Source organism: Typopeltis vanoorti, chromosome 20 (genome assembly GCF_054136105.1).
Source record: "Typopeltis vanoorti isolate ZY-2024b chromosome 20, IOZ_Tvanoo_1.0, whole genome shotgun sequence".
Lineage (NCBI taxonomy): Eukaryota > Metazoa > Arthropoda > Arachnida > Uropygi > Thelyphonidae > Typopeltis > Typopeltis vanoorti.
The window spans coordinates 53,915,925-54,351,732 of NC_143568.1; the positions used below are offsets into that span (position 1 = coordinate 53,915,925).

At 36.1% G+C, this 435,808-nt stretch overlaps 2 protein-coding genes and 1 non-coding gene across 3 annotated transcripts; 2 read left to right on the forward strand and 1 right to left on the reverse strand.

The window, feature by feature from the left end:
- The first annotated feature begins 18,250 nt into the window (after nucleotides 1–18,250).
- Nucleotides 18,251–350,078, forward strand: LOC150095443 (endoplasmic reticulum metallopeptidase 1-like). The gene is made up of 14 exons (XM_090410677.1): nucleotides 18,251–18,815; nucleotides 34,130–34,257; nucleotides 43,901–44,006; nucleotides 74,264–74,410; nucleotides 104,672–104,764; nucleotides 118,444–118,656; nucleotides 143,095–143,330; nucleotides 161,235–161,415; nucleotides 203,284–203,474; nucleotides 235,819–235,974; nucleotides 283,553–283,752; nucleotides 303,860–303,975; nucleotides 308,881–309,056; nucleotides 346,502–350,078. Exons 1-14 carry the CDS (start codon nucleotides 18,251–18,253, stop codon nucleotides 346,667–346,669), a joined length of 2,676 nt encoding a protein of 891 aa, XP_090266803.1. The 3' UTR covers nucleotides 346,670–350,078.
- Nucleotides 350,079–388,784: 38,706 nt separating this feature from the next.
- LOC150095444 (52 kDa repressor of the inhibitor of the protein kinase-like) lies at nucleotides 388,785–389,498 on the reverse strand. Its single transcript, XM_090410678.1, has one exon. The coding sequence runs from the start codon at nucleotides 389,496–389,498 to the stop codon at nucleotides 388,785–388,787; it is 714 nt and encodes a 237-aa protein (XP_090266804.1).
- Nucleotides 389,499–397,934: 8,436 nt separating this feature from the next.
- On the forward strand, nucleotides 397,935–398,087 carry LOC150095445 (U12 minor spliceosomal RNA). The gene has a single exon (XR_016550099.1). It is a non-coding gene; the product is annotated as a U12 minor spliceosomal RNA (small nuclear RNA).
- The last annotated feature ends 37,721 nt before the right edge of the window (nucleotides 398,088–435,808 follow it).

Consider the following 435,808-nt stretch of genomic DNA (forward strand, 5'->3'; position numbering starts at 1 on the left):
AATACAAACTTTTTGCCAAAATGATATCCTACACTGACGACACGGCATTGATATACACCGAAATGGCCCTCGAGGATCTAGAAAATCGGATTAATACTGATATATTAAAACTAAATAAATAGTTTAGAAATAATGGACTTAAAATTAATACTGATAAAACGAGATATATGTACTTCACATTAACAGATAAGCTAGACCACAGTATAACCATAAAATGGCATGAAAGGAAATGTAGTGACATCCTAAATTGTGACTGTAGCTTAATCAAAAAAACAAAATCAATCAAGTATTTGGGACTCCATATTGATAGCAATATGAAGTGGAACTCCCACACCACTTTCTTAACATATAAAATAAAAAACATTGTATTACATTCCAGATGTTCTATTTACGTGCCATTGTTTATTGTATGCGTGGTAGTAGATTCTCGAGAACGCCAGTATTGAACAACAGCAGTATGGCTCTCAGGGATGTTATAGCTCAAATTACTGTTCAAGTGCTCAGGATTAAGGACGATCTCCCTGGATACCACTATCTTTCTTTCAAATTCATCCTTGCAACGGAAAATATTTTCAGATCTATCCCAGGAAACTGAGTGACCTTGAAAATTATCATGATGATTGTTAGAAAAGAGAACATAGCTGGATAAGGCACTAGCATTTGATCTTTTATAGGAGATGTCTCTTTTATGCTTCTCCATGCGAAGTTCAACAGATTTATTAGTTTGACTGGAATAAGCAACATTGCAGTCACACCATAGTTTATGTACGCTAGGATGTTTTAGATTATGATGCTTAGGTTTAGGATGGCTTATAAGAGATCTAATGTTTGGAAGAGTGGTGAATAACGTCCTGATGTTGTAATTTTGCAATTTTTGGGAGACCAAACTGATGTATGGGATATTGATGTTACCTTTAAAATTGGTAGTTTCTGTATTGTAGTGCCTAGAAGGATCTATAAGAAATTTCTTAATTACCCTTTTATGATATCCATTTTGTTCAAAAATATGTGAAAGGTGATTAATTTCTTTTTGAAGCTCATCTGAATGGTTAAAATAGAGCGAGCTCTGTCTCCCAAAGTGGAAATAGTTCTTCTTTTTGTTTCTGTGGTGATATATGATGAGAAAGATTGGGAAGATATCTATTAGTGTGCGTTCTGTACATAGAGATTCTAAATTTTCCAGAAGAGCGTGAGAGTTTTATATCCAGAAAAGGAAGGGAGTTTGACACATTCACTCTTGTTTCAAAGTCTTCTAGAAAAATATTCGTCAGAAAAAATGAAAAAAAAAAAAAAATATATATATATATATATATATATTCCTTTTTTATATAAACTGACTAAAAATCCGAGAATTATAACAAAGTGAGATTTATTGGATAAGCAACACTTTTCATCGGGATCGTCTTCAACAAGCATTAAGAACATATAAAGCTATTAAAAGGCACTGAAAAAACAAAATATATTGAGACACTATAAAGCTATAAAATTATAAAGCTATAAATTCTACTGTAAATTATAGATATTATGAACTTGAACTATAGTCCGTGTTAAAGTTCTATTGTTGTACACTTGTGCGTGTGTGGAACCACGCGATCTCCAGTATCTGATAGTAGAGCGGAAAGAGTCAGGCAAATTATAGCTGAGATTATTGTTCATATGAAGAGGGGTATAAGGTGATTTCTTTTGACTCGACAATGCGGCGTTCTACCTCATCGTGGCAAATGTGTAGTTTTGAAGTTGTTGTCCAATTTACTTCATGTTGGCGGCTTTCGTTGTTCGTGTTTATTGAAAACAGGACATGGCCTGATAGGGAAGTAGCTCTGGTTCTCTTGTAAGCAATGTCTCCCTGGTGTTCTTCGAGACGTAGGAGGATAGATTTCTCCGTTTGTTCATAATAAGGTTTTTCGCACTCACATGTGACTTTGTATACACCTGGGAATTGTAGAAGGTTGTGACATTGTTTGTATTTGCTGAAACTAGATCTTATTTTTGGAAGAGTCGAGAAGCACGTTTGTATGTTAAATTTCTTTAAGATTCTACTCAGTTTTTTGGATTGTGTACTGATATATGGCAAGGAGATATAACCTTTTGAGTCATCAGTAAAGAATATTATGCAAAGAAAGACTAGATTTGCAGGACATCTTCTGAGAGGTTCTTCGGGACAACTGACAAGAACTATATTACAAGGGAAAGTTGAGGGGAGGAGAAGACGTGGAAGACCAACTAAAGAGTGGTTTAATGATATCGTGGAATGGACTGGTTTAAGAATGATGGAAGCAACAGACAGAGAGAAATGGAGAAGAGCTGCTCATCTGCTGCAACCCTCTTGCTAGAAGATGCTACCGGACGACGACGAACGTCTAATTCCGCACATATATCATTTTCAATAGCTATTAACGCCACACTAACAAGCCTTTTTTGTGATACTTGTTCGAAAGTAGGTTTTAATCAATTTCAACTTGGAAAAGGTAGGTTTTAATCAATTTCACCGCTCGCTACATTAAGAGGTAAGGTTAATAGTATTCTTAAAGCAATTGAAAAGTTAGGGAAAGTTAAATTATTGGACATAATAAAATTAAGAATATCGAAAGGGTTTTGAATATTTAAATTATCGTTCCGAAAAATATCCCGGAAAGCACATAACTCGTCATATAGTTCTATGGCATTTACGACTTTATTGTCTCCATCCTTAAAGAGGATCTCTAAATCGTCACAATCTTTTCGTAAATCTTCGTTATTAATTTGTAGTAATCTATACGAGAAATTGAAATTATCATAATATATTTTTAGTTATTCAAAGGTTCTATTAACATTGAAACGTCTAGAAGTGTATAAAACACATTCACTCTAAATTTATCTTCTGGAGATTGGCGTTTCGTGATAAAGCTCGTAGTCAAATTGTCGTGTCTACTTTCGTCATTGAACTTCCGTACCAGTTTTAAATTCTTGTTCTCCATCTACCTCTTCACTCAGTTCTTTTGTCGTTTTTAGAACTTCTTTAAAATTTGTATCTGATCGATACTCTTTTAAGAATATTTTTAAGTTTTCGATAGATTGCAAAGCAAGTGTAATGTTCAAATTTTTGTATTGAAGCATTTTACTCACAGGGTTTTTTTCTGTTAAGTAAATCATGCCAAGTTATTAGAGAGCAAATAAATTTGTAGTCCTTTATTTTAGCACATATGGTTTGTGCTTCATGCTGAATTTCGTTATGAAAATTTTCATTATTTAAAATTTCAAAATGTGTATCGTAAATTTCTCCTAACTGATGTCGTAGAGGGCGGATTGCATTAATTTTACTTTCCCATAGCCTTTTTGATGGCTGTTTCAATGTTAAAATTTTTACGAACTTTAAAAGGATTGCCCAATGTTTGTAAGAGAATGAAAAGAAATTGTATATTTCTTGAATAATTGCAAAGAAACTAATTGTATCTGCATTCACTTTGGCTGCATCGTTAATGATTAAATTTAGAGTATGAGCAGCACATGGCACGAAAGTTCGAGGATTTTTGTTCAAAAGGAAATTTTGGAGCCCATATTTTTTTTCCCTTTCATATTTGTCGCATTGTCATACCCTTGACCTCGCATGTCTTCAATGGGAATGTTCTATTTTTCCAGTTGTTCCATTATTGTTGCACATAAACCACGTCCTGTGGAATCTGATATATCTACGAAACCGAAAACGTTTTTCCTGATATTGACAATTCCATTGTCACAGGAAACAAAGCGAATAATAATGGTCATTTGTTCTGTTTTACTTGCATCAGGTGTGCAGTCTAAAATTATGGAGTAATATTTAGAATTTCGAATTGATAATAAACTTGTATTCCTGATTGCGTTACTTAAAGTTTCCAATATTTCATTTTGTCTGTCTTTACTCAAATAGTGTACTCTATTATTTCGATGGTGGACCCTTTCAACATGAGTGTTCCTTAACGGGACCAAACTCCGCAAACAGTTCGACTAATTTAAAAAAAAAATTGCCGTTATTCCTTTCATATAATTTATCAGATGATCCGCGAAAAGCTAAATTTTGGTTACCAAGGAATTTTATAATTTCAATCAAGCGTTCTAAAACACTCGTCCAAAGTTTCTTTTCCATTTCATACATGCTTTGAGTCTGGCAATCAATAGTAGTTTTGATTATTAAATTTTTATCAAGTTCCTTCCATTTTAAGAAATTTTTCATGTGAGTTAAACTAGTCTCATGTTTATGCAAAGTTGTACTTACATTTCTCCAATCGTTATAACCTTCTACAAGACTACTTGATCCAGTAGGTGCAAACAGTTTGCAACAAAAGCAAAAAACAGAATTTAAATTTGCGGAATAAATGAACCATGTTCTTGGCAGGAGCTCCCCGTTTTCCATTTTTCTATTATAATATGTGTTGACAAATTTACGACCATATGTATCTCTGGGATATTTTATATTTTTCTTTTGAACAGGCCCCATTTCAATTAAATCAACTCGTAATTTTTTATCAATATTTTCCCATTCACCTGGATCTTCTGAATTTACAGAGACTAACAACGTGTTGATTTCATGGTGAACTACAACTAAATTTTCTCTTAAATGTTTTTCACTTAAATCATGCGTCTTGTTATCTTGTTCAATAGTTGCAATAGTACTTTCATGAAAACTGGATAATGTGCGCGGTTAGTCAACTGTGATTTCTGGTGTATCGAGTTGGTTACAATCTGCATCAGAATATATTAATAAATTTATTAAGAGCCCCAGTTTGTTTCTTAATAACTGCTTCTTTCGCAGCATGACGCTTAGATTTTGTGCACCGGATAACTTTTTTTTTTTAATTTTTGATTCCATTTCTATTTTATACTCACAAGAAATTATTACACAACATGACACAGAGAAGAAATAACAGTCTGCGCTGCTGTCAGTAGCCTACTGAGATGCGTACCATATGACTGACTGACTAGAAACAAATATTTTATATACGAAAATTCGTTTCTGCGCATAAAAACCGTTCATCGTTTCACTTTAGATAGACTGAAGTAGACACACCATTCTGCAGGCAAGTTTAGCCTGCTCTCGCTGCAAAATTGTAAACAGCCGACAGATCAAAGAGGCGACAATATACAATTTTTTTTTTTTAATTTTAATTCTGTGTATCCGGCCTTATTTATTTTAATATTGATCATTCTAAGAATGTTTTGTTTTAATGATAAAAATTTTGTTTCTTAAAAATGAACTTATAAACCGTTACCCGGTGGCGGCGCCCCTTCATAGCGGCGCCCGCATGCACGGCATATTCTACATGCCCGTTTCCGCCGGTCCTGTCTATCAGTATGAGTAGGTTTTCTAAAAATTGATATATAAATAATCTCAGCACATCTGGAAGTTTCAGGTCTAGAAAGGGGAGGCCGTCATCGGATTCCAGTTCGAAGGTAAAAGAGATTTTTTCATGACACTTGTTTAGGTGGTCCAAAAATAAATTGAGATTGTTGACACCATCTTCCCAGATGAAGAAAATATCAAAATAATGATACCAAAATTTTGTTTTAAGGGGGAAGGAGTCAATAGCTCTTTCTTCAAAATTGTTGAGAAATATATCTGCGAGAATCAGAGAGAGTGGGCTGCCCATGGCCAAACTTGAGTTTTGCAAGTAGCTCTTTTTGTCATATTTGAAGTATCCTGACTTCATGCAATGGATGAGTAAAGTAAAGAGTTTTTTATATAATTTGTTCTTGAGAAGATCGAGGGCTTCTTCAGCAGGCACATTTATAAAGAGAGAAACAATGCCGAAACTGGTCATTAAATCTGTTTTTTTTTGAAGTTTGATGTCCTTGATTTTTGAAACAAAATCTGCAGAGATTTTAATATGAGAAGAGTGAATTCCAAAAATATTTCTTAAAAAATCGCGAGATATTTGAAAAGGTTGTAGATAGGAGAGTGTATGCCCTCAACTATTGGTTGGATAAGGCAGTTTGTTTTGTGTATCTTGGGGAGACCATACAGTCGAGAGATCAAGGGATGAAGTGACCTAAGAGAAAGACGAATGTTTCTTTGTAACTCCAAGGTGGTTTTGTAATAAATTGTTAGTTCTATTGTGTAATTCATTCATAGAGTCACTATTAATCTCTGATCAAGTATCGCTGTTTAAAAGTTCCAAAATTTTATTATGGTTATCAGACTTGTCTAAGATGACAGTCACATTCCCTTTGTGTGCTGGTAGAATACGATGTTATTATTATTTTTAAGTACTTAATAGCTGCTCTTGTAGAGTAAGAAACGTTGTCTGGTGGAGGTCTAGCTTTATTTATGGTGAAAATGGATTCCATATGGAGGAGGTTGGATTCTTTGTTTGGTAATAAAGATGCTGCCTTTTCTATCTTTGTTAAGAGATGTTCTTTAGGAATGCAGGTAGGAGCAGTGACAATGTTGAGACCTTTATCAAGTATACTTTTAGATTTTAGAAGCTTAAAAAGTGCTAATTTCTTTTAAATAGTTCCAAGATGAACTGTCTAGAGAATGAGATAAACGGTTTCATGATAGGTCTTGATACCGTGAATATTTTACTAAGTATTGAACGAAGTTCAATACCTAGTAAACCTAAACAGAAACATCTTCCAACTCAGTTTCCAGGAGTGTACAAGATTTTATGTGATTTTGGAAAGCAATACTATGGCCAGACTGCCAAATCCATCCTTCTATGTTTGGAATAACACCGTAGAGATATTCCTACAACAGGACTAGAGCCAGTGCTCTCTCTAAGCACATTCTCTTTTCAGTTAACTCAGACGAAGGCCGCCAACACATTGTGAACGGGACTCAAACTTATAACATCCATGTGTGCTGTGATGAGCTCGAGAGAAAGATTGTCAAATCTAGAGAAATTTCTCTAGATTCTTCCCATATCAACAACAGCCTAAGTTTCAATCTCTCTGATGCACACGTTGCCTCTGTTCAGTATTGGCGCACTCGTGACAGCGCGTAGTCTACGTTTATTTGGAACTCAAGCTCGCATTTTGTATTCACACACGCTACTGTCTTTTGTACTTGTTCTGTTAATGCAATTTTAAGTCTGTAATTTTTAATATATAACTTTGATTGTGATACCTGAAGATGTTGATCAATTCAATGGAACTAGTAGTATTTTTTCAAATATACCATGTCATCTCTTTATCTCCCGGTATCAGTCATTAAAACTTTTTAATAATATTTCTCACCGAGTAAAATGAATTATATATATATATATATATATATATATATATATATATATATATATATATATATAAATATATATATATATATATATATATAGTATGTTAAAGATGCCAAGCTATTTTAATCCTCGTTTTACTCCATTTCCCAACTAAGCAAACAGACAAACAAGTCAAGTTTATATATATATATATATATATATATATTACTATTTTTAGTAATATATATATATATATATATATTACTAAAATCCTTGGTATTTCAGTGTCTAGCTACTCACTGAGGAGACCTCAAAAAAGTTTGAAACCGGTCTGCGTAGTGACCCCCCATCCATAATGTATAACAGTATACATCTCTTAGTGAGATATGATAAATTTAGTTTAATCCTTTATCCCAGTGAGAGCAAACAAAGTTTGCACCTGAAAATATCTTCAGGACTGAATATAGTGTTGTACTATTTTACCTGGGTAAGTAGTACAACACCAGGTAACTCGTAGCAAAGGTGGAACAAGTAACCAACACTCCTATCCCTAAAACACTCCTATGCAAAACACATCTCCTATCTAAGGAGATGTGTTTTGCATTAAGGGATTGGCCACTACCCAGACTAGTTTCGACCTTCATTGAGGTCTCTTCAGTGGGAGCCAGGCCCAGAGTTGGAGTACCAGGCAGAAGCAGTAGCAAGGTCATTTTTACCTATAGGAGTTGCCAAAAGGTTTGCCACCTTTTTTAAATTAAATTACTCTGGATTTAGAGAAAGATGTTGAAAGTTTATTTTTCACTAGATTATACTATGATTCCCACTCAGTCTCCAAAAGTTAGATAGGGCTAAATGGCCTTGCCTACTCCCCGTATACGGGGAATAAAAAGGCGTTAGCTGATTTTTTTTTATACTATGATAAATTTAGTTTAATCCTTTATCCCAGTGAGAGCAAACAAAGTTTGCGCCTAAAAATATCTTCAGGACTGAATTTAGTGTTGTACTATCTTACCTGGGTAAGTAGTACAACACAGGCAACTCGTAGCAAAGGAGGAGCAAGCTACCAACACTCCTATCCCAGTATCTCCCATAATGCAAAACACATCTCCTTGTGGATATGTATACTGTTATGCATGAAGGGATTGACCACTACCCAGACTAGTGAGATATGTTTTACATTATGGGAAATACTAAGAATAGTGATCAGAGCTTTACCCTCCGGTACAACGAGTTGTCCTGGTGTTGCACTACCTTTAGACTTGAATTACGTTCAGGCGTAAACTTAATTGTTTTGCTTACTTGGGAGAAGAAGTAAAAAAAAAAAAAATTATAAAATTACTTGGTATCTTTAACATAATATAACATATATATATATATATATATATATATATATATATATATTTATTTATTTATTTATTTATTTATTTATTGAGGTCTTGTCAGTGGGAGCCAGACTTAAAAATTGCCAAGGGTGAAGTAATACAGAGCTTATAAGTATTTTACCTATATAAATTTCCATAAGGTGCTTTGACCTCATTAAATAAAAATCTCAGGATGAGAGTAATATGTATGTAGAAAGATTTTACCTTGGGTATATATTATAGTATAATATGTTAAAGATACCAAGCAAATTTTATAAGCTAGGTTTTGGGAAAAATTATAAAAAAAACCTACCTTATAAAATTGCATGGTATCTTTAACATAATATAACATAATATATATCCAAGGTAAAAAACTTTCTACATACATATTACTCTCATCCTGAGATTTTTATTTAATGAGGTCAAAGCACCTTATGGCAACTTGTATAGGTAAAATACTTATAAGTTCTGTATTACTTCATCCTTGGTAATTTTTATGTCTGGCTCCCACTGACAAGACCTCATTAAAGGGTCGAAACCGGTATGGGTGGTGACTATTACCTTAATGCATAGCTTCATATATTTCCGCAAGGAAATGTGCTCTTCATGAGGGGAAAATTCTAAGGAAAGAGACCAGTACTTGCTCCACCTTTACCACGAGTTGCCTAGTTGCACTACGTGCAGCCGCAAACTTGATTTACTTGTCTGTTTGCTTACTTGGGAAAAAGGATTATTTAAGTGTGAGGTCTAGTATATGTATTCTTTCGATTACATAAATAATTTGTGGATATTTGCTGAGGATGGAAGGAGGGTGTGTGTGTGCGAAGGAACCTGAACGAGGAATTGATGGATGCAAATATGAAATTGATGACAGAAAGTGTTAGTAGCAAGATTGTCCTGGGGGGAAAATGGGTGCGCGTTTGAAAGAGAAGGATGGTGAGGCAGAGAGGCAAATAAATGCTAAAAAATCAGTAAAAAAGAAAAAGAGCGATTTGAAAACCTTAACGGATGCCACTCGACCGGCCAAGACGTCTATAGACGTCAAATTATCATGGATGCGAAATGCATATTAAAATTATTATACCATTGATATTATTTTGAAATACATGATGGATACGAAGAATATGAGAATGTGTATTTGATCCATAATGGCCGGACAGGTGGTTAAAAGGGACGATATTGAGGTTATTGTGGCGGAAGGAAACGAAATTGAGAGAACGAATGAAACTAGAAATGGCGTGACTCAGAAATCGAAAGTGAAAAAAATCGAAAGAATGAATGATAGCGAAAGTTCGACGCATGTTGGACTGAAAGAACAGAAACAAGGAAAGATGAATGATTGTGAAAATAGGAAGAATGATAACAAAAGTTGGACGCATGTTGGACCAAAAGTGCGGAAACAAAGAAAGATGAATGAGACTGAAAGTGAGAAGAGGGGGTTGAGAGTTAGAAAGTTAGAACGATTGAATGATAGAGAACGTGTCGCGATATTCGGAAGTTGAATTGGATTGATGAGGCAAGAAATGAAATGGATACGGAAGGAAATTAAGAAAATTCAGGTAAAAACTATTAAAGTAAATAATGATGGAATGAAAGAGTTAACAAAAGATGAGCGATTCGCGTTGTATGGCGACTCCATTATTAAAGGTGTGCTGGAGGATAGAATGCACAAGGTATGTTTTCCAGGCTAAAATGAGTAGAGTGATTGAGGCATTGGATTTCAGGCAGGAGCGAGCAAAAGAGTTAATAGTATTAATAGGTACGAATGATTTGAGAGAGCACAAAGAGTGTGTTAGAATGGATATCAGGAGGCCGCTTAAAAGGATAAAAGAGAATAGTGTGAGAGGAAGGGTAGTTTGCGTGTTGCCTAGGTATGACTGTGGTGAAATGAGGCGGAGAACAAGGATTATGAATGATATGCTGGCTTAAATATGTGAGGAGACGGGAGTACAGTCTGTTAATGTGTGGAATGGGTTTGAGGGACGAAGTGAGCTGTATGAGAGCGATGGACTGCATTTGAGTGGTTATGGTGTGAATCGCTTGGAGTGACTGCTGCTTGAAGGTAGAGAAGTGAATAGAGAGAATGAATCAGATCGAGTGGGAAGTGATGTGGAAGAGCGGGAGAGTAAGACAGGAGAGATTGAAGAGGTGGTTATGAATGGGGAAGTGAGTGGTATGAGTATACAAAATGAGAGAATGGGTGTGCAAGAGGAGCAGGGAAACGGGGAGGCTCAGGGTGGACAGGGGTACACAGCATGAGAAAGGTGGATGTTCCAAGAGGAGGTGAGCATGTGTAGACAGGAAAGGGATGGGATGACCACGGATCAAGATTAAACAGTTCGAATTGAAAAGGGTTTTAAAATGAAGAAGCAGAAAGGGAAATGACTCCAGTCGAGCATGGAGAGATCACATCGAGTGAGTGGTAGTATCAGTGGAACTAGCTGTAGATCCAGAAATGAGCTGTTGTGTTTGTATACAAATGCTAGAAGTATAAGAAACAAGGCAGATTAAATGGTTGCACTAATTGCGTCTGTTCACCCAAAGATTGTCGGAATAAGTGAGACATGGTTGGAAGAGGACGACATCCTGACAGGAATGGAGATAGAAAGGTATAATGTGTTTCGTTAGGACAGAGGGGGTAAAAAGGGAGGGAGAGTGCTATTGATGATAAAGAAAGAGTTATGTCCATACAAGGTAGAGATGCAAGAGGGAAATGGGGCCAGTGGTTTTGAGGCAGTATGGTGTGAGATAGAGGTGAATAGAACCAAATACTTGGTGGGATGTTGTTATAGATCTGGTAATGTGGATGGTGGTGATAATGAAATGTACAATCAAATTAGTCAAGTAAATAAGAAAAGGGTGATCATTATGGGTTATTTTAATTATGGCAATATAGACTGGTAAGATGAGATAGCAACTGGAAGAAAAGAAAATGAGTTTCTTAAGTTTTTGAGGGATAACTACCTCAAACAGTATGTAACAGAGGGCACACGAGGATTGAGGGTCTTGGATTTGGTCATCTCATCAGAGGATGTAATTATAAATGAGGTGTCAAATCATCAACCAATTGGTGAGAGTGTCCATGAGGTGGTTATCTGGGTGGTTGCTAGCAGTGCGAGGACCTCTGTGAGAAAAGGGTATATGTGGAACTAAAAGGAGGTGATTATGAAGAGCTCAGGATGACAGCTTTCGGGTGTAGAGTGGAATGAGGAGTTAGCCGGAAAAGAGATCAATGCAGCTTGGGGGTTTTCAAAAACTGTTTAGTAGATGCAATGTCTAAATGTATTCCAAGGATGAGAAGGTTAAATAAGATGGGTGTGAGATGGATGAATAAAGACATTAAGCATGCAATACAGAGAAAAAGGGCATTATGTAGGCAGCAAAAGAGAAGTGGAAATAATCAATTCAATGAGGACTACAAAGACCAAGCAAGGAGGGTGACTTGGTTAGTGAAGGTAGCTAAAGAAAAGTATGAACAGCAGTTGGCTAATGAAGCCAAATAGAATCCTAAGGAGTTCTTTCGATATGTAGCCAGCAAAAGAAAGTATAATTATGGACGGATGACATTGATTGGAGAAAATGGTATAAAGACAGCTGATGCAGAATGTGTGGTGGAGTTACTTAATGAGCAGTTCAAAAAGATCTTTCAATCTAGTGAATGTGACTTCATGGAGGGATTGAGAGCAGTTGATAATGGGGGAGGAGAGACTGACTGTAGGTGAGCAAGAGGTGTATGGGAAGTCGAGTAAACTAGATGTTAATAAGGCTGTGGGACTTGATAATATATCACCACGTATTCTGAAAGAATGTACCAGGGAGTTGACATCTGCCTTGACATATTTTTTTAATACGAGTCTTGCACTCGGTCAAGTTCCTAAGGAGTGGAAGGAAGGCAAGATTGTGCCAATTCATAAAGGATGTGATCGAACTCAAGCATCAAACTATAGGCCTATTTGTGTGTCAGGTGTTGTGGTTAAGTTATTGGTGAAGCTTGCAAGAACTAGGATCCAGAGTTGGGTTGGACACAATGGTATTATCTATGATGGACAGCATGGAGGTCATGTTTTAGTAATCTACTTACTTATTACAATAAAGTGACTGCTTCCTTGGACAGAGGAAAAGGATATACAGTAATATACTTGGATTTCGCAAAAGCTGTTGATAGAGTACCTCGTGATAGGTTGACAATCAAACTAGAGCAGATGGAGTTGGATTGGTGGATTGGATTGGACACTGGCTATCTGATAGTTATCAACAAGTTGTGTATGGGGTAGCGATATCCAGGAAAAGGAAAGCCACTAGTGGAGTGCCTCAGGTGTCTGTTTTAGGGCTATTACTGTTTAACTTGTATATTAATGATATAGGTGAAGATGGAGATATTCAGTTGTTTGCAGATGATGCAAAGTTTGGACGAACCATGAAGTGTAGTGAAGATGTTGTGGCCTTAAAAGATGACTTGAATAGATTGAGTGATTGGGCACGGAAATGGGGATGTGAGTTGAATGTTGCAAAATGTAAGGTTTTAAAATTTGGAAAACAAAGATTGGATGCAGAATTTATGCTTGGTGAGAATATATTGTTGGAGGTAGAGGAAATAAGAGATCTGGGAGTAATAGTGGATAGAATCTAAAATTTAGGGGACACATCGCCAAAATTGTGAAGACAACACAAAGGGTTCTGGGAATGCTGCAGAGGACACTCACGTGTAGAAGTAGGAAGATTATTGTTCCATTGTATAAGGAACAATATGATTTGGTCACCGGGTTTTCAGAAGGTTGAAGAGATGTTGGAAAAGGTCCAAAGGAGACTGACTAAGGTAATTTCTGACCTCTGGAATGTCGAGTATGAGGAAAGGTTGAGAATATGTAATTTGCAGAGTCTGGTGGACAGGAGGAAGAGGGGAAATATGATAGAGACCTACAAGTTGGTAAAGGGTTGTTAAAGGATCAATGCTAGAGAAGTTTTGCAGAGAATTGTGGGAGATCAGGGGAGAACCAGAGGTCATCCCAGGAAACTGTATAAAGAGGGTATCAGTCGGGGAGTGGGAGGCAGGTTTTTTTCGTGCAGAGTAGTGAATGATTGGAATGCCTTGCCTGAGAATGTGGTGTCTGCAAAGAGTTTGAATGTGTTTAAAACACGGTATGATGAGCTGTGTGTGTGTGATAAAAGGACCTGCCAACTGAGTCTTTGACTCCATGAGGTCTTGGGGTGGTAATAATAATAATAATAATAATAAAAACCTAGCTTATGAAATTGTTTGGTATCTTTAACATAGTGTAGCATAATATATACCCAAGGTAAAAAACTTTCTACTCTCACACACACACACACACACACACATACTGTATATACAGTATATATATAAAACTTTTTACACACATACACACACACATATATATATATATAAAAAACTTTCTACACACACACACACACACACACACACACACACACACACACACACACACACACACACACACACACACACACACACACACACACACACACACACACACACACACACACACACACACACACACACACACACACACACACAAACACACACACACACACACACACACACACACACACACACACACACACACACACACACACACATATATATACATATATATACATATGTAGAAAGTATTTTACCTTGGGTATAATAAATGTTAAGAATACCAAGCAATTTTTAAAACCTGGTTTTACTCCATTTCCCAAGTAAGCAAACAGACAAATAAGTCAAGTTTGCGCCTGCAAGTGACGGAAGTCTAGCTGATCCTACAGGTAGTGCAAGACCAGGACAACTCGTGGTAAAGGTGGCATGAGCTCCGATCACTAACCTTTATATTTACCCTTAATGCCAAAACACATCTCCAAGAAGGAGATGTATGAATGGCCTCTTGCCTTTAATACAAAACATCATACATCTCCTTCTTGGAGATGTGTTTTGGCATTAAGGGTAAATATAAAGATTAGTGATCGGAGCTCATGCCACCTTTACCACGAGTTGTCCTGGTCTTGCACTACCTGTAGGATCAGCTAGACTTGCATCACTTGCAGGCGCAAACTTGACTTATTTGTCTGTTTGCTTACTTGGGAAATGGAGTAAAACCAGGTTTTAAAAATTGCTTGGTATTCTTAACATATATACATATATATATATATATATATATATATATATATATATATATATATATATATATATATATATATATATATATATATATACACACATACACTTTCTACACACACACACACACACACACACACACACACACACACACACACACACACACACACACACACACACACATATATATATATTTTCAAAATTCATTTCTACTCGGTTGGAATATTATAAAAAAAAGGTTTAATGACTGTTACCGAGAGATAAAAAGATGACAAGATATATTTAAAAAAGATACTACTAGTTTACTAGTTTCGTTACATGAATATCCTCAGGTATCACAATCAAAGAAGTATATAAAAAATTACAGAGACTTAAAATTGTTGTACTAACAGAACAAGTATAAAAAGACAGTAGCGTGTTTGAAAAAAAATGCAAGTATGAGTTCCAAACAAACGAATACTAAGCGCTGTCGCGAGTGCGCCAGTACTGAACAGAAGCAACGTGTGCGTCAGAGAGATTGTAACTCAGGCAGTTGTTGATATGAGAGGAATCTAGAAAAATTTCCCTAGATTCAACAATCTTTCTTTCAAGTTCATCGTAGCACACATGGATGTTAGAAGTTTGAGTCCAGTTTACAATGTGCTGGCGGCCTTCGTGTGAGTTAGCTGAAAAGAGAACGTGGCTAGGGGGAGCGCTAGCTCTAGTCCTGTTATAGGAGATATCTCTACGGTGTTCATCCAAACGTAGAAGGATGGATTTAGCAGTCTGTCCATAGTATGGCTTTCCGCAATCACACAAAATCTTGTACACTCGTGGAAACTGAGTAGGAAGATATTTCTGTTTATGTTTGCTAAGTAATGAACGAAGTTTTGGAAGCGTAGTGAAGCACGTTTTGAAATTGAATTTCTTGAGAATCTTGGTCAGTTTTGGTGAAAGAGAGCTGATGTAAGGCAAGGAGATGAAGGCTCTTGGGGAAGAGTGATCTTCAGAAGTAGTTGAGTGGCTGGGGGAAAGAAATTTATCAATTTTCTTTGGAGAGAAACCATTGTTAATAAACGTTTTTTTAAGAAAACGGAGTTCATTTTCAATATCTGTTTCTTCTGTAAGTAATGATTTGGTTCGGTGAGCTAACGTGGAAATAATACCACATTTTTGTGGGGGATAGTAATGGGAGGAAGCATGAAGGTATCTGTCAGTATGAGTAGGCTTTCTAAAAATTGAGATTTTAATGCTCTCAGCACATCTGGTAAGTTTGTGGTCTAAAAAGTGAAGGCAGTCATCTGATTCCAGTTCGAAGCTATCAAGTCCTTGAAAGATAATAGTAACATAGTTATCTTTCCGGCAGACAAAGGGAATGCAACTGTCATCTTAAAGAAGTCTGATTACCATAATAAAATCTTGGAACTTTTAAATAGTGATACCTACTCAGAAATTGCTAATGACCCTACGATGGAACTACATAATAGAACTAATAATTTATTAAAAATCACCTTAGAGTTACAAAGAAACATTCGGCTTTCTCTTAGGTCACTTCATCCCTTGATACCTCGACTGTATGGTCTCCCCAAGATTCCCAAAAATAACTGCCCACTCAAACCTATAGTTGAGGGCATACACTCTCCCACTTATATGCTCTCCAAATATCTAGTGAGTTTTCTAAGAAATCTTTCTGGAATTTCCTCTTCACATATTAAAGACTCTGCAGATTTTGTTTCTAAAATCAAGGACATCAAACTTAAAAAAACAGATTTAATGGCCAGTTTTGATATTGTTTCTCTCTTTACAAATGTACCTGCTCAAGAAGTCCTCGTTCTTCTCAAGAACAAATTATCAAAAAACTCTTTGCTCTTCTCTCCCATTGCATAAAGTCAGGATACTTCAAATATGATAACAAGATATACTTACAAAACTCTGGTCTGGCTATGGGCAGCCCACTCTCTCCGATTCTTGAGGATATATTTCTCAACGATTTTGAAGAAAAAGCTATTAACTCCTTTCACTTTAAACCAAAAGTCTGGTACCGCTATATTGATGATATTTTCCTCATCTGGGAAGACGGCGTCAGTAACTTCTATTTATTTTTAGACCACCTAAACAAGTGCCATGAAAAAATCTCTTTCACCTTCGAACTGGAATCAGATGACTGCCTTCCCTTTTTAGACCATAAACTTACTAGATGTGCTGAGAGCATTAAAATCTCAATTTTTAGAAAGCCTACTCATACTGACAGATACCTTCATGCTTCCTCCCATCACTGTCCCCCACAAAAATGTGGTATTATTTCCACTTTAGCTCACCGAGCCAAATCATTACTTATAGAAGAAACAGAAATTGAAAATGAACTCAGTTTTCTTAAAAAAACGTTTATTAACAATGGTTTCTCTCCAAAGAAAATTAACAAATTTCTTTCCCCCAGCCACTCAACTACTTCTGAAGATCACTCTTCCCCAAGAGCCTTCATCTCCTTGCCTTACATCAGCTCTCTTTCAGCAAAACTGGCCAAGATTCTCAAGAAATTCAATTTCAAAATGCTTCACTACGCTTCCAAAACTTCGTTCATTACTTAGCAAACATAAACAGAAATATCTTCCTACTCAGTTTCCAGGAGTGTACAAGATTTTGTGTGATTGCGGAAAGCCATACTATGGACAGACTGCTAAATCCATCCTTCTACGTTTGGATGAACACCGTAGAGATATCTCCTATAACAGGACTAGAGCTAGCGCTCCCCCTAGCCACGTTCTCCTTTCAGCTAACTCAGACGAAGGCCTCCAGCACATTGTAAACTGGACTCAAACTTCTAACATCCATGTGTGCTACGATGAACTTGAAAGAAAGATTGTTGAATCTAGGGAAATTTTTCTAGATTCCTCTCATATCAACAACTGCCTGAGTTACAATCTCTCTGACGCACACGTTGCTTCTGTTCAGTACTGGCGCACTCGCGACAGCGCGTAGTATTCATTTGTTTGGAACTCATACTTGCATTTTTTTTCAAACACGCTACTGTCTTTTTATACTTGTTCTGTTAGTACAACAATTTTAAGTCTCTGTAATTTTTTATATACTTCTTTGATTGTGATACCTGAGGATATTCATGTAACGAAACTAGTAAACTAGTAGTATCTTTTTTAAATATATCTTGTCATCTTTTTATCTCTCGGTAACAGTCATTAAACCTCTTTTTATTATATATATATATATATATATATATATATATATATATATATATAGCTTTCTACACACCCACCCACACACATATATATATATATATATATATATATATATATATATATATATATATATATACATATATATATATATATATACATATATATATATATATATATATATATATATATATATATATATATATATATATATATAGCTTTCTACACACCCACCCACACACATATATGTAAAATAAGTTTTTGTTTTTTAGATAACCAAGTTTATAAAATTACTTGGTAACTCTAAATATATATATATATATATATATATATATATTTTTTTTTTGTTGTTGTTGTTGCTGCAGTTGCAAGTAGCACTGCAGGTTTCCTACTTATACATCAGCTGAGTGGATCGTGTGAATGATGGAACCGAGAGTCCGATGCAGACAAAAAAATTTGTCATATAAAACAGCAGACTATATTGTAGCTGATGATGGCCGAATTAGAAAGCGTGCATTATTTGCGTACGAAGAAAAGGTTGTTTTTTTTTCATTATCTTTTCTTTTTCTTATTTTCACGATAGTAGTGTATTGTGATGAGTTCCTTTTGCCCGCGCCAATTTCAACTGATCACATTTGGAACGAAGTAGAATTAAGAGGATATCGGTTTAGTGAAGAGAGAGCTAGGAATTTTTTGAACGAGTTAAGTAGTATTGGTCCAAGACCAACAGGTAGTTATGAGAATGAAGTCTTAGCAGTTGATTATCTTTTGAGACAGTTAACGCATATCAAAAGCTATGTTAAAGCGCATCACACACTTGAGTTTCAAGTCCAGAAAGTCAGTGGATGTTTCAGCTTGAAATTTCAGGATGGCATGACTTCGTGCTACTCGGATGTTAAAAATATCATAGCGAAAATTAGTTCCCCAACATCTTCTAATAGAAGTTTACTTGTAAATTGCCATTATGATTCTGTTCCAGTGAGTCCAGGTAAGTTGAAGGTGTCTATTTATATCTTTGGAGATCAGTTTTAAAAAAATATTTAGTGACAAAATTATGAATGTAGGAAAGGCTGATGCACATTTGCTGCGGGCATGATAAACACTGCGCAGCGAAATTTATATTTAAAACATTGTAAGAAATAAGCATTCCATCAATTATAGTTATGTAAAATCACTTTTTTTTTTAACAAAAAAAATTTGTCAGGAATCAGTGGTATACTAAACAGTTTAAAATTGTCACATAATTGCCTTTTGTAGCTTGTTTGAAAATGGGTATTTAAATGTACTTTATGCTGATGGATGCTGTTAGATGAACTGAGTCTCTGAAGATTCTTGCTTGAGTAAATGTCTTTGGATCTCTGCTTTATTCGTTGTGTAGTGTTTTTTTTTTTTTTATTGTTTTTGTACATTAAAAGTTTTGAGACTAAAAAGATTGAACTACTTTTATTTTATGTGAGTGTTTTGTAAATGTACAAGTTTTAAACAGTAATACATCATCACTTGATAAAGACTGCATATTTTAATTACTTTGGATTTGAAATAAGGAACAAAAAACAGTGTTGTATTGTTGTATTGTCTTGTAAAGTTAGTCTTCCTGAAAATGTTTTATACTAGGTGCAACAAACATAAAACACAACCTCCCTCTTTGTTGTCAAAAATTTTGTTTTGCCACCATTGCTGATTATCTGGCTTTCATGAAAAAAAAACTAAAATAAAACAATTGAGTCATTTGAAAACTGGACTTGCATACTAGAATCTAACGGCATCATTTTTATAATATGTAGAAGCCATACCTAAGGTTTGTCTGTGTGTTAGACCTCACATTAGAGTAGTATTAAAAGATGAAGAATATTAAAAGGTAGTATTAGTATTAATAGACTAGTATTAAAAGATGAAAAAATCATAAAGAGCAATTGAAAAAGAATAAGAAGGTTAGAAATCAGAGATGTTGAGGAAAGGTTTTGGATAACAAACAGTAAAGCTGAAAATTGTACCTGTTTGTCACTGCAAATCCATCTCATTCATTCTTACTTGGATTTCTTTCCTAAAAACCTTGGTGTAATGAGTAATGAATAGGGTGAATGGTTCTGCTATCAGGATGTTACAGTAATTATTATTAACACAAGACCTCCATGCAGTCAAAAGACTCATCATGGGAGATACACATTAAAGTGTGCTTTAAACTCGTTTAACATGTTTGAATTCACCACTTTGTCTGGCAATACATTCTCCATGCAAAAAAACACGTTACTCACTCTCTTGTTCACACTGTCCTTATACAGTTTCTAGACGGGCCTCTTGTTCTACCCCCTTTTCCTATTCTACGAAAAATTTCTTCACACATTAACCTGATAACAACACCTTTTACCAACTTAAATATGTCAATGATATCTCCTCTCCTCCTCCTATTCATGAGACTTTGCAAATTCCATTCCCTTAGTCCATCTTCATATCCTGTATTCTGTCCAGTTACTTTTACTTAATTTTCTATGGATTCTTTTTCTTCATTACCTCAAAACTAGGTGACGAAGTCTCTGTGCACTAATCTATATAAAGATTAACTTTTATTTCTGCATGTAAAGGTCCTCGGCATAAGATCCTCTTGATCCACCTAGAGTCATATCAACTAATCAGTGACCAGCAGTATGGATTCTGCCACTCATAATCTACATCTGCTCTCTTCTTACTTTCACCACCGACTGCTGCACTCAAATCATGATAAAATTTGGAGAAACTCATGTTGCCCTTGACATTTCAAAGGCATTTGATCGGGTTTGGCACAGGGGGCCACTTAACAAACTGCAGTCCTGTTGTCTGCCTTCATCACTCTGCAACTGGATCACCAACTTTCTCACTGGTTGCTCACTACATGTCATGGGGGATGGTTTACTCTCCCCACCAACATGGGAATACCCACGGCTCTGTTCTTTCACTCACTCCCTTTCTCTTGTATATAAATGACCTGCTCACTTGGACTTCCAATCCTATCCATAGCTTCACCAATGACAGTACACTCCATTCCTCCTTTTCATTCAACAAACCTGTTAGAATCCTCAAACAGGTCCAAAGACAACCTTCTAAATTTCAATGCCACCAAAACTCAGTCCTGTCTGATTTCTCACAAGAAAGAGCTATACCTTCAAAAAAGAGATCTTACCTTCAGTAATACTGAGATATCCAAACACAGTCAGATTTCTCTACTTGGACTGACCTACACCTCCAATCTTTCCTGACACAACAACGTTTCAACTATGGCTTCCACAGCCTCCAAAAAATTTGGTGTACTTTTTCGCACAAGACACTACTTCACACCTTCACAGCTGCAATTCTGTACAAAGCCCAAATCCACCCAGCCATGCAGTATTGCCCTGTATTTTGGGTGGAGCACCAAAATCCTCTCTAAGATTGCTTGATTCTGTCAGAAGAGGGCGGTCCGGCTAACTAATGATCCCTCTCTCACATACCCACTCACTTCAGTCCTTCTCTCACAGACGTTCAATTTCTGCCTTATGCCTCTTCTATATATACTTCCATGGACAGTGCTCTGCTGAATTGGCTACTGTTATTCCTCCACTCGTAATCCTATCTGCACATTTAATCCTATCTGCACTGTTTTCTTGTGGCCTGTTTTGCAGCATGAAAAACCAGACTTTCTGGGAAGAAAACCCTTCCACGTCTGAACTGTATCTTCAGTTCCAAAGTTTGAATCTTAGATCAATGCTCCAGGTTTCTGTTCCATGTAACCATAGGTCTCTAATGATTTTCTTGTATTTTGTTGCATAAGCTTCTGCAGAGATAGGACATTCTGGAAATATTTTATCCAATATTTAACTACAAGACAAGGTCTTTAACCAAAAGGTAAGATAAGGATACACATTATCTCCACTCTTCTTCATCATCTATATGGATCACATTATGAAAGAGAATGGCATTAGGCCTGATATTAGAATTGGTTAGAGAATCCTAGAGATTCTCTAACTAAATTGAATAAAAGCTGTAATAAATTTGGCACGAAAATCAGCAACAAAATGACCAAAACTATCAAAATAGGCAGGAACATAGAAATCTTCAGCCGCATTCTGAGTGGAGATCCTATAGAAAAAGTAAAATATTTCTGCTATTTAGGCACAGTTTTCAGTGAAGATGGCAGTCTTCATTGAAGTAGAAATAGACAACAGAATCTGGAAATAGACAGCAGAATAAGCAAAGCCAGTATGGTGGGTACCCAGCTGAATAAATTTATATGAAATAAGAGAGAAATTAGCTAAAAAAACAAACTAGCAGTACACAAGAGCATGTTTAAACCAGTTTTAAGTTATGAATCTGAGAGTTGGGTTAGAAATAAAGCACTTGATCAAAGACTAGAGACCACAGATATGAGGGTTCTGAGAAAAATTAGGGGAGTGAACCGATGGCATCAATGGCAGAATCATATTAAAGATGAAGATATTAGAAACGAACTTGACATTATTAGCATTCAAGAATGTGTCAGCAGAGCTAATCTAAGGTGGTATGCCCACTTAAATAGAATGGGTGAGGGAAGGTTTGCAAAACAGGTGTTTGATGTCAGGAAAGAGACCCAGAGGAAGACCAAGGTCTAGGCGGATTGATTCACTTAGAACTGCCTTAGAAGAACAAAATATTAGATATGACAACATCGATTAAATATGACAACATAAATTTGAAGAAAAATTGTGGATTGGAGATTAATAATAATGTAAACTTAATCATGTAATGCTGTCATAGTAATCATAGTAACCTGAATACAAACATGCCAAATAGAGACAGTGGGGTCATTCCTTACTTTTAAGATTTCACCAGCAGCAGTTCATCACTAAGCAGCTATAAAAGTTTTCCACTCTTAGAAAACCAAATAGAAAGTTTTTTTTTTTTTTTAAACTAATTTTATGAAAAGCTTTGTTTCTCTTAATATGAATAAACTAAAAAAAATTAGAAAGGAAGTAAAAAAAAAACAGTTAACATCACTAGTGAAAATGTGCTGCTAGTCCTGATTTGTGCTTTCTGAATGTCCTTGACGTGTTCTTCAGATCTGCATGTCTGTCCAATGCAGGACCACAATTGCAACTATAATTGTGGTCTCCACTGCATTGTAATCTCTTGTAATTAATAAAAATATAATTTCTGTTTGGCATCTTTGTTTGTGGCTAAATATTGGATAAAATATTTCTAGAATGTCCTATCTCCACAGGAGCTTACACAATGAAATACAAATTTATGGTGAGTTTTTACTTACGAAAGTTAATAAATTTGAAAAACTAAGAATAAAACAAAAACTGTTCCACAATAGGCTAGTATTTCTTTTGAGGTGTAGAGACAGTGGGGGGTCATTCCTTACTTTTAAGATTTCACCAGCAGCAGTTCACCACTAAGCGGCTATAAAAATTTTCCAACACGCAGAAGTAGCATTACTGAAAGAACACATACAACGCACAAGGTGTGAGCTTTCAAAAATTGACAGTCAGTCATATACCCTGTACACAGAATTATCTTCTACTCTCTCTGCAAATATCTGGAATAGTTTAGACAGATTTTACTATAAGAAATCAGAATACATTGGGTATAGCAGGCAAAGAAAGAATGAACCAGAAACTTTTAAACCTTATCAAAGATACCTTATCATCCCCTTGACAGATTAGCACTGAATAAAATATTATTATTATTATTTATATGGGAACTCCATGGAATCAAAACACTTGTGGGAGACCACCAACTCTATCTATTAACACAATACCTATCATACATCTCCTTAAACCTAATCACTGTTGGGGCTCTCACGTTCATCTCTAGCAGTCCGCACTCATTCTCCACTCTCCAAGTAAAGAACTTAGCACACACCTTACTAACCACACACTAGAAAACTTGCAACTGTGACACTTCGTTTTCCCCTACTCTCCATGTACTAAAAAATTTCTTTTGTGTTAATCTTATAGAATCTCTTTAATAACTTATAAGTTTCCATTTTATTCCTTCTCCTCTGCCTGTCAGCTAAACTCTGCAACCAACACACCCTCAATCCATCCTCATAGAGAACATTCCACAGACCTGTCACCAGCATGGTCACTTGTCTCCGAATCCTTTCCACCACTTCCTGATCTCCAAAAACACAGTTGGCCAAATCTGTGCACAGTAGTCAACATATGGCCAAATCATAGAGCCTTATAATGAGGTATAATAACTAACTTCACTATCCTTACTTGTCATTGTGTTCTTCAGCAGCAAAACTATTTTGCCAATAGTTGCAATGTCTTCTGAATTTCAAATTTCTTTCTACCATCACGTCCAGATCCCTAGCCTCATCAATTTCCTGTAAACTAGTACCATCAATATGATATGAAGTGTGTAATCTTTTCATCCAGAAGTGCATTATCTTATATTTTATAACATTGAATTGACAACCCTGGCAGAACACAAAGGACAATTGTCCTTTGTGTTCTGCCAGGGTTGTCATCAAAAAAATAAAAAAAAATGGTAGTATATGCCTTTCCCTCATCATCTGCTCTTGTCACTTTATTATAAAAGGCAATTATATTACTAAAGCAAGATCATCCCTTAACAAATCCATGTTGTTTCTCACAGATAACATTACCCTGATCTGCCCAATATGGTCTCTCACTAATTTCTCCAAGACTACTACTGATGACACACAAACTGGCCTATAATTAGACACTTCCAATCTGCTACCTCCCTTATGCAATGGCACTATCTTACCTTCCATCCATTCCCTAGGTACCTTTCCCATAGCCAGACTTTCATTGAAAAGCCAGGTCAACAGCTCCGGAGCTGTCAGTTCTTTAGCACATTTTCTCAAAATCTGTGGTGAAATATGATCCAGGTCTCACAGCTTTACTGACATTCAGAGTACTCAGTATTTGGAACACACTATCCTCTTGCACCTCTAAATCTCGAACCTGCCTTATCTCTCTTGTATTAAAACCTCCTCCAGGATGAAATACTCAAATAAAGTGTTCATTGAACAACTCCACTCTGTCCTCTGCATTAGTCGCTCTATTCCCATTTTTATCCCACAATGTCATTCTTCCACAATCATTTCTCCTCCTACTGGCTGCATAGCTAAAAAATTCCCTAGGATTTTCTTTGGATCTTAATGCCAATCTCTTCTCATATTCCAGTTTTACTTTCCTCACCATACTAATCACTCTCCTGGCCTCAGTCTTCTGCTCTTCACCTGTCTCCTTATATCTCTTCCATAGCCTCTTTTTCACATGCAGCTCCTGTTTGATATTGTTTGTTATCCACTTTACACCAAATTGTGTTCTCTTCTTCACTCATGGAATACAGCTTACTATTGCTGTTTTCCACGAGCGAAGAAGAGAACACATATATTTCAAAAATATATAACAAATATTCCTTCACAATTTCCCAAGCACTAATGATATCTCGCCCTTCCAATTCCTTCCTCCATGGAACTGTCCCATGTTGATATCTAAGACTATTATAATCACCCGCCTTATAATTCCACATACATTCCCTTTTCTTTGATACTTCTGCATGTCTATTCATCTTCCAAATCAAAACCACATGGTCACTCTCTCCAACTGGGGGGAGGGGAGAGAGATATCATCTCAGTTATCAGCTCTTTTGATGCTATGACCAAATCCAAAACTCTTGAACCTCTTGTTCCCTCTATTACATGTTGCCTAAGACATTTGTCACTATCAGAGAGGGACATAAGTCATCACTTATCATAAGCAGTACTCCACCACTTGGTTTTCCCTTCCTATCCTGCCAAAAAATGCTGTACCCTGCTACTTCTATTCCTGTTATTATATCATCTTCCATCAACCACATCTTAGAGATCCCAATAATCTTTAGCCAGGCTGATGCTATCAGCACCACCGATTTATCTCCTTTATTCCAGATACTCCTGGTATTAGTATAATGCATAAAAATGTCACTTCTTCTGTACCCTTCATTATCCCCTCCAGACCACACTGGACTCAGTGTTACCTGATGTCGTCCCCCTTCCTCCCAAGCACCCATTCCCACAAGAGGCCACCTCTGCTACCATCCACCCTTGGAATTAATTCTAGTCTCCCTGCATTGACACATCAATTCGTTCAGAAAACAGCAATCTCTCCAGATACTTGTGTCCTTCCTCATTCATATGCAAGCACTCTCTCGCATACAGTTCCTTTCTGTCCTCAAATGCCCTCCAAGCATTCAATATTCCAATCCTCTCTTCTGACACATTCTGGCTATTATGCTGTTCATAAAGATAGGATTGAAGCAAGAAGATCCCTTTTGCCCATCCTTTTAATTTAGCATTAGAAAAATGTATTTGAGAAATTGTAAAAGATAACATAAACAGAATAGTAATATTTGGATATGCAGATGATATATGCCTTGTTGGGGAAAATACTGAAGACATTAGAACAATATTCAGAAAATTCTAAGCTGTTGCTGAAAAACTAGGATTACAAATCAACCAGAATAAAACTGAATATTGAAATCTATGCAGAATTCACAATGAAGGTGAAAATTACCAGTTTACCATTGATAACCTGAAATTTAAAAATACTGCTACCTTCAGATATATTGGAACATTGATTACTTGAGATAATAAAATTAGTTAAGAAATAAAACTTAGAATGCATGCCTCCAGATCTTATCGTTCACTATATCATCTACAGTTGTCCAAAATTCTATCAAGCAGAATAAAAACAGAAATACTAGACAGTGATTAGACCTATTGTTTTATCTGGAGCAGAAACCTGGAGAATCTGTTATTATGATTATGATTCAGGCTTCCACAGAGTCAAAAGACTCATTGTGGGAGGCCCATCCTAGTAAACACAAAGTCTATCATACCACTCCTTGACCATTTGTGCTCTCATCACTCTATCAGGCAATGCACCCTTCATGCAAAGAAACCACTCCTCACCTTCTTGCTCACAGCCTCCTTTTGTAACTTCCAGGTGTGGCGCCTTGTCCTTGCTCCTTTTCCCGTTTCGCAAAGCGAAAGAACTCCCTAGCATCAACCTTCTAACTACCTCTCAACAGTTTAAAAGTCTTAGTCATATTACCTCTCCTCCTTCTGTGTACCAACTATTCAGTCCTCATTCCCTCAGCCTGTCTTCATAACTAAGATTGTACAGTCCTGATACCATCTTTTTTTTATCTGCCTCTGCACCCTTTCCAAAGTTAATTTATCCTTTCAAATCCTGGGGACCAAATTTGAGAACAATAGTTGAAGTGTGGTCTGATCAGGGCTTTATGCAATGGAATGACAACTCTTTTATCTCAGTAGTGTCTTTCTCAGTATTGCAGCAATCCTGTGGGTTACTTTTGCCACCTCCTTTGCAATATGTTCCCTGAATTTCAGGTTTCTATCAATCATCACCCCAGATCCCTTGCCTCCAGTATATAGTTCCTCCAACAGAGTATGCAGCCCCCCATCGATGTCCCAAACTTCAAGACATTTCATTCTCATGTCTCTTCAAGACGTTACATTTAGCTGCATTAAACTGACATTTCCTCATTCATTTGCCCATCTCTCCTGTTTACTCAAATCCTCTTGCAAGGCTTCATTATTACTAATAACCCTTCCCAGCTTCACATCCTCTGCAAACAACTGAATATCCCATTGCAATCCATTGACAATGTCATTGATATAAAGGTTAAACAATACAGATCTCAGTACTGTGAGCCCCCTGTGTATCCCACTTGTAACCTTTTGCCTCCTTGATATTGCTCCTCCATACACAACTCTCTGATACCTATCAGATAGCCAATTCAGAATTTAGTTCACTTACCTGGCATCTAAACCCATGTGCTGCAACTTAAATATCAGCTTATCGTGTGGCACCGTGTCAAATGTGTTTATGTAATCCAAAAAATTGCATCACTTTATTATTAAGGCAATCATCTTTGCCACTTTGGCCACGCTTTCATTGAAAAACCAGGTTAACAGAGCTGTCAGTTCTTTAGCACATTTTCTCAAAACCCGTGATGAAATTCCATCAAGTTCCACTGCTTTATTGACATCCAGAGTATTCAGTATTTAAAACACTCTCCTCTTGCATTTCTAAACCTCAAACCTGCTTTATCCCTTTAGTATTAGAGCCTATTCCAGGATGAAATATCTCAATAAAGTGTTCATTGAACAACTCCACTATGTCCTTTGCTTCAATCATTCTATGTCCATTTTTATGCAACAATGCCGTTCTTCCACAATAATTTCCCATAACTAAAAAAATTCTTTAGCATTTTCTTTGGATCTCAGGGCCAATCTCTTTTCAAATTCCAATTTTGCCTTCCTTACCATACTAGTCACTCTCCTTGGCTGAGTCTTATATTCATACATCTGCTTTCCACCCCTCTCCTTATATCTCTTCCATAATCTTTTTTACCTGCATTTCCTGTTAGAATAACATATCAAGATTGTTATTATATGTTATTGTATCGTATTGTATTTAGAAAAACATACCAAGATGTAAAAGCATTGCAGTTCTTTGAAAATAACATTCTCATAATAGCTGATGGACCTGTAAGATATAACACAGCAGTTAAATGAAGAAGACATAATCAAGAGCTATATGACCTATAGATCCCTATTTCTGGTTAATGAGATTAGAGAATGCAGATTGAGATGGCTTAGACATTTTAAGAGAATGGCTAAACAAGCATCTAAGATGAAGCCTGATGGAAAGCGAGCTAGAGGTAGACCATGGATGTGTTGGGAGGATAATGTCAAAAAAGACTTAGCTTAGATGAGAAAGAAATGGAATGAAAAAGCTCAAGACAGAAAGGATTAGAATAAGTTGGTACATGTAGCAAAGAACCTTAGAGGTTCAACAAGCTAAAGAAGAAGAAGAATACTTCTTCTTTAGAGAAGATGGGTAGAAAATTGTTGAAGAGAAACTTGTGGAAAAACAAGTTTGGATTCTGAAATCTTCCTAGGAGAAAGAAAAAAAGTGTGTTTGTGTGATAAGTTATTGAGGAAAGAACTGTTCAAATGATTATATAATGCAGATGGACTGTTATATATAATATATAACCAGTAGTCTGTGTGTAGCAATTTAGACACATTGCCTATTTATGTCATTAGTCAGTAGTGGCAATAGCATTCAACGTTATCTGTGTTCCATAATGAAAAGCACACTTCCTTTTGGATGTATGCTGGAGAGTTCTGGAGGTAACTCTAGGCATTCCTGTTGTAGCATTGTTCAGAACTGTGCCTTAAATGTTGGTCCAGGATACATGGATCTGAAGTCTCGCTCTACAGCATCCCAGAGAGATTCATAGACCACTGGATGGTCCAAAACTCAGATGAGTGTTCCTCAAGCCATGTCTGGGTTGTTGTGGAGCGGCACATTGTCCTGCTGAAAGAGATCATCAGCTGCAGGATGTACAAAGGCCATGAAAGTGTGTAGGTGATCAGCCAGCATATTCTGGTAGCTCACAGTATTTAAGGACCTCTCCAGATCCACTAAGGGACCTAATGTGTTACATGAAAAGGCTCTCCAAACCATCAGAGAGCCTCCACCACCTTGAACAGAGCTGACATGGCATGCTGTGAATGCTACACCTGCACCCTCCTGTCAGCTCAGTACAACTGATAACAAGATTCATATGACTACACGACTCTCTGCTCCACTCTGCAGAGGTCTAGTTTTGATGGTTCTAACACCATGCAAGGCACAATGCCCAATGACAAGCTGTTAACAGTGGTACACAATTAGGGCATTGGCTCCTGTAGCCCATAGCATGCAGGATACTGCTTGCTTGCTGATGCTGCTTCTACCTCTAACATTTTATTTTACTTTTAAAAAGCTTTGTACTGAAATGCAATGCAATGCTACATACTATGGTCTATCAGAGGAAAGGCTGATGCCTTTGCCCCAATAGTCCAGAAAGGCTAAAGCCAAAATACATCAAGATCTATCCCACACCAGTAAGAGGTATTCTAGAAGTCATTTGTTGGTGACGACACCAAGCCACCATTGTGCCCTGCAAAGCTCTAAGCGACTTAATTTTAATGTCTGCTGAAGTAATGCCTATAGAAGTCAAGTCTTTGCAACTCTCGTTGCATCATACACCACAAAGGGAGATGGTAGTACTAGTGAAATGAGGAGCTGCCCCAAATTCCTCTTCAATCTGTCAAGCAAGATCTATATTCTGCCCATAATATGAGACCTTGTTCCTATGACTGACAACAAGTGTGCTCCCAGTACCCACTATCTTTGCATCAATAACCCAAACTTTCCACCCTTCTTTGCAATTAAATTGGACTTTCTAATACCAGTTGTAGTCCTATAGTGCAGTTCAGCTGCAGTCTTCCAACCTTTGTTTTTCAACTGGTTATTTAATATGAAGACCACGGCATCATGCTGCTTCACCCGAATACCATGAGTTCAGGCCCTCCCATACAACCTATGGCCGTAGAGGTGACATAAGTTGTAGGGCAGCCCTCGTGGGCAGGGTATTAATCCTAGCCCTGATTAAGTCAATAAATTCATAACAGGTTGGAGTCTAGTACCTTCCCGTACCCATCGATGCTGTGGAGGCACTAGATTAGATCCATAAAGTGATGCACCATCAGCAGAGTTATATAGCTGAATAGCCCATTTCTTATGCTCTGCTGTTTCTATCAGTTGATCTTGATACTTTCCACCCTATAGTATGCCGAAGGCTTTCCTGGATAATAGGACAATGAAATGCATCTCTGCAAATTTGAGAAGTGGATATTTCTAATTTCTTAGAAATTAGAGGAATAAAGGGTCACCTTCGCGAACACCCCAAACTGCAGGAATAGAAGTTGCTGAGGCCCCAATATTAATAGTAAGAGAATTATTAAAGTATAACTCTAGAACACGAAAGAAAAGAAGCTGGACAGCCTACAATAGATAGCGCTCTTAAAATAGCAGGATGAGAAACACTGTCAAAGGCTTTCTGAAGGTCCGGGGAATCCATAAACAAGGGTTAAGATGTCAGCAGGAATCGGAAAGGAGGGTGGAAAGAATATAGATGGTCTCAGCACAGCCATCCGAAGGGACAAAGGCTCTCTGCCGAACGTCATGTTGGATATACTTTTGCACTCTCTTGATTAACACTTTATGATAAAGTCGAAGAATAAGTGAAACTGTAATAGGCCTCTAATCTGCAGCACTACTAGTGGTATCCTTCTTTGAGATAAATATAGATTTTGAGTTCCAACCCTTAAATGTGACACTGGAAAGCCATCAGGGCCAGAAGCTGAATTACTAGGAGGTAAAGCTGATATGATTTCTTCATGCGATACGGGAGAATAAATGGCTGATTCAGGGACAGACTTGAGCACACAAGGCTGGCTTGATCAGGTAAATGCGGTGGTCGAATGGAGAAAACAGTACTCCAAAACTACACAAATCTTTGTGCTGATCTTCGGAGGGAAGTGAAGATGTCCCATGTATAGTCTTTTCACACATCCCGTGATTCTTCTTATGTAAGGTTTGCATTTCTGCATAAGCTCTCTTCCTTAATCGCCTACACGAAGGCAGACTTTGAGGTTGGGAATGTCTTGGTTGTCGAGGCCAATGCTGCTGCTTTGAAAATATATATTGGAGATAATGCTGAAGTTTACTGGTGATATCATGCCTATTAAGATGAGCATGAATAATGTCTGTAAGAGTTGTATGATTATATTCAGCTAAAGGTTGATGGTTTAAAGCTGATGCTAAGTTGGAAATCAGAGCCTCTGTTGCTAAAACTGGTTGTTGAAAATCAACTTGATGTTGAGTAGGAACGGAAGGCAGGGTGGGGGATATGGAGATAGTACCCATCCTGCCATTCCTAGAAAATTCTATAACTCATTAACAAGCTGTTTGTAGCCTGCTAGTCTTCGATGACTTTTAATAGCATGAAAAGTATGATGAGGCAGCACATCAGTCAAAGCCTCATTTAAGTTCCTAACACCTGCCACTACCAAATGAACTTCATGGACAGCAAGAATACGCTCCTCCTCTGAACTCCAGCATGCTTTAATCTGCTCAGTGCAGATAGCAGCGTTCACATCAACAGGATGTTTAGAACAATGCACGCCAAGTCCAACAGCAGAAAGTAAAGGCACGGTTACATTCAGGGCTGATAAAATGATGAACGTCCGAAACTGCCAACCTGCTGGAACACTTATGACTTGTACCAGTAGAAAATACTTGATTACAATCCTTGCAGGCACGTCTATGGCATTTAGAAACATTGAAGGGATGGGAGACAGGTATGTCATCAAACAAGTCGTGAACGTTGGAATCAGTCTTCAGGTTTCCTGGATATAACCAATCAGAGTCAGACCTGCTATTTTCTTGATTATTGCAAGTGAGGAAACTAACCCATCCCAGGGCGCTAGCCCAAGATGGGAGGAATAGCATAATGAGCCAGTTAGTCGTCCAAAGGTGTCCAGGGTATGCCACGAAGAGGCCGCTCATTTCAAAAGGCTTGCAACCGAGACTACCAGGCTTCGGAACACACACTTTCAACATTGAAACTGGATATGATTTGCGCCACCTATACATGCCTGGACCCTATAACGTTAACCTCGGTCATCAATGAGTATGCCATCAACGGGCTCTGGTACATCAGTTGATGATATATTCACGGTAGACCCATGATACTGTTGCTGTCAAAAACCTTAACTTTCTTGCCACTTATGTGGTAAAATGACCAATCTGTGTGTGCAGATAATATATCCACGATCAAAGTCGCTAAGATTGCCACATTTTCCCATGTTCAATTTTGATACACTGTTGGGAAGACCTGATCTCTGCTTATTTACCATCTGCATTCGGTTTGGGTACATTTCACTCTGCGTGTAGATGCCAGTATCAACTTCCCATCATCCCAATCTCTAATAAATTAAAGATACCAAGAAATTATATACTTGGTTTAGTCCTTTATCCAAGTGTAAGCAGACAAAGTTTGCACCTGAAGTATTTTCAGGACTGGGACAGCTTGTGATAAAGGTGGTATGACTTCACATCACTTGCCTTAGTATCCCATAATGCAAAACACATCTCCTTGCAGACATGTATAATGCTATGCATAATGCTATGTATTATGGAAAGGGTTGCTACCCACACCAGATCAGTGGGAGCCAGACCCATCTGGTCAATGACAGTTGTAGAAAGTTATTCATTTCATTACAAAGTATATTTTACTTGACAAGAAATTATGCTCTCGTTTTAATCCTTTACTAGTTGTAGAAAAAACCTTTCTACAACTCTCTGATCAAGAGTATTTTAGTAATATGGTGCTACATCATTTTATTACTTGTATATGAAAAATATGTGAATTTTGTATTAATTTAAACTTAGTATCTTCCTGGATCTAGCACCCACATAGGACACCTCAATAAAGGGTTTATTTAAACTGCTCTGGATTTAGAGAAATTTCTCTAAATCCAGAGTAATTTATTAAAAAAGGGTGGCACACCATTTGGCAACTCCTATAGGTAGAGATGACCTGCTAATGCTTCTGCCTGGTATTTCCACTAGGGCCTGGCTCCCACTGAAGAGACCTCAATAAAGGTCGAAACTAGTCTGGGTAGTGGCCCTTCCTTTAATGCATAACATTAGACATATCCGCAAGGAGATGTGTTTTGCATTATAGGAGATACTGAGTTAGGAGTGTTGGAAGCTTTCTCCACCTTTGCAAAGAGTTGCCCTGGTGTTGTATCACTTTACCCTAGTCCTGAAGATACTTCAGGCGCAAACTTTGTTTGCTCACACTTGGATAAAGGATTAAACTAATTCTCATAATGTAGAACAGTAATACAGCTCCTAGGAGCTAAGTTCACATTATGGGTAAATATCAAGAATAATGATCAGAGCTTGCTCCACCTTTGCTATGAGTTACCTCAGCTTGCCCTACCTTAAGGGTCAGTTGCTGCTATCCAGGTATTTGCTTACGCTTGGAATCGCCGAACTTTATATAATTTCTATATTCGGCATGAAACATTTTGAGTTTCTTATTCGACTAAGAAACAATATGGGATGTAATATCCCTTAACTTAAACAAGTTATATGTCGCCGAATTGAAGCCTTTGGCTCTTCATATATTTAGGAGGTTAAACCTGTTTCTTAGTCTGTTTCAAAATTTTAAGAGATATAAGGCAAATGTTTGAGATTATGTAGTTCAAGCAAACTACATGAAGGGAGAGTTATATTCAAGAAGAAACACTAGTAATAAAATCATTGGATGTTACTATTGTGACTGTAGTTTACACATTAGTAATGTATTAAATAATTATCACTTTTAAAACTAAATGAAAAAATATTTTATCTATAGGAGCAAGTGATGATGCAGTGAATTGTGCTATTATGTTGGAAATCTTGATTTCCCTCACCCAGCACAATAAGCCATTAAAACATCCCGTCGTTTTCCTATTCAATGGAGCTGAAGAGAACGTTCTACAAGTAGGTCATGATAATTTTCATTACATGGATGATATTTGTCTTATGTTTCATATGTATGCTTTTAAAATCGTTTGAAATTAACTATGTAATGAGGACACATACACGTTAATGCCCAATTTACATATATCTGTTTTAATAATCAAATTATTTTCATCTCATCTCTTTTTTTTTCTCTAAATAAAATTTATACTTGCAGTTATGGTTTTATGATAACTAATCCTAGGAATAAAAAGTAAATGAAAAGAAAAAAAAAAGGATTCGAATTGATTTGTTGATGTAACAAAATATTATTTGGATAGGATACTTTTATAAATATAAATGGGGAAGGAAAGGGATATATTAGTAGCATAAAATATGTACAAAACATTAATTGTACAATTCATGGGCCTGAAGATAACCCACGGTACAACATAGAGGTATCTGGAGTATGGTTGAGTTGTTTTTGATTATAGCTGAAGAAAAAAAACAGATAAACCTGTCAGCTCCTATAAGACTGGCCAATTTGCCTTTAGTTGAAAAGTTTTCATAAAGGTGCTTTGCATACCAGATGGGATTTGGACCTAGACCTTTCCAGCCAAAAGATATCGTTGGTACTTGCTGAGAAACCATAAGTAGTCTTGTGTAGAGTGTGGTATGGTTGAATGAGTGGATAATGCCTTTTGAATCTTTTGGAGATTACATGTAATAATAGTAATATTCTGTGTCATGGATATTTATGAATGTCTTTAGATTGCGAGTTCCAAGTTTGATCTCTAGAGCAGAGTTTGCATTAAGAACAGGATTTGCATTAAAAATAAGTGTAATAGAAGAAAAGAACACTTTCATTTCAAATATGTTTTATTCTTGCTTAGAGCCTACTAGCAATTTCCCCTGCTATTATCCAATTTTCTAAAAAAATATTCCTCTTCTTTTTTTACATTATTGACAACATGACTTTTATAAAGAAAGATCTGGACATTTTTAAGCTGTTTGTACTTTATTAGCCTTAAGCAGAGGTAGTAGGTGTTTTCCTCTGAGAAAGGTCTCACTAGGATAGGGATCATGCTTACTACTACTAATTGTAGTCAGTCTATGCATTTTTTTTTCTTATGCTAAATTTTACAGAAAATTTATAATAATTACTTAGCATAAACAAAATTACTTAGCATATAGGCACATTTTATAAGATGTTTAAATACTTATTATTTTATCTTTCCTGTCTGCTTTTAGACAAGTTTTTAGACATTTATGTTATTTGCAGGGACATCAAGGTATTCTAGGACTTTGAGTGAAAGAATTTTATTGCAATTTGTATGAAAATTAGTCAGATGTTACTTGCAGGGACATAAAGGTGCAAAACCTGTCTCAACATCATCCCACTTATTGGAGCCTGAAGTGGCTTAAAAAAAAGTTCCATGTATGATCCCTAGAGCTGAGTTTCTGCATTATCTAATCCTTAATCTCATCCAATCCCTGATACTAACAATGTACCATAAATTTTTCCACCTTAAGTAGGATTCACATTAAAAAAAAGTGTTGAAATTTTATACTTTGTGATTATTGTTAACTAACTTCTATATGGACAGTAAATTGATCTTGGGAGGACCTGCCCACTCAGTGTGTAACATGTATCTCTCATGCTGAATCTTAAACCCACCCACTTTTACAAGGCTACATGTGGGTAACTATAACATGAGGCGTTGAATGTTACATGTCCAAATCCTCTTTATTTATAGCATCGGTGCACTATGCAATCTTTTCCACATGTATAAGATGCCCTCTGAATTTGAGGTTTCTGTAAGATCTGTAAGTCATCCATAGATAATGGATGTCATCAGCCTAATAGAGCACATTTCCACCAATACAGTACATAGCCTTGCACTCATTAACATTCAAATGACAGTGCCATTCATTTACTATGCCTGGATAGAATTTAATAAAATTTAGGATTTAGGATGTACACAAGGTGTGGTTCAATTTTGATTTCATCCAGATCAGTTTTTTGATATGATTTGATAAAATGATTTAAATACTTCTGGACTGGCCATTTTTTTTTTTTTTTTTTTGGTCTCATACTTTTTTTGCCAGAATGCACATAACTAAGATCCTAAATGTGAACTCATTTAGGATCTTAGTTACAAAAAATGAGAGAGAGAGAGAGAGAGAGAGTTTAAAAATAAGAAGAAAACCTTGAAATCCTTGGAGACTGTTGGCAATCTAAAGAAAATCTAAAGTAGTTTAAAAGTGGCAGTGAAGGTGACAAAATGTTTTGTGTCTATCAAGACTGAAGTTTCACTGAAGGAAGGAGTACTCTAAAAAGAATCTGAAATGATTCTCATGTTAGAGGGGGGGTGAAACAGCACTGAGAAAGGATTTAAAATATTTAATTCTTCCAATGTTTCATCTCAGTCACTGAGACATCGTCAAAGTGGTACAATATGAGACTTGTAACACATAAAGTCAACACAAAACTAAGTGAAATACATAGATGAAAGACTAGAGTCCTAACTAGATTTGCTGCCCTCTGTTGGCAGCCTAGGATGTAAACTTGGATCTTGAAGTATTGGTGTTTCCCATATTTTGGGAAGTTTAATGCAACCATATTTATTTAAATTAGGCTGATTGCAGAGAGCAGTTTAAGATTCAAAAAATAAATTAATTTAATTTATTTTTTATGTCAACTTTACATACCAATGATAACAAAACCTATTACACAAATGCTATGTGTGTGAGAGAGAGAGAGCTGGTGCTTATGATAGATTCTCTCTCTCTGTCTCTTGTCTATCGATGGGTTTCTTGAAAAACTGGTGGTTGTATTTCATTGGGGAAATCAGTTCCAAAGAAGAGGTTTTTTATTGGTCGTGAGTCAGTGATTTTTCAGATTCTAAACAAAATAGTTAAAAGTCATTGCACCAATCGGAATTGAACTCTTGTGTAAATACTAACATTCAGAATGTAAAAAAAGATCTCTTTAACAGAGATATATACAATAGGACATTAAAGACGTTATTTCCTTTTCATAAAGAATTTGATAAGATATTAGTTCCTTTTACAATTTGTGTTTTAATGTGTTTCTGTAGCAAATTGGGTGCTGCTTGTTTTACCACAGTTGTAATTTGTACCCCGAGGTGCTGGTTTGAAATACACAAAATATCAATCAATAAATGAATTATTTAGTTTTATTTTGTTCCTCTGATGGTGTTTATACTGTGAAGCACTATTATGAATAACCACCAACACTTAAGCCTACTACTGTTACATTTTTTTTGCTGGTTTGAGCATTTTAATTCCTTTAAACTCCTCTATTAATTTTTTCCTTCCCCAAAGGCAGCATTTTCTCTTTCTTTAGACCAGACTTTTTAAAAATTATCTGGCAGCTTGTCTCCATTCACATTACATATATATTATTGCTAGTACATGTGGACCAAGATCACAAAACCATGGCCAAAAACCACTTCTCTTTTGATTTACTCTGATTTCTGTACTGTATTTTTTATTTTCTAGTCTTTATAATTCTAGCCATCCCACTAATACTCTTGACCTTTTCTTAATCAGTTCTAATTTCAAATGCACTATAACTTAGACCATAATATTGTCCAAGTTTCCTTTATTGTGGTACATCCTTAACCTGGGCAGTCTCTTCTGTTGTCCTTATAATATTGGCATTATAATGGTGCCAAATGGGACGACTTCTGATTTCTACTTCGCCTTTCCATGTTGTGATTACTGTTTTCATTCTTCTAATTGAAAGACCTGCCCTCATTGAAATGAAGAACTTCATCCTCTTTTCCACCCAAAACAAATTACAATTTCTATCCAGTCTTTTGCTTTTCAGCAACTGTGCCAAGGCAGTTCAATAAAAAATGTAAGCATATGACAAGTGGCTTAAGACTAAATCATAGCTTTGCACTTAGCCCATGCTGCAGCTTGCTGCAGTAGAAAAAAAAATCTGATTTATCGAAAGGGCAAAATGTGAAAAACTTTCCTTCTGGCAATACCATCAACCATCAGTAGAACATTTTCATCCCTTGCTAGAGTGTTGGATGTGACTCCAGCTTTTTTTCACACATAAGATGGTATCGTAGTAATATCCAAAGATGGAGATAATCATGGCAGATTACCTCCCGCAATTATCTGACTCATTTCTCCTCTTTTATCAGAAATAAATCAAAATAATTCCAAAGATCTTGGATACTAACAATCTTCTGATCATGACTGCATCCAGAAATACTGTGTTTTCCATCTGTTCCATCCCTCCTATGTCTTTTCAGGTTTTCCTTTCTTATAATGTGAATGTAAGGCTATATTTAGCATATTTTCTACAAAAGGGTGTAAATAGCCAACAAATTTTTGTCCTGTTGTTTTCATCATTTCTCTCAAAAATTCATCAACAGTCGTTTTTTCCCCCCCCCCCCCCCACTAGTCCTGGCTAATTAGTGACCTGCAATATGGATTCTTGATCCATAGTGAAACTCTTAGCCATCTCCATCCACGTCAGGTAAGTTTTGGATTTCCTTGATATTTTTAGAGTATTTGATTGTGTTTCGTAGACCGACCTTCTCACTATATTGCTATCTCAGGTTTGCTTTTTATCTTTTGCAAAATTGGTTGCCACCTTGCAATTCTGGTCATTCATTATATGTTGTGGTATATGGTTTCCTCTCATCAGATTGTCCATCCAATGCTGGAGTACCCCAGCACTTGGTATTGGTTTGCTTTCTTCCTCTTCTTCATAAATGACCATCTCTCATTAACCGTAATAACAGTACATTAACCAATGACGGTACACACTACATTTCTCTTCATTTGATAAACCTTGTAGTGCATAGTCATTCCAAGTTTCAAGATCTTTCATAACCAATGCCTGAAATTCAAAACTCCTTGTCATTATTCACTAGAGTGGAGGATTATCTTTATTCTTGTTGAGAGGCTTATACACTGGTTAAACATGATAACTAATAATTAAGGAATTGACAGCGTACACTAGAAATATAAAATAAATAAACATTAATATATACTTCCTGATATTTCGGCAAACGTCACGTTGCCATCTTCTTGGGAGCTTAATACAAAGACAAGTGCACACAAGTACTACATAACAGCAAATGAGAACCGAAGCTAGGAAGCTAATGTTTTTCTAAAGTCCTGATGGTGCCCCTGGCGGGCTATATTGGTAGTTCTTGGCCTTTGGGCTGAAGTTCTTCTGATAAATGTTTCCCAAATTTGGGGCAGTCTCATGCATCCAAATTTGTTGAGATTTGACATGTTCCTAAGGGCTGAGGCTGATTCCATGAATAGTCTTTCATATTTGAACTTGCTGCGGTGTATTACTGTGGCTTTCTTCCATTTTATTCTGTGGTGAGTATCCAGAGCGTGGTCTGCAAGCCCAGAGTGGCTGTACTTGTGAAATCGGATGTAATCCTTTTGTTCTGAGATTCTGATATTTGCTGTCCTGCCTGTTTGGCCAAAGTAGGACAATTTACAGCTGCAAGGGACAAGGGACCTAGACCCCCCCCCACATATATGGGCTCCCAAAAATACATAAAGAAAATGTGCCATTACGTCCCATAGTGGATGGCATTGATTTCCCCACTTACAAACTAGCCAAGCATTTAGCCAAAGCGCTCTCACACTATACTGGCAACACACCATCACACATAAAAAACTCAGCCCACTTCAAAGCTAGTATAGAAAACCTTACACTCCAACATAATGACATAATGGTCAATTTTGATGTCTCCTCCCCATTCACGAATGTCCCCCTCAAAGAAACCTTAGAGCTAATCCAAGCTAAATTTCCTCCCGATATCTCAGCCCTATTTCAGTTTACAATGAACTCAGGCTATTTCGTTTGGCAGGAAAAATTCTACAAGCAGATAGAGGGGACAGCCATGGGTTCACCACTTTCCCCACCCTTAGCCAACTTCTTTATGGAGACTTTTGAAGAGAAAGCCTTAAACTCAGCCCCACAAAAACCTACCATATGGCTTCGCTACGTTGATGATGTGTTTGCTATTTATCTACATGGCCCGGATTCACTCCTCTCCTTCCTAACACACTTAAACAACCAACACCCTAGAATCAAGTTCACCCTGGAAAAAGAGGAAAACAATAACCTCCCCTTCCTAGACACGCTAGTCACCCGCCAACCTGATGGAACCTTGGTTTTCTCAGTTTATAGAAAACCCACCCATACAGGCAGATACATTCACCAACAATCCCATCACCCCCCCCTCACAACAATATGGAGTTATTAAGACACTATTCATCAGGGCAAAAATAATCTGTTCAAATGATCAAGCCCCTAACTACTGAACTAAATCACATCTGTGACACTTTCTCAGCCAATGGCTACCCCCCCCCCCAGAAGAATCCAAAAAATACTTAACCCAGTTATCCACAACCCACTATCCCCTCCCCTTCACAAAAAAAGATTACTCTAAATCCATCACCATTCCCTACATCCGAGGCACCTCGGAAAACATCAACAAAATCTTAAAAAAACATGACTTGACCACTTGTTACAGACCACGTAGAAAATTGGCATCCCTTATCCGCTCCACTAAAGACCTACCTGGTGTATACCAGGTCCCTTGCAGCTGTAAATTGTCCTATTTTGGCCAAACAGGCAGGACAACAAATATCAGAATCTCAGAACACAAGGATTACATCCGATTTCACCAGTACAGCCACTCTGGGCTTGCAGACCACGCTCTGGATACTCGCCACAGAATAAGATGGAAGAAAGCTACAGTAATACACCGCAGCAAGTTCAAATATGAAAGACTATTCATGGAATCAGCCTCAGCCCTTAGGAACATGCCAAACCTCAACAAATTTGGATGCATGAGACTGCCCCAAATTTGGGAAACATTTATCAGAAGAACTTCAGCCCAAAGGCCAAGAACTACCAATATAGCCCGCCAGGGGCACCATCAGGACTTTAGAAAAACATTAGCTTCCTAGCTTCGGTTCTCATTTGCTGTTATGTAGTACTTATGTGCACTTGTCTTTGTATTAAGTTTCCAAGAAGATGGCAACGGGACGTTTGCCGAAATATGGGAAAGTATATATTAAAGTTTATTTAATTTATATTTCTAGTGTACGCTGTCAATTCCTTAATTATTAGTTATGAGGATTATCTTGTGAACTTCAGCCTACTACAACACACTCCTGTGTTATTTCTCACAAGATCTAGTTTATCTCTCTTCTGATAATGTTTATCTCTCCAGTCAGGATTAAATTTAACGTCTTAGACTGAAACCGAACTTTTTCTTTCAGAAAAACATCACATTTGTGGCTTCTTCAGCCTCCAAAAATCTAGATGTACTTTTCTAAGTAATTACTTTTACCTTTTACTTTTACCTTTTACTTCTACTTTTACCTGAACAACTGCTAATGTTCTAAGTCACAAATCTGTCTTACCTTGGAATTCTGCTTTCACATTTGAAGTGGCACACAGAAATCCTCCTTAAAGGTGCTTGACATTGTCCAGAAGAGGGAACATTGTGAATAACAGCCTCTTATAAATTTAATCCAGCCACATTCTTATGGACATTCTGTTTCCACCTTGTGCTGTTTAAGTTATTTTCATTTATGAGCTTTGTTTTGTTGAACTGAATATCCATCATTCTCTGGTCATTGATTATATGTTGTATATACTTTCATCAATTCACTACACAGCTTCAGATACTCAAATCAACTTTTCTTCATTCAGTGTCTTTTTTAAAGACACATTCCTGCAGCTCATTACAAAACACTTTAACAGATACCTGCTTTTCTTTTAACATCTTACCCACTGATGGCACCTGATGTGCTACAGGTTTTGCAGCCTTTTATGTTTAGGATTGAGTAACAACCACGATATAAAAAAAATATATATATATATTATAAGTCCTATGTAATTAGAATGAAACTAATCACATTTTTAATAAATAATGAAGTTAGTGTATGTTATCTATATGTATCCACTAAGCTGATGTAATTAATTATAATTATAAATATCAACTGTTCTTCATCATCATCAAATTCCTGACATGTACCCTCAAAGGGTGTACAGGATATGATAGTACTATATGAAAAATTTACATCATTACTAACTTCCTATCTACAATTTTCCTCCAAATCAGTCTGTTACTTGTCAAGACTCCAACATTATCAGATCTTATATTTCTATTGTTTAAGGCACTTTGTACCGTATCAATCCACCTATATCTTGATCTTCCTCTGGGTCATTTTCCTGTCAACCTGGCAGAGAACACTTGTTTTGCTAATCTTTCCTCGCCCGTTCTCTTTAAGTGACCATACCACCTGAGATTAGCTCTGCTAATGCATTCCTGGATGCTGACAATGTCAAGTTCTTTCCTAATATCTTCATTTTTAACATGATATTGCCATTGATGCCATCTGTTCACACCTCTAATCTTTCTCAGGACTCTCATATTTGCGGTCTCTAGTCTTTGGCCAAGTGTTTTACTTCTGACCCAGCTCTCAGATCCATAAGTTAAAACTGGTTTGAACAGTGTCTTGTATACAGCTAATTTCTCTCTTATTCCATATGAATTTATTCAATTTACTGCCTACCATACCAGTTTTGTTGATTCTGTTGTCTATTTCCATATTTAATTTATCATCTTCAGTAAAAATCGTGCCTAAGTAGCTGAAATGTTTTACTTGTTCCACTGGTTCCCCATTCACAACACAGTCGACATCTTCAACAATTCTGGCTATTGTCATTGTCTTTGTCTTTTTAATGCTGACCTTCATACCATATCGATTACAAGTTATTCAATTTAGTCAGGGAATCTTGCAAACTTGTAGCAGATTTATTTAGAAGTATAACATCATCCTCATAAAGCAAAGAGCTGACATTAACATCTCCAATTTTGATATCATGTTTAATATCACTTTCCTTCATAATGTGATCCATATAGATAATGAATAACAAAGGATATAATGTACATCCTTGTCTGACACCAGATTTAACATTAAACCATCTTCCCATACTTCCTTCAATTCTATCTGCTAACTTACAACTCAAATAAAGATTAAGTATTGCTTGATATAATGCCCCATTGACACCATATAACTGTAGCATATTGAATAGCTTCTCTCTTGGCACCTTGTCATATGCCTTTTTCCAAATTGATCTTTGTTATATTTCCATGCTTTCTCAACTATTTGTCGTAAAGTGAAGATCTGATCCTGACAGTCTCTATTTGGCCTGAATCCAGCTTGTTCTTCACCAGCACAATTCTTGATATGTTTCTCTGTGATAATATATTTATATTGCATTATTAAAAAAGACAAAATATTAAAAAAAATTAATGGCTACTAAATATGCCTGTATCAGTTTGACGTCAACATATCAGTATACACTGTGAACATTATTCTCTTCACAGATACTTTAATAACTAATTTGTTTTGTTAATTTAATAACGATTTCTGTTACCAGTTGATGCATTTTGGTGAGAATAATTAATAAGTCATTAATTACATTGACTGCTGCTCTGATGAATAGAAAAAATTCACTGTTTTTTAATCTGATTACTCAACTCTCCTACTTTGATTCTGAGGGGAACTAGATCTGCTAATGTGATCATTGTGCTACGTCATATTTGATGTTTATAAATGTGTAGTAAAGATAGAAGGTTGTTCTTTTTAGGCTGCTCATGGTTTCATCACACAACACAAATGGGCAAAAGATGTTGTTGGATTTATAAATCTGGAAGCATCTGGAGCTGGAGGAAAACAGATTCTTTTCCAAGCAAGTAGGTGTGCCTCCCCCATTTAAGTTATTTTTAAGTAGGTTTTATAACTTACTTAAATACTCGTATAAATATACATTACTTACGTATATAAAAAAAAAAAAAATCCAGTTTCTTTTTGAAGAGAAATTTCAATAGTACTATAGTAATACTAGTTTGAATAAGACAATTGTTTCATTTTAAATTATTAGAAAATGACTCAACTTTAAACAGTAAGTTTAATTTTTATATGAGATACGAGGGTGGACTGAAAAGTTCTCGGCCTCAACCATATATGGCAACACTATGGGCAAGATCTTTTTTTTCTAAGTTGGTACATCTGTCATAAGCATCCATGTGGAATTGCAAGTCATTCTATCGAGTAGTTTGTTTTATACAGCTGCTTGAAGCAAAAGTGTTGTCTGTATCCCTTGAAATGGATAAAATTGAGTATCATGCAGTTATAAACCTTCTTTGTCAAAGAAGATTATACGGCAAAGGAAATTCATTCAAAGTTCATAAAAGTTTATGGGCACTCTTCTCCTTCATTTTTGACAATTAAGAAATGGGTTGCCGAGTTTAAATGTAGTTGTACCAGCCTTGAAGATGATCCACCAGAAATCATTGATTCAAGTGCACGATATGGTATTGGATGAACGGCAAGTCAAAGTGTGTGAAATTGCTGAGACTATAGGCATTTCAAAAGAATGTATAGGATATATTTTGCATGAAGAATTGCAAATGAAAAAGCTTTGCGCAAGATGGGTGACACTCTTGCTCACAGCAGATCAAAAACGCATTCACATGAAAATCTCTAAACAGTGCTTGGAGTGTTTTAACAAGAATAAAACTGATTTTGTGCATCGATTTATTACTATGGATGAGACTTGGATTCACCATTACACACTAGAATCCAAACAGCAGTCAAAACAGTGGACCAAAGCCGGTTGTTCATCACCAAAGAAGACAGTCTGTTCCATCAGCAGTAAAGGTCATGGCATCTGTGGTTTGGGATGCTAAAGGCATTTTGTTTATTAATTATCTTGAAAATGGTAAAACAATAACTTGGGAATATTATTCCAATCTTTTAACCAGACTAGATGAAAGAATTCATGAGAAAAGACCTGGTTTACAGCATAAAAAAATTCGTGAGAAAAGACCCTTTCACAGAATAAAAAATTCATCTTTCTTCAGGACTGTACCTGCACACAAAGGTGTTTTGACAATGGGAAAATTAAGGTATCTGCACTATGAATTGTTGGAACATCCATCCTATTCCCCAGATTTGGCTCCCTTTGACTTCTATCTCTTCCCAAAACTAAATCTCTTCCTCACTGGTCAGCATTTTTCTTCGAATCAAGAGGTGATTGCAGCTGTAGCGAGGTATTTTACAGATCTTGCTGAGAACCACTACAGGAACGGATAATGGTGCTGGAACATCATTGGAATAAATGTATTAGCCTTAAGTGAGATTATGTTGAAAAATAAAAATAATTTTGAAATTATAAATTCGTTTTTCATTGTTAGGCCAAGAACATTTCAGACTACCTTCGTAAGTTACATGATCTTTACTGCATTTCACTTTTATTCTTGTGCTATGGTAGATTGTTAGTAGTACGGCAGGAATTTCCTTTTAAATAGAGTACTGTGCTTAGAGAACTTGTGACTTTTTATTAATTTGCTATAAGTGAGCGAGTTTATTATGATGGGATCTGCTATAGTGTATCATCACTTGAGGGTGCCATAGAATCAAGTTTCCTCTAGTACCATATTGTAAATTTATTCTAGATAGGTTCATTGTCCTCTCTCTCTCTCTCTCTCTCTCTCTTTTTGCATGAAAATTGGGCAGCTAACTGCTTAAATATGTTGTATTCGAAAACATCGATGCAGTGAATCTATGATCCTTGACGATAGAAAGAACCAGCCCAAAACGTTGCAAAACTCTGGGGATATCCAAGGAACGAGTTGGGATCATTATCCACCAACATCTGGACATGCAGAAGCTCTCAGCAGAGCTGGCTCCCAAATGTTTGAATGCTGTCCAAAAGAGAGAACATGTGCTGTCATCTCAAGAGATTTTGGTTATTGTGAGAAATCAGGAGTAAATTTGGCTTGTAACTGTTGATGAAATTTGGCTTCATCGCTATGACCCAGAGACCCAATAACAGTCATTGGAGTAGAGACACAAATGTTCTCCATGGCCAAAGAAGTTCTGAACCCAATAGTCAACAGGGAAGTTCTTGCCATTGTCTTTTGGGATATACATGGTGTAATCCTTACCAAGCACCTCAAAAAAGGTGAAATTGTTATAGCAGCAGTTTATTCAACAGCTCTGAAGGAATTGAATGAGGTACTGAAGGAAAAATGCTGACCTGGCTCCATCTGACTATTTTGTATTCCTAAAATTAAAAAAATGCATGAATGGAACAAAATTTACCACAGATGAAGTCGTATCTGCAGCTGAGGACTGGTTTGTGCAACAAGGGAAAGTCTTTTTTCTCAAAGGATTGTAATTGATGCAGTAGCATTGTAATAAATGTATAATACTTCGTGGGGAATATGTAGAATAATGTGCAAGTTACATGGTTCTACCTCAATTCCTTCATGGTGATTATCATAAGTTTTCAACCCCCCCCCCCTTGTATATCTTGATCGTACAGTGGTGGGTCATTGTTCCAAACTTGGCATGAAATACCTGCTTGCTAATCTTACCTCTCTCATTCTGTTTAAGTGATAATTTACAAACAACCTAAACGTTAGTGCAAGTTTGGAATTTGAGGATATAGTTGCGCAACTGACTGATACAGTGGAAGGGTTCAATTTTTTCCTTGGAAATTAGTTAGTGCAAGGTTTCCCAAACTTTTTTTTCCATGGCCCAGTTATTTTAATACTTCATCTTCGTGACCCACTAAAATTTTTATGGCCGGTAGGTAAAATAAAACAGATTTGAATGTTCATAGAGTTTTCATTTATTATTACTATAATAAAGAAGCATTTACTCTTACAAAAATATAAAATTAATGAGAAGTGTGATGCTGTTGTTTGTTAACTAGAAACTTCAGATTTGGAGGAAAAGATGATAACTTTATTCTTAAATCTGGTTCAACTTCCAATCGGTTTCTATATTTATTTTTTAGAAAAACCAGTGTTGAAAAGTCTGTTTCACACTTATAGATGGTGACCAAAGGCATTAGAAATTTTACTGCTTTTTCTGCTAAAACTTGGTACTCCTGACGCAGCTTAGCCATTAGTTGAGCTATTTTACCATGAACAAAGAAACTGTGAAATGGCGACGTGGATGGAGCGCGTTTTTCATCTCTATTAATTAAATTATTTATTCATTAGTCCAGATTAAATGCTATTTACTTGTATTTTAGAGTTTCGTGACAAAAAGAAAACCCAAAAATGAAACACCTAGGTTTTCGAAAGTTTTTTTTAGGCGACCCTGCATTTAACTTTCATGGCCCACCATTTGGGAAACGATGAGTTAGTGAATACAGAGTCCTCAGATAAAAGTAGATTGGCTATAAAGAAACGTGGAACCTTGCCAGATTGTTTTTTGTGTAGTCTGTCTTTTCCTTGATAGTCATTATATACCGGAGTTGACCTGCCTGAGTGATTAATACCACAAATTTGGATCTGGGATATTATTATTGCAATACGTTAAGAGATTCAGTTAGAGACAAAGAAATTATAAAAACAATTTCTTTATTTAGAAACAATTAATATTTGTGCAAATTTATGGTATTGTCTTAACAGTGTGTGTAAGATGTTTGTTTCCCAAGTGCTATATACTAATTTGCATTATAAGTATAAATTTATCTCCTACAGAGAAAAAGACCCACAAACTTAACAACAGAGTTAAAGAACATTTAACATTTCTTGTGTTCTCTTCAAGATTACATGATTTGATGAGAATATACAAACTTATAAGATGCAGTTTCTTATGCTATCAATAATGGCCATTAAAATATAATTGCTTATCACATACCTGTTTTCTCCTAAAACAAGAAAATAATTTGTGCACAACTTTTCATGAGAGAACATATTTCTTCTTTCATATATTCTGCACAGTATCAGTTCCTTTCCAATTTCCTTGAAATATGAAGATAATTTTAAAGTTCCCTTTTTTTCTTGTGCAAACATCTTTCTTATCCTTAAATATAAAATTTCTCTCTTTTGGCTTTACAGCACTTAACTACAATATGTTTGCTGCATTGCTATATATCACTTTTATGTGTGTCACAACTAAATTGGAGGTGAGTCATTTTGCAAATAAATATTGTAATCCAACAGTTTTTGGCAGGCTGTAATTTTTTATATAATCATTTCTAATGTCAAGAAAATGCATTTTTTGCTATACATTTAAAAAATATTTACATACTGAAAGTTATGTAAACATTTTTTATTTATTTTTTTATTTATTTAATCAAAATCAGCTGCCTCTAAAAAAAATAATGCGATATAATCTGATAATAGCAGATATCCTACTGATGTGTACCTGACTGATACAGTGGACAGGTTCACTTTTTTAAATTAATGAATTCTTCCCAGTTGTTAATAAGATTGTAGGTATTATTAAGTACCCTGATAGGACTATAGTGGCTCATTCAGATATATTGAAATATTATCTTAGTAAATGGACTATTATTATTCCTGGGGAAAAATTTAAAACAGTTGTTCATAGTGGAAAAATTATCTTACCTAAAACTTGCAGATCAAAATTTAATCCTGAGAAAAAGACAGAAAAGGGGTGAAAAGTGAATTGGAATCAAAAGTATAATAGTAGGCATCATGATAAAATAAATCATAATTGCAATCTACAATGCTTTGAGAGTGATTTCTTATCAGAGGTTCTTATCGAAGGGTTCAGAATATAATGGATGAGTTGAGAAGTATTAATAAGGAGTATGTAATTTCTACAGAAATCCATTCTATTGACGAAGATATCCAACATACTTTTGAGGAGGTTATACAATTAGACAGTAATCCTGAAGACGAGCACAGCCATAAATCAAGATTCAGAAGATAACATTTCCATATCTAGTAGTATGCTGTCATCAGGATCAGTTGAGTCTAACTGCTGTTATGAAATGCCTGGAAAGAAATACAGACAGATCTATATTCTGTCTGTATGGTCCAATACAGACAGAAGAAAAAAGGGCTTGTAGGTTTTGCCATTTATAATAGTTTTACTATTATTGTAAATTTGTTTTTCTAAGAGTAGGCCTATGTAGAATATCTTCTACTTGGCAGTATCAGATTATCTTACAAATTTTTTTTTTTTTTAATTTTGAGCCAATTTTGAACAAATAAATAAAAAGGAAAGGATAATGTTTAGTTTTGACATTGGAGGCTTAATGGATTGTATACAGCACTCAGAAAGGATTAAAACAGAATTTAATATTTCTTATATTTCGTCTCAGTCACTGAGACATCTTCAGGGATTACACAAAAAAACGAATGTAACATATACACAAATCTTCTTCTTTGGCACTACAGCCCTATGGGTTTCATAACTCACTATGAGGTGGGGTCGTTACCCCCATGCTCAACCATGTGTAATTGTCTGTGAAGCGTTGTGTTCTTAAGACCGGTTTGACTGCTTTGGGGGTGGAAAAACCACAGATAAATGGGAGAAAAAACATTGCAATCCATGCCCAATACCAGCTAAGTTGGCTATGTCTGAGAAGGATCCTTAGCTCCTCACGTCAGCAACGAGAATTGAATGCAGGACACTCCTTTCCCAATCATATAGTTAACTCGGCTAACCGCACGGACATATACACAAATACCACACAATACTAAGCCAACCACGTGGGTGACTCTAAAGTCCTATCTAGGTGGAGCGCCCTCTATGGGCAGTTGTAGGTGGCCTGGAATGTAATGTAAAGTGGGATCTCTGATGATAAGTGTTTCCCAAATCATAGGATGCTTAATGCAACCGTATTTATTTAGATTTGGTTGATTTCTGAGAGCTGCTGCACATTTTAAAAAAGTCTCTCTTTTTTGAATTTGCTGTGGTGGAGCATGGTGTTTTTTTTTTTTTTTTTTTTCTTTTCTTCAAGATATCCTGTGGATTGTATCCAAGACACGGTCAGCCAGACCTGACTGACCATAGTCGTGGTTGCAGATGTATGACTTGTGTTCCTCTAGGTCACTGGTTCTCAAACTTTTTGAAGTCGTGGTGCATTTAAAATCCTACAAATAATTGTAGACACACTATATACAAATTTCTGAGAAATATGTTATAATAATTAAGTCAAATATTACAGAAAAAAAAATAAAATGAAACATACCTTAAGTTTATTCATTCTTGTGTTTATGAGAAACATGAGCATGATGTGTCCTAGCGATTGCTTCAATGTTTGGGCATATATTTAAAGGCATACACTTATTTCCTCGTCAATACATTGAAGAGTTCCTCTCTTTTTACACTTAATTGTGGTGAGGGTAGAAAATCCTAATTCACATAAATATGATGTTGAAAATTGCAGTAAAATGTTCAAAGCTTTTTTAGATATTGACACATATTCTTCTTTTATAGAAATCCAAAAGGCTTCAAGAGACAATTCCTTATGTTTAATCATCGATCCACGATCAGTGGATATAGCTGCCAGTTCTTCTTCTTCCGTTAATGTTAAACCAAAATCACTTGAAGTTTCCATAAATGGGTTTCTAATCCAATCGTATTGTTCAGTGTTAAGAACTGATGGAAAATAAGAACTCAATTTTTCTTCTAAACTTGTTAAATGTTCAACTATTATTGGAAGTGTTTCATTTATGCAAGTGCTAAAATATATCGGCCAAATACTGTAACCTGGCAATCCAAAATTCGCACTGAAGGAGGTTACAAAAATGTAATTGTTTCATCTCTTCAAAAAACGCAAGAAGTTCTTGTCATAGCTTGTGTACACAGGTAAGTACTTTCCCCATTGACAGCCACCTCACTTCAGTGTGTAAAAGCAGCCGTCTGTGTTGTGAATCGATATCAATACAAAGCTTTTCAAATAAACATGATTTGACAGGTCTTGTTTTAATAAAGTTTACCATCTGAACAACTTGATCTAAAACTTCTCTTAATTTTTTTCCCAATATTTTTGCCATCAAGGCCTCCCTATGAAGAAAGCAGTGAGTTACGATAACATTCTCATTTTGTTTTTTTACAAAATATGTAAGGCCCGTAACACAGCCTACCATGGAAGGGGCTTCTGTACAAATGCCTACACACGACTTCCTTGTTAACTGCCATTTATCAAGATAGCTATTCAAAATGTTAAAAACGTCCTCACCTTTTGTAGATACACTTAATTCTTTGCAAAAAAGAAACTGATTTACTATTTGATCTTCATTAATAAAATGGACGAATGCTAGTTGTGCTTTGTTGGTAATGTCTGTTGACTCATCAACTTACAATGCAAAATGTGAATAGTGAAGTTTATTACTGCATACATTTTTCTCGATATCAGAAGACATTTCTATAATACGCCTGTGAACTGCATCGTTGGACAGAGGAATCTTACTTATTTTCATTGCTGCTTCATTTCCTAGCATTGTCATGACCATTTTTTTGCATGCAAGCAAAATAAGTGACTCACCTAAAGTATGATCTCTCATATTTTTTGCTGTCAGTTCTGAGACTTGATAAGAAACAATTTGAGCTTTATCAGAAACTGTCATTATACTTTTAAAAGAATTTGCCACTTTTGTTTGCTCTTCAGACAATCTCTTGAAAAAACTTATAGATTTATCTTGTAAATTAGAGTGTATAGTTTTAAAATGTTTACTCGATTTACTAGGAAGCAATGATTCATTTGCCATTTTACATCCACATACTAAACATAGCGGCAAAGGATGATCTTCACTTCCGGTCCAAGTGAAACCAAAGCTTAAATAACTTTCATTATATTTGCAAGTAGGCCATGATTTTGCTTTCTTACTTGCACTTAACTTTTGCTCACTTTCAGAATGATTCTTCAATATCACGCTTCTTTTTGAGAAATCTATCCATTTTATTTGGGTGTATTTATCTGAAATAAGTAATATGCTCATAACATCCACTTCCAACACTTTTAAAATAAGTAATATACACAACAAGAATAAATCATATTCTTGTTCTCTTTGCAAGAAAAACTGCTGTTAATTAACATAATAATGATGTGTTGACAAAAAGAGTGGTATATCCGTAATGAAAAGGTATAATAGAGTAACTATATTTATTTTTATATCTGGACACATATTTCTCTGGAATACCACAGGGCACACCCAGAAATCTTCTAGGGCACACCCTTTGAGAACCACTGCTCTAGGCAGATGGTTGCTGATCTGCCTGTCTGTCCAAAGTATGCCAGCTTGCAGGAATAGGGTACTTTATAAACTCCAGGCACTGAGAGAGGACAGAGCTGATCTTTTGTAGAACGGATGAGGGTAGCAAGTTTGCAGTGGGGCTTAAATGCTGTGTGTAGGTTGTACTTGTTTAAAATCTTGCCTATTTTTTCCGATGTGCCATGGATATAGGGTATGGTGGTGGCATTTCTAAACTCTTTCTGAAGAGATGGCCAGGGAATGGAGGAGGAACTGATTATTTTTTTTAATACTATGATCGTTGTAACGATTGGAGAGGAAGGTGTTGTGTATGTGGTCGAGCTCATTTGCAAGGGCAGTTCCATTGGAACAAAGATTGTGGGCTCTCTTGATTAGAGTTTTAATAATGCCATATTGTTGAGTGGGATGGTGGTGGGATAGTTTGTGAATGTATCTGCCTATGTGCGTAGGTCTTCTGTATACAGTGAAGAAAAGTGTACCATTAGGAAGGCGTGTAACTAAGGTGTCTAGGAAGGGTAAACTATTGTTCTTTTCCTTTTCCATTGTAAACTGGATTCTTGGATGTATGCTGTTAAGGTGACCAAGGAAGGAGTCTAATGTGTGTGGCTGAGGCTTAGGACACTGACGGCATCGTCGTTGAGTTTTTTGGAAGATAGATTAACTATTGTCTGGAACTGTTGAATTTGTGGTTGTGGTTTAGATTTAACAGGTTGTTACACTTTTTGATATGTTTATTTTTTATTTTTTGGAATTCTTTCTGTGTGGAAGTTTCTGAGATACCAGAGAGAATGGACCAAAACATTGTGCTGTAAGCCTCGGCCACAATTTTGCGGTCGCACTGAAAGAAGTGCCGGGGCTAGATGTAATGTATAATATCAAACACAGGATCTGTCACTTAGCACTGAAGATAGCAAATAAGATCAGACTTGACATCGCCAACATCCTTGCTCAGTCCTTGCCTCCAAAAAGTAATTTATCGTCCAACCAATGCACTGCTCTCAGGAAATTATGGAAAGACAAAAGTATCGTCATCACCAGAGCGGATAAGGGTAATGCCACAGAATACAATCAAAAAATGGAGATTATTCTCCGAGATCGCTCTACCTACATCCCACTAGAACACGATCCCACAAAAACACAAGTTAAAAAATTAAAAAACTTACTTAAAAAAGTATCTTCCTGGTCTCCGGACATTAATAAAAAAACTCAAATCTTTCTGTTCCCCCCCCCCCAAATATACGATTTATTAAAAATTCATAAACCCAATTCCCCACTAAGACCTATAGTAGATACCACTAACACACCTTGCTACAAACTGTCAAAACAGCTGGCTAACTCTCTGACCTCCCCCCCCCAGCCTCACTGGACTTTCCACATCCTATATAAACTCTACCCATTTTAAAACCCTAATAAAAAATCTAACCATAAATAACACAGACATATTGGTAAGCTTTGACAGCTCCTCTTTGTTTACCAATATTCCCTTGATTGATACCTTAACACTCTTGGAAAAAACGTTTTTCCTTCTGACATCTTAGATCTCTTTTCCTTTGCCATCAATTCTGGTTATTTTTCTTAGAAGAACAAAATCTACAAGCAGATAGAGGTATCTGCCATGAGTTCCCCCCCCCACCCCCTCTTGCCGATTTTTATATGGAAAATTTTGAAAAACGAGCCATAGACTCACCCCACTCAAACCTTCTATCTGGCTAAGATATGTAAATAATAAAACTAAAAGTTCATGTGTTGAGGCTTAAGTGCTGTGAGGACATCATGTTGAAGGATTAATGGATTGTATACAGCACTCAGAAAGGATTAAAATAGAATTTATTACTTTCTATATTTCTATTTGGCATGGCCCAGACACATTAGACTCCTTCCTCAGTCACATCAACAGTCTACATCCAAGAATCCAGTTTGCAATGGAAAAAGAAAAGAACAGTAGTTTACCCTTCCTTTAGGTACCATTTTAGGTACCTAAAGGTACCATTTTACTTTAGGTACCTTAAGGTACCATTAGGAAGGTGTGTAACCTTAGTTACACACCTTCCTAATGGTACACTTTCCTTCACTGTATATAGAAAACCTATATACACACAGGCAGATACATTCACAAACTCTCCCACCACCACCACCCCACTCAACAATATGGCATTATTAAAACTCTAATCAAGAGAGCCCACAATCTTTGTTCCAGTAGAACTGACCTCAACCACATACACAACAACACCTTCCTCTCCAATGTCTACAGCAATCACAGTATTAAAAAAATAATGAGTTCCTTCCCAATTCCCTGCCTATCTCTTCAGAAGGAGTTTAGAAATGCCATCGCTATACTCTACATCCGTGGCACATCGGAAAAAGAATAGCATTTAAGCCCCACTGCAAACTTGCTACTCTTATCCGTTCTACAAAAGATCAGCTCCCTCCTCTCTGGGTGCCTGGAGTTTATAAAGTACCCTGTGCCTATAAGCTGGCATACTTTGAACAGACAGGCAGATCAGCAACCATCTGCCTAGAGCAACACACGTCATACATCTGCAACCACGACTATGGTCAGGCCTGGCTGACCATGTCTTGGATACAACTCACAGGATCGCTTGGGGAAAAAAAAACCACCATGCTCCACCACAGCAAATTCAAAAAAGAGAGACTTTTTTAAAATGTGCAGCAGCTCTCAGAAATCAACCAAATCTAAATAAATATGGTTGCATTAAGCTTCCTTAGATTTGGGAAACACTTATCATCAGAGATCCCACCTTATATTCCAGACCACCTACAACTGCCCATAGAGGGCGCTCCACCTAGATAGGACTTAAGAGTGACCGATGTGGTTGGCTTAGTATTGTGTATATGTTACATTAGTTTTTTTGTGTAATCCCTGAAGATGTCTCAGTGACTGAGACAAAATATAGGAAGTAATAAATTCTGTTTTAATCCTTTCTGAGTGCTGTATACAATCCATTAAGTCTCCAACATGATGTCCTCACAGCACTTAAGCCTTAGCACATAAAGTTTTAGTTTTATTATTTATCATGCATGAACATTTCCTAAACGTATAGCAAAAAATGCACTATTTCTTGTAATAAGAAATTTATTTACTAAGATTACATATCAGAGAAATCTGTGTATAGTTATGGCCCATCACAAACTGTTTAATTGCAATATTCACTTGAAAAGGACTCATTTTTAATGTAGTGTTTTATTTTTGTATTGTAAACTTGAGAGAAGAAAATATTGAACTTTCAGGTGAAATTTTCACACCATTAAATTACTATTGTGTTGTTTACAACAAGTGACTTTCACCTCACTGCTATGTTGCTTACGACATCAGACAGTAGTATGCTTGTTCGAATTTTTACTTCTGAACAGCTGTTGTGTGGATTAGAACAGAGACAACATTCTGAAAAGGTTTTAAATTTAGGGGGGTAAATAGAATTTAAAGGAAGGCTTAAGCCAGAAAGGTGGAAAAGAGCATTTATGGGGTAAACAAAGTTTACCCCATAAATGCTCAAAGTGATATATAGTTTCTCCCAAAGCAACAGACAATTCCTTTTGATATATTATTATTACCTACACTTCCAGGGAGTCTAAAGACTCATCGAAGGACATCTATTCTACAACCTTTTGTCTCCATCACTCAATCCACCAACGGCATCTACTGCCCACCACAACTAGTATTTTCACAGACAATCACAAATATCCATGCCCACTGTGGGATTCAAACCTGCATCCTTTTTGGCTGGAGAGCTGATACACTAACCACTCGGGCAACCAGGCAAGCTATGCAGAAAACATATCTAGTTAAGCTCTGTAAACCTGAAAGAGATGAATTATTTTTGTGTTCAAAGATAAGAAAGAACTTTTCACAAGGAAAAAGGAACTGATATTGCAGAGAAGGTATGAAAGAAAGAAGAAATTCGTTCTCTCTCTCACTCTCTCAAGGAACGTGCACATATTTTCTTGTTTGAGAAGAAAAACAGGTATGAGCAAAGTAATTATATTTTACTGGCCATTATTGAGAGCAGAAGAAACTCTATCTTATAAGTTTGAAGTTTATATATTCTCATCAAATCCTGTGATTTTGAAGAGAAGGTAAGAAACGTTTATGTTCTTTAATTCTGTTAAATTTGTGGGCCTTTTTCTCTTTAGGAGATAAGCTTATATTCATAATTCAAATTTATATATATTTCTTGAAAACCATAAACATTTTATACACACTGTTAAGGTAATACCATAAATTTACATTAATATTAATTGGTTGTAAATAAAGGTATTATTGTTATGTGACACCTTCAGGGAGTCCAAAGACTCATCGAAGCAGGACACCTACTCTACATCTCTCTGTCTCCACCACTCAATCCACCATCTACTGCCTGCCACTACCACTAGTATTTCCACAGACTTTCAAAAACATCCATACCCATGGCGGGATTCGAACCTGCAGCCTTTTGGCTGTAGAGCGGCTACGCTAACTACTCGGCCAACCAGGTCAGCATTATTTTTTAAATTTCTTTGTCTCTCACTCAATCTTTCAAATTAACTTATTACACTAATAATAATATCTGGATCCAAATATGTGATCTTAATCACTTAGGCTGATCAACTTCTCTGGTATATAATAACATTTTCATACCATTTCATAACCACAACCAGGGTCCGCACGGTTAGCCTAGTGGCTTTGCGCTTCACAAACATATGCCTGGGGAAGGAGTGTCCTGGGTTCGATCGAGTCGCCGATGTGAGGAGTTTAAGGATCTTCTTCAGCCATAGCCAAGTTAGCCGGTCTTGGGCGTGGACAGCAGGGTTTTTTCATCCCGCAAGCAGGTAAACCGGCCCCGTGAACACACAGACAGATCTACAGCCATAAATACTTAACCCCCCATGAGGGGGCTCAACTTGCCCCATTAGGGACGGAGGAGAAAAGGAAGGAAACACCATTTGAATAAATAAATAAAAAACGACAACCAGGGAGCACACACACACATGCTCATTGAGTCTTTGGTTGGAAATTTTCAGTAGTGACTTTAGTTTGTTATAAATAGCTACTCACTATAACATAAGCCATGGATAAGGTATTAGACACCATATATTTCACTTGATCCTTCAAAGGCAACATTCATAATATCTTTATGCAATACTTAAAGGTTTATTGGAAAAATCATCCAGACTTGTTTATTCTTTAAATCTGTTAGTCTTTCATCTGATTTGCAAGTTAGCATTGCTGCATTCTTCTAAAGATTGATATGAACTGGAAGTTTATTTTTCACTTAGTTAGACTATAATAAATTTAGTTTAATCCTTTATCCAAGTGTAAGCAAACAAAGTTTGCACCTGAAATATCTTCAGGACTGAGGCAACTTGTAGTAAAGGTGGACCAAGCTCTCATCACTCCTTGTCTCAGTATCTCCCATAATGCAAAGCACATCTCCTTGCAGACATGTATAATGCTATGCATTAAGGGAAGGGCTACTACCAGTTTCGACCCTTATTGCGGTCTCGTCAGTGGGAGCCAGACCCAGAAGTAGTGATACTAAGGTAGAAGCAATGGAGAGGTCATATTTACCTATATGAGTTGCCAAAAGGTGTACCACCTTATTATTAAATTACTCTGGATTTAGAGAAAGATGTTGAAAGTTTATTTTCCACTTGGTTAGACTATCATAAATTTAGTTTAATCCTTTATCCAAGTGTAAGCAAACAAAGTTTGCTCCTGAAGTATCTTCAGGAATGAGGCAACTCGTAGTAAAGGTGGATCAAGCTCTCATCTACGAGTTGCCTCAGTCCTGAAGATACTTCATGTGAACACTTTGTTTGCTTACACTTGGATAAAGGATTAAACTAAATTTATAATAGTCTAACCAAGTGGAAAATAAACTTCCAACATCTTTCTCTAAATCCAGAGTAATTTAATAATAAGGTGGTACACCTTTTGGCAACTCATATAGGTAAATATGACCTCTCCATTGCTTCTACCTTAGTATCACCACTTCTGGGTCTGGCTCCCATTGACGAGACCTCAATAAAGGTTGAAAACCGGTCTGGGTAGTGGCCCTTCCCTTAATGCATAGCATTATACATGTCCACAAAGAGATGTGTTTTGCATTATGGGAGATACTGAGACAAGAAGTGATGAGAGCTTGGTCCACCTTTATTACGAGTTGCCTCAGTCCTGAAGATACTTCAGGCACAAACTTTGTTTGCTTACACTTGGATAAAGGATTAAACTAAATTTATTATATTGTTATTGATACGAGCCTTTATCACATTCAGAAATCTGTTGGGTTCCATGTTCTTAAGGACGTTTATGGTAAGGTCAGGCAGAATGTATCAGAAAAGCATCAGTATTTCGTAATGTTTTAGATGTTGGACAAATTAAATTATTATTATTATTATTAACATTTGACCTCCATGGAGTCAGAGACTCATTGTGGGAGGTACACACTATTGCACACAATGCTAATCCAATCGTGCTTTAATTCAATGCCCACAACACACTCAGGCAATGCGTTCCACTCACCAACCACTCTCCATGCAAAGAACCACTCATCACTCCTCTGCTTACACCCTCCTCATACACTTTCCAGTAATGGCCTTTTGTTCTACCCTCCTCTCCCATTTTATGAAAAATCAATTCCATATCAACCTGATAACAACCCCTGACAAACTTATGTGTCTCAGTCATATCCTCCCTTCTTCCTCCTATTCACTAGGCCCTGCAACTTACATTCTCTCAATCTGTCCTCGTACTCCACATTCCAAACACCACTGACCACCTTTGTGTCTTCTCTGGACCCTTTCCAATATACCATGAAAACCAGGCGACTAAATCTATGCACAGAAATCCATATGAGGCCTGATCCAAGGACTCGTATGGATTCATTTTCATTTCTGCATGTTAGGATCCTCTGCATCATTGCCATTGTCCGATGTGATGTCTTCACAACTTGTGCAATGTGGCCCCTGAATTTCAGGTCCTTGCCCACCATCACTTCTAGATCTCTCATCTCCTCTACTTCCTTTAAAGTTTTCCCACCAAGTGTATATTTTGCATCCCATCACTTTTACCAAATCTCAAAAACCTTACACTTTGCAACATTCAACTGACAGTTTCCCTACCTGCCCATTCATGCAATCTGTCCAAATCCTCTTGTAAGGCCATAACATCCGCTTGACTCTGCATTGCTCTCCCCAGTTTTAAACAACTGCATATCACCGTGTTAAACCCATCCCAATATCATTAAGATACAGATTGAACAACAATGGCCCCAAAACTGACCCTGCAGCACACCACTAGTGACCCTTCTCTTTCAGGATACCACACCCACCATTTTTAACTTCCTGATACCTATCCGACAAATAGTCACTGATCCAACTCAGAAGCCTGTTATCCAATCCCATCTGTTATTTAAAAGCTTGTCATGTGGCAGTCTATCAAAAGCCTTTGCAAAATCTAGGGGAGATGTATATACATCTCCCCTATCCAAGGCATTTGACACCTTGTTATAGTACATAAGTAAGTTAGTGAAACATGATCTCCCCTTAACAAATCCATGCTGATAACCACAGAGAATACTGCTGTTATCAATCCATTTCTGTATTCTACTTCTCACCAATCTTTCCACTACCTTCACCACAACTCTAGAATTCACACTGGCCTATAATTTGAAGCTACAGTCTTATGCAGTGGAACAATTTTACCCTCCTTCAAAGGGTAAAACCTGTTGGAACCTGTGCTGTTGTAAGACTTTCATTAAACAGTCATGCCAATGCTACTAGAATTCCCTGGAACATTCCTTTAAGATGTGTGATGATATATCATCAAATCCTATTCCCTTATTGACATCAAGGTTATTTGTTTCCTTAAATACCTCCTGCTCACCCACAATTAAACCATCCCCTCCTGTGTCCTCTAAACTTAATTTCCTCAGGATTCCACCCTGATCAGGATGAAACACCTTATAAACACTAGCAACGGTTGGTCGATTGGTAGAGCTTCTGCTACTAATTATCATCATCATCAAATTCCTGCCATGTATCCTCAAGAGGTGTACAGGATATGATAGTACTACATGAAAAATTTACATCATTACTAACTTCCTATCTACAATTTTCCATCAAATCAGTCTGTTACTTGTCAAGACTTCAACATTATCAGATCTTACATTTCTATTGTCTAAGGCACTTTTTGCTATATCAATCCACCTATATCTTGGTCTTCCTCTGGGTCGTTTTCCTGCCAAACTGGCAGAAAACACCTGTTTTGATAATCTTTCCTCGTCCATTCTGTTTAAATGGCCATACCACCTGAGATTGGCTCTGCTAACGCATTCCTGGATGCTGACAATGTCAAATTCTTTCCTAATATACTAATTTTTAATGTAATATTGCCATCTGTTCATTCCCCTAATCTTTCTCAGGACTCTCACATCTGCAGTCTCTAGTCTTTGGTCAAGTGTTTTACTTCTGACCCAGCTCTCAGATCCATACATTAAAGCTGTCTTGTATACAGCTAATTTAGTGTTCCGACTAATTTCTCTCTTATTCCATATGAATTTATTCAACTGACTGCCTACCATACCAGCTTTGCTCATTATGTTGTCTATTTCCATATTTAATTTACCATCTTCACTAAATATCGTGCCTAAATAGCTGAAATGTTTTACTTGTAGTATAGGTTTTCCATTCACAATGCAGTTGACATTTTGCCTGTTTTCATTGTCTTTGTCTTGTTATTGCTGACCCTTCATACCATATCTATTTCAACAGCTATTGAGTTTAGTCAGGGAATCTTGCAGACTTCTAGCGGATTTATTTAGAAGTATAACATCGTCTCCATAAAGCAGAGAGCTGAGATTAGCATCTCCAATTTTGATATCAGGTTTAATACCACTTTCCTTCATAATGTGATCCATATAGATAATGAATAACAAAGGAGATAATGCGTATCCTTGTCTGACTCCAGATTTAACATTAAACCATCTTCCCGTACTTCCTTCAATTCTATCTGCTGACTTACAACTCAAATAAAGACTAAGTATTGCTTGATATAATGTCCCATTGACACCGTATAACTGTAGTATATTGAGTAGCTTCTCTCTTGGCACCTTGTCTTATGCCTTTTCCAGATCTACAAAACTCAAATACAGATCTTTGTTATATTCCCATGATTTCTAAACTATATGTCGTAAAGAGAAGATCTCATCATGACAACCTCTATTTGGCCTGAATCCAGCTTGTTCTTCACCAAGCTTTTCTTCCACAATTCTTGTCAACCATTTCTCAAATATACTTGCATTAATCTTACCAGTAACATTCAGTAGGATATACCTCTGTAATTCTCACATTCAGTTTTATTTCCCTTTTTATATATGGGTACTATGAGAGCTCTACTCCAATCATCAGGAATTTGTCCCTCTGTGCAGGCCTTCTGAACTATGCAGTGCAGCCACTGTGTTACTTTTATACCTCCATACTTCAGCATTTCTGGTCAAATATGATCTATTCCTGCTGCCTTTTCACATTTCAAGCCTTTGATGGCATTTTCTACTTCTAGTATGAATATGTATTCTTGTCTGTATACCTGTTGAGTGTTTTTTTACCACTGTGCTATCACTGCTTGTTTCATTTAGCAATTTTTCGAAGTAATTATCTTTTTCTCCTGTTTTCATGTCACCTTTATCATCTCTAACTCCTTTTACAGCACTCTTTCCTCCATTTCTAAGCTTCTTCAACAACCAATATCTTACCACCTTCTTGATATTTATATTCTATGTTCTTGCCAACGTCCTCCCATAACTTTTGTTTAGCTAGTTTTACACAGTATTTAGCTTCTTACATTTGTCTCTATATTCTCTAAGAGTACAAGCTGACTTATTTGCCAAGAACTTTTGATATGCTTTCTTCTTTACCTTCACTGCCTCTTTAACTTCCTGTGTCCACCATGGAGTTCTGATTTTTCTATCCTTGCAGACAACCTCACCACATGCCTCTTTGGCTGAATCAATCAGGGTTTTCTTCAAGGCTTGCCACTGAATCTCTAAGGTTTGGTTCCTGTTCTCAAAGTCTTTCATTTTTTCTTCAATAAACTTTGTGTATTTTAGTCTACAGTTCACATCAGAGAGCTGCTCAACTTTTATTTGCTTTAAAACTTTCTTACATGTTTTTCTTTTCAAAAGGAAATTCAATTTTATCCTGCTCAAGACTAAATAGTGATCACTACCAATTTCAAATCCTTTTCTCCCTGGTGCAGGACACCAGAGTGTCCTGCACCAGGGAGAAAACATTACTATCAACAATAACATAGTCAATGAGACTTTTCTTATTCCTTGCTTCTTCTCTCCATGTGAATTTATGCACATTTTTATGTTGGAACATGGTGTTAGCAATAACCAGTCCATGTCCTGAGCAGAAATCTAACAGGTATTTGCCATTATTATTAGGTTTGCTCTTTTCTCCAAATTTTCCCAAAATATTTTTGTATGTCTGACAATCATTTCCTGCTCTGCTATTTAGATCCCCAACAAGGACCAACTTTTCCTTTTTCATTGTGTCAGTTGCTTTTTCTAAAGTGTCAAAAAATTCCTCCACTTCTACCTTAGTAGAACCTTCTGTGGGACCATAGGTACAAATAAGTCTCGTTGTCCAGTTCCCCATTCTCATATTTGCCCATATTACTCTACTTGAGACTGACTGCCATACAAGAAGATTAGCCTTGTATTTTGTGTTGAATACTATGGCTACTCCTTCTTTTCCTTGATTGTCATTGCCTGAATATAACATTTTGTATTTATTGCTCAGAAAGATCTCACCAGTTTTGGTGTTTTTTGTTTCAGTCATCCCTATTATGTCGATCTGGTACTTATCTAATTCCTAAGCTAGCTCCATTTCTTTGCCATTCAGGCTTCTTATGTTGGTAGTACCGATCTTTAACTCTGATGACGTTGAGTTGGGGTGTGTTTTCAGATTTGTTCCAGTAGCTGACTTTTCGCTGTTTGCCCTGGTTTCATGCCGAAAATAACGGGGATCTTTTAACCCGCCGACGCCCCAACTGGCATGAAATTCTGTCATGTTGTACCATAATTTTTTATTTTGGTTTAAGCCAATAGGAATAAAATTCAGTCAGCTAAATCCCAAATTGCCAGCCTATCCTTCTTTGTTCAGTATCCAGGTAGATACCTAACAGGGTGCACCACGAGAAGGTGAGGATTGGACATCAGGTCAGAAGCCCTTTTCAGTTCTCCACATTCCTTTAAAAGCTATGAGGTGGTCTCCTCTCAGTTATTCAGCTTTGACCCTTAAGCACACCGGTGCTACTAATGACTCTCAAAAAGTTAAGCAAGTTTGAGCACAGTTAGTAGTTGGAAGGGAATCAATTGTTTGATGCTGTTGGCACACTCTACCTCGATGAGTCTTTGGACTCCCTGGAGGTGTCACATAATAATAATAAATTGATCACTGAATAACTGAACAATATTTTCTGCAGCATTTACCATTCAACCACTTTCATCCATTAACTTCATCTTACCATGATCATTCTACCTTCTACTTGCCACATATCTAAAAACTCTCTAGGGGTTTTCTTTGCCTGATTTTCCAATTTCTGCTCATACACTTTTGTTTTCCTTACTAACTGAGTCACTCTCTTGGCTTGTTCTTTATACTCTTTATGTGACTGATTATTACCATTTTTGATCTTGTACTTCCTTCAAAGTACTTTCTTTTTCCAGATTTAATGCATAAGTTCCACATTCATCCATTTTACACCTACCTTATTCAGCCTTTTGGCCTTCGGAATACATTCACCTATTGATGCTATTGTGTATTTCTTTGTCTATTCCCATGCACTATTTATTTCCTTACTACTCAATTCCACATTTCATTTTACAGCTACAAGCTGTGTCCTAAGCTTGTCATAATCACCAGTCTTATAATTTCACATATATCCTTTCCTCACAAGTGCCTGCATATGACTAGCCACAACAAGCGATTACTTCATGATCATTTTCACCAGCTGGACAAAAGTGTGAAACCCATCTCACAATTACATCCTCTGATGAAATGATCAGATCTAGTACTTTCGATTCTTGCGTCTCGATCATGCTATCATCAGCCTGAGATAGTTTTCTCTCAAGAATTCAAGAAATTCAGTTTCCTTATTTCCAAATTCTATTTATTCACTCCCATCTATACCGCCATAATTAAAATCACCCATAATAATTACCCTTCCTTTGTTCGCTAATCGAAGTTTTTTATACATTTCTTCATCACCACACTCCACATTCCCAGGCCTATAGCAACATCCAATTAAACATGTCTTCCTCTCATCCTCTATGTTACACCACACTGCCTCATAACCATTGCTACTACTTTCCCCTTTCATGTGTACCTTATGTGAACTTAATTCCCTTGCTATCATCAGCCAATGTTGCTTATAATTTTTGCTCTGATTAATATAAGGATTCATGTGGTGTGGTAGTAATTTATGTCTGGGAAATGTGAGGGTACTACTGAAGGAGTATGGAAGAGAGTGATAAGTAGATAGTTAATAAGTAAGTTTCTGTGGTATAGCAGTTCTGTAGAAAGTTTCTGGTATTGAGGCAACATGTTTTAGACAGATAATGAGTTTAATAAAATAAACAAATATGACCCTACAAGTTTCATAAGTTATCAGACTTACATTGTCAGGGGTACCAGCAAAAGTTATACACAAAAAATACTAGAAACAACTAACTACACACATTAGATGTTATCAGAACTTCACAATTGGTACATACAACCAAGTAATCAAAATTAAAAAAATAAAGAGAGAAAAAAACATTAGATATGCTGTGGAACAATGTTAGTGGTTGTTGTCATGTTCTGTAGCATCACACATGTCATATCCTAAGTCCGCATTGGTTAGTTTTTTTTAATGAAAGCAGACCAGACTTGTTCAGGATTAAGCCTTGATTTTTGTTACATTGTGTGCAGATCTGTAGCTTTTCAGTGGATTTCTTGAACTTTCTTGTAAAACAAGAATTATAAACATGTTAACAAAAGAATATTTTAATGTTTGCCAAATATTTCAGTCTGAAACTAACAGACTATCCTCAGTGGCTTGATAGGAACAGTTTTACAAGGTGGAATACAAACAATTGATCATTCAAAAGTAGAACGAGCCACGTGATGTTACATTGCTAAGCGTTAAAGAGAGGTAAATTTCATTAGAGTGATGAATAAATTATGGGTATTAATTCACAATTTCATATAACAATCTTAATTTATAAATTCAATTAAAGATAACATTAGATTAATGTAAGAATTAAAGGTCTCAGATAAAAAAAAAAAAAAAAAACCCTTTTAGTGTGTTATCCAGATTAAACTTTTCCATATTTTTGACAAGGATATACAGTCATTTCGATTCAAGTTAGGGCATTGAAGTGGCCTCAGCAGTCTCTTTGAATAAGTGTTCAAATTTATAGTGACATCTGTGTAGAAGGTGAGTCTTGGACCAGAGAATGTTGTGACTTGTCTCTATCCCGTGCTGTGCCAATCCAGACTTATCGGATTTGTTGTGAAGAATGTATGAAGGAACTTGATATACACCAGGCAGAAACATAGTTGAGCATTTATCTTTAGAAGAGGGGAAATAGATGGATATTTTGTTAATAGGGATATAAGTGGCTGTTAAATCATGTTTCTTCAGAATTCTTGAAATTGGTTGTTCTGAAATCCCAGAAATATATGGAATTGGAACTCGATGTATTGATTCTTTGTTGTTCTGGATTGGATTGCAGGAATCGAACAGATGTTGTGTAATTTTTTCAGAGAAGCCATTTAATTTCATGTGATGTTTGATAGTTGAAAGTTCTTTCTGTAATTCATGGGGAGTTGAGCAATTAGTTCTAGCTGGTCGAATTAAACATTTTATGATTCCTGTTTTTTGTTAAGGATGATGGGCAGATTGTTTGAGAATGTAACATCCAGTAAAAGTGGATTTTCTGTTGTCAGAATACCTGAAGGTGAGCGGATGAGGAGGATGTCTAAAAAGGATAACTTGTCTTTTTCAATCTCCATGATTAACTTAATACGAGGATGCAAGGAATTGATTTTGGCTAAAAAGGAAGGTAAGGAATCTCTGTTATGAGGCCACACTGAAATATTTGGCAAACATTAAAATATTCTTGTGTTAAACGTGTTTATAATTCTTAATTTAATGTCGCAAGTGTCTCAAGAATAGAATTTCTTGTAAAACAATTATGATCAATCTATGGCATTTTTTTTTCTTGCCAAACTACTTGATGCACAAACTACAGAACACGACAGCAACAACTAGTGTTGTTCCAATGTATATGCAGTAATTAATTTAATGTTTTTATTCTGGTTACTTGTTTGTAACTACCAGTTGCAAAGTTCTGATAAAACATTTAATGTGTAATTAATTGATTAATTACACATTATTAAATTACAACTAATTAATTACACATATTAGATGTGGTTAATTAATTACACATGATTGTTTCTAGTTTTTTTTTGTGTGTGTGTGTAACTTTTGCTAGTATCCCTGATACTGTAAGTCCAATGACTGCTAAATTTGTTAGATCATGTTTGTTTATTTTATTAAACTCATTATTTGTCTCATGGTCTCAATATTGGAAACTTTCTATAGAACTGCTAAACCATATAAACTTATGTATTCATCAGCTTACATTGACTGCTTATGGTCTAAGCTTAAAAAGCTAAAAAAATTATGAATTAAATATAAGAACTTCATCAACAGATCAATGTTTCTGGTGTGATATAGGGACAATGATATTACATCTGAATTTGTTGGAATCAAACATACATTCCATTCAGCCAAAGCAGATAGGATCTACAAGAAAACAGAACTGACAGTCTTAAGAGACTGTGTCTTTGCCACTAGATTAGAGCTTTCAAAGCTTGGTCATGATATGTTCACTGTACACAGTGAACTAGCAACATTACTACTGGCAGACTTATGGGATATTATAAGACCAACCTTCATTTAACAAAGCTGCAGCTGTTTCCAATGGAAAGAAATATAATTTCTTAAAAAAAATTTAACTGGCTTCAATAAGAAAAAGAAAAACATCTAGGCCACTCAAGAATTATCATTAATCTTTCTTCCAAATCTGGCACTGAAAGTAATCTCTTAGTGAGAGGTTTCAATTTTGCCTTATCCTCAGAGAACATTCCAAAAGTGGACATTATAGCACACATTTAAAAGGGATACACCATCCTCTAAGAGATGCAAACCTCATCCACATTCAAACTTTAGCTTTATTTCTCAAAACTAAATTACCACATGGAAACATACTGAAAATGGAATTAACAGCTCAAACTCAAAAAACATGGTAATAGTTAAAGCAGTCAAAGGGAATGCAACAGTGGTTCTGAACACAGACAAATACATTAGAAAATGACATCCTGTTAGAAAATTCAGACACCTACGTAGCCTTGGACCTAGACACCACATGGCACATAATAAAATATACAGTCTTTCAAATTAAATGCAAACAAGTTCCTCCTTTCCCAACCTACTACCCATATACGGTACTAATGTACTATAGGTTGATCAACTAACCTCTCATATATGGGCTCAACATAAAAAAATAAAAATAAAAATTAAAAAAGCTCACCTTCCCTCATCCTCAGTAATACACATATAACCAGACAGGAACTACCTCTCAGCAGAATGAAAGACAGTTCACCCCAATAGCTTTCTCAGCTTCTAAAAAAAACTAGGCATTATTTTCTGCTCAAGTAGTAGTTTCACACCCACCCAGCTACTAACCCTATACAAATCCATCCATCCATCCTTGGAATACTGTATCTACATTCAGGGTGGTACACTTAAAACTTCCTTGAAAATTCTTGATGCTGTCCAGAAGAGAGCAATTCAGCTCATAGATGATCCTTCCCGCATAGGCTCACTTCATCCTCAATCTCAGAGATGCAGTACTTCAGCTCTGCATCTGTTTGTTTCATCTACCTGTGTCCTCTGGAACAGTCTTTTTCACAATGTGTTTTCCAACAGTTTCAACGTACGGCTCTTTAAAAAGAATGTCAGTAGGTTACTTCTTTCTCTACCCTTATAAGCCCCTCACACATGGCACTGATGTTTTATAGGTTCTTGTACCTTTCATGTGTGGGATAAATCTAAAAAAAAAAAATTTTTTTTTGTGTACATGTTTTGCTAGTACCCCTAATGATGTAAGTCTGACGATTTACAAAACATTTAGGATTTATTTTATTAAGCTCTTTATTTTTCCAAAAACAGATGGTCTCAATACTGGAAATTTTCTATAAAAGCAGACAGTTGCTTTGCTTTTTCTTGCCTTGTTTCATAATATCATGGGATGATGTCACCAAAATATACAAAATAATATATAAGCTATCATCTGTTATCAGGCAGATTGCCGCCTGATTCTATTTTTATTATTGAAGTATAGATCTCTCATTTGTCAGCCTCAGTGGCTTATCATGACCAGGCAACTTGGTATTCACTTAAATTATGACAGTATCGTTAAAGATGTCTTTTATGTGTGATGAAAAATCCAAGCCTGCCACATCCATGTTAGGTTATTTAACTCAACTACATTTTAAAAGCTCACTAATTCCGTAAGCTAACTCATCTTTAGTTTAAAATTAAGGTTGCTCACCTCCTAGACAAGATTCAAAGCTGTGTCTTACCACCCCGAGAGCTTTTGCTATCAAATGACTCTTGAAGCACATTAACCATGAAATTGTACATCTGCAAATTGCTTTTATCCTCCAGGCTATCTTGAAGCTTTCGACGTCGTATGAAGAACATGCGTCGTTTTACGAACACTGAGATGGCAGACATGCATCTCGTTTACGGGTTAGCTGACGGTAATGGATGAATGTATCGCGAAAGGTACCCAAACAGACGTGTACTGCATCACCAAATGTTTGCACATTTGCATCAGAATTTGTGTGACTATGGGTCATTCAGGGATCGCAGGAATGATAGTGGGCGGCCACGATCAACACGAAATACTGCCATGGAAGAGGAGGTGTTGCATGCGATGGACAATAATCCAGAGACAAGCACACATTCGTTGCCACTACTATAGGAGGATCTCGATCCAGTGTATTGCGCTTTTTGCACTCTGAGTTCTTACATCCATTTCATCCGCAACAGGTTGAGTTACTGATGGCCGAAGGTTATCCTCAGTGTGTGGAATTTGTGCAGTGGTTTCTGCAGAAAAGTGCTGTAGACCCAGATTTTCCAACTTGTGTTTTGTTCACGGATGAAGCTTCATTTACCCACGAAGGGGATCTTCAATCACCAGAGTGCTCATGTGTGGGCCCATGAAAACCCACACGCTGTTGTGTGATCACATCCTGCACAACAGTGCTTTGCCATTAATGTATGGGCAGGTATCATCGCTGACTGATTAGTCAGCCCATACCTGTTACTACCCCGACTGGACTTCCAGAAGTATCGGACCTTTCTGGAAGAAGTTCTGCCGCATTTACTGAACAATGTTCCAATGAACTGTGCGTCGGCAGATGTGATTCCAACATGAAGGGGCTCCAGCCCATTTGGCATTTCTGTGCATCAGTATTTGGACAGTTCCTTTGGAGCTTGATGGACCCGTCGCATGGCCCCCACTCTCACCTGATTTATCGAGCATTGATTTCTTTCTGTGGGAGGACCCTTAAAGCCATGGTGTATGAAATACCTGTTGTTTCTGATATGGACCTAATGGCAAGAATTGGCATCGCCGCTGCTAATATCCGGGAAACTCCAGATATTTTCGAAAATGTACTGTAATCAATGCACCTGATGTGAAACCATATTATGTATCCAACTACTATTGAACTGTTAAGTTACACCTAATAAAGTTTTTACACTACTTACTGCCTTGTGTTATTTCTGTATCTTTGTGTCCCTGTTAGTACCTTCCGGTGACGTTTCCAGTCATGCTTTTCTATGTGAATATGGTTGATTTTGATGTTCTTTACCTCCCCTCAAAGTTTATACGTGGAATTTTGAACTACCCTGTATAGAGTATTTCATAAGCATACCTGACACAACCTGTTCCTGAAATTATAGACATAGATTTTTAGTCAAGGAATTTAAAAGGATAAACAAGGCACACAGATTTTTAAAAAATTAGTTTCCTTTAGACTTGCTATGAATATATTCATTAGTATTAATACTATTGGACAGGTAACAATTGGACTTCTTCAGTTGTTCAAGAATTGTTATCCAATAACTTGGATAACGATTCTTGAACAATTGGACATTTCGGTGTTCCTGGCTCTGTACATTCTTATGAAGACCTGCTTTTACCTAGGATCAGAACACACAAAAACAGGTTGCTGGGAAACACACAGTTATCAGACATAATAAATTGCCTTAGTTTTATTGTCTCAGCAATTTCTGAGCGATACAATGAAACTACAACTATCTTGTGTGAGTATGTGTTGTTTTGTGCTCTGGCAGACTTGCATAACATTCAAGTACTTCTGCTGCTGAGTGCATAAAAGTGTCATTTTTATTATCTTCAGACTTCCATTCTCAGACCAACACTGTCTATTACTGTGTTTCCTTCAGTGTTTTAAACTTATTCTCCATCTCTGCCCCCCTCTCTACCACTATGCTCTTCATCTGTACATTCCATTCACTTACCACTCTCCAAGCTAAAACAAATTGCCCCTCTGTTGTTTTAAAAGTAGGTGTTGGTTTTCTGAGCAAGGATCCTACCTCTCCTTAAACTCATTCACTGATGAAGCAGTCAGAACCACCTCAGGCATCCTATTCTACCCATTCACCATCCTCCATATCCTAATCTTACCTCATTCATGGTATTCATGTGCATAAATTTGAAGTATGTTATGGGTAGGATGTTTATGAAAAAAGAGGGACATGTATGCTGTGAATAATTTTGCTATTTTAAGGATACTTGTGACATAAGACTGAATGCACGTAAACACAAGATATATGCACGTAAACACAAGAAAGATATTTAATTAACTTAAATTAAGGGGATATTAAATCCCACATAGTTTTAAAACCGAATAGGAAAAACAAAGATTGGAATCAGAGAGTTTCTTGCCGAATATAGTAAACTATAAAGTATCGGCGACACTAGCGTTAGCCAATGCAAGTGATCCTAGTACGTAGTACAATACCAGGGCAGCTCGTTGCAAAGGTGTGGGAAGTTCAGATCGCTATTCTTAGGTATTTTCCATAATGTAAAAACACATTTCCTAGGAAATGTATGCTGTTATTACATTATGGATGGAGGTCACTACCCAGACTGGTTTCAGCCTTTTTTGAGGCTTCATCAGTGAGTAGCTAGACCTAATACCTAATACAAAATATCTTAGGTATTTTATGGAAAATACCTAAGAATAGCGATCTGAACTTCCCACACCTTTGCAACGAGCTGCAAAGAATTAATGAGTAATCTTGATTAGACTTTCCCAGATTTTTGATATAGATATACAGTCATTACGATTCAGGTTGGGACGATGGAGCAAGGCCTCCACGCTTTCCTTGAACAAACGTTCAAACCTATAACAGGATCTATGCAAGAGGCGAGTCCTGGCCAAAAGATGCTGTGGTCAGTTTCAATCCCGTGTTGAGCCAATCCAGACTTTTCAGGTTTGTTGTGAAGAATGGAGGATTGTGTTCTTGGATTCTTTTTTTCAAGAGAACGTCCAGTCTGTCCAAAATAGGAGAGATCACAGTTGCAAGGAATTTGATAAACTCCAGGAAGAGATAAAGTTAAGTGTTTGTCTTTAGGAGAAGGAAAATGAGAAGACAATTTGTTAATAGGTGAATACGTAGCTGTTAAATCATATTTATTTAAAATTCTTGCGATAGGTTCTGAAATACCGGAGATATAAGGAATAGGCACTCGACGTATTGAAACTTTGTTGTTTTGTGGAGGATTATAAGAATTGAGAAGATGTTGAGTACTTTTTTCAGAAATGCCATTGAGTTTCATGTGTTGTTGGATAGTAGAAAGTTCTTTCTGTAGATAATCAAAAGTAGAACAATTAGTTTTGGCTCTTCTGATGAGGCATTTTATAATTCCTGTTTTTTGACATGGATGATGGGCTGATTCTTTAAGAATATAACGACCTGTGAACGTTGGTTTCCTGTATACTGTAGTTGTAAGAGTATTCGAAGGTGACCGGATGAGGAGAACGTCTAGAAAAGATAACTGGTTGTTTTCTTCTGTTTCCATAGTAAACTTTATACGATGATGTAAGGAATTGATACTGTTTAAAAAAGAAGGTAAAGAGTTTTTGCTGTGTGGCCAAATAGTAAAGATGTCATCTATATATCTTATCCAAAAGGATGGTTGAGGGAAAATAGATGAGAAGAGGACTTTTTCTAAATGTTCTAAATAAAAGTTGGCTAAAGCAGGAGAAAGAGGATTTCCTATGGCCGTTCCTTCTACTTGGCTGTAAAATTTATTCTGACATAGGAAATATCCAGAGTGTATTACAAAATCGAATAGTTTTATAATGTCTTCAGGAAAGATGTCAGCAAGTAATTTTAAAGTTTCCTTGAGAGGTACATTGGTATATAAAGATTCTATATCAAAACTAACCATAAGATCTGTAGGTTGTAATGAGACATTTTTTAATTTTTCTAAGAAATCTGAGGAGTTTTTTAAAAAAGAATTAGAGTTGCCAATGTAAGATTTCAATAATTTAGCTAGATATTTGGCTGTATGGTAAGTAGGAGAATCAATACAATCTACTATTGGACGAAGAGGATAGTTGATCTTATGTATTTTTGGAAGACCATAAAATCTAGGAGGTCTTGCAAAATGAGTTTTAAGTCTTTCAATTGTGTCTTTATCTAAACTGATAACTTCATCTAAGAGAGAATTTAATTTCTTTAGTTGTCTGTTGGTTGGATTATAATCAATTTCTTGATATGTGGAGCGGTCTCAAAGCAAAAGAGAAAGTTTTCTTCTGTAATTTGCTGAGTCCATAACTACTGTTGCTTTTCCCTTGTCAGCTTTGGTGATAATGAGGTGATTATTTTTTCTCAAGGACTGTAAAGATTTAATTTCAGAAGGATATATCATTCTGTGAATAATTTTGTCAGTATTAAACTGGCTAAAGCCCCTTGCCAACCACATCTGTTACATCACTCTCTTTTTCTTTGTCTTGTATACTGTGCATTCTTTCAATCTGTTATCATAGCCAACTTTCATTAGATCTGGAATTACCATAGTCACTCTTCATGGACTTTTCTAAATTTTCCTAACCTAAAAACCATGTGAGTGCATTATTCAGAAATTTGAATATTTTTAACTGCACAGTTTATTTCATGGTTCTCTGTCAGCCATTTTTGTGGGGAGGGGGGGGGGGGGGAAGAGGGGAATCCTACCAGATGAATAAATTATTTTCTTACTGAAATAAGAGAGCCAAAAGGTTTCACTTCAGCGATGCACAATTATTCAAATTAAGTGGATATTGAATCCAACATTGTCTGGTTCCTACTGACGAGACCTCAAAAAAAGGTCAAAACCAGTCTGGGTAATGACCCCCCCCCCCACACACACACCTAATGTATAACATCATACATGTCCACTAGGAGTTGTATGATGTTTTACATTATGGGAAATACTAAGGATAATGATCGGAGCTTGTTTCACCGTTACTATGAGTTGCCCCTGTCATGAAAGGTTTGCTTATGCTTGGATCTGCCGAAAATTTTATAGTTTCTATATTTGGCACGAAACTCTTGTAGTTTCTCTATTCGGCTTTGAATTAATGTTGGATTCAATATCCACTTAATTTGAATTATTTTCTTATTTTAGAATTTTTAAGATTTGCTTTCATTAATAGAAAAAAATTATGCATATTTATTAATATTTATGTTTTCAACTTTGAAGTATTTAAATGATTTCAATTATGCTTTCATCTTCTTTGTCAAAAAAAAAAAAAATCAGATAGCAATAGGAATTGGTTGGGTGTGGCCTATGCAAAAGCTGCAAGGTATCCATTTGGTTCTGTTATTGCTGAGGATATTTTTCAGAGTGGCCTCGTACCTTCAGACACAGACTACAGAATTTTTAGAGATTTTGGAAATATACCAGGTATTATATTTATCTTGCAAAATGGTGCTTTTAAGATATAACCATAATTGATATTCATTTGCAAATTCTCTCAATAGTTTATTTTATAATAGCTAAAGGATTAACTATTTAAAAATGGTTATCTGATAATTCAAGATATATGTAATCTTTTATTTATGTGTTGAGGATTTATGTATGTTTGTATGTAGCTTTTCATGCACACATGTTATTATTCTTATTATTATACAGGTATCTCCCATGGAATTAGAAGACTCATTGGGGTAGATCCATTATTCACACAATACCTATCATACCGCTCCTTAAACTCATTCACTGATGAAGCAATCATAACCACCTCAGGCAGCCCATTCACCATCCTCCAAGCAAAATATCTAGTCCTAATACTATTGCTAACTCCACTTTTAACACAAATTCCACAGGTGATCCCTTGTTCTCTCCCTTCCTACTTATGTACGAAAAAAGTTTTCAATATCAATCCTATAAAACTCCTTTAATAACTTGTATGTTTCTGTCATGGCTCTTCTTTTTCATCAGTCTGTTTTCTTAAGGACCATTCCATAGATCTGCCATAATCTTTATCAGTTGCCTTTGGATCCTCTCCACTGCTTCTTCATCCCCACAGAATCCAGGTGTCCAGATCTGCATGCAATAATATAGCTTTATATAGGGAAACAGTAACCTTCCTATCCCCTACTTGTTAGTGTTCTTCAACAACCACATAATTTGATGTGTTGTTTTGGCTAAGAGTAGCCTTTGCAGTATGCCCTCTAAATTTCATCTCTCTCTACAATTAGCCTGTTAAGTCAAGTCCCTGGTCTCATCAGTTTCCTGCAGTTGAGCACTGTGAATATAGTATACAGCTGATGAAGTCTTCTTCCCCAAGTGTATGATTTTACACTTGGCCACATTAAACTGGCAGCCATTTACCTTTGCCCATACTGCTAGTCTATTTAAGTCATCTTACATGATCTCTGCATTACCTTAATTTACCACTGTTCTTTCCAGTTTAGCATCATCATCAGTAAACAACTGAATATTTCTTGTCAGTTCATCCCAATTTATGTAACAGAGTTCTATGTGGAATTTTATCAAATGCCTTTGCAAAGTCTAGTGATATCACTAAGTAACCATTTCCCCTATCCAAGTCCATGATCACTTTATAAACAAGAAGCAAATTAAAAAGGCATCGGAATAATACTGAAATAATGTGATGACTTATGGAAACTGTGTTGAAAAACAAAATAAATTTTCTTTATGTACAAGTATTTGCTAGAAACCAGAAGTTGTTCTATATCCATCATTCAAAATTGTAATAATTCCTGCATAATTTTTTTTTAGTTAGAAAACTTGATAAGAAAATACTTTCTTGCTTTTAGCCATATTTTTCTGTAAGCATACAAAAGTTTGGTTCTGAGGACTTCACAAGCAAAGGAATCAGTATGCTGTGCATCATCCTTTCACAGATCTTCTATAATATCATTCGGTATGGAGAGTTATTTTCAGGGCTGCAATGTGGTGTATTAAAGAAGATAATTCATTACATTTCCCCTAATATATAAGAATGGGTTTTTATTTCATTTAGTCTAATAATTATCCTGAAGTTTACTTCAAAAAAATGGTTTTAGTTGTCTCTAATCAGTGTGAAGGAGGAATACAACTTATAGTAGTTAAAAAAAACTGTAATTTTTTAAAGTCTTTCATGATTTTTATATTTGCATTCTCTCTTTCTCTCCCTCTCTCCCCCTTTTTTTTTTTTTTTTTTTTTTTTTTTTTTCAACCTGCCTTTCAGTATAGAGAGGAAAGTTCTTCTGGGAAAAGATACTTACCTTTAGTGGTTCTGTGCAGTCCATTAGTAATTGATTGGTATTTAAAAGTTCTTTCTGATTTCTTTTCTTATTTTAAAAAAACAATCATATTATGCTGGCTGGCTCTTGTATATGTTATTGCTGGTCCTAGGATAATCTACATCTATTAATTTGTTTTATAGTATTTCTTTTTGCTTTCCTATTTTGTGGTTGCTTAAGGGTCAGAGTTCTGTATAGTCTGTTAAAAAAAAAAAAAAAATGCAGAGAACTGGTAGGGGTGTCTGACCTATTCTTTAATCCATATCTTCCCATGATGCACTTTGTTAGATATCCACCCACATAATGAACAAATGTGAGTGTCCTTGTAGCCTTGAAAAAATGGTATTTGCTTCTGGAGTACTAGACTGCCTGAAGAAAGACTGTCAGTTTTAGTCATTGACTAGAACTTTTTTAGGTCTTTTTTTTCAGCCTTATTTAGTTGATTTTTGAGAGCTGGGTTTTTAACACCTGCAACTCAAAAGTTGATAATGAACTCTCCCTATTTTAGACATAACCAGAAATCATATTACTTTAAAGTGCTTTCTATTTTTTCTCATGTTCCCCAGATATAGGGAATAGTAATGGCATTACTATAGTCATTATGTTGAGAGGGATGGGGGGTGGAAAAGGCAGATAATTTGTAGATCATCGGAAAGAAATCTCTGCACTGCTTTTAAGTCTCATTTGAAGCCAGCTTTCCTTCTCGTGAGGATCCATTTTCTACCCTCTCGGTTTCAGGTGTTTACAAAGTTACTTGTTCTTGCAACTTGTCATATTATGGCCAGATTGGAAGATCTGCTAATATCCACCTAGATGAACACAAAAAAATACATCTGCTACCACAACTATGGTCAGTCAGGTGTGGCTGACCATGCCTTAGATATCTTGCACAGAATCGGATGGAAAAAAAATATTATGCTCCATCACAGTAAATACAAACTTAAATCAGTAATAGATTTACAAAAAAAAAAAAAAAAAAAAAAAAAAAAAGCTTAATCTTAAAACAATTGGTTGTGTTAAATTTATCAAGATTTGGGAACCTTTCATTCTTAGGCCTCCTGTCCAACAACTAAGGCACCCCTTATAAGACTTATAAGATCCAATTAGATTATATAGTATAATCTCATTTCTTCCACTTATTGTTTCTTGTGTGTGTTATTATTGTGTGTTAACATTGTATTCCTGAAGATGTGTCTTTGACAGAGCCAAAACATGAAACAATTAAACCAGCTGTTCAGTTATTTCTCTCTGTGCTGTAGTTATTTCATTAAATTGTATTATGGGTGTAAACCAGCCTAAGGCTAAACTTGCGTTTACTAATTCTTCACGAAATAAAAGATATTAGGGATGATTAGTGAACAAATGAAGATGTGTTGGTCATGTGAAACTTAGCAATCTAAATTTTATTCTGTATTGGCTTAAAAATCACATATACAGTATGATGGTATGACATAATCAAATGTCATGTGGACTGGTGATATCCCAGCAATGGGATATTACTTGTAAGGTCCCAGCTGTTTTTGTTAGAGAACCAATGAACATTGAAAAGTCCATTTAACCTGCTTTCTCTGAATAGTAAGGATAACTACTTCAAACTCAACAGAATTGAATATAGGCTCCACAGTATAAGAAACAACCGAGGAAAAGTGGTATAAATAACAGAGGAATTACAGAAATACTATGTTGACATCATTTGTTTTACTGAAATGAAGTTTGAAACAGGTGAGATGGCTCTTATAATAATTGTGATATATTCAGACAATAATGATCAGGGAAAGAAGGGAGAATAGCTGTAGTATAAAATGCCAAACACGAAGAAAAACTTTTAGATGCAGTCAACTCTCAATGTAGTTAGTCTACACATGTATGACAAACTGCAGAAAAGTCCCAACCAAAGCCTCATAAGTGCACAGTGTTACAGTAAAAGAAATTCACTATAGCATGACTATGTTCTATAACAAAGTACATTGTCTAATCAAAAATACAGTAGTCCCCCCCCCCCACTCTTATCTGCAGGTTCTCTTTCCAAGGTTTCAGTTACCCATAGTCAACCTGAGTCTGGAAATATTAAATGGAAAATTCCAGAAATAAACAATTGATAAATTTTAAATTGTATGCCGTTCTGAGTAGCATGATGAAATCTTGCACTGTCCCTCTCAAGATGCAAATCATCCCTTTGTCCAGCCAGCCTAATTGGCCTAGTGGTTAGCGTATCCACTCTCCAGCCAAATAGGCTGCGGGTTCAAATCACACCATGGGCATGGATGTTTGTGATTGTCTGTGAAAAACGCTAGTGGTGATGGCAGCTGGCGGTAGATGTTGTTGGTGTAGATGATGAACGTAGTTGAGTGGTGGAAACGGACAGTTGTGGAGTAGGTGCCCTCCCTTGATGAGTCATTGGACTCTCTGGAGGTGCTATATAATAATAATAATAATAATATCCGCACTGTACTGTATACGTTGTCTTCCCATCCCTTTGTCCAGCATATCCACACTGTACTGTATGCGCTGTCTGCCCGTAATTCACTCAGTAGCTGTCTCAGTTATCAGATCGACTGTCATGGTATTACAGTGCTTATGTTCAAGTTACCCTTATTTTACTTAATAATGGCTCCAATACAGGAAAAAACATAGTATATATAGGGTTTGGTACTATCCACGGTTTCAGGCATCACCCAGGGGGGGTCTTGGAATGCATCCCCCCATGGATGGGGGGGCTACTGTATCCAAAACCCCTTTGTAGTAGTGGATATTCCTATGTACATCATAACCATGGCTCATACAGGTATAAAAGGAAGCACACGATGTTGCAGTCTTCTTGCAATTTTATGCTTCTGACTTTATGACAACAGTTAGTATTTTTCTGATGTACAAAGTGAGGTGTGTGCAGGAATGGTTTCATTAATGGGCTTTGAAGATCTTGATTGGTCTGCCCAGGGACCTTGATCTCAATCTCATCAAACATCTATGAGATGAATTGGAAGCGTTATTGTACAATAAAGTCATGAATTTGAAGCTGATTGCAAGCCAGGTCAGATTGCCTGACATCAGTGACCAACTGCACTCTTCTGGAAGAATGAAAGGGAATTATCACAGCAATGTACCAAAACATATTAGGCAAACCTTTCCAGAAGATTGAGGGCTATTATAGTAGCAAAGGATGGACCAATTCCATTAATACCTTTCATATTCGAGTGAGAATTTTGATGAGCAGGAATCTGTATATTTTTGATCAGATGTATTTCTGTTGTCCCTCTGAGTTTGCTATGATGAGAGTTGATCACAGAATGACATTATCAAATTTTAAAATGGAATTATTATTATCCTGCTGGTGGTATGATTAGTAAAGAATAAAGGAAGTGAGTCACAAATGAAAAGCATGTTCTTGTTGGAATTTAAACTGTAGAACAGAAAAGTAATTGCAGACCAACGGAAATGTTCTGGTTAATTAAAAAAAAAAAGACCGATTTTTTTTATTATTTTATAATAATAGATTATTACAAATCGTACTTAATTTCTGTTTAGGATGTGGGCTTGTCATACCAACATAAATATGCACCTGAAGCGAGCGAAATTATTGGCAATTTTGTTCCTGCTTTTCATTGAACCTGCCGCTTTTTATAATGGTTTCTTCAATTGTAACTAATCCTGCATTTAAGAGAGGGGGGGGGGAAGGATAAGTGAAAAGGAATGTTCTTTTCAGAATATATTAAGAAACAGTTAACAAGAATGATATATTTGAATATTAGTTACTTTACTTGATTTACTAAAAGATGTAAAGAATAGCAAATAATAAGGAAGAGAAAGAATAGGTGTGAATAAAAATGCTTTCAGTAATAAAATGGATTATGAATAATTTACATCTGTGATATTATATGTGCACTTGTGTTAAAAGTATCTGGAGGTGGAGTCAAGAATATATGATCCTATAAACTCTAAACTTTCATATTTGTATTTATGATGGGCATAATTAAAAAAAAAAAAAACTTATGAATAGATGGAAAGAGATTTGTGAAATATAAATCACTAAGAGCCACTATACTGCAGATGCAAGAAAAACAAGTAGTTTTATTGTATTACTGAATAAGATGCAGAGACATTTGCAGTCTGTGTAATATATATGTCAACAAATAGTGCAGGTAGAGATAACTGAAATGAAAATGGTACTACCTAATGAAACATGTCCCTCTCACAGAAACTATGCTGCATAGACTCGAGCAAAACCGTTTGTTGTACCACCAGACACAGTATCTAACTAAAAACAGTTGTCATAAAATTTGTTCATATGTTCAGTTACAAGTAATAAATGTTTGTTTGATTGCATTTGAAATTTTTGATGTCATTAAGACAGATCACAAATGCTAACTTAAAATTCTACTGATGGAGTTGCAACTAACATGTTGAATAAACTTTGTGTCAGTTAGGCCACCTGCCAGTTCGACGTGGAAGCAGCAATAAAATTCTAGCAACAGGGTTGCAATTAACATGCCATATAAACTTTGTGTCAGTTCAGCCTGCCCGCATGACACGGAAGCATCACACAAATGGTAATGAGAAGTTCCTGTCGATATAATAAATGTGGAAAACATTTCCTGAAGTGAATGTATTAATACTGTGGCTAGGCTAAGGATTTGACAGAGACTGCTCTAGAGAATGAAGGTGTAGCTTTTATCGCTTCAGGAGTGAATAAGCAGGATGGTGGTCTTACATCAGGCCATGAAATTTGCCTACTGTGTGCATAGAAAACACAAAAAATGAGAAAAGTCTTTTTGTTGATAGTGATATCTTCATGCTGCTGGTTCAGGATACATGAGTATACAGAATATTTGAAATGGAATGTGATTACCATTTAGCTTTGAGAAGGATAAATAATTTAAATTAAAAGAATCTCATTAAAATGAAGCAGTTCACATTTTTAAAGAAAATACCACAGCTTCCCAGAATACCCCAGATCAGAAAATAATGCAGGATTGCAAAAGAACAATGGCTCAACAACAGATGCAAGGAAATTGAGCTTTAGGACAAAAACACAAAACCAGAGAACTTCATGCAAAAGTTAGGGAGCTAACTAACAAATCTGGGAAAAGGGTAGTATCTCAATGTATTGAAGATGACAGTGGAAACATCCTAATGGAGAAAGACAAAATAAGGGATAGATAGGTGGAGTATTCAAAGGAACTTTACAATCATGATAGAATAGATAAGCTATTGCAAGAAAATTTGGAGGGGCCTATTATTCTTACCTGAGAAGTAACAAATGCCATTAATAAACTGAAACCAGGAAAAGCTCCAGAGATGGATGGAATAATGGCAGAATGCCTAAAGGCTTTAAATGATAAGGCCATAAGATCACTGACTGACATATCTAACAAAATATATGAAACTGGACACCTGCCAAAAGATCTTAAACACCTGACATTCCTACATTTCCTACCAATACCTAAAACATCTAAGACAATCAAATATGAAGAATACAGAACGATCTGTAAGATAGAAAGAAAGAAATCATAAATAAATCATCCTAGAAAGAAATAAACATAAAATGAAATTGGAAATTAATGAGGCACAAACTGGTTTTCAGGAAAATAAAGGGACTAGGGAAGGGCTGTTCAGTGGTGGAAGTATTGTAAAAAGATAGTTGGAGAAGCAGAAAGAAATCTATTTATGTTTTATTGACTACACAAAGACAGTGTAGAAACATGAACAACTAATAGAATGCACCAAAAATTAGGATTAGGTAGCAAAGACACGAGATTACTGATAAATCTATATTGGGAGCAAACTACCTCAATAAAAATTTGAGGAGAAACCTCAGAGGAATTCACAGTAAAGAAGGGTCAGAGAAGGCTGTGTTCTTTCTCTGATACTGTTTAACCTTATACTGAAAATATTTTCCAAGAATTAGCAGAATTTAAAGGAGTCAATATAGGAGACAGAAACATAAACAACTTAAGATATGGAGATAATATGGTACTGCTGGTTGAAAACAAAAAAGATACCCAAAATCTACAAGAAGAGACACTGAAACTAAGTGGAAAATATGGACTTAATTTCAACTTAAAAAAAAAAAAAACATGCTGGTAACAAGAGAAAAAGGGAAAATAATCAATCTAAATATTAAAATCAGAGGAAATACTTTAGATCAAGTAGAGAGTCCTATATATTTGGGTCAACTAATTACAGAGAATGGAAAGTGTGACAATGAAATATTAAGATGGAAAGAAATTGCTAGATCAACCTTTACTAGCATGAAAAACATTCTGACCTCAAGGGAAATTCACACAAAAACAAGAATTAGGCTGTCCAAATGCTACCTATGATCAACACTGCTATATGGAGCAGAAACCTAGACAATATCAAAATATTGTGAAAATAAACTGAAATCCTTTGAAATGTGGATCCTCAGAAGAATCCTTAGAATTCTGTGGACTGCCACAAAAACTAATTTAGAGATTTACCACCATTTGCTGGCCTGGTTGGCCGAGTGGTTAGCGTATCTGCTCTCCAGTCAAAAGGCTGCGGGTTCGAATCCTGCTGTGGGCATGGATATTTGTGATTGTCTGTGGAAATACAAGCGGTGGTGGTCGGCAGTAAATGTAATTGGTGTAGTTGCGGTTAGTTGAAGTTGGTGGAGATGGAGAGTTGTGGAGTGGGTGCCCTCCCTCGATGAGTCTTTGAACTCCCTGGAGGTGTCACGTAAAAATGGTAATAAGATATCACAGATTGGAGAAGAAAGGATTCTGTTGAAAGCCATTGAGAAAAGGAAAACCACCTACCTTGATCACATACTGAAATATGAATCCCTACAAAAAACACTTTAGAAGGAATGATGCAAGGAAAAAGAAGAAGAGGAGGAAGACAAAGAACAGACTGGATGGGAAATATGAATGACTGGACCTTTTTGTCTTATGAAGAATGCAAAAGAGAGAGAGAAGCATAAAACCACACATGGCGGAAGTTCATGGTAGTCATCTAACAAGAAGGAGACAACACCTGCCAAGAGAGACCCCAGCTTCATATTGAACACAAAAAGTTAAAGGAAAATTTTACTGAAATTAAGATTCCTTAACTTTCTCATTATAGTGCATTTGGCACCTAATCAGTTATCTTTGAACATTTTTTTTAAACTTTTCTCACTTAAGTGTTGAACTCTATGTATGGCATTTGTGTTTGTTGTCAGACTGCTTTATCTTTCATTTTTTGCAAGGACCAAACTTGATTGTCAGCTCTAGAAGAAGGAATTGGTTGAACATGCCTATGGATCTCTCAGATCATTTCCTGTATTAACAATATAGGAAACAATCTGAGAGAAGCTAATCAGTTGTTTATGATGATGCAAAATTGGGCAGAGCAATAGTCAATTAGGACGATGTTAAAATTTTTCAGGGTGATTTAAATAGACTAGCAGTTTGAGTGAGGTAGAGCAGGTGTCAGTTTAATGTTGCAAAGTGTCAAGTTATACATTTTGAGGTAAAAAGATTACCAGCTTTGTACTATATATTGATGAAGCTAAGGATTTGGGGAAGTTAGGATAAGAAGTTGAAGTTTACAGCCATATTTTAAATGTGGAGTTCTTGATTACTGAAGAACACCCTGATGAGCAGAGATAAATAAGTTTATTATATCTTTTATAGGCCTTGATAAACCCTATCTTGACTACTGTGCACATATCTGGTCACTCTAGTTTCTTGGGAATGAGGTGGAGAGGATCCAGAGGTGAGTGACTAAGATGGTGGCTGGTCTATGGAATGTACCTTATGAGGATAGGTTGAAGATTTATGGATTACAGAAATTGGCTGACAGGTGGAAAAGGGGTGATATGATTGAGATATGCAAATTACTGAAGGGTTTTTATAGGATTAATACATTTTTCGGAATGGGTCTAATGATGAGAGAACTAGGAGCCATCCTTCAAAATTGAGCAAGTGTGGTTAGCAAGGGTGTGAGGACTACATATTTTGCTTGGAGAGCAGTGAATTAGTGGAATAGGTTGCCATTCTCGTTGCCATAATTGTGAATGAGTTCAAAGCAAAGTAATGATAAATATGCTGCAAATATTGGATAGTTCTTGGAATAATGTTTAAGGCCATCCTTGATGAGTTTGTTCACTTCTTGGAGGTACCAATATTGTAATAATAATAATTTCTGTTCCTTATGTTGGTCCTACCACAACAAAATTAATAGCATTTATGTTATTACTCAGGCCAAAGCACACTATGTTATTTATTTAGCATATGATGTACAGGTCTCAGGATATTACATGCATATTACATAAAACAGCATAAAAACAATTGTAAAAAAATCATATTAAACGGGGTACAATAGGTTGAAATGATTAAACATCAAAATTAAGAATCGGGAGGCAGAGCTTAATCCTTAAATCCCACAACCACTGCAGGGATTCTGGGTTCATTTTAAAAAAGTCCTCTTTAGTATCTGAGAATGAGTAGATAGGGCACTCAAGCACAATATGATTGATAGTCTGGATCTCGCTTCCGCATTCACAGTTTGGAGTATCAGACCAGTTCCATTTATGCAAGAGATGCATACATCTCCCATGTCCTGTTCTGATCCGATTTAAAGTGGTCCATACATGTCTAGGGAGAGCGAAGCCTTCCAGATGAGATGTTGGATTTGAAATGGGAATTTGAAGATTGGAGGCCAATTGTTGAAGCCAATACTCTCCTCATGGCTCGCATAGTTCGAAGTTCTGGTCGTTTATTTGTATTGCACTCCTCCAGACAGGGCACCTAGATTTCAGTCTTTGTGAGATATGGAAGGAAATGTCTTGGTGAATAGAAGGAACTGTTTCCAATTATTTTTGTCCATAATTTGCTTAAGGCATGGGTCCTGCGAAGCGAGAGAAAGGGGCTATATTACTGAGAGTTGGGAGCCAGTAGCCAGGAGTAGATCTTAGAGCTCCAGAGATTATCCGCATAGTTTGATTCACGTGGATATCGACTAAAGAAGCATGTGCGCTATTCAGCCACACAGGAGAACAATACTCTGCTGTAGAATAGACCAAAGACAGTGCAGTAGTATGCAGTGTGTTGGCATCAGTGCCCCAAGAAGTACCAGCAAGTTTATGTATTATATTATTAAGAGTTTTTAATTTTCCAGCAATATTTTCTAGATGATATTTAAATGTCAAACTTCTGTCTAGGGTAACTCCTAGGTATTTTGGATGATTGTTAAATTTCACCTGTTTACTTCTGAAATAAATTTTTGTGATATAGTTGGCCTGGATATTACTTACATGAAAGGATGCTACTTCAGTTTTGTTCAGGTTAGGTTGTAATCGCCATCGTCTAAAGTATTTATCAAGTACAGCCAGATCTTCAGTTAAGATATTCTCAGCTTTTTGGAATGGTGAATGTTGAATTGCAGTGGCAATATCGTCAGCATACGTGAATCTTTATGATGTTGTCTCTGGGATATCACTAATATTATTATTATTATGCAACACCTCCAGGGAGTCCAAAGACTCATTGAGGGAGAGTGTGCCAACAGCATCGAATGATTGATCTCCTTCCAACTACTACATCCATTTGATGGTAATTGGATCTTAATAAGAACTTCGCATTTAGCCTTACTTATGCCTCCTATATTTAATTTGTATATTTTTATGAGTGAACCCATATTCTTGATTCTCAGGTCCTCGGTAGGCATGTGTCGGTTATCTGAGAGCCTGTGTCCGTGAGTCCTGCTAGGAGAGTACGGACGGAGCCATCTGTCGCTGTAGGCTATTTATCGTTATCCAGGGTGCACCACGAGGATGCAGTCTACGTCACATCCCAGCACACTATGTGAGATGCCAAGAGTCAGAAACAATCCTGGATTAAATTCACATCATTGATTAATCAAACAACCAGTGCAAAAATTGTATGGGATAAAATCTGGAATATGAAAGGTAGATACTGAACACATTGTTTGTGTACCTTGGATCATAATGGATGTATTGTTGCTGATTCTAAAACTATTGCAGACACTTTGGGAGAAAACTAAGTTAGGATCTCAGCAACAGACTCTTATCCTTCTGATTTTTTAATTTTGAAAGAACAAGAGAAACAGCAGCTATAAAACTTTTGCACCAAGGGGATTGAGATTGGGCTATTCAATTGACCATTTATTAAGGAGGTTCTCACAAGAGCTCTTTTGCTGTCTCCCACTAGTGCATTTGGCCTGGATGACATCCATTATGAGATAATAAAACACCTCCCATCATCTTCTATGGAGGATCTCCTCCTCTCACTATACAATAAAATATTTACAGAGGAAGAGTTGCCAGACTCTTGGCATAAGTCAATTGGCATTGCCATCCCAAACCAGGCAAAGATCCAGTTCAGGCCGAAAATTATCATTCCAATGCTCTATCTGTCTATGTAAGGTTTTGGAAAAAAATTTCAATTCAATTTTCTTCTTTGATATTTAGAAAGCAACAAACTTCTTTCCAACAAACATTGTAGCTTTCATAGACTCTGATCAACTTTGGACCATTTGGTCCATTTAGAAACATGTATAAAGAGATGCTTTCTTAAAACAAGCACATGTAGTTTCAGTATTCTTCGATGTGGAAAAAGCCTATGACAGCTTGGAGATGTAGCACATTAAAAAACCTGTTTAATCTTGGTCTCGAGGGGGGGGCCTCCTGTTTTTATTAAGAATATTTTATCTAGCCATGTGTTAAAAGTCTGAGTGAGAGGTGCATTATCTCAGCCATGTCATGACGAAGAGGGGGATGGGGATTCCTCAAAACTCTGTCTTAAGTATAGCTCTTTGCTATTAAAGTGAATTCAGTTGCTGAACAGCTTCCGCCCACATTAGGCAATTGCCTTAATGTCGAGGATTTCACAATTTACAATCACTCCCGCAATATAAGTTCATTGAAAGACAACTTCAACAAGCAATCAGTCACATCTCATCATGGGCTCTTTGTCATGGGTTTAGGTTATCTGCCGAAAAAATCGTCTGTGTATACTTCTGCTGGAAATGCATTATCGATCCTGATTTTAAAATAGGACAAACTATTATCCTTGTAGTCCCAGAGGTCAAGTTTTTGGGACTCATCTTTGATAGAAAGCTAACTTTCTTTATGTCATTCATCATCTTCTGGATAAGTACAAAAAAGCATTGAACATACTTCGCACTCTATTCTTTACATCAGGGCTGTCCAAAGCATTACCTGCGGGCCTCATGCGATTTTGTGCGGCCCGCCTGTGGGTTTTGATTTTCATGAGTGAAAAAATAAAATAATTTGAATTGAATGCGTACTAGATATTTTAATTCTATCACTAATCGATAATCGCAATGTTAATTTTATATGGTGTGTTTACATCATTATATACCCAAGTGTTTTTCAAAATTAGATGTATCAAAGAAGTGTTCTTATACTGTTTTGTTTAAATGCGCATGCTCTGGCTGCTCATGAGCAGAACGTGAGCTCGCGATTAGTGTGGTTTGTTTGTTAAGCTATCGAGGTTGTGTCATTGCTGCTCACCAAATTACTAGATACACATTATGATGCAGCCCTCATTTAAATCTTTTTTTAAATGCGGCCCTCGGATTACCAAAGGTTGGACAGCCCTGCTCTACATAATGGGGTGCTGATTGATGTTCCTTGCTCTGCATTTATTATGCACTTGTATGTTCAAAGCTTGATTATGGGTCCCAGGTTGACGGCTCTGCAAGGGAAAGCATGCTCTGATGGTTGGAGCCAATCCATAATCAGGGTATTTGATTAACTACCAGTGCTTTTCACACATCACCCATACAGCGACTTTATGTTGAATCAAATGAACCACTCCCCCATCACTTAGACAACTTAGACAAAAACATTTGTCTTTTAATTATGGCCCTAAAAATAAAGTTCCTTCCAGATCATCCTACCTGGACTAATCTTTTTTTCTCTACATTGGGAGGTGCTATCTCATACACATCAGACTGCCATCTGTCCTTTTGGTATGCACATTAAAGACTCTATGGAAGCTATTGGCATGGTTGGCAACATTACCTGCACCAAACAAAACAATATTCAGTGGAAGGCTTGCATTCCCTGTAACCTCTCCCTTTGTCAACTAAAGAAGTCTCATACACGGTCATCTGTCTACTTTGAATTGTTCAATGCACACAGAGAAGCCCACTCTGGTTTCTTGTTCATTTATACTGATGGTTCAAGATCAGAGATCTCTGTTGGCTGTGCTGCTATGTTTCCTAACACTACAATCTCCAATCAGATCCCACTCGATTGCAGTAAATACAGCAGAGTTGTATGACATTCAGCTTGCATTTGTGCATATCAAAGAAAACTCCTACCGAAAGTGTGTAATTTATATAGACTCTTTGAGTTCTTTACAGGCTATCTCCTCTCCAGTGTATAATCCACATCCAGTGCTTGGTGAGGTGCTTCAACTCTTGTACAAAATCAAGACCCTTAGTTCTGATGTTCGATTGTGTTGGATTCCCAGCCACATTGAAATTAAGGGAAATGACATTGCAGATGCAGCTGTTAGACCAGCTCATACTTTCTCGACATACTGTTTCTTGCTCAATGTCAATACTTCTATCAGGAAGCATGAGAAACAAATTGTATGAGATTAAGGCTGAAATTAAGCACTGGCAGTCTAGTCAATGGGCACAGAAGAGAGGATGATGTTCCTGCTAGGCTCCCCATAGGTCACAATCATCTTACATATTCATATTTTGCAGTGGATTTGGGTTGTGGTAAAAAAAAAGTGTTTTTAAATGGTGTATAGTGAGAATTCTTTTGTGAATTGTGCTACATGTTTTTTCTCAGTAACACAAGTGTTCTTTAGTGGTTCTGTTTTTGGAGTTTCATTGTTATATATTGTGTTATTTTTGGGTTACTGAGGCATTTGCAATGGAAGAGAACGTAAGTTTAACTATTTAGTTTAGTTGAATATAGCATTTATATATATATATAAGAGACAGTGTTTATATATGTATAGCATTTAGTAGTTTCTCGGCAGTAAGGAATTATGGTGGCCGCAGCTGCAATCACAAATGGCATGTCACCAAGTCCTCCACCGTTTAAGAACTTTATTATATGTAACATAATAAAGGACTTTGGGGCATGCAGTGCTTGCGGCATGTATGTATGTATCCCAGGAGTTGGATATGTGCTCAGTGAGAGAAGGGGGGGAGTGCGTGTATGTGCAAAATGTAGGCAATGGGAGGAATTCAATGAATTAGATATTTCAATAACAGATCTAGTTGTGTCAGGGATGGGAAATGAATGTCAGGAGATGAGTAGTATGATAGGAGAGAATGACGAGCAAAATATGAATGAGAAAATAAGAGTCGGGAGTGTGGAAGGCTTGAATGACTGTGGAGTTTTTGGAGATGGTCTTGATCGGGAGAATGAATGGCGAATAAGAGTGACAAACTTGCAGTGAGGGATAGATGAGCTGAAAGAGGGGGTGGAATGTCTTGTGAACGAGATGACAAGTATGAAAGATGAGATTAGGAGCATGGAAGAGATGAATGCAAGGCAAATCAGAGTAGGAGTGAGAGAGAGAGTTTTGGAAATGATAGAAGAGGAGAGAATAGAAACAGTAGGAGAGAGGGAATGAGAAAGAGGTTTGAAAATGATAGAAGAGGAAGGACTAGAAACCATAAGGGAGAGAGGGGTATGGAAATGCTAGAAGAGGAGAGAATAGAAACAGTAGAAGAGAGGGAGTGAGAGAGAGAGTTATGGGAGGAGGAGAGAATGGAAACAGAGAGAGGAAATGAGGAGAATGCGAGGGAGTGCTGGAGCCAGGGATAGAGTGATGCCAGGACAGCAGGTGAGTAGGGGAACACAGAGAGAAAGGGTTAGAGGCGAGAGAGTGAGGGATGCAGGTGAGCAATCAAGGGACAGAGTGGTAAGAGGTGTGATCTATGGAGACTTGGTGATCTGTGGTGTGCAAGATAGGATGCTAGAGGTGTGTTTGCTTGGAGAGACAATAGAAAATGTGTCTATGTCAATTTAAGAGGGATGAAAGGATGGATGAAATGATTGTGATTGGGCACGAATGACTTGAGAGGCAATGTAAATCAGGTGGTGAGAGATCTGAGATTCTTGCTTGAGGTTGTGCAAAAGAAAACACAGAGAGGAAAGATTGTGTGTGTGTGTGTTGCCCAGAATAGCCAGAATGTGTCAGAAGAGAGGATTGAAATATGTGGATGCTTGGAGGGTGTTTGAGGACAGAGGAGAACTGTATGCGAGAGACTGCTTACATTTGAATGAGGAAGGACAAAGACATCTGGAGAAATTGCTGTTTTCTGAACGAGTCAGTGTGTCAATGCAGGAAAACTAGAATTCCCAGGATGGATGGTAGCAGGGGGGGTGGCCTCTTGTGGGAATGGGGGAAGACATCAGGTAACACTGAGTCCAGTGGGGTTGAGAGGAGACAATGACAGATATAGAACAGTGGTGTTCAACCTACTTTTCTATAAAAAGTTATTCGGCGATCTAGTCTCTTATAAGTCATTCGGAGATCTACTCTCTTATATAGATCACTTCCCCCAACCTGATATCTGATTACGCACAAATAAACAACTAAAAAAAAATACACAACTAAAAACTTTATTTGTGTATTTAATAATGTATTTATTACTTTTAATTATTTTAATACAACAAAAAAAAAACAAATATATTGGAATAAAATATTTATTTCTCTATTTTGGAAAACCAAAGTTAGAAAAAACAACAGATTGATTACAAACTCACAAGTTACAGGAAATGCTGATTGATTAAAAAAAAAAAAAAAAGTTGATGTAAAATTTGGCATTGTTTGGATCTCACAATATTTTCATAGTCAAGTTGATATGACGAAGTGGCCAATCACAGACAATCATCCAAATGATCATTTGTAATTTGGTTTCTTAATTGATTTTTTTTGACGGTCATATTTGAAAAAGCAGATTCTGACAAGTATGTCGATCCAAAACATGACAGAATTTTTCGTGCAATAACAGTTAATATTGGGAATTTTTCATGTGCATACTTCCAAATGATTTCATTGTTTATTGATTTTGAATGTTTATTATTTCAAGTTCTACTTCAGCTTGGTTTATATCAAACAGCCCACTAATTTTATTTGAAACTTTTGTGATGTTCAAGTTTTCTTGAAATGCATTATTGATAAAAGATACAATCATTTCAGCTTTATTAAAATCTTTAAATCTTGAATTTATTTCTTCCTCGACGAATTCTATTTCACGAATAAGTTCTTTTAAATCCTAGCAAAGCATTTCTTGATTTTTTTCAAAAAATTTTAATAAATATGGGAGATGTCTAAATTCGCAGTCATTTATATTTTTCTTTAATAAAAGTAAGTATTGTTGGAAAGTTTTTATTGAACTTAACATGTCAATTAAAGTTTTATCTCTAATGGGTCTAATTGACAATAAATGTATCATATTTCAAAATTCCAAAATGCATGACACCTTATATATGACAATCCCCTACCTGTGGAATGTCACAGCGCAACCAAGCGCCGGAACAGATAATCCATATTTTTTGAATTGATCCAATTTTTAACAGGGACTCTTTCCTTTCCAACTGTCCATTTTTTTAACATGGAAGTCTATGGGCGACTGCTGTGCACATCGTGATGCGTTAGTAGGCGCCTCGTCCTCGTTTGTGAACGGAAGTGACGTCACCGGAAGGGGGATGAAGCGGATGTTACATCAGGTAGACGTCACAATGACGCACTGATGGGTAGAGGAGGAGGATAGGTTCTCGCTAGTGGAATAATTGCGCCCTCCGATTTTGAAACGAACATTCCTTTACCAGAGGAACTGAAGTTATGTAGGATATGAAGAAAACAGCTATAACACAAATAACAAGCATTTTTGCTGGATGTCACCACAGATGAAACCTGTTAGAGAAGCTGATGTATATTTCGTAATATTACGGGTGCTGGAAGGGCATATGCGGCGGAACTAAATATATCCCATGCATGATGCAATGTTGTCGGTTGAATAGTAGTCGATAACACTTAACAAGCACAAGCAGCATTGAGGAAAATATAAATAAAGCATACAAGAAATGAAGTAAAAATGAGTTGGGTATTCGTTTTGTGTTTGTTATCACCACACAAATGCTATCATGACTCCATATTTTTGGCTACTGTTAGGGTTCCGTCACTGGCGGGAAAATGCAGCCGAACATGGTAACCGCCATATGCAGACAACGTTGGTGCAATTGCTGGATGTCGTGGGTTGTATGGTATCGTCGGTTTCCATACAATGGACAATTCCTAAATACATACGTACAGATCCAAACATAACCAATACAAGCAGCACATACTAAGTAAGAGAGGACAAAGTTAGATTTTTTTACAAAACGAATGCGCACATATCACGAACAGAAACTAACTCCCTGCAGCAGGCAACCACCACGTGGATGAAGATGGCCATTAAATACATTAGCTGTGGTAAGATGGCGCTTTTGGTCATCGTTATCGCAGGTGATTTATATAGCAGCATTTACAGAGCGATGAACATGATATATTGTTAATATCACATTTTAATCTACGAAGTGCTTATTTAATAGTTACATTTGAAATTGGGAATTTGTGCATTAAATATGTCTGTGATCGTTCTTCTACACACACACATACGTGTGTGTGTGTGTGTGTGTGTGTGTGTGTGTGTGTGTGTGTGTGTCAGTAACACATATATATGTGTGTGTGTGTGTGTGTGTGTCAGTAACACACACATATATATGTGTGTGTGTGTGTGTGTGTGTGTGTGTGTGTGTGTGTGTGTGTGTGTGTGTTAGTATACTGATAGAGGTATCAGTATACTAAATTCCTGTTACAAAATATATAGCAGAATATTAAATAACAAACTAATGAAATATTCCAAAAACTTTATTCTAGAGGTACAGAATGGATTTAGAAAAGGACGATCATGTATAGACCCAGCCTTTTGCCTAAAATTAATAGTAGAGAAAAGAAGAGAATATAATTTGGAAACACATATTGCATTTATTGACTTTGAAAAAGCATTTGACAAAGTTAAAAGAAACATATTATTTAACATATTAAAAGAAAGACAAATACCAAATAATATCCTAAAAGCTATCAAAAGTATATATGAAAATAATCAAATACAAATAAGATTAAATCACGAGCTATCATATACAAGAGAGATAAACCAAAGGGTCTGACAGGGATGTCCCCTCTTAGCAACTCTTTTTAATATCTACTTAAATGAAATAATAATAAAATGGAGTAAAAATTTACACCAAGGAATTAAACTTTCACCTACAGTTAACTTAAACATTCTCCTCTTTGCAGACGACCAAATAATAATTACAAATTCTGAAGATAACTTGCAGAAAGCTATTTTAAATCTAAATGAGATATCCAAAGATTATGGTATGATAATATCAACAGAAAAATCAAAAACTATGGCCTTTAAAGGACAAGATCCAGCAAGAACTAAAATAGTAATAGATAACAAGATCTTAGAACAGGTGAATTCATTTAACTACCTTGGATGTATGATCACATATGAAAATGAAAAAGATTAACAACAGCAGAAATGAAGTTTATGAGAAAAACTGCAAAGTATACCCTATTTGATCACAAAAGAAACGAAGATATTATGAAAGAATTAAACCAAGAACCAGTAATAGAAAAAATTAAAAAATATAAACATAAATGTATGGAACACGTTCAAAGAATGAAAACAGAAAGATTACCAAAACAAGCCTTAAAATACAAGCCATTAGGAAAAAGAAAACCAGGACGTCTTCTTAAACGATTCAACGATGACTTCTAAGGCCGGAACAGGCCATGCTAGGCCTAAATCCTCGATACGTATGATGATGATGATGATGATATATATATATATATATATATACACACACACACTTTATAATATAAAATCATAATTAAAATGAAGTGATATTACATCCCATTTTGTTCCTCTACAAAACTTAGATGTTAAACTTAAATATTAAAATTTAAAAAAATAATCACTAATAACTAAAAATAATAACTATCCAGGTTTGCCGGCCATGTATATACGTCCTATGCTTTTTTTTTTTTTATTGTTCTCTGTGAGGAGTAAGGTTTTTCTATGTGCCCCCCATAGAGAGTGAGGCCCCCAGCTTGCGCATCATGCGCCTAATGGTAAACGTGGCCCTGAATATATATATATATATATATATAAATAAATAACGATCTTCTATATATATATATATATATATATATATATATATAGAACGATGATATATATGAAACTCCGTAGATATGGAGAAAATATATGAGCGATATTCTGCACAGACTGATTCAGAATTTATGCTAATTATGAACATTTACAATTACCCCCCTCTCTCTCTCCCTCCCATGAATTATAAAGAACTACTCTAATTTTCTACTGAAAGTTTTCACTAGACAGTCATCAATATCTATTTTTTCATTTTAACGTTTATTAAAATAATATTGTTATATTCGGCGAATTCCGGCGTATTTCTTTGTGGGTGTGTGTTGACATTATTCCCAGTTAAAAAAATAAAATATATAATAATAAACAAATTCAGTAGTGGAGTGTCAGTTTGTTTCTTAAAAAAATTCAAATACTGACAATATTACTGCGACTGGAAGTAAATTTTTATATTTTCATCATCACAAACACTAGACAGTAATCTTCTCTTCCCAGGGAACACTTTGGTCTCCGTAATACTAGACAATAATGTTCTTAGCTGGAGGTAAAGGATAAAAGCTTAGATTACTCTCAATGCTATTGAGAAAGAATGGTTATATTCCTTCAGAAGTCGCATTAAACAGCCTCAAGCAGTTTCGAATTAATTCATCTATATTGATTGTAGATGCAATTTCATGATCTATAGATATTATTATTATTAGACCAGTGAGTCGTTCCTGAGCCATCATAGAATGAGTGTAATTTTTTTTAAGTTTTAATTTTGAGAAACTCGGGGGGAAAATTGTGAAATTATGTAGGATCATCAGCAAGCAGCAGGACGGCTTGACTTATTTAATTTTTTAGTTTTTTTAATTAGTAATCAAGGTTTTACCAATTTTTTTCGAAGGTTGTAATTTTTCCCAGAAATATGTAGCAAAATCTGGCTCCCAGAAGTTCGCCTAATGGTAAAACCGGATATCTTTGCATAAGAATCCAGCTTTTCTCTTTTTTTGTGGGGGAAGGACCCACATATTAATCTGCTGATGTTAAAAAAAATTATTTTAAGTATTGTTCATAACACAATTGTTACGAACGAAAAGCGCTTTAGGTTAGGGAGCATACTCATGCATTTTATTGTACTAAAAGTACATAGCTATTTCAAAAATTGCCACCGATCTTAACTAGCTGAAATATCTTTTATAAATATGCGGTCACTTCTTGTTTGTACTGATATGTCAGATAATGATGATGATGATAATAGTGATAAGAAAAGATGCGGTACTTTCATTGAGTGGAGATTATTAGAATGAAGTAATTTATAATGTACTTTCTTTGTGTGATTTTAGAAAAGTGCACATCATTATTTTCTGGCTATTAGTGTCAACTGAACATTGGAAATCATGGAAATGACTAACTTTAGTGGATTTGTAATGGTTTTGACCTCCTGACTTAGAAGAGTAAACTTGTGTTACTTTGGATTTCCTCAATTAGGAAATTCAAGCTAATATTTTGGTGATTTTCAAGACAGATGTATGCTTACAGCTTCAGATATACTGCTGCTGTTTGAGAACAACTCTTTTCATATATTTAGTAACTCTTTCCGCTTTTATGAACAAGATATGTTAAATTGCATTACATTCCAAAATCAAGGATAATTTTAAAATATCGCAAAATTATGTTCATTGTTTTTCAAATGAACTCGCAGTTGAAAAACGAAACCAACTATTATTTATTGTGGAGTGTGTTCATTTCTATAATAATAACGAAATTCTCGGTTCTTTGTAAAGTAAATTTTCGTGAGTGGAAGCAACATAAATAAATATATATAGGAGGAAATTATCTGAGAGCATATCCTGTACGGAACGGATTTTGAGTACCATTTAATCTTTTAAGCATCCCCCCCCCTGCCACGACCGATTATACTAACTAACGCGGGCTCCTAATTTCCCATTTCATTCTTTTCATGCCCAAGTATTTCATACTTTTCACTGTGTACTTCACAACCGAGATGATTACAGATTTTTACAATATCTATAAAGAATAGTTGTCAAACCTCATCCTTCAGGAAATTTGTGAACAAATTTACGAAATTTATTTGGACAAAAAAAAAAAAATCCGAAGAAAAAACAAGTACCGAATATGGTGACATATACTGTAAAGAGCAAACATGCCGCGTGTGCTCAGCCGCATATGCACGCAAGCGACCGATCATAACCACGGCTGCTATGCTAGCCGCCGACGGAGAGAGAGACTAGCGTCAGCCGCAAGCAACCGATCGTAACCAGAGGCACATAGGGAGACCACGGCCGCTATGCTAGTCTCCGACGGAGAGAGAGATACGAGCATCACCATGACGTCAATCTGATGTAACTTCCGCTTCATCCCCCTTCTGGTGACGTTATTTCCGGTAGCAAACGAACACGAGGTGCCTGCTCACGCATTAATGCATCCGCTGCGATCTCCCATAGGCTACCATGTTAAAGAACCAGCTGTTTGAAAGGAAAGAGTCCGATTTTCGAAATGGATTAATTTCCAAACCTGAAACGAGCCCCAATTTTAGTAAGTTGCGCTATTCTCACTGAAAGGTAACAAATTGCATGACATGCTAATATCGGAATTTAAATTCGATACGATCTTTCTCACGTTACCCCCGTGAAACTCCTCTCTCAAGCAACGTGAATCCGGACAGTTTCTCTGATGGTGACTCTGGACCGGGCGGCCTCCTCTTTGAAGCAATTCTGGAACCAGGACCCCTTCTGCTTGCTTCAGTCCCACTTTATTAGGCCTCCTCTGAGACCTCACATGAAGTTTGGCAATCCCCAAAGAATCGATGTGAGTTTTTCATCTTAAGTTTCAAGTTCGGCACTCCTTTTGTTCTCCCCCGCTTTCTTTTGATTGTAAGTTGCCGGCCATCGGAAAGTTGTTTGAACTCTTTCTGACCGACTTCAGAGACATTTACACTTAGAGCCTGTAAGCCTTTCTCATACATACAAGTTTCAATAACAATTTATTCAGGACCATGACTCTTGTAACTCTCCATTCCAGAATCATTTTTGCTATCTTCAGAAGGAGGAGGTGTACTTTCTTCTGTAGAATTAATCTGCAGTTTTAACTTCTTTATTGTGCTGTGGATTACATCTCTGGCATTCCTGTCTTTAATCTGTTTTGCAACTTTGAGTGCCTTTTCAAAATGTTCCAATGCACTTCTGAGGTCATTCATATATACTTCACATTCAGCCAATAAAACTGTAGCATTAAGGATCCATCCACTATCATTGACCTCTCGTGCATGTTTTAATGAGTATTTAGATCTTTGGCAGTTGAATAGTTTTTTAATTCTACATAACAGCATCCAATTTCATGGTTTAGCCAGGCTTTTTCACGGGGATATTCACAGAGAGGTATTTTGCTCTCCCATATTTCTAAAGCAGCCTGATAGTTTCCAGCCAGTGCATAAGATCTTCCAATGTTATCCAATGCTCGAGACTTTGCTTCAGGCAGCTCATAGTCCTCAGCAATTTGCAGGTCAAGCTGATGATATTCTAAAGCAGGTGTATAGTCCTTTAATTCAATATAAAGACAACCAAGGTTACTGTAGGTACTGGCCAAGAGTTCAGATTTGGCTGGAAGATCATTATCAGTATAGGTGGCCAGAATTTTGAGAAGTTTGTCACATTTTTGTAGGCATACCTGGTAATGCTTGTCTACTAGAGCTTGATCAGCTTGCTCTAAAATCTTCATTATTGAAGTAGCTTTGTCCCATCTAGATAACAGATCATCATCTTTGCTTCTCTGTCTTTTTACAGGATAATCTCGCCTCTTAATAACAACTTTTTTTCGTGCATATAATGACTTTTCTTGTAACCAAAAGTCTTGACATCTTTCTAAATAAGATAAAGCTTCTCGTGCATGTACCATAGCCTTTCGCGAAACTGGATTAACATCACTAGCAAGTGCTTTTTTACTGGGAAGGCTTTCCAGATAAGTTTTATCTACAGCCAATTCTCCCAATAGTCGTTTAGAAACCATACGTTTCCGCTTTGCTGAAATGCTTGGTGGCTTTGAGCTGTGTTGGCTCAAGACTGATTCTTGATCTTCATCTTTTTTAGGTTCTAATCTTTCACAATCTTTCTTGGTAAGTTTAATGGATGCCTCCTCTCCAATTGAATTCTCTATAGCTTGTTGGGCTTTCTGAATTCCCAGCTTAAAAGCTTCAAAATCAGGTCTCGCATTGTATCCACGATGAAAGAAGACAAGTGCATGTTCAAAGTCACCAGTGATGTAGAGGATTTCGGCTTTTTCAAGTATAGCTTGAATATAGTCTTTATCTATGGACAGAGCTGCTTCTTCATCTTGCATAGCAGCATCGTAGTTGCCAATCTGAAAATGACAACGAGTCCTGGCCACCAAGCATTCTTTGCTATTGGGCTGGAGATCAAGGGCAGTTGTAAAGCATTCTACTGCTTTTTCAAACTGAGCACATCTGTGCCGCAAATGTCCCTCACAGATATAAACAGAAACAGGGCAAACTGTGATTCTTTTACCTCCTTCTTCCTCGTCTTCGAAATCCATGTCTAAAGTTGTTTATGGAGCGTTACAGTATAATTTTTTTGTTAAGATTCTGCTTTAAACCCAAACAGCATATAACGTCTAATAATAATATTATTTAATACTGCGTTAAACTCCACCCAACAGCAACAAAAGATTATACTCCTGCTTGCTGTCTTTTCACGATCTAAGCCTACTTTACATGGACTGACTTCTAACGCTATTATTTCAATAACAATCTTTCTAATGCCGCCATGTACAGCTTTGGCGACTAAAAACATTGCCTTTGTTTTTAACACTCTAACATATTCTTATTAAAGCAGTATATATAGTTAGCTTCAAAAGAGTTATTTACAAAAACATCTAATACAAACTATACTGAGACAAACAAAGTTTATTATTTACAATATTCACACTTAACCTAAGTAAAAAAATCAATGTAATGTGTTTTGGAATATTTAAGCTGCAACTGAGTTTTTACACTTTGCTTATAATCGTATTCACTTGGCTCGCTGTTTGACTTCCACTGATCCAAATTAATTCATTTACCCGGACTTATAAGAAAATTACTGATTTGACACTTTTAACGAAAAATGAATAAACAATAGAATACACTTAAAGCAAATTAAAAATAATACAAAATAATGATAAATGAAATATTATGTTTTCAGTTTTAATTAAATTTGTAAGTAACAAGGATTACACAAGAGATCGACCTAAAATTGCTCCGCGATCGACGAGTTGTTTTATACTAATGCCAGGAGTATCCGAAATAAAGGAGATGAATTGGTGGTATGGATAGCATCAGCCTGGCCAAAGTTTATCGGGATATCTGAGACATGGTTGACGGAGGATGATATAATAACAGAATTAGAAGTAGCGGGGTAAAGCATTTTTCGGCAGGATAGGAAGGGAAAGCATGGTGGTGAACTACTGCTTATGATAAGTGATGACTTATGTCCTCCAAGAGTGGAGGCTTTGGAAGGCAGTGACACTAATGGTTTTGAAAGCATATGGTGTTTGGTAGTAGTAGTAGTGGGCAAGACAGGATATTTAGTGGGGTGATGCTACAAACCAGGGAGTACAGAGGGTGGGAAACAGGAGATGTTTAGGCAGTTGTGCTTGGCAAGTGCAAGAAGAATTATTGTTATGGGAAATTGTAACTACAGCAGTATAAGCTGGGAAGAGAAAAATGCATGTAGTAATAAGGGGATGTAATTTCAAGAATTTTTGAGGGAGAAATGTCTTATGCAACATGTAATAGAGGGAACAAGAGGTTCAAGTGTTTTGGATTTGGTCATAGCATCAGAAGAGCTGATAAGGGAGATGACAGCTCTCCCACCAGTTGGAGAGTGTGACTGTGTGGTTTTGACTTGGAAGATGAATAGACATGCAGGGGTATCAAAGGAAAGGGAACGTATGTGGAATTATAAGGCAGGTGATTATAATAGTTTTAGCTATTGACTAGAGGCAGTTCCATGGAGGGCAGAATTGGAAGGCTAGGATATCATTAATTGTGACATTGTGAAGGAATGTTTGTTAGCAGCAATAGTTAGCTGTATTCCACGAGTGAAGAAGCGGACACAATTTGGTGTAAAGTGGATGATAAACAATATCAAACAGGAACTGCAGTTGAAAAAGAGATTATGGAAGAGATATAAGGAGAGGGGTTGAGGGCAGATACACAAAGAATATAAAACGCAGGCCAGGAGAGTGACCAGTATGGCGAGGAAGGCAAAATTGGAATATGAGAAGAGATTGGCACTAAGATCCAGAGAAAATCCTAGGAAATTTTTTAGTTATGTGGCCAGTATAAGGAGAAATGATTGTGGAAGAATGACATTGTGGGATAAAATTGGAAACAGAGTGACTGATGCAGGGGACATAGTGGAGTTGTTCAGTGAGCACTTTATTGGAGTATTTGATCCTGGAGAAGGTTTTAATACTAGAGGGATAGGGCAGGTTCAGGATTTAGAGGTGCAAGAGGAGAGTGTGTTCCAAATTACCGAGTACTCTGGATACAGTAAAGCTGTGGGACTGGATGGTATTTCACCATGGGTTTTGAAAGAATGTGCTAAAGAACTGACAGTTCCTTTGACCTGGCTCTTCAATAAAAGTCTGGCTGTGGGAAAGGTATCCAAGGAATGTAAGATAGTGCTGCTGCAAAAGGGCAGTAGCAGACTAGAAGTGTCTAATTATAGGCCAGTTTGTGTGTCATCAGTAGCTGTTAAGGTCTTGGAGAAATTTGTTAGGGACTATATACTCTGTTTTGCAGATAAGGATAATGTTATCTGTGAGAATCAACATTAGTAATATGATTGCCTTTTATAATAAAGTGAGAAGAGCAGTTGATGAGGGAAAGGCATATACTGCCATATTTTTGGATTTTGCAAAGCCGTTTGTGAGGGTGCCACATCATAAGCTGATATTTAAGTTGCAGCACATGGGTTTAAATGTCTGGTTAGTCAACTGGATTCAGGACTGGCTGTCTGATAGATATCAGAAAATTGTGTATGGTGGGGCAATATCAAGGAAGCAGGGGGTTACAAGTGGGGTTCCACAGGGCTCAGTACTGGGACCTGTATTGGTCAACCTTTATATCAGTGACATTGTCAGTGGATTTCAAGGGGATATTCAGTTGTTTGCGGATGATGTGAAGCTGGAAAGGGTTATCAGTAATAGTGCAGATGTGGCAGCCTTGCAAGAGGATTTGAATAAACTAGAAAGATGGGCAAATGAATTGTGGTTTCGATTTAATGTAGCAAAATGTAAAGAGGTCTGGGATCCATCAATGGGAGGATGCATACTTGATTGGAGGAGCCATACTGGTGGAAGTAGAGGAGATGAGAGATCTGGGAGTGATGATTGTTAGAAAACTGAAATTCAGGGAGCATATTGCAAAGGTGGTGAAGGTAAGCCAGAGGATTGTTGCAATACTGAGAAAGACACTTACTGCATAGATAAGAGTTATCATTCTGTTGTATAAGACACTGATCAGTCCATTCTCGAATTTGGTCCCCAGGATTAGAAAGGGATAAATTAATTGTGAAAGGGTACAGAGGCAGAAACAAAGATGGTTTCAGCACAGTACAATGTCAGTTATGAGGATCGACTGAGGGAATGTGGACTGTAGAGTTTGGTGGATAGAAGGAGGAGAGGTGATATGATTGAGACTTCTAAACTGTTGAGAGGCAGTTACAGGGTAGAATTTGGGAGTTCTTTCACTTGGTGGAATGGCGGAAGGAACGATGAGAAGGGACCATCTCTGGAAGTTACGAAAGAAGCTGTGAGCAAGAGGGTGAGGAGTGGTTTCTTTGTTTCTTTGTGTGGAGGGTGGTTGAACCGTGGAACGCATTGCCTGAGAGAGAGTGGTTAGAGCAAGAACGGTCAATGAGTTCAAGGAGTGGTATGATAAACTTTGTGTTTCCTAAGAACGACCTCCCATGATGAGTCTTTTGACTCTATTGAGGCCTGGATAATAATAATATTTACTGAGGGCTGATGACTACACCTGTGTGTGGGAAATGCAAGCCTTTCTTACCATTAGTCATATTCTGGTGGAGTGAGTGCACTTCATGTGAGAGAGAGATGGCATTTTTACGTATCTGGCCAAGTCCTATACACTCAGGCAGATGTTATCAGACTCCGAGAAATTGCATGACGTTGTTAAATTTTTACAAAATATTAATTTATTCATAGACATTTGATTATAAATTAGTTTATATGTAGATACTATACCTTGTACATACATTTTATTTGCTCATTTATGTTATTATAACTTTGTACATATATTTTATATTATTCACTAATTTATCTCCTTTTAACTATTTATTTATTTATTTATGAAGACTGCATATAACTGTAACCTGTGTCATGGCACAGCATGATCTTTGCTGTCCTTGCACCATAAAACCATTAATCAATCAAAAAATCTTATGTTAGTGGGATTTAAAGGCATAATGTTATTAAAAAAGTCACTGTTTGAATGGCTTTCAAACCAGTCAGCATCCTACAGCACTTCTTGTGTTTGCCTAAAGACAATGTTCAATTTGAAAAATACCCTTGAATATATAAGATTCCATGTTCATGCAACAAGGTTTATATTGGTCAGACTGAAAGAAGTTTTGAAATCCAGGAAAGAACAGCTAGGCATTTTGGAATATAAAATAAAAGAAAAAGGTAGTCTTACTGCACATGCCATTCTCCGAACAACATGAAATGGATTGGCCATCTGCTGATATGCTCAAAGTATGTGTTTTGTGTTGAAAAGAATATTGAGTTTCTTGAAGTTTGAAGAGGCTGTGGATATGGTATATTTGTGCCAGGCAAATGTAACATCATTTTTATTATTTTATGTATGTAATAAATATAAATTTATTACATATTTCATATTATGTGTGTGTGTGTGTGTGTGTGTGTATGTATGTAATAAATTTTTTACCTTGGGGATATTGTATATTAGGATAACCAAGTTTATAAAATAACTTGGTTATCCTAATATATATATATATATATTGTTTTATGTATTATTTTTTGGGAGACAGGTTTTTGCCAGATAACTGGGAGGAGACAGACCTCCATATAGCACGGGATGCCAAGAGCCACTAGGCTTCTGAACTAATGTCCTTACCTTCTCATGGTGTAAGGATTTTCTTCAAATGTTTTGTCAATTAATATTAACAAGTAATTTTAATACCTAGTAATATTACTAGATATTTACCTGAATAATGAACAGGACTGGCAGTTTATGATATGGATACGAGTAGCCAGAAGGTGTCACACCTTATTATTTGGCTACTCGTATGAGAAATTATGACCTTGTCATTACTTCAACCTTAGCATCAACTCTGGGTCTGGCTCCCACTGATGAGACCTCAATAAAGGTCGAAACTGGTCTGGGTGGTGACTCTTCCGATAATGCATAGCATTATACGAACCCATAAGCATATATGCTTTGCATTATGGGTTACTAAGGCAAGTGACGTGATGTCATCAGATTCTATATACGAGTTGCCCCAGTCCTCAAAATACTTCAGGTGCAAACTTTGTTTACTTACACTTGGATAAAGGATTAATTTCTTGGCATCTTTAATTTATTGACAATGCACTGCATTGTCAAGATTTATTGTTTACACTGATTTAGCTCATCAATTTTCATCACGTTTTCTTATTGTAATGTTTAAGTGTTACAAGCATGCCTCGTGCTGCTTTTCTAGTGTGTGAAGAAGTAAAGTTCAGCTGCCATAACCATTGTTACTATCCCATGGCACTTAATCTGTTAACATTTGTATATCTTAGAGTATGGTAAAGTATATGATGTGCAGCCATTTCATTCCATTTTATCATTAGCAACTTAGTATTAAGCATGTACTCCAAATTAGTTATCTCTGCAACTAAACCCACTGAGATTGCCATTGCTGCTTGCTCATTGGTGTGAAGACCAAGTTGCTGATGTGTTTTATTGTATTACTAAAAGTTTTATTAAATCATTATTAATAAAAATGTGAAATTGATCGTTTCATGATATTGATTATACTACTATTGTCACTCCTTGAAGTAAACATGTCTCCTACCAGAATTCAGCTGCTCTACCTAGCCATCCCTCCTCAGTCATGAATTTACCGTAGAGGTGATTTACTGTATTTATTTTACTTATTATTGTAGATTCCTGTAATAATAATAAGTTGAATTATTTGCTCTTATCATTTAGGTTTGGACTTTGCATACATTAAGAATGGTTATGTATATCATACTAAATATGATATACCTAAGTTTGTTTTACCTGGTTCTATACAACAAGCAGGTATGTAAATGAATTTTATCAACAGACTAAAATAATTGGATTATTTTTAATATAAAATTATTTAGAAAGTATAAAGATTATGAAATAAAGTTGATACTTTTATATTTAATTAATTGCACCTCAGTTGCTTGTGTGCTTGAAAATTGAGAGGTTTCTTACTTAGACACTATCTTATTGTAGTATATGAGATCTTGTCTACTGCCAATGATCAAGTCTTTAAAGCAATGAAAAAAAGTACAAGTTTTTAAAAGTTTAATACATGTTCAGCTGTATATCTGAAAGGAAGTGTGCTTATGAATAATGCGATACTTGGGCAATTTTGAGATCATTGTATATAATGGCAAATGTGATATCATTTGCCATTATAAGTAGCCTTAATATGGAGATCTTTGTGTACAGATTGTGTTTGCTCATGTTTTAATCCTTGACCTAAGCATGAGCAAACAAAATCACAAAGATCTTTATATTAAGGCTACTTGTACAAGAATGCAGTTTTTTGGGGATATAAGGATGGGACTTGACATATGCATTTAAGAATGTGTGAGCAAATCTAAGTTAGTATGGTCACTTCAAATGAGAGATTAAAGGCTAACAAAACAGGTGTTTGATGCCAAGATGACAGGAAAAAGATCCAGAGGAAGACCAAGATCTCAGTGATTCAATCAGAAGTGCCTTAGAAGACTGGAATGGTAGACATAATAATAATAATATTTTAGTGCTGACAAGTACTAGACTAATTTGGAGGAAAATTAGGAGATTAGTGTAATGCTGTCATAATAGCCTGTACACCACTAGTGTGTGTGTGTGTGTGTGTGTGTGTGTGTGTGTGTGTGTGTGTGTGTGTATACACACACACTTCAAATTGACAGTATAATTTCTTATCCAGTATAATTTCCTTTGAAAAAAAATAAAAGAAAAACAAAAAGAATAGTGTATATTTCATATATAAAACTGGAATATAAAATATTTTGCAATAGTAGAATGTAATAGAAATATTTTTTGCAAATACAAAAATTGTATTTTTGAAAAACAGTGAAAACTTTTAGTACATCATACACGAGAGCATACTCTTTGCAAAATGGGGGAAAGGGATGATAAATGACCTTAATTTATTCATGATACAATTTAATGGAATTACTACAGCACAAAAAGAAATAATTAAACAGCAGGTTTAATTGTTTCAATATTTCATCTGTCACTGAGATGTCGTGAGGAATACAATGTTAAAATTGTAATAACACACAAGAAGCAATAAGTGAAAGAAATGAGATTATACTATATAAAGACTAAAGTCTTATGGGAGGTGCTGCTGGCTACCCTAAATTGTTGGGCAGTAGCCCTAAGAATTAGTTTCCCAAATCTTGGAAATTTTAAGACAAACATATTCATTAAAATTAGGCTGTTTTTTTTAAATTTGATACTGATAATAAAAAGAGTCAAATTTGTATTTACTGTGATAGTGCATATTAGTTTCTAATAATAATAACAGCATAATTTCTTCCATCTGATTTTGTGCAATGTATCCAAGGCATGGTCAGCTACACCTGACTGACCATAGTTGTGGCGATGGATGTGTTTTTTGTGTTCATCTAGAACACTTGGAACAGAGAGGGAAGGAAATGGATCCTTAAGAGAAAGTTGAGAAGGGAGGCTAGCTTCATATGAAGCTTGAAAGCAGTACAGAGATTATATTTCTTTGAAGTTCTGGCTATTTTTTTCTGAATTGCTCTGGATATAGGAAATAGTAATGGCATTACTGTTGTCTTTATGTTGCAAGGAAAGCGGAAGGAACAAATAAGTTTAGATCTTTTTGGCATTATAACCATTGGACAGGAAAGTTTGATGAATAAAAGCCTTAAAGTTCAGTTTTAAGGGAATATTGGGTGAAATAGAGGTTAGAGTCTCTGTTGACAAGGATTTTGATGACACTATATTGTTGAGAAGGTAGACGATGGGAAAGTTCATATATATGAACTTTCCTCTTTCCATGTCCATGATGGCCTGGTTGACCGAGTGGTTAGCATATCTCTTCTCCAGCCAAAAGGCTGTGGGTTCGAATCCCACCATGGGCATGAATGTTTGATTGTTTGTGGAAATACCAGTTGTGGTGGTGGTGGTCGGCGGTAGATGCTGTTGATGTAGTTATGGTCAGTTGGTGATTGAATGGTGGAGACAGAGCTGTAGAGTAGGTGTCCTCCCTCGATGAGTCCTTAGACTCCCTGGAGGTGTCTAGTAATAATAATAATAATATATATACCTGTGTTGGGGATTTTTCTGTAAACAAAAGAAAGGGTGTCATTGAGCAGATGTGTGATTAGAGTATCTAAAAAAAGAAAGCATTTTCTTTTCCTAGTGAACTGGATTTTGGGATGCTGACTGTTGAGGTAAAAGAGGAAAGAGTCTAATGTGTATGAGCCATGTGGCTAAATAGAGAATCCCCATCAATATTTCTTAACCAAATAGGTTTGAAGAGGCAGTATCAAAGCATGTTTTTTAACACATGATGTGGGGAAAGAGTCTGTGGAAGTACCGTCTGTCTGTTTATATAAGGTGCCTTCAAAGAGAAGTAACGAGTATCTTTTTCTCCAGCTTGCTGAACCTCTAAGGTTCTTAGTTGCATTTGTGTTATCTTCTTCCATTCCTTTCTGTCTTGAGCTTTTCATTCCAGTACTGGATTCCCATCTCAGTTAAGTCTTTTTGAACATTACCCTCCCAACATATCTGTGGTCTACCTCTAGGTCGCTTTCCATCAGGCATTCATCTTGAATGCTTGTTTAGTCATTCTCTCCTCACCCATTCCTTTCACATGTCCAAGGCAGCTCACATCTTCATGCTCTAATTTTCATCGGCTACAAGTGGGGATCTATGGAATTCATTTAGTTCTTGATTATGTCTTTTCTCCATCTACCTGTTGTATTATTTTTTAGAGGTCCATAGACTGTTCTGAGGATTTTATTTTCAAAGATCTGCAACAATTTTTCATCTTGGTCTGTTATGCTCCAGGTTTCTGTTCCATATAAAACAATAGGCCTGATGATTTTCTTGTATATTTCTGTTTCAACCCTGCTTGATAAAATTTTGGACGGTAGTATATGATATAGTGAATAATAAGCTCTGTATGTGTTCTGGCTTTTATCTCTGTACTAATTTTATTATCTTGAATGATCAATGTTCCAAGATTTGAAGGAAGTGGCACTTTTAAATTTCAGGTTATCAATTGCAAACGTCATTTTCCTCTTGATTGTGATTTCTGCATAAATTTAAATATTCAGTTTTATCCTAGTTGACTTGTAATCCAAGTTTTTCAGCAGTAATTTTGAGTTTTTTAAATGTTGTTCTAATGTTCTGAACATTTTCTCTTTTTCAAACAGGCATATATCATATATATGCATATCCTAATATTATCGTTCTGTTTGTATTATCTTTTACATTTTCTGGAATAAATTTTTCTAATGCTAAATTAAAAAGGATGGGTGAAAGTCTATAAATAAAATATGGACCTGCAAATTATATCTATATATTTTTCTAGTATCTGTCTTAAGTGTAAAAATTCAGTCAACTGTTGATCTATTTCTTTGGAATTCCCTAAACTTTCCCATGTCATTTGTCCAACTGTGGTAACAGGATAATATAAGGGAGATTTCTGTTGATTGCACAGTGACAGAATCCATACCGGCAGTTGTTTATTAGTTTGAGGGAATTCAAAATAACTTAAAAGTTGAGTGCTTTTATTTATTTATTTAGCATATGGGGGAAATACAAGAAATTGAGCAAACTATATACAGACTGATAGTTCAGTTAACCAGTTGATGGCACTGTCTTGGGAGTAAATGAAATTCCTGAGCCCTCCAGGAAAGGAGTGCATGAGGCAGTCATCAGTGATATATTGCATAGTCTGCACAGCACCACACATGCAAAAGGATGACTGAAATTCTCCACAGATGTAGTAAGTTGGCACAGTGGCCTTGTTTATTTCTAAATCTGTTTAGCTGACTCCAGAGGTGTTGAGGTAGATTGAATCCTGACAGTTTGCTGGTTGGATCTGTGATCAGGTACTTGTTTGCAGTTCATTCCAGGTCTTTTCCACCAGCCCTGGGGACCATCATCTGATAATTTCACAATCCATATGGGAGATCCAGAGGCAAAATGGCATGCTGAGGTGAAGAGATATCCTCATGAATAGGAAGATATGTGTTATTTTTGATTTTCTTTATTTCTTTGATGATAGCTTTTTTTCTGAAGCATGGAGGAGTGATGTGGGAAAGAATAGATACCCATGGAAGAGTGGGGGGGGGGGATAGATTGTAAGATACCAGAAATGATTCTTATTGTTATGTTAAGCTGTGTGTCTACAAGTGTCGTGTGGTGACTTTGGCTCCAAACTGACAAACAATATTCTGCAATAGGAAAGACTTGACTCAGGGCTGCTGTTCTAAGAGTTGAATCATTACTTACCCAAGTTGTACCTGTCAGCTTGTTTACGATGTTGTTCCTGACAGATATCTTTAACTTATAAATTAAAGATGCCAAGAAATTATATTCTTGGTTTCATCTGTTATCCAAGTGTGTATATGTAAACAGAGTTTGCATGTGAAATAACTTCATGATTGGGCTACTTGTATGTAGAGGCTAATGACTTCATATCAGTTGCCTTAGTATCCCATAATGCAAGCCATGTATCATTACAGACATGTGTAATTCTATGCATTATGGTATGGATAGTGGCCAGGTGTTGTCTCTGAACTCCGTCATCCAGATTTAAGTTCTGGGTTGCTTGCTGTCATAGAGGAGGTGGAGATTGTTTGCTAACACATCCAGTCTGTCAGTTGTAGGCCTGGGTTGTCATCATTATTGTATCCCCATAGCATACTGTGTGAGTTGAAATGCCAGGATGGACTGGTTGAGGAAGTGCAGTGCTAGGCTAGTCAAGTAGAGGAGGCTTATATACATTGTAGATTGAGAGTTGTTCAGCTGGATACCACCAAAAAACACAAATCTCTAGACCATTCACTTTGTGAATGGTCTAGAGCAGGGCTGTCCAAAGCACTGCCCCAGGCCGCATGCAGCCTGCTGTGCGATTTTGTGCAGCCAGCCTGTGGGTTTTGATTTTCATGAGCGAAAAAATAAAATAACAATTTGAATCGAATGCATATTAGATATTTTAATTCTATCACTAATCGATAATCTCGATGTTGATAATTTTATTTGGTGTTTTTACATCTCTATATACCCATGTGTTTTTAAATATTAGATATGTCAAAGAAGTGTTTGTACACTGTTTTGTTCCAACCTACATGCTCTGGGCTTCACGGGGAATGTGAATGCGCGATTAGTGTTGATCATTTGTTCAGCTTTTGAGGTTGTGTCGCTGCTGCTTACCAAATTACTAGATACGAATTGTGATGTGGCCCTCGAATAAATTTTTTTTTCTAATGCTGCCCTCGGATTACCTAAGGTTGGATAGCCCTGGTCTAGAGATTTGGAGATTCTTTTCAAATTTGCTTTTGTATGGATCACCAGGCCTTGTCTTTCCTCAGATTTATCAGTGAAAAGAATGTAACCAGGAATTTAAATATTTTTTGTGGGTGTGGTGAGTTTCTTGTAGGGCAACAATGTCTACTTTGTGTCTTTTTTTGTTTTATATCTGGTCCACACGTGAAAGCCCACAAGATGTATAGCACAATAGTCTTCTATTCCTCTTGCCCACACGTGGGCAAGAGGAATAAAGAAAGGAGGAGTCTGTTTGTATTTTGCTTGAACAGATGAGGGTTTGTAATCTTTGGGTAAGGCAAAGTGGGAGAGACTGTTCCAAAGGACAGAAGTAGATAGAATAAAAGGGGAAGCAATGAATTTGGTTTGAGTTTTAAGATGAACTGTAAAAGGATGTTGGTTAGCAGTGGCTCTTGTTTTAATAATTTTGGAGGAGAGTGGAAGAATAATAATGGCCAATTCAGCAGTGCACTGTCCATGAAAGTATCTGTAGAAGAGGCACAAGGCAGAAACTGAACATCTATGAGAGAGAGGGATCATTAATTAGCTGGATTGTTCTCTTCTGGATAGAACTGAGCAATATTAGAGAGGATTTTGGTACACCACCTCAATATATGGAGCAATATTCTATGGCTGAGTGGATTTGGGCTTTGTATAGAGTTGGTAGCTCTAAAGGTGTGAAGTAGAGTCTTATCCAAAAAAGTACACCGAGTTTTTTGGCTGCTGCAGAAACTATAGTTGAAATGCGGTTGTGTCAGGAATGATCTCAGGTGCAGGTTAGTGCAAGAAGAGAAATCTGATTGTGCTTGGATAACAAAGTATTACTGAAGGTAAGGGGGGAGGGATGTGAGCTCTTTCTTGCGTGAGTGATGGACAGAACTGAGTTTTGTGGCATTGAAGTTTATGCTGTTGCCCTTGCCCCACTGCAATATAGATAAATCTGAGCCCAGGTTCTTGGTTGTGGTAGATCTTGAGAATTCTAATACTTGAGCACTAAGAGGTTTGCCGAATGAAAAGGTGGAATGGAGTGTATTGTTGTCAGCAAAGCTATAGATAGGATTGGAAGTTTGTGGGGGTCATTTATATACCAGAGGAAGATGGTGGGTGAAAGAACAGATCCATGGATACTGCTGCATTAGTGGGGAAATCTGAGGAGAGTAAACTATCCACCATGACACGTAGTGAGAAAGTTGCAGAGTAAGGATGGGAGATCATAGGATGGTAGCATGTTAGTAGTCCCCTGTGCCAAACCCAATCAAATGCCTTTAAAATGTCCGAGGGCAACCACGTGAGTTTCTCCAAATTTCTCCATGGCCTTATTCCAGACATGGGTAGTGAAGCAAGATTAGCTGTAGATTGTGAGTGGCAGAATCCATAATGCTGGTCACTGATTGGTTGGTATGTCTCTAGATGGTTCAAGAGTTGGTTGTTGATGAGTTTCTCCATAGTTTTGAGAGAACAGAAGCGAGAGCAATTGGACAGTGGTTCGTTGGTTGACTTTTATCACATTTCTTTGGGATGGACTGGATGTGGACCTGTTTCCATGTTGTAGGGTAGATGCCATTTGAATGGGATAGATTGAAGAGGTGATACAGGATAGGGGTTAGTTCTGGGGCACAATTTTTTAACAATAATAGGTGGGATACCATCAGGACCAGATGCATTTGTTTGTGTTCAGGTTCTTAAGGAATTTTTGCATTTCTTTTTGTCGGAAGACTATGGGAGACATAAAGGGAGCTGTTCTTTGTGGAGAGTGGAAGGAACTTTGCTCAGGTTATTGATGCAGGAATTGGAAGAGAAGAGTGATTCAAGTAAGTTTGCCTTGTTTTTTGTGAGGTGATTACAATACCTGGATGTGAGAGTGGTGGAAACCTGGGTGGGCAGAAGTTATGCCTAGCGACCTCGACATGGGACCTGAAGGAGCAACTGCCATTTGCACAGGAGGTGAGTTTGCAGCATTTGGTCATTTCAGAGTCTGACTTGGACTTAGTGATGATTCTTTTACAACTGTTGTGTGCTGCAGTATAGGCAGAGAGGGCAACTAGAGATTTGGACTTGAGCCAGTTGTGGTAAGCAGAGGTTTTTACTTTTACATCATTGGCCCACTTTTTTGATAACCAAGACTTGGATGGTGGCTGAGAGTTTGGACTGGAATAGGGGATGAAATCCTTCATTCCTGTGAGGATGGTTTCTGTTATTCAGTCTGAGCAGGTGTTTGGATTAGAAGAACTGAAACAGTAATTGGATCATGAGGAGGAGAAATAGAAGTCACGGAAGTCCTCCTGGTTGGCACCCTTGTAGTGCCAAAGGACACATGATTTGAACTGATGGTTGTTCTACAGCAAACGAAACTTGTATGAGGTTGTGGTCCTAGTTTCCATGAGGAGAACCGACAACCACATTATACCTGGAAGGGGAGCTTGTCGGGAAAAGGTGAAGCATGTTGGCAAATTGAAGAGGGTTGTCTGGTATTCTGGTGAGAAGATTTGCAATAGGTTATTGCTGATGGGAAACACCTCAGCATCCCTGCCTGCTTCATCGGTGAAACTGGAGAAAGGGAGCCAATATGAATTGTGGGCATTGAAGTCCTCAAAATATCAAGCTTTAGAGAGAGAAAGTTGAAGGGTCAGAGTGGTTGACGGAATTTGGAGAGCAATAGAGGGACCATATGAAAAGGGCAGGTTGATTTGGTAAAAAAAATTTTGAGCCATAGGGATTCAAGGATTTGCAGTCTCTGGCATGGTATGTTGGTTCTCACAAATGCACAGGTACCACCCTTGTGGTGAAATGAGTGTATAATGCATAGTTTGGACAGTTGAGGTGTACAGTTGCTTGAGGTTGCCATTTGGGATTCTGAAAGGAATAATAGTTCTGGTTTGGATGACTGTAGGTGGTGCATATCATTTATATTGCTGTTTAGACCATGAATGTTGGTAAAATGGATGTGGAAACTTTTTTTTTTTTTATACAAATTAGTGTTGGAGGGTTGTTTGGTTGCATTTCTGTTGCCTTCTATGATTGGTTGGATTTTTTTTTTTTTTTTTTTTTTTTTTTTTTTTTTTTTTTTTGTAGTCTGGTAAGAATGTTATTTAATATCTCTGATTTTGATCTAGTGAATCCCTCAATTTTGAACTTGAGGATATTCAGGCAATTGCTGATGTTCTTGTTTGGTTGTGTTCATTCATTTTTTAAGGTGATGAAACAATTTGGAGACTGTAGTGGACTTTTCGAATATAACCCTCTCCCTAAGCTATGAACGTGAACCCTGTTGATCCAGCTTATATATATGCTCATTTCTTGTAGTGTCCATATAAGTTAGCATTTCGACCCCAAAAGTGAGGTATTGGTCAGAAGTTGCTACTTCCTAGCTGGGGCTGGTGCAGGCTACCATCAATCCCCGAAACAGAAGCTGTTCCTGTTTTGGGGATTAGATAAACCACAATGACTGTCCACCTTATCTGGTGGACAGTCATTGTGGTTTATCTTCAAGTATATCCTCAGAGGCATGCTTATTTAATGGCAGCATAGCATGCCATATCACATTGTCATCTTAGGGTTCTGTGACGTTTTAGTTGCCTTGCTAAAGGTCACTCCACCACCCCTGATTGCACTTCTGCTATTGGTCCAGGAATGCTTATTCATCAGGTTACCATGCTTATCTCACACAAAACATGAGTTACTCTCCATATCTGGGAGATGATCCACAATCTGCCACCTGTGAACCCATCCAGTTGCAGTCAGCTCCACGACCAGAAGATCTTTCAGTTGAGTGTTGGTTTTCTACAACACTTTAGAAAGATCTGATGTAAGTGAAATTGAACATTAATTAGATGACAAAGGTTTTTTGGCCATCTTAGGAATGGGATGTTATATTGGCTTATTTTCAGGCTGCAGGATAGACCAGTGAAATTAGGGCAGAAGAAAAAAGGCAACACAGAACAGCAGTCTTCTGTGGAGCATAAACTTTCAGAGTACAGTTAAAGAAATATTGTCAGTATGAGGATACTTTCCAGTAACCAGTTTTGACAAGATTCTTCTACAATAAACTCAAAGGAATCTTTGAATAATGTGTGTTTGGAATGGTAGATAGGAGGCATTGCCAAGATTGTCTATACAAGAATTAGAGTAAAGTAAGAAGCCAGAAGATTGACTATTTCTGTGTGTAATGATGCATTGAATCCATCCAAGTGCAAAAAAAAGGTGGAAGCATAGTCAGACGAAAGTTAGGGCCAGAGACCAAGAAGTGTGACTGCCGTGTAGACATGTTGCAGGTCTCTAACTTTTAGTTTTTTTAAAATCAGCTTTGTATATGCTGATAGTTTACTTGCTGTTATTTCAGGCTTTGTTATAAACATAAAAGGAAGATGAAGATTTCACTGAAAGCTCCCATGCCCAGTTCTATGCCTCATTTCATTGAACCATGGAAATCACAAAGATCATCCCCACTTGGCTTTCTTACACTACGTGACTGTATCAGTGTTGCTCTGCATCATAATAAATCTACATTTGGCTGTCTGAATTGTCTATCAAACAACAACCACATCATAACTTAAAAGGCTCACTAATGAGAAAGAGATCTCAAGTATTTCAAGACTAGTTAGAGTTATCTGTTCATGTGAACAATTTGTGTAAGGCCATTCGTGATAGCAAGTGTTTAAGCATCTTTACCTGTTTGATCTCTGCAGTTGGGAAAGGAAAACCACTTGGAGTTATGAACATTAAAAGCTCCAAGGAAGATGCCATCATGTTAGAAAAGTTAAGCTGGCGAAAATTAACATTTAAAGAAATTAAATCAAAAAGTTCAGAATGTTTGACTTTAGGGAATGATGGAGAAAACACATGAATATAATCGAATTGGACAGAGAGAGTTTTAGTGAAATATCAGAAAGAGGAGATTCTGAGTTAGAAACTCTGACATGGTAAAGCAGAGCAAAATATTTTGCAGAAATGCCAATTTTGAGTTGAAATGAATCAAAGCAGGGGGAAAACTGAGGTAGTTTGAAGAAGCTGAAATTTGAGTTTCTATTAGGCAAAATATTGATTTTTGCAGACTGGAGGTGAAAATGGATATTTTGTGGTTAGAACTAAGAACTCGTGTTTATTTACTGTTTTCAAAACAAATACCTTCAATTTAACCACCCTTGCATGTCAACCAACTTTTGATACAGCACCATGTAATTATATTTCAGTTATCTAACTTTTCAATTATACGAGTAGCAAATTGCTTTCCTGATGTGATTGGAGACATGGTAGATTACTGTTTTTGTGAAGTGAATTCAAGAAGGCATTGAAAGGTTAGATTGATAGATTACTACATGTAATCTATTTCTTTTTGCTTGACTTTTCATGGTTATTGTTTTAAATTTAGTTGAAATTGTGAAGGATATGGAATATACGGTAGCGATTTCTTACTAAGCAATACACACGAATCTACAAGCTCCTGCTAATCATGGCTTTGGTATTCTCCCCCCCCCCCATACAACACCTTCCCCCCAACTACTACTACTTGGACTACTTCCAGGTACCCTCAGAAGAATAGTGGCAGCAAGATTATTCACTAGCTGATCTGGAACCTTCCTAAAGTATTACCATTAAGTATGGTACAGTTTGCATTCAGCCAGCAGATATATTTTCTAGTGGCTGACTGCAGAATAACTGTTTGAAGTTGTCTGCAGTAGTGAGCTATGGAAAGTTTAACAAGGGACTCGCATCGTCGAGCCAAAAAAAAAAAAAAAAAGTATTTCACACAAAAACTTTTATTACAGCTTGTGTACAAATTCCAATCAAAAAGTATGAGAGAACAATCAACCTCTAAAGGCATTTTTAAACAAATATTTCATGATCTAAACATGAAATATTTACACACAATCAACTGTGTAATTTATCTTACATAAGAAAAACATTTTTTAACTATCAAAATATAATAAGAATGAAATTTTTTATAATCTTTTATAAAACATTTGATTGGCTACTGGTTTTACCATACGATTGGATACCAGAAGGGAGAAGGGTAAAGATAGCACATGTGCTTATTTTATTTTCAAACTTGGGTGCATTTGTTATAGAGGAGTTGAAACAATAATTCCAAATAATCTATACACTGCCGAATAGACTAATTTTTGTTAGGTTACCGTATGAGTTTGTCGCTTAATATGTTTCAAAAAAAAAAAAAAAAATTTTTTTTAAAATAAAAAAAGTAAACAAGAAGAACAAGGAGCTCGCCAATTTGAGAAAAATTTAACAAAGGGCTTGTGCCTTATAGCTCCCCCACTGGTTGTCTGTGATGTCTGGCTTAATTCTGAAAACATTACTCATGTTGCATACTGGAAGAAATAAGGAAAAAATTAATCAGGACTTGCCTTGGAATCCAAATATGGTTTTAGTCACCTTCAAGTTAATTTGTAATGTAATTGTTGCACCTCAGAGACAATTTCTCTGAGGTGTGACTCACTTTGACTCCCTGCCTATGTAATTCAGTCCTAGATTATTTTCTCCATTCTGATGGTGATTTTTTTTTATCTGATTCACATGTGAAAGGCTGCATGACCTATAAAACATTAGTGCTGTGTGTGAGCAAGAGGAATAGAAAAAAGGAAGAATCTGTTCAAATTTTGCTTGAACAGCTGAGGGTTGTAATTTTCAGGTAAGGCAGAGTGGGGAAGACTGTTCTAAAGGACAGAAATAGATGGAATGAAAGAGGAGGCAGTGAAGTTGGTTCATCGAGTTTCAAGATGTATACAAGGGTATTGGTTAGCAGTGGCTCTTGTTTTAATGATTTTGGAGGAGAGTGGGGAATAATAGTGGCCAATTCAGCAGAGCACTGTCCATGAAAGTATCTGTAGAAGAGCCACATGGCAGAAACTGAATGTCTGTGAGAGAGGGGATTGATATACGAGAGAGGGGGTCATTAATTAGTCTGATTGCCCTCGTCTGGTCAGAATCGAGCAATCTTAGAGAGGATTTTGGTGCACCATGCCAAATATGGGAGCAATACTCCATGACTGGGTGGATTTGGGCTTCGTATAGAGTTAGTAGGTGCAAAGTAATATCTTGTACAAAAAATTACAAGTTTTTTGGCAGCTGCAGAAGCTATTGTTGAAATGTGGTTATGTCAGGAAAGGTCTGCGGTGCAGGTTAGTGCAAAAAGAGAAATCTGATTGTGCTTGGATATCACAGTATTACTGAAGGTAAAGGTGGGAGGGGTGCAAGCTCTTTCTTGAGAGATTAGATAGGACTGTGTTTTGGTGGAATTGAAGTTTACAAGGTTGTCCTTGTCCCCACTGAGATATAGCTAGGAGATCTGAGTTCAGATCACTGGTGGTCATAGATTTGGAGGATTTTAATATTGAGCACTGCAAGGTTTGTCAGGAAAAGGAGGAATGGAGTGTATTGTCATCATCACAGCTATGCATAGGATTGGAAGTCTGATAGAGCAGGTCATTTATATGCTAATGTTTGTATACAATAAAATGAATGTTCACTGGATGATATATCCAGGACTGCTAAAGCCTCTCAATGTAAATGTGTAGACAGAGGATTAGGTTGTGGCAAGCTGAGCAAACTTCACTGAAGTTTGGTATGCTCCACTTAGTGGTAGCCAGAACATCAGTTTGATCAGCATTTTAGACTCAGTGATCATGTTAGTGTACTTAGCTATTCCCATAAGAATGTCATGATTTCCCTTTCAGACCCAAATAAAAACAGTATATTGTACATAAGCCAAATCTTTAGGTGTTAGGTGAATTTCATCATTTAGTGTAAGACTGCTTATTGGAGAACTAAAGTTGCTTGAAAATGTTATTAATGTTTGTCTAGAGTAGGATTTCTGGATTATCTAAACCTTCATTGATAAAGAGTATTTCATATTCCTTCATAGGGTCCAAAAATCATGCCTACTACTGGGTTGGGCTAATTAGTCCATCCATAATACTTCTGTATTATAGGTTTCTAACCGTTGGTTGGGGAGTTTTACATAAAATAAATAAATAAAAAACTAGATTCGGTTGGTAATATGATATTATTGTACAAGAATGGTATTGTGAAATATATTTTTATAATCTTGAATTCATACTTTTTAATATAATTATAAGTCATGAATATAATAATATTGCACTTAAAGTACTTTTTTATAATGAAAATGAGCAAATGTCACACAAGCAGTGAATTCAGCTGCGGATACTTTTTTTTAGGTGAAAATCTCTTGGGACTTATCCATACAGCATTAAATTCTCCAGAAATGTCAGACTTACCAGATCAATATCAAGGAAAAATTATTTTTTTGGATTTCCTTGGTTTATTTATGGTGCTAATTTCTCCTGGTCTTCAGTGCATCCTCACAATTATTGCCATTGTTATTCCATTGGGAAACAGATTTCTTCAGCTGAGTAAATCATCTTTTCATGGTAAGCATTGAAATTGCTTAGTAAATAGGCATTCTTGTTTTTTTAAGCATTCTTAAGTGAATTTTACAGATTGTCACTTTTCAGTAGTCTTATAATAATTTATTTATTTATTTAGACTTTATTAGCATTTACCTTACCTTAGCATAAACCTTATCAGAAATCATAGATTTGTAGATCACTTATGTAAAAGAGTAAAGATAAATCGAGTATAGAAGGATAAAGAGAATCATTACTGCCTACACTTTTCATCATTCCTATTGAGATTTAAAATTTAGCATTTTAAATTCCTTCATAGGATCCAAAAATTAAGCCTACTACTGTGTTAGATCCAGACTAGTTGAATCTAGCTATTGATATGAATCTTTATGAATTGATATGAATCATCACATCTAAAATGATGTTTAATTAGTTGTTTAACTTGGAAGTCAAACAACTGTATTACAAATCCAAGCATTGTTGTTAAAAAGCTATCATCCATAAGCAGCAGTAAGTAATCAGACTTGAGGAAAATCCAGATCAAAAGCATCATAGATTAGGAGCGAAAACAAGAGTCTGAAATTAATTATTAGAACAAGAACTACCATAGAAAGATTATAAGATGACTCTCCCCCTGATGGGGGGGATGGAAACAGAGATATGTATGATGTGATCTCTGGTGAGAAAGCTTATAATTGTGCTCTAATTGAAATTACAGCCTTTAGCTCCATTCTTATCATGAAATGAACTAATGCACTCTTCTGTATCCTTTATTCCTGCTAGACCCAGGTTCAGTCTTTTTTAAGTCATAACAAAAAAGGGTTAGGTTCATATAATTTTTTTTAATAAACTGGTACCAGAATTAAGTGACATTTTACAGTATGAAAACATTAACATGTTGGATGGGAAGGTCATAACTAGGGTTAGGTTCATATAATTTTTTTTAATAAACTGGTACTGAATTAAGTGACATTTTACAGTATGAAAACATTAACATGTGATGAGAAAGTCATAACTAAATCTAAAAATTCATTATATAATTCTCAAGTTAACTTCAGATCATGCCCCCAATAGTCAGTTCAGTAGTTCAAGTTAATGTTTGCAAATTATTTTCATGATTTCCATGAAGATAATTTCTATCTGCCATCATCATTCATAGATCAAGTGCTTGAAGTTTATTTAGTAGAATAATCTGTGAGAAAAAATTTCTAGTATACTGGGAAAAGGCAATTATCATTACCTTTCCAAAACTGAGTAATGACGCAGAGATGCCAACAAATTATTGTGTAGTTGCCCTGATCACTTGCTTGTGTGAAAATCATATAAAAAATGGTTAACTCTCATTGCATTGTTTCTGGAAAGCAATAAGCAGCAACCTTCTAAGACACAGGCTGGCTTTAAAAACCATTTAATCTGATTGGAAGTATCTATTAGAGAATGCGTTTTCAAAACATGAGCATTTAGTATCAGTTTTCTTTGGCGTATTTAATGACCAACATAACTTTGGTCTTAGAGTAAGGTGACCAACTGTTCCATTTTTAACAGGATTGCCCTGTCACTGCACCTCAAAAATCAACTGATAGTGTCATCAGAGATGCTGAATTTGTTGAAACTGTCAACAAATTCAAACATCCTTGGAAAACTGGCCAAGTCTTTTGCAGAGTTGTGTGGCTTTAAATAGGTTTTGTTAAATATCCTTCCTGGTGTAACAGTGTGTCCAAAATTGACTGTGGTGGACTGAGACATTTCAGTCTTCATTTTTCATTTTCTGAAATGAAAAATGATTGTGTTAGGAATATCAAGTAAATGCATCATTAGAGAGGATATCTTCTTTGATGAATGCATGTTGGGCTGATGAAAGGAACCAGTTGGCCATTGAAATTATACACATTGTAAAGACATTTACAATTTCATAATGAAATAGCAAAATTTTTGGAAGAAATTCAGTCATCTAAAAATATTGGGTTGTTGCAAATGAAATGGCCATTGAATGACTGTCAGGTTTCTACTGGTTGCTAAAGAAAGCAAGCACTGAGGTATATGCAAATTTTTTGTCATGTGACAGCGTCACACATGGGTGATGCAATTGTAGTATTTGTTTTGTTCAACGAGCATTAAACATTGAATACTGCCAACATCAAGTCATTCATGGAACCCAGTCAGTTAAGGTTGCTATACCTTTATGAGTTCAAATTGGGAAATTCTGCAGCTGCTGAGTAAAAAACATCAATAAAGCATTCGGTGGAGGAACAATTAATGAGAGATCCACTCGCCGTTGGCTTGCAAAATTTCACCCAGAAGATTTGAGGCTACAAAACGAACCCCGTGGCCATCGTCCTTCCTCCATTGATTCGAATGAATTAAAAGATTTAATCGAATCAGATCCATGACAAACGGTACGAGAGATCGCCCAGACGTTAAATGTACACTTCTCAACTGGTTCTCGGCACTTGGCAATAATAGGAAAAGTAAGGAAACTCTACAAGTGGGTGCCTCACGAACTCACTGATGAAAACAAAGCATGGCGTTTGGAAGTGTGCTCTTCTCTCTTAAGAAATAAAGAAGAAAGTTCCTGCAGCGAATTGTGACTATGGATGAGAAGCGGATATTCTACGACAATCGTACACGTTCGTTGCAGTGGTTGGAGTGAAAGACGCTCTAGGAAGGACTCCAAAGGCACCTCTGCATCCAATGAAGATGTTGTTTACTGTATGGTGGTCTTCTGTTGGTGTTATTCACTACTCATTCCTTCCACAAGGTGAAACGATAAATACAGTTCGATATCGTACAGATATGCGGCAAATGCATGACAAATTGTGCCTTAAGCAACCAGCATTTGTGAATAGACATGGAGTCCTATTGCTTCAGGATAACGCCCAACCACATACAGCAGTGTCAACCATACAGCAAATCAACAATTTGGAATAAGAAATTGTGCCTCATCCTCCATACTCTCCTGACATTTCCCAAACAGATTACCATTTTTTTCTGGCACTTGAGCCATTTTTTGTCCAAGAAATGCCTTGCCAACGACGCATCAATTTATCGGGCTGTGGAGGACTTCATCACTTCCAGAGGCACTGATTTTTACAAATGTGGTATAAATGACCTTGCCACATGTTGGCAGCAATGCATTGATGCTGCTGGAGATTACTTTGATTAAACAGGTATTCTTCTTCTTTTTATTCTCTTCTTTTTCAGTCGTCCTTAAAAAGAAGAAGAATACCTGTTTAATCAAAGTAATCTCCAGCATTTCATTTGCAACAACCCAATATATCAGAGATATTAGTAAAAATATATCAAAGATATGTGTTGGACCTTTCTTCTCAGTAAAGATTTGTGCAATTTAACAATGATAACATGAGACTAAGATGGTGATAAATATATACATAAACTACATTAGTTTTAGTCAAGTTAAAAAGTTATGGCTATTTGGCAATCAATGAGTGCATGACAATCATTTAATTAGTGTGACAGTCAGTTCTTGTCATCTTGCTATGAGTGTCAATTTCTGTTTTATAAATCTGGTCACCTTATCATAAAGGGAACCTTCTTTAAAATCTTCTTCCTCTGCAAGTCTTCCAAGTTTGAGTGGGATCAACCCTCTCTCAGTTCTTTCTTCAAGAAGAGAACCTCCCCCCCCACAAAGTTTTGTATCGAATGTCATTCTATTTGCTGTCATAGTTAACTCAATAAACTTCCTCTAACTGCAAGTAATGCCCTTTACGTGGGTGACTACTATGATTTGTTATTCTTGCAATAAGTGTCAATGATGGACACTTGCAGCAATCAGTTATATTTCAACCTGGCAACTTCCAAATGGGTTCAGAATGAGATAGTTTCAAAAACTGTGCATTTTTACCACAAACGTGAGTTACATCAGAACTAAGACTGACAAACAATAATCTAATTTGCAGCTGAAGCAATTGAGGCAATGACTAGCTTAGATGTCAAGTTTGAGTCTAAAACGTTATAAAATTATTTTATTTCATGAACTAAAACATTTATTTTTGAAAATAATTGATTGTAAATAAATTTTAATTGGTAAAAATTAATTCACACTCCATTTGATTTAATTTTACTCTGTTTTATTTAATTATGCAGGTGTACCTTGTTCATATGACACATTAGGTTCCAGACCACCATCATCTGGCTACTTATAGTTTTTTTTTTTTTTTCATTTGTAGATGCATCTGATGGCTTGTTAACATTTTTAATTAGTCGTGTAACTGATGTATATAAAATATTTATTTATATCAGTTATTCAAATGGTAACTTCAGAATAATTTTTACAACAAAAAAAATGTAAACACCATTAAAAGATTTTCCATTTTGCTAAAAAGATGGATTACTAGTATTAACCATTGTGGCACTTTTAATTTCACTAGTAGTGCAAAATCATTTTAGTTTGCTCTCTATGTGTTTGATGCACTTATCACTAAATGTAGTCTTAATGGTTAATATAATAGGTTAACTTCTTTCAATGGAGGCTACATTGCTCTGTGTTTGTCATTATTAATGATGATAAAATAAAATAATAGTTAAAAGCAGTTTTATAATTCACAACAAAACACCAGGACACACAGAGAGAGAGACAATGTTGTGAACAAAGTGCACATCAGTTGATTCACTGCAGCATCATTTTGCAAATATTGCCGTATGAGCAAATGTGTCATTGTATGAATGGGCATTGGTCATAATCGAAAATCATCATATGAATGGATCATTGTAAAGCAAAACATAAGGTTGGGGGCCGTACTGTGCTCTGTTTTATTTAATCACACTGTTTTTATTATGCTCCATTTAAAATAAAGTGTATGTGTGTTGTTTATATATATCCATTTTACTTAAGTACCATACAAAAACTTATAATGAAGATTCTTGGCAATTAATTATACAGATATATATAAATTATCTCAATTTTCTATGTTTACATTGATATATTTTTTGGGTGTGATTGATTAAATGGAATGTGTTTTTATATTTTGTTTAATAAAAGGGGTATAAAAAATGAACTATATTTCATTACATTTTTATTTCTGTTTATAAATAAAATTTAACAACAACCAATGCAACTGGAATGAACTTTAGCACAAATATTTGTTTCAACTAAAGATATTCTTTAGAATTTGTTGTTGGCTGAATGATAGCAAAGCCTGATATAAATTTTCTATTCATTTCTCTATATTTTTAAAGAAGACAAATTATTGTGTTAAGTAACAAAATTTATCTGCAAGTGGCAAAGGATTTTTTGTTCCTTCTAAAATTTGTTTCACTTCTTCCATCTTAACATTTTTTCTTAATTACCCTCAGTAGTATTTTCTTTACATTCAGTACTTTGGATAAAGTATATCTTCATTGTTTCTCTTTCAAAACTGAAGATTTGCTTTGTTAGTACATCATTTGTAAGTCATCCCAAAAGATCTTCAAAGTCGATATTACTGTGTTTTTTTTTGTGTGAGTTTCCATTTTAAGTACTACTTCTTTCTTGACATAATTCACCTTGAGTTTTCCTTAGCTTTGTTGATATGAGGATAACTGTCAAATATGCTGAATAATGAGTTGCATCTTGTCTACTAAGGATCACTAAATGAAATGATGGAACAATTAAATATTGAGGACTTTGATTAAATTTGCACCAGCAATATATTTAAGAAACTCTTCAGTAAAAGTTAAATAGTCTTCTTAAAAATGTTGTTAAGGAGGTAAGTGCTTTCAATTCTGATGGTGGGATATTTAAGTCCCAAGGATTGGCATCATAAATTATTTTTGCTACCTCAAATTGTTGGCTTCAATATGGGAAAGATGGCTGATGTTTCTCTATGTTATGTATGAAATCTAAATATGGGAAACATTGAAGTGAAATAGCAAATTTATGACCTCTTGCTAGAATCTTTAATTCATCTGTTGTTAGTGGACGGTTAGATAAGTTGACTACCCATCTTTCTGTCGGTAATTTGTTAGTGATCTTCTTAGATCGATTTAGCAAGTTAAGGTATTTATTATGTAGATTAGAATTGCTTTTATCAAAAACTTTTATCCTGAAATTTTTGAGACACTTATAATCAAATGTAGCAGATCTTGATTTAACGTATTTGACAATTCTGCTTCTAGTTCCTTAATTTTTAAATTATTTGTTGCCAATTCATGCTTAGAAACTCGTAACTGATTAAGTAGTAAGGAATGGCTTGCTTTCTGATAGATTTTATGGGCACCTGGATATTTCATGACTTCTTTTAGTTTTACAAAAGTTGGAATGAGTTTATCACATCTGCAATTTTAAAAAAGGGATTCTAGCACATAGGTTAACCTATTTTAATTGAAGTTTGCCTAGTAAGTTGGTCTTCTGTGCTGTCAGTTCCCCGTGAAGGAATAAGATGTTTTCATATAATGAAGCCTGAGGTGAATTCGTCACTAAAAAAACACATGTACTAACCACAGTGATAAGTTCTAATACGTCAATATTAAAGTTCTTGAGACATCCTCAGTACATTAATTCAAACAATACTAGGAATAACATACAGTTAGGGTGCATGATTACAATAGAATTTCAATATGCGTGCAGTAACTTGTTATAGAACTAAATTAAAATAAAACTGAACAAAAAAAAAAATATATATATATATATATATATACACACACACATATACACACACGCACACTCGGGTCTCTTTTTATGTGGATTTGAAGTTATGCGGTGCACGCCCACAGATACGAGACCTTTTGACACTTCTGCGCATGTCAACAGAAGGAGAATCCATTCTGATAATAACGCAATCCAGCATTTCCCAAACTTTTCCAGCAAGATTACAATGGAATCTCAATATGCGTGCAGTAACGTTTTATAGTTAAATTAAAATATAACTGAACAACAAAAAAAATAATAATATATCATCGTCATCATCATCAAATTCCTGCCATGTACCCTCAAGGGGTGTACAGGATATGACAGTACTACATGAAAAAATTACATCTTTACTAACTTCCTATCTACAATTTTCCTCCATATCAGTCTGTTACTTGTCAAGACTCCAACATTATCAGATGTTATATTTCTATCGTCTGAGGCACTTTGTACCGTATCAATCCACCTATATCTTGGTCTTCCTCTGGGTCGTTTTCCTGCCAACCTGGCAGAGAACACTTGTTTTGCTAATCTTTCCTCTCCCATTCTATTTAAATGACCATACCACCTGAGATTAGCTCTGCTAATGCATTCCTGGATGCTGACAATATCAAGTTCTTTCCTAATATCCTCATTTTTAACATGATATTGCCATTCTTGCCATCTGTTCACGCCTCTAATCTTTCTCAGAACTCTCATATCTGCGGTCTCTAGTCTGGTCAAGTGTTTTACTTCTGACCCAGCTCTCAGATCCATAAGTTAAAATTGGTTTGAACACTGTCTTGTATACAGCTAATTTAGTGTTCCAACTAATTTCTCTCTTACTCCATATGAATTTATTCAATTGACTTCCCACCATACCAGCTTTGCTGATTCTGTTGCTATATTTCTCTATTTCTATATTTAATTTACCATCTTCAGTAAAAATCGTGCCTAAGTAGCTGAAATGTTTTACTTGTTCCACAGGTTCTCCATTCACAACACAGTTGACATTTTCAATGATTCTGCCTATTTTCCTTGTCTTTGTCTTTTTATTGCTGACCTTCATACCATATCTATTACAACAGCTATTCAATTTAGTCAGAGAATCTTGCAGACTTGTAGCAGATTTATTTAGAAGTATAACATCATCCGCATAAAGCAAAGAGCTGACATTAACATCTCCAATTTTGATATCAGGTTTAATACCGCTTTTCTTCATAATGTGATCCATATAGATAATGAATAACAGAGGGGATAATGTACATCCTTGTCTCACACCAGATTTAACATTAAACCATCTTCCTGTACTTCCTTCAATTCTAACTGCCGACTTACAACTCAAATAAAGAATAAGTATTGCTTGATATAATGCCCCATTGACACCATGTAATTGCAGCGTATTGAATAGCTTCTCTCTTGGCACCTTGTCATATGCCTTTTCCAAATCGACAAAACTTAAATACAGATGTTTGTTATATTCCCAGACTTTCTCGACTATTTGTCGTAAAGTGAAGATCTGATTCTGACAACCTCTATTTGGCCTGAATCCAGCTTGTTCTTCACCAAGCTTTTCTTCCACAATTCTTCTCAACCGTTTCTCAAGTATGCTTGCATAGATCTTGCCAGGCACACTCAGTAGGGAAATACCTATGTAATTCTCACATTCAGTTTTATTTCCCTTTTTATATATGGGTACTATAAGAGCTCTACTCCAATCATCTGGAATTCGTCCCTCTGTCCAGGCTTTCTGAACTATGCAGTGCAGCCACTGTAAGACTTTTATACCACCATACTTCAGCATTTCTGGTCGAATATCATCTACTCCTGCTGCCTTTCCATATTTCAAGCCTTTCATGGCTTTTTTACTTCAAGTATGGATATGTATTCCTGACTGCATGCCTGGTCAGTGTTTTTTATCACTGTGCTGTCATCACTGCTTGTTTCATTTAGCAGTTTTTCCAAGTAATTACTCCTTCAAGGATATCTTTTTCTCCTGTTTTCATGTCACCTTTATCATCTCTAACTCCTTTTACAGCACCCTTTCCTCCATTCCTAAGCTTCTTCAACAACCTCCAGAATATTTTACAACCTTCTTGATATTTATTTTCTATATTTTTGCCAAAATCCTCCCATGACTTTTGTTTAGCTAGTTTTACACAGTATTTAGCTTCTTACATTTGTCTCTGTATTCTGTAAGAGTAAAAGCTGACTTATTTGCCAGGAACTTTTGATATGCTTTCTTCTTTTCCTTCACTGCCTCTTTAACTTCCTGTGAAAACCAGGGAGTTCTGATTTTTTTATCCTTGCACACAACTTCACCACATGCCTCTCTGGCAGAATCAGTCAATGTTTTCTTCATAGTTTGCCACTGAATCTCCAAGGCTTGATTCCTGTTCTCAAAATCTTTCATTTTCTTTTCAATAATCTTTCTGTATTTTAGTCTACAGTTCATATCTGAGAGCTGCTCAACTTTTATTCGCTTTAAAACTTTCTTACATGTTATTCTTTTCAATATGAAATTCAATTTTATCCTGATCAAGACTAAATAGTGATCACTTCCAATTTCAAATCCTGTGTACACTCTGGTGTCCTGCACCAGGGAGAAAACATCACTATCAACAATAACATAGTCAGTGAGACTTTTCTTATTCCTAGCCTCTTCTCTCCATGTGAATTTGTGCACATTTTTATGTTGGAACATGGTGTTAGTAATAACCAGTCCATGTCCTGAGCAGAAATCCAACAGATATTTGCCATTATTATTAGCTTTGCTCTTTCACCAAATTTTCCCAAAATTTTTTTGTATGTCTCACAATCATTTCCTAATCTGCTATTTAGATCCCCAACAAGGACCAACTTTTCCTTTTTCATTGTGTCAGTTGCTTTTTCTAAAGTGTCAAAAAATTCCTCCACTTCTACCTTAGTAGAACCTTCTGTGGGACCATAGGCACAAATAAGTCTCATTGTCGAGTTCCCCATTCTCATATTTGCCCATATTACTCTACTTGAGACTGACTGCCATTCAAGAAGATTAGCCTCGTATTTTGTGTTGAATACTATGGCTACTCCTTCTTTTCCTTGATTGTCATTGCCTGAATATAACATTTTGTATTTATTGCTCAGAAAGATCTCACCAGTTTTGGTGTTTTTTGTTTCAGTCACCCCTATTATGTCGATCTGGTACTTATCTAATTCCTCAGCTAGCTCCATTTCTTTGCCATTCAGGCTTCTTATGTTGATAGTACCGATCTTTACCTCTGGTGACGTTGAGTTGGGGTTTGTTTTCAGATTTGTTCCAGTAGCTGACTTTTCGCTGTTCGCCCTGGTTCCCTGGCGAAAACAACGGGGGCCTTGTTTAACCGGGCGACACCCCAGCCGGCATGAAATTTTGTCATGTTGTACCATCATTTTTTATTTTGGTTTAACCAATAAGAATACAATTTGGTTGGCTAAATCCCAAATTGCCAGCCCATCCTCGTTCGTTCGGTATCAAAGTAGATACCCAACAGGGTGCACCACGAGAAGGTGATGATTGGACATTAGGTCAGAAGCCCTGGTCGGTTCTCCACATTCCTTTAAAGGCTATGTGGAGGCTTCCTCTCAGTTATACAGCTTTGACCCTTAAGCACCCCAATAGTAATATAATATATATAAAACCTTTTGGTTCTTTATTTCAGTAATATATATAAAGAGATTATTTTACACAATTTTGTATGAGAATTTCCCATACTTTAGGAATACTAAGAACTTTGTTGCGGTTTAAATTTGGTCTCTGTAGTCGGGCTTCAACACTTTCTTTATATAAACATTCATGTTTATATAAAGATCTATGTAAATGTATCGACTTTTCCCAATGGATCCTATTGTTTGGGTTTTCAGCTGTGTGTTATGAGAGACCAGATTTCTGTGGTTTGAAAAGACGAATGTGGTCTTGATGTTCTGAGATACGTTTCTGAACAGATCTACCTGTCTGTCCAAAGTAATACAATTTGCAGGAGCATGGGATCTCACACACACCAGGTAACATCAGAGGTGAGAGTTTGTCCTTAGGAGAAGGTAACAAGTTATAGATCTGATTGATGGGTTTGTTAGTGGCAAAATTGTATTTCTTCATAATTTTTGAAAGAAATTCGGAGATGCCTTTGACATAAGCTATGTGAATTCTATGGGCTTATTCTTGTCTAAGTTGACGTGTGGGGAAGTGACTGATGATTTTTTGAGTTGTTTTGAATATATCCATTTAGTATGACTGTATTTTTAATAATCTCTAAACCAAGAACTAGAAATAATCAAAAATACAGCCATGCTAAATGGATATAATCTTAAAACAACGCAAAAAATCATCAGTCACTTCCCCACACATCAACCTAGACAAGAAGAAATCCATAGCATTCCCATACCTTATGTCAAAGGCATCTCCAAACATCTTTCAAAAATTATGAAGAAATGCAATTTTGCCATTACTTACAAACCCATCATCCAGATCTATAACTTGTTACCTTCTCCTAAGGACAAACTCTCACCTCTGATATTAACTGGTGTGTATGAGATCCCATGCTCCTGCAAGTTGTCTTACTTTGGACAGACAGGTAGATCTGTTTAGAAATGCATCTCGGAACATCAAGACTACATTCGTCTTTTCGAACCAATGTAGTCTTGATGTTCCGAGATCAAAACCATAGAATCTAAACCATAGAATCCATTGGGAAAAGTCGAAACTTTTACATTGATCTTTATATAAACATGAACGTTTAAATAAAAGTGCTGAAGCATTATTACACTGACCAAATTTAAACTGCAGTGACGTTATTACTATTCCTAAATTATGGAAAATTGTCTTACGAAATTGTGTAAAATAATCTCTTTATATATGCTATTATATATATACTCAGATCTCTTTTTATGCGGTAGATACGTTCCACAGAAAACTGCATATAAAAAATCTCACAAAAAAAAGGCCTAACTTACGTTGAAAAATCTTGGATATGTTCCATAATTTTCTAAAACTGCATAAAACAGAAGCAATGAATTAAAATAAACCTAAAATCGCTTAAAAAAAGTTTATGAAAAATTCAGCAAAATAAGAATGCCTAAGTTTGTTTTAAAACTTTATTCATTTAATTTTATTGAAAAGTAATATTTTATTTTTTTTTTTAATTTTTTTCATCAGAATTATCATCGCTATTAGACAATATTCAGCAACGTTTGCAAACTGGTGGAAAATCACTTTCATCACTAGAAGAGATAGTCAGCACATTAGATCTGTATGGTAAAGGTAATGGCTCTTCATAAACAGAATTAGCTTCACCGTCGTTCTGTGCTGATTTTTTTTCTTCTTACAATGTAATCAGTGATTAAACTTTGCGATGATGATTTCACTAATTTTTTATACAGCTCGCGATATACAGACATACAGTTCTTCAGCTCATGTTGGAATTTAAAGGCTCATTCAGAATTTATGTCATTAACAAGAAAATGATTTTTCAATTTATTGCACAGTTCAAGACCTGCTCGAATTATATTTGCAGTGAGGGGGACAGGTTTTTCTTCTGCTTCACTAATGTTTTCTGGATCTTCGACGATATATAAAGTTAATCGATATCCAATAATATCATCGTCACTTAAGGCATTATCCACAAGATGTTTGCATGGTTGCACTGTTTGCAATACATCCAGGCCAAGCTGCTTTCCAGCAAGTATTTAACACGTTCGCTGCCAACTACGAGTATTCTTGTAGTTGGTAAACCAGCTACGAGTATACTCATATGACGCTTACTGCCGGCAACGAGATTACCGTACTGATCTTGAAGATGTGAAAATGCTTGGCTCGTGGAGTTAGCATCAAAACTGTGTATTCTCATAGATGGTATGTGCTCTGCACAAGCCAACTGCGAGTATACTTGTATGACGCTGACCGCCGGCAACGAGAGTACCGTACTGACCTTGAAGAAGTGAAATTGCTCAGCGTACGGGAACAGACTATGCTGAAGTAGCGTGGCAGCGAACGTGTTAAAGTTTGTAGTCTTATTTCAACGATAGCAGATGCAACATGATTTAAGCAGTCCATAATGGAAAATTTTTTCCAAACGTCAGTTACTGTTAATGTTTCATTTTCTAGTTTATCCAATATAAATTGAAAAGTGTGCTTAACGTAATATTTTTTTTAAAAGTAGCCATTATGCCTTGATCTAATGGCTGAATAATGCTTGTTGTATTGGGTGGAAAAAACACTACCTGCACATTTGGATGTTCTAAATGCGGATGACTTGGTGGATTGTCAACAATTAATAAAACTTTAAAATCGAGAGATTTTTGCTTCATGTATGTTTCCACTTCTGGTACAAAGCAATTATTGAACCCTCAGTAAATACAGCAGTTGTTACCCAGGCCTTTGTATTAGCCATCCAATGTACCGGCAGCTGTTTTTTTAGATCTTTGCCTTTTAGAGCACATGGTCTTAGAAATCGATTTACTAGGAGGGGTTTCAACATTCTATCTCCTGCTGTATTGTATTGCTATAAAGTAACAACGTTACTCGATCTTTGTTTGCTTTAATCCCATTTGCTTTTTTTCTCAGACTTTGCGATGTAAGTTCGACTAGGCATTTTCTTCCAAAACAATCCTGTTTCGTCAGCGTTAACCACTTGATCGGGACAATATCCACCATCTTCAATAATTTTGGCTAACTTCTCTTAAAATTTTTGGCTGCTGCTTCATCTGCTGTTGCAACTTCACCTGTAATCTTCACGTTATGAAGTGCATTCCTTTTTAAAAACCCGATTTACCGTCCTTTGCTAGCCGAAAATTCTTTATCTGCCTGGGAAGCGGAAGTAGAGGGCTCCAGTTGCGTCATCTGTTCATGAAACCGAACAGCTTTTTCTTTAATTAAATACCACTTATAGGAATTCCCTTTTGAGTTAATTCTTCAATCCAAATTACGAGCACTCGTTCCATGTTTTCTAATAAAGCATCTCTTGAGTACAATGATAATTTGGCACTTAGTTCTGTGCCAGAAATGACAAATTTTTTAATTGCTCTTATAGTAGATTCGCCTAAATTAAAATGTTTACCAATCGCCGTAGATTCCTCTCCTTTTGCTAAGTGATCTAAAATTGCAATTTTCGTTTCCAAAGAAATTGCTTTTCTTTGGTGCTTTTTTTTTTCTGCATTGGGCCAAATGTAATTAATTAATAATTAATGATCAATTATTAATGAATAATAATAAATCAGCTAAATTAACTATTAATTATTAATGAATATATCACAAAATAACCCAGGTGTTCCATGAAAATTTCAGGATTTGTGAAGTGTTTCCATCGTAGGAAAAGTTTGAGAAAAACGCTGGATTACCTTATTATCGGAATGGATTCTCCTTCTGTTGACATGCGCAGAAATGTCAAAGGTCTCGTATCTGTAGGCGTGCACCACATAACTTCAAATCCACATAAAAAGAGACCCAAGTGTGTGTTTGTGTGTGTGTATTTTTTTTTTTGTTCAGTTGTATTTTAATTTAGTTCTATAACACGTTACTGCATGCATATTGTTCCATTGTAATCATGCACCCTAACTGTATGTTATTCCTAGTATTGTTGGAATTACTGTACTGAGGATGTCTCAAGATACATGGGATGAAATATTTACGTATTAAAACTTATCACTGTGGTTAGTACGTGTGTTTTTTTAGTGATGAATTCACCTCAGGTTTCATTATATGAAAATGTCTTATTCCTTCACGGGGAACTGACAGCACAGAAGACCAACTTACTAGGCAAACTTCAATTAAAATAGGTTAACCTATGTGCTAGAATCCCTTTTGTAAAACTGAAAGAAGTCATGAAATCTCCAGGTACCCATAAAATCTATCAAGTAAGCCATTCCTTACTACTTAATCAGTTACGAGTTTAAGCATGAATTGGCAACAAATAATTAAAAAATTATGGAACTAGAAGCAGAATTATCAAATATGTTAAATTAAGATCTGCTACATTTGATTATAAGTGTCTCAAAAAATTCGGGATAAAAGTTTTTGATAAAAGCAATTCTAATCTACATAATAAATACCTTAACTTGCTAAATCGATCTAAGAAGATCACTAACAAATTACCGACAGAAAGATGGGTAGTCAACTTATCTAACTGTCCACTAACAACAGATGAATTAAAGATTCTAGCAAGAGTTCATAAATTTGCTATTTCACTTAAATGTTTCCCATATTTAGATTTCATACATAACATAGAGAGAAACGATACTTTCCAGTATTGAAGCTAACAGTCTTTTTCGAGGTAGCAAAAATAATTTATAATGCCAAACCTTCGGACTTAAATATCCCACCATCAGATTTGAAAGCTCTTACCTTAAAACTTAATAAAAACATAATCATTACCAGAGCTGACAAAGGAAATACCACTGTGGTTCTTGATACCAATTCATATGACTGAAAAATGAATTTACTACTCAGAGATCGTAATGCTTACGCTACATTGGATTATGATCCTACAAAACGTCAACTCGGGAAATTAAATAAGTTACTTGATGAAATTTCCTTCTTAGCTGAAGAAACAATTAAAAAAACTCAAGACATACTACCATGCTAGACTCCTAGAATTTATGGCTTACCTAAGCTTCACAAGATGAATGTTCTACTCAGACCTGTCGTAGATTCTATTAGCAGCCCGACTTACAAGTTATCAAGATTCTTATCTAACCTTCTCCGTCCTCACATAGGCCACTCAGCATTTTCAATAAAAAATTCCACAGTTTCACGCAAAAATAAAAGACATACAACTGTTAAAAACTGACTTGTTAATTAGCTTCAACATTGTCTCCCTCTTCACTAACATTCCCTATAAAGAAACAGTAGAATTATTTAACTCAAAAATTTTGATCTGATATAGTTGAATTATTCAAATTTGTCATTACATCTGGCTACTTCACTTGGAAAGGTAAAATTTACAAGCAAGAAGAAGGAACAGTAATGGGGTCTCCTTTATCACCAAACCTGTTTCTAGAACACCTTGGAGAAAAAATTTTGATTTTTGAACCAAACCAAAAATTTGGCTACGATATGTTGACGATGTCTTTACAGTTTGGGATCATCCCAAACATGAATTACACCTGCTTCTGGATAAAATAAACCTTCTTCATCCTCACATCAATTTTATGCTAGAAAAATAATCTCCATACAAAAAGAATCTCCTTTCTGGATTTACACATTCAAAGAAAAGAAGACGTTCCATCGCCACGTCTGTCTATAGCAAGCCTACATTTTCAGGTCGCTACATTCACAATTCTTCCGCTGATCATCCATCTCAGAAATTTGGCATCATTAAATTACTAGTTACCAGAGCACACAAATTCTGCTCCTCTGAAGAATCTCTAAACCAAGAACTAGAAATAATCAACAATACAGCCATAGTAAATGGATATAATCTTAAAACAACTCAAAAATCATCAGTCACTTCCTTACACATCAAAATACACAAGAAGAAGCCCCATAGCATTCCCATACCTTATGTCAAAGGCATCTCCGAACGTCTTTCAAAAATTATGACAAAATACAATTTTGCCACTACTTACAAACCCATGAACCAGATCTATAACTTGTTACTTTCTCCTGCAGACCTCTGATGTTACCTGGTGTGTATGAGATCCCATGCTCCTGCAAGTTGTCTTACTTTGGACAGACAGATCTGTTTAGAAACACATCGCAGAACATCAAGACCACATTCGTCTTTTCAAACCACAGAAATCTGGTCTCTCATAACACAGAGCTGAAAACCCAAACAATAGGATCCATTGGGAAAAGTCAATACATTTACATAGATCTTTATATAAACATGAACGTTTATATAAAGAAAGTGCTGAAGCCCTACTACACAGACCAAATTTAAACGACAACGACGTCCTTACTATTCCTAAAGTATGGGAAATTATCATACAAAATTGTGTAAAATAATCTCTTTATATATGCTATTATATATATATATTTTTTTGTTCAGTTATATTTTAATTTAGTTCTATAACACGTTACTGCACGCATATTGAGATTCCATTGTCATCATGCACCCTCACTGTATGTTATTCGTAGTGTTGTTTGAATTACTGTACTTAGGATGTCCCAAGATACTTGAGATGAAATATTTACATATTAAAACTTGTCACTGTGGTTAATACGTGTGTTTTTTTAGTGAAGAGTTGTCAATATTTGGAACGCGCTCTGCTCCTGCACCTCTAAACCTCGAACCTGCTTTAACTCTCTTGCATTAAATTTTACTCCTCCAGGATGAAATACTCGAATAAAGTGTTCTTTGAACAATTCCACTATGTCCTCTGCATCTGTCACTCTATTCCCATTTTTATCCCACAATGTCATTCTTCTACAATGATTTCTCCTCCTACTGTCCACATAGCTAAAAAATTGTGTAGGATTTTCTTTGTATCTTAGGTCCAATCTCTTCTCATATTCCAGTTTTGCCTTCCCCACCATACCAGTCACTCTCCTGGCCTGTGTATTATATTCTTCATGCATCTGCTCTTCACCTGTCTCCTTATATCTCTTCCATGGCCTCTTTTCCACATGCAGTTCCAGTTTAATATTATTTGTCATCCACTTTACACCAAATTGTGTCCTCTTCTTCACTTGTGGAATACAGCTTACTATTGCTGCTAACAAATATTCCTTCACAATTTCCCAAGCACTAATGATATCATCATCATCAAAGTGTACCCTCAAGAGGGTTTACAGGATATGATAGTACAACATGAAAAATTTTCGATCTTCCTATCTACAATTTTCCTCCAGATCAGTCTGTTACTTATCAAGACTTCAATATTATCAGATCTTATATTCCTTTCGTCTAAAGCACTTTGTACCCTATCAAACCACCTATATCTTGGTCTTCCTGGTCGTTTTCCTGCCAACCTGGCAGAGAACACTTGTTTTGCCAATCTTTCCTTGTCACTTGTTTAAATGAACATACCACCTGAGATTAGCTCTGCTAACACATTCCTGGATGCTGACAGTGTCAAGTTCTTTCCTAATATCCTCATTTTTAATATGATATTGCCAGTGATGCCATCTGTTCACGCCTATAATCTTTCTCAGGACTCTCATATCTGCGGTCTCTAGTCTTTGGTCAAGTGTTTTACTTCTGACGCAGCTCTCAAATCCATAAGTTAAAACTGGTTTGAACACTGTCTTGTATACAGCTAATTTAGTGCTTCGACTAATTTCTGTCTTATTCTATATGAATTTATTCAATTGATGTCCTACTATACCAGCTTTATTGGTTCTGTTGTTCATTTCCATATTTAATTTACCATCTTCACTAAAAATCGTGCCTAAGTAGGTGAAATGTTTTACTTGTTCCACAGGTTCTCCGTTCACAATGCATTTGACATTTTCAACGATTCTGCCTATTTTCATTGTCTTTGTCTTTTTATTGCTGACCTTCATACCATATCTATTACAACAGTTATTCAATTTAGTCAAGGAATCTTGCAGACTTGTAGCGGATTTATTTAGAAGTATAACATCATCCGCATAAAGCAAAGAGCTGACATTAACATCTCCAATTTTGATATCATGTTTAATACTACTTTCCTTCATAATGTGATCCATATAGATAATGAATAACAGAGGGGATAACGTACATCCTTATCTGACACCAGATTTAACATTAAACCATCTTCCTGTACTTCCTTCAATTCTTACTGCTGACTTACAATTCAAATAAAGACGAAGTACTGCTTGATATAATGCTCCATTGACACCATATAACTAGCGTATTGAATAGCTTCTCTCTTGGCACCTTATCATATGCCTTTTCTAGATCTACAAAACTCGTATTTTGTTGAATACTATGGCTACTCCTTCTTTTCCTTGATTATCATTTCCTCAATATAACATTTTGTATTTATTGCTCAGAAAGATCTCGCCAGTTTTTGTCATTTTTGTTTCAGTCACCCCTATTATGTGAATCTGTACTTATCTAATTCCTCAGCTAGCTTCATTTCTTTGCCATTCAGGCTTCTTAAGTTGATAGTACCGATCTTAAACTGTGGTGATGTTGAGTTGGGGTGTTTTTCCAGATTTGTTCCACTAGCTGACTTTTCGCTGTTCACCCTGGTTCTCTGGTGAAAACAACGGGCGCCTTGTTTAACTCGCCGACGCCCCAGCTAGCATGAAATTTTGTCATGTTGTGCCATCATTTTATAATTTGGTTTAAGCTAATAAGAATTACAATTTGGTTGGCTAAATCCCAAATTGCCAGCTCATCCTCATTCATTCAGTATCCAGGTAAATACCCAACAGAGTGCACCACGAGAAGGTGAGGATTGGACATTATGTCAGAAGCCCTGGTCGGTTCTCCGCATTCATTTAAAGGCGATGTGGAGGTCTCCTCTCAGTTATACAGCTTTGACCCTTAAGCACCCCTGATGATATCATGACCATCCAATTCCTCCCTCCATGAAACTTCTCCAAGTTGATGTCTAAGACTATTATAATCACCTGCCCTATAATTCCACATAAGTTCCCGTCTCTTTGATACTCCTGCATGTCTATTCATCTTCCAAGACAAAACCACATGGTCACTCTCTCCAACTGGTAGGGGAGAGAGAGAGAGAGATGTTATATCAGTAATTATCAACTCTTCTGATGCTATGACCAAATCCAAACTCTTGAACTGCTTGTTCCCTTTATAAATGTTGCCTAAGACATTTATCTCTCATGAATTCTAGAAATTACATCCCCTTATTACTACATGCATTTTCCCCTTCCCAGTGTTATGTTGTTGCTTTCTCCTATATTTTACTTTTATTATCCCTTTTATCACTATTCTTCTATTCTACAATCGGACCTGAGAATTTTCTATTTTAACGCTGTCTCCTTTTTGGATATTGACAAATTTATATATTTGAGCTGCGCAAGCAAATATCCTATAATAGAAGGGACTCTTATTCAGAGAGACATTCCCGGAATTTTCATGTGTATACTCATTAAGAAAACTCTTTACTGTTATTTGTAGATTTCGGCTAGCAGTCGTGACCTCTAATCTAACTCTATAAACCTTCAATTCCCTCTCGCTTAGGTTCAGATTTCATGAGTGGTGGTTTGATCTCATATGCAGGCAAAACTCAGGTATAAAATGAAACATGTTTATTTTGATCTTAAGACACATACAACTATAATATATCACACATTCAATGGACTCAAGGTCATGCAAAATCAAGTCATACTAAACAATACTAGACAAAGGAAATAAGCACAGTACTATATAGGCAATAATTCTCTTCCATAAGTTCCTCATTAATATACACAGATTTAACATTAAAGAAATTCCAATCAGATTCTATCTGCTACACTAGTCTCATATATTGAATTCTGTCACACTCATATATATAATCGTTCGCAGACAATTTGTCTGTTGGAAACCAGCTATTACAAATTAGAAAATTCACTTAGAGTTCTCTAGTAAACTGTCCAAATTCAACCATTACACAACTGCTTTCTTTCCTCTAATGCGACTGAATAACATATAACAAAATTTCTGTACTTTACCAACTCTATGCTGGAAATCAGGTCTGCCAGATCTGTCTACCTTTTTTGTTAAGCACGACTCGGTACTTCCATCTGATCGCATCCATGTGTAGTCTGGTTGCCATCTGATTAGGCTATACTTCGCACCTGGCATTGTGTCTGCGTTGTCCTTGATTATCTGCTGCCGCTTCTGGGGAGACACTCGCTGTTCCTTTCTGATGTGATATTTAGCGCAGGCTCGTAACTGCTGATGCCGACATCTCATGCTCAGCTCCATCTGAAATCTATCAAACATCTTTAGGAATAGGCTCGCCGTCTGACGTTGCTGCCCCGTATCACGTCCGTCTCGAAGCTAAAAGACCAAAATCCCAGGAGTAAAAAGCGCTGAAAATCGGCACGCATCACCTTTTATTCCTACTTCTTGAGCCCTCTTTTTCCTTGCATTTTTTCACACAGCACCTCTCGATCTTGCCCCCTGGTTGATCCGTTATTCTCCTTCTGCTCTAGGAGTGCTCTTTTCTTGGAAAGCTTAACAAATCTCGTATAGGGCTTTGTTGAATGCAGCAAATGTATGAATATATATTTTCAGTAGCTTCTAAAGATCATTCATGCATTCTGCCATCACCTTGTCCATACTACATCTACATTCTTTGTACAATGCAAGATATTGTACTCCTTTCTAAAAAAAAAAAAAAAAAAATCTGAGTGCTTTCTCACTCTCATTGGTCACCCACCTATCTAATGGTAACCTGTCCTTTTCACTATATAGGAAACCCACTTACACAGGCAGATACATTCACAAACTTTCCCATTATCCCCTCCCTCTCAACAATATAGTGTCATATATATAAAAAAAAAATAAAAAAAAAAACGCTCACCCATAGAGCTTATAACCTTTGTTCCAATGGATCTCTCTTCAACAAAACTCAATCATATACACCACACTTTCTTGTTTAATGGTTACAATTCCCACAATATCAAAAAATAATGAATCATTCCCCCAATCCATGACTTTCTCTTCAGAAAGATTTTAGTAGTGCTATCATCATCTCCTTATATGAGGCACATCAGAAAAAATATCCAGTATCTTAAAGAAATACAATCTCTGTGCCACTTAAAACTGGCTACTCTTATGCACTCTACCAAAGACAAATTCTCTCCCTTCTCGGTTCCAGGTGTATATAGAGTTCCTTGTTCCTGCAAGTTGACCTACTATGGACAGACAGGAAGATCAGCTACCATCTGAATGGAAGAACATAAAAAAATACATCTGCAGTCATGCCTGTGTTCAATATGGCCTTACAGACTATGCTTTGGATACAGTTTACAGAATCATTGGAAAAATACAATGAGTATGACCATCTTATTCAAATCATTCTGTATGTCATTTGCAGTTCTGGTTTTCCAAAATTAAGGATGTTAGTGATTCTGTAATTATCCATAGAGTGAAGGTGAAAGAGATGTTTATTTTCGCTGACAGGTGACAGGTATGTCACCTGCTATGGTATTCAAAAAGATGTGCAACACTTGCTAATACTTGTGAAAAAGAAACAGTGAGAAAGTAAAAGTTGGGTCTTTTGCCATGACATGACAGAAGTGAGCTGAGATGGAGATATTATTATTATTATTATTATTCGTGACACCTCCAAGGAGTTCGAAGACTCATCGCGAGAGGACACCTACTGTTACAACTCTCCGTCTCCACTACTACACAGAACCTCTACTACCAATTATCTACGTCGACGCCATCTACTGACCACCACCGCTAGTATTTTTTGTCTGTAAATTGTGCGTGTTCTGAATGGCCGATTTGTCTGTATGCGGGATGAAAAACCCTGCTACTTCCATATGCGATCGGCTAACTCGCCTTCAATTGAAAAAGTCCATATAAAGATTCCTCCCGTCATGACGAGAATCGAACTTAGGCCTTTTCTAATTGAAGAGCACAACATTCTTCCAATTGCGCTATGGAGGTGCTTAAATAAAAATATTATTATTATTATTACATCACAACTCCAGGGAGTCCAAAGACTCATCAAGGGAGGGCATCTACTCTACAACTCTTCGTCTCACTACTCCACCAACCTTCATCATCTAACACCAATGCCATCTACTGCCGACTACCACCACTAGTATTTTCACAGACAATCACAAACATCCATGCCCATGGTGGGATTCGAACCAGCAGCCTTTTGACTAGAGAGCGGATATGCTAACCACTCGGCCAACCAGGCCATATGATCACAAATGAGTCGGTCTACAGATTTTGCAGGATAAATGCTGTGAAGTTTGATGGGAGGAAGGATTTATGTATAATAGATGACTTGCATTTGAATGGTTGGATCAGGAGTCTTGAGAAGGTCTTATTCATTGAGAGTTTAGAAGTGCAGAATGAGAGAAACTAGAATGTGGAGGAGGGGATGAAAGTGAGTATGGTAAAGGCAACCTAAGGATTGGTAAGTGGGAGAGTGGTTGTGTGATGCTAAATGTAGCATCTCAGGTTCTAAATTTTAGTGGGTTAAGCAATACAAGGTGTAAAGAAGGTTATGGGATGAGGGAGTATTGCAGTTTATATGTACTAATGCCAGAAGTATTTGGAACAAAGAAGATTAATTTTTCTTCTAATTCTTTCTCATTTTGGCATTGATTCGCTTATCTTGGCCAAAAGTTATAGGCATTAGCGAGACCTGGTTGACTGAGGTAGATATAGAAATAGAATGCAAAAGATATAGTATCATCAGAGTAGACAGAAAGAACAGGATGGGGGAAGGGTTTTGCTAATGATAGCAGAGGAATTGAAGCTAAACAGAAAGCATTTAATTTGAGGCCATCTGGAGTGAGATAGCAGCCAACAGGAGAATACAGATGACATGCATTGGCAAATTATCGCAATGAGTGTAGGTCAAGTAATTATTATGGGAGATTGCAACTATGGGACATAGATTGGGAGGAGAAATGGTCACAGACAGGGAAGGAAATGGAATTTATACAGCTGCTGAGAGATAATTACCTAAGACAGCATGTAATGGAGAGGACTTGAAGTTTATTAGTGCTAGATCTGGTCATAGCATCAGCAAACTTAACACTAACCAATCTAACTGTGCTGTCTCTGCTTAGGGGAAAGTGATAATAGTCTTGACCAGGGAGACTGTCAGACATGCTGACTTTTCTGTTAAGAAGTGGTATATGTGGAATTACAAAGCAGGCAATTATGACAAGCTTGAGGGATCAGCTTTCAGTAGTACCGTGGCATAAGAATATGGATGAGAGAGAGAGATGTGGGTGGAAGATATTCAAGGGATTTGAAGAAAGCATTATCAGACCATATTCCTAGTGTCAAAAGGATAAATCAGGTAGGAGTTAGGTGGATGAATAGCATCATTAAGAAGGAATTGCAGTCAAAGAAAAAGTTGTGGAGGGAATATAATGAAAAAAGTGAAATCATGCCCATGAGCAGTACAAGGCACAGGCATGAAGGGTGACCTGTATGGTAATGAAGGCCAAAGCTAATTTTGAGTTATTTTGCTGTGTGCCAAGTAAAAGGAGGATGATTATGGAAGGATGGCTTTAAAAATGCTGATGATGGGGAGGTAACAGAACTAAACCAAATAGTTGAATTGCTGAGTGAGCATTTTGTAAGGCTTACCGTCTAGATGGTGATGTTGCACTGCTGGATATTGAATGATTGCAGAATAGAGGTTGAATAAATGGAGGTGCATAGAATAATGCACAACCTTGATGTGCACATGGCCATGGGATTAGATGGCATATTGACCCGTGTATTACAAGAATATGCAAGGGAATTATCACTAATCTGACCAAGCTGTTTAATTTAAGCCTCAGTACTGGGAAGGGGAAGGTGCCAACAGAGTGGAAAGAGGGCATAACAGTTCCATTGCATAAAGGAAGCTGCCAGATCGTGAGACTGAGCACATTGTGAAAAGTGAGTCCGGATCTACAGTAAATGCTGCTTTCTTTCTTGCTGTTTATGTCTTTCCTATTAAATTATAAATTCATCCTTCATTATAAGCAATAACTGAAAAACTCTCTAGAACAGTATTTATATAAATCGGACCTTGGTGAGTAAACTTTTTTTGTGGCTGGTAGTTCAGTTGTACTTCTGGAGCCCTGCCTACATATAATAAATAGTATCAGGGTGAGCATAATAATCATTAATATAGCAGTGAACTGATGTCTATTCCTTATTAATTGTTGTATTTGATTACTCAAGTATCCTTAGTCTCTGCTCTGATTAGTCATAACTGAGCAAGTGGTTTATAAAGACAGTTTTATAGTTTTTTTTTTTTTTTTTCAGCTTCTTATATTGCAAATTATATAAAGAAAGTTCTTCAGTCTCTTGCTGTAACGCTTGGAAGTTTTATTGGAGCATTGACTATAAATCTTTTAATAGCTTTTTTCTTGGAAATGGTAGGAAGAACTATGTCATGGTATGGTCGTCCATATTTGATCGTTGGAATTTATATGTGTCCTTCCATGGCTGCAATTTTAATAATTTTGAGGACATTTGTGCAGAGAAGGAGGAGGAAAGAAGTAAGTTTCTATTATATGAATCAGTTGATGTTATTTATATACTAATTCATTTTTATATATTATCATGATCATCTTTTTCTGAAAATGTCCTTAAGAAGTATCCAAGATACTAACATAACTTAACGTAATTAAGAATACATCATTCTGTTTAATTGGTGTCTAGTATGGCTAAAGTATTCAGATGATTTCTTCTAGAATAAAATTTCAAGTATATGTTCTAGATGTAACAGAATGAGTTCTGAATCAGCATATCCATAACTAACCCCACCTGGTATCTCTTTTCCTGTTTCACAGACTGTGCTAGGATAGAGATACTGAAGTATTGGCTATCAGTAGTGTTTTTGCTAACACAGATGTGTGAAGTTTTTTTTTATTTTATTTTTTTTTTTAATTATTATTATTTTTTTTATTTTGTAATTGCAGGTCACATTTACATCTGCCTTCATAATGGGTAGGAGAGCAGATAACTAGCCATTAAGAAATTTAAAAAGAAAAAAAAAAACATTAGGTACCTTTGTGAATTTATTAAATCTATGTTTTTTTTTTAATTTATTATAACGTGACTACCACCCACGAAAGGTTAATAAATCTATAGTACATTTGTACTGTACATGGGCAAGGATTTTTTCTCCCATTTTTGTCAATTTATATATATATATTGTAATTTTATATTTATTTTTACATTGGCCGGAAACTCTCCTCTAGAGATGAAACATAGAACTTTTTCAGCCACTTCAGGCCTCCAATAAGCAGGGAGGTGGTCTCGCACACCAAGCAATGAAATTCATCTTCCACCTAAGGACGATCACAAACATCCATGCTCATGGTGGGATTTGAATCCCATGACCTGTTGGTTGGAGAGTGGTATGCTAACTACTCAGCCAACCTGGCTGGCGAACATACATATTTGTCAGTGGTGCATTGTATCAGTGATTTCTTACATTGTATGTTCTCTTACTTTATTATTATGTCTTTATTTCAATATCAATAATAATAATAATAATAATAAAAAAATTCCAGCTCACTCATAATTAGGTTTGTATCATGTTTAGGAAATTCCTAAACATTCAGCATAAACATTCATCACTATTTGGATTTAAAAAAAAAAAATCTTTGATAATAAGTAAAAAAAATAGTCCTACTTAAAAAGAACAGCAAACAGGAGGGTGGGTGGGGCTTTCTTTTTTTATCTGAACACTACTAACAACAGTTGTTCTTGATTCATAGGTCATTAATAGAAACATAGATTAATCACATATGACAGATGAAGTGAGATCTGTTCATTGTTGCATAAGGTCTTTAGATGGTTATTGGCATAACTGAGGTCTTGACAGATTATAAAGATACACGAGAGATGTCTAAGTGCCATGTAGAATATAACCCTGTTCCTATTCATGCTACCATGTGATTTTATAACATTCAAGGATTCCTTAAACATCTTTGAAAAAATATTGTCATCTAGATAAGGCATCAAGGCAGAAAACCAGTTTGCTTTGCAATATTCTGAGAAAATGTGCAATGCACCCAATTTTATTTTCTTTTTACAATCAATGCCAACTAAGTTTCCTTTTTTTATGGATTATAAAACTCTTGTCAATCTGTCTGACATAAGCTTTGCCATAGATATTTGGAATTTTGTATGCTCCACGTTATTTTTCGACAGGAATGCTGTCTTTTTTGCGATTGAAGAAAATTCCATAGTGGTGAATGGGTTTAAAAGTAGTTCTAATGTGGACTTGTCTTAGAAAATGAGCCTCAAAACTTGACCAGTGTAACATAAGAAAATGGTTCCTATATAATCTATTCTTTTGCAATTACAGAAGTTGATTTCTCAGAGAAGAGTATTTGAAGACCAGGCAGAAACCTTAAGAGAGCGAAAACTCTCATTCAGTACTAAAGAAATCAACTGTCAGAGAAATACATTTTTCGTAAGTTAACTCTCAGTCAGTGTGTAAAAGTAATTACTAAATAAAAAGCCTACAGCTTCATTTCGGTGATATAAAATTACATAGGAAAAGTGTATATTAAAGATCCAACATTATTTCAAATCCAAATGTTTGTAAAACTTTAGTAATTACTTTTATGCACTGAATGGGAGTTTTTGCTCTCTTAAGACCTGGTCTCTGAAGAGAACCAAGCAGTTTGAACCAGCTGTCAGGCTAGTGAAACCTTAAAAAAAAATGCAATAATAAAAGGAAACATGCAGTGGTCATGTTCTTTTAAGTAGTACAAGCTAAGGCAACTCCAGTGCTGAGGGTTGCATTCTCGTAAGCTCTCAGGTCAAATTTTATGAAACTTTAAGTTTCTACAAACATTCAGCTTTGAAACGATGTTGGATCTTTAATATTCACTTTTCCTGTGTAATGTTTCTTTTGGCAACTGCAGATGATAATTGGGAGTCCATCACTAAACTATATTTTGGAAAATAAAATTTTCCTTTCCTTAGAAAGGAAAGTTTTATGTAAAGAAAGATGATCAAAAGAGTGTTGGAAAGGATTTGTGGCATCAGGAAAGAAAAACCTTCAAGGATATTTGGATATGAAAAGCTGGAATAAATATTTAGAAAACATGTCATCTACTATTGAACTGAGAGGAATATCCAATTATGAATTTTTTGCACACCACATAATCTAGGAGTTGTAAGATATCTTGATTTGAGTTATTCTTTAGCTCCTCTGAGAAGCCAATCTATGTGATTAAATCATTAATTTGATTAAGTGAAGGCAAAGTTGTATCCCAGTCTACTTCTAAGTAAGGAGAAGAGTGGAAGGGAGGGATTTGTTAACTCATTGTCTCTTTATCTCTCTTACCGAAAAGTTTGGGAAATTCTCATCTTATGTAAATATTCTTCTTCTTCTCGCGTAGTCCTAAATGAACCGTTGGGTCATTCATGGCTGGTAGGTGATACTCTTTGCCAGCATCCTCCAGTCATCTCAGTCTCTTGTTCTTGATGTCATTTGAGAAAGGGAGGAATTTGTCCATTTTTTGATGTTATCAGTCCATTTTAATCGAGGTCGGCCCCTAACCCTTGATCCCAGAATGATTCCTTCTAGTGCTTGCTTTGGAATGCCATTAGCCCTCTCCACATGTCTGAACCATTTCATCTGTCTTCTTCTGATGACTGTCAGAATATTTTCCCTTTTTCTCCCATCTATTGAATCGATCAGTTTTTGGACATTTTCATTGGTTTCGTGAGCGGTATAGGGAATTCTCAAAAGTCTTCTGTAAGTTTTCATTTCGATTGACAGGAGTCTCCTCTCATCTTCCTTCAATAAAGTCCAGTCCTCACAACCATACAAGAGAACAGAATTCACCAAGGTGTCAATTAGTCTTAGTGTGGTTGTGATTGCTATTCTGTTATCTTCCCACAATGGTTTTAATTTCTGTAGGGCCACAGTTGCCTTAGCAATTCGGTATTTAATGTCGGTTTTTGAACCACCATCTTGACTCAACGTGCTTCCTAGATAAGTGAACTTCTTTACATTCTCAGTTTGCTTATTGCCAATTTGTATCTTTAAGAATTCAATGCCTGATTTTGAGGTTATCATTGTTTTTTGTTTTTTGTAGATTTATGTATAATCCATATCTTTTTAATGTCCCGAACACACGGCTGGTTATCTCTTGTAATTCTTCTTCACTTTCTGCCAGAAGATCGATATCATCAGCAAAAACGTAAGTTATTTATTCTTAGTCTGCCAACTACTATTCCAGTGTCATATTCATAAAGAGCTTCATCTATGACATATTCCGGAAAGCAATTAAAAAGAAGAGGGGACAAGATGCATCCCTGTCTTACCCCCTGTTCTACCCGGAACGGTTCACTGCTGTAATTTTTAATTTCAATTCTCATATCAGATGAGGAATAAAGAGATTTAATAATCGTAATGATTTTGTTGTCAATACCATAATGTTCTAAAATTTTCCATAATGTCATATTGACATTATTTAATGTCATTATCAAATACATATTGAGTCAAAAGCTTTTTGAAGTTCTAAAAAGTTGTGACAGATTATTTTGTTATGTTCTATGTATTTTTCGCCTAGTATGTGTATTGTAAAATTATGGTCAATTGTACTTCTGGAAACCTGCTTGTTCATCTGATAGTCTGCTTTCTATTTTCTTTTCGATTCTTGACAATAGTATTTTTAACAGGATTTTGCTTGGTTGACTAATAAGGCTTATTGTTCTATAGTTGCTACATTTATTGCTGTTTCCCTTTTTAGGAATAGGTACAAGAACAGAAGTCTGCCAATCAGAAGGCCAAATCTCTGTGTTCCATGCGTCCTGGAATAAATTTAGCAAGGCGTCTATGATGATGTCATCTCCTTGGCATATCAGTTCCACTGTGATGCCATTCACTTCCTGGTGATTTTCCTGTTTTTGAGGAGCTAACTACTGCAATAACTTCTTCTTTTAATATCGGGTAATCTCCTTCCTCTGAACCTCCTGGCAAAATTCCATCCAAAATATCATCAGTCAGTTTGAGGGTCTTTTTGAAGTTTGGTTGCGTAATATTTTCATCTATCAACTATTTTCTGGTTATATGTGATAGGAGTTCCATCTTCATCTTCTGTGCTCCAATTAATTGCAGTAAAAGGTTTGGTTAACTTATTGAGATAATTTGAAAAGCACTTTTAGAATTATTTTTATTTAAATCCTCTTCTATATTTTTGCATTCATCCAATATCCATAAGTTTCTAGCATGTTTGATTTCTTTTTTAATAATCTTAGTAATATTTTTATACTGTTCTCTATTATCACCGCTATTAATATGAGATTTCAAATATCTTCTTTCGTCACATAGGTCCAAAATATTTTTGGTTATCCATGGTTTATTTATTTTCCTTTTGTATCCAAGGATTCCTTCAGCTGTCTCAGTTATCTTTTGTGAGAAGTATTTGGTTTTAGATTCAATACTATTATCGAATTATTTCTATTAATAATTATCGAAATATACTATTTCTTGAAGCTTGTGTCAAAAATTTGTTTTAATTTGTATTTATATAGTGTATTTATTTGGGGATCTTTTAATTTTTCTATATTATATCTTTTACGAGTTGATTTTGTAGGTAATCCTTCCCTCATTTTCATATTCACAGTTGCGATGACCATGTTGGGGTCACTGCCAATGTCGGCTCCAGAAATGATCTGGTTCTTGGAGGTTGATGGAGTTTTTAAATCTTGTGCTTACAAGGATAAAGTCAATTTGGTTATGTGTTTTACCATCAGGGGAAGACCATGTCCATCTTCTGGAAGGTTTATGGGGAAATAGAGTGTTAGTAATTGTAAGTTCATTTTGTGAGGCAAAATTGATCAATTCAAAACCTCTTTCATTTGTCTCCCCATAACCATATGGTCTGACAAACGGGAGATAATCCTTGCCAATGTCTGTTCCAATTTTGGCATTCCAATCGCCCTGTACAATCAAAAAGTCTTTTCTATTCGCTCTGGTGATTGTTGCATTAAGTTGACCATAAAACTCCTCTACTTCAGAGTCCTCATGATCTGTGGTTGGGGCATAGACCTGTATGATGGTGATATTGAGTGGTTTTCCTCTCAGACGGACTAGAGCAATTCTGCTATTGATAGGGTTGAATCCATGACAGAATTTGGTGATGATTTGTGTATCAAAAACCCGACACCTTCTTTTCCGCTGCGGTCACATCCAGAGTAAAAAAGCAAATGTCCTTCATCTGTTGTTAGCTCTCCTGTTTTGGGCCATCGAATTTCACAAAGTCCCATAACTGTCCATTCATATCTTTTAGTTCGTGCTGTAGTAATTTGGGTTCAGTAATAACAGAAATTTCAAATATTTGGGTTCAGTAATAACAGAAAGTAATGATATGTCAGTTGAAATTACCTATAGAATAGCTGCTGCAAATAGAACTTATTATAGTATTCAACCACTATTAAAATCGAATTTGATTTCGATAAAAAGTAAAATCCAGCTATATAAAGTAATCCTCAAACCTGTGCTTTTGTACTGCTGCGAAACATGGACAATGATCCAGAGAGATCAAAACCAATTACAAATATGGGAATGAAAGGTATTAAGAAAGATCTTTGGCCCAATTAATGAGCACGGACTTTGGAGAGTGAGGAATAACAAAGAAATAATGGAGAAATTCAATGAAGTGGATATTATTACTGAAATAAAGGTGAGAAGACTGAGGTGACTAGGACATGTTCAGCGAATGGGAGATGATAGAGCCGTAAAAAAGGTCTTCATGTCTGGACCAGGTGGATCTAGGTCCAGAGGACGACCAAAAAGGAGATGGCTTGATGATGTGGAGGATGATTTAAAGAACTGGAGGAGCAAGGCACAGAATCGTGAAGAATGGAAGGCTATCCTGAGACAGGCCCAGGTCCTAAATGGACTGTAATGCCAAGGAGTAGTAGTAGTGTAGTAATTTGAGTTGATCTAATTGTAGTAGAGTCCTAATATTCCAAGTTCCGGTCATTAAATGGTTGCAGAGTCTGAATCTGGATCTAGTTTTTCCATTATTTTTGTCAGTGACAGCGGTAGCGCCAGTCGCTAATTTCTCATTGCCACCCCTGGGGCTACTACCCAATGGCAACGCAGACCTTGTTGAACCAGGTGACGTCCAAGCCGGCATTGTGTGCCGTGTTAAATCCTTCACCATGAATGTCTAATGGGCAGTAAATTAAGACAGATGGTGCCAATCTCCTCTTCTGTCTTCGCCCGCTAGCATTTAGCTGGGCATAGTGGTATGGCCTTCACGCCTTGGGAGGCCCTACCAGGAGTAATGATACTCCCGACGTGCTTCACCCATCCTGCCCCTAGTGAGGCAGCATAGCAGCACAGCATAGCAATATTAAACTATGTAAATATTACATAGTTTAATATTTTATAATTTTAATATTAATTTCCAGCATGCAGCAACTGTTTTTATTTGGTAAACCAGTTGTCACATATACCTTGTATTCCTCTTCTTTGATTTTTGTGTTATTTCCCCACACGTTGATGATGTACAGTTCTTTTCATTAAAGTTTATTACTGTGGTTATAGTGTAATTTTTGTTGAAGAAGACCTTCATGCCTTTCTTTGTGAAGTCTTTTGATTAATAAATGTTTTTTTTTTTTTTTTTTTTTTTTGGGAAACCTTGGTTCTGTTGACTTCTGTATCTAGCAGGGATAACATGTTGAGAAGACAAAACCTGTCTTATATAATCTTGTTGTTTCTTCAAACCAGTAGCAAAACATCAAGATGCCAAGTTTGCTATTTGACTGCAGTAACAGAAGTCACAGAAATGATGTCTAGTAAGCTATAATGGTTTTAACTTGTCTTTTTTCAGAATGCAGGAAAACAGATAAATGAGATTTGAGATAATAATCAGGATATTATGAACATAGCACCTTCATAACTTCTATACATTGTCTTTATATCTGATAATTCAGCCATTTTCTGTTCACTGTACAAATACATACAAGTCCTCCTCAGTGAAGAAATATAACACATTTAAAGTATGCTGACAACGTAGTTATCACTACAGACAGCCAAGAAAAATTACCAAGCTGCATCAAACATGCAACAAATATGATATGAAAATCAATTTTAGTAAAATAAAACTAATGATAGTAGGAAGAAAAAGGGAAACAATAATATAGAACAAGTAAAGTAATTCAATTACCTAGACCAATGATCACTGAAGATCTAGACTATTTCGAAACCATAAAACACAGAATCAATAATGGTTGGATGACAATGGGCAGACTACAAAAAATATGGAACAATAAAAGATTAAGCAAAGAACTCAAATTAAAGATATATAAAACAATGATAATTCCCAGAGTACTCTATGGCTCAGAATTCTGGATCTTATGAAAAAAAAAGGATAAACTCAATGCTTTTGAAATGAAATACCTAAGAAAAATCAATAGAACAAACTGGACAGAAAGAAAAACGAATGAAAAAGTCAGAGAAGAACTTAACTTTAAAGAAACAATAATTAGAGCACAAAAAGAGCTAAGCTGATTTGGACATGTTTCAAGAATGAACCCAGAAAGACTACTAAACATATTATTAAATGGTAGAATTGAAGGACAGCCCAGCAGAGGAAGACCAAGAAAGAATTGGATTGACAACATTAATTAAAGAAAGCACCCACTTAAACTCCATAATAGAATTACATAAAAAGATGCAGACAGAATGAAATGGCAAAAATTCGTCTTTGAGGAACTCCACCTGCCATCAGCGGAAGAGAAGAAGAAGAAGATAAGTCCTCCATCGAGTCCTATCTTGACCTTTTCTATGCCATTGAGTTAAAGCCATCTCTTTGGTCTTCCTGTAACTCTTTTCATCTCTGGTATGCCATTCTGATATCGACTTTGTCCATTTTTGAGTGTTACTCCTTATAATATGACCTGCTCATTGTTATTTGAAACTTTTAATGGCTGTTATGTCTCTCACCCTAGGATGGATAGTATTGTGCTTTCTTTCGAATACCAAGTAATGAATATTTCATTTTCCTCTAGGTAGTCCTCAAGGATTGGATAGGAGGTTACTATATCAATTTCCCAGTATTCCATATGTATTGGCTTTTTTGGTGATGCATTTCTTATACATTATTTTTGTTTTGTCTTTCTTTATATTTAATCCTTTCTTTTTACTTTATACATTCATTTATTGATCATTTGTTGAAGTTCTTCTGCAGAGTTTCCTAAATTCGTAGGTTATTTAGTTCTTTTGTCACACCTCCTTGTGGTGTCCCTCGGGAAACACAGGGTAAGTTCTCAGTAGGCTGACGTGACTGGTAAAACATATTAGGGCCAATCACCCAGTATGTGGATATTAAATGATTATGAAAGGAAACAAGATAATATCAGCTACTTCCACACAGACTTGTGCCTCAACTGCTGATACAGTTACTATGCATACCAAGGATCAAAGCCTTCCAGGAAGTTCTTGGTTGAATAAAGGTACAAGAAAGTGTGATCAAATTAAATTATGGAAATCTAATCTCATCTTCTCAACATATAACTTATGGACACTCAAGAAAACTGGAAAATTTTTTGAGCTACTTAGAGGAGCAGGAAAAGTCAACATAGACATTATATGTATACAAGATGGAGAACTGACAATCATGAAGTGAATGAAACATCATCAGCTGCCAAAAATAGAGATTTATAACTCAGCAAACAATGATGGTACTGGAGGGGTTGGAATAATTCTCAAGAGGGAACTAGCAGAAAAAGTAATATCAACTGAAAAAGTGCCTGAAAGAATTCTCCTCATAACCATAAGTACCATCCCAAAACTGACAATAATATCCACATATGCTCCTACAGAATGTGCTCCACTAGAAGACAAAGACACCTATTATAAAGATCTTTCTGAAACTGTCATGAACATCCCAGTTCACAACGTCACACTCGTTGGTGGCGATTTTAATGCCCAAATTGGTAAAGACATTGCCAATATTACTAAAAATGCGGGTAAATATACTTATCATGAAACCACAAATAACAATGGATGTTCTCTTATGAATTTCTGCAGTAGCCATAACATGGTCATCACCCAAACCAAATTTCCCCATCCAGAAGGAAGACTATGATCCTGGGAACATCCAAATGGTTCTCATTCCAAAATAGACCACATCCTAATCAATTTAAAGTGGATCAGATCAATCAAGAACTGTCTAGCATATGATACGGTTGAACTAAACTCTGACCACAAAATAATCAGTGCCCACGTTAAACTCTCACTAAAACCCTCTAAAAATAACAGGCCTAAAAAGCTGAGACAAGCTAAATAACCCATAAATTGCAGCAGCTTTTCACAGCACATTAGAAGACAATATGGAAAACATTCTTAAAGATCCAGTTAATGAAAAGTATAAGGATATCATTGAAGCAATAAACATAACATCCAAGAAAATTCTTGGAAACAGCAACAAAACAGACTCGAAAAAATGGATTATCCCTGAAACTGAAAAATATATGGATGAAAGAAGTAAAGCAAGAAAACTCTACCGCTTAAACAGGAATGAAAGAAATAAAGATACATTTTAAATAACAGGGTCAATGAACTAATGATCAGAGATAAAGAAAATCAAAGAAAGAAATACTGCGAGGAACTTGAAAATTATAATAAAACTGGGGATACTAGAAACACTTGTCAAACGAAAAATTATATCCATTATCATAAAACAAAAAGAAGTGGAAATATTGTCACAAATGACAAAAATGGTAGACGGCTATCAGTAAATTCGAATTTGATGAAAGAATGGAGAAACTACTTTCAAGAATTACTGAAACATCGTCAGCTGACAAACATTCAAGTCAGCTAGCAGACTGCATCTAACCACTGCTCTTCCAATAAATCAATAAATTGTGAAGACGTTACTGATTGTATTAATTGTGAAAAATGCCTCAGGATTGATGGAATCAATCCTCAGGGATTGATGGAATCAGAGCAGAAGCTTTCAAAAATGCTGGGTATAATACATATTCCAATCTCCTTGCCATAATGAATCAAGCTTTGAAACACTGGAATAATACCTCAACAATGGAAACAAGACCTTATTGTCCCTATACCAAAAAAGGGCAGTTTTAATAGAATGAATAACTACAGAGGGATTACTTTGCTATCAATCACAGTTAAAATCTACAATAGGATGATACTCAAAATTGAGTTATTTTCTTTTGATTTATTAGTTCACCATAAATATTAAAAGATCTACACAATTGTCAACAAGTTTCACCAGCTATTCTGTCTGGCTTCTTCAGGACAAGAAAATCGGTACAATAACGTTTACTAGTAAAAAAGAAGATTGGAGTAGTAGCACAGTCAAATCAAGTAAAATTAAAACTGATGCATAACATCATAAGCATGGAGCGTGGAGTCTCAGTCATTGCTTGTTGAGCGTATTGTATAGATTTTCGCAAAATGAAATTCTGGTAAGCTAAGTGAATTTATTAGGCTTTTCCAGATGTCTTTCAGTATCATGCCTTGATTTCTGTTTAGATTATCTCCTGTCCGGAGTATAACTGCAGCTTCTTTGAAGTTTCTACATCTAAAATCTTCTTCTATATAAGGCATGGAGGTGTTATCCCAATCGATGGAGTGGTGAAAAATCAAGAAATGATGGGCTAATCCTGAAGTGTCTGTTCTGTTGTTGTTAACATCTCCTATATGTTCTTTTTTCTGAATTTCTAGGCTTCTTGATGTTTGGCCTATATAATTTAACCCTGCGGAAACATGGGATGTCGTATACACCTGCGTATTTGTAAATGGAGTTACTGTCCTTAGGAGATCTTAAGATGTGTCGTATAGTTTTGACAGGTTTAAGAGTAACTTTGACATTGAAAGACCTCATGAGTTTGGCTATTTTTGTTGAAACTGAGCCGGCATAAGGGATGGCGATAGACGATGTATATTATGTGACATGAGGTAGTTGCTGTGGATTGTTCCTATGAAGAATCTTTTGGATTATATTTTTTGGATAACCGTTGTTTACCAGTGTTTGAGATATGAGAGTGAGTTCATCGAGGAGATCTTTTTCTTCTGAGATAATATTGGTTGCTCTATTTTTAAGCATATGTATAATGCTGAGTTTTTGTGCATAATGGTGAGCTGATTTGAAGTGTAGATAACGTCCGGTGTCTGTAGGTTTACGATATATTGTGAGCTGGATTTGTCCATTCTCTTGTTTCTTTAGACAGCTTCGAAGAACACATTAACAAGTAGAGATAAGTTGTTATTCCACTTTATAAGGTATTCATATGTGTAGTCTCTTGGGGATGAAACTGTATCGTGTGGTTATAAAATTCTTTGTAAAAAAAGGTTTAACGACAAAAAAAATTCATTCAAAGCTCATAAAAGTTTATGGGCACTCTTCTCCTTCTTTTTTGATAATTAAGAAATGTGCTACCGAGTTTAAATGTGGCTGTATCAGCCTTGAAGATGATCCATATGAAGGACGTCCAAAAAGTGTAACGACACCAGAAATCAATGATCAAGCACATGATATGGTATTGGATGATCAGCTAGTCAAAGTACGTGAAATTACTGAGACTATAGGCATTTCAAAAGAACGTGAGGATGTATTTTGCATGAAGAATTGCAAATGAAAAAGCTTTATGAAAGATGGGTGCTGCGCTTGCTCATAGCAGATCGAAAACGCACTTGCATGAAAATCTCTGAAAACAGTGCTTGGAGCGTTTTAAGAAGAATAAAACTGATTTGTGCGTTAATTTATTGTTGTGGATGGGACTTGAATTCACCATTACACGCCAGAATCCAAGCACCAGTCAAAACAGTGGACAGAAGCCGGTTGTTCAGTGCCAAAGAAGACATAGTCGGTTCCATCAGCAGGAAAGGTCATGGCATCGGTGTTTTGGGATGCTAAAGGCATTTTGTTTATCAATTATCTAAAAGGATAAAACAATAACCAGGGAATATTATTCCAATCTTTTCACCACACTAGACAAAAAAATTCGTAGAAAAGACTCACTTTGCAGGAGAAAAAAAGCATCTTTCATCAGGACAATGCACCTGTCCACAAAGGTGTTTTGACAATGGGAAAATTAAGGGATCTGCACTCTGAATTGTTGGAACATTCACCCTATTCCCCAGATTGGCTCCCTCTGACTTCTATCTCTTACCAAAACTAAAACTCTTCCTTGCTGGTCAGCATTTTTCTTCAAATCAAGAGGTGATTGCAGCTGTAGAGGGATATTTTGCAGATCTTACTGAGAACCACTACAGGGACAGGAAAATGGTGCTGGAGCATCTTTAGAATAAATATGCGTAACATAAGCATGGAGCGTGGAGTTTCAGTCATTATTCGTTGAGTGTTGTATAGTCTTAAGGGAGATTGTGTTGAAAAATAAAAATAATTTTTAAATTATAAATTCATTTTTTCATTGTTAGGCCGAGAACTTTTCAGACCACCCTTGTATGTCCTCTAAACTTTTAACTCTCTGTCTACCACCACCACTCAATCTCTAACTTCACCTATTTCCTGGCATACAGTTCCATCAATGTGGTACATAGCTTGTAATCGATTTATTTCAGAATGCATAACATTCTTCCACATTAAACTGATACCCATTATCTTTTTCCCAAATTGGCAGCCTATTTAAATCTTGCAAGCTCCCCACATTATCTTGCTTAACTATTGCTCTACTTAATTTTTCATCATCAGCAAACAACTGAATATTTCCCTTCGAATTATTTCCTGTATCATTTAAGTACAAATTAAATAGTTGTGGTCCAAGCACAGAGCTCGGTGGCACACTACTAGTCACCTGTCTTCTTCTTCTCCTCTATTCTTCTCCTCCATATACTACTTTTATACTAAAAAGTAATATATATCTGTCCATCAGCCACTCTTTTATCCATATCACCAGTTTTACATTCCTCCCCATTTGTTACAGTTTGCATAACAGAGTTCCATGTGGTATTCTGTCAAATGCCTTTTGCACAATGAGCAGTATCATTGTGTAGCCAATTCTCTCTATCCAACTCAGCTGTCAATCTATTATAAAAAGTTAGTAGATTACTAAGGCATGACTGACCCTTCACAAAACCATGCTGCCCCTCATAAACCATTCCTAAATTCTCTTTTGGGCCAACGTTTCCAATACTTTTACCACCACTCCTGAGATATTAATTGGTCTATAATTTGCTACCACAAACTTAGATGCTTCTTTATACAGAGGAATTATTTTGTCCTTCCACTCTTTTGGAACTTTCCAGAACCCAAGACTTAAACAGCCTATTCAAAGGCATCACCAATTCCCCTGCACATTCTTGGAAATGCAAGCTGATAACCCATCCAATTCCATAGCTGTATTTGCATTCAGATTCTGCAATATACTAATTACCTCCAATTCTTCAACCTCTGTTCTCACATCAGTCCCTTCACCTCTGTAATAATATCTTTACTTGGATGATATACCCTTGCAAAATGGTCACTGAGTAGCTCAACAATTTCATCTGCATCTGTTACCTCTCTACCATCTGCACTCATTAAAGTTATCCTTTGATAGTCATTCTTCCTCCTACTTGTCACATAACAAAAAAAAAATGTTTGGGATTTCCTTTCATCTCTTTGGCTAATCTCTTCTTATAATCTTATTTTGCCTTTCTAACCATACTGGTCACCTTTCTCCTTGTATACCCTCCACAACATTTTCTTTGTTTACATCTCATGCTTAATTATACTACTCATTCATCAGATTCCTGATGGATAAGTAGTATCATTAAGTTGATACTGCTTAAGTACCTGATTTACTCTCCTGACCTTGGTTATACAGTGTAATATTGCTTCCTCCAGATATGCCTTGATTATTCCCCATGTACTGTGAACATCCATACTTGCAGATTTTTATGCCATGGAACTGCTTCAAGCTACCTCCTAAATGTATCATAATCACCTGTGTTGTTGTTCCACATGTGTCCTTAAATGGAGTTTCCACAGTTTGCTACCTCCCAATCTTTCCAATCTATGTCTCAGAAGTTGAAGTTCCCCATAATGATCACTCAACTTACACTCACTGTACTAATCGGCTAATACATGCAGGGCAGACGCCAGATTAGATCGCACCCTGAGGCAAACAATTAAATAAATATCACCCCCTCTGATGGATTATAAGACAAAAATATAAGAAAATCTCCAATTGCTATTTTGTTTTTATTACAAGAGAAACATTAATGCAAAACGATTACATAATAATATTAATTAAATGTTTACTCTATGGGGATATTGCACAATAAAACTCTTTATAAGCCCTTCTAAATTTCAATTATAAGCTATGTTTGCCTCTATCAATGCTAGACCAACCAATCTTTCTTGGGTCATTGCTGTTTGCAAATAATTTTTAATCAATTTTAGCTTGGAAAAACTTCTTGCACTTGCTACACTAACAGGAATTGTTAGCGTAGCGATGATGCCTACCGCAGTATGACTGAACAAGCGCCCTTATTAAGCCATGCCGTGAGGCAGGCTGCCTCTATGCTACACCTTGTCGATGGTACTGAATGCATGTCTTCTATATCATCCCTGGCACGCTGTGGCCTACAGCAGCAACCAGTTTCATATTTTGTCTTATTAGCCTCAATCTCCCACCAGATTGACTTAAAAGAACTGCCATTTGCCTGACTGTGTACTCTTGTGGGTTACAATGCCCTGAAAATACTAAATCCATCACATTCAGTCCCTATAACTACATCATCTGTTGTTAGCCAAATCTCACTAATGAGGTAAGGAGGCAATGTCCCTTAACTATCTCCCATGCACTACTACATCCTTCTCTTGCAGTGTTTTATGCCATGGCACAGATTTAAACTCATCATAATCACCTGCCTTGTAGATTCACATATACCCCCCCCCCCCTTCTTGACAGAATATTCTTCGTACAATCTCCCAAGTCAAGACCTCTTTGTCACTTTTGCCAATCAGAAACAATGTGGCTGCCTTGGATAGCTCTTCTGATCCTTTGACCAGGTCCAATCTTCTCACACCCTTAGTCCCCTCCATCACATGCTACCTGAAGTAATTATCTCTCACCAGGTATATAAATTCCATTGACATGAAAACAGGAGAAAAAGATATCCTTGAAGTATGGAGTAATTACTTTGAAAAACTGCTAAATGAAACAAGCAGTGATGACAGCGTAGTGGTAAAAAAACACTGATCAGGCATGCAGTCAGGAATACATATCCATACTTGAAGTAGAAAAAGCCATCAAAGGCTTGAAATGTGGAAAGGCAGCAGGAGTAGATGATATTTGACCAGAAATGCTGAAGTATGGTGGTATAAGAGTCTTACAGTGGCTACACGGCATAGTTCAGAAAGCCTGGACAGAGGGACGAATTCCCGATGATTGGAGTAGAGCTCTCATAGTTCCCATATATAAAAAGGGAAATAAAACTGAATGTGAGAATTACATAGGTATTTCCCTACTGAGTGTTCCTGGCAAGATCTATGCAAGTATGCTTGAGAAACGGTTGAGAAGAATTGTGGAAGAAAAGCTTGGTGAAGAACAAGCTGGATTCAGACCAAATAGAGGCTGTCAGGATCAGATCTTCACTTTACGAAAAATAGTCGAGAAAGCATGGGAACATAATAAAGATCTGTATTTAAGTTTTGTTGATTTGGAAAAGGCATATGACAAGGTGCCAAGAGAGAAGCTATTCAATACGCTACAGTTATATGGTGTCAATGGGGCATTATATCAAGCAATACGTAGTCTTTATTTGAGTTGTAAGTCAGCAGTTAGAATTGAAGGAAGTACAGGAAGATGGTTTAATGTTAAATCTGGTGTGAGACAAGGATGTACATTATCCCCTCTGTTATTCATTATCTATATGGATCACGTTATGAAGGAAAGTGGTATTAAACATGATATCAAGATTGGAGATGTTTAATGTCAGCTCTTTGCTTTATGTGGATGATGTTATACTTGAATAGCTGTTGTAATAGATATGGTATGAAGGTCAGCAATAAAAAGACAAAGACAATGAAAATAGGCAGAATCATTGAAAATGTCAACTGTGTTGTGAATGAAGAACCTGTGGAACAAGTGAAACATTTCAGCTACTTAGGCACGATTTTTACTGAAGATGGTAAATTAAATATAGAAATAGACAACAGAATCAGCAAAGCTGGTATGGTAGGAAGTCAATTGAATAAATTCATATGGAATAAGAGAGAAATTAGTCGGAACACTAAATTAGCTGTATACAAGACAGTGTTCAAACCAGTTTTAACTTATGGATCTGAGAGCTGGGTCAGAAGTAAAACACTTGACCAAAGACTAGAGACCGCAGATGTGAGAGTCCTGAGAAAGATTATAGGTGTGAACAGATGGCATCAATGGAAATTATTAGGAAAGAACTTGACCTTGTCAACATCCAGGAATGCATTAGCAGAGCTAATCTCAGGTGGTATGGACACTTAAACAGAATGGGCGAAGAAAGATTAGCAAAACAAGTGTTCTCTGCCTGGTTGGCAGCAAAACGACCCAGAGGAAGACCAAGATATAGGTGGATTGATACAGTACAAAGTGCCTTAGATGATAGAAATATAAGATCTGATAATGTTGAAGCCTTGACAAGTAACAGACTGATTTGGAGGAAAATTGTAGATAGGAAGTTAGTAATGATGTAATTTTTTTCATGTAGTACTATCATATCCTGTACAACTCTTGAGGGTACGTGGCAGGAATTTTATGATGATTATCTTAGTCTTGTAAGTAAGACAAGAGAAACCAGATTTTTTTTTTTCAGATGTATTGTTGTTTATATAAAGATTGGTGCTCTTGTAGTTTTTCGACAGAGCGTCATATATATCCAAAGTACGAGAGGAGGTACTCATACTAAAACTCGTAAACACCAAGCAAGGGGAGAGGGGGTGGGGCTGTTTATCTTTTGTGGATGGTAATTAAGAGGAGATTTTGTTGAGAAGAATGCAGGGACTAAATCGTATCTTTTAGGATCTTTGCAGTTGTCTCTGAGATGCCTGCGATGTAGGGGATAGAGCCTCACCATACAGTTCAGAGTTCTTAGGGGTAGGCTTGTAAGTGTCCAGGATGCATTTAAACTTCCTTGAGGTGAAGCCATTCTGGATAATGATGCTCAATTCTTGAAGAGCTTGGGAGTGTCTCATCATTCTTCCAGTTGCAATACAGAAATGTCTGCAGTAGGTACTACTTTGCTTGTTTTTTGAGAGTTCCACCCTCCCCTGGAGAAAATAGAGTAATGCAGTAAGGAAGTGTTGATGTCATCTTAGCCTTACCATTAATGACACGTGTATATTTGTGGTTAAATTTTGTTCCAAACAGTGTAGGTTTGGAACATACTTTCATACTTTGATACACTATTGTGTTTTGTCTGAGTTTGTAATGTGTGTTAATATATATCTTAACCATTTCAGAATAATGATGATTGGCTAGCTGAGGAAATTCATTACGATGCTGTCCAAGTCTATTGGACTCTTTTGCTTCTGGGTATGCTATGGAAAAATCTTGGTTCTGGTATTCTGTGTACTATATGGCTTCTTTACCCTACCTTAATCAAAATGATTGCTAGCAAATTCACAAGATTTTCTCCAAAAGGTTTGAGATGCTTAAATGTCATTATTAAATCTTTTCTCATGAAAGTTTTTATTATTTTTGTAACTCAAGCATTTTTCCTGCATTTTTAACTTTAATGTACCTTATTACTTTAAAAAATATTTTGTTCATTAATTAAAAATGAGTTTTGAGACTAAGTCATCTGGTCTGAAACGAAAATTATTTTCTATTCTAGGAACTTAGATGTTCCCTTCCAGAAAATAAATGTTTAAGAGTATAATGCCATTTACTGTCATCAGAATGTTTCCTAATAGTGCATTATTGCTGGTCATTAGGCATGACATGTCAGATATGATCATTGTTTTTTATGACTTCTACCTATGAAAGGTCTTTGTAAGCCAATAGTATACACTGCTTGGAATTAAGTCAACAGACTTGCTATGGGCAAAAGTATCATGTCATGTAATGAGTCATGTGTTTGTAGCCTGTATAAATTGGAGGCATTCAGTCATAATCCCATGGATGGTAGCTTCGCACCACTGGTCACTTGACCTAGAACATGTACCAACTGTCTGAACCTGTGGTTCCTGTCTGAGCAGGATTACTATCTCACTGACTTAGAGGTATTCGGTCATAATCCCACAGATTTTGACTAAAGGAATAGAGTGAAATTTAACAGAACAGCTACGTTGACCTGGATTTTGCAGATGATATATGTTTATTGGCATATGCAACAACACATGAAGACAAAAAACAAAACTCAATAAAGAAGCCTTGACTGTTGGATTAAGAATAAATAAAACTAAAACAAAAATAATGAAACTGGATGGTCAAATTTTAGAACAGTGGAGAACTTTAATTACCTAGGATCAATAATGAATAAACAGGGAAGAGCAGAGGAAGATACAAAATCTAAGACACAGAGAGAACAGATAATTTTAACATGTTAATGAAAATATGAAGATCAAAGCAAATATCCTTAAAAAACAAAAGCAGGTTATTTAATACAAATATCAAATCAGTTCTACTCTGTCATCATCAGAAACATGGACAACAACAAAAGAAATTAGGAAAAAACTTCAAACTCTGTAAATAAATGTTTAAGAAGAATTTGACAAATAAAATGGCCAAAAAAGATATTCAATAAAGAGTTATGGCAAAAAACTAAACAAAAACCAATAATGTATGGCATCAATCAGATAAAATGGAGATGGATAGGACAAGTACTAAGAAACCTGAAAAGGGTCAAGTCAAACAAGCATTAGAGTGGAATCTGCAAGGAAAGAGAAAGAGAGGTAGACCAAAGATGAGCTGGTAGAGAGGAGTAGAAGAAGACCTCAGGAAAATTGGAAAGATCTGGTCACTTACAAATAGAGAATCATAAACAGAGTCAGATGGAAATCTGTGGTTGAGATCCTATGCTCAAATTGGAGTGAAGAGGAATAAGTAAGTAATGAATTGGAAGAATATGATGCTCCAAGTCAGTGCAACTGTGTTTGGGTGAAATGGCTGTGAAGATAGAACCGATGGAGTTTGAAAGAGATGTTTTGAGAGAATACCTTGTTGCAGGCCTATCAGTTAGCAAATTGTTGACAAATTGGGCTATTCCAGATCCACAGATGGAAGCGCATGGAGTCAACTGCAAGGGCTACCTGCAGTGGACAACCCGCCACACTCACCAAATGTGACCATTGGGTGTTACGAAGAATAATATGTAAACACTGCCATTCATTGGCCAACACATTGAATGCAAAGTTCCGGACATTGACTAGAACACAAATCTGCACAAAAATATTCACAGTCGAGGCTCACAACATGGGTTTTCCATGGTAGAAAACCGCAATATGCAAGCCCCACATTACCTGAGCAAACATGCAGCACTGTCTTCAACGGTGCAAAGAGCATGTACAGTGCCCATGAAGCTTGGAAAGCTGTGTTATGGAGCAATGAATCACGCTACACCCTCTACTGAGCAGATGGACAGGTGTGACGGGTACCCAGTGAATGTCTCTTACCAGAGTGCGTAACCCCAACTATGAAATTCAGAAGTGGCTTTAGAATGGTATGGTCCTGTTTTACCTGGTTAGACCTTGGACCTCTGTTTGTAGTGCCATGAACATTGACCTCTGAGATGTATCTGAACATTCTGAACAATGCAATGCTTCCTACTTTGTGGCATTTCTACTGATCTGATCATTGTCTTTTTCAGCAAGACAAAGCACTGTGTCGTAAAGCTGCTGCTGTAACTACATGGTTTGTGGACATGAATGTCACCACACTTAACTGGCCTTCACAGATCCCTGATCTTAATCCTCTTGAACATCTGTGGGATGAACTTGGAGCATCAAGTAAGGTCAAGGGATGTCTGCCTACAATAGTTAATGACCTGATTACATGCTTACAGGAAGAATGGCTCAAACTTCCTATTGATCGCTATCATACACTCGTGGAAAGTATGTCCTGTAGGATTGCTGCAGTCACTGCAGCGAAAGGAGGCCCTACATCTTTTTAAAGTGGGCACCATGGCTGTTTGTTTCTCACAATATGGTGTTCATTGACCTCTTTCCAGACAGTGTTTTTGTGTGTGTGTGTGTGTGTGTGTGTGTGTGTGTGTGTGTGTGTGTGTGTGTGTGTGTGTGTTGTTGTTGTTGTTGTTTTTAAATTTTCTACTTTTTATATTATTTATTTATTTTGTATAGTCTGGAAACCTTGCTCTAGAGAACAAATATGGAACTTGTTCAAGCTACTTCAGTGCTCCAATAAGCAGGGCAGTGGTCTCATACTGGGCCACAAAATTTATCTCTCATATATAGAGTGAACTGCTCAGCCAGTCAGTCCAGAAAAATTAAGATCAAGTTTCTGTGCAGAATTTTGTGCTACAAGCATCTGTTGTTGAATGAAGTCCAGGACACCAAAATTTTTCAAAGTGGTAAAAACTGAAAATTAACACCTAAAAATAAAATAAATTAGGTTCGTATTATGAGTATTATTTTACTATTTATGGTTTCTTTCCAGCATTTACTTTTACGGAATGCTTGTTTCCTCAACAAGCATATTTTACATTCACTTACCTTAGCCTCTTAAGTGAGGCTAAGGTAAGTGAATGTAAGTGTCTTAAGACATGAGAATTGTAATAAAAAATAGACATTGTGTAATAAATATAGAAATCTGTTTAAAAAGATTGATAGAACTACACTTTCTTTCGCAGATATTTAAATTTAATTTCAGGAATTTAAAAAAAAAAAAACAAAGAAAACAAATTTCTTTTTAAATCCTTTCTAGCATTAATAAGATAAATATATAAAAATTTAAGAACGGCGATAATAAAACAAGAACTTTCATTTTATACTCGATGGGCTTCAGCCCTTATGGATGAGCTGCCACTGGTGTGGGATAAAGATGTAAATGAGTACCAGCTGAGAGATTCAAGTGGTGTGATTGAGATTGCGGATACGTGGAAAGGTGTTATGCATTTGTCATGGAGTGTGATTGGAAATAAGAATGTTGCAGAAGTAAGCATGAGTGACAACAAATGGATCTGACTGTGCAAATGATTGCAGAGTTCTTGTAGAAGGAGAAATGGAAGAGGTGGAAAAAGAAAGTGGATCACTTGAGAATTGAATCAAGGATGGAGTGAAAAAAGGGATAAGAGAATAGATTGACTGATGTGAATGAAAGTGTGAGATAGACAAACATGCAGGAAAGAGTGAAGTGAGAGAGTGAGGACAAGGAAACTAGTAGAAGTATATGACAGATGAGAGAATAGAAGTTAAAGAGAGCTAGTAGAAATGTAAGAAATTTGTTACAGTCTGGAACAGAGAAAATGAGAAATATATGTGGAGATTATATTATGGTGATTTCAGATGCTTAAAACAGAAGGTTACAGACATGTTTTTCCAGAGGAATGGTGGATAGAGTAACTAGGTCAGAATAGGGATATGATGATAGCTGATTGGTAAAAATGACATAAAGGGAATTCTCAGTTGGGTAGCAAAATATTTGAGAGTATTGTTTTGAGAGCTTTCATATTTTTTGAAATATGAGTATATGAGCAGTGTTAACGAATGAATGTAGAAAGGGAAAAAGTTTTTCCTCTTTCTACATTCAAATCTCCCTTAAGACTAATACATTTATTCCAGCGATGCTCCAGCACCATTATCCTGTCCCTGTAGTGGTTCTCAGGAAGATCTGCCAAATACCCCTCTACAACTGCAATCCCCTCTTGATTCGAAGAAAGACGCTGACCAGCGAGAAAGTGTTTTAATTTTGGGAAGAGATAGAAGTCAGAGGGAGCCGAATCTGGGAAATAGGGTGGATGTTCCAACAATTCATAGTGCAGATCCCTTAATTTTCCCATTGCCAAAACACCTTTGTGGGCAGGTGCATTGTCCTGATGAAAGATGATTTTTCTTCTTCTGCAAACCGGGTCTTTTCTCACGAAGTTTTTTTCATCTAATTTAGTTAAAAGATCGGAATAATATTCCTCGGTTATTGTTTTACCCTTTTAGATAATTAAAAAATAAAATGCCTTTAGCATTCCAAAACACCGATGTCATGACTTTTCCTGCTGATGGAACTGACTTTGTCTTCTTTGGCACTGAAAACCGGTTTCTGTCCACTGTTTTGACTGGTGCTTGGATTCTGGTGTGTAATGGTGAATTCAAGTCTCATCCATAGCAATAAATCGACGCACAAATCAGTTTTATTCTTCTTAAGATGCTCCAAGCACTGTTCAGAGATTTTCATGCAAGTGCGTTTTCGATCTGTTGTGAGCAAGCACAGCACCCATCTTTCATAAAGCTTTTTCATTTGCAATTTTTCATGCAAAATATATCCTACACGTTCTTTTGAAATGCCTATAGTCTCAGCAATTTCACGCACTGTGACTAGCTGATCATCCAATACCATATCATGTGCTTGATCAATGATTTCTGGTGTTGTTGTTGTTACACTTTTTGGACATCCTTCACGTGGATCATCTTCAAGGGTGGTATGGCCATGTTTAAACTTGGCAGCCCATTTCTTAATCGTCGAAAACAAAGGGGACGATTGCCCATAAACTTTTATGAATTTTGAATGAATTTCTTTTGGTGTTAAACCTTCTTTTACAAAGAATTCTAACCTCACGATACTTAATTTTATCGATTTCAAGTGATACAGACAACACTTTTGCTTCAGACAGCTGTATAAAACAAACTACTTGATAAATGACTTGCAGTTTCACGTGGATGCTTATGACAGATGTACCAACTTAGAAAAAAAAAAATCTTGTCGATGGTGTTGCCATCTATGGCCAATGCCGAGAACTTTTCAGACCACTCTCATATATGTATATTTTTTGAAGTTTTAAAACTACAAATTAAATATATAGCTGCTTATCACAGGAATAATTTAAACAAATACCAGAATTAAGTTTTAGTTCCTATTCCTACCATTTAACTACAATCCACACAAGAGTTTGACTGAGGTAGTAGAATTTAAAGAGAAAAATATTAAGATGGTACTGTGAATTACCTGAGAGCATTATCAGAATAAAAATCATCAAATATAAAATATAAATTAATGACAGTAAAGAGCCAAAAGGCTATTTTTTTGACAATGTAAATTATTTAATTAAGGGGATAAAAAAATCCCTCATTATTTTAAAGCCGAATAAGAAACTCGAAGATCAAAATCGAAGAGTTTCATGCCGAAGAACATTCGGCAAGTTTAAGCGTGAGTCTACGCCTGGTGGTACAACATTAAGCAACTTGGAGCATAGGTGGAGCAAGCTACTATCACTGTCCTTAATGTTTTCTCATAATGTAAAACGCAGCTCCTAGGAGATGTATTACTGTTTTACATTATGAGGGAAGGATTGAGGTCTCATCAGTGAGTAGGTAGACCTGGATAATACCAAGGTTTTAGTGAACAGAGCTTACATACTTATTGTCAGAAAGGTGTACCCATCAATTAGTACTACAATAAAGAGCCAAAAGGCTATTTTGTTCAGCGATATAACTTATTTAATTAAGGGGATAAAAAATCCCTCGTTATTTTAAAGCCGAATAAGAAACTCGAAGATCGAAATCTAAGAGTCCAAGCGTTAGTCTATGCCTGGTGGTACAACACTCAATAAAGGTGGAAACCAGTCTGAGGTCTAGCAGCTGTGTTTTACATTATGAGAAAATATTAAGGACAGTGATAGTAGCTTGCTCCACCTTTGCTCCGAGTTGCCCTAGTGTTGTACCACCAGGCGTAGACTCATGCTTGGACTTGCCGAATGTTCTTTGGCATGAAACTCTTAGATTTCGATCTTCGAGTTTCTTATTCGGCTTTAAAATTATGAGGGATTTTTTTATCCCCTTAATTAAATAATTTACATTGCTGAAAAAATAGCCTTTTGACTCTTTACTGTAGTAATAATTGATGGGTACACCTTTCTGGCAATTTGTATAGTAAAAGTATGTAAGCTCTGTTCACTAAAACATTGGTATTATCCAGGTCTACCTACTCGCTCATGAGACCTCAATAAAGGTCGAAACGTAGTGACCCTCCCTCATAATGTAAAACAGTAATACATCTCCTAGGAGCTGCATTTTACATTATGAGAAAATATTAAGGACAGTGATAATAGCTTGCTCCACCTTTGCTCCGAGTTGTCCTAGTGTTGTACCACCAGGCATAGACTCACGCTTGGACTTGCCAAACGTTCTTCAGCATGAAACTCTTAGATAGATTTCGATCTTCAAGTTGCTTATTTGGCTTTAAAATAATGAGAGATTTTTTATCCCCTTAATTAAATATAAATTAATGACTCACAAAAGTTTATTTTTATTTAAAAAATTCTGGAGATGAGAGAGGACATTCATATATGCAACATGACTGCCACTATGCCCTTTGCATACTGTTGTTTCAGATGATATTGGTGATTGTTGGCATAAAAGTGGATCTGATGTACTTGCATAAATGGATGGCAACTTCCAGTTGTGCCGAATGAGACTGATTCTATTTAGTTTTCTGTCCACATCCTTGAAGAGGTGGATAGGAGGTAAACTTTGAGATTAAGCATCAAAGATGATGACCAGTCAATTTCATGATGATCTGTGAAGCATTAATTGTTATGTAACACCTCATTAGAGTCCAAAGGCTCATTGAGGGAGGGGAACCTACTCTACAGCTCTATCTCTGCCAATCAATCCAACTAACAAACCCTAACTACACCAATGCCATCTACTGCTACAATGACTATATTTTCACAGACAATCACAAACATCCATGCCCACGGCAGGATTCAAACCCGCAGCCTTTTGGCTGGAGAGCAGATATGCTAACCACTTGGCCAAACATGCTAGTAAGACCTGATTTATTCTTGCATCTGGGGGTGAGGAGGGATGCTTCATTGTTAACATTCCTGTAGTTCATAACTTTTAATCTGACCTGTGTAAGGCTTATCACAGGTCAGACTAAATGTCAGGTTGTAACTGTGGATTGTAAGAAGCTTTGAAGTACCTGCACTTATTTAAAGGAGAGCCAGATTCCAATATCTTATAGTGAAGTCATACATTGAAAAGTCCCACCAATATGGTAAAGAGAATTAAGTATTAATATTAGTGTTTATATTGCAGACTTTATCTCTGATGGCATTTACTGTTTCAAATTGCTGTGTGTTTCATTCACCTATAGCAGTGGTGTTCAGCCCTTTTTACTACGTGAGCTACTTTTCTATGAAAAGTCATTCGGCGATTTACTCTCTTATATAGATCACGTTCCCCCAACCTGATATCTGATATGCACAAATAAACAACTAAAAAAAAAATACACAACTAAAAACTTTATTTGTGTATTTAAAATTTATCACTTTTAATTATTTTAATACAAAGATATTGGAATAAAATATTTATTTCTCTATTTTGAAGAACCAAAGTTAGAAAAAACAACAGATTGATTACAAACTCACAAGTTACAGGAAATGCTGGTCGATTTAAAAGAAAAAAAAGTTAATGTGAAATTTGGCGTTGTTTGGACCTCGCAATATTTTCATAGTCAAGTTCATATGAAGAAGTGGCCAATCGCAGACAGTCATCGAAATTATCATTTGTAATTTGGTTTCTTAATTGATTTTTTATGAGTCATATTTGAAAAAATGGATTCTGACAAGTATGTCGATCCAAAACATGACAGAATTTTTCGTGCAATATCAGTTAATATTGGCAATTTTTCATGTGCATACTTCCAAATGACTTCATTGTTTATTGATTTTAAATGTAAACTATTCTGAATTTTTATGATCTCAAGTTCTACTTCAGCTTGGTTTATATCAAACAGCCCACTAACTTTATTTGAAATTTCTGTGATGTTCAAGTTTTCTTGAAATGGATTATTGATAAAGATACAATCATTTCAGTTTTATTAAAATCTTTAAATCTTGAATTTATTTCTTCCTCAACTAATTCTATTTCACGAATAAATTATTTTAAACCATAGCGAAGCATTTATTGATCTTGTTCGAAAAAAGTTTAATGAATATGGGAGATGTCTAAATTCGCAGTCATTTATATTTTTCTTTAATAAAGGTAAGTATTGTTGGAAAGTTTTTATTGAACTTAACTCTCTTCTTCTTCTGCAGCTTCTCCCACTTAAGTGGGGTCACTGTTTATTATGAGTCTCCTCCACACCTTCTTGTCTTGGGCTGTCACCACATCCAAGTTCTTCATCTTCAAGTCCTCTTCTACCAGCTCCCTCCATCTCTTCTTTGGCCGCCCACGCTTCCGCCTTCCTTGCACATCCATCTGCATGACCCTTCTTCCCACATATTCATCCTCCCTCCTCATCACATGACCAAACCATCTCAACCTTGCCTCCTGTATTTTCGCTCCTAAGTTCATAACTTTCACTGTTCCCCTGACATAGTCATTTCTCAGATGATCCTTTCTTGTCACACCGCACATCCACCTAAGCATTCTCATCTCTGCTACTTCCATCCTGCTAATGTTATTTTTCCTCAGGGCCACAGTTTCTATAGCATATGTCATAGCTGGCCTCACTACTGTCCTATAAATTTTGCCTTTCAGATTGATCGGCACCCTCTTATCACATAACACTCCAGCCATCTCCCTCCAGTTCCTCCAACCTGCTTGTATCCTGCATCCCACTTCCTTCTCAGCTCCTCCATCTTCTTCCACTGTCGAACCTAAGTATCTAAAGTCTCTCACCCTTCCTGATGACATTTCCTTCCAGCTCCAGGTCTGTCTCCTGGCCACCGCCCACTGCGCAACACATATACTCTATCTTACTTCTGCTCAGTCTCATACCTCTCTCTTCCAGTACTTTTCTCCATCTTTCCAGTTTAGTTTCAGCTTCTTCTCTTGAATCTACACACAGCAAGATGTCATCTGCATACAGCATTGTCCAAGGTGCATCTTCTCTCACCTCCTCTGTTACCACCTCCATCACAATATTAAACAGAAACGGATTTAATGCTGACCCATGATGCAAGCAAACTGTTACTTGAAAACTGTCTGTCTGTCCCAAACAGGTCCGAACACTTGTCTTCACATTTCTGTACATTTCCTGCACCAACCTGACATATTTCTCCGGCACCTTCTTCTCCCTCAGACACCTCCAGACTTCTTGCCTTGGCACTCTATCGTATGCTTTCTCCAGATCACTAAATACCAGATGTAGCTCCATTTGTTTCTCTCGATATTTTTCCATCATCTGTCGTAACCCAAAGATAGCATCTGTTGTTGATCTACCAGGAATGAAGCCAAATTGTTCCTTTGCAATCTCCACCTCCTCCCTCAATCTACCATCAAGAACCCTTTCTAGGATCTTCATTGTGTGGGACATCAACTTTATTCCTCTGTAATTTTATTGAACTTGACATGTCAATTAAATTTTTATCTCTACCTTGTAACTCTAAATTTAAATTGCTTAATTTCTTACAGAAATCTACTAAAAATGATAAGTGTAACAACTATCTTTTATCACTCAGTTGTGGATAAATATCTCCTTTTTCATCAAGAAAGTTTTTTATATTGTTAATTAATACAAGAAATCTTTCTAAAAATTGACTTCTGCTGAGCCAGCGAACATTATTGTACAACAGAAGTTTCCTAATCTGGATATTTGTCATCGTTTTTACATAATGAAATGAAGCCTGATTTATTACCTATCATTGCAGGAGCACCCTCAGTAGTAATAGACACAAGTTTAAAAAGTGGAAGTTTGTGTTGTTTCACAAATTCATCAAATGCTGAAAAAATGTCTTCTCCCCTAGTCCTCCCCAGTAATGGTATAATTTTCAAAAGTTCTTCTTTAATCTTGAAATAATCTTGAAATTGCGAATAAACACCATTAACTGAGCAATATCAGTGAAGTTGTTTGATTCATCAAATTGTAATGAAAACGCAACACACTGGTGAATGTCTGACATCAACCTGTCCTGGAAACTTTTCTCTGGCAATTGGAACTCTTCCTTTCGGCAATTTCAAATCTTGTCTGTGGCCTAGAAGTAGTCTCTCTCTAGCAACGTTTCGAACTGAGAAGCTTCTTTCTGGAAGCAGGAAACTCCTCTCTCAAGCAACGTGGATCCAGACAGTCTCTCTGACGACGACTCAGGACCGGGCGGCCTCCTCTCTGACAGCAATTCTGGAACTGAGACCTCGCATGAAGTTTGACAACCCCCAAAGAATCGGTATGAATCTTTCATCTTAAGTTTCAAGTTTGGCACTCCTTTTGTTCTCCTCCACTTTCTTTTGATTGTAAGTTGCTGGCCATCAGAAAGTTGTTTGAACTCTTTCTGATTGATTTCAGAAATGTTTACACTTAGAGATTGCAAGCCTTTCTCATACATATAAGTTTCAATAGCAATCTTTCTAATGCCGCCATGTACAGCTTCGGCGACAAAAACATTGCCTTGGTTTTTAACACTCTAACATATTCTTATTAAAGCAGTATATACAGTTAACTTCAAACAAAAACATCTAGGGGTGCTTAATGGTCAAAGCTGTATAACTGAGAGGAAACCTCCACCTAGCCTTTAAAGGAATGCGGAGAACCGACCAGGGCTTCTGACCTAATGTCCAGTCCTCACCTTCTCGTGGTGCACCTTGTTGGGTATCTACCTGGATACAGAACGAACGAGGATGGGCTGGCAATTTGGGATTTAGCCAACCAAATTGTATTCTTATTGGTTAAACCAAAATAAAAAATGATGGTATAACATGACAAAATTTCATGCCGGCTGGGGCGTCGCATGGTTAAACAAGGCCCCCCTTGTTTTCGGCAGGGAACCAGGGCAAACAGCGAAAAATCAGCTACTGGAACAAATCTGAAAACACACCCCAACTCAGCATCACCAGAGTTAAAGATCGGTACCATCAACATGAGAAGCCTCAATAGCAAAGAAATGGAGCTAGCTGAGGAATTAGATAAGTATCAGATCCACATAATAGGGGTGACTGAAACAAAAAAGACAAAAACTGGTGAGATCTTTCTGAGCAATAAATACAAAATGTTATATTCAGGCAATGACAATCAAGGAAAAGAAGGAGTAGCTATAGTATTCAACACAAAATACGAGGCTAATCTTCTTGAATGGCAGGCTCTCTCAAGTTGAGTGATGTGGGCAAATATGAGAATGGGGAACTGGACAATGAGACTTATTTGTGCCTATGGTCCCACAGAAGGTTCTAGTAAGGTAGAAGTGGAGGAATTTTTTGATGCTTTAGAAAAAGCAACTGACACAATGAAAAAGGAAAAGTTGGTCCTTGTTGGGGATCTGAATAGCAGAGTAGGAAATGATTGTCAGACATACAAAAATATTTTGGGAAAATTTGGAGAAAAGAGCAAATCTAATAATAATGGCAAATACCTGTTGGATTTCTGCTCAGGACATGGACTGGTTATTACTAACACCATGTTCCAACATACAAATGTGCACAAATTCACATGGATAGAAGAGGCAAGGAATAAGAAAAGTCTCATTGACTAAGTTATTGTTGATAGTGATGTTTTCTCCCTGGTGCAGGACACCAGAGTGTACAGAGGATTCGAAATTGGAAGTGATCACTATTTAGTCTTGATCAGGATAAAATTGAATTTCATATTGAAAAGAATAACATGTAAGAAAGTTTTAAAACGAATAAAAGTTGAGCAGCTCTCAGATGTGAGCTGTAGACTAAAATACACAAAGATTATCGAAGAAAAAATGAAAGAGTTTGAGAACAGGAACCAAACCTTGGAGATTAAGTGGTAAGCCTTGAAGAAAACCCTAATTGATTCAGCCAGAGAGGCATGTGGTTGTCTGCAAGGATAGAAAAATCAGGACTCCATGGTGGACACAGGAAGTTAAAGAGGCAGTGAAGGATAAGAAGAAATCATATGAAAAGTTCCTGGCAAATAAGTCAGCTTTTACTCTTAGAGAATACAGAGACATATGTAAGAAAGCGAAATACTGTGTAAAACTAGCTAAACAAAAGTCATGGGAGAACTCTGGCAAGAACATAGAAAATAAATATCAAGAAGGTGGTAAGATATTCTGGAGGTTGTTGAAGAAGCTTAGAAATGGAGGAAAGAGTGTTGTAAAAGGAGTTAGAGATGATAAAGGTGACATGAAAACAGGAGAAAAAGATATCCTTGAAGTATGGAGTAATTACTTCGAAAAATTGCTAAATGAAACAATCAGTGATGGCACAGTGGTAAAAAAACATTCAACAGGCATACAGTCAGGAATACATATCCATACTTGAAGTAGAAAAAGCCATCAAAGGCTTGAAATGTGGAAAGGCAGCAGGAGTAGATGATATTCGACCAGAAATGCTGAAGTATGGTGGTATAAAAGTCTTGCAGTGGCTGCACTGCATAGTTCAGAAAGCCCAGACAGAGAGACCAATTCCTGATGATTGGAGTCGATCTCTAATAGTGCCCATATATAAAAAGGGAAATAAAACTGGATGTGAGAATTACAGAGTTATTTCCCTACTGAGTGTTCCTGCCAAGATCTCTGCAAGTATACATGAGAAATGGTTGAGAAGAATTGTGGAAGAAAAGCTTGGTGAAGAACAAGCTGGATTCAGGCCAAATAGAGGCTGTCAGATCAGATCTTCACTTTACGACAAATAGTTCAGAAATCATTGGAATATAACAAAGATCTGTATTTAAGTTTTGTTGATCTGGAAAAGTCATATGACAAGGTGCCAAGAGAGAAGCTATTCAATACACTACAGTTATATGGTGTCAATGGGGCATTATATCAAGCAATACTTAATTTGTATTTGAGTTGTAAGTCAGCAGTTAGAATTGAAGAAAGTACAGGTAGATGGTTTAATGTTAAATCTGGCGTGTGAGACAAGGATTTACATTATCCCCTCTGTTATTCATTATCTATATGGATCACATTATGAAGGAAAGTGGTATTAAACATGATATCAAAATTGGAGATGTTAATGTCAGATCTTTGCTTTATGTGGATGATGTTATACTTCTGAATAAATCCGCTACAAGTCTGCAAGATTCTCTGACTAAATTGAATAGCTGTTGTAATAGATATGGTATGAAAGTCAGCAATAAAAAGACAAAGACAATGAAAATAGGCAGAATCATTGAAAATGTCAACTGTGTTGTGAATGGAGAACCTGTGGAACAAGTAAAACATTTCAGCTACTTAGGCACGATTTTTACTGAAGGTGGTAAATTAAATATAGAAATGGACAACAGAATCAGCAAAGCTGGTATGGTGGGAAGTCAATTGAATAAATTCATATAGAATAAGAGAGATTTTAGTCGGAACACTAAATTAGCTGTGTACAAGACAGTGTTCAAACCAGTTTTAACTTATGGATCTGAGAGCTGGGTCAGAAGTATAACACTTGACCAAAGACTAGAGACCGCAGATATGAGAGTCCTGAGAAAGATTATAGGCGTGAACAGATGGCATCAATGGCAATATCATATTAAAAACGAGGATATTAGGACAGAATTTGACATTGTCAGCATCCAGGAATGCGTTAGCAGAGCTAATCTCAGGTGGTATGGTCTCTTAAACAGAATGGGCGAGGAAAGATTAGCAAAACAAATGTTCTCTGCCAGGTTGTCAGCAAAACGACCCAGAGGAAGACCTAGATATAGGTGGATTGATACGGTACAAAGTGCCTTAGACGATAGAAATATAAGATCTGATAATGTTGGAGTCTTGACAAGTAACAGACTGATTTGGAGGAAAATTGTAGATCGGAAGTTAGTAATGGTGTAAATTTTTGATGTGGTACTATCATATCCTGTACACCCCATGACGGTACATGTCTGGAATTTGGCGATGATGATGACAAAAACATCTAATACAAACTATACCGAGACAAAGTTTATTTTTTTACAATATTCGTAAGGGACTTAACTATGTAAAAAATCGATGTAATGTGCTTTGGAATATTTAATATTTAAGCTATAATCGAGTTTTTACACTTTGCTTATACTGTAATCGTATTCTCTCGGCTCACTGTTTGACTTCCACTGATCCAAATTAATTAATTTACCCGGACTTATAAGAAAATTACTGATTTGACAATTTTAATAAAAAATGAATAAACAATAGCAATACACTTAAAGCCAAGTAAAAATAATACGAAATAATGATAAATAAAATGTTATGTTTTCAGTTTTAATTAAATTTCTAAGTAAGGAGGAATACACATTGACCAAAAATCGCTCCACGATCGACGGGTTGAACACCCTGACCTATAGCATGCAATTGCTGTTAATAACTATTGTGGATGAATTAATTGGAGAAAGTTAAACTTTCTTCTGTTTCGATAGATAGCTCTGTTTTATGTGGTGGTGGTGATGTCAAACCTTTGCATAATATACAGCTAATTTAGTGTTTCGACTAATTTCTCACTTTTCATCCTCTGCTTGATTCCCACTCAAATGGGGTCACTGTAGATCAACTTCAGCCATTCAGGTCTGTCTAATCCATGTTTTTCTCTAATTCTGTTGTCTGTTTCCATATTTAATTTGCCATCTTCACTAAAAATTGTGCCTAAATATCTGAAATGTTTTCCTTATTTCATAGGTTCATCATTATGTTATTGGTATTTTTGGTGTTCTGCCTAGAGTATTTTTATAGTCTTTGTCTTTTTATTGCTGATTTTCATAGCAAATTTATTGTGGTAGTTATTCAATTTAGTTTGGGAATCCTTCAGACTTGGACAGAATTTATTTGGGAATATAACATCATGTGAGTAAAGTGAAGAGCTGGAAGGAAATGTCTCCAAATTTGATATCAATTTAATGCCATTCTCCTTCATAATGTGATGATTAATAGTGATGATCATTGCGCCCTTGGCTCACACCTGCTTTAATTTGAAACCATCTTCCTGTATCCTCCTTCAATTCTAATTGCTGACTTACAATTCAAATATAGACTATGTATTCCTTGGTAAGTCAATTAAAATCTAAGAAAAAGAGGTGATATGGTATGGTTGATTCAATCTTAAAATTTACGCTTACTGTGTGAGTCACTACTAGTTTCCTGGGGGCAAAAATTAAAAATATGACAAATGTAATTGAAAAACAGTACAGCAAAGCAAAAGAGATGTTAGTTTTGGTAGGAACTAATAATTTTGGTAGCAACAAGTATAGTGAGAGAGAGAGGATAATAAAGGTCTGTAGAAGAAGTGAGAAAGAAATGTGAGAGTAAAAATTGTAGGTTTGCCAACCAGATATGACATTACTGACTTAAAAAGGAGGACAATGATAGCAAATGATTCCATGCGTGGACTGTGTTAGAGAAATGGATGTGAGTTTTTAGGTGTGTGTGGAGTGTGTTTGATGGCAGAGAAGACTTGTATAAGAGGGATGGCCTAAATTTGAATTCATTTGGCATTAGGAGCCTGGGAAAAATTACTTATTGGTATGAGACCTAATGCAGAGAGTCAGGGAAACTAGATCATCAAGGGAGGAATGGGAAAAATGTGTGTGAAAGTTCAGCTAATGCAAATGTGATAAAGATATGAATGGCTTCGAACATGGTTATGTATCTCGCGATGGGGTGGAAATGCTTTGGCTTCAGAACTTTTGAGTATGCCTGGGGAGAGAAAAGAGAAAGTTCTGCAACAAGGCCAAATGAATTGCATATCTAATTATAAGAATAGGCTAGGTGGTAATTTGTTATGTCTATACACAAATGCCCAGAAACAAAGGGGTTGAGTTCATCTTTATTGAATACAATATGGCCTAAGATTGTTGGCATTAGTGAAACCTGGTTATCAGAATCAGATATTGTAACTGGGGTTGGGTGTAGTATTTTTAGGATTGACAGAAGAGATAGGAGAGGAGGGGAGTACTACTAATGATATCAGATAAGTTAAATCCAGTTAGGGTAGAAATGCAAGAAAATAATGATGGTAACAATATCCCATGTGATGGTTAGTTTGAGGCTATCTGGTGGGAAGTGGAGGCTAACAAAATGAAATATATGGTATGGTGTTGCTACAAATCAGTTGCAGAGGACAAAGAAATGTATTGCCAATTTAGCCATATGGGTACTTAAACGAGTGATTGTTTTGGTGACTTTAATTATCCAAATATTGATTGGGTAGAAGAGAAATCTCATAATGAGAATGAAGAGGAATTTATTGAATTGTTGCGAGACAACTTTCTCAAGTTAGTATGTGAAAATAAAGAAACTTGAGGTTAAAGAGTGTCAGAAGGGATCTCTGTTAAGAATATGACTACTTTATCGCCAGTTGGTGATAGTGATCATGCTGTGCTTTCTTGGGAAGTATATAACGGTATTGATGCTCCGATTAGAACAGATTACATGTTGAACTACAAAACTGGAAATTACAATCAACTTAGGAGAATGCTATCTTTGGTCCCATGGTGTCAGTTACTGAATAGAAAAAATGTCAGCATTGTATGAGAATCTTTGAAAAAGTGCTTAAATAGGTGATATCTGAATGTATGCGTAGTTTTCAAAGAATAAATATGTTGGGAATGAAATGAATGTGCAAACTTATTAGTTAAAGTTCCACATAAAGAAGATGATGTGGAATGAAAATAGTGAGAGTAAGAGCAGTTATGAAATATATAAAGCTCAGGCCAGAAAAATAACAAGCATTGTGTGGCAAGCTAAATCGGAGTATGAAAAGAATAAGCTGGCTACTATGTAAGCTAAAGTCAACCCAAAAGAATTTTATCTTTATGCCACAAGCAAAAAGAAAGAATGAATGTGGAAGAATAACTTTATTGAATGCAGATGGTACTGTAGTGTCAGAAGCTAATGAGATTGTTCAATTAATGAGTGTACACTTTTCCTTATAAGATATATCAACTAGATATATGTAGCATGATGGTGCATAGTGCTACTGCTACGTTGGATGAAGAGTTAGAGGTTCGTGAAAATGAGGTTGAAGAGCTGTTGCATAACCTGGATAAGAATTTGTCAATATGGGCAGATGGAATATCAGCATGCTTGCTAAAGGAATGTTCAACCGAATTCACTAGGCCTTTCAGATGTTTGTATAACTTGAGTTTCAGCTCAGGAATGGAAGGAATGTATGATAGTTCCATTGTAAAAGGGAGTACAACTGATGTATCAACTACTGACCTATCAGTATCTCTGGTGTGATAGTGAGGATTTCAGAGAAGTTTGTAAGAACTTGTGTACAGAAATGGGTAAACAAACAAGCCATACTCTGCAAAGAGCAGCATGGATTAACTAAAGGTAGATTATGTTTTAGCAATTTGCTCATATTTTATAACAATGTTACAACCAAATAAAGGGAATGGATACACTATGATAATGTTGGATTTTGCTAAGGCATTTGATAGGATACTACACAAAAAGCTGTTGCATAAACTGGAGAATATGGGATTGGAATATAAACTCTTGACTTGGATCAGGAAATCATTGTCAGACAGATATTAAAAAGTGGTATACGGTAGATGTGAATCTTCCAGATTTAAAGTGACCGGTGGTGTACCTTAGGATTCGGTCCTTTGGGCATTGTTGTTCATTCTATACATTAATGACATCAGGAAGAGTCTAACAAGAAATGTGCAGATAGGCAGGGCAATCATAGATTCTGCTGATATCGAGAACTTACAAAATGATTTAAATAGGTTGGAAATTTGGGCAAATGAAAATGGCTTTCAGATTAATGCGGGTAAATGTCGCATTGAATGCACTTTGGCATGATGAGATTTCCAGCGGCATGTTATGTTAGCGGGGTTATACCACAAGAAACTGACGAGGCTAGCGATCTTGGAGTAATGGTGGATAGGAATTTGAAATTCAGAGGTCACATAGCAAATGTTGCAAATACATTGTAAAAAAAAGGGGTACTCCTAAACAAAAGTAGGCTATATTAGCCATTAAAATAATAGTTGCAAATACAACTCAGAGGATAATTGCAATGTTGTAGTGAATCTTCGCATGTAGGGATAAGGAAGTGTCATTTTGCCTTTTTATAAGGCCCTGATAAGATCACACCTGGATTATTGTGTGCAGATTTAGTCTCTGAGGTTCCAAGGGATAAAGAAGCTGTGTGGAAAGGGTACAAAGAAGATCCTTTCTTTTAAGCTTACACAGTGATCCGAATGCATTTTTGAAAATTATGGAGACAACTACCATGTTTGAATAAAAACTTTAGTTTAATATAACTAAAATCTACATTCGACGTTTCGACCTTTATGTTAAAGTCATCTTCTAGAGCATACAACTATACACAGAAAACAAGCTACACTACAATCAAACTGGTTTGTTAAAGATACTGACCAACCGCTACAACAATTGTTGGCCTGACCTCTGGTGAAAAAAAAATAAAATAAAATAAAATAAAAATTATACATCAATGTTAGAGTCCTATTATTGGTGTTATCTGTTGGTTGTAGAAATACATTGGGCACAACAACAAGTATCTATCTATATGCATATATCAACATCATGATTATACTTGTACATTCCAGCCAGTTGGTATGGAATGGTTTCTAATACTAGCTGAAGATTGGCTAGAGTCCTGACTTATGCTGAATCTTATATATTAGGTAGGCTGAATGTGTGCCATCCAGATCCTTGGAATTTTCATGCCATCTTTGTTGTTGATATTTGGGTGGTTTATCAGGATTTCGCAGGCTTCCTTGAATTTCCTTACACACCACGTTTCTGTGTGGTGTAAAGAGCAGGTGCTTTTCCAGTTGATTTGGTGTAAGGTGTTGAGCACGTGGTCTGATAGGCCTGCTTCACCATAATGGTTATATTTAATGTGTCTAATGTGTTCTTTCTTGCGTATGGGGATTGTCCATCCTGTTTCACCAATGTACAGTAAGTTACAGGTGCAGCAGATGCAATAGACTCCAGGATGTGCTAATGGGAGGAGAGGATCCTTAGAGGAGTTGAATATGGTTTTAAGTTTAGTGGGTGGTTTAAAGGGTGGCATTGAGGTTATAATGTTGTAGGATTCTGTTGATTTTTTTCTGATAACCCTTTAATGTATGGGATGGCTGTGGTTTTACTGTAATCTAGGTTCGTTTTTGTTGTTGTTTTATGGAGTATTTTATTAATAGTATTTTTGTTATAGCCATTATTTATGAATGTGTTGCTGATGATTTTTAGTTCTTGTTTCAGGGCTTGCTGGTTAGAGCAAATTATTATAGCTCTGTTTTTAAGGGTGTTAATGACTCCATATTTTTGTGATGGGTGGTGGTATGAATTAGCATGTATGTATTGGCCAGCGTGTGTCGGTTTTCGGTAGACCATGAAGGATAGACTGCCTGAAGGAAGACGTGACTAATGTGTCTAGGAACAGGAGCGAATTTTGATTTTCAATTTTGATGGTAAATTGTACGCATTCATGTTGTTTGTTCAGGTGGCTAAGGAATGTGTTTAGCGTTTGTCGCCCGTGCGGCCAGATTGAGCCAGACCGCATGGGCGACAAACGCTACACACACTGGCCAATACATACATGCTAATTCATACCACCACCCATCACAAAAATATGGAGTCATTAACACCCTTAAAAACAGAGCTACAACAATTTGCTCTAACCAACAAGCCCTTGAAACAAGAACTAAAAATAACACCAGATAACACCAATAATAGGACTCTAGCGTTGATGTATAATTTTTTTTTTTTTCACCAGAGGTCAAGCCAACAATTGTTGTAGTGTAGCTTGTTTTCTGTGTATAGTTGTATGCTCTAGAAGATGACCTTGACATAAAGGTCGAAACGTCTAACATAGATTTTAGTTATATTAAACTGAAGTTTTTATTCGAGTACGGTACAAAGAAGATTTACAAAGATTATTATTATTTGTAACACCTCCAAGGAGTCTGAAGACTCGTGGGAGGACACCTATTATACAACTCCGTCTCCACCACTACACTGAACCTCTACTACCAATCATCTACAGCAGTGTCACCTACTGCCCACCACAGCTAGTATTTTTTGTCTGTAAATTGTATGTGTTCTGAAGGGCCGACTTGTCTGTATGCGGGATGAAAAACCCGAGTTTCCGGGAGAAAAAACCATGCTACCTCCGTATGAGATCAGCTAACTCACCTTCGATTGAAAAAGTCCATATAAAGATTCCTCCCATCATGACGAGACTCGAGCTTAGGCCTTTTCCAATTGAAGGGCATAACGTACTGTCATTCTTCCAATTGCGCTACTGAGGCAATTATATCCAGATTATGGGATTTAAATTATGAGGACAAATTGTGAGTATGTGGATTACAGACTCTTGTTAACAGCAGAAATAGGAATGATACGATAGAGGTCTATAAACTTTTGAATGGGTGTTATAGGATATCATCTGATGAAATTTTTCATTATATGGAAGGTGGGGACAGAACATGGGGCATCCATAGAAGTTAAGTCTGTTCACGGTCTAGGTTTTTCCTCTAACGGAGCAGTGAGTGAATGGAGTTTGCCTTTAGGAGTAGCGAGTGCATCTACTGTAAAAATAATTTATGACAGCTGGATTGTGTGGTTTTTAGTCTCCCTTCATGAGTCCTCGACTCTCTAGAGGTCTATAATAATAATAATAATAATGTCCTATTTATATCATATAATTTTTCTTTTATTGCTTTCTTTTTAATTAATTTTTTTTATTGCTTTCTCAAGTATGCTTGCATAAATTTTACCAGTAACATTTTATAGAGAGATTTTTTTCTATTATTTAGATTTAGCTCTCACATTTAACTTTATTTGTATATTATATTAGATTGGTACTATGAGATCTCTATACCAATTATCTGATATCGATCCTCTGATCATGCTTTTTTTTTTACATAGGCTACACCATAAAAAAGAAAACATCGGTTAAATGGTAGAGTGATTCATTCATTAAATTAGTGTTTGAGCTTTCCAGGAGTGAAAATTAAGGATACGATGGATGTAATAGGTATAGATAAGAAAAGTTAAAGATAAAAGTTAAAGGTAATGACTTCAGTTGTATGCGAGAGTATATGAAAGGATTGCTGGAAGAATAGAGGAAAGTAGGAAAGTGAACGGTGTTAGTGTGTTCTGATTTTAGAAGGCTATGACTATGATAGCAAATGATTTCATGCATAGGCTGGGCTGATAGAAGAAATGGGTGTGTGTTTTTAGATGTGTGGAGTGAGTTTGATGGGAAAGGCTTGCCTGCACTTGAATGGATTTGACTTCAGTAGCTTTGTGAAATTATTTATTGGAGTGAGACTATTGGAAAGTAGATGTCGTCATGGAAAGTAGATCATCATGGGTGGAACAGTGAGAATGTATGTTTATCTAAACTTTCCAACCTGCCCCTGGTATGAGGGAGGTGGGTTGGAAATTGATGTTAGAGCAACTGATGTAACCACAAAAAAGAACATACTAGTAGCAGAGTTATGAAGGCAACTTGTGTTCTTATATCTTCGTATGTTCTTTCTTGTAGTTATATCAGTTGCTTTTTAATATCATTTTTGTCTAGGTGTTTATCAGAACTTTCCATACCGCCATTGTAAGTTTATGAATGTCAATAAATATGGTTATGAATCTGATAAAAGGATAGACCTGCATGTTTTGGTTCTAGGGACATGTTGTGTTTGTGGACAGGTAAAAGAAGTTGCTCAACTGGGCCAAGCAGACTGCAGATGTAATTATATACAAAAAAGCCAGAAGGTAACTTGTTATATTTATACTGAAATTCCAGGAGCACCAGAAATGAATGGGTTGAGTTTGGTTGCCTTGGTGAATATGTTTTGACTTAAATTATTGGCATTAGTAAAACCTGACTCCATGTCGGATGTAGCAGCTGGAATCAAGTGTAATGGGTTTAGTATTTTTTGAAAAGACAGAAGAGATTGCATATTGGGGGGGGGGGAGTAGGCCATCCAGCGATTTGAACTTGGTTAGGTAGAAACTCATGAAAACAATAATAGTAATGTTTCATGTAATGGTGAGTTTGAGGCTGAAGTGAAGTGGAAGCTAATAGTATGAAATATATGGTGGAATATTACTATAGACCTGGAGTATTGATAGCTGGAAATGATAATATTCATTGCCAACTTACCCTGATGAGTCATCATCATCAACAACCATGGGTCCAATGCCCATAGGCATCTGCTGCCATCTTGCTATGATTCTTCCATTGCATTCTTTTTGTGCAAGATGACTCAATTTGTGTATAGAGTTTCCACCATTTGACGATGTCATTTCCCCATTCTCTGTTTGGTCTTCCTCTTTTGTTCTTTCCTTCAATCATTTCAAACAGCAACGTTTTTAATTTTCTCTCTTCCTTCATTCTACATATATATGGCCAAATAGACGTAATTTCCTTTTGATTATTTTCTGGATCAGGTTTTCTTTTGGTTGTATTCATCTGTAGATTTCCTCATTGTTCACTTTCTGTATCCAGCTTATTCTCAAGATCTTTCTATAGCACTTTCTCTCAAATGCCAATATCCTCCTTTCTGATTTTCTCAGGAGTACGTAAGCCTCACATCCATAGAGCATGCTGCTGAAGAGACAGGTTTCTACAATGTGCAGTTTAGTTTGCATTTTTATAACTCAGCTCTTCCATATTTTGTCCATAGCTTTTAAAATAGTTGTTGCTCTGGCTATTCTAATTTTTATCTCTTTTTTTGGGTCCAAGTCATGCGTCATGTGGCATCCAAGATATGTGAAGTGTTCCACATTTTCCAGTTGAAATCTGTCTATCGTAACTCTGTTCAGTAACTCCTGTTGTCCGAATATCATTGTTTTAGTTTTTTCAAAGTTGACATTTAGTCCATATCTTTTTCCTTCTGTGTATAGTGTTTGCAATGTCTGTTCCAGCCTTGCTGCATCTTCTTCAATCAGGACGATGTCATCTGCAAAGCAGAGGTAGTTTATTCTCATGCCATTTATTGAAATGCCTCCACCTTCTTCTTTAATCTTATCTAGTGTTCTTCCCAGATGTGTGATGAAGATGATTGGTGATATTGGGTCCCCTTGTCTTGTACCTTGACTAGTGGCAAACTAATCTCCTTTCTCACCTGCTATTCTGATTTTTGCTTGTTTGGCTGTTTATATCTTTCAGCAGGCAGATCAATTTATTGTCCACATAGGATTCCAAGACAGCTCATGTTATATTTTGATCAATATTATCAAATGCTTTTTGGAAGTCCACGAAACAGCAATATATCTTTTTGTTCTTTCGTCAAGCTTTCTCTGCTATTAGTCTTAGTGTGAGTATTTGTTGCACTGTACTTCAATCTTGTCGAAATCCAGCTTGCTCATCCAGAAGATATGCCCCCTCAGGAGCTCTGTTAGTATTTTCATCAGCACTTTGCCAAGAAGACTCATTAATGCAATAGTTCTGGGATTGGTGCATTCTAAAGCACTGCCTTTCTTATGAAGAACAACCAAGACTGATTTTTTCCACTCTTCGGGGGCATACCCTGATCTCCATATTTCATTACATAGCTTATGTAGTTCTTTTGCAACTGATTCTCCCCCATATTTTAGCATCTCGCCTATTATGTTGTCATTTCCAGGACTAATGTTGTTCTTGAGATGTTTTATACCCTTATTCACCTCCTCTTCCAAGATGTCATTTTCAAAGATCTCTGCTGGTGGAGAGATTGCTTTTAGTTCTTTGATTACTTCTGTTGCAGTATCATTTAGTTGATTTTTATATAGTTCGCTGCAATATCTTGTCCATCTGTGTATGATTTCTGTCTTGTCCATCAATATTTTACCATTTTCATCTTTGACTGCTACTGATCTTGTTTGCCACTTCCTATTAATGAGTACTATATGATATTTGTTATGGGTCACTTAAATTTCCAAACATTGATTGAGCAGCAGCGAAAACTCATGATAGGAATGAAGGAGAATTTATTGAGCTTATGATTATGAAAGAAAGAACTCGAGGTTAAAGTTAGATTTGATCGTGGCATTGTAAAGAATCTTGGTTAAGAATATGACTTTTGTCACAGTGGGCAAAAGTGATCATGCTGTAGAACTGGGAAGTAGCCACACATGTATGGATGTTCCAGTTAGGACAGGTTACATGCTGAACCACAAAGCTGGAAATTATGACAAACTCAGGAGAATGTTTGTCCTATGGTTTCAGTTACTGAATAGGAAGAACATTGGCAGTGAATGGGTGGCTTTGAATGTGAATTTAAACTCTAGGGACACTGAATGTGTCCCTAGAGTTTGAAGAATAAATCAGGTGGCAGTGAAATGAATGTGCATCCTTAAACAAGAGATTTAAAAGAAGATGGGAAAGGAATATTGTATGAATAAGGGTTAGAGGAGCTATGAAATGTATAATATTCAGGCCAGATGAGCTACTAGTATTTCAAAGATCTTAGTTGGAGTCTGAAAAGAAATTACCTGTGCATACTAAAAGCATCCCAAATGAATTTTATTGCTATTCTGCAAGTCAAAGAAATAATGAATGTAGAAGAATAAATTTAATAAATGCAGACAATATCCATGTGCCAGAAGAAGACAACATTGTTCAGATAATGAGTGCTCACTTTGCTAAGAACTGTGCAACATGGTGCACAGGACTACCAAAGCATATGAGGTGATAGACGTGCATGTGAAGGAGGTTCTTGAGCAGTTGCATAACTGGGATAAGAATTCAGTAATAGTCACAGATGGGATATCAGCATGCATGCTAAAAGAATGTTCATCCAAATGGCTAGGTCCTTGACATGTTTGTGTGACTCGAGTCTCAGCTCAGGAAAGATCCAACAGGAATGGAAAATGTGTGATAGTTCTAGGGTTGCATAAAAACTAATGCATCTATCTCTGGAGTGGTGGTGAAGATTTTAAAAAAATTGGTAAGAATTTGCATACAGAAATGGGTTGACAGACAAGTTCTGTTTTGCAAAGAACAGCACGTGTTTACTGAAGCAGTTTGATCATATTTTATAATAATGTTACACCCGAGCTGGATAAAGGGAATGGTGCACTATTATACTGATGGATGTTGCTAAGGCTTTTTTTCTTTAATGAGACTCCCTCCCTCAAACGGTTTTTATAAGTCTATAGTACATTCATACCATGATTGGGCTAAGAATTAATTTTTTCCAATTTTATCAATTATATATTTTTTGTATTTTTTATGTATTTTTTTGCATAGTCCAGGACCAAACATGAAACTTTGTCAAGCCACTTCATTCCTCTAATAATAAATGTGGAAGAATAAATTTAATAAATGCAGACAATATCCATGTGCATAAGCTGGACAGTAGTCTCAAACTGAGTTGATGAAGTTTATCTCCCACATAAAGACAAGCAGAAAACATGGTGGGACTTGAACCTTGCACCTGTTTGGTTGGTTGGATGGATTTCACAAAATACTACATTATAGGCTGTTGCATAAACTGGAGAATATGGGATTGTAATATAAACTGTTGACTTGGATAAGAGGATAGCTGACATACAGAAAGTGGCATATGGGAGCAGGGGAGTTTAAGGTGTTAGAGGCTTAGTGAAGTGAAACAGCACTGAGAAAGGATTAAAAATGATCTTTCATTCTTCCAATATTTCATCTCGGTCACCGAGACATTGTCACGGAGTAGAATATGAGACTTGCAACACAAAACTAAGTGAAACACAGATGAAAGACTAGAGTCCTAAGTAGGTGGGCGTCCTCTGTGAGCAGCTGTTGGCAGCCTAGAATATAAATTGGGATCTCAAAGTATTAGCGTTTCCCATATTTTGGGAAGTTTAATGCAAATTTATTTAAATTAGGCTGATTTCTGTGAGCAGCTGCAGATTCCAAAAATAGTCTTTCTCTTCTAAATTTATTGCGATTGAGCATGGTAGTCTTTTTTTCCAGTTGATTCTATGAGCTTGTGTGTAAAGTATGGTCTGCAAGGCTCAATTGACCATAGTCATGACTGCAGATATAATTTTTGTGTTCTTCCTTGCCAGTGTTGACTGATCTTCCTCTGTGTCCATAGTAGGCCAACTTTCAGGAACAGGGCACTTTATATACATCAGGCACAGAGAGGGGAGAGAGTTGAGCTTTAGTAGAATGCATAAAGATAGCAAACTTTAAAAGGGGGTGTGAAAGCTGTGCAGATATTGTATTGCTTTAAGATTTTAGCTATTTTTTTCTGAATGTCTTGGACATTAGAAGATGATGATGATAGCATTATTATTATTATTCAGGCCTCCATGGAGTCAAATGACTCATCGAGGGGAGGTCCCCCCCCCAAGAAACACGAAGTCTATCATACCACTCCTTAAACTCATTGACCGTTCTCTCTCACACCACTCCATCAGGCAATGTACTGAGCCCAGTGGGACCCCACTTGTAGCCTTCTGCTTCATTGAAACTGCCCCACCATACACAACGCTCTGATACCTATCAGACAGCCAATCCTGAATCCAGTTGACCAATCTGACATCCAGACCCATGTGCTGCAACTCAAATATCAGCTTATCATGTGGCACCCTGTCAAATGCCTTCGCTGAGTCTAAGAAAATGGCAGTATATGCCTTTCCCTCGTCTAATGCTCTTGTAACTTTATCATAAAAGGCTAGCATATTGCTAAAACAAGAGCGCCTCTTCACAAAGCCATGTTGACTCTCACAGATAACATTACCCTCATCTGCCCAATGCTGTATACAGTCCTTCACTACTGATGACACACAAACTGGCCTATAATTAGACACTTCCAGTCTGCTACCACCCTTATGCAATGGCACTATCTTATCTTCCTTCCATTCCATGGGCACCTTTCCCGCAGCCAGACTCTCATTGAAAAGCCAGGTCAAAGGCACTGCCAGTTCCCTTGCACATTCTCTCAAAACTCATGGTGAAATACCATCCAGTCCCACAGCTTTACTGACATTCAGAGTACTCAGTATTTGAAACACACTCTCCTCCTGTATCTCTAAACTAGAGATGCACAGACCATGGCCCATGGGCTGCATGCAGTCCTCTGTTGATTTGCTGGTGGCCCACCTCACTGTGTATTATTTTAACTTTAACAAGTTACACAATAGATAATTTTTAAAAATGGTACATGCGCAAAGCAAAGTAGCTGTGACGTCATGATTGCATGTCTACTTATGATAATCGGTTAGTAATAATATTAACAAATTTTATAATTCATCTATTTGTCATATGAGTATTTTGTTTTTGTAGGTGCGGTTGCTACAATTAGTTATCACCCCTTGGAAATGGTAAAAAATAAATTCTACAATGGATAAAGCAGGGCCAAGTAGGAAATGCAAACTACAGGATGAAAAACAGCAGTTTCAGGATAGCTGGACTAAAAAATATGGTTTTGTGCAGTTGTTTAATAACATTGCGTGCTTGATTTGCAAAAGTGCTGTAGCCATACCAAAAGAATACAATATAAGGAGACACCATGAAAGTCTGCATTCAACATTTCCAAATCTACCTGAAGAACTACGTAAACAACAGATTTCATTTTTGAAATGAGAATTGACAGGTCAGCAAGTGATGTTTACAAAACCTATTCAAGATTCGGAAATCGCAACAGAAATAAGTTTTGAAATATCTTGCCTTATAGGAAAAAGGTGCCGACCATTTACAGATGGAGATTTCATTAAAGATTGCCTTGAGCTAAAAAAATTTGTCCTGAATCAGCCAAAAATGTTGAAAAAATTCAGTTAAACAGGATGACTGTGCAAAGAAGAATTACTGCAATGTCGGAAAATGTAAAGGATCAATTAATATCTTATTCAAAGAAATGTGCCTATTTTTCATTAGCTATTGATGAATCAACTGACATTACTTCCACAGCCCAGTTGTTAATATTTGCACGTGGAATAACACGAGTTTGAGGTAAGTGAGGAGCTGATTGGAATGAGTTCATTGTCAGATCAAATGAAAGGTAATGACATGTTCACTGGGCTTTTTGGAACAGTGTTCCAAAATTGATTCAGATCTGACAAAATTATCAGGTATCATGACTGATGGAGCTCCTTCCATGATATGAGCTAATTCTGGATTGGTTACATTATTGAAACAGCATTTGGGACGGCACGATGAAGAGTTGATACAATTCCACTGTATAATCCACCAGGAGAGCTTGAGCCTTAAGAAACTTGGATTTGAACATGTAGAAAGTTGTGGTTTCAACTATTAATTTTATAAAATTCCATGGCCTTAATCACCGACAATTTAAAAAGTTTCTTGAAGACATTGAAAGTGAATATGGTGACTTAATTTTTTACACAGAAGTGAGGTGGCTAAGTCATGGACAAACATTGGAGCAGTTCCTAAATTTAATTGATGAAATTGAAATCTTCATGACTGAAAAAAAACAAAAACATCCCTGATATAAAAAATCCGGTTTGGTTATGTGACTTAGCCTTTCTGGTTGACATTACTAATCATTTAAATATGTTAAATACGCGACTTCAGGGCAAAGATCAATTGGTTGCTCAGCTTTACGGCCACATTTTGTCATTTCAGTGCAAGATAAATCTATTTCAAATCCAACTGAAGTCAGGGAATTGCATCCATTTTCCTAATTATAAGAAAGTTTCTGAAAAGTTCAATGTCAACTTCAAAACTGTGTATGTTGAAAAGATTGATAACTTGATATCAGCTTTCAAGGATCGATTTTCTGATTTTAAAAAAGTGAAACTTGCTAGATTTATTTAGCAATCCTTTTGCCATTTTGCCCGAAATTGCACCCGAATTAGCACAGCTTGAACTCATCGACATGCAAAATGATGAGAGCCTGCGAAATAAATTTAACGAAGGCAATTAATTAAATTTCTATCGTTGTGTTGATAAAAACAATTATAAATGGTTTGCTAGATAATGCATTAAAATGTGCAAGCCTCTTTGGCTCAACATATATTTGTGAACAAACTTTTTCAGTCATGAATATTAACAAATTGAAAAATAGGAACCTCTTGACTGATGAAAATTTAAGATTCAATTTTGCGGTTGGCTACTACAAAACTTGAAACCAAATATCAAAACAATTGTCAAATCAATGCAATGTCACGCATCGAATTAAATTCACTTACTTTTTATTACCTTTTTTGTAACAATTATAGGTATAAATAAAATAATATATGGTAGATAACTTTCAAGTTTTTTTTTTTTTTGGCGGCCCTCCCATAAGTAACAGAGGAACTATGCAGCCCTTGGCCTTAACAAGTTTGTGCATCCCTGCTCTAAACCTTGAACCTGCCCAATCCCTCTAGCATTAGCATCCTGACTCCTCCAGGATGAAATACTCCAATAAAGTGTTCATTTTGAACAATTCCACTATGTCCTCTGCATCAGTCACTGTATTCCCATTTTTATCCCAAAATATCATTCTTCCACAGTCATTTCTCCTCCTACTGGCCACATATCTAAAAAATTCCCTAGAATTTTCTTCTGACCTTAGAGCCAATCTCCTCTCATATTCCAGTTTCGTCTTCCTTACCATACTAGTCACTCTTCTGGCCTATGTCTTATATTCTTCATACATCTTCTCTTCACCTGTCTCCTTATATCTCTTCCATGGCCTCTTTTTTGCATGCAATTCCTGTTTAATATTGTTTGTCATCCACTTTACTCCAAATTGTGTCCTCTTGTTCACTCGTGGTATACAACTTACCATTGCTGCTAACAAATAAAAAAATTCTCTCATAATTTCCCACGCATCCCAGCCTTCCAATTCCTCCCTCCATGAAACTTCCCCAAGTTGACGTATTAGACTATTATAATCACCTGCCTTATAATTCCACATATGTTCCTGTCATTTTGATACTCCTGCATGTCTATTCATTTTCCAAGTCAAAACCATATGGTCACTCTCTCCAACTGGTGGGAGAGATGTCATCTCAGTTATTATCAACTCTTCTGATGCTGTAACCAAATCCAAAACTCTTGAACCACTTCTTCCCTCTATTACATGTTGCCTAAGACATTTGTCCCTCGAGAATTCTAGAAATTCCATTCCCTTATTGCTACATTCTTCTTCCTCTCCCCTATTTATAATACTGTAGTTAAAATCTCCCATAACAATCATTCTTCTTGCACTTGCCAAACTCACCTGTCTAAACATTTCCTGGTCCCCACCCTCTGTGCTCCTGGATCTGTAGCAACACCCCACTAAATATCCTGTCTTGCCCACCTCTACCTCACACCATATGCTTTCAAAATCATTAGTGCCACTGCCTTCCAAAGTCTCCACTCTTAGAGAACATAGTCATCACTTATCATAAGCAGTACTCCACCACCATGCTTTCCCTTCCTATCCTGCCGAAGAATGCTGTACCCAGCAACTTCTCTTCCTGTTATTATATCCTCTTCTTTCAACCACGTCTCAGTGATCCCAATAATTTTTGGCCAGTAATTGATGCTATCTGCGCCACCAATTCCTCTCCCTTATTCTGGATGCTCCTGGCATTAGTATAAAGCATATAAATGCCGTTGTTTCTATACCCAGCATTATCCCCCTCTAGACTCCACTGTGCTCAGTTGCCAAAATCTTTTTAAAGAAAAGGTCGTGGATTGGGGGTAGGATTAATTATTTGTTTGATACTGTGGGAACTATAGCCATTAATAAGAAGGCGTGGTGTATGTGATCAAATTCTGCGTAAGAGAGGACCCTTTGGAACATAGGTTATACACCTCTGAATCAAAAAATTAGAATAATCAAGAAAATGTGTTGTGAATGATTTGCAATTCTAATTTATTGTATAGAAAATAATTATTAACAAATATATAGCATCATCTAAATCTACGTGCTTTGTAGATTATATAACCATGTAAACACATAAAAATGTAATATAAATTATAAGAAAACTTATTTGAAAAGATTCACAAAATTAGAATAATTTTTAACATGTTTCAAAATATTAGAATATTCCAAATTTTTCCGGTTGGTTTTGAGGAGAGTATAGAAATAACCTATATTATTATTATTATTGCATGACACCTGGAGGTGTCATGCAATAATAATAATAATGTCCTCCCTTGATGAGTCTGGACTCATCGAGGGAGGGCACTTACTCTACACCTCTGTCCCCACCAACCACAACTACCATCATCATCTACACCAATGCCATCTACCACTCACCACCACCAGTAGATTTTCATAGACAATCACAAACATCCATGTCCACGGTGGGATTCGAACCTGCAGCCTTTTGGCTGGAGAGCAGATATGCTGACCACTAGGCCAACTATGCCAGCAATATTTTAGTAACTGTAGGACTGACTCATGTATGAGGAATCGTTTGCACGTGGATTTGTAAAATCTCTCATGATATGTAACTTATCATATTTGCTTTTATGTTTTTCTAGGAGATTGTGCATAATGAAATGTCGAATTTTGTCTGTAATCTTGTATTTGTAATAATTTAACCTTTGTTAAATTATTACAAATGACCATTTGTTAAAATATCGTGCCCATAATGTCATTATGTAACACTGTTAACATGTCCATATATGGCAATTTCAAAAGGCACGCAAAGTATAACGTCATATCCAAATGTTAATACATGACCATACATGGAAGTTTTGAGAGACATGCATGCGTTGGCTGGAAGTCCGGGCCTTTATAAGGTGAGACGTTAAGAAGGATTTTGTCTTGGGATTTTCACCTTCTCTTACCTGGGTCCACTGCTATGTGAGGTCCACTGTCAGTAATCTAAAGAGAAGCGTCTTAGGTTCTGAGTCTTCTACCTGCGTCTGCCGCCATGTGAGGCCCAATGTCGGAATCAAAAGGAAAGAGCTGCACATTGCTGCCATGTTAAGAGTCCTACAGGGTATGGAATAATCGATGACTCGGACAAAGAAAAAATTTGGCAAGAAATCAAGAACGAGCTAGCAGAAGGAATGAAAGACAAGAAGGAGCACTTACGTGTGAACAAAAGGTTTGTGTAAAAGGCAGTGCTGAACAAGAATTGTAACTAGTTATGTATGTGATAATTCCGAACAAGAATAAACATCAAGTATATCTGTTAAGGGTATTATAAGATAATGTAAATTGATATTGAATTAAGGTTGCTCAAGGTATGCTTTGTCATTCTGTGTATATATGACAGGCAGTATATTCTGAATTGTGATTTAGCTTTAAAGGAAGAAAATTAGAACTAAGTTTGAATTAGGAAGAATTGTAATGCAATTGTATATATATATATATATATATATATATATATACATATGTGTGTTAATGTAAATCAAACTGTTAGTATTCCTTTTTGATTTAATTAAATGGTTCGTGAACAACACATTGGACTGATTCTAGTGCACTATCCTGAAAATTTCAAACCTGCATAAGATAGAATTTTATGTGATCGATAATTAAACCATGACTAATTTAAGGTAAGGATTAATATAAGCAGAGAATGCAAACAATATCTGGTTTGTCTTTAGCTTAAAAGCTTATAATCTCACACTCATTACTTAGTCTAACTGGCTCGGTCTTAAAACAAATAAATTTATTAGACTATGGAGCGTGAGAACATAAAATCTAGTAGAAGTAAACAAGCAGTGGCAGTCAGTAGTTAAGGCACTCAACCATTTACGAATATTAAGTAAAGAAAATAAAGACATAGCAGGGTTGAGAAATCCGTAACAACAAAAAAAAAAAATTCAATTAATGATTTGCTAAGCATGGGTCGAATGATTAACACATCAGAATCTAATAAGTTTCGTATGGTGTCTATACACAAAGAAGGCCAAACTCATCAGTTTATATCTAAAGAATTGAAATGTTCTCAAGCAAGCATGAATAGAGTATTGAAACAGTACTCTAATAACTGGAGTTTTCAAAATAATTGCTGCAATAGCAGTCAAAAGATAATAACTACATCAAGAGATGAGAGGCAATTGAAGAATATTGTGAAGTGAAACTGCTTCCGAAGTGCAAGGTATTTTCACAAGAGATGGCAAGAACTAGGTGTGAATGTGTTTAAATCTACGATGTTGAGACGACTTCACAAATCTGGTTTTAAATCACTTGTGCCTAAGACAAAGCTGCTTATAACTTCCAAGCAAGCTAGAGTACATTGGTGTAAGTACTTGTGGGGTCAAGAGGACTGAAAAAGATACTTTTTAAGCGATAAAAATATGTTTTGTGTGTCCCATGGTCATCAAGGGATATGTGTTTGCATCTTGAGCAAGAAGCATTTGATAAAGAATGCATGAAATGTTCAGTGAAATTTGGAACCTCTATCATGGTATGGGCTTGTATGACTGCAGCAGGTCCAGGTAGGCTGTGTATTGTGTAAGAAAGAGTTGATTCCAAAGTGTACCAAGAAACTTGAGCACTTTATGTTACCGACATCAGCAGATTCATGTGATGGTGATTTCCTTTTTCAGCAAGATTCAGCTTCTTGTCACACTTCAAAGACTACTACTAGATGGCTCAAAGAAAGGCAAATCAATGTAATTCCTTGACTGGCAACCCCACCAGATTTAAACCCCATTGAGAATTTGTGGGGAATAATGAAGAGACGTCTTCAAGAAGTTGCCCCAAAAGGCAAAAATGAACTTGTTTCTAGTCTGCAGACCATATGGGCATGTTTTGATAAAAAAAGATTGCAAACTGCTAGTAAATAATATGCCCAACCCTTTATGAATGGTCATAAAAGCTAAGGGTGCAACAAAGTTCTAATTATCATGTTGTTTCCCTTTGTACTATTTTGTGCATTTTCCCATTATTCTAATATTTTGAACCGTTTAAAAATTATTCTAATTTTGTGTGTTTTCAAATAACTCTTTTTCCTTATAATTTAAATTACATGTTTTCATGGTTATATAATCTACAAAGTACGTAAATTTAGATGATGGTAATTCATATTTGGTAATAATTATTTTCTATGCAATAAATTAGAATTGCAAATCATTCAACACATTTGCTTTGATTATTCTAATTTTTTGATTCGGAGCTGTGTTGTGTCGTTCCTTAATGTTATCCTTTATCCTTAATGTGCCTTACATTCCTTATCCTTAATGTGCCCTTTCTTATCTCTATCACATCTATATATATATATATTATAACTCTAACTTCTATCCCACTACTTATTATTTCCAGGTTAATCCTTTCTTATCAACAACACTACTGGCCAAATCCCTGATAAGAGTGAAGCTGTTGTTTTATGAAACAAAGAAATGTAAATGTCGGATGCCTATTTCTTTGTCTCAGCACTGGTTCTATCTCTCTCTTCAAATTCAAAGAAAATTTATTTGTATACGCTGCGCCACCCTGAATCCTAGGATACTAAAATGTAGGACCAAGGAGATAGAACACAGTCAGCGTTCACTCTTCTCAGCTATAAATTTACAACTTGCAGTCATGACCTTATATTACACAGTTTCCCGCACTTTTGTGGTTCGTTTTATTTTGCGAGCAAGTGCAGTAGGATCAATTACAGGCAAGACAACTTTCACATCAAAACAAAACATTTTAATTACGGTTAGAATTCATATATTACACTGAGAAGCACTTAGTTAATCATTCAGCTAAATTATATATATACAGCCTTAACACTCTTACATACAGTAATTATCCCTTATCATGAATTTCTATCTTTGAAACAAAATTACTAACATTTAATCACTTAGTCTCAATCCTCTACTCTAATCACTTAGTCTCAATCCTCTACTCTAATCACTTAAATTTTACTCTTAATACTTATCAAATTCCATTCATATATCTGTTTAACAATCCTATTCAAATTTTACATATATCTCAGATTTAAATCAGAACATTCATGATTCACTCTCTTTCAAGATACACTTATGAGACACTATTATATTTTCTTCTAAATCTATCAGCAACAGTTCAAAGAAATGTCTCTTAACACACACATTAAATCTTCTCAGTCAATTCATTAGTTAGTAGACAAAAGTTTGACCTTACCAATTTGCTGGATATTCTACTTTGGCCACTTCAATTCATTCGTCAGACAACTACCTTGTATGATTGCTTTTCTTCACACTTCCTCGGGATTTTCTATACGATTTCCCTCTATACTTCAACTGGAATTATTCTGTAGTTTTCCATTATTAGGATCTGCTGGGCTTTCATTTCCGACTGGTAAGTTCTCTTGGTCATTCGGTCGTAATTTCCACGAACAAAGGAAACCCGCGTGGAGGCTGCATACCAGCCGGATGTCCGTGGCACAGGAATACAGCAGCAGGAAAACGTCTAAAAGCCCCTTTCGTAGCGTTACATCCCTTTTTAAACTGCCGTGCTATTTCTCTCTTTCGTCATCGATGTGTACATCATGCTTTCACTATGTCATGCGGCACTTAGCGCTGCTTGCGGAATCATTTCATAACTCTCGTAGCATTATGGTGGAAGGGGGGGAAAACACTAGAACATTCACCCCGTGTCTCAGAAGTTGGCCGTTTCACATTTAGATTATTATTTCTTACCCAGCAAATGGTTAGTTGTTCACATATCAATTCAGGCTAAGCAACTATATAAAATAATACAATAAAAATTCACAATACTAAATAAGATATATAAAAACTAATTACGATTTCTATACAAGTTCCTTTATTTCTGATGAATCATTAATTTTCTTAAAAGAGTGATAACAATGTTAAGTCCTCCGACTGAACAGCTGTAGATTCTATTGGTTAGCGTTTTATGATACTGTATTGTCGAGGGGGAAGGGGGATGAAAAAGTTTGCAAATGTATCCAGCCGTGTAGTTGGGCTGTATACTGAAAAGGAGAGGCAGCCATTGAATAGACCATACCAGGGTGACTAAAAAAGGCTAAACTATTATTAGTTTCTTTTTCCGTGGTAAACCAGATTCTAGGGTTAAGGTTGTTGAGCTGAGAGAGAGAGAGATGAAAGAGTAACGTATTTCTGCCATTGGGCCAATGCAGAACACATCATCCACATATCTTAACCAGACTGACGGTTTGAGAGGGCCTGAGTCAAGAGCTTGTTTTTCATAATATTCCATTAAAAAAAAAAAAAAAAAAAAAGGCAACATGTTAACTACTGAATGAAGAGGTTGAACTAGAAGTACAAGTTTGGAATCCAAAAGACTGTTGTACTTACTTTTTTTAAGACTACTTTATGAGCAGAGGCTTGTGAAATATCAAAGAGAATAGTACAGAGTTCAGTGTTCAGAACAGCTCTGACTGCAATAAGCTGATAACTGTTTGCTAGATCTGATTCCACAGCAGATCAAAACAGGCACGCTTGTAGATACGAAGGGCCTTTTTAGATTTAACTTGACTTTAAATTTCACATAGTTTGATAATATTTCTAGATGACAACATCTGTTAAGAAAGGCTGACATGTTTAATTCTCTAATTAATACTCAAAATATTGGCAGAATTAAAGATTATTTTTAATCCTTTCCAAGTGCTGTTTTACTCTATTAAGCCTCTAACTTGAGTTTTTCCCAACCTTTAACATGGATTTTAACAATGATCTAATCCAAGAGATTGGATCATTGTTCATATCTGTCGATTAATGATAGTGGCAGTGACTTCACAGGAGAAGTTCAGTTGTTTGCTGATGATGCAAAGATTGGTAGGACCATAATGAGGGATGCTACTGATATATAGCCTTACAGAATCATTTGAATAGGCTGAAAGTGTGGGCAAATAATAATAATAATGTAAGTCATTTCACTGTTAATAAGTGTAAAGTCATGCACTTTGGAATGAGTAAAATTTCAGCTGTGTATATTGGTGAGGTTATGCTTGGAGAAACTAATGAGGCTGGGGAATCTTGGAGTTATGCTGGATAGTACTTTGAAGTTCAAAGTTGCAAATAGAACTTGGAGGGTAATTGTGATGCTGAGGTGAACGTTGACATGTAAGGATAAGGAAGTCATTTTGCCTCTTTACAAGGCATTGATGGACCATCCCTTCAACTGCTGTGTGCAGATTTCATTTCCTGGGTTCCTAGGTGGATAAAGAAGCTGTAGAAAGGGTGCAAAGAAGTGTTTCAAACATGAAATCAAGTTTATGGAATGTAGAACAGGAGAAAGGAGGGTGACATGATTGAGGTCTATAAACTCCTGTTACAGGATATCAGGATGTAATGAAATTTTTCATTATATAGAAGGTAGGAAGAGGACAAGTGGGCATTCATGGAAATTAAGGTTGTGTGTGTGGTTAAGAAAGGGGTGATAACTGGAGTTTTCTTTCACAGAGCAGTGAGTGAGTGGAATAGTTTTCCTGATGAAGTACTGAGTGCATCTAGTGTGAATGAGTTTAAGATGAAGTATGACTGCTGGTGTGGGTAATGTATTGCCTCTGTCAATAATTCCTTAAATTCCTGGACCTCTCTGATGATAATAAAAATATTTGAATATTTCTGGTTGGATGGCATCTACTCTAGCATTTCCATATTTGAGGTTTTTTATGACTTTTTCTATCTCACACATTCATTTGTATCAATGATTACATTCCTCTTGAATGTTTTTTTCCACCATGCTTTGACTGTTTCATTTAGCAGTCTTTCATAGTAATTACTCCAGACATCTAGAATATCTTTATTTTCAGTTCATTCTCCTATATGTTAATGATCTTTTGCTGATCTGCAATCCTTTCTGTATCTTTGCTGATGACAATGCACTGCATTCCTCTACTTCATATGACAAACATTTTAGTGCACAGTTATTTCAGGCTTGAACTCTGATTTCTTTGTCATTCTCTAGTTGGATTGGAACAAACTGGTTAATTTGCTTTCTGAACAGGATTGCTTTCTTCACTTCCCCATACCTTCTGATATCCAGTTCAGAGCATGTGGACAGACTTATGTGTTCGTTGAACATATTGTTAATTATTTTAATGGTATAATAGAACACAGAAACTAAGTAAATAATTAATTTATTAACTTAATGCTGATATTTCGCTGGTGTTATAACCAGCATCTTCAGATCACAAAAACATTGTTTGTCACAATACGCTAGACTAAAACAACATGGTGTACTTAAACAACGTATACACTATTACAAGATCAGTCAACATACAAAATTATAGATCGCAATCCCACCAACACACAAAAGAATAAGGCACGAAAATTATTGAAAAAAGTCGCTTCCTGGCCCAAAGACACAGTTAACAAACTCAAACCCTTCCATGTTAAAACACCGAGGATCTATGGAGCACCAAAAATTCACAAGCAAGGCACCTACGCCCAATTGTGGAGAGTATAAATAGTCCCACATACAAACTGGCTAGACATGTAGCGAAGCTACTAGCCACTCTCACAAACAATTCTCCCTCCTTTGTCAAAAATTCAGCACACCTAAAAAGCTCAGACTTAATAGTAAGCTTTGACATCACTTCACTATTCACAAATGTACCACTAATAGAAACCCTCAATCTACTGAAGTCACACTTCCCCCCTGATATATTTGAACTATTCAAATTCACAATACATGCAGGATATTTCACATGGAAAGGAAAAATATATAAACAAATTGATGGGACAGCCATGGGCTCCCCCCCCTGTCCCCCCCAGCCAACTTTTGTATAGAACACCTGGAAAAACAAGCAATCAATACAGCCACTCTCAAACCAACACTTTGACTACGCTATGTTGACGATGTGCTTGCTATTTGGCCACATGGCCCTGAGACATTGAAAACATTCTTAGCACATTTAAATAGCCAACATCCAAAACTCCACTTTACTATGGAAGCCAACAGCTGTCTGCCCTTCCTGGATACACTCATCACACGTCTCCCAGATGGTTCCTTATCATTTCAGTTTTTAGAAAACCCACACATACAGGTAGATACTTACACAAACAATCACACCATCATCCTTCTCAACAATATGGCATATTAAAAATGCTAACCCATAGAGCGAGAGCAATCTGTTCCAATGACAAGGCTCTTACTACTGAACTGACTCACTTACGCCACACCTTCTTGGCCAACGACTACAATCCACATAAAATAAACAAAATACTAAACACTCCTAAGAAACACCTCCCACCATCCACCACAGAGAACTACAACAAAACAGTCACCATCCCTTACATTAAAGGCACATCCGAAAAGATCTCAAGAATTCTCAATAAACATAAACTACGCACTACATTCAGACCATGTAGCAAATTAGCCACCCTCATCCGCTCACCCAAGGACAGCATTCCTCCTTTATCACATCCAGGAGTCTACCAAGTACCCTGCTCATGCAATCAAGCCTACTACGGTCAAACAGGAAGAACTGTGAACATCCTCATCAGCGAACATAAAAGATACGTCCTGAATTATCATTATGGGAAGTCGGGCCTAGCAGACCATGCTCTGGATACTCCTGCACACAGGATCAACTGGAAAAACACAAAAGCACTACACAGAAACCCATATAAATCAGAGAGATTGTTCTTAGAGGCGACAGAAGCCCTAAAACACACTCCAAATCTCAACAAATATGGCTGTATTAACTTGCTAAAGATCTGGGAGACAGTTATATTAAGAAAAAACTAGCACTTTTCTAGGACTCTAGTAATATATGATAGCTTTTTTTCTTTTTTTTTTTTCTTTTTTTTTTCAGATAGAGGGCGCCAAAATCAGGACTCTAGTTTTTGTGTTGCTGCTACAATTTTGTTTAAGTACACCATGTTGTTTTAGTCTAGCGTATTGTGACAGTGTTTTTGTGCTCTGAAGATCCTGGTTATAACACCAGCGAAATATCAGCATTAAGTTAATAAATTAATTATTTACTTAGTTTCTGTGTTCTATTATACCATTAAAATAATTAACAACAGTTCAGAGCATATTTCTCATCTTAGGCTGCCTTACACCTCTATTATTTCTTGATGCAGATATGTTATATTCATAACCCCCTCAAAAAAACTTGAACATAAAAAAAAAACTTTTGTGTTCATGAAAAAAGTTTTTCCTGTTCAACTTTTTGGTTCAAAAACTTCCTTCATAGAAGTTTTTTTATGGAAGTTTTTGGTGCATGCCATCCTTAAAACTGCTCTTGATGTGGTCCTGAAGAAGACAATCTACTTATTAGGTCTCTGACTCATCCAATCACTTTCTCATAGATGTTCTGTTTCTGCCTTATGCCTTTTCTATAGGTATTTTCATGTGCATTTGGGCAGTGAATTGGCCACCATTATTCCTCTGCTTTCCTGTGAGCATATGAAAACATGAGCTGGTGTTGATTAATATCCATTTAAACTTCCAACTTATTGAACCGACTTCTCGCCCTTCTCTTTCAGTCTTTCAGAACAGGCTTTTCCCTTAGGTGGTTCCTATTTCCTTAATCATTTGCTAGTACAGGGCACTGCTCTGCTGTAGATTTTATGGCACATTACTTGGACTCAGATGTGCCATTTGTGGGACTTGACTTAAGATGTAATTATTTCTGCTTATTTTTTGTGCTGACTCTGCATATGTTAGTTTTATATTATATCCCTGATGATTTCACCCCTGACTCATCAGGGGTGAAACATCGAAGCCAATAAACTGTCTTTTATTGTTATTCCTGATGCTTAAAATGCTTAGTCCATCTACAGTAGTAATTTACTGCAAGTTTGAAAACTTTTGTGGATAGAGTCACCTAAAATAGCATTTAAATTTGCACTACAAGTTCACTTGTATTATCCAAAAGTTTTTTTACTTGGGGTAGATCTACATGAAATATCATAAAGACCACATGCATGTCTTTAAGGACAGCATGTTTTTTTTTTCAGAATATGCTGTAATTTTGCAAATCTTGTGAGATATCAGTAGTAAGTGGAAATAGTTTAGTTGAAAGAATGCAACAGAAGTTCTAGCTTAACTAATAACAGCACGATATTATGTTCTCATGTACATTTTATATAAGTTTTTCCACTTGGTAATACTATAAATTAAAGATACCAAAAAATTATATTCTTGGTTTAATCCTTTATCCAAGTGTAAGCAAACAAGTTTGCACACCTGAAATATTTTCAGGACTGGAGCAACTCGTATAAAGAAGTTAATTGTCTTAGTATCTCATAATGCAAAGCACACCTCCTTGCGGACATGTATAATGCTATGCATTATGGGAAGGGTCACTACCCAGACCAGTTTCGACCTTTATTGAGGTCTCATCAGCGGGAGCCAGACTTCTGCATTACTTCAACCTTAGTATCACCTCTGGGTCTGGCTCCCCCTGATGAAACCTCAATAAGGGTCAAAACCAGTCTGGGTAGTAACCCTTCCCATAATGCATAGTATTATACATACCCATAAGGATATGTGCTTTGCATTAAGGAGTACTAAGGCAAGTGATGTCATCAGCTTCTGTATACGAGTTTCCCCAGCTCTGAAAATAGTTTAGGTGCAAACTTTGCTTACACTTGGATAAAGGATTAAATCAAGAATATAATTTCTTGGTATCTTTAATTTATACATTTTATATAACTTCCAATTAATGAAACTTTGTTGTTCCTTATAGTTTAATTTATTATGTTTCAATTAAATAGAAATTATATTCATACAGATCTTTTCATTAAAAAATTTATTTAAAACATTTTTTATATACATATATAGGTTCTTCTGTGCTTCATTTAACTCTGCACTTTTTCATGCAAACCATACCTCTTACCTTAATCATGTATGCAGGCTGGATAATCTATAGTGTATTTATTCCTATTATGGGCAGAATTGGACATATTATTAATCCAGAACTTGTTATTGGTGGGTTCTCGGCTCTTTTTGTGTTTACTTGTACAATTCATATGGTAAGTATTGTATTGTCTGTTATAGCACAACAGTTTTTCTATCTTTAAACTGTAGCATTCAATTATCTGTGAATAGATGACGCTTAATATGTCTGTATATTAAAACAAATGTTGCTATCAGTATTCATATGTCTTACTTTCATCATGACTGCGTGCTGTATGCATTGTAGTTTTAATTTAATGTTGAGATAATTTAATATCATGTCACATCAATATGCGATTTCTTTTTATTGTATAGGTCCTTTAGCCAGTTAGTCTATTTGCACGAGGAGAAAACTTTTTCAACTCTGATGCTGGCTATCTCAGCATTTGATTTAAAAATAAAAAAAAATTAAAAAAGCTCCAGGTGATGTATGCATATAATAACAACTGAAAAATATCCAGAAATTGCAGAAAACTGAATCAGTCCATACTGTGAATGATAGTCCTTTTCTTTAAATATATATTCAGGCAGTGTATATCTTAAGGAACTTCAAGCTGTCTGAAATCTACCCTAAACCTGGATGAAAATCCCTATTTCCAGAGGTCCAAAGTAGCAATGACAGGTGGCAAAACAGGTTTACTCATAATTGTAAACACCATTAATAACACACTCACTATAAAAGGCTGCCAAAATGCTGACTCAAGTCCCACAAAAAAAAATTCATTTCTAATGAAATTCCTTGTGGTAAACTATTCTCTGTAACAAACTATTCCAATAATCCCTATGAATTTGCTATACTGAGAGTTGACTGTATTAGCATCCTCCTTCATTTATTAACTCTACCCTCTCATTGGTGTGGTCTATTTTCCACAAATAGGAAATAACTCTTTTTCTATTCCTTCTTATTCAAGGGAAATGCTATCTAGCATCTCTTTATGGTATCTCTATTTATTAAGGAATCCTTAATATACTTAGTTCAGTTTAAAAACCTTAGTTGAAGCAACATGGGAAGTTGTAACTTTCTTGATGCCAGATGGACAAAAAAACCATTATAGAGTCAAATGAAAAATTAGTCTAGTTTTGAATGAGATCAGTGCTTTCTAGGCCTTCTTTCAGCCAATCCTGAGTTAGTTAATCTTTGGTACAAATTAGGTTTTCCTCAAGAAAACTTATGTTTTTAAATCCGCTACTCTAAAAAATTTACCATAGGACTCATACTATTTTACACTGTTATACTAGTTAGGGTCGGGAATGCAAGATGGTAACAATTGCTGTGCTTTTAATATTTTCTGTTACCTTACAAATCATGAACAGAAATGAATTCATCCAAGATGCTGACAAGATGATAAAAGTGGAAATCTCTCTCTACTCATTTCCAAAAAGTTAGGGCTAAAAGCTCCTGCCTACTTCCTTTTTGGGAATGCCTTAGATAATTTGTTTATAACTCTTGATCAAGTTGTCCAACTTTCTTTTCCATTTAATGTTATTTTATTTTTATTTGCTTTCTGTCTTACTATGAAGTATGATGACGCATTTTAAGAATGAGAGAACTTCTTGGGAGACTCAGTACCTTTTTTTCTCAATTCATAAGTGTAGTGTATGTAACTTTCATAGTAGCACACTGATTGAAATAACAATGAAATTATACTTTTAGGGTTAGCTTGAAAGCAATTTTTCTACCATTGTCAAATTTCCACATGTTTAACCATATATGCCTACCAGAGTCTGCTTGGTGCTGTTAGAAAGGGGTAGAGTAAGTTCCAGAGCCACACCTAGGACAAGCCTCTTTTTATCTGACATATAGTTACATGCTCCTCCCTCACCTCCTGCATCCTCAAAAATTTCTGGTATTTTTTTCTCTACAAAATAATATAAGCAATTAAAGTAACATGAGTAGAATCTGTTTTGGTGGAGATGAATTTTTTAAAACAATCTACCATCCCAAACAAGTTTCCATCCCTTTGAAACATTTTGGGTACACTCCAGCAAGATACTATGATAAAATTCAAACTTGGAAAAAATTCATGTTTTACTTTCAGTCCACTTAACCTTAACTCTTTAAAAGAGGAAGCTTTCTGTTTCTACGCTAACACTCATATTCTTCTCTGCAGTTTTCCACACAATTCTTTCACCTATAAAGCTGGTGTCTATGCTTATATGTGCTCTGATAAAGCATCATAGATTGCAAATATCTTCCTCTCCATTTTTTTTTATCTTTTACTAATAATTTCTTGTTTCTAATTTTTCATTGCATTATCTTGCTATTTTTCTGTAAACTACCAAACTCAGTAAACCATTTGAAACTTTAGACTTAGTTTTCTCACAACTTGATCTTCTGCAGCCCATCTTTCCCCCATTGAAAACTTCATTTTACATGTGACTATCTCCTCTTTCTCCACTTTCACTAACCCAGCAGAAGAAATGTCAGTATTTAATATCAACAACCTAAACTATCCCATCCATCTTCTCCTAAATTCTTCACTCTGTTCCTCACTAGGTAACTTCCCAACCTTTTTATGCTTTCTTATTCTGCTTATATTTGTCCTGTAGCTTGGAAATTAGTCCATAGTCTGAGAGAATGCAGAGAAAAATGTAAGAAAGCAAAACATTGTGTAAAAGTAGCTAAACAAAGGTCATGTTAAAGACTGGTAGCAGGTATATACTGTTATTATTAGCTTTGCTCTTATTTATTTATTTTCCAAATTGTCCCAAAACAATGTGTAAAAGCAGCTAAACAAAAGTCATGGGAAAACCTGGTAAGAATAGGGAAGATAAATATCAGACATCTAGTAGATATATATTGTTATTATTAGCTTTGCTTTTTTTTTTTTTTTCAAATTGTCCCAAAATATTTCTCTCTGTCTGGTAATCATTTCCTACTCTGCTATTTAGATCTCCAACAAAGACTAGCTTTTCCATAAATATCAGAAAGGTGGCAAAAATGTTTTGGAGGCTATTGAAAAAGTTCAGAAATCGAGAAAAAACTACTGTAAAAGGAATCACAGATGATGAACCATGAAATGAAACTGAAAATAAAAACATTTAGATGTCTGGAGTAACAACTCTGATAGATGTATTTTGCGTGTGTGTCCTACCCATATTTTTTCCATTTTTATTAATTTCATATATATTTTTGTAATTTAATTTATTTTTTACATAGGACAGAAACTGTTCTAGAAATCAAACATGGAACTTTTCAAACCACTTCAGGTCTACAATAAACTGGTCAAGTGTTCTCACATTGGACAATGAAATTTATCTCCCATTTAACATGTTCGTTGCCAATCAAGCGATATCGCGTGATGCGAGTTCTCACCAAACAGCCGATCACGCGTTATCGCGAGGATGTCACTAACTAAATAAAAAAATAAAAAAAAATTGGCCACCACACGAAATTCCAATTTTCAGCTTGGCAATGAACAATATCGCGTGATGCGAGTTCTCACCAAACGGCCGATCACGCGTTATCGCGTGTGCGTCGCTAATTAAATAAAAAAATATAAAAAATTTGGCCACCACACGAAATTCCAATTTTTAGCTTGGCAATGAAAGTGTTAAAGACAATCACAAACATCTAAAAAAAAAGGTTTCTAAAAAAAACTTCTATAAAACTATCTCAAACCCACAGCCTGTTGGTTGGAGAGAGAGAGAGAGAGAGAGAGAGAGAGAGTACACAGATAAACTTAACCACTCCACCTGGTAAAACAAGAAGTAACAGAAGATATTCGAGTATTCTGCTTGATATCGAGCATATATCAATAAAATTATACTTGACAAGCAATTATATTTTTGTCAGGTATAATTTAATTGATTTATACTCTTGATATGCCAAGAAATTATATTCTTAATTAGACATAGATAGTTGTTGAAAGTTTTTCCACTTGGTTATACTATAAATTAAAGATACCAAGAAATTATATACTTGGATTAATTCTTTATCCAAGTGTAAGCAAACAAGTTTGCACCTGAACTATTTTCAGGACTGGGCAACTCGTGGTAAATGTAGTATGACTTCAGATCACTTGCCTTAGTATTCCATAATGCAAAGCATATATCCTTGCAGACATGTATAATGCTTGTATAAAGGATTAAACCAAGTATATAATTTCTTGGTATCTTTAATTTATAGTATAACCAAGTGGAAAAACTTTCAACAACTATCTATCTCTAATCAGAGTAATTTAATAATAAAGTGTGAACCTTTTGCCAACTCGTATATGAAAATATGACTTCTGCATTACTTCAACCTTGGTATCACCTCTGGGCCTGGTTCCCACTGATGACTTAATAAAGGTCGAAACCGGTCTGGGTAGTGACTCTTCCCATAATGCATTTATCCTTGTATCTTATAATGGCTGTCCCAGTCAGATTTAACACCTCAGAAACTACAATTCAACATTCTTATTCTCATTCACCTTAAACATGCCACCATCATGCACAGATACACCTGCATCTCCCCTAATTGATTTTCCTTTGATTCTGCACTTACATTCCTTTGCTTAACATCATTTTCTCTTGATACTTAACATCAGATGTGAACCATCATTTATGTATGTCATTTTTTCTCATCAAATTCAGCTATGTATCTACATATTGCACACTTTTTTTTTTTTTTTTTACATAACCTATCCATAGACTCATTTGATTTGATTGGTTGGTTGGGTTATGGTTTATTGGCTCAAGGACAGCAAGGTCTGTGCCATTCCATCAGAATATGACAACTAGTAAAACACATGTTGCATTTTTCACACATAGATGGGTCTTCAGCCCTATGCATAGCCTAGAAAGAACAACTTTCTCTCTTCTGTTTTTACATTGACTAGACTGGTCAGTGCTTAATATCATGTAATTTGTTTGTAAGTGCTTTTCATGATGACTGTTCATAGTCTGTATATGGTACTCAATCAGTACATGGAAAAACTATTAGCCTATCTAGCAACTGCATCTGTAGTTTCATTTTCTCTAATATCTTGGAAGGGCAGCTGGTCAGAGCAATAGGTTCAATAATTATTTGCTTCTGTTGGATCCTTTCTGTTGGGATAGCAATGAGAACAGAATTATGCCAAGAATTCAGAAATTCTTCCTCTGCAAGTGCTCTGTTGTTGTATATTAAGAGAAGGAGATTGATAAAAGGTGTTTTTATCATTTTATAATGGATGTCATCAGGACCTACTGCACTAGGGTGAGATGCTCTTTTAATGTCTCACCCTAGTGCAGTAGGTCATGCAAAAGGAGAAACAGCAGCTAAATTTCTCTACTCATTGGTAGAGAAATTTAGCTGCTGTTTCTCCTTTTGCGCTTTCAATATTAAAAATTCAGGAGGATATGAAACTATTGCTGAGATTTTGGCAAAACTTTCTCCCAAAGTGTTTGCCAATAGCTTTGGGATCAGCAACAACACATCCATTATGGTGTAAGGTAGGCATATAGTGTGTTCTATATGTACTTTTTGAGATTTTATTCTATACAATTTTTGTACAGGTTTGATTAATTGAGGAGGTAAATTTGATCCAAGATTGTTTTTGACTGATGTCTCACATAACATTCTGGCCTGAGCACACTTAAAAGGTATTAAGTTTGATGTAGTGGGGTGTCTACAAAATACATCCTATGCTCTGTTTTTTTTTTTTTGGCTGCTTGGCATTCTGGATTCCATTTAAGGCTTTGGATAGAGTGGAAATCAAGGTCACATTTTTGGAATTGAGACTGTTGCTGCCTGCCTGGACAACACAGTCTGTTACATGCTTAACTTCTTCATTGATAGGTGTTTGACTGACTGTATCAACATTAAATTTTGCAAGATGGGAAAAAGTATTCCAGTCAGCCTAGTCCATTTTCCATATGGGCATCCATGTAGGAGAACATGGTTCTATAATAAGTTTAGTTTAATCCTTTATCCAAGTGTGAGCAAACAAAGTTTGCACCTGAAAGTATCTTCAGGACTGGGGTAAGGTAGTGCAACACCAGGCAACTCGTTGCAAAGGTGGAGAAAGCTCTCATTGCTCCTATCTCAGTATCTCCCATAATGCAAAGCATATCTCCTTGCAGATATGGTGTTGTACTACCTTACCCCAGTCCTGAAGATACTTTCAGGTGCAAACTTTGTTTGCTCACACTTGGATAAAGGATTAAATTAAACTTATCATAGTCTAACCAAGTGAAAAATAAACTCTCAACATCTTTCTCTGAATCCGGAGTAATTTAATAATAAGGTTGCACACCCTTTTGCAACTCCTATAGGTTAGGATGACCTTTCATTGCTTCTGCCTTTGTATCTCCACTACTGGGCCTGGCTCCCACTGACGAGACCTCAATAAAGGTCGAAACCGCTATGAGTAGTGGCCCTTGCCTTAATGCATAGCATTACACATATCCGCAAGGAGATGTGCTTTGCATTATGGGAGATACTGAGATAGGAGTAAGGAGTAATTGCTCACACTTGGTTAGGATGACCTCTCATTGCTTCTGCCTTTGTATCTCCACTACTGGCTCTGGCTCCCACTGACGAGACCTCAGTAAAGGTCGAAACCGGTATGGGTAGTGGCCCTTGCCTTAATGCATAGCATTACACATATCCGCAAGGAGATGTGCTTTGCATTATGGGAGATACTGAGATAGGAGTAATGAGAGCTTTCTCCACCTTTGCAACTGGTTGCCTGGTGTTGCACTACCTTACCCCAGTCCTGAAGATACTTTCAGGTGCAAACTTTGTTTGCTCACACTTGGATAAGGGATTAAACTAAACTTATTATAGTCTAACCAAGTGAAAAATAAACTCTCAACATCAAGAACATGGTTCATTTGAAGACACCATGCAAAATAACAGCAAAATGATCACTTCTGTAGATGTTGGCTTTGACATCCCATATGAACATTGAAAAAATGGCCAGAGAGCAGATTGTAAGATCTATTGCAGAATATGAATGGGTAGACATGTGGAAGAAAATATTGAGTCTATTCTTCAAAGGAGAGAGGTCGTTATAGTCAGTGATTTGTTCAATAATGCAACCTCATCCATTTCTTTTGGTACTATCCCACAAAGTGTTGTACCCATTAAAGTCACCCATAAGAAGTATGGGTTCATGCAGTTGCAAGATAAGGTTATCAAGATTTATTTCATTTAACTCAGCACTCGGTGATAAAGAGATTGAGCATACTGTAATAAGAAATCCCATGGATAAGCAAATTGCTACTGCTTCCAGAGCAGTATTAGGATGTGATGGAAAGGAGTATGACTGCCCACTAAGATAGTTACTCCTCCATGAGCAGGACCACCTCCAAGTCTGTCCTTGCATACAATAATGAAATTCCTTAAGGTAGGGTCCTCGTTGGGTTTTAAATATGCTTCCTGCAGACAGAAACAGAAATGTGTTTCTGCAGTAAAATCTTGATATTGTGAAACCCATGACAGTTCCATTGTAAAAATCTGCTTATTGTTTTGACTTTGTGACTTGTCCAGTTTTTGGGATGTTGAGCGCTTACCTTTGGCAGCTTTATATTTATTAGTCGATTTTGGGAAGTATAGACAAGCCAGTGTCCATCTCTTTCTCTGGTAAAACATTCAATACGTCTGATGTGTCAGGATCAGTTGGCAAGTATAATTTACTTTCAGCAGATACCAGATTATCTATTTTTTCTGTGGAGTATCTGGTGGTTTATCTTTAAGTGATATCCTTGCCATAATTTTTTTGACACGTGTGTTCTCATCAAATGGAACCATTTTTGGAATTATTTCTTAGAGTGACATGCTAGGTCATGGCACTAGATGTGTTCAAGAGAGAAGCACTTGTGATCATAAAGTTCAGGTCTGGGGAAATTATCAAATGGTGAAATAGACATGTGTTTGAGATGCTGTTGACATTTCTCCTGCTACCTTCTCAGCATAAGAGAATCTCAGACCAGGTGCAGTGGCTGCTAACTGCCTTTTTGCATTCTGATATGATATATTTTGTTCTGTTTTAATTTTTTTGTATTGCTTTTACATCTTTCCACTTCTGGACACATTTGACACATTTGGTTTTCTTGCAGAGCAAGATATGTCATCATTCTCTTTAATGTTACATTGAGTGAAAGTGGAGCCATGATAGGCAGTTTGGGCATGCCATATTTCTGACATTTAAAGCATCCTGGGATTAGGAATGCACAAAATAACAGGACAGCTGGAATACCTTGCGTTTACAGATCAAAAGTAAGGATGATGTTCCAGTCAGAATCAGGCGACCATCCCTACATATTAGGATGCATCTCTTTTGAAGAAGGATTACATTTTGAGTTTTGGCTTTTCACCTGTTGTGTGGATGATCAGAAACACTGATACATTTGTACTTGTTTCTTACTTCTGTTACGAAATGCTGTGTCTACAGTATCAATACTTAGTTGGGGCCCTCTTAGGACCACTGAAACATTTGAGGATGAGGAATTCATGCTGAAGAGGGTTTTGGTTCAGTGTCAGAGCTCCCCACCCACTGCAGAGCCACACCTGGATACACACTGACCAGCATGCAATGACTGCGCTCAGGAGCGGAATGCCAGGGCCACCCTGAATGCTGTACCAGCAAGCCTTAGGTCCCAACCTTGGACCATCCAGGGCGACTCTTCTTGCCGAAGTAGTGTAAGACTACCAGGTTTCCCTTTCAGATAACCATGGGTTGCACACCATGGCAAACATGGTATGGTGGTCTGGAAGAAAGGATAATAAAAAAAAAAAATTCAGGAAAAGTAGAATGAAGAATATGGGAATAAAAGCAATGAAAAAGATGAAGAATGAAAAGTGCCAGTTACTATCACTAGGAGGTCCCCTCCATCATGAACAGGTGTCCTATGGGGAAGGCAGGACTCATTTGAAATCATGATTGTTCTCTAACATCCTTAATCTTTACTCCATGAAAACAAAGTTTCATCACATATTCATAAGCACACTGACAATCTTCATGGAATCACTCTCATACTTTCATTTTTCTTATCTCTACTGTGCTATTCACCACTTGTTTCTTTCTCCAGTTGCTTGAGCTCACACACCGTCATCTGAAAAGGGTAGAAAGGCTTATGTGTTGGCAGTTTGTGGTTCATTTATTTTAATGGTGTTGATTCATGATGCAAGAATAATAAAAAAATAATATTTATTTAACTTATTTGCCAATATTTCACTGGTGTTATACCTAGCATCTTCAGAGCTCAAAGAACAGTTTGTCACAGTTAGTGAAAAGCAACAATTATTTAACAGCAGAACCAGTGTAAAACACAAGGAACTACAAGTAAAGTAAAGTCATAATTGGCATCATCTATTGTTGATAAAGAGGGAGTTAATAAGTATTAATTTGATCTTAAAATGACTCTCTCCCAGTTTTTTGGTAAATTGATACAGCCATACTTGGTGAGGTTTGGGGGATGTTTTAAAGCTGCTGATTCCAAAAACAGTCTCTCTGACTTAAAATGACTTGTGTAGCACTTTTGTATTTTCCATTGATTCTTTGTGAAGGAGTATCCAAGGCATGGTCTGGAGTATCCAAGGCTAGTCCCAACATGCAGTATCGATAGTACTGAATGTATTTTTTTATGTCAGTGATGGTTCTTCCTGTCTGTCCATAGTAAGCCAGGTCACAAGTACAGGACACTTCATACACTCCTGGATGTGATAGTTTGTCCTTAGGTGAACAGATGGGGATTGCCAATTTGATATATGGTTTAAATATAGTGAGGAGTTGATATTTATTAATGACTCTGGATATCTTTTCTGATGTGCCCTGAATGTAACAGTTTTGCTGTGGTCTTGTGTATTAAGTTACATTTGGGGGGGGGATTATATATCCATTGGCTAAAAAAATTGTGGCACAGGCAATTGAATTCAGTGATAAGGGTGTTATCATCTGAAGACATAGCTCTGGATTTGTGAGGTTTTTAGAACACCATATTGTTGAGCCGGATGATGGTGGGATTGTTTGTGCAATTATCTTCCAGTCTGTGTGGGTTTTCTATAAACAGAAAAAGATAATGAACCATCAGGAAAGCATGTGACTTGTGTATCTAGGAAGACCTGTTCCATTATGAAGTGGATTTTAGAATGTTAGCTCTTTAAACACACTAAAAGTGTATCTAATGTGTCTGGATCATGTGGCCAAATAGCAAACACATCATCAATATAGTACATCCATACGATAGCTTGGTTCTCTAAGACTTCTATGTAGAAATTAGCTGAAGGGGGGGGGGGGTCCATGACTGTCCCATCTAATTGTTTGTGTATCTTCCCTTTCCATGTGAAATAACCACTATGAACTGTGAATTTGAATAATTCAAATATGTCTGTGTGGAAATGTGACTTTAACAAAATAGGGGTCTCAGTTAATGTGCATTGATGAATAGTGAAGTGATATCAAAACTAATCCTTATGTCTGAACTTTTTAAAATATAGTCTTTTAATATACTTGTTAGGTGAACAGAATTTTTTACAAATGAGGAAGTATAACCAGTGAGGTTGGGGGCTAGTAATTTAGTCAAATGTTTAGCAGGTTTGTATGTAGGCCTGCTTATACTATCCATAATTGGTTATAGGGTGTATCTTATTTGTGAATTTTTAGTGCTTTACATGGAAAGAATTGAGTTTGTTCATGGTTTCTTTAAGCCAGGAAGTGACATTCTTTAGTATTTACAACCTTTGTTCTTTTGTGAGTTAGGTTCCTTTGTCTACTTTGATTATCACAATATTTTTATTATTGCATAGTTTTTCTAAGGTATTAGTTTTTTAAAAAAATTTTTTGTGGTATTTTGCTTTTGAGAGTTTTGGATTTGGTTAAAATGTTGACTAGATCTAAATGAATGTTATTGGCTGTAACTGGGGGCAGGTCATATATCTCCACATTCCAAGGATGTCATTATTTCTTCTTTTGGAACTTAGGTATAATACCAAAGTTATGACCTTGACTTAACAAGCTAACAGCTGGTGCCTTCTTTAGGGCTATTCATGAATTTACCATGGCATGATGCTGTTGTAATTGTGGTGGTGGTGGTCATCTTGTAGCATTACAATGTTGGACAATGTTTAATTTCTTTTCTGATGCACTCTGAACATATGGGATGGTAACAGTTTTTTTGGCAGTCATGTATTAGGTGATGAAAAAAGATATCCAGAGTGCTTAATAAATATCAGCTCCTCCACATTTAAACCATATCAAACTGGCAACCCTCATCTGTTCACCTAAGCACTCTCTCCTTTATCATATCCAGGAGTGTATGAATTTGACCTCACTTACTGTGGACAGGCACGAAGAACTGTAGCCATCCACCTCAGAGAATGTAAAAAATACATTCAACACCATTGTTAGGTCGGAACTAGATGACCATGCCTTGAATTCCCCTTCACATAGGATCAAATAGAAAAATACAAAAGTGCTATATAGAAGTCATAATCAGAGAGACTTTTTCTGGAATCAGCAGCCTTGAAACATTCCCCAAACCTCAACAAATATGGCTGCTTACCAAAGTACTATCCACTTGGTCATGTAGTCTAGATAAATATCTATATACATATTCTAACACTTGAATTTTTCCTCCCTTAGTCACTATTATATTCATCATTTTACTATATTGTTTTTGACATGACCTGCACTATGGCATTCATTTTCAGAAAACTTTCATTATGTTCTTTCACAATTTTTGCTTTCTGTACACAAACCTCTTACCACATACAGCATCTTAAAAATTTCTACATATTAAATTCTCTAAACAGTGCCTTAGGAACTTTGTTTCTAGCTGTGCTGGTTTTCATTTATCAAATAATGGGTTTACTAAAGGAAGGTGATGTTTTAGCAATTTGCTCATATTTTATAACAGTGTTACAGCTGAGTTGGATAAAGGGAATGGATACGCTATGATAATGTTGGATTTTTCTAAGGCATTTGATTGGATACTACAAGATAGGCTGTTGTTGGAGAATAAAACTGGAGAATATGGGATTGGAATATAAACTCTTGACTTGGATCAGGGGATGGTTGACAGACAGATAGATATCAAAAGTGGTATATGGTAGATGTGAATCTGCCAGATTTAAGGTGACCAGTGATATACCTCAGGGTTCAGTCTTAGGGCCATTATTGTTTAATCTATACATTAATGACATCAGGAAGGATCTAACATCAGATGTGCAATTGTTTGCTGATGATGCGATGATAGGCAGGGCAATGAGGGATGCTACTGATATTCAGCAATTACAAAATGATTTGAATAGACTGGAAATTTGGCAAACAAATGGCTATCGATTTAATGTTAGTAAGTGTAAAGTTATGCACTTTGGCATGATTAGAGTTCCAGTGGCATAATTACATTAGCCGAGTTATGCTACAAGAAACTGAAGAGACAAGGAATCTTGACATATTGGTGGATAGGAATTTAAAGTTCATAGATTGCATAGCAAAAATTGCAAGTACAACTCGGAGGATAATTGCAATGTAGAAGCGAACCTTGACATGTAAGGATAAGGAAATCATTTTGCCTCTTTATAAGGCTTTGATAAGACCATACCTGGATTATTGTGTGCAGATTTGGTCTCCTGGATTCCAAGGAGATAAAGAAGCTGTGGAAAGGGTGCAAAGAAGAATTACAAAGATTATATCTGTATTATGGGGTTTGATTGAGGACAAATTGCGAGTATGTGAATTACACTCTGGTTAACAGGAGAAATAGGGACGATATGATAGAGGTCTATAAACTTATGAATGGGTGTTATAGGATATCATCTGATGAAATTTTTCATTATATGGAAGGTGGGGAGAGAACATGGGGGCATCCATGGAAGTTAAATTTATTTGCAGTAAAGAAAGGGATAAGAGCTAGATTTTTCTCCCAGAGAGCAGTGAGTGAGTGGAATAATTTACCCTAAGGGGTAGTGAGTGCATTTAGTGTGAATGAACTTAAGGGAAGTTATGATAGCTGGTTTGGGTGATTTATAACATCCCTTGATGAGTTCTTGACTCCCTGGAGGTCTCAAATAATAATAATAATGATAATCAAAAAGCAATCTTACAGTATTATGTAAAGCTTTATGTAAAATATATATATATATATATATATGTTAAAAATAAATAAAAGCCTTTATCTGCATATGGTACTTAAGTACTTTTGCATTTATTGAGTTTGCTAATAAAAACTATATACAGCCTCTCATTAGGATCTGTAATGTCTGACTTCTGTAAATTCATGAATACACACAAAAATCCAGTAATAACAAATTTCAAATTGTGTGTAGATTTGTTTATTGTTGCACATTATACACTATGAATATTGGATGTCTTTGGACACAAGAGATAACAGCTTGCAACACAGTATTAATATTAACAATTTAATCCACTTGTTTAATCTGTTTTTAATTCATCCATTATTAGTACCAAAAGTTGTTAGGATATACTAACAACAGGTGAGGTTCCACTAACTAGTGGAACCTCACCTGTTATGTATAATCTGTCACAATTGCAGCTAAACAAATTGAACACCAAAATTATTATTTATGAACCAATACAGAAAAGTGGAATAGCATACCATGTAAAAAATTGGCATGTTCTTTACAAAATGCACCTATTTTTAACAACTAAATAAATTTAGTTGTTAAACAATTACCAAAGATTTTGGAGGCTGTGATCCTCTGCCACAAAAGAGCCAACATTGTGGCTCTCTTAGCCACCCATAGAGCATATTCAGAATACTAGTTTGAAATTCTGCATTCTTATTCAGTTTTGGATTATGTACTTTTATGATCACAACATGATCTTGTAGCGGATTTATTTAGAAGTATAACATTGTCCACATAAAGCAAAGAGCTGACATTAACATATCCAGTTATATCTGATGTCATGTTTAATACCACTTTCCTTCATAATGTGATCCATATAGATAATGAATAACAGAGGGGATAATGTACATCCTTGTCTGACACCAGATTTAATATCAAATCATCTTCCTGTACTTCCTTCAGTTCTATGCTGACTTACAACTGAAATAAAGACTAAGTATTGCTTGATATAATGCCCAATCGACACCATATAACTGTAGCATTTTGAATAGCTCTTCTCTTGGCACCTTGTCATATGCCTTTTGCAGGTCAAAACTTAAATACAGATCTTTGTTATTTCCCATGATTTCTCAACTATTTGTCATGTAAAGTGAAAATCTGATCCTGACAGTCTCTATTTGGTCTGAATACAGCTTGTTCTTCACCAGGTTTCCCTTCTACAATCCATCTCAACTGTTTCTCAAGTATATTTGCATAAATCTTACCAGGAACACTCAGTATGGAAATACCGCTGTAATTCTCACATTCAATTTTATTTTCCTTTTTATATATGGATACTATGAGAGCTCTACTCCAATCATCTGGAATTCGTTTCTCTGTCCAGACCTTCTGAACTATGCAGTGCCGCCACTGTAAGACTTTTATACCTCTATACTTGAGCATTTCTGGTTCGAATATCATCCACTCCTTTCCACATTTCTGCTTTTGATGGCATTGTCTACTTCAAGTATGGATATGTGTTCTCGATTGCATACCTGTTGAGTGTTTTTTACCACTGTGATGTCACTTCTTGTTTCATTTAGTAATTTTTTTAAATAATTCTCCATACATCAAGGATATCTTTTTCTTCATTTTTTGTCACCTTTATCATCTTTAATTCCTTTACTGCCTCCTCTTTCCTTCATTTCTGATCTTTTTCAGCAGCCTCCAGAATATTTTGCCACCTTCTTGATATTTATTTTCTATGTTCTTGCCAAAGTGTTCCGATGACTTTTGTTTAACTAGTTTTATGCTTAGCTTTCTCACATTTGTCTCTGTATTCTCTAAGAGCACACCTGCTGACTTATTTGCCAGGAACTTTCGATAACCTTTATTCTTGTCCTTCACTTCCTCTTTAACTTCCTGTTGCTACCATGGAGTTGTGATTTTTCTGTTCTTGCAGACAACCTCACCACATGCCTCTCTCTGGCTGAATCAATCAATGTTTTCTTCAGGACTTGCCACTGAATCTCCAAGGTTTGGTTCCTTGAATAATGTTTCTGTATTTTAGTCTACAGTTCACATCTGATGAGAACTGCTCAATTTTTATTCGCTTTAAAACTTTCTTGCATGTTCTTCTTTTCAATGTGAAATTCAATTTTATCTTGCTCAAGACTAAATGTGTGATCACTTCCAATTTCAAATCCTCTGAACACTAGTGTCCTCCACCTGTGAGAAAACATCCTATCAACAATAACATAGTGAGTGAGATTTTTCTTATTCCTTGTTGCTTCTCTCCATGTGAATTTATGTGCACATTTTTATGTTTTAACATTGTGTTAGTAATAATCAGTCCATGTCTTGAGCAGAAATCCAACAGGTATTTGCCATTATTATTAGCTTTGCTCTTTTCTCCAAATTTTCCCAAAATATTTTTGTTTCTGTGATAATCATTTCCTACTCTGCTATTTAGATCCCCAACGACCAACTTTTCATTTTTCAATGTGTCAGTTACTTTCTCTAAAGCCTCAAATAAATCCTCCACTTCATCTTAGTAGAACCGTATATGGGATCATAGGCACAAATAAGTCTCATTGTCCAATTCCCCATTCTGATAATTGGCCACATCACTCTACTTGCTATTGTCTACTGTTCAAGAAGATTAGTTTTCTCTGATAGTTATCACAAATAAAATGATGGTACAACATATAATTTCTTGGCATTTTTAATTTATAGAATAACTAGGTTTTTAGTGGTTGTAAATAACTCCACTAATTGACCTACTAGTTTTTTTAGACAAGGAGTGATGAGAGCTTGGTCCACCTTTGCTATGAGTTGCCCTATGTTGTACTACCATACCCCAGTCCTGAAGATGTTTTCAGGTGCAAACTTTGTTTGCTTACACTTGGATAAAGGATTAAACTAAATTTATTATAGTCTAATCAAGTGAAAAATAAACTTCCAACATCTTTCTCTAAATCCAGAGTAATTCAATAAAAAAAAGGTGGTACACCTATTGGCAACTCCTATAGGTAAATATGACCTCTCTTATTGCTTCTGCCTTAGTATCTCCACGTTTGGTCTGCCTACGACTGACGAGACTGCAATAAAGGTCGAAACTGGTCTGGGTAATAGCCCTTCCCTTAATTCATAGCAGTATACATGTGTGCAAGATGTTCTTTGCATTATGGGAGATACTAAGACAAGGCGTGATGAGAGCTTGGTCCACCTTTGCTTGGAGTTGCCTGGTGTTGTACTACCTTACCCCAGTCCTGAAGATATTTTCGGGCACAAACTTTGTTTGCTTACACTTGGATAAAGGATTAAACTAAATTTATCATTCATCACTAAATCTTTTCTTTAGGCTTTGCTTGATCATGTTTTAGTTTATGGTTGTCGACTTTGCATTTTTTTTTTAAAGTATTTAAGAAGAAGCCACAATATTAGTGAAGAAACTGTGTAAAAAGAACTGTTTCAATGTAAAAGATAGAAAAAAAAAGCAGAACATGGAAAGAGGTATGAGTCAGCTGTTGTTCAGCGTTGTTTGCAGATTGTTGGCTGAAGAGTTGAAGTATGATATGAAAGAGTGCGATAAGTGATTTATAAATGTCACACGGGATGATTCCTTGGTTTCTATTAAATTAGCCATATGAAAAGATGACCATAGTAGATATGTTTATCTTGCTGGCAAGGAGATTGTTTTCTATGTAAGGCATAGAGATCTTGTCCCACTCAGTGTCAAGGGGTGGGGGGATAAGTTCGGCCATATGTTTCCAGTGTGTTCTTTTTGTCATATATCTACACCCAAAACCTTAAGAAATAAAACCTCCATAAATGATTTGAGACAAAGACTCCAGCTTCATTTATAACCTACAGTGAAGCCATCAGTTCTTGCAAAATCATTAAAACAGTTAAATTTGACTTTGATACGTCTAAATGTAGAAATCTTGCCACCTGTGTCAATGGCAGTCACACCTTACTAGCCCCTTTATTTCACTAATCTTTCATTCATTTACTTGAACTACATTCCATGATACACTCTCAAATCAAATAACAGTGATCTCTTGCAAATGCTGTTAGGTGTGCAACTTTTATCTTTCTGCACTTCTATCTCATTCTCACCCAAATGATAGTAATGCAACAACACATGAAGATAAAACTGATCTCTTGGCATAATTTTTCTCATCCAACTTCAAAACAGATGACCTTCAGAAAGACATCCAAAAAATGTTAAAAATAAAAATTCTGGTCGAGATGGAATCTCAACAGTAGTTGTCAAGAGGTACACTCCTGAACTAATACCTGTTCTTTATCATCTGTATAGTGCATTATACTCAGCTGGCATCTACCTTATAGTATGGAAGCCCATATGCAGCCAGTTTCAAAAATAAAGGGGGGGGGGGCGTCATAAGTACCTACTATCAACCTATTGACTTTTTGTTCTCACCTCAGTGTTTCAGTGTTTTCCAGAGTAATGGAGAAGGTCAACTTCTTCGACACATTGTGAATTGTCAGCTGATTAGCCATCACCAGTATTTTTATTCAATAAAGTTTGCCCATCAAGATGCAATGGGTGAAAAAGACAGTTTTATCTTCTTTTTTTTTTCCCTCACAAAAAATACCTTACTTCTTCTTCCCTTTGAATCACATGGAACTCTTTCCTAGTTAGAATAGGTATTTGTTGAAAGTAGACCTACTTGTTACTTTATATTTGAAATACTATAAATTCATTATAATATTCAGTGATAAAGTTTTTTTTCCCTAAAAAATGTGTACAAAAAAGGGGGTGTGTCTTATATGCCGGCAAACAGGGTAATTCTCTATCCCCTCCTGCTTCCTTGCTGTGGTCTTTAGCAAGTACATCTTTTAAGTTATTACTCAAACGTTTTCATGAAAAATTGGTGTTTTATAGAAAACTAGGCCTATGATATTTCTGGATTTTTATTCAATATTGATTTTGTGATTTTATTCTTCATTCAAGAAACTTCCATGCTTGGACAGGAGAACCTGCACGGTGGTGGTATTTGATTTTTAATTTTTTTTTTTTTTTTTTTTTTTTAATAGTATATTAGTATTTTGGCAGGGATAAATTGAAAATGGGGAAGGATAAGAAGGAACTTGCTAATTAGATTTGAAGACTTGCAGACTGTGTCTTGTAGGAAATGCCGGCCTGGTTGGCCAAGTAGTTAGCATATCTGCTATCCAGCCAAAAGGCCGTGGGCATGGATGTTTGTGATTGTCTGTGAAAATATTACTACTTGTAGTCGGCAGTAGATGGTGTTGGTGTAGATGATGGAAGTAGTTGCAGTTCATTGTAGTTGGTGGAGACAGAGAGTTGTGGAGTAGGTGCCCTCCCTCAATGAGTCTGGACTCCCTGGAGGTGTCATCTAATAATAATAAATAGGAGGGTGGTCTGAAAAGTTCTCAGCCCAACAATGAAGAAACGAATTTATAATTTCAAAATTATTTTTATTTTTCAACATAATCTCCCTTAAGACTAATACATTTATTCCAGTGATGCTCCAGTGCCATTATCCCATCCCTGTAGTGGTTCTCAGTAAGATCTGCAAAATACCAATCTAGAGCTACAATCACCTCTTGATTCGAAGAAAAATGCTGACCAGTGAGGAAGAGTTTTAGTTTTGGGGAAGAGATAGAAGTCAGAGGGAGCCAAATCTGGGAACAGGGTGGATGTTCCAACAATTCATAGTGCAGATCCCTTAATTTTCCCATAGCCAAAACACCTTTGTGGGTGGGTGCATTGTCCTGATGAAAGATGATTTTTTTTCTTAAGCAAACTGGGTCTTTTCTCACGAATTTTTTTGTCTAGTCTGGTTAAAAGATCGAAATAATATTCCCTGGTTATTGTTTTACCCTTTTCAAGATAATTTATAAACAAAATGCAGCATTCAAAACAATGATACCATGACCTTTCCTGCTGATGGAACCGACTTTGTCTTCTTTGGCACTGAACAACCGGCTTCTGTCCACTGTTTTTGACTGCTGTTTGGATTCTGTTGCATAATGGTGAATCAAAGTCTCATCCATAGCAATAAATCGACACACAAAATCTGTTTTATTCTTGTTAAAACTCTCTAAGCACTGTTCAGAGATTTTGATGTGAGTGTGTTTTTGATCTGCTGTGAGCAAGCGCAGCGCCCATCTTACGCAAAGCTTTTTCATATGCAATTCTTCATGCAAAATCTATCCTACACGTTTTTTTGAATTGCCCATAGTCTCATCAATTTCATACACTTTGACTCACCGGTCATCCAATACCATATCGTGCACTTGATCAATGATTTCTGGTGTTGTTACACTTTGTGGACGTCCTTCACATGGATCATTTTCAATTCTGGTACAGCCACATTTAAACTCGTCAGCCCATTTCTTAATTGCCGAGAATGAAGGAGAAGAGTGCCCATAAACTTGTATGAACTTCAAATGAATTTCTTTTGGCGTTAAACCTTCTTTTACAAAGAATTTTATAACCGCACAATACTCAATTTTATCCATTTCAAGGGATACAGACAACACTTTTGTTTAGACAGCTGTATAAAACAAACTACTAAACTACTTGCAATTTCAAATGGTTGCTTATGACATATGTACCAACTTACATAAAAAACCCTTGCTGATAGTGTTGCCACTATGGTCGAGGTCGATAACTTTCCAGACCAGCCTTGTATAATGCTGTGCATTATGGCTAGGGTCACTTCCCAGACCTGTTTCCATTATTGAGGTCTCGTCAGTGGGAGCCAGACCCAGAGGTGATTCTAAGATTGAAGTAATGCAGAAGTCCTATTTTTATATACAAGTTGCCAAAAGGTGTCACACCTTATTATTAAAATACTCTGGAGTAGAGATAGTTGTTGGAGGTTTTCCATTTTGTTATACTATAAATTAAAGATACCAAGAAATTGTGTACTTGATTTAATCCTTTATCCAAGTGTAAGCAAACAAAGTTTGCACCTGAAATATTATCAGGACAAGGCAACTTGAATATGGAAACTAATGGCTTAACATCACTTGCCTTAGTATCCCATAATCAATGGCGTAGCAGGGTGGGGGGAAGGGAGGCAGTCCACCCCGGGCAGCACTTTTTTGGGGGTATCACATGAGACACAATTTTATTTGTCGACGATTCTTTTATGTATGTTAACTTAGTAATTTTTATTACTTAATTAATAATTAGTTTTTAACAACTGTACTTACAACTAAAATAAATAAAATATAAATATAACAAAACCATTACATATCCCTATCATACTATAATCCAAATTCTTAAAAATAAAACAATAAAACGCATGGCAAGGCAATTGGTTTATTGGTTTATTGCTTATACTGTGGTGGCTGCTTCTCAGCAGCTGGCACACACAGTCAGTACACATTTGTGAAAATGTTTTTTTTTTTTTTTCTTCTAATTTTGCATATAAATAAGGCCATTGACAGGATTTTAGGGCCTGGTGGTTCGTATTATATTAAGGTGTTTTGCTCCCTTTTGATGCGTTTATGCAGTGTGTAAAAATTAACAAACATGATTCTGTTTTTCAGAATACAGAGACAAATGTAAGAAAGCTAAACAGTGTGTAAAACTAGCTAAACAAAAGTCATGGGAGGACTTTGGCAAGAATATAGAAAATAAATATCAAGAAGGTGGCAAAATATTCTGGAGGTTGTTGAAGAAGCTTAGGAATGGAGGAAAGAGTGCTGTAAAAGGAATTAGAGATGATAAAGGTGAAATGAAAACAGGAGAAAAAGATATCCTTGAAGTATGGAGTAATTACTTTGAAAAACTGCTAAATGAAACAAGCAGTGATGACAGCACAGTGATAAAAAACACTGACCAGGCATGCAGTCAGGAATACATATCCATACTTGAAGTAGAAAAAGCCATCAAAGGCTTGAAATGTGGAAAGGCAGCAGGAGTAGATGATATTCGACCAGAAATGCTGAAGTATGGTGGTATAAGAGTCTTACAGTGGCTGCACTGCATAGTTCAGAAAGCCTGACAGAGGGACGAATTCCCAATGATTGGAGTAGAGCTCTCATAGTACCCATATATAAAAAGGGAAATAAAACTGAATGTGAGAATTACAGAGGTATTTCCCTACTGAGTGTTCCTGGCAAGATCTATGCAAGTATACTTGAGAAACGGTTGAGAAGAATTGTGGAAGAAAAGCTTGGTGAAGAACAAGCTGGATTCAGGCCAAATAGGGGCTGTCAGGATCAGATCTTCACTTTACGACAAATAGTCGAGAAAGCATGGGAATATAACAAAGATCTGTATTTAAGTTTTGTCGATTTGGAAAAGGCATATGACAAGGTGCCAAGAGAGAAGCTATTCAATACGCTGCAGTTATATGGTGTCAATGGAGCATTATATCAAGCAATACTTAGTCTTTATTTGAGTTGTGAGTCAGCAGTTAGAATTGAAGGAAGTACAGGAAGATGGTTTAATGTTAAATCTGGTGTGAGACAAGGATGTACATTATCCCCTCTGTTATTCATTATCTATATGGATCACATTATGAAGGAATGTGGTATTAAACCTGCTATCAAAATTGGAGATGTTAATGTCAGCTCTTTGCTTTATGCGGATGATGTTATACTTCTAAATAAATCCGCTACAAGTCTGCAAGATTCTCTGACTAAATTGAATAGCTGTTGTAATAGATATGGTATGAAGGTCAGCAATAAAAAGACAAAGACAATGAAAATAGGCAGAATCATTGAAAATGTCAACTGTGTTGTGAATGGAGAACCTGTGGAACAAGTAAAACATTTCAGCTAGTTAGGCACAATTTTTACTGAAGATGGTAAACTAAATATAGAAATAGACAACAGAATCAGCAAAGCTGGTATGGTGGGAAGTCAATTGAATAAATTCATATGGAATAAGAAAGAAATTAGTCGGAACACTAAATTAGCTGTATACAAGACTGTGTTCAAACCAATCTTAACTTATGGATCTGAGAGCTGGGTCAGAAGTAAAACACTTGACCAAAGACTAGAGACCGCAGATATGAGAGTTCTGAGAAAGATTAGAGGCGTGAACAGATGGCATCAATGGCAATATCATATTAAAAATGAGGATGTTAGGAAAGAACTTGACATTGTCAGCGGCATCAATGGCAATATCATATTAAAAATGAGGATGTTAGGAAAGAACTTGACATTGTCAGCATCCAGGAATGCGTTAGCAGAGCTAATCTCAGATGGTATGGTCACTTAAATAGAATGGGAGAGGAAAGATTAGCAAAATAAGTGTTCTCTGCCAGGTTGGCAGGAAAACGACCCAGAGGAAGACCAAGATATAGGTGGATTGATACGGTACAAAGTGCCTTAGACGATAGAAATATAAGATCTGATAATGTTGGAGTCTTGACAAGTAACAGACTGATTTGGAGGAAAATTGTAGATAGGAAGTTAGTAATGATGTAATTTTTTCATGTAGTACTGTCATATCCTGTACACCCCTTGAGGGTACATGGCAGGAATTTGATGATGATGATGATGATGATGATTCTGTTTTTACCTTAAAAATGCTAAAATGCGTGATTCATCATTAGTTTTTTTAATCTGTTACACATTTTTATTATTTGGCTTGTTATCAAAACTGTTGAAAAAATATTTATTATATTCTTTATGTATGGTTAGTCTAGAGCTGCGGTGGACAACCCTTGGCATGCCTGCTAAACGTGGCACGCCAACGACTTTTCTGGCACGTAACCCAGGGCTCATCTTAAAAAATAATCAAATAAAAAAATACATTTCACATATCTTTGCTGGTTTCTATTTTAAATTAATATAATACAATTTTATTAAGTACAGCGATACCAAATAAAAATGCAATAAATAAGCAAACCTACCAATTGTTTGAATAAGAAAATTAGAAATAAACATCCTAATTTCAAGCCATCTATATCTCTGCGATATACTGATGTACAAGTTTCGTCCAGTTCAGTTGCATCATTTGTCAGGCATCCAAATGTGGTGCGACTCCTTTACCATCATTTGATATATCTTTTCATGTTTCGTAAAGAACATATCTAACGTCTGTATATATGTGGATTTGGATTTTATTAAATCGTAAGTCATTAAAATATGAATAGGAAGTATTTATTTTCAATTAATATGTTTAATTTATTAGATATAAAAGCAAATTTCCTTTACATTGCCATAAACATACCGTATTTACTCGAATATAATTCTACCTTTTTTCCCCCGAAAATTAAAGCTAAAAATCGTGGTTTCGATATATATGTGGGGATTTTCGGAAACTAAAGTTGTCGGTTTTTTTCATAAAATCCACGCATATATCTCGCACCACGATTGCAATTGCTATTTCCTACCTGGAGAGCAGTTTCCTTGTGTGCATCCTACCCAAATAGCACCATCTTCTTTCTCATTATTTCAAGCAAAAATTACCAGTAATTTACAAGACTTGAGATACTTAATGAACAATCCCTCACGAGTGACTAATGAACAGACAGCTATGGTACTAGGCCAGTAAAGATATAGCAGCTACGAAGATGTGCATATGACTGGTGCGGTATTAACTCAAGATCACATGAGTCAAAAATAAAAGCCAGCAGACAATTTTTGAATTGAAATACTAATTCTCTTCAACAATTCAATATCTGAAAGTTTCATAACAATAAACATAGAAATATATTCACTATATATTTCTTAACTTTAGCACGTTTATGAATTTTAACACTTTCCATTGATTTTTATTGTTGCTTTGCATTTGAGCTGGGGGGAAAGACGCCCACACATCTAGTTTTTAGTGTTTGTTGGTGCAGCATATGGTTTTGCTTGAGGCTAAATAGCATAGTTTCTATAGGAAGCGGACATGTGATTCATTAGTTAGTGCCATTTTTATCCCAGATGTCTCTAATTGCACTATTTGTTGAGAAATATAATACACAGACTGCAAATGTCTGTGCCTTATTCAGTGATACAATAAAATAACCTGCTTTTACTTGTGTCTGCAGTCATTGGCTACGGGAGGGAGTGTGTTTGACACGGGAAGCATCACTATTGCCCTGACGTGAACATGATTAAACTTTTTTTTTTTTCCTGTGTGAGGTATATGCAAAATTTTTCAATTTCTTTTTTCGCGAAGTAAAATCAGGGGTGCGAGTTATATTCAGTAAATACGGTAAGTTATTTTTAAAGCCTATGTGAAATGTATTATCAATATTCAGGATTATGAAGTGTTATCTGCACGTGATTAGATTACATGTGTACCCTTCTCTTTCATATGTGTGTGTAGGTCGGCTTATAATTGTACAAATTTTTGGTTTGCTTAAACTTGGTTGGTATATGCAGAGAGTGATTACGATGAGATTGAGTTCAAATTATAATTATATATATATATATATATATTTATTTATTTATTTGCTTCCTGCTCTTTACAGATTGAGCAGAAAGTCACCACCACCAGCAAAGAAACATAGACATTCAAATGAAAAGGATATTAGACAATTTAAAGAATACTAGACTGAAAAATGTGGCATGATTAAGAAAGATAATAAAGCATTATGCATTTTATGTTCCGAATCAGTTGTTTGTAAGACTTCTTCTGTAAAGAGACATTTTGAAACTGTTCAGAAGAAATTAAGTAAAAAAAGTGAGCAAGAACAAAGAGAATTTCTCGTGAACTGAGCAAGACAAAAAAATAGTCCGATACTTTGAAATTTATTTCAGTTAGGCCTAGTTCCAACTTGTTGCTAACAAGCCTCAAAACTAGCAACAAGTTGCTGCTAGTTTTGAGGTTTCAAAAGTTATTACCCAACGTGGAAAACCTCTCAGTGATGGGGAGTATGTTAGGGAAGCATTGCTGGAATGTGCTCTGTTCCTTTTTGACAATCTTTCAGAAAAGATAAAAATTATTCAGCACATTAAAGAATAGTCTGAGTAGAAAAACAATTAAGAATAGAATATTTAAGTTGGAAAGGAATATAGCAGAGCAATTAACAAAAGATTTGGCTTCATGTAAGTTCATTTCTATTTGTGTTGATGAGAGCACAGACGTTGCATCATCAGCTAGGCTGACAATCTTTGCTCTATTTTGTAGGGATGTCGAAGTATGCAAAGAGATGATTAACCTTATAGCACTACCTGAACTTATGTGGTGTTGAAATATGTAAAGCAGTTAGGAACGAATTATCTATTCAGCAAATTGATATTTCAAAAGTGGTATCCATCACAACAGGTGGTGCGCCGAGCATGATTGGTTAGGAAGCAGAATTTGTAAATCTGTTCCCAAAACTTGTTGGTCATCCACTAATAGTTTTTCATTGCATCTTACATGAGGAGAATTTATATGCAAACACTGGCCTAACGGAACTTCAAGAAGTGATGCAAACAGTAACCAAGGTTGTTAATTACGTTTCTGCACTTACATTGAATAAAATACAAATTCAGAATCTATTGAATGAAGTGGATTCGTTGTGTACAAAGGACTAATAATGTACAACAATGTTTGTTGGCTTAGTCGAGGTCTCTTGTTCAGAAACGATTTGTTGAATGCCTGGATGAGATAAATCTCTTTTTGACTAATCAACAAATGTCTTATAAAGAAATGTATGACATCGTGTGGGTTTGTAAACTCATGTTTATTACAATTTTTTGCAAAGATTTAAATGACTTGAACCTCAAACTACAGGACGCGAAAACATCTTCAAATAAACTTGCAAATGTTTTCATGGATAAATATGGATGATTTTGAAATGCAGTTATTGATTTTCAAAGTAGCTCAATTTGGAGGCAGAAATTTGAGGAGTAATAGAGAGAAGTGTGAAAAAAGAGGTACTAAGAACTTGGAATGCTATTCCCGTAAATTTTATATGTTTAAAAACCCTTGCAACAGCATTATTATCCATTTTTGTATCTACATATTCTTGTGAATCATTGTTCTCAGTGATAAACTTCGTTAAGTCTTGTAACAGGAGTAGCCTTACAGATTGAAACTAGTAGCGCATGCATATCTCTAAAGGTTACAAAATATAAACCTGATATAAATTAATTGTCATTAATGATGTAGCAGAAGCAAAAGTCTCATTAATATTAAATAAATAAAATGTCCACTGTTTTGATTTGATGTTTTTTTGCTAAAAATTGTAAAGATTAACTTCTGTTTAATATATTATGTAGGTAAAATAAAATTTATTTTGTTTGTAATTTTTATATATGACTCGTAAGGGATTAAGAAATAATACAATTATATCTTTAATTTTATTTATTTTTATTGTACTTTGAGAAAGCATTTGATAAAGTCCAACATACTAAAATGATTGCCAATATTAAAGAGAATTGGATTAGATGGTAAAGACATCAGGATCGTTCAAAACTTATATTGGAACCAAAAGGTATCTGTTCGAGTTGATGACATTATTACAGACCCCATTAACATCAAATGAGGAGTAAAGCAAGGATATGTGCTATCACCTCTTCTTTTTAACATATACTCAGAAGCCATATTTCAAAAAATCTTCAAAGGAAGAGATTAATGTAAATGGTGAAATAATCAGTAACATCCAATATGCTGATGACACAGCTCTCCTGGCTGACAATATTCAGGATCTTCAAAATCTTCTGGAACTAGTGAATGACATCAGGATCGTTCAAAACTTATATTGGAACCAAAAGGTATCTGTTCGAGTTGATGACATTATTACAGACCCCATTAACATCAAATGAGGAGTAAATCAAGGATATGTGCTATCACCTCTTCTTTTTAACATATACTCAGAAGCCATATTTCAAAAAATCTTCAAAGGAAGAGATTAATGTAAATGGTGAAATCATCAGTAACATCCGATATGCTGATGACACAGCTCTCCTGGCTGACAATATTCAGGATCTTCAAAATCTTCTGGAACTAGTGAATGACATCAGGATCGTTCAAAACTTATATTGGAACCAAAAGGTATCTGTTCGAGTTGATGACATTATTACAGACCCCATTAACATCAAATGAGGAGTAAAGCAAAGATATGTGCTATCACCTCTTCTTTTTAACATATACTCAGAAGTCATATTTCAAAAAATCTTCAAAGGAAGAGATTAATGTAAATGGTGAAATCATCAGTAACATTCGATATGCTGATGACACAGCTCTCCTGGCTGACAATATTCAGGATCTTCAAAATCTTCTGGAACTAGTGAACGAAGAGAGTGAAAAAATGGGATTAAAAATAAATATCACCCAAACTAAATTCATGGTCATAAGCAAGAAACCAATTCTTAATTCATCACTTTCTTTAAATGGGAAACAAATAGAAAGATAATAATAAATTTAGTTTAATCCTTTATCCAAGTGTGAGCAAACAAAGTTTGCACCTGAAAATATCTTCAAGACTGGGGTGAGGTAGTGCAACTCGTAGCAAAGGTGGACCAAGCTAACATCACTCCTATTTGCATTATCTCCCATAATGCAAAACACATCTCCTTGCAGATATGTATAATATTATGCATTAAGGAAAGGGCCACTACCCAGACTAGTTTCAACCTTTATTGAGTTCTCTTCAGTGGGAGTGGAGCAGGCCCAGAAGTGGAGATACCAGGCAGAAGCAATGGCGAGGTCATCCTTACCTATAGGAGTTGCCAAGCGGTGTGCCACCTTTTTATTAAATTACTCTGGATTTAGAGAAAGATGTTGGAAGTTTATTTTTCACTTGGTTAGACTATAATAAATTTAGTTTAATCCTTTATCCAAGTGTGAGCAAATAAAGTTTGTGCCTGAAAATATCTTCGGGACTGGGGTAAGGTAGTACAACACCGGGAAACTCGTAGCAAAAGGTGGACCAAGCTAACATCACTCTTATCTCAGTATCTCCCATAATGCAAAACACAGAGATAATGAGATAGGAGTGATATTAGCTTGGTCCTCCTTTGCTATGAGTTGCCTGGTGTTGTTACTACCTTACCCGAGTCCTGAAGATATTTTCAGGTGCAAACTTTGTGCGCTTACACTTGGATAAAGGATTAATATAAATATATTATAGTCTAACCAAATGAAAAAAAACTTTCAACATCTTTCTCTAAATCCAGAGTAATTTAATAAAAAGGTGACACACCGTTTGGCAACTCCTATAGGTAAAGTTGACCTCGCCATTGCTTCTGCCTGGTATCTCCACTTCTGGCACTTCCCTTAATGCATAACATTATACATATCTGCAAGGAGATGTGTTTTGCATTATGGGAGATACTGAGATAGGAGTGATGTTAGCTTGGTTCACCTCTACGAGTTTCCCAGTGTTGTACTACCCTACCCCAGTCCTGAAGATATTTTCAGGTGCAAACTTTGTTTGCTCACACTTGGATAAAGGATTAAACTAAATTTATTATAGTCAAACCAAGTGAAAAATAAACTTTCAATGAATAGAAAGAGTGACAAAGTTTAAATATCTCGGATGCTGGTTAAATGAAGAATGCAATCCAGAAATGGAAATAAAAGTTAGAACTGAAATGGCAAGAAAAAATTTTCTCATGATGAAATCAACACTGTGTAACCGCAACTTAAACTTAGAGCTTAGAGTATGTATGGTTAAATGCTATGTATGGTCTATACTGCTGTACGGTGCAGAAACTTGGACCTTGAAGACAACATGAATAAAAAAACTTTGAAGCCTTTGAGATGTGGTTATACAGACGAATGTTAAAAATCCCATGGACAACAAAAACGTCCAATTAGGAAGTACTGGAACAAATGGAGAAACCATGTGAACTTTTAGATACCATAAAAAGACGAAAAACTGCATATCTTGGTCATCTACTTCATAATGAAAAATATAAAATATTGCTTATAAAGGGGAAGAAGAGGACAAGGAAGACAAAGAAAATCTTGGCTGGCAGACATCAGACAGTGTACTGGCATGAGCTCTGAGGGACTGTTTAGAGTGGCTGAGGATCGCTCAAAATTTGCCAAGGTGGTCGCCGACCTCTGATAGGAGATGGCACTCAAAGAAGAAGTGCTTTAGTCGAGTAAAACGATTATGAGATTGTGCACTGCAATATATTGGGAAAACTTGAATAAACTTATGTCTGATTGATCTTTATAAAAAAAAAATTTTAAACAATCAGAATTATTGTTTACTCTTTTGCTGATGTTAAAAATTGTGTCTTTAAATTGTGCGGCTTTATATGGCAGCTAGAATTACACTTAAATGCAAATAAAAATCATTCACGCTATCAACAGGGTAGAAGGACTTTTAAGTAAAAATTCCATCGCTAATTTTTATATTCATTCAATCCTTACAATATTCTTTGATTTTACCGTTCTAGTGTGATTTTTGATTATTTGAAAAGGTCTTTCCAATACTTAAAAGACACCAAATAATAATATGTTCCTCAAAATTTCGGTTGGCACGTGAGAAAATTTTGCATCAAAGATTTCGCGATTTTGGCATGCACAAGTTGCCCACCCCTGATCTAGAGTCTAGATTTAAACAAATCTATCATACTGCTGCGCATTTGGGAGTTTACGGCGATCAGGGAGCTGCGGCGAAAACGCCAGCCAGTCTTACCAGCGGTGACAGTGACTAAGCCTCAGATTGTCAAAAATGCTATGGCTGTTTGACTTTTTTTTAGTATTTTTGGTGTGTATTGTGTTAAAAGGACCATTTTTGTATATTTTTCTTTATTGTCTTATTCTATTTTATTTGTCTTACAAACTCTTCTTTTATATACTTCTTTATGTGTGCCTAACTCGACCCTACCTAGAAATGATTCCTTTTCGGACACTGGCAAATTTATATTTTTATGCTGCACCAGCCAGTATCCTATAACATGAGTTTATTCAGGTTCAGGGAATATTCCTAGATTGGTTGGCATTCACTCTAATACACTCTAAATAGATATCGGTACTAATTGCAATCATGGCCAATAATCTATTACTTAAACACATTCATCAAAATCCCTCCCGCTATGGTTCTAATTTTTTGCAAGTGGTAATTTGAAAGCTCGAATTCAGGCATGAGTCAGGTATATGTAACAAAACATGTTTATTGGAACAAATAACAATTACAACTAAATTTGGATTAAAATACTAAACTTCCAAATCTCTTACTAGGTTAATACCTCATGCTATGCTAGTTACACAATGCTAAACTTATCAAAAATGCACTCAGGTCACAATACTAATCATCCAAAACAATAGAACTAAATGATGATATTACTCTAAATCAATTCTCTTATGCATGCTACTCTTAAAGACATTTTATACAACTTGCTACTATCTGATAAAGATTATCCACTAAATACAAATACATATATAATTTCAGTCACATGCAACTATATGGATTCATTCCAGACATTTCTTTGTTCAACAGAACTATGCGATCTCAAATTACAAATTCTTATCAGAGTCCTCTATGGATTATCCACATAACTTAATCTAACATTAATTTCTATCTCTTTCAAAACATACAGTAAAGGTCTTTACATTACCCAGTTCTATCCGAAGGTCTGTTAACTGCTACGTGTTGTTCGGGTCATCCTTCGATCTGTTGTCTCGGCGCCTGGCTTATGGCTATGTCGTTCCTTCTACATTTTCCGAACTCAAACTTATTGCTGCCTCGACTGAGGGTTATCTCTGCTCCTTATTGAATGAGACATCCAACGACTGGCACATTTTCTCCGTGGGCCAATGATTCGTGAGCAGCTTGTCGTGGGACCTTGTTCAGCATACTCAGAACGACTGCCTGCCATCCAACATCATAGGACTCTGGCTGGTCCTTTTGCCATCCACTGGTCAGGAATCCTCGAGGTGAAGTGTCAGGAACAAAAAGCCTTGCAATATGGTGCGTATTGCCTTATATTCTCTCTCTTCTTTTGCGCACGACCCTTAATTTTTATGCCCTCAAGATGATTCTCAATTTCCTTACTGCCGTTTGGTGCTGTCTTCTAGGGAAGCGTGCTTGTGTCATCTTCCTCGTATGCAGTACCCTGCGGTGTTACGGCCGACACATGCATTTTAGACGCGACCTTTGCACTGGTGCTCTTTACTGCCTGGCGATTTACAAAGTTCCAGACAGCTTAATAGGACAAAATTTAACTACTATTTCCTTCATACAAAAATCATAATATCTGATAATTCTCCAGTTTAGTTTTCGACTACAAAATATTTCTGATACAATTCATATACTATTACACAATTTCCTATACAACAAATCAGAACTTTCTGCTGGTGAGCAGGTATTATCTAAGTCAGCTAGAATTCTCGTGTTAGATTCTGAATTAATAATTTCTTAAAATTCGTTCATTCAGGATCTAACAATTGAAAATGGCAGGAAACTTGGGGATCGCCCTGGGTGGCAAAAGCTCTAGCCACTGCCCATAATGCAATGCACATATTCTTACTGGTATGTATGATGCATAGCATTATCAGAGTTGCCTACTCCTGATTATATTTCTGGCTCAAACTTTGTTTACACTTAGATAAAGGATTAAACCAAGTATATAATTTCTTTGTATCTTTAATTTATAGTATAACCAAGTGGAAAAACTTCCAACAACTATCTCTAATACAGAGTATTTTAATAATGTGTGACACCTTTTGGCAACTCGTACATAAAAATATGACCTCTGCATTACTTCAACCTTAGTATCGCCTCTGGGTCTGGCTCCCACTGACGAGACCTCAATAAAGATCGAAACTGGTCTTGATAGTGACCCTTCTCATAATGCATGGTATTATTCATACCCATAATGATGTGCCTTTCATTATGAGATACTAAGGCAAGTGATGTGAAGTCATTAGCTTCTGTATACAAGTTTACCCAGTCCTGAAAATACTTCAGGTGCAAACTTTGTTTGCTTACACTTGGATAAAGGATTAAATCAAGAATATAATTTCTTGGTATCTTTAATTTACATTAGTACCTGGATTAGCTAAGGTATTTTTTTTATTTTATTTTACTTATTTATTTTTTTACATAACCCAGACACTCTAACCAAACATGAAAAATTTTTGACAGACATGGTATCATGCTATAGTGAATTTCATCACCCACCTGAAGATATTCCCTGAGTGGGATTCAAACTTGCAAGTGGAAATCATATCTTTTCTCCTGTTTGGGGGAAAGATATGATTTCCACTTGGCTAACCAAAAGAGTGTTAGTAAAATTGTTAAAGCTGGGTCCAAATTACTCTCTTTCTGTATGGAGTCAAGTACTTTTAGAGAGTTCATATGTGAGAACAGGATCAGTATTCAGTGGTTGAAGAAGAGAAAACCTAATTTCTCTTTATATGTTGAGGAGACAGTATTCATAATGTGTTTTTGAAAAGAGAAATCTCTTGTGTGGAAATTTGGGTGTTATCAAAATTAAGAATGGATAGAAAAGTATATTTTTTTTAGTATACTAAATTATAAGTTAAAATCATTCAATATATAAATTTTATTTATTTATTGTAGTTTCTTTTACCTTGACAGGTGATTTTGGTTCATGTGATCAGAGATGTCTTGAAAGTAGTGGGTGTTCTGCTGACAATTTGTATTGTTACAGTTATAGCAGTTATCATCACTCCGTTAGGTTTCCCATATTCTGCAAATCCATCTGGTCCAGCTTTACAGAGATATTATATAACGGTATGATATAACATATGATATAATACACCATATAATATATTGAAGTTAAGATGAAAGTGCAGGTGTTTTCTGTTGTCTAATTTATTCTTTTAGGGCCACTATTTCAGGCAGTAATGGGAAGTGAACTGTTAAAGTCATCATCTCTGTCACTAAAGAACAGCATTCATTAATTATTGATGATATTTGATGATGAAAGTGTTATAAACTGCACAGTTTTGCATAGCTTTTGGCATGTTTAGGATTGATCAGAAATTTAATAATGTGTAATAAACACATTATTAAATGTGTTTATTACACATTTAATAATGTGTTCTTAGAGGTTGATGTCCAACCTCTGGAAAAAAAAAAAATAATGGAGCAGGAAGTGAGAGAAAGAAGTTTGAAAACAGTGAGTATAAGTTACATATGCATTACCAATACTGCGTGTGGGAGAAAGAAGAAACTTAAGTAGTCAAGTGAGCAGAGGAGCAAAATATACATGTTGAGTACAGTAGTTTGAGAATGACACATCAAGAAATAAAATAATGGAAGCAAGTCAATACACTAACCACTCAGCCAGCCAGGCTGGCTGAGTGGTTAGCGTATCTGCTCTCAAGCCAAAGGGCTGCCGGTTCGAATCCCCCCGTGGGCATGGATGTTTGTGATTGTCTGTGGAAATAGTAGTGTTGGTGGTCGACGGTAGATGGTGTTGGTAGATCGAGTGGTGGAGACAGAGTTGTAGAGCAGGTGCCCTCCCTCGATGAGTCTTTGGACTCTCTGGAGGTGTCAAATAATAATAATAATAAAGTCAGCTTGAATGTGTATGTTAGGGGGGGGCATACAAAAATAGAACAAGTAAAATGAGGCATATAAGGAACTATTGTATCGGACTGAGGATTCAAGACTTGGATCATAAGAGACAGTGATTTTTTGCACACAAAAAATAACCTTTAAATTATTTTTTGTCTTCAAAAATTAAATATCTGAGGCTGTGTAAGGATGTATAAGAAATATGTAAAAATAATGACTATAGTAAAGATACAAAATGATTTGGATAGAGAAAAATTTTCAGAATGAGAGACAGAGGATATTTTTAAGAAACTACCTGTCTGAATACTGCATAAAGCATGACCATTCATGAAGTTGATGTTGGCACTTCAACTTAATAGATGCCAAGACACTTAATTGGTGAGAAAGCAGAAGTCCAGATATCTTTTGATATCTAGACTTCTGCTTTCTCATATTTGATATCTGCATTTACAAACTTGTTAGACCTCTTTAATAATATTGTCAGTGTTCCACATGTGTGGAATTGTAAGAAATTCTGAAAACAGAATTATTATTATCTGTCCTTTATAACATATATTTGTAACACAGGGAAAACAGTGAAAATGTTAAAAGCCAGCATGTTAATAAATTTCAAAATCTCTAGCACACTCTTTTAGCCATAGTTATTGGGATTACATGGTGTTGAATTTATCATCAGTAATGTTAGCAGAAGCCATTTAGCTGTTTTGATCTCAAGGTCTTAATGTTCACCCAAACTAGTCTCATGTTAGAAATCATTATGAACATTGAATGAGGGAATGAGTTCTTTTTTCCTTTCCTTTAGTGTTACACAATGATCAGCATTCATTTTACACAAATTATGGACTCTACAACGGTGTTATAAATAATTATTTTAATTTCCTGACGTTTCGACCTTCATATGAAGGTCATCATCTGGAGTATACACATATATATATACAGGGACAACTAAATTACATTTCACATAGTATGCTGAAGAGACAATGATTTGATCAGTGGTTATTCTACTGGCCTGATCTCTAGTGAAAATAAAATAAAATTATAATAAATAAATGAAATAAAATAAAATAAATTAACTACATCAAAGCTATGCTATTGTAAAATGAGGAATGAGTTCTTGTTGTTTCCTAAGTGTTTGTTGTTATCCAAGTTGTTATCTAACATTGTTATCCAAGATGAACCTTCTGAAGTCAATATTTCACAAAAAATAAATAATATATATGTAACTTGTGTGTGTGTGTATATATATATATATATATATATATATATATTGCTCTTTGTAAATTGTCTTCCTTATCTGATATTATACTTATTATCTGATCATCTGCAAATAATAGTGTATTTATTTTGTTATTCTGAGAAATTCCTATACCTTGATTGTTTGAGGTGTTCCGCTGTATTAATATTTCATTAACCACGCTACCGGCCAGGACGTATATATATGTTCAAGTTACTATGGATGCGAAGTGCATATTAAAATTGTAATGCCATTCATATTACATTGAAATATATGATGGATACGAAGCGTATGAGGATGCATATTTGAACCATAATGGCCACCGGTAAGGTGTTAATGTAAATATTGAAAAGTGTTGGAGACAGAGGGCATCCTTGTCTTACTCCTCGGTTTATAGATTGTTTTTCAGACACAATCTATAAACCAAGGAGTAAGACAGGGATGCCCTCTGTCTCCAACATTTTTCAATATTTACATTAATGAAATATTGAAGTATACATTACATTAATGAAATAATGAAGGCAGGATAGACCTCAAAAAAGGATATATTATTTATTATTATTATTATTACTCCAAGACCTCATGGAGTCAAAGACTCACCTGGGAGGTCCTATTATCACATTTTATTAAAGGTAGCCATAGTTCTCTTTGCTTGCAAAGAGAACTATGGCAAAGATGGTTTAAGTGCCAATTTTTTTTTTCATAAACTCATTCATTTTAAGAATTTCACTGTGCTTGAATATTAACCACTTAGATTAACTTTCTTTGTGAATTCTTTAAGGTACTTTTCTAATATCTTCGTTTTCTTTGTTTCTTCCATTGATGCCAGTAAAAGAATCAGAAGGACACTATTTACTCTCATAATATTACACACAGCTCATCTTACCATGCCTTAAACACATTCAGACTCCTTGCAGACACCGTTATGATGATGATAACATATATATGTGGATAATAACAGAAAGATTATTATGACTAAAGCAGATATGGACTTAGGTATCACTATCAATTTTGATAGTGTTTTGATATTACAGTAAGTTGCATAGGTAGTACCTGGCCACCTGTTTATTGACTATATCTGCTATCTATTATAATAAATGCTCAGCAGAACTAAGTTTGTGCCAAAAACAGTTTCCTTAGCTCCAGAAATTATAATGTTTTTTTTTAAGAGAGAGTAAAAGATAATAGGTTTATCTGTTAAAGGTAGCCATAGTTCTCTTTGCTTGCAAAGAGAACTATGGCAAAGATTGTTTACGTGCCAATTTTTTTTCTTCATAAACTCATTCATTGAATGAGTTTATGAAGAAACTCATTCATAAACTTCATAAACTCATTCATAAGAATTTCACTGTGCTTGAATATTAACCACTTAGATTAACTTTCTTTGTGAATTCTTTAAGGCACTTTTCTAATATCTTCATTTTCTTTGATTCTTCCATTGATGCCAGTAAAAGAATCAGAAGGACACTATTTACTCTCATAATTTTTCTCTGAACTTTCATATCATGTAGTCTAGTCTTTCATCAAGTTATTTTGTTCTAATTCAACACTTAGATCCATAAGTTAAAATTGTTTCTTTTAAAGTTACACGGTGGTCAGCATTCATAGTTAAGAATTTATGGAGACACAACACACGTGTTAAAATAATTACTTTACATAATATTATGAAAGTAACATTCAACGTTTCGACCTCTGTATTGAGGTCATCATCAGGAAAATACATATGTGTAAGATACAAGCTACATTCCACTGCACTTTGCAAAGGTAAAATGAATCTAACTGCTTATTAATCTTTTACCTAGCCTGACCACTTGTGAAAAACTAAATTAATAATAATAAATTTAAAAAATTGTAAATAGATTAAAAAAATGAATTAAAAAAAGCTAATAAATATAAAAATAAATTAAAATTAAATTAAAATAAATAAATTAACACAAAATATTTTTTTAAAAATTAATTAATTAAAAACAGAACTACATTAAATATGTCTAAAGTCCTCTCATTGAGATTTTCTCCTAGGCTTGTTCCGGTTGCTATAAGGGTTGCAGATAGGTCCTCCACATTCTTGAAATGATTAATCCGTCATTTTTGTTCAGGTTTGGATAGTTCTTTAGCATTTCATAGGCTTCTTTGAATTTTCTCTCAAACCAGGTTTTGGTGCGGTGTAGAGACTTGGTGCCTTTCAGTCAATTCTATAGTATGATTGGAGTGTGTGATCTGATAGGCCTGTTTTACCATAATGGAGGTATTTAATGCATCGTTTGTATTCGTCTTTTCTGATTAGGATTGTGCATCTTTATTCCCCTATGTAGGGTAGGTTACATGTACATTGGATTTTGTAAACCCCTGGGTGGGCCAAGTATGGAAGAGGATCTTTGTAAGAACTGAGTAAATTTTTTAATTTTGTTGGGGATTTGAAGGTAGTCTTCATGATGTTGTATTTATGTAGTGTTTTCTCTATTTTTTCTGAAATGCCCCTAACATAGGATATGGCTATGGCATTCTTGTAATCTTTTTAGTGGCATTTTTATGGAGGATCTTGTGAACTGTTTTTTTATTATAGCTATTTTTTACAAATTTATGTTAATGATTTTGAATTCTTGGTTTAAAGCTTGTTCATTCAAGCAGATTGTTAGTGCTCTGTGTTTGAGGGTGTTTATGACTCCTAGTTTTTTGTTGGGTGAATTGTTGTGTATGTATTGGCCCATGTGTGTAGGTTTGCAGTAGACAGAGAAGGAGAGACAGCCTGAGGGAAGACGTGATGAGTGTGTCTAGAAAAGTAAGAGAGTTGTTGTTTTCGATTTCAGTGGTGAATTGGATACGTTTGTGTTGTTTGTTTAGGTGACTAAGGAATGTATTTAATGTTTCAAGGCCGTGGGGCCAAATGGCAAAAATATTGACATATCTGAGCCATACTTTGGACTTTAGGCTGGCCAAATCTAGAGCTCGTTGCTCAAAGTCTTCCATGTAAAATTTGGCTATTGAGGGGTGGGGGGGAGCCCATGGCCTTACCTTCTTTTTGTAGGTTAGTTTGCCACACAAAATAACTGGAGCGGAGCATGTGGGCAAAGAGGGCTGTGATGTCAGGCGGAAATATGATCTGTAGGAGAATAATAGTATCATTGGTAGGACCATTAGTGAAAAGGGCAGTTATATCAAAACTGACTAATAGATCTTAGTTGTTGAGTGGAATATTTTTAATTTTCTTTATAAAATGTGTATTTTTTATGTAGAAGGGTGAATGACCTACCAACTCCTTGAGTTGGCCACTAATTTCTTGGCTAAGTTTTAATTAGGGCTATTGATTCCTTCAACTATCAGACGTAGTGATTCTTTTGTATATTTTCGGCAGGCCATAAATTCTGGGAGCACGGGCATAATGAGGTATTAGTTTTTTGGTTGTTTCTTCTGGCCACGTGATCATGGATTTGATTAATTCTGTTTCTTTTTTATGCGTTTTGTGGGGTTGTAGTTCACCATTTGGTACCTGTTGTGGTCAGATAATAAATGGTTTATTTTTTCTAGGTATGCTGTCCAATTGAGGACAACGGTAGCATTATTATCTGCTTTTGTGATTATGACGTCTTTGTTAATTTTAAGGATTTGATGGCCAATTTTTTTGCTTTGGTTAAGTTGCAACCAAGTTTTTTTATTTGAGTTTAATATGTATGATATTTCCATTCATATTTTGTCAGCTAAATTTGAGGGGAGGGATCTTAGACCTCTTTCAATTTGATAAATCTAATTTGTTAACTGACTGGTGCAATGGCATAGTTCAGACCTTTTTCCAGCAGTGAGAATTCTCCTTGGTTAAGTTGTAGTTCGATTTGTTAATAACTTGGCCATAGTCTGTTAGTGATTGGTTGCTCCTAATATTGTTGGTTTGTAATTGGCTGTTCCTCCAGATATGACGTCCCGATTGTCTGTTACTTTCTTGTTGTTTTAATGCTTGGAACTTTGCTATTCATTTTTCTTTGTTCTTAAGTAATATGTGCTTGGCTGAGTCGTCTGTAATCTTGTCCAGAATATTCCAAATATTATTTGGAATATTCTCTCACCTCTCCTTTTTAACATATACTTAGAAACCTTATTTCAAAATATCTTAAAAAGGAAGAAAGGAAGGAATTAATGTAAATAGTGAAATCATCAATAATATCCGACATGCTAATGACACAACTTCTCCTGGCTGACAGTATTCAGGATCTTCAAAATCTTCTCAAACTGGTGAACGAAAAGAGTGAAAAAATAGCATTAAGAATAAATACCACCAAAGCTAAATTAATGGTCATAAGCAAGAAACATTCTTAATTCACCACTTTCTTTAAATGGGGAAACAAATAGAAAGAGTGACAAAATTTAAATATCTCGGATGCTGGTTAAATGAAGAATGCAACCCAGAAATGGAAATAAAGGTTAGAATTGAAATTGCAAGGAAAAAATTTCTCCTGATGAAATCAACACTGTAACTGCAATTTAAATTTAGCTTAGAGTATGCATGGTTAAATTCTATATATGGTCTTTACTGCTGTATGGTACAGAAACTTGGACCTAGAAGACAACATTGATTAAAAAAAAAAAAAAGAAAAACTTGAAGCCTTTGAGATGTGGTTATTCAGACGAATGCTAAAAATCCCATGGACAGCAAAAATGTCCAATTCAAGAAGTATTGCAACAAATGGAGAAATCACATGAACTTTTAGATACCATTAAAAAATAAATAAAAACTGTGTATCTTGGTCACCTACGTCATAATGAAAAATACCAGTTACTTCAACTGGTTATAAAAGGTAAGATAAATGGCAGAAAAGGACAAGGAAGACAGAGAAGATCTTGGCTGGCAGACATCAGCCAGTGGACTGTTCAGAGTGGCTGAGGATCACTCAAAATCTGCCAAGGTGGTCGCTGACCTCTGATAGGAGATGGCAGCACTTTGTCTTTAAAAAAATAAAGACAAAGTTCTGCATTGGTAATAAAAATCTTTATTTGACAGATCTTCACATTTTTTTAAAAGACTGCAGTTTTTAAAAAAATGCGAAGATCTGCCAAATAATGCTACAACTAAGCAAACTTTGTTTGGTACAAAAAATTATATCGATATTGATGATGCTCTGAATACTTATTCCTGGTGCTTGTTTTGTAAAACAATGGGTATCGGTACACATTCATTGCTTTTAGGAAAATTTGTAAATTAAAACGATACTGCAGCTATATGCCACCTGTCACTGTTAATAAAGGTGCTGGTACAAGTGTCCAGAAAAATTCATCAAAAACCATTCATCGAAATGCAACTCATTGAAAACATATTCAGTAGCAATAATTAATTGAAAACACAGTCTATCGAAGACCAACAATTAATTGAAAAATCACTTTTGACAAATAATCGAATGAACAGTTCACCAAAAAAATGAATCATAAGATGCAAAGTGAATGTATCAAAAGGAACTGCAGTTTTTATTGAATTAACTTGTGATGCAGTTGAAGCTTAGCATAATACAGTATATTATGCAAGATGTCTGTGGCTTTTTTTTTTTAGGATATTCCTTTCTGTCAGTATATGCATTTCATGTATTTTATCCAATCTGGAAAAGATTATGTAAAAAATCTTTTCTCCAAACCAAAAACATTGTTTCCCCCCCCAACACTTTCTTGAAGCTTCCAATAATAATAACAATTATTGTTATTGAAGCTTTCTCACACAGGAAAATAAAATTCATCACTTATATACAATAATCTACTGTTTGTGCAAACAGTACATGATTCCCAATCCCTAATCCACTAATCTACTGATAGTAGATTAGTGGATTAGGGATCAGCTGTTTGATAGGTATCAAGCAAGTTGTGTATTATTATTATTATTATTATTACACTGAAACCTCCATGGAGTCTGAAGACTCATCGCCGGAGACTCAATCTATCATACTTCTCCTTGAACCATTAACAGACAAGGCACTCACAACCGACTCTGGCAACCCATTCTACTCATTCACAACTCTTCAGACAAAAAACTAGTTCTTGCACACTTACTAACCACACCTTTATTCAACTTCCAGGAGATGACCCTTGTTCTGGAAACATTTTCCCTGCATCTATCCTATGAAACCCTTTAAGCAACCTAAATGTTTCTATCATATACAATCTTTTTCTCCTATCAACAACTTCTGATTCCACACATCCTCATAGGGAACATTCCACAGGCCACTCATCTTGGTCCCTTGCCTCTGAATCCTCTCCGCCACTTCCTCATCCCCAAGAAACCCAGGGGAACAGACTTGGGCACAGTAATCCAGATGTGGACATATCAAGGCCTTATAAAGAGGAATGACAACTTTCTTATCTCTACTTGTTAATGTGTTCTTCAATAGCCAAGTAATCTTTTGGGCTACTTTAGCAACCTTAGCAATATGTCCTCTAAACTTTAACTCTCTATCTACCACCACCCCTAAATCTTTAGCTTCATTCAGTTCCTGGAGTACAGTGCAACCAATGTGATACACGACTTGTAATCTATTTATCCCAAAATGTGTAACTTTACATTTCTTGACATTAAACTGATACCCATATACTTTTGCCCATACTGTCAGCCTATTTAAATCATCCTGCAATCTCATCATATCGCCTCGATTAACTATTACTCCACCTAATTTCGCATCATCAGCAAACAACTGAATATTTCCTTTCAAGTTATTTCCTATAACATTTATGTACAAGTTAAACAGCAATGGTCCCAGCACTGAACCTTGTGGCACACCACTAGTCGCCTGTTTTCGCCTTGATTCTGTCCTTCTACATTCCACTTTTTGATATCTGTCCAGCAGCCACCCACTTTTCCACTTAACCAGTGTCATATCCATTCCCATTTGTTCTAATTTGCAGATAACAGAGTTCCATATGGTATTCCGTCAAATGCCTTTTGTAGCCATTGAAGTGTAGCTATTTCCTTTATCCAACTCAGCTGTTACTCTATTATAAAAAGTTAGTAAATTACAAAGGCATGACCAACCCTTCACAAAGCCATATGTTGATCCTTATACAGTATCATATTTTTATTCCCTTTTTAAAAAATTCTCTTTTTTTTTACCAATTTTTCACCACACCCGATATACTGATTGGTCTATAATTTGCTACTGTAATCTTAGGACTTCCTTTATGCAAAGGAATTATTTTGCCTCCTTTCCACTCCCTTGCCAGAGCTGAGACTTAAATTAAACAGCCTAGTCAAAGGCATTGCAAGTTCCCTTTCACATTCTCACAAAACCCTAGCTGATATCCCATCTAATTCCACAGCTTATTTACATTGAGATTCTACAATATCCTAAGAACCTCCAATTCATCCACCTCATTTCCGACATCATTGTCTGTCACATTGGCTAAAGCAGTACCCACACTAAGATGATATATCCTTGCAAAGTGGTCACTCAGTAACTCAACTATTTTATCTGCTTCTGTCTCCTTCTGACCATCATCACTCATTAAGGTTAATCTTCTATAGTCATTCTTCCTCTTGCCACATAATGCAAGAACTCTTTGGGATTTCCTTTGGCCTGCTTGGCTAATTTCTTCTCATAATCTGATTTTGGCTTCCTTGTCATGCTGGTCATCTTTCTTTCCTGAGCCTTGTACTGTTCATAAATCTGCTTGTCACCTTCTCCTTATATAATCTCCACAGCATTTTCTTCTTCTGCAGCTTGTGCTTAATGATAACACTCATCCGTCTAACTCCTACCCAATTAACCCTCCTTACCCCTAGGTACTGGTTCCTCTATATCAACGCTTCCCAAACTGTGAGCCGTGGCCCCCCTTGGGGCCGTTAGTTAGAGGTAGAAGTCAGAAGGAGCCAAATCTTGGGAATAGAGTGGATGTTCCAACAATTCATAGTGCAGATCCCTTAATTTTCCCATTGCCAAAACACTTTTGTGGGCAGGTGCATTGTCCTGATGAAAGATAATTTTTTTTCTTCTGCAAACCAGATCCTTTCTCAAGAATAATTTCATCTAGTCTGGTTAAAAGATTGGAATAATATTCCCCAATTATTGTTTTACCCTTTTTCAAGATAATTAATAAACAAAATGCCTTTGGCATCCCAAAACACCGATGCCATAACTCTTCCTGCTGATGGAACTCACTTTGTCTTCTTTAGCTCTGAACAACTGGCTTCTGTCTACTGTTTTGACTGCTGTTTAGATTCTGGTTTGTAATTGTGAATGCAAGTCTCATCCATAGTAATAAATTGATGCACAAAATCAGTTTTATTCTTATTAAAACGCTCCAAGCACTGTTCAGAGGTTTTCATGCACGTGCATTTTTGATTTGCTATGAGCAAGCGTGGCACCCATCTTGCGCAAAACTTTTTCATTTACAATTCTTCATGCAAAATATATCCTACATGTTCTTTAGAAATGCCTATAGTCTCAGCAGTTTCATGCATTTTGACTCGCTGGTCATTCAATACCATATCATGCACTTGATCAATAATTTCTGGTGTTGTTACACTTTGTAGACGTCCTTCACGTGGATCATCTTCAAGGCTGGTGCAGCCACGCTTAAACTCAGCAGGCCATTTCTTAATTGTTGAAAACAAAGGAGAAGAGTGCCCATAAACTTTTATGAACTTCGAATGAATTTCTTTTGGTGTTAAACCTTCTTTTACAAAGAATTTTATAACTGCACGATACTGAATTTTATCCATTTCAAGAGTACAGACAACACTTTTGCTTCAGACAGCTGTATAAAACAAACTACTTGATTGAATGAGTTGCAATTTCACATGGATGCTTTACTAACTTAGAAAAAAATCTTTCCGATAGTGTTGCCATCTATGGCCGAGGCCAAGAACTTTTCAGACCACCCTTGTAGAAGTAGCTTTGGTGTGCTTGCAGTGGCACAGGATAGGGGTGCTGGGCTGCTGCAGCTCTTGTATTAACAGGTGCAACAGAAAGTGAAGGAATCATAGTTGCTGGTTCACTGGAGCAGTGACCATGGAAGAACCTGTAGAATAGACACAGTACTGAAATCCTGCACCTTTGATATACACACTGGAGTGAGTCAGTAAGAAAGGGATCATCTATGAGCCTAATTACTTGCCTCTTGATGGCATTAAGAATTTTAAGAGAATAGGTACACCACCCCAAATGTGAGGTGTATTCTAAACATGGGCAGATTTGGGATTTGCATATGATGATGAGTTGGTTGGATATAAAATATGCTCTTGAACGAAAGAGAATGCTACGTTTCTTGGATGCTGAGGAGGCTATTGACGTAATTTGTTTATGCCAAGAAAGACTAAAGGTAAATGTTCGTCCAAAACAAAATGATCTGAACTTGTCTGGTGATTTGTTTATTACTGAGGGTAAGGTTAGGTGAGCTGAGATTTCTTTTGCCTGAGAACAGGCAAGATTGTGTTTTGGTGGCATTGAACATGACAAGGTTCAAAGTTAGTATGTAGATCAATGATTTAGGCAATCAGTTATAGATGATCTTGTTGCCTGCAGTGTCAGGGTACTGCATGGTTTGTCAAACAAGTAGGATGAGTAGCCAGAGAAATAGCTGGCTACCCAATTACAGAGTGGCAGGGAGGCTAAAGGATGGCAATTTGTTTAGTAGTAGACCTCGAGGAAATGGTGGATATGGTCAAAAGCTTTAGAAATGCCAAGAGCACAAGTTTCTCTGAACCTTTCCATGGTACGTGTCCAGTGGTGAGTGATGTAAGCTAATGAGGTCAGCTGTGGATCTTGACTGGTGGTTGCTGATTAATTGTTGGGCCTCTAAGTAGTGGAGGAGTTGGCTATTGATGACTTTCTCCATTGTTCTGTAGAGGGCAGAGGGGGTGGAATTGGTCAGTAGTTTGCTAGACTTCTATTTTGGAATCGGATCAGTATGAGATTGCTTCCATACATTGCGATAAGTACCAGATATGTATAATAAATTATGGAGACAATGCAGGATGCATGTTATCTCTGGAACAATGCATGAAAATAATTGGAGAGATGCTATCTGGACTAGAAGACTTTTTTAGTACCAAAGTTATTTAGTAATTATGTGATGATATTTTGTGGAAAAACCATAGGAGACATACAGTGCTAGGATTCCGATATGGTAGGAGGTGATTTCTCATGGTCATCTATGCAGAAATTTGAGGAAAATGTGTGATTCCTAAGAAAGATTCCGGTAATTGGACTACATGTTTATTAAGATAAATAACAATAAAAAACAAACCTGACAAGTTTTGTAAGTCGTTTGACTTACATCTTCAGAGGTCAAAGGTAACTAGAAGTTTAAACACAAGAAATGAGAAATTACTCAAAATAGTTCATTCTATGCAGTTGTGGCCATCTAACTGTTCATTAAATGAAATATCCGAATGTAGATTCAGTGCAATGCTGGATGCTATCCCGTTTTGTTGTTCACGTTCCCATTGTCCGAGGTCTGACTTGGGTATGTTTTTTTTATCAATGCTGACCAAACTTGGTGTAGAATTAGGTCTGGTTTTTGTTGCATTGCGTTGGAATTCTAAGCATGTTTGCAGCTTCTTTAAATTTCCTTATGTAACAATTTTTTTTCAATGTAAGACATGTTTGTTTTTTGCCAGAGTACATTATGGCTGGGGGAAGTTGTATGGTATGCTAGGCCTGATTCGTGTTCTTTTCTTTTTTGCAAGTCTTTTTGGTATTCGTTCATATGAATTTCCCTGATCTTCCCATCTGGCCTATGTAGCAGATGCCACAGGAACAATGAATTTTATAAACACCTGGTTTTTTTAAAGGATGATGTGGAGGTTTTGGGGGATGTAGAAATCTTGAAATTTTTCCAGCTGTAGAAACACAACTCTGATGTTATGTTTGTTTAGTAATTTGACCATTTTGTCTGTAACATTCTTGATGTATGCAAGCGTGATTGCGTTCTTGAAATCTTGCTTTTGTGAGATGCTTGTAGTAGGTGTGTGTGGAGGATTTTTTTGATTGTCTTAGGTTCATAACCATTTTTTTTTTTTTTTTTTTTTTTGAGGATCTGTGTTAAATATTGTAATTCTTCATTTTTCTGTTTTTTTGTACTGGAAATATTATAAACTCTGTCCCTCAAGGTTTTAATTAAACCTATTTTTTTACGAGGGGTGGTGGTGTGAGGACATTAAGAAATCTTCCTGTGTTAGTGGGTTTTCTATAGATGGAGAAGGATAATTATCTTTTTCATTGACTTCTATTAGGATATCAAGAAAGGGAAGTTTTTTATGTTCTTCTTGTTCCAAAGGAACAAGAAGAACATTGTTACATAAGGAAATTTAAAGAAGCTGCTAACATGCTTAGAATTCCAATGCAAGGCAACAAAATCCAGGGCCTAATTCTAAACCAAGTTTGGTCAGCGTTGACAAAAAATATACAGACCTCGGACAATGGGAACGTGAACAGTAGAACATGATAAAGCATCCGGCATTGTTCAAACTTATCATTGCACTGAATCTGCATTCGGATATTTAATTTAATGAACAGTTAGAAGGCCACAACTGCATAGAAGGAACTATTTTGAGTAATTTCTCATTTCTTGTGTTTAAACTTTTAGTTACCTTTGACCCCTGAAGATGTAAGTCAAATGACTTACGAAACTTCTCAGGTTTGTTTTTTATTGTTATTTATCTTAATAAACATATGGTCCAATTATTGGGCTCTTTCTTATGAACTGTTAAACCACAGAAAGCTACGCGTACAATTAGAAGCTCACGGTGAGTGCTTTTGGTATAAAGTTACAACCAGAGAAATTACCATTTAACATCTGAATTTCATTAACCGTCTAATATTCGTAATCTGATGTAGAGATAATGAAATTATACCTAAGTTCATCGAAATCGAGCGTGCATTCCATACAGCCAAAGCTAACAGAATTTACCGAAGAATAGAACTAGCGATTTTGAGAGAAAGGATTACAGCCACTAGATCAGAACTAGCACAAATAAGCCAAGATACATTTACTCTACACAATGAGTTAGCCACATCATTTCTGTCCAACCTGTGGAACAACATTGACAATATCACATACAACAAAGCTGCAGTGATTTCTGATCAAAAGAAGTGTAATTTAATTTTAAAAATTTGCACTGGACTTTCAGACATCTTAGCAAGTTTGGATGTAATCAACCTGTTTACAAATGTTCCCAGAAATAGGACAGTGAATCATCCTTGAAGATCTTTTTCCTCCAGACATCATAGTACTTTATAACATTACATAAAAAATACTTTTTTCATGTATTAAGACAAATTTTGGGAACAAAAAGGACTGGCTATGGGCTCCCCCCTCTCCCTGGCTTTAGCTAACCTGTATATGAAACATTTTGAAAATAATGCTTTAAACAATTATCATAAAAAAACGAAACTTTGCCTACACTATGTAGATGATATTTTCATCATATGGCCAGGAACAGCAGTGGAACTAACTGCTTTCAAAGATTACCTGAATAATATACACAACAACATAAAATTTAGCTTGGAACAAGAAGAACATAAAAAAACTTCCCTTTCTTGATATCCTAATAGAAGTCAATGAAGAAGATAATAAATTATCCTTCTCCATCTGTAGAAAACCCACCAACACAGGAAGATTTCTTAATGCTGCCTGACACCACCACCCTTCGCAAAAAATAGATCCTCAAAAAAAAATGGTTATGAACCTAAGACAATCAAAAAATCCTCAACACACCTCCTACAAGCATCTCACAAAAGCAAGCTTTCAAGAACGCAATCACTCTTCCATACATCAAGAATGTTACAAACAAAATGACCAAATTACTAAACAAACATGATGGATGGTACAAGAAGGATGGCTTACATTTGAATGGATTTGGTGTGCGAAACTGGAAAATGTGTTGCTGAGTGAAGTAAGAGTGGATGTGCAACATCAGGGAAACTAGAATTATTAAAGAGGGGAGGAAGTGGATATGCAGAGTTAGTGAGGCAATTGAGTGTAAGAATGTTTATAATGTGCCCGAGACAGTACAAAGGATAAGAAATCAGAATGGGATAGTTAGTATAATGCATCAAGATAGTGGTGGGACAAATGGACCTCTGCATTTCATGTATACTAATGCCAGGAGTATTAGGAACAAGAAGGAAGAATTTTTGGCCTTGGTTGGCTCTTCCTGGCCACAGGTTATTGGCATTAGTGAAACATGGTTGACAGAAGATGATATAGTTAGTGGGATAGAATGTGTAGGGTAGTGTGTTCAAGAGGGACAGAGAGAATAAAATGGGGAAAGGAGTGTTATTGATGATAGCTGATGAACTGCAACCAAGGAGAATAGAAGTTGTATTGCACGATAGTGAAAGGAGCTCATTTGAGTCTATTTGGTGTGAGATTGAGACTAACGGAACAAAATGTACAGTTAGGTGCTACTATAGACCAGGTGATGGAATAGATGGTGGATATAGTATGCATAGGCAAATTTATGAAATGAGTGGAAAGAGGGTAATTATTATGGGGGATTTCAACTATAGTAATTGATTGGAAGCATTAGTGGACACGTGAGGAAGGAACTGGTTTTTATTCGGTTACTGAAGGATAATTATCTGCGACAGCATGGGAAAATACTAGGGGTTCGAGGGTGCTTGACCTAGTAATAGCATCTGAGAATTTGACTGTAATGAATATGACCATGTCGTCAGCTATTGGTGAGAGAGTGATCATAGGGTCTTGACCTGGAAGGTGGCTAAATGTGTGAAATTTTCGATTAAGACAGGGTACATGTGGAATTACCATACTTGCAAGTATGACATGCTTAGGAGATTGCTTGGTTCAGTGCCATGGCATGTAAAACTGCAAGGGCTGGATGTTGATAGGGCATGGGAAGTGGTCAAGGAGCATTTGCAGGAGGTTATGGCAGACTGTATGCCTAGAGTCCGAATAGTAAATCAAGTAGGGGTTAAATGGATGAATAACACCATTAAACTTGAGTTGCAAAAAAAGAAACAACCGTGGAAGGAATTTAAGGAGAAAGGTGACACGCACGGTATAAAGCGCAGGTCAGAAGGCTAACGAGTGTGATGAGAAAGGCAAAAATGGATTATGAAAGGAAATTAGCCATGCAAGCTAAAGAGAATCTCAAATAGTTCTTTCAACTTGCTGCTAGTAAAAGAAAAACTGTACACGGCAGAATGATTTTAAGGAACGCTGATGGTAAGGAGGTCACTGAATCAGTCGATATAGTGGAATTACTCAGTGAGAACTTTGCAAGAGTATATCATTCAGGTGGTGATATGGAAGGAATGAAGGAACCATTAGTTTATATGGGAATTGTGGTGAATGAAGTGGAGGTGAATAGTGTATTACTGAACCTTAATGTGAATACATCTGTGGGATTGGATGGTATATCAGCATGGGTCTTACGTGAAGCAGCTAAAGAATTGTCAGTGCCCTTGACATTATTGTTTAATCTGAGTCTCGGGTCTGGTTTAGTTCTGAAGGGGTGGAAAGAGAGGAAAATAGTTCCACTGCATAAAGGAGGATCTAAGACTACCGTTGCAAATTACCGACCGATCAGCATATCAGGAGTTGTTGTCAAGGTCTTGGAGAAAGTAGTCAAGGGTAAAATACAGGAATGGATTGATGAAAATGAGATACTGTATGGGGGACAGCATGATTTTGTGAAGGGTAGATCATGCCTCAGTAACTTGCTCAGGTTTTATAACACAGTGAGCTGAACTGGTAATGGGTTTACAGTGATACGGCTGGTGTAGAGTCAAAAAAGACAGCCTGTGACTAGTGGTGTGTTGCAGGATTCTGTTCTTGGACCACTGCTGTTTAATCTGTTCATTAACTATATGGGGAAGGATCTGAGAGGAATGGTTCATTTGTTTGCTGATTATGCTAAGTTGGGTAGGGCAATAGTGAATCCAGAAGATGTAAAAATTTTGCAGGATGATTTGGATAGATTGGAGGTATGGGCTAAGGAGAATGGATGTCAATTTAATGTGGCAAAATGTAAGGTTATGCATTTTGGGGTGAAAAGATTAGCAGCAGTATATCACATTGGTAGAACTGTACTCCAGAAGATTGAGGAGGCCAGGAACGTGGGAGTGTTGGTGGATAGGGAGTTGAAGTTTAGGGGACACATCGCAAAAGTGGCTAAATCAACTCATCAAATCACTTGTGTGCTGAAGAATACTTTGATTACTGTGCCGAGATCTGGTTACCTAGGTTTCTTCTTGATGGGGAGGAGGTTGAGAGGATCCAGAGGCTAGTGACCAAGATGATAGCTGGTCTATGGAATGAACCTTATGAAAACAGGTTGAAGATTTGTGGGTTGCAGAAATTGGTTGATAGGCGAAAAAGGGGAGATATGATTGAGACATTCAAATTGCTGAAGGGTTTCAATAGGATTAATTCAGAGGATATTTTTGAGAACAGGACTGGTGGTGGGTGGACTAGAGGACATCCATAGAAGCTGGGCAAGAGTGCGGTTATTAAGGGTGTTAGAGCTGGGTATTTTTTACTTTTAGAATGGTGAATGAGTGGAATAAGCTGCCAGAGTCTGTTGTGGGTGCTATGACAGTGAATGAGTTCAAGGCAAAGTATAATAGACACTGTGTGAATGTCGAATTGTTGTGATGGACATGATGTTTAGGGCCTCCCTTGATGAGTCTAAGGACTTCTTGGAGTTGCCTGTAATAATAATTTAGCATCAAAGTTTCTTTTCTACTGCTAGAAAAAATTTCAAGATTTCTACATCCCCCAAAACCCATCATTCTTTAAAAAAAACCAGGTGTTTATGAAATTCATTGTTCCTGTGACATCTACTACATGGGCCAGATGGGAAGATCAGGGGAAATTTGTATGAATGAACACCAAAAAGACGTGCAAAAAAGAAAAGAACACAGATCAGGCCTAGGATACCATACAACTTCCACCGGCCATAATGTACTCTGGCAAAAAAACAAACATGCCTTACATTGAAAAAAATTATTACATAACGAAATTTAAAGAAGCTACAAACATGCTTAGAATTCCAACGCAATTGCAACAAAAACCAGGGCCTAATTCTACACCAAGTTTGGTCAGCATTGATAAAAAACATACCCAAGTCAGATCTCGGACAATGGGAACGTGAACAACAGAATGTGATAGCATCCAGCATTGTTCAAACTTATCATTGCACTGAATCTGCATTCGGATATTTAATTTAATGAACAGTTATAAGGCCACAACTACATAGAAGGAACTATTTTGAGTAATTTCTCATTTCTTGTGTTTAAACTTTTAGTTACCTTTGACCCCTGAAGATGTAAGTCAAACGACTTACGAAACTTCTCAGGTTTGTTTTTTATTATTTATCTTAATAAACATGTGGTCCAATTATTGGAATCTTTCTTATGAACTACTAAACTACAGAAACCTAAGCCTACAAAGTGTGATTCCATTAGGATGAAAGAGAGGTGGAAGTGTACAAGAGCAGAAGTTGTGTCCAGTAATCTTAAGTGAAGAAGACATGGCTTCCATTTGGAAATGAGTGTTTTGCTGGTGATCTTTATGAAATCAGATTTGGCTCTGCTGATGACTGATGTGCATACGTTCGTAATTTGGTTATAGGCAAAATATGAAGCTAGAGTTCTTGATGCGAGCCACATGGTAAGCTGCATTTTTTTCTTTGACTGCTTTGACACATTTTTGGTTGAACCAGAGCTTGGAAAGCAGATGAGAATTATGGATTGAATGGGGGATGAAGACCTTCATACCAGCAAGAATAATATCTGTGGCTTGTTTACAGTTGGGGTTGGGTGAGTGTACAAGGAAAGAAGAAATAGAAATTCCAGAGGTCATCCCAGTTGGCTCCTCAGTAATTCCAGAGGATGTGAGGTCGGGAATGGGTGGAGGAGGGGCATTCTGTGAGATGAGACTTGTACAAGATTGTGGTCTGAATTGCCAAGAGGAGAGCTGATCTCTTCAGTGTATCCTTAATAACTGGTCATAAATAGATCCAGAGTATTAACTAGCGTAGCACTTTTCACTTGACTCTCAAATTAATCCAGGCAACCAGACCTGAGCACAGTAATCCAGATGGGGACATATCAATGCCTTATAAAAAGGATTAATAACTTCTTACGATGAAATATTTACTTATTAAAACTTATTACTGTGATTATTACGTATGTTTGTTTAGTCAATAACTTCTTTATCTCTGCATGTTAGTGTGTTCTTCAATAACCAAGTAATTCTATCAGCTACCTTTAGACACCTTAGTAATATGCCCTCTGAACTTCAACTCTCTATCCACCAACACCTCCAAGTCCCTAGTGTCATCAGTTTCATGGAGTACAGTCCATCAATGTGGTATACAGCTTGTAATCTTTGTATCCCAAAATGCATAACTTTCCCATATTAAACTGTTATCCATTATCTTTTGCCCATACAGCCAGCTTATTTAAATCATCTTGGAAGCTTTCTAAATCATTAGCTTGATTAGCTATCCAACTTTACCTCATTAGCAAACAACTGAATATCTCCCTTTGACCTTCCGACCGCTTCCTATGTTATTTATATACAAATTAAGCATGAATTGAATAATGGCTCAAGCACAGAATATTGCACACACACCACTGGGCTGCTCCTCTGTACACTACTTTCTGGTATCTGTCCATCAGCCACTCTCATATCCATGTCACAAGTTTAATATCCATCTCCATTAGTTCCAATTTGCGTAACAATATTTCGTGGGGTATCCTGTCATACGTGTTAGCAAAATTCAATAGTATTACTATGTGGCCATTCCCCTTTTAAAACTCGGCTGTCACTCTATTATAAAAAGTTAATAACTTCCTAAGGCAAGACCAATCTTTAACAAAACCAATATTATACTCCATAGAGTATAATATTCTTATCCACCCATTCTTTCTATCTTTAACCAAGTTTTCCAATACTTTTTCCACTCCTCCCGAGATGGTGATTGATCTGTAATTTTCTACTGCAGTCTTAGAGCTTTCTTTATGCAAAGGTACTATTTTACCCATTCCAATCCCGAGGCACCTTATCAGAGCTCAGCCTTAAACAGCTCTGATAAACATCTTAAACAGCCTATTAAGAAGCATTGACAATTCCCTTGCATATTCATGCAATACCCAAGCTGATACTCCATTCAAACTCACAGCAGTATTTGCATTTAAATTCTGCAGTATCCTAAGTACCTCTTGTAAAATCTTGAATAAAAGGAGTTTTTGTAATAAAATACCTTTCATGCAGATTTTACAAGTATGCTAAGTCCCATTAAAATACTTGTGTATTAATAGAAAAACTTGGTGTTAATTGAAATATCATCAGGTGTTAATTGAAATGCAGAACATCAGGATATGCAGGGGACTACGATGTAAGAAAAATGAAGGTCATCGGAACCATATAAAAAGGGTTTGCTGCGTCGAGAAAAGACTTGCTTGGTTTAGTCTGTTCCTGCGAGTTCGAGTACGTTTCAGAGTGGAGTTTCTGTTCATGAGGCAGGAAGTCACGTGGAGTTCCGACGAGAGAGTTCGGACTCATGGCGGTATCGAGGTCACCATAAGTCGAGGAGTTTAGAAGAAAGCATGATACTCTTTAACGGCAGCTGAGCTTCACTGGAATCATGGGTGATGAATCGTTATCCTATTCAGAGACCTATATTCACGAAGCAAAGGCCAGAAGAACGATGCAACTAAAGCACTTCATATTAGGAGGAACCAGATGACGAACTTCCAAGCCTTTGGAATTGAATTGTCCGTCGATAACAAGAAAGAAGTCTTGGAAATTACAAAAAGGATGTTCAGGTACAGTGACGAGGTCTAACGAGAACAAGAAGATATAATCAGCTATAGAGGATCAGACTTCATGAAAAGTAAGAACTTTCCATTATTTAGTCAGAAAGAAACTTAGGTTGTGATGATGGTTTGAATTGATGGAATTGTTTTAAAATTAGAGTTGCAGAAAACCTTGAGCTAACAATTGAATTAATTTACTCTATGTAAGAGAAAGCCTAGCTGAATTATACAGTGAATCTACTTGTAAGTTTTGTTGTAGTCGCTCCTTAAACCTGAATTTTTATATGTTGACGATCAGAATATATGTGAAGTTAAGAAAGGGGGAGTAAAATTCTAGACAAGTAGTCCTGCTAAGATTCAGATGTTTGTGAGAAATGATCGTGTAACTTGTATGGAGTTGTTAGATATAGCGTACATATTGGATTTTAGTCAAATTAATTTGTGTCATTTATGTATTTTTTTGCTTAGTGATGAATAAATTGTTTTCTTGTAAAAGTAACTTGCCTGATCTCTAAGTCCAATGCTCATAAAATCGAAATTACGAATCTTAAAGTAGATATTGCCACGATTGCAGAGTAAGAAATATATGTCATTTGGTATAGAGATAAGTTGGAGAGGAAGGAGCTGTGTGTCATACTGGGTATTTTATTCTTCAGAGGGAGATAGTCCTCTTATTCTAGAATTTTGGTGGCACAGCTGACTATCAAACAAATTTTCCAAAATTTAATTTAGAATCTTCTTCTTCTGCAGCTTCTCCCACTTAAGTGGGGTCACTGTTGATAATGAGTCTCCTCCACATCCTCCTGTCTTGGGCTGTCACCACATCCAAGTTCTTCATCCTCATGTCCTCTTCTACCAGCTCCCTCCATCTATTCTTTGGCTGTCCACGCTTCCTCCTTCCTTGCACATCCATCTGCATGACCCTTCTTCCCACATATTTGTCCTCCCTCCTCATCACCTGACCAAACCATCTCAACCTTGCCTCCTGTATCTTCGCTCCTAAGTTCATAACTTTCACTGTTCCCCTCACATAGTCATTTCTCAGATGATATTTTCTGGTCACACTGCACATCCACCTAAGCATTCTCATCTCTGCTACTTCCATCCTGCTGATGTTATTTTCCCTCAGGGCCACAGTTTCCATAGCACACGTCATAGTATGTCCTCACTGCTGTCCTATAGATTTTGCATTTCAGATTGATCGGCACCCTCTTATCGCATAACACTCCAGCCATCTCCCTCCAGTTCCTCCAACCTGCTTGTATCCTGCATCCCACTTCATTCTCAGCCCCTCCATCTTCTTCTGCTGCTGAACCTAAGTATCTAAAGTCTCTCACTTTCTTGATGACATTTCCTTCCAGCTCCAGATCTGTCTCCTGGCTGCCATCCACTTTGCAACACATATACTCTGTCTTACTTCTGCTCAGTTTCATGCCTCTTTCTCCTCCAGTACTTTCCTCCATCTTTCCAGTTTAGCTGCCACTTCTTCTCTTGATTCAGCACACAGCATGATGTCATCCGCATACAACATTGTTCAAGGCACATCTTCTCTCACCTCCTCCGTCACAATATTAAACAGAAACGGACTTAATGCTGACCCTTGATGCAAGCCAGCTGTTACTTGAAAACTTTCTGTCTGTCCCAGACAGATCCGAACTCTTGTCTTCACATTTCTGTACATCTTCCGTACCAACCTGACATATTTCTCCTCTACCTTCTTCTCCCTTAGACACCTCCAGACTTCTTGCCTTGGCACCCTATTGTATGCTTTTTCCAGATCAATAAATGCCAGATGTAGCTCCCGTTGTTTCTCTCGAAACTTTTCCATCATCTGCCGTAACCCAAAGATAGCATCTGTTGTTGATCTACCAGGCATGAAGCCAAATTGTTCCTTGCAATCTCCACCTCCTTCCTCAATCTTCCATCAAGAACCCTTTCTACGATTTTCATTGTGTGGGATATCAACTTTCTGTAATTCTTAGTCTTGTGCATCCCCTTTACCCTTGTAGATGGGAGACAAGAGTACTCTCCCTCCATTCCTCGGGTATATTTTCCTGTTGGCAAACTTTCATGAACAGGTCCCACAACAGGTCAATTCCCTCTTTTCCTAGTACCTTCCATGCCTCCACTGGAATCTTGTTGGGGCTCACCGATTTTCCATTCCTCATCCTCTTCATAGCGTCCGTCACTTCCACTCTACTAATGTTCTGCACCATCCCCTTAGAAGGCTGCCCATCTTCTCCGTGAGTCCTTGCATTTTCCTCATTCAAAAGTCTCTCAAAGTATATTCTCCATCTGTTTCTTATGTCCACATCCCTCCATAATACTGTTCCTTCAGCGTCTTTGACCTGCCTCACATGTAAGATGTCCTTTGCTGCTTTATTTCTACATTTCGCTAGTTGGTAAATTTTTCTCTGTCCTTACTTTGTTTCTAATTGATCATACAGATCTTGATATGCCATGGCCTTTGCCTGTGCCACAACTCTCTTGGCTTCTTGCTTTCTCTCTCTGTCTTCTTCCACTCTTGACTCATCCCACTTCTGCTTTGCCTTCCTCTTAGCTGTCACTGCCACTTGTACATTATTATTCCACCACCAACCCTCCTTCTGCTCTCTAATCTTTCCAGATGTCTCACCAAGCACCTCGATTGCACAGCTCAGGATTACTTTTGAATTATGTTTCCACCAATCTTGTACACTTTCCAATCCATCCGAAATCCTCTCTAACACCCTCTCCCTAAAACGATTCCTCACACTCTCTTCTTTTAAGAGAAACCATTTAATTGTCTTCATCCCATGGCTTCCAGAGGTTCTTATCTTTGATCTTATTTTAAAGTCTGCGCACAGCAGTTTTCAGCAGTCGGTGTTGCTGTGCCACTTGATCTGTTGGAATTACTTTACAATTTGTCACAACCTTAAGATGTTTTCTTCTAGTCAAAATGTAATCAATTGGTGAACTTTTGTTACCACTCCTAAATGCTATCAAATGTTCTTCCCTCTTGTAGAAAAACGAGTTCACAATTGCCAGATCAAACGCTACTGCAAAGTCCACAATCCTCTCTCCTTCTTGGTTCATATTCCCACTCCGTGGCCACCATGCACCCTTTCACAGTCTCTATTCTGTCTCCCTATGTGTCTGTTCAAGTCTCCTCTGACAATCACCATCTCGTTTTCTTTCGGTTCCCTCATTTCTTCATCTAACACGTTCCAGAACTCATCTTTCTCCTCTGCTGTACAGCAAACTTGCAGGCATATACACATAATACGACCATCCACTCTTCTCCAAGACCCAATTTCATTCGCATGATCCTGTCATTCCTTCTACCCACTTCCAGTACTTCACCCTTCATTCTGCCACACACCACAATTCCGACACCATTTCTTCCCTCTTTATTCGCTCCAGAGTAGAACAATTTATATCCATTTCCCAGTTCCTTTGCCTTTTCCCCCCCTTCCACCTTGTCTCCTACACACACAAAATGTCCAACTTCCTCTTCCACATCATGTCTGCCACCTCTCTTCCCCTTCCAGTCATACTTCCAACATTCAGTGTTCCCACTTGCAACATCCTCTCCACCTGCTGGGCTCGCTTCTTTAACTGCACCTGCCCTTGATGCGGTAGCCCTCGTCCACCTCTCCCAGCTGTAGGGCAATGTGGCTGCACATTGCTTAAGGGGTATGCCCTAGCCCTTATATCATTTTCTCTTTGATTCATATCATAGCTAGAGCTGGCAGTGAAGTTTTACGACCGGATGCCCTTCCTGACATCGACCCTCGCCATTTATCTGGGCTTGCGACCAGCACCTATTGAGGCTAGCTTGCCTTCTTCGGTGGCTGCATAAGACGAAATGACTTAGCAAGATAGAGAAGATTCACCCCTAGCCCTCGAATACTCTAATAGCATCAGGGGGAAGGAGCAAGGAGAGGAGAAAGAAGCAAAGAATGAAGGGGAGGGACCATTCTACAGAATAATATAACAGATGTATATTACATGAAGTAAGGCATGGTTCAGCATCAGGTACCTCGAGTTTGCCATGCCCGTACTCACTAAAGTGAGCCCTTGAGGTACAAAATTTAATTTAGAATAAACACCAATAAATCAGACAAAGAGATTGGCTCCAGCCCAGGGCACTTTCTTTGTTCTTGCTGTCTTGCACACGTGAGCCTTACTATTTGTGGCCACAATATAGAGGTAACATAACTGAAGATTAGTCAGAAGTGTAGTAAAAGTAAAGAAGATAAGTTCAAACAAGAAAGTGTAGAATTTTTCAAAGGCGCAGACCGACCAGATTTAAATATATTTAACAGTAAAACATCGATTTTAACACTCTGATTCATTAACTCAATTCTCATATCAGTTATTGCTACATAATGCACGATAAATACAAAATATCTTCACTTGGGTGAAAAGTGATCACTCGGTTACTATACTATTACATCTACCTTGGTACCGTAAAGCACCCACTAAAGTTATTATGCTACCCAATTTTACATCAGCAGACAATTAGATACCTCCAATCAAATTTCTTTTGACCAGCTTGGCTAAGGTCATCTCATAATCTGATTTAACCTGCCTTACTATGAGTAACCTTTCTAGCCTGAGCTTTGTACTGCTTGTTAGCTTGCTGATCACTTTTCTCCTTATAAATTCTCAACAACATTTTTTTATAGATCACACCTAACACTACTACTCATCCACTTAATGCCTTCTTTATTTATCTGCCTAACCATGGGAATACATTCTGATATTGTTTCCTTACTGTTAACTAGCTTTCACTCACTGCTAACATCCTTCCCTTGCAAATTCTGTAGAATGGCTACAAACAGCCTCCGAAGTTTGTTATAATCACCAGCCTTGTAATTTGGCATATATCCCTTCTTAAAAGGAAAATACATACATTTTGCAACCTCCACTCAATACCACATGGATCGTTCTCATCAATCGGAGGTAATGGACACCTTATTTATCAGCAGATCTTCTAAACCTATGACTAGATCCAGTACTTTCACACCATGAGTCCTTTTAGTCATGTGCTGTTTCAAGTAATTATCTCTTAGAAGGCATCTAAATTCCATTTCCCCTTTACCATGTGATCTACTCATTCCCCTCTTACCATTTCTAGTCGATATCTCAGTAGTTAAAATGTCATAATTATCGACCTTCACTCATTGCACTAGTTTGCTGATGCATGTCTTCCACATCACTTCTTGTACCCCCCAGGCCAGTAGCAGCTACCAACTGTATATTTGGTTCTGTTGACCACTATTTCACACCAGATTGTTTCAAATAAGCTACCATTCACTTGCCTCTCTTTTTAATATCCTACTTTTTGAGGGGCTGCAGTTCTTCAACTGTCATCAGCAATACTCATCCCCTCCCCTGTTCCATCCTCCCTGAAATTACTAAACCCGTTACTAAACATTCAATTCTGGAAACCACATCTACTGTCAGCCAGGTTTCACTAATGCCTATAATTTTTGGCTAGAGTGCACTGACTAATGCCAAAAACTCATCTCTTTTATTTCGAATGCTTCTTGCATTAGTATAAAAAAACTGTATATTCCCTTTAGTTCTCATACCACCTTTACACTTTATATACTTTCCAGCAATTTCAGTATTTTCACTAGCCCCAAACAGATATTTATTCACTCTATTATCCAAATTATTCCACGATAGATGATCACCTGAAACACATTCCTTATATAATCCTCTTCCTTCTACTCTCAACCTCATCAATTTTAGTTGCATCTGAATGTGGAAGGTCATAAGCATTTGAAGAGGTTGCTGTTCCATGAACAAGTTGAAGCACTTGGACAGGACACAGCAACCTCTTCAAATGTTTATGACCTTCCACTTTCAGATGCAACTCATCGCTTGCATATAACTTTTGCCATCACACTGCAAATATCAACATATTCCAGACCTCTGTTTTTTATTCATTTTTGCAGTCATATCATTCACTGTTATCACTCTTCTACTTAACTCATGGGTATCAAAATGAGGCAGGATACTCAGTATCTTTCAGTCATTTTCATGCTTTTCTGCTTCATGATATCTAACATTGTTCCTAAATCCTTCGCCACCTGATTATTACTATCTTTCAGGTCATTTGCCCCCTATCACAGTTATCTAGGCACAGTTTTTTTCTTGATTTTTATGTAATGAATGGCTTTTGCATTTCTTGTGCATTGACTGAAAAGTTTAAGCCAGCAAACTAGTAACCACTATCCCACCTTCCATTCTCTTCAGCCATTAATAACAATACACAGAATGGCTGAGATTATTACTCCAAACGAATCATTTATGTGATTGAGAGATTAGATTACATGAGTGTGGAATATACATAGCAGCACAGCTAGTTTTAGCGTTCTGGGAAAATTCATAAGGCATTTTATAGTGTGATAGTTTCGATAATTGGTAAAACATCCTTTCACTGGTGCCCTTGGCAAATGCCCCAATGCCAAAGCAATCCTATGCCTCCAGGATTACAGCTTCACCAAGCTCATAATATTTGTGTAACAATTTGACATAGATCAAGATGTAAGTTTTTCATTAAGTACTATCATATCCTGTACACCCCTTGATAGCTGATAATTTGATGATCGTGATGATGGATATTTTTGTATGCCCCCCCCCCCCCCAAAAAAAAAAAAAACTACAAATTCTATAGGGAATTCTATAGTATACCAGTGCATATTATAGATTCAAAAAATTTATGAGATATTATGTGTTTAATGATGTGCATTCTATACAATGTGTACCTCGGTTTCCTTTCTTTCATGGTTACACGGTGATCAGAATAGTTCATGAAAAATTATGCTTACAACTACCATGTTAGAGTAAAACTTTAGTTTTACTCTAACATGGTAGTTGTAACCATAATAACATACACCATATATATATGAGGTATATTATTATTATTATTATTATTAGACACCTCCAGGGAGTCCAAAGACTCATCGAGGGAGGGTACCTGCTCTACAACTCCATCTCTGCCACTCAATCCACCAACTGACCCTCAAGTACACCAACGCCATCTACCACCAACCACCACCACTAGTATTTCCAAAGACAATCACAAACATCCATGCCCACGCCAGGATTCGAACCCATAGCCTTTTGGCTGGAGAGCAGATACGCTAACCACTCAGCCAGCCATATATGTATATGATTACATATACTGCAGAATATGTAATATACATACATACATATACTCCAGTATATATATATATACACACACACACACACTCTGGAGTATATGTATATATACTCCAGAAGATTACCTTAATGTGTAAGTCGAAACGTCAACTATATATATTTTGGTTGATATTAAACTAAAGTTTTACTCTAACACGGTAATCGTATCCATAATTTTTCGTAATGTACCTCAGGCTGTTTGTAACATCTTGGATATGGGATTTTCCATTTTAGATTATGATCCATGTGTATGCTCAGATATTGGTAGCTGAATTGCAATTTTGAAATTGCAGTCACTTCTGGGATCACAGGGAGTAGTATGTTATTTTATTGGCAGAATTGCTTCTCTATTCTTCGGTTCAAATAGGATAAATTTAGTTTGCTGAATGTTCATTTTGATTTTTTCACTGAACCACTTATGAAAAACTTACATCATTACTAACTTCCTATCTACAATTTTCCTCCAAATCAATCTGTTACCTGTCAAGATTCCAACATTATCATATTTTATATTTCTATCTTCGGCACTTTTTACTGTATCAATCTACCTATATCTTGGTCTTCTTTGTGAGTCTGTTTCCTGCCAACCTAGCAAAAAACACTTGTTTTGCTAATCTTTCCTCTCTCATTCTGTTTAATTGACCATACCACCTGAGATTAGCTCTGCTAACATTTCTGAACAACTGTGCTTGAAAGAAATAAACAATGTGTGCTGCCCTTTGCACAGCCCACCAAGCAGGGGATCCCATCGCCATAGTGTTTTACTGTGGTTTTTATACTGTTTGCTTGTTAGATCAGATATTATATATGCCACAAATTCAAATCATTTAATAATTTAAATGAAATTCCATGTTACACTTAAAGGTTGGCATGTCGCTTGATGAGAAAACTATTGTCACATCATCAACATATCCGATTAGGTTCCTTTTCAGTTTTACTGAACAGAGGTTTGAGGAACACCAGTTTTGATGAGTTGCTATTTGCTGAAAATGAAACGTCATCTTCAGCAAATGATTTGAATTCTTTGCACATGTAGCACTCTGATCTTACAAGCAAGCAGTGTAAAAATCATAGTAAAACACTATGGCTATCAGCATGGGAATAAAAATTTTATCCCCTACCTGGTGGTCTGTAAAAGCAAAGGACAGCACACATTGTTTATTTCTTTGAAGGAGAGTTGTAGTTCAAAAGTGAATTAGAAGTATTTGTGTTTACAAGATGTCTACATTGTTTATGGGGAGAACCATGGGAGGTGATGGTGGTGGTTGAGTAAATCCAGTATGCTAAATGAATCTGTTACATAATATATAACTAGTCTCTTGACTGGGTGTTAGTAACACATTCTAAAACATGCTATGGGTAAAACAGTTTCAATATCAATCATTTTAAAATATCACTGTTTGAAAGAATGCTTGAAGGCTTGTATTTCACACTTAATAATCGCATTTGCCAAAATTCATGGTGCTTGTGCTTGCATAAGGAGAAGTAAATCTGGGTAAGTTTTATTTTAAAAAATAACAGATTTTTTGTAATACTAAACAATAAACAGCATTTATTATGTGAAATGTGTGAATTTCAACCCAGGTGTTATTGATAACAAGGAAAGTATGAGATATGAAAAGCGTCGATCCTGTTGATGGATATTTATGTAGCACATATTTATGTATGGAAAGATATTCATGTGAAACCTATGAACTTCTGGTCAAAGATATAAAACCATATTGTCAACTCAAAAGCTGCAAAACAGAAAAATTTACTGAAGAAAAATTTCATCTGGAGCATAGAAAACTAAAAAAAAAACATGCGGGTATGATACATGAAACATTTCTTTTGTTTATTTGCCAATGCATATGCAAAAAAAAAAAAAAAAAAAAAATATATATATATATATATATATATATATTTTTTTTTTAAATCTGTTTTCTAGAAAACTACAGAAACTAAGAAAAGAAATTTTCTACACCGCATTTAAAGAAACTGCTCAAAAGCATTCTAGTTTTATCTAGACTGCTAAAATCTTTTATCAGGGCTTTTTATCTGAAGGTGAGTTCTGTCTCATACAGGGATGAAAGGGGTTTTCTTGATGGAAAAGAAGCAAAGCAGATAGGAAAACTCACACAGTGAATTAAGGCTGGGTATTATGATTCAAAACAATTTAACCCAATCCCATTTTCCTTTAGAGAAATGTTTTCCTACCTGTGGTCTGCTGACCATTGGCAGCTTTGAGAAGTTCAAATGCGATCTATCAAGCGCTGCTCATCTGAATATAACAGATGAACATGATTCACAAATCTTTATTTATTTTTCAAGATTTTCTGTTTCTTTACTCATTATTCTTATTTTATTACTTTCCAAGAGAACCTTTTTGTTTTAATAGACTACACCAATCACCTCCTCAAAGGATAAGGGCATATTATTATTATTATTTCGGGCTACTGCAAGGAGTCCTTAGATTCATCGAGGGAGGCCCTAAACATCATGTCCACACAACTATTCGACATTCTCACAGTATCTATCATACCTTGCCTTGAACTCGCTCGCTGTCATAGCACCCACAACAGACTCTGGCAGCTTATTCCACTCATTTACCACTCTAAAAGTAAAGAACCCAGCTCTAACACCACAGCTAACCACACTCTTGCCCAGCTTCCATAGGTGTCCCCTAGTTCTCCCACCACCAGTCCTGATCTCAAAAATATCCTCTGAATTAATCCTGTAGAATCCTTTTAGCAATTTAAATGTCTCAATCATATCTCCCCTTTTCCGCCTATCAACTAGTTTCTGCAGCCCACAAATCTTCAACCTGTTCTCATATGGTTCATTCCATAGACCAGCTATCATCTTGGTCACTCGCCTCTGGATCCTCTCAACCTCCTCCCCATCAAGAAGGAACCGAGGTGACCAAATCTGTGCACAGTAGTCGATATGAGGTCTTATCAGGGCTCGGTACAGAAGTACAATAATTTGCTTGTCTCTGCTCGTCAAGGTATTTTTCAACAACCAAGTGAGTTGATGAGCTGATTTAGCTACTTTTGCAATGTGCCCCCTAAACTTCATCTCCCTATCCACCAACACTCCCAAGTCCCTGGACTCATCAATCTCTTGGAGTACAGTTCCACCAATGTGGTATACTGCTGCTAATCTTTTCACCCCAAAATGCATAACCTTACATTTTGTCACATTAAATTGACATCCATTCTCCTTAGCCCAGAACTCCAATCTATCTAAGTCATCTTGCAAGACTTTGACATCTTCTGCATTCACTATCGCCCTACCCAACTTTGCATCATCAGCAAACAAATGAACTGTTCCACTTAGATCCTTCCCTATATCGTTAATGAACGGATTAAACAGCAGTGGTCCAAGAACAGAACCCTGCGGCACACCACTAATCACAGGCCGTCTTTTGGACTCTATTCCTGAATAAACTACTCTTTGATATTCCTGAATAAAATACTCTCTCCGTCAACCACCCACTTATCCATCTCACCAACCCTATATCCATTCCCATATGTTGTAGTTTACGGATTAGAATTCTATGTCGTATCCTGTCAAACGCTTTTGCCAGGTCCAGTAGTATCACTGTAAACCCATTTCCCTTATCCGGTTCTGCCGTCACCTTGTTATAAAACTTGAGCAATTACTGAGGCATGATCTACCCTTCACAAAATCATGCTGTTCCCCATACAGTATCTCATTTTCATCAATCCATTCCTGTATTTTACCCTTGACTACTTTCTCCAAGACCTTGACAACAACTCCTGATATGCTGATCGGTCGGTAATTTGCCACCATAGTCTTGGATCCTCCATTATGCAGTGAAACTACTTTCCCTTCTTTCCATGCCTTTGGGACTAAACCAGACCCGAGACTCAGATTAAACAACATGGTCAAGAGCACTGATAATTCCTTAGCTGCTTCACGCAAGACCCGTGCCGGTATACCATCCAATCCCACAGATGTATTCACATTAAGGTTCTGTAATAGACTATTCGCCTCCACTTCATTCATCATAATTCCTATAAACTAATGGTTCCTTCATTTTTTCAATGTCGCTACTTTGATGATATACTTTTGCAAAGTGCGCACTCAGTAACTCCACTATATCGACTGGTTCAGTGACCTCCTTACCATCGTCATTCCTTAAAATCATTTTGCCATGTACAGTTTTTTCTTGCTTGCAGCATATTGAAAGAACTGTTTGGGATTCTCTTTTGCTTGCATAGCTAGTTTCCTTTCATAATCAGCTTTTGCTGTTTTTACCACACTCGTTACCCTTCTGGCCTGCACTTTATACCGTTCGTGTGCCTGCAGGTCACCCCTTTCTTTAAATTCCCTCCACAGTTGTTTCTTTTTTTGCAGCTCAAGCTTAATGGTGTTATTCATCCATTTAACCCCTACTTGTTTTACTATTCGGACCCTAGGTATACAATCAGCCATTACCTCCTGTAAATGCTCCTTGACCACTTCCCATGCTCCATCGACGTCCAGCTCCTGCAGTTGTACATGCCATGGCACTGATCCAAGCAATCTCCTAAGCTTGTCATACTTGCCAGCATGGTAATTCCACATATACCCTGTCTTAATCGAAAATTCCACACCTTTAGCCACCTCCCAGGTCAAGACCTTATGATCACTCTCACCAATAGGTGGCAACATGGTCATATTCATTACATTACAGTCAAATTGTGAGATGTTATTACCAGGTCAAGCATTCTCACACCCCTAGTATTTTCAATTACATGCTGTCTCAGATAGTTATCCCTTAATAATTGAATAAAATCCATTTCCTTCCTCACATGTGTCCTCTTCTCCTTCCAATCAATGTTACCATAGTTGAAATCCCCCATAATAATTACCCTCTTTCCACTCATTTCATCAATTTGTTTATGCATACTATCTCCACCATCTATTCTATCACCTGGTCTATAGCAGCACCCAACTGTATATTTTATTCTGCCAGTCTCAATCTCACATCAAATAGCCTCAAATGAGCTCCTTTCACTATCCTGCAATACAACTTCAATTCTCCTTGGCTGCAGTTCATCAGCTATTATCAATAACACCCCTCACCCCATTTTATTCTCTCTGTCCCTCCTAAACACACTATAACCTACATTCTATCCCACTAACTATATCATCTTCCGTCAGCCATGTTTCACTAATGCCAATAAACTGTGGCCAGGAAGAGCCACTCAAGGCCAAAAATTCTTCCTTCTTGTTCCTAATACTCCTGGCATTAGTATACATGAAATGCAGTGATCCATTTGTCCCACCCCTATCTTGATGCATTATTCTAAATGTCCCATTCCCATTTTTTGTCCTTAGTGCTGGCTCGGGTACATTGTATACATTTTTACCCTCAACTGTCTCACCGAAGTTTGCATATCCACCACTCCTCCCCCCCCCCTTGGTAGTTCTAGTTTTCCTGGTTCTGCACATCCATTTTCACTTCATTCAGCAACACTTTTTCCAGTCTCCGCACACCAATCCATTCAAATGCAGGCCATCCATCTTGTATAAGTCCTTTCGCCCATCAAACTCAGTCCACAACACACTGTCTACATAACCTGCGCATAATGTCATTTGCGATTGTGGCCCTCCTTCTAAACTCCTCTCTGTCATACTGCGGCAACAGACTCACCATTTTAATTCTGTCACTCTTTTCTTTCGCTACCTTGAGGAATAGCAGAAAGATGAGTAAATTATTATTATTATTATTATTGTTCCGGGAAACTCCAAGGAGTCGACAGACTCATCGAGGGAGGCCCTAACATCATGTCTGGAACAACTATTCAACATTCACACAGTGTCTATCAAATCTTGCCTTGAACTCATTCACGGTGGTAGCACCCACAACAGACTCTGGAAGCTTATTCCACTCATTCACCACTCTCCAAGTAAAAAACCTAGCTCTAACACCCTTGTCAATCACGCTCTTGCCCAGCTTCCATGCATGGCCCCTAGTCCTCCCACCACCAGTCATATTTTCAAAAATATCTTCTGGATCAATCTTATAAAAACCCTTCAGTAATTTGAATGTCTCAATCATATCACCCCTCCTTCGCCTATCGTGCAATTTCTGCAACCCACAAATCCTCAACCTATTCTCATAAGGTTCATTCCACAGACCTGCTATCATCTTGGTCGCTCATCTCTGGACCCTCTCCACTTCCTCCCCATCACGAAGAAACCCTGGTGCCCATAACTGGGCACAGAAGTCCAGGTGGGGTCTTATCAAGGCTCGATACAGAGGAACAACAACTTGCTTCTCTCTGCATGTTAAAGTATTTTTCATAAGCCAAGTGATTTGGTGAGCTGTTTTAGTTACTTTTGCAATGTGCTCCCTAAACTTCAACTCCCTATCCACCAGCACTCCCAAATCCCTGGCCTCATCAATCTCCTGGAGTACGGTTCCACCTATGCGATATACTGCTGCTATTCTTTTCACCCCAAAGTGCATAACCTTACACTTTGCCACATTAAACTGACATCCATTTTTCCTAGCCCAGTCCTCCAGACTATCCAAATCATCCTGTAAAATTTTGACATCCTGTGCACTCACAATTGCTCTACACAACTTTGCATCATCAGCAAACAAGTGAACACTTCCTCTCAAATCCTTTCCAATATCATTGATGAACAAATTGAAAAGCAGTGGTCCAAGAACAGAGCCCTGCGGCACTCCACTAGTCACAAGACGTCTTTTTGACTCCACTCCTGAATAAACCACTCTCTGGTATCTCTCCTTCAACTACTCTCCTATCCATCTTACCAACCCTATATCTATCCCCATCTGCTCCAGTTTACTTATTAGGGTTCCATGTGGTATCCTGTCAAAGGCCTTGGCAAGGTCCAGTAGTATCACTGTAAACCCATTACCCCTATCCAGTTCAGCTGTCACTGTGTTATAAAACGTGAGCAAGTTACTGAGGCATGATCTACCCTTCACAAAACCTTGTTGTCCCCCATACAATATCCCATTTTCATCTATCCAATCCTGTATTCTTTTCTTGACTAATTTCTCTAAGACCTTGACAATGATTCCTGATATGCTAATCCGTCGGTAATTTACAACAGCGGTCTTGGAACCACCTTTATGCAGTGGAACTATTTTCCCCTCCTTCCACCCGCTCGGGACTAACCCAGACCCGCGACTCAAATTAAACAAAATGGTCAAGGGTACTGACAATTCATTAGCTGCTTCTCGTACTACACGAGCTGGTATACCATCCAACCCCACAGATGTATTGACAATGAGGTTATGCAATAGACTACTCACCTCCACTTCATTCACCACAATTCCCGTATAACATACTGGTTTATTCATTTCTGCAATGTCACCACCTGGATGATATATTCTTGCAAAGTGCTCACTCAGTAACTCAGCTATCTCAACTGATTCAGTTACCTCCCTACCATCGGCATTCTTTAAAATCATTCTGCCATGTACATTTTTCCTTTTACTTGCTACATATCTAAAAAACTGTTTAGGATTCTCTTTAACCTGCATGGCCAATGTTCTTTCGTAATCCTTTTTTGCTTTTCTTACCACACTCGTCACCCTTCTGGCCTGCGCTTTATACCGTTCATGTGCCTGCCGGTCACCTCTCTCCTTAAATTCCCTCCATAGTTGTTTCTTTTTTTGCAGCTCAAGCTTAATGGTGTTATTCATCCATTTAACCCCTACTTGATTTATTATTCGGACTCTAGGTATACAGTCAGCCATTGCTTCATGCAAGCACTTCTTAACCACCTCACATGCACTATCAACTTCTAGTCCTTGCAGTTGTACATGCCATGGCACTGAGCCAATCAAACTCCTAAGCTTGTCATACTTTCCAGCCTGATAATTCCACATGTACCCTGTCTTAATTGAAAATTCTACACCTTTAGCCACCTCCCAAGTCAAGACCCTATGATCACTCTCACCGATTGGTGGCAATGTGGTCATATTTGTTACAGCCAAATCCTCAGATGTAATTACTAGGTCAAGCACTCTCTGACCCCTAGTATTTTCCATTACATGCTGTCACAGATAGTTATCCCTTAATAACCGCATAAAATCCAATTCCTTCCTCCCGTGTGTCCTCTCCTCACTCCAATCAATGCGACCATAGTTGAAATCTCCCATAGTAATCACCCTCCTTCCACTCATTTCTTCTATTTGCTTGTGCATACTGTCACCACCATCTTTTCCATCACCTGGTCTATAGCAGCACCCAATTGTATATTTAGTTCTGCTAGTCACAATCTCACACCAAATGGCCTCAAATGTGCTCTTTTCTCTATCCTGCAATTCAACTTCTATTCTCCTTGGCTGTAGCTCATCAGCTATCATCAACAATACTCCTCCCCCCATTTTATTCTCTCTGTCATTCCTGAACACACTATACCCATCACATTCAATCCCACTAGCTATATCATCTACAGTCAGCCATGTTTCACTAATACCAATAACCTGTGGTCTGGAAGTGCCAACCATGGCCAAAAACTCTTCCTTCTTGTTCCTAATACTCCTAGTATTAGTGTACATGAATTTAAGACTCCCATTAGCCCCAACCCTACCTTGATGCCTTATATTAACTATCCCACTCTGGTTTGTTGTCCTTATTTGCTCTAGTATATTATATTCATTCTTACATTCAACTCCCTCCCTAAGGACTGTATATCTACCCCCCCCCCCTTAACGAATCTGATTTCCCTGAATTTGCACATCCACTACATTCAGCAACACTTTCTCAAGTCTTCTTACACCATAACCATTCAAATGCAAGCCATCCATCTTATATAGATCCTTTCGCTCATCAAACTCATTCCACACGTCCACAAATTCCACACCACTCGTCATACATAACCCACGCATAAAGTCATTCGCAATTATGGCCCTCCTTTTAAACATTTCACTGTCATACCGTGGCAAAAGACTAATCATTCTAACTCTCTCACTCTTTTCTCTTGCTACCTCAAACAATTCATTCAGGTCTTCTATCATTTCCATTTTATCTCCTTTCAAATCATTCGTACCTGCCACAACAATCATTTCTTTCACCCTTTCCTTTTGCTCTCTAATAGACTCAGTTACATCCTTTATGGTCGCACCAGGTTGGTACGATTTTGTCAAATCCTCTACTAACACACCTCGTACTAACGAGTCTCCATACAGCACTCTATCCTTCATTTTGTTCATGTTCACATTCATACACCTATTTTACCTGTCATACCTTTTATTATTGGTTGGTTCATTCAGTTGACTTTTGTTCATGCACTCTAGCTGCTGTTTTGCCCTTTCTATCGCACCATTCAACAACGCGATCTCATTCAATGCATCTATCTCATCTTTTTTATTCTCTGAGAAACCATTAATACTATCATTCACACTTTCTACATTCACACTCTCATAATTCTCATGTACAACCTTGCCGTTTCTTGTCATATCGCTATTTTCTTCATTCTGAAGGTTGACAAAAAATCACACTCACGATCCGAAATACACTTCAATTCCTCATTGTCCCTACATTTTCTACACACATTCAATCCTTTTTTATCATCTATCCACACTCCGACTGCACTCTGTAAAGCGTACATTTCACAGCTAGTACACTGACTCATTTCTTTTATACTACTGTTCTTTGATAACGATGGCGAACCATCATTACTGGCCGCCGTTTTCCTTCGTACAGGTGCCATAATTATTGCAACGTGTTTTATCAAATAAGTTATACACACCAAAAACACACAAACAGACGCACTAAAATATGCAAGGCAAACAAAACTACGCAATATTAACTAATTTTATCAACGATAACTGGAAATAATACTTATCTTGTCAGGAGCTTGCACGAACACAACACACTACGATATATAAATAAGTGAAACACGATTTAAAGATTTAAGAAACACGATTTAAGAGGGTTTTCAACCACCCTTTCACCCTTTCCCATCCTATATAATATATATATATATATATTATTCAAAAAAACCCAGGTTTTTTCCATTTCTATTTTAATTCTCCCACATTGCCTAACCCCCCCCCCCCCCACACACATAGTAGTTTGCACATCGCAGAAAGAAGAATAGCTACAACACCCAGAAAAAGGTATGTGTAGATTTCTCTTCCTTTATGCTACATATATTTATTGGTAAATATACATCTATAATGCCCTAAGAATCCATGAGTAAAAAGCCAATGACATTTAAACAGGGGCACTCCTAAACAGAAGCAGGCAAATTAGCCATAAATATAATCAACGATTTAAAGATTTTCATAAGTGATAATTTTTTTCAATAGTTTTTTTAATATGAATTCTTATATATTTTAATATTATATTCTGAGAAAACCTTAGCAAACTACACAAATGCACCTCCCCCCCCCAAAAAAAAAATACTACTAGGTATATTCTATAGCAGTGTTTTTCAAACTGTTTTTTTATCTCGACCGATAATAAATGCATTTTTTATTGCAATGCACCACACACACAACCGAAACAAAAGTTTCACAAAACTGTGAGTGCCCCTAAATATAAAAATAAAAACAAAAATGTAACAAACTATGAAATATGATTTTATTAAAATTTAAATGCAAATTGAACACAGAATAAACACTACAAAAATAGAAAATATTAAATATTTTATTTCATGCGAGGGGTGTGACATCTGTTTGTGTCTCATAGGTGTGGATACCTTCTTTTTAGATACCATAAAAAGAAGGAAAACTGCATATCATGGTCACCTACTTCGTAATGAAAAATATAAGATACTTCAATTGATTATAAAAGGGAAGATAAATGGAAGAAGAGGACAAGGAAGACGAAGAAAATCTTGGCTGGCAGATATCAGACAGTGGACTGGTATGAACTCTAAGAGACTGCTTGGAATAGCTGAGAATCGCTGAAAATTTGCCAAGGTGGTCGCCGACCTCCGATAGGAGATGGCACTCAGAGAAGAATAAGAAGTTTGATTTAATTTTGTACACATTTTTCAAATATAAGTGTCTTAAAACTAGAAATACGTGAAATGCATGCACTCTGATATTTTCTAAGCTATTTCATTAAAAAATGCTGATCATGACCAGGGTTGTTAGATTTCTATGACTGGATTAAAGGACACTCAAAAGTGATTAATGCCACCACTCTCCAACTCTCACTTTACCCTCTCCCATCCCAAAAAATTAAAATTGGACGATCTTTTAGTTAATAATTAAACATTTTGCTTATATTTTTTAGATTTTGGTTTAAAAATTGGTTTTTATATTGACTATAAATATTTGCAAATTTTAGTTTAGAATTAAAAATCTTTAATGGTAAACAATGGCTTTCGACGGGAAAGGATATGGATGGATAATGAATGATATTAAATGATATAAGAAGCATGAACTGAGAGCCTCCGTACCTCAGTCAGTATAAACGAAGCCCTTTGGTCAGAAAGACCTGGGTTTGATTCCTATCCAAGACGTAAGGAACCTTTAACTGGTCTCTTTCGACTAAAGGTGGGTTAGCCAGTCAGTCTCATACAGAGGTGGAGGGTTTCCCCCTCCTGGAAACACGTGTTTTTCGTCCCTCAGAACAGGCAAACCGGCCCTGTGAACACAGGGCTGGTTTGACAAATATACCAAAATAGACAAAAATACCCATCCCCCTCCTTCCCAAAGGTTAGGCGCTGTGACAGGTCATTTGGGATTGTTCATCATATCATGTAAAAGGCTGACCCCAAATAGATGGGATAAGGCACAAGAGGAAGATGAAGAAGATAAAAGCATGAATTGATCTGAATATTTTAATGCAAGTTGTGTACATTAATTGATTTCAAGCTAAAGTAATTTTAAGTAAAAAAAAAAAAATGTACCAGTTTAATAGCTGTAAATCCATTCACACTGAACATATTTTGTACTACTTCGAGCAGCTTTAAAAACTTCGGCATCATTTATAATTTTCTCAGAAAAATCTAAACAATTATCTTTAAAATTGAAGTAGGTCATTACTTTGCTTTTATATGAGTGAAACATCTATTTCACTCATCCCTCCAATTTGAGTTCATTATACAAAATCCTTTCTGAACTTGCCAAAGTCCCCTGCACTAAAAAAACATCAGAAATGATCTTGAAAATGTTTGAAACCTTAAAATCAACACTTTTCAAAATTAAATGCCATTGACTTGAAGTACTCGAACAAGTTTTAAATTTTTCAGAAATTGACTCAGTTTCATAATTTGTTTTTGGTACTGAAACCTCATCATCTAAATCATTCAAATCCAACTTTAGTTGTTTTTATTCTACTGAAGCATATTCTACTGAAGCATACATATTCTTAACATAGTTCAACAAATGAATCATATTTAAAACAACAATTTTTAAAGCTTAATTTGCTGAGTTTCAAAAAAGGGGTATTTTCATTAAAAATAAATTTCTTTCTGCTTTTAACTACAGGGTCTAATTTCTGAAAATGTTGATGAACTTGATACTCCAAAAAATTCTTGATCAAGACAATTCTTCAGTGATTTTTTACATCATTACATAAAAACATCACTGGGATATGCTTCATTCTTTTCAAATTGTTATTGCTTTGTAAATTATTTTGGTCACATGTATTGAGAAAAGCAAATATAATTCTATAATTATAGGGACTTCTGTTAAAGTTTCATTAATTTTAAGGATTTTAAAAAGCTGTTTGGAGCAGTACTTTGGTTTGCTTAAGAAATAAGGGCTCAAAGCCTTCCATGAAAACAAAATTTCAATTCAAAGAAAAATTAAAATAAAGGAAAAATTGCATCTTTTCTCATTTCAATAAAGAATAGTGACAGTTTGGCTAAAATAAAGGATGTCTTGCAACCCTTGTCGCACCTCACTCTACCCACTCACTTCCTCCGATCTTCAGATGCAATTTCTTTATTAACAGTTTAGGTGTTATGCTGAAATAATGGCTTCAGTAATTCCCACTGGCTATATTTCGTCATAACAAAATGAAATTCATAATTCCATTTTGCAAATTACTAATGAAATTATTAATTCCATGTTGAGAATTTTTAATCCTTTTCTTTCTTCTGTGCTTACAGAAATGTCATTTCACATTTCTCTTACTGATTTATTACTGTCTTACAATTTCCCATACCAGATACATCAGTATTTTTTTTTTTTTTTTTTTTTTTTTTTTTTTTTATTGAAATCAGTTTCATCTATATGAAAACCTCAACCTCAGGGCATCGTACGAATAGAAAATTCAGTTAATAATCTCTGTTCTTTTGAAGGAATGCAGTAAAATTATTTTTTAATCAAGGTGTCAGAGGAATGCTTTTTGGTTTGTTTTTCAGTGATTGAGCAAACTAACTTGATAATATGCAGGAGTATTTCTTAGAATATGATGTAGATTTAATTTATCAATTCATTTCGTGACCTGATTTCATGCAAATAAATTATAATAAGGGTGAAAAAAAAAAAGAAAGAAAGGATGAGAAAACAGGCAATTATTTAAAAATGAAAACATATACTATAAATCATAAAAGAGATAAGTTGCACATACAAAGTACAAATTTTAACTTTAGCATATTTTACCATAAGAAACTAATATGGAAAATAATTTATCATGAAAAACAGTACCCTTTTGTTTTGTAGCACCTTGCAAGTGTTCATGAAATTCACGAGGGATTATCGTCGCATATTTGTCAGTTTTATCTTTTTTACCCCTCTCATCAGAATATCAGTAGTCAAAACTCTACCATCTCCATATGAGACCAGCTAATTCACCTTCAGTTGAAGAAAACCTATAAAAATTCTTCACGTCATGCACAGGATTCAAACTCAGGTCTTTCTACCTGAAACGCTTCATTTATACTGACTGAACTATGGAGGCTGCATTATTAGTAGTAGTAATAGTAGTATTAGTATGTCATCCACACACACACACACACACACACACCAGTTATGTGGAATGAATTTTACTCCTATTTGGTATTTGAATCTTTTACAAGAATTTTTTGAAATGTTCCAATATTCAGTTCAAGTATTGGGTTGGCAAATAAGTTCATTCGGTTTTTCAGAGTTGAATGAAACACATTTTATTTAATATATATAATGCATACTAGTCAGATATTGATCCTCTTTATCAATGACCTCTTGCCATCTGTCCACCAACTTCATTATGCTGCATTCATAAAACTCCTGAGGTTTATTGGTGAAAAACATCCAGGTGTATTCTGACGGCCTCCTCATTAGCGAAGGTTTTACCATTCAGAGAATTCTGCAACGATCAGAATAAGTGGTAATCGGAAGGTGCCAGGTCCGGTGAATACGGAGGATGTGTCAAAACATCCCAGCCAAGATGTAACAGTTTACTCCGTTTGTTAAAGATGTGTGGGGTCTGGCATTGTTGTGGTGAAAGACAACTCCTTTTTGATTTGCCAATTCAGGACGTTTTGTGCTGATTGCATGGGCCAGTCGTATTAACTGTGAGCAATAGACAGTTGAATTAATCGTTCTGCCTGACGTAACACCTCGTAGTGTGGACAACACCTTTATAATCCCACCACACAGAGAGCATGATCTTCTTTGGGTGCAATCCCGCTTTCGAGGTTGTTTGCGGCGATTCACTCTTGTGCCCCCCCCCATGATCTTTTATGTACCACATTATCGTGTATGACCCATTTTTGATCTCCCATAATCATCCACTTCAAAAATGGGTCGTTTTCTTGGCGACGTCTCAGCGAATCACAGATGGATATGCTAGCAGTCATTTTGGCCTCAGTCAATTCATGCGGCACCCAAACATTGAGTTTTGAAACATATCCCATCTTGTGTAAATGGTTTTCAATGCTTGTCTGGGATATTCAGTACTGCAGCAATCTCCCGCACTGTTTTTGATGGATTTTTGTCGACAATCTCCTTCACACCACTCGAATCAACCTCGGTTGGGTGACCAGCGCGATATATTTGGGGCTGCAAAGGAACAATGTGTTAAATTTTATATTGCAATAACTCTATGACTTGGTGGATTCACAAACTCTGAATTATCACAAATTATGGAATACTGCTGATATGTTTGGGTGTTGCCCCACAATTCGCTCTAAGATTACACAATGCTGTTCATTAGAGGAAAGTTCGACTAATTGATGCCTCTCATTGAAGAGGATTACACAGATCCTCTTCATTGAGAGTATACTCTTCAACACCCCCTTTCTCTCATATAGATGTTTAGTTTCTACATTATGCCTCTTCCTCAGATATTTTCATAGACAGTGTTCTATTGAACTGGTCACTATTCTTCCTCCAGTTTCTTTCATTACCATTAAGGAACAAGGGCTGCTGCTGGTCACTACTTGTTTGCAGTCTGCTTCCATACTCACCAAACCAACTTCTCTTTCTCTTCTTTCATTTCATCTACTTCTGTTCTTTGGAACAGCCTCCCTCATTCTGTCTTACATCATACTACATCCATCATTTGTTCAAAAAACACTTCGACAAATTTCTTCATTCTGTCTTGTCCATACATTGCACTGATGTACTATAAGTTATGCAATGTTTCATGTGATTGTCAAATATAAACAAAACCATGACCCACCCACACATGCATACACACTGGCTGCAGGAAAATAATAATGCTAATAAAAGGAAAAAAAAAAAATGTATTTTACTCTTTAATCACTCATAAGAACAGGCGTGTTTTTTTTTAAGTCAGAAATACTCAGTCATACATACATACATACAGGTAATTTTTATCAGTATATATATGTCTAATTTTTTGAATGTGGAAATCACTGCTATACAGAAAATGCTATCCTCAACAATCTCTTGCTCTTTCTATATAGTGCAGTACAGCTTTTATTAATTGTATAGCATACAGTAATGTGGATAATGCTTAAAAGATCAAATTGCATACGAGTGCTTATTTTTAAGTTGTTCTATTTATTTCAATTTGGCTTATTTTTTTATTCGACAATCATCATAACTTCCAGACATGTGTCCTTGTCATAGCAATGGTTCTTAAACTGTGGGTTGTAACACCTCCAGGGGCTGCAGCAAACATTAATAAATGTGAGTAAATATTTGTTATATAACTGTTGAAATTATACAGTACGACCTTTTATTCTGTATTTGTTTCGTTTATTGCAGAAATACATATCATCAATGTCATGATCACATGACACTACAGCAGTGTTTCCCAAACTTTTAACACTAGTGTATCCCTTCTCAGGCAAAGGAAGTTTGAAAGTAGTTATAATATTTCATTGAAATACGAATAATCATAAAGGTATTTTTTTAAATATTTGCATTATAATAAATTACAAACACATGAAACAATTTTTCTAATTATTAAATACATTTTAATTATACTAATCCTTGCAGTATTTCACCAAAGTCAAATTGCCATAATCAGAAAACAAAATATAATAAGATATGTGCCCACAGGCACTACCCTAAGTAATAAAGATGAAGATGTCAACTTAGAGTAAGCCTAAAGTCCTAAATATTGCCCCCGAGTGAGCTAAATTAGGCATCGGAAGTTGAGAACTTCCCAAATTTGGGGCATTTTCATGCAACCATATTTGTTGAGGTTAGGGTAGTTTCTTAAGGCAGAAACAGATTCGAGGAATTAAAGAGAAAGCTCTAAACTCTGTCTCATGTAGACCCACTGTTTGGCTATGCTTTGTTGATGATGTGTTCTCCATTTGACCACATGACCTGAATGGCCTCATCATATTTTTAACACACTTAAACAGTCAGTATCTAGTTCACATTAGAAAAAGAAAATGACAGTCTACCCCTTCCTAGTTGCTTTAATTACACGCCAGCCAGATGGATCTCTGGCATTTACAGAAAATCCACCCACTGTCTCAGCAGTATGGAATAATTAAAGCTTTATATAACAGGGCTAAATGAAGTAATTTAGATTACAATGCCCTCTCCACTGAACTTGACCGCCTTCACAAAACTTTCTTAGCCAATGACTACAATTCTTACCATATTCAAAAAATATTAAAACCCCAACCCCACACACTTTCTTTCCTCTATCCAGAACAGAGACTACACCAAAGTTATCAATATTCCATATATCCAAGGCACATCTGAAAAACTAACAAAAATCTTACAAAAAAAATACAACCTTTCAACCACTTACAGACCATATAAAAAATTAGCATCCCGTATCTGTCCCATCAGACTAGCAGTTCCTAGACCGGGCAGGTGTTTATCAGGTCCCTTGTAGTTGTAAACTATTCTACTATGGCCAAACAGACAGGACAGCGAACATCAGAATTACTGAACATAAGGATTATATCTGTTTCCATCAATACATTTGTGAGTCTTACTGACCATCTTTAGACACCTGCTATAGAATATGCTGAAAAAAAAGCCACTCTACAGCATCGCAGCAAATAATAATACAAGTAACTTTTCCTTGAATCTGCTTGTGCCTTAAGAAATTACTCTAACTTCAACAAATTTGGTTGCATGAAACTGCTCCAAATTTGGGAAGCTCTTGTCCTTCATACTTCAGTCCACTTACCAGGGATGCCCTATTTAGCCTGTGTTAAGAATTTTAGGCCTACTCTCGGTTGGCATGCTTAATATTTATTACTTAGTGTAGTTGCCTGCATTAACACATCTTATTATATTTTGTTTTCTGATGATGACAATTTGACTTTGCTGAAATATTGGAAGTATTAATTAAATTTATTTTATTTAATATTAGTTTATGTTGTAATTCCTTAAAACATACAGTTATGAATAGGCAACATATAAGCCCTACCACCAGATAGAAATTCAATGTACATACAGTAGAAACAAAAATTATGAAATTTAAAAAAAAAAGTGCTTTGCACTTCATAATGATTCTTTGTGTACCATGAAGGTATGTGTATCATGCTTTGGGAAACACTGCACCAAATTATAAAAAATGTAACTTAATCAGCTGCCAAGGATCACTAATTATTTCATCTTTGAAAAGGGATCACAGATAAAAATTAAAAAAAGTTTAAGAACCTGTGCTCTCCACAATGCTATAATGGATAATGTCACATCATTATTTGACAATCATATTTCATTAAATTGGCCATAATATGATTATCTAGTTTAAAGGTCAACTTTAGGTTTTAGCATTAAATATTTTTTGTTATTGAATAAATAAGCATTAAATAAATTTTGCATTGAATTTTTATGTGTAAGTGACTTCGTATAAAGTAATGATTTGATCTACCCTTGTTTTCTTTGTTGGAATCCTTCATTTATTCAAGGACTCTTTAAAATATACAAAAAAAACTAAAATGAATAGGATAAGATTTTCTGTTTTCAAATGCTCCAGTTAGAGTGTACGGCATATTTGACATTTCAAAAAATACTGACTTTGTCTTGATAACAACAGAAACATGCTTATTAAGATAGAGGTGATAACAAATTTAGAAATATTAGAAAATAAAACAGAAAAGAGAGAAATGTAAACTGCATTGTAAAAATTAGCATCACTTATCTGTCCCATCAGACTTGCAGTCCCTAGACCAGGCAGGTGTTTATCAGGTCCCTTGTAATTGTAAACTATTCTACTATGGCCAAACAGGCAGGACAGCAAACATCAGAATTACTGAACATAAGGATTATATCTGTTTCCATGCTTTAGACACCTGCCATAGAATATGCTGAAAAAAAAGCCACTCCACAGCATTGCAGCAAATAAAAATACAAGAGACTTTTCCTTGAATCTGTTTGTGCCTTAAGAAATTACTCTAACTTCAACAAAACTGCTCCAAATTTGGGAAGCTCTTGTCCTCCGTACTTCAGTCCACCTGCCAAGGATGTCCTATTTATTCTGTGTTAAGGATTAAATAAGTTTAGAAAGGAGTCTTTTTATAGTGCCTCTGTAGCGCAATTGGAAGAACGACAGTACGTTGCATCCTTCGATTAGAAAAGGCCTAAGTTCGATTCTCATCATGACAGGAGGAATCTTTATATGGACTTTTTCAATCGAAGCTGAGTTAGCCGATCTCATACAGAAGTAACAGGGTTTTTTCTCCCAGAAACTCGGATTTTTCATCCCGCATACAGACAAATCAGCCCTTCAGAACACATGCAATTTACAGACAAAAAAAATACTAGCTGTGGTGGTGGTGGTGGTAGTGGTTGTGGGCAGTAGATGCCATTGATGCAGGTTATTGGTAGTAGAGGTTCTGTGTAGTAGTGGAGATAGAGAGTTGTACAGTAGGTGTCCTCCCGCAATGAGTCTTTGGACTCTTTGGAAGTGTCACAAATAATAATAATAATCATAGTGTAGTGTGAATAAATAAGAGTGAAATCCAGTATGAACTATAGTATGCTTTAGTGATTGAAGTAAATTATTTGGATTATTAACTGAATAATTTTTTTACCCCTTTTACTGTGTGTGTGTGTGTGTGTGTGTGTGTGTGTGTGTGTGTGTGTAAAAATCACTGATATATATACAGAAAATATCTTAGCTACAATAATCTCTTAGTTTTCTCATACAGTTCAAATTGGATTAATACATATTAATCTTTGTAAATCCACAGCAAAGTCAGAGTAGCTTGCTGAAATTTAATTATGCAGTATTTCTGTATGGTAACTCCTAGAACATTAAAACTAAAATATATGCCCGTTACAATTTAGAACACTGAGCGTACCTTCCACAACCATTCTGGTTTTCCTGTTAAAAAGGATTGGGGATATTGGATTACTCCCATGGATTACAATGGACCATCTGCACTGTATTCTCAAATTCCAGAACTAAAGAAAGCAGAAAAAGTAAATTGTGATACTCATCTTTTATGTGGAATGCCATATTATTTACCGGTCGTGTCATTAATCAGGTAAATGAAAAAAAAAATTTCAGTCAAATATAAGCATTATATATGTCTAATTTTTTATTTTTGTAGCATAACTGATTTTGAAGTTTTATATAATTTTAATTCTTTTTTGGGGACTGCTTAAGGTTCAAAGCCAAATAACTTCAAGGGGACTTCCTCATTGCTTTTATGGAATGCAGAGAACCAACTGGACTTCTGACCTTATGTCCAATCCTTTCCTTCACTTTGTGTTCTGTGTGCCCTTGTTAGTAGGTATCCAATGGGTACTGAATGAATGGGCTGGCAGTTTGGGCTTATCCACCCAAATTGTACTCTCTACTGACTTAAACCATAAATAATATGATGGTACAACATGATGAGATTTCATGCCAGCTGAAGCATCATCCAGTTAAACAAGGTGCCTGCTGTTTACTTCAGGGAACCAGAACAAGCAGTGAAAATTCAACTGCTGGAGCAGACCCAAGCTCAGCATATAGAAGGACAACAAATACAACATTGCAAGAACTGAAGATGAGGGCCATCAATTAATGGAAAGGAAATCAAGCTTGTATAAGAATTAGAAAAGTACCACCTGGACATAATTGGCATCACTGAAACAAAGAAACACTGATATCTGCCAGCCAAGAATTTCTTCATCTTCCTTGTCCTCTTCCAATTATCTTCCTTTTTATAATCAATTGAAGTATCTTATTTTTTCATTATGAAATATGAGTATAAATAATTTAAATATGAGTAGGGAAAATGGCAAATAAAGATTGTGCGAATGTTCAGAGAGCATGTGGAAGTGATAGTGGGGAAAAGAGTTTGATTGACCATAAAGTGAGTGATGACGACATTGAAAAATAGAGTCAAATTAATGATAAAGTGGGCAATAATGACTTTGAAAAACAGAGTGCAATTAACAATAAGGTAGTGAGCAGGGTTCAAAGCAAAGAAGTGTATGTGGCTGGCAATAAAATAGCAAGAGTGAAAGATGAAAAAAGTATGCAAGATTTGAAAGCAATGAGTTGGTGAAGATGGGGCAGATGTGGAGTGAAATGAAGAGTATTGTGCATATGTGTGGAAGGGTGAAGAAGAATACAAAAACAAATGATCTTGGTATGAAAGAGGTAATGAAAGACCTGTGAGTAGCATTGTATGATGATTCAATTATTAGATGTGTGGTAAATGAGAAGATGGACATGGTTTGTTTTCCAGGAGGTAAAATGGATAGAGCGATTGAGGCATTGAATATGAGGAGTGAGTGAGCAAAAAGAGTTGACAGTAGGAACAAGGAGAATGTAAGATTGGATATCAGGAAGTTGTTGAGAAGGATAAAAAATAATAGTGTGATGGGAAAGGTAGTCAGTGTGTTGTCCAAGTAATGATATTGATGAGATGAGGCAGAGAACAGGAATTATGAATGATATGTTAGCAAAAATGTGTGGAATTAGTTTGAAGAAAGAATTGAACTATATAAGAGTGATGGACTACATTTGAATGGTTTTGGTGTGAGTTATTTGGAAAGATTGCTACTGGAAGGGAGTACTTCTTATGAATGAAGAAGTGGGTAGAGAATGAGAGAACAAGTGTGCAAGATAAACAGGGAAACGGGGAGACTCAGGGTAGATAGGTGAACACAGTGTGAGAAAAGCTGATGCTCGAAGAGGATGTGAATGCATGTGTAGACAAAAAGGGGGGGGGAGGACCTGGGATGAAAAAGAAGGTTCTGAAATGATAAGGAGTATGCAGAAGTCATATCTAATAAATGGTATCAGTGAAACTTGTTATAGATCCAGGAATGATCTGTTATGTTTGTATACGAATGCTAGAAGTATCAGAAACAATGGAAATGAAATGGTTGCATTGATTGAGTTCATTTATCCAAAAATTTTTGGAATAAGTGAGACATGGTTGGATGAGGATAACATTCTGCCAGGAATAGAGATGGGAGGGTATGATGTATTTCATGAAGATAGAAAGGATAAAACAGGAGGCAGAGTACTATTGATGACTGAAAAAGGGTTATGTCCATACAAGGTAGAGATGTAAGGGAGAAATAGTGATGGTAGTGGCTTTTGAATAGAATGAAATTCTCCATTGGATGTTGCTATAGACCTGGTAATGTGAAGGTGCTGTAAGAGTGACCAGGAAATGTATTAGCAAATTAGCCAAGCATATAGGAAAAGGGTGATCATTATGGGTCATTTGATTATAGCAATGTGGATTGGGATGATGAGATAGCAAATAGAAGTAAAGAAAATGAATTTCTTGAGTTTTTGAGGGATAACTACCTCAGGCAGTTTGTAACAGAGGGCATATGAGGATTGAGGTTCTCCCTCCAGTTGATGAGAGTGATCGTGAAGTGATGACCTGGGTGGGTAGCCAACCATTTGATGAAGACTTCTGTGAGAAGAAGTCTTCATCAAAGAAAGGCTATGTGTAGAACTACAAGGCGATTATGAGAAGCTCAGGAAACAGCTTGTTGCAACTGTAATATGGAATGAGCAGTTGTGTGGAAAGGAGATCACTGCGACTTGGCTGATATTCAAGAACTATCTAGTAGAAGCAGTGTCTAAATGTATTCCAAAGGTAATAAGATAGGTGTGAAATGGATGGATGAATCGATTAAACATGCAATAGAAAAAAGGCATTGTGGAGGTGTTGGATCCTACTTCTTCTTAATCTGTACTTTGGATCCGACATTTAGTTATCGCGATGTTCTTAACCTAAAAAAATAGTTGCTAGTTGATTTCTAATACAAATATAGAGAAAATTTATGTTTATAGACTGCGCCACTCTATATCTGAATTAGTTCAAGAATTAAACGTGTCAGCATCTAGTTAATAAATTAATTATTTACTTAATTTCTGTGTTCTATTATACCGTTAAAATAATAAACAACGTAGTTCAAGAATTGAAGAAAAACCAACTCACAACTATCCTCTTTTATATGATGTTATTATATATACTGGCTGAGTATATTTAAACTTACTTAATTTTCCCACTTTGGTTCGAATATTTTATGAATGGTGCAATAAAAGAGATTCAGGCAAAATACAACTTTAGATTAACAAAACAAACATTTAATTTTAAAATCACAAATTTTACACTTAACTTCAAATCACTAATTAAGTTATTAGAAACACTTCAACTTTTCTGATAAGTACAATCAAACTCTGACAAGATAAATCTGTTATCTCTATATCACAGTCTTTTCACAGTTCCTTAAGTTCCAAATACAATAAAAATTGCAGTAATACCTCTTCATAAACAGACACTTTTAATTTTACGCTTCTTTTAATTCTCCGCGATAGTTATTGTTAACATCAGGGAATTCTAAGATGAAACTCACACACTTCTCTGAACAGAAATATTAAAGTTGGAATAATCTTACCGTTAATCTTCTTCCTTCATCAACATACACACAAACACTTTTTATAACTGTAAACACTTTTAACAATAAACAGCACTCATTAAAATAAATCTTCTAGCATTAACTGAATTAATTTACGGGCACAATACATATAATCAGATGTTCTTGTATGAAGCACTACTGATTACTCTTGAATTAGGGCAATACACAATAATTCTTTAACTTGGGGTTTTATATGTACAGATGTTCATTCCTCCGGCATTCAAATAATTCTTTAGGCACTATAATTCTAAACACCGCTATCATTAAACACAACCCTGTTGCCTCTATTTATTTTCTAGTTACTTCTTACTCTGCTTCACATTTCAGTGTCTCCTTGAAAGGTCAGCCCTGAAAATAAATCTCAACTAAAATATTGCTAGTCATTCAGTAGTCACTCAGCTGTCTTCCGTTGCTTTATTTGTTATTCAGAAACGTATTAGCTAACTGCTTCTCAACTTGTAGACTTTATTTAGTTGCTTGAGTGACTTACCTACTCGCTATTATCGCACTGTGATTACCGAATGCCCGATTCCAGCCTAATGCCAACCTCTCTCTAATAAATCTCTAATGCTCTAATCTCCTAACTAATTAATGATTCCAGCGTTCGTTGCTTAATATCTGTTTTTCCCCCTCAATTGCTTACGTCATTTCTTTCTAAAACTCTTTTCCATAAACCTCACGTGGTGTTCCAAAACGTGCTCACTCACTTACATACGCTTCCATGACAACAAAACAAAATATAATAAAATTGAGCTATTACATAGCGTTAAACTTTACAAACAGGAATAAATAAGGAATATTTACATTTCAATAATACGCAGTTAATTTATCAAATACAAATTCTTATAATATTAAACATAGTAATAAACAAAATAGCTTAATAATATTTAATACAGTATTTTCATTATTAATACATATATCTTGATTAAATATTAAATAAAGTTAAAGGTAGTTATATGAATATTAATTTGCAAATTAAGTTGTTTACATTAAATAATATTTACAAATGTAGCCTTTGCCATGGTGGATTATGTTGGATTGTGAGGAGAGTATTAATAATTTAAATTTCTCTTCATTCAGAATCCAACAGAGGCAACATAATCATCATCATCAAATTCCTGCCATGTACCCTCAAGGGGTGTACAGGATATGATAGTACTACATGAAAAAAAATTACATCATTATTAATTTCCGACCTACAATTTTCCTCCAAATCAGTCTGTTACTTGTCAAGACTCCAACATTATCAGATCTTATATTTCTATCGTCTAAGGCACTTTGTACCGTATCAATCCACCTATATCTTGGTCTTCCTCTGGGTTGTTTTGCTGCCAACCTGGCAGAAAACACTTGTTTTGCTAATCTTTCTTCACCCGTTCTGTTTAAGTGACCATACTACCTGAGATTAGCTCTCCTAAGGCATTCCTGGATGTTGACAATGTCAAGTTCTTTCCTAATATCCTCGTTTTTAATATGATATTGCCATTGATGCCATCTGTTCACGCCTATAATCTTTCTCAGGATTCTCATATCTGTGGTCTCTAGTCTTTGGTCAAATGTTTTACTTCTGATCCAGCTCTCAGATCCATAAGTTAAAACTGGTTTGAACACTGTCTTGTATACAGCTAATTTAGTGTTCCGACTAATTTCTCTCTTATTCCATATGAATTTATTCAATTGACTTCCCACTATACCAGCTTTGCTGATTCTGTTGTCTATTTCTATATTTAATTTACCATCTTCAGTAAAAATCGTGCCTAAATAGCTGAAATGTTTTACTTGTTCCACAGGTTCTCCATTCACAACACAGTTGACATTTTCAATGAATCTGCCTATTTTCATTGTCTTTGTCTTTATCTTTTTATTGCTGACCTTCATACCATATCTATTACAACAGCTATTCAATTTAGTCAGAGAATCTTGCAGACTTGTAGCGGATTTATTTAGAAGTATAACATCATCCACATAAAGCAAAGAGCTGACATTAACATCTCCAATTTTGATATCATGTTTAATACCACTTTCCTTCATAATTTGATCCATATAGATAATGAATAACAGAGGGGATAATGTACATCCTTGTCTCACACCAGATTTAACATTAAACCATCTTTCCATACTTCCTTCAATTCTAACTGCTGACTTACAACTCAAATAAAGACTAAGTATTGCATGATATAATGCCCCATTGACACCATATAACTGCAGCGTATTGAATAGCTTCTTTCTTGGCACCTTGTCATATGCCTTTTCCAAATTGACAAAACTTAAATACAGATCTTTGTTATATTCCCATGCTTTCCTGACTATTTGTCGTAAAGTGAAGATCTGATCCTGACAGCCTCTGTTTGGCCAGAATCCAGCTTGTTCTTCATCAAGCTTTTCTTCCACAATTCTTCTCAACCGTTTCTCAAGTATACTTGCATAGAACTTGCCAGGAACACTCAGTAGGGAAATACCTCTGTAATTCTCACATGCAGTTTTATTTCCCTTTTTATATATGGGTACTATGAGAGCTCTACTCCAATCATCGGGAATTCGTCCCTCTGTCCAGGCTTTCTGAACTATGCAGTGCAGCCACTGTAAGACTCTTATACCACCATACTTCAGCATTTCTGGTCGAATCGAATATCATCTACTCCTGCTGCCATTCCACATTTCAAGCCTTTGATGGCTTTTTCTACTTCAAGTATGGATATGTATTCCTGACTGCATGCCTGGTCAGTGTTTTTTACCACTGTGCTGTCATAACTGCTTGTTTCATTTAGCAGTTTTTCAAAGTAATTACTCCATACTTCAAGGATATCTTTTTCTCCTGTTTTCATCACCTTTCTCATCTCTAACTCCTTTTACAGCACTCTTTCCTCCATTCCTAAGCTTTTTCAACAACCTCCAGAATATTTTGCCACCTTCTTGATATTTATTTTCTATATTCTTGCCAAAGTCTTCCCATGACTTTTGTTTAGCTAGTTTTACACAGTATTTAGCATTCTTGCATTTGTCTCTGTATTCTCTAAGAGCATAAGCTGACTTATTTGACAGGAACTTTTGATATGCTTTCTTCTTTTCCTTCACTGCCTCTTTAACTTCCTGTGTCCACCAGGGTGTTCTGATTTTTTTTATCCTTACAGACAACCTCACCACATGCCTCTCTGGCAGAATCAATCAATATTTTCTTCAGAGTTTGCCACTGAATCTCCAAGGTTTGATTCCTGTTCTCAAACTCTTTCATTAATCTTTGTGTATTTTAGTCTACAGTTCACATCTGAGAGCTGCTCAACTTTTATTCGCTTTAAAACTTTCTTACATGTTATTCTTTTCAATATGAAATTCAATTTTATCTTACTCAAGACTAAATAGTGATCACTTCCAATTTCAAATCCTCTGTACGCTCTGGTGTCCTGCACCAGAGAGAAAACATCACTATCAACAATAACATAGTCGATGAGACTTTTCTTATTCCTAGCCTCTTCTCTCCATGTGAATTTGTGCACATTTTTATGTTGGAACATGGTGTTAGTAATAACTAGTCCATGTCCTGAGCAGAAATCCACCAGATATTTGCCATTATTATTAGCTTTGCTCTTTTCTCCAAATTTTCCCAAAATATTTTTGTATGTCTCGCAATCATTACCTACTCTGCTATTTAGATCCCCAACAAGGACCAACTTTTCATTTTTCATTGTGTCAGTTGCTTTTTCTACAGCCTCAAAAAATTCCTCCACTTCTACCGTAGTAGAACCTTCTGTGGGACAATCGGCACAAATAAGTCTCATTGTCCAGTTCCCCATTCTCATATTTGCCCACATTACTCTACTTGAGACTGACTGCCATTCAAGAAGATTAGCCTCGTATTTTGTGTTGAATACTGTGGCTACTTCTTCTTTTCCTTGATTATCATTTTCTGAATATAACATTTTGTATTTATTGCTCAGAAAGATCTCACCAGTTTTGGTCTTTTTTTGTTTCAGTCACTCCTATTATGTCGATCGGTACTTATATAATTTCTCGGCTAGCTCCATTTCTTTGCCATTCAGGCTTCTTACGTTGATAGTACCAATCTTTAACTCTGATGTTGAGTTTGGGTTTGTTTTCAGATTTGCAACATAAGAGGAGCGGTAATAATCAGTTCCATGAGGAATACAAAGGAGAGTGACTTGGTTCGTAAGGGTAGCAAATGTTCAGTATGAGCAGAAGTTAGCTAATGAAGCCAAAAAAAAAAAAAAGGTAGGATAGCATTGATTGAGAAAATGATATAAGGACAACTGCTGCAGAGAATATAGTTAAGATATTTAATGAACAGTTCATAAACCTCTTTCATCCTTCTGAATGTGACATATTGAGAGTTTAGAGCAGTGAGGATGAGGTATAGAGGAAATTAAGCTTGATGATGTATTGCCCCATTATGAAAGAGTGTGCCAGGTAGTTGACATCTGCCTTGACACATTTGTCTGATATGAGTCTTACATTGGGTCAAGTTGCAAAAGAGTGGAAGGAAGGAGGCAAGATTGTACCACTTCATAAAGGAGGTGACAGAACCCAAACATCAAATTATAGGCTAATCTGTGTGTCGGTGTTGTAGTTAAAGTAGTGAAGAGGCTGGTGAGAATTGGGTTGACAGCATGGATTTGATAAATGGAGGTATGTTTTAGTAATGTACTTACTTATTACAATAAAGTGACTGCAGCATTAGACTTGGGAGATGGATCCACAGTAGTATACTTTGCAAAGGCTTTTGATAGATTACTACATGATAAGTTGATAGTCAAACTAGAGCAGATATTAGACTAGTGCATTGGATTGGAGATCGGCTGTTTGACAGGCATCTACAAGTTGCGTATAAGGAAGCTTTATCCCAGAAAAGGAAAGTCACTAGTGATATGCCTGAAGGATCCATTTTAGGGCCATTACTATTTAACCCATATATTAATTATATTGGGGTAGATTTGAATGGTGATATTCAGTTTTGCAGATGTTGCAAAATTGGGATGAACTTTGAGGAGTAGAGTAGATGTTGTGGCCTTACATGAAGATTTGAATAAACTGAGTGGATGGGTACAGAATTGGGAATGCCATTTCGGTGTTATGAAATGTAAGGTTTTTAAATTCGGAAAACAAAGATGGAATGTAGAATTTACTCTTTGTGGGGATATATTGTTAGAGATCGAGGAAATAAGAGATCTTAGGATGATGGTGGATAAGAATCTAAAATTTAGAAGACACATTGCCAAAATTGTGAGGACAATGCTACGAATTCTGGTAATGATGCAGAGAACACTAACTTGTGGAAGTAAGGAAATTCTAATTCCATTGTATAAGGCTCTGATTAGATCACATATGGACTACTGTGTGCACAGATTTAGTCACCTGGCTTTCAAAAGGATGAAGAGATGTTGGAGAGTATCCAGAGGCGATTGACTAAAATAGTCTCTGATCTTCTGGAATGTTGAATGTGAAGAAAGGTTGAGATTATGCAATTAGCAGAGGTCTACTGGATAGGAGGAAGAAGGATGATATGATAGAGACATACAAGTTGGTAAGGATTGTTATAGGATTAACATTGACGAGGTTTTTCATAAAATGGTGTGAGATTGGGGAAAACAAAAGGTCATCACTGGAAGCTGTATAAGGAGGGTATGAGCAAAGGAGTGAGTAGCAGGTTTTTTGCATGGGGAGTTTGTGGATGATTGGAAATTTTAATGTTTTAGGCACAGTGTGATGAGCTGTGTGAATTGCAAAAGGGACCTCCTAGATGAGTCTTTGACTCCATGGGTGTCAATACCTTCCTCTCCAATGGCTATAGTTCAGACAGAATTTAAGAAATAATCAGTATTTGACCTTCTACTTTAAAAGATTTCAGGCATGTTATCACCATCCATTATGTCCAGGGTATGTCTGAAAAAATAACCAGGTCCTTAAATATGCAACCTCCACAACTTTTAAGCCTCACCAAAAACTTGCTATCCTTATCCATTCTACTAAAGTTGAGCTCCCTCCTCTCTCATGCCTGGAGTATATAATGTTCTCTGTTCCTGTAAGTTGGCATACTTTGGACATACAGGTAGATCAGCCATCCATCTGCATTGATGAACGCAAAACATGCATCAACAATCACGAATGTGGTCTTGTGAACCATGTATTGGATACCACTCACAGATCTTCTGGGGAAAAATCACCACGCTCCATTAGTAAATTTAAAAAGAAAGACTGTTTTTGGAATCTGCAGCAGCAGACAGAATTCAATCAGATTTAAATAAATATGGATTTGGGAAACATTAATCCTCAAAGATCCTATCAAACCTAAGCTGTTTACAAACATAGGACTTTATGGTTAGGTTTATTAATGTGTTACCTTGGAAATTTAATACCAACAGATTTGAACTGTTCTTAATTATTAGTTACCTATATCCTGAGAGCAATAAAGCACATATAACAATTTGTCATGTACCTGCCAGAATGCAAATCAATCATGAAAATTATGGAAACAACTACCATGTTAGAGTAAAACGTCAGTTTAATATAAACCAAAATAATCACTCGACGTTTTGACCCTCACATTAAGATCATCTAGAGCAGGGGTTCTCAATTACATGTATCCCTTGGAGATATGTGGTAAAATTTTATGTCATGCAAGCTCAAAAGTTGCTAGATCTAGGAATAAAGTCACTAATTTGGCAACACTGATACTCATTAATTTTACTATACAGAGCTGAGACCTGGTCACTAACAAAGGAAAACATAAATAAAATACAGGTCTACATAAACAAATGATTGAGGAAGATACTAGAAATATACTGGCCAAATAAAATAACAAATGTAGAACTTTGGGAGAGAACAGGTCAAACCAGCATCAGAAATGAAATCACTAAAAGAAAATGGAACTGGATATGTCACACAATCAGGAACCTAGATAAAGAAAAGTAAAAATTGCACTAGAATGGAATCCCCAAGGTAAGAGGAAAAGAGGTAGACCCAGGATAACATGGAAAAGACAACTACAAAACAGAGGCAGAACGCAGCTGGGATGTTCCTGGAAAGAGTTCAAAAAAGAAGCATCGAATAAAGTAAGATGGAGGTCAATGGTTGAGGCCCTATGGTCTGCAGGGAGCGAAGAGGATAGGTAGGGTATGGATACTCATTAATTTCTGAGAACTGAGTGATGAAGCAGTTCAAAAGAGTTCTGGAAACTCTTTTGGAAAGAGTTCAAAAAAGAAGCATTGAATAGAGTAAGATGGAGGTCAATGGTTGAGGCCCTATGGTCTGCAGGGAGCGAAGAGGATAGTTAGGGTATGAATACTCATTAATTTCTGAGAACTGAGCGATGAAGCATGGTGAAGTAGTTCATCTCTATACACGTTTGTCAATCCTCCTCTCCTTCCCTACCTGAAAGCTGAACCTACCCGAACAGCTGATTGCCCAGTCAAACATCCATTCTAAGTGAGTGAATGTGCCTTCTTACTACTCTATGTATTTGTTGTGATTTATTTCACTTACTGTGCTTAAAGTTATTTTTAGTCTTCAGTTTACTGCAATGTTAAATGAACGTGTTTCTAAAGTGCCTTGAAACATGGATAATTAAGAAGAAAAGTAATCTGGAACCAGAGCCGATTGCTTCTACAACTACATCATCATCCCATGTGAGTAAAGAGGTAGATTCAGCAGTAACTAAAAGAACATTAATATTAAACAATCAAGTGATAAAAAAATTAAAAAACATAAATATCATGAATCATATTTAGAATTTGGCTTTACATGGACAGGAAATTTAGTAGAACTAAATCCACTGGTCATTGTTTGCTCTGAAATCCTGTCACAAAATTCTATGAAACTGTCTCTTTTACAGTGACACTTTGAAACAAAACATGAGCATATAAAAAATAAGCCGTTAAGCTATTTTGAACGTCTTTTGGAAGACTTGAGTAGAACCGTAATTAAGCATTTATCTGGTGTAGAAGAAAATGAAAGTGCACTTACAGCATCTTACAAAGTAAGCCTTCAAATTGCCAAATCCAGAAAGGCTCACACAATAGGTGAGTCACTCATTCTTCCAGCAGCGGAAGAAATAGCTTCTTGTATGTTTGGTCAAAAAGAGGCAAACCTTGTCAGAACCATTCCTTTGTCAAATGACATAATTTCCAGGAGAATTAAAGATATGACCTGTAATATTAAGAACCATCTCATTCAAGCTATTCATTATAGCCCATGGTTTTGCCATACAAGTGGAGATGTAACTGGGCTAGTTCAATTACTTGTTTTTGTGCATGGAGACTACAAGACTTAGAATGGCTTTTACGGTTAGCATATTTAGCCGATATTTTTTTAAAATGAATATTTGGAAAATATTCATTTTAAAAAAATGAATATTTTCCAAATATTCATTTTTCAAAAAAATGAAGAAAAATAGAGGCCACGGTAAAAAAATTTATCTCTGGGAAAACATAATTAAAAAGATAATTATGACCAGCTGTGACCAATTTCAGTGACTAGATTCATTTCTTAAATAAAATGAGCAAACAATTGCAGACTTTGAAAAACATCAGACAACAAATAATCATTCACTTAAGCAATCTTAAAACTCTTATAAGGCAGTATTTTCTACCCCCCCCTCCCTGGTGAAACGCAAGAAATGGATTCGAGACCCCTTCACATTTAATTTGGAAAAACATAAGCTTCCATTGTCCAATAAAGAAGAATTAATTGAGATGTCTTGTGACAATAGTTTAAAAAGCATTCATTCCAAAAAGCCATTGATGAAAAATTGCAGTCAAATATTTGCTACCTTTCACAACAACTTGTTTACATTAAACCGGTTTTTCATCTTTAACTTCTTTAAAAAATAAATATAGGAATAGGCTGGATGTTGATGACGACTTGCAATTCTACCTTAGCAAGATAACCCCGACAATTGATGAACTGTGCAAGCGTAAACAAGCGCAACCATCTCACTGATTACCCAGTAAAATGTTTATAATTTTATAAGATTTGTTAACACGTTCGCTGCCATGCTCCTTGGGCATAGTTTGTTCCCGCACGCCAAGCGCTTTCGCATCTTCAAGGTCACTACGAGTAATCTCATAGCTGGCTTATCAGACAGAATTTTGTTTCATACGCCAACTACGAGTAATCTCGTATCACCCCCATATATTACATGCACTGACGAATGTGTTTATTGTGTCTAGTCTCTAAAAACCTTGAGTTTCGCCATGACCAGTAAAAGAAAACTTACTGATAAAGAATTAGAAGTTTACGCTAATATGAGCGATGATGAATTTAATGAATTCATCATCGCAAATGGAAGGATAAGAGGAAGTTCTTTCCATTTCAAATATGCACAAATTTTAAATAGTTGAAGCAAAAAATTGGAATGATAAAATTCAGTTAAAACCAAATATTGTTAGGGACTATAATTTGGGTATGTCAGGCATCGATCTTTCTGATCAAATCCTTTCTTACTATTCCCCCTTACAAAAGACAATTAGATGGCCAAAGAAATTGGCGATATGCATTCTTGATATATAAATTCAAAATGCGCATAAATTTTATAATATAATTACTGGAAACACATTGACTGTGTTAAAATTTAGAGATCAATATATCTCAGTTTTTGTTGGAATGGATAAGCTTACAGCATCACAGATTATCAGCAGGATTCGGGATCTTCATTATTTGGAAATTTTACCACCTAGAGAAAAAAATGTTCGCCGACAAAGCCATGCCGAGTATGTACACGAAACAAACAACGACACGAAACTTGTTATTATTGTCCTGTTTGCCCGGAAAAACCACCATTGTGCATGGAAAATTGTTTTAAAGTGTATCATTCGTAATTTGAATAAATTGGTTTTTATTTTATTGATTTTATTTTATTATTTTTATTGATTTTTATCAGTTTTAAATTGATTTACAAATTACATGTTATACTACGGATTAGCTCGCGCTTGGCATAGGAGGTTGGTAATCGACATACAAGTATATCTGTAGTTGGCTTCTGAGGCACATACATAATATATTATATTTTAGTTGAAATTATTTCCCTTCTATCAAGCCCCCAGACATGCTCTCCACTTTATTCAGAATCCAAGGGCCAAATTAAAGTAATTATACTAAGGGTTAACTCGTGTTTGGCATAGGAGGTTGGTAAATCGACATATGAGTATACTCGTAGTTGGCAGCGAACGTGTTAAATTGTTTATCACTCTTTGTTTATCAATATTTAATGTATACAATTTAATGCATGTGTGTATGTGTATATATATATGTTTTATTTTATTCCCATTGTTGTACTATAACTATGGTTTTATCTATCTATACAAAGGGTATACACATTTACCATACATACACATTTCCAAGGGGTACATGAAGCATAAAAGGTTGAGAATCACTGATCTGGAGTATATATATATATATATATATATATATATATATATATATATATATATATATATACATACACACACAAAGAAACAAGCTGCACTGCAATCTACATGTCATGCTAAAGTTACTGACCAACCATGAGAACTATTGGCCTGACCTCTGGTGAGGTAAAAAAAAAAAAAAAAACTTACTACATCAAAGCTAGAGTCCTATTATTGTTATCTATTAGGTTACAAAATTAAATGGTCACATGTCTTCCCTTCACCGTTTACTGCAAGCCTGCACATACCGGCCAATACATACATGCTAACTCATATCGCTGTTTTTGCAAAAACTTGGAGTTATTAACACCTTCATTAACAGAGCTATTACAATTTGCTCTAATGAACAAGCTCTTAAACAAGAATTACAAATTATTAGCAATGCATTTATAGATAATGGCTATGGCAAAAATACTATCAATAAAGTTCTCCATAAAATTTCATCAAAAAGTACATATAATATAGATTACAGTAAAACTATAGCTATCCCATACATTAAAGGATTATCAGAAAAAAAATTTATAGAATTCTACACCATTATAATCTTAATGCCATTTTTAAACCATCTATAAAATTAAAAAACATTTAAATCTTAAGAATCCTTTGCACCCATTGACTCACTCTGGAGTTTATCGTATCTATTGCACCTGTAACTTACCTTATATTGGTGAAACTGGATGTACAATCCCCCTCTGTAAAAAAAAAAAAAAAAAAAAATGACACATTAAATGTAACAATTCCCGTGTGGGGACACCTGTAACCCCCATCGGGCGCGTCCCCTGGTGGCGGATCGGGGAATGCTCGTCATAGGTTACTATGAAGGGTAGGAGGGAAATAAAATACCTCCCGCAGACCAACAGATAGCACTTCCCTCATAGGCCGGTCTGGGGGCCTCGAAAGTGGCAGCCCCACCACCAGACTCGGGTGCTGAAGGCTAATCCCCTGCACACCTTAAAATTTCACTCATTAAAAGAAATAACGAGATAGCCGAACTGCCTAAATGGTTAACGACAAAGCGAGGAAAAAGGCACATGAGATGTGGAACATGGAACATTAAAAGTCTACATGGAAAAGAAAACGAATTAATTGATGAATTTAAAAAATGAAGATTGGATTTGCTAGCAGTCACAGAAACAAAAAAGAAAGGTCAAGGTTGCCAGAAAATGAAAGATGGGTATATACTTTTCTATTCAGGGGTAAACCCAAGAGAATGGGGTAAACAAGGGGTAGCTTGCATAATTAAACCAGATCTCATAGAATATATTACTAAATGGCAACTAATAAACGAAAGGTTGTTGACAATCTCTATAGATTTTAAATTAGACAACCAAGTATTCACTGTAATTGTTGCATATGGCCCAAACGATAATGCCAATAAAGAAATTAAAGATGAATTCTTCAAACTCTTACAAAAAACAATTGAAGAAGTTCAAGGGCATATCATACTACTAGGAGACCTTAATGGCCAGGTAGGGAATCAAGTAGATGAAGAAACGAAACAAGTGTTGGGATCACAAGGAGAAATAACCCGGAATAATAATGGAGAAAGAATAATAAATCTTTGCCTTACAAATAATTTAGTGATAGCAAATACTATGTTCAAGCATAAAGAAATCCACAAGTTTACCAGGGAAGAGCCTAATAGAAACGAAAAATCTATAATCGACTACGCCATCATAAGCAGATCGTACTGGAAGTATACAAAAAATGAAAGAGTCTACAGAGGTCCTGAAATAGGCAGTGACCACTACTTATTAGTATTGGAAACAATCCATAAAATAAAAGTTGAAAAATGTAGAAAAAGTAGCAAGGAAATAAATGTTCAGATAAAGAACTACAAACTAAAGAAAGAAGAAACAGCCATTGAGTATAAAAGTAAAATAGAAGAGAAGATGAAAGAAGTAGAAAAGGAGATATATGAAGACCAAGATGTAGAAAACCTATGGTACAGGTTCAAAACACTTCTTCTAGAAACAAGCAAAGAAATTTGTGGTGTATCATTAAATAATAAACAGAAGAAACATAAAACATCCTGGTGGACTGAAGAACTAAAAGAAGAAATTAAAAAGAAAAAGCAATTATGGAAGAGATATATAACATCAAAGCTGCAGGTTGATAGAGAACTATACAACAACCAAAGAAATAAAGTTAAAACCGTAGTGAAAGCAGAGAAAAGAAAATGCTGGGAAGACTTCAGACATACTTTAGAACAAAATTTTAAAGGAAACCAAAAACTCTTCTATAATGTTTTAAGAAGAATGAGGTCAGAGAAAGAATGCCCCATAAAGTTTATCAAAAATAAGATGGAAAGTTACTCACAAATTCTGAAGACATCATGGAAAGATGGAAACAGTACTTTCAAGAATTATTGGAAGATGCAGGACATGGAAAAAATAGAACCCTAAGAGCAAGACACACAAGCAAAATAGAAGATCAGAGTGAAGAAATTCATGCAAATGAACTGTTAGCAGCAATAAATAAAATAAAACTGGGCAAATCAGCAGGCCATGACCAAATAACACCAGAAATGGTAAAGAATTTGGGAACAAAAGCCATAAAATTTCTTTTACACCTATTCAATGTTGTATGGAAAAAGTAAATTATTCCCAAAGACTGGGCAGTAGCTATAATAATCCCCATATTTAAGAAAGGAGACAACTGCAAATGAACCATAGAGGAATTTCGCTTTTAAGCGTTCCAGGAAAATTATATACCCGCATTTTAGAAACGAGGCTTAGGAATCAAATGGAGGACACGCTGGATGAAATGCAATATGGCTTTCGAAAAAATAGAAGCACACAGGATCTTTTCTTCAGTCTTAGACAAATATCAGAGAAAACATTGGAATATGGAAAAGAACTACATTCATGTTTTATAGATTTTGAAAAGGCCTTTGACCGAGTTCCCAGACACTTAATATGGTAAACATTAAAGAAAAACAAGATACAAGATAACTTAATAGCAGCCATACAAAGCCTCTACAAAAGTAATAGAAATTATGTAAGAACCTGTAATAATAGATCAAAAGAATTTGAAACAAATGTAGGAGTGAGGCAAGACTGTATCCTCAGCCCTCTTCTCTTCATCGTAGTAATGGATGAAATTTTAAAGGCATGCCAAACAAAAACAAAAAAGTTCCACTTAGGATACAGGAAACTGAAAGAAACTAGGATTTCACATATGGCTTTTGCAGATGATGTAGTGATTCTAGCAAATACAGCTGAAGATCTGCAGTACAATATCAACATTTGGCATGAAGAAACAAAGAAAAGGAATATGACCATAAATATAAATAAAACTAAAACAATGATCATATCTAGAAAACAATAAAAATAGAGAATCACCAACTGGAACAAGTCCACTCCTTTAAATACTTGGGATCATATATACAAGAAGATGGTAGACTAGACACAGAAATTAACAACAGGATAAGAGGGGGAACAAAGCTATTCTATGCAATGAAAGGCCCACTCCTAGATAAGAAAGAAGTCACCCAAAATACCAAAATGGCAGTGTACCGTTCAGTGTTTCTACCAACATTAACATACAGTTGTGAGTCTTGGTGTTTAACAACAGGAAACACAGATAAACTACAAACAATTGAAATGAAATATCTCAGGAAAGTGGCACAAAAAACAAGACTAGACCGAATAAGAAATCAAACCATAAGAGACAACCTTCAAGTTGCACCTCTGAATCAATTCATAACACAAGCCCAAATGAGATGGTTTGGACATCTCAATCGAATGGAAGAAGGAAGAATAGCAAAAACTGTATACGAAAGCCAGAAAATAGGAAAAAGAAACATAGACAGACCCAGGAAAGGTTGGCAAAAGGAAATTAAAGAAAAATTGGAAAAGAAGGGAATTAATTGGAAAGAAGCAAAACAACAAACCTTGGACAGGACGGCATGGAAATCTCTTTGGCAAAATCTCGACGCTTAAAAGCATAAGAGATCATAGACGAAGAAGAAGAAGAAATTTAACAATTTTGGTGAAGCAGGTTTCTCAGATCATGCTCTTAACACCCTACACCAAATTGATTGGAAAAGTACATGTTCTTTATATCATACAAAACTTGGTATGAATGCAAATTTAAAGAAGCCTGTGAAATTTTGATTAACTATCCTAATCTTAACAATAATGGTGGCATAAAAATCCCAAGAATTTGGATGACACACGTTCAGTCCACTTAGCTCTTCAAGTTTTCCAACAAACCCCGACTTTCTTCAGCACTCGAAACAGTTATTTCAGCTTTTATTGGCCACCATCCAGACTTTTGCTTTAATTTATATGTATTTATATGAGTAACTTTTGTATGAATATGTTGTTCTCTAGTTTAATTTATTTTTGTAACCAAATAGATAATAACAGTAATAACAAGACCCTAACTTTGATGTAGTAAGGTTGTTTTTTTATCCCACTAGAGTTCAGGCCAATAGTTTTAGCGGCTGACCAAATCAATGTAACTTTAGCATACCTGTAGATTGTAGTGCAGCTTGTTTCTTTGTATATATGTGTATACTCCAGATGATGACCCTAATGTGAAGGTTGAAACGTCGAATGATTATTTTGGTTTATATTAAACTGAAGTTTTATTCCAACACAGTAGTTGTTTCCATAATTTTTATGATGAATTCTGATCACCGGGTAACCTTGAAGGAAAAGAAGTATGAAATTATTTGCCACATTGTGCCCTCTGGACAAATATACAATGATATAATTTGTATGCTGCTTGTAGTGTACATGTTAATGACTATTTCTGCCTTAAGTATTGATATGTACTCCTGATTGCATTCCTTTTGAATGTTGTCTACCATTGTTCTGTCATTTCTTGTTTAATTTAGCAATTCTTCAAATTAATTACTTCAGACATCTCAATGTTTTTGTCTTTAGTTTTCACATCATCTTTAATCATCTCTGATTCATTTTACATTACTCTTTCAGTAGCTTCCAAAACATTTTGTTATCCTCCTGATATTTATCTTTTATATTCTTATCACAGTCTTCTCCTGACTTTTAATTTGACTATTTTTCCACATTGGTTCACTTTCTTATATTTTTCTCTTTTTTTCTCAGAGCACTTGCTGACTTACTTGATAGAAACTTGTTATACACTTCTCCTCATTACTGTCACTTGAAAATCCCTGGAGGTCTGATTTTTCTATCCTCACAGAGAACTTCTGCACATCCCTCTCAGACTGAATAATGTTTTCTTTAGAGTTGCCACTGAATTTCCAAGGTTTGATTCTTATTTTCAAGCTGAACCAACATGAAGATACTGCTATCACTAATAACAGTCATTGAGAATTTTCTTATTTTTTGTCTCTTCTCTCAATATGAATTTGTGCACATCTTATAAGATGTAACATGGTGTTAGTAATGACTATAAGAAAGATCATGTCCTGAACACATATTCTGCAGGTGCTTATTATTATTAGGCCTGTCCTCTTTCTTCAAATTGTGTCAAAAACTATTTATCTGGTCATTTCCTACTCAGCTGAATAGATTCCTACCAAGGATTGCTTTTTCTTTGTCAGCTACCTTCTCTAATGATTGAGAAAATTCCTCCTTAGTAGATCTTTCTGTGGTACTGTATATAGGCACATTTGTCTCATTGTATAATTTCCCCATTTTGAAGTTTGTCTAATCACTTTACTTGATATTGCCTTCCATTGAAAAAGGTTATCCTTGTTTGGTGTTAAATAATATAACTTCTCCTTTCCCCTGATTGTTAATGCCTGACTATCTATGTCTTGTTGATGTTATTTAGAATGATCTTACTTGTGTTTGTCTTCTTTGTTTTGGTAACACCAATTGTGTCAACAGGATACTTCTTACGTTGATGGTATTTATCTTGAATTATTCTGATATTGAGTCAGAGTTTGTTCCATAGCAGACTTTTCGCTATTTGCTCTTGTTCTTTAATGAAAACAGTAGAGACTTTGCTTAACAGGGTGATGCCTCCAGCTGGCATGAAATATTATTGAACCATCATTTAGTTTTGGTTTAAGCCAACATAGAATTCAATTTGGTTGACAAATCTCAAATTGGCAACCTATCCTCATTTATTGAACATCCTTGCCTGGTACCTACTAAGGTACACCTCCAAAAAGTGAGGGTTGGACATTAAGTCAGAGTCTTTGTCATCTCTCCAGATTCACCATATAGCTTTTTAAAGGTAGGTGGCATCCTCCCAGTTATTCTAGCTTTTGACTCTTAAGCAACCCATTATTTTTATATCATATCTTTATTAGAAGTTTAGTTGGAATCTGAATAACTGCATTTTCTCTTACCAGGTCAACTTACTATCTCCAAGCCTCCAGACCAAAGATTCATATGCCGAAAAAGTTCGAACTAGTTTCTCAACAAGTAGTCAGTAAACATGTACGTCGACTCTCCTTCAGAGCCATTGGTAATGTTTCATTTTGGTTTAGAAAATGTAGTTTTTTCCTGTTAGTTATGTTTCTTATGTTTAGTGATTAGTTTCATCATTGTTGTACATAATTACTAAAGGAGTTTAAGTAATGAGATACTGCTATTAATATATGTACTACAGTTATTGTTCAGTTATTTGGTCTCATAGGGATCACATTTGCTTCACATTTAACTGATTGTGATTGAATGTATAGAGTTGTTCCAAGAGTTAGTTGCTATGTTAACTTATTCAAGGTTAACTGAAAAGTTAACTGATTGTCTGATTATCTGAGGATTGCATAATTGAGACTTGACAATATTTCAGATATACAGGAAGCGAAACCTTAAGCAATATTTATAAAATGAAATATAATATATAATTTGGGTACTTGAAAAGTAGTGAAACAGGAAAAATTGCTAAGCTTGTAATGCCTCTGACGATAATGCACATTAGATCAACTTTGACTTGTTTCGTGAGCCAGTAATGCAGTGATCATTGTGTTTCTTAGCTCTTCCTAAACCTAATGTTCATTGACAGTGGATGATTGACACTTCATTCATCTTAAGACAATAGGGTTGCGTGTGAAGCTTGGAAGAAAGTGTTTTTTTGGTGTTGCACTTGAAGTAGTCTCCCACTTCAAGTGCAACATGTGGAATTTGACATACACATTAACGTTTGCATACAAATACAAGTAATCTGAATTTTTGGCATTGATTGAGTCACTATGACCAAGGATTGATAGCATAATTTAAACTTGGAGAACTGATGATATAAAGATAGGCATAGAAATGGGGGGGTAGAGAATTTTCCAAGAGGATAGGAAAACATTAAGGCAGGGAGTGTTAATGATGGCAGAGGAATTTTACTTCCTCATAGTTGAGACAGAAATTAGGCATATATGTGATACCATTAGTGTTGTTGGTATTGGAAGTTGAAATAAATAAAATAGTATATCTAATTAGATGTTATTAACTTGGAAACATAAAGGACAGTGATCATGCAATGTTTGATGAAGTTGGTTAGATAAGTTAAAAAAGAAATGATCCTAATGTCAAACTCCCTATTTTGAAATTTGACCACATCACGCATCTTGAAATTGCCTGCCATTTAAGAAGTTTATATTTGATAAACTGTAGCTATTTATTCCTTTCCTTGATCACTATATCCCAACTGTAATAAGTCTGATTACTATTGAACTATATTAGGAACTAATGTAGTTCAATAGTAAAAACAAAAACAAATTAAGCCATATATAGAACTGGCACTAGGAGAAGAACAAGCAGGTTTCATACCAGGGCGAAGCACAGTTGATCAACTATTTACCTTAAGACAGCTAATAGAAAAGACACTAGAGTACAACCAAAGTTGCTACGTAAATTTCATAGAGTTTCGTCAGGCATTTGATTCAATCCATTTCCATAGAAGAGAACTATGGAAAACTATGAAAGAATTTGGAATTCCCAACAAAACCATAAGAATAATAGAGAATCTGTATGAGAAATCTGAAAGTGCAGTACGAATTGAGGATACCTTAACCAACTGGTTCCACACAGAGAGTGGAGTAAGACAGGGATGCAATCTGTCACTAGACCTGTTCAATCTTACACTGGAAGAAGCAACCAATAAGGCCGTAAACAATGAAGACTCCGGAATCAAAATATATGGGAAAAATATGACAAATTTAAAATTTGCAGACGACATTGCATTACTTGCAAGCACAGAAGAAAATCTACAGCGAATTTCTGATAAAATAAAGGAGTGTATAAAATCTGGATTAAATATATTTAGACAGAACATAAATATAGACAAAATTTATGGAAATAGGAAAAAGCAGCACCAATCTGAAAATTGAAATTGATAGTAAGAATCTAAAGCAGGTATAAAACTTCATCTACCTTGGAGGAGTTATTGAGTACAATGGTGAAATTATAAAAGATATAAACAGACGAATCAGTCAAGCATCCCAAACTTTTGGACGACTTAATAAAATATGGAAGTCGGGAGACATCAAACAAGTAACAAAAGTAAGAATTTATGAAACAATGGTCCTCCCAATACTCCTCTATGGAAGTGAATGCTGGAATCTCAAAAAGGCTGAAGAGAGAAAATTATTAGTTACTGAAATGGGTTGGCAAAGAAGATTACTTGGAGTATCTCTGCTGGATCGACTAAGAAACGAAGGCATGAGGAAATGACTAAAACAAGAAATAACAGTAATAGACAAAATTCAAGAAAGAAGACTGCGATGGTTTGGCCACGTGACCAGAATGGGAACAGAAAGACTACCATCTAAAGCCCTGAATACAATGATGGAAGGTAAAAGATCCAAAGTACGGCCCAGAATTAGATGGATAGACAAAATAAAAGAGGACCTGAAAACCAAATCACAACAAGCGACACCAAACTGGACAGAATTGTTCTAACTCTCCTGGGACAGACAGAAGTGGAAAGAGTTCATTCGGCCTCATCATCATCCACATAGATGATGGAAGAGAGAAGAAGAAGAAGACATTAGGAACTAATGTAGTTCAATAGTACAACTGTAAAATTTGTAGTTGTTATTTAGTAGAATTTCACTTATCACCAGTTATGCTGTCATGGTACTTCTCTAATTCTTGTGCTAGTTCCACTTCTTTTCTTTTGAATTGTGTTACGTTGATGCTGCTTGCTTTAATTTTTTTTGCTAATATTGAGATTGAGTTTGTTCATTTAGTGACACATTACTGTTTGCTCTAGTTCCCTGAACAAAGGAAGGGTCTTTGTTTACTGGGCAACTCCAGCTGATGCGACATTTCTACCAACTTTATTGTTTAAGGCAGTATAGAGCACAGTTTTTTAGCTTTGCCCTAAATTTGCTAGCCTCTCCTCATTTCTTCAGGAATGAATTTCATTACTAGAGCAGAGTTTTTGGATTATGCCAAAAAAAAAAAAAGAATAGAAAACGTTGTTCATTGATAATACTATAGGCGTACAATCTCTCCACTGAGAGACTCTCTCTCTTGGATAGGAGCCACAATAAATTATGTACACACCACAGCATGCTGAGTATGGGACATTGGTCAGAAGCTCTGGTCAGCTGTTTGCATTCTTTACATGCTCTGTGACCACTTATCTAGCTTTAACCCTTAAGCAATCCACTGAAATTATCTTATAAACTAAATCTAACACTGATTATACATGATAATTAAAAAACAAAATATATCTTTTTTTTTTTTTCCCTTGCACTGCAATACTCTTCTCCCATGTGCTCCTTAGCAGAACTCCAGAGTGATATATTCAATGTGGAGTGCTGAATATGCAAGTATAAAACTTTTACTATGTGTATATTGCCTAGTTCAAAGGTCTTTGAAGAGGTGGGGGGGGGGAGAATTTTTAAACCTAAGTTTGAGGCTCTAGAAGGATTTATGCAGGCATACTTGAAAAAAGGCTAAGAGAAATTGTTAATGTGAAAATCAGTGAATTTGATTTAGGGAGTTGCCAAAGTGAGATTTTTATGTAGATAAAGAATGAAAATCACAAAAATGTAATGAGTTATCTATTTAAATCTCAGAAAAAATCTTCTCAAAATACAAATTCTGTATAGTGTGAGAAGAACATTACACTAAAAAACATAAGTTACAGTCTGCATTTAGACTTGAGAGAGAGAGAGATGTGTTGATTTGATGCTAATTTGGTAATAAGACAGTGTTATAAACTATTTCTGCCTAAACATATGTATAGGTTGAGTGAATGCAGGCAGTAGAGATTTAGAAGATTGAAATGTATGAGCTGATCAAATCAAAAATGGGATAAATAATAGATTTCTCTGTAAAAAAAAGTTGTTGGTTCAAACCATTGGTAGATATAGATTATAAATAGCAATTTCAGTGAAATCAGATGGAATCATAAAACCTGACCATGCTCACTTGGCTAAAATTTTATTAGTCTTATATTCTTAATTATACAAACTTGATGATATATGAATGAATTGCATTTCTCTAAAACAGGTCATCTTAATTTTTACATAAGTTTATATGAAACACATTATTTACTTAATATGTAAAAATGTAGCAAACATGTGAATGCTATTTTTTCTAAAATTGTATTCAGTATTTGTGTATATGTGAAAAAAATTTGATTTCAGTTGTCATTGCCTTGCTCTAAATTGTAAAATAATAATTATCACTGTTAATCTCTCTTTTGAGTTTTAAACGCTATAACATATACAGTAAATTTCTTCATTATTTTGGATTGAATTTTGACTTCAGTGTCTTTTATCAGAACTTTCCTCAACTCCATTCACTAGTAGTTTACTAAAAGATCATCTTAGCAATATTCCAATTAATTTTTAAATTAATTCATTAAAACCCATGTGATTAATAAAGCTGTTTTCTACATTATCAACATAGTGATAGACATATTTCTAATGGAGTGAATAATATTTGCAGTCATTATTTAAATAATGACTTGTTTAATTGCAGAAGTCATATGGAAATATGACTTCTGCATTACTTCAACCTTGGTATCACTTCTCTGGGTCTGGCTCCCACTGATGAGACCTCAATATAGGTCGAAACTGGTCTGAGTGGTGACCCTTCCCATAATGCATAGCATTATACATGTCTGTAAGGCAAGTGATATGAAGTTATTAGTCTCTATATACAAGTTGCTTTGGCATGAAGTAACTTCATGTGCAAACTTTTCTTGTACACTTGGGTAAAAGTGTAGAAGTGGATAACATCAATTTTTTTCCTAACATTGCAGTAAATTTTTTGTTATTTTTACTCCATTTGTATTTTGTTCTTGAACTCCTTCAACTCTCTGTCCACTGCTTTCTTCCAAAATGCAAAACCTTGCATATGTTGTAACACTATTTTATTCATATCATTCATCATTTAAATAGCTGCTTATTTTCGTTCTTAGGTTCTGACCATATGGTTTTCTTGCTATCACCTGTTAAAGGAGTAGAACTAGTTCAGTGGTCATTAACTTCAGATATTCCTCTTACCAGTCGACGGTGGCAAGGACATTCAACATATTTCATATATTATTCATATGGTGAATATAGAACACCTTGGCAGTTTTCTGTGGACCTAAAGGTAAATTATAGTTATATAAAAATAAAAGGTTATTACCTTTGTATTTTTCTCTTTCCAGAATGACTTGATTATTCATGGTAAATATATTGTTTCAAGTATGTCAGTTGTTTGTGTGCCAACATTTAGTCATTTTCAAAGTTACTATCCAACTCAAAAACACTGGTAGTTACAGAATACATAAGAAAGTTAAGCATTCTGTTGATAAATTATCTGCATTAACAAGAGCCCTTGTACACAAAATTGAATTAAATAAGTTTAAAGTTAAAAGAGTTTCAAGGGTAATAAGTGAAGTAATTTAATTAACTGAACTAGTTAACATTTCATTTTGAGTATCAAACATAGTGTTTAAAACTAAGAAACAATTAGAAATTTAAAAGTAACTGATTGTAACTGTCACAAATTTTATCTTTATCACTGCCTCCTCATGTGTACTAGGTTTAAACTATAACACTATAAATAAGGAAATATTTTACGCAGTTGGTAATCAGTTTCTCAGCAAACTGATTACCATCATTGCAATTAAGGTGGATGGCATAATAAGTCTGGAGTTTCTTTAAACAAACATTCATATTTAAAGATATGCTCTGATGAAACTGTTTGGTAATATCTCGAAGGATCCTCTGGCTAGTGTCATCTCCATGATCAGCAATCCAGATTTATGATGTTTTTTTTAGCCAAATATAGTAGTGATAGTCAAAGATTCCCTTCTTGACTGAATGCCTTGTTTAACTAAAGAAGAATAAGTTATAAGGGCATGGGAATTGATAGACATCTGATAATGACAATGAGATAAGCTTGTCTGAGAGTGAGAGAGTAGGTTTTGTTGTGAGTTTGAATGGGGACAAAGATTTGCTTCTCAGCCAAACTGCCTGCTTGACTTGGAAGAATAAACTTTATAAGAACATTGAAGAAAATGCCATTGGTCATACATTATCTCACCTTTTTTTTTCCTTTTTTTTTTTAGAGCAGTTAGAAGAAAAGATTTTCTTCTCTGTTCATCCTAACCATTCTTAAGGATTAAGTTCAGTGACTTTTAATGAAATATACAGATTCAGATTTATAAGCATAATCCCACTAATATAATACGACATTGGATATCTGGTCACGCTGAAGTGAACAATTATATTTAGTGACATCCATTTTCCGTGCCCACAATTCCAGCCTATTCAAATCATACTGCATATCAGCAGCATTCCTGATTACCTTACCTATCTTTGCATCATCAACAAATAGCTGTATATCATATGTGAAATCCTTCCCAATTAATGTACAGATTGAATAACAGTGGATCAAGGTAACCAGTGGTGCACGCACACCACTGGTTACCTTAAATCTTGCAGGCTCGCATCTCCCATATACCACTTTTTGATATCTGTCAGTCAGCCATCCTCTTATCCATGCTAATATTCAAAATGTCCTAAAATTCATGCAAGATTTAAATTTAGCACCATTTGTGCGGTAAAGTGTTGCTAACGAGAAAAAAAAGACAGCGTGACAGCTGACAGTTCAGGGTTATTAAAAATGGAGCGCTACACGAAAGAACAACGCATTTTTATTGTTGAGCAATATTTTAAAAATAATGAAGGTTTGGCAGCTACAGTTCACAATTTTCGTACAAAATATGGTCAGAATAGTGATTTAACTTCATCAACTGTGAAAAGATTAATTAAAAAATTCAAGGAAACTGGATGAATTAGTGATCTTATACACTCTGGCCGTCCTTCAACAAGTCGTTCAACAGAAAACATCGAAGCAATTTGTGAGAGTGTTGCTGAGAGTCCAGGAACATCAATTTGGCACCGTGGTCTTGAATTGGGCATTTCGAGAAGCTCTCTACAACGTATTCTCACGAAAGATTTGCATCTTTATGCTTACAAAGTTCAATTGACTCAAGAACTGAAGCCTACTGACCACACACAGCGAAGAGAGTTCGTTGAATGGATTATGTAACAACAACAAGTGGATGCTTATTTTTCGAACAAAATCAACTTCAGTGATGAGGCTCAATTTCATCTTGATGGCTTTGTTAACCGACAGAATTGTCGCATTTGGGGTTCAGAAAATCCATGAGTGATTGTTGAGAAACAAATGCATCCACAACGTGTCACTGTTTGGTGCGGATTTTGGGCTAGAGGCATCATCGGTCCATTCTTCTTCGAAAATGTGGCTGGTAAGGTAATAACAGTTAATGGTGCTAATTATCGCGACATGATAATCCAGTTTTTTGTGCCTAAATTGCAAGATATGGATGTGGACGACATGTGGTTTCAACAAGATGATGGCACATGCCATACAGCCCGAGAAACAATTCAATTACTGAATGAGTCATTTCCTGGTCGTGTAATTTCCTGTTTTGGCGATCAGAATTGGCTGCCCAGATCATGTGACTTACCGCCATTGGACTTTTTTCTTTGGGTTTTTTTGAAATCTAAGGTTTATGCCAACAAGCCCACGACCACCCACGCCTTGAAGGAGGAAATTGAGCGCTGTATCAATGAAATTCAGCCACATTTATGCAAAACGGTCATGGAAAATTTTGACAAAAGAGTGCGTACGTACCAGCAAAGCCATGGAGGCCATTTACCCGATATGCTATTCCATGCATAACCCTATACTGTATACTTTATGAATCAATAAGAAATTACAATTTTTAATTAAAAACTTGTGTTTTCTATCAAAATTACTTCTTGCGTGAATTTTGGGACACCCTGTATAATCAAAACTCATGTTCTCCAATTTATACAACAGTCTACCATGACTGTTATATTTCATACTCTCAATACATTTATCTAGTAAATAAAATCATTTCTATAGTGATTTTCAGATTCAAGTTACTTCTGACAAAATAGAGTATAGAGTAAGATATTTATAAGAAAATCGACTCTTTTTGCCTTGAGCTGCACCTAGTGACACACACTGGGAGCTTCATTGTTAGGTTGGGAAACTGCCATATATATTAGTTTTTAACAATTCGGTTTTGATCTGTTTTTGATAATAACATTCATTACAAATTTTAATTATTATTCTCTCCAGACCTCCATGGAGTGAAAGACTTATTGTGCTGAGGATGTTAGGTTCCTCTTTCACACACATGGCTCATCATTCTGTGCCTTAAATACATTCACATTCTTTGCAGTCACCACACTCTTTGGTAGTGGGGAAAAGACTTGTTTCTCACTTCCTTGCTCATCCCCCTCTCCACTTGTAGAGCTTCCAGGGATTACCTCTCCACTGCCACCATTCTGTGAAAAACCTTTTCAAGGTTAATCTGATAAACATCCCTTACCAACTTATATGTTTCTTAAATGTATCATATCCCCCCCCTCCTTCCTCTTATCCACTAGACTCTACTGCAAATTGCATTTTCTCAACCGTTCTTCATACTCAATGTTTCAGAGACCATAAACCACCTTAGTCAATCACCTCTGGACCTTTCCAGGATCTCTTCATCCTCTTGAAAACCAGCTGATCAAATCTGTTCACAGTAGTCAATTTGTAGCCTAATCAAGGCCTATATACAATGAAACCATAATCTCCATACTTCTACAAATCAGTATCCTCTAAATTAGGTCCTTATCCACCACCACCAGATTTTTTATTTCCTCCCTTTCCTCCAGTATGTCCCACCAGTTGTATACTCTGCATTCCATCCTTTTTTTTTTTTTTCTGTATTTTAAACCTTACACTTTTGTGACATTAAACTGATAACGCCACTGTCATGCCAATTTGCTCAGTCTATTCAAGTCATCCTGTAAAGTGACATCTGCTCTACTCCCTCGTAACTGTTTGCAACTAAGCATCATCACATGCAAACAACTGAATAGCTCATAAGTAAGCAGATTGCTAAAACATGTTCTTCCTTTAGCAAACCCATGCTGTCCATCAAAAAGAATGAAACTGTTGTCAACTCATTTGTGGATCTTGGTCCTCCCTAACCTCTACACTATTGCATAACACCTGACACACACAGATTGCCTATGATTTGAAGTGTGAATTTCATCATCTCCCTTATGAAGCAGTACAATTTTCATTCCTTCTACTCCTTTGAAATTTTGACCCACTATAAGACTAATATTAAACAAGCATGTCAAGGCAGAAGAATTGAAGATAGGAACCATCAACATAAGGAGGAAATAGAACTGGAAAAGTACTATTGAACATAATTGATGTTACTGAGACAAAGAAGACTAAAACAATTGAGATCCTGCTAAATAATAAGTATAGCATGTTATATTGTTATATTTTGTTTCTCTTTCTCTGCCATTGTTATATTTGTTACTCTTTCTCTCTTTTATTATTTTATCCTTATTTTATCTTTATTTATTTCATTTACTTTCTTTCCTTATATGCTCTGTATGCCGTTTATTCTCTACTAAATTCTCTTCCCCTTATTAATAAGCAGTCCTATTGGCCTCCCTGTAGTTTAATCACACAACATTCTGATAGAGTTCACCCGATAGCATTAACAAAATTTGTATTATAACTGTGCCAGCTAATACCTAGGATAGATGGGACTCTTACCCAGGATGGCTCTCTCAGAATGATACATGATGACTAGACTAAAATAAAGTTTATATTTCTGTTCACTAATCTCTTTCATACAGTCGTGGCTCGCTTTATTTATTCATACACATGGGTTCATCCTGCTAAGTTCGTCAATGTTTTATGAGCGGCTATTTGAATTCATAAGATAAAAACCAGGTCAGGCAGGTACTTAAAGGAAACATTTTAATAAACTTGAGAGATTATACAAGTAAGCATTACTAACATAATGTCTGAAATATTCCCAAGTAAAGTCATAGGTTCAATACTAATTCTACTAACACACAAATTAACTTGCTTAGACCACTACTATGAGCAATTTAACATTATTTCTTAGGCAACTGCCATTCCTTCTATATACACGTGGTCATTAGTTATATTACTTTACACATTACTATTAGCTGTATAATTTCTGAAATATTCTCAAGTAAAGTCATAGGTTCAATACTAATGCTACTAAACACACAAATTATTTTCTTTTATGACTGGAATTCACAAAAACAGACGTCTACTTTACCGTCCCTGATTGGATGCTATGTCTTTCTTCTTGCTTTGTCTGGTCATCAAGGCCTTCTCGCTCAGCTTACTATTTGATTACCTTCGATCAGCCATACAAATGGAATCTCAACAGGAAAGAAAGGAGGTGGCACGGGAACATCGCCTGAAATGGATGGTATCTGCCTGGTTCCTCCGTCGCACGACAACGCACAGCTATCCTAGTCCAAGGAAATAGCTTGGCCCATTCCAAACGCTGCGACAGATTAACCAGTGCCTTCCACGGCTAGCCAGGAACTTCTCCAACGGAGCAGACTGGACCTAGAGAGGTCAGGAACCAGGAAACCAAAAAAAGCCTTGAATGGGGTTTGCATGGCCTTTTTGTTATTTTTCTCTTCTCGGTGTTTCTCGGCGTGGATTTCATCATTCGATTCATCTCCCTCTATTTCATCGCACGTGCACTTGTTTTGCTCTTCTTGGAAATCGCTTTAGTTTCTCTTTCCAGTAACTACCTTCCTCCCTTTTTGTATGCGTAACACAGAACGGTTAACAGACCCTTGAACTCTGGCTCACAGGCTTTGCTACTTTAGTACATGAAATGGGGCTCTTAAATAGATTTAACAGCTTAAATTGATGTCTATACCTTGCCCACATGCATTACAGATTATATCTTACAAACATTTTATACAATTCCTTGTTCTTAAATTGATTTGTATTCATAAAGTTATCTTTTTATTCTATTGCCAACATTCCACATTCTCTGCCTAAGTTAAATTAAAGTTGTGTCCTGAATAATTCGTTTTAAAACATTTCTTAGTTTATTCACAACACAACAATATTCAGGCAGACTTCAAAAAGAAAAAATGGACAACGAAACTTACTTGTGCCTATGATCCTACAGAAAGTTCTCCTAAAAAAGAAGTAGGGGAATTTTTTTGAGTTGTTAGAACAGGCAGCTGACATAAAGAAAATGGTCCTTGTTGGAAATCTGAATAGCAGAGTAGGGAATGAATCCCACCAGGCATATAGGAATATTTTGGAAAATAATGGTAAGTATCTGCTGAATTTCTGCACAGAATATCGTCTTGTTATACCTACTTTATCTCTATTAGTTATTTTTGTTGTATAACTCCTTTACTTTATCCTTTGGCTTTCTTACTATTTCTCACACTCTGTAATTCAACAAATTTATTTGATTATCAACTGCACCAGATAAACTATTCTTGGAGTGTGAATTTGTAAGAATCTTAAACGAAGACAAAGTAGTTATTATTCCCTGTTAACTCTGACCATTACCTTGTATCATTTGTGGCTTAAACTTATTATTTAGCATATTATAAATACCTTTCTCCTCATTTGTCAGATACATGCAGGTTCGTAAATTTTGGGATTAGTGCATTGACAAATGAGCCCCAATGTGTCATTTCACAAACTAATTTAATTAAGTCAAGAAATCTATTTACAATGTTCAATCTATATATGAGTATGGATACAAAGAATTCATTAGTTACAGACTAGTTCTTGGCCTAACAATGAAAAAACGAATTTGTAATTTCAAAATTATTTTTATTTTTCAACATAGTCTTCCTTAAGACTAATACATTTATTCCAGTGATGCTTCAGTGCCAATATCCCATCCCTGTAGTGGTTCTCAGTAAAATCTGCAAAATACCCCTCTACAGCTGCAGTCACCTCTTGATTCGAAAAAAAAATGCTGACTAGCAAGAAAGAGTTTTAGTTTTGGGAAGAGATAGAAGTCAGATCGAGCCAAATCTGGGGAATAGGGTGGATGTTCCAACAATTCATAGTGCAAGTGCAGATCTCTTAATTTTCCCATTGCCAAAACACTTTTGTGGGCAGGTGCATTGTCTTGATGAAAGATGATTTTTTTTTCTGCAAACCGGGTCTTTTCTCATGAATTTTTTCATATAGTCTGGTTAAAAGATTGGAATAATATTCTCTGGTTATTGTTTTACCCTTTTCAAGATTAATAAACAAAATGCCTTTAGCATCCCAAAACACAGCTGTTCAGCAAAATGTGAACAAATTCCTCCTTTCTTCTATTCCTTTTACCCACACAAGGTACTAATGTGTCATAGGTCTTGTAGCCTTTCATGTGTGGATCAAATATTAAAAAAATAAAGTCGAAAACAACTGGATAATATATAACAACAAGAACACAGAAAAACTTTAGTAGAAGAACACAGCAGATTTAGAAAGGGTCACTCATGTATTGAGTCACTCTTCACTTTAAAATACGAATTCTCTTTGTTTTTTAATTAGCTAAATACTTATACCCTATTCATAGATTCGGAAAAAGCCTTTAATCTAGTAAAAAAAAAATGAAATATTAGTTCAAATTGAATTATCTCCTCAATTAATAAAAGAATTTGGCAATATACTAGGGTGGTCTGAAAATTTCTCAGCCTCAACCATAGATGGCAACACTATCAGCAAGATTTTTTTTCAAAGTTGGTGCATCTGTCATAAGTATCCATGTGAAATTGCAAGTCTTTCTTTCGAGTAGTTTGTTTTATACAGCTGTCTGAAGCAAAAGTGTTCTCTGTATCCCTTGAAATGGATAAAATTGAGTATTGTGCTGTTATAAAATTCTTTGTAAAAGAAGGTTTATCGCCTAAAGAAATTCACTCGAAATTCATAAAAGTTTATGAGCACTCCTCTCCTTCGTTTTCAACAATTAAGAAATTGGCTGCCGAGTTTAAACGTGGCCGTGCCAGCCTTGAAGATGATCCACTTGAAGGATGTCTGAAAAGTGTAACAACACCAGAAATCATTGATCAAGTGCATGATGTGGTATTGGATAACTGGCTAGTCAAAGTGCATGAAATTGCTGAGACTATAGGTATTTCAAAAGAACGTGTGGGATATATTTTGCAAGAAGAATTGCAAATGAAAAAGCTTTGTGTAAGATGGGTGCTGTGCTTGCTCACAGCAGATCAAAAATGCACTCGCATAAAAATCTCTGAACAGTGCTTGGAGCATTTTAACGAGAATAAAACTGATTTTGCACGTGATTTATTACTATGGATGAGACTTGGATTCACCATTACATACCAGAATCCAAACAGCAGTCAAAACAGTGGACAGAAGCCAGTTGTTCAGCGCCAAAGAAGACAGAGTCGGTTCCATCAGCAGGAAAGGTCATGGCATGGGTGTTTTGGGATGCTAAAGGCATTTTGTTTATTAATTATCTTGAAAATGGTAAAACAATAACTGGTGAATATCATTCCGATCTTTTAACCAGACTAGATTTAAAAAACTCGTGAGAAAAGACCTGGTTTGCAGAAGGAAAAAAGCATCTTTCATCAGGACAATGCACCTACCCACAAAGGCGTTATGGCAATGGGAAAATTAAGGGATCTGCACTGTGAATTGTTGGAACATCGACCCTATTCCCCAGATTTGGCTCCCTCTGACTTCCATCTCTTCCCAAAACCAAAACTCTCCCTCGCTGGTCAGTGTTTTTCTTGAAATCAAGAGGTGATTGCAGCTGTAGAGGGGTATTTTGCAGATCTTACTGAGAACCACTACAGGGATGGTATAATGGTGCTGGAGCATTGCTGGAATAAATGTATTAGTCTTAAGAAACATGTGATTAAGAATTTCTGTTTTCATTTTTTTAGGGCTTTAGGTTTGGCCAATGGCAGTAAAACTGAATCAATGCTTCATTCTTACATTGATTACCTAGGTAGTTTTAGACAGTGTGAATGGTAGTCAATTAGCACAACTTCTGTAGCCAAAATCCTCCATAGCCTCCCGAAGCCCTTTAGTCGGAATGACCTGAGTTCGATTCCTGTCCATGATGTAAGGAACCCTTTATCTGGTCTCTTTTGACTGAAGGTGAGTAAGCTGGTCTCATACAGCAGCAGAGAGGTTTTTCCCACCTGGAAACTCAGGTGTTTCATCCCTCAGAACAGGCAAATTGGCCCCATGAACACATAAAGATCTACAGCCACGAATACTTACAACAATGTAGAAGAAATATGGTCTTTACCATATTTGTTGTATAGCTGTAGTCAACCCTGAATCATGTTAATGGTAGTCAACCTCCTGGATGGAGACGACACATGATAATGATTCTGTACCCATTTCTCTGCATAACAAACATGGTGCCAGATAGTCTCCCTAAAGAACGCCAATAGAAATAGGAAAGATCTTTCTATTAACCATTGCCCTTGCATAGTGATTCTGGTATGCTTCTGTTAAATTTAATTTTTTTCATCGGTATGCCATATAATAACTGTCAGTTTTGAACATCGAAGACTTTTGAAAAAGATATCAAGGATATATCGGATGAAAATTGTAAAGAGGAAGTTAGTAATGATGTAAATTTATCATGTAGTACTATTATATCCTGTACACTCCTTGAGGGTCCATGGCAGGATTTGATGATGATGGATATATCATCCTAGTGAGGTTACTGCTTTAACCTATGTGACAGATATTAATGTGGGAACAGAGGTGGATGAATTAGAGGTTCTTAGAATGTTGCAGAATCTCAATGTAAATACAGCAGTGGGATTATATGGGATAAAAGCTAGAGTTTTGCAAGAATGTGCAAGGGAACTGGCAATGCCTTTGACTGGATTGTTGAATTTAAGTCTCAGCTCTGGTAGAGTTCCAAGGGAGTGGATCTTTCCACTCCCTTGGAAAATAATTCCTTTGCATAAGGAAGGTTCCAAGACTACAGTACCAAATTATAGACCAATCAGTATCTTGAGTGTGGTGGCTAAAGTACTAGAAAAATTGGTAAAAAAGAGAATTCAAGAATGGATAGATAAAAATATAATACTGCATGAGGTAAACATGGCTGTTTGAAGGGTTGGTCATGCCTTAGTAATTTACTAACTTTTTATAGTAGAATAACAGTTGAGTTGGGTAAAGGAAATGGCTACACGGTGATTTTGCAAAGGCATTTGACAGAATACCATATGGAACTCTGTTACATAAATTAGAACAAATGGGGATAGATGTGACACTGGTTGAATGGATAAGAGGGTGGTTGCTGGACAGATATCAAAAAGTGGTATGGAGGGGCAGAATCGAGGTGAAAACAGGTGACTAGTGGTGCGCAGCAAAGTTCACTGGGACTATTGCTGTTTAATTTGTACATAAATGATATAGGAAATAACTTTAAAGGTAATATTCAATTGTTTGCTGATGATGCAAAATTAGGTTGAGTAATAGTTAATCAAGGCGATGGTAGAGAGCTTACAGGACAATTTAAATAGGCTGTCAGTATGGGGGAAAAGTTAGTGGGTGTCAGTTTAATGTCGAGAAATGTAAAGTTATGTATTTTGGGATAAATAGATTATAAGCCGTGTATCATATTGATGACACTCCAGGAAATAGTTAAAGTTTAGAGGCATGTTGCTAAAGTAGCCCAAAAGATTACTTGGCTTTTGAAGAACACATTAATAAGTAGAGATAAGGAAGTTGTCATTCCTCTTTATAAGGCCTTGATATGCCCACATCTGGATTACTGTGCTCAAGTCTGGTCCCCTGGATTTCTTGGGGATGAGGAGTGGTGGAGAGGATTTAGAGGTGAGTGGCCTGCAGAATGTTCTCTATGAGGATAGACTGGAGGTGTGTGAATTGCAGAAGTTGGGTGATAGGAGAAAAAGAGGGGATATGATAGAAACGTTCAAGTTGTTTAAAGAGTTTTATAGGATAGATGCAAGGGAAATGTTTCAGCACTTGGCTAGAGGGACCAAAACAAGGGGTCATCCCTGAAAGTTGAATAAAGGTGTGGTTAGTAGGGGTGTGAGGACTAGATTTTTTGCTTGAAGAGTTCTGAATGAGTGGAATGGGTTGCCACAGTCAGTTGTGAGTGCTTTGTCTGTTAATAGGTTCTAGGAGAGGTATGATAGATTGTGTGGATAGATTAAGTCTCTCATGATGAGCTCTCAGGGGACCCTGTAACCCCTAGAGAGCGCGTCCCCTGGGTGGCGGATAAGGGAGCCCACCATGTGTGTGTGTGTGGTAGGGTGGTCCGAATATACTGAATAAGGACTCGTGGACCAACAGGGCCATAAGGGGCAATCATCTTGATTGTAAGGGAAGCGGCACTCCCGTGGACCCCTAGCTGGATCTATCCTCTCCTTCTTCTACTTTGAGGAAGATCCACTTACTTTAATCTTTCCTATAAGGCCTTATCAGCCAACTCTTCTTACTTTATGACCCTTATGCTATTAGAGTACTCGAGGGCCATGGGGTCTTTTCATTTCTGGCCTTACAACTATGCCCTCTCTATAAACCTTACTATATTTCTTCTATAATCTACTCTTTCCCCTTCAATATACCCTATTCCTCCTATCGGTTTAAATTCGGAAGAAGGCTAGTTCAGAAGCCTTAAGGTAGCAGCCCTACCACTGAACTATTCCATCATCAGGCTAATCCCCTGACATGGAGAACATAATCCTACTTGTAAGCTGACAGAAAAAGATAATCGGATTGGATCTATGGGAAACAAAGAGAATCATGGAATAAATTTGTTTCTAATTTAGAACATGATTTATATAAAATAAGACCCAATGTATATAAGATTTTGAAACAACTAAATGCAGATACCAAAGAAAACATAAAATTAAACACTGAATTGAAATTAGAAGAATTTCTAAATTACTACACAGAACTGTGGACAGACAAATATTTTAAAAAAGACAACTGGCAAACAATTAACGAAAATGAAAAGGAAATAACTGAAGAGGAATTAGAAATCAGCCTGAAAGAAACAAGAAACGGAAAATCACCTGGAGAAGATAGGCTAGGTTCAGAACTATATAAATATGCAGGAACAAGATTCAAAGAAAGACTCATCATTTTTAAATAAAATTTATTCAACTGGTATCCCCCCCAGTAGAATGGAAAAAAGCAATTGTGATTCCTATCTTTAAGAAAGGTAATAAAGATAACCATAAAAACTATAGAGGTATCAGTATACTAAATTCCTGTTACAAAATATATAGCAGAATCTTAAATAACAAACTAATGAAATATTCCAAAAACTTTATTCTAGAGGTACAGAATGGATTTAGAAAAGGACGATCATGTATAGACCCAGCCTTTTGCCTAAAATTAATAATAGAGAAAAGAAGAGAATATAATTTAGAAACACATATTGCATTTATTGACTTTGAAAAAGCATTTGACAAAGTCAAAAGAAACATATTATTTAACATATTAAAAGAAACCCCAACCCAACATTACCAGAGTTAAAGATCGGTACTATCAATGTAAGAAGCCTGAATGGCAAAGAAATGGAGCTAGCTGAGGAATTAGATAAGTACCAGATTGATATAATAGGGGTGACTGAAACAGAAAAAGACAAAAACTGGTGAGATCTTTCTGAGCAATAAATACAAAATATTATATTCAGGCAATGACAATCAAGGAAAAGAAGGAGTAGCCATAGTATTCAACACAAAATATGAGGCTAATCTTCTTGAATGGCAGTCAGTCTCAAGTAGAGTAATGTGGGCAAATATGAGAATGGGGAACTGGACAATGAGACTTATTTGTGCCTATGGTCCAACATAAGGTTCTACTAAGGTAGAAGTGGAGGGATTTTTTGATGCTTTAGAAAAAGCAACTGACACAATGAAAAATGAAAAGTTGATCCTTGTTGGGGATCTAAATAGCAGAGTAGGAAATGATTGTGAGACATACAAAAATATTTTGGGAAAATTTGGAGAAAAGAGCAAAGCTAATAATAATGGCAAATATCTGTTGGATTTCTGCTCAGGACACGGACTAGTTATTACTGACACCATGTTCCAACATAAAAATGTGCACAAATTCACATGGAGAGAAGAGGCTAGGAATAAGAAAAGTCTCATCGACTATATTATTGTTGATAGTGATGTTTTCTCCCTGGTGCAGGACACCAGAAAGTACAGAGGATTTGAAATTGGAAGTGATCACTATTTAGTCTTGAGCAAGATAAAATTGAATTTCATATTGAAAAGAATAACATGTAAGAAAGTTTTAAAGCGAATAAAAGTTGAGCAGCTCTCAGATGTGAACTGTAGACTAAAATACACAAAGATTAATGAAAGAGTTTGAGAACAGGAATCAAACCTTGGAGATTCAGTGGCAAACTCTGAAGAAAATATTGATTGATTCTGCCAGAGAGGCATGTGGTGAGATTGTCTGTAAGGATAAAAAAAATCAGAACACCCTGGTGGACACAGGAAGTTAAAGAGGCAGTGAAGGAAAAGAAGAAAGCATATCAAAAGTTCCTGTCAAATAAGTCTGCTTATGCTCTTAGAGAATACAGAGACAAATGCAAGAATGCTAAATACTGTGTAAAACTAGCTAAACAAAAGTCATGGGAAGACTTTGGCAAGAATATAGAAAATAAATATCAAGAAGGTGGCAAAATATTCTGGAGGTTGTTGAAAAAGCTTAGGAATGGAAGAAAGAGTGCTGTAAAAGGAGTTAGAGATGAGAAAGGTGACATGAAAACAGGAGAAAAAGATATCCTTGAAGTATGGAGTAATTACTTTGAAAAACTGCTAAATGAAACAAGCAGTTATGACAGCACAGTGGTAAAAAACACTGACCAGGCATGCAGTCAGGAATACATATCCATACTTGAAGTAGAAAAAGCCATCAAAGGCTTGAAATGTGGAATGGCAGCAGGAGTAGATGATATTCGATTCGACCAGAAATGCTGAAGTATGGTGGTATAAGAGTCTTACAGTGGCTGCACTGCATAGTTCAGAAAGCCTGGACAGAGGGACGAATTCCCGATGATTGGAGTAGAGCTCTCATAGTACCCATATATAAAAAGGGAAATAAAACTGCATGTGTGAATTACAGAGGTATATCCCTACTGCGTGTTCCTGGCAAAATCTATGCAAGTATACTTCAGAAACGGTTGAGAAGAATTGTGGAAGAAAAGCTTGGTGAAGAACCAGCTGGATTCTGGCCAAACAGAGGCTGTCAGAATCAGATCTTCACTTTACGACAAATAGTCGAGAAAGCATGGGAATATAACAAAGATCTGTATTTAAGTTTTGTCTATTTGGAAAAGGCATGTGATAAGGTGCCAAGAGAGAAGCTATTCAATACGCTGCAGTTATATGGTGTCAATGGGTCATTATATCAAGCAATACTTAGTCTTTATTTGAGTTGTAAGTCAGCAGTTAGAATTGAAGGAAGTATGGAAAGATGGTTTAATGTTAAATCTGGTGTGAGACAAGGATGTACGTTATCCCCTCTGTTATTCATTATCTATATGGATCACATTATGAAGGAAAGTGGTATTAAACCTGATATCAAAATTGGAGATGTTAATGTCAGCTCTTTGCTTTATGCAGATGATGTTATACTTCTAAATAAATCTGCTACAAGTCTGCAAGATTCTCTGACTAAATTGAATAGCTGTTGTAATAGATATGGTATTACAACAGCTATTACAACAGCTGTTGTAATAGATATGGTATGAAGGTCAGCAGTAAAAAGACAAAGACAATGAAAATAGGCAGAATCATTGAAAATGTCAACTGTGTTGTGAATGGTGAACCTGTGTAACAAGTAAAACATTTCAGCTACTTAGGCACGATTTTTACTGAAGATGGTAAATTAAATATAGAAATAGACAACAGAATCAGCAAAGCTGGTATGGTGGGAAGTCAATTGAATAAATTCATATGGAATAAGAGAGAAATTAGTCAGAACACTAAATTAGCTGTGTACAAGACAGTGTTCAAACCAGTATTAACTTATGGATCTGAGAGCTGGGTCAGAAGTAAAACACTTGACCAGAGACCGCAGAAATGAGAGTCCTGAGAAAGATTGTAGGCGTGAACAGATGGCATCAATGGCAATATCATATTAAAAATGAGGATATTAGGAAAGAACTTGACATTGTCTGCATCCAGGAATGCGTTAGCAGAGCTAATCTCAGGTGGTATGGTCACCTAAACAGAATGGGCGAGGAAAGATTAGCAAAACAAGTGTTCTCTGCCAGGTTGGCAGCAAAACGACCCAGAGGAAGACCAAGATATAGGTGGATTGATACGGTACATAGTGCCTTAGACGATAGAAATATAAGATCTGATAATGTTGGAGTCTTGACAAGTAACAGACTGATTTGGAGGAAAATTGTAGATAGGAAGTTAGTAATGATATAATTTTTTCATGTAGTACTATCATATCCTGTACACCCCTTGTGGGTACATGGCAGGAATTTGATGATGATGATGAAAGAAAGACAAATACCAAATAATATCCTAAAAGCTATCATCAGTATATATGAAAATAATCGAATACAAATAAGATTAAATCACGAGCTATCATATACAAGAGAGATAAATCAACGGGTCCGACAGGGATGTCTCTCTCTCAGCAACTCTTTTTAATATCTACTTAAATGAAATAATAATAAAATGGAGTAAAAATTTACATCAAGGAATTGAACTTTCACCTACAGTTAACTTAAACACTCTCCTCTTTGCAGACGACCAAATAATAATTACAAATTCTGAAGATAAATTATAGAAAGCTATTTTAAATCTAAATGAGATATCCAAAGATTATGGTATGATAATATCAATGGAAAAATCAAAAGCTATGGCCTTTAATGGACAAGATCCAGCAAGAACTAAAATAGTAATAGATAACAAGATCTTAGAATAGGTGAATTCATTTAACTACCTAGGATGTATGATCACATATGAAAAAGATATAAACGTAAAAATTGCAAAATATTTAAAAATAACAGGTGTAATTAACTCTATATTTAAACCAAACCTAGTTCAAAAACAAACCAGGCTAAAAGTATACAATACATTAGCCTTACCGGTCTTAATGTATGGAAGGGAAATCTGGACAATAAAACAAAAAGATAAACAAAGATTAATAACAGCAGAAATGAAGTTTATGAGAAAACCTGCAAAGTATACCCTGTTTGATCACAAAAGAAATGAAGATATTATGAAAGAATTAAACCAAGAACCAGTAATAGAAAAAATTAAAAAATATAAACATAAATGGATGGAAAACGTTCAAAGAATGAAAACAGAAAGATTACCAAAACAAGCCTTAAAGTACAAGCCATTAGTATCAAGGAACAGGCCATGCTAGGCCTAAATCCTTGATACGTATGATGATGAGTCTTCAGACTCCATGGAGGTGCCTGTAGAATAATAATAATCATCATTATTAAATCAACGAAAACAATGGGTGCCTTGTTTAACTGGGCCACACTCCTGCTGGCATGAAATTCTGTCATGTGGTACCATCATTTTATATTTTGATTTAAGCCAATAAGAATACAATTTGGTCGGCTAAATCCCATATTGCCAGCCCATCCTCATTCGTTCAGTATTCAGGTAGATACCTAACAGGGTGCACCACGAGAAGGCGAGGATTGGACATTAGGTGAGAAGCCCTGGTTGGTTCTCCACATTCCTTTAAAGGCTATGTGGCAGATATACAGCTTTGACCCTTAAGCACCCCTAATAATAATAAAGTTTAAAGGAATTTATTCCTCTTACTACTTCCAGCAAGTTCTAAGGGGTGGTGATTGCATAATTTTATGAAGGCCTGGACTTCATGATATATAACATATAGCCTCTCCCACTCAAATACAATTGTCACCTTCTCGTGGCAGAACCTGTTATCACAAATGAGGCTTTGGTGCCCGGGTATCGCGGTATAATTGAAACATCTACATTAGAGTAAATGCTTATGTATAAAATTCATGTCTGGATGCTGAGGTAGCGGCCCTACCACCAGTATAGGAACTCTGTGGGCTAACAACATGCAAGTCTCTGGAAATTTAAATGCTGTTTTCAAGTCAGATGAATGCAGAAGTCAGACAGATTCCTTGGTATTGACTAAAGCTTGGAAAATTAGGACATGAATTGGCTAGTGGAATGTTAAAACACTCTTTCAAACAGGAAAACCAGCCCAACTAAGAATGAAAATGGAAAAATATAGAATTGAGTTATTGGGCGTTAGCGAAGTAAGATGGAATGGTACTGGTAGAATAAATTTTCCCAGTGGGAATGTGTGTTTTTATTCCTAATATAACTGATATACATCGATATGAAGTTGGAATCCTCATGAGCAAAAGATTTATTCAAGCAATGATTGGGTGGGAATCAATTTCAGAACAAATAATAACAGTTAATCTTAAAACTAAATTTGGAAGACCAAGAGTTGTTCAGTGTTATGCCCCAACTGAGAATGTATTCTTTGAAGAAAAAGAAAAGTTTTACAGTCTACTTGATAAAACCTTGATGATGATGATACATGGTAACCAGAGCATACTTCTCATGGATGACTTCAATGCTAAAGTTGGTACAAATAATGAAGGGCTGGAAAATATAATGGGCAAACATGGTTTGGAGAGTGAAATGTAAATGATGAACTGTTGGTGGAAGTGTGTGGCAAATATAACAGTAATATATTGTATTATTATAATACAGCTATATTGCCTGCTTCAGTTTAGGAGTGCCCCTTTAAGAAGATCTGTGTTAGTTTTTTTATTTCAGCGTTTAGACTATTTTGATTGGTTGAAAATTTGTGAGCATTTATGAATTGTGATAAGATGACGGATTTTTTAACAGAATATGGATGGTATGAGTGAAAATGGAGGTAGTTTCCGATGTGTGAGGGTTTGTGGTATATTTTCGTGGCTATTTTGTTGTGTGTTCTGGTTAATGTCAAGTTTAAGAAGTTGATGGATTTGTTCTGTTCGGTTTCTGTGGTGAATTTTAACCTGTTGCTGTAGCTGTTTAGGGATGTTTTTAAGGTGGTGATGTGTGTGGGATTTCCAATGCACAGAATATCGTCCACGTATCTGCCATAGAAGGTGACGCCGGGGGGAAGGGAAGGGTGGAGTAGAAGTGATTCTATATGTGCCAGGAATAATTCCGCTAGTTGTCCACTGATGTTTTGGCACATGGGGAGTCCAAAGATTTGTATGTACATGTTGTTGTTGAACTTGAAGAAGTTTGCCGAGATTACTAGTTTTATTAAGTTAATAATGTCAATGGGCGTTAGTTTAGTACGAGAGTGTAGGGTGTGGTCTTCTGTGAGTAGTGTGTGTACGATGTCTAAAGTTCTGGGGACGTCCACGTTAGTGTATAAAGAGGCCGCATCTAAAGAAGTGAGGATGTCTTCTTGGGATAGGGTTAGGTCTTTTATTTTATTGAAAAGGTCGTCCGTGTTTTTTATCATGAAGTTTGACGTTGTGGTTAGTGGTTTGAGGAGTTTCGCTACGAATTTTGATAAAGGGGCTGTGGTGGTATTTTAACTGAAGCAGGTAACTGAAGCAGGCAATATAGCTGTATTATAATAGTTTATAATGAGGAGTAACATGGGAGTTTTCCCAGAAATAATATACATAACAGTAATATAAATATAAAGGTGGCACAGTCTTCCAGTGTCGTGACGGCTATTTTCCTATCGTGTTCTAAATCTATCTTGGTTCAAGTCACTTTTATAAATAATACAACTAATTACGAAATGATCACCGATCCAAAAGTAGGGAAATTTATATTATTACTGCGCCACCCTATTCTTAGATTAGTCTATATAAATAGTAGGATCAGTTCTAAATTAAGTTAACAGTCATCTCATTAGGCCGAATTATCTATTATCATTTTTACTTGGGGTTCCCGCTAGATCCGAATTTTTGTGAACGGTGCAGTAAGAAGAAATTCAGGCAAACACAATATTTAGATTAACAAAATAAAACATTTAATATATGATATATTACAAATACATGAATTCAACTTTAAATTGAAACAACACAATCTACTTAACACAACTCGCCAAGTCTCTCATGCCAATTCGATGTACTAAACTTTCATATACAATTCACAACTTCAAAAACACATGTCTTCTTAACTCAAGTTAATATAACAAACTTCACATTTATTCAGTCTCTACAAATCTGTCAGCTCAATGTTTATATTCACAGCAGGCACTCATCTAGGTAGACAATGTTCCAAGCAAACTTATTCCGGACTTTGAGCTTCGAAGTTATATTACAGTTAATGTTAGCACAAACAAACAACTATGACTAATCTTACCAGTTACAATCTTCAATACATCAACTCACTGTGAGTACACTTATGAATTAACTTATTTACGTTAGCGGAACACACACAATAAAAATTCTCCACCGTTTAAACTGTACTACTGTTATCGCACTTCACTATTCTAAACAACAGCTATAAGGCACTGATATCCTTTCTTGTTTATTTTTCTCCAACTAATCAATATAGCCTTTTTCCCAGGGCAACATATAATTAAGTCGTAATCTTAGATTAACTGGAATTAATCAGAATTTCCCATTGAATGTCCAGTTCTTTGTTATCTGATTACGGCATCAACTCTTCCTCACAACAACAGCTGATTTCACTTATAATATTAAACTTTATGATTCACTACGTTTGGTTCACTTCCGAACACTATTCTCATGAATTTCTGCCCTAAAGAATTTATAATTTACTTCCACTTCTTTGCTTGTATGCTACCTTCCTACTGGTTCCGCAAAACTCTCTCCTCTCTCTCTTACTAATAAAATCTCAATTCTCTCTTTTCTATATACTTTCACTTCTTTTTCCCCCCCGTTCGAATGCCACGTTCTCTTCGACCCGTGTTGTTTACTCATGCGTCTCCATGACAACAAACTAAACGCAAACATTTCGCTAATGTAATACAACGCTCTACTACTACATGAGTGATTACATAACGTTAAGCTTTATACACAAATATGAATAATTAGAATATTTGCTTTTCAATAAATGCGTAGTTAATATTGCAAATATAAGTTTCTATAATATTGACATAACAATAAATAAAATAGCTTAACAATAATTAATACAGAATCTATTTACCATTAACACATTTCTTTGATTAAGCAATTAAATATTTGACATAATTGAGGTAGTTATATAATATCAATTATAATTTATGTTATTTACATTAAATAATATCTACAAATATAGTTCTTATGACGGAAAATCATGTTGGATTCTGAATCAAACAACATTTATTCTATTTTCTACATAATTAGAATCCAACACCAGCATAAGAGAATACATAAAGTAACTTGGATGTCACCAGATGGCAAAACACAGAATCAAATAGATCAAAGTATAATTAGCCAAAGGTACAGAAAAATGTTATTAGATGTCTGAAATATAAAAAAAAAAAAATGCTGATATTGGCTCAGATCATCACCTAATAATAGGATCTATGCAGTTATATATTCGAAAAAATCGTCAGGGTGGAAACATTTAATAGATGGAAATTTGATATATCTAAATTACAAAATGCTGAAGTCTGCAATGAGGTTAATATAAAGTTAAGGGAAAACATGGATAGTAATTTTGAACAAAAGGGAGTATATAAGGAATGGTCATATAGAGGCTAAATGGAAAAAAGGTAAAAAAAAAGGCTTTAATGATACAGTAGAAAATTTTTCAGGATATGCTAAAAGAAAGAAAGAAAAATGGTTATCAATGGAAACATGGAGACTAGTGGATGAAAGGGAAAAAAATAAAGCTGAAATTATGTGCAAGAAGTACTCCCAAAAAGGAAAATGAACTTAAAGACAAATATAAGATTTTAAATAAAAAGCTTAAGAGAAGTGCTAAAATAGTTAAACAGCAATGGTTTGAAGAACTGGCATCAAGAGCACAGCAAGCTGCAGACAAGTATAACAGTAGAGAGTTACACGTATTATAAGAAGACTTTCTGGAGACACCATGCAAAAGAATGTCCCAGTGAAGGATCTCAATGGAAAAATTCTAGTGTCAAACAGAAGAACAATTGGAAAGGTGGAGACAACATTTTAGTCACATTGAACAATTGCAGTGATAGAATACAAACAGAAATAAAAAGAGTAGATGAATTAAAAATTGATACCAGCCCACCATCTAAATTGAAGATAAGAAAAGCTATTAAGGGGGTGCTTAAGGGTCAAAGCTGTATAACTGAGAGGAGACCTCCACATAGCCTTTAAAGGAATGCAGAGAACCGACCAGGGCTTCTGACCTAATGTATAATCCTCACCTTCTCGTGGTGCACCCTGTTGGGTATCTACTTGGATACTGAACGGACGAGGATGGGTTGGCAATTTGGGATTTAGCCGACCAAATTGTATTCTTATTGGTTAAACCAAAATAGAATGATGGTACAACATGACAAAATTTCATGCCGGCTGGGACGTCGCCCGGTTAAACAAGGCCCCCGTTGTTTTCGCCAGGGAACCAGGGCAAACAGCGAAAAGTCCGCTACTGGAACAAATCTGAAAATAAACCCCAACTCAACATCACCAGAGTTAAAGATCAGTACTATCAATGTAAGAACCCTGAATGGCAAAGAAATGGAGCTAGCTGAGGAATTAGATAAGTACCAGATCGACATAATAGGGGTGACTGAAACAAAAAAGACCAAAACTGGTGAGATCTTTCTGAGCAATAAATACAAAATGTTATATTCAGGCAATGACAATCAAGGAAAAGAAGGAGTAGCCATAGTATTCAACACAAAATACGAGGCTAATCTTCTTGAAAGGCAGTCAGTCTCAAGTAGAGTAATGTGGGCAAATATGAGAATGGGGAACTGGACAATGAGACTTATTTGTGCCTATGGTCCCACAGAAGGTTCTACTAAGGTAGAAGTGGAGGAATTTTTTGAGGCTTTAGAAAAAGCAACTGACACAATGAAAAATTGGTCCTTGTTGGGGATCTAAATAGCAGAGTAGGAAATGATTGTGAGACATACAAAAATATTTTGGGAAAATTTGTAGAAAAGAGCAAAGCTAATAATAATGGCAAATATCTGGTGGATTTCTGCTCAGGACATGGACTGGTTATTACTAACACCATGTTCCAACATAAAAATGTGCACAAATTCACATGGAGGGAAGAGGCTAGGAATAAGAAAAGTCTCATCGACTATGTTATTGTTGATAGTGATGTTTTCTCCCTGGTGCAGGACACCAGAGTGTACAGAGGATTTGAAATTGGAAGTGATCACTATTTAGACTTGAGCAGGATAAAATTGAATTTCATATTGAAAAGAATAACATGTAAGAAAGTTTTAAAGCGAATAAAAGTTGAGCAGCTCTCAGATGTGAGCTGTAGACTAAAATACACAAAGATTATTGAAGAAAAAATGAAAGAGTTTGAGAACAGGAATCAAACCTTGGAGATTCAGTGGCAAACTCTGAAGAAAACATTGATTGATTCTGCCAGAGAGGCATGTGGTCAGGTTGTCTGTAAGGATAAAAAAAAATCAGAACTCCCTGGTGGACACAGGAAATTAAAGAGGTCGTGAAGGAAAAGAAGAAAGCATACCAAAAGTTCCTGTCAATAAGTCAGCTTGTGCTCTTAGAGAATATAGAGACAAATGCAAGAATGCTAAACACTGTAAAACTAGCTAAACAAAAGTCATTGGAGGACTTTGGCAAGAATATAGAAAATAAATATCAAGAGGGTGGCAAAATATTCTGGAGGTTGTTGAAGAAGCTTAAGAATGGAGGAAAGAGTGCTATAAAAGGAATTAGAGATGATAAAGGTGACATGGAAATGGGAGAAAAAGATATCCTTGAAATATGGAGTAATTACTTTGAAAAACTGCTAAATGAAACAAGCAGTGATGACAGCACAGTGGTAAAAAACACTGACTAGGCATGCAGTCAGGAATACATATCCATACTTGAAGTAGAAAAAGCCATCAAAGGCTTGAAATGTGGAAAGGCAGCAGGAGTAGATGATATTCGACCAGAAATGCTGAAGTATGGTGGTATAAGAGTCTTACAATGGCTGCACTGCATAGTTCAGAAAACCTCTACAGAGGGACAAATTCCCGATGATTGGAGTAGAGCTCACATAGTACCCATATATAAAAAGGGAAATAAAACTGCATGTGAGAATTACAGAGGTATTTCCCTACTGAGTGTTCCTGGCAAGATCTATGCAAGTATACTTGAGAAACGGTTGAGAAGAATTGTGGAAGAAAAACTTGGTGATGAACAAGCTGGATTCAGGCCAGATAGAGGCTGTCAGAATCAGATCTCTTTACGACAAATAGTCGAGAAAGCATGGGAATATAACAAAGATCTGTATTTAAGTTTTGTCGATCTGGAAAAGGCATATGACAAGGTGCCAAGAGAGAAGCTATTCAATACGTTGCAGTTATATGGTGTCAATGGGGCATTATATCAAGCAATACTTAGTCTTTATTTGAGTTGTAAGTCAGCAGTTAGAATTGAAGGAAGTACAGGAAGATGGTTTAATGTTAAATCTGGTGTGAGACAAGGATGTACATTATCCCTTCTGTTATTCATTATCTATATGGATCACATTATGAAGGAAAGTGGTATTAAACCTGATATCAAAATTGGAGATGTTAATGTCAGCTCTTTGCTTTATGTGGATGATGTTATACTTCTAAATAAATCCGCTACAAGTCTGCAGGATTCTCTGACTAAATTGAATAGCTGTTGTAATAGATATGGTATGAAGGTCAGCAATAAAAAGAGAAAGACAATGAAAATAGGCAGAATCATTGAAAATGTCAACTGTGTTGTGAATGGAGAACTTGTGGAACAAGTAAAGCATTTCAGCTATTTAGGCACGATTTTTACTGAAGATGGTAAATTAAATATAGAAATAGACAATAGAATCAGCAAAGCTGGTATGGTGGGAAGTCAATTGAATAAATTCATATGGAATAAGAGGGAAATTAGTTGGAACACTAAATTAGCTGTATACAAGACAGTGTTCAAACCAGTTTTAACTTATGGATCTGAGAGCTGGGTCAGAAGTAAAACACTTGACCAAAGACTAGAGACCACAGATATGAGAGTCCTGAGAAAGATTATAGGCGTCAACAGATGCCATCAATGGCAGTATCATATTAAAAACGAGGATATTAGGAAAGAACTTGACATTGTCAGCATCCAGGAATGCGTTAGCAGAGCTAATCTCAGGTGGTATGGTAACTTAAACAGAATGGGCGAGGAAAGATTAGCAAAATAAGTGTTCTCTGCCAGGTTGGCAGCAAAACGACCCAGAAGAAGACCAAGATATAAGTGGATTGATACGGTACAAAGTGCTTTAGACGATAGAAATATAAGATCTGATAATGTTGGAGTGCTGACAAGTAACAGACTGATTTGGAGGAAAATTGTAGATAGGAAATTAATAATGATGTAATTTCTTTCATGTAGTACTATCATATCCTGTACATCCCTTGAGGGTCCATGGCAGGAATTTGATGATGATTATGATGAAAAGCTATTAAAGAAATGAAAAATGAGAACGCAGTGGGACATGATGGTATCCTGGCAGAGGTTCTAAAATCTGACATGACAACAATCACAGATATGTTCTGTCCACTGTTCTAAGATATCTGGGAAAAAGAGACATCCCCTAAGTATTGGAATACAGGAATAATAGTAAAAATACCAAAGAAAGGAGATTTAGAAAATAATAATTGGAGGGACATATACCTGCTGTGTGTCATTCGCAAAATTTTCTGCAAAATTATTCTTACAAGAATCTAATATTTAGATGAGGACATGAAAAGAGAGCAGTCTGGTTTTAGGCCAAATAGATCATATATAGACCACATTAACACCTTAAGAATAATAATAATCGAACAGTATGGTGAATTTAACTCTCCTTTATATTTGTTGTTTGTGGATTATGAAAAATCTTATGTGGCATTCCACACACAATCTCTGGCAACGATTCCGTTGCCAGAGATTGTGTGTGGAATGCCACAGAGATAATAAACCTCATACAGGAAGGATGTAACAAATTCTAATGCCAGGTGCTGCATGATGGATATCTATCACCACTCTTTCAAACTGTATCTGGAGTGTGACAAGGATGTCTGCAATCTCCCTTATTATTTATATTGGTGCTAGATCAAGTTCTAGAACAGACGGTAATGATTTGAATAGGCTGGAATTGTGGGCATGGGAAAATGGGTGCCAGTTCAATGTCAGTAAATGTAAAGTCATTCACTTCGGCATTGATTAGATATCCAATGTCATATTATATTGGTGGGATTATTCTAGAAGAAACTGATGAGGCTAGGGATCTTGGAGTGTTAGTAGATAGGAAGTTGAAGTTTAGGGCCATGTGTTAAAGATTACAAATACAACTCAAAAGATAATTGCAATGCTGAAACGAACGTTCACATGTAAAGATAAGGATGTTATTTTGTCTCTTTACAAGGCCTTGATAAGACCTCACTTGGACTATTGTGATCAGGTCTGGTCTCCTGGTTTCCCCTGTGATTCTGATATATTGAAGAGAGTATAAAGGAGAGTGTTAAAAATGATGTCAGGATTGTGGAATATTGATTATGAAGACAGATTGAGAATTTGTAGACTGCAGACACTAGCAAACAGGAGAAAGAGGGGTGATATGATTACAAACTTCTGAAAGGATCATACAGGATTTCAATTGATGGAATTTTTCAATTTATGGAGGGTGAGGAAAGAACGAGAGAGCATCCTTGGAAGCTGAGAATGAAGGCTGTCAAGAAGGGCGTGAGGGCTAGATTTTTCTCTCAGAGGGTGGTGTGTGATTGGAATGGATTGCCATTGGATGTTGTGAGTGCAAGCAATGTGAATGAATTCAAGAATAATATGATAGCTGGTGTGTGTAGTATGTGGCCTCTCTTGATGAGTCTCTGACTCCCTGGAGGTCTCTCTTAATAATAATAATAATAATAACATAAAAACTCCTTGGGATTCTCCCTAGATTGCAGTGCCGGTCTCCTTTCATATTCTAATTTTTCTCTCCTTATGTTACTAGTTACTTTCCTAGCCTTAGTCATATGTTCCTCGTGCAATTGTTCTCCACCTCTCTCTTGATATGCCTTCTATTATATCTTTTTCTTCTGCCATTCCCCTTTTATTCATTTTGTCATCCATTTGACTCCAAATTGCTCTATCTTCTTCACTCGAGGTATACAATCTGTCATTGCTGTCAATAGTTTTTTTCTTAAGTATTTCCCATGCACTAATGATCCCTCTTCCTTCAAATTCTTTTATCCATTGTACTGCTGCAAGCTGGTTTCTAAGTCTATGATAGTCACCTGCCTTATAATTCCACATACCTTCCTTCTGTTTTGATACCTCCACATGCCTATTCATCCTCTAAGTCTGGTCTACATGGTCACTGTTCAACAGGGAGAAGGTATGTCATCTCAGTCACAATCAGATCCTCTGATGCGATGATCAAATCTAAAACTCTTGATCCTTGTTTTCACTCCACCACATGCTGCCTAAGACATTTGCTGCTCAAGAAATCCCCCATAATGATCACTTGCCAAACTAATTTGCCTAAACATTTCCTACTCATCACCATCTGTATTCCCTAGTCTGTAGCAACATCCCACCAAATATCTTATGTTATAAACATCTATCTCACACTATATTACTCTCAAAGCCATTAGTGTTATTTCTGCTGAGATCACACAATTCATCTCTTATCATGAGTAACACTCCACCAGCATGTTTACCTTCCCTATCCTGCCAAAATATGCTGTACCCTTTGATTTCTATTCCTATTAGAACAGCCTCCTCAGTTAACCAGGTTTCACTGATTCCAACAACCTTTGAAGAGACCGAGTCAATCAATGCCACAAACCCATTACCTTTATTTCTAATGCTCCTATCATTTGTAAAGAAAAACCAGTGTATTGCCAGTATTCTTATAGCATTATTATTCCCCTCACACTCCACCTGGCTCTGTGTACACTCCCCTCATTTCTCAAACCACCATCCCCTTGAAGGACATGTGAAGTCTATTGTCCCTGTCCCAAGACATTCACTTGCCCAGAAAACAACGATCTCTCCAAATGCATGCATCCTTCTGCATTCAAATGTAATCCATCTCTTGCATATAGCTCTTGTTTATCCTCAAACATACTCCACATATTCCAGACATCTTTTTATTCACATTCTTGCTATCATCTCATTTGTCATCACTACTCTTCTCCTCCAATTTGCATTATCACATTAAGGCAATTTGCTCACTGTCTTTCCTCAGACACATTTTTGTTTCATTATATCTAACATCAACCTCAAATCTCACACTACACAATTCATGCTGCCTCTTAGGTCATTCGTCCCAACCATTACTATCATCTCCTCTACACCTTTATCCTTCTTCATTGCCATTGCCACATTCTCTATTGTTCCACTCTGCTCTGCACACCCCAAATCATCAAATCTCCATACATGACACTCCGAATAGATTCATTCATCCTTCCATCACTGGCAATCCCTGACTCATACAGCTTGCAGTCTCTCATTTCCCTTTCACCTCCCTCTATCCCTTGCTTCCACACTCTTTTGGTTTTCTGCAACCTTGCTCTGATATCGCTTTCTTACATCTGCTCTCATTCTTCTCATACTAACCAACCTCTATGTCCTCCCAAAATCTTCATTCACCCTCCTCAACTCAATCTTCATTCCTTCCATCTCTTTTCTCGGTAGCTCTGTTTTTCTCTCCACACATTCTGCTTTCAATTTGCATTCACGTGCGCGCACACACACACACACACACACACACACTATCATGACCATCAGACAGACCATCTCTGCTAAACTGCCCAAGGCTAAATCTATATATATGTCGCAGGGAAATGATGAAAATAAGGATTTGATCAAATCCCTAAGGGATATGATCAATTCACGGAAGATGTTAAAATAACAACTCTGTGGGGTGATTTCCCTGAAGAAAGTAAGTGATTTGATCTTAACTGTTTTAGTGAAAAGATGAAATAATATTGTTTAGATATTAAAAGTATTTATTAAAGATGAAATAATATTGTTTACATATTAAAAGTATTTATTTAGTAAACCATGCATTATTAAATGTAGAATAGTTAATACAACAATAGTCATTTAAGCTGATATTTTTAGTGAAATTTTAAACATTTTTCGTGGATACAAGCTCCCCTCTGGCGTCCATGCCGGCCAAACATTTCAAACTATACAGCATTTTATCTCTTCCTCCGTGGCCAATTGACCAATGGGTTTCCCGAAGTATGTGGTAAAAATTTTCCGTTGGTACTATTTTGACAATTGGATCGAATTCAGACTTTCTCTTCAAAATCAAAGATTTTTTAGTACCTACTTCCATAACATCGTATTTTTTTCCATAATAGTACTGTTTATGTGTCCGTTGCAGTTTAAGTAGTGGTGCTAATTTAAATTGTTCAATGATTGTGACAGCTTCTATCCTTTCACGAGTCCACAAAGGTTTTTCTTCTTCATGCCGCTTGTTCAAAAACATCCTGACAGTTTCATTGAACTGTTCTTCAGATACAAATTCGGTCAGAGTTTGATTTTTTTCTATATCTGAACTCATTTTTCTACGGTAAGTACTTGATAAAACTCGAAATATAGAAAACAATAATAAAAATGCACGCAACCTTCCTCGCGTAATGTTTGGCCGGCACGAACGCCAGAGGGGAGCTTGTATCCACGAAAAATGTTTAAAATTTCACTAAAAATATCCTTTTTGTTTTTAAAAATATCAGCTTAAATGACTATTGTTGTATTAACTATTCTACATTTAATAATGCATGGTTTTACTAAATAAATACTTTTAATATCTAAACAATATTATTTCATCTTTTCACTAAAACAGTTAAGGGATTTGATCAAATCACTTACTTTCTTCAGGGAAAAATCACCCCACAGAGTTGTTACTTTAACATCTTCCGTGAATTGATCAAATCCCTATTTTCATCATTTCCCTGCGACATATACATCTAACATTCTCTCTACCCTCCAACACACTGCTGGCATCCACAAACTGAAAACCACCTGTTTTCGAAGCACTATCTCCCCCCTCCACTAAATCCTGAGATCGAGACATGTCTCTCAGTGCCTCCCACTGCTTACATTTCATGCACACATATTCCTGTCTCACGCCTGTCATATTTTAAACAGTGAGATATGCATATACTGCATGCATAGCAAGCTACAAAATCATCAACTATGCTACGAATAATATAGTCTTTAAATGGTGGGGGGGGGGGTTGGTGTAGGGTAGTGCAATAACTGGCGTCTGCCATATTGAATACAATTGATGCACGTGGAGGCGATACTGAGATGATAAAATCCTAACAAAATACCACATAGTTATAACAAAAAAAATCATCATTTCGAATAGTGCAAACTGAAACACCACTATTGTGGTGTTTCAGTTTGCGATGAAGTTTTTATATGTGGACTCACTATTGTAATATTTTGTTATTCTTAAATTTATGTATTTTCTTATTGTTTATTATTAACCTTATGTATTCACTTGCTGTCGCTGCTTCAATTCTAGGCTGCCATTTTTAACAATAATGATCAAATTAAGGAAGACAAAGGGATTGCCCTTGGGCAGCGCCATTTCCTTTGTTTATTTCCTGGTACTAATTCCTTTTCGGATTTAGAGAAAATTGATATTATGCTGCGCCACCCTAAATCTTAAACCAGAGAATAACTCAAAATCGGGGAATTCACACTCAGAATAGTTCACTATTATATAACTCCTAGATAATTTCGTTAAGTACTTAATTCATAAAACAACCAAATTTCAATTGCAGTCATAGCCACCTTTATGTTTACCTCCCACCTTAGTTCTATTTTTATGAGTGGTGCAATAGGAATGAATTCAGGCAAGTCATTAGATTAACATAAAAGAAAGACATTAAATTATCAAATCAAGTAGTTTACAGGTACTATCAAATACTGGCATAGAATCGAAACTATCTTGAGAATAAGCTTAATTAAATGATGTAACCTCTCTCTTAACTTTTTACAACATAAATCTAGATTAGCGCTTTGATTAGTGACTAAACATTCACTCAGTAACCAACATTCCTAAAGATTATGGAAATAACAGACTGGGAGCAGTTTATGGTAAAAAACATATTCTTACACAATCCTTTTACCTAGAACACGAAGTTCCCCTTTCTCACTTTGCATAAGCCCTAGAGTCCTTTCGTTAATGGAACATGAATAACTTAAAGTTCTTTGCGCGAACAATGAAAATCTCTTTTAGCACAATTACATAACAGATCAAAAGTTTACTTTACCAGGAACTGTGGAATTACTTAGCCTTCTCTACACTTGTCTCGGTAGTACTACCTCCGTCTCACCGACCATGCTTCTATTTGATGTCATCTAAAAGGAATCGACTGGTGGACTCGGACATGACTCGCCTCCTTCGAAGTAAATAGCTCTGGCTCGCCGCTATCAGGTTAAGTGACTTGTCGATCTGCGCTGTGCCTTCTGCAGGATCAGGATCAGTGCTCGCTGAAATACTGCTTGACCAATGGGCTACCTAGAGACCTCTCCGTGTGTTCCTACGATCTCCTAGGGATCTCCCGAACTTGATGACCAGTCGAACAGGGGTGAAAAGCCGGCACCACCATGCTTTATATATCATTGATGCGATGTTTGCCTTCCTACGTCACGTTCTTTCTCCTTTGCTCACGGCACCTCACTTCTCCCTTGCACCTAGTGCCGCCGTCTCCCCTAGCAGGCTCCATGGGAAACTTCCGCTCACAATTCCTCTCTGATGCACATGTTTTGTTTCAGGCCTTCACTTCTTAATCCAATTATCTTATTCTCTTCATGACACTAATATTTATACAAAGTTCACATAGTTTTAACTTCTAGAAACTTGACAATGAATAATTATAACATATTGTATAGAGAATATTACTTAAATTACAAACGTTGTTGGTAGTTTACAATCAGTCACATATTTTCTGATATACAAATATTAGCTCCGGGAATGTTGTTGCTTTTAATTCTGAATGAAAAATTTATGGATTAAATTTTCTTTCATTCAGAATTTAAGACTATCCTGTAGTCAGAGGTTAGTTATTTTCTTCCATGTAGTATTTCTTCTACATAAATGACCATAATATCTCTCAATCTCATTGTCCTGTCTTATTTCTGCCTGACCTTCATTGTCCAGGTCTGCAGATTTAACTTTCATTTTAATCCATCTTTATTGACTTTAATTTTTTTATTAATACAGTATAGCATGTTGTCCCAAGTGTGGTCTATCTTAACATCAGTTAAATGTCAAGTTTAACTTTTGCGCTGACTGATACATCTCTGGAGAGAAATTGTGAAATTTAATATTTTAAAAAATGCTATTTTTTTTCTTTTTATCAATAAATTCTAAATGTGGTTCCTGTCATTTGTTGGGTATAGTTGTATTAATAAAACATAATAAAACTATTTAGTAAATCTTTGATTTATTATTATTATTAAGAAAGATCTCTAGCATACCTTTTCTTGAATTTATTAACACTACCAGCACTGACTACCCCTAATGGCAGTCCATTTCCAATCATACACCACTCTGTGAGGGAAAAATCTAGCTCTCACCCCCCCTTGATTGCATTCATTCTCAGCTTCCATGGATGCTCTATTGTTCTTTCCCCTCCTTTCATAAAATGAAAAATTCCATCTGTTAGTATCCTGTATGACCATTTAAAATTTTTGTAAGTCTCAATCATGTTGTCCCACTTTCTCCCATTTGCTAGTGTCTTCAGTCTACAGATTCTCAGTCTGTCTTCATAATCTGCATTCCGCAATCCCTCATATCCTCTTCATCATGAAACTAGGAGCCCTCTCCATTTATTATTTTTACATGTCAACATTCATTTCAGCATTACAATTATCCTCTGGAGTTCTATTTGTAATCTTTGCTGTATGGCTCTTGAACCTCACCTTCCAATCACTAAAACTCCAAGGTCCCTAGCCTAGTAGTAGATATCTCATCACGCTCAAGTGCAGAACTTTGCATTTACTAACATTGAATTCAACAACCATTTTCACATGTCCACAATTACAGCATGTTCAAATCATTCTGTATGGGTAATCAGACAGGGTAATCAGGAAAACTGCATATCAGCTGCATTCCTGATTACCCTGTCTGTTTTTGCATCATCAGCAAATAGGTGTATGTCTCAATGTCATTAATGTAAAAAACAATGGTCCAATCAGTATTATGTACTGATCCTTGTGTACACTACTGCTCACTTTAAATCTTGCAGACTCACATCCCCCATGTATCACTTTTTGATATATGTCAGTCAGCCATCCTCTTATTCACTTAATATTTTATAATCCAATCCTATATTCTCCAATTTATATGACAGGCTTCCAAGTATATCCTGTCAAAAGCCTTAGCAAAGTCCAAAAGTAGTATGCAATGGGATTATTATGCTTCATCCTAATTTTCAGTATTATTTCTGATTTTAATATTGGTTACTATATCAGTAAATTGTTATATTCTGCATATGACAATATACTTTTAATTCTGAATTGTAAAGTCTGAAATCTGTAAAAATTATCTTTTATGTGATATCTCTGATTGTTTTTATAATTTGTTTGGCGATTTGGGTTAATATGATGCCAATTCCTTTTAAATTTTGCTTAAACACATGCAGACACAATCACCATCCTCTAATATTAAATTTCTAAGCATAGCTTTAGAAATGGAGATTTTTTTTATTTTATTGAAAAGGTTTTTATTAGCATCTTCCATTGAAGTAAATGGAATCATAAGGCACCAAAAGAGAAGACTTATTAACTTGCAGTTATTTATAGTTGTTATTCAGATAATAATAACAGCAAGCTAATTAAACTTATCTGTCAAAAAAAAAAAAAAAAAAATCTTTCAATTGAAGCAGTTTGCATTTTACACATACAGACTAGTTTTTCAAGCCAGTAAGGTGTTTAATAAGCAGGACACTGGTCTCATGCTGGGAAACAAAAAATTTCATCCATCTAGACTTCCACTAACATTAATGTCACTGTTGGATATGACCCCATAGGGCAGGGGTGTCAAACTGGTGGGCTGCATGCGGCCCCAAAAGCAATTTCTTGCGGCCTACCATGCCTCAAGGAAAGATGGGGGGAAAAAGGACTGTTGCTTTTTATAATAAAACAGAAATGCTGTATATACTCGAATATAACTTACCCTCACATATCACTTGCGCCCCTGATTTTACTTTACGAAAAAATAAATTCAAAAGTTTTGCATATATGTCGCACATGAAAATAAAGTTTAACCACTTTCAAGTCGGGGCGATAACTCGCTCCCTGCGGTAAACAACATGCCTTCCCCCAAATGCCGCTATATTGCTGATGTAAAGAAAACAAGTACTGTAGTTTTATTGTACCACTGAATAAAGTACAGAGACATTTGGTGTCTGTGTAATATATTTCTTTAGTGCAATTAGAGACAACTGGGATAAACATGGCACTAACTAATGAATCACGTCTCCTCCAACATTAACCATGCTGTTTAGACTCGAGGAAAACCATATGTTGCACCAGCAAACACAGTATCTAACTAAAAACTATTGTTTTCAGTTATGTGTGTGTGTGTGTGAGTGCACTCACTAACTCAAACGCAAAGCAATAATAAAATTAATTTCGGTGTAATTTGGTTTAAATGCCATCTATTGTAAATATTAATAAAAAAAATTCAGCTAATGCCTTTTATTCCCATAATATAAATATAATAAAAATATTCTTTATTTTTTATTTTTTAGTTGTCATAATCATTATACTATTATTTTATATCTTGTAATAACTTAGAATAAATAAAATTTTTGTTATTTATTTTCCAATTTATTTATACTCATTCTTTCACTTCCCTTCAATTCTAATTAGTGAAGGTGCCCACTTGAGATACACTTTTATAGCGAATGGCCTGCAGTACCAATTGAGTTTAATACTCCTACCATAGAGTGTTAGCTGGAGAATAGGTATTCTACCCACTCTGCTAAACAAGCCATCATAAATTACAAACTGTGAAATCCAATACATTTCATCCTGTAAAGCACCACTAAATTATAATTGCCCTTATCTAACTGACATTTGGTGTTTCATTTACATTTTTATGAAAAGAAAGTTAATGAAAAATTAGTTGATTTCATCTAATAAAATTCATGCATGCCTGGTGTGGCTATTACAGTTTGTAGTCCAGATACTTTTTTGTTTCATTTTTTTCTTGTCTCATCATTTATCATTCATTTCTTTTTGTTTTTTATAATTTGATTCTTAATTGTTTGGTCCTGGTGTTTTATTCAGATTGTATCAAAAATGTTAGTAATATCTGTCAGGGATACAATTTTGTTGAGCCAAATTAAAGCTTGCAAATATAAACAGGGACATCATCATCAAAATTCCTGATATATAGCCTCAAGGGGTGTACAGGATATGATAGTACTACATGAAAAATTTACATCATTACGAACTTCTTATCTACAATTTTCCTCCAAATCAGTCTGTTTCCTGTCAAGACCCCAACATTATCAGATCTTATATTTCTATCTTCTAAGGCACTTTTTACTGTATCGATTTACCTATATCATGGTCTTCCTCTGGGTCTTTTTCCTGCCAACCTGGCAGAGAACACAGACATTGTCATGCAATTTGAAGAAAAGAAGCTTAACTTCTTTAGATTAGTCATAACAGATCCTTTCAATAATTTTTAATTGTCTTAATTATTATATTTAGTTACTATTTTTCTAATGAATTAAATATTATCTAATAAAGAGAGATCCTTACAGTTGAAGAAAAAGAGACTAAGCCAGAATCAAATATTCAATAATTTGGGTTGAAGGGATGATAGGATTTTTTACCTTAAATTAAAATGCACACACAACACTACTGCTTATATTCCTTACAGGCTTGTTGACTGTAATAGTTGTTTGCATACTTTTTAGCATCATATATGATACTGTCACTGAAAGGATCGTTGTTAATATTCTTAACATGCTATATTAATGCTGCACATATGAGGGTTGAGTTGGTGTCCACAAAGTTGTGTTTTGCTGTAGATATAGTGTAGTATATGTTCCTGAACGAATGGCTTCTAGAAGCCAGCCTTCTAATAAGAACGGCTTCACTTGCATCACCACCTCTACAGATCAGAGCAATGAAAGAAGCCGCAGGCTTCCACGCAGGTGGAACTTTAGGACCCGGGTCGAGCCCGCTTCCTCTACTGATCAGAGCAACAAAAGAACGGTCTTCTGGAGGTGAGGCCTGCTGTTTCTCCCAAGAAAGTGTCATGAGGGGGTATTTGGGATGGTCATGAGGGGGTACTTCGGATCATCCACTCATTTCAAACAAGATGTTCTTAATGTTAACTGCTTAATGTAGCACCATGGTATTAGTCTTCAGAACAAGACCAAAGCATATAACTATTATGTCTAATACTTATTTCTTTTGAAAAACATGTGAATCTATGGCATTATTAATATCACTTTAAATCATAATAAATGTGTGTATACATAAATATAGACACGTTAGGTGCAATCAGAAAGTATGGTGAATGCAGCCCCGGTACTCGATCTGTAACAGGCTGAGAGGAGTCGTATGATCTGATATCTGTCAGTCAGACATGTGATGAATGTCAAGTTGATCTGTTTGCTTACTTAGTTGTAAATACAGTTTTTGTGTACCTGTGGTTTGCATCATTGTCATGAAAATGAAAAGAATGATCGTGTGACTTCAGATCAGAACTTTTTCCAAAACATCATAATGGGAGATAAATTTCGGATGTGCAGTTATGATGCTGAGACCAAGATTCAGGGTTTACAATGGAAAACACTTAACTCCTTGGCCAAAGAAGGTATGCTAGTCAAAATCCTGTTGATTCTACATGATTACAGTCAAATCTAAATATTATAAAGAAACACTGGAATGTTTTCAGAAAGATGTGCATAAAAAAAAAAAAAGACCATAAAAGTGGTCGAATGGTTTCACGCGTTGCATCATAACAATGCTCCATTCTGCACATATTTTCTTATTCGACAGTTCTTATTGGACCAAAAAAAAATTACTATGTACTCTCATCTGCCATATTCGCCAGATTTAGCACCCTGTGACTTTTGGCTCTTTCCAAAGTTGAAATCGACAATGAAGAGAAAGCATTTTGCATTAGTACAAGAAATTGAAACAGCCATAACAATATGCCTAAAGAAAGATGACTTCCATGAACTGTTTGAGAAAGTGGCTAGAATGTTGGGATAAGTGTGTAGCAAGCCAAGAGACTACTTTGAAAGACATTAATTTATATTTGTATATAGATTAATAATAGGATAGATTAGGATACCACATGGAATTCTAATCTGTAAACTACAACATATGGGAATGAATATAGGGTTGGTGAGATGGATAGGTGGGTGGTTGATGGAGAGATATTAGAGAGTAGTTTATTCAGGAGTAGAGTCCAAAAGATGGCCTGTGACTAGTGGTGTGCTGCAGGGTTCTGTTCTTGGACCACTGCTGTTTAATTTGTTCATTAACGATATAGGGAAGGATCTAAGAGGAACAGTTCATTTGTTTGCTGATGATGCAAAGTTAGGTAGGGCAATAGTGAATGCAGAAGATGTCAAAATCTTGCAGGAAGACTTGGATAGATTGGAGTTCTGGGCTAAGGAGAATGGATGTCAATTTAATGTGACAAAATGTAAGGCTATGCATTTTGGGGTGAAAAGATTAGCAGCAGTATACCACATTGGTGGAACTGTACTGAAGAGATTGATGAGGCCAGGGACTTGTCAGTGTTGGTGGATAGGAAGATGAAGTTTAGGGGGCACATTGCAAAAGTGGCTAAATCAGCTCATCAACTCACTTGGTTGTTGAAAAATACTTTGACGAGCACTGAGCCTTGATAAGACCTCATCTCGATTACTGTGCCCAGATTTGGTCACCTGGGTTTCTTCTTGATGGGGAGGAGGTGGAGAGGATCCAGAGGCGTGTGACCAAGATGATAGCAGGTCTGTGGAATGAACCTTATGAGAACAGGTTGAGGATTTGTGGGTTGCAGAAATTGAATGATAGGCAGAAAAGTGGAGATATGATTGAGACATTCAAATTGCTGAAGGGTTTCTATAGGATTAATTCAGAGAATATTTTTGAGATCAGGACTGGTGGTGGGAGAACTAGGGGACACCTATGGAAGCTGGGCAAGAGTGTGGTTAGCAAGGGTGTTAGAGCTGGGTGAGTGTAAATGAGTGGAATAAGCTGCCAGAGTCTGTTGTGGGTACTATGACGGTGAGTGAGTTCAAGGCAAGGTGTGATAGATACTGTGAGAATGCCGTATAGTTGTGTGGACATGTTTAGGGCCTCCCTCGATGAGTCTAAGGACTTCCTGGAGTCACCCGTAATAATAAACTTTCTGGAATTCTAACATTCACCATACTTTTTGATCACCCTTCGTGTGTGTGTGTGTGTGTGTGTGTGTGTGTGTGTGTGTGTGTGTGTGTGTGTGTGTGTGTGTGTGTGTACATGTATGTATGTATGCCTAATTCATGTAATAATTATATGTTATGATTTCTTTATTTAGATACATGAATATTATTCCAGTCATTATCTTCTCAACATAGCTTTTATTGTACATCATCTTCATGGTCATGACTCGTTATCTGATGAATTTGCAGATTTTTTGAAGAGAATTCCTGCTTGGGCTCATATTACTCCCTGGACTTCTACATATGACTTATTTAGTTTTTAAACAGAATAGAAGTATAGTTATAGTATAATCACTCATATAATTCTCCATGAATCCATCTAATTGCCAAAAAAAATCATTCATGTTAAGCATCTATGTATTATAATTTTTTCAGTAATATTAGTACAGCTAGCTTTAGTGGTTTTAAGATTTTTTACCTTATTAAAAGTATTTTTGTGTTTTTAAAAGGGACCAGAGAGAGAGAATCATTTAATTACTACCTTAATTTGATATGATCAGTAATATAATCAAGTGGATAGTTATATTATTGTTATAAATTTCTTTGAAATTGTATATCAGTTTATTTTCTTTTTTGTGTTGACAATAACACTACCCTTATACTATATATAGTGGTGGTTACTATATACTACCATTGATGACTGTAGTTCATAGTCTGTCAAATTGAATTATAATTAAATTTTAAAATCACCTGCCAGTGTTATATTTCCTTTGTTATTAAGCAATAGTAATAATTCAGTGATCATCTTGTTAATTCCAAGAGCTAGAGAAAATATTTTTGTATTCTAAAATATATGATTACTTATTGAATTCTGTATGCATTATCTTCAATTTACTTAATTTATTTTCAAAACAAAATATGTTATCTAATTTAGTTAATTAAATATTCCTTTTAACTGTAGTTATGTGTTATCTTTATTTATTTATTTTATAACTAATTGCAGTATTGCTAAAACTTTCCATGGCACTTTATAAGAACAGTTTGACTGTTACTATCTTAAACAAAAGGCTAACATTTTTGTTGTTGCCATTGTTGTTTTGTATTAATATTTATACTCATTTAATTTATCTGTTTTTTTTTCTCATTCTTAAAAAATATTAAAAAAAACTTTGTATACTTCCTGTTTGCACTGAAATAACTTGTCATTTGTTGCAGTCAGAATGCAAAGTAAGAGATATTATAGTTCTTAAATACAAATTGCATTACTACTAAAAGTTAAAATAGACTCCCAAAGGGAGTAGTTCACTGCAGTTCAAAATTTTTTTTTTTTTTTTTTGAAAATGATACACAACCAGTCTCTACTTCATACCATTGCTGAGATTGTTGTGTGTTTTGTGTAGTCATTTTTGATAAGTTACAGGATTAAAATCCTAGGTTTGGTCCAGGATAATATACATTTTGTTAAATATTTTATCTAAATGTTTATATATTTTAATGTTGTTTGATTTTTGCATTCATTTATTTGTTATACAAAAAACGTTTTTTTAAAACAAATAAATTTTAAAAAGTGCAATAAATTTTCATAAAAATAAAAGATAACAAATATCTAATATCATGTTATACCAATTTTGCCTTTTGAATATGTGAACTCGAATATAACTCTACTCACGTATAACTTGCACTCACGTATAACTTTACGAAAAAAGGAAATTAAATATAAATAAATAAAATAATAAAATGAAATAAAAAAAAAAAGAAAATAAACACGTTCACGTTGATGCAATAGTAACTCACTCGCCATGTTAAACTACATGCCCTCACCAACAACTACTATACTGAAGGCGCAAGAAAAACAAGTAATTTAATTGTATCACTGAATAAGGTACAGAGACATTTGCAGTCATAGTGCAATTAGAGACAACTGGGATAAAAACAGCACTAACTAATGAATCACGTGTCTACTCCCACAAACTATGCTGTATAGACTCAAGCAAAACTGTATGTTGTACTGCCAAACACAGTATCTGACTAAAAACTATTGTCCAATTTTGAAATACATGAAATAAGTGTTTGTTCGATTGCATTTGAAATTATCGATGTCATTAAGACAGATCACAAAGGCTAACTTCAAATGAACTTCTACCACCGAATTGAACCAACATGCCATATAATGTGTGCGTGTGAGTCCACCTGCCAGCCCAATGTAGAAGTGGCATGCATACAAGCAGCAATAAAATTCAATCAAAGAGTTGAAACTTTGTCAGTTGAACCCTCCCACATGACACAGAAGCGCTACATGAATGGTACTTGTCGGAATGACAAACGGACAAAACAACATGCCGATGTGAACGTGTTAAAACTAAGAAATATATAATGAATGTTGTTATGGCAATTTTGCAGTCAACGATATTCAGTTGAAAAGAATCAGTAATTCAACTCAACAATATTTTGTTAATATCACACCAATCATATGTGCGTCTTCATGGTTGCTCTATCTCAACCGGCCTACCATTGCTGTCCATTTCGCACTCTGCTTTCACTTCTCATTAGTCATTCATGAAGGATTGTTTATTATGTATCTCAAGTCTTGTAAATTACCGGTGATTTTTGCTTGAAATATGAAGAAACATTAAAGCTACAGTGCTGGTTTTAAACTCAAAGTTATGATAAACTCAAAGATCTTATGATTTCGAAATGATAAAAGGACAAGCAGGAATGAAACTGTATTATAAGTTAATTACAGAAGCAGTGTCACTAACGATCCTAATATATCGTGGTGAAGGGGAGCAACCGATTGCATAAATAACTTTGATGATTAAAATTTAAATGCATTCATTTTATAAATAATGTGAGCAATTATAAATTATACTGAATACTGAGGATTTAATTATAAACGTCGATTTAGTTTTTGCCTGAAAAACTTTAATTTCCAGAAATCCCCGCATATATCTCGCACCATGATTTTTGAACTTTAATTTTGGGGGTGGGGAAAGTGCAAGTTATATTTGAGTAAATACGGTATGTTTTAAGCTATTGGTTTTTATCAGAGACAAGGCAGAAACCTTATGAATACCATGTAAGCTCTTGTTATAAATCAGTAATAAATCACAAATACTGAAGACCAGAGCCAAAAGCTTTTAACCTTGCCTTGAAAATTATTAAGATATATTCATTGTTTTTTTATAGCCAAGTTGAAACAGTGTTTGCATTTTGAGAAGTGAAATGTCATGTATGGCAATTCATACTGAAGGGTTTATTTTTGTAGGCTATCAATCGCTTTAAAAACTTTTAAAACGTTTCAAAATGCATATCAGTATTAGTACAGTGGATGGGCTGAAGGTTAGGTAATCGGGAAAACCTCAATCTAGCAACTAAATATGGACCTTCTTCAGGCATCTAATAGGCAGGAAAGTGGTTTCACACTAAGCAACTGTCTACTACATAAAAAAATATTCACAACCATCAAACCCACAGCATGTTGGTCAGAGAACTAGTCATTCCATCTTCTCAGTCAACCAGGCTGGCATTTGCATATAACAATGAATATGTATTATTTTTTTCTTTTAGTAATTTTAAGATTGAAGTCTTTTTATCTATTTCTTTAGTGTATATAAAATAAATTTTGTTTAGTAGATATTCAACTTTTTTTTTTATGTATATCATTGGTTACTAACTAATAATCATTATTCAAATCAAATGAAATTAAATAAAAATTAATGATTGTATACTTCATTCAGTGTGCCTGTCTTTTTAGTAAATGAAACCGTAATGCTGGTGTCAATTATTTAATGCCTGAAGAGACTGCAATCATTAAGCTAGTATGTAATAGGAGTCCTGTAGGTCTCACACCACTGATATATTTCAGTTTTTTTACAGTTGCCACTCAGAGTGAAATTCTAATTTTCTGTATTAGTTATTTCAGTAGTCTCTTGTGCAAAAAAACTTGTTTTTTGCACAAAAGCTTAAATTGTTTTTGGAAATCACCTGAGCAGTGAAGAATTTTGAAGCTTTATGCAAAATCTACACTTTGCAACCTGATGAAGCATCAGGTTGCGAAGTGTAGATTTTATTGAGATTTCAGACTTTATTGAGACTGAAATATGAGAAACATCATATTGAACAATTCTGAATTTTTTTTTCCCCAAAATGATATAAAAAAGAAAGTATCTGATTATTTTATGAAAGGGACAATTACTGTAGTTTCCTATACAATGCTTGATTTATTTCTGATGACTGTAATGGATGGAAATAAGAATGAAAATTATAGTTTCATGAAAAGCAATATTCAGCACCAGTATATTGAATACTGGTGAATGTGATGGGTACAGTATTTTCAGGGTGGATAGAGAAGATAGAACGGGGGAGGAGTACTGTTGATGATAGCTGATGAGTTGCACCCAAAGAAAGTAGTATATCAAGATGATAGACGTGAATGATAGTACATTTGAGGTGTTCTGATGTGAAATAGTGACCAACGCAACCAATTATACAGTTGATTGCTGCTATAGGCTAGGGGATTATAGGGGGTGATATTGAATTCATGCATCAGCAAATTAGTGCAATGAGTGCAGGGTTAGTGATTATTATGGGGGATTTTAATTATGGTGATGTCAGTTGGAAGGAGGAAATATCACATGGCAAAAAAGAAATGGAATTCACACATCATCTACGCGAATAATTACTTGAAACAGCACATAACTGAAGGGACACGTGGTGTGAGAATGTTGGACCTGGTCATTGGTTCAGAGGATATATACATAAGTAAGGTGTCCTCATTACCTCCAATTGGATCATGTGGTATTGACTTGGGAGGTTGCAAAGTTTGTGGATTTTTCTACTCATGGGATAAAATCAGCGGATATCTGAGGAAAGCAATATCAGATTGTGTCCCTATGGTCAGGAAGACAAAAAAGGTAGACGTTAGATGTATGAGTAGTAGTATCAAGCTTGATCTGCAAAAAAAGAAAATGTTATGGAGAATTTACAAGAAGAAAGGCGATCAGTACACCCATGAGCAGTACAAGGCTCAAGCTAGGAAGGTTACCAGCAAAAGCTAAATCAGATAATGAGAAGACCTTAGCCAAGGAGATCAAGGGTAAATCCCAAAGAGTTCTTCTGCTATGTGGCCAGTAAAAGGAAGAATGACTTCGGAAGGATAACCTTAGTGGGTACTGATGGTATCGAGGTGACCAATTCAGATGTAATAGAGTACTGAGTTATCACTTTTCAAAAGTCTATCACCCAAGTAAGAATATCTCTGTACATGTAGCAATAACTAATGTGAGAATTGAAGTTAAGAAATCAGAGATACTTAGTATATTGCAAAATTTAAATGCAAACATTGCTGTAGGTTTAGATGGAATATCAGCTCGGGTGTTGCTTGAATGTGCAAAGGAATTGTCAACGCCTCTTACTTGGTTATTTAACTTAAGTTTGAACTCTGGTATGGTCCCTAGGGAGTGGAAGGAAGACAAAGTAGTTCCTTTGCATAAAGTGGCTCTAAAACTGTGGTAGTTAATTACAGACCAATCACCATCTCTGGAGTGGTGGTAAAATTATTGGAAAAGTTGGTTAAAGACAAAATTCAAGAATGGGTGGATCAGGACTCTATAGGTAACCAACATGGTTTTGTTAAAGGTCAATCCTGCCTTAGCAATTTATTAACTTTTTATAATAGAATGACATCTGAGTTGGACAAAGGAAATGGCTACTCAGTAGTACTTCTGGATTTTGCTAAGGCTTTTGACAGGATACCCCATGGAATACTTTTGCACAAATTGGAGCAGATGGGGATGGATACTAAACTGGTGATATTGATAGGAGAATGACTCAGGGAGAGATACCAGAAGGTGGTGTATGGAGGAGCAGAGTCCAGGATGAGGCAGGTGACCAGTGATGTGCCTCAGGGCTCTGTGCTTGGGCCATTGTTGTTTAATTTGTACATAAATGATATAGGAAATGGCTTAAAGGGAGATATTCAGTTGTTTGCTGATGATGCAAAGTTGGGTAGCGCAATAAAAAATCAAGCTGATGTTGAGAGTTTGCAGGATGATTTTAATAAGCTGGTAAAATGGGCAAAAGGAAATGGATGTCAGTTCAATGTGGAAAAGTGTACAGTTATGCATTTTGGGATTAAAAGATTACCAGCTGTGTATTACATTGATGGAACAGTACTCCAAGAGATTGATGAGGCTAGGGACTTAGGGGTGTTGGTAGATAGGGAGATGAAGTTCGGGGGGGGGGGGAGAACATTGCTAAGCTGTCCAAGATTGCACATAGGATTACTTGGTTATTGAGGAACACACTAACATCCAGAGATAAAGAGGTTATTATTCCCCCTTTATAAAGCGTCGATACTACCACATTTGGATTACTGTGCTCAGGTCTGGTCATCTAGATTCCTTGTTGATGAGGAGGTTGTGGAAAGGGTTCAGAGTGACTAAGCTGGTGAGTGATGTAAAAAATGCTCCCTACATGGATAGATTGAGAGCTTGTGGATTACAGAGGTTGGTTGATAGACAGAGAAGAGGGGATATGATAGAAACATTTAAATTACTAAAAGGTTTTTATAAGATTGATGCAGGGATTATAAAATTTGTTTCAGCTGTGTGATAGTGATGGAAGAACAAGGTCATCCCTGGAAATTAAGGAAAAGTGTGGTTAAAAAGGGCGTGAGAATGAGGTTTTTCACCTAGTGGGTGGTGAATGAGTGGAATGCATTGCCTGACTCAGTTATGAGTTCTTCGTCTGTAAATGAATTCAAGAAGAGAGATGATAGATATTGTTTTAATAGTTTGGGTCTCCCATGATGAGTCTACTACTCCATGGAGATAACTAATAATAATATGTCAAATAAATGCAAGTGCAATTATATTCTAGAAATGGGGGAGGGGCAGATATTGATTGCCTTGTTTTCTTTTCATGTTTTTGTAGATGACATGTTTTTGAAGTATCTAGAAATACCTTTAGATATTTATATGTAAACTCGAAATAAAACATTATTTTTGAGATATTTTCTATACCATAAAGATGATTCATAAATATTAGTTTAACATGAAATTCGTATATATTGCCAAATATATAAAAATGTGCCTTGAGGCATATGTATGACCCAGTACAGGTGTATTAAATAGAACTTTAAACATGTTGAAAATAATTTAAAACAAATGTGTGATTTGATATAGCTGAAATAGAATGGGAATGTTTGTTGTGAAAATAAGTGGAACAAAGATAAAAAGTTGAAACTAAATGATGGTTAAATATTAAACCTTCATTTAGTTTCAACTTTTTTTAAAACAATTTGAAAGTCAAATAGATTATTAAAAAAAATAAACATAGTATTTTGATTAATCCCATTCACAAGATGTTACAGAACTTATACATTAGCGTGTGTGTGTATGTGTGTGAGAGAGAGGAGTAACCTGATAAACTTTCTTTATACATACTGGAGGTCATCTTCAAGAACCACATTGGAAGGAAGTGAAAATGTTCCGGAAGACGAAAGAGAAAGTGAAGTTATTTAAGTTTTTGCAGGACTTGCCAGATGACTAGCTCTATCTCTCTCTCTCTTTGGTAGTGTGTATCTATGGGCTGGCTTATCCGTTTTGTGGAAAGAAAAAACTAGTTTTTAAAAGAAAAAAAAAAAAACTCTGCCACTTTCATATGAGACCAACTAACTTGCCTTCATTTGAAAAGTCCTTTATGAATGTTCTTTATATGTTTGACAAGATTCAAACCTAGACTCTCATTGAAAGGGCACATGTCTCTGTTGTTCTTCAATCTGCACTGTGAAGATCCTAAATATATATATATATATATATATATATATATATATATATATATATATATATATATATATATATATATATATATATATAGGACCTTCATACAGTGTATTGTATACAGCCTATATACAAGGGTGTCGGAAAAGTTCTTGGCCTCGACCATAAATGGCAGTACTATTGGCAATTTTTTTTTCTTCTAAGTTGGTACATCTGTCATAAGCATCCATGTGAAATTGCAAGTCATTCTATCAAGTAGTTTGTTTTATACAACTGTTTGAAGCAAAAGTGTTGTCTGTATCCCGAGAAGTGGATAAAATTGAGTATTGTGCGGTCATAAAATTCTTTGTAAAAGAAGGTTTAACGCCAAAAGAAATTCATTCTAAGTTCATAAAAGTTTATTGGCACTCTTCTTCTTCTTTGTTATCAACAATTAAGAAATGGGCTGCCGAGTTTAAACATGGCCATACTAGCCTTGAAGATGATCCACGTGAAGGATGTCCAGAAAGTGGACATCCAGAAATTATTGATCAAGTGCACGATATGATATTGGATGACCGGCGAGTCAAAGTATGTGAAATAGCTGAGACTATAGGCCAGTGGAGCACCCAGGATTTAATCGGGGGGGGGGGGGGAGTTGAACGGATAAAAATATTTTTAATACAATGAATTTGAATTTGCATTAAAAATATTTGCTGGATTTGTATAAGGCAAATCACCGGCATAAAATTCACACAATTGATGAAAATCTTCCATTTCACTTGCTGTTGGAGCATCTTTTCGATTTGGTAGAAGACAAAAAAATATATTTCAAAATGTTGTGGTGACGAGTGAAACGTTCATGAAGTTGAGTCATACCCCAAAGTTACGTGGTAGGTGGGACCAACATTTGCGTAACTCGTGTATAATTTTGCATTCAAACATACAAAATATTAGTTAATTGGACCAAAGGTTTACAAAAACACCTATTTTTTAAGAAATATAATCATAATTGTAGTTTTTCGTACATAAAAAAAAAGAAAGTTATTTCGATGTCAATTATTTCAGAAAATTAATAGATTCGTCTGACGGCATAATGTCTTTTTCTTGTCATGCAAAATTTCTTCATAGCAAGCCAATGATTTTTTTATTCCTTACCTTGTGGCTACAATTCGTTCCTCGTTAGAATCTATGTCCTCCAAAATCTGTAAACTTTTCTTTTAGGATTGTTCTTACTGTGGATTCCTGTAGATCAAACTTCTTTGCTAGCTCACAAATTTTCATTCTGCCTTCAAAATCCTTAATAATGTTGAGTTTTGTTTTCAAAGTCAGTGTTTTTCTTTTCTTGCTAGCTGTAGAAGAATGAACAGTGCTTGGAGTGTTTTAACAAGAATACAGCTGATTTTGTGTACGTCAATTTATTACTATGGATGAAACTTGAATTCACCATTACACACCAGAATCCAAACAGCAATCAAAACAGTGGACAGAAACTGGTTGTTCAGTGCCAAAGAAAACAAAGTCTCTTCCATCAGCAGGAAATGTCATGGCATTCGGTGTTTTGGGATGCTAAAGGCATTTTGTTTATTAATTATCTTGAAAAGGTTAAAACAATAACTGCCGATTATTATTCCGATCTTTTAACCATACTAGACAAAAAAATTCGTGAAAAAAGACCCTGTTTGCAGAAGAAAAATATCATCTTTCATCAGGACAATGCACCTGCCCACAAAGTTGTTTTGGCAATGGGAAAATTAAGAGATCTGCACTATGAATTGTTGGAACGTCGATCCTATTCCCCAGATTTGGCTCCCTCTGACTTCTATCTCTTCCCAAAACTAAAACTCTTCCTCACTGGTCAGCATTTTTGTTCAAATCAAGAGGTGATTGCAGCTGTAGAGAGGTATTTTACAGATCTTACTGAGTAACACTACAGGGATGGGGTAATGGTGCTGGAGCATTGCTGGAATAAATGTATTAGTCTTAATGGAGATTATGGTGAAAAATAATTTTGAAATTATAAATTCAAAATTATTTTTCAACATTGTTAGGCTGAGAACTTTTCAAACCACCCTCATATTATACCACTTTAATCAGTATCATATCAATCAAATCAATGTCGTACCACTTAATATCATTATGTGATATTAAGTGGTACGACACTTAATTTCACTGAACAAGTTATATTCTTGTTTAATCCTTTATCCAAGTGTAAGCAAACAAAGTTTGCACATGGAGGTATCTTCATGACTAGGCTACTTGTATGTAGAGGTTGTTGGCTTCACATGAATTGCCTCAGGATCCCATAATGTAAACTTGGTCTCCAATAAATGGGACAGTGGTCTTGCATTAGATGATGAAACTCTCCCATCTAAAGACAAACATCCATGCCATGTCCACCTCAGGACTTAAACCTGCAGCCAGACAAATGTATTGTTAAGTTAAATTAATTTGTTATTTTTCCTTTGAAGGTTATATGAAAAGGATGATATCAAATTCTGGAACATACTTCCATATCTTGAATAACTGAATTCACTTATATTTAAAAAAAATGATAATCAGCCACCTTTTATTCATAATTAAAAAAACTAAATGTCAGCATATTTTAGAGGATATGCAGATTTAAAATTTTTTTTAAAAAAATTGCTTTTTCTCCCCTTCTTCTCCACTGCAAATTTTTGTGGCTTTTGTTTGATATTGGTCCTACCAATGGAAGGTTTATTTGTAAATCTGTAGTATATGCATTCTGTAATATATTTTTTGTATTTTTTACATAGTCCAGAAGCCCTGCTCTAGAAACCAAACATGGAACTTTTTAAAGCCACTTCAGACCTTCAATAAGCAGGGCAGTGGTCTCACATACACCATGTGATAAAATTCATATATTCCCACATTAGTTTCTATCATCAGCAGATACTTCTATTATCACTTTTGCATAACTGGTAATTAGCTTAAGGAATTAATAACGCATATAACGGATATTAATTAAAGCAAACTTTAATGAATACCTTCAGTATTTCGGCTACGTCACATTGCCATCTTCGGGAACATACAAATATGGTATGTGCACGCAGGCACTAACAAAAACAAATGAGGAAGAAGGCAAGAAACTAATATTGTTCCTAAAGTCCTAATGGTGCCCCCTAGCAGGCTAATTGGGTTGTCTTGGCCGTTGGGCTGAAGTTCTCATAATGTAGGCTTCCCAAATTTGCGGTAGTTTCATGCACCCAAATTTGTTGAGGTTTGGAACGTTTTTTAGAGCTGCTGATGATTGAACTTGAACTTGCTGCAGTGTATTAATTTAGTTTTCTTCCAACGAATTCTATGGCAGGTATCTAAGGCATGGTCTGCCAGCCCAGAGTGGCTGTACTGGTGAAACCGAATGTAGTCTTTGTGTTCTGAAATCCTGATATTCGCTGTCCTGCCTATTTGGCCAAAGTAGGACAATTTACAGCTGCAAGGACAATGGTATACCCCAGGTAGGTCTAGGGGAAGTGGTTGGTCTTTGGTGGAGCGGATAAGGGATGTCAACTTTTTATATGGTCTATAACACGAAGTCAGGTCATATATTTTGAGGATATTGGTTATTTTCTCAGAGGTGCCCTGGATGTAGGGAATAGTGATAGATATAGTGTGGGTTTTAGGTTTATTGTGGAGGGTGTTTGTGGTTTACTGGTTTTAGTATTTTTTTGATTTTTGGTGGGGTTGTAGCCTAAGTTGGGGATCTGGTTTAGTTCAGTGGTTAGGGCATCGTGATCTCAGCAGATTAATTTTGCCCTATTGAATAGTGTTTTTATAACCCCATATTGTTGTGAGGCGGTGGGAATTGCTGGTGAATGTATCTGCCTGTATGGGTGGGTTTTCTATAAACAGAGAAAACCAAAGATCCAACAGGCTGGCGAGTGATTAGAGTGTCTAGAAAGGGGAGGGTGTTGTTTTCCTCTTTTTCTAAGGTGAACTGGACTCTGGGGTGTTGGTTGTTTAAGTGTGTTAAGAAGGAGTGGAGTGTATCTGAGCCATGTGGCCAAATAGCAAACACATCATCCACGTACCAAAGCCAAATAGTGGATTTTTGTGGGGCAGAGTTTAAGGCTTTCTCTTCACAGGTCTCCATAAAGAAGTTGGCCAAGGGTGGGGAAAGTGGTGAACCCATGGATGTCCCCTCTATCTATTTGTAGAATTTTCCTTGCCAAACAAAATAACCTCATTTCATTGTTAACTGAAATAGGGCTGAGATATCAGGAGGAAACTTGGCTTGGATGAGGTCTAGGGTTTCCTTGAGTGGGACATTAGTGAATATGGAGGAGACAGCAAAACTGACCATTATGTCAGTGTGTTGATGTGAGGTTTTCTATACTGGCTTTGAAGTGGGCTGAGTTTTTTGTGTGATGGTGTGTTGCCAGTATAGTGTGTGAGTGCTTTGGCTAAATGTTTGGCTAATTTGTATGTGGGGGAAATCAATGCTATCCACTATGGGACGTAATGGCACATTTTGTTTGTTTATGTATTTTTGGAAGTCCATATAATCGGGTGGGGGGGGGTCTAGAGTTATAAGGTTTTAGTTTGTTAGTGACTTCCACAGGTCAAGAAGTGACCTTCTTAAGGAGTCTGTGGAGAGTTTTAATCTGAGAGCTGGTAGGATTATATTCAATTGGGAGGTAAGTGGTATGGTCTAAAACTAAAGCATTAAGCTTACCTGTGTAGACCTTTTGGATAAGTTGGTTTTTGGAGGTTTTACTTTGGTGAGAGCACCAGCTACATCGCCTGAGGTTGTTGGCGATATGGCTAGGAAGGTTGCAAATCCCACATTCTATTTGGATCATGATTTCCTCGGCAGATATTCTTTTAGGAGCTAGGGTGAAATTGTGGCCACGTGAAAGTGTGGTGAATGCTTCAGGCTTTAAAACTGCAGAAGATAGGTTGACAACCTAACTATTGAACACCTTTGCAATCATCACTTTTTTTTCTTTCTTTCCACCCATGGTAATTAAATTTCACAGACAATAAAAAATTGAGTAATTAAGTCAAAAAACTTTCAACAATGAGTAACGGCTTCATTCATCATTATCCCACAATCTCCTTGAAGTCTTAAGACTCATCACAGGAGATCCATGGTAAACATTATTCATTCAATGTCTGTTATACTTCCTTAAATTCATGAACTGACAGTGCACTCACAGCTTCCTTTGACAACCAAAGGATGTTGATTTTGCTAACAGCAGGCTTACTCAAGGAAGTTATGTTTCTATCATATTTCCTCTCCTGCTTATAAACCAAATTTTGTATCTTGCAAATCTTCAGTTTGTCTTCATGGTGAGTATTCCACGGATCTATCAGCAACCTACTTTTAAATCTTTTTTTGCCATCTTCTCATCCCCCACAAAACCCAGGTAACCAAATCTAGGTTATATCAGGATTTCATAAATAGGGACTAACTTCCATATCCCTACATGCCAATGCTTTTTTCCAGTATTCAAATAATTGTTTAATTATGTTTCTTGAATATTATATTGTTTTTTGGCTATCAAAACATTTTTTATAAGTTTTATTGAATTGTAAGTCTCAGTTTTGGAGAACTTGTGCTTCAATATTTGAACTGTTTATAAATGTAGTATATAAAAGGATAAATTAAGGATAGGTTAATGCCTGAACACTATGGATGCAATAAGTTAGTGTAATAAACTGCACAATTAGCCAAAATTATGTTGCATATATGCATCAAACCAAAAAATAAAAATAATTAAATAGAGCAATTATTGAATTACATAATAAAGAACTTACTGTTTTAAATCATCTCATTCCACTTTTAAAAGTAGAGGTCAATATGATTCCAATTTGCTGCTGAAATAAGAATATTTACAAAAATATGTACCTCATATTAGGCGTACCAGTGTGATACCAGACCTACCATTGCATATTTGAAACTTGAAGTGTATTGAAGAAAACCATTTAGTGTCTAGAATAGGGCTTCTATTCTAGAATGTAAAGAAATGTAAAAATGCCAATGAAAGATTGGAATCTTTATATTTTGTTTTTAATATATATATTCGAGCTGTTAAATTGATTCATGTCTTCAGAATAAATAAAAATAACAGTAAAACAAAAATAGCCGTAAAAATAATAAAAATAACATTGTAATTGGACAGTATATAAAATATCAGTATGTGAATGGATAAAGAACTGAGTTTATTTGCACAGTAGTATAATATCACTGATATTTTGTATGCCTGGCATGAAATATCTATATGTACTTCTTAACCCACTTTTCATCTGCACATTCACCACCCTATCAGTTAAGAAATTCTGTTGCACAACAGCTCTATTTGCTCTGTTCACAACTTCCAGCATTTGCCTCTTCCCCTTGTTCTACTGCATGAAAAATTTCCCCTAGTATCAATCTGTAAATACCTCTCAACAGTTTCAATGTCTCAATCATGTCACCCCTTTGTCATCTATCCACCAAACTGTGTAGTTTGCATGCTCTCAACCTGTCCATAACTAACATTTTAAAGTTCCAGTATTATTTCTGTTATGCACCTCTTCAAATCCCATTGACCAGACCTGACATAAGAAACCAGATGTGGCCTGATCAGGACTTTAAACAGTGGAATACCACTTTTTTTTTTTTATCTCTGCTGGTCAAAGTCTGCTTTAGTATTGCAGCAGTCCTCTGGGTTACTTCATCTTTTCAGTGTCTCCTGAACTTCCTATTTTTATCTACTATCACCCCAAATCCCTTGCATCCTCCACTTCCTGTAGTATAGCTCCACCAGTAGTGTGCAGTCTCCCATTAGTGAATCCCAAATTTCAAGACCTTACATTTAGTTGCATTCAACTGATATCGCCATTCATTTGCCCATCTGTCTGGCTTATTTAAATCCTTCTAAAGTGGTATCACATTGGAACTATTACTAATAACCCTCCCAATCTTCACACCATCTGAAAATGACTAGCACCCTATAACACACTGAAAATATCATTGACATTAAAGGTTAAAAAGCAAAGGCCCTGTACTGATCCCTGTGGAACTCCACTTGTGATTATCATTTTTCTTGATACTTCTCCCCATACAAAAGTCTCATGTCTATCAAACGGCCAATTCCTAATACACAGTAGTGTATTCACCACCCTATCAGTTAATAAATTCTGTTGCACAACAGCTCTATTTGCTCTGTTCACAAGTTCCAGCAACCCATGTGTTGCAGATTAAATATCAACTTATCATGTAGTACCTTTCTAATGCCTTGGGGGGGGGGCAGTATAAGCCTTAACCTCATCAACTGCTGTTGTCACTTTATTATAAAAAGCAAGCAAATTACTGAACAAGAGTACCACTCCTTAACATATCCATGCTGCTCTTCACAGATCATATTGGGCACTTTCCCAGCATATTCAAAATGTGGCGAAATCCCATCAATCCCACTACTTTGTTGTCTTCTTTATTGACATATCCACCAGTCTTTGAAATATGTTCTCCTCATGTACTCTTAAACTTTCAACCCTTCCCATTGTTCCAAAAGTAAAACTTGCTTTTCCAGAATGAAATGCCTAATAAAGTGATCATTAAACAGTTTCACTCTGTCATCTACATTGGTCACTCAATTCCCTTTTCCTTCTAACAGAATCATAATTTCAACAATCATTTCTCCTCCTACTGGCCACGTAATTAAAGAATTCCTTGTGATTTTCCTTAGACAATAGTTCTAATCCTATCTCATATGCCAGTTTTGTCTTCCTTGTTATACTAATCACTTTCATGGCTTGAGTCTTATATTCCTCTTGCAGCTGCTCCCTGCTTCTCTCTTTATGCTTTTCCCATCATCATTTTCATCTGCAATTCCTGTTTTGATTTATTGGTCATCTACTTTATACCCAATTGTATTATCGTTTTCACTTGAGGAATGTAATTTGTCATTGATATTACAGTGGTATCTCGTTAATCCGAACTAATAAAATCCGTGCTCGTTCAGATTAGCGAATTTCACTACAAGAGACAATAACTAGGGTTTAAGACAAAAATAATCAGATTCTAATGGTATATCAATTTAATTCTGTAAATAAATGAAGTAACTGATAGAAAAAAAAAAAAGCTACTGTACTGAAATATAAAACTACAATACAAAAGATTATTTTAGTAAAAAATATAGTTGATATATACTGTATTGTTGAGGATTCTGATTTAATAAAATTGCATAGTTCAGTACATAGCATAACTTAATAAAAAAAATATCAATTTCTTGTACACAACACAAAAAAATACATAACAGAACTTAATAAAAAAAAATATCACTTTCTTGTACACAACACAAAGAAAAAGTTCCACAAAATAACACAAAAAAAAATAGTTTTTTTTTTAATTTCTTTGTGAAAAAGTCACCGATTTTCTTTTGCTTCTTGGAAGCTAAACGTTTTTCGAACGATTCTTCTCGAAGCTGCATTAGCAATAAAATTTTGTGGAATGGCATATCATTCTGCTTAACCCATTATACACATAAAACTGTCAATTGCCTCTTCATGTTTTACTTTTTTTTCTTCAAGTTCTTTATCGTCATCATCATCTTCTAATTCATTCTGTAGCGTCATATTATAATTTCAGCGTCTGATTCGATTTCGAATTCACTTCCAGTTCTACCTGTAATCCCTTCCATAACATCTTTTTGTGAAATTTCAACATCCGGATTTATATTTTTAACCAAATTATACATGTTTTGAATTTCTTCTTTTTGTGTATCACCACAGATATCATGGTAAATTCTAGAAGGCCACAGTTTTTTCCATGATGCTCGAATTGTTTCAGGTTCTACGGCTTCCCAAGCAAATGTGAACACACAATAAATCAAAATAGGCCTACACTATAACCGTAGAATCGACAGTATGAAAAAAAAAAATGCTGTCCTGTAATGATAATAAAATAAATAATAATAGTTAAAATAATTATTAAATAAAAATAACAGTGCACAAAATAATATATAATAAATAAAACTTTTTTTTTCTTTTAAACTGCAGTTCGAATTACTAATGGTATAATCACTTTGGTTCGGACTAAAGAGGTCTGGATTAGTGAGATACCACTGTATTAGAATGCAATTTGCTATTGATAAATATTTCTTTGCTAACCCCCATGCACTGCTGCTATCTCTCTCTCTCTCTTGCAATTCTTCCATCATTGGAACTGCCCTATTTGATTTTTAAGTTGATATCTAAGATAATCATCTGCTTCATATATGGATTACTGTGCACAGATCTGGTCACCTGGTTTTCAAAAAGATGAAATTGCGCTGGAAAAAGTTCAGAGGCAATTGACTAAGGTGGTTTCTGGTCTCCGGAATGTAGAGTATGAAGACATATTGACAAAATGCAATTTGCAGAAATTGGTGGATAGAAGGAGGAGGGAGGATATGATTGAGACATATAAACTGTTAAGAGGTTATTACAAGATTAATGTTGGGGAGGTTTTGCACAGAATCGGTGAGGATAGCAGGAGAACAAGAGGTCATTCCTGGAAGCTGTATAAGGAGGGTGTGAGCAAGGGAGTGAGGAGCAGGTTTTTTGCATGGAGAGTGGTGAGTGATTGGAATGCTTTGCCCGAGAGTGTGGTGTGTGCAGATACAGTGAATATATTTAAGGCACAGTATGATAAACTGTGTATATAACAATGGACCTCCCACGATGAGTCTTTGACTCCACGGAGGTTTTTATAATAATAATAACATTTCCACATAAATTATTTTCTCCTAGATTCTGTGCATCAAGACGGTATGGTCACTCTTGCCAATGGAGGGGGGGGTGGCAAGACTGACATCATAGTGTTACAATCACATCCTCTGATTAAAAACTCTTAATCCTCGTGTATTCTCTACTGCATGTTCCTCAAGATGGTTGCCCCTCAAGAATTCCAGAAACTCTTACTGCTGTATTGCTGTTCCTAATTTATATTGCTATAGTTAAAATCTTCCTCAATGATCACTTGCTTTGCAATAACCACACTGATCTGCCTAAACATTTCCTGTTCATCACCCTCTAGGTCTTTATAAAATATCTATATATATACAATAATTGTCGTGAAAATTGAGTTTTTTCCCCATTTATGCGAGTTGTTCTTATAGGCAGAATTCTATTTACTCATTTACGTTCTGATCAGGCTAGGCAGTTATGGGAGGTACTATAGATGGTTCATTTTATTTGGATAGTACATGGTGGTGGTACTTGTTATGATACTTTTGTTAACTGATGATGTACAGAGTTCAGTACTTTTAGAAACTTAATATTCAGTAATTTTTTTACAAGTTTACCTAGAATGCAAATAAGCTTAGTTATTTAAGGAAATGACATTTTTCACTGCATCTATTGTCAAGATATTTGCTGTATATTTTTTTTTTTATATTCGCAATATAAAATTTTTATTGAATTTATTGTAGCATTTTACTTTTTAGATGTTTGTATAACTAATTTATTTTTAATAAATTGTGTGTAATTATACTTAATTTTCTGTTCTTATTCCAAAATCATTATCACATTATGAAGTAAAAATACCAGTAAATAATTTTTTAGTTTTCATATCTTTTTGATTTTCAATTTTTCCTGCTAGCAAAGAATGAATATTATCACCTATTGTTTTACAATTAAAAAAAAAAAAAAAAAAAGAGCACTGACTGTAGGAATCTGACATATTTTTCTTTTTGGTATACTACTTTTTTTAAATGTAGATTAATGTAATTAAATTAAGCTTTGCATCATAGTTTGGCTAAGGTTAAATATTCTGGAAACTGCTGTTGAGACCAAACGTGGACCTCTTTCAAGTTACTTTAGGTCTCCAGTAAGTAGGGTGGCACTGAAAGGCATTTACCAACCAGACTGTCTGATTGTCCAGGTTTGGATAATATCATTATCCACAGTGGAAATATCTGATCATTTAACATTTTCTGTTTATCCCCATGTAAATATATGTACATCTTTGTGCTGTAACATATTGATTTATTCTTCAGAATGGTCAATCTGGAGCCAACATCCTTTGTATTACTGACTCTTTTTTAGTTTCCACAATTTCCAAAATATTTCCAGAAGTTGGGAAGGGGTTGTGGTTCATTTTATGTTCTCAGTTATTGATTCCAATTATATGTTGTTTGTCTCCAAGAATAGCCTCTGTTTCCTTTTTTTTTTTTGTCATTGCCATCTCTAATGTTTAAGAATTGTCTGCTGTTTTTTTTTTTTTTTGTTCCTGGAACCTTCATTGGAACCATAATGATAATAATTTGCCTTGTTATGTTTTCCATTATGCAGGTACCTGCATCACTTGGTTTGAAACTGCCTTCATGAAAGTTTATTTCCTTGTTTAGCATTGAATACTGTAGGCACTCCTTTATTCTTTATTCCTGATTGCTTAAATAAATCACCTTTTTGAATCTTGCCTATTTTGGCCTGTTTATTTCTATAACATAAATTTTGTCACTATGGTATTTTTCAGTTTTCTTTACTAGTTTTGATTGATACTCCATACATTGATCATACTGTTAGTTAGCTCTATTTGAGACTATTCTGGTGGCTGAATTTTCACTTATCCTGGGAGATTTCTTTAATTGTGAAGAGATTTTGCCATTATGTATGTAGAATCCCATTTGGTATGTTAAATTGCAAATTAAATCTATTGTCATTTTTTTAGAATTCAACTGCATACAATAAGGTAAAGACTAGACACTGGGTCCTAGACTTCAGCTTGTATAATACTCATTATAGTATGTGAGATTTCCTTCAGGACTTCAGGAATTTTGTTTATGTGTCTGTGTGGATTTCTCAAGTTAGTGATTCACAAGTTAATATTAATGCATATTCTTTAGCATTGGAAAATCATTTCTATTTATGATGAACTAAAAAACATATCTGTAGGATAAAATATATCTATAGGAAACATTTTGGAGGATTCATGTTGATGTTTTAGGATGTTCATTCAGTTGGTTTCCTTATAGTTCATATATAGTTTACTTGAATTCATTTGGCATCAGAAACCTCAAGAAATTACTTCTTGGTATGAGACCCAATGCAGAGAGTCGGGGAAACTAGATCATCAAGGGAGAAATGGGAAAAATGTGTGTGAAAATTCAGCTGTGGTAAACAAACTTGATAAAGATATGAATGCCTTTGAACATGGTAATGTATGTGGTTAAGGAGTGGAAAAATATGCTTTGGGTTCAGACCTTTTAAGTATGTCTGGGGAGGGAAAAGAGAAAATTCTAGAACAAGACCAAATAAATTGCATATCTAATTATTAGAATAGGCTAGGTCATAATTTATTGTGTCTATACACAAATATCAGGAGCATTAGAAACAAAGGGGTTGAGTTTGTTGCTTTATTGAATACGATATGGCCTAAGATTGTTGGCATCAGTAAAACCTGGCTATCAAAATCAGATATGGTAAGTGGGAACGAGTGTAATGGATATACTATTTTTAGGAATGACAGAAGAAATAGGAGAGGAGGAGTGCTTCTAATAACAGATGACTTAAGGTCAGTTAGGGTAGAAATACAAGAAAACAAAATGATGAGTTTGAGTCTATCTGCTGTGAAGTGGAGGTTAACAGAATGAAATATGTGGTGGGGGTGTTGCTACAGACCTGGCGGCTCAGTTGTAGGGGACGAAGAAATGCATCTCCAATTTAGCCTTATGGGTACCAAGCAAATGATCATTGTAGGTGACTTTAATTTTTCAAATTGATTGGGTAGAAGAGAAATCTCACGATAAGAAAGAACAGGAATTTATTAAGTTGTTGTGAGACAACTTTCTCAAACAACATGTGCATGATAATTCCATTGCACAAGGGTGCATCTAACTACCGACCTAATAGTATCTCTGGTGGTAGTGAAGATTTTAGAGAAGTTGGTAAGAACTCGCATACAGAAATGGGTAGACAAGCATTCTATATCTGCAGAGAACAGCATGGATTTACTAATGGAAGGTCATGTTTTAGCAATTTGCTCATATTTTTTAACAATGTTACTGCCGAGTTGGATAAAGGGAATGGAGACGGTATGATAATGTAGGATTTTTCTAAGGCATTTGATAGGATTCCACACGATAGGCTGTTGTTGCGTAAACTGGAGAATATAGGATTGGAATATAATCTGTTGACTTGGATCAGGGGATGGTTGACAGACAGATATCAAAAAGTGGTATACAGTGGATGTGAATCTGCCAGATTTAAGGTAACCAGTGGTGTACCTCAGGGTTCAGTCCTTGGGCCATTATTGTTCAATCTATACATTAATGACATCAAGCAGGGTCTATCATCAGATTTGCAATTGTTTGCTGATGATGCAAAGATAGGCAGGGCAATCAAGGATGCTACTGATATTCAGCAATTACAAAATGATTTGAATTGACTGGAAATCTGTGTAAACGAAAATGGCTGTCAGTTCAGTGTTAGTAAGTGTAAAGTTATGTACTGTGGTGTGATTAGAGTTCCAGAGGCATATTATATTAGCAGGGTTATGCTACTAGAAACTGAAGAGGCAAGAGATCTTGGTGTATTGGTGGATAAGAATTTAAAGTTCAAAGGTCACATGAAAGTTGCAAATACAACTAAGAGGATACTTGCTATGTTGAAGCGAACCTTGACATGTAAGGATAAGGAAGTAATTTTGCCTCTTTATATAAGGCTTTAATAAGACCACACCAGGATTACTGTGCACAGACTTGGTCTCCTGGGTTCCAGAGGGGATAAAGAAGCTGTGGAAAGGGTGCAAAGAAGATTTACAAAGATTATAACCAGATTATGGGATTTAGATTATGAGAACAGATTGCGAGTATGTGGATTGCAGACTCTGGTTAACAGGAGAAAGAGGGGTGATATGATAGAGGTCTATAAACTTTTGAATGGGTGTTATAGCATTTCAAATGATGAAATTTTTCGTTTATATGGAAGGTGGGGAGAGAACAACATGGGGGGAGGGCATCCATTGAAGTTAAGGTTGTTCTCAGTCAAGAAAGGGATAAGAGCTAGTTTTTTCTTGTTGAGAGGCTTATACGCTAGTTATACATGATAACTAATAATTAAGGAATTGACAGCGTACACTAGAAATATAAATTAAATAAACTTTAATATATACTTTCCGATATTTCGGCAAACGTCACGTTGCCATCTTCTTGGGAACTTATTACAAAGACACGTGCACACAAGTACTGCATAACAGCAAATGAGAACAGAAGCTAGGAAGTTAACGTTTTCCTAAAGTCCTGATGGTGTGCCCTGGTGGGCTATATTGGTAGTTTTTGGCCTTTGGGGCTGAAGTTCTTCTGATAAATGTTTCCCAAATTTGGGGCAGTCTCATGCATCCAAATTTGTTGAGGTTTGGCATGTTCCTAAGGGCTGAGGCTGATTCCATGAATACCAGGTCCCTTGCAGCTGTAAACTGTCTTACTTTGGCCAAACAGGCAGGACAGCAAATATCAGAATTTCAGAACACAAGGATTACATCCGATTTCGCAAGTACAGCCACTCTGGGCTTGCAGACCACGCTCTGGATACTCTCCACAGAATAAGATGGAAGAAAGCCACAGTAATACACCGCAGCAACTTCAAATATGAAAGACTTCATGGAATCAGCCTCAGCCCTTAGGAGCATGCCAAACCTCAACAAATTTGGATGCATGAGACTGCCCCAAATTTGGGAAACATTTATCAGAAGAACTTCAGCCCAAAGGCCAAGAACTACCAATATAGCCCACCAGGGGGCACCATCAGGACTTTAGGAAAATTAACTTCGTAGCTTCTGTTCTCATTTGCTGTTATGTAGTACTTGTGTGCATGTGTCTTTGTAATAAGTTCCCAAGAAGATGGCAACGTGACGTTTGCCGAAATATCGGAAAGTATATATTAAAGTTTATTTAATTTATATTTCTAGTGTACGCTGTCAATTCCTTAATTATCAGTTATCATGTATAACCAGCGTATAAGCCTCTCAACAAGAATAATGATCATCCACGGAGATTCCTTCGCACGCAAGGCCCGCCATTTCGGCAAACTGAAGCTAAAGTTATCCAGACAACTTAACCGTCTAGCATTCCTAAAACACTGCTGGGATAATCAAGTCATCCCTAACTGTGTTAAATTTAAACACCGCTTCGTCTCACAGAAAGCTCTCCGTATCTACAACCGGGCTAGCCAGGCTTTACTTCGGGAGCAAATTACTGCTAACGCGGTTCCCTAGCCAACATGAACAGAGCTATATTAGCGTTAGAAAATGAGCTTTCACATACACTTAATCACAAGCTTTGGTCAGTCCTACATGATGTCTCGTGTACGGTGGCTAATAAAGAATTCGAACATATACGGAGCCGACATATCAACAAGTTTGATAAATTAATAAATAACTCTTCGTCCAAACCTAAACTACAAACCAACACTGTAGTTAACCTTTCGTCAATTAACCTGAAGCACTCGACGCTCTGTCACGTGGTCACAACTTCGCCATTGCTCCTAAGAAATTACCGGCTGAGGAATTAATGATCCAAATTGAATGCGGGATTCGCCACCTCCCAAACCACATCGCCAACGATATCAGATTAGATGTAGCCTGTCTTCTCACAAAAGCAAAGCCTCCGAAATCCAACTTATCCATTAGTGAATACAAGTCACTACAAGAATTGAAGAGAAACAAAGAAATAGTGATCACCAAAGCGGATAAGGGGAATGCCACTGTGGTACTCAATCTTAATGACTACGCAGGTGAGCTCAAGGCCTTACTATTAGATCGATCCACTTACCTCCCTATTGAATATAATCCCACCAACTCTCAAATTAGAAAACTCCATAGGCTCCTTAAGAAGGTCACTTCTTGGCCTGTGGAGATTACCAACAGACTAAAACCCTATAACTCTAGACCCCCCCGCATATATGGGCTCCCAAAAATACATAAAGATAATGTGCCATTACGTCCCATAGTGGATGGCATTGATTCCCCCACTTACAAACTAGCCAAGCATTTAGCCAAAGCATTCTCACACTATACTGGCAACACACCATCACACATAAAAAAACTCAGCCCACTTCAAAGCCAGTATAGAAAACCTCACACTCCAACATAATGACATAATGGTCAGTTTTGATGTCTCCTCCTTATTCACGAATATCCCCCTCAACGAAACCTTAGAGCTAATCCAAGCTAAATTTCCTCCTGATATCTCAGCCCTATTTCAGTTTACAATGAACTCAGGCTATTTCGTTTGGCAGGAAAAATTCTACAAACAAATTGAGAGGACAGCCATGGGTTCACCACTTTCCCCACCCTTGGCTAACTTCTTTATGGAGACTTTTGAAGAGAAAGCCTTAAACTCAGCCCCACAAAAACCTACCATATGGCTTCGCTACGTTGATGATGTGTTCGCTATTTGGCCACATGGCCCAGATTCACTCCTCTCCTTCCTAACACACTTAAACAACTAACACCCTAGAATCAAGTTCACCCTGGAAAAAGAGGCAAGCAATAACCTCCCCTTCCTAGACACACTAGTCACCCACCAACCTGATGGAACCTTGGTTTTCTCAGTTTATAGAAAACCCACCCATACAGGTAGATACATTCACCAACAATCCCATCACCCCCCCCTCACAACAATATGGAGTTATTAAGACACTATTCAACAGGGCAAAAATAATCTGTTCTAATGATCAAGCCCTAACTACTGAACTAAATCACATCCATGACACTTTCTCAGCCAATGACTACCACCCAAAAGAATCCAAAAATACTTAACCCAGTTATCCACAACCCACCCACCCCTTCACAAAAAAGATTATTCTAGATCCATCACCATTCCCTACATCCGAGGCACCTTGGAAAAAAATCAACAAAATCTTAAAAAAACATGACTTGACCACCTGTTACAGACCACATAGAAAATTGGCATCCCTTATCCGCTCCACTAAAGACCAACCACTTCCCCTAGACCTGCCTGGTGTATACCAGGTCCCTTGCAGCTGTAAACTGTCCTACTTTGGCCAAACAGGCAGGACAGCAAATATCAGAATTTCAGAACACAAGGATTACATCCGATTTCACAAGTACAGCCACTCTGGGCTTGCAGACCACGCTCTGGATACTCTCCACAGAATAAGATGGAAGAAAGCCACAGTAATACACCGCAGCAAGTTCAAATATGAAAGACTATTCATGGAATCAGCCTCAGCCCTTAGGAACATGGCAAACCTCAACAAATTTGGATGCATGAGACTGCCCCAAATTTGGGAAACATTTATCAGAAGAACTTCAGCCCAAAGGCCAAGAACTACCAATATAGCCCGCCAGGGGGCACCATCAGGACTTTAGGAAAATTAACTTCCTAGCTTCTGTTCTCATTTGCTGTTATGTAGTACTTGTGTGCACGTGTCTTTGTAATAAGTTCCCAAGAAGATGGCAACGTGACGTTTGCCGAAATATTGGAAAGTATATATTAAAGTTTATTTAATTTATATTTCTAGTGTATGCTGTCAATTCCTTAATTATTAGTTATCACGGATAAGAGCTAGGTTTTTCTCCCAGAGAGCAGTGAGTGAGTGGATAATTTGTCCTTAGGGGTAATGAGTGCATCTAGTGTAAATGAATTTAAGGGAAGGTATGATATACTGGGTTGGGTAATTTACAGCCTCCCTCAATGAGTTCTTGAATCCCTGGAGGTCTCAGATAATAATAATAGAACATCGGTCTTTCTGTAGTAGTCATGGATCATGGAGTTACATCTTTATAGAATGAATTTTAATGTATACCAAGACCATGCTTATGATATGGCATCATTTTGAATTCATTCCACAAACCTCCAACAATTATTATACTTTTAGCTGTGGATGTGTGTGTGACTATTTCAGTGTTTGCATGTAGTATTATTCTAAGTTATGGGTGCTGATTTTCATAAGGTAAACCATTATTAAATTAGCCTTTGCTACTATTAACTATAGATGTGTAGTAATCTTTTACCAATAATTTAATATACTTATGAAATATGCCAAAAGTTTATTACCATATGGTAATAATAATAATAATATCTCTTTTAGGTAATACAAGTCTACTGTACCATTCCTTAACTCTCACTATTCTCACTGCCCTTTCAGGTAATGCACATATGATTCATTTTCAGGGACTGTGGAATTGAGAGAATTATAAATATTTTCCACTCATCACTCTTTATATTCCCTAGTCTTTACCTCCATTTCACTAAATATTCTGCCCTACTCTCCTTGCACTATACTCTGAGCCATTGGTGCCATTTGTCTCCTGATATTTTAACCTGAACAGGTAATAGTTGTCTATCATAACTAATATAATCAATCCTGTTTTTTCCTATCTTCCCAAAAGACAATGGACATTTTGAAAGTAATACCCCAATTTGTGATTGCTCCACATCCAAAAGAGAGATGTTAGTAAAAAAAAAAAAAATAATAAAAACTTTCTTTCAGTTTGTTTTTTCCACTGCATAACAAGTTTTTCAGAAATGTCCATTAAACTCTTCAGGCTCATTTTTAAAAACAGAGGTATGATGGAGTCAAGATTAGGTTGTAGAGAAGATGTTTCATAATTTCAAATCTGATCTCTATGATAGACATTTATTTTTATTATTATGTAACACTTCCAGGGAGTCCAAATACTCATCAAAGGAGGGCACTTACTCTACCACTCTCCGTCTTCACAGACAATCACAATTATCCATGCCCACGGTGGGATTCGAACCCTTAACCTTTGGCTGGAGAGCGGATATGCTAACCACTCAGCCAACCAGGCTGGCTTAATCATTTATATATGCTCTTACATTTTCTGTAGTTTTCACACAAAAGAAATAAATAACCTTCTCAGAGCAGAAGTCGTTGTCTGTTTTGAAACAAACTCAAAATTTAAGTGAATGAAGTTGTGGAACATCTTCCCTAAAGCTTTCTACAGCCTCGACTTGACTATCAGAATTGTAGTTGTTTCCTAAATTGAAGATACACCTCAAATATATCCATTCTGAAAATTATTAAACACAGAGCAGAGGTGAGAAAATGATTCTGAAAACAACCCGAAGAGTTTTTTTGTGATGGATTTTAAAAATTTATTTTAAGTAGCAGCAAAATGTACTTAAAGGGAGAAAGACAATTTTTAGTGGATGAAAATAGACTTTGAAACTATCTTTTGTTTTTTTTTTTATTTCACTGATATATCTCTTTTGTATGGGAAGCTATCAGTCGAGGCATTACTTGTAATGCCTCGTGTAATACATACCTTCAACTTCTGTTTCTGCCACATCAGTGTTCATATTTGTAATCATTTTGGCGATCCTTCTTTTTGCTTACTTCCTTCAGAAGGTGTATATCGTTCTTTTGGAGGTAGGCAGTTCCTCAATCTTGTGTAAGTATTGATACTGTAATGCTTCATCATAGTAGTAAAACATGTATTTTGTTGATCATTGTCGATTGTTCCGTGTCAGGCGAATTAAGAGAAATAAATTTCCACTTATCAAAATTAGCAAAGCTTATTAGGTAATACAGGTAATGCACTTTTCCAACATCTGGTTGGAGAAGTGTGTTAGCTCCATTATCTAATAAGCTTTGCTTTGCGTTTTTTTTTTCTTCTTTTTTTTTTTTTTTTTTTTTTTTGTAATTGTTTGAAATTAGGACAACGTGATGTAGTTTCAGAAAATGATTATAGTAAAATTACAATACCTAATATTTCATATACTGTTACTAGTTCCACCTTTATATAAAAAAAAGAGAGAGAGAAATTTATTGGAACAGCACACTTATAAATGCAATTAATGCCACTGTGATTATGTTTTAGAGATTGTAATCATAACCTGTGATGAATTTTCAGAATCTGTCATATTTATGTTATGTGCTGTGTGATTGTATTCTGAAGGCCAAAAGGCTGAATAAGGTAGGTGTAAAATGGATGAATTGAGGGGCTTAAGCATGAAATCTGGAAGAAGCTACTTTGGAGGCAGTACAAGATGAATGATGGTAATAATTGGTTACATGAAAAGTATAAAGAACAAGCCAAAAGAGTGACTCAGTTAGTTAGGAAAACAAAAGTGCAATATTAACAGCATTTGCAGATCAGGCAAAAAAAAAACCTAGTGAGTTTTTTTAGATATGTGGCAAGTAGAAGGAAGAATGATCATGGTAAAATTATGTTAATGGATGAAAATAGTAGAATGTAACTGCTGCAGAAGACATTGTTTATAATGTCTTATAAGGGTGTTTCATTCTGATCAGGGTAGAATCATGAACTTAAATGTAGAGGACATAGGAGAGGATGACTTAATTGTGAGTGAGCAGGAGGTATTTGAGGAAATAAATAACCTTGATGTCAGTAATGCTATAGGATTTGATGACATATCACCATGCACCTTAAGGGAATGTTCCAAGAAATTGGTATGCTTGTTTAATAAGTCTTACAACAGCACAGGTTCCACTAGAGTGGAAAGATGGCAAAATTCTTCCACTGCATGAAGGTTGTGATAAGGCTTGTAATAATCCATATGAGGTCTTGATCAGGCCTCATATGGATTATTGTGCACAGATCTGGTTGCTGGGTTTTCATGATAACAAGGATATGTTGGAAAGGGTCCAGAGAAGATTCACAAAGGTGGTCAGTGGTCTTTGGAATGTAGAGTATGAGGACAAATTGTGAGAATGTAAATTACAAAGCCTCGTGAATAGGAGGTAGAGGCAGGGGGGGGATATGATTGATACATAGAAGCTAGTCAGGGGTTATTATTAGATTGACATGGAAGAGATTTTTCATTCAATAAGAGAGGGGTCAGAACAAGAGGGCATTGCTGGAAACTGTATAAAGAGGGTGTGAGGAGGTTCTGTGCATGAAGAGTGGTTGGTGAGTGGAATGCATTGCCTGAGTGTGTTGTGAATGTAGACACATTGAATCATTTTAAGCAATGTTGGATGAGCATTGTGTGCAATAGTGTGTGCCTCCTGTGATGAGTCTCTGACTCAGTGGATGTCTGATGTTAATAATAATATTGATTTAATTGCATTTTACTTATCTAAATTACATTTTTAAATTTAATTTAGATAAGTAAACTTTGTATGTTACTTTGTCAGTGCAATCTTAAGGAAAATTCAGTTGTACTGGATTTTTTTTATGTTATCTTCACTCTTATAAGTTAAAATTAAAAGATAGTCGTTTTAACTTACTTGAAAGCTTTTACTTTGCATAAGCATTCTTAACAAATGCCTCTGTATTCTTCCATTCCTTCTACTTAATATAATTTATGGATTAAACTTATATGTATGCCAAGATTTATATTCTAAATTATTCTTGTAATTTCTGGTGTATTATTTGTTTGTATTCTTAAAATATAATTTTGAAGAATATAAAAATGTTTCAGAGCAATAAAATAATTGTCCTTTTATTTTCTGATTTTATTCCTTATGAATTTTGAATTTGTGGTTTGATTACTAGATTAAGTAAATTGGATACAATATTTCTTTAAATCTGACATAGTAGAACAAAATTATTCATTTCACACACATAGACATTTCAAGTTTTCTTGCAGTTTAGAATTTATTACTTGAAAGTTATTACTCAACTCTAGGATCATCTTAAAATATCCTGCATTTTATATATAAATGTGGCTTTGCTTTCTTAAATGGGGAAAGTCACTCCCCCCCCCTCAAAGAACAGCAATACTGAATACTTTTGACTTCTTTGGAAGAAAAAAGTCCAAAAAATCCTTTAGAGGTGTGTACCCAAGGAAATGATCCTTAGTTTTAATAAAATGAGAATGGAAAATCCGCCAGCTTGAATAGCATTTGATCAGTGAATGCTTTATAGTAATAAATTCAACTTCATAACAGGTATTGAAATATTTTTCCCTTGGTTATGCTATGAATTAAAGATGCCAAGAAATTATATTCTTGATTTAATCCTTTATCCAAGTGCAGGCAAACAAACTTTGCGCATGAAGTAGCTTCACGTCTGGGCAACTCACATATAGAGGCTAATGACCTCACATCATTTGCCTTAGTATTATGGAATGATCACTACCTAGATCAGTTTCGACCTTTATTGAGGTATCACGTCTGGGTCGGTAAATTATGGTAAGGAACTTATTCCATACTGCACTGTTGCTTTCTGACTCCTAATATATATTATTAAATAATATACACACACATACACTAGTGTCCAAAATTTAAGGACGAATATTATTTCCGAAGAATACAACTGTAAATTCAGACAAATTATGCACAGGTGATCGAAACAGATGGGTCCAAAATGGGGAGCCGAAACGGATGGAGGGGCCTTGGAGCATTCTAGCACCTTGAAAAAATTAAGTGCGGCCCTTCAAATCAGCTTCTGGCAATTTGTATGACGGACTCGAGTAGAAAGCAGATACACATTCAAATTTTCAAATCGCACACAAAAGGATCCCATAATACGATAAAATGCTGGCCTGGCTGGCCAAGTGGTTAGCATATCTGCTCTCCAGCCAATATGCTGTGGGTTCGAATCTTGCTGTGGGCATATATGTTTGTGATTGTCTGTGAAAATATGCTAGTAGTGGTGGTTGGTGGTAGATGGCATTGGTATAGTTGTAGATGCACTCGATCAGTGTTTCGACTCCGTGGAGTCGAAAATAATAACATAATAACAAAAGGCCACTATGAGCGAATCATGTTCAAAGGAAGCGATTTTCATGCAAGAATAAAGTTGCAAATTTTGATATCTTGTAAAGTTTCAAAGACATCATCTAGATGATTTCATGCCAAGAAGAATTATTGGAAAGTTTGAAGAAGGATGCAGTATTACTGGTATTGTGAGATCATTTGGAATTTCACATAGTGTTACATCAAGACTGTAGGCAGCGTTTCAAACCGATGGAAGATGTTCCAGACTTTTGCTAAGAGGTCACCCTACCACAGAGCATGAAGACAGATTTTTTGTTATAACAACAAAGCGTAATCGACGCACCATGGAAGGTCACCTTGCAAGTTGGTTCTACTCGGTGCACTTATCAAGTACGTGGATATCTCCAAGAACTGTGCCATAACGTTTGTTAGAAGTTGGCCTATACGCTCGAAGCTTGTAGTTAGCGTCCCTTTACCGCAGCTCATTATAGCTCACGTTTTCAGTGGTGTTGTGTCCATAAAAATTGGACAAAACTCAAATGTACTCTTTACAAATGGGAGTTCGTTTTAGTATTTTCCTCCAATTCCAGATGACACTTGATCTGGTGAGAATGTTTTTGAAAGGGATAGATATGCCTATTCTGGGGTCATGGTGTGGGAGGCATACTTAATGGATGCACCAAGCTGTAAGTGCTGGAAAAAGGACTATGACTGGCGAATGATATTGCAGCGAAGTTCTTCAGCTTCATGTTCGATTGTTCCATGGTGCTGGAGGAGAATAATTCATTTTTATGGGTGACAATGCCACACCATATACAGGTAAAAATATAGTTTATCCTAAGTTGGACACCAGCATAAGAGCACACAAAGTATGTAATCTCAAAACAACAATGCTGTAGTTGATCAAGTTACATGACAGACCCAAATTACATGTGAACCTACCTCACCTTATCAAAAATACTTTTAATTAGCACTATCGTTGCTAATTAGCTCACCCTAGAAAAAGATCTGACAAAAACAAACAGCCTTGCCTACTCCCTATACGGGAACAAAAAAAGCGTTAGTGAAGCACTGCAGGACACAGCATATTCTTGTATGCAACCTTGAAGTGCACAAACCACGAATCTATGATATATATAAAAGTATATATGTTAGTGCATCAAATGCACAAATGTACGCTGCTTGGAAAAGAAAACGGACACCATAGTGTGAGGTGCAGCCAGCCATGTCACCTACCTGAATAAGATATAGCACTTCGTTTTGCTGCGATGACTGCAGAAATCCTATGGCCATAATTTCCACAAGTGTATGATAGTGATCAATGATAATTTTGGATCATTCTATCTGTAGGCATGTAATGATGTTCTGACTGGTTGTGGGGGGGGCAAACATCCTTTTATCTCATCTAATGCTCCAGTTCATCCGACATGTTCATAAGCTTGATATCAGAACTCTCTGGAGGCCAGTCAAGTGTTGTAATGTTCAAGTCCACAAACTATGCAGTTATAGCAGCAGCCTTATGATATTGTGCACTCCATTTCTGAAAGAGTAGTGATCAGTTCTGCAGAAACGCCATAAAGGAAGCATCACAATGTTAATGTTCAGCTACCTCTCTAGCAATGTTCGTGGCTCCACAAACAGAGGTCCGAGGCCAAATTAGAAAAAACAGCATCATACCACCACTTCCGAATTTTATAGTTGAGGTTACGCACTGGTAAGGGACGTCCATCTGCTCAGTAGAAGGTTCAGCATGATTCTTCGCTCCATAACACAGCTTTCCCAGCTTCCATATCCCATTGTATATGCTCTTTGCACCATTGAAAATGACGCTGCATATTCGCTTGGATAATGTGGGGCTTGCATATTGCGTTCCTACCATAGAAACTCATGTTGTGAGCTTCGATTCTGAATGCTTGTGCAAAATTCGTGTTCCAGTCCATGCCCGGAACCCTACATTCTGCGGGTAGCATTTACAGTTGACTCCCTGCACTTCCATCTCAGTATTGGTATCGTTGACATGGGATAGCCCAATTTGCCTGCAACATGGTGACTCTTTCAAACTCGGTCAGTTCCCTTCTCATAGCTACTTCACCCAAAAATTCTTATTAAACAGGGAACTGGCAGTAGCATTGGAATGCTACTGCCAGTTCCCTGGAACATTCCCTTAAGATGCATGATGATATGTCATCAAATCCTATCGCCTTATTAACATCAAAGTTATTTATTTCCTCAAATACCTCCTGCTCACTCACAATTATGCTATCCTCTCCTATGTCCTCCACACTTAAGTTCATGATTCCACCCTGATCAGGATGAAACACCCTTATAAATTCATCACCGAATACCTCACAATGTCTTCTGCAGTAGTTACCATTCTACCACTTTCATCCCTTAACTTCATCTTTCCACGATCATTCCTCCTACTTGCCACATATCTAAAAAAAACGAATTTTTTAGCCTGATTTGCCAATTTCTGCCCATACTCAACTTTTGTTTTCCTTACTGACTCACTCTTCTGGCTTGTTGTTTATATTCTTCATGTGACCGATTATCATTATTCATCTTGTACTTACTCCAAATTACTTTCTTTTTCCAGATTTCATGCTTAAGCTCCACATTCATCCATTTTACACCTACCTTTTCAGGCTTTTTGCCTTTGGGATACATTTGTATATTGATGCTGTTATGTATTTCTTTGTAAGTTCCCATGCAGCATTTATTTCCTTACAACAAGTTTTCGTTTACAACAATATTTCGTTTGCTGGTTTACTACAAACCACTCTGAATATGGGTACCTTAATTTGAAACACCCTGCATCAACAGAAATTGACTAAACCAAAACTTAACTGATAATCTATAACTATGTAAATCACAGTTCCGAAAGATGTTGTTTACTTATTCTTTTGAACCTCAATTGTTTTTTTGGAGTTTATGAAGTTTAGGTTACTTTTCTGTATTTTCTATGAAGTGAGTGACTGGTGGAATTCCACAAGTTCCTCTGTATTTGATCTAGAAACTGAAATTGGATGTGGTCTGCCAACAATTTCGCAATATGTTTACCAACTTAAAATATGTACGGTAGTGGGAATTAGAAGATCCCAAATGCATGAATTAGTAGTCTTTGAGCCTCTAGAGACTACGATAATCTTCTCGAATGTGTCACAAGTAAGATTCATTGATTCTCAAGTAATACTGTTTCAACGACAAGCTACTTGAGCATCAACGACTACTTGATTTCCAAAGGATCATAGATTTCTCCTAAACGAAGATAGAATGCTAGCTATAAATGTCATATTATTTATCCTGATTTTAAAGCAAAACATTTACAAGCACAAGGATTTTGTTAACAACATTGATTATAAATCGTCAGTTGGCATGAGCCAAAGCATAAAGCTCTTGGACTGGAGCAATAAAAGTTAGTCCTGTATATTGAGTCACATTTCATGCTCCTCCTGGTCAGGGGAAATCTAGGAGTATGGATGATGATTCGAAAGTGCCTTATATGTGAGTGTGTTGTTCCATCGATGAGTAATGGTATTGCCATAATGTGCATTTGATTGTTGTACTGATTAGATTCGCTGTTATAGAGAATGGAATAAAGACTTCATAGTCCTAGATTGATTATGAATAAATGTCCGTGCTTTACACTGTAGTAGCCATTGTCGCACTTTCCAATATTATATGCTACATTTAATTTAAAAAAAACATGATTGTAAACATATGATATGCATATCCAATCGGAACATTGCAGTACTCTTCTCAAAACTGTGGTATGAACATCCTAGTAACAGGATGTATCTTTATGATGGTAGTATTAACCCTCTCATGCACATGTCCACTGTGATGGAAGGCTACTATTGGTTTTTTAATCATCATTTCAGAAATTCGTGCATGAGAGGCTAATACTACCATCTTTCTACCGTAAATTATTAGAACTTTCTCGTGAAGCAATTATTATGGTCAAGGGAGGACAACAGTTATTAATTTGTACCAAAGAAAAACACCTTTGCTTACAGCTTATATGTCTCATTAGTTTTGCACAAATACTGTATACAGTATAGTCTGCGCTATCTATATTTTTGAGAGAAGAATATCCAGTTCCAAAAAGCCTTCTGTTATGTACATTACGGACAGAATAGGTCATTATTAGAAATAGGAACTGGTGTCATTCGACGAGCGAACAGCTATCTTCTTTCAGAGCTGTGCGTCATTCTGACATCGAAAATTAACTGCTTTTTCTTTTGTATTCTCAGCAAATCCAGTGATCTCGAAGAGAAGACAAATCTTGTGTGGTTGTTCTTTAAATCTGATATTCAGTTTGTGAGCTTTTTTGCCTTTCGAAGATGTTTTAGTTATAATGCTGATTTGTATACAGAACTTGCAAAACAAGCATTTTTACATACTACAGCAATCCCTCGATTAGTGCGTCATTTTTCTTCTATACCCAAATTCGATTAGTGCGCCTATATACATCTTAAAAATAAATGTTACAGATTTTGAAAATTTTCGATCTATACATTTTTTATGACTGACTATTTTAAAAAATCACTCACCAGGATGAAATAATTTAGTTACCGATTTGAAACATTTTACAAAGTTATTTTTTAATGGCATACTACACTATTTCTATGTACACTATGTTCCAAATTTATGGTCAAAATTTATGTCGTCTGCTTTACATAGCATTTTGCTGATCATATCTCGTACAATTGTTTTCCTTGCTTTTTTATTTTAAATTATAAATTATTTTCCTAACCTTTAATCATGAGTAAAAGAATTAGTGAGCAAAAATTAGAAGTGTGAAAATTATTCGAAAATAATCTGACTGGAAGAAAAACTTGAAATATTAAAGAAAAATGAACAAGGCGATTCCAGAGCAAAGACAAGACAAGAACACAAAAATGGGTGAATCAACTGCTGAATACAAAGAAAAAGGTAAGGCTGCTTCAAGTTCATCATGCATGCACTCGAAATCAAAGTATTATAATGATTGAATTAGAGAGACTTCTTTTTACATGGATCGAAGATTGTAACCAAAAACGGATTCCGCTAAACACTGGCCTTATTAAATCAAAAGCATTAAACCTCTTTGGAACCTTGAAAGAAAGAGCTATCAATGATGGAAAAGAAAAAGAATTCCACGCTAGTGCTGGGTGATTTGAGCATTTCAAAAAGAGAAATAGCCTACATAATGTTCTAATCACAGGCGAAGCTGCAAGTGCAGATAAGGTGATATCCAGAGATTTTGAAGAAAATTGTGTAAGAAGGGGACTATTGTGATCAACAAATATTTAATGTCGATGAAACCGGCCTTTTTTTGGAAGCGAATGCCTTCCAAGACTTTTCTAGCGAAATCAGAGAAATAGCCTGGTTATAAAGTCGCAAAGTCGAATGAAATTACTGCTAGCAATATGCGAGCCGTTAGGAAGCACATTCTTCCATATTGTGCAAATGATTTTAGAGGCTTTTTCAAATGAATCTAAGTTAATTAAATCTCATTCTGAGAAGTTGAGTGATTCTGAGCTGCTAAATTTAGATGCACAGCGGGAAGATCCTGAAGAATATGAAGAAAATTTAATTACTGACAAGCCCAAAGAGGTTTCACAGAAACAATTTGAAAATAGTTTTCGTACAATCGAAATTTTTAAGCAGCAATGCTTAGAGACCGACCCTGGCGAAGAGAGAACCAGTAAAATGTGCAGAAGAGGCAATAGGACCATACCGTCAGTTGTATGAAAAAAAGAAAACAGAATGCCCGCCGAACTATGTTTTTGATCTAACTTTTTGAAGACTGAGTGGGCAGTTCAATCTCCACTGGTAACCAATCAGAGATAGATGGCCCAAGGCTATTACTAATTAAGCGGTACACAGTGAAGAGAGACGGCTTAATTGTGCCGCCATCTCGTGGCTCTTAACCCTAACACAATATATTTAATGTCTGGAATAATGTGGGTTCTACAGTCGATTTTCTTGAGTTTATAGGACGAAAAACCCGAGTTTCCAGGAGGAAAAACCCGCTTGCCCGTTCCAGAGATCAACTAACTTGGGAACCGGTCGAAAAAAGGCTTAGAAAAATATCCTCTAGTCGCCGACTAGACTCGAAACCAAGTCTTCCTTCGTGGGGCCAAGCGCCGTGGTGTGCAAATACCACATCCACTGAGCTACACAGGCTTCAAAAGAAACTTAGCAGAGTGTAGCTCAGTGGATGTGGCATTTGCACACCACGGCGCTTGGCCGCACGAAGGAAGACTTGGTTTCATCAAAAAAGAAATCTGAAGAACGAATTATACATTTTCCAATAGGTTACTATATTCGATTAGTGCGTTTTCGATTAATGCGCCAGTAGTAGAGTAGGCACTAGTGACAAGATCAAAATAAGATAAGGAATCGTGACGTGATTGGTTGTTCATTTGATGACATCATTGTGTGTGATGTCATGAGTTTGGAATTTCCCTGGGGTATATGTGTCAATGGCTTCAGTTCTTGTGTTTTCATTCACATATGAAATTATGGGTAATGGTAGAGATAAGGATTCATGTTGTGATTGGTGGGGCACTTCTGACCAGATCAAGATAAATAAGAAAGCGTGTCGTGGGTGTGCGTTGTTTTCAGATGTAGATAGGTAGCATCATTTGCTAGTTGTAAATAAGTGACGTAATTTGTTAGTTGTAAATAAGTGACGTTATTGTTTTGAATGGAAAAGGGAGATATATTAGTGGATAAGGATTCGTGTCGTGATTGGTGGGACACTTTTAACCAGATCAAGATCAACATAAGATAAGAATCGTGACGTGAATGTTTGTTATTATCAGATGCAGATAAGTGATGTAATTTTTTAGTTGTAAATAAATGACGTAATTGTTAGTTGTAAATGAGTGACGTTATTGTTTTGAATGGAAAAGGACGATATTAGTGGATGAGGATTCATGTCATGATTGGTGGGATACTATGAACAAAATAGGAGTAGGGTGAATGGGGGAAGCGACATCAGTGTCTTGGATGTGTATTGTTATGAGTTGTAGATAAGTAAATGGTTTGCATTATGGGTGATGGATATTGATAAAATAAAGTTTGGAATGTTTGGAATTTCGCTGCCCCCCCCCCTTCTGTCAGGGACATCACGTGGTGTGTTGAGTTCGCAGAAGTAGTGTGGATGTCTTTAGAGATAAGGAATCGTGACGTTATGTGTTTGAAAATTTCTGGGGAACTTATGTCTCTCTGTGATATCACATGGTGTTTTGTTTGCCTATGGAATTGTGGGCAATATTTTTGAGATAAGATATCTTGGAATTTTCCCAGGTGACACACATCCATCATTGTCATCAAGTTTTGTCTTTGGTTGTCTATAGATGGGTGTACTAATTTTCCAATACATTTCGGTTATTTCTTTCCTGTTAAAGGGTGGGAATTCTTAGAATATAGTTCTTAGATATGGCGGCAGCGTTATAAAAAAAAAAAAAAACTATCCAGTATTAGAATTGTGCTTACCCAAACATACGACCAGCGGTTATTGTAATTACAAATCACTTGTTGTGTTTAAGTTTAAAAAAAAAAACTTACATTTCTTTCCTCTGAATATTTCAAATTGCTGATTTTAACATATATTCACAGCACAAAACACACAAACACAAGATCTGAAATGCAGATGACTTTTTTCATTATAGGTTACTGGGGCTAATATATATTTACAGCACAAAAACACTCAAAACATAGGAGTTGAAAGATATTTCTGTAAATTACCAGAAAATCTAGTTGTCTACTTAATTTAGATTACCATCCGATTGGTTATCTGTATTAATTCCTTCCCACAGTTGTTCATGCTGTGTTTTCCCAAGCTTGCCGGGAAGGTCTATGCACTGTTTTGTTTAGGGTAAGTGTTATTCCCGGTTTGGAATTCAGTGCTGTTAGAGTATGGAATTCTGACAAGTGAAATGATTTTTTTTTTCAAATTGATTGATTATTTTCTCTATTTTACTTTTAAAATTCAGTTTAACTACATTCTAGCAGAATAACTGAGCAAAATTAATAAATAAATAAAATGTATGTGAATTTATTTTCCAACACTGTAGATTTCTCATTGAGTCTTATCTTAAAGATATGTCTCTTATCTGGTCGCCGAATTGTTGTACCTAGGTGAGAAATTGTGTGTATAGGTTGGAACTCTTCGTTCCCATGGGAAATTATTTCTATAGTAAATTAATGCTTACATTTTTTTAAACAAATATGACTATTAATTTTACCTTCGATTTCTTGTGCTCTTAACCTATTTCTTCTTCTACTACGCGTTATTCCCGCTTCCCATGCAGGGTCCATGTGTTACTTTAGATGCGACTTCTTGTTAGTACTACTCCCAACCGACCCGTCGCCTGGTCTGCCGCTGGGGGGGATATTTTTTTTTGACTGTAGAGGCGTATGTTCATGGGGCCGGTTTGCCTGTTTGCAGGATGAATAAACGCCAGATAAACTGGCAGAAAAAACCTTACTGACCGCGCCCAAGACCGGCTAACTTGGCTATACCTGAGGAAGATCCTCAAATTCCTCACGTCTACAACGGGAATCGAACCTGGGACACTCCTTCCCCAGGCATATGGTTACGAAGCACAAAGCCACTAGGCTAACTGCACGGTCGCTCTTAACCTATTTCTGTAACTGAAATTTATTTTTTTATTTATTTTTTTTTTTTAGCATTAGTAATTTTAAGTAATGGATATGAGACAAACAAGGTTTTGAACTCCCCATTAGCGTTTTCTTTTAGAAACTTGTTTTGCCAGCACAACAAATAAATAGTTATTTCTTATTACATCAAATGAATATTAGCTCTGTAATATATACTTTGTTAATTTCTATGTTACCTTTTATTTGACTGTAATATTATTAACAAATTGTATTTACTGAATCTAACATACAGAAATTAAATAAAGTGAAAAAGAGTATTTTTTTTCTTCTTATTCTTCTGATTTAACATTTGCACTGATATTCATAATGTATGATTTGCCATTGGTGTTTATGTGTAATCCACGTGATTTTTCTCCATGTGACATTTCAAAACAAGTTGATTATGGTTTTTACATAATTCAACTATGTAAAACTCATTTCTTTTAGTCCCAATTGACTGTCATCCTCTCAGGTCGACATTCATTTCACACTAGGGATATTTATATATATATATATATATATTTAACACAATTATTATATTAGATATTCTTTCCAATAGAAATAATTATTTATTCTTATTTCAAAATTAGCTCAGAAAGAAAGAAAGAAAAAGTGTAAAGAAAAAAAAAAGGTTTATCCTCAAATAAATATTTATGATCACAGAAAACAAGAAATTCATCACCCTTTCAAAGTTTTGAAATTCATGCACATATTGTTTTCATCATTTGGTATCATTTAAATGAAGAACAGGCCTGGTTATTAAGTTTGTTAAGGTTTTTGATTTTTCTTCCAATGGCAAGTATTTGTTGATAGATGCACGTTGATTCACTTGTTATCTGCATGCTATCATAACTTTTTATTTTTTTGTCACTTTTCAGGTGAAATATTCTCCACTAAAATTTTGGCTATTAATTTAATACCCAATTCCTTTTGCTTCCAAGAGTTGACACAGTTTCTTGAAATATTTGAGGGCTTGCATGAATAAATAAGACTTTTAATTCACTGAGTGAATTTTCAAAAAAAAGTCTCTGGTTAGTTTGTGACATGAAATTTACAAGGAAAAAAAATCTTATACTTAAATTTGTATAACACCTCAACGACACCCAATTTGTTAATTTAAATTTACACATTTTATTTGAGTGAAATGTTATTTACAAATTGTATTTACTGAATCTAACATACAGAAAATAAATAAAGTGAAAAATACAGTCTATTTTTTGTTCCTTAATTTTCTTACTGTTAAATTTGCACTGTTGTTCAAAGGTTTTTCCCATGCTTGTGGAATTGCCATCATGTGGTTTTTGACAATCGCTCTCATCTGAAAGTTAATTTTCATTTGGTGATCGTTAGGAATTTATTACTATATTAAAATTAAGGGTTGCATATTTATTTTTTTGAAACCAATACATATATTTCTGAGCATTATTAAAAGCGCAGAATCTCTCGCTATGTTTCCAAAAGCATTTAAAAGTACACGCTATCACGTTTTGGGCATCCTTCATTTAAATCAAGAACAGGCCTCCCTATTAACCTCGTTAATGTTTTTGATTTTTCTCTTCCTTTGGCGAGCAATATTTGATATTTGAATGTTGATTCTATCATCCAATTTCTTAGTTTGTCCCAAGATAGTGAACCAATTTCCCACTTTAGCTGATGGTTATATTTTATTAACCAAGAATTCCGTTTTTTAACTCTTTCAGATAATTCTTTCCAACTACAATGTGATTTTGTCAATGCATATCTTATAATAATTCCATCAGAAATACAAATTTCTTTAGGAAATAAATTTGAAATCTTATTCAAAAGAAATTGTACATCAATTATAGCAAGGATAACCGAAAATTCGTATTTTTCACACTGTAGATTTTGCACATTCGTTTTCCTTCATTCTTCTTCTTACATTACTTCATTTGGCACCAGAAATAAATAGTTTATTATTATTATTATTATTATTATTATTATTATTATTATTATTATTATTATTATTATTTCACTGATTATTAGCTCTGATCTTATATTTTATGTTAACTTTCTGTTACAAAATTCTGAACTTTTCACAAAGAAACTTTCAAAGAATTTTGTGGTTCACCCCAGTGGTGCCCCAGGATTTAATCTTGGGGGGGGGGGTCAAGTTGAATGGATAAAAATATTTTTAATGCAATGAATTCGCATTAAGAATATTTTTATCCGTTCAACTAAAATTCGTTAAATTTCATTCATTCAATAAAATTCATTAGGTAATTATAAAAATTTATTGAAAGAATAAAATCCAGGTTTCTTTTCTTTTTAGAAAGCTCTTGAATCATTTCAGTCGTGGTTACATTAATCTCTCTCTCTCTCTCTCCACTCTCTCTCTCTGTATATATATATAGCAAAGCCAGTCTGTTCAATCGTGATTGTGTCATGGTTGATCTTAAATAGGTTTTTAAAAGGCGTAAGTTAGAAAATGACCTTTCATTGACGCATGTTGTTACCGGAAGTGTTGCAAATATTTTTAATAAGTTATAGATGTTAGGATATATCATTTTGTCACACTTTGAAACTACATCAATGGCAGTTTTGCATGGAGCTCTTGCAAACGGTTTTTCAAATTTCTTATACCACAACTTTGATAGATTTGTATAAGGCAAATCACTGGCATAATATTCACACAACTGACAAAAATCTTCCATTGCACTTGATGTTGGAGCATCTTTTCCATTTGGTAGAAGAGAAAAAAAACGTTTCAAAATGTTGCGGTGCCAAGTGAAACGATCCTGAAATTGAGTCAATATTTGATCAACAAATGGAATGAAAATAGTTCTCCTGAAATACTCTTCTATAGAATCGACTGGAACATTGGACCTTGATCTTTGTTTTGATGTAGTTCTTGGCTTTTTAATGTCAATATTAAAATTATTGGCTTTTATACATGCTTCATCATAAATATCTTTAAGTGAAGACTCTGGTGTTTCACGAATGGTATTTAATTGAGCCACAACATCATTAACAAAATTTAGGGCAATTAAGAGGTCACTGTCAGTTTTGCATTATTTTAGACAATGGTAAGGTGTACACAAATATTTTTTGCAAGCTAAATAAAGATATTATAAAACCAAATTCACAAAATGAATTATTCAACAGTTTTGCATTAGAGGACGAGTCTCTGTCTTCCCAAGAAATGATTGTTTCAAGACTATGAATCACTGCATCATATAATTCCACCATGGTCATGATGGCTTCATGGCGTTCCACCCACCTAGTCGGGAAAACTTGGCATAGTTTCTGTCTCTTAGTATCCAGTGTATATTTATCAATGTTGTCAACAAGGACGTCCTGTCTCTTAGGGGTATTGAGGAAATTGTGTACCTTTTCAATTATGCCAATGCAGTTTCTTATGTCAGTCACAGATACAGCATTTCCAATTGCCAAATTCAAACTATGTGATGCACAATGAATATAAAGCTTGTGGATATATAGCTGATATGCGAGATTGGACACCATTAAACTTTCCGTTCATTGATGCGGCACGGTCATAACCTTGCTCACATAAATATGACAAATCGATGCCATAATTATTTAAGCTTTCTAATATTTTGTCGGATAAGTTTTCTCCTGCAATGCTGGTTACAGGAACAAATTGTAAAAATTGTTCACAAACTTTGTTGTCATTTTCTTCGTCTATATACCTGGCACACAAGGAAAGATGTTCAGTGGTAGAAATCTCACAAGTTTCATCGGCAAGAATTGAAAAACCTTTCGCCGAATTAATTTTTTTGACCACACGGTTCAAAATGATTTCATTACATGCATTTATAATTTGATTTTGTATGTTCCAGCTAATGTGGGTAGCGTTTTTGGCAGAATGTTTAAAATGTTCAGCCAAGTTTTTGTCGCCCGCATCGATTCTCGTTCTTAACAAAGCTCGAAAATTGCCTTCATTGGCGATTGGCTGCTGTTCAAATGAAAATTCTCCATAAACACAATGTCCTCTCAAGGGTATATTTTGCCGATCACATAAAATTACTGCTTTTATAATCAGCTCTAATCGTTTTCGATTAACTGCAGCTTGTGATGCACTATCTACATCAATTTGTTGATTGATTGGAATAAATTTTCCTTCTCGAATATTGTTTAGCCTTTCGTAAGTCATAACAGCCGTTATATGATATTTTGTTTTTTGATTATTATTAAATTTTTCAATGGCTTTCTTCCAATTATTATAACCTTGCGTAACTAACTGCCCAGGTACTTCAGATTTAGATTTTCCAACATTAGCAGGTGCAAAACACACACAATATTTACACTATGCACTATTTTCAACTTGAGAGTACAAAAGCCATGTAAAGTTTTCAAACCATGTGTATTTAAAACTTCGGTTGTGAATTGCAGCACAGGTTGCAGGAAAATTAAAATTTGGTTCTGGTTTTCACAACTTTTTCACAATATCTAAATTATCGTCAGAATTAAATGTTTGTTCTTTCAAAAATTCGATGTGAGAAATTATTAATAACTAAGGAAGTACTTTTCTTCTGGATAATTCGATGGTTTGTCAGACCTACGACTGGGGAAACCGAATCCAAATCGGTATTGACAATATTAATAGCGCCAACATTGCTACTAACATTTGAATCATCATTTTTTGTTTTTTTGGTTTTTTGAAATAGTCCAATAAAATACTCTGTGTACGTTTTTCAGCCATAATTTGAAGCACAAAATCCAAAAAACAAAATAAAATCTTTTACAAATTTAACTTTGAAATTTTAACTTTAACTTGACTTCAATGACTTTTGTGGCTCATCTATTATTTTACTTTACTTTACTTTACTGGACAAAAAACACCACAACACAATACGATAGCTGCACTGGCTGAACGAATTTGCCAAACTGCAAAGACACTTGACTTGTTTGTGTTTCCTTATAGTATGTTTACCTGACCCTTAACCCTGACCGTTCCTTCCAGATGAAACTTTCGCACAGATGATTCACGGACATGTTTCTACATGCTGTTGGATATGATGTTGATGTGAGATTATCTTACTTTGAGATATCATAGGGCAAATCTTATCTCTGTGGCTCGAAGGGTATTCTATATTATTTGTCCTTATTATGTTAAGTATTTTATCCTCAAAAAGTGTTTTTGATGTTAGACCATATGACCAGTTCTCTCACTCATATGTCCGAAATTGTTGGGATGGGGAAAAAATAGCATTCGGTGGTGGAAGTGAAAAGTTAGTCAAGAAGGTGCAACAGAGGTCTTCCCTGCAATGCTCCCCCATCCCCCTCTTCTCCCCCCCTCTCCTCCAGAAGATGTCTGCTCAGGCTAGTGGAGATGAGCGAGCTCACCATTTGCAGATATCTTTTAGTGAAATAACCTCCAAGTGGTACTGATAACTTTGGAGGAAAAAAAACGCGTTTTTTTATGGTAAAAATTAAAAAAAAATTAAACATGAAATGATATTGTTTATTATCAATAAAATATACGCGTTTGGATAAAATATCAAAATTATGGTAAAAATTAAAAAAAAAAATTAAACATGAAATGATATTGTTTATTATCAATAAAATTACACAGTTTAATATAATTCAAAATTACTTAAAATAAAACCCATTATCATAACCCTAATAATTTTCTAAAATAAAAACTATAACAAATGTTATGTCTTTAATTGTAATGTCCAAATATTTAAAGAGGCGGAGTAAACACGATAAGCACTATGAACACTCTACTACTGGCGCAAACTGCCTATAAACAACAGTGGAACTTGCGCGACGGACAGTGCCGCATTACGCTAATAGCTCGCATCTCACTATGACGTGTATATGCTTGCGTACGTAGCAATATGACACTGTGGTAAACACAGTGCTGCTTGGAGTCCTTCGTTCTCCTAAGTACTACAAGATGGATTTTTATTATTTTTTATACAAAATAAGAGAATTGTATAGGATTGTTGATGAAATTAAATATTACAAGCAAATATAACAATTAATAAATATATTTATATATCGAGAAAAATTAGGGGTGCTGCAGTTCCGTAGTACCTATGCACGAGCCGCTCCTGATCGGAAACTCCCGAATCTTCAGTAAATAATTTACGTCACTGTTGTTTTGACCTTCTCAGAGTTGGCGGCAATAATCTACATCTGAACGACCTTCAATACTTTTGATTACTTTCAAGTCGTCAACATAATCTGGTCTAATCTCCTTAACTTAAAGAAATACCGTTAACATTCTGTTATATCAAACCAATATAATTCACAATTGTAACATTTACAATATTTTTATAATTTGTGAACAATTTCCATATCATTCCTTTTGATAGTTAGCTTTACAAGTCTATAATCAGCACTTCTTTAAAATGTAGTAAGTTACAATTCTTTCTTTCCTCATGGTCTATGACCTCAATAAAATCGATGTCGAAAAATCGTTATATAAAATTTCATCGCATCGAATTTTACATTTCCACTGAATGAAACAGCAACCTGAAGATGCCTGTAAAAAAAATGCTTTCGTATCCTGTTCAGAAAACAGAAGTCCTGAATCGCTTGTAGAAATAATCACGTGACTCCTTTGGGGGGAGGGGGAAAACCATAAAATAAGAAAATTCTAAGCCTGCCTAGGGTGATGTAAAAAAACAAAGATACACTTGACACTTCTCAAATAAGAAAAGCATTCCTTTGTCGCATACGAAATTCACCTTGAACAGAAACATCAACCTGAAAACGTCTGTACCACGTGACTCGGAATTTAAAAAAACGTTTACGAACTGTTGTCACGGCAAGACAGCGCATATATATTGTACTCTGTCAATAAACATATTTAGTCGTGAAAACGATAACCTGCAATCAACATAAGTTTCGAAGGTTTATGTTGTTTGCAGTTATCGTTTTCATGAATAAATAATCGTCTGTTTATTGACATTGGCATACGTATTTGGAGGATTCGCATACCTAAATTTGCTTATTCTAACAATATATTATACTCGTGAAATAATTAAAAATATGTCACATAATATGTCGCATAACCTAGGGTTTTTCATCCCGCGTACAGGCAATCGGCCTTCAGAACACAAACAATTTACAGACAAAAAAATACTGTTGTTGGTGATGATCGGCAGTAGATGGCGTTGATGGTAGCAGTGTGATAGTAGGAGAATTAAGTAGTAGTGGAGAGGGTATGATGTATTTAGGGAAGTAAGGTAGAGTGCCCTTCCGCGATGAGGCTTTGAACTCTGGAGGTGTCACGTATCAATACTATACTGTTCAAAACATATTCTTGTTAAAATTATTTCGCGCTAAAATGTATAAATTGTTAAATTTGTAATAAATATCGATTATTTAAACAATATCTCATCAATTACACCCTATCCATAGTAAGATACATTTATTCGTGTATAAAGTACCCAATAGTTATAATTATTTGCAGAAATTTATAATTATCCAACAGAAACTAAAATATCCCTAATTGTTTTGAACAGTGTAATAATATGAAAACAGTAATAGTAAGCAACCGGAAATAATCACATGACTTCTTTAAAAACGGAGGGTGATTAAAAGAAAACATCAAATAAAAAATTTTTAAGCACATCTAGGGTGCTGTATCTAATAAACCGTCACAGCAGGACAAATAAAAAAAAATGTCGTACGATATGCAAGCATCAAACAAGAAACCAGAAGTCCTGAAAGGCTTGTACAAATAATCACGTGACTTCTTTAAAAAAAAAGGGGGGAGGGATTACTGAGTCGATCGTTTGTCACAGCACGGCGCATCGATGCCGTGTGCTGTGACGTTTGTCACAGCACACGGCAGTGCTCCGTCAGGTAGTGTACCTCAATCGGTAAATCGCAGAGACCGACTGTAGACGCTGAGTGGTGTGCGAACGTTAGTCCACGTGACCAGCGTCCATAAGACATTTACCCCCATGCAGGGTATCGAGATTAAAATGACATCACATCCTGTGTTGTCGATTTCGACACGATGTTCTCGGCAGAGATGAGGAAAAAAAAAAAAACATGGACGATTATTGCTAGACAACCAGTTGCCTGCATCAAGAACCATTGATTTCTTTACAATTCCAGACATACGCTGACATAAATATCACAGCCGTGTCCTGGAGAAGTGCGCTGTCGATTTCCGATAAAATCCCAGAAATTGTTAGAGGGGGGGGGGGTTCAAATTCAAATTTCCCCGAGCTTGGTTTAAGGTAACGTGCTAACCAGTTTGGTCATTAATTTACACCATGAACAGTAAAAAAAAAAAAAAATGAAAGATGAATGACTCTATGAGTGACCCTTAGTCGTCTGTTTTCCCATTCTTTCCACTCCAAACGCGAAGAATGCTGTTTTGGATATGGCCAACATCCTCTTGGTATTCGCGTTTGGAGTGGAAAGAATGCAAAAGTAGATGACTCTCTAATAAGGGTCACTCATAGAGTTTTACAGATACTGAAGTAGGCCTTATTTCTGACTTGCATTCTTTGAGCAAGTTAGAAATAACAAGCTTCCTTCGCTATTTGGAGGCGAACATCTATGAGGATCTTTCATACGAGAATTCGTATAAGAGACAGTACAGTTTTGCTGGAAATGAAGTAGGTGTTATTTCTGACTTACTTTCTTTAAAACAAAATAATTTTTATTTCTATCCAAAACTAAGCCAATTAGAAGTTTGCAAACGAAACCATGAACAGTTTTTTTTTTTTTACAATTCAGCTATCAAATTGCCACGCTTCCGGACGACTGTAGTGTTAATTGGTGTATCACTTTTTACTTCACAAATTCCTTTATTTTTAACAATTGTAATAATAGTAGTATATGGTAAGGTTGGCCTGACGCCTATCTTAGTGTTCGAAATGCCATCGTCACTTCATTTTAATACAGTAGTCCTTATCCACGAGTTCGCTATCCGCGGTCAACCCGGTCCGAAGATATTAACTTACGAAAGGTCAACTTACGAAACTTTCGTAGTCTGTATAAACATTCGGCTTTGAAATAATGTTGGATCTAATATCCACTTTGTCTATGTAATTTTACATTCCCGAAATGAAGCCGTATGGCTCTTTTTTTTAGTAATAAACAGTTCGGCTGATCCGAGAGATAGTTCAACACCAGGGCAACTCGTTGCAAAGGTGGAGAAAGCCACACGCTCATCTGAGGTTGCTAAGATTGAAAGAATGCTAAGATTCTATTCACATTCAGATAACTTTATTACAGTATGTTGTTATAATTGTCCTGTTTTATTATTAGTTATTGTTGTTAATCTGTTACTGTGCCTAATTTATAAATTAAAATTTATCATAGGTATGTATGTATAGGAAAAAACATAGTATAGTATATACTGTATAGGGTTCAGTACTATTCGCCAGTAGCGCACTCAGGATTTAATCTTGGAGGGGGACGAGCTTGGGGGGGGGCGAGTTGAGTAGACGATTTGCGAATACACACTACGCATCACATACGACCTATGACTGAGCATCTGCAGTGATCGCTAATTTATAAGTAGTATAGAAATAGAAGACACGACGAAACATAAATAATAAAAAAGGAATTTTAATTAGGAAAATATTTTTGGAAAAGTTTCTAGTGTTTTTTCCTTTTCTTTGGGGGATGCCTGGGCCCCTTGTCCCCCCCCCTCTGGGTGCGCCACTGCTATCCGCGGTTTCAGGTATCTTGGAACATATCCCCCGTGGATAAGGGGGTAACTACTGTATTTTAATATTGGTATGTAATATACTAGGTTTACGCATCTTGTTCTTTTTACTGTTTCCAATATGTGGCCTTTCTTTGACTTATATCTACCTTTTATTAACAATAATAAAATAAAATAATACAGTTATTATTATTATTATTACATGACATCTCCAAGGAGTCCAAAGACTGATCTAGGGCGGGTATCTGCTCCACAACTCTCCGTCTCCACCACTACAGCGAACCGCCACCTATCATCATCTGCACCAATAGTTATAACCCGTTTATAATTCACTCTGAAACACCAAAACACAGGGGGAAAGGGGGGGGGAGAATGCAACGACATCAGGAACAGTTCACCAGAACTGCACACCGGTTGATGAACCAAATGATTCGTGGGAGCGTCATTTGGTTAAATCCGTCATATGAGCGAATGCAGCGTCGTATAAATGGGTGTTGATCGTAATTGAAGCGTCGTATGAACGAATGCTGAGTTGTATATACGGGCATTGGTCATAATTGATACATAAGCTGATCGTTGTGAAGAGAGGCGCCATAAGAAGGAGTATTACTGTAATATAAAGAACTTGAATAGAAGTAAGCTGTGCATGCTTTATACAGTATAATCCTTTTAGACTTTACTTTTTTCCACACTGTGTACGGGCTATATTTATTCCAAGGTGCATCGGTATAATTTGAAACTGAATTTTTTCAGTGATGAAACTGATAAACATATCATTATTGTATGAATATTGTCAATAAAGTAAATACTATGTAATGTAATTAAAATAATGCATGAAGAGTGATGCGAAATAAGCCTAATTACTGACTGCTTTTCTTTAATAATTGTAGTCAATCATTTATAAAGTAGTGCAATAAGTGAAAATAATAAATTTAATGAAGCAGCTTATCAAAAGATGTTTATGGATTATGAATCTACTCAGAAAGTAATAATAATAATAAAATAAGGAAACTCATTGGCAATGTATATTGATAGAACAAGCAAATTAAGTAAGAAAATATATGTATTTATTTATCTATTTCTCAATCGATTACCAAAAAGGGATATTTTCCCTTCCCTGGAGACATGCAATTTACAAGATATATATTATATTATAATTTCAATAAATAAGAACTAAAACAGATACACTTTAAAATAATAATAATGTCCATAATTACGGTATATAAGATAATGTGGCGATTTTCAGTTTTATTTGCAAATGAAAACGAATTACCGTAGTCCTTTACCGCGGGTTCTCTGTCTGTGTATTCAGTTAATGCGGTCAAACCCGGTCCGAAAATATTAAATGGAAAATTTTAGAAATAAATAATTTATAATTATATCGGCAAAGTGAATATTAGATCCAACGTTATTTCAAAGCCAAATGTTTGTAGAAACTACGAAAGTTTCGTAACTTGACCTGTGAGCTTACGAGAATACAACCCACGGCAATCCCGAATTGCCATAGCTACTAAAGTCAAGTAGTGCAAGCAAAGGCAACTCGGGATGCCGAAGTTTATTTTCTCGTTAGCTCTCAGGTCAAGTTACGAAACTTTCATAGTGTCTACAAACATTCGGCTTTGAAATAATGTTGGATCTAATACACACTTTGCCTAGGTAATTTAACATCGCCAAATTGAAGCTGCATGGCTCTTTCTTTTAGTAATAGACAATTCAAATTGCGTTTAAAATTTGTGCAAAAAGACAGTTTAAATTGCGCGCCGTTCTGAGTAGTTTTTGGTTATCAGATCGACTGTCGGGGTATCGCAGTCTTGTGTTCAAGTAACTCTTATTTTACTTATTAATGGCCCCAAAGCGCAAGATTACCAATTCGGATATGCCAAAGAGAATTCGCAAGAGTGCTTCCTTTTTATCGACTTCATAAGATAATAAATAATTAATTTAAAAAACGCATGCTGAGATCATTCACATTAAGATATCTTTTATTCTTATTATCTAATACCTCCAGGGAGTCCAAAGACTCGTCGAGGCAGGGCACCTGCTCTACAGCTTTCCGTTTTTACCACTCTACAAAACTGCACAACTCCCTTCATCTACACCAACGCCATCTACCGCTAACTATCACCACTAGTATTTTCACAGACAATTACAAACGTCCATGCCCACGGCGTGATTCGAGCCCGCAGCCTTTTCAGCGGATAGGCTAATCACTCGGCCAACCAGGCCGGCAATATGTTTTTATTACAGTATGTTGTTATACTTGTTCTATTTTATTATTAGTTATTGTCGTTAATCTCTTACTGTGCCTAATTTATAAATTAAACTTTATCATAAGTATGTATATATAGGAAAAAACATAGTTTATACAAAATTCAGTACTATCCGCGGTTTCAGCTATCCGTGGGGTGTCTTGAAACGTATCCCCTGCGGATGAGAGGGTTTTTTTTTTTTTATGCCTCGTAGCGTAACGTAACGGTAAGCGCATTACCTTGTTAATACAGGATACAACTCGTGGCTCAGATTTTTCGTCAATGACCTGTTAATTTGATGCTATTTCTTTATTTGTGGTCTTCGATTTAATACTGCATTCTGTTTGTTATCATATCATACTTTATTGTTTATATTTTATGTCATATTTTTTCCCATATTATTGTTTCTGTGCCATTAATCCCCATTCTTTAATAAATGTTGTTTCTTCTTAACACTAGATGGAGCCAAAATACATATGAAGATTTATATATATGAGGTAATAATTTTACGAATAGTTTATTAAAAACAAAATAATTTTATAAAATTTTATGCAAATTAATAAGATACAATAAAATGTTTTAGATTTTTAAATTTATTTTATATAAATACAAAACAAAATAGTATTATATTGACACACCTATGTGTTATTTATATATTTTAAGTATTTCTAATTTTCGGCGAGGAAAATGCTTCGTGCCTTAAACTAATGAGTAAGGAAAATAACGAGCCTTGGTAGCGCTTGGCTCTTCCACAAATTTAGTGGTATGAATTTTTGTAAGGGTACAGGTCGTCCTTAGGTGACCTGCTTACTTTCGCAGGATGCCTGGGTTGTTGTGATCTTACCCTTAAAAAATATTTAAAAATAAAAATTATAATAAGATGTTTGAAAATTATTGATAGGAATAGGAATTTTTGTAGGGGTACAGGCCGTCCTTAGGTGACCTGCACCTGCTTACTTTCGCAGGATGCCTGGGTTGTGATCTTACCCTTAAAAACTATATAAAATGTTTGAAAATTATTAGTATTGATACGTTATTGTCAAGATGGAGGCGCTGTTTTAGTGGCTAGACGAGAGGATTAAAGTTATAGTTATAATAAAAATTGATAGGAATAGGAATTTTTGTAGGGGTACAGGCCGTCCTTAGGTGACCTGCACCTGCTTACTTTCGCAGGATGCCTGGGTTGTGATCTTACCCTTAAAAACTATATAAAATGTTTGAAAATTATTAGTATTGATACGTTATTGTCAAGATGGAGGCGCTGTTTTAGTGGCTAGACGAGAGGATTAAAGTTATAGTTATAATAAAAATTGATAGGAATAGGAATTTTTGTAGGGGTACAGGCCGTCCTTAGGTGACCTGCACCTGCTTACTTTCGCAGGATGCCTGGGTTGTGATCTTACCCTTAAAAACTATATAAAATGTTTGAAAATTATTAGTATTGATACGTTATTGTCAAGATGGAGGCGCTGTTTTAGTGGCTAGACGAGAGGATTAAAGTTATAGTTATAATAAAAACAGAAAGAAATTAATATATTTCTTAATAATTGAAATATAAGTTCTCTTTCTCTTCCCAAAAACAGAAAAAAAAATCATCTATGTTTCGACTAGAATCAACAACACCTGATGCGTATCTAATTAAATTAATAATTTCAGTTTTTCTCTCTCTTTCTAAATTGCATATACTATGTGCACATTTAATTTGGTTTTTGTCACCCTTGACCAGAATATGCCAAGTCCCAGGCGTTCAAATTCTTATTTCCTTTTGAAAGTTTCAACATTCTTTATTACCGAGTTAATATTCTTATCCTAAAACTGTGATGTCATAAATAAAAACTGAAATGTTAGTTTAACTCATACAGAACCAGGGAGATATTTATTATTATTATTATTATTATTATTCCTGATACCTCCAAGGAGTCCGAAGACTCATCGCGGGAGGACATCTTCAACTGTCTCTACATCTTACCTCTACTACGAATCAACGCCATCTACCGCCCACCTCCAACACTACCACAACTAGTAATTTTTGTCTGTAAATTGCGTGTGTTCTGAAGGGCCGATTTGTATGTATGCGGGATGAAAAACCCGAGTTTCTGGGAGAAAAAACCCTGCTACCTCCGTATGAGATCGGCTAACTCACCATCGCTTGAAATCGACCAGATAAAGATTCCTCCCGTCGCGACGAGAATCGAACTTAGGCCTATTCCAATCGAAGGGCGCAATGTACCGTCGTTCTTCCAATTGCGCTACGGAGGCGAACATATTTGAACAACGAAAACACTGCTTAAAACGCATGCCATTTTATACTGAAATTAAGCAGAAACTTCGGGTTGGTTGAAACATAATTTTGTTCATCTGCGTCGTAATTTCACTTGTGTAAGAACACACAAAAACTAAAGAAAAATTATTATTATTATTAGCTAGTTATTTATTTTTACTTTTTAAATAGATTTAGAACAAAACAGAAACAGATCTTCAATTTAGTTTAGTCATGATATTTCATCCAATTTTAAAACTTTAATTACAGTGCTTTTTTAGGAAAAGGGAATTTTTAATGTTGGTCAGAACGAGGAGTGCATGTGTATGTGTTAGGAGGAAAGAAAATTTCCATCCTGCTATTCTACTTTGTGAATAAAGAGAAAAGATTAACCAACGAATTATAATGGAAAATAATCCACTATCCACAAATTCTATTATCCGCTTACTCTTTAGTCTATTGTGTAAATAAATGATGGCTTTAATGATGCAGGGTGCTCTCGCGCAATGAGCATTTGCACTACATGAAAGATGTGATAATAACAGTAATAAAATCCAGCACAACAAATGTGAACCAAAAGAACATTAGTATTTTTGTAACCGGGAGGTTAGGGATAAACTCTAACACCCCAACACAACACACACCCATAGGCGTGCGAGGCTTTTCAGACCTTCTATAAGCAGGATCATAGGATCGGGTGATGAAATCTATCTACTACCAGAAATAGTCCAAAATATATTCATAAATCGATGCACTAGCACGCTTCTTATAGTTTGAATACGTTCCACTCCTAGTGCAGTGGAAGAAGGGATATCAAACTTAATAGCTTTTAAAGGTGCTCGAGCCAAATCACGTTATGAGAGACGTCAGAGTCAAAAACAATTTTTGGATCCAATTTGTTTCATCAATTAATCAAACACCAGTGCGGAACTTGTATGGGATAAAATATGGAGAATGAAAGGGGGATACAAAACATCGTTTACACCATTGAAGACGACGCTGCTGAGTTCAGGTAATGTGGGGCTTGTATATCCTGCCATGGAACCTCGGTTCTGAATGTTTTTGTGCATAATCGTGTTCCAGTCGATAACGAACTCCGCATTCAACGTGTCAGCTGACGAATGGCAGATTTTACATATGTACGTATTATCCTTCGTAGCACCCTACAGTCACTTTCCTTGAAATGCAGTGGACGACCACTTGCAGTTGACATGCAGTATGGTATCACTGATAGTTGACCTGGGATGGCTCAGTTTGTTCACATTTTGCCGAATGGATAGGCCTGCATACTGGTATCCTATCATAACGCCTGTTCCAACTCCGTCAGTTCTGTGAAAGAGTAAAGGAATCTCATTATCGGTCTATTAAATAAAAGAGGCAAGAGTCTCTAGAAATTAGAGGGTGAAGGATGGGGGATCGGAAGGTATAGGAAGAGGAAAGGTAAGGAAGAAGTAGGAAATAGGATTGATAAGGAAATAGGAAAGAGGGGGGGATATAGATGTGGGGGAGGGAGGGAGGAATGGGAAAAAACCTCAGCTAATAATTCTCATCTTTCTAGCTCAGTGCTATCAGATGTTTAACTCTTTCACCTTTCGCCCCGTGGTCGTCCGCAGAGGAGGGAAAACGGGGCACTTTCTCCCCCTTGGGATATACTTTTGAAAAAAAAATAATAAATTAAAAGTTATTGATGTAATTATCTGTTCACCTAGCGTTTCGTTTTTGATTATCAGGAAACGTCGTGTAGCTCCGTAGGAAACATCTCTCCGTAGTAGAGCACGATCGGAGAGATGTCTATCCATCTCGGAGGATTGATGTTGTTTGCACGTTTTTTCCTCACCTTCCAGATGTGATATTTGATCTCGTGTATCACAAAGATTAGTGACCTCTGCCTGTTGTTTGTTGGTGGGTGTGAACTGCAGGAAGATGACTTGCTCTTGAGTTAAGAGTGGGATGTATAGCACGTCACTCAGCCTCCTCCAGATGTTTTGGGAGACTGGACACCAATAGAAGGCGTGCTTCACATTATCCACACTCGGGCAGAAATCACAGAAGAGATTCTCTGGTGTTGTGGAACTGCCATATGTTAAAGTTGACTAGAAGGCTTCAGTATGCTATCCTCCATGTCCTTTCTCGTCGGGTAGCTATGATGTCTTGCTAGGTGACCGAAGAAGATGTTGTTGTCGGTCTCTAGATCTGGAACGTCCGTACGATGATAGCCAAAAACGATGCTGTACCATTTTGTGCTGTTTCGGATGTTGTTGACGTCTATATCCGAAGAGCGGAGTTGCTGTAAAATTTGGCAAAGGTGGTTGTAGTATTCTGTGAGAATTTCCGCCTTGGATCCTTGGTGAGCTCTAATTCCAAAGAGGGGAAACTTGAACCAAAGTAATACCGAACAAGATAACCGATGGTTGGATTGCAGTATCCTCTTCAGATGGAATGAGGCATTACTCAGGTACGTATTTTGAGGACTGGGAGACCGAAGGCCCCCCCCACTTCTCTGGAATTTGAAGGATCCTGGTATCAACTTCCCGACGTAAGTTTCCCCAGAAGAACTTTAAGGGTTTCCTGTACAGCCAGTTCTCTTGATGTTCCGAGATGTTTCTTATGTTGATGACATATTGGAAAGCTGGGCACACAATGGTCTTTATTACTGTGGCCCGGGAGAAAAGTGACAGCGGCCCGATTTTTCAGTTATTGAGGCTGTCGACAGTCTTGGCAATGAGATGATCTTTGTCAACTTCAGGCTGCGACGTAAAGGATATCCCTAAAATGGTAATGGGGTCTTCTTTGGGGACTAGACTCAGTGAGATGTTGACCTAGTTCCAAACTCCATATATTTTTTAGCTGAGTTTTGTCTCGATTTGCCTATAGTCCTGACACTTTGAATCTTTCGAGGATGTTAAAGAGATTCCTGATGAAGTCGTTGTCCCCCAAGGATGCCCGCCACGTCATCCACATAGGCTGTTATTATGGACTCCTCCATGGTGAGAAGAAATGGTATTTCTCTAATGACACGAGAGTTGTTGACTGCCTGTAGAAAAGGCTCAAGGACCGCAAAAAGAAGGGGGCTTAGAGGACATCCTTGTTTGACTCCTTTTTGGATGGTGATGGGGTCAGATAAGTATCTGTTGATTTGGAGACGAATAGAGCCGTTGTTGTTGTAGCCTCCCTGGAGAATGGAAAGGAGGCCCTCGCTGATCCCGACTTCCTGAAGAATATGAATGTAGGACGCTTTCAAACGCTCGGATGAGATCGATTGAGAGCAATGCCATTGGGAGTTTCTTAGTTGATACCAGATGGAGCAGATCTCTGATAGGGTACAGATTAAATTCTATCGATCGGCCTGGGATGCCATACACTTTTCATGGTGCTTTTCATGTTCTTTCTTCCACCTGTTTCTATTTCTCCATTTCGATGTCGAGATTGATGTCACGAATGATGTTTTCACATGGAATGCCTTGACTGGCCAGGAACCAACTTCTTTCCTTGTAATGGTCACGAAGCTGAGATCTTTGCAGGGAGGTACGTTATTGGCCCCATTTTATCATATTTTATTTGATGGCATATTTTAGTTGTGCCCACCTGTCCCAATCCCAGCCAACAGTGCTCCAGGTGGAGCACATTTGGTGAAGCGTGGTCGAGGACAGGGATGGGAAGTCTGGTGGTAACTTCCAGGGACCAAGAACAACTTCTGTTTTTAAATGCTGGTAGGTGACCACAACCATTTTATGGTCCGAGATGGTAATACTGATGTTAACGTGCCTTATTGTATCGACTCTGGTGACCAGGAATGGTGATAAGTAAAAGCCGTCGTTCTTGCGCCGATTCCTTGGCCTGTCCATGTGTATTCTCAACAGTATTAGGGGTTGTGAGCCCTTCAGATATCGGTAAGCTGGAGATTTCTTAAGTGAACTTCCAGATGCCTGTAGCCAGCAGTGCCTGTGTTGGGACTTCCCCCTATTTTATCCCAGGCCCGGACCGCCACGCAGCTGAAATCCCCCATTATGATGACATGACAGGCGCCATACATGTAGGTGGTAAGCGACTGGAAGAACAATGACTGGAAGATCTTGACGTTAGATCTACCGGGGCGTAGATGTTGATGAACTTGGTGATGCATATCCCTGTAGGGGAAAACGTGTGTTTCTTGCAGGAACAAGAGCCCAATGTTGAAAGCTGGCATTGCCTTCCACACCTACTCTTGTTTGGATGGTGAACGGAGCCCTCTGATGTTAAAAGAGGCAACACAGAAGGGGTGGCGGCATTATGATGTTATATCCGGCCTAGGTCTTTGATTTTCAGTTGTTTTATATAATTAATTAACGAATCTATGCGTAGGAGGAGGTAGAATATCCAACACCCTGCAGACTGGCTTCCAGCTTTAAACACGAGCTCGAGAGAAGCTCGAACTCGTGTTTAAAGTTCTCGAACTCGAACTCGACTATTTTTTATTTTAAAACTTGTGATCTTATTATTCGATTTTGTGTAGTCTTAGCCATTAAACTGGGGGCCGGTATGCTGTTTGATATTTGAATTGATGCTTTCGTATCGTTGAGGAGGGATTTCCACCTCCATTTCAGACTCCGATGTTGTGTCTGTTTTTTTTCGACGGCGGCTTCTATGTTTCTTCTCCTTTTTAGGAGAAGTCTCCTCTCCTCCTTTCTTTTCTTTAGTTGTTCCTCGGGGGGTTGCTTTTTCCCCCTTCTCGACTTGCAATTCTTGTGCAGGTGGATTAACTACTGCGGGGGAGGTCTTCGGCTCCTCCGAAACAGATAAAGTTTCCTCTGGTGCTGTTGAGGGATTCGTCACTCGTGAAATGCTAGTCTTTTCTTCGTCTGTTACCTTAGCCGTTTGTTGTTCTCCCGTTGGTGATGGTAATGTGGAAGTGGCTGAGAGGGAAGCAGTTGCTTCAATAGATGTTGTTGCTGAAGGGAGCTTTTTAATTTTGCCCAAGACTACTTTCGTAAAGGTTTTCTCCCCGTTGATTTTTTGGCAAGTTCCGAAATTCACCGGCCTTCTCGGACAGATTGCAAGCTAAGTGGTTCAATTGGTGTGCTTGCTCTTTTTGCAAATATGCGCAGAGGACATGATATGATCATGTTTTCGGTGCTGGAGTACTTTCGGCAGGGGTTTGGGCACTGGCTGGAGATGTGCCCAATTCCAACACAACTAAAACACGTGCCTTGGGGGCAGTCACTCCCCAGATGTTCTCGAGCTGCATTGCAAGCACTATCTCTGCACTCCGAGATAGTTTACCATTACCCTTGATGTACCGATGTTGACGAGGTTGGGCACTGATAAACGCATGTCCATTGTGAAGGTCACTTCACCGAAGTACCACGCGGGTTCTTCCTCGGAGACGCTCTTTTTGATGTTACTCACTTTACCAATTTCCTAAAAGTTTATATTAACACGTTGTGTTCAGACCTCAGGGTATTCCATGGGAAAGCGCTCGATCTTTAGTTGTCTCACTTGAGAGCCTACCACCGTCGGTGTTATTTGCAACCCCAGAAACCCTGTAAAAGTTTATCTCTCGAAGCTACGTTTTTCACGACAACTAGGAACCTTTCTCCATTGTAGGGGATGAAGGAGTAGATGTTGTTGGCTTCTATCAGCTCCTTAAGTACTTTTGTGAGAACTCTTAGCTCCTCCAATCACAGTATCTCAACTCCTAATGTCTTAGTCCTTGGTGCGATGGGAATCATCTTACTCATGGTCTGTCTCTGCATCTAAAGAAAAGAAAAAAAAAGAATTATGAGTCATACGACTCGTTATAGATCCCGTAGCGCGGGACGCACTACCAGCAGGCTAATAAGGTTAGTAAACAACAACAACAAAAAAAATCAATATAACAATATTGGTGGTTATAAAATCAAAAATTTACACAAATGAGCAAAGCAGAACATCAAAAAATCACGCAAATCGAGACGCAAAGAGTAAAAAGGGCCCATCATCGGCCTATTGAAAAATAAAAGGGGTCAGAGTGCTCTCAAGAGAAGAAAAAGAAGGGCGAGGAAGTGACAGTCAGGTTGAGGTGGGCTGATAAGTGGTGGGGGAAAGGAGATGAAAAGGAATAGGATGGGAAGAGTGGGTAGGAAGGCGGGGGAGGAGGGAAGAAGAAAATAGGCCTCAGCTCATAATACTCATCTTACTAGCTCAAATGCTATCAGATGATAACTCTTTTCACCACCAACATTGGTTTGTCTCAGATGGAAAAGACCATGGAGGTAACCAGTACCTAGGTGATTCGCCCCTTCAGGGTGGACCGCCTCGAATAGACCTACATTGAGTTTTTCCTGGGTTACCTCAATGGAACAAAATAGATCGATGTAGACTGAATATAGACGCGGAGACCAGAAATCAGGCTAGGAGTGGAGATGCTACTGCAAGTTCAGATGTTAGTACAAAAGATGGGAGGTGTACACCACTGCATGTTAAATCTGGTTTCACCCAAAGCCTCTCTCTCTCTAGATGTACGAGCCTCCTTAAAGAACTGTAGAACTTGTAGAGGACTATTCGAGAGCGTTCCAACAGACTGGGAGGATTAGCATAATTAGAAAATTGTTGCCTTACATTCCAGATATGGTATTTCAGCTCATTAATGATAAATACCATAACTTCTGCTTGTTGGTGAATGACTGAGCAAACTGCAGGTAGATGACTTGTTTCTGCAGCAGAAAGAGAATGCAGAGTACGTCGCTGAACCTCCTCCATATGATCTTGAATGGAGGACAATCGTAGAAGGCGTGCTCTATGGTGTCCAAGCTCCAGCAGAAGTCAGAGAAGGGGTTCCTGATGGTGTGAAAACTCCAGATGTTGTTGTTAACTGGAAGGTGGCCGTAGACTATCCTTCATGCCAGATGCTTTCTCGACGGGTAGCCTCCATGTTTGGAGAGGTGACCGAACAGGATGGCATTTTTGGTCCCCAAATCGGGAACTTCGGTAAGAAGGATGCTGAAGTGGTTGTACCAGGTTTTGCTGTTCCGGATTTCGCGGTGTTAATTCCTAACGAGCTGAGTTGTTCAATTAGCTGTCACTGTTGTATTCTTTGGGACAATTTCCGCTTTCCAACCTTGATGGTTTATGATCCAAAAGAGAGGAAACCTGAAACCCAAGAAATACTGCACAGGATAGCTGCAGAAATGATTGGTTTGCAGTATCCTGTTAAGATGGAATTAAGCGGTATTACTCAGGTATCTGATCTTGAGGACGGAGAGGCCAAAGCCCACAGCCTCTCTGGAAGTTGAAGGATCTTGATGTCAACCACCTGGAGTAGATTGTCCCAGAAGAACTTTAGGGATTTCCTATACAGCCTTTTCGTGATCCTGGGCATAAGATGATCATGATGGCAGTGGCCCTGGAGAAGAGTGTCAGCTGTCTGTTTGACCAGTCCTTGAGACTCTCGACTATTTTGGTGTGTGCTGCAAATGGAATTTGCAGCACACACCAAAACAGTGCTTTAAATGGAAGCCCTAAGATGGTGAGGGAGGGGGGTGTTCTGTAGAATATTATAAATTTTTGGTGATCAGAATGGGATATGTCAATGAAAATCAGCACAAATTAATTTAATGATGTTGGCCCGAGGAAACAATATGCTACAAGATTTCATTAGTCCAGTGATTGATTATTAATTTAATGCAAATTTATATTTGTCAACTTGCCACACCATATACATAAGTGAACTAATACTCTTTATGATTATGCCATAATTAATTAATACTTATGTTAGTTTAATGTGAACTTTAAAAAAAATTTAAAAAAATAAAATAAAATATATATATATATATATATATATACAGTATATACATGTCCAGGTTAACATGTATGCGAAGTGCATGTTAAAATTGTAATACCCTTGATATTACATTGAAATATATGATGGATACGAAGTGTAGAGGCGTTATGTATTTTATCCATATTGACGGTAACGTGTTTAATTGAGCGAACTCAGCGCCCTCTTCCGGAATAAAGGAGCGTAACAACGGTAAATTCATGTATACTATGTAATGATGTGTTCGGTACAGTCGTTGCATATAATCCTATATGTAACGAAAATCTTGAAATCGGACTGAAATGTGCTTATTTCCCGTAGTTGGGAGAAATTTTCACATTTCAGCTCGCAGTGCTATCCTATGGCTAATATACGCCTGCAGCTGCTTATATCGCTACATTGATTTTTTTAAATAGCTATATGGCTGTGTGCTAACATTACAACCGCCAAATAAGAAGTTAATCTTGTGATATGCAAATTAATAAAAAAAATGCACGATATTTCTTAATTGAGCGATCTCATCGCCCTCTCCACACAATAATGTGGCTTGCAACGTTAAATTCATGTATACTAATTATTGCTGTGTTCTCTATCAATCGCTATGTTAAATATTGCATTATGTGGCGAAAATTGACTATATGCGCTTGGACGTGTTTCAATTTATAGCATTTTTGTGTAAAAACACGAAAAAAATTATTTTTTTTCGTGTTTCCGCGATACTGCACTTTATTAGTAAAGTGATTTTTTTCGTGTTTCCAGTTCAAAAAACTTTGAAATCGGACCGATTTGTACTTCTTTCTCATAGTTGACAGAAAATTTCACACATTTCAGCTTACAATGTTATCCTATGGGCTGCTTTACGCCTGTAATTGCTCGTATCAGTACATTGATTTTTAAATCGCTATATGGCTTTGCTAAGTAGGATGGAAGTAGCAGAGATGAGAATGCTTAGGTGGATGTGCGGTGTGACCAGAAAGGATCATCTGAGAAATGACTATGTCAGGGGAACAGTGAAAGTTACGAACTTAGGAGCAAAAATACAGGAGGCAAGGTTGAGATGGTTTGGTCATGTGATGAGGAGGGAGGACGAATATGTGGGAAGAAGGATCATGCAGATGGATGTGCAAGGAAGGCGGAAGCGTGGGCGGCCAAAGAAGAGATGGAGGGAGCTGGTAGAAGAGGACTTGAAGATGAAGAACTTGGATGTGGTGACAGCCCAAGACAGGAAGGTGTGGAGGAGACTCATAACAAACAGTGACCCCACTTAAGTGGGAGAAGCTGTAGAAGAAGAAGATATGGCTTTGCTAACATTACAAAGGTGCTGATAAAAAAAATAACCGGGTGATATGCGAATTACTAAAAAATTACAACATATACATTAACTGAGCGATAGGAGCGCCCTCTCCGGTCATTAGAGCGCTTTACAACATTAAATTAATTTATAATATTTATTGCTGTCTTCTCTATCAATCGCAATGTTAAATAATGCTATACGAGTCTAAGGTAACTAGTCATGTTTTTATGTGTATTATTTCCTCGATAACCACATCTCTGTCAACTAGAGGAAAATTTGCATGAAAGTGTCGCTTCTTAAAAATACACCGTTTTGAATTTTTATAATTGTAATACATTGGTTTTCTATAAATTAAGGAACAAAGAAAAAATCGCGATAATTCGTGGAAATCGTGAGAGTCAGGTATGAAAAAAGTGATGTTAGTTGTGGTTATCGTAAGGTGGCGCTTTCGGCGGTATATGCAAAGCAGACAGGGTATAAAAGCATAATACAAGGGCGTTGGCGTTTTGGTTGTTTCACCCCATTTTTATTTGATGTGTGAAATCAGTGATTTTTTTTTTTTTTTTAAATTTATGGACGCGTAATGCATGAAGGTAAGTTTTTTCCATTTCAATTTATATTTTTCGTGCATTTTTGAATTCGGCGGTTATATTGCTGATACTAATGTTACTCCCACGGGATATTTATCGTTTCCTAGTCATCTATACCGATTACGGAATAATTTATGTACAATTTCGAATTTATTGTTAGAATATAGCAAACCCCCCCCCTTCCAAAAAAAAAAAAAAAAAGACGATTTTGAAAAACAACTGTGCCACGTGTGAAGTGGCTTAGATACTTAAGGAAAAAGTCGGAATAGAAAAGACTAATGGGTTTACCCTATGTGACGATGGGAGATTACAAATAGTGACGCAAGATAGATGGACGAGAGAAATACTCCTAGAACTTAGAATTTTATCGCAGAGGCAGTTTCCAAGATCTCAGTTGGAAATCGGACGAAACAATTTTCATGGATATGAAACATCCTAACCTAACCTTTTGTGGGTGGGTAATGCTAAACTATTCGGAGTTGGGGGGAGAGGTCTGTAGAGATTGCCTGAGATGCAATTCTTTTTACTGTCGCAACTGAAGAGACGTCAGCTGAAGTTGTGACAAAGTAAAATGAGTAAAATGTAGGAGTCCTGTCCATAACATCATTGTGTTCGATGCCATGCAAAAAATGCAAGAGTATGCTGCACAAAATTTAAAAATAAAGAGCTTTCCTAAAACAGCTGCAGAGAATTAAATGGCATAATTCAGCCTCAATGTGAGTAGCAAAGAATTCCTACCGCTGGTAGCAACTTGCCAGAAAAGTAACACTCCACAGCCCTTCACCAGTAAAAATAATTTAAAGCTTCAACTCCAAGCACCAGAACTGCTGGGGGGGGGGGGGATGGCTAAGACGAAAATCCACCAACCGGAAAGGAGTTCTGCTGCTAACCGAAGAAATAGACATGAGCAGCATTATCATTCCACATAATGAGGGCAGTAGAAAATCCGGGAATAAAATATAGTATCTCCCCGCCCTCCCTAATCCATCGGAATCCTCCGCTGAGATATGGACTACGTGAACAGTTTGGCAAAGAGAATATCACTAGTTAAAGATTCAAAGAAACTAAAAAAGAAATTAAAAAAGACGCTAATAAAAATTAAGTTAATTTCGGTTTTCGTCCCTGTAGTGAAGCAGTCGGAGGAAGGGCAACTGCTTTTGCAACGGCGTTACAAAAAGCTGATGAACCTGAAATAACACGGAAATGATCATCAAAGGTTAACTGAATCGGTCCGCCGAAATTAACCTTTATTACTAAGGATATACCTAAGTCTGACCAACTTTGAATGAGAGAAAAATTGAACTTCTAGGCATACCCAGAATTCCAAGAGGAGTGGGTGCAATATGTCCATTTGGTTGAAGCTAGTAAGCAGAAAATGAAATTTCACTTTCCTTTCACTTAAAATGTCAGTAGTGTTAAACCTAACCTCTAGCTCAAAACACGAGAAATTTCAAAAAACCTGGGCTACACACACGCAAACAGAACTCTCCCGCATACATAACTGGTTAGGTTTTTAAATATTTTATTAAATTTGACCTTATAATGTTAAGGCTATTTATATGATGACCTATTTCACTGTTGCTGATAAGTATTTGATAAAAATAACAATTTTGCAATTCGAATTTAATGAAATTATGACAGTATTGACATTTAGAGCAATAGAAATATAACCTAGGAAAACGCATATGACAAAGTAGATAAAGATTGGCGGTGACAATGAAAACTGTCCCCATTATTTTCATTGATACATCACTGCTTTAAAACATTAAATTTAGATATTACTCCATGAATATTATTTATGAAATTTTGAATAAAACGCATTTTATTCTGCAACAAATTAACAATGCCGGAGTTCGAGTGCAAATATTTATTGTCGAGTATCGAAAACTACCAGACAGAATAGCCCTATGCACATAGTCTTAGTATTTGTTTACAGCGCAGTTCTCTACCAACGGAATCTGCTGGAACTGAATTTGCGTATATGAAGTGATTATTTCTTAAACATTAGGTTTTCAAGTATTGCAATTGCACACAGTAAGCAAACAGTTCCTAGCATTTATTACTTTAACTTAAAGTAATATAATCAATTAAAATTGACTAAGAATGTCAGCTCCAGCTTAACAAAAATAGCAGGTAATGTGCATCATTTAAATGTTCGCAATAATTGAAGTTTTTTAATAGATAGTCTTGTTATAAGAATGTATAATTTCATATATACTATAAATAAGCATTTTATGATTCACGGGTAAATTTCTAGGGTTTGCTTGGTTAGTCAAGGAGATTTTACTGGCAATATATCTTCCTTTCACTTGGGGGGGGGGGGAGGGAATGTAATGGGACTAATGATGCAATACGGCGTCCTGAAAAAAAATCTGTTTTTTTTTCAAGCAAGTTTCGATGTTACTTGAAATATTTCACTTAAAAGTGAAGTGACATCAATGTAACCCTAATCTTTGAATAATTTAGTTCAAGTAAATAGAAATATTCCTTTTTGATGGATGTATAGATAGATATAAGAAATATCTAAATACAGGGTGTTCGGGATAAATTTGACAGTTTCGTAAGGAAAAAGAAAATCTTCTTTGTATCTATTAAATTTAATGAATTGACAAAAAACATTACAGGCAGAGTTAATTACAATACTATCAACAAGATTTACTCAAAATAACCACCATTAGCATCGATCACAGCTTCAATTCTGCTTCGGAACCTCGAACAAGCTGATGCTACAGTCTCCCTGGGAAGGGCCGCAAAAACTGTTTTAATTTTATCCATTAACTGGGCTTTTGTATTACTGGAAGTGCGATTGGTGTCTTTTTCAACTGCGCCCCATACAAAATAATCCATGGGGTTAAGGTCTGGGGAGTTTGGAGGCCAAACATTTGGACTGGTGAAGTCGTAGAAATTTTCAGACAACCATTTTTGACTTTTCCCAGAGGTGTGGCAAGGGGCCGAATCCTGCTGCCATACATACGGCCTACCATTGGCTACCCTTGTTATCCAGGGGTTGACTACAGTTAGCAACTCCACGAACAAAGCCCGAATTCCAATGCCAGGGTTCTTCAACACCTGTTCCTGCAGATTTGCGAGGAATTCTGCTGTACGAACGCAATCAGATCGTCTGCTAGGGATCTTTCTTCTTGCTACATCCTCGTAGTCACCATTGCAAGTCTCTAGTTCATGCCTGATTGTTTTTACTGTATTCAGGGAGCATTGGGCAGCAGTCGTAATATCCTTATTTTGATGGCGGGCACGAATCATCATGATACAAGTTATTCTCTTCCATGATTCAGGTGGGTTCCAGCTATCCATCCTTTCTGACATCTTGTATATGAATGAAGAAGGGTCCAAACTTTTAAATGAAGAGAAGTGTGTGTTAATACATGTAACTTACGGAAAAATATAATTAATTATAAATATGTCAAATTTATCCCGAACACCCTGTATATATAATAAATAAATGTGTATATATAATATCTGGAAATTAGTTTGTTTCCTCATATTTTTGATTAACTTACATGGAAGTTAATAAAAAATAGAACGAAGACACTGAACAAACTTTCATTAATTTCCAGAACTTTCCAAAAATACTAAGCAGAAATAACATTTTAACATGCATAATTGATATTTTTATAATCTTGTTCATTGATATTATTTTGAATAATCATAATTACACTTTTTAGGTTAATTTGTTAATAAAAGAAAAGCAGAAGAAAACAATAACGACCGAAGCAATATCCTTATTTTTGCCAGTATATGAAGAAAGCAGGTTCAACCGTAAGTGCACTAAGAATCTTTCAAATTATTTAAAATTCTATTTGAGATTTTCTCCTCTTTCATTAAAAAAAAATAAATAAAATAATGCATTTTGTGTGCATATGAAATGCAGTCCCGAGGTTGGGCATGCTGTTTGGACGCAGCTAAATATTGTGATTAACTTTTGTTTGCTTAAAGGATCATAGAACTAATGAGAATTAATCTGGATTAACATGATAGTATCAGTAGAAAATCGGGAAAAATTAATCTGGAGACACTCCTTAGTACATTACATGTATATGTTAAGTGTTAACAGCAATACAAAAATTTTACGTTTCTAAATATTTCGAATTGGAATTTATATTTATTTTAACGTCTACAAAGCCAATACATAGAATTTAAATCTCTAAGGTTAATAACAGTAATAAATTTTATTCCTCATCAGCGGTGTCAACCGTGTGCATTTATTAAACAAGAAGCAATCCTCAATTTACACGACTACAGTGCTTATTCGATACGAAGAGTTGAAAAGAAGCCACAGAAAACTGCATTAGACAAGAGAATAATTTGAAGAGATGAAAATGAGAAGGTAACTGCACAAATATTCAATTTAATGATGCAGTTGTAACAGAAAGACAAGTAATAAAAACAAATACTCTTAGGTTGGACACGTACGCTTTTGTTGTCCTGCTTGTTTATATTTGATTAATTTATTTTTAGTGTTCTCTCCCATTACTATTGGGGGGTGTGCATGTAATGATTTGGTAATATCACTTTGAGTATCTAGTGGTTGTTTAGGACATTAAATTTCACCTTATTTTTTATTTAAATAACAGGCATTGAGAGTGAATAATAAAACGCATGTAAACAAAGTATGTTAAGACTTCAGTCATCTTAAAAAACATTGAATATCACTTCAGTTTGGCAAGGGTTAATTTTACGAGAATTCTTCATATTCCTGACTAAATATTTATACACAGTTTATAATTCTTCTGTAAGACCTCCTATAAAAACCATTTTGGTTTATTATACAACTGCATATAAGCACGTTGTATTTTTAGGACATACAAATAGGTACATGCTCAGATGGAGCAGAAAGTAAACAAATGACTTAGGCATACCGTTGAAAAACCAGCAACCAATCGCCAATGCAGGGATGACTTCCATTGCATTTTGACCTTCACTGGCATGAACTTAAAGGGGTCACTGTGATAAATCTAGCTGTATGTCAGTCTTATATCCATTCTTCTGCTTTTCTATCTTTTTGACTCTTTCCTGCCTCGTTCCATCCTGTTTCTTGACTTGGTGCCCTCTCTCATGTCCATTGTCCTGTCCTCTTTCCTGACCTATTTTATGCTCATGTTACGACTTTCTGAACCATCTGTTAAGCTCTTGTCGCTAAGCCCTAGTCATGCAGGCTATCCACTTCTTCACTCCAAGGTGAGCTCTTTTGACATGCTTATCAGGCTATAAGAACTTACTCAGTTGCAGAAATACCTTTTCCTTTCTGTAGAAGAAAGCTATAATTACATTCTGTAAGCAAGCAGTTGTTTATTATACAATGTCCATAATGGGATCCACATATCAACTCGTGACATTGCAGCATCCAACGTTAGACATACTATTTTTTCGAAAATATTCCTACACAGGTATCCTTCAATCAAGTGAATAAACAGTTAATTTGAAACAAGTTAAAACGTTCTTATTTAACTTATTTACACACGTTTTGCTTAATATTTATCAAACGATATTGGTCATAAGTCACAATCCTGAAGATTTATAAATTCTTTCTATTCCTCATACTATCTCAATATATTCAGTTGATATTTGCTTATGCAATCAGAAAAGTACCCCCAGAGATGAGTCTTGAACCACTAAATAATAATCGGATAAAGATCTGTCCATATAGAAAGAAAATGTCATCTTTCGATGACAGAATACAACCATACAGCATCAAATTAGCAAACTGCGAAATTTCGTTAAAACGTAATCACTCAAATATATTGCACAGTAAGGTGTTAGTTAAAAACAAAGGTATATCACAAAGGAGAAATACCAAATGCAAAGATTTAAACTAGAGAATATTTACTAAGAAAGTAAAATATTACTATCAGAATGCATAGGGAACTCATTTCTAAAAACGAAAACAAACTAATTTGTATAGAGAACTCCAACTGAACTGTTAATATCAACCTAAACTGGTATGCTAGAAAATATGCGAAAGAGCAATAGAATTAAATAATATTAAACACAACTACAGTATGCAGATATCATTACCGTTCTATATAACGCATCCAAACAACATACATATAGGGCAAGTAAAAAGTAACAAATACAATTTGCTATGCATACATCAAACATTTAATGAATTTAGCTATCCTCATTTAAGAGTGTGTATAGATTATTTCAAATACTCGTTGATATCTTCGCACAGTACATAAAAAATTATAATGTCCCAAAGATAGATGTTTGGCTATCCTTATCAAAGTGTATATATACTACAGAGCACAACCTAATACACTCGCTTAACAAATCTAAGGTGTCAGTGAACGTTTGTTGATATCGTAACATAGCACATGTAAAACTTATAACCTCCTGAAGATAAAGATATTTGGCTATGCTTATCTAAGTGTATATATATGCATATGGAGAGTCACCTAAATACACTCACTTAACAAGTATGAGGTGTCAGTGAACGTTTGTTGATATCGTAACATAGCATATGTAAAACTTATAACCTCCCGAAGATAAAGATAGTTGGATATGCTTATCTAAGTGTGTGTATATACATACGGAGTGTAACCTAAATACACTCGCTTAAAAGTATAAGGTGTCAGTGAATGTTTGTTGATATCATAACATAGCACATGTAAAACTTATAACCTCCCGAAGATGAAGATATTTGGTTATGCTTATCTAAGTGTGTGTATGTATGCATATGGAGAGTAACCTAAATACACTCACTTAACAAGTATGAGGTATCAGTGAGCATTTGTTGATATCGTAACATAGCACATGTAAAACTTATAACCTCCCTAAGATAAGCATATTTGGCTATCCTTATCTAAGTGTGTATATATACATACGGAGTGTACCCTAAATACACTACCTTAACAAGTATAAGGTGTCACTGAACGTTTGTTGATATCGTAACATAGCACATGTAAAACTTATAACCTCCCGAAGATGAAGATATTTGGCTATGCTTATTTAAGTGTGTATATATATGCATATGGAGAGTAACCTAAATACACTCACTTAACAAGTATGAGGTGTCATTGAACGTTTGTTGATATCGTAACACAGCACAGTTAAGAATTATAACATCCGAAAGTTAAGGTTATTTGGCTATTCTTATCTAAATCTATCTAAATACTCTGCCTATCCTAAACAAGTATAAGGTGTCACGTGAACGTTTCTTATCAAAACAGTACAGTACATGTAAGATTATAGCATCTCGAAAGTAAAGATATTTAAATATCCTTATCTTAGCCTGTATATACTAAAATACTCTAAGCCTTAGTCCAGTGTTTTGCAACATTTTTTGGATCATTCCCACCTCAACATTCAAAGATTTTGACGCCCCCATCTAGCATAAGTCAGCGAAATTCTGATTAAGTATAATATAAATATGTACTTTAATTAAAAAGGAACATAGGTAAAACTGTTTTTAATTTGACTTTCTTCAATGGATATAAATTTTATTACATTTTGTAATATAAAATTATAAAACATAAATCAAACTGAACTCAGGAAAATAAAATCCAAGTTAATGCGATCCTTGATGTCTGCTGAAAACAGTTTTTATTTGAGGTACTAATTTAGTCATTTTCAATCCCAAATCCCCATGGTTTGTGATATCCAGATTTCTTTTTTCAGTAGCAAGTCATTTACAGCACTAAAGCCACATTCAACTAAATATTTCGACAGGAAGGGCAACAGTAATTTTTTGCAAACTGGTTGAATTTTGGTATTTTGTTTGTCTCGTCAGAAAGTCATGCCATTATTCTTTTTACGTTGAATAAAGTTCTAATATCCTCGTTTTGCTTTTCTGAGGATTCTTCTTGATACTGTATTTATGTTGACTGTTGTACTAGTGATGTCAGTTTTTTCTTGAAAAGTCATGTTTGCAACATCGACAATTTATCGCCGACAACGGTAAGTTTTTTGAGTATATCAGTGATGAGGTGACGAATGCAACATCATTTTCTTGCCCCCAATATATTCAATTTGCCTACGTTGGGAAACACTGCCTTCGTCTAAGGCATCGATCGATAATTTTTACATTGGTGCAGTATTGTAACATAACTAATCTATGGTAAATAAGGTATGTGTTCTGTGTATTATAACAAAATGTGTTTTATTGTTTCAAATTAGCCATTTATCCTTTCTCCAGCCACGGTCAGCTTATAACGGCTATTTGCCGATATAAAAACGATAACCTATATCGTTCTTTCCTGCATTCTAAGGCGTGTTGAGAGGAAGGTGTGTGGACTCTTGTATGAATATCTTGGTGATAATCGTCTTGCTTACAGGAAAGTGAAGCTTGCAGCAGCATATCAAAGGAAACGAATATTTCTGCAATGGTGCAAATTTTAATTAGGTATTCAGGTTCAAATTTGAACAGTTAGAAATGTGGAAAGTACTTACGTCTGAATTCACCAAAGAGCGGCCCAAAAAGAATGCACATCTGGTTGTCTGTTGGAGACAAAATGGAATGATGGAGAAAGGGCCGAGGAGAAGTGAGACATCAGAAGATCGACGAATAGCTGCTAGACACTTGAAGAGTAGCTACGTTATATTGCTACGAAGGCCCCTTAAATACTAGTGAGAATGAAAATAGATTGGAAGTCTCATTGATCTCATTTATTGAGAGGCTGCTAGAATATGTCAAAGGTATGCCTAAGTCGCATTTTCTCGTTATAAGTAGGATGTATAAATTTACAGTGTGCTTATTTCCCAGTTTAATAGTAAGAAAGGATGGTTCTTATAGAAGATATTGTCTTGTGGTTATAATTACATTTCTATGCATAATTACTTAGCAAGGAATAATGTAGATGATTTCTAAAATTCTCTAATAATGGGGCGGATATTGCAATTTCGTTATACTAATTTGTTTACATGTATTGTGTAATAATTTCTTCGTTACTCTGAAAGTCTGGTTATTTTAAGAAATTTAACTCAACACAAAATTCATTGTCCTAATTAACCAACTACTAAATGATATTATTAGATTAACACATGTTCCTTTCCCTCCCCACCACTGAATAATAATGGCTGAGAATCACTTATTTAAATGAAGTAGATCAGCATGCCCAAAACACTACAAATAATTTAGTCAACTGTGCCCATCCTAACAATCTACAAGTAGATTGTAGACTAAATACTCAAACATCTATAAAGTGTCATGCAAAAGTTTCTTTATTGTAACACCGTATATTTTAATAATTATAAGATCTCTTAGGTAGATGCAGTATTTATTTTTATCTAAGTATGTATATTGTTAATTATTTTACCTACATTATATGATAGAATTTCAAAACCTGTTTTTCTGTTTGTTTAAGGGGTTAGAACCTTTAAACTCACAGCACATATCACTCAAACTGTCATTGTCTTCATGTCACGCCTGCAAGTCTGACGTCAATCCACAGTGATATTGGTTAGCATCGAGGTTTTACTTCCTCACGGAATCCAGTCCTGCACTTTTGTTCATAGCTGATCTTGCCTTCAAGCAATATGTCCAGCAATTTACCACTTCAGATGTTTCCTTGTAGGATGTCAGACTTTGGTTTGCTCTTCTTCATGTATTTATCTTATGACACCAAGCACACTTAATTACATGATAAATTGCGTTCTTAAATTTTGAATTTAATGTCTGCTTCATTACAATATAGGAAGAATATATTTGTTAAACTTTCCTTTCATGAATAACGGTAATTGGCTGCTGAATGTTGACTAATTTCGAAACGCTTTCCAACAAAGCACTGTATATCTTAATTTTGTGCATGTTTTGTTCCATTGATATCCATTGTCCTAAGCATACGTAATCTACCTGTCAATTTCATTATTTGTTTTTGATTTTTTGGATGAAGATATCCATTGAACATAGGTTAAGTGTTCTTAGCAGTTCTGCAAGCAATTTGGAGTTAATGGATACAACTTTGCAGTTTAAAGAACTGTCATCTGCAAAGCATAAAGAGATTAGTACCACTGAAATGAATTGCTGCAGTGGGTGCCGATTTGATGTTTGATATGACTCCTCCACTTGAGTATTGCAGAAGAATTAACTGAATATAATGCTCTTCATCATTTAGAGAAATTAAAATGTACTAGTAATAAGTAATTACGACGGTAGGTGAACGTGTGGTAGTATCATAAATGATAGGTGTCGGTACCGCTGCTCCCCGACCAATGTCAGTTAATTTTTTCGCGGCTGCGAAGACTTTTGAAAACAGCACGCGGCAAGGTCCATTCTGCTAATAAGCATTTTCAATGACACTAGGATAAAGTCATCCTACTCTTAAAACGGGACGCCAACCGTGCGCCGAATGCATTGCCACATCGGACGTGAGCGTCCCGCGCATTGGAAAATGACGTCGTCGCCAGGTTAGAAAGGAGCAGATCTCCTGGGAAGCGATTTGTACCTAGCGACGTTTTTCCCTACGAATTCTGTAGCCGACGCTACGAAGTTCGAGTGGGTGCATGACAGTAGGGATCGTCTCTTTGAGTTAGAGATGGGGAGAGGCCGGAGCAAAGGAAAGACATCCTTCCTCCACGATCTGTTTCACCTCTCCTCTCACCAACCGAAAGGAAAGGAAACCTGTCCCTTTCTGGCTGGGGTGACTGCGCTCATATGCTAAAATGCTTATTATTCACAGACTCATCGCGGGAGACAATATCAACCATCATACACAAATCCTCTCATACCTCATGAATTCATTCACCATCAGGGAACTCGCAACCAATTCTGGCAATCCATTCCGCTCGCCACAATCCACGCAAAAAAAAATCTGGTCCACATCCACGCACTCCTACTAACTACACTTTACAACTTCGACGGATAGCCGCTACTTCTCTATTTGTCATATAGTAAAATTTCGCTTGCATCAATTTTATAAAATCCGTTTTTAATATCTTAAGTTTCTATCATGTCACCTCCTTTCCACCTAAACTAAACTTTCTAACCAACAAACCTGTCACCATCCTCGTCACTGATCTGATTCTTTTCGACCACGTCTTTGTCCCCAAGTAATCCAGGTGACTGAATACGCGTATATAGTCAAGATGAGGCTGAAACATAACATTTAAAAAGAGGGAAAATAAATACTTATCATTACTTGTTAGCGTGTTTCTCAACATCCAAGTCATTCGCTGAGCTATTTAACAACTTTTGCTATATGCCCTCATTCAATACTCGCAGGACGAAGTCACCTTACTCTTACAACGAGACACAAGCCATGCGCAGAATGCGTGCTAGCTTGGACGGGAGCGTTCTACGTAGGGGAAAACGACGTCGTCGCCAGGTTAGAAAGGAGCAGATCTCCTGGGCAGGGATTTGCACCTCGCGACGTTTCCCCTACGAATGCTGTAGACAACGCTACGAGGTTCGAGTGGGTACGTGGCAGCAGGGGATCGTCTCTTTGAGTTAGAGATGGGGAGAGGCGGGAGCGAAGGAAAGACGTCCTTCCTCCACGACCAGTTTCGTCTCTTCTCTCACCGACCGATAGGAAGGGAAATATGTCCCTTTCTGGCCGGAGGTGACTGACCTTTTGCCGAGTGCGTGCTACAACGCGAAGTGAAGCGTTCGAGGATACTGGTGGAAGAAGGTAACTGCGGTTTTGCCGAACTACAACTGGGGAATACTGGTGGAAGGAGGTGCCTGCGGTCATTTGGCGCTTCTGCGCTAGAGCGCTTACTCAATGCTCGCAGGACGAAGTCACCTTACTCTTACAATGAGACACAAGCCGTGCGCAGAATGCGTGCTACCTCGGACGTGAGCGTTCGACGTAGGGGAAAACGACGTCGTCGCCAGGTTAGAAAGGAGCAGATCTCCTGGGCAGGGATTTGCACCTCGCGACGTTTCCCCTACGAATGCTGTAGACGACGCTACGAGGTTCGAGTGGGTACGTGGCAGCAGGGGATCGTCTCTTTGAGTTAGAGATGGGGAGAGGCAGGAGCGAAGGAAAGACGTCCTTCCTCCACGACCAGTTTCGTCTCTTCTCTAACCGACCGATAGGAAGGGAAATGTGTCCCTTTCTGGCCGGAGGTGACTGACCTTTTGCCGAGTGCGTGCTACAACGCGAAGTGAAGCGTTCGAGGATACTGGTGGAAGAAGGTAACTGCGGTTTTGCCGAACTGGGGAATACTGGTGGAAGGAGGTGCCTGCAGTCATTTGGCGCTTCTGCGCTAGAGCGCTTACTCAATGCTCGCAGGACGAAGTCACCTTACTCTTACAATGAGACACAAGCCGTGCGCAGAATGCGTGCTACCTCGGACGTGAGCGTTCGACGTAGGGGAAAACGACGTCGTCGCCAGGTTAGAAAGAGCAGATCTCCTGGGCAGGGATTTGCACCTCGCGACGTTTCCCCTACGAATGCTGTAGACGACGCTACGAGGTTCGAGTGAGTGCGTGGCAGCAAGGGATCGTCTCATTGAGTTAGAGATGGGGAGTGGCTGGAGCGAAGGAAAGACTCGTACTTCCTCTACGACTTATTTCGCCTCTCCTCTCACCTGACCGATAGGAAGGGAAACGTGTCCCTTTCTGGCCGGAGGTGACTGCGGCCTTTTGCCGAGCTTGCGCTAGAACGCGAATTGTTAACTGCAATACCTTGCGGCACGCGCATTAGGTTGGACACAGCATTGGCTCGCCTGTGACAGTTTTAAGCTCAGGTGCACTGGAAAAAATTGTTTGCTGTAGGTTTAGTGAAACGCTGAACTTACTTCGCTTCCCTCCACCGTACTGCTCCCTATTGTCTGTTGAGAACCGATGGCGGACGTCTTACCCTCAATGATGACTGGTGTTTAGTGTACCCGCAGAAACTTAATTTGGCGTTTCCACGAGGCGTACGTCTCTTGTCCATCCGATTTTTGTGTTTAATTGTGAGCGGTAGATCCCTCAACTGAGGACTCCATGAACAACACACCCATTTGCGAGTTTGTCCCGCGATGAGTCTGACTGCATGGAGAACTTGGGATAATAAAAATATGAGTAGTTCATCGCATGAAGTTCAGCTCTCACTGGAACAGAATACAAATATTTCAGAACATGTCTTTTTAGTTGACAACTGTCTGTTCCACGAACTGACAATCTGTCTAATCTTCAATCAAAAAAAAACAATTACAACAATGGAGATAGCTTAATTTATTATTTAAGCTCCTGTTGAGGAATTCATAAGAATAAACTATATTTTCCTATATATTTCTTTAAAATATGAAGGGAATTAACAACTCTTCTGTTTCTATCCGTCCCATTCTTTTTTACTTCTATCGTATATAGGTATTCTCTTATGTCCACTGTTTATTTCATACCCCAGTAAAGCGTGTTGTGTTTTGTTATCTACAAATGCTGAATGAACTTAATGGCACCCAGATATCACAGAAGTTTTTGGTAATGTTGTACTCTACACATTTTGACATAAATTACATGTACACCGGTATGAACACTTCAACACATTTTAATTCCAACCAGGTAGGATGCACAGCATACTTCACTAATTTCTTTTCTTAAGTATATTCTTTTATTACAGGCTAAAGCTATTGCAGCATTAAAACACTGACATTTTAGCATTTTGTCCTAAATAGAACTTACTAACAGTTTGTTAGTCTCAAACTTGCGGTTTCAGATATGTACTTTTGCTTTCTAAGCGATCATTTCCTCCAAGTGATTCCATCTGCTGATGGGATGATTGGATTTCTCAGTTCACCAGCACCAGAGCTGGAATTTCTTAATAGCAGATATCAACTGCTAAGCTCTTTGATAAGATGTATCAAAATTTCTTGAACGTTTTGTAATTGGAAGGGTAACAACTGTCGAAATTGCCTTCTAATGGTTTTCTAAGAGAAATAAAAGGTGTAATATATTTTTGATAATATATTATCCTATCTCAATATCTAATGAAATTAATATATAGTACGTGTTTTGATAAGAAGCTTATAAGTTGCAGGCGATAATCCCTCTACAAATTTGTCTTGTATAGTCTTGCGGCATCAAACTTTCACTTTTCCTTTCATGTCCACAGTTTTGTACTAAGACTAAATTTCGTAATCCATTGAAATAAAGCTTAATTTGTTTTTTCCCTCAAGTTGTTTAAAGCTAATCTACTACTTCCAGCTGAACCTTCGCTTTCTTTTATTACTACCCAAGAGGCGATAACTCTCTGTAACATACCCTTAAAATCATCAATCTTGTTATTCTTCATTAGAACCAAGACATTTGAAGGAAGATGTTCAAAACTACAACACTAACTTTGGTTTATCTCTGATGCTGCTGTGCACAGTGGTATCACTTGAAAATCCGTTCCCTCGTCCGACGAATAAATTGAATAAAATATTTAAGTAACATTAATGAGTTTTGTTACGATTAACTTGAGTGAGATCTCATTTAATTGCTTGTTTTGTTCTTTCTGCAACCATACATGGAATGCGGGAGAGAGAGAGGAAACGATAGGATGGACGAAATAAAGACAGCACTCAGCCATTCATTTCTTTCCACTCAAAGTATTTGCAGGTAATTAGATATTTTTTTTTTTTTTTTGGTCTGTAAATAAAATTAAATTTTTTTTGTATTTTATTTAGCAATATTCCTTTTATATGTATTTATTCCCTTAAAATATTTGAGTTAATCTTTCCACATTGTTAAAATTCCAGTATAACATCCAAGTTGCTGTTGCATTCTTACGAAATACTATAATCATAGCACTTTATAGTGCTGTTTTGATTTATCCGCAACCCGACCTCACACATATGGACAGAATATATTCTGAAATGTCAAGATTTCAGCCCATATTCGAAATCATGTTCTATACTTTTTTTTAATGCATTGATTTGTTTTGAACTATAGTCTTTTTTTTTGTCTTTTGATTTATAATTTATCATTGGTTTGGTTTAGATGGTCGTCATTTCATTTAAATATTCTGTCCCTATTCTGGTTTTCTTCAGTTCATTTTACATTGAATTAATATCCTATGTGGTAAACTAATTTAATGTGGTAGTGGTAATTTGCATTTCACGTTTTTAAATCTTTTTTGCAGTTTTGACCATAGCGTTATGGGACTTATGTTTATATAATGCTCTCTAGGTTGCATTTAATTCATATAATTGCACTTTTCTTAAATAGAATACATTCTTCACGTTTCATATTACAATTCTCTCGCCTATATCACATTTCTCATTACGTCTCTTTATCTCTCGCTCACTTATGTCTTGATTATGTTCTCCCTCTTTCTATCCACTGAACTCTGTACTTTGCATTCTCTCAATCTGCCCTTATACTACATTCCAAAGACCTGGACCGACTGTCAATTGTCTGAATCCTCTGCAACAGCTCATCCTTTAAAAATCCAGGCAATCAAATCCACGGTAATCGATATGCGGTCTGATCAAAGCCTTGTTTTGATCAGACCGCAACTTCTATAGCATCATTGTCATAATCAGCTTTGCTGTCCTATCCTCACAATTTTAGCAAAATGCCCCTGAACTTTCAACTCCCTATTCACCCCCCCCCCCTTCATCTCCTCTGATATTCTCTGGAAGTTTTGCATCCCATCTTTCCTTTCAAAATTTTCATACCTTACTCTTGGAACAAAGATTTCTAAACATCTTTCAAAGAAACTTAATAAAATTTAGAAAATGAAGAGATATTTAATTAGCATTTATATTTCTAAGCAATCTCAAGTGCATTCGGTTAGAAGATACTAACCTCGAGATACTTCAACATTCATTTCTAACCCATAATCGTACTTAATGTGAAAACGTAAATAAAACAGCGTCCGCGTAAGTTATTTATACGTTTCAAGTATTGAAATGCACGGGAATAATTTGAACTTATTTAGCAAAATGCTAAATAACTTCAAATTAGAAGTCAAGTGATTCACAACAATGCAAATCGGGATTTCTTGAACAATTCATATTCAAATGGGGGCTACAGGCTTGCTCTTTCGTACTTATTCAATCGGTATTAACATATTGAAGTCATTGAATGTTAATACCGACATGTCATTGACTGCAGATTGTTTGCTATCTCTGACATGTCTTGCATATTTTCTTCTCTTAAAACCTCAGTTGGTAAACACGTCATCCTAATAATACTTCAATGCCATTTTAGTATTCATTTTCGAATCTCGTATAACAAATATTGGTTTAATTTCTGTATTTTATTTTACACCATCAAGCGCCTAAGATAAAAAATTATTTTATTTTTATTGTAAATCAATACCGTTTGGAGGGTAATGGATGGCAATGCTATAGCCAATAAAGTTCTAAGGTTCGGCTATTGCTGTTACCCTCTTGCCATGATCAGAGCTTTAATAGCTCAATAACACCTTATCTCTACACTGTCCTCTACAGATAACGGGGAAGATGATAAGCATTCTTGCTTCGCCCCTTTAAGCCAGTCCTTATAAGGAATACAATTTATAAACTTGCATGAATTGTGATAATTCATTGATTTTATTATAAATGACACTGTACAATAGGTATGATTTCTTTTGAGCTTTTGGGTTTATTTGAAATGAGCCTCTCTAAACCTTTTTCAGGAACAAAGCTCAGTCGGTCTTAGATTAAAGAAGTTGGAATACATAACTTTTTCCACCTGAAACTTCGCCAAGGAGGCATGGTTTTGAACATTGAAGAAATCGATTCAAGGTCCATTACGAACGAGGAAGGTTTTGCGCCTTTCTTCAATCAATGCTGATATGAGTTAGTCTTTGCCTATTTTGTAAGGTTTTTCTCCCGGAAATCTGGTTTTTCATCCTGCAAAATAGCCAAAGTTATCTGAAAACTGACTTTATATATCAGATAGAAAGGCATACACGAAGTGTTTTCGCTGCGAATCCTTCTCACCAGCATATGCTATGAAGAATCCGGTTAACCTCGTCCAGCAACAGACAAGACTTAAATTTAAGTTCAAAAAAAGTGATGATTTTTGTATTTCTACATGGAATTAGAAATCAGTAATTCTCAGTTGTAGAATTTAATTTGCAAATCAACTGTCAAATAAAAGTATATGTCACTTGTGAGTGTCTTTACTTAATAAGCAAATCACATATCAGTTCGGCAATGAAATAGCATCGCTTCTCTTTAACGTATCACTTATCATTAATCTCGGTGCATTGATTAGATGTCACAATAGTAAAAGTGAAAATTTATTACTCATCATCCCCTCCCTTCTAATCCTTTAGAAAAATCAGTTCTCTAAATGTCCTCGAATATGCGATAAAGAATCTAGAATAAGGTTAGACCAAGACACTTAAGATTAATCGCAGTGCTAATTAAAAATGTGATTAATAAGAAAATAAGACGCTTACATTTCAAACGATAATTTTTCTAGCTTGTCAAATTGTTATTGTATGTACAGTTTGGAAGTAAATGATTTTCGCTGGTTCTAAGAGCTACTGAAATATCCACTGGAATCATTAACTTTGAAAACAGAGGTAGCAGAGAGGCAACGCACTTAGAAGGGCTTTTACTTTTTATATGAATGTTATTCTCCTCACCTGTCTTACTCACATGATCGATTCAGTTGAAAGCTTTTTTTTTTCTCGGACTAAACTGTGTTGTTGTTATTATACATCTGTTTACTGCTGACAGCGGATGTGAAGTAGCACATACCAGACAACTAGTGTACAGTGGAGATTTTTGTGTCAATATATCTTTGGTAAATCCTATTGTCTGAGGTGCAGTGCGAATAGCAAGTTCCGTTGTACCTAACCGCCAAGTACTTGTTAATTTTCGAATCTCTCAAATCAGGTGTGTACAGGGGCAAGCCAAGGGTATTTGCCGTCCGGATGCAAACTTTTATCGGCCGCCCCTAATACTGCATTGTATAATCCAAATTAGATATATTAGCTACATAAAATGCCGCCCGGGTGCGGTGCACCCATGGGTGGGCGCGTTCTTGGATGTGAAGTACCATGTTTCTTAACATCATTCTTAGCCAAATTGGTTTTCACAATAAATACTGTATCTTGTGTACACATCTCTTTAAGGCAAAAGATAAATTTTTAGTAATTAGACTTTATTTTTGGCAGCTGAGATGAAATAGGAAAAAACTTACTTTTCCCCCTTTTATTGTCAGCTTTCATTGCACACAAAATTTTCTCACTATCAATAGTGAATGGAAATGTTTTGATTTTCACGAAAGCACTTAATTCCGAAGGGAACAAAAAATTTATTTTTTTATCCATATGAAATTGGAAAATTCCAGACTCTGATGCGTCATTTTTTCCCCTCTCTCCGCTATTAATCTTACTCTAGATGTATTTTGTTCATTTTTGGAACGTACGCTGGTATTCAAAACGTGAGACGAACACTATTTTTGAATATTACAACCGCATATTGAGACGGATCGGTTTGTGCCAATTTGTATAAAAAAAATTTTCGAGGGGAAAGCGGGTTCGCATTTACAAAATTCATATCACGGTTTGAATACGAATATGTAATTAACTTTTTACATAACCGTTGTAATGCTAGCACAGCCCACTAGCTACATAAAAATCAATGTAGTGATACGATTAACTGCAGGCATATTACAGCACAGAGGGTACCATTGTGAGCTAAAATCTGAAATTTTCTGTCAACTATATACGAAATAAGCACACATACACAGTGTAGGTCCGATTTCAGCGTTTTCTGAAGTGAAAAAATTACAAGCAGTAAAGTGCAATTTCAAGGGTTTTTTTTAGCCTAAACGAGGAAGCAATTACTTTAGCAGAAAGGCCAGGTTCGAGTAATTTTCGACGTTCATCACAAAATGCTGTGTTCCGATGACGTACTCGTCATGTGCATTAAATTTAATACATATATTACGAGCACGTCATGTGTATTAAAGCCATCTTCGTTAGTTTGTTCTTAATTTAACAATGCTTGAAACTTAACTCAGTGGTATGTGGTATTCATGAATTTCACGCTGTAGCACCACCGGCAGCGGTAAATGGCGCGGGGTAGGTTAATTTATTAGTATCTTTTTTATTATTTTTAATTGATTTGAATTTCACCGAATTAAATTCTTATTTGCATCATTGTAATATTGCCCAGCCACATTACTACATAAATATCCTTTGAGTGATATGAGCGTTAGCAGTGGTAAAGCAGTGTGACAGTTCATGATATTAGCCTGTAGAACAATGAGGCGAAATGTGTGCAATTTTGTGTACTAAGGTAAATCGGAACAAATGGGTTCGCGTTCAAGAATTTTTGAACTGAAAACACGAAAAATCGGAAAAAACGAAAATCGAGTTAATTTCAAATTTGAATACAAAATTGCTGGAAGCGGAGCACTTCCTGCATTTTTAAGCCACTTTCTTTTGTTATTTATGGTTTCAAACTTAAATGTGTTCTGTTTCGAGCGATATGTTAAAAAATGAACTATTGTAAATTGATGAAAAATAAGTACGATGTGCTCCGATTCACAGCATTTTTGTGTAAAAGTAGAAAATAACTCGAAACTGCAACTTACTACTATATTCGTTTTTACATGTTTTGGCAAATCGGATCGATGCCTTCCTGTTTCCTTAATGAACACATCTTTTCACACATTTCAGCTTGCACTGCTGCTCTGGGCCAGTGGTTCCCTAACTGTGGGCCGCGGCCCCCTTGGGCGCCGTGAAATAATGAAAACAAATTTAAAATGTTTTAAGACTAAGTAGATTTTTTTATTTTAAAAGAAACGTATTTTAACATTTTTTTCTTTTTTATATTTTAATGGAAAAATTCGCACATTGGTGTTGGTTTACAAACTTTGCTTCCTGCGTATTTTGGCGCTTAATGAATATTAGTAAATATTGCTTATTCATATGTTTCATTTCAAAGCAGTGGTTAATTGTATTTACTTCGAGTGCTCTCCAGGAAAGCTCCAAATCTTCTTGTCGATATTGACTTTATATACATATCAAAACTCGTTTTATATTATCACTGTCATCCGAGCTAGTTTTCTGTTACAAATAAAAGTTTCGCATATACTTCACACATGAAAAAAAGCTTAAACAAGTTCATGGGGGGAGATAGTAACTCGCTTGCAGTGGTAAACAACATGCTCTCCCTAATAGTCAATATGCTGCAGAGGCAATAAAAACAAATACTTTTATGTCAGTGAATAAGGTATGAGGAGTCTGTGTAATATATTTCTCAACAAATAGTGCAATTAGAGACAACTGGGATAAAAACACACTAATTAATGAATCACATGTCCCCTCATACAGAAACTATGCTGTATAGACTGAAACAAACCATATGTTGCATGGGCAAACCTAGTATCTAACTAAAAACTATTGTTATTAATTAGATGTGTGTGAGTTCGATTTCCCAAGGCAGCAATAAAATTCAACCGAACGTGTTAAAACTAAGTAATATATATATATATATAATAAATGTTATGGCAGTTTCACATATGGAATTCGGTTGAAGAGAGTTAGCATTTCAACTCAATAGTCAGCTATGCTTTTATCTTCCGGTTGCGCGATCTTTGGTTAATACCGCACCAATCATATGCACGTTTTAATAATTGCTTTTGCTGTCTGTTTCGCGTTAAGATTAATTACCTTAAAGGGAGAAAAGTCACAAAAGAGAAATGTTCCTGGTCCGGGGATTCCCTTATTCAGATAACGTTCACTAATTTCATGTTATCAGTCTGTGGTGTGCCAGTATCGGTAAATGGTGATATTATTTGATCTATTCTACATTAAAAAATTTAAACCTGAGATGGATAAGTGGCTGATAAAAAAAAAAAATTCCCGCTAACAATCAGAAGCAGAAACAGACTCAAAAAAAAAAAAAAAAAAAAAAAAAAAGGACAGTATTTCATATTTTACCAGAACAGCCGCATCGTCTTCAGAACCGAACGGTGAGAAGCAAAGAATGCAATATATGCATTTGATTTTTGCAATATTCGCTGTGTGTTTGGTATTGAATATATAAATACAATAAATATTATAATAATATATCTCTCTATTACGATTTTCTTGCGAGGGGGGGCCCTGACATCCAGACGTTTGGGAAGCACTGCTCTAGGCTAATTTTACAAATGAGTCTCACTATTATATTTTAATTTGCTGTTCATATCACTACATCGATTTTGATGCATTAAGCTGACTGGGTTATCAAAAGATTGGTGCGAATATGTGCTATGCAAATTAATAATAATATTACGAGATATTCATAAGTAAGAGAACCCACCACCATTTCTCGGAATTAATGAACGTTAAATTCATATACCGTAGTCCTCCCTTATCAGCGGTCAACCCCGGATTTTCCTTTCCGAATATATTAAATGGAAAATTCCAGTAACAAACAATTTAATTCCATCGTAATTACAAACAATTTGTAATTGCTTTGGCAAATATTTCAAAGCCGAATGTTTGTAGAAACTATGGAAATTTTCATAGTTACGAGAATACAATCCTCGGCATCTCCGAGTTACCTTTAGCTACTTAAGTCAAGTAGGTAAGGAAACTCGGGAATAACGAGAATTGTATTCTCTTAAGCTCTCAGATCAACTTAGGAAACGTTCATAATCTGTACAAACATTCGGCTTTGAAATAAGGTCGTATCTAATATCTACTTTGCCAATATAAATTTATATCGCCGAAATGAAGCCGTATGGCTCTTTTCTTTAGTAATAGACAATTCGGCTGATCCCAGAGGTAGTCCAACACCAGCGCAACTCGTTGCAAAGGTGGAGAAGGCTATTCGCTCCTTGCAGCATTTCGAAAATCAGGAAAATGTTAGGAATTGTGCGCCGTTCTGAGTAGTTCTTTATCGGATACTGTCACGGTTGGCCCCAATGCGCAAGAGTAGTGATGCTGGAAATTTGGATGTGCCAAAGAGAAGCCATGAAGTGCTTTCTTTTACGTGAAAAAGCTAAAAGTTATCGACTTCGTAAAATAATAATAAAATATTCTGAGGTTGCTAGGATACCATTAACATTCAGATAACTTTTATTACAGTTATGTCGTTATAATTGTTCTATTTTGTTGTTACTTATTGTTAATCTCTTACTGTGCCTAATTTATAAATTAAACTTTATCATAGGGATATGTATGTATAGGAAAACACACACACACACACACACACACACATATATATATATATATATAGAATGATTTTTTTTTCTGTGTACTCGAGTCATGCTTGATAACTTTCAGAATTACTATCCACCAGAGGTTAAGAATGCATAAAACATAGTAGATATAAGAAAATGTATTGAAAATAAGCAACACTTATTTTGTACTACAAAATAAAGATACTAAATTATTTTAAATATAAACCTGGTTTTTCACTCCATACCCAAGGTAAAAAACTTTCTACATCTCTCTCTCATCCTGAGATTTTTATTTAATAAGGTCAAAGCACCTTATGGTAACTTGTTTTGGTAAAATATTTATAAGTTCTGTATTACTAAAAATTTAGTATTTCTTAGCCTGGCTTCCACTGACGAGTCCTCAATAAAGGTCGAAACCGGTCTGGGTAGTGGTCCTTGCCTTTAATACATAGCATCATGCATCTCCTCCAGGAGATGTGTTTTGCATTAAGGGTAAATATTAAGATTAGTGATCAGAGCTTATACTCCCATTACCACGAGTTGTGTTGACTTGCACTACGTGCAGGGTCAATTTAATATATAACACTTGCAGGCGCAAACTTGACTGACTTGTCTGTTTGCTTACTTGGGAAATGGAGTAAAAAACCAGGTTTATATTTAAAATAGCTTGGTATCTTTAACATATATTATACCCAAGGTAAAAAACTTCTATATATATATATATATATATATATATATATATAGAATGTGTGTGTATTCTTGATCTTCTACTCGGTTGTAATGATGAATTTTAAAGAATAGATTTTAAATGACTTTAAACAGAGATAAAATATTAAATTTTAATGATAATGATGCAACTAGTTTCAGCCTTCTTCAGGTATCCACTAAAGGTAGAACACAGTAATAAAAAATTGAAGTTACAAAAAACTGAGAACTACAGGCCAAAAATGCAATTCATAATTGAACACAAAAGCGTTATATTTTTCAAGTCGTTCTATCTAACGTGCTATTGTTATAACTCAAATTGCTGTTCTAATATTCAGGATTAAGGAGGATTTCTCTGGAGTACACGATTTTCCTTTCAAACGCATCAAGACAGCGAAAAATATTTTCAGATTTATCCCAGCAAACTGAGTGGCTCTGTAGATCGTCATGAGGGTTATTATAGAGAAAAGAACAATGCTAGATAGCGCAGATGCATGTGATCTTTTATAGGAGATGTCTCTCTTATGCTCCTCAATACGCAGTTCAACAGAGTTGTTAGTCTGTCCAAAATAAAGAATATTACAGTCGCACCATAACTTGTAAACACCTGGATATTCCAGGTTATGATGAATAGGCTTCGGATGGCTTATAGGAGAACGGACTTTATGGAGTGTAGTGAAAAATTGTATTTTTCACTACATTTTCACTTCCTGAAACTGTATTTTTTTATGGACTTTAGCCAATTTATTGGAGACTGAACTAATGTAAGGTATTGAGATGCTACCTTTTAAAATCAATAGTTTCCGGAGTACGATGCCTAGGAGGATCCAGAAGAAATTTCTTAATTGTTTTTTCAGAATATCCGTTTTGTTTAAAGATAAGAGAAAGTTGTTCAATTTCTTTTTGGAGTTCATCTGGTTCATTTAAAAGAGATCGTGCTCTGTGTCCTAAGATAGAAATAGTTCCGAGCTTTTGTAGTGGAAAGTGATGTGATTGACAGTGCAGATATCTGTTAGTATGAGTTGGTTTTCAGTATATAGAGATTTTAAATCTGCCAGAGCATCGTGTAGGAATTACATCCAGGAAAGGAAGGCAGTTATTTCTTTCTAGTTCGGCAGTGAATTTTATATTAGGATGCTGGTTGTTAAGATTTTGAAGAAAATCCATGAGAGATGTGTGTCCGTGACTCCATATAATGAAAATGTCGTCAATAACGTCTCCGAAGTTTCGTCCTAAATGAAAAGGACGATATGGCTTTTTGTTTCAAAATCATCCAGGAAAATGTTTGCTAGAACTGGGGATAAATGATAGCACAGATCACATGCATCTGCGCTATCCAGTCATGTTCTTTTCTGTAATAACCCTCATGACGATCTACAGAGTCACTCAGTTTGCTGGGATAAATCCGAAAACATTTTTCTCTGTAGTGATGAGTTTGAAAGGAAAATCGTGGAGGCCAGAGAAATCTCCTTAATCCTGAACATTTGAACCGTAATTTGAGTTATATAATATCCTTGATAGCCATACTGAAGTTGTTCAGTATGGCTATCAAGAGAACCTTCAGGCACGCATACAACAAACAATAGCACGTTAGATAGAACGACTTGAAAAATACAAAGTTTTTGTGTTCAATTATGAATTGCATTTTTGGCCTGTAATTCTCAGTTTTTTGTAACTTCAATTTTTTATTACTATCTACCTTTAGTGAATGCCTGAAGAAGGCTGAAACTAGTTGTATCATTAAAATTTAATATTTTATCTCGGTTTAAAGTCATTTAAAATAAATTCTTAAAAAAATATATATATTATTATATATATATATATATATTTTTTTTTTCGATGGTATCCGGGGGGGTCTTGTAACATATCCCCCGCGGATAACGGGGCGAGGGATCTATACTATACTATACTATTTATTGGTGTGTTCTGTTTCATGCGCTATGTCAAATAATGAACTCTCTAATGTAAATTGTTTAATTACGCGCGACTTGCTCCTGTTCACAACATTTTTGTGTTAAAATCGAAAGTAATTCCAAACTGCAAATTACTGCTATAATCGTTTTCTTGTTTTGGGATTAAAATATTTGCATTAATATTGCAACGTAAATCTCACTATTATTCTGCTGCTTCTCGTGACACTACAGTTGCTGTGCTAACAATACAAGGGTGCAATTAAGAAGTTCTTAGGGTGATATGCAAATTAATGAAAATTGCAAGTTGTTCATCAGTAGATCGTAATCCAATGCTATCTACCGGAATTAATTGGCGTTTCAAAGTTAAATTCATTTATACGATGTATTAATATGCTCCGATTGAACCAGTATGTGAATTTATGTTACCATCAAAAAATACTTAAATTTGCACGACGTGATCCTATTCACAGTATATTTGTGATAAAGTCGAAAAACGCTCTTAAGTGAAACTTACTACGACTATATCGCCTACGTCGATTTTGGTAAAAATCGGATTATATGCAACTAATAAAAAAAAATTCTAGATATTCATCAATCATCTGTAACCCAGCGCCATCTATCTCCATTAATAGGCGTTATAACTTGAAATTCATGTATACCTTGTAGTGCTGTGTTCTGTTTCAATGTATATGTGAAGTAATGGACTAACTAACGAAATTTGATTTTATACACACGGCTCTCTCTGGTTCACGGCATTTTTGAACGGTTGCGAGTGAACCGGTTCACTGTTCACTCGCAACTGCAGCTTAATAGTATATTCATGTTTTCATTTCAAAACTTCTGCATTTTGGAACGAGATGTTCGATTTCCTGTAGTTAATTTTTCCGTAGAAACTTTCACACATTTCAGTTCATAATGCTATCCTATGGCAAATAGCACAATGTGTCGAACTGTTTTAAAGCTCTTATTGCTCAGATCACTGCTTTCCCTTTTAATGTAGTATATTGGCCGTGTTTACAATACCGTGATTAAAATAAAATTTAGATCGGGTTATATGAAAATTAATAAAAAAAATTGCAAGTCGATCAATCAAGAAAGAGTTACCTATCGCCATCTGCCGACAGTAGTCGGCATTACAAAGCTAAATTCATGTTTACCTTGAATCGTGTGTCCTGTTTCAACCGCTACGTGAAATTATGAAAGAAATAGTGAAGCTTGCTTATTGTCTAAAAAGTCGAAAGTAACTCGAGACTGTATCTTGTAAATGTATTCGTTTTTTTCATGTTTTCCGCTAAAAAAAAAAAAAAAAACGGAAATATTAGTTGTGTGACACAACTCTTATTTCCGGTTTTTTCACCACACGAAATAGATACACAGTGTGTCTATTTCCGGTGGTGAACACAAAAATTTCAAAGTTATATCCTATCGGCAAATAGAATAATCCGTAACACTGTTATTCGGCTATTACTGCTGATGTTAATATATTGTATTCGCTTATGCCAACATTATAATAGTGGAAATAAAAATTCTAAGGATGATGTGCAAATTAATAAAAAAATAGCAAGATATTCATAAATGTAGCATAATACAGCGCTATTTGCTGCATTGAGACAATCATTACAACTTTAAATATACGTATACAATTTAATGCACTGTTCTGTTCAACCGTTGTTTCGAGGTTTTTTATTTATTTGTTTATTATTATTTTATTTTCATTATTTTTTAAAAAATTTCGAATTCCGATGTACCGATTTCCTTAGTGGATCCAAACATTTCCCAAATTTCAGCTTAATGCTAAACTATGGTCAAAGAGCACAATTCGTGATAGTGTTAAACGTCCGGTCCTAGTCAGATCACTACACTGTTTTTATTGTTGCATGTTGGTTGTGCTAATATTACATGGTGCAGATAAGAAGTTGATAGTGTGATATGCAATTTAATAAAAAAAAGTGAAGTTATGGCATTAGTAGGCTTAGAACTTTATATGCATTATACATTTTTTACACTTCTGTGTTCTGTGGCA

Bases quoted from the DNA above. Each gene is read 5' to 3' on its own strand.
- LOC150095444 (XM_090410678.1), bottom strand. From the start codon at position 389,498: ATGACTTACGAAAGGCTAAACAATATTCGAGAAGGAAAATTTATTCCA.
- LOC150095443 (XM_090410677.1), top strand. From the start codon at position 18,251: ATGGAACCGAGAGTCCGATGCAGACAAAAAAATTTGTCATATAAAACA. The intron at 44,007-74,263 runs GTAGGTGTGCCT...AAAAAAAATCAG, and splicing joins ACAGATTCTTTTCCAAGCAA to ATAGCAATAGGAATTGGTTG. The intron at 161,416-203,283 runs GTTTGAGATGCT...ATACATATATAG, and splicing joins CACAAGATTTTCTCCAAAAG to GTTCTTCTGTGCTTCATTTA.